The following is a 576,716-nucleotide window of genomic DNA, read 5'->3' on the forward strand; positions in this document are numbered from 1 at the left end:
CTATTAATGGGAAAAGCATTTACTTTAGATTAAGAAGCGTGTAAAGCAGAAAGGGTCCTCTATAGATGGCTATTAGGGATGTTAGTTAAATATTTATAATGTCTAAATTACCATAGTGAAAGCCCAATTCATCAATTTGTTCTGGTTTGTTTGTAAGAGAGGAAAAAATCTCTTAGTGCCGTGTGAAACAAGCTGGTGGTCAGCGGCAGGGAGCACATCCACAACCTGTTATCAGTCCACAGCTGGATTCAATGGGAATCTGCTTACAGGAACCTGTTACTTTAATTTACCTTGTAACCAAGGTCAATATTAATAAACTATACACTGCAGCTGTATGGTCGTGGAGCTGGTAGATAGATGAAGATGATGATGGCTGTGTCAGTGTACCCTGTAGTATATAATGGCCTGAGATTGATTGAAATACAGACACCTGATGGGAGTAGAACATACATCATGGTTGTTTCACCTTATCAGTGCAACACCACACTGTACACTCTTGCCTCTAGAATGTTTATATATATATATATATATATATATATATATATATTGCCTCATAGGCTTAATGCACAATTGTAGGCATTGTGTGATTTATTCAGAAAATTTTGAGTTTATGTTCTTGGATTTGTATCCAGGTACTGGACAAGGTCAAGTTGACATGGGTAAAATAGTCACTAAACTACAGTTCCTTGCTAAAAAGGAATTCTTGCATTGCTGGATTTGTGAAATGTGGAAGCTTGGAGAGTAGGCCGCAATGCAATTTTATTACTCAAAATAGTTGCTCTAAATTAATCTGTGACAATGGATGTTATACTGTACATAGTCTTTTTCTTAGGAGTTTGTTTCTTTTTTTTTTTCCTCCTGCATATGGTCTCTTTGGATGGCAGATGGGTATCTAAAGACTAGACATGAGCGAACCTTGAGCAGGCTCGGACTCGCCCAAACTGTGTGTGACATTTGATTACTGGTAGCTGAAGAAGTTGGATGCACTCTTAAGACTGCCTGGAAAACATGTTTTCCAAGACTCCCTAGGGCTGCATCCAACTTCTTCAGCCACTGGTCATTAAATACCACACACTCGGGTTCGGACAGATTCTTATGGGAATTTCAAACTTGCGTTATATCACATCTACTGTTGATTTAGATTTTGAAAGTTATAATGACAGCAACACTTTAAGGCTTCCTAAGTGAAGTGTTTCACCTCTTACAAGAAAGGACCAATCCCCAGGCCCTCCTGGTAGAGCTGTGACCTAAACCAACACTAGGACAGTGGAGCCCCATATTTTGCCCCAATTTTGCCCCTGCTTCTGTATGCCCCACTATTTTCTATAGATTTATAGTGCCAACATATTGCTATCCTTCTATAGCGGTAATCTATACTTTACTCTATACCATGGTTGTTCCCCTTGAACACTATACCATATTTAACCCAATCCACTCCACAAAATGTTCTTTTTTTCAACATAAACTGCACCTTCCCTCCAAGTATAATCTGGCTACATTACAGCTTTCCTTTGTTTGGCTGGCATGATACAAACAGCAATTTTTTTTCTCCCCTGTTATAAATACTTCACAATAGAGAGCTCAAAACTGAATCAAAGGTCACAAGTTTAAGATTAACCCTTGGCACCGAGGACAAGAGGGAATGTAAGCCAAAATGCTAATTTTTCTAATGAATCCTAATTAAATGTCTAGGGGAGTGTTAATATTAATAATGCAGGCTGGGGTGTGATGATGTTAATAATTCATGGTAAGGCCATTTATGCAGGGCTTAGCATCATACTCATACACTTTGTCGTGCTAATATCTGGATGTCATTTGTGACCTTATGTAACAGTAATGTGTGCACTTATTTTCCATTGCATAGTATTATGTATGAATAAAGCTCTGACATTGTATAGCAGTGTGCAATGGGCAGGAGGATAATGCCATTTCCATTGTGCAGAGCACACCAGAGCTCACTGTAAATGTGTGCATGCTTCTTCTAATTGCCATCACCCTGTTTAGAAAGCCCATATAATGGATTTAATCCTCATCATGCACTTGCAGAGTGGTGACTGCTCCTAGGAGGGATCCTGAGTGCTAATGACTGATGCCCCTGTTGGTCTCTTGTAAGATGTACTTAGCTGCTGCAAAACCCACTCACTGGGACAGGTCCAGGGTAGTGTAGAACATTTAACATTTGCACTTCTCTGTTTGGAGGCAGACGAACGTTTTGTCCTGGGGTCGGTGACCCTCTGCTCCCCTATCAGCTGCCTTGAAACCTTAATTGAATGACAGATGGTCAGCTTAGAGAACCAGAAGCCTCTAAAGTGCCACTTGCCTGTAGCAAAGACACCAGATCAGTATTTGTTTCTCCAAAGGGCCAGATCACAATGTATATTTGGGCTGAGGGATGTTGACCCCTGTAAATTAGGTTTCCTTGAAATGACCACGACCTAGGCCTTGTGGTCAGGGCGCAGCTTTCTATCACTCCCACTGCTTCTCCCATAAAAGCAGCATCCTCAGCATTTACCAAGAATTGTGATGATGCATCAAGGACTAAAGGAGAAATCACCTTGATATGATCAAAAGAAGTGAAAGATAATAATATATGTCTGTGGCTTGTTCATTTTGAGAGAATACAAGAAATATAGTGAATCCCTTGGTGATTGTGTTCATTGCCATTATGCATATGCTCTGGTCACTGCCTGAGCTCTTGCCTGCGTCCCTTCTTTGTCATCTATACATAGATCCCTTAGATCCTATAGATCCTATATTACATAGCATAGCATGTCAGTAACTGACTATAACTAGAATGTTGGTTGTAATAAGGAGTAGTGCCTATACTTCACATGGGTGCTGTGCTCTGCCTGTGTATGTAATATTAAGGAGCACATTGCAGGGGGGTGCTGTGTGTGTGGACACTGTGGGCTTGAGATTGAGGCTAGTAAAGGTCACAGCCAGAGGTCAGTCAGCAGATATAACTGAAGATCCTAAAGGTCACTGCATTATCAATCCTATTCCTAGCCCATTGTGTTGCCTTTAATGGAGGAATAGAGTGATAGCTGGAGACAATATACAGGTGATTGTGATGGATATGACTAATTAAAAGAGACATGGATGTGACACATACACTAGATTGGACCAGGCCAAAAACTATCATATGAAAATGTATTTCATTATATGGACATATGCCGTTATATGGATATATACCTAATAATAATAATACCTTTTATCTCAGTGTATGTATTATGTATAGTGTGCATTGCTGTTTTTACCATATATTGGTATATATTGCATAAATTGTATATTGTTGTCTCTTTTGTATTTTGTGCATTATTGTGTATAGTATATACATATTATAGTATATAATGCATATATTGAATGCCATATTGCGTGTTACACAGAATGTATTATATGTTGACATACATACTGTACATATTGTGTATAATAAAAATTGTGTATAAAATCTATATTGCATATATTGTGTATATTTATTTTGCACTGAAGTATATATTTTATACACCTTAATTTCTAAGGACTATTATATATTGTGGATTGTGTGCATTGTTTGCTCTACTGTGTACTGTCTGTATTGAATATTGCAGTCTATTTTGTGTTATATTGTATATTCCTTCTTTATAATATTAGAGCATGTGTTGTTTGATACAACAGAATATAATAAGAACAAAATATATAGAAAGTGATTGTGGTATTTTTTGTCTTCACATACAGACATATATACTGTACATGTAATTACAGATAGATAGATAGATAGATACAACAGACAAATAGATAGATAGATAGATAGATAGATAGATAGATAGATAGATAGATAGATAGATAGGAGATAGATAGATAGATAGATAGATAGATGATAGATAGATAGATAGATAGATAGATAGATAATACATAGACAAATAGATAGATAGATAGATAGATAGATAGATAGATAGATAGATAGATAGATAGATAGATAGGAGATAGATAGATAGATAATACATAGACAAATAGATAGATAGATAGATAGATAGATAGATAGATAGATAGATAGATGATACATAGATACATGATAGATGGTATTGAAAACCTTTGAAAGCATACAATATGATCCATACTAAGCTTTTATTAGGAATGCTATAGACCTCCTATATGTGCTGCTAAGATGCCATATAATAATACAATGCTAAAGATGCTGTTTTGGGAAGTTCTCTCTCAGACCTGTCAGCTGTGTAAATTGTCAAGCAAAGGCTTCCTGTCCCTTTAAAAGAATAAGAGCTGTGATTCCTGCAATCACTGGTGTTACAGTAAAAGCATATTGATCCAGAGCCCATATTGCATGAACAGGAGGACTGAGGCTGCAAACCTAATCAACTTATTTCAGTGTAAGCATTTAACCATTTATAAATGTTTTATTCCTGCACAACCACTAACACCTGCTGCCTAATAAATACCATGTAATGTAATCTATCCACACCCAGCTAAATGATAAGCAGCATCCATAGCTTGGTGCTTTTAATTAGAGCCTGAGATCTGGCAGGGGCCACAAGGCCCAGCTGTATGAAGGAGGCACATGCAACCCTATGCAGAGATAGCTGACATCAACTTCCGCAGCAACTCCAGATCGAACCTTTCGATTGTAACTGAAACAATTTGCATACTGATTCTCTTTCATTGCCTTCCAGATCCATAACAAGGCAGCCAGCTATTCACATGCAAGAAGCATCCTGAAATGCAAGGCAAGGTTCAGCCATAGCACTGCATCCAGCCCTGGCTGACAAATAATAGCTCGGCTGCTGCTTCTCCTTATTACATCTGCACAATTATTACTGGATACAGGCTGCTTATTGCTGCATCAACAATGGCTGGAGCCCAGCATGGACCAAGTGCTACTGCTGCCCCTCCACTGGAGCCTGGGAATGGATACTGCACACATCTACCCAAGACACCAAGGATTATCATGATGATGATGATGATGATGATGGAACCTGCATGACCAAGAAGAACTCATTCTTGTATAATAGATTTTTCTTTTTGCACTGAATAAAATGAATCTCCATATCCTTGATGTTTGATGTCTTACAGGACTGGACACATCTCCAGAATCTGCCTCTGTGTCTCATATGAAAGTATGCAGATAGATTTTTTTTCTGTTCCTAGGGGCAAAATCTAGGATGTAAACCTGCCTGGGATGTCAAAGAGGCAACTTGCCATGAAATCTGCTAATGTGCTGCGGATCACAGGGGTAAGCAGATCTAACTGCAGACAGGAAGCACTGGGAATACGTACACACCTTGGATGAACCCAGGGCTGAAGGCAGAGGAGAGGCTGGGGCAGCAGAGGGGTGACATGTGGCACACAGCTGAGGGTAGTGGGCATGCAAACAAGCTTTACCACTCTACAGAGGTCAACAGCAGCGTCACAGAGTCAGTACCCCTACCCTGCTGAATCCTCTGTGCTGCCGAGGGGTGGGGGGACTCTGCACACTGCCTGGCCAATTGTGGGAGGAAGACAGAAATGTGTGTGTGTGTGTGTGTGTGTGTGTGTGTGTGTGTGTGTGTGTGTGTGTGTGTGTGTGTGTATCTATAAATGCGTGTGTGTGTGTGTGTGTGTGTGTGTGTATATATATATATAAATCTGTGTGTCTATAAATAATGTGTGTCTATAAATACAGATGTATGTGTTGTATGTATAAATCTATGTGTGTCTATAAATATAGATGTGTGTGTATCTATAAATGTGTGTGTGTGTGTGTGTAAGTCTTGTATGTGTAATTCTATGCGTGTCTATAAATACAGATGTGTGTGTGTGTGTTGTATGTATAAATCTGTGTGTCTATAAATATAGGTGTGTGTGTGTGTGTGTGTGTGTGTGTTTATGAATACGTGTGTGCCTGTGTGTGTTTCTATACCTAGATTATATCTTAGTCTCAATCTCTGTATACTGTGAATTATATTTTCTATGCTTATATGTGATGTAAAAAATTCTCCATACATTGGCTCACCGGGTACCTAGGCATGAATATATATATATATATATATATATATATATATATATATATATATATATATATATATATGCCTAGGTACACGGCATGAATATATATCTATCTCATATATAATATAATATATTATATTTTAAAGTGTCTCTGGTATCTTTAGTGCTGAGGGAAAGTAAAAGGTAAAAGCTACATGTACATAGCAGATTTGGTATTAGACTTTGATCAGTGCAGTTGTTTGTCATTTTGCAATCCCTACAAGCTGCACATACATTGCTATCCCGGGTTACCAGTGGATTCTTTTATAATGGAAACGAATAGAATATAATGCAGCATTCATTCCCCACTGCTGTAATCCCAGGCATATATGGCTGGTAAATGTCTGATGACATAGAAGACCATTCATACTGATCACCTTATAGGAAAGCATTAGAGCCGCTACAAGACCCCATCTTTTCTGTTTTACAAGAGTTTTCACATTGACAACGACCCCGACCACAGGTCATTGCAGCCAGTCTGGTAGTGTCCTGTGTATAGAGAGAGGTATTGGGGAGACAGCCTCATGTATGCCCCATCCCCTAGATCCTCCAGCACTGCAGCACAATAGACAACATGTTTATTAGAGGAGCTGTGCAGACACACAATAGCAATGTATTATATGCTCTTTGTATGCACATGAACTCTGTCCACTGTCTGTCTGTCTACCTATCTATCTATAATCTATCTATCTCATATTTCTGTATCTATATCTATATATCTCTATCTTTGTCTAGCTTATATTTATTTATTTAGCTATTTATTTATTTATATTTATTTATTTATCTGTTATTTATTCCTTTATTTATTGATTTATGTCTGTGTCTGTGTATCTTTCTTTTCCCTGCTTTCCATGCAGTAGATACGATGGTGTCTGTCACTGGGCAGCAGGTCACAGGGCGGCCCCTGCTCCATTGCTCCTATAGCTAATAATTCGGGTAGGGGGCAAGAGGGGATTGTTCTGCGCTTCTGCCACACCTGTAGGGTAACATATATTAAAGGAGGGCACCTGATGTCTATGTATTCGCACATATATTCTTGAACTGTCGTCTTTGCTTTAATTTGTTTTATCAATAGGGATATAATATGGTATTTCCATACACAACAAAACTATGGGAATATTGCTGGTAAATGTCATTGGCTACAAAGGGGGTTTCACTCTGCAGAGTAAAGCGTTCTATATAGATCAGGAGCTAGGTATACTAGCTAGGTATTATTATTATTATTATTATTATTATTATTATTATTATTATTATTATTTGTAATTTTGAGCAAGTGATTTATTATAGGTAAGACCTAAGAAATTATTATTTTGTACCATAGGTAAGATAGAGTCAGGTCTGAATAAATCAGTAGGGGCACAGAGGGATCCGTGTAATTGACTCCATTTCGCTCTTTTAATGGGTTAACATGAGAAATCAATATGCAGATGTGTTGTTGAATGCAGGAGGGAAGGAAAACAGTCTTTGGGCTCGGAAAGTGTGAGGAATGAGTGTGGCCATTAGGTAATTTAGTTATGTTTTATGTTAGGTCAATTAAGAATCTGCTAATCCCTGAGCTGTATGGTCCGGCTAGCGAGGAAGAACTGGGGCCATATGAAGGATGGCAGTCAATAAAAATTACATAGAAACTAGATTTATCAAAAGGGTGAGCTATGTCAAAGTCCGAGAGAGAGAGAGAGAGAGAGAGAGAGAGAGAGAGAGAGAGAGAGACCCTGTACAAGATTAAGAACCCCCACTCCCTTCTGATAGATTTCCGACGATAATATTACCATTCTAACCTGGAACCAAACTTGTATAAACCCCATTTCATAAAAATTAAAATTAAGTTTCCTCTATTAAAACATAGAAGTATAGAAAAGGGGAATAAATCTCATTCCCCCTTTGAACCCCCACCTCTACCAAATGCAAACACACACCTATTGCAGACACACATACACACACCTATTGCAGACACACACACACCTATTGCAGACACACACACACCTATTGCAGACACACATACACACACCTATTGCAGACACACACACACACACCTATTGCAGACACACACACGTATTGCAGACACACACACACACCTATTGCAGACACACACACACACACGTATTGCAGACACACACACCTATTGCAGACACACACACACCTATTGCAGACACACATACACACACTTATTGCAGACACACATACACACACCTATTGCAGACACACACACACACACACACACACCTATTGCAGACACACACACACACGTATTGCAGACACACACACCTATTGCAGACACACACACACACCTATTGCAGACACACATACACATACACACACTTATTGCAGACACACATACACACACCTATTGCAGACACACACACACACACACACACACACACATACACCTATTGCAGACACACGCCTTTTCTCTTCCCCCAGAATCAAGTTATTGAGGGTCTATCAGTTATTATACTTTATTATTTACTTATTTCACAATAAGTTCCGTGTGTATGTATTGTTTGCATGTATGTTTGGAAATAGTAAAAGCTTCTATCTGAGGACTACTTGCCTTATTATGATTTCAAACTTTATCTTGGAAAATCTTCCCAGAAAGACAGAGATAGATATAATAAAGGGACATAAAGAGGCAGATAAACAGATAGCTAGAGTATAATAAGCAAATACAGATAGATAGATAGATAGATAGATAGATAGATAGATAGATAGATAGGAGATAGATAGATAGATAGATAGATAGATAGATAGTTTCCATATTTAGTCAAAATAGTTTTGACTAAATCTGGGGCAACGGTGATTTTCCATATTATACATTGGAGATCAATGATCAGGGTCTATGATCACTAGCACAAATAAAATGAAAGAATCAAAACTGAGCTACATTCTTTGAGAGAATAGAAAGACAGACAGATAGATAGATAGATAGATAGATAGATAGATAGATAGATAGATAGATTATATATAGATAGATTGTAGATAGGAGATAGATAGATAGATAGATAGATAGATAGATAGATAGATAGATAGATAGATAGATTATATATAGATAGATTGTAGATAGGAGATAGATAGATAGGAGATAGATAGATATTTAGATAGATTATATAGATTAAATATAGATAGATTATGGATAGATTTTATATATATATAGATAGATAGATAGATAGATAGATAGATAGATAGATGATAGATAGATAGATAGATAGATAGATAGATAGATAGATAGATAGATAGATAGATTTGTTATATATAGATAGATTATAGATGGGAGATATATATTTAGATAGAAGATAGATAGATAGATAGATAGATAGATAGATAGATAGATAGATAGAGATGTATAGATAGATAGATAGATAGATAGATAGATAGATAGATAGATAGATATAGATGTATAGATAGTTACTCAGAAAGAAAGACACGTATATATTTTTTGTGGTTTAAATAGTTATAAACAGCGATAAAATATATATTATACATGTATTAAATTGAATATAACACAGATATGTATTATTAAAATGAAATGCCAGCAAAATAGAAAGAGAGAGAGGTATACAATGTCTGGTACAATTTCTCTATAGGTAGAATGAAGCGGGTGGAGGTAGCAGGGTATATAGCTATATATACTGAGTATGGCACAGCAGTTATCAGTACATGGGGTACAGCCTGTATGGATCTGGGAGATCCCTGGATTGGGGGTTATGGGAGTTTAGGCTCCTAGTGCTCTCCTTCTTCTGGGTGCTCATCTCCTGTATTTCCTATAGTAAATGACTGACTATCCCTGTGTGCTGGGACTAGCAGGGGATCGATCAGCTTCTGCATTTGCATTTGCACAGACACTTGTGTGTAGTAGTGAGGGGTGTCTGCTCTTACCCCCATAGTATCACCAGTACTAGAGGGCTCCAGATTAACCTCAGCCTGAGAGCTCTCTGACAATGTGTAACTTTCTGGATTCCCTATGACAAGCTCTTCATATTTAAACAATGATACAGGCACTTGTTTAACGAGTAAACTACACGGCGGCTCCTGGCAACCTTATACTGCAGCTTGTGGTCAGCTATTCCTACCATTCTATCCAGTGTAGCTTTGTAGCATTGTCCTATTGTATCAGGATTGTATCAGGGGCACATGAGCATTCATACGCCTTCTATAGAAACAAGTAGTCACCTGCTTCATCTAGCCATACCTGCCTTCTTATATACATGTATAGGGCTCCCTATATATCACTGTGTGACCTCCAAGCGGTACATAGGATGGATTCTTCTGCCTGGGAATATTGTGTAGTATAGAATTATACAGATATAGTATTATACACATCCTAAACACCTGATCATAGATCATGCATATAAAACAGTGCTAAATTCCTTTTTTTTTTCTCTCCAACACAATATCTTACGTTTGAGTTATAATCTGGCTCATTGGATATATTAACTACATTCTCATGTATAAAAATGATGCCACCAGATATAGTAACAAAGGGTGCTTGCAAAAGAGAGAATGTCTAAAATGCATCTGTGAGAGAAAGAGAAAGAGAGAAAGAAAGAAAGAAAGAAAGAAAGAAAGAAAGAAAGAAAGAAAGAAAGAAAGAAAGAAAGAAAGAAAGAAAGAAAGAAAGAAAGAGCGGATATATTTTGGGTGGTTTAAATTATTATAAAGAGAGAGAGAAATACAGAGAATCCTGCCTGATGGTTACACAAATAATAAACAGAAACACAATTTATAAACACGATTAATATCCAAAAATTCTGCGATCTGTGCAGTCAAATACGGTTACATAGGAGGGGGATCGATCAAGGAGGCAATGAGGAATTTTTTTTATTCAACAAGGAATAATGCTTTTGCGGGATTGTTGTTATATTATTCAAGTGTTTTACATCGTTTGTATTTTCGTTTCAAAATGTAAAAATAAAAGCACGAAGGTTAAGAAACTAAACACTAATAATAAAAACTTTAAAAAGTTAGGACACAAAAAAAAACACAAAAAAACACCTTCTGTTCCGATAGATGGTGTGGATTTATGTAGATCATTTTTCAGAGGTTGTTGACTTGTGTCTTGTATTGCCTATTAGTAGAAGTTAAATAATACGATACTTCATTTATACTGCATTTTGTTTATTTGCTTGTTTAATATTGTAAATATTATTATTATTATTATTATTATTATTATTATTATTATTATTATTATTATTATTTCTACTGTTGGCATTAATTACATGAAATTATTCCTGCATGAACATGGTGTATTATTTCTACGGCTGATTCGTATTGCATGGATATAGTGTATACTTCTTTTTCTTCTTCTTATTGTTGTTGCTGCTGTTGTTGTTGTTATGACTGTCGGCACTAATCACCTGAGATTTATTCATACAGCATGGATATGGTGCATTATTTTTATATTGTTATATTATTTTAATTATTATAGTGATGATGATGATGATGATGGTGGTGGTGGTGGTGGTGATTAATGCTGATGATTTCTTGTATTGATGAGATCTATTTGGATGGAGGAGAGGGCGGCCTGTGTGCAGTTAGCAGCATGCAGTACCTGCCTTCCTCCCCACTATTGATCCGGGCAGCCATTCATCTCCGCCATAGCAGACATGGAATCATTTTCGCATTACAGTAGCCAGGATTTGCTTTTAATTCATATTTAAAGCTGCAGCCGGCCCCGCGGAGCTCTCAGTGCAAAGACTGGAGGCGCCTAATTAATAATAAGGCAGAAACGAAGGAAGGCTGCTCCGTGTCAATTATTCATGGCTGGATCTATGGCTCCTCCAGTTTTATCATCCCTAATACTAATACTACTCCAAAGTTTTCTGCCACACAGGAGCAACTCCCCCTGCGCTGTACACTCACCTCCCATCCATCTCTACCAGTTATATAGGGGGATGGATGTGTGTGTGTGTGTGTATACATATATATACTGTGTACAGGGGTACGTGTGTGTGTTTATGCTGTGTGCGTGTGTATGTAATATGTGCACTGTGTTCAGGGGTACGTGTGAGTATCTCTGTGTCTGTGTGTGTGTGTGTGTGTATATATATATATATATGTATGTATGTATGTGTGTGTGTGTTTATGGTGTTTGTATGTGTGTCTGTGTAGAGTGTAGTGTATGTGTATTTTTCAGGAGTGGTATGTGTGAGGCCATGAGTGTACCTGTGTGTATAGTGTAGGTAATACATGTGTCCATTGATGCTTCTTCGTATACATCGTACAGGCTGCAGTCACACAGTTTTTGAGCCAAAACAAAGAGTGGATTGGATAGGAATAGGGCATATAAAGGAATGACTACACTTCTACTCCTTGTCGGATCTTCTGTCTGTGGCTCAAAAGCTGCAGTGACAGTTTCCAAAAAGCCCCACCATCCTTGCCTGTGTGCCAGCAGCCTTATTTCTCTATGTGTCTGGGTGTCTATCTACAAGTGTATGTATGAATACATATAGGATCGAGTATTGCACTGACCGTATTGAACTATGACATGACCTCCCTGATCTTGTGTAATAATGATATGTATGTACTCGCATATTACAAAGACACACTATATTATAGACCATCGGAATAATAAATCTAAGGGGTTAAACCTATATCTGTCTACGTGTTTTTGCTATAGACAAGTTTTGTTTTTTTCAACCACCAGGATTCTACTTTAGATCCAAATGACCAAGGAGTCTTGAAGCTCGGGCTGGTGTGAGGGTCTCATCCTGCTCCAGTGTAAGTAGTGATGAACTATTGGTCAGATAGAGGCAGAGACCCCCACATGAAGGCCGCTTCAATGCATCTTAACAAAAGTGTAATTTTCCCCTCTTGCAAAGCAGAAAGGCACGAGTGTGAATGAAAAATATCGACCACTATGAGAATATGAGCAGATGCTCCATCTCCTAATACCACAGGGCTACAGCCATCCACTGACTTACCATCCACAGCCCACTGAAGGCTTCATTTTTGGAGCCCTAATAGTTTTAAAGTTTTATATGAGGGACCTGCTGATCTATTTTTTATTTTTTTTTATTTTGAATTCCCAGTGAATATTTGTATATAGAGTGGTTGCACTATAAATATCAGCGTTGCTGCTTTGTCATCAGCCTCTATACAATACAATGGAGTTTATTGCACATCGGATTCCTTTTCTTTCTGACGTGCTGCCTTTTATTTAAACTAATAAAAAAGAACAACTCCCCTGCCCCCTCGGCCCCATTATGTTACTCTGTGGCGACAGATGTAGATGTATTTGTAGATGGAGAAGTTTGCAGGAAGCTCTGGAGAAATGTAACTGTCCAGCTGGCAGCTGTGGCTTCTGGAGTCTTCACGCGTCACCTTTGACACCCTGCCTATTGGAGAAGAGCTGAGTCCTCCATCCACTGACCACTGCAAGCTGTCACCATCCCCAACACATGGCCGGCCATCCTCCTATCCTCCTACAGCCCAGCTCCACTCTACAAAGCCACACACCACACACTCATCCAGCACTACTGCCCAAATTACATAATACTGCCCGAGCACTAGCATACCAAACCAATCACTTAATACTTACTGCCCGAGCACTATCATACAAAGCCAATCACATAAAACTGCCTGAGCACTATCATACAAAGCCAATCACGCAATACTGCCCGAGCACTAGCATACAGAGCCAATCACATAAAACTGCCCGAGCACTATCATACAAAGCCAATCATGCAATACTGCCCGAGCACTAGCATACCAAACCAATCACTTAAGACTGCCCGAGCACTATCATACAAAGCCAATCACATAAAACTGCCCGAGCACTATCATACAAAGCCAATCACGCAATACTGCCCGAGCACTAGCATACAGAGCCAATCACATAAAACTGCCCGAGCAGTATCATACAAAGCCAATCATGCAATACTGCCCGAGCACTAGCATACAAAGCCAATCACATAATACTGCCCGAGCACTATCATATAAAGCCAATCACACAATACTGCCCGAGCACTAACATACAAAGCCAATCACATAATACTGCCCGAGCACTGTCATACAAAGCTAATCACATAATACTGCCTGAGCACCAGTGGCTTAGCTACCATAGAGGCAGGGTAGGCAGTTGCTATGGGGCCGTGCAGGAGGGGGGCCTGGGAGAGAAGGTAAGAGCGTTTGTCCTTCTGCTTAACCCTTTATGTACTGCAGTGTGTAAGTGACCCAGTGTTTACTTACATACTGCAACACAAAAAATGTGCAGTGTGTTGTGCGTAGGGGAGGGGCCCTTAAAATTATTTGCTATGGGGCCCCGTGAATCCTAGCTATGCCCCTGCTGAGCACTATCATACGGAGCCAAGCACAACATACTGCCCGAGCACTATCATACAAAGCCAATCACGCAATACTGCCCGAGCACTAGCATACAGAGCCAATCACATAAAACTGCCCGAGCAGTATCATACAAAGCCAATCATGCAATACTGCCCGAGCACTAGCATACAAAGCCAATCACATAATACTGCCCGAGCACTATCATATAAAGCCAATCACACAATACTGCCCGAGCACTAACATACAAAGCCAATCACATAATACTGCCCGAGCACTGTCATACAAAGCTAATCACATAATACTGCCTGAGCACCAGTGGCTTAGCTACCATAGAGGCAGGGTAGGCAGTTGCTATGGGGCCGTGCAGGAGGGGGGCCTGGGAGAGAAGGTAAGAGCGTTTGTCCTTCTGCTTAACCCTTTATGTACTGCAGTGTGTAAGTGACCCAGTGTTTACTTACATACTGCAACACAAAAAATGTGCAGTGTGTTGTGCGTAGGGGAGGGGCCCTTAAAATTATTTGCTATGGGGCCCCGTGAATCCTAGCTATGCCCCTGCTGAGCACTATCATACGGAGCCAAGCACAACATACTGCCCGAGCACTATCATACAGAGCCAAGCACAACATACTGCCTGAGCACTATCATACAGAGCCAATCACATAATACTGCCTGAGCACTATCATACAGAGCCAAGCACAACATACTGCCTGAGCACTATCATACAAAGCCAATCACATAATACTGGCCGAGCACTATCATACAGAGCCAAGCACAACATACTGCCTGAGCACTATCATACAGAGCCAATCACATAATACTGCCTGAGCACTATCATATAAAGCCAATCACATAATACTGGCCGAGCACTATCATACAGAGCCAAGCACAACATACTGCCTGAGCACTATCATACAGAGCCAATCACAACATACTGCTCGAACACTATCATACAATCACAACATACTGCCCGAGCACTATCATACAGAAACAATCACATAATACTGCCCGAGCACTGTCATACAGAGCCAATCGTCACGCACTCATCCGGCACTATTGCGCAAATTACATAATACTGCCCGAGCACTATCATACAGAGCCAATCACAACATACTGCTCGATCACTATCATACAGAGCCTATCAGATAATACTGCCTGAGCACTGTCATACAGAGCCAATCACAACATACTGCCCTAGCACCATCATACAGAGCCATTATATCATACAGCCCCAGCACTATCATACCAAGCCAATCACTATACATTGCCCCAGCACTATCATACCAAGCCAATCACTATACATTGCCCCAGCACTATCATACCAAGCCAATCACTATACATTGCCCCAGCACTATCATACCAAGCCAATCACTATACATTGCCCCAGCACTATCATACCAAGCCAATCACCATACATTGCCCCAGCACTATCATAAAAAGCCAATCACTATACATTGCCCCAGCACTATCATACTAAGCCAATCACCATACATTGCCCCAGCACTATCATACCAAGCCAATCACTATACATTGCCCCAGCACTATCATACCAAGCCAATCACTATACATTGCCCCAGCACTATCATACCAAGCCAATCACTATACATTGCCCCAGCACTATCATACCAAGCCAATCACTATACATTGCCCCAGCACTATCATACCAAGCCAATCACTATACATTGCCCCAGCACTATCATACCAAGCCAATCACTATACATTGCCCCAGCACTATCATACCAAGCCAATCACTATACATTGCCCCAGCACTATCATACCAAGCCAATCACTATACATTGCCCCAGCACTATCATACCAAGCCAATCACTATACATTGCCCCAGCACTATCATACCAAGCCAATCACTATACATCAACACCCAGCTACATCAGCACTGCACAAAGCCAATCACGACCTAGTCTCCCAGCTCTACTATGCAGCACCAACCCTGACATAGTATCCCAGCTCTGTTATGAAAACCAAATACAATACTTTTCCAATACCTTTTTTTTATAAAGTTAATCGCACTTTACTGCCGGAGAGTCTTTCTGTAGAAGCAATGGCAATGTACTACTTCAGCACCCTCATACACCGTCACAGTACAGTTCCAGGAACACTATGCAAAGTGTATGGCAGAGGGCACTATGTACTTCCCCAGGATACTTGCTGCATATTAGATCCAAGCCTGCATGTCACCTGCAAATCACAGATAACTTCCTATGATAGAAAGAGAAGGAAAAATACACGAGAAGATACAGAAACAGCATATAGAGTATATAGAGTATATAGAGCAATAGCAACATTTAGTTCTGCAACAGTTTGTTCGGTTTTCAGCAAATGGTATTACTACTAGTATTCTCCACCATAAGATCATTTATCAATTAGCATATATCCCTATAAAGGGATATATATATATATATATATATATATATATATATATATATATATATATAATGATTGTTGTGTACATTTAAATATAAACAATTCATTGTTTCAGTAGTGTGGCTTTAGGTGTTTATATGGAATGTGTACATCGTTATCCATCTGATAGACAGATATTAGTGTTCTTCTTTTGCATAGGACTGCCGCGTGTGTTGGCAGATATTTTAATGTTTCCTTCTACACAGGACTGCCGCGCGTGTTGGCAGATATTATAATGTTCTTCTTTTGCATAGGACTGCCGTGTGTTTGGCAGATATTAGTGTTCTTCTTTTGCATAGGACTGCCGCGTGTGTTGGCAGCTATTATAATGTCCTCCTTTTGCATAGGACTGCCCCGTGTGTTGGCAGCTATTATAATGTCCTCCTTTTGCATAGGACTGCCGCGTGTGTTGGCAGCTATTATAATGTCCTCCTTTTGCATAGGACTGCCGCGTGTGTTGCCATGGTCCGTGCTTTGGCTCCCCTATTAGCCGCCATTGATCAGCTCCTCTTCCCTCTCTTTAGCGCTTCTCCCTCACCATGCAGCTGGTCATTAGCAGCAGTTTAGTATCAGGGACAGATACATTATCTAATCAATGTAGAAATATTCCCCATCACATTCACATCCCTGTTTGGTGTCACGAAATGATTTCCTTCACCAACCAATCGTATCCTGCTAGTAGGAAAAGTCATTTAATAAATATCGAATTGGAAAAAAAGATAGATTGTAGATTGAATAGTTGGAATGATTTGTTGTGCTGGGAAAGGGTTAAAGCTGGAGCTGAGGGACATGTTGCACAATAGACACATGTGTAGTTGGTGTGGGGTCTTCTCTGGACACCTGCATAGCCCCTACCATGCTAATGCCAGCCTCATGCAGAAGTACACAGGATATAGAGGCTAGGTGCTGGATGCACTGACTGACCCTAAGGACAGGGACTGCACACCACCCACTCCATCACTGCTGATGAAGGTGCCAGGCTGTGCCAACAAGGTGCCTGGTAATAGGAATCGTCTTGATGGAATGAGGAGAGAGGAAAACACTGAAGTTACAATTAAAATTCAATTTGATCAGCAGCATCAGCAGCATCAGCAGCAGCCAGGCACTTCTAATGCAAAGTCACCAAATGGGAGGGCCATGGAGATGGGACTATAGACTGGCTGTCAGCTGGCAGGGAGGTGCAGGGGACACTCACTCTATCACACTGCTATATACCCCATGCCTGCACCCTATACACTGACAATCATCTGATGGTAGAACTACACATCCCAGCAGCATGAGACCCTATCTAGCAATGCCCTGACTATAGACGGGGTCCAAAGGGGCACTCTACTATACCAATCTTTAGGGAAACTTCTAGAATATTCATAACAGTGTATACAGAGCTGGGGTAATCTGGAACACAGAAGTGACCCCTGGGGGTACATGGATTCCTGACCCCAATAGAGGTGGCTGCTCCCAGGGAACAATAGATGAATCCCAGGCAGGGTAATGGTAGAGGAGAGTGTATACACGGTGCTGGCCGCAGTATAGCGCCATGAATATGTGAGCTGCTGGGACGCGCGTCTCGTCCTCGCGGGGATCTGGCGTGTACATGGTAAATAGAAGACTTCTTGTGAGTGGGAGTGATGTGACAGGCAGCCGGGCTGTCGTCCAGTGCGCAGGCGCGGTGCGGCTCGCCAGCTGCAGGGGCAGCAGCTCAGTGACTACACATTGATCAGTGAGGGACATGGCAGGAGATGGCGAGGGGACTGAGCAGACTGCAATCACTGCTGCCGGTGCTGTAGAGGGGAGCGGGCCCTAGACGCCTGATAACACCGCCGCCGCCACTGACTAATGGTAAGAAGTGGAGCCGAGGAGAAGTTGCTGTGATTATCCCCGGGACGTGTCCGCCACACGCCACATACATGTGCGCTCCACACGCCGCCGGCACGCAGCATCATGAACGCTCAGCTGACCATGGACAATATCGGCGATCTGCACGGGGTGAGCCATGATCCGGTCTCGGCCGCTGCTGATCTCATGACCGGCAGCCCCCACCACAGAGGAGCGGTGAGCCACCGCAGCAACCACCTGGCTGCTCACCCCAGATCCATGGGCATGGCTTCCATCCTGGACGGAGGAGAGTACCACCACCACCACCACCGGCCCCCCGACCATGCCCTCACCGGGGCCCTGCACCCCACCATGACCATGGCGTGTGACACCCCACCGGGCATGAGCATGAGCAGCACCTACACCACCCTCACCCCTCTGCAGCCCCTGCCCCCCATCTCCACCGTGTCGGACAAGTTCCCCCATCACCACCACCACCACCACCACCACCATCATCCCCACCAGCGGATAGCGGGCAATGTCAGCGGCAGCTTCACCCTGATGAGGGATGACCGGGGGCTGACCTCCATGAACAATCTGTACACCCCCTACCACAAGGAGGTCACCGGCATGGGACAGAGCCTATCTCCGCTCTCCGGCTCCGGCCTGGGGGGCATCCACAATGCCCAGCAAGGCTTGCCTCACTATGCCCACCCCAGTGCCACCATGCCCACCGAGAAAATGCTCACCCCCAATGGCTTTGAAGCCCACCACCCTGCCATGCTGAGCAGGCATGGAGAACAACATCTCACCCCGCCATCTGCTGGCATGGTGCCTATCAATGGGATCCCTCATCATCCTCATGCCCATCTAAACGCCCAGACTCACGGGCAAATCCTGGGCTCCAGCAGGGAGCAGAACCCTTCATCTGTCACCGGATCCCAAGTCAACAATGGAAGTAATTCAGGGCAAATGGAAGAAATCAATACCAAAGAGGTGGCTCAGAGGATCACCACCGAGCTCAAGCGCTACAGCATCCCCCAGGCCATCTTTGCGCAGAGGGTTCTGTGCCGCTCCCAAGGGACCCTCTCAGATCTCCTAAGGAACCCCAAACCCTGGAGCAAACTCAAATCCGGCCGGGAGACCTTCCGTAGGATGTGGAAGTGGCTCCAGGAGCCCGAATTCCAGAGGATGTCAGCTCTCAGGCTAGCAGGTGAGCCCCCCCCCCCAATATGTGGCCCCTGCTCCATTGTACTCTCATCCCTCCAAGGGTCTGGGACCTGAGGCTTCCTCCTTCACTGCTGCTTTGTATACCCTGCCACTCATCCTGCTCCACCTTGTGTAGCACCTGCATCCTTGTATTGTGGAGAGGCTCATCTCCTGCCATTGCTGTCTCTCCACTCCAGCCTCTCATTGTCACCTTGATCATCCCCCCCAGACTATACAATAGGGTGGTGTGGGCTATCCTCAGCCCCCCACTGCAGGAGCTGACTGTGCCTCATCCAGGGCAACTAGGATTTTACATCATTCAGGTTAAATAAGGGTATATAGCATACGAGGCAGATCCCACTCTTATCTCCCACCCATTGTCTTTGTCAAACAATTAATATCGATTGATTGATTGATACCTATCTGCTAATCGATAAATCAATACTCGCAAAGACGTTTACACTCACTGAGCCAGTGGAAGTAGCAGCATGTAAATAGACGACATGATGCTAAAAATAAGGAGTGGATCAGGATAGCAGAGCAGAGGTGGATATGATATGATCATTAGTGGGGGGATCTGTCACCACGTATGGGGGATTTCATGTCTGTACACTACACAACAATACACTACACTACATTACACTACATTACACTACATAACACTACATTACACTACATAACACTACACTACATTACACTACACTACACTACATTACACTACACTACATTACATTACAGTACACTACACTACATTACACTACATTACACTACACTACACTACATTACAGTACACTACACTACATTACACTACATTACACTACATTACACTACACTACATTATACTACACTACACTACACTACATTACACTACATTACACTACATAACAATACATAACACTACATTACACTACACTACACTACACTACATTACACTACATAACACTACACTACACTACATTACATTACACTACACTACACGACACTACATTACACTACACTACATAACACTACATTACACTACATTACATAACACTACACTACACTACATTACATAACACTACACTACACTACATTACACTACATTATACTACACTACACTACATTACATTACACTACACTACACTACATTACACTACACTACATTATACTACACTACACGACACTACATTACACTACACTACATTATACTACACTACACTACATTACACTAAATTACACTACACTACACTACACTACACTACATTACACTACACTACACTACACTAGGGTGATTGAAGGGGGCTTGTATTGCTGCCTGTCTCGGAGCTTGTCTTTGTTTCAGCATGTGCTGTACTTATGTTAATTGGAACTGTGACAGGATTCACTTTTTAATCCCAGGTCCAGTGCAGAGGATAATAGGGAAGCTGAATCCTATGTCTGACTGCATTGGTTACTTTATTATCTTATTGTTGTTGTTATTATTATTGGCTGCTAATATATCCCAACCTTGCAAACTTACTGGTGCACTTGGGAAAATGATGATGATGATGATGATTATTATTATTATTATTATTATTATTATTATTATTATGACTAATAGTAGAAGTGTTCATAATGATGATGAAGATTATGATGATAGTAATAATAATAATAATAATAATAATAATAATACAATAGTTTCTAAATAGCATGCCTGAAGCCTGATCCCTGCAGATTTGTGCAGAGATTCCCAGAGTTTAATAGAAAGCAGAGTCTTATTTGAGGGATGAATTAACTGGCAGCGCTTCATTAATCCGTCCCTGGAGGATGGCAGGCAGGCAGGCAGGCAGGCAGTGTGAGGTGCTGCTGTCACAGGCAGAGATGTGCTCCACTGGGGGCACTAGGAAGGAGTAGACCCCTACACCTTATGTGATGTGTGTGCTCTACACCCTGTATTGTCAGCTCTGGGAAGCTCCATGTATTCTATTACATCCAGCTGCACCCATGGCACAAAATAGCTGCACGGTGCTCGGGAATAAGAAAGGCCATGTAACTACATCCACTGCTCTGCCACACAATGCCAGATTGCAGCCAGTGTCACGCCGAAAAGCAAGGCACAAATATACATGTATGCATATATTACAAGTGTCCATTGTACCTATGAGATATAAGCCATGGCCACAAGTGCACCTGGAAGGCAGACATCAGCTCCTGGCTGATCCCGGGGAAAGCAGCCAATGATAAGGCGACGCTCTCTTCGATTTACAGTGTATTTTTACGACAATTTGGTGGAACAGAATCTCCATTTATTTACATGGATCAATAGTGGAAACAACGCTGAATGTAGGATCCCCCTCTTGGCGCTATCTGGGCATCAATCTGCCAGTCTGCAGTGTCTGCTGGAGAGTGCTGCCCACTTACCACATACACACACATATGGGCATAGATATATATCTACATATACACATATATTTACAGCCACATGGAGAGATTGAGGGAGGGATTTGCCCATTTTTTGTTGTTTGCTTTCAACTAGAAATGTAAATATTTATAACATCGGGTGTTCTAATTCCAGTAACAGCAAGCTAGCTATATATATATAATATATATATATATATATATATATATATATATATATATATATATTTTTTTTTTTTTTTCTTCATATATATATATATATATATATATATTTATTTATTTATTTATATTTAGAAGCACAACATTTTTCCATGCTGAACATGGTTGCTTTCCTATCTTTCATTTTCGTTTAGTTTATCTTTAAGCTAAAACAAATTCATTAGCATGAACAAAAAAAATCAATAATTCCAAACAGTGATTGTTAGAGGCACAAATATTTATAGTAGGCAGTGTACTTGCAAAATGTACTATTATATGCAGATAAAAAGCAAAATGTAATATTTTAGAAAAAATCGAATCAAATAATACTACATAGTATATTAATACTTATTATTAATATTACTTTTGTTATATTATTATTATTATTATTATTATTATTATTATTATTAGTTTTAGTTTTAACATTGTACTTGTAATTGAACTTGTGAGCAAATAATTCTAGGCTCTTCTAGTACATGTACCATATTTTGCTTTTTTTTTTTTTGTTCTGTTTTAGTGTTTTTCTGACTGCATGTTAGAGCTCAGCCCTAGGTGAATAACCAGAGTATCAGTCAGTAGCACTTTTCCTTTCTGGATGTTTAGTTTTTTATGTTCTTTTTATATAATACACTGCATATACCTTTCGCCTAAGATGTTCTGTGTGTCGCAGGAGTCTTTTTCTTCCTGCTTCTGTGACTTGGAAATCTCTGCAGATGTTTGCAGCACAGTGGATAGGCTAGATGCAAGTTCTGAAGAATACCAGTGCATATGTTTTACTTTAGTGGTGTCAACCTGCCCTGAGACCAGTATGTCATTTTACATTTGTTTCTGGGCCTGAGTTTAGACTGAAATGATTTTCTGCCATAGTAGGCCCCTGTTGGTGTCCAGAGGTTGCTTGTGTTCTCTGATTCAATCCATGTTATTCCCCACACTTGGGGCTTACTCTAATTTTTCACAATGGGCATCAAACACAATCGGTTTAGGTGTTTTCTTTACACTCAATTGGATTTACTTTTGTGGTATAATGTAGGCCTAACTCTTTCTAGGACTGGACACAGATGCTGCTGATCAATAAAAAAATCATGCTTCTAGGATCACTGGGTAGATCACATATCACAGATAATGCTACATCACATTTTTTTTTTATCTGCAGAGTTTACATTAAAACACAATAATGATTAAAAATAAAATTAGTTCTTAATATTTATATTAAATGTCTATATTCTTCATTCATGCAAGAGACTGTAAATGGGATAATATTAGTGACTTTAAAACAATAATAATAATAATAATAATAATAATAATAATAATAAATTAAACATCTTTATTACTATTTCTATATACAGTATTTACTGATTTGTTTTGATTATTAGAACTGATATATACAGAATATAAATTGATAATATATATATATATATATATATATATATATAATGTTTACGAACTCTGGTAGAAAACGTCAAAGTGAATGTGAAACTATCAGGCGCATTGCACATGAGGCGAAGTTTTTGTAAACAAGCGGTTGCAACTACTTATTCATTCAATGCACTATTTTCTAATAACTGATAAAAGAATGAAGTGAAAGTGAGGATTTTGATAGCCTACAGTAAGCTGAGAATTGTTTTGGGCCTTGTATCTCTTAGAAGTACATTGGAATAAAGCATAAGGGAAACCTCACTGATCAATATGTGTTAATGGATATAGTTAGGAGATTTTATAGATTATTTGTCCTTAATTAATGAACCTATTGTTCTACAGTAGCAGAATGACAGAATGAGAGGTAATAGTTTCATTCATTTACTTCTGGTTATACAAATCCACCAGAAGGGACTGTTGTAGACAATCAGATAAGTACTGTTTAGTATCAAAGGGCAGAAGTGCGGCCATCAGAACAGCCAATCAGGTGTTGGCTTTGGTGTTTACAAAATGATTGGTCTCTGCGCGGTAGGAAACCTCCAAAGTTTATTGGCTTTGTTATAAATATGAGGTAGTGGAACATGATAATAACACCTTTACTCCTAAGTAGATACAGTATGTACATGTATTCCCTTCTGAACAACAACTTTTAAGCAATGCCTCCTACCATGGTCTCTAAAGTGAGGAGATTCCAGTAAATAATCATGGATGGCTGTAGTGTGGACATTTACAAAGTTCTCATACTTTTTATATAAATTAATGAATTTTATGCAAGATTCACACTTTAGGGGTAAAACGTAGGGATGCCCAGTAACCCAGGGATTATCCAGAATTAGAAGAACATGGCCACTTTCTTCCAGAGACAGCACCACTCTTGTCTCAAGCTCAAGTAAGGTTTGCAATTAAGCTCCATTCACTTCAATGAAACTGAGTTGCAAAACCCCAACCAAACTGGAGACGTGATTGGTGCTGTCTCTGGCAGAAAGTGGCTATGTTCTTCTAATGCTGGATAACCCCTTTAATTCTTTGGAAAATTTTCATTCAGACCATTGCAAGGCCAAGGGGAAATTGTTCTCTGCTCTTGTGGTCAGTGCGGGATTTAATGGTCAGAGACCCACCAGTCAGCTACTTATCACCCTACTTTTCCCCTACCCTGTGGAAAGGGGAGAACCTTGCATCTAGTAAATCCTTACTTTAAATCAATAAAACTATCCCTCCAATGCAATTACTTCTGATCCAATTGGGACAGATGGGCCTCAGCTATGACATATGTATTATGATAATTATAGCCCTTTAAAAGACTAACATTGAATCATGTTTTATCTTCCTGTACACCTGTTGTCGTTGCACAAGGAAACGTCATATTGACATGATATCAAGTATTTTTAAATACTGTTGGCTTCACCATAGCAATTAAAGGGGTTATTTTTGCGAAAATATTTTTCTTTCAAATCACCTGGTTTCAGAAAATTATATAGATTTTTAATTTTCTCCTATTTAAAAAAAAACTCAAGTCCTCCCATACTTATCAGCCGCTGTGTGTCCTGCATCAAATGTTGTTTTATTTTCAGTCTGACACAGTGCTCTCTGCTGTCACCCCTGTCCGACACAGGAACTGTCCAAAGCAGGTGAGGTCGTTTATGGGGATTTGCTACTGCTCTGGACAGTTCCTGTCTCAGACAGAGGTGGCAGCATAGAGCACTGTGTCAGACTGAAAAGAAAACAACATTTCCTGCAGGACATACAGCAGCTGATAAATATGGAAAGACTTGACATTTTTAAATAGAAGTAAATTACAAACCTATATAACTTTCTGAAACCAGCTCATTCGTAAGAAAAAGTTTTTTGCCGGAGTACCCCTTTAACCATTCAACCATCTCCAACCCATACTGATAAGGCTTCTGTCCGTGGTAAGGGTATGTTCAATGTGTGTTAACATGGCAAAAATCCAAGGCTGACAGTCAGATTCCTGCTCCGAATTCACTACAGATTTACAGATTACAGGTGGTCCTCGGGTTACAACGGTCTCAAGTTACATCGTTTCGTGGTTACAACGCTTTATTCGATGCCTTTTTCCGACTTACACGGTATCGACGTAACTCGAATACATGCAGCGGCATAAGAATACAGTACGATACTATACTGGTACAGTACTCAGTTATGCAGTTCTAGACTGAGGATATTGATAATTATGTAGGGTACTATGTTAGGATAGGCTAAGTGTTTACAGGACAGAACTGTTGTTATGGTACAGTACTGTATGAACATATGATCCGACTTACATCGAAATTCGGTTTACAACGCTGCGTAAGAACGGATCACTGACGTAAGTCGAGGACTACCTGTACAGTGTTATTGGATCCACCCGAGGATTAGCCCCCTTGTCATTCATTAGGGCTAATCTTCAGCTTTTCTGTGCAGAATCCAAAAAGTATGTAGCAAACGTAGTTATTTCTGTAGCGGATTTCTTTCCAATACCTAATATCCAGATGGTGGAAACCCAGTACTGTAATCCATAGTGGATTCTATTTACATACAATCACATGTAAAAATGCAGAAATGTGACCTGTGTAAAGTCACCCAAAAAGTGAGACGAAAATGCTAGAATCCAGCAATGTATAGAAGGCCAAGAACCTAACACTTTTACACATTGATCATTATTTATTTGTATCTCTGGATTGGGTTTAAGTTATTTAAGGCCCTAAAGCAACACCAGAATAAGAAGAAAAGCCGTATGTGGTCATCTGTAATACATAGCACCATAATAAATGCAGGCAATGTTATGTTGCTTGTGTTCAGAGAATTGTTATCAAGCTGCAAGTCATAATGAGAGATGTCCTACCCTTAGATGTGAAGCTAGAGTTTTCAGCAGCAGTTACAATAGCAATCTGATCTGAGTGCCAGACCATAACTCATACAACCAAGCTACTCAGATATATACTCCTACAAACATGAAATACAGTATACAGGGCCATGGTAGGAAATGATTGCTTATATATTGAGTATCATATCAAGAAATGACTTTGATGTTCACATGTCTCTGCAGCTAGTTCTAGTTGTAACGGTTAGGTCTGCTTAAGGGTGCGTTCACACCTACAGGATCCACAGCAGATCTGCAGCAGATCTGCAGCAGATTTAATGGTGCAGATCTGATGCTGTGTTCAGTTATTTAAATGAAATCTGCTGCGGATCTGCTGTGGATCTGCTGCGGATGCGCAGCAGAAAATCAGCTGCGCTTCAGGAAAGTGTGAACGTACCCTTATGGTGCGTTCACACCTACAGGATCTGCAGCTGATTTTCTGCAGCAGATTTCATTTAAATAACTGAACACAGCATCAAATCTGCTGCAGATCTGCTGCAGATCCTGTAGGTGTGAACGCACCCTTAAAGAACATTCCGGGATATTACTCATAGAGTTAATCAGTTCTCTTGTTAGGTGATAGTGACCTTTAAAAGTTTACAATGAGCTGTTGGGATCTGAGGGCTAACTGGGCCTTAGTGCAAAATCAGTAACGGGTTACAGATATCATGGGGGGGATTTATCAAAGGGTGTAAAATTTAGACTGGTGCAAACTGGCCACAGCAACCAATCACTGCTCCTTTTTCCTTTCACCAGAGCTGGAAGCTGAGCTGTGATTGGTTGCTGTGGCCAGTTTGCACCAGTCTAAATTTTACACCCTTTGATAAATCTTCCCCCATGTGTTAGTTATAGGGTTGGTATCTTTTTTATATAGGAAAGGGATGTGACTGTTATCTTTACACCCGCTATAGTTACATTATTGGGAACACATAAGGCTTCCAGATCTTGTAGAGGGAAAACATAAAAGTACATTTTCCATTTACCAACATTACTGACAGTGTGTACGGTGTACTTTCCTATCTACACAATGGTCTTCTCCACGCACAGTACATTGACCTTTAATAGCACAGCTATGTGCCATATTGTCTGTGGTGTTTATTACATCACAGTTTTGCATACACTGATGTCCCATTACATTCCATAGATCAGGCTATACAGACAAGGACATTAGTACCATAGAGCCAGGCCATGCGGCCGAGAACTGGTTTGTCCCATTCCCTTTGCTACTGAAAGGAAACTGCCCAGTACTTTCTGTTCCAGTGGGCACAACCAGAAACCATAATTGAAGGTCCATGTTGATCTTTGCCATGAAGCGCCTTTATTGCGCCTTTTTTATGTATGTATTTTATGTATTTATGTATTTTATGTATTCCACTGTATACAGAAACTACAAGGCTGTAGACTGGAAATGCAGGATTTTTGACCAACAGTTGGTAAGGACATTAACATTCCTATAACTAGAGATGGGCATGTCCCAGGAGCAGGGGGCCAATGTATATAGACATTAGCTGTTGCCTCCTCATTTTTGGGGTTCAAAGTACCTGGTCACTGAAATAAAATATAGTTCTTGGGCTGTTGTTGTGATTTCAATCTTGTTACTTGTCACAGTGCGGGGAATAAATAAAAGTTTTTGAGACAAAAATTTGGTCTAAAATGTTTACTTTTTATTATTATTGGTATTATTATTATTATTATTATTATTTTAAAAGCAAATTAGACATGAAGAATAGAGTTTTGCATTCTCTTTGACAAGGGGGTGGAGCGTACTAAAGTAGGCATGGTTTTTCGTGAAATGCATAAGATGTTACTAGCATTAATGTAACTAGCCCTGATAACAGCACAGCCGTAAAGCTGAGCCTATATGGTTGACAAGACCTTTTCAGTTCTCTGGTGCTTCATTATGTCAGGGCAAATAGGTCATATAATCAGATTGGGCAGGTTGAAATCCCTACTGTGCAATATTGATGCTGATGGTGAAAACAGTTATTACCTACTCAGTACTATAACACAATCTATGGACAGCCAAATACCCAGCTGGTAAAGTAAGTCAAGTAAAATGTATAATAGTTTTCAATATTATCTTGGATAACCCCTATCCAGATCCATCAAGTCAGGGACCTGTTTGTTTTACAATGACCAAATTCATAAAGTTCAGGAGGTATGACAGCTACAGTCTCCAGTTTAACATAGAAAAGTTGCTCAAAATGTTAATTAGTGTCGAACTGTAATTTCTATTGCGGCAGAAAATCAGAAACAAATGACTAATGTTTTTGATTTTTTTTTAAAGTAATAATTTTCAGGTGAGGAAGATCTAAGGGAATAATCTCTCTGTTAGCAGCCTGAGAGTATGAATGCCCTTTAATGGTGCGTTCACACCTACAGGATCTGCAGCTGATTTTCTGCAGCAGATTTCATTTAAATAACTGAACACAGCATCAAATCTGCTGCAGATCCTGTAGGTGTGAACGCACCCTAAAAGAGTGAAAACTGTACTGTTGCAGGTCTCATTGCACATGACCCTTTAATTTGTGCCATTTAGCAGTCCTAATCTGTGCCCATGGTAGCATTTCTTCTGCTTTATCCTATCATGTGGCGTAGTTACCACATAGGCAGACCACGCCATTGCTATGGGGCTCGTGCACTAAGGGGGCCCAGTGCTTTAACTGTGAGCCTTTGTGATGAATGTGGCGCTTTGAATGACAGACCAAGAAGCCATTGGCATCCTGCCCTGGCAGTCACATTGGCAGTGCACCTCCAGCCACAAGAGTTCCCACCCCCTATACACATACTTACCTTTCCCAGTGCATTCCCTCGATATTCGTTCACCCGGCTCCTCAGTGCACAAGTGATGTCCCTCTGCAGCAGGGGACTGGGAGAACAAAGGAATGTCGAACTGTGCTGGGCCAGGTGAGTGTGGGTTAGGGAGGCTTTCAGAATTCATGGGACCCCGTACACTTTTTTGCTATAAGGCCCCATGAATCATAGCTACACCCATGATCCTATCAGTGACTAGTAATGTACAATTTCATGCAGTTTTATAAAATGTCCAGTCTGCCAGTCTTGCATGCTTGTTTTATGCTAAACAACCTGTGCTGTGAGTCTATGTATACTGCTTGGTAATATGTTACTATGACTTCAGTTAAAGTGATCCCAGCCAATGGCAGGTTACCAGAATTGTATGATGTGACTGGGTAAAGTTCCTCATTGCCTGACTCATGCTCCAGAAGAGGTGGATGAGAGAAGTTATGTAACCGTTCATTTGAGACTGTTGTGTTACCGCTGTAAATTCCACCAAAGTTGCTAGAAAATGCCACTTCTGTATGTCTGAGTAGAATACATATTTAGTTATACAGAAAAGTGCAGCTCAGTTTGTTCCTTTGGTGTGTCTGTTGCACTGCATACAGATGTCGAGCCATTATTACATCCTATATTATCTGAGACCTATGGTATAATCCATCCATGGCACAGGGTAAGCACCTCACATGGCACTGTATTATTGTAATTCCTTTGCAAAGATCTTTTGCCCTGAAAACTCACAAACACACAATTCTGCTTGGGCAATAAAGATATCATTTCTGGAACATTTTTGCTTCATTTAACAGTAATTTAATAACACCACATTGCAGAAAAACATTGTGGACATCCATTGTTCTCATCTTAAGGGATGCATTTTTTATTTTAAAGGGGAAACTCTTAAAATTTGAGAGTAGGTAAAGGTCACTATATGTTTCATCTTCTGTCATCTGAAGACTACTGAATATTATGAGTCATGCATATGAGATGACATTGGAGAGCACCTCAATGAGATCATTAGGTAATATCCCATGCATCAGATTATCTCATTGCCATCTATATTATTCAGTCCATTTGCTAAGCATCCTGTATGGTCTTCATTTATAATGTCACCCAAAAAATACCAGTTACTCATGATACAGTTTACAAGTTCAGATGGAAAATACAGGAAATCTGTTAATGTACTTAAAGGGGTTGTCTAGCGAACATAAGATGGCTGTAGCCTTCTGCTCCCTGGTGCTCACTTCCGTAAGCTTTGGAACCCTTGGAAGGGGTGCATGCAGCCATTGGACATCGCATGGGGGCAAAATAATGTACATATACACCCGCCCCCCTCCATGTCTCAGAAGGTTTACTTCCAAGATGTGGAATCGCTGGAAGTGAGCGCCAGGGAGCAAAAAGCTTCATCCTTTTTCTGCTTCCTGGACAAGCCCTTTAAGATATTACAAGCAATTTTTTCCTAATATTAATATTACCTTTACCCTTTAAATGTCAGTAGTTGCTTCATTAGTTTGTACCAACCTCTCAGAAAAAGTAGCCATACTTGAATAAGACACACAGTAACATTGTTAAGCAACATGGTAGCATTTGTTAAGCCTGCTACCATGGACAATGTTATAGTTGCATACAGAGCGCCATGCCTGTTATTTTTTTTTTTTTTTTTTTTACTAGAACATAAGGAATTCAGGTCATAGTTGTGTAGGTGACAGTACAACACGCTCCAGTCACAATGTGGAAACATCTAGAATGATATAAGCAGGTTACAATACAATGTAGAAATTCTGACCTCAGCTATCCTGAAATGAGAATTGGGACTAAGGGGATTGTGTATCTCCTTAAGGACACTGCCAAACTGGCATATGAAGTCTTATAAGCCATGCAGTGCTCCATGGGGAAAAAGTGTGCAAAGTAGAAGAAACCTTGCTCTACACTGCCACCTGGTGGCATCCCTTCAAGACAATGTTAAAGTCTTGAAACAGCACTGAGGGTTATATGTCAAGCTAGAATCTCTCCCAGAAGGGAGAGTTACCCATCTGTAGACAAATGCTGCATGAAAATAGGCTCAAATATGTAGTCACAAAACCCATGAATTAATAATTAGTTGCCAAAACTATAATAATTAATGCTGAAACTATACATTTTTCACATACAGACCCATGCTATTTATTGTAAACAAAAAAAAAGTCATTTTTGTATAGTGTCAGGCACTCTTGAGGCATACTGTACCATGCATGTATTTTTATTGTGCTCCGTTTGTCTTAGTTGTGCTCCGTTTTCATCAAATCCGTCAGTGTTCTGTTTTGTTGGATAGACATAAAATTTGTTAGTGTACAAATTTTTTGTCCATCCAATAAAAACGGAACATGAACGGAAAGTGCACATCCCTTTTTGTTTTACATTATAGTCAATAATGACGGATCTCAATGGAAGGTATTTCTGTTCACGTGCATTTACAAGTTACCCATCATCAGTTTAAATTTTTTTCACTGAGCATGCACAGAAGAAGTGAGAAACCAGGAAGGAATATAAACTGATATGCAAACGGATGTACAAAAGTCAGTTTTTTAAGCCAAAATGCAAACAGACCATTAGACAATCCTGATAATTCGCTGTCCGTTTGCTCATCAGTTTGTGCTTATACCTTCATTTAATATGGACGGATCCTTTCGACAAACGCCGATGTGAACCTACAACATCTTGTACTTCTAATTATTTAGTATAGTTTTTATTTAAGGTTTAAATTGCTATTTTTTGACACTTATTCTACAGTGTATGGAATCATTGCAACCTCCTTTCTGAGATGCTAAGTTTGTTACTATTCCTGTACTTTAATGTAGGGTTTCCTATAGAAATAAGAAAGTGCAGGGGAGTCACATTTGTCAGTGGTAACATGGCATTAAGATGACATCACACGTGGTATGAACTCTGTCCTTATGATTAATAAGTGTGCGGAGATATCACAGTGAGTGACCCCTCAGAGGGTCACTGAACTATATCTGGTCATTAGCTCACTTTCAGTACTATGACTATACAACTCAATGTGACATTACAGATTCTTTGTTAATGAATAAACTAAGTGAATAGTGAGCTATTGTCTTTACACCATGAGAACTAACTTAATCAACTCAGCAAAGATAAGAGATGGCAGAGTTTTCCTTTTGTAAATAATGACGAAAATATCAGCAGGATTAAAAAACATCATACCCACTATGCTCTGGTCTTCTGAGCTCTTCTATTGGGAAATATAATCACATCGAAATGTCCAAAAATACCCTGTAAATATGCCCTTCATTTATTAAGGTAGCTATGGACTATAAATGGCAGCAATTCCACTCTCTCAAATTGAGTGCAGATGTCTGAGGGTCCTTTTACGTCGAGCGATCTTTGGCTCTCCGTGACCGCAAACGAGTGTCGATCAGCGAAATCAGCTCAAGTATACAGCGCCATATGGGAGTGTTTTTAGTAAAAAACTGAACTCAAGAACAAGAGGACACAGTGAAAGGTTAGTTGGGGGGAAGATCAGAAGCAATTTGAGAAAATATTTTTTTACTGAAAGAGTAGTAGATACCTGGAACAAACTTCCAGCAGAGGTGGTTGGTAAATCTACAATAACAGAATTTAAACACGCCTGGGATAAACATACATCTATCCTAAGATAATAAGAAAGAAAATACTAAAAGGGCAGACTAGATGGACCCAGTGGTCTTTTTCTGCCGATCTTCTATGTTTCTAATCTCTGCATCATTTGTGCAATCATTTAAATATATTGTTATTGGCTGCACATCCCCGGTGTGGCTGATAGAAATAAATTGTTAGCGCTGTGCAAAAGATACGATCAGTGGGGGAGATTTATCAAACATGGTGTAATGTGAAATTGTCTCAGTTGCTCCTAGCAACCAATCAGATTCCACTTTTCATTCCTCACAGACTCTTTGGAAAATGAAAGGTGGAATCTGATTGGTTGCTAGGGGCAACTGAGCCAGTTTCACTTTACACCATGTTTGATAAATCTCCCCCACTGTATCTAGTAAGGCTCGTAGCCGATAATTGGCCCATGTAAAAGGGCTTTTAGTGTCCGTGCTGGCGAGGGGTCAAATCGTCTATATGGTGGGAAAGCTTGGGGTTCAGTTAAGTCACAGGAATTGCTATCTCCTGGATAAAGAATGACTGGCACGCAAAAACATTTCAGCCCAACACAGTGGATTCAGGTTTAAAACTGACTTCAGTCACATAAATTTTTCATACACATCATAACAAGTTCACACTAGGACAGTTTAAATAAAGCCTAAAAAAACTGCATACAAGTGTGCCTCAAAAATGAGACCCTGGGCCTGCTACTCAGAAACACACACAAGCATCACTATTCTTCCATACCGCAACAGACCTGTTTACAGCATGTCCTACCTTGGACTTTTAGGCTCACACTTGACCTAAAATAACCTGTGAAATTTGCATAACAGGTTGTGCTAAGAGGATTGATATATTGTTCGGTGGGAAAAGGTTAAATCATAATATGGAAATCTCTGTGTATTCTGAGCTAAGTTGGTGTGGGTGGTCCTAGTTACTGATTGTCAGCTATCTGCATATAAGTGTACATATAGAAAGAGATGACCACTTGACTACTTATCCCAGAATGAGCAGAGATTTCCATTAATACATTAGTTAACCTGGAATGTTTCCCACAAAACTATATTACAATTTGCTCAGCTTTTCTCTATTCTGCTCTGCTGTGCTTCAGCTTCTGCTCTAGTACATACCGCCTGCAAATCGGAGAGCATTTCAAACACGATAGGATCCATTTAATGTCCTGCCATACAGTATTCACATTAGAGATGAGTCCGATCGTTCAGCAATTGAATATCGGCGACTGATGATGTCGGAAGCCGCCATAAGACTGCCTGTAAAACATGGATATTATTGTTTGAATTTTCGCGATAACGATCGCATTAGAGCAATAATCGGCTTATGTACATAGTGAACGATCTTTCAACATGTTCTCGAATCGCCGTTGGTCGTTCGCTAAAAATTTGCAGATCGCTTTGTGTAAACAGTCTGTCAAAGATGCACCCTATGGCTGCGTTCACACTACGTATATTTCTGTCAGTATATTTCAGTCAGTATAGCAACCAAAACCAGGAGTGGATTAAAACACAGAAAGGCTCTGTTCACACAATGGTGAAATTGAGTGGATGGCCGCCATATAACAATAAATAACGGCCATTATTTCAATACAACAGCCGTTGTTCTAAAATAACAGCAAATATTTACTGTTATATGGCGGCTATCCACTCAATTTCAACATTGTGTGAACAGATCCTTTCTGTGTTTTTAATCCACTCCTGGTTTTGGTTGCAATACTGACTGAAATATACATATACTGACTGAAATATACGTAGTGTGAACGCAGCCTATATGTGAGATGGGTTTAAGCAATCTTAAAACAATCGCAATATCGATTTTTAAACGATTTTACACTTTCTCTAAATGCTGACCGGTATAAAAACCAAATCTTTGCTTCAAAATCGTTAAATGATCGATTGGGCGAATTATCGCTCTGTGTAAACATAGCATAACAGTTGCTGCCTAATGTATCCCACCTCTTGTCAGGTTACATTGTATCAAGATAATCAATGCTATCCACTTCACCTGTCAGTGGTTTACACGATAAAAACAATTGAAGAGCTCTCACATAAATACCTGTTTAACATATGTAACATGAGGTAAAATAATAAAGTAATATGAAAATAGCTCATTTTGGATGGAGTTGCCCTCTGTTACATAGATTTACCTGATTCACACATAAAGAAGAAATGTAATAAATAGCTGATACCTAAATGCATCATTTTATTGTAATTGATCATTTTGTTGCAGTGCTGCATCATTTCATTGTGAAAGGGTCAATTTAAACAGAAAGATTATCTGACAGATTATCTGCCAACCATTTTAAGCCAAAGCCAGCACTGGAAATCTCAGGCTTTCCTTTATGACCGGATCTCTGTTAATAGTCTGTTTCTGGCTTTGGCTTAAAATCTTTGGCAGATAATCTGTCAGATAATCTTTCTGTGTAAATGGACCCTAAGGATCATTTTACACAGACAGATATATGACTTTTTGATTTTTTAAGCCAAAGCCAGTAATGGATTTGAAAAGAGGAGAAATCTCAGTCTTTCTTTTATGACCTGTTCTTTGTTTATAGTCTGTTTCTTGCTTTGGCTTAAAAAATCTGTCAGATATCTCTGCGTGTAAAAATATAGTTTTCAAATCAACTGGTATCACAAAGTTATACAGATTTGTAAATGATTTCCTTTTAAAAAAACAAAGTCTTCCAGTCCTTCCCTTTCCAGCCTGACACAGTGCTCTCTGCTGCCATCTTTGGACTCTGGACAGTTCCTGACACTGACAGAGGTGGCTGCAGAGAACAAAAAGGGAGATTTATCAAAGGGTATAAAATTTAGACTGGTGCAAACTGCCCACAGCAACCAATCACAGCTCAGCTTTCCCTTCAGCACTGCCTAAAGCTGAGCTGTGATTGGTTGCTGTGGGTAGTTTGCACCAGTCTAAATTTTACACCCTTTGATAAATCTCCCCCAAAGTGTCAGACTTGAATAATACACCACTGTTAAATTTAGATTAGATTTTTTTTTAAATAGAAGTCATTTACAAGTCTGTACAACATTTTGGAGTGCACCTTTAAAACTTAGTTCTAGTTTAAGAAAAAAACAATTTCAAGCTTATTTACTATATTAAAGTCACAATAATTTATCATGAAAAACTACTCAGGTAGAGATAACCTAAAACGAAGCTTTATAACTGCATGATTGAATACATATTGCACGTACCAGTTAAAATATTACTCACTAGGGATTTCCCTTGTTACCTGAATTCCTACCACTAGTAAGCACAGCCATTTGGGGAAGTATATGGCTGTGTTCACACAACATTTATTTCCTCTCTATTTTTGGAAAAATGACGTCTGTCATTTCACTGTTGGCCGTCTGTCAGTGCAATGACGGCTGTTGGTACATTATTCTAGTTCAGGTAGACTAATTGGCCTTTGGGTGAGTCTTTCATTGAAAAGTCCATTGAATTTATAAGTAAAAATGGTGAATGGACGGTGAAAAAAGAAAAAATGTGTGTGAACAACTAAAAATAAAAAAAAAATTATTTTGCTGTCCCCGCAGACAACGTCCATCATTTCATACACCATGTGCATTGGATGTCCGTCATTCTATTCCATAGGGCACCGCCACACTGCCTTAAAATCTTGGAAAAACGGCAATAAAAATTCCATGGCGTTTCTTTTGCAAAAACGCCAGCAGCCAGATGTTAGCTGGAAGTCAATGGAAGTTTTTGATCTGCCTTACACACATGGCCTTTTTGGGGGGTGGTGTTTTTTTCTCCTTTCTGGTATTTTTTTCTCCCATAGATTTCAATGGCATTGTTCTGCTTGTCTTAAAAACAGCATTGCTATGTGTATGGCATTTTTTTTTTCCCCTGGGATTTTTGTCACCTTTTGTGGTCCAGAAGTTAGGTCATGTGATGGCAGAGGAAAAAAAGTACAGCACACAAAAATGCCTAAACCACGCCTAAACAATATAATTTAAACATTAAGTCAAAAACACTTGAAAAAATGGCAGAAAAAACGCAAATGCATGAATAAAAAGCCATGCACCACATTGGCGTTTTTTTGTCTGCCTTTTTTGGAGGCCTTGCTGAACGGTAAAGTAAGATGAGATTATTTTTTTGAGAAATCAGAAGAAAAATAACAATGTGATGTGACAACATTGCCTGCACTAAAAACAGTTATGATATCTTTGCGCTGTATTGAGAAATACAATATAAAGAATTGTCTCCCGTTAGCTGCTTTAGGGCCTTGAAACCTTGTGTTGTTTTTTTTTACCATCAGCAGATTATTAAAGGGATATCTATCTATCTATCTATCTATCTATCTATCTATTCATCATCTATCTATCTCCTATCTATCCATCTATCTATCTATCTATCTATCTATCTATCTATCTATCTATCTATCCATCTCCTATCTATCCATCTATATCTTTATGAAATAAATCATTTTTTATTTGCCGAAATGCCCCTTTATATTGACTCCAAGGTGGGTTGTCACCGTAAGCAGAAGTTGTTAAATGTTAAAGAGCAAATTATACTAAATTTTATTAAATATCACGGATACAAACATCATAAGACCTAAAATACCCAAAAACACAGTATAAAAAGCACATGGCAAAGAATAACACACCTGCTCACAACAGTAGACACAGCGAGAGTCCTTTGAAGGTACATTGTCCCTGTTTTTACCTATGTCTACTTAAGTCGGGGGAAGGGGGGGTCTCCTCCTGTTTACTTCAGGTTCATGGGTATTTTTCTAACTATTGTTTTAGCTATATACTGTTTTTCTTGAGCTTTTGAGTATTCTTATGTTGTTGATTTTTATTATTATTTGTAATTATTATTAAATAGCCCTTTTACACTTTCCTATTGTCTGCTTTTCATTTTATTTTTTTTCGGGGGTTGGGTACATTTATAAATATATATTTTTTTTGGGGGGGGGATTTTTTTTGTCCGCCCTGATTACTTTTTTTTACTATGTACTGTTTATATTGTGCTTTTGTGTATTCTTATGTTTGTTTGTTTTTTAATTATTTGTGATAATTATTAAAACTGAATATAATTATCCCTTTTACACTTTTCTTTTGTCTGCTTTTCATTTTATTTTATTTTTTGGGGTTGGGTACATTTTGTAAGGGGGGTGGGGTGGTACTTTCTTATTGGTGTAAAAGTTGTTACAGAAGCAAAGCTGTCGCATGAGGTCCTTCATCTCTATATCTTCCCCCCTCCTCATTTCATACTAAACTACAGTAAAATAGGCATTACCTTCCAGTGCAGACTCTGTCAGTAAATAAACCCCAGCATTACAGTACATGGTATCAGGGATAGGGTACAGTTGTTACACTGGCATAGCTAAGCTTGCATCAGTCCCTATATAACCAAACATATTCTAGTGTGCCTGATAGCACGTTACTCTTCTGTCTATATAGACTGAAAAGAAAGAAGTAAATAAAATCAGATAAAATGAAATCCAGTTCATCCACTACTAAAGGGAAAAATTGCCCTTTTTTCATTAAAGGAAAACAAGGTTGTCTGTGAAATCTGCAGTGTTAAATATAGGTTGACAGCGCTGCATAAAGACATAACAGGGGACCTGAAGTGAGAAGAAGGTGGGTCACCACGAATCTATTGTACACGGCAGAAAAGGGCTGTGTCTTGGATCATTCAAAGGATTTTGCTTCTGATTGCAAAATTTCCTTACATATAAGACAACACTGGTTCTGCGCACTTAATCCATTTACATTGGACTGATATGATAATTCACGTTGTGAAATTACTATAAACAAAAGTGTCTATCATGAGAGGCCGGAGGTGGTTTCCTTGACGACCTGGCTTCCCTTTGTACAGAAGACATGTAGCCCAGTGAGGACACGACTCCGCAGATTAACACTGTCACTGCTGTTAGGGTCTTTAACACAATGCTGAGCAGAAAACTACAAGCCAAAGGTTATAGTAAAGAAAAAAAAAGAAAGAAAAGAAAATGTCTGCCGCCACCAGATTGTACAGTGTGCGTGTTCCATATAAGAAACATTTACATGCAGACATGTTTTTTTTAGATGCAATGCAAACAATTCCTCTATGTCACTGATGGCTGTCTGACATTGGGAGGTCATTTATTATTCTGCCAATGACGGAAAAGGATTCCTGCTACAATAGCAAATTGATGGCAGAAATTAACATCAATAAAAGTGATTGCTTTAGTCACTTACAATAAATAAGATTGCTACATGCACTTGGGATATATTTTTTAAAAAAATAAATAAAAAAAAAACCTTTAGCATGTAAACCAGTCAGTCAAATAGGCCGATATTTCCCTATTAATATCATATCCTAGTAAGATATACTCATCAGACTCATTTCTTAGCTCCACTGACAGTCTCTTATCTATCTAAAGTAAACCAAGGCCCGTGGATGGTTTTGAATAGAGAAGAGCAATTATACAGTAATAACAAAGTAATCGCTTTGTTAGCTCGGCAGTCGGCTTATCAGCCTGCTGCCTTTTAACTCACTGCCGCTCCTCCCCGGGTGCCTGGAGAAGCTGAATACAGTCCTGGGAAACTGGTAGAAGTTTCCCAGGACCGGATGCAGTTTTTCCAGGCACATGAAGAGAAGCAGCACAGAGAGGCACTGAATTAAAAGGCAGCTGGCTGTTGAGCAGACTGCCAAGCGTCTGTGTATCTGAGTATAATCACACCAGAATTAAGCTATCCACTGACAGGCCACACTTCCTTTAAAACATAACTACCAATCTTTGTCACCCACTGTTGTAAGGCCTCATACACATGTATACAGTAGTCCAGAACAATCCCAGTTAGGAACGACAGATGTGACAAGATAGATCTGGTACGGCCAACATCTCATATGGCACCCCATAGCCTGAACTGTAGCAGGACACTGGACATTTGGACCATCCAGCACAATTGCTTCCTGGTGTAATTACATTGGATCAACAAATGATGCATGCCTGATGGCAACTTAAGGCCCTATTACACAAAGTGATTAATGATCAGCAGTCGACCCTCCAGACTGCCATTATCTTCTATGGGTTCCCGGCCCCCTCGTACTTACCCGCTCGCTGTCGGAGAGTGTAATAGTGCTGGCAGCGAGGTGCAATTAGTGTCGGCGTAAAAAGACATGCGCTTGAAAACACTCTTTCTTAGACAAGGTAACAGAGTTGTATCTAATACAAATGTAACTGGGTTAACACAAACACATTCACAGCTGTATAAAAAACAAGCAGAATGCAACATATGTAGCAGAGTTAAGGCCGTATAACACAGCCTGATGAGCAGTGTAGGCTAGCACCAATCTGCTGGATTGGTACTCGCTTACTGAGCCTATTACATGGCTCGACAATCGTGTAGCAAGGGCTGTATATACATCATAAATTATGTCCATGCAGCCCTTTCACATAGAAAAGAATAAAGTTTAGACATTTCAAGGCTCCCCCAGTGTCCTGGAGCCTTTTCCCTGTGTTTCTGACAAAGTCTCTTTAGTGACGGGCTGCTCAGCCAATCACTGGCCGAGACAAGACAGCCCCATCCCAGTGATTGGCTGAATGGCCTGTCAGTACAGATACAGGGCCAGAAGTGTCAGAGGCAGCTGAGGGGAGCAGGAAACACGGGGAAAAGGCTGCAGGACACAGGGTAAGTATGAACTTCTCATCAGCTAACGGCTGTGCAACGTTATTACATGTAGCACTGCATGGTCGGCGGCCATGATTTTTCAAAATGTTGAGAGACAATAATCAGCTGATGATTGGCTCCTATGCTGATCGCTGTCTTAATTACACCGAGCGATAATCTGTCGAATCAGGGGTTTCTATGAGACAAATTGATTTTTGATTTTCGCCAATTAATGATAAAAGATTGCAAACAAGCACTTTTCCATGTGACCTGAAATTCTTCACAATTACGATCGTTCGTATACTCTATGCTTCTTCTGATCCCCAGTGAATGAATAATGTGTGCATACACCAAAAGCTTTGCAAACGGTTAACAAATGATTGACAATTTTATAGTCAGGTCAAAAGATGCGATCAGTGACACGCAGATGAACTTTCAATAGTCATTTGATTAATGCCTGCATACACACGGAAAGATTATCGTATAAATTTGAAAAATGTTACAATGAAAAAATGCGATCAGCGACACACAGATTAATTTTCATTAGTTGTTTGATTGTTGCCTGCATACACACGGAAAGATTATGACTTAGGCTATGTTCACACTACGTGAACCACCGGCCAGTCTCTGCCAAGATCATCCCGGCTGGTACTGCACCACCGGCCGCATCAGCGTGCGTCCGCATCAGAACCTCCCACAGCACACAATAAAGCAAGTGGCCGGAGCCGCTCGCTTCCTTGTGTGAACTGACAGGTCTTTCTGTGGCCGCAATTCACTGAATTGCGGCCTCAGAAAACTGACATGTCAGTTATTTGCGGGTCCGCATGGGATCCCGGCCGGAGCGTATACAATGTGTATACGTTCTGGCCGGGATCCCATAGAAAAGTAGGCAGTGTTCACAGTCGTACAAAGTACAGCCGTTGTTGCTAATGGCAACAATGGCCGTACTTTTACGTAGTGTGAACATAGCCTTAAAGTCGAACAGCATGACAATTTTTTGCACGATAGTCTTTCCATGGAATAGGGCCCTTAAAGGGGTAGTGCGGCGGTAAAGAATTATTCACAGACTAACACACATTACAAAGTTATACAACTTTGTAATGTATGTTATGTCTGTGAATGGCCCCCTTCCCCGTGTCCCACCACCCCAACCTGTGTACCCGGAAGTGTGGTGGGCTATACTCACCTGTCACGTGCCGACACCAGTCTCCGATCTTCAGCAAGTGGCGTCTCCTTTGGGCGGCCGGCAAAAAGCTCCGACTGTCCCGAATGCCCTCTGCAGCGTCATCCGATGCTCAGCCGCGATTGGCTGAGCATAACTGTGCTCAGCCAATCGCGGCTGAGCACAGTTGTGACGCGGCGGAGGGGGGACGGGCGGCAGCGACTCGGCCGTCCGTCCGAAGATGACGTTTGGCACAAGATGGCGGACGGCCCTCGACACGGATCAGGTAATGTATAATGCACCAACACTTCCGGGTACACGGGTGGGGGTGGTGGGACACGGGGAACGGGGCGATTCACAGACATAACATACATTACTAAGTTGTATAACTTTGTAATGTGTGTTATTCTGTGAATAATTTCTGAGCGCCGCACTACCCCTTTAATCTTAGATGATGTACAGGAGTGGTTCCTTTATGGTAAGTTTAGTGAGTTATACGATACAAAAGCAGTGATGCTAATCCTTAGTGCTACTTGTGGAATAAGATGCAGTATAGTATACAAAGTAGAAGGTATAGACAATCCTATTTTATAGTTATATATGTGCCACTAAGTGCACTGTGTGGCATATATTGTTTATATAACCTGGCATGATGACTTTCCATTGTATAAGCTCTGCTATAATCTGTTCAGATCATGAAGGATCAGTTGGAATCTGTTTGTTTTCCTCTTACATACTAACATATGATGGTTCTCTCAAGTTTGCATATAGTCCATAGTTATGTTCACACATAGTATTTACGTCAGTCTTTTGGTCAGTCTTGACAAAAACCAGGAGTGGAATTGACATGACAAAATTATAATGGGACAGATTTGCACAGTTTCTGTGTTTTTAACCCACTCCTGGTTTTGGTTTAAAAAAAAACTGACTAAAATACTGACAGAAATACTATGTGTGAAAATAGCCTATGTCCATTTTAACTACTGCAAGTATTATTTGTGTACATTTCTGTTCATGGATTTTCTCATGGGATTCCTGGTTGATCATAATATATAAAAGTTGCCAGTTAGTGGTTTTGACCCTCCAAATTGTTGATGATGCCAAACGGGATGTAAAACAATTATAACACATGTAGTTAATAGTCATACTAACTATATAAAAAAGAAAAGTATGTTTAATTTATCTCACCCCTCAATCCCTACTGCCCCGGGCATTCCCTAACAGAGACTTGTCCTGGACTCTGCTGTAAAAGCTTCCCAGCCGTACCCCTTTGATCTTGAGTGATGGATCTAGCAGTCTTCCTGATGGATCTGCTGCAGATTTTCTGCAACTGATCCGCAGTAGATCTGCAACTGATTTTAAAAACATTGAGATATTTTGGGGCAGAAACACTGCACATTTTCTGCAGCTGATCACAGAAAGGCAGAATGGAGATATGTTATAACATCATGTGCTGTGATGTATAACATCAAAGCTGTTTACTGGTGCTTTAATTACTGACAGATCTCCGATCTAGGACAAATTCCTTTATTTTTCTTCTAGAAATAATAACTAGTAATGGTCATTGTTAACCGTCAGTATGTTTACGGGCGTCTTTATACAACATAGCACAATTTTATTACGTCACTTTAAACCACCGGATGAAGATGATCAATAGAGATGCCTTTTGTAAAATACATATGAATACTGAAAAACTACATAATCAATGATTTTCTACATCTGAGAGATTGGTTTAAATCTGCTATTAAGCTTAGTGTTTCTAAGGGCCCCTAGAGCTTATTAGCTTACAATGAATCACCAGGCATAGGGTAAGGGTATTGATACTTACAAAGAACCTATATTGAGGTCTTGACACCTTCCAAGATTCCTCTTAAAATATAAACAGCAGCTAATTACATCTGTGACCTCCTCCGTAGCCGCTGTGATCGCCTTCCTTATTTACATAAAGCTGCTTTAATGTCTTCAATTCCCATGCGCAGCTATCTAAAGTCCATGCACTGGGCATCGCTGCACGGCAGGCAGCTGCACATTACATCCTCAGCTAGGAAAACATCAGCCTATATAAATTACAGGTAGATCTTGTAATTTGCACGACTAATTCTAATTCATAAACTCAATTTATGCTTCAGGGCAGTTCAATAAAGCATTTACATGATTGTTAGAATACTATATCAAGAGGCCTTACAGTAAAACCGCATTTAGACATTACCCTTGCCTTCCTCTTACCTTTATTCTCAGCACACATTAGCTGGTACACAGAGAAATTATTAGAGTGTACTTGTACTTTGCGGTTTCCAATATAAAACGTCTCTTCTTGTCTCATCTTGTCTTCACAGAATATGACAATTGTAAGCATGATGAGTTTAGTTATTCAAAAAGAATTGGAGGGAGATTTATCAAGCTGTCTTATGGTAAGATTCTCTGTATTGCCCACAGCAACCAGAGCTCAGCCTTTATTTTACCAGAGCTCATCAATATATGAAAGCTACTCTCTGATTGGTTGGTATGGACAACAAATAGAATCGTATTGTAAGAATAATTGATAAATATCCCCTTTATATGAGAACTACTAAAGCTTAAGGTGTACCTGTCATTCCTGGTTACTTTACAGGATAAGCTGTTATGCGTGCATATGAGGAGCAGCACTATAGCTTGCCAGCATATATCTTATATACAGAGTGGTCCAAAAAAATGTATCCACTGTTTAAAAGTCCATAACTTGCAAACTAATTGACGGAGTTGTCTCATATTTGGTGAATTAGAAAAAAAAAACTCCAGTTTCACGGACACACTGTCTCAAAGACTTCTGTGGTGAGCGAGTGAATTGTTGTAACACACAACGGAAGTTAGCTGGACTTGTTACTGTTACATGTCGTCAAGATCGTTGTTTGTGTACATCTTTAACACAGCCTTCGGCTTCAAATTTGTTTTGAATGCGAGGAATCGTTAAACGTGTCGGTAGCTCTGTTTGATACTCATTTCGCCATTGCCGTTGAACCTCATTAATGTTTTTGTACTTAAAATACCACTTCAAAACTGACTCCCTTTCATCGAATGTAAGCCTTGCGCCAGCCATGTTTACTCGAGTAACTAGGTGCAACTACGAACACAACACAGACTATTCGGCGACTGTCATCTGACAAAACAATACGCTTGTGTGGTGACTGCCAGAACTACAAACTAGTACACTACCAAATATGACACAATTCCGTCAATTAGTTTGCAAGTTATGGACTTTTAAACGGTGGATACATTTTTTTGGACCACTCTGCATGTCCTTTTCATTAGGGCTGGTTGGAGGAGCCTAGTGCCTATAGTGTCTGCATACAGAGGAGGAGATCCTGCACTTCTGTGTCTCAACCTAAAAAGCAGCAGCAGCAAGGATGATAAATCTGTAGAAAGCAGTGTAAAGTTTGTATAAAATCCTGGGGTGTGATCTTTTACTCTCGTTCTCTCTCACAGACGTACCTACCTACAGTCACCCGCAGGTCCCACTGCAGCTTCTGTTGCCTCCGTTTTTGGTCCTCCACTGGTTCTGTCTTTTGTCTGCTTGTGAGATGAGAGCTCAGAGCAGGACCTGATGCTCAGCCAATCACAGGCTGTGGTAGTGTCCTGTCTCAGCCACTGATTGGCTGAACAGTCAAGTCCTGCACTGAGCTCTCATTCCAAAAGCAGGCAGAAGACAGGACCAGTGGAGGACCAGAAGCAAAAGACAAAGGAGCTGCAACTTTGACCTGTGGGTGACTGGGGGTAGGTACGAATAGCTTTTTATTCTTTTTTAATAGATTCGTCAACTTACATGATACATGATGTCCAGGCATTGTCATTTCAACAAACTTGCATAAAATAATAGTACAAATAAATGTAAGAACTCTGTAATCTATCTTCTTAGAGCTAAATGCCTCTTTTTTTACCTATGAGGCTCTTTCCAGGTTCTCTCTTCTGAACTTATTATTTACTGTATTACTAAAATCTGTACTCAAAACTACTCAAAATCTGTCCTGAGAGAGAAGATGGACTACCAGCTCAATTATAATTACATGCCGCCCACAGAAGTTTATAGAGGGTGGGGGAAGAGGGAAGTGGCTGGAGAAATCCAGAGAAAAATAGAGAGACTACAAGAGTTTATAGTACAGTATAGTTTATAGATTCATAGCTTACTGCTCAGCACTGCTCTATAATGTCCTCCCTGCTGCTGCTAATTCTGTGCAGTGTATAGGAGCCAAATTATATGTTAAGCTCTACTCACTAACCCAGGGACAATTTAAGATTAGAACTACATCTGCAGGACACAAATCTGTTGATAAAATGCTATATACATGGAATAATGGCCAGAAATAGTGCTAACAGTGCTACTCCACATGGACACCCAATTGACAACTTAACCTGAAATATTACTTGGAACTACAGGTACAGAGTGGTTGTTTTGACAATTTAAAGGGTATGTCCATGTTTAAATACTATTTGACAGTTGACATTGAATTAATGTATAAAACCTGAGTAACTGTATACTAAGTGTTGCCTAACACAATAGCAGTTTGCTAAAATTACAAAATTAGACATTTGCTTAATACAGCCAACAATTTATTAGCTAGGGAAATAAACTCAGCACTGACCACCATAAGGCTAATGCTACAACTTTGTCAACCTTGCCAATGAACAACCCATATCTCAATTTCCTGGAGTTCCTGGATGTGTGGAGACTAACAAGTATAGTATAGTTTAATTTTTTTGAGTTTGTGATGGATGAATAGCAGCATGGTAACTGAATCCTAAATTACAGACTAGATTGAAGTCTTCCATAGAACTTACCCTGATTTGTGATGTTTTGGTTTTTGGGTTATTCAGACCCCAATAATAGTCTGTAGTCAGTAGGTAGAGTTACTCAATATGAAATTATCTCACCTATAATATTTCATATTAGACAGAATAGGCGCACCTCCTACGTCATATGCTTCTTTACCCCCAACATCCTTGCACTGGTTGACCTGTTAATGATATAATAAGTTATCATGTGATGGTTATGACTTCAGAAGACAAACCGAATGGTACATTGATTAGAAATAATGGAGACGTTGCAGTAACATTTTTTTATGAAGATTATAGAAATTCAGGGATTTAAAGTCAGAAGTGTTAGCAGAACTCTACACCTTCACAGCTTCTTGCGGTATAATCATGGCTGTGGCAATTTAGTATTTTAATGTGCAGAGTTAATCGTTTTGTTGCCCTCATCTGTGTATATAAAGCTTTACGAAAATGTATCATTCCAAAAATGATATTTTTCTTACTGCCACCGCATTGATCCATTACACATTGCCATTCATTAAGTTCTATAAAGAATTCCAACTCTGCCAAACATCATGGTGTCTATCTTAAAACAACAAAACACAGCTGTGTTTTGTTGGTTGATTTGGCATTGCCCCAACTAGCCAGAATCCTGCTCCACACTGACGAGGGGCAAATACCCCGAAACAGCTGTCTGTGGATGGATGCCTGCCTTGACAAGCCCTTGTCATGTCACAATACTTGCATCTTGAGCTAGAGTTTGACACAGAAGGGGCCACCCTGTTGTTTCCCTATTTATGTTCCAATACTCGCAACCGAGTGGGACTTAGGGGGCTACCTATCAGGGTGGTGTGGTGTTCTCCCCATCATGGAGGCACCCCGTGGCAACAGGCTAGGCATATCTGGCTATTCCTGTGTGTTTTGAGACTTGCAACCGAGGCTCCACTGACTTCTTTTTTGTCTATCTTAAACCAGACAAATCAGTAAAAAAAAAAAAATCAAAACGTTTTAGCCAGAAGTGACTATACATTTCAATAGATTTTCCATCGTATCAGAAATGCTTAGCCCTTTAAAAAATTTTCTAAAACAAATTAGTTGACAAAAGCCACGGCTATTCAACGTTAAGACGAGGACAAAAGTCTCAAAGTCTGAAACATTTCTCATTTTTCACCAGAGACCTGGGGAGCTACTTATTTCCCCAGTGCTTTTACATTGTAGCTCTGAATGTTCAGATTGACCGCTGTGTATAAGCACAAACCAGGCACAAACTCACCAAGACGTCAGTGCATGTGGAGCTGATTTCCATTACAGCAAAGATAAAATGATTACAAACTACACGTACCTAAACTACCACTTACAAAGAGAAAACTGTCCAGTGAAACTTACAGATATACAGAGCCAAATAAGCCAGAGCAAGTGAGCAGCAGTAATATATATATATATATATATATATATATATATATATATATATATATATATATATATATAAACCAGCTCTTACACCACACTATGCTCAATCATCGTAACACATGTATTTTGAGGCTGGGCCACATTTTTTTCTTTTTAGGTAAAATGATGTTAATTCCAAGCCTATAGAACTCAATTGTAGAATTGCCGTCTTTAAGAATGCAGTGTGAAATGTTCTTCAAAATTGGTGCAGATAAACAAGGCAATTATTTTTGCATTGCTGCATGCAGGAATTTAGTAGTTGCTATAAAAGGTTCATTAAAATTTTTAAAAGGGGTTGTACACCAAAAAATTTTTTTCTTTCAAATCAACTGCTGCCATAAAGTGCCAGAGATTTGTAATTTACTTCTATGAAAAAATCTCAATACTTCCTGTACTTATCAGCTGCTGTATGCCCAGCAGGAAGTTGTATTATTTCCATTCTGGAGAGCAGGAGAGGTTTTCTATGGGGATTTGCTGCTGCTCTGGACAGTTTCTGACATGGACAGAGGAGGCAACAGAGAGCACTGTGTCAGACAGGAAAGAAAACACCACTTCCTGTAGGACACACAGCAGCTGATAAGTACTGGAAGACTTAAGATTTTTTAATAGAGTTCAGGGAAGAAAAAGAGTGCTGCATCTCACAACTATGGCTGATACTAGTACCTCTTGGCTGCATAAAAAACATCAGAATTCTGTATGTGAATTGATCAAGCCACACTGCCCCATGTACCGCGTGCAGGTATCTGATACACATGGGTCCCTACACTAAGTCCACACTGTGCCAGTCAGCGACCACCACCCCCGCATGCGTGCACAGTCAGGGAAGGGAGGCCATGGAACGGCCCTGCAACCCCCATGCCACAGGACCAGACCCAAAAATGCCACACCAAAACCCAGCCAGCACCACTGGCGGAGGAAGCTGCCCCCAAACAGCACAAGTCTTGATAAGGTATTGCACTCACCATAGCTATCAAAGATAGAATGGGACAGACAGGAAGGATTAAAACCATGAGCACTCAGGTGTCTCCTGCTAATTGCGGTCATGTGGGTCTCACCAGGAGGAGTGCAAAACACGGAGAAAAGAGAGAAACAAAATACGGTTCAGGGATGAAAAAGATTGCTGCACCTCACACCTATGGCTGATACTAGTACCTCTCGGCTGCATAAAAAACATCAGAATTCTGTATGTGAATTCATCTCTCTTTTCTTCGTGTTTTGCACTCCTCCTGGTGAGACCCACATGACCACAATTTACAGGAGACACCTGAGTGCTCATGGTTTTAATCCCTCCTGTCTGTCCCATTCTATCTTTGATAGCTATGGTGAGTGCAATACCTTATCCAGACTTGTGCTGTTTGGGGGCAGCTTCCTCCACCGGTGGTGCTGGCTGGGTTTTGGTGTGGCAATTTTGGGTCTGGTCCTGTGGCATGGGGGTTGCAGGGCCGTTCCATGGCCTCCCTTCCCTGACTGTGCACACCTGCGGGGGAGGGGGTGTGTGGTCGCTGACCGGCACAGTGTGGACTTAGTGTAGGGACCCATGTGTATCAGATACCTGCACGCGGTACATGGGGCAGTGTGGCTTGATCAATTCACATACAGAATTCTGACGTTTTTTATGTAGCCGAGAGGTACTAGTATCAGCCATAGGTGTGAGGTGCAGCACTCTTTTTCTTCCCTGAACCGTATTTTTTAATAGAAGTGAATTAGAAATCTCTGGCACTTTATGGCACTAGTTGATTTGAAAGAAAGAAAAATTTGGTGAACAACCCCTTTAAGGCTTCTGTCAGATACAAATTTTTCATGGCATTTTTTCGGACTGTAAAAAAGACCACAAAAACTGCCCAGAAAACTTCTATCACTCGTATACAGAGTCTATTACATGGCTTGGTAATCAGGTGGCCTGACTGCTAGATTAGCAGTAGATCAGCCACAGATCTCCCATGATTTTAAAAAAAAAGTCAAAACAGACCCAATCAGTCGACAAATATACTATTTTATTGACTGATCACTAGCCGTATTTGGGCTATAATTGCTCAGTGTAATAGGGCCCATAAGTGTAGCCTTGGCCTTAGACTATTTCTATAGTAAATTGATTTTCCTAGAGATATGTTGTTAGTTTTTTCCTATCATTTACTTTTTTATCCTATGCTACAGAAATAATTTATAAATCCACCATTTAAAACAAATACATGGTCAAGTTCTGTAGTAATATATGTAAAATAACCTTCTATTAAAATTAATTTTGAGCATTACAACATATAACTTCTGGCTAAAATGATCAGCTCACCACACAGGATGCTCACCCAGGATTTTTACAGCACAAATCAATAGTAGTCAATGGTATGACGCAAAATGGTGTTTAAAGGGGTTTATAGTAAAACTTTTTAGTACTCACCACAGAGCAGGGCAGCACAGCTTGGAGGAGGAGAGTCTGATTTTAGTTCTATGAGGAACACAGGGAGCTGCTGTCAGTAAGTGCTAATACTATATACTGAACAATTTTACTATAAAGTGGCCAACCCCTTTAACTAATGGCCAAACATTCTGACCTTATTAAACATCTCAATAATTGCCATCTTCCCTGATTCTCTACCTGAAATGCAGCCCCATATTATAAATAATTGGGGAAATTTCAGGCCCCAGAAAAAAAAAGTTCCAGCATCATCTACTTGACCATCATAAATGGGCAATTTATTACTATATATTACATGCATCCAATCATCCACACTTTGTAATCATTTCTCTTTACTCACTGTATACCTGTTTTCTTCCATTTAGGTCTTAGCGCTGGGTTTAATTTGGCTTTTCTATATGTAAATCCCATTTAGCCAATTTCTTACATTTTGTCCTGAACATTGCCTCCTGCCCACTTGTTTTGTTGGACATCTTATATTTTAAAGACATTGCTTTCCGTTTTTGATCATGATGCATTGACATCTTCCCTTTGTTTGCCTGTATGTGTTTCGTTTTAGAACCTTCTCATTTAGTTTATACTTGCACTAGATGTTTATACACTGATGACTGGGAACAACCAACATCTTTTCCCCCACTCTGTGTTGGATTTACAGTTTTAGAATCATATCTATTCAATTAATAAATCTGGGGCCATGTTTTTATTTAATTAGCCAAGTCCACAGCTCAGTAAGATCTGTAAGCTCTCCCCCTCTACCTGCAGCCTAAATGTTAGACTTGTGGCGTTTTTCTCTTAGAAATCTAAATTACAACCTGATTCCATAATTATTTTCTCTACCAGATCTGGAAAAGATAAAATAATTTCCTCTCATTAGTTTGGAGCCTGTTTCATAAAGCAAGAAAGTTTTGCTATTAAACATTGGTTTATTTCATATGTGTGATTTACGCATTTGGCATGAAGAACACAAGCTGGGTGACTCTCTATGTGTGATTCTATCATCTATCACTGTGGTTAAAATGATCTAATCAAGATGAATAATGAGAAGTGTAAATGGCATTCCCATAGATGAGGCTAGAAAAGAGAAATGTTACTAGGCAGGTGGTCTAATAAGTTCTAATATGGTAAAAATGCAGAGGTCCTTCAGTGTATACATAGGCAGAATACAGTCTTATTCTTGGTTTACGGAAGAGCAGGCTCAGCGATAAGGAGACAGATAGAGAATCCCTGGCTGAGAAAGTCCTCCACCTGTGACTGGTATATTGTCAGTGTCCTTGTAGACTGATTGATTTATAACCAACTAATGCATTGCCACATTTACTCAGAGTTAATGTTTATCTAAATGAGATACAGCAGTAGGAGATATTTTCAAACACCATTTCATACTGACCACGTTCCTTTGCAGACTTTCAGAATGTATCATGTGGAACAATGAATATTATCAAACAATGTCATAACAGACAGGGCAATATGGCTAAGCTCTTACAGTATATACTATAGAGGGCTAAGCTCTTACAGTATATACTATAGATGGCTAAGCTCTTACAGTATATACTATAGAGGGCTAAGCACTTACAGTATATACTATAGATGTCTAAGCTTTTACAGTATATACTATAGATGGCTAAGCTCTTACAGTATATACTATAGATGTCTAAGCTCTTACAGTATATACTATAGATGTCTAAGCTTTTACAGTATATACTATAGATGTCTAAGCTCTTACAGTATATACTATAGATGGCTAAGCTCTTACAGTATATACTATAGATGGCTAAGCTCTTACAGTATATACTATAGAGGGCTAAGCTCTTACAGTATATACTATAGATGTCTAAGCTCTTACAGTATATACTATAGATGGCTAAGCTCTTACAGTATATACTATAGATGTCTAAGCTCTTACAGTATATACTATAGATGTCTAAGCTCTTACAGTATATACTATAGATGGATAAGCTCTTACAGTGTATACTATAGATGTCTAAGCTCTTACAGTATATACTATAGATGGCTAAGCTCTTACAGTATATACTATAGATGGCTAAGCTCTTACAGTATATACTATAGATGTCTAAGCTTTTACAGTATATACTATAGATGTCTAAGCTCTTACAGTATATACTATAGATGGCTAAGCTCTTACAGTATATACTATAGATGGCTAAGCTCTTACAGTATATACTATAGAGGGCTAAGCACTTACAGTATATACTATAGATGTCTAAGCTTTTACAGTATATACTATAGATGGCTAAGCTCTTACAGTATATACTATAGATGTCTAAGCTCTTACAGTATATACTATAGATGTCTAAGCTTTTACAGTATATACTATAGATGTCTAAGCTCTTACAGTATATACTATAGATGGCTAAGCTCTTACAGTATATACTATAGATGGCTAAGCTCTTACAGTATATACTATAGAGGGCTAAGCTCTTACAGTATATACTATAGATGTCTAAGCTCTTACAGTATATACTATAGATGGCTAAGCTCTTACAGTATATACTATAGATGTCTAAGCTCTTACAGTATATACTATAGATGGATAAGCTCTTACAGTGTATACTATAGATGTCTAAGCTCTTACAGTATATACTATAGATGGCTAAGCTCTTACAGTATATACTATAGATGGCTAAGCTCTTACAGTATATACTATAGATGTCTAAGCTCTTACAGTATATACTATAGATGTCTAAGCTTTTACAGTATATACTATAGATGTCTAAGCTCTTACAGTATATACTATAGATGGCTAAGCTCTTACAGTATATACTATAGATGGCTAAGCTCTTACAGTATATACTATAGAGGGCTAAGCTTTTACAGTATATACTATAGATGTCTAAGCTCTTACAGTATATACTATAGAGGGCTAAGCTCTTACAGTATATACTATAGATGTCTAAGCTCTTACAGTATATACTATAGAGGGCTAAGCTCTTACAGTATATACTATAGATGGCTAAGCTCTTACAGTATATACTATAGATGTCTAAGCTCTTACAGTATATACTATAGAGGGCTAAGCTCTTACAGTATATACTATAGATGTCTAAGCTCTTACAGTATATACTATAGAGGGCTAAGCTTTTACAGTATATACTATAGATGTCTAAGCTCTTACAGTATATACTATAGATGTCTAAGCTCTTACAGTATATACTATAGAGGGCTAAGCTCTTACAGTATATACTATAGATGGCTAAGCTCTTACAGTATATACTATAGATGGCTAAGCTCTTACAGTATATACTATAGATGGCTAAGCTCTTACAGTATATACTATAGATGTCTAAGCTTTTACAGTATATACTATAGATGTCTAAGCTCTTACAGTATATACTATAGATGGCTAAGCTCTTACAGTATATACTATAGATGTCTAAGCTTTTACAGTATATACTATAGATGTCTAAGCTTTTACAGTATATACTATAGATGTCTAAGCTCTTACAGTATATACTATAGATGGCTAAGCTCTTACAGTATATACTATAGATGTCTAAGCTCTTACAGTATATACTATAGATGTCTAAGCTTTTACAGTATATACTATAGATGTCTAAGCTCTTACAGTATATACTATAGAGGGCTAAGCTCTTACAGTATATACTATAGATGGCTAAGCTCTTACAGTATATACTATAGAGGGCTAAGCTTTTACAGTATATACTATAGATGGCTAAGCTCTTACAGTATATACTATAGATGTCTAAGCTCTTACAGTATATACTATAAAGGGCTAAGCTCTTACAGTATATACTATAGATGGCTAAGCTTTTACAGTATATACTATAAATGGCTAAGCTCTTACAGTATATACTATAGAGGGCTAAGCTCTTACAGTATATACTATAGATGGCTAAGCTTTTACAGTATATACTATAGATGGCTAGGCTCTTACAGTATATACTATAGAGGGCTAAGCTCTTACAGTATATACTATAGATGTCTAAGCTCTTACAGTATATACTATAGAGGGCTAAGCTCTTACAGTATATACTATAGATGTCTAAGCTCTTACAGTATATACTATAGATGTCTAAGCTCTTACAGTATATACTATAGATGGCTAAGCTCTTACAGTATATACTATAGATGTCTAAGCTTTTACAGTATATACTATAAATGGCTAAGCTCTTACAGTATATACTATAGAGGGCTAAGCTCTTACAGTGTATACTATAGATGGCTAAGCTTTTACAGTATATACTATAGATGGCTAAGCTCTTACAGTATATACTATAGATGTCTAAGCTCTTACAGTATATACTATAGAGGGCTAAGCTCTTACAGTATATACTATAGATGGCTAAGCTCTTACAGTATATACTATAGATGTCTAAGCTCTTACAGTATATACTATAGAGGGCTAAGCTCTTACAGTATATACTATAGATGTCTAAGCTCTTACAGTATATACTATAGAGGGCTAAGCTTTTACAGTATATACTATAGATGGCTAAGCTCTTACAGTATATACTATAGATGTCTAAGCTCTTACAGTATATACTATAAAGGGCTAAGCTCTTACAGTATATACTATAGATGGCTAAGCTTTTACAGTATATACTATAAATGGCTAAGCTCTTACAGTATATACTATAGAGGGCTAAGCTCTTACAGTATATACTATAGATGGCTAAGCTTTTACAGTATATACTATAGATGGCTAGGCTCTTACAGTATATACTATAGAGGGCTAAGCTCTTACAGTATATACTATAGATGTCTAAGCTCTTACAGTATATACTATAGAGGGCTAAGCTCTTACAGTATATACTATAGATGTCTAAGCTCTTACAGTATATACTATAGATGTCTAAGCTCTTACAGTATATACTATAGATGGCTAAGCTCTTACAGTATATACTATAGATGTCTAAGCTTTTACAGTATATACTATAAATGGCTAAGCTCTTACAGTATATACTATAGAGGGCTAAGCTCTTACAGTGTATACTATAGATGGCTAAGCTTTTACAGTATATACTATAGATGGCTAAGCTCTTACAGTATATACTATAGATGTCTAAGCTCTTACAGTATATACTATAGAGGGCTAAGCTCTTACAGTATATACTATAGAGGGCTAAGCTCTTACAGTATATACTATAGATGGCTAAGCTCTTACAGTATATACTATAGAGGGCTAAGCTCTTACAGTATATACTATAGATGTCTAAGCTCTTACAGTATATACTATAGATGTCTAAGCTCTTACAGTATATACTATAGAGGGCTAAGCTCTTACAGTATATACTATAGATGGCTAAGCTCTTACAGTATATACTATAGATGGCTAAGCTCTTACTGTATATACTATAGATGGCTAAGCTCTTACAGTATATACTATAGAGGGCTAAGCTCTTACAGTATATACTATAGAGGGCTAAGCTCTTACAGTATATACTATAGATGGCTAAGCTCTTACAGTATATACTATAGATGGCTAAGCTCTTACAGTATATACTATAGAGGGCTAAGCTCTTACAGTATATACTATAGATGTCTAAGCTCTTACAGTATATACTATAGATGGCTAAGCTCTTACAGTATATACTATAGATGGCTAAGCTCTTACTGTATATACTATAGATGGCTAAGCTCTTGCAGTATATACAAGAATGTTAGCTATCAATGCAATTTTTTTTTTAAATGCAATCTCTCATTTGACAATTCTGTTGAGCACTAGCCCTATACACACACATACACACACACAGAAATACATTGTTTATACAATATTTTAGTAACATGCAATAATTTTAATATAACATTCAACTATAATGGCATGATATTTACACACTGAAACTATTGTAAAATACAATCTTATAGTCAAAACACATGGAAAATTGCTATATCTATCTAAGCCTGGCAATATATCAAAGGTCCAAAATATACACTGCACAGTCCTAATATTAAAGGGGTACTCCACCAAATCAACTGGTGTCAGAAAGTAATATAGATTTGAAATTTAGTTCTATTTAAAAATCTTCCAGTACTTATCAGCTGCTGTGTGTCCTGCAGGAAGTGGTGTATTCTTTCCAGTCTGAGGCTATGTTCACATTCGGTAAGAGACCAGCCGTTCCATGACCCTGGCCGGATGATCTTTCCGGCCGCAGTGTTCTGATGCGGGCACAGCAGCGCTTCCGCATCAGAACCTCCCACAGCACACAATGAAGCAAGAGGCCGGAGCCGCTCGCTTCATTGTGTGAACTGACAGGTCTTTCTGCGGCCGCAATTCACTGAATTACGGCCGCAGAAAACTGACGTGTCAGTTATTCGCAGCCCCGTACAAGATCCCGGCCGGAGTGTATACTATGTGTATACGCTCCGGCCGGGACCCCACAGAAGATAAGGCTATGTCCACACCTCACAGAGTATCGCCGTTGTTGACGATGGCAACAATGGACGTACTTTTACGTAGTGTCAACATAGCCTGACACAGTGTCTTTGACAGGAGCTGTCCAGCACAGGAAAGCTTTTCTGTGGGGATTTGTCCCTGCTCTAGACAGTTCCTGTCACAGACACATGTGGCAGCAGAGAGCACTGGAAAAAAAATATTTTAGGCAGCAAGTGAACAATAATTTCCGGAATTTGATACACTTTAAGTAGGAAAAACGGGCAGGTGTAAGGATCTGAGATTTATCAAACAACCAGTTTGTGAAGGCTAGGTGATTGGGTCATAGTATCATCAATACAGCAGGTCTTGTGGGATGTTTTCAGTATCCAGTGGTTATCCAGTCCAGTGGTTCTGGACTCCCTATGGCTGCATCCATCTTCTTCAGCCACTGGTACTGAAATCTCAAATGACATCTTGGTGGAACTTGATGGACATGTGTCTTTTTTCAACCATATTAACTATGTAACTATGACTGGACTTGAGCATTCTAAAGTTGCGCTCATCTTTAGTACCTACCAAAAGTGGTTTAAGGAAGGACAACTAGTTAAACTGGCGACTGGGTCAAGGGTTCCCCAGGCTCATTGCATGCATTTGAGGAGCGTAGGCTAGCCTATCTGGGCCCATCCTAAAGAAGAGTTATTTTAGGACAAATTGCTGAAAAAGGTTAATACTGGCTATGACAGAAAGGTGTGAGAACGCACAGTGCATCTCAGCTTGATGAATATGGGACTGGTAAAATATTCATGTTGCCTAGAGATGAGGCCAACTTGTGTATGCTCAAGTCTGATCATTTGGCAAGAGTGGCTGAAGAAGTTGGGTGAAGTCCTAGGGAGTCTGAACAATAAGACTAGAGCATTCTTGAGATGTGCTCATCTCTAATGTTGACCACTGCCCACCACTCAAAGCACCTACAATAGGCATAAGAACTAGACCATGGAGCAATGGAAGAAGTGGTCTAGTCAGATGATATACATTTTCTTTTACATAATCTGACAGAGGAATTGGGATGCTCAGGGCCAAGTTCTATGGAGAAAACTTTTTCTCCCATTTGTGTAAATATAAAGAGAGAGATATACAGTATGACACTGTTATCCATTCTGAGATTGCAGTTCAAGTAAAAATAGTTATACTGTGGTTTGCATTATCCCAGCTCAGTTCACTGCTATATATTAAATATTTATCAGTAGGGTTTAGCAGGTGAGTAGGATCCTTTAGGAAATTGAGATCATCCCTTTGCCAGCAAAATTTCCTTTATCAAACTTCCATGCTATTAAATCAAAGGAAAGTTGGCATTCTCCAAAGATGCAATCCACCACTGGCGTCTATAAGCTATAGACACTTGAGGGTTGATTTCACACTTGGGAACGATTTATTCAAAGTCAACAACTTGCAGTTTTTGTATTCTTCATGTGCTTATCGATGTTCAGATTTTAAATCATTTGCCATAACTAAATTCAAATTACCATTTGTATAGGAGGACAATTTATTGCCCATTATAATTCAAAGCTGTACTTTCCATTAGCATGCAAGGCACTTTGTACATTAACTTGGCATTTATGCCAAACATAATGTTTTACTCATTCCATCTAACAGCCCCTTTGGATATGACATCAGGATTTTTTATTTCCCTCCAGTGCTAATCATATAGTCTTTTATTGACCACCTATATTCTGCCAGCCAACTATGTACATGTACTCCTACAATGAAGTCTTAAGCTTATACCATGACCCTTCTTTCTCCAACGTTCATGTTCATGACCAAAACCACATTATAGATAAGGACATTTAGAAACTAGTGCAGGTATGTGAGAGTTCTGGTGCTGCCCATCAGATTTTGTGTGTTATTAATAGAAAAGAATAGAACCTCTGGCATCTTGTTAGTTAATGTGGACAACATGAGTGTTCCTTCTGTGCACTAGTTCTATACATGACTCTCTACTTTCTGTTTCCATCAATCTCCTCCTCTCATCATTTTTCACTAGACAAAATCGCATGCCTATCCTTATGTTGATGTCATTGATCATTTACATGTATGGTAAATATTGTTTATAATAATTACTTTATGTAACAAAGTGAATTCATTAATTTGTTGTAATAAGGTGGAGTCTATTATCATTTCAATGATCTAATGTCTTTACTAAACTAGCTTTGGTACCAGCCGATCCGGTATTTCAGCACTCTGGACAGTTGCCTGCAGACTCCCTGGTTAAAATCGGCTATCCATCACAAAGCACCCAGTCTAATCACTTGTGTGAGTATACATACTGCATTTCTGCAGGAGATTTTCCAAACAGCTTGTTTTTCTTTTTACGTTTACTCTTTTTTACCTACAAAGAAAATGCACACATTAATAATAACGTGATTACTGTGAAGACCTAAAAAGTAAAAAAAAAAAAAAAATTAAAAAACAAGGTAGGTCTAGTGTTAGTACAACATGAATATAAAATACTGGGATTCAGACTACACTGCTAAGCATAATTGTGGTTGGTTCACTAAAAAACAGTGTATGCTCTTTACATTAAGACCCCCTATTAGCAATCCTATTAAATGCTATACAGAAAGAGATGCATTTGGTAGACAGTGAGACAGAAAACATCAATTCTAACAATATGTAATAGAAACATAGAAGATTGTCGTCAGAAAAAGACCACTGGGTCCATCTAGTCTGCCCTTTTAGTATTTCCTTTCTTATTATCTTAGGATAGATGTATGTTTATCCCAGGCATGTTTAAATTCTGTTATTATAGATTTACCAACCACCTCTGCTGGAAGTTTGTTCCAAGTATCTACTTCTTTTTCAGTCAATGTTAATGTACTCTTTCAGTAATGTCAAACATATTAATACTGAGAAAAGAAAATGATATGCGCAGTATTACCAGGAATGTCATGTTTGTTAGTATCATTAGTGTATACATTGTGTACATTTACATAGTTGTTATATATGTGTCTGATCTCATGTCAGGAACCATAGTTACTGTATGTTATACGTCTCTACTTAACATGCACAGCAACCTACACTGTACTCCCTATAATATGAACAGTGATCACTACCATACATGAATCACCATCCTGCTGCTATTACTAAGCACAAGACACAATTGATGTTATAGGAAGAGTGATTCTAGATACTAGGAACATAGAGGGAGATTTATCAAACATGGTGTAAAGTAAAACTGGCTTAGTTGCCCCTTGACCAATCATGATTCCACCTTTCATTTTTCAAAGAAATGAAAGGTGGAATCTGATTGGTTGTTAGGGGCAACTAAGACAATCCTACTTTACACCAAGTTTGATAAATCTCCCCCATAGTATTCACATACTGAGGACATTTTACAAAATGTTGACATTTTCATTGCTTTCATTTTCCAGCTAAATGATACTTATACCTACAGTGAAGTTTAAACTGCACTACAGACAAAAGGGGGTATGTGGGATTCTAAGGATAAGGCTATGTTTAAGCACAGTATAACAACGGCCGTTGCTTAGCAATGGCCGAACACCGGCAGGTGTTTAAACTTTCCTGCAGACATCAGAGCTCTGACGGCCACAGGAACATTTATTTCCATATGGCGCCTATGGGGTGTGTAAGGGTGGGTAAGTAAGCATTGATTTCCATACACACCATGGATGCACAGACTGCATTCGTGTGTGCATGGAAGATTAATAACGGCCGATGTTCATGGAACAGTGGCTGTTAAAAATTGGCATGAACTTTTTTTTGCACTACTGAACTGAACAACGGCCGTTGTTGGTGCAGAGTGTGCATGGAACGGGCGGCATTACATTGATTTCAATGCAACATCGCCCAGAGTGAAAAAAATGGCCGCTGTTTTCATTGAAAACAGTAGCTGTTTTTTTTTTAAAGTACATTGTGTGAATATACCATAACCATGTGTAAAATTTTCAAACAGCAGGAGCCACTGTGATAAATTTTGTGCATTTTCAGACCGTCTAGTCTAATAGCTAATAGCGCTCGTTTGCTCCTCCAAACGACTCGTGTAATAGGGGCATAAGTTTGTACTAAGATGCTATATCCCCTCCAAAGTTTTTGTAGTGATTTTTCAGTTGTTTATTTTTTGAGACATAGTATGCTGTGGATATGGTATGTAATATGCCATTTTTCCATATAATTCTTCATAGACATATTTAGTTTTTAGTTTGAAAAGGGAAAATAGATCAGATTTCCAGAACAACTAATCTGTCATTTGTTTTAATATCCTAACAAGAGCAAGAATCCCATTTGTCCCTATGGACAATTGCTTTACTATATAAATAGTAGATATAGACTTCCAAGATAGGACTTGTTTGTAGATGTTTTGCGAGACAAAGGAAAAAAAAAAAATCTGAGGACTGTGTGTAAACCAAAGCATCCTAAGAACAATAAAATTCCTAGAAATGTATCCATAGTCTGCGCTGCATCAAACATAACATGGTTACATATTTTTATTTAAGGGCACATACAGTATATGGTTTTGGTTCACACAACATAAAAAAAGTGTCCGTTATTGCCACGATTTAACTGACTGCAATACAATGCACTGAAGTCAATGGGATGACGGATAGACTAATGTACCAACAGCTGTTATTGTACTGACATGCGCCCAAACAGAAATGACGTCCGTAATTTTTAACTCAAAATGGAAAAAATGTTGTGTGAATATAGCCTTTGATTGATATGTGTATAAATAAGTTATGTCAAGGGTGTTTTTACACACAGTTTTTGCTGAAATGCTATATTTGTGCTGGTCACTTTGTGTTTTTGAGACAATGGCATATTTTTTCAAAATGCAGCATGCTTTAGACTTGGTGTTTTCCCCATTTGCCCTAAGGTTTTCCTATAGGATATGAAAAAAATGATTGCCAAATGTAATGTAATGATGACAAATGTAATAGAAGGAAAGAGCCACAAAAACAATTGTAAGAAAACACTGAACATTGATAAAATTGATTTTTTTTATTATCACAAAAAACACTGAAAAATTGTGTGTGAAGGTGGCTTTAGAGTGAGTGTTCATGGAGTTCTTTATAGCATTGACTAGCATTGACTGTCTGGTGAGTGTATATATATATATATATATATATATATGTATATGTATATATATATATATATATATATATATATATATATCAGACAGGCCACTGCTTTTGGAGCAGAGTGGTGGTCGGTAATCTAGACAAGCTTTCAATGTTAGAAAGGAAAGAACAGCATATCATGAAAGGAAGATACATTTTTTAAATGAATGTGCTTATAAAAATATCTACTTGACAAGCTCAACCAGTTAAACTGTATTAGCGAAGTTGGAATACCCCCTTTGATAGACTGAACATTCACCTGACAGTTATCTCACCTGATTCCCCCCCCCCCATACACATGAACGGCTCAGATGAACATTTTCCATACATATTAGACAGCTAGTCCTGACTTATTCTTAAGAATGTTTCTAACAAGGCACCTTTAGTTATATGCTACATCTTTGACATATAATACAACTTGTCTGACCATAGTCAAGCAGTAAAATAAAATGATTTGTTCTGTAGGTAACAACAATGCACTGCGGAATCTGTTGGCGCTATACAAATAAATATATTATTATTATTATTATTATTATTATTATTATTATTATTATTATTATTATGCATTTTGTATCCAGTAACAAAAACATAGTTGTATTATAATACACCCCATGGTCCTTAGGGCTTATACATGTTTAGAATCCTGTACATGTAATAAATGTACGGTATGAGCCTTCTCATTAGCTCTTTCATGTAGTTTACTCCTAAAGCCCTAAAATTAATACAGCATATGACAGATGGAGAGAGAGAGAGAGAGAGAGAGAGATAGATGGATAGATAGATAGATAGATAGATAGATAGATAGATAGATAGATAGATGATAGGAGATAGATAGATAGATAGAAGATAGATAGATAGATAGATAGATAGATAGATAGATAGATAGATAGATAATGAATAGATAGATAGATAGATAGATAGATAGATAGATAGAAGATAGATAGATAGATAGATAATGAATAGATAGATAGATAGATAGATAGATAGATAGATAGATAGATAGAAGATAGATAGATAGATAGATAGATAGAAGATAGATAGATAGATAGATAGATAGATAGATAGAAGATAGATAGATAGATAGATAGATAGATAGATAGATAGATAGATAATGAATAGATAGATAGATAGATAGATAGATAGATAGATAGATAGATAGATAGAAGATAGATAGATAGATAGATAGACATAGATAGATAGATAGATAGATAGATAGATAGATAGATAGATAGATAGATAGATAATGGATGGACAGTTTTGCTGGTTGGCTAATATCTAAAATAGAGGATGAAAATACATTTCTAATCTTCCTTCCATCTCAGGACAGTCCAACAGCACAGCCTATTGGTAGATAGATCACTTCACTTACAAAGAGCAGTAAAAAAGGTTTTATCTAATGCAAATATTGATGAAGTCACAAATGTGTTCATTATGGTAGTTTAGTTGCAACAATTAGAGCTCCTTTTAATTAACAAATAGTAAATCAGAAAGCCGCCTTAAAGATGACTCCCTAGTTACTCACAGAGGACAGTACTTAACATGCCTAACAAAACTCACCAAAAGACACCAATATTTTACTGGTTATATATTTATCCAGCTCTATTTCTTTCCTTTATTCTTTTATTCTTTATTCTGTTTATCTTTTCTTTCTTTCTTTCTTTCTTTCTTTCTTTCTTTCTTTCTTTCTCTATATTTTATCTTTTAATGTTCTATCTATCTATCTATCTATCTATCTATCTATCTATCTATCTATCTAATATCTATCTATCAATCTTTTATCTATCTGTCCAAACAACACTCCAGAGTGTTGCAGTTGTTTAGTTTTAAAGATTTGTCTGGTCTGGGCACTCTTATCTCTCTCTCTATTATCTATCTATCTCTCTATCTATTATCTATCTATCCATCTTTTGTCAGACTGGCCTACAGAATATCAGAGGATTCTTCAGTGTGTTCTAGCTGTAACACAAAAATATATCCCTAAAATATGGCCCAAACCCCTATCTTTATACATTCTTTTTTAATTATAGTCTAAATCTATAGTTCTTAGTATTATCTATCTATCTATCTATCTATCTATCTATCTATCTATCTTGTATTTGACGTCTACCAATCTTGCTGGGTTTTGCAGAATAGCCATACTTAAAATGTTGTACTGTGTATTAGTTCCATAACAGAAACATTGATTGTACTTAATGACAATGTAAAAGTATCAATGGCACCAATTTCACTTTTTTTAGATGTATAATTCATGTCTACTGCCCTTCATCCCATCATTGCTTTGTAGACATCAAAGCAGAGTCAGCTATGCATTGTATATCCACTGATATTACTAGCTTGAATATCTGTTGACATCCATTCTTCTGACTCATTATGAGTTCTTAGGTGAGCAGGTTGGTTTTAGAGTTGTGTAATGTGCAAGTGGAAAGTAAGTTGCATGCAAAAAATCAATAGGAGAGTAAGCAGACGGCGCCATATATACGTACCAAGCTGCTGGCCCGGCAGAAGAGGAAGCAATCAAGAAAGTTCAGATCTTGGCACATGAAGCAGATTGTGTATTGTATATGACAAGGGGAGCTCAGTTCAGCACAAAGAAAAGTAGAAAGAACAAACAGATAAACTAAACATATAAACATCTGTGAGAGTGTTGATGATGGACAATGATTTATGCAAATCATTCAAATAATAATAAGGCTAACACATGAATGCTATAGTTACAGGGTTTTGCAAAGAGGACACAACAGACAAAACTTCTCCACAGGCTGATTCTGTCAATTTATTTAGTGTCTATGGTGAGTGTCTGGCTGCTTTTGATCTTCTCTTTACCTGAACTATATAGAAATCCAATGCCATTTTAGCAGTAGTGAACATGCATGTTAGGCTAAATTGGCATACAGTATGTCTGGCAGTATGGCATAGTTGCCATCTAGCTTGATGTGCCAGATGAAAAAATGTTGCATGCAGCAATTTTTGATCCAGCACAACTATGCTGGATTGCAATTGTGTCAGATGATCAATAGGCCTGTTGCTATTTTCTATTTCAGCCTATGGAGCACTGGGTGGGATGCTGGCCACAATGCATCTAGCTAATTGCCTCTGATGTTCCCACGTCAGGTGGCTTCGCATTGCCAGACGTATGTGAACACAGCCTTAAAGGGATTCTTAGGGTTAAAAAAAGGTGTTTTTTTTTTCTAGAAACATTGCAATTTTTACCAATGAGCTGTGTCTAGTATTGCAGCTTGGTAGGTCAGACACAAGTCATGGGCAAGATGTCATAGTTTCTGGAAGAAAAATATGTTCCCTGTAATCCAGGTCAAACCCTCTATTGGTTTTAAGTAAAGGAAAGAATAAGTAATATTTATAAACATTTGAACTTTGCGCTCCTGAGATAAAGACAAAGAATAAAACTTCTCCTTTAAATAGTTTTTACTATCACTCTTTCTGGGCAGATAATGGTTACGTAGATACTGGGCCAAAATAAGGATAAATTGTTAGACTATTATTATATATGAATTATTGGCGTTGTCCATTGATTTATTATATTGATTATTCTTAAAGATATCTTGGCAGACATACAGTCTTTAAAGGGTATGACATGCTGTAGGCAAACAATACATCTTACGTTACAGAGTAATATATAGTCACAGACACTGCGCTGATAATAGGTAGCTCTTGGACCCAACTGCTACTAGCGATACAATCCAAGAGGCGCCTCCTTATCAGAGATGAGATAGGTGACTAGGTGGTTATTAGCTGATTAATCTTACTTAAACAAAAGATACAAGTGGAATGGAACATTATTTCAAGCTATCTGAGTTGACTTTGCTCCAAGTATAACCAGTGGTTATTAAAACTATGTTATAGAAATGTACCTGCCATAATTCTATAATATTACTACACATAAACAGGCTTAAGTGCTACAATATAAAGATGTATACTTAGCTTTAAAAGTCGCCACTTGTATTACAGAGCAAATATCCGAGCAGACCTATAGATAAAAGCAAATATGGGTGCAAGTTTCCCTAATGTTTGCTGTGTTTGTGTTACTAATCCAATTTGGAATTTTAATGATTGAACGAAAAGGCGGAAGAAACTTTAACCTTTAGTATCATCTGAGGGCCCAAGAAATTTCTCTTTATAAAAGCCAAAAGAAAAGCAACATGAAATTGATTAGCTTCTATCTGGTTTTCATGTGGCTGTCATGTCGTATGACTGTTGTAGTTGTTGTGTTATAGTAGCTTACATAGTATATCTATAGCATTACAGTCATCAGATTTTTGGCCTCCATAAATAATCTGTAAGTGCCTTAGATGACCCTATAAATTACAGCCATGGTGTTACAACGACCACTAGACCACGCGTTTTGATTTAAGATCACCGGAATTAAACAAACCAGCTCTGCATCTATTTTAGGTCTTATCACATTTCTATATACAGTGCAACTGTCTTGACTTCAGACACTTGATTATTTTCCACATCCACCTAAAGCAGACTTGTCAGCATTTTGAGCTTTCAAAACAGCTGACAGACTCATAAAGAGGTCAGAGAGGGCAGTCCTTACATATCTGCAGTCATGCAAGCTGTATGGCCATGATAAATGTTGTAGAAGGTCCTGACTGCAAGTGCCCAGAGGCCAGAATCCCCCTGAGAAGGCTTCTAATTGGATGCTAGAGCTATCAGTCAAAGGTGAAAGGGGAGGCCAGGAATACTCACAATAGAGAACACCTTGGGCATATGAGAAGAAGAGCCCACCCCCATGGCACTTGTGGTGGCCTGGACTTTCTACAATGTCTATCTGGGTTATGTAAGCTGTATAACCAAGACTACAGATGTAGGTGTAGTAGGTGTATGTATGTACTCCCCTCCCTGACCTCTTTAGGGACCTGAATTTTGGTACTAACATGAGAAGGACTACCATGCATTTGTACCCAGAGGAAAGACTAATTTTACTTTTGTATATAATACTGTATATGTGACGTGTTAAAACACTTATCTCAAGCACGGTGCTGTATTAGTAATTTGATGTATGTTATAATTTTAAACAGCTAGTTATATCTTTTCCTATCTTTTTCTTGCTTTATTATCAGCATGTAAACGAAAAGAACAAGATCATGGCAAAGACAGAGGGAATACACCAAAGAAACCAAGGTTGGTCTTCACAGACGTCCAAAGGAGGACTCTTCATGCAATATTCAAAGAAAATAAGCGCCCATCCAAAGAGTTACAGATCACTATTTCCCAGCAGCTTGGCTTGGAGCTTAGCACAGTCAGCAACTTCTTCATGAATGCGCGTAGAAGGAGTCTAGATAAGTGGCAAGATGAGGGCAGCTCGGGAAACACATCATCTTCATCAAGCACTTGTACCAAAGCATGAAGGAAAAAAAACAAAGGAAAAAGAAAAAAAAAAAAAGGAAAAAAAAAAGAAACTACAACCTCGGTGGAAAAGCTTTAATACAAAGGACAAGGACCTCATAATAGCAGGTTTATACTTTCAGAACTATTTCAAACCAAAATTATTTATAAATCCAAAGAAACCAAAGACTCATTTCTCCTGTAGGGTGAACTTTTCTTCTTAAGACATTTTTCAGGAGAACGACTTGAAAAAAAAAAAAATAATAATAATACAACTACTACTAATAATGATGATACAAAATTCCACTGGCCTTACACCTTCAATCATCACTTCCATCTTAACCGTAGTTTGCTGTCTGGTGGTTCGGAGCATCGTGGTCTCTTGTCATTGAATGGACTTCTTCTGATGTGGGTTTTCATTGCCGCCCTACATTTATACATGAAGGTGTATGGTGTATCAGTACTGTATACAATCCAGTGGTAAGGAACATGGTCATAACTTGTCTACAGGTTGGGATATGGTATGACCTACAAGTCGTCTTGAGTTCATTGGAACTGAGTGTAATTGTGTCGTTTGAGCCTAGCGGGTTTACGACTTGCCGGTGGGGTTCAAATGACTGAATGGCACCTAGACCTGTGCATTCTCTTTGTTTGTTAAGAGTTCTTCAGAAAATAGTCACACAACCTCTCCCACAAGTGCAACATACCAAAGAACATGTTTAGAGTAGTATTCCAGGTGTTTTAATCCAGTAATTTTAATATTCCAGTGATATTTTTACATAATGTTGTATGAAGAAGTGTAGGTATAAACAATTCTAATTTCTTACTAGATAAAAATGAAAACTCACGAACAGGACTGTTATTTATAAGGAAACAAAATAATAGAAACTTGTTTCTCATTGTAGTTATTTGAGGCTACGATCTGCTCGAGCACAAGTATTTTCAGTTTGTCTAATGTTATTCCCACATGCCACAGTCCAACTCTTTTGTATATTTACCATTAATCCGGGGTGTGTGTGTAGTGTGTATGGTGCAAGGACGGGTGCGAGTATGTGTGCAAAAATATGTTCCAATTTTTTTTTAACCAGCTCCAATAAGAATCAGTAAATTGTTTGCCCCATGCCCATCAGCCCCTATTGTCTTTCATATTGCTTGCTATATAATAGCATATATAACAGTACAAATCAGTCATCCCCAGTGATAACAATCTGAGGATTAGGGGGTGGGTTTCTGGTTTCTTGGGCAGGCACAAGGCCCTTCAGCAATAGAAATACACCTGTAAATCTGTTATGTTTTGAGATTTCCTGTTTTTTAATCATGCAGTTGCTGTATCCAAATAGCAGTGAAAACAAACCAAAGACTTGTAATATGCGTTCAAGAGTCACTTTCTATTTTTTGTGTTCAAGAGTCACTTTCTATTTTTTTTTTTTACATTCATCACCTAGCAGACTTGCATAACCAGTGGCTTTAGTTGAAGAACTATGTGTTAGCATGGATTACATGATTTGTTACAACCCTCCTACACATTTATTTAAAAAAAGAGTTGACAGCTTTTACTTCATTGAGCGATTAGTTGTCATTGGGTGGTGGAGTCTCCATGGCTCAGCAATGATAATCAGTTTATCAATGTAAGAAAAATCTGTTTTCTGGTCTGTATTAGGTAGCACGAATTGTAGAGGGGCCTTTCTCTAATATTTGCTTTACTTACTGTTATGATATTGCCTTATGCAATGTAGCGTATTAAAAGACACTATAGATTTGTAGCTCAGATTAGATACAGCACAGCTGGGATACCTTTCCACTTACATTGACACAAAGTTCAATCACTGATTTCACTTCAATGGCTATTTTAGGTCATAACTAATTCCAAAGACAGCTAAAATTGCACATTTATAAAAGTCTTTGAAAGTAAATTCATTGACATAATATTTTTAGTGTTCCAACAATGGCCTAGTTTCTAGTGTAAATGTTTTGTTCTGCAACCAGTAACTTCGTTGCTGATACCAAAGAGTTATGTCTAATGGCAATGATGTTCTACTGGTAAATGCGGTACTCATGTACATCTAGAACTATGCCATGCTGGAAAATACTTACATGTCCCTCCTCTGTACTCCATAAAAATTGATACTTGCTTTAATCCAGGTCCAAGTTATATGTTTAATACAAAAGCAATCAGAAGTATTAAACTACTTCCTGCACTTCATGTTTCAAGCTGCCATGTTTCTTCATTCTGGGGCTACTTCAGGAGATGGTAAAAATGCTGTTTGGTATCAAAGGGAGATGTTCAAGCCATGTCCAAGTGGGGCAGGTTGTAGACTTAGCTTTATCATACATTTTAATTAATTGACTGCTCCAATTGTATTGTTGGCTAATAGAAGACCACTGCACCCAGCCACCACCAGTTTCAAACATAATTACCACAGATACACACAGACTGTTCTACAAATAGTCATTGGCACTGTAGACTACATATGTGTGCACACGAAAATCTTGTTTGTAAAAAAAAAAAAGAGATAGTTTTACATTTCTGATGGCTGTAAAGGACTCAGAATAGGGCCTTTTATATGGGCCGATTATCGGGCAAATGACCATTCACAAGACCTCTGGTTCCAGCTTATTGGCCCAAGTAGTGATTAGATGACAAGTGAGTAAACGCTCATTCATTACTCACCCTGTGTAAACAGTAAATGTGTGTCCGATAATGATGAAGTAAAAGGCAGCACGAATGATTCAGCGATCGTTTGTGTGGCAGAGCCTTGTAGTGGCTCAGCAAACAGAGATCGTCACTCACTATTTGCAGCCAGTCGGCCCATGTAAAATGTCCACAACTGAGCTGCAGATTTTGCAATGGTGTTGTGGAAAAAATTGCATTGTTTTTTAATCAATTTTGTAAAAATTGTCACAAAAAAGATACAGCTGGACCACAACATGTGAACAGAGCCTTAAAGGGTTTATGCCAAGATTTCTCTATCCATCCACAGGATAAGAGACAATTAGCTAATCCATGGGGTCTGCCCACTGTGGCCACCACCAATCACAAGAGTAGAGGTCAATTGTCCCCCAAATAAATGGAGAGGTAGCTTGCATGTTTGGCCTCTGCTCCATTTACTGTCTATGGGACTTCCAAACATAGCCATGAGTATCTATAGGCAGTGTACAGGAGTCCCAAAGACAATAAACGGAGCAGTAGTCAAGTATGTGCACTGCTTCTGTATTAATTTAGGGGACAATTGTCCTCTGTTCTGGGGATCATCGGGGTCCCAGTGGTTAGCAATCCCTGTGGATAGGAGATAACTTTTAATCTTGGGATAAGCCCTATTAAAACTCTGTTAAACCCCAGCCCCACTACTCAGATTTATAAAAAAAAAAAATTAAAGTTACATTAGTAACCACTAGAAGTGGACAGACAGAATATATGTATATATTTATAACTGAAGAGCCCCTTTAATTAGCTTGACAGAATATGGTTAGATTGTATGATCATATCAACATTCACCCAGCCCAAGCAAACTACACTAAGGCCACCCTTGAATAGTGCAAGTTATAGCTGCCTTCTGATGCACTTTTTTCCTACCACAACCAAAGGTTGAAGAACTATTTATGAATTTGTTATTATTTTAGACCGGGCTCCATATTTCTAAAAACAGCATTCTCTGGCATAAGACTTTTTATAATGCCACTTGGGGATAAAAAACGCACATGTAATTCCTCCATTCTGTACTAAACTTTCAATAACATTTAGAATCCCTAGAATTCCTTTTTTTCTGTGAATAGAATAAAAGCCCGCCTTTATCCTTAAACGGTGCTACTCTTGCCCATTCTTTTCCTGTCTGATATTGTAGCTCAGACTCTTTTACTTAGAAGGGGCTAATTTGCAAACACAGACACAGGCCAGGGACATGAAAAAAAACCCCACTTGTACCGTCAGATAGCTGCTTTTATTCCAAGATCTGTCCTGCGGTACGTTTGGCAGGTGATGCAGTTATTGTCATAAAAATTTAATTTTAAAATTGCAGCCCTGTGCCCTACAGGCGTATCTGTGCCCTGACTTTGCACCACCCCTCCGTCCCTCCTTCCCACCCTCTTTATCATTAGGAATGCCACTGGAACAGTTACTTCTGTTTGAACATTGCACAGGTATCTTAATGATCCAGCCCATGTGCTGTGGTAACACAGGTGGGGAATAATAGGCAATCTGCCTGGAGCATTCCTAATGATGAGGAGGGCGGGGAGGAGGGACGGAGGGGTGGTGCAAAGTTAGGGCACAGATACGCCCGTAGAGCACGGAGCTGCAATTTTAAAATTAATTTTTTAGGACAATAACTGCATCACCTGCCAAACGGACCGCAGGACAGATCTTGGATTAAAAGCAGCTATCCGAAGGTACAAGCGGTTTGGGGGGGTCAGATTGTGGGTACAGAGTCGCTTTAAAGGGTTGTTCCCATGAATACATTTACTTTTTTGGATGTGAAAAACACAATGTAGGAGATTAATCAAACATTGTGTAAAGTAGAACTGGCTGAGTTGCCCCTAACAACCAATCAGATTCGACCTTTCATACTTGAAAAATGAAAGATGGAATCTGATTGGTTGCCAGGGGCAACTAAGACAATTCTACTTTACACCAATTTGATAATTCCCCCCAATATTGCTCTTGTGTCTAGATATTTCTGGTAATACTCGTTTAGGTGCCCCCTAGTGTTCCTTTGAGTCCTTCCCAGGGTATCTACCAAGTGTGCCACAGCCAGTGATCACCCATGCTCAGTAGCTCTGTCTTATTATCCAGATCTTTTTGAACATGAGTGGTAGAGTATTTCCGGGTAGTGTAAAGACCAACCTGTAAGAATCAGTGCACTAGAGGCAACTTCCTCTTACCAGCATTAGACTGATGTTGGACATCCTGAGAGGCATTCAAAAGAACAGAAGAGGGCACAATAGCACGTATGTAACATCAATACCTAGATACATTGAGGGGTATTGATTAGGACAGGCGTCAGTCTTAATTAGTTTCGTGCCAGAACACAGGCACACTGGAATTATATAGAGGCACATGCCAACCAAAAATGCATCCTGCCATAATGTATTGTTTAATACTCAGGACATATACTTTAAAGTTTTGTAATCTTTTACAAGAATGGGTCATTTTGCATCACAGATATGTTTATGACTAATACCTCCTAAATCATGGTAAAGGAAGAAAAAAGACACATTACAGCTTTCATTTATGAAAACCAACTATACACAATCAACTTGACTTATTAGATGTTACTTCTTCCCTATATATTTCTGGGGATGTATGTTTTTGTTGCTTTATTGTATTATTTTTTTTTGTCAGTACTGCTTAAAATTGCATTCATTTGTATACCAAAGAGTCCTAGGACAAGTCCACTCAGTAGAGCTGGAAAAGCAGTAACCCAATAGAAGTCTCTCTCTCTTTTTTTTTTTTTTTTACACCAGATCAATGTTAAGAAGGAAGAAAAAAAAAAGGAAAAAAACTATGCATTTAGCAAACAAAGAGAAAGTACTTTGGCTGTGTTGCCTAATTAGCGTTTATGGTGCGTTCAATTTCCTATCAGAGGTCAGGTTGATTTCATTGTACTGACCTTCTGGTCTATTGTGGTGTGGTTAGCTTTACAATACGTTTGGTAACAATTTCCTAAAAGGACAAAGAAGCAAAGAAATAGCTGCTTCCGTGTGTAAAAAAAAATAAAAAAAATAAAAAGTGTAAAGATCGACTATTTATAGTGTGAACCAAAGATGCTACCTCACTCAATTTCCATTTCGTGATTTTAATCACATTGATGATACCAAAGAATACCAAAGATTTTTTTCGTGCACGGCCTTCCTCTGCCAAAGGCACTCAGCGACCTTTCTCTGACTCCTGACCCATAACCCCTGACCTTTCAGAAATATAACTCTTTTCTTTCTTTCTTTTTTTTCATAAATATTATAATTAACCCCTTCAGGGTCAGAGGTGCTGTAAAGCACCCTTGAGACTGATGGACTCAATAGCAGAGAGACCAGATGGCCTATCATGAGCATGGTCTGGCTCATCAATTTCCTCTTAAAAAAAACCAACACAGAGTTTTCGGAAATTCACATTTTAGAATACCAAAAAAAGATCATATAAATTATCCACGCCTGTGGATTGCCAGTAAGGTTGCTTATAAACAACAAACTTTTAACCCTCTGTTCCATTCATTTAGCTGTTAACATGTCGACCCCTTTCTCTATACAAGGCAATCATCAGCCTTCCTGCTGCTGTTCTTGGCCTTCAGTTTACACAATTCAAGTTCATTCACAGGAGCTGTAGTTTACCTACTACAACTAGTGTTGATGGTTGAATTAGCGTCTATAAGCCAGACCATGGTCATTGCTTGTCAGTGGTCATCTGATGCCTTCTGAAAAACAAAAGACACACCAAATCCATTAAGAATGCTAGGAAAAAAAAAACACAAAGCTTTAGGCAAAAATGTTGCAGACTTTGTAAACTCATAGGACGAGTGCCTTGCTTATACCAAAGTGTAAAACCGCTGTTGACCTCTTCTATCTCACCTTATATGTCTATGAATACCTCAGCCTCTACGAAAGGCCACTAATTAAATAATAATAATAATACCGAGTGATAAAGGAATAATTCTTCACCGTGGTGCTTTTGCAGTGCAACCATGCAATGACCATTTCTTTGATACCAAAGGATTTTATTTTTCACTCTTTTAGCTGATGAACCAAAGTTTTAGCTAGTCTTAGCTGTTGGCAGTCTATTTTCATGCTCTCTCACTCTCTTGCCTGCGCCTGGCCAATCGCTTTGAGTACCTATTGCCCGGATGTAGGCCGTGCAGTCCTCTTACCAATTCCTTCAAATACCTCATAGCATAAGAAATCTTTAGGGTAATGTTGTATAGAAAGTCTATGTGATGAGACAGAACTTACTAGTTTGGTAAATGTTAACATTCATTCAAATGCTTTATAATCCATATTTATTTGACACCTATTTTATGTTCATGTTTATTGTTATTATTACGTCTCTCTGTTTTCCTGCGCTTTCTTTTTCTTTTTTAAACAAAGAAATTATTTTCCCATAAGGTAGGAAGGGGTTGGGTCAGGACAGGTTGCAACTTAATGCAATGAAGATTTCATGTATGTTTTTTTTTTCTTTTTTTTAACAAAGACACTTTGTGTTTGATATTGAATTTTTTTACAGGGTAAAACAAAAATGAAAAATCAATGTAATACACGTAATTTATGTTCCTTTTCAATGAGCTGTTGATGTAATATTTCCTTTTGATTTAAGTTATGTAATTTTTTGCTTAATTTATGATGGAATTTTAATAATGCCTGTATATAGTCCGTTTCAAAACAACCAAAGTTTCATGTTACAATCTTTTTATTTGTCTGCCGAGATGAAATGATGGAGAGATGTTTTTTTTTTCTCTTGACTGTGCAGGGTGTAAAAAGAATAATCTTTGCAGACACTGTCGTGTGTTTTAAACACTGCCAGATCCCTATACCTTGTACTGACAAAGGTATTGTTATCGAACCAAAAAGAAGTCATTTGTATGTATGTATGTACATTTTCTGGGTTTTTGTTGTTAATTTATTTCTTAGGGGGTTACTTTGTGGGTATGACCTGCACATCCAAAGAATATTTCAGATGTTGTTCAATGTTAATCAAGCACTGGCATTTGTGACGCGTTTCTTTTCAATTGATTTGTTTATGTGTGTATATAAATATGTATAATTTGCCATAAGCACGGGTATAGAAAGAAGAGGGCGTTAAATGTTGACAACAGGCAAACATGTATTTGGATATTTGCTCAACTTTATAAATAAATGGTCATTCTAAATTGATATCTGTGGTTTACAGAGGAGGAGAAACACATGTTATGAACCGGATCATTCATTTTGGTTGCTTCGTGGATACCAAACCAGTTACTAATGGCAGCTGGACTGCTACCTAGACAAAAAAAAGCTGTGTAAATAATTAAAACATTGGTGGAAAAATAAAGTAAAAGTAAAAATAATAAAAAAAAAAAATGCATCTGAAAATGTGATACTTCAAATGCCCTTTACATGAAGATATATTTTTGATAGTACATTGCTAGTCTTCGAGGGTCTTTTTGAATGCAGAAATAAAATAAAAAAAAATTCTTCTACTATAAAAACCAGATACTAAAATTTGTACAATATTCATTACTGATACTGAAGTAGTTTAAAATTAATTTTTAGATGGCGACAGTGGGCCTTGCGCCTTATACAAACACATTATACATGGTGTCACAGCACAAGGTTTGCTGCAATTGTTGGTGATACCCAATGCAGCCACAGTCCAAACCCATAGAGGAGAGGTGGTAAAACTTTGGCCCTTCAGCAGTTGCGAACCTACATTTCTCATTTTGCACTGACTAAAGAGTTGAAGGTTTCCCATCCCTTCCATAGAGGATGCTGACATGTCACAATGTGTGTACAAATCTGATTAGAGTCTCAAATACACTATAATAGCATTTTGCATGTCCTCTGTTGAAATAGCAGGCTAGTCGTAGGTGTTGGTCAAGCCTCTGCAGTAGAATAGGTGGCCCTGTCCTCAGTCATACCTTCTCAAGGGTACATTTCAAATTACAAAATCAGCACTTGGCTGCTACCCATAGCACAAACCCGAACAGTGCATCTCATCTCAGAGGGGACTAGTTTGGGTACTTGGTGAAGTTTGGTATGGGTTTGATGGGTCAAAAACTGTTTCTGCAGGTAGCAGGTAAGTGCACTCACCAATAAGGGTTGACCCTTCTCCATCTTCTTTTTGCTGTGCTATCTTTCTTCCTTAGTGTATGTCCCTGCACTGCATAATGTGGGATTTAAACTGAATATTGATTTACATTAAAGAGATTTGCCACTGACAACCTGTCAGTACAAGTGTGATCGGAGGAGGTTCACGACTGGGACCTTTGAACGAAGAGGTTGTAGCCATGCTTTCAATGGAGAGGTGGTTGCACATATGAATTCACTCTCCAGGGAAATGAATAGGACATACAGAAGTAATAGCAGTTTTAAGCACTTGACAATTTCCTTATCCCCCTTTTAATGCAGAGCATCAACATGAGCACCTTTCCTCATATTTATGTAGAACTGACCAAAGATCTTTTGCAGTTAGCTATGTACTATCCAAGTTATCTCACATGCATGGGCTGCAATGCTATTTTCAGATGCATGATTTTCTACAGTTTTTCTACAGCTTTACTTCACCTCTAGATTTGTCTTTTTGTGTTTTATTTCATTTTAGGTTTTTTTTTGTGTCCATAATTCCCATATTACTGAAATGCAGATGTGATGTGTCATTAACTCTTGTAAAATACTGTGCATTGATTTACTGTGCGACAAAGTCTTGTGTTTTGGAAACTGTTCTGACATCTACAAGGCACATTTAAAAGTCTGCATCATTTTGCAGTAACAATTACTTTGATGTCAGAAAATGAAATAAATTTCATCAATGTACCAGTGTTGTTTACCCCTCTTATTTCTTTGCATTCACAATTATAATGTAGATACACATACTAAACCCTATGCTACTGGATATAAAAAAGCACCTCATACAATTAGTAGCATTGCAACCTTTTATAAATGACTGTCTGCAGCTATCATCCAGCATCGAAAGATATCCATCACCGCACACAAGTGGAAAAAAAATCTTACAAAAAAGAGCTGAAATGGCCTTTCCAGAGTGTATTTAATTCTGACATAAAGATTTATTTGTTAGGCTGAGATAGTGCTGATCTGAGACGATACAAATTTAGATCTGCCATTTATTTTTTCCTTGAAAGGGAAACCTTTTCTGTATCAGTTCTCGAGCTTAGAGAAAATAACTAATTGCCAGTGTAGAATATAGTAAATGTATTTACTGTCTAATCTACAGCTATAGCAATGAGTTAAATAGACATTAAAGTGAGAATTCACATTGTGCAAAAAACTTCTCAAGGACCTCCATTTCTAAATCTCATTGATGATTTATTAATAAATACTCAATAAACACTGTCAGGTATTTTCACATGCTCAGGGCTTCATTGCAGTTATTAAAGGACAACTCCGGCGAAAAATTTTTTTGGCTTATTTAACACACATTACAAAGTTATATAACTTTGTAATGTGGTTAAATACCCGGTCTGGCCCCCTTCCCCCACTTTCCGACCCCCGACCCCGGAAGTTAAAGAATGTATATATTACCTATTACGGTCGTCACGGTCCTCTTCTCTGGTGTCGGGTGACGTCAGAGCTGGGGGGGCGGTCCGGGTCTTCTTCCTCTTCGGCGTCTTCATTGAGAGTGAATGGGAGAGAAAAGGCTGCTGGTGCACATGCGCACCAGCAGCCTTTTCATTGGCTGGAGCGCATTACATGGCTTCCAGCTTGCTCAGCCCTGATTGGCTGAGCTTGCTGGAAGCCATGTGATGCGCTCCAGCCAATGAAAAGGCTGCCGGTGCGCAAGCGCACTGGCAGCCTTTTCTCTCTCATGGACCCGGAAGCAAGAGACATCGCTGGACGGCGGAGGCAGGTGACGGTGAGGCGGACGGCGGGCGAATGGAGTGGCGATCGTCACCGGAGGGATGGTGAGTATGGTGTCTGTGTGTGTCTGTGTTTTTTTTTTTGGGGGGGGTCCCGCCGGAGTTGTCCTTTAAAGAGAACCAATCAACACAAATGTGCTGATATGGTTCCCTGCAGCACAGTATAGATCTCCTGTGCAGCTTGTTGAATATACCAGCCGCGGCTGCAGCAGTAGCTGTACAAAGGGAAAAATAGGTTTTATTATGCTGCATGAGGCTGGGAGAGAGACGGCAACTAGTCATCTGGGCAGGAAGTCAGTCATCTCTGACTGTCAGCTTGCAGTGTCGGTATGATTGACAGGCAGAGAGGCCACTAATGGGTCTCTCTGTCTGTCAATCATCTCCACACTGCGCTTGACAGGCAGAGAGCTGTGACTAGTCAAAGGTGGCTCCCTGCCAAGATGACTAGTTGCCGCCACTCTCCTGGCCTCGCACGTCGGAATAAAGCGTCTTTTTCTGCTTTGTAAAGCTACTGCTGCTGCTGCGGTGGCTGGTGTATTCAGCGAGCTGCACAGTAACTTTATACTCTAGTGCTGGGAATCATATCAGCACAATCATGCTGATTAGTTCCCTTGTAATACAAAGCCAGACCATTAATAAAGAAAATGTAATCTCAAATGGTGACACCGTGGTCCTTGAATGGACTCCTCCATACTAGATTCGCAAAGCTGCCCAAGGAAGTCAAAAATAGTATATTGTTCAGAGACACGGTAAAAGAATGGCAACATGCCCCTAAGCTGTTGGGTCTTCCTATGCTAATATGGACTTATGGGACCATCCTGAATTTGTCCATGCAGAGTCTCACCCTAACTTTCATTACTGGAAAAAAGCAGGGATAAAGGTTGCCTCTGACCTGATCAATAAGCCAGAGTATAGATATATGACTTTTCAGGAAGTCCAAACGGCCTATGGTATAGGCCCCCGACATTTCCTGGCTTATGGTCAGGTCAAGAGCTTCTTGCTTTCTAGACTCTAGACATCTACATCACCACTTCTACCCCTTCACATTCCAAGGCCTTTTTGAATATAACCATGCAAAATGCCTACATAAAAGGGTTGGGTCCTTCTTTATTTAAATACTGGGAAGAAAAATTGCCATTACCTAATCTGAGTGAACAAATATTGAATGGCTGGGCAGCAGTACGGGCAACAGTTATATGGGAACATTGGTGGGAATCGCACTTTAAAACAATACACTATGCCACAAACGGGTTTAATTTCCCCAGACCACTCAAAGAGAATTATTGCTTGCCCTAACTGTGTAGATTTGCTGACTGATTTATATCACAGGCTATATACTTGCTCGAGAGTACTGCCATTTTGGCAAGCTCTGTTGGACCTGCTAAAAAATAAGCTACATGTAACCTTACCTTTGGATCCACGTTTGGTTGTATTGCATTTTTCCTCCAGATGACTTCACAATTTCTCGCCTAGTACATGTTTTCTTGTTAGTTGCCAAGAGGTGTTTATTGGCCCGATGGCTGGTCCCAGAGATGCCCACTATGGCCCACATTATTCACCAGGTAAGGAGGTACCTACTAATGGACCAGCTTGATGCAGAACCCCAACTTGAAATAAAGGCCAAAGCATTTTTCAAGAAATGGAGAAAATGCTATACATTTTTTTCTTCAAAAAATGGAGGAAATTTATTGTTTCTTTCTTGGAACCAGAGGAAATTTATTCAGTGGTGCGGCAGTTGGGAAGGCTCTGAGAATGAATACTGGCCTCACTTCGCAGGAAGGGAAAGGATGGGAGCGTAGCGTGGGGCAGAGGGGAAGGGTGGTGGTGGGGCTATGGAAAGGGGGGGCTGATAGTTAAGGAGGGGGAATGTAGACAAGTTATTGACTGATTAATATATCATTTCGCTGTATTTCTTATACATGTCTTTTTGTTAAAATAAAAATATGTTTTAAAAAAAAAAGAACATGTATGAAGGGAAGGTGAGGAAAAGTTAGGAAATAAAAATGAAAGGGCAATCTGATAAGTTGCTATGACCAACTACTCCACTGTTCCTTCGAGTAAGGTTTGATAAATCTCCTCTTTTCATATCCATTCCTGGTTTTGTGTTTAATAATTGCAATTAAAAACCTAAATATGTGAACACACACCATAGAGGGGAGCAACCTACATGGTTATTGGCTTGGCAGCTAATAAAGGAGGTAAGAAGTTTATCTCAACTCCTAAGGTGCAGTTAAGGGTGGGTTAAATGTACAATCGGTCCCGGGCTGTAGATGGACCCCTATGTAGTCCTAAAATAATAGATGGCTCCCTCTGCAGCCCCTTTAAAAGATGGGCCCTTGTGCTCCTGACCCCTATAGTAGATGCCCCCTTAGTCCCATTGCCCCCTATGAGTAGTCCTCCTTTAGCATAAGGTGCCCTATGCTGCTACCCCGATAGTAGATGGCCTTCTAGTCCCATTGCCCCCCTGTGAGTAGTCCCCACTTTAGTAGTTGGTCCCCATGATTACAAACGCTTTCCTGTTGCTGCCGCTCCCTTCCCCGTGTGGGTCTCCTCTTCTGTCTTCTTACACAGGCAACACATACTTCAGACACTGCCTGCATAAAAGTCCTGGCCACCTTGACAAAGCATCAATTGTGTGTGCATCTTAAAAGCGCATGTGCAGTTGAATAGTGCGCTCACAACTGGACAAGAGGAGCCTCTGGTGGGCCCCTAAGTGACATGCTGCACTACAGTGCTCCTTACTGTAGTATGATATTGTCTGTATTTAGGATAGCCATGGGCCCCCCAGGAGCCTCGAGCCACAGACGGCCGTCCAAACATTGTAATCTGCCCCTGGGTGCAGTTAATGGTGGGTATAACTAATGGAACAGGACTGAAGAAAATAAAATGGGACCCCATTCCAAGTTATGCTATTGGCTTTTGCTTGTTTCCATGATCCCTGGTATGCTCATTATCCTTCTTCTTTGGCAATACAACTTTTTACTATTACTCTGCAGACACACCATTGTGTTATCCCTACACTGTAATGTCATTGTGGGTCTTATAGCTGGTGCCATCATTATGCATTTTCATGCTGTGCTGTTAATTTTTATATAGTAACATTTTGTGTCTGTTACCCCTGTACTGTTACAGCACTCTGTGGCTGGAATGATCATCGGCCTTTAGAAGCAGTTGCAATCTCATCGGGAAGTCTCACAAGAGTGAGCGTTTTTCTCAAAATTTTTCCATAAGTGGTTTCATGGCTAGTCCATTTTCCACAATGAGATAAATTTTTGGTGAAATGGCATAATTACACGGATTATCTACGATTAGAAAAACACGGCTACTTTTATCTAAAAACAGCTGACTAAAGGCCCTAGTACATGAGCAGATCTGAAGGAGTATCCCCTGCTTGCTGCCGCTGCTGCTCAGACCATCTTTAGACACTATTACAAAGACCAACGGCCAGCAGACCATCGCCATCGTTCTTGTTTTTTTCAAAATGTTGAAAGACAAGAATCAACTAACATCGTACATGTTGGCTGATCGTTGCCTTTTAACAGGAGCTATTACACCAAGCGATTATTGGCCGTAATGGACGATAATCAGCCAAATACAGACAATAATTACTTGGAGTAATAGAGCCTTTAAAGTAAAAGACATATCAAATTTATACCCTTGTTCCTGATAGGAGAATCTTTTTTTCTGACAAGAAGGGTTTTATTGCTAAAGTTGTAAAATACATAGGCATTATGGGGGAGATTTATCAAACATGGTGTAAAGTGAAACTGGCTCAGTTGCCCCTAGCAACCAATCAGATTCCACCTTTCATTCCTCACAGACTCTTTGGAAAATGAAAGATGGGATCTGATTGGTCGCTAGGGGCAACAGAGCCAGTTTCACTTTACACCATGTTTGATAAATCTCCCCCATAATGCCTATGTATTTTACAACTTTAGCAATAAAACCCTTCTTGTCAGAAAAAAAGATTCTCCTATCAGGAACAAGGGTATAAATTTGATATACACTGTGTTTGATAAATCTCCCCCCATAAGTCTATATGCAACCGTTCCTTTTAACAACCTGAGGTCCATCCTGCTCTCTGTAGAATTCTGTATTAATAAAGTATTGATTTGCAGGTATTCCCATCTGGAATTTCTCCCAAAAAATCAAAGGCTTCTCTAGAAGGTGGTTTAACTGGGATTTTCTGCTGTAGTCTTAGTTCTGGACTCCAAATGAATGACTTTCTTTATAATCCTAGTTCTGGGTTTTAGGGAGTTACTGATGTTATGTTTGGGGGAAAAACAACCAGAGCTGCTGTCCACATTAGCTATGAAAGCTGCTGTAGATGGTCTGTGTGATCCCCCGACATTCTGCTCTCATGCCCATGGATTGCTGTGGTCTCTGATCGCATTGCCACAGGATACCATGACTGGGAAGCCTGTACTAGGACTCACATGTGAGAACAGGTTTATCTCCCTGAGTAAAGTGCATAGACATAGAATATTCTGCCAAAGAGAGTTGTGAGAAAGTGTATTCCATTCATCCAAGTCCAAGGACCACCAGGGAACACAAAGATTCCCTTTGCACTTTGCTCAGTTGGGCCACAAGGTAAGTAATAAACCATTTCACAGTCCTCCTACCTACAGTAGGTTTTCCCACTAACAATGTTTATATCTATCCACAGAATATAAGTATTTTTTGTAGGTCTCTGGGGACCCTGCCAATCACCATGGACATACTAAGGCTATGTTCCCACTACGTATAAACAAAGGCCGTTATTTGGCACTCATAACAACCGCCATTGTTTTGAGTATCAAATAACGAACATCGTTTTAAATGAAAAATTGCACTGAAGTCTATGGTTATGGTTATGGTTACATGAGCGTTACTTCGACAACTGTAGCCGTGGTTTGCATTGATTTCAATGCAAATCGTAGCATTATGAAAAGAATGGCCATTGTTTTAATTGAAAACAACAGCCGTTCTTTTAATAAAAAATATGGTTAGTGAATAAAGCCTTATAAGGACAAAACTAGTGATCCTTTAAGGCTATGTTCTCACACAGTATTTTTGCTAAGTATTTTTGCAACCAAAATGGTCGTTGTTTTAAAATAACGTCCGTTATTATTTTTCATTAAATTGATACTGTGTGATAACATAGCCTAAATGTGATTTTCCCTACCACAAGTCATTACATTAATGCCACTCTCTATTGACCTGAAGACGATACAAACTAGACAAACATTCATTTGAAGGAAAAATCCTGCAAAACGCCACAAATGTAGCAAATGAAATACCCATTGCAAAAAGGGTTAAAATCGACTGTAAGTCTAAACCAACCTTCATATCTGAATTTGGCATAACAATGGGTATCCAAATGGCTGTTCATCTATGCAGTAATTACTGTGAGCACTGTGTATACATGCTGTGTGATGATGATGATGATGATGATGATGATGATGATGATGATGATGATGATGATGAAACTGCTGCCTGGTCTCACAGTAAAGTATAGATAATAAATCACAATGTAACCATCATCTCAGTACTTGGGGGTATGTTACCATTGTGGGATATAAGACCAGCAATTCTTTATTTTTCTAAAAGAAGTGATGAAATCTAAAAATACCTGTATTGTATTGTATTGTATTATAATCACAGAAATCAACAGAAAGTAAGATGCTTATCCATATTCTATGTACATATTACCCCATTCACGGAGAGAATACAAGTCAGTTGTTTCTCTGTTACACCCATGGAATTACTTTTTATCATCACATATCATTTGGATTTTGGGCAACACATGAATTGTCCTTTGGGAACAACCCCTTTAATGCTGTATTCACTTTGCATTTCTAATACCCCTCATATACACCTCTTACAGAAGCCACATCTCAGTGTGCTTTATATACTGTGCATTACAATAGCTTAAAGTACAGTATACGTTCTTTTTTTTTGGGGGGGGGGGGGGGGTGCTGCCTAGGGCATACACAGAATGTACAGACAGTAAAAATTGTATAATTTTTTTCCACTGAAAATAATAAACTATCCAGTAATGTATGTACACATTAGTATACATGGTATACTATAGAAACACACACACACACACAAATTGGCCTTTTCTTACATTTTAACACACTTACAGCACTTAGATGAAATACAAAGAGATCAGGGGACAGTGCCACCAAGTGGCCTAATAATAGACCTGCCAAATACCATATGTAAATATCCCATACAGTATGAATTACATTTTTTGTCAAAATAACAAAGCTATTAAAACCATACGATAAATTATGCAATCACCAAATTGATGTTACAGGCAAGTCAAAACCAATATACTTTTTTTTTTTTTTTTTTTAGTAAAAGTCAGCTTTGCATACATTTCATTTCTCAACCTCATGTTGATTTCGCACAACCTATGTGAAATGCATTTTTAAAAAGTCCTCATGTATGCTAAGAACTTGTTAATAGCTGTTCCCTCCCCTCACAACTCTATCTATAATCCTTTCTATTAAAGAGTCACAATTTTTTTTAAAGAAATCAACAAATGCGATCAAGCAGTTTTGTAACATACTTGTCAGGACAGTGCGCTGGCGCTCCTCAGTTCGGGCTCCGCGGCCAAGAAGGTGCTGTGTTCGTGCAATTCCAGAACCCTGTCTGAACACAGGCTTATTTTAGGTTTGTTCAGCCCCACCCGTTTTGCTATTTATGCCTTGGCAGCTTGAGGGTTAACCTGCTGCTGTGCAGGTCAGCTGTGTGGAGGATCAAGGCCCGGTCCAATCAGCTGCTGGACTGAGTCCCTGATCCTTCATAAATCGTGTATAAGTCCAGCAGACAGTGCTGTCTATTAGTGTTTCTGCTAGGCTAAGCATATTCTTGCTGTGACTTGTAGTTCTCCTGACCTTTTTGCTTGTTCTTTGACTTTTCTATCTGCTGCCTGACTTCTGCTTGACTTTTGACTCTTCCTTTGCCTGACAATTTTTGTGCCTTTGCTGCCCGCCATTACCAACCCGGACTGTTGACCCTGAATTATTGTGTTTGTTTGTCTGTCCTTGTTTTGTGTTTTCACTGGTTACAGAGCAGGGACTGTCTTTGTGGTTGTCCGCAGCCGCCTAGGGCTGTTCATGGCAAGTAGGCAGGGACAGTGGGCGGGAACAGCCAGGGCTCACTGTCTGTGTGAATCTGTCTTACTGCCCTTGCCACCGTCCAGTGCTAACAATACTCTATTTTTTTTTCTATGTTTAAAGCAATGTTATACAAATGACCACTAGGTGTCTCCCTTCAACGCACATCTGCACAGCTGCTGTGCTTCCACATTCAGTAGCTGAGAATCCTTGCATTGTATGGTTAATATAATTAGCCCTCAGTTAACATACAACCTAAAGAGTGAACCAGTGTCTTTCCCTGCATGAGTGAGAAAAGAACTCGGACTTCCTGTGTTTGGTCTCTTTTTTGAACAGAGAAAAGACCAAGTATCTGCACAGAGGGAGCATGGAGCACAGTTTGGCCAAATGTATAAAGCTAATTTAAACTAAACTAAATAAATAAATAAATAAATAAATAAAGCAAGTATATTGCAAAACTGCTTGCAATCATATTTCCCTGTTGATTTCTTTTTTTTTTTTTAAATCCAAGACAGGTATATTTAGGTCAGGTCACTCCTTGACTTTTCTCCTTTCTCTGATAGCTCTTCTATAGAATGGAGATGTGTTTTGGGTAATTGTATTACTGAAAATGACAGTGCTAGCAGCTGGGATGTTGTGTCACTGCAGAATATCTACCTCCCTTGAATTGAGGTGAGACCCACAAAGTCAGACTCCATTATGCATTCTGATTGAATGGTTTTGTCCTTTTTTTGTATATATTTCATCCCTTGAAGGGATGTTTAAAGGGAAACTATCAGCATTTAACCTGCTGATAGCTCCCTAGTGGGCATGGACCGCTTAGGATGAAGGTATGTCTGAAGGTTTTGTGCTGTTTATTCTGAAATCCACTGCCTGGTAAGCCATTAGGAGCACTGGGGGTGGGGCTGCTGTCCCCTTAGCATCAATCCCCAGCACGGCGATCCGCCCCTGGACAGCAGACCTTCCCCCCTAATCATTATTAATACAGCCTGGCCCCACCCCAGTGCCCCTAACTGCCTACCAGGCAGAGGATTTCACAGCTAACAGTGCAGGAATGGCTCAAAGGATGAAGGTAACAGACATACCTTCATCCTCAGCACCCTGATTCATCTAACCTGTGATTTAAATGAAATATATAAAAATTTGAATAAAAAAATGCAATAGGAGTCTTACCGCCAGAGTTCTAATGTGTCTTGCAGAAACCTATTGCAATTTTTTTTGTACACATTTTTGTATATTTCCCTTCAAGGAATGAATTATACAAAAAAAATAGTTTACTGCAAAGGGAGAGAGATATAACTGACTGCCAAATGATCATTCATCTGTCAATTATTAAACGTGTATGGCCACCTTTACCCGAGCGCCACGAGGTACTTGGTTGAGCATCAAGCTCAATCAAGGGTCCCAATGCTCAATTAAGCACTATGCTGGACTGAGTATGCTTGCTCAATAATAATAATAAAGCTATTAAAACCATACAATAAATTATGTAATCAGTATTACAGTATTAGTATTCCTCTCCTCTCTTTAGGGGGTTGACTGTCCTGAGTTTAAGGATCCATGGCGTAGGCAAAGGGGGTTGCTCCCTTATCTCTGGCTTCCTTTGGGCTAACTCTAGCAACACATAGTTGAGGTTACAGGTTCTGTAGAAAAGGTGTTATACACGTCCTGCCTGGCCTGAAGCCAGACACTAACTAAAAAAAAAAGGCGAAGTGTAGTGTATAAGAGAAGGTGTTTGTGTAGCTAAACCTTACTATGACTACAGCTGTGCTCTGGGAGAGTGTGACACCTAGTGGTTGCAGTAAGGCACAGCAGTTAATTGCACTAACTAACACTTGATAGAGACACTTAACTAGGTGTAAGAAAAGAAGAAAAACACGTAGTGCGACACTACAACAGTACATCTGAAACTCCTACATCACTGGTCTGAAATTAAACTATATTACAATCAAAGGGCTTTGCAATTCAATTGTTAGAGATGCCAAGTAAAGGGTTTTTGATCAGTACAACACATATCCTTAAATTTCCTTACAATATAAGAGATTCATGCCTTATAGACATGTGAATTAAATCCACCTTAATATTTCAGTATATGAGCTTATAAATATAATCTTCTGTGTTAAAACACAAATTATTCAAAATAAAATCCCAATACATATTTAGCTATATGCAGAAGATATGACCTTTCTAGTAATGAGCTCTCCAGATTAAGGTTACAGGAAGCCTTGGGCTAAGTATAGATTGGGAACTTCCAATTATTTTACCCACACAATTGTCACTTTCTCCACCGAGTGCATTAATCTTGTCTAATTACAGTTGTCCAATACATTTTGCTTTATAATGCATAGCCCTACGTAACTATTTTGTCACATAAGGACCTAATTATTATGAAATGCAGATCTAAGACGTGTGATAAACAATACAAATTACATGCAGTAACGTTAACCCAGAATAAGCATTTCAAAACATGTTGTAAAATACATGTTTAGCAAGTCAGATTTTAGTTATTAAACCACCCTAGGACAGTAGGCGTCTCAGCCCTTGATAAGAGTATCTATTTTAAATTTGTTGTAGAAAAACAGTGCTCCAGTCTAGAAAAGCATCATTCATATTGTCATATTTTGGCTGCAAAATCAATATCGAATTTATGTTTATGTACACAAATGAATATGAGAGAAAAGTGTACTTGATACAAGTGATTAAAAGAGAACTCCAGTGAAAAGTAAAAAAAATCCAGTGCTGGCAAGGGGGTGAAACATAATATAGAAGTCATACTTACCTGTACCTGTGAAGCGGCACCAGCTCTATTTCAACCTTTCAGGCTCCAGTTTCTCCTGTCTTCCTGTGTTGTCACAACCCAGTGGGAAGTACCCATTCAGCCAGTCAGTGACTGTAGAGGTGTTCTGCCCCAGTCACTGGCTGGCTGAACAGGCATCTCTGAGGCGGGTCATGTCATCACAGGACTGGGAGCTACAGGAGGGCGACGGGGGTCTGTGAGCGGTGGCACTGTGCTGCAGGGACATGGGGACGGGTAGGTATGACTTATTTATTATGTTCCATCCCCTACCCGGCTCTAGATTTTCACTTTTTACAGGAATTCAATACAAAACAATACAAAAGTTCACAAACAATCATATTATCAGTATGGTTGGATAAAGGACATTTATTCTAGTGGTGCACTTCATATGTAAATCTAAACATACACTTCAAGGCTGTGGACCTTACTTTGCTGAGGCAGAGTAGGTATATAGCAACCCTTTCATATAGCTGGTTACCCTGCTGTTTAGGGTAGGACTGCTCCTGTGTCATCTCTCCATTGGGAAGAAGGCTGAACATTGTCGATCTGATCAACCCTGCCTGAAATCCAAGTTTTCCATCAGGGTGGATCAGGCAAGCTGTATTGTATACCTAAATATTATTATTATTATTATTATTATTGTATCAAAGTGTGAATAGGGAGTAAATCACACTTGGTATTGGGGAGGAGGTGAATCAGACAGGCTCATATCACACTTAGGTTCAGCTGACCTCGAGCATACAGCATTATTTCAAAACAAAGGCGGTTGTTTTGAAAAAAAACCAAAAAACGGCAATTATCTGCCATTAAATGGCAGCCAAGCACTCAATTTCAACAGTGTGTGAACATAGCCTTTCTGTTTTTTTGAAAATAGTTTGGTTCCAGCACTCCAAAATATGTTAAAAAATGAAAAAAACTTTATTAAAACGGCAATGCAAGCCATGCTGTTTAGGAAGATTGTTCTGTTTTTTTAATCCACTCCTGGTTTTTGTTGCGCAATACTGACCAAATTACTGAGAAAAAATGCTGTGTGGGAACATAGCCTAAATGTTGAAATAATATTAAAGTGATCCATTACTAAATGATCAGTCAATACCAGAGTAAGCTTCATCCGCTACTCCATTGTCCCTGGTGTGCTGGTCTATTTCTTTGTCCACTTCTGTCATATTTCTACCTCTTGCGTTCAGCTGAAGTGTATTTTCTTAGCACAGTGCTCATATCTAGGGCTGTTAGCTATAAACCTCACCATAAACAGCTGCACAAAGACATGCTCAAAATGAACTATATTTCTGACACTCAAAATACCTCAAAAAGCTTGCCGCAAGATTGCTGTGCAGCAGGTGAACTCACGCTGTAATACAGAAAGTACTTCAATATATTTTCTACAATCTCCTCATGGATCATCACATTCTATCTTTCTCTACAATCTGTCCTTGTGACTTTTTCCCATGAAACCACTGTATTAGGCTATCTTCCCCCCACTCCACTATCTGACCTCTCTTTCATTGAGACCCCATTCTTCTTATCTTCTCAACAACTTATCTTTTCCTTATTTTCACATGTAACCTTTAAGACTTTATCATAGGGTTTTGGGTGAGACGGAGCTGTAGAGCAGCAGGAGTTTTGATCTTTTCACTTTTTTTTTACTGAATATTTGGCATCAAACTGAACATTGATAGCAGTTTATTTACCACAGTGTTCCCCAACCTGTGGATTACCAGCTGTTGGACAACAATTCCCAGCATGCCTAGACAGATGAAGGCTGTCTGTGCATGATGGAAGTTGTAGTGTTGTAACAGCTGAAGAGCAACAGGTTGGGGAACACTGATCTACCAGATGGTCCAAACCGTAACCCTATAAAGGGAAGCGCTGATAAACGAGAAGGCTGATCACAGCTTTGTAATCAGTAGGGAAAGAAAATGTAGAATGTTAACAAAGAAAGAACTAATATATGGTATGGATACAAAATTATCATTATACAACAGAAACTTTGAGCACATAAAATGTAAGTCTTGACAGCAGTATATTGTATGGTAACTCAAGGTCAGAGGGATATGAGTTGGCACTACATACCGCACAACAAATTATAGCGTGGACAAACCACAAGAGCTTGATAGCAGAGACACAAGTCCGTAAACAACAAAATATGGTTGAGCTCAGCAGAAATAAGAATAAAGTCCCATCAGGTTATAGCTTACGCATTGGCAGGGAAAGGGAAGAGAGGACAGAATATTTCTTCCTTTATTCCATCACAAATGTCACTTAAAAGCCAAGGGGGGAGACGTTCAGTGGTTGCTCATTGGGGGGCTATAGCTGTTTCGAAGGAATATCCCATGGCCAGAGGAAGCAGGATATTTTGGCGAAACAGCTATAGCCCCCCACTCAACAACCATTGAGCTTTTCTCCCCCTGCTAGTAGTAGTAGTAGTGGTGCCTACATAGGACTTAGAGAGTGACAAGGTTACACAAACCAATACCTCTGTATAAGTGATGAATAGAAGTGAAAAGCTGACCTTTTTCTATGTAGATAGGAAGAGACAGGGGTGCACAACGGGTGTAGATAGTAGGTGCTTGTTACGGATGGGTTTCCACCCCAATATACTGTCATAGGAGACTCCGCAGCACTCTTTTCATGCAAAAGTGTTTAACAGGTGTGACACAGCGCTTGACACACACCAGGAGAGCTCCAGGAGCACTACTGAACATACTGCCTTACTGCGACATTGAAAAAGACCCTGGCAGGGTCGAAACGTCATCAGTCGTCAAACAAAGTTTATAAATCTATGTTCACTAGTGTAGTGATAAATGTTGTATACATACCTGGCCTAATCCTTTGCACGCTGTTAATAAACTGTTAAACACTTTTGCATGAAAAGAGTGCTGCATAGTCTTCTATTACGGCCTTTTTCTATGTGTTTGATGATTTTTATGAATTTATTTGTGTTGGGGTAAGAATTTTCATAGTGTAAAGTATTGAAGATTGAAATGTGTGTGGAGTCTGATTTATGTCTCTTAATTATTTGTTTTATTGGCAACTGTTGCAGAACAAAGGTACAGAAAACAGAGTAGAAGAATAGCTTCACAATGCATTGCGTACAAGAAATTGAGTTTAACAGGTACTAACAGCAAAATACAGCAGTACAAGTCAACTTTGTCTGCATAGATTATGTTGCTTTAAAAGAAACAATAAACAACCACTACTAAATGGTATCTGTGTCAGGTATCCAAAGTGACGAATAAAACCTTGTAAAGTGTAAAGAACATAAGTCTATACTTGGGGTCCAGGTGACTTTGTCCTAATATAATCATGTGCGAAATGATGCAAGGTAAAAAAGATGTGTGTGAAACTCTCTCACATAAAAATACAGGTCTAAGAAGCAGGAGCCCCAGGGGTTAAAAACTAAAGGCTGTACTAGGCTACGTTCACACGTAGCAAAAAGGGCGGAATTCTCCCCCGTGGAATGCCACCAGCTTCCCTGTCATAATGACAGTCTATGGGAGGCTTGCGTGCCTCCTCTCTCAGCGCTGAAGAATGAACATGTTCATTCATCAGGGCGGAGAGAGGAGCTGCACGAGCCTCCCATAGACTGTCATTATGAAAGGGAGGCTGGCAGAATTCCACCACTTTTGCTATGTGTGAACGTAGCCTTACATGGCACGATTTGCAGTGGGAAGCAAGGGCTGACCTGTTAGGTCAGTGCTTGCTTTCCCCTTGTTGCCTGCTCACTGCCTGTGCTATTACATGCACAGAAAATGAGCAGAGAGGAGCAAGGAGCTACCCAGACGATCTAAGGATGGTGGCCCATCAAAGTCAGTGGCAGTCTGCTGCCGCTGCTCCTGTTACACTATGCGACTAGCGGCAGACCATCGATGACATGATTGGCCCATTTCAACATGTTGAAAGACCACGATCAGCTGACATTGTAGCAAAAAGGAAACGGAGGAAGGAGCACATGACCTCAGGGTAGTCCATAATGTCTAGCAAACAGCTCATCCGGCCTCAGGAGGTACTCTGGGGGTGATGTCAGAGTCACTATAAAAACCATTTTAGAGATCGCAGATGAGGGATTAGCTATCTATGCAGGGCATTGACCAATGAATACCATACACAGGAGTAGGACTCCAACAAGCACAATAATTGTAGTTAAAGAAGCAGTACAGATATCTGTTCTGTCCAATCTGTTTCATTGCAAGTTAAGTCCATTTTCACACACAATGTATGTTTTACATAAAACATACGTTGTATTGTGAATGAATGGAATCCCGGCCGGAGCTTATACACATAGTATACGCCCCGGCTGGGATTCCATCTGGCCATGTGAAAAACTGACATGTCAGTTTTGTGCGGCCGCTATTCATTAAATAGCGGCTGCAGAGAACCTGTCAGTTCAAACAATGGATCGTGCGACTCTGGCCGCACTCTCCATTGTGTGCTATGGTGAATTGAGATGCGGGCCGAATGCACCAGAAATGAAGATCATCTGGCTGGTAGTGCAGTACCGGCCAGAATGATCTTCTCTGAAACCGGCCGTTCTGTGACCCAGCCAGGACGCAGAACAGCTGGTGTCTTATGCCATGTGAACATGGCCTAAATGAGCCAGTTCTTTTTCTTGTGGTACACAAATTGTTGTAAAAAAAACATTGCATAGAGGGTCACCTTTGTGTACAGGATTTTCTACTACTACTACTACTAATAATAATAATAATAATAATAATAATAATAATTATAATAGAAAAGTCTTTCTATGATGGAATGTACAGAGCAATGGTCTCTTTACTTTCTAGGCACTAAACCTATTGCAACTTCCGAAAAAGGATCATTTTTGTACCACTTGGAAAAAGGCACTGCTTCTACTGGTTCCTTTAAAATATGTATGAACACTAGCAGGGATGTGCCACCAAATAGGGTTATTTTTGGGCTATCGGTGAAGCTTAGGTTCAAACTGAACCAAAAATGTTGCCAAAGTTTGGCAGACTAGCCAAAACAAATTTTATGCTGAATAATGTTAGATTGTATAATTTTTTTCTTCGCGAGAGACATACTAATATGTGACAATCCATAATAATAATAATAATAATAATAATAATAATAATGCTTTTATTTGTATAGCGCACACAGATTCCGCAGCACTTTACATAGTTTGCCAGTTATTGCTCCCTGTCCCCATTAAGGCTCACAATCTAAATTCACCTATCTGTATGTTTCTTGGGTGTGGGAGGAAACCGGAGTACCCGGAGAAACCCACTTAAGCATCGAGAGAACATACAAACTCTTTGCAGATGTTGCCCTTGGTGGGATTTGAACCCAGGACCCCAGTACATCAATCGTCTGACTGAAGAGCAACAAAACATTTGCACTGGGCCTGTACTGGTAAGCAGTGTAAATTCACAGAGATGGACAGGAGGCCAATATGTAGATCTGATATAAGGCCTCAAGGGCCCTGGGTTTTAGGACCTCCATTAGGAGGTACAGATGACTACGTCTAGATTCCTATTTCTGCAATGTTATAAAAGCATTATGGATCTGGAAAGAAGTGAAAGAATTGAGTACAGGGAATGAAAACACTTGGTTATGCCTTGGTAAAGCATAGAAAATAAAGTATCTGCCCCATTCACAATGAGTAGGACTAGTTTCAATTATATAACTTTTAGAAGAAGTGTGATTGTTATGTTTGTTTTTTCTTTAAATGAACAGGAATAACTTTATGTAGAAGAAGCCTTTTCATCAGTGTCCAAGGGGACCATTAGTAATCCTTAATACAAGATATCTGCTTTCTGCTAGCAAAAGTTGCCATCAGTCAGTAACCAATACCAAAATAAATACTGGCTAGTGACAGGCTTATCCACATTTTTCCACACCATCCTATTTTATAAAAGCTGTCTGGACCATTCTACCAAACAGACACTTTGTACTACAGATGATAATCTCCTGTGAGCAGGGCTCTCACTCCTCTTGTTTGTAAGTAGGGTGGTTTAGCAGGATTACCTTGGATAAGGGAGAGGTTCAGTAATAGTAGACTCATCGTAAGCTCATAGACTGACTGTAAAATGAGTAGCATATTTAAGCAAAGCAACTAACCTGTTAATATCTCTCTGTAGTGCAAGGAGTACTGAGGATGAAGGTAATTACCTTGAGCCACAGTGTCATTTTCTGGATATTAGTATTTCATTTCATTTGCTAATTAGGTGTTTTGGTGCACTGGGGCAGGGGCTACCATCTTCAGTGCACCGATTCACCCTGGCTGTCCCGTCCCTTCTAGTGAATATTGGGGCGACACTCTACATTGATGTCACTCCAGTGCACCAAAATGCCTCATTGGTATATTAAATTAACTAATTATAGCCCGAAAACGGCGATGAGGATCAAAGTAAGAAAATTACCTTTATTCTCAGTGTCCCACGTGTTATAGGGACATATCAGCAGGTTAGATGCTTCTAACCTGCTGATAGTTTCCCTTTAAGATAAGACAGTAAGTGTGGCTTAAAAATGACAGGTCATATCTGGTATTTTTATAAAGTGATTATGAAAGTACAGCTATTTATTCATAAGGCCAAGAGACATATCAAAAGAGAAACATGACAAAAGTTGTTATTGGTCAGGGTTCAGACAACGACCAATCAGAATAGGTGGGGAGACAACTGTGCTGCCGAGCGCTCCTCTCCCCTCTGTGTGTCTGGGACCTAGACAGACCCCATAGACTTTCATTCTAAGTCCATCTAGGTCACGTGACACAGACCCAGGGGTGAATGCTCGGACTTCTCCATGCTACTTCCCTTGATCGGTCGAGGTTTGAACACTCAACCCAACTGATCAAAACTTTTGATATGTCTCTCTGACATCACAAAAAGTTTTTTTGTTTTTTTTTGGTGACAGTGCCCATTTAATCTTAGAATATAATAGAAACACATATAGAATATAATAGAAACACAAATACTTTCAAACATTAAATATTTAGGTTTTATATTTATTGAAATCCTATTATTTACAATATCATCTTTACTTTAGGTCTATGTGACCGTCCTGTCGCAATTTCAATATAAATATCTAATTACAGACTCTCTCTATTTTCTGTGTGCCATATCCAATCTGGCTAAAACTTCACGTTACAGTTGTTGTTTTGCCTCCTGAAATCCTGCCATAATCATTGCTATATTCATTGATTCGGAATGTCACTGTTAGCTTGGTGTTTTTCATCTTTCCGCTCCATCCTACGGAAATCATTTGCTCCCCAAAAATCTCCTCTTCTTGACAAATGACAACAATCCATTTGTTACCGTCTAATAACAAAACCACTCTGCTGTCAGATTGCTCCGCAACTTATTGCAGCACAAGTTAATTTATTTTTGCCCACGGACAGAAAGCATTACAAGAATTTCTCCACAATGGGGATTTTTCTTTTTAAATTTTAGTGTGAAAGTTTACTGTAAATCCTTACAAGGGCCTATATGTTTTGACAGTGTCTACAATTTGTGGGATGTCCTCCACTAGGCTGGAGACATAGCGCGGTATATCATTCACAAAGATAGTTCAATTTCCTCCCAGTCTGTCCACCCTCCTTCATATGATGCTTAATGTTTTCCAACAAGACTAAAGGTTCTTAATACCATGATGTATAGCTTGGTGTTAAAGGACAACCTTGGATTCTGCTTGTTGTCAGGCCTAATGGCTTGGAACAAAATCCTTTTGTCACGATCATGGTCAGAGGTGATTGGTATGGTATTTTAAAATATTTACGTGGTCAGTTTTAACTGTTCATGTGACATTGCTGGTAGCCTCCAATGAAATGAATTACAGGTCAAATGATATAAAGCAAAAGGAGTAAATTAAAAATATGTGGCTAAATATAGCCCCCCGAAAACAATACACACACAATGAAATTCTCCATCAGTATGATACATGAAACTCATTGAGAAGAGGAGAAGGGTTCTGACACACTGGAAAGAAACAAATCTCTAAGCAGGCTCATGACAGGAATACCAAAATCTTCCTAGCAAGCGCTGAAATGGTGCTTAAGAGACAGAAGGGGCATCCAGGGATGCATTTGTTAACGGAAAAGACAACATTGTGATTGGGTTCAAGTGAATGTGAATGTGAAAACTTCTACTAGGCACAATAAATGGCTGCAATAGAGCCATAATTATAGGACAATGGGATGCTGCTATGAGCACAATGCAAACCTAAGAAAATAATGATACACACAAACAAAAAGCTTGTCAATCCAATAAAACTGTTTATACAATTTTGCATTTCAGCAATAACATAGCTGTCTACCTGTCTTTCTCCTATCTATCTATCTATCTATCTATCTATCTATCTATCTATCTATCTATCTATCTCTACCTGTATTAGTGAATAGGTTGCCTAGATTTTATTTTTAACTGCTTAGAACCAGACACTAAAAGATGTTCTTTTTTTCTAATCTGTTTTTAACTGATTTTTATTTAATTTTTAGTAGATTATTATGGTGGTGACCATCTTGCCTGAGCTGTTTTTAACAGCATTTATAGTGATACTTTACAGCAAGCCCCATGAACATCACCTGCCTGTTTAGAATTTCACAGGAATTCCCTTTTAAGCTAGACAACCCCTTAATGGAGAGACAGAAGTGTTTAAAGGGGTTGTCCGGAATAAATTGATTATTAATTGTCCTACTGGGGCTGCAAGGTACATGTTAGTAAGGTATTCTTACCTGTCCCACACCCCCACCACTGCTGCTGGATCTCAGGCTACCCGTTTTCTGCCACTGTCAGCATTTTTAAAACATCCAGTGATGTCCCACTCCCACCAGAAATGGCCAGTCAGCGTAGACAGTATAGGATCCATCCATTTCTGGAGGGAGAACAGGGAGCCCCAGATCCGGCAGTGACGGGGGGAGGGACAAGAAGAATACCTCACTCACATGTCTTCCGCAGCCCTGGCAAGATCATCAATGATGCCGGACAACCCCTTTAAGGATACGTTCACATAGGCAGAAAAAGGCCCAAACATGTGTCAACACCCCCCCCCCCCCCCAAAATAAAAAATAAAAAAAAATATATGGTTTTCAGCTTTACCTTGACTTAAATGAGGAGTGTTCAAAACAGCATGAAAAAAGGTTACAATAGATTAGTCTGAATGTCCAAAATGACTGTTAGTAGAAGGTATTTTATTGTAAATAACCCTCCCAAAAAATAAAAACAGCTGGAATAAAAAGGTATGGTTGTCCCTGGTTTGCAAATACAGTACAATTGATAATATAAGAACACGTACAGAAAACATGCAAGTGCAATACAATTCATAGCATAAGTAAACATGTGACAGGTAATAGGTTATTAGGGTATACAAAAGTTTACATACCACAGCTGATTTTTTTGCTTTCTTCTCCTTTTTCAGAGAATATGAATGAAAACATAAAAAACTCCATATAGCAAATGACAAGTTGACTTAGAATTGTGTTTTGGACTGTTGTCATATTGGAACATTCAACTACATCCCATGCACAGCCTCCGGGTTGTAGATTTACCTCTAGTATTTGCTGATAACAAACTGCATTCATCTTTCCTTCAACTGTGACCAAGTTTCCTGAGCATTTGTAGCTCACACATTCCCAAAACATCAGCGATCAACCTCCGTGCTTTACAGTAGGAATGGTGTTCTTTTCATCATAGTCCGTGTTGACACCTCTCCAAATGTAATATTTATGGTTGTGTCCAAAAAGTTAAATTTTGGTCTCATCCCTTGAAATTACCTTGTTCCAGAAGTTTTAAGGCTTATCTCTGTGCTGGTGACTCGACCATGCAACCCATTTTTCTTTAAGTGCCTCCTTATTGTGCTTCTTAAAAGAGCCACACCTCTAGTTTTCAGAGTCCTGTATTTCAGCTCATGTTATTTGTGGATTTTCTTTGCATGGCAAACAATTTTCCTGGCAGTTGTGGATGAAATTTTTGTTGGTCTACCTGACTGTGGTTTGGTTTGTACAGAGCCCCAGATTTTCCAATGAACACTGCTGACTGGCATTATTAATTCCTTGGGTATCTTTTTGTAGCCCTTTCCTGTTTTATACAGTTCAACTACCTTTTCCCGTAGATCCGTTGACAATCCTTTTGCTTTCCTCATGACAAACAATCCAAAAACATCAGTGGCTGGATGAGAGATGCAAGAGTCCGTCTGGATCCCAATAACTCACTCAGCTTTTATGTGCACACACACAGATTACAAGCAACCAGGTCACAGATGAGGATGTTACATTTAAAGGAGAAGTCCGGCCAAAACTATTTTTTAATATGTTATTACTTATGGAAAGTTAGACAAATTTCTAATGTACACTAATTATGAGAAATGCACATATAGGGCTATTTCCCTTAATTTAGTAGATCAGGGAGACTTCAGATTCTCTGAAATACTGTGACGTCACGAACTGGGGGTGTAATTACAATGGAGTGTCCAGCAGGGGGCGCACTATATATAAAAGTCAATGAGTACCATTGACTTCTATATATAGTGCGCCCCTGCTGGACAATCCATTGGAATTACAATAGATGTGTATGTAAATGTAATATACAGTATGTTTTTGATTGAATACATTTATGGAATACTTTGGGGAGCTCTCTGCTCCCACATACCGCCTCCCGGTCTGCACTGCATGCCAGCCGGCCTGTCCCTGGCCGGCATGCAGTGCGGATCGGGAGGCGGCCAGCGGCAACCAGCGGCGGCAGTGAGAGGTGGTGAGCTGCGGGATAGTTAGAAATTGTTAGCTAGGAGGGGGAGCGGCGGAGGGGACATGCTGAAGCCCTTGTGAGGTGCAGCTGTGCGGCGGTGTTATGTGGATAGCACAGGTACTACTCCCCCATTATCTGCTCATACTATGAGCAGATAATGGGAGGAGTAGTACTGTGTATATGTGGCAGCAGCAGCACCGAGCAGGGAGGGAGGGGGAAGGTAAATGTATAGGCACATCTTCTCCTTTAATAGCTATTCAAACCCATTTGTGTCAACTTCTGTGCATGTTATCAGGCGAAAATCACCAGGGTATTTTCTCTAAGTCGGTACCAGGGTATGTAAACTTTTGATCAGGGTCATTTAGATGTTTTTGGTTGTCATTATGATTTAAAAAGGGAAAACACAGTAGTTTGACAATAAATTGCTTCACCAAACCATTATCCTTGAGTTAAGTAGTCTCCCTGGTAGGTAGGCATCTACTTGTAGATAGCTCCCCAGTAGTAAGTGCCCAATATGTAGAATTTCCTATGCCATAGTAGGTAATCCATTCATTACTTACCCATTACCACCCTACCCCAGTAGAAAGCATTCCAACTGTAAGGCATCTGTCCTGTTAGTTAGTGGCTCCATTGCCCCAGTAAGAATCCCCCTGGCAGTTCACCCTCTAGTATGTATTAACACCCAGTATAGTAGGGATTCCACTGTAGTTAATCACCCTGTTAGATCCCCCACCAGAGCTGTCTGCAGCTCTGTGGTCCTCCATTGTTCTAATAATAATAATTGTTCTAATTAATAATAATAATAATAATAATAATAATAATAATAATAATAATAAGTTCATACCTGTCTGCAGCTCTGTGGTCCTCAGTTGTTCCAACCATTAACCTTGAGTAGAAAAGAATTTTTTGAATTATCCTTGATATGCTGTGACAAAAGGACAAGAAAGCAAAAATCCTGCGGGGTATGTAAACTTTTGAGCAAAACTGTATGTAAATAAAGGCCGAAATAGTTTTTATTAACCATGTGAACATACCCAGGCCATGCCGCCTCTCTGCCTTGTCCCCGCCTTACCGCAACCCGCCAACTGATCTGGCAAGCAGGGGATGCAGTTGGTGTACGCCATGTAAAAGAGGCCAAGGTGACCACTGCTTTTAGAGCAGAGTGGTGGTCAGTAGCATAGACAACGAGCTGCCAACAATAGGAGGGAAAGAGCAGGAATATCAGAATATCAGAAAGAGGTAAGTTTGCTAAAAAAATGTATTTGCAGAAATATTTAACTTGACCAGCCGTACAAGTTAACCTATGTTAGTTGAGATGGGAATATCCCTTTAAGTAAAATAAAGTTGCCTTCATGTGTTGAATCGGCATATGTCATATAAAGACTGATGCACACTCTACTCCAGTTAGCCGTAATTACATTTTTGTACTTTAAGAAAAAGGTGTCAACCATACTGTTAATAACAAAGACTGTACTATGAAAAGGTATATCATGTAACCATAATTAGCTAGAGTGCAATATAACCTTTGACCACATGAGGGCAGTGTATTACCAGTTAAAAAAGTAGAGGGGAAAATTATGAAAGTGAGTCACTGCAGGTGGTATAAATTGAAAATATTATAGATATTTTAAGCCAAATTGGATTTTAACCTCCCTTGTGATTTTAAATTATGTGTATATTTAATTGCTTCTAATTCAGTAAGCAAAACAGGTACAATAAAACATAGTGTCATAACAGGATCTGTCCACATTTGTACTGTTCCACACTCTAATAGAGGCCACTTTGTGCCACCATGTAGTATATAGACCCAATTTGCCCCCCCCCCCCGTGTAGTATATAGACTACACTGTGTCATATGGTAGTTAGGCCCCCCTCATAAGTTCCCATACAGTAGTCAGGTCCTTTTGTCTCCATATAGTAGGTACCCCGCTCTGTGCACCCATATGGTCAAGCCCTCTTCTGTGCAGTCGTATAGTAATCAGGCCCCCCTGTAAGTAGTCTCCCTGGTAGGTAGGCATCTACTTGTAGATAACTCCCAAGTAGTAAGTGCCCAGTATGTAGAATTTCCTATGCCCCCCCCCCTCCTCCACTCATTAGTTACCTATTACAACCCTACCCCAGTAGAAAGCATTCCAACTGTAAGGCATCTCTCCTGTTAGTTAGTGGCTCCATTGCCCCAGTAAGAATCCCCCTGGCAGTTCACCCTCTAGTATGTATTAACGCCCAGTATAGTAGGAATCCCACTGTAGGTAATCACCCTGTTAGTTCCCCCACCAGATAGCACCCCACAATTATAGTCATCTTAGGGTTAGACCCCCTCCCCTGCCCCCTTGTGTAGTAGTAGTAATAATAATAATAGTAATAAAAAGTTCATACCTGTCTGCAGTTCTGTGGTCCTCCATTGTACCCCTCGGTGGTCTCTCCCAGCTCTGTGTGCATGAGTGATGGGCCAGAGCACATTGGAGAGGAAGCGGCCCTTCTGCCCCCCCCCCCCCCCCCCCCTGTCAGTCACAGCTCCACTCTTAACTGAGAGCCCTCATCAGGAGCACCTGCAGTTAAAGGGCCACACACAGCACTCGGCTCCTGGGAAGGGGGCTCACTCTAGCACAGAACCCACAGGAATCTGAGATTGATTGGTCCATTAGACAGTTTTCATTGCAGATGGGCCCCCAGTAGGAAATTTCCTTAGTATATAGGCACCATTACTAATATTGAAAAATAAAATGACTTCAGCCCCCTACAGTTTTCTGCCTTATATTTTTTATCTTCTTGGCCGCACGCAGTTTCAAGCTTGCAGCCGCTAGAGCCTAGGAGCATCACTTCCACCGGGAGGCACCAATGAGGATAGGCGCCACTACAAACTATGTGTTAGTTAGGAGACAGTTACACTTACATTTACAGTTATACTTATCATTCTCTGGATTTTTGAGGTACCATATATTCCTTGTAGGTGTAATAATACATCACCGAACCAGCTTGAAAATCATCATTGAAAGTCCATATGAAATTCATCATGTTACATGTCAATATTTTTCAGCTATTTGTGTGGATCTAGCTACAGATTTCACCCACTTTCGTATGTACAGGACTGTGCATGTGTTAACAATGAAGTAAACACAATGCTTAATTGTTAAAGAGGTTAGCCACATTATAGTAAAATAATTCAGTGTACAGTATTAGTAACTGTACTCACTGTATATACTGACAGCAGCTTCCTGTGTACCTCATAGAGCTAACATCAGACTCCCCTCCTCCAGGATGTACTGTCCTGTTGTGTGATCTGTCCATAAGATAGCTGGCATGGAGGAGCATGTCCATAGACATATACAAGCTCAGTGGTGGACATTGGGGGGGGGGGGGGCACGGTCACATGCTCCTCCATATTGGCCATTTTATGGACAGAAACACCACAGAGCAGGGCAGCACAGCCTGGAGGAGGGGAGTCTGATGTTAGCTGTATGAGGTACACAGGGAGCTGCTGTCAGTATATACAGTGAGTACCAATTCTGTACACTGAATTATTTTACTATAAAGTGGCCCCTTTAATGTTAAGCTGGCTTCTCACATTGCCTCAACCACATACAGATGACAACATGGCCACATGCAGGTGCTAATGGCTGCATGATTTTGTTGATAAAACTGCAGTATTCTTGGCCCAATTCTGTGGCTATTGGTGACCTCCTATTGGCATGGTTTCATTTTGAGTGTAAGAACCCAGGCATTATGGTTAGTACAGTAATCCCTCATCTTACAATGGCCTCAAGATATTTTCAACATACAATGTCCTTTCTGGACCATCGTAACTTGAAATCTGACTCAATATACAATGCTACAGACAGTCAGGATGTAAAAAACTAGATGATCGACCAATGAAAGTGGCCATTTTACTTGTAAGACCCCAGTATTAATGAAGTGCCTGCACTGAGTGGCTGTCTGGTATCTCCTCTCTACAGTACAGTGTGATACTACATGTCCTGTGCTGCTCTTTTGGACACCAGGTGAGGGCGGCTTCATTTTATGTTTCTGGGACCCTGTGTTATCTGTACAGGACCCTGAAAATGCTACTGGCTTCTGCATAGAAAGTAATTAACAGCTTCCAGTAGCTCTTTCTGTCTGTTATATGTAGGGGTTTAGAACCAATTACCAGTTTTCCATAGAGTGTTGGTCTTGACCAGGGCTGTGGAGTCGGTAAGCCGCAGCTCCAACTCCAACTCCGACTCCTGAATATTATCAGGACCGACTCCGACTCCTGCTCCTTCATAAATGGCCAGTCAGATACCAGGGGAGTTATTTATCACACTGGCTCAGCAGCTTCTCCCTAATGTCCTACATGATCCTGGGGCGACTTCTGAGGAAATAAGGAAAGATATAAAGCAGCTTCTCCTGTGTGTGCAGTGGATGCAGCCAGTCTCCAGCCTCCATGTCCTGAACTTCTCAAAACTAGACTAGATGGAGCAGGTGGTCTTTTCCTGCTGACAATCTCCTATGTTTCTAACTAAATATTCACCATACACACAGAAACACTGCTAACAATGCCAGATACCTCTAATATAGATGTCAGCCATAGTGATATAGAGGGGGGGGTCACACATAGTGATATAGAGGGGTCTCTGTGAGTATGGGGGCACACCACTGCACACACACACAGCCTGCTGTAGCCATAGCACACAAACATACAGCCTGCTGCAGCCATAGAACACACACACACAGCCTGCTGCAGCCATAGAACACACACACACATACACAGCCTGCTGCAGCCATAGCACACACACACACAGCTGCAGCCATAGCATACACACACACAGAGAGCTGCAGCCATAGCATACACACAGAGAGCTGCAGCCATAGCATACACACACACAGCCAGCTGTAGCCATAGCATACACACACACACAGAGCTGCAGTCATAGCATACACACACACAGCTGCAGCCATAGAACACTGAAGAAAAACACCACAATGAGGACAGAGCTTACAGCTACACTACTTATGTCTTCTCCTCCTCCTCTGTATTACACAGGATATCTCCATATTACACTGCTGCTCATATATAGTCATCCAGCATCCAGGAAGAGACCAGCACAGATCTCCCCCCACAGAATGGACTCTTCCAGCTCAGAAACAAACTGCCAAATAGTGACCGACAACTTTTCACCACCCTTATGTAATAGGGCCAGTGTCATATAAGAATGTTGCTCAAAATATATATTGATGAGCAAAACTTATAAAATTCATATCAAAACTCAATTTTAAATTGTTCTAAGATGTTTTTTAAAGTTGAAGTCGGAGCCGGTACATTTTTTCCGACTTCGACTCCAGCCAAAACTAGTTCCGACTCAAACTCCACAGCCCTGGTCTCAACATACAATGGTTTCAACATACAATGATCGTCCTGGAACCAATTAATATCATATGTTAAGGGACCACTGTATTTGTTATAAACATTAGAATGGTTATGGTGGATGGTACTTTTATAGGCTGTACAATGTACTTTTATCTTGGTTGCCTTTGCTGGGAAGATAGAAAAGACAGGCATCCACATTAGGCATACTTACCAAGTGTAGTGAATCTGCCATGACTGCCCATATATTTTTCAGACTGATCTGGCTAGGCTACCATAATTCCACACAACTAGGCCACCCATTGGTATGGCCAAAGTACGTAACAAAGCCTAGAGATTCTGTGTGACCAGGGTAGCTTTGTTATTACTACTTACCTCTGCATTTATAACCCTATTCCAGACTGTAGTCAATGTGAAACATTCTGCAGGACATTTATCAAGCCAAAATGGTGTATTTTTTGGCGGAAAACCGCCAGATGCTAATAAATTTATTCGCAAATGGCCGTTTAGCGAAAATATATTCGCATCTGGCCATTTTCCGTCCCGGTCTGCAAGGGGGGCGGTGAGGTGGTGTGGAGGGGGCGGAAAGGGTGGCAAGCACTGATGTTGTATGAGACGGCCAGTTTTCCACACACAACCCCACACTAGTGGGTCTGAGGTCAGTGGCATAACTAGAAATGGCTGGGCCCCATAGCACACTTTTGATCCCCCCCCTTCCCGACTGACCACTAAGCCGTTAAGTGTAGTCATAACTGCATAACTGCAAGTGCTGGTCAGGAGTCCTTTTAGTTAAAGGGACATTTGCAGATCTCAGGAGATCTGCTCAGCCACCTGGTGCTGCAAATAGTGACACCTCAGGAGGCCCAGTATATTGCAGGAGCAGGCCATGGCGCCCCCTGATGCAGCGGGCCCCATAGCAGCTGCTATGGCTGGTACAGTGATAGTTACAGTGGTTGTCCAGTGAAAATCTTTTTCTTTCAAATCAACTGGTGTCAAAAAGTAATATAGATTTGTAATCTACTTCTATTAAAAAATCTCAAGTCTTCCCATACTTATCAGCTGCTATATGTCATGCAGGATATGTTTTATTTTCAGTCTGACACAGTGCTCTCTGCTTCCCATAGAAAGCCTCTACTACTCTGGACACTTCCTGCATGACATACAGCAGCTAATAAGTATGGGTAGACTTGAGATTTTTTAATAGAAATAAATTACAAATCTATATAACTTCCAGACTTGTCCATCAGACAGATAGAGAAGTGTCATCCCACAGAACACATCTACAGTGCTCCAAGGTCCAGTGGCAGAGTGCTTTACACCACTGCATCCTACCCATGGCATCGTGCTCTGTGATTTTAAGGGTTTTTTACACTTGCCAATTATCGTGCAAAAATGTGTTAAAAAAGTACTTCACGACCTTACTCGCAGAGCTGTGCGGGCTGTGGCTGCTGGAGAGGATGATGGCAGGGGGACACTGAGGGACACAGGGCACTGGAGGGACACTGAGCATCCCTCTGCCATCATCCTCTCCAGCAGCCACAGCCCGCACAGCTCTGGGAGTCGGGTCGTGACATCACCATTTTATCCAGGAAGTGAAGCCTTGATGCAGTAGTAAGTGCAGGGGGAAAAAAGCACTTTATAAGCATTTCCCATAATAAGTGTATATTGGGGATTTGTATAACTTTTGTGGGGCCATACAATACTTGTGCTGGATTTGTCCTTTAGGGTGCCTTCACACCTACCGGATCCACAACGGATCCCACTTCTGCGGATTCGAAGCGAGAACCGCTGTGGATCCGGTATCAATTCACCCCTATTATAGCACATATTCACAGCGGGATTAACATCCCGCTGTGAATATGTGCTTTAACTCCCTGGTGCCCGCTTCCCCCACATCCCGGCCACATCCCCCCATCAGCCCATCTCCGGCCCGCCGCGAGCATACATTACCTGCTCGGCGGCGCGGCTGCAGTGAGGCTCCTGGCTCCGGTCCCGCTCAGCTGATCTGAGCGGGACCGAGCTGGCAGCCGCACTGCAGCCGCGCCGCTGAGCAGGTACTGTATGCTCTCGGCGGCGGGATGCGGGCGGCGGCGGGCTGGGGGTGGGTTGATGGGGGGATGTGGCCGGGATGGGGGGATGCGCCGGGGATGCAACGGCGGGGCTGCGGGCACCAGGTAGTTAAAGCACATATTCACAGCGGGATGTTAATTCCGCTGCGAATATGTGCTATCATAGGGGTGAATTGATACCAGATCCGCAGCGGTTCTCGCTTCGAATCCGCAGAAGTGAGATCCGCTGTGGATCCGGTAGGTGTGAAGGCACCCTAAAGCTATATTCTTCTGATGGCAACTATTAAACTACGAACAAAAAATTTGTTTCTATGTCGATCACATCTTTTGAGCTGAACTCAAAATCATTGTTAATGGTTCATATTTTTATAGTTTTAAAGTTTCATATTTTTATAGTTGGTACGGTTGAAAAAAGATACACATCCACCAAGTTCAACCAAGGAGGATATGGATGAAGGGAAGGGGGGCGGATGATGGGTAGATTCTATACATATGCATCAATGTTATTTTGTTCTAAGAACTTGTCTAGGCCGGTTTTGAAGCCCTCCACTGGTTTTGCTGTGACCAGATCCTGGGGTAGACTGTTCCACTGCTTCTGGAGATTGAACCTTTTCTTCTCCCGGCGGGGCAGTGCCCCCTTGTCTTTTGAGGGGGGTTTACCTGGAAGTCTTTCAGTGTAAACACCAGTTGCACTATATAGATTTAAACGCAATTATGATCATATTTATGATCCCATTAACAACTTTTCATAACGATTCATGAGCGCTTACGCGATTTATCTGTATGTGTAAAAAGACCATAGGGGCCCCTTCACACTGACCAAAAGTGTCAGAATTTCAAGCAGGGCCCGCGCCGTGGACACCGCTTGAAATTCTGCCTGTCACATTGTTTCAGTGGGATTTCTCGTGCGCCTCTGCTCTCTGCCCAAATAAATGACATGTCAATTCTTTGGACGGAGAGCAGAGGCACGCAAGAAATCCCTCTGAATCAATGGGACAGGCGGAATTTCAAGCAGCATCTACTTGTAATTCTGACACTTTTGCTCAGTGTGAACAGGCTCTAAGGCTGATAAACAGCTTATCAGTCATTTATCCGGGATTATTCTGATTCTGTCATAGTTAGAGTCTGGAAGGAATTTCTCTACAATATCTTTACACATCTTTAGAATTTTTCAGTTATATAAGTAACAAAAATTGAGAATTTTTGCACTGCGTTCGACCAAAGTAAAATTATAGCTTATACTTGACGGACCTATGTCATTCTAATCCTCATTAACCATATATAATCCAAGCACATTCCAACAAAAATGAAAGGGGAATCTTGCTGGTAATTCCACATCAAAGTCATTTAAAGGAGTTGTCCAGCTATATTCCCCTGTAACTATGATGTGTTCACAGCCCAAGACAGATCAGCCAGGACAGTCTGCCTAGACAACGCTTTCAATGCTTTGTGTAAATGAAGTTAGTGATAACCTTTGGAGAAATACTTACGCAGTGCAGAGCCTGTTCTGCAACCTAACCTCTATGAACATACAAACCAAGGTCATTTTGCATACATGTCATTGAAATTATCAGGTAATTGCATCATTGGGTAACCTTGCAATGAAGACAATCATTTCCTATCTATAGGACAAGATTCCCAGATGCAAAAACTCTCCTGAAAGAAGCATGATAATAAGGCTTTACAATAAAATTGGTACTTGGGAATACAGTGGTACCTTGGTTTAAGAGCGTTTTGGTTTAAGAGCTCACAGTTTTTCAAAATTGTGACTTGGTTTAAGAGCATTGCTTTGGTTTAAGAGCTCCCTGTACTGGGTGGGAGGGGGAGTAGGGGAGGCACATGGTCTGCATAGCGGGGTCTACAGCACTGTACTCTGACCCAGGAAGTCTCCCTCACCTTCCAAATCATGGCAGACCCACTTTAGGCTGGGGCTTGCATTAGGGGACAGGACTATGGAGGTAATCTCTCCATAGCTGTAACCCCTCTCTCCCCAGACAGAGAGTGCCACTATACTGTGCTCACATCTGTCCTGCTCATTCTTTCATGCTCCCTGTAGTCTCTGTCAGCCCTTGTGTTTCCCATGCTCTCCATTACTGTACAGTAACTTATAATATAGCATATTCAGCTGTTTCTGAATGTTTATTTCATCTGTTTTACATGTTATTCAGAATAATAAGTCATTATTTTGGGGTGTGGAACCAATTGTCTGCATTTCTATGATTACTTATGGGAAAATTTGCTTTGGTTTAAGAGTGGATTTGGATTACAAGCTCGGTCCCGGAACGAATTATGCCCGTAATCCAAGGCACCACTATATATATATATATATATATATATATTAGCACTTTCCCTACCAATAGAAGGTTAGTCCCGGTCACCCCTATATAGGAAGGTTAGTACGTTGGGGGAGGGCTGTTCTTTTCAGTTAGTGGAGTTGGAAAGCGAGAACACTTGTCTTTGAGGAGAGCTATGCAGTGCTAAGCCCAGTGGTGGGGTAACTGTTATCTGGATTCAACCTTGCCTACACCAGGGATAATTCTAAAGGTCAGGACTAATCAGATCCAGGATTAGTCTGCAGTGGAGCAAATAGCAAAGCATCTGAAGTACTCAATTGATACTAGCTCAGCCTTCTCGAAGAACCTTAAGAGGTTAGCTTCGCCTACTCATGCCAACCTGGGACTCATGCTACCATGCTACCAAACCTGACACTCGCTGGACTTGTTTGACATAAGGAGGTCGTCTTTTTTACTATCTGCCCTAACCATGAGTACGAGGTCTTTTACTTTTCTACACCAAGTCTTTCTACACACTATCTCAGCAGAGTACTGAACTAATTAGGCAAGGTCCAAAAGACTGCCCCTGAACCTATTCAAGTCAAACAACACTTCTTCCAACCACTTCCTACTATCAGTTACTACCTCAAATACTACCAACACCAGTACCTGTGTGGTGGTGCTGCGGGTGATCCCCGTATGTTGTGTCGGAGGATCGGACAGTCACTTGCTAGGTGGTGAGGTGTGATGCCACTCTCATGGTGGTTGGCCAAGATACAGCCGGACCTTGAGATGTTACTTTGTGACGCCAGTGCCGGTTGGACACACAAGTGTGATGGCACGGCTGCTTTTATTTTATAAAGCCAGTTGTACCCTTTTCCCCTGTGGACAGTGTCCTGCCAGGTTGCTACCGGGTCCCTTGGGATGATATCACGGTGGGCCGGAGTGGTGTAGTGACCCTCCCAGACTATCGGAACTGCCACCTACAGAAAGGGGAAATGTCCCAAGGCTATGGTGTATGCTGTGTCGGTGTGGGAATCACAGAGTCTTTTTAGCATAAATAATATTGGTTTTACATGGAAGGTACTTGTGTTCAGCAAGTAATACAGCTTTACTTTGACAAGATAAGTTACACTTGATAGTTCCCTTGATAAAGCACTAGATAATACACCAGGTAGTACAATAACCAGATCTGCGACAGGAATAGAGTGAGGAGTACAGTCGTGCTGACTGAGTAGCGTGTTGAGAGGTACAAGGAAACAGAGTAGCAGAGAGGAGGATGTTGTGAGAGTCTCAACCCAAGTAGTACTGTGCTTTGCCAGGATGTTGAAGAATGAGGTAGAAGAATACTTAGAAGAAAAAAAATGAATACTTGTGCCCGTGTATTGACCTTTTAGTCTTCAGACCACCTTATGCCCACTAGATTTGGGGGACCTGTCCTAGAGGGTGACACAAGGGCCTGACCTTGTTAGCTTGGATGAGCAGAATGCTGAGTGTTCCCTGCTGACAACCGCGCTGCGAAATAGAGTTCCTAGGCTTATCGCAACTTTGGTCTATCCGAATCAGTTCCTAGCTTACTGCTGTCTGTGGATACTGTCCTGCTGTGTGACACTTCTAGTCCACGGCATGGGTTGAGGTTGTCTCTGACCTGTCCTCTCTTGAAAGGGGTTTAACACTGCATAGTGTTGTGTAGCGTTACTGAGTAGAAAGTTGTTAGCTGTGTACTGTCTTGCTTCCTACCCATACGGGGTGCTGGCTTAGACTGACCTAAGTAGGGGACCTGGCAGAGGGCCAGGGCCCAGAGAGGACCACTGTAGAGAGCTTTTTAGCTTGCGTCATTCCTCTACAATGTCCAACACGAAAGACGCATGCACCTCCTCCACCCATGTGACTTCCTTCCTCAGCGACAGATGAAGAGAGAGAAGGAGAGAAGAAGAAGAGATTCCTATAGGTTCGCAGATGCATGTGACACAACCCTTCATATACTTCAGCTGTGCAGCTTCTGAATCCACACATCTACAACAGCGACATCTAGTAGCAAAACTTCATTATTACCTTTATTACCAGTTACATAATAAGTACAGGCTTTTTTGAAAGGTGTAACCAATAGTAACACGCTGTGTGTTTTTTTTTTTCAATTTCACCACACATTGAAAAATAAGGGCTCATGTGGGTTTCTAGGTAAAAAAAAATGCAAGTGCTATGGCCTTTTAAGCACAAGGAAGGGAAAACGAAAATGCAAAAATTTAAATTGGCCCGGTCCTCTAAGGGTTAAGTGTTTGTACTACCCTTTACAAAGCCCAGTGCTAGTGTGTCCAGTGGTGGGTATCACCACTTCTGGCCACTGTGACAAGTGCCCAAATAAAACACCAGAAGTCCACCTGCTGTAACCACCTTGCAACCCCAGGCCATGGCAGGAGTAGTTGTATCTTATTCTTATATATATCTTCTTTTATTGTTTCCAGGCAATTTGTCTTTTTTTCTAATGACCTTCTCTTGTGAGTTTTTCTCATGTGTCCACTTCCCATTTTCTCACTACAGGTGCGTGCACACAACAGAATTCCCGCGTATGACCCTCGGTATATTCCGTCTCTCTTACCCGCACGCGGCGGCGCGCATCTCCGCCCGTGCCATAGAGACTATTCTATGCAATAGAATAGTCTCTATGGCACGGGGCGGAGATGCTACGGGATTTCCGTAGTGTGCACGCACCCTAAAGGGCCTGATGCTGAAGATGTTGAAGTTGACTGATTCATATCTCTATATGATTTGGGCTTATCTGATTGACTAGACTCTTGCTGCGTTTACACGGAGCGATAATTCACCCAATCGATCGTTTAACAATTATGAAGCAACGATTTGGTTTTTATAACGATCAGCGTTTAGACGAATAAATCGTTAGAAAAATCGCAAGACAGTTCGTGAGAAAAATCGATAATGCGATCGTTTTTAAGATCGCTTAAGCCCATCTTTTACAAAGGGTGAATCTTTGAAAGACTGTTTACACGAAACGATCTGCGATTTTTTAGCGAACGATGAACGACAATTTGAGAAAATGTTGAAAGATCAAAATGAACGATTTTTCGCTCATTGCTTGATCGTTTGCTCTGTTTACATGGAACGATTATCGCTCAAATGCGATCGTTATTGCAAAAATTCTAACGATAATCGCTCTGTGTAAAAAGCATCTGACTCTTTTGTTAAAAAGTCTGTAGTTTTTACTTGCTGATTTTTCCTTTTCCTTTGTTTAGGGTTTCTCCTATTTATTTCTTGTGTAAAAATTTCATCATGCTCATAATCATTTTTATCCCTTATAAATTTGTCCCATTTTTGTTCTTTGATGGTAGCTTGTAAGGGAATTAATCTTTTGTCCATTTTTTTCAAAAATGTATTGTTCAAGTCTGGTGTGGCGGTGTTAGGGTGGTATTACACAAAGCGATTTTTTTCAATTAACGATTAACGATAAACGATCTCCAACGATCGCAATAGCGGTTGCCTAATAATCGTTCGTTTTACTACACGGAAAGATTATCGGTTATATTGGAGCAACAAAATTCAAGAACACTCCCCTTTCAATTTGCGAATGAACAGGGAACGGCTAACGACATCTTATTCAAACGAACGATGTGCGAACGATGTGTAAAAGACAAACGATAAAAATAGATTCAAAACCTATTAAACGACCAACGACCAATCGTTCGTCGTTTAATCGTTGTCTACTATTACACTTAAAGATAATCGTTCAAATGCGACCGATTGAACGATTATTCGAACGATTATCGCTTCGTGTAATACCACCCTTAAATGTGACGCCCTGGAGCTATTTAGAAAATAGAAAATCTTGATTCTAGTTGGTGTGTGAAGATGGGGCATCTTCAGGTTTAGTGCCTAGGGCAGCAGCAGCTGTTAATACGGCTCTGATCACATGATCAGTAGATAACAAGGACGCAAATCAATGCTGAAAAAAAAGACATGTCCTAATGCGGACCTAGTTCCGCATACTCTAATAGAAATCAATGGGATCCACTTGTTTTTTATGGCTTGTGACTAGAGATGAGCAAACTTTTCAAAAGTTCGTTCCAACCGGACTTTTTTGAAAAGTTCAGTTCGATCCAATTTTGGATTTCTTTGGATTTCATAGTTTAAAGCATCTATATGATACGGGGGTAGTGTATTTGGTTGAATTTAGGGCTCTACATGTCAGTAACATCATTACCTTTTCAATATCTTAAAGTTAATTTTTTTTTTTTACTTCAATATTCACCATATACGGGTCTATGCAGGAAATTCACACATGCACAAGTTATATATTTGTGCCTCAGGAAAACACCTATGTCATATACACTCTTCCAAGGGTCCAACTATAGTACTTGTATATCTGTATAGCACTTTTTTTAGTTTTATTCTACACACATGCACAAGGTATATATTTGTGCCTCAGGAAAACACCTATGTCATATACACTCTTCCAAGGGTCCAACTATAGTACTGGTATATCTGTATAGCACTTTTTTTAGTTTTATTCTACACACATGCACAAGGTATATATTTGTGCCTCAGGAAAACACCTATGTCATATACACTGTCGTAAGGGTGACAGTATAGTACTTGTATATCTGTATAGCTATACCTATCTATCTTTCGCCCCCTCTATTTTTCTCTCTGAATCACTACATGTTTCTCCTATCCGCTTTCCTAATAATCTTTTTGTCTTTGCTTTTGTACAGTATCTTCTCAGTACAGCAGCGTTCAGCAGCAGCGTTTTGTCACTGATGAGCTCTGTGCACTGCTAACAGTCTCCTTCCTCTCTCTCTGTGCAGACTGCGTCGTGCGGTCATGTGACCGCTCCTCTTAAAGCAATACCGAAGTCACACAGGGGGTGGGCTAGTGCAACATCCCAGCTGATTGGATGTGTTCCTAGCATCATGGGAAAGCGCTTTTCCCGCCCAGAACACTTCCTGCTTTCTAAAATGGCGGCTGCCATTTTAGAAAGCAAGAAAAAATTAAAAATTAATTCGGAGCGGACTTCCAAAAATCCGACCGGACTCGGACTTTTGGAAAAATCCAAACCAGATCCTATACCGGCCGAACCGGTTCGCTCATCTCTACTTGTGACCTGTTTGGCATCCGTATTTCCGTAAAAAAATATAGATGAGTTATAATTGACATGTTGAAAAAATAAAAAAGGGTTTACAGAAATACAGATGCACTACATATGCCCAACGCGTAATTTTTTGCGGATTGTGCGGGTGGATAGTGGGAGGAATCTACGGACTTGAAAAGAATACTGAACGTGTGCATAAGGCCTTAGTAAACTGACAGTCCAGTATAACCACAGGATACATACTTGGGGGCCTAAGTTCAATGAGGTCAAGTATCCTGCTTCTTCTACTCTAATGTACAAAATACTGTTACGGTAGTTATTACAAGCATAAGAGAACGACAATAGTACTAGTTTTACACAATGGTTTAAGTGTATTTCTCCCAGCTGGTAAGGGATTTAACCTGATTGATCAGATATGAGTGACCAAGCACTACAGTATCATCTGGTTGATTTTGCAACACCCCATTAATCCAGATATACTCCATCCTGTCAGGGCCGTCTTAACAGCATTATGGGCCCCTGGGCAGAGGTGCGAATTAACCCCCCCCCCTAGCGGCCGCCGCCCCTCTTATCTGGTAAGGTACAGTGGTACCTTGGTTTAAGAGTAACTTGGTTTAAGAGCTCACAGTTTTTCAAAACTGTGACTTGGTTTAAGAGCATTGTTTTGGTTTAAGAGCTCCCTGTATTGGGTGGGAGGGCGGGTGGAGGAGGGACATGGTCTGAATAGCAGGGTCTACAGCTCTGTACTCTGACCCAGGAAGTCTCCCTCACCTGCCAAATCATAGCAGATCCACTTCAGGCTGGGGCTTGCATCAGGGGACAGGACTGTGGAGGTAATCTCTCCATAGCTGTAACCCCTCTCTCCCCGTACAGGAGCGCTGCATGTATTTGCCCACATCTGCCCTGCTCATTCCTTCATGCTCCCTGCAGTCTCTATCAGCCCTTGTGTTTCCCATCCGCTCCATTACTGTACAGTAACTTATAATATCACAATATGTTTGTTTCATCTGTTTTACATGTTATTCAGAATAATAAATCATTATTTTTTGGGTGTGGAACCAATTGTCTGCATTTCTATAATTTCTTATGGGAAAATTTGCTTTGGTTTAAGAGTGATTTGGATTACAAGCACGGTCCTGGAACGAATTATGTTCGTAATCCAAGGCACCACTGTATATTGCCTATAATAGTGATTGTCATATATGTTGCACACATACAGTATATCACTATTACAGGCAATATACCTTACCACCTATTTATCTACCATATAGATACAGGTATAAGGGTGGAGCAGTAGGTAGGTGGTTATATAGCCTATAATAGTGATATATGTGTACAAATATATATATGGGGGGTACAGGTATATGTGGGGTATACAGGTGGTGGGTAAAAGCCTAATTAATATATATTGGTGCCCCTCTCTATATATGAGACATGTTGCTGTCCCTCTGCATATACGCCATGTTGTCTCCCTGTATACTGTATAATACAGGGAGTCTGTGTATACTGTATTATACAGTATACAGGGAAACAACACGGCTTATATATAGAGAAGGGCAAAACAACATGTCTCATATATACAGAGGGGCAACAACATGACTATTATATATGAGAACCATGTTGTTTCCCTGTATACTGTATAATACAATATACAGGGAAACAACATGGCGTATATATAGAGAAGGGCAAAACAACATGTCTCATATATACAGAGGGGCAACAACATGACTATTATATATGAACCATGTTGTTTTGCCCTTCTCTATATATGAACCATGTTGTTTCCCTGTATATTGTATTATACAGTATACATACAGGGAGACAACAATGGAGTGATAGGTGAAGGATAAGTATATAATACACTGCTGTATACACTGAATGGAGATATATATACACACTCAGGAGGAGGAGGATAAGTATATAATACACTGCTGTATACACTGAATGGAGATATATATACACACTCAGGAGGAGGATAAGTATATAATACACTGCTGTATACACTGAATGGAGATATATATATACACACTCAGGAGGAGGATAAGTATCTAATACACTGCTGTATACACTGAATGGAGATATATATACACACTCAGGAGGAGGATAAGTATATAATACACTGCTGTATACACTGAATGGAGATATATACACACACTCAGGAGGAGGATAAGTATATAATACACTGCTGTATACACTGAATGGAGATATATATACACACTCAGGAGGAGGATAAGTATATAATACATTGCTGTATACACTGAATGGAGATATATATACACACTCAGGAGGAGGATAAGTATATAATACACTGCTGTATACACTGAATGGAGATATATATACACACTCAGGAGGAGGATAAGTATATAATACATTGCTGTATACACTGAATGGAGATATATATACACACTCAGGAGGAGGATAAGTATATAATACACTGCTGTATACACTGAATGGAGATATATATACACACTCAGGAGGAGGATAAGTATATAATACATTGCTGTATACACTGAATGGAGATATATATACACACTCAGGAGGAGGATAAGTATATAATACACTGCTGTATACACTGAATGGAGATATATATACACTCAGAGGAGTTACACACCCGATCCCTCCCCCTCCCTGTTTACCAGTTCACCCAGCGCCCTGTCTGCATCCCTGCAGAGAGCACTCCCATGATTAACACCTTCCCTGCCAGCTAGCCTCCCCCCTCTGGTATCAGCACATACTCACTCAGGCTTTGTGCTTCAGGCCTCCAGCTTCTTCCTCTCGGCTCTGCTGGTGACGTCACTCTCCTGCTCCGCACGGGAATGCAGGGGGTGAGAGAGACCTCTAGTGACCGGAAGCAGAATGCAGCTTCCGGCCACAAGAGCGAGCTGTGCACAGCCCCTATCTACCAGCGCTGATCAGGAGCACTCCCAGTTAAAGGGCCAGGGAATATGACACAGGGCAGGGGCCCCCTAGGACGCATGGGCCCCCGGGCAGCCGCCTACCATGCCCAATGGTTAAGACGGCCCTGCATCCTGTAGTCTAGAAAGATACACAGCCCTGTGTCAACCATGTGCTTATACACAATCCCTATGTTGCAAGCTGATTGGAATTAGTTAGGATGATGTTTTTATAAGTGGGTGGTATTGTGTCATATATGTATGTATGAGCAAGAGTGGGATTCATCCACCCATGCTGTGTTCTCTCCTATGCACTTGATGATGTGGCAAAAGATATGCAGAATTTCCATGAAAAGTCCTAGTTTATGCCATCCATATCCATGTCAATTGTGCTAAGATGACTTTTGTGGAAATATAAATGCTTTGGATTTTCACATGAAAACATGAAAATCCTGAAGCGACAAGGGCTCATGTATATGTAAGAATCTCAGACCGCAATCCCCAGCACCTCCAATTTTTTGCACTATATTGGTCACACAGAATTCTAGAGAAAAATGTTAAAGCAACACTCTGAACAAGAAGGGTAAAACTAGTTTTAGTACTGAGACATGTAAAGATTTACAGAACACAGAAAAGGTAAGACCTGTGTCAGCTTAAAGGAAAACTATCAGCAGCTTAGATGAATCTAACCTGCTGATAACTGCCTATTGAGCACAGGGTGCTGAAGAGGAAGGTAATTCTTAGCTAAATCCTGTATCTAGTAAGGCCATTTGGAGCACTTGGGGGGCGGGGCGGGGCGGAGCACCGATACGGCCCCCTCGATTGTTATTCATTAGAAGGCTAGGCCCGCCGGACGCAGATGAGTGATCCGGGGTCCTGAACCCAGTGTTCTAAACAGCCTTACTAGATGCAGTATTAAACGACAGCCTGCATGTAAACTGTGCCGAGGATGAAGGTAAGAGAGGTCAGACGATAGTTTCCCTTTCAGGGTACGTGAGCACTACGGAATGGAGACGGAAAAACGGTTAGGCATTCTACAGCTCGCACCCGATTGCGGACTGTGGCGGGCGGGCGCGTCTCGGCTCGTGTCATAGACTCAATTCTATGCACGGACGGATTCCGTCGTCCGTCCAAAGAATGAACAAGAAGAATGGAGTCCATGACACGGACGGAGACACGCGCACCCGCCACAGTCCGCAGTCGGGTGAGAGCTGCAGAATGCGTGATGGGTTTTCCGTCGCCATTCCGTTATGTGCACGCACCCTAATACTAAATAAAATGCATCTGTTGTTTGTGTAAATAGTGACTCAAATTATGCAAAAAAACAAGCACACTGAAGTACCAGATTGAGGCTATGTTCCCACAACGGGATTACACGGACATCAACAAAAATGGCCGTCACAGTGTCTAAAATAGGGCTTCTCAAGCGTCACGCAACAGACCAAAGTTATGCCCAAGCCTCATTATCTGACGTGGAAGTCCATGCAAAAAATTAAAATATTGCTCAGTCTTCGTTTTGTCTTCTTAATTCTGCATAATAGTAAAACGAGAACAAAATAACTTAATAATGGTTCTAGACCAGAGATTATTGCAGCCAGAGAAAGGACTGTGTCATGTTGTGCCTCCACAACAACTAGGGGGTGCCTCAGTGGTAAGACCCACCTAACAAATTGAAAATCACTGGTCTAGAAAAAGGTTATGTTAAAGGTGACTTTAGTGTGATCACATCTGTTACTGAACCCCAGGAGAGTCTCAGTACAGCTATTACTCATTCTCTCCATTTCAGAGGGCAGGACCAGAGCTAAGATGTTTGGCAGCATGGGGCTTGCTCACTTCTGTAGCCAATCAGAGGGGCTGAAGGGTGGGCCCCAAGAATGGATTCCCTCAGTGAGCCCAAGATACTCAGATCTGACACTGTACATTCCACAGAACATTTCTGAAAGTAATTTGTTGATTTTATCAGCGCTGCATGTGTATCTATAGCAAGTGTTTGGCTTGATAAACCGGATAGACCAGAACTCCAAGAAAAATATTTTAAGCCTTGATGATGCCGTGTTTGTATCACTCCTAATAATGTTAATCTTCTTGTATAGGAGAAGCAGAATAAATTATTCCCTTAGGTGAGCATTCTGTATGACTACATTAAGCAAGCATTCCTCGGATTTCTGCGGTTGTCTAGCAAAGACACTGACATTAATGCCATTTAAGTACACCAATGTCAAAATATATTTCACTTTGTCAAGCTGTTTGTCCAATTTGAAAAAAATCCAAGCACTCAGCCACAATTTAGGCTATATTTAAACTTCTGTCGTCCTTTCCATAGCTGTGGACCCATAGCTACAGGCAGAACTACAGATGTGCACCTATCCACAATTCACTGACCTATTCATTAGTAAATGAGGATCAGTGCAGCAATTGCAATACATATATACAGTATATATATATATATATATATATATATATATATATATATATATATTTTATTTTTTTTTGCAGTATAGATCATAGTCCATAACACTTACGGACTGGTGAACAAGGCCATTCAAATGTATGGGTTTGTAGTTTGATAAAGCCTAATAAAGTGCAAATGGGTAAATTTGTCAGCTTGGGCCATTGAAAGCCCCTGATGACTGCGAAATGTAGTTGCCTATTAGGCTGCCTATTAAAAACATGGACTTGCCTATTAGTGGTTCCTAAGGACCACTTCTTTACTAATTTCTAGAGGCTCCAGTTGTTGCTATCCTTTTTTCATAAATGTCAGACCTTCAGTTAGACTTTCAATGCAAAGGGGCTAAACATAACTGGGAAACTATCTCAAACTCTACATCATTTTTAACATCATAAGGTATATATTATTTGCTTTTATGACCCACATTTAAAATCAGGACATGTCCTTACAATCTGCCACACACATTATACTCAGCATTTTCCCAACATTTAGAGCATGTAGAGTTGCTTTTGACAGAATTTAATAGTCAAACAGCCAACACTATCATATGCTGATGTTTGGAATATTCTTCTACCAATGGCTGGATTTTTGGTTCTCTTATACTTATAGAACTTTTCCCAGTTGACTTTGTGTTTCTTTGTATGCTTCTGGTAGTTTCGCTGTTTGACATTCTCTTTACGTCTTCAGTAGCTCACTCTTTTAGGCCACCCCTTTTGTATTGGACTTTGCACTCTTGGGCCATGTTCCCACTACGTAAGTTCCGTAGTAATCAAGGCCGTTGTAACAGCAGCCGTGATTACTACGAAACTTATATAGTGCTGCCTTCTAAGGAATCCCGGCTGAAGTTTATACACATGGTATACACTCCGGCTGGGATCCCTAGTGGCGCCGCAAGAAACTGACAGGTCAGTGAGCGTGCAGTGAGCGTGCAGCTCCAGCAGCATGCTCCATTGTGTGCAGCAGGGAAATCGGATGCGGGCGTGCACGGATGCTCCCGCATCCCAATTCAGCAGCAGTAAAGATCATCAGTAAAGATGATCTTTTCTGACACCACCAACGTGTGAACATGGCCTAGAAGTGTTACGATGGCCTCACCGTTGTAATTCCCCCGCCCCCCCCCCCTTCTCTCCCCTTTCTTCTCTCTTTCCTCTCTACAATATTTTTACATAATTGGCCTTTGTTTGCCCTATGGCACATGGATTGTGCCTGTAATTTATTGCTTTTTACAAATCTATGACCTAGACTACTAAGTCTCTTTATTATGCTCAGTCTTATTGCTGCCATGGCCTTGGCCTGTGACGCTGTATGCTTAGCTTATACTTCTTAATGTTGTTGAGACTGCTCTGTTACAGACTGTTCCCCATGACCACTTTCTCACAGATTGTGCAGGGATATACGCACCTCCCTGACACAGCTCTGCTAATATAAAAGAGTTCCAGTCTAAGGACATGGCTTTCATTTATACCACAATCATGGCAACTAAGCTAAACCATTTTTTTTAAATACCAGTAAATCTTGATGGACTACTTTGACATTTAATTAGAACTAAGGAAGCATGAATGCATTATCTAGGATTAAGCATTTAGAATTTAGCAATGCTTTATGCAGTACTTTATTAGCTCAAGGCAGTTATGTACATACATGTCGAAATCTGTGACATCAATTCTTAAGTACACATTAAGAGATAAATTAATTATACTCATTTCACAGCTTAAAACCTGCCATTCATTTTCCATTCTACCTCATACCTGTACATTTTTATTTATTGTTGTTGTTATCAAGGATTTGTTATGTACTAATTTATATGAAAAACATTAAAGCATTCTAGTAGATACATAAGGTAAGCTACACAAGAATTCTGGTAAAAACTGCATAAAACACATGTGTCTTAGACACAGTTTCTATCTTTCTTGAAAATGTTGGAAGTGTTTAAAAATTGTTTGTTCTATTGGCACAAAATATAAGTGTGTCCTGAGATGGCATAGTGAAACAAGGGCATACATTAGTTTTTGCAATATATTTTTCATGTCACATGCACTATTTGGCACAATTTGTGCCCTCTATTCCACTATTCTATATATATTTAGATTTTGTCATTGTGCAGCTGGCCCCTATCAATGTGGGGCGCTGTTGGCCACATTAGCTTTAGCAGTTTTGTGGCTGTTAGGTGGGTGTGGGTCACATGGGCACATATCACGGTAGCCTGGAGTGGCATTGATACCCACCCCCGGTCAGATGGGGCACTGCTTTCACAGGTTTGGATAACCTAAGTGTAATCTAGTGTGTAGGTACAAAATGACTGAAAGAGTCCAGTAGCCTAACCAAAATAACGTCAGTTTACTGAGGTACTTTTCCAGTGCAATACAACACAAAACTTTCGTAACTGCAGGTGCAGGTGACAGGTAGAAGTAGCTGGAACAACAGAAGTGAGAGTAGTGGAGCATCTTGAGGGCCCTGTCCAATTAAGCTTTGTATTCTGCCAGGATAGTGTAGTTTAGAATTGAAGAAGAAAACCCATACTCACGTTCTTGACCACCTAATGCCCTACTTGTCCTGTAAGAGTAGTACGAGGCCCCAGGTCCCTGTGCTTGGTAAAGCAGACTTCCCAAATCCTTTCAGAAGAGCCGTGTGTTATGCAGTAGAGTATGTAGGCTAGTTGCAGCTTTGTTCTACTGGGGTCAGTGTCTAACTGGATAAGGGGCCCTGCCCTGTGCTGTGTTGAGAGTATCCCTGTCGTGGACAAGGTGATCCACAGGGGATGTTCTTTACTTCTGAGGGGTCTAGCACTGCATGCTATGGTTACTTGCATAGGAATAAAAGCTTAAGTCTCTTGGTCCCTGACAAGGGTCCTGGCCTAAGCCAAGCCCTGGCTTCACTGCAGCAGGAACTGTGTCTGTGTTGCTCTCTCTCTAGTGACTGAAACTAGAAAAGACCCAAACTCCTCCCACCAGGAACTACTCTCTCTTTTTATAGGGTTTCCTTAGCAATCCTGTTACTGGTGGGGCTGTGTAGTGTAGAAGAAGGGAGCATGAGGATAGGATAGAAGAAGAGGAAAAACAGACCTGCACCTGTAACAGGAGGAAAAAAATCATGTGACATACCAGTTTAACCCAGTGTTTCCTTCAGCTGTGCATAAAACAAGGCATACAAAAACACAGTAGAGATACCTAGTGGGGAAAACGCAGAACACCTCTGACCATATCCCACTGTGAGAACCTGAACCGAGTTACTTTACCCAGGTACAATAAAAAGTTAGTGGCACACCTGTACTGGGTCACTACAATTGCTTAAAGCTATGGTGTTTTAGGATCCTCAACCTCTAGGTTACTATGATGAGACTTCCTGCTCACAAAATCAAATAACAGATTAAAACTATCTACATCAATATCCACAAACAAGCTATGATTGACAGCCACGACCCGCCGCCGATAGATCCATAGACGTAACCAGTGGCGGATTATAATGTGGGCGGTCTAGGCAGCCGCCCGGGGGCCGAGGCTCCAGGGGGGCCCATGCCGCCGCCCACATTATTAAAGTGCAGGATGTTGGTGACACGGCAGCACGGCACTTTCGGGGCCCAGCGAGCCCCTGAGTGATGTGCTGCGCCTGCTGTGGTGTGCGCTGTCTGTCCCTGGAGCAGTGGTTCCAGGAACAGACAGATTTCCGCCTAGCCCCGAAAGCTTTTCAGATCCCGCGAGCGCTGAAATAACAGCAGCCGGGGCCTGTGAGAGATCACTATCAGAGGCCCCAGGCTGCTGTTACTTCAGCGCTGGCGGGCCGCAGGAGCGGGATCAGCCAGCACCACTTAGTTCCCAGCGTACGTCCGTACGCTACTAGTGACGTCACCCCGCATTAGACGGAGGGCCACAGTGGACGGCCGCACGCTCTGGCCCCGCCTCCTTTTCTGCGCTACAGAGACGTCACCCTGCGTCCTATATCGCTCCTCAGCCGGCCTTAGCGGCGCCGAGCTTTACCCCCGCCGCGCTCCTCAGGCTGTTGTGAGTATTGTAACCCCCGGGGGGAAGGCAGTCTGCTGGAGTACTGGGGATTGGTATTGGCGGCCGTCTGTGTGTGATCACCAGGTTGGATAGTGTGTTTGGGGCAGGTGAGATAGTGTGTGTGTGTGTAGGGGGGGTCAGGTGGGGGTATTATGTGTAGGGGGGGGGGTCAGGTGGGGTAGTGTGTGTGTAGGGGGGTCAGGTGGGGGTAGTGTGTGTGTAGGGGGGTCAGGTGGGGTAGTGTGTGTGTAGGGGGGGTGAGGTGGGGGTAGTGTGTGTGTGTAGGGGGGGGTCAGGTGGGGGTAGTGTGTGTGTGTGTAGTAGGGGTCAGGTGGGGGTAGTGTGTGTGTGTAGGGGGGGTGAGGTGGGGGTAGTGTGTGTGTGTGTAGGGGGGGTCAGGTGGGGGTATTATGTGTAGGGGGGTCAGGTGGGGTAGTATGTGTGCAGGGGGGTCAGGTGGGGGTAGTGTGTGTAGGGGGGTTAGGTGGGGTAGTGTGTGTGTAGGGGGGGTGAGGTGAGGGTAGTGTGTGTAGGGGGGGGTCAGGTGGGGGTAGTGTGTGTAGGGGGGTCAGGTGGGGGTAGTGTGTAGGGGGGTGAGGTGGGGGTAGTGTGTGTGTGTAGTAGGGGTCAGGTGGGGGTAGTGTGTGTGTAGGGGGGTCAGGTGGGGGTAGTGTGTGTATAGGGGAGGTCAGGTGGGGGTAGTGTGTGTGTGTAGGGGGGGTCAGGTGGGGGTAGTGTGTGTGTGTAGGGGGGGTCAGGTGGGGGTAGTGTGTGTGTGTGGGGGGGGTCAATTGCGGGTGGTGTGTGTGGCAATATGTTTATGGGGGGTGGTTAGGGGCACAGGTTGGGTGGACAGCCCAGGGTACATTTAATCCGCCTCTGGACGTAACTATAAGTCTACTTGCAGTAAATCAGTACAGTTATGTCCTTTTGCAGAAATGGGTTAATAATCAAGTCAAAAAATCTTTCTCTCCCTATAACAATGATAGAGGCCGTACTAGATTGGCTCTCGCTTACTGATCCTAGTACACATCTCGATAATCAAGCGGCCAGCATTGTGTGAACCTCACAAGCAATTTAATCAGCCATTGCTCGCACATCCCTTTTTACACAGAGAGATATGCAGCAAGCAGCAGATATACTTTTGGCTTCTTTAGTGAGCGATAAGCCAATGAACAGAACAGGAAGTGCTGAGGAAAGAAACTACAGACATCTGGTGTAGAATATGACAACACTTTTTCATATTTTTCCTGAGCACTAAATTTCCTTTTATATAACACTTATGTTAATTCTCCCTTAAGTGTATATGTCATGTTTCAAGCCCTTAACCTGACAATCATTCTTTTAGTCCAGTGTTTTTGTAATCACCTGTTCTACCTTGCCCTACTTACACAGTAACACGTGATTGTAGAGTCAGCAGCTGTTCCTGGAGCTTCACAACATTCTGGGAAGTACAGATGCAATCTCAGCTGAGAATGTAGAAATAGCCAGGGGATATCCCCAATAGACTTTTATGTACCCTGCAACAATTTTCTTAGAGATCGTATAGGGTTTTCTAACCCTATCAGATTACTAAACTGTCTTTTGAAAATAATGCAATGTATGGCAATGAATGGCTGCAACAGGAAAACCATAGCAAAGCAATAATGATTTTGTATTGAGTAGAGTTTATAAGTTAAAAGGAACATTTCTAGTGAAATTGAAAATTTCAGGGCAAAGACAAAAGCTACTTGAAGACAAGCCCAGTGCTTCAACATAGAATTCTGATAATAAGAATAGTTAACAGGAACCCATCTACTAGAGGGTCAGCTGCTATAAAAGGCAGCATCAGAGCAAGTGAACTACTATAGGGGGGAGGGGGGGCAACTCACATCGGAGCCATTTACAAGTGGACATCTCCTATGGGGTCAGCTGCTACAGAAGGTAGCATCAGAGCCATCAGAGCAGGTGAACTACTATAGAGGGTGAGGGGGCAACTCATATCGGAGCCCTCTACTGGGGACAGCAGGAGATGAGGACATCTCCAATAGAGGGCTGCCCCTCTCACCCGGGTTAATGGGGGGGCTGGGGACACCTTTGCTTGGAGAGCCGGAGGCAAAAGCCGGACGGTGCATAAATGCATGCGTCGGTACCAGCAAGGCCTCCGGCGCTCCATAGACCTCAGTGGATGCGGCGCCGCATTACCAGACCGGCGGTGCGGCAGGACGCTGCAGGATAAGTTCTGCTGCACAATGCATCCAGCGATGCGACGGCACTATTTACACGCCACATGCTTTGAACTGTCCCATTGAAAGCAATGGGATCAGTTTGAAGATGCATTTCCCTCCAGCACTCTTGCCTGCACTAGAGGGAAACGCTGGCGCACCGCCGGATGTATGTAAACCCAGCCTTAGATAGATGTTAGGTCAAGGACGCACATGGTACCTTTCATATATCAGTCTGTGCTTCCATAACCCTTCATTCTGCATATTTAAAATGTCATGGTCTGCTTCTAGTAAGGGTTGGTTAACATTTATGTTGCAATTTTCAGATGCAGGAAAGCCCTATTTAATACATTTTTCCTGTGATCTGGATTTCAAACTCAGTTCCATTAAAGTAAATAGAGCTTAATAGCAAACCACACCTGAACTGGAGACAAGAGAGGGGGAAAGTGGCCATGTTTTTGTAGTGCTGGATAACCACTTCAACATTTAGAGCAACATGGATCCGTCATATGTGCATGAGGATCTAAGCTTTAGATTTATACAAATCTTTCTATGACATGCAATAATAAATAAAACAACCACAACAAACAGGATTTACACTAAATACAGTAACAATTTAGTAGTGAGTAATAACAGAAAAATTTCCATCCACTTCCCATATTAAGAAATATTAGACACTGTGGATTGGGTGGGTACATATTTTGTCATCCACAATAATAGGAAGGCTTTCAACAACAAATGTCATGTGCGGATACACCCCTAGCATTAAATAAATATTTTAGACAAATGATTACAAAACAGAAACAGCCGTGACGACAAAAGCCATTCAGCTAAAACAAATGAAACCTGAGCTGAGTAAGTTTACAGCACCATTGTCTTCAATGTTCTAATAGAGACACAGTATTCTGTAAGGGGCAAAGGTCAGCTATAGACCTCCATGTTCTCATTTTCTCTGTATCAATGAGCACCCTGCCTACTTTAGAAATGCTATTATAAATAGAAAGTGCACAGTTCGAGAAAAGAAGTAAAAAGCCCCAAGAGGCACAAAGCACAATGCAATAAATCGCACATATAAGTTCACTTCTTCGTAATAGTACAGGGTTTATATTTATTCTTTGCACCTACTCATCATACAGCATCATAGAAAACAAGTGATGATTACTATTGCTACATCTGTACGTGTATTTTATACTATTATGGTATAGATCCCCCTTGGCAATGGGTGCACCAGGAAAGATGGAAATTGTAGTTTTGAAACACAGGGTGCTCACCCATTCACCACAAAACACAGCAGGGAATTTAGTTGTACAAGCTTTTAAACATGATAGTATACTTGCCAACATTATAGAATTATATGCCACCAACTTACAGAATTTGAATCACAAACAGAACACATGACCCCTTTGTCACACCCCAAAATACCCTGATACAGAACATAGACTAGTCCTTTATAAGAACACAACCAAAAATCAACCAAAAATGACTCATTACCCTAGAAAAACAAATCTAAAATCTTGGAAACTAGGTGTTTCCCTGTATTCTGCTGTCCACTGTCTGTTGTTGGAAGACATCTGTCTCTAGTAGCAGCTAGCTCAGGACAAAATACAGAAAGTGGAGCAGAGTTTACCATGTGCTATGTGTAGAAGAGAGGGATAGAGCCTGGGCTGTGTACCTGTAAGTTAAGCCTGTCTGTCTGTCTGTCTGCTGAAGGTGACCCACACTGTTCCTCAAAGATAAATCAAGCTACTGCTGTATGTCCACAGTACTGCAGTGAATTGTGCTCAGTGGAGGGGGCTATCAGGAGCTCAACAACAGCAGTGAGAGCACTAAGATCACCTTGTCACCACTATATAGGGTTAAACTAACAAACAATGCAGATTTTAAAAAAGGTTTTGAAAGGACAGGTACACTTTAAGCTGCTGTAATGTAATTGCGTTGAGAATTTCCAGTATGAAATCAACAAGGAAAATCCACAGGAAATCTACCATATCTATATGTGACCTCAGGCTACGGCTACACCAAGACATTTTATCTCTGACTACAAAATAAAGTAATATCACTGTCCATAGAAATGCACTGTATAACCTGAAAATCTCTTCAAGCAGGGTGTTAGCAAATGAAGCATACTGTGATTTCTGAATGATTTTAAATGTTAGTAGATACTTTTTTCCCTCTGTAGTTTAAATCTTGAAAATCAGTTGTTAATGTTTGGATTATTTTAGAAATGTTTTTCTACAAAAAGTCTAATTGTAGGAAAGGGGAGCTTACTTCTGCCTGTGTGCCAGGCTGAACAGTGTTTTTACCCTAAACATGCCTAAAGGGAACCCATTCAGGTGGATCAATATATGCGCCAACCAAAAGAGCCATAAGCCCAAAACACACCTGAGTGGGTTCCCACTCAATAAAATATAACTTTTATTTGCTCATATAAAATACTTAAAAATATAATGTGGTGTACTCTAAAAACACACTACAATACTGTCCATAATCAATCACATATAGACCCAGTGTGGGTGTTAGTTTACAGTAGCTGCAGACTACTTACTTACTTCTTTATGTTCACACTATGTAAGTTCCGTGGAAATCCCGGCCATAGAAAACTGACATGTGAATAGCGGCCGCGGAAAACCCTGTCAGTGCTCACTATGAAGCGAGCGGCTCTGGAAGCTCCCTCCAAAGTGTGCAGTGGGAAGTTCTGATGCAGGAGTGTAGGGATGAGCCTGCATCGGAAATCTGCTGCACTAAAGATCATCCGTCTGGTACTGCAGTACCGGCCGGGATGACCTTTTCAGAAACTGGCCGTTCCGTGTCACGGAACGGTCGGTCTCATACGTTGTGTGAACATAGCCTTACAGTGTAACTATCTATCTCAGGACAAGTGCAGAGTGATAATTAAAAGACAAACCGCATAGCCCCTCCATAGCCCTAAGGGGCTATGCGGATTCTCTTTTTATTATAACTCTGCAATTGTTATGATAGATAGTTAGACTCTAAAGAAGAGAGTAGTCTGCAGCTACTGTTAACTAAAGGCCCTATTACACGGAATGATTATCGGCCGATAATTGTCCCGTGTAATAGAACGACAATGATAGCAGCGATCTGCTGCCGTCGCTCTGCGGAATAGGAGCAGCGGCAGCAGATCGCCACTATCCTGTATGGGCTGGCAGGATGATCTAGCGATCACCCAGGCAGCCCCCCCCGCATCTCCCTGCAGCCCCGTCCCGCATCTCCCCGCGGCCCCTCTTGCACTTACCCGCTCGCTGCCGATGCGTTTAATAGCTCCAGCAGCGAGCGGGGAACGAGGAGCAAACAAGTGCTGACAGCGTTTGTTTGCTCCTCACAGTCACCCCGTGTAATAGGCTTTACACCCACACTGGCTCTATATGTGATTGATTATGAACAGTAGCAGAGTGTGTTTTTAGAGTACACCACATTATATTTTCAAGTATTTTATATGAGCCAACAAAGGTTATATTTTATTTAGTGGGGAACCACCCAGGTGTCTTTTGGGCTTATGGCCCTTTTTGGTTGGTGCATATAGGCTGAACAGTGTTCCCCAGCTAGAGACAGGGAGATACAGTGACTGGGATGGACAAGTGGTGCAGAAGAGAATGTTCGGGATGAGAGGCACACCAAAGAGACAGTTGCTGAGAGTACTTCTGTGTCACTGAGTCATCAGGAGGCCATTTCTGAACAGAGAGAGGGGCTGTGGTGTTTGGACCTGCATAGGAAAGGCTGCAGATTCTACAGGTTTTTGGCATTGTTTAAGGCCCATGTGAGTTCTAATCACTGAAAAAATGCAGTGCCAGACGATATTCTGAAATCTGTAACTAAGAACGCCATCACATCCATGAGGATTGCCAAAATGTAATGTAAGACAGGGGATATCTCAAAAAAGTAATGGGATGAGCTATTACAGATCCTAAGCAGAAAGCACTTGAGGCCTGGTAGAGGCTGTGACACCACTCCTGTATCGAGGAGCCCCCCCCCCCTTAGGATCCAGTTAGAGGGCTTCTTTGTTACCCTGCTGGCTCCAAGTCCTGCTCAACTTATTGAACTGTAACTTAAGAGCACTGGTGGACCCTATGGTAAGATTCTGCATCTTTATACATTGCTGCGCTTTCTATTACATGTCCACTTACCATTATTTCAGCTGCACTTTAAATATGCTTTAGGGAAGACCCTCTAAAACCACTCACACTAGTGACCCAACTTAATAGTTAGTCTGGTATTCCTCTCTGATTCATTCCGATTTACAACATGCCACTAAATAAACTGTGACAGTATAAGTATATTCTGCCAGCATAGGACCTGAGAAAGTAATCACAGCCGATATCCATAAGTCCAACTGCTGCTGCTTCTTAATAATGTGGAAAAGCAGTAACTTTGTATTAAGATGGCTTTTGTGACTGAATACCATTGTGATCTACTTTTACAGCTGTATAAACTCAAGCCAAATATACAACAGATTACAGAGAAACTCTTGCAGCTATGTGTGCCTGTTAATAAAGTCCAGAAGACTAATTGACTCTTAAGGTTTTCAACTAAACGGGACTAGGACAATTCTCATATTGAAGAAATGGCCTGACCTTCTAACCTCTCTGGCTGTGACTTTTGTTCTGTCTCAGCTCTGTCTCTGGATCTCAACAGCCATGAACCTTTCCAGGCAGCTTTATTGAGTTTTTTCCCAGTGTACTGAAGTGGCTGTTAGCTTTTGTTTCCATGTCTTTAGCTTAGTGAATACTGCTTTTATTTAGCCTACCCCAATGCAACAAGTCAAAAAGTTAAAATCTTCTTTTATGATCCCAATTTAGAACCATGATGGATTGCAGCAAAGCCTTAGGTTTGAGTGTTAACATTATCCAGCCCGCAGTTAAAGTGCAATTACAACCCAAATGTAGTAGGTTCACAAGCCTTGAAAGGGTTATCCAGCGAAAATCTTTTTCTTCCAAATCAACTGGTTTCAGAAAGTTACATAGATTTGTAATTTACTTCTATTAAAAAATCTCAAGTCTTGACATACTTATCAGCTGCTGTATGTCCTGCAGGAAATATTGTTTTCTTTCCAGTTTGACACAGAGCTCTCTACTGACATCTCTGGCCGCAGCAAATTCCCATTAAAAACCACCCCTGCTCCGGACAGTTCCTTTCTCAGCCAGAGATGTCAGCAGACAGCAATATGTCAGGCTGAAAATAAAACATTTCCTGCAGGACATACAGCAGCTGATAAGTATGGGAAGACTTAAGATTTTTACATAGAAGTAAATTACAAATCTATATAACTTTCTAAAACCAGTTGGTTTAACATATTCAGATCGGCATTAGACTTTGACGAATATGGGTATCATATCCAGTACTGAGGAACATTGATATATGCAATTGTGTGCCTGTAGAGTTTCATATATGCTCTTGACCCACATTTGACCGCTAAATTTAACTACAGGTATCCTGACATGCTGGCCAAATGTTCTGTAAAACTGAGATTCTGTAGACATGATTTGGCTAATGATGTCGATAGGCACATGGGCATGCACATTGGGAGCACTTCCTAACATATATTTCATAACTGCGGCCAAAAACTTGATGCCAACAAAACTTTACATGTCTACTTGGCTGATGGTCTCCTGGCACACCTTGGCAAAAGGTTTAAACACAAAACACTTACTGTTAAAACCGATTCCAGCAACATTTTATATATAACTATAATCTAAGAGAGCGCTGCAGAAAATCACAATAACACTGGCCATCATTTTCTGTGGTTGTCAATTTTTTGGCATCTAGTTTGTCCTAAAAATCAATCATGCTGAATATGTAACTCAGCATCCTGCACTATTTTCTACAAATTTAATACATAAAACATATTAATCAGCAAACCGAGAAATAAATCTGTCATTGACGTCAATCGTCTTTGGTCCCATTAACATTTACAGGCTGAAAGGCAAATTATTTCCATCTTGACAGGAAAAGGACATTCAATTTAAGTAGGTTTGGTATAACCGAGGAATAACATGAATCATAGCTGTCATGGAAATTTCACTCTGCACCTCTTCATGTCATATGATCATGCCAAGATGGTTGGATATGTTGGATATCTTGCTGCAAGTTCCATATAAAAGTCTTATTTAGTTACAATTTTGAATAATATAAAAGTCTTATTTAGTTACAATTTTGAATAACCCTTTAATGACGCTCTAAAAATCCCCTACCACCAGCTTTGGACTTTCTGTGGAGTGCTTCACATGTAGCATGTTGGTCCTGGGCAGGGGCCAGCCCGCGTTATATAACTTTGTAATGTGTGTTAATTAAGCAGGAAAAGAAAAACACCGCACTCCCCCTTTAAAGATTTAAGAAAGGTAAGTTATGACAGACTGAACAATGTGTTAGTGTCCTATTCAAAGCTTTTTTTCTTTTTGTTCTATTAACAATCACAAACTAGCGCTTTTGTGAACCACCTGGAACTGTTCACCATAATACAAAAAACAATAGTCGTTATTAACAATCGTTATCGCGGATGTCATATCCTCACCAATTATAAAGTATACTATAATTCCCAGCAAACGACCTTATGTTGTGCACATCCACTGAAAGATTTGTGAGTAATTAACGACGATTCTATGGTCAGCTCAAAAGATGCCATGAACTACACAAGAACAACTTCTTGTTAGCCGTTTGATCCTTGCCTGCATACGTATGGAAAGATTATTGCTTAAATTAAAAAATAAAAATAAAATATATATATATATATATATATATATATATATATATACACACTCACCGGCCATTTTATTAGGTACACCTGTCCAACTGCACGTTACCACTTAATTTCTAATCAGCCAATCACATGGCGGCAACTCAGTGCATTTAGGCATGTAGACTTGGTCAAGACAATCTCCTGCAGTTCAAACCGAGCATCAGTATGGGGAAGAAAGGTGATTTGAGTGCCTTTGAACGTGGCATGGTTGTTGGTGCCAGAAGGGCTGGTCTGAGTATTTCAGAAACTGCTGATCTACTGGGATTTTCACGCACAACCATCTCTAGGGTTTACAGAGAATGGTCCGAAAAAGAAAAAACATCCAGTGAGCGGCAGTTCTGTGGGCGGAAATGCCTTGTTGATGCCAGAGGTCAGAGGAGAATGGGCAGACTGGTTCCAGCTGATAGAAAGGCAACAGTGACTCAAATAGCCAACCGTTACAACCAAGGTAGGCAGAAGAGCATCTCTGAACGCACAGTACCTCCAACTTTGAGGCAGATGGGCTACAGCAGCAGAAGACCACACCGGGTGCCACTTCTTTCAGCTAAGAACAGGAAACTGAGGCTACAATTTGCACAAGCTCATCGAAATTGTACAGTAGAAGATTGGAAAAACGTTGCCTAGTCTCATGAGTCTCGATTTCTGCTGCGACATTCGGATGGTAGGGTCAGAATTTGGCGTCAACAACATGAAAGCATGGATCCATCCTGCCTTGTATCAACGGTTCAAGCTGGTGGTGGTGGTGGTGTCATGGTGTGGGGAATATTTTCTTGGCACTCTTTGGGCCCCTTGGTACCAATTGAGCATCGTTGCAACGCCACAGCCTACCTGAGTATTGTTGCTGACCATGTCCATCCATTTATGACCACAATGTACCCAACATCTGATGGCTACTTTCAGCAGGATAATGCGCCATGTCATAAAGCTAGAATCATCTCAGACTGGTTTCTTGAACATGACAATGAGTTCACTGTACCCAATTGCCTCCACAGTCACCAGATCTCAATCCAATAGAGCATCTTTGGGATGTGGTGGAACGGGAGATTCGCATCATGGATGTGCAGCCGACAAATCTGCGGCAACTGTGTGATGCCATCATGTCAATATGGACCAAAATCTCTGAGGAATGCTTCCAGCACCTTGTTGAATCTATGCCATGAAGAATTGAGGCAGTTCTGAAGGCAAAATGGGGTCCAACCCGTTACTAGTATGGTGTACCTAATAACGTGGCCGGTGAGTGTATATATATGCAACAATCTTGAACCGAGTCCGTGGACAACACGCCAACTGGATGCACAGTCCTCTCAGGGTTCGGCTCCTTATTTTCATGTCTGTAGTGGGTCTGTATCTTGCCTTTGCGGTGAGCTGTTGCATTTTTCTGTGTTTTTGTGTGTTCGGCTCCTTACCCCAATCTTACACAAAGAAACAGGAGGTGGAGGACAGCATCATCTTCAACCAAGTGTTAAATATTTATTGTGCCAAATCGCATAGTACAGTGCAACATTTCAGCTCATTGTCCTGAGCCTTTTTCAAGCTTGAAAAAGGCTCAGGACAATGAGCTGAAACGTTGCAGTGCTATGTGATTTGGCACAATAAATATTTAAAGGGCAACTCCCGCGGGACCCCCCCCCCCCAAAAAAAAAAAAAAACACAGACACACACAGACACCATACTCACCATCCCTCCGGTGACGATCGCCACTCAATTCGCCCGCCGTCCGCCTCTCCGTCACCGCCGTCCAGCGATGTCTCTCACTTCCGGGTCCAGGGGATGGAAAAGGCTGCCAGTGCGCTTGCGCACCGGCAGCCTTTTCATTGGCTGGAGCACATCACATGGCTTCCAGCAAGCTCAGCCAATCAGGGCTGAGCAAGCTGGAAGCCATGTGATGCGCTTCAGCCGATGAAAAGGCTGCTGGTGCGCATGTGCACCAGCAGCCTTTTCTATCCCATTCACTTTCCATTAAGACACCGAGGAGGAAGAAGACCCGGACCGCCCCCCCCCCCCCCCGGCTCTGACGTTGTCGTCCCAAGATGGCGCCCGGGAGAAGAGGACGGTGACGACCGTAACAGGTAATGTATAATTTATTTAACATACAACTTTGTAATGTATGTTATGTCTGTGAATCGCCCCCCTTCCCCGTGTCCCACCACCCCCACCCGTGTACCCAGAAGTGTGGTGCATTATACATTACCTGATCCGTGTCGAGGGCCGTCCGCCATCTTGTGCCAAACGTCATCTTTGGACGGACGGCCGAGTCGCTGCCGCCCGTCCCCCCCTCCGCCGCGTCACAACTGTGCTCAGCCGCGATTGGCTGAGCACAGTTATGCTCAGCCAATAGCGGCTAAACATCGGATTGCAGAGGGCAGCCGGCGTTCGGGACAGTCGGAGCTGTTCAACGGCCGCCCGAAGAAGACGTCACTCGCTGAAGATCGGAGATGGGTGTCGGCACGTGACAGGTGAGTATAGCGCACCACACTTCCGGGTACACGGGTGGGGGTGGTGGGACACGGGGAAGGGGGCCATTCACAGACATAACATACATTACAAAGTTGTATAACTTTGTAATGTGTGTTAGTCTGTGAATAATTCTTTACCGCCGCACTACCCCTTTAACTTCCGGGGGGGGGGGGGGGCTGGGGTCTGAAAGTGGGGGAAGGGGGCCAGACCGGGTATTTGACCACATTACAAAGTTAAAAACTTTGTAATGTGTGTTATATAAGGAAAAAAAAAATTTCATGGGAGTTGTCCTTTAACACTTGGTTGAAGATGACGCTGTCCTCCGCCTCCTGTTTCTTTATATATATATATATATATATATATATATATATATATATATATATATGCGGTTATATATATATTAACAGTTTTCCACAGGATAATCTTTTTGTGTAACATTGCCCTTAGGGAATACTACCTACTCTGGTATAAAAATAAGGAATCTTTTGACATCTTCTATCATTGTGTTGACAGGGAACAAAATCAATGGGGGAAGCAGATAAATGCTGCTTGGGGACAGGGAGATAATCTCTTGCCAATTTTACCTTTACGTTTGCATCCCTTGACGTACTTCAAGGGGGGTCCAGAGAGGGATCTTAGCGGGACCCCGTTCTGAACAGCGCCGCTCCCTGCTGCTATCTGCAGCCAGGGAGCACCTCTATTAATGCTAATTAAGCAAAAAAATTCCAAAATGCAAAATTGCATTTTTGGTCACATCAAATGCAGAAAAATTGTAATAAAAAGTGTTCAGAAAGTCGCAGGTATGCAAGTAAGGTACCGATAAAAAGTACAGTTCATGGCACAAAAAATGACACCTCACACAGCCCCATAGACCAAAAAATAAAAGTGTTATAAGGATGGGAATAGAGCGATTTTAAACACATTTATTTTTTTAAAAAAAGGTTTCAATTTTATAAAAGCCAACAAATAAAATAAAAGTTACCTATAGTGCATTTTCCCTACACTTACTACAGCATGGTGTGTCCAGGTCTCTGTAAAGTTGTATGTGTCAAGTCACATAAACTGCCGGCTCCTGCTGTTCCAGTCTGTCCCACCTCTGCAGCAGGAGTTGGCAGTTTATGTGACGTAACATTACCAACTTTACAGAGACCTGAACATACCATGCTGTAGTAAGTGCAGGGAAAATGCACTATAGGTGTATCTCCCATAATAAGTGTCTATTAGTAATTTTCATAACTTTTGTTGGGCAGTAACATATCTTAAAATTGATTTTGCCCGGACTTCCCCTTTAAGGGGTTAAAACTAGTGGCTGGATCATCAGCACTGATATCTGCCATCGTCCCTTGTACTTTATAACTAGGTAAGGAGAAAAAAGTAATTCCGGACACAATAAAAGATAAAAAGGAGTACGCTGAGGTGAACATACCAGTAGGCTCAATAGACTCCTCTCTCACCAATTAAAAGTCTATAAATTTCCATCATTTGAAAATATATACAAAAGGATGACATACTAAACTAGCTCACACATATGAATCATACAGCTTTACCTTAGAAAAGAATAGCATAATTATTGTTTAGTACGGCCATAACTATGGCTGAGGAGTCCACAAGCTGGCTCACTCAAGTTTCCACTCGATCCTGTTAGTGCAGTTACATGATGACTAACAGATACAAACTATTGTGTTTGCTAGCATGACGGCTATACATAATGTTAATCCTCTGCCAGTTGTCATCATGATCAGCTCAGCAAGCAGCACTAAGAGAGCAACAATAACCAAGGATGGATGCATGTACGAGGCACTCTATTTATAATGGAAGGTGAGTACCACCATGCAGGTAAATAGGATAGAATGTGGCAGATTCAGTATTTGCTCTGGCAGAGCGCCTAAGGGTCTTTATATATCAGCGCTGATTTAAGATGACATTTACATGTCTGAACACTGGAAGATGGGAGATGTGTGGTTGACTAACAATGATCTTTTAGGCCTCCTAAAAATCAATAAATGAGCATTTGCTCACTTGTCAGTTAACTGCTGAGTCTATTACACAGGGCAATATCCGCCCAATTGCTAATAGGGCCTTAAAGGGATTGTATAATCACAAAATAATTTACTGTTTAAATCAAGTTTTTATTGTTAACATTTTTCTTTTTAATTTGGTGTATATTATAAAATTAAGTTTTTAGATTACTTTTTTTAGCCTCCACACACCTGTATTATACTGTCTGCACAGGTCACAGAAGTCTCAAAGCATGCTTACATATGTGTCCAATACAAAGTATAGAATAGGAAATGTTTATATGTTTATGACACTTGCCATAATGCATGTCACTAAATGCTGTTAAAACATCTCAGCCAGGATAGCTACCTCCTGAAAATACTAAACAAAAAAATGACATTAAGAAATTATAGAAAGGAACATGTTCCAGCACCAGGCTCTGATCAGTAAAAAAATAATCTAGATGACACATGCAATTTAAGTCTATAGGAGCAATAAGGATCAGTAATAAAGTATTTCTGATGAACAGACATTATGGGGGAGATTTATTATAGTGCTTGAAAAGCACTATATTGTAATCCGTATTCTTCTTCTTCTTCCGTTTCTTCTTCCAGCCATTTTTCTGCGCGTAATACAGCCCGAACCGCTTTGCGCACAGACTCCGTTCAAACTGCGTTATGAAGCCCTCGGCGGTGTGTGGTGTGCTATCTATTTTTCGTTTCGATCGGATTTGTCGTTTTTAAGAAATTTACGTTAAACGACCCCAAATTTCCCATAGAAAATAGTGGCTCATTGCAAATAATGGCCACACTCTAACCGCTAACAGCCAATCACAGCACATATGCAAATAGCTGAAATATAGCAGCCAATAGGAACTCTAAGGTTTTGTCAGGCAATGTATCACACCATCCACAGTCACATGTCCACTATTGGCCAATAGAAGATGTAATATATGGAAGGTCCTTAACGATTTTGTCTCACTGACATGAGGAAGATTGTCATGGTAACCGAGCAATGATCTTTACCATTATAAGTACCCAGATCGCTCTTAAAGGGACCCAGGTCGCCCTTAAAGGAACGCAAGTCGCTCTTAAAGGGACCCAAGTCGCTCTTAAAGGGACGGGAGCCATGTCGCTCTTAAAGGGACCCAAGTCGCTCTTAAAAGGACGGGACCCAAGTCACTCTTAAAGGGTCCCATGTAGCTCTTAAAGGGATCCAAGTCGCTCTTAAACTGACGGGACCCAAGTTGCTCTTAAACGGACAGGACGCATGTTGCTCTTAAAGGGACCCAAGTCACTCCAAAAGGTATGGGACCCATGTCGCTCTTAAAGAGACACGTCGCTAGAGCGACCCGGGTCCCTTTAAGAGCGAACTGGGTCCCTTTAAGAGCCACCTGGGTCCCTTTAAGAGCAAAATATGTCCCTTTTAAGAGCAAAATATGTCCCTTTAACTGTGAAATTGGTTCCTTTAAGAGTGAAATTGGTTCCTTTAAGAGCGACCTGGGTCCCTTTAAGAGTGACCTGGGTCCCTTTAAGAGCGACCTGGGTCCCTTGAAGAGCAAAATATGTCCCTTTTAAGAGCGAAATATGTCAATTTAAGAGCGACCTGGGTCCCTTTAAGAGCGAAATGGGCCCCTTTAAGAGCGACCTGGGTCCCTTTAAGAGCAAAATATATCCCTTTAAGCGTGAAATTGGTCCCTTTAAAAGCGAAATGGGTCCCTTTAAGAGCGACCTGGATCCCTTAAAGAGCGTCCTGGGTCCCTTTAAAAGCGAAATGGGTCCCTTTAAGAGCGAAATGGGTCCCTTTAAGAGCAAAATATATCCCTTTAAGCATGAAATTGGTCCCTTTTAAGAGCAAAATATGTCAATTTAAGAGCGACCTGGGTCCCTTTAAGAGCGAAATGGGCCCCTTTAAGAGCGAAATGGGTCCCTTTAAGAGCAAAATATATCCCTTTAAGCATGAAATTGGTCCCTTTAAGAGCGAACTGGGTCCCTTTAAGAGCAAAATATGTCCTTTTAAGAGCAAAATGGGTCCCTTTAAGAGTGACCTGGTTCCCTTTAAGAGCGACCTGGCTCCCTTTAAGAACAAAATATGTCCCTTTAAGAGCGAAATATGTCCCTTTAAGAGCAAAATGGGTCCCTTTAAGAGAGACATGGGTCCCTTTAAGAGTGAAATTGGTCCCTTTAAGAGTGACCTGGTTCCCTTTAAGAGCGATCTGGGTCCCTTTAAGAGCGACCTGGGTCCCTTTAAGAGCGAACTGGGTCCCTTTAAGAGCCACCTGGGTCCCTTTTAAGAGCGAAATATGTCCCTTTAAGAGCGACCTGGGTCCTTTTAAGAGCGACCTGGGTCCCTTGAAGAGCAAAATATGTCCCTTTTAAGAGCGAAATATGTCCCTTTAAGAGCAAAATGGTTCCCTTTAAGTGCAATCTGAGTCCCTTTAAGATCGACCTGGGTCCCTTTAATAGCGAAATATGTCCCTTTAAGAGCGACCTGGGTCCCTTTAAGAGTGAAATATGTCCCTTTAAGAGCGAAATATGTCAATTTAAGAGCGACCTGGGTCCCTTTAAGAGCGAAATGGGCCCCTTTAAGAGCGACCTGGGTCCCTTTAAGAGCAAAATATATCCCTTTAAGCGTGAAATTGGTCCCTTTAAGAGCGAAATGGGTCCCTTTAAGAGCGACCTGGATCCCTTAAAGAGCGTCCTGGGTCCCTTTAAAAGCGAAATGGGTCCCTTTAAGAGCGAAATGGGTCCCTTTAAGAGCAAAATATATCCCTTTAAGCATGAAATTGGTCCCTTTAAGAGCGACCTGGGTCCCTTTAAGAGCGAACTGGGTCCCTTTAAGAGCGAAATATGTCCCTTTAAGAGCAAAATGGGTCCCTTTAAGAGCGACCTGGGTCCCTTTAAGAGCAAAATATGTCCCTTTAAGAGCAAAATATGTCCCTTTAAGAGCAAAATGGGTCCCTTTAAGTGCAATCTGAGTCCCTTTAAGATCGACCTGGGTCCCTTTAATAGCGAAATATGTCCCTTTTAAGAGTGACCTGGTTCCCTTTAAGAGCGACCTGGGTCCCTTTAAGAGCGACCTGGGTCCCTTTAAGAGCGACCTGGGTCCCTTTAGGAGCGAAGGGACCCAGGTCGCTCTTAAAGCGACCCCGGTCGCTCCTAAAGGGACCCATGTTGCTCTTAAAGGGATGCGACCCAAGTCACTCTTAAAGAGACGGCACCCAGGATTAAAGTTTCTCTTAAAAGGAAGTCACTGGTAAAGTAGCGCTCTGGAAGTCACTGGTAAAGGGGCGGTCTTTTCAAGCACTATGTATTTCCCTGGAAATGCAAATCTAGTTAAACTAGTGTAAAGTAGAACTGGCTCAGTTGCCCCTAGCAACCAATCAGATTCCAGAAAGGTGGAATCTGATTGGTTGCTAGGGGCAACTGAGCCAGTTCTACTTAACACCAGTTTGATAAATCTCCCCCTTGTCTCTAATGATATAAATTAGCACAGGAAACTAGTTTCATTACAGCACAGACAAAAATGAAAACAAAAAACAGAACTTTCATGGGCATAAGTGTTCACCCCCTGAACGTCAATACTTTGTGTAGCAACCTTTTACAGCAATTACAGATACAAGTCTCCTGGGGTATGTGTCTAGTAGCTTTGCATATCTAGACACTATTCATTAAGGTAGAACTGTTCCAAAATCTTAGAAGTCCTTAAAGTGACACTGTCACCCCCTTTGTGCATTCTGACATCTCTACACAGGTGTAAAGGGTAAATTTAGCGTTTTTCATACCTTATTTCATATCATACGTCATGGTGTTTGTTCAAGTAAAAAGTGTCCTTTTATCAACTGCAGATTGTATTAAGTGGGCGTGGCCTCGCGGCATTGGCACCACTTAGCCCCGCCCACACGTCACCGTTGGCACCCCCCCTTGACGGACATTGGTTGGCTGACGTAAAGGGGGTGGGGTCTAGACCTTTCGGCCAACTATGGGCTAAGTGGCGCTAATGCTGCGAGGCCCCGCCCACTTAACAAACCATGACGTATGATATAAAATAAGGTATGAAAATCGTTAATTTACCCTTTACACCTGTGTAGAGAAGTAATCCTATATAAGGCCCAAGTAGTGCGGTCTATACGCACCCAAACTATGAATGCAAGACCAATATATATATAAATACTTTATTTTTTATTGTTGTTAGAATATCAAAATATCAAAAAGAAATTATTTCAGTTAAAAATACAAAACAGGGGGGCTAGAGCTAATACAAATCCCCAAAAAAACGGTGGATTGACTAGGTTCTTATACATAAAATATGGTATCAAAAAAATAGATAACAGTAGAAAAAGGGAGGAACCTATATACCTATATACACACATATATACTGGGCACTGGGTTGGTACTACATACAATACATAAGTATAACTCACAGAGAGTACACAAAAAGAAATATCATCCATATATAGTAAATATTACCCATACGTGTCCTTAGTATACGAGTTCACCTCACCATGCACCTGTGTAGAGAAGTCAGAATGCAAAAAGGAGGTGACAGTGTCACTTTAAGTCGTGCCAAACTTTCTCAAAGGGAACTGGTCTAGGCTTTGACTAGGCAATTCTAGGACACTGAAATGTTTCTCCATAAACCACTCTGATGTAGCTTTAGCAATATGTCTAGGGTCATTGACCTGCAGGAAGGTGAGCCCCTGTCTCAAATCTCTGGTAGACTTAATGACCACCATAACAAGGTGTATCAGTGGTCTTTAACAGGTTAAAGGGGTTTTCCAGGACTAGAAAATAGTTTGCAAAGATTCCCTTGAAAACTTACTTCCTGTTTCATGTTGCTGTAGTCATGACATAACCACTTACCCATGTGGCTACTGAAGTCAATCAGTGAGCTCAGTGATCATGCATTATGACTGAGCATGTGAGCATGTGCCTTCCAGTCCCATAGATACTTAAAGGAGTGGCAGCACATATAGTATACTTGATTACAGCTCAATATTAAATGGGGGGCCTAAGTTCTCATGATTAGTGGTGATATCAGCAGTCAGACTCCTATAGACAGACCATAAGTGTCTACCCTAGGTAACACCTTTAATACAAAGATGGCACTAGATACTACTATGTACAGGCTCAGACTGGGCCACCGGGGGATCCCCCCGGTGGGCCCTCCCCCCCTTAAAGGGCCCAGAGCTAGAGGTGGGCCTAATGTTCAGGATTTCCCTATGATCGGGAGATTTAGGGGCCCTCTGCTACCTTCCACGCTGCTCTAATGATGAAAGAATGACAGCAGCGCATGTTCTTCCCACAACTACTGTAAACTAACGGCCCCCCCTCCCCCTGCACTGTTAATGGAACAGTCTGGTCCTGATCAGCTCTGGGAATGTCTCTCTTCCTGCCTGTCAGGAGCCCACACCTGTGGTAGCAGGAACATGGAGAAAGCTGCACAGAGAAGCAGCAGCAGGCCCCCATCCTCCTGCAGTCATGTCTCCCCCCTCCTGCTGCTGCTGTGTGTGGAGTCGGTGCCGGAGAGAAGGGGGAGGGCTGCAGCCTGCACAGAAGAGGAGACAGTGAAGATGGAGAATAGTGGACCCCTGGAGCTTCCTGCATAAAAAGTCAGTGTGTGTGAGTGTATATAAGTCAGTGTGTGTGAGGGTATATATGTCAGTGTGTGTGAGGGTATATATGTCAGTGTGTGTGAGGGTATATAAGTCAGTGTGTGTAAGTATATATGTCAGTGTGTGTGAGGGTATATAAGTCAGTGTGTGTAAGTGTATATGTCAGCGTGTGTGAGGGTATATATGTCAGTGTGTGTGAGGGTATATAAGTCAGTGTGTGTGAGTGTATATAAGTCAGTGTGTGTGAGGGTATATATGTCAGTGTGTGTGAGGGTATATAAGTCAGTGTGTGTGAGGGTATATATGTCAGTGTGTGTGAGGGTATATAAGTCAGTGTGTGTGTGTATATAAGTCAGTGTGTGTGTATAAGTCAGTGTGTGTGAGTGTATATAAGTCAGTGTGTGAGTGTATATAAGTCAGTGTGTGAGTGTATATAAGTCAGTGTGTGTGAGTGTATATAAGTCAGTGTGTATGAGTGTATATAAGTCAGTGTGTGAGTGTATATAAGTCAGTGTGTGTCTATATAAGTCATTGTGTGAGTGTATTTGTCAGTGTGTGTGAGTGTATATAAGTCAGTGTGTGTGTACTGTATATAAGTCAGTGTGTGAGTGTATATAAGTTAGTGTGTGTGAGTGTATATAAGTCAGTGTGTGTGAGTGTATATAAGGCAGTGTGTGTGAGTGTATATGTCAGTGTGTGAGTGTATATAAGGCAGTGTGTGTGAGTGTATATAAGTCAGTGTGTGAGTGTATATAAGTCAGTGTGTGTGAGTGTATATAAGGCAGTGTGTGTGTACTGTATATAAGTCAGTGTGTGGGTGTATATAAGTCAGTGTGTGTGAGTGTATATAAGGCAGTGTGTGTGAGTGTATATAAGTCAGTGTGTGAGTGTATATGTCAGTGTGTGAGTGTATATAAGTCAGTGTGTGTGAGTGTATATGAGGCAGTGTGTGTGTGAGGATTTGTACATAAGTCAGTGAGTGTGAGTGTTTGTACATTTGTGTATTCTTGTCATCTCTGTGTGTTTGTACATCTATATCATGTGTCTGTTCATGTGAGTGTTATCTGTGTGTGTGTGTAATCTGCTTGTGTCTGTATGTTGGTGTTTGCATGTTTGTGTCTGTGTTATGTGCCTGTCTGTGTGTGTGTGTGTGTGTGAGTGTGTGCACATATATTATGTATACAGTGTATATTATGTATTTTGTAGTTCTAAAGATGTTTATAGACCTATACAGAGAGAGAGACAGAAATAGTAGGCTCTCTACAAGTTTTCTATAGATTTTATTTAAAATGTATGCAGTATGAATGTAGACCGTACATATAAGCTTAAGGGTATAAACCCACACACCGTATACGCAGCAAATACGCAACAAATACGCAGCAAATACGCAGCAGTTTGATGGTGAAGATTTAATGCTGAGTTCAGTTATTTAGATCTAATCTGCTGCGTTTTTGTTGCGTATTTGTTGCGTTTTTGCTGCGTATTCGCTGCGTATCGCAGCAGTAAATACGCTGTGTATACGGTGTGTGGGTTTATACCCTAAAGGGGTACTCCGGGCCAGCTGTATAATCCGTGTATGGCCGGGGAGGGGGTGGAAATAGAAGGCTCCGGTCACTTTCCTCCCCGGTTCCAGCGTTGGCTCCCGGATCGCGCCGCCCTGTACTCCCATCCCGCGGCCGCTTCCTGGTCTGAGCTGTGGCTTGAGACATGACATCTCAAGGCAGCTCAGCCATTCAGTGGTCGTAGCGAAGTGCCGCCTCAGCCGCGGCGCGATTTTGAAACGATTGTGACTGACAGTGGCCTACGTCGCTGGTCACATACACAGCTGAATGCAATGTTGCTGTACTAAGGTTAAAGGTTTGGCGCTGGTTATGTATATGTATGTAAGGTGGGCCCCTAGAATCAATTTCCCTGGTGGGCCCAAGGTACCCCAATCCAACACTGACTATGTACACTCACCGGCCACTTTATTAGGTACACCTGTCCAACTGCACGTTACCACTTCATTTCTAATCAGCCAATCACATGGCGGCAACTCAGTGCATTTAGGCATGTAGACATGGTCGAGACAATCTCCTGCAGTTCAAACCGAGCATCAATATGTGGAAGAAAGGTGATTTGAGTGCCTTTGAGCGTGGCATGGTTGTTGGTGCCAGAAGGGCCGGTCTGAGTATTTCAGAAACTGCTGATCTACTGGGATTTTCACACACAACCATCTCTAGGGTTTACAGAGAATGGTCCGAAAAAGAAAAAACATCCAGTGAGCGGCAGTTCTGTGGGCGGAAATGCCTTGTTGATGCCAGAGGTCAGAGGAGAATGGGCAGACTGGTTCGAGCTGATAGAAAGGCAACAGTGACTCAAATAGCCAACCGTTACAACCAAGGTAGGCAGAAGAGCATCTCTGAACGCACAGTACGGCCAACTTTGAGGCAGATGGGCTACAGCAGCAGAAGACCACACCGGGTGCCACTCCTTTCAGCTAAGAACAGGAAACTGAGGCTAAAATTTGCACAAGCTCATCGAAATTGGACAGTAGAAGATTGGAAAAGCGTTGCCTGGTCTGATGAGTCTCGATTTCTGCTTGAACATGACAATGAGTTCACTGTACTCAAATGGCCTCCACAGACACCAGATCTCAATCCAATAGAGCATCTTTGGGATGAGGTGGAACGGGAGATTCGCATCATGGATGTGCAGCCGACAAATCTGCGGCAACTGTGTGATGCCATCATGTCAATATGGACCAAAATCTCTGAGGAATGCTTCCAGCACCTTGTTGAATCTATGCCACGAAGAATTGAGGCAGTTCTGAAGGCAAAAGGGGGTCCAACCCGTTACTAGTATGGTGTACCTAATAAAGTGGCCGGTGAGTGTATATTGGCATTGTTGCCTAAGGGTACAAACACACACACCGTATACGCAGCATATTTACTGCTGCGATACGCAGCAAATACGCGGCAGATTAGATCTGAATAACTGAACACAGCATCAAATCTGCACCATTAAATCTGCTGCAGATCTGCTGCGTATTTGCTGCGTATCTGCTGCGTATACGGTGTGTGTGTTTGTACCCTTAGGGTCATCTTCAGGAGGAAGTGTTGTGAACACTTGTCATGGAGATCTTTCTCAACTGCAATTTCAAGAGTACAACCCAGTTCATTTCCTCCCGGGGAAAGATTTCTGACCACCAAGAATAAACACCAGGAATACCTGAATTGGCTATAAAAGTTGAACTGGTGTTTGTTAACCTGTGCCATCGCACTAGTGTAAAATACAAAGTATAATGTATACTGTGACCATAAGAATGCATGTTTTGCTTTAAGGCACCATTCATGCTTACTATATTAATGATAGGTTATTTGTGTATTATAATTTAGCTACACGCATCATCATAAATTCCTAGGTAATTGCAACTTTCCTGTGAACCAGCTGGCAAAAATGATAATTAGCTCAATCCATTATTCAGGAATAGCACAGAGCACACCTTGACACTCTGCCCACATTCTTCTAGGACATGAGGTATGTAACAAGGCTGCCACCATGGTCACATTGCTACCTCAAAGACATTCATGGAAACTACTTGGCAGTATTTCTAGAGATTGAAAATTTCATCCTGAAAGTAATTTTTCTAGCAAATCCGCAGCATGAAAAATGATACTGAAACCTACGCCAGGTCTGAGCTGGCGTAGGTTTCAAAATTTTTGCACGGACGTGCTCTGTGTGATCAGGGTTTATGTAGAGGCAGTGCACCTCTACATAAATCCCCTGAGCTCTGGAGCTGCGGGGACATTTGTAAACCCGGCGTAAGAAACTCCGGACTTCATAAATGTCCCCCATTCAGTTCATCTCCCACACTGAATGTCTGTCTTAATTTGTACCTTGAAAATGCAATAAAGCTTTGAAATATTATGTATTAGTATGATGCATCTTCTGGACTTGGTCTATTCTTCTCTACTGAGTATAGTACAGCTTTGGTACACATGATCATCTATGTTGAAGTGAACCCGTCACCTGGAAATTGAGTGCAAAGTGCTGACTTTGTTATATAGTTCTTGGGGAAAAGATTACCATTCATTTGGCTTTCTGTGACTGCAATGTACTGAACAAATGCTGTTTTCTGCTGCAGTGAAGTGGTGTGGCCCAGACAGATCAGTGCTCTAAACTATTTTTTTTAGCACATTGTACTCACAGATCGCTGAGTTAATATATGTATCCTTTCTCCATTAGCAATGTAATACTGTCAGCCCTCTGGTACTCAATTTCCAGGTGATAGGTTCACTTTAAGTATAGTTGGAAGTAAAGGTAAGTGAACCCTTTGTAAGCATCTGGATTTCTGTCCAGATTACTGATAAAATAATCCCATGTTCCAAATGTTAGGCTGTGTTCACACTGCGTTTTTGCAATCCGTTTTTTTCATCCGTTTTTTTGCAAAAAACAGATGAAAAAAACGGATGCATTTGTGTGCATCCGTTTTTCCATTGACTTCCATAGTAAAAAAAACGGATCAAAACGGATTAGTTTTTTTTTGACGGACACAAAAACGTAGCCGACACTACTTTTGTGTCCGTTGAAAAACGGATCCGTTTTGATACGTTTTTTTTTACAATGGAAGTCAATGGAAAAACGGATCAAAACGGATGCACACAAATGCATCTGTTTTTTGCAAAAAACGTATGAAAAAAACGGATTGCAAAAACGCAGTGTGAACCTAGCCTTACCTGTCACAATTAAAGACAAGCAAAATCTAACTATATGATAATACAGTTATACTATTAGAGTTGAGCGAATCACCATCTATTACGTTAGAGGTGAGCGAGTAACTGTCTAAACGAAGCAAATCACTTCATTTAATTGGCAAGCAGCTTATCGGCCGGCTGCCTTTCAACTCTGTTCTTCTCCCTGCTGATTCTCCCTGGGTCCCGGGAAAAGCTGGGACTTCTCCCAGTTTCCCAAGGCTGGATCAAGCTTTCCTGACACCCAGGGTGGAGCAGAACAGAGTTGAAAAGCAGGCGGCTGATAAGCTGCTTGCCGATTAAATGAAGCGATTTGCTTCACTCGTCTCTACTATTCATATCCCTTACTAAGCACTTAGAGTAAACATCCACAGTGCAGGAAGAAAAAAATAAGATAGCCTTTGAATTTGTTAACCTGTAGATCCCTTTTGAGCATAAACCAACTCCACCAAATGCCTCTTGTAGCTGCAAATAACATTTCCACAACATTGGGGAGGAAATTGTGGACCGTTTCTTCCATCAAATGTGTTTCAGTTTATCTATATTTTTGGGATGCCGTGCATATACAGCCCTCCTCAGGTCGTGCCACAGCATCTCAATAGGATTAAGGTCAGAACACTGACTTGTCCATTCCAAAATACAATTCCGCTTTTTCAACCATTCTTCAGTTTATTCACATTTATTAGTGTGCTTTCGGTCATTTTCATGCTGTATCACATAATATTTGTTTAGCTTCAGGTCATGGAAAAGAGGTTATCAGAGCTAAACAGGATAGGGGACAAGTAAGAGATCACTGGATGGGGGACAAGTAAGAGATCGCGGGATGGGGGACAAGTAAGCAGTGTCAGACTGGGGTACCTGGGGCCCACCACAGGAAATAATCCTTAGGGCCCAACAAAAAAGAACCAGTGAGACACGACATGCTGACCCCGTCATTACCTGGATTCATCTGTACATTTATACAGGTCTGAGCAGTGGCTTGGCTATGATAGAGGCAGGGTAGGTGGTTGCTATGGGGCCTGTAAAGGAGGAGGAGCCTCCTGTGTCCTTCTGCTTAACCCATCATGTACTGCAGTGTGTAAGTGACCCAATGTTTACTTACATGCTGCAACACAAAAAAGGGTTAACAGATAGAAGACAAAAAAAAACTGCTTCCCTTCACTGATAACCCCTGACCTCTGTTCTCACTGCCTGCTGTGTAGAGGTCAGGGGTTATCAGTGCACCAGCAGTAGAGCAAAGATTTCCTTGTCTTCTAAACATTGGGTCACTTACACACTGGAATACATAAGGAGTTAAAGTGACTGCACCACCAGGCTGAAGCACTGGAGGGGGGCTGACCCACCCTTAGTGGGAGGAACCCCCCGCCCCTCTATTATAGGGTTCCATTGATTCTAATGGAGTCACGTCATGGAGGGGCTGGGGTTTCTTCCCACTGGGGGTGGGTCGGAACGCCTCCAGTGCTTCAGCCAGGGCCTGGTGGTACAGTCACTTTAAGCAGAAGGGAGTCTGTTCCTGCACCTATGTATTTAACCATAAGGGCTCCTAATGGACCCTTATAGTTGAGTATAGTGGACTGAGAGAGCAAGCGGCCATTGGCTCTCTGCTCTGCCCGTTAATTTTGTGGCTGCAGGTAGGATTCTGCCTCTGGCTGCAGGAGATTTTATTTTTTGTACTTCAACTCCCAGCATATCCTGAGGGCTGCAGATTGTCAGTAAATGCTGGGAGTTGTAGTTGGGTCCTAGGTTAGGTCCTATCATACACTGGATGTTTTATGGCATATAAGAATACATAGATCTGTGGGGGCTCAGTGTAGGGAAGTGACCAACTAATAGGGGATAGAACAAAACATCTACCTCTACCATATTATCAGTATACTGTCACACTGTTACTATATTATCACCATACTGTCACACTGTTCTGCGGACTGGACCAGGGAGCTCCCAGCATCAGGATTAATTATGATGGCACTAGCGTACTTTGTGACTGCAGGGCTATGTCAGTACACTGGTGCAAACCATACACTGACTCATTTAGACACCAATGGTACATAGGATCTGCCCGCTATATAAGTGATTACAATGCAGTTAATAATGACCAAGCGATGCTATTGATATATATCAAGACCGATATTACCAATAATACCAGTTATAGGAAGGAAATATTATCACCATACTTATTACCGCCATACCTTTTTTTGACCAAATCCTGTATACTAAAACCAATAAAACACAGTACCATATAAAAAGTAACATATAATACCACCACATACTGACTAACACCACCACTGATACTGAATAATACCGCCAATGATACTAAATTAAATCCTCTGTACAAAGATCACTATCACCTCATACAGTCATATAGAGGTAGAGCCAGCTCTACACAGGTTGTATACACCATACAAATTACAGTGCAGTTATATCCAGTGACTCACAGGGGACATCTTCTCTGATTAGAGTTCTTCCCTTTTAATTTTCTTCTCCATCTGCCCTGGGCCATTATGAGAACTTCTCAGAGCCACTAATCCACAGAATCTGCAAGACAGACATATTAGGCTCCTCATTCTGGCTTCATCCTCATCTCTCTACAAACTGCACATCTGTATTGGCCCCTTTGTGCCCTTATTTAGTGGGTATATGCCCACCTCTGTGTAGCCACCTTATAGATGGCCCCTTATGTTGTCCCCCTAATAGATGCCCCCCTTATATTCACTCTTATAGATGGCCCCCTGTGTTGTCCCCCTTATAGATTCCCTTCTGTATTATCCCCTTTAAAGATGGCCCCCTGTGTAGTTCCCCTTATAGATTGCACCCATGTGTTGCCTCCCGTTATCCCCCTTATAGATTTCCCCGTTATGCCTCTTATAGATGCCCCCGTTATCTCCCTTATAGATGACCCGTTAGCCCCCTTATAGATGCCTCCATGTTATCCCCCTTATAGATGCCCCCCGTTATCCCCCTTTAAGATTGCCCCTAATATCACCCTTATAGATGCCCCCATGTTATCCCCCTTATAGAAGGCCCCCCATTATCGCCCTTATAGATGCCCCCAGTGCAGATAAAAAGAAAAAAAAACACAACTCACCTAACAACTCGCTCCCCCGTCGGCTGTCTTCTCTTTTTCCCTGGCTGACACTCCATTCCCTGGGATTCACGGCCGGCGCACGTACCAGGAAGCTCAGTGTGCACCGAGGTCGGTACTTCCGGTACAGGGAGCATCTCTAACACGCGCTTCCTATGCCGGAAGTTCCGTCCCCCGGCGCACACTGAGCTTCCTGATGCGTTCGCCGGCTGGGTGTGGGACACCCCCAGGGAGCAGACTGTTAGCTGGGGGTCATATTGCCTCTGGTGACCGCAAGCAACACACTGCTTGCGGCCACAAGAGTGATTAGGGAGGGGGGCAGTGCGGCAAGGGGGGGCTCGTGGCAGCACTGTATAACTGTCGGGGGGCCCTGCCACCCGACAGTCGGTGTGCCGCATCAGCGCGGGGACCAGGGCCTACCAGTGGCCGAGTCCGACGCTGCAAGAAAGAGATGGCCTTTTCTAGCAGCTCCATAGGAATAAATAGATCCGTAAGTCATGTCTATCCTGTTTCATTTGCCGGGGCAACCACTTTAAATGTTTATTGCTTGCTCACAGATTACAAATAAAGGTGAGTGAACCAACCAAAATTAGTTTCATGAAGTTTGACTCCTGAAATCTGTCACCTAACTTTTTCAGATTTAATGGCTGTGTGTAATGAGTAAAAGGGGTTATCTGGGATCAAAAAGCACAGCTACCTATTTTTCTTTATTTTTTTTTTTGCAAAAGTACAACTGTACAACTGTCCTTAGGTTGTGTATAGTATTGCCATTCAGCTCTTTTCACTTTAATGGAGCTGAGCTTGAAAAAAAACTACAAAAAACTACACCCAGCCATGTTTTTCTGAGCCTGGATAACCCTTTTAGGTAGCAATGAACATATATGTTAGTTACCTTCTTGGGTTTGACAGAACCATGTACATCAATCATACTGGATGTGGAGGGATGGAAAAGGGAGAAGACTTTCAAATTGTGACTTAGCACCTCTTCCTGGGAAATAAAAGCTCTTAGGTAGTGTTAAAGGGGTGCTCCAGCATGGGGGCACTTTCTGGGACTTCAAACGGATCCCGCCTCCTTCACTGAGTGGCTGAGCGGCCCTGGTACGTAGCGTCTCGGGCGGCGTCAGACACCAGGAAGCGGCCGGGTACCAGAGCGCCACGATGAGTGACTCGCCGCGGTCCCCCCCAAAAAGTGCCCCCACACTGGATAACCCCTTTAAGTGCACTTGCCGAACTGTTCGGGTATGACTCTCAGCGCCTGGAGTTAGATGCCACCCTAGGGCTGTCAGAAAAACATGGATACAGCCAAGCGCTCAGGTTCAAAGAACGTAGCCGAACACGAACAGTCCGGCAAGAAGGGTTAACACTACTCTATGGCTACGTTCAAATGTTCCGTAGAGTGCCCGTAAGAAGTTTGCTTACTTCTTCTCCCTTCACAGTACAACTGTTAGATTGTGTTATAATTGTGACTTATATAACAACCAGACAACATTTTATTAGTAATTGGGACAGAAATATGTATTTTTAATAACTGTAGCATAATGATCTCGAAAGTAAACAGGTTTCTGGCTGTTTTAGTGCAATCACATTTTTCTAATCAACATTATTTTCTGCCCACTCAATCCTCCTACAATAACACAATTAACAGAACTGGCTGTCAAATAATTTTATTTTAAATTCCAGAGGGCCTTAGTGGATATGGAGGAAGGGCTGAGGGGAAATGTGTTAAAGGGAATTTGTTATAAGAAAAATATTGTTTGGGGGGCGGGGGGTGTCCTGTCACAACAAAAGGATAGGTCATCAATATCAGATCCGTAGGGGTCCGACAACCAGCATCCCACTGATCAGCTGTTTGCCCAACAAGCCACTACTCCAGCATACACAGGATAACAGAGCCTAAAGCAGATAGCACCTTTTTGGTATGAAGTGGCTGTGTTACTGCATTTACTTCAGTGGGAACTGAGCTGCTGCATCTCCACGTGGCTATTACTCAATGAACTGCGTATATAGGCAATGAATGTGTTTACACACACTAGTTAAAGGTGAAACATTAAAGGGGTTATCCAGCGCTACAAAAACATGGCCACTTTTCCCCCTACTGTTGTCTCCAGTTCAGGTGCAGTTTGCAATTAACCTACATTTACTTCAATGGTACTGAGTTTCAAAACCCCACCCAAACTGGAGACAACAGAAGGGGGAAAGTGGCCATGTTTTTGTAGCGCTGGATAACCCCTTTAACTTAGGAGTTATCCATTGTTAGAAAAACATGGCCACTTTCTTACAGAGACAACACAACTATTGTCTTCAGTTCAGGTGTGGTTTGCTAATAAGTTCCATTCACTTCAATGGAACTGAGCTGTAAAACCCACCCAAACTGAAGACAAGAGTTGTGCTGTTTGTGGTAGAGATTGGGCATGTTTTTCTAATGCTGGAGAACCCTTTAAGCTATTAACCTGTTCCCGCAAAATGTGCTAACTGTATATCAATTTTTGTGGTTAGTCCTGCAAATGGACATACAGCTTTGTGCGTGGATGAAACGGACACAGAAGCTGTGCCCATGCCATCCGTGGCAGGTCACGTCTGTCAAGCATACCTGAACACCTGCCACAACTGTCAGAACTGGAATCGTGCTCTGACAGCATTTAGCAGGCCTAACAAAGAGAGAAATCTTTCCCTGTTCACCATCAGGGCCCTGTGACACAATCACAATGTGTAGCCATGGATACCGGAGGCCTCACTGAAGTCTCTGATGTCCTGGCTATGGAAGCTGATTAGGCTCTGTCCTAACGCAAAATCTGATCTGCTATACCCCTATGTATGTAAGTGACAGCCCCCTTAACCCCCCGGCATCCGGTACATGCATTACCTGCTTTACGATACGGCTTGCTTGGGGGGTTCCCGGCTGGACGTCCCGATGAGCCAATCAGTGCGCTGCCCCGCCACAGCCACTGATTGGCTAAGGGGGAGAATCAGAAGCCGGGAGCCCCCAAAGAAAGCCGGATCGTGGAGCAGGTACTGTATATACTGGCTGGCAGGGGGTTAAGGGGGCTGTCACTTACTTATTAGCAGCGAGATGTCAATCTTGCTGCGAGTATGTATTCTAATTGAAAATGACAGGCAAGGGATCCACAGTGGATGTAAATTTGCAGCAAAATCCGCTGCGGATCCCAAACTGTCATTCTCAATGAGATTCCATACTGAGTAAGGGTCCATTTACTCAGAAAGAATATCTGACAGATTATCTGCCAAGGACAGGAATGGATTTGAAAAGAGGAGAAATCTCAGGCTTTCCTTTATGACCTGATCTCTGTGTATAGTCTGTTTCAGGCTTTGGCTTCAAATCTTTTTCAGATAATCTTTCTGTGTAAATGGACCCTTAGCGAGTACCGAACTGCTAGATTGACGCTTGCTTATTACAGCCTTAAAGGTATGTTCATACGCAGCAGATTTTGACTTCCCTATTGAAGATAATCTGCAATAAATCAGCAGTTTGTGGACATACTCCATGGGTACCGAACTTCTACATTCACATACCACATTTTCAGCTGCATGTTTTTGGTACTTCTTGCTTTGTCTATTGTTAAAGCACAAAAACAAGCGGGAGTAAAGCCAAAACACGCAGCTGAAAACATGCGGCTATTAATTGGGAAAGGGGTGTGATTTCCACAGCATTTGCATCACATGCCAAATGCATATGTTGAAATATAACCCTAAAGTGTACTTCTGATGACTACTGAAAAAGGATGATTGCTCAGCACTGGGCACAACGTAATTTTTTCTAATACGAGTTTGGTGCCAGAATATGTTCCCAAGTCCCACGTCTTCCTCGTTGTTTACTCAGGCAAAATGTTTTTTATTTTAAGTCAAATGGTGTGAGAAAGATATATAGATTTGTAATTACATCTATTTAAAAATCTTTCAGCTGGTGTATGTCCTGCAGGAAGTGGTGTATTCATTCCAGTCTGACACAGTGCTCTCTGCTGCCACCTCTGTCCGTGTCAGGAACTGTCCAGACCAGGGGCAAATCCTCATAGAAAACTTCTCCTGCCCTTGACAGTTCCTATCACAGACAGAGGTGGGAGCAGAGAGCACAGTGTCAGACTGGAAAGAATACATCACTTCCTGTGGGACATACAGCAGCTGATAAGTATGGGAAGACTGAAGATTTATAAACACAAGTAAATTACAAATCTATATAACTTTCTCACACCAGTTGATTTAAAAGAAAAAAACTTTTCCCCAGAGTACCCCTTTAAGGGATGGAGCGTCCTGCTTTGTTTCCATAACTTGTGTCTCCAGTACAAGACCCAGTGACATGTAATTCTATGGTGCTGGGTCTCACGTTGGAGACAGGGGCTAAAAGTGACATCTTTGCAGATGTGATACTGACAAAAACTACAGATCATAATGAAAAATGACATAGTTTATATTGCTCTGGTAAAATGAAAGCTGAGCTGTGATTGGTTGCTTTGGTAGACTGGAAAAAATACACTAGTTCCTGCAGGACATACAGCAGCTAATAAGTACTGGAAGACTGGAGGTTTTAAATAGAAGTATATTACAAATCTCTGAGCCAGTTTCACTTTCCACCATGTTTGATAAATCTCCCCCTTTATGTCTATTGGATGAGTAAAATATACACTTGTGAGCTGTGTCATAGACTGAGTAACCTGAATAAAATGTGTACATTATTTGAGCAGCACATGTGGTATGCAGTGGGTATTTTATTGGAACATGCAGTATTTAGTGGGTATGTTGGTGGCACTTGTGGTATGAAGTGGGTATGCTGGTAACACATGCAGTATGTAGCGGGAATGTTAGTGGTACATGTGGTATGTAGTGTGTTTGTTGGTGGCACAAGGGGTAAATAGTGGGTATGTTAGTGGCACTTGCAGAATGTAGTGGGTATGTTGGTGGCACATGCGGTACATAGTGGGTATGTTAGTGGAATATGTGGTATGAGGTGGGTATGTAAGCAGGGCCGTTTTAATACGTTGGTGGGCCCAGTGCACAGCCCTCAAGAGTGGGCCCCCCCCTTCCCTTTCGGCACATTGTATAATGTACTGAATTTGCCCCCACACTGTATCAAGAGCCCCAATACATACAGTAGTTACCTTATAACACTATTTCCACCATACAGTGATTACATATTACATAAAAACTGCACTAAACAAAACAGAAAGATATCACCAATGATACCATTACATAATACCACCACATCATGACCCCTAACACTACAACCCTATAACAGAGTGCAGTTACATCCAGTGACTCACCGGGGGCGTCTTCTCCGATCAGAGTCTGTCACCTTTTCTTTTTCTCTCCATCCAGCCCGGGCCACCTTGAAGTCTTCCCCTGGCTGTGAATCTTCTCTCCAGAATCTGCCAGACAAATATTTTAGGCTCCAACACATACAGTAGTTAGGTCCCTTGTACCCCTATACAGTAGTTACACCCCTCTGTACCCCTACATAGTTACACCCCTCTGTGCCTCCATAGTTTTAAGGTGTCCCTGTAGTATATAGCCCCTCATGTGCTCCTCCAGTTATATACAGCCCTCCTGTGCGCTCCCCCATTAGTATATAGCCCCCCTGTGCTCTCCCACAATAGTATATAGCCCCCCTGTGCTCTCCAATAGTATATAGCCCCCCTATACTCTCCTACAATAGTATATAGCCCCCCTGTGCTCTCCAATAGTATATAGACCCCTATGCTCTCCCACAATAGTATATAGCCCCCCTGTGCTCTCCCCCAATAGTATATAGCCCCCCTGTGCTCCCCCCAATAGTATATAGCCCCCTGTGCTCTCCCCAATAGTATATAGCCCCCCTGTGCTTTCCATAATATATAGCCCCCCTGTGCTCTCCCCCATAGTATATAGACCCCTGTGCTCCCCAATAGTATATAGACCCCTTTGCTCCCCAATAGTATATAGCTCTCTGTGCTCCCCAATAGTATATAGCTCCCCTGTGCTCCCCAATAGTATATAGCTCTCTGTGCTCCCCAATAGTATATAGCTCCCCTGTGCTCCCCAATAGTATATAGCCCCCTGTGCTCCCCAATAGTATATAGCCCCCTGTGCTCCCTAATAGTATATAGCCCCCTGTGCTCCCCCATAGTATATAGCCCCCTGTGCTCCCCCATAGTATATAGCCCTCTGTGCTCCCCAGTAGTATATAGCCCCCTGTGCTCCCCAGTAGTATATAGCTCCCCTGTGCTCCCCAGTAGTATATAGCTCCCCTGTGCTCCCCCATAGTATATAGCTCCCCTGTGCTCCCCAGTAGTATATAGCCCCCTGTGCTCCCCCATAGTATATAGCTCCCCTGTGCTCCCCAGTAGTATATAGCCCCCTGTGCTCCCTCATAGTATATAGCTCCCCTGTGCTCCCCCATAGTATATAGCTCCCCTGTGCTCCCCCATAGTATATAGCTCCCCTGTGCTCCCCCATAGTATATAGCCCCCTGTGCTCCCCCATAGTATATAGCTCCCCTGTGCTCCCCCATAGTATATAGCCCCCTGTGCTCCCCCATTATATATAGCTCCCTGTGCTCCCCAGTAGTATATAGCCCCCTGTGCTCCCCAGTAGTATATAGCCCCCTGTGCTCCCCCATAGTATATAGCCCCCTGTGCTCCCCCATAGTATATAGCTCCCCTGTGCTCCCCCATAGTATATAGCTCCCCTGTGCTCCCCCATAGTATATAGCTCCCCTGTGCTCCCCCATAGTATATAGCCCCCTGTGCTCCCCCATTGTATATAGCTCCCTGTGCTCCCCAGTAGTATATAGCCCCCTGTGCTCCCCAGTAGTATATAGCCCCCTGTGCTCCCCCATAGTATATAGCCCCCTGTGCTCCCCCATAGTATATAGCTCCCCTGTGTTCCCCAGTAGTATATAGTCCCCTGTGCTCCCCCATAGTATATAGCTCCCCTGTGCTCCCCCATAGTATATAGCTCCCCTGTGCTCCCCCATAGTATATAGCTCCCCTGTGCTCCCCCATAGTATATAGCCACCTGTCCTCCCCCACAGTATATAGCCCCCTGTGCCCCCCCTAGTATATAGCCCCCTGTGCCCCCCATAGTATATAGCCCCCTGTGCTCCCCAATAGTATATAGCCCCCTGTGCTCCCCAATAGTATATAGCTCCCCCTCCTATATAACATTGAAAAAAACAAACACTTACTCACCTAGGTCCACGCGTTCCTCTTCTCTTCCCTCTTGTGGCTGCACTTCCTGCGGTCACAAGAGGCTGCACTCCCCTTACCCTCGCGCCGACGCTCCAGTGACGTCGGGCGCTAGAGGGAGAGTGCGGCCTCTTGTGACCGCAGGAAGTGCGGCCACAAGAGGGACTGACAGGGAGGGAGCCAATGGCTCTCTCTCTGTCAGTGTCGCTGCTGCTGCAGCGCTGAAGCGCCGCAGCAGAAGCGGGCGGGGGCAGCGGCGGACGGGGGGGCCCTGCAGGGGGCGCCATGGAGGAGTAGATTACCCATCCATGGTGCTCCCCCCTGACAGGCTGGTGGCCGGAGCCCTCTGCGACCGCATTGGTCGCACATAGCAACGGCCGGACTACTCGGGGGGCCCCTTTAACCAGTGGGCCCGATGCACGTGCACCATGTGCCCTCTGGTTAAAGCGGCCCTGTATGTAAGTGACACATGCAGTGTTTCCTGTTAATATACTATCACATTTTGTAATACATTTTCAGGTCAAGGGTGTTTTTTTTAAATGCAGCTTGCTTTGGGTATCCTATGTGTAGCTGTATATTTCCTATTAGTATGCCTATGGGAGAGGGGATGCAAGCTGCATTTTAAAGGGGTTATCCAGCGCTACAAAAACATGGTCAATTTCCCCCTTCTGTTGTCTCCAGTTTGGGTGGGGTTTTGAAACTCAGTTCCATTGAAGTAAATGGTGCTTAAACATCTAAGGGCTCGTTCACACAGAGCAAAAGCAGCTGAATTTCTGCGCTGAATCAGCGCTGAAATTTCAGCCGTTAAAATAGGTGCAGAGCTAATTTCCATTGTGTTGAATGGAAATTCTGCTCTGCAGTTCACACAGTGGAATTTCCGCACTGAACTAATCCGCTTTCCGCCAGAAGAATGAACATGTTCATTCTTCCGCTAGCGGAAGCCTATACAAACCAATGGGGCTCTAATTTTCTGTTTCAGCGCGGAATACGCGCGTAATCAGCGCGGAATGCAAGCATAATACAAGCGGAAATTACGCGCTGAATCAGCGCGGAAATGGGGAAAAAAGGGGGGGAGGATTCTAGTATATATTCTGGTATAGTCTAGTTTACTCGCCAAATACTCGCTGAATTTCAGCGCTGAATGATTCCTCGAGTATTCCGCGCTAAATTTGTCAAGAGCTGATTACGAGCTGAACACTTTCCTAGCTGAATACGCAGGGATTCTGCTTGCATTCTGCTTATATTGTGCTCGGAATTCAGTGTCAGTTGATTTCAGGCGGAAATATTTCCTCGCGTAATTCGCCCCTTTTGCTCTGTGTGAACGTAGCCTTATCCTTACCATTGTTGTCCTGTGATGCCTCTGGGTCCCTTGCTGAATGCTGCTGCTGCCGCCACTTCTGGGCTGTGCTCATCTTAGCAGTGAGAGCCCGCTCATCCAATTACAGCCCGTAACACCATCTCATCTCATTCAGTGAGTGGCAGAGCGGGCTGCCACCGCTGAGAGGAGCTTGCCACAGAAATGGCAGCGGCAGCATTTAGCCAGGGACCTGGAGGCATCACAGGAGGACATTGAGTAATCGTGGAGAGGTAAGGATAAAATGCTTATTGTGTTTTATATAGGTGAACCACAACATCAAACATTTTAAAGGGCCGTAGTTCCCTTTTAAATATGCTTAACATAAACGAGACAGCAAGTGGCCCTCCAATGCAGGGCGGAATTTCAGTCCCACTCACTGCTAGCAACGTGATCGTGTCATCAGCTGATCGTTCATTTAGGTTCAAACCTAAAATCATCGGTCACCACCCGAGCGTCGCTACGTGGAATAGCGGGGGCGGTGGGTGACCGACGATTTCACAAACATCATACATTACCTGTCCAGGCGCAGGTCTTCTCCTTCTCCGTCCCGCTCGGCAGCATCAGCTTCGGAGTGGCCTGCCTGAGCTGACAGAGCGCTCAGCCAATCACTGGCCGGGACCGCCGCGACCAGTGATTGGCTGAGCGTTCTGTCAGTTCAGTCAGGCCGCTCCGAAGCTGCTGCGGCGCGGGACTAGGAAAAGGAAAAGACCTGCGCCTGGACAGGTAATGTATGAAACAAGGGCTGCAAAGACATCGGTAACGATGTCTCTGCAGTCCTCGCTAACGATTGTAGGGATGTGGAATAGGCCCAGTTCTAGCAGATCGGCGCTCGTTTACATAGTTGATTGGGCCCTGGTTGGCCCGTGGAATAGGACCCTAAGGGTGGTTTCACAATACAGAATAGGGTCGCCCCCGCACGCATCTCCACCCGTGCCATTGACTCCATTCTATGGTCGGGCAGATTCTCCTGTCCGTCGAAAGAATTGAAGGAATCTGCAGCGGGTTATCGGCCCAGATTCTTCAGTGTGAACCCTTAAAGGGGTTTTAGCTAGGCCCTATCCTGTGCATACTATGGATAGGATATAACAACTCCAGATGGGACCTCATACACTTTATGCTGCAGTTGGTAGGAAGTTTATGGAGACCTCCCTTGTCTCCTACCAGTGAAAATCCATCACACCCAACCACTAGCTCCACGGGCATCGCCTTTGTTCTCAAACAGATAAACCAGTGCCATAGCATATGGTGGCAGCTTATTCTGCGTTTACTCGGAACAATTATCGTTAGAATTTTCGCACAAACGATCGCATTTGAGCGATAATCGTACCGTGTAAACACAGCAAACGATCAAACGACGAGCGAGAAATTGTTCATTTTGATCTTTCAACATGTTCTTAAATTGTAATTCGCTGAAAATTCACAGATTGCTTCGTGTAGACAGTCTTTCACCGGTTTACCCTATGTAAAAGATGGGCTTAAGCAATCTTAAAATCTTATGAATTTTCAAACGATTTTTCTAACGATTTATTTGTCTAAACGCTGATCGTTATATAACCCAAATCGTTGCTTCAAAATTGTTAAAAGATCGATTGGGCGAATTATCGCTCTGTGTAAACGCATCATTACTAGTGATGAGCTTCCGTTTTTTACCTCGAAGTGGTCGAATAGATGTTTTTCAATAATCGAATACTTGTTCCCATTGAATTTAATGGGATCGAATATTCGGGAGATATTTGTACGAATATCGAATATTTCACTATTCGCTCATCACTAATCATTACCCCTCCCCATAGAGAACACATGAAAGCTCAGTATATGGGCTAAAATGCCGCCATTAAAGCGGACACATCCTGCCAAAACAGCCCCCTGAAAATACACGACGTCTCTCCGGATGGGACAATGTATACAGCCCTGCAGGGTAGCCAGGAGTTGTAGTGGGGGATCTCTGTAAAAATGACAAGACACCTTTCCATATGAGGAGTTAGGCCTGTGCCAGGGGAAGGGGCTGGTGTGCACAGACTGCTAATGCCAGGGCTCGGGCACCCCTGCATTTCCATACATGTGGATGCATTGTATTAGCATGTGAATGACGTCTATCAGGCTGAGAACAGCAGCTGCTCACACACACACTGAAGCCATCCAGCCACAGCAGAAGCTAAGGCGCATGCGCAAGCCTTCACATCCAGCGCCCCCTAGACGAAACTTTTGTGTCTAGAATAGATTCACCGGGGCGATTGCAGCTGAGCCTCGGCCTCACACGGTGCAGAGCGTATACCTGTGCCGGGCCCTTATGTGCAGGCGCTAGGAGAAGCCCAGACTATTGTCACCGCCGGAGGGTTCTCACGGTCTGGTTACCACGGCAACGCGGCTCCTGGCTGAGCCTCAAGTGCCAGAGGAAGTGACGAGTGCGGATTGGCTGTTGTTGGGACACGTGACCCGTCGGGCCGCAGTATAGACAGTGTTGTGACAGTCGGGGAGAGACACAGTGAGCAGGAGGAGGAGGGTGGCGGGGTCAGCGAGGTGACAGCAGGCGCTGAGGTGGCCGCTGCTCCGGGGCAGGACGGACGCTCAGGCACTGACTCGCCCTCCCGGTGACACGTTGATGAGTGCGGGCTCCCGACTACTCCCTGACTTGCCATGTCCCGGCGGGGCGCTCGAGGTCCGGGCACTCGCCCTTCGCACTGAGGAGGAGGCCGGGGGGACAGCACGGGAGGGGGCCCCACAGTACCGGACGGGGGAGATGGTGCAGTGGATCGAGCCCTGGGAAGGCATCGGCCACAGCCTGGCCTACATGTAGCGGGAGGGGAGAGGGCTGACCTGCCGGGAGAGGGAGGATGGCCGTGGGATTAGCTCGGGTGGGGGAAGCTGGGCCAGGTCACTGACACGAGTGGGAGCGACATTACACAATAGTGACTAGAGAGGGGAAGTCGCTGGAGTCCCCGAGCGAGGCGATCGCTGCGATCCCTCACCCTCATCTGCGACTTTTATTGATTAACTGGAGCGACAATGTGTCAGCTGTGACCTGGCGGAGAGGAGGAGGAGGGGGAGGGGGCAGCAATCAGCTGTGTACATGGCAGGGGCCGCCTTGTAGGCACTCACCACACGCCGATTGCCTGGCGGTGACCCTGCCGGGTGAGTCACCCGCTGATCGCACAGCAGCCCGCGGCCTCCTCTAGTCTCATGCCGGAGACTCCATAGGAGAGGGCACTGCCAGGGACAGACAGACAGGCCTCTGCCACCCATGACCCCTGCCGCCCTGCTCTACTAACATACACCAGGGTGGAGGAGCCCAGAGCAGCCATGAGACCCTCCTGTGACACCGCCGCCGAGAGGATGAGGCCAGACAGAGGTGAGTGCCCCTTGTCTGCCAGCTGTATGGGCATCATGTAGGTGGGTGCACCTGTCACTGGGCTCCTGGGTATGGGCCCCCAGCACTGGGCTCCTGGCTCTGGGTATGGGCCCCCAGCACTGGGCTCCTGGGTATGGGCCCCCAGCACTGGGCTCCTGGGTATGGGCCCCCAGCACTGGGTTCCTGGCACTGGGCCCCAGCCTTCCCTTTGTCTCCTCTCCTGTAATATGCAGCGGGGTCCTTCCCTGTATACAGCCCTGGCTGATGACACCATTGTATTATGCTTATCTCCCTAAGCTGCCCCCATTATATGGCTAGGTGCTATGCCCCATGTACTAGGGTCACCCTGGCCCTGTAGGAGTCTGCTGTATCAGTCACTATTGTCACACATTCACCATGGCTGCCTCCTTACACCGCTCCTTTGTGTTTGGTTATTTGTCTTACTACAGACAGGTATCATCCTCCATACTGGAATGCCTAGCTATACCAGTGTTCCTCCAACCTGTGGCTCTTAGTAAGACCACAACTCCCATCATGCACAGTCAGTGACAGGCATGATGGGAGTTGTAGTTCCCTAAGAGCCACAGGTGTGGCTGTATAACAACGGCGACACTTCTGGGCACACATTGTAATGATTAGCGTCCTCCGCTATCTGTCCACCATCACCAGAACAGGCAGCCCTTTTTTTCTCTCTTTCTCCGAGGGTGTCAAGTTACTTGTGATGGAGAGGACAGACAGCGAAGAGTTAAGCCAATGAATAGCTGAGCTGGCAGGTTGTGTAGTATTCTGAGGAGCAGCTGATCTGTACAAAAGCAAGCTTGTCTTGGGTCGAATGGAGATCACGTTACACCAGTTAAAAGTTGCATATCTTCCAATCTTCCACTCCATAAATAAGCAGGCTGCTTGTGTTTACACCGCCAGCCTCGTGTGACTACAGAACCAGAGCGGTAAACAATAGCGAGGTTTTCTGGAGTCCTTTCTTTGTGGCTCTGTTCGTGTCTCAGGTATATGGCTGTGTACAGTCTTTTCCGTGTGACGCGCTCACAGCTGGCCCCTTTTGTCTGGGGAGCATTCCTTTACATTGTGGTGACTAATAGATGAAATAAGGCTAGGTTCACACTGTTTTTGTTGTCTGTTCTTTTTTTCTATCGCACACATGGTTGACCACTTTTACCACTTTTTTTCTGCATGTTAAAATGAAACGCTCAAAGCCGGATACAGTAAAACAGATGCATAAATAAAGGCAGTGTGAACCTAGCCTGACATCGCTGCTGTGTAGAGAGGGAACGGTAGCAGGTAGACGTGTGAGTAGTTGTGCACCGTTCTTTGTGCTGGAGGCTGTGTCGTCCAACAATAACAAGTTGTGGTATTGGCATGGCCTTGAATACAGCCTTTCTGAAGGGGCCGGTGGTGCGGTGGGCCAGCATTTCCTCTGGACTTATTTAGAGCAACTTATAAATAGTGAAGGTCTATAAATATTCCGGGTAATATGACCAGAACATGTCAACTTCCCCAGCGTGTAATTCTGGCCTATATTAGGCAGTGGCTGTGGAGCGCTCTCATCCTGCAGTCTACCTGCTCTAGGTACTTACATAATCTTCAGACACTACATAGTCCTCAGGTTTCCTTGTTTGTCCACATATCCTGAGTGCTCCAAGTATGGCATCTACTCCTGGAAATGAGGGCAGCCAGACTAGGGTCATACGTTGTCACCTAATATTTCTATTCCTAGACACATGCTTATGTCTGAATATGAGGCACATAGGATCCTTTTCCTTTTCCCCTTCTGGGCTTCAGGCCATGACACATTCATCACATTTCTATATTGCCCTCTGTTTTTACATTAGCTCTTGTCTGCTAAGCAACTCTGACATCGACCTTACGGGTTTAGCGCCAATGTGTTCAGTCTCTGGCAGTTATCTCCTGCCCGGGAGCTCATGCCAGTGCTGGGCAGTTGCCATGGCCGGTACAGCTGCGGCTTAGTGGGAAATCTAATAGGCATACAGGTGAGTAAAGCTGACCAACATCATTTCGGCTATACTGTCCGACTACCTAATGTGTACAGAGTCCTCCTCCCCGACAAATGATGTAGAGAAGCGAAGGATTGGGCATTTTGGGTTTCAACGTGTTGGATCCTTTTGTTCTTAGGCGAGATGAGCCGCTGCCAGAGGTTACTTTATCTCACTAAGGCTAGGCTCACACTGCGCTTTTGCAGTCCATTTAATGTCCGTTTTATGGAAAAGAACTGATGCAAAAAACACACTGTGAACCCAGCCTAATCTTCACTGCCGGTAAGGTATTTGTGGCAGTAGTAATTTAACAGAAGCGGCATACGTATACCATTACTCCAATAATATATGTGTGTCTCCTTCTTAGAGACTGAACTGGGAATGGAGCATACTCATGCTATATGTATGTGTATACTGAGCAGCATCTCTATGTACCATTATAAAGGTTATAGAACATGGGTCTCCAAACTGCGGCCCTCCAGCTGTTGCAATACTACATTTACCATCATGCCTGGGCTGCCAAATCCAAGACTTTAGCTGTCCGGGCATGATGGGACTTATGGTTTTGCAACAGCTGGAGGGCCACAGTTTGGAGACCCATGGTTATAGAACCAATGTGTCATCCATCACAGCCCTGCAGAGGTTGTCACTCCCGTCTTTCCCAGAATTCCTGCGTTGGAGGTGTGCTGATTCCCTTGTTCAGGTCTGTCGGCATTCCCAAGCTGCCAGACGCCATTATAGTCCATGTAGGCCCCTCCTCCACAATTTCTGGCTTCAGCACTGAGATCATACCGATGCCAATGATGGAGGACACTAAAGAAAGCTTTCTGTTTGTCAGTAAAATGACTTGTTCCTTCAGCATTTTTATAGAGGATAATTTTAGTTGCGTATTAATCTTTTATGGGTTTGGGGCTTTTTTTCTTAGGGTACAAACACACACACCATATACGCAGCAGATCTGCAGCAGATTTGATGGTGCAGATTTGATGCTGTGTTCAGTTATTTAGATCTAATCTGCTGCGTATCGCAGCATTAAATACGCTGCGTATATGGTGTGTGTGTTTGTACCCTTAAAGTGGATACATTTATTCACCCCCCACCATTTGCACAGCAAAGCTATAAACACCCATTCCTGGTATATGCCCGTCGTCCCTTGATGCCCGGACTCTCGCTGTGGTTTTACTATGACAGCCAGCATTTTACTTGTCATGTTTCTGAAGCTGTGGCTTTGCTTATTGCAGAGAAGGGGTTAATGGCCCTCATTTTTGGTGGAGAGGCTTATCCACCCCCCTTCTTTGGAAGTGGAGCCCTCTTATAAAGGATCTTTATCTGGCTTTCTCCTTCATTACAGCCACCCAATAGCCTGGGCTCTCCTCGGAGCTGATCCCACCCCCGCCCCCTACTTTGAGGTAATTCTCATCTGTGTTTTCTTTCCATAGGCTTGCTGCATATTTAACATAGATATGCTGAAAATAGCACAGACCTTGTGTTTTCAGCTCAAGGATCCTCGCTAAGACATGTGTAGGTTTTCAGGTTTAGTCAGTGTTGGTAATGTGGTCCTCTGGTAACTAAACCCTGGCTGTCTGGAGGACTGTTCACACTGAAACACATGACTAGAAAGTTTTATGACGCCTTCATGTCATTTTGTTCATTGTTCCCTGGCTCCTGTGCTAGCAGATAATTTGTTACTATGTGACGTCTATAACCCAACAGCAGCCTGTAGGTCATGGAGTTTGACCGATGTTACAATTTGATTTTGTGCTAGGAAGGATCTGTACAAAAAGATAAAAACATGCAGCATAGGCCGTCCTGTCCAAGTGTACTAAAGGTCTCCTGTCAGAGAGCAGGCAGGAGGCTGCTGATACCACACAGTAATGCCATACATATAGATATATACATGCATTTCATTCTTCCTGCCTCATCACTTATGTAGGTCCCCATACAGCCTGTGTTCACTTACACTATTGATTGTAATCCACCTATTTCAGCCATATGTATTTATTTATTTTGTCAAATTGTATTTATTTATTAGTCACACACAACCACAACAAAGGAAAAAACATATACAAACAATATAAGACACTTAACATACATTAGTCCCCCCCCCACATAAAAACCCCATTGTCCTAAATAATCATGTAATCATGTTATACATATCTATTGAATCAACAAATCTATTCCATGACTCCCATACTTTATTGTATACTGCCAGATTGTTATTTCTTTCCGCCACTCATTCCTCCATCCGTCTTATATTATTAACTTCATAAGCCCATTCTACAACTGTAGGGGGGTCCCACCTTTTCCATTTAATGGGAATTACAACCCTAGCTGCTATGAACATATACCCCATATTTCTTATTTGTACCTCTAGGCCACATGGAAAGAAGAGCTATTTAGGTAAAAGGTGAACGTCTCCCCCCGAATTGTGTGCACAGACAGAGAAAACTTTAGACCAAAATGGCTTTAACTTTGAGCAATCCCACCACACATGCAACATTGTCCCTCTCTCCATTCCACACCGCCAACACACATCTGAGACATAGGGGTACATTTCATGGATCAAGCCCGGGCATCTATACCAGCGTAAGTAACTTATAATTTTTCTCCTGTGCCCCACTAGCCCTAGAGCTCTTAGAGGTTGTTTTAAACGCCCTCCACCCAGTCCTCCTGTTATTTCATCTTGTATCTCCTGCTCCCACCTCTCTGCATACAACAGCATCACTCGAGAATCTTCCTCTAAGAGGAGCTTATAAACAAATGATAGCACATGAGCCGGTGGGGTTGACAGCCATATGTATTTATGATGGAACTAATGGGATTTACTAGTATGCTCTTAAAATGTATAAGAAGGCTAATACATAAAGGTAAAACCCTACAGTAATATGGAAGAGCTTTATCCACATCGCATATGGCGACTGCAAACTCTTTATGTGCAAACTTGTGACACGCTTCTGGCTGTTGAGTTCTAATGTGAGACCAAACTGTACCTTAGCATATATACTAATGCTATCCATATGTGCTATATGTACACTAGGACGATTTTCTCATCCCATAAAAACTATTGGAACATCACAAGATGGCTGACCCTCCTTAGAGCTGTGTAACCGATCTATATTTACATTGCTGGAGAACTTGGGGAGGCAAATAAGCAGTATTATAGCAGTGTTTGCCTGAAGCTTTTTAATGCCTAAAGTAAAGGCAGTGTACAATAGGGCTAATCCTCTAGAGCATATACTTACAAATATAAAAAATATGTTCAAGGGCAAACTAAATGTTCCTAGTAACCTAGTAAGCCTCCTATAGGCTTCTGTATAGAAATAATGAATGTATAAAAACATGCAATGAAGGTTACTTGAACCATAACTTTTACAAAAAAAAAGTCATGAGTGATTGACCGCTTCCGGCTCGTGATGTCCGTTTATATTATGGTATCATATACTGTAGTAGTTGTAAAAACAAAAATCCCAAAATAAAATTGCAAAGCCCAAGTCTTCATATGGCTATGCTGGTGGGAAGCTGTGTCTATAATGGGCCCTAACCCTGCAGGAGAAATGCTGCTAAAACTAATGTGACCTTTAGGCCTGAAATAAGCCATGTCCTTCAGATGGCTGCCTGTTATAGCCTACTGACCCTCTGCATACACATAGAGGTAAATAAGCCGCTGTCAGACATATTTGGCTGACATCTATCTGATATGTATGGTCTCTTTCACAAGCCTTATGTGTCTGTGTGCTCCTAGAATAGGGGACTGTTCAAGGCTGAGCACACTAGCCATGGCTTTTTTATTTTCTTTAGAGCCTGTAGTAGTTAATAACATTATCAGAAGGGTTGTGCTATTGTCATGAAGGTTAATGAATAATGACTGAACAGTATAAACACTTCTGGGCAGGCCATACACATTACATAGGTGTCGGCCAAGCACTCATTCAGCTGACTGCGATCTCTCCTATACCCTCAGTGGTGGCCAGGATGGATCTGGGCAAATGGGGTAAGCAGTTCCAGGCTCCAACATTGTATGAATCCGTATGATGGTATTTAGGAATATGTTCATACAGCAAAGTAGTATTGAGTTTGTATCCTTAAAATGTCAGAAGATCAATAACCTACTAGTGTTTATGGGATAACGCTTTAGGCATGAAGATGGTTAGAATCCATAGACCTCTGTCTAGTCTGGACTATATACGTAAGCTTTCCACTTGTGACCACCTGTGAATTTATATCAGTAAACGTGTGAACACTGACTTAATACAGCAGAGGGCGTCCCCAGGGCCTGGGGGTTAAAAAGCGATAACCCACTGGGCTACGCTATTGCCACTGGCCATACTATGTCATCTGTATCACCACACAAGGTATAAAGCATTGTGAGTCTTTTATTGTCCCTCATGCTCTGCAGGGGTCACACTGCTAGGGGTCAGGGAGCTGAGATATGATGACCTGTTTGGTGGAGCGCCAACCTAGCTCTGCAGGTCCCTGATTGTTTTCTTTTCCCCACTAATAAAGGTGTGTGAGTGTATGTATGATGGGGGAGATTTATAAAACATGGTGTAAAGTGAAACTGGCTCAGTTGCCCCTAGCAACCAATCAGATTCCAACTTTCATTCCCCACAGACACTTTGGAAAATGAAAGGTAAAATCTGATTGGTTTCTAGGGGCAATTGGGCCAGCTTCACTTTACACCATGTTAAGTCTCCCCCAATATATCTATGTATTAGTTTTTTTTCCTAAAATATGTGTATTCATAATTCTGCTCCCATCTCCTTCCTATAGCTGTGCAGAAGCCTCTGTCTGCTTAGTACAATGGTAGAGCCCATAGGTCAGTCCTGTGTAATGTGTGAATATGACATACCTTCCAGACACACACAAATACTTAGCAGGTGACCCTTGGCATTCTCCTAACAACCAAGTTACATCCATGGGGTAACACAATAGGAATAGTATTATGGCAACCACTTTTGCACTGTGTATTTACTTGTATAATGCTGTCTGTTTCTAGGTGATGTCATGTTGTTAATAAAGTTATCTGTTACAAAGAGTATGAGACAGAGGAGCAGCTCTTCCTCTGACTGACATGGTGCTGAGATGCTGCAGTAGTAGCACTGTACAAGTGCTGCTCCTCACTTTATTACTAGCCGCATATGGGATACCTGGACAGTATCATGGAACACCAGGTCACAGCATCCCATTTTCCTTCTGTTCTTTTAGCGCTTTGAAATTCAGTATTATGGATTACTCCATTAAAGCCAATGCTACTCTTTTCACTTTTTTTTTTTTTTTTTTTAAGGCTATGTTCACACAGTGTATAAACAACAGCCTGTATTTGGCACCCAAAACAACGCCCGTGGTTTTGAATGAAAATTCAAAAATGAATCAAAATATTTGGACAACGGCCAGAAATAATTGACATTACCGTTATTTTGACGGCAATGGCTGTTCTTTTATACATTTTGTAAAACAACGGCCATTGTTTGCATTGACTTCAGTGCAAATCATTACAGTATTGCAGTAATTCATTGAAAGCAACAGCCGTTTTTTTCATAAAAAGTATGTTGTGTGAACATAGCCTAAGGGTATAAACCCACACACCGTATATGCAGCGTATTTACTGCTGCGATACGCAGCAAACTCGCAGCAAACTCGCAGCAAAATCGCAGCAGATTAGATCTAAATAACTGAACACAGCATCAAATCTGTACCAACAAATCTGCTGCGTATTTGTTGCATATCTGCTGCATATACGGTGTGTGGGTTTATACCCTAAAGCTGTAGTTGAAAGGTCACCTGTCATAAAACGAAACAAAAAAACTTTTGTTGCTTAGTAGGACAAGCGGGGAACAGTGCACTACTTTGCTTACTGGAGTAAAGTGTGCTATTGTGCACTTCTCTCGGCTCGCTCTACTGATTGCTGGGGGTCCACCAATGTCCTGATGTGTCCTTATAGCATTGCTGTGTGAATTTTAGATCTGTATATGTATAGGGGTAAAGTTTATGATTTCCTAACAAGTAAAAAAAAAAAATAAAATATATATATATATATATATATATATATATAACCTGTACAATCTCTTTTTAAAGGGGTTATCTAGAGTGCAGAAAAGGCCTACTTGTTTTGCTTCCCGACACTTGACTTCTCCGTAGTGACATTAGCGATATCATGTTTCGGGGGGCAGTGTCATGGCTACTGCTTATCACTAAGTTATAAATGCATCTATACGAAGCAACAAAAATCTCATTATTCATGCCATAAAATATGGCAGGACTCCTGACACAAAGTATTTCACAAGTGTGAATAGAGGCCTTATTCTTTTCTTCTGCATGTCCCTGTATTGCATTACAGGGCCAGTGTGTTCTCTGGTATCGGCCGTCAGCACAGCACTCACGTGTTTGTTATTTTTTGGCTTATGTGGATGTTCTTCTCTGATATCCTGAAGTGGAGCAGAATCCAGCTGAGTTCACAGGAGGAGAAACAAACAGCCCGCAGGCTGCCAAGGAGCAGGAAACCATAGAAGCCTTCTCCTGTGCAAGGAGGGATGAGGACACGCTCCGGCCAATCCTACACCTCAGCCTGTTGCTATGTGCTTTTTTTCTCTGCTTCCTTTGTAAAAGGCAAATGTCTCGGAGCAGAAGTTGCTTAGTGTGCCCCTCAGGCTGTATGTGTAGCCTTCACATGGAGCCTGAGACACAGTCACAGTTATGTACTATGGTAACACAACAAAGGTGTGTGTGACAAGCACATTAGTGACTATAGTCACTGGATGCCTTGTATACTGTGTGGGAAGTATGTGTTGTTTCATAGCTCTATGTAGTCATGTGTGTCTGCAGGATGGGGGACTCATCTGCTAGGGAGTGCAGCTTTCTCATTTGTATGGACATGTGTAGAAATCCTTAAAGGAATAGGAAGAAACCTGGCTCTATAATTATGCAGTATTCTCTAATCCACTGTCAGCAGAGTATGTTATTGGAAGAGTTGTATGAAACTTATTTGCAAGGGTAGATCCTCTTAAAGGGGTTGTCCAGCAAAAATCTTGTTCTTTCAAATCAACTGATATCAGAAAGTTGTATAGATTTGTAATTTACTTCTATTAAAAAACCTCAAGTCTTCCAGTACTTATTCGCTACTATATGTCATGCAGGAAATGGTGTTTTATTTTCAGTCTGACACAGTGCTCTCTGCTGCCATCTCTGGCCAAGACAGGAACTCTGTCTCGTTTTTTTATGAATCCCCATAGAAAACCTCTCCTACTCTGGACAGTTCCTGTCTCGGCCAGAGATGTCAGCAGAGAGCACTGTGTCAGACTGAAAATAAAACATTTCCTTCATGACATTTAGTAGCTTAGAAGTATGGGAAGACTTGAGATTTTTTAATAGAAGTAAATTACAAATCTATATAACTTTCTGACACCAGTTGATTTGAAAGAAAAATATTTTTGCTGGACAACCCCTTTAAGGAAGATGCTCAGATGAGTGGCTCATACAGAATATGCCACTGGAGCTAAATTTGTTTTTTTTGCATCTTAACTGCAATCTTTCAGCTGCTATTCAGATTCTAAGCTGCTGACTCTGTTATATGGCTCTTAGTTCAAGGAGACACATGGTAACCTTCATATATATATGTCTGTACTTTCATAACATAAATTGTCTTTATACCCAAGCAGGGTAAGGGATTTTTTTGGGGGGTGGGGGTGGTATTTTGTATGTTTTATAAAAGTACAAACATACAGTATATAAAAGGTGCCCTAACAGCTGTTTAACAGTGTCAGCCATTTGAAACCTTAATTACAGCTGACTAGAGATGAGAGAACCTCAAGCACATTTAAACCTGATTGCTCGGAATTTGATTATTGGTGGCTGAAGTAGTAGTTATCTGCAGCCCTAAGGCCCTATTCTAACGACCAAAGTTCTGCCCACACTTGTGGACAGTACATAGGACCAATAGATTTCAATATCCCGTTTACATGTTTGTACATGTGTATAGGGGCGTGAACTGTGCTGCAAGAAAAACAAAAACATTACAGTTCCTAGTGCGGCCCCACATATGTGCCACAGATAACTATCTTCTATGTAGTGGTCGGTGAATTGTGGAGCACTACTGATGTACATTCATAGTGCAGTCCGCAGTTATGGACTGCACTACCAATTGTAAATCAGGCCTAAGGCTGCCTTGAAAGAATGGATGCTGTCATAGGCCATGTTCACATGGCGTAAGACACCGGCTGTTCCATGACCCGGCAGGGTCACGAAATGGTCGATGTGAGAAAAGATCATCGTTTCTTCATTTCTGCTGAATTCTGATGCAGGCACATCCGTTTGTCCGTGAACACAATGGAGAGTATGGGCAGAGCCGCAAGCACCATTGTGTGAACAGACCGGTTCTCTGCGGCCACTGTATATTTTCCAGAACCCCCTAGCACTGCATCCAACTTTAGCCACCGGTATTCAAATGCCGAGCCTTCGGGTTTGCTCCCATCTCTACAGCTGACAGAATCCCTTTTAAGCACCTTACTATGCTGATATAAAATGTCGGTATACAATACGATTAACATTTTGCTTTCAGAACCCCCTGCTTGGTATTTTGCATTGGGCATTTTTTCCTCCCCCCCCCCCCCCCAGCCCCCCTTGCATTTCCCATTAACAATAAAGCCGTAGCACCTCGCTTCCTGCCAAGTACTATTGTGCAGTGCTGGAAAGTTGTGCTCTTTGTGTCTGTCTCTTGTGCCCGTTCCAGCAGACAGGAAGCTTCTCTGTCAATGATTTTCTTACTGTATAGCGTGCAGACTGCAGACACGGAGTGTCAGAAATAGAAGATCAGGACCAGAAGTACAGCTGGATAATAGGGCCTGAAATAAGTAGTTTACATTTAAGATTCTTGTGTGCTAAACAAACTAAATACCAAGAAATAATATACTTTTTTTTTTTTAATTATTGTATGCACATCTATTTCTTAATACATACTGATTATCAGTTCCCTTGGCTAGAAGCATAAAAATCGAGGTAATATAAACACCCGCCCTCCCCCATGCTATCTACTTCTGTCATTTTAAAGCGACTCTGTACCCACAATCTGTCCCCCCCCAAACCACTTGTACCTTCGGATAGCTGCTTTTAATCCAAGATCTGTCCTGGGGTCCGTTCGGCAGGTGATGCAGGTATTGTCCTAAAAACTTTTAATCCTGCAGCGCTGTGTCTAACGGTCGGGGCTTACATTTGTATATGCATTAGGCTTGCACCACCTCTCAGTCCTTCCTCCCCACCCTCCTCATCATTAGGAATGATCCAGGAACATTTACTGCTGTTTGAGCTTTGCACAGGTGTATTAACGGTCCAGCCCATGTTCATTATACACACAGAAGGGGAATAGGAAGCAATCTGCCTGGAGCATTCCTAATGATGATGAGGATGGGCAGGAAGGACAGAGAGGGTGTGCTAGCCTAATGCATATACAAATGTATGCCCCGGCCGTTAGACACAGCGCTGCCGGATTAAAAGTTGTCTTTATGACAATAACTGCATACCCTGCTGAACAGACCCCAGGACAGATCTTGGATTAAAAGCAACTATCCGAAGGTACAAGTGGTTTAGGGGGGTCAGATTGTGGGTACAGAGTCGCTTTAAAGACATCCCATCCACAACCCCACTCATACACAGGGCCACACTTGGGCTGTCAAGAGCCTTCAATTGACTATCTGCTACCAAGCTAGATCATGCTTTGTGACATCCCCTTTCTGAGCTCCACCGAAGGCCAGAAGCTGTCATGTAGTCCCTGGTTTCGGTGAACACTTGCACCCATACCTCTCCATACTTACATGCCAGCATGGCTGGGCACAGCCAAAGACTGGTGAAGATGGAGAATACAGTAAGCTTTCTAGAAGACCAGTCTGAGTAATGCACTGATAGCTCATAGGTGCCATTACTGGAGTAGAAGCCACCACAGGGTGGTAGGGCTGGCATGGGGCATTTAGAGAAGCAGACATGTACACCGTACAGATTTTCTACTTGTTTCTAAAGGGGTTTTTTGTGAAGATTTGAATTGAATAACTTGACAGATCAGATATTGGTTTAGAAAATACAATTGGGCCATATTTCTTGGATGAACAATACATTTCTGCTCCTAGAGTGGTTGTCACCTAGCTTCTCTGGACTTCTGAGCGGCAGATCTGTCCCGATATAGTGATGGCAGTGCCCAGGGATCATCATGAATTATTGCAGCTTGTACTCCTGTGATTGTAGTGCACATCGGGTATCTTGAGGGCATGGCCATACCTTAGTGGCTGTGGTTAAGCAGACTAGCTAGAACTGGAATGTAAATGCTGCTATGTGCTGACTACTTAGCTGGATTAGAGAGGATGCTGAAGGTGGAGTCGGCTAGATATCCTCATACATAACACTGCTCTGTTCACTTGTTTCACTAAGAAGTATGTCCTATCCTGTCAGTATAAAGCAGGCAAAAAAGATCATTGGTTTGCTGTCAATTTGTATTTAAAATGCTTCTATATAGAGGAGAGAACAAAGAACATGTACAATGCAGGTCATGTTGGGCCGCTGCCCTTGGCTCAGCGAGGAAGAGAGCTCACAGCTGCTCGACCCTGCTCATCCAGCCTAAATGGGTGATCTGGCACATTCCCTGAAATCAGGGGACAGCGGCTCATTGAGGGAAAGGGCAGCCGGATCTGCTTCCTGCACCCAAGGGCTTGTTGTGTGAGTAAAACCTTACCAATGTCTCTGTTCTCTCCATAGTACAGCATCCAGTCACACTCCTCCTACAGGCTGCACATCTCTTCCAGACGGGAGACCATAAGTGCCTTGTACAAGTGGTCCACAACTCCCTTGTGTGTCTCCTCTTAGTTTTCTGCTACTTTTATCTACACACCATGTATCTAAGGTAATTTGGGGTGGCATATAATTTAGTTACATACAGGGTGAGTAGTAGGGATGTCTATGGCATGGATTTTCACGCTTTATAATAATGGTTTGTAAAATTGCACGCTGACACATGCCGCCACCAGCGACTGCAGTGCAGTGTCATTGTTTTGCACCGCTACATCTTTTACCCTGCTCCTGCTGTGCTCAGTGTCATCCATAACTTGCCTACACAATGCTCAATTCATGTAAATGATTATTTATAAGTGTGACGTCCTTGGTAAAGATGGATGATCCCATGACTCTGTGTTAATGCACTGAACAGGCAATTTGTGAGCAGCTAGTTCTTTTGAAGCTCCTTAGAAAATACATAAGATCTACATCTGGTCCAGTATTGCTGAAATACGATATTCTATCTTAGTGTTAACAAAGTTAGGCTGGGTTCATGCTATGTTTTTGCAATCAATTTTTTTGCAAAATATCGGATAGAAAAAACGGATGCGTGTGTGCATCTGTTTTTGATCTGTTTTTTTCCATTGACTTCCATTAAAAAAAGAACTGATCAAAATGGTTGTTTTTTTTTTTTTTTTTTTTTTTAGCGGACACAAAGATGAGGTCGACCACTTTTTTGTGTATGCTAAAAAAAAGATTTGTTTTGATTCATCATTTTTCGAATGGAAGTCAATGGGGAAAAAGATGGATCAAAATGGATGCACACAGTTGCAGCCGTTCTTTTCAAAAAATTCTCATCCGTTTTTTGCAATAAAAAAAAAAATGGATTGCAAAAACGTAGTGTAAACCCAGCCTTAAAAAAGGGTATTCTGATAGTTTATTATCATCTGTACACTTTATATTTGCTAGATTGGTGGGGTAAACTGCTGGGATCTATCACCAGAATGGGAGTCCCGTGTTCTCCATTTAAACCTTCATGTCAATCTTGCATGCTTCTGGATCCCCTTCCTCATCAGTGGGGCTGCAGAGGACACAATGCAACAGATCATATCCCAGGGATATGCCATCTTTTTGTGGGCTGTGAATACCTTTTTAGACTGGGTTCACACTACGTATATTTCAGTCAGTATTGTGGTCCTCATATTGCAACCAAAACCAGGAGTGGATTAAACACATATAAAGGATCTGTTCACACAATGTTGAAATTGAGTGGATGGCCGCCATTTAATGGCAAATATTTGCTGTTATTTTAAAACAACGGCTGTTATATTGAAATAATGGCAGTTATTTACTGTTATATGGCGGCTATCCACTCAATTTCACCATTGTGTGAACAGATCCTTTCTGTGTTTTTAATCCACTCCTGGTTTTGGTTGCAATATGAGGACCACAATACTGACTGAAATATACCTAGTGTGAACCCAGCCTAAAGAAGTAAAAAGAGCAGATTTGATCAGTTTTTCCTTGGCACACCTTTGTCATCTCACCTTTTTAATTCTCTCATTTTGCTATCAATACATTCTAAAGTGATAATACTCAAAGGTCACATGCATCTTAAGAGAAACCTGTCAATATGGAAATGCTGTTTAATCTGCCGGCATCATGTTGTACAGCACGAGGAGTTGAGCAGATTAACAATAGATTTCTGGAGAAACCTTCAGTGTAATGTGTAACCTATTGATTACTTCGGTGCTTAGGAGTCAAGCGGGCTCACTTAAAGCATTACTGTGATTTTGTTTTACATTTTGACATGTCATTCATTCCTGAGACCTGCTACCTGAGCTATAGCTGGCTGAAGCACAAGGCCGCACACATAACTCCCTAGCTAGCAATCCCGCTACAAGTCTTTAGAGCCCAACTCCTGCTAACACCTGTTTAAAAGCGCACTAAGCAACGTTTCAGCCAAACGGGCTGATTATCAGAAAACGCCTGCTCATCGGCTGATTGCATCTTTTGACCGGCCTATATATTTACTGGCCACACATCTGCCTGTGTAAACGGGATGTGTGGTCAATGGCAATGTATTTTAATGGCTGCACAAACGATACAAGGATTGTTTGTACTGGCTGTTCAACTAATTCTGCCATGTTAAGACACTGCTAGTTTGCAGCCACTGATAGCTTAAGATCTGCAAGTATAAAAGGACCCTTACGAACAGAATCTTAATGAATTTTCATGAGAAGGGACAGAGAGTTGTACTGATGGTTGTAGACTGCCCCCAGTGCCCCTAATTTAACAGGATTTAATGACAACCGCGTGAAGGTGCGAAAACTATCTTCATTCTCATTGTTCTGTGCACTATGGGTTAGAGACTTCTAACCTGCTGTTAGTTTCTCTTTTAAAGGGCATCTCTAAATATAATCAATGTTCCATAGGTCATAAGTACAAGTGAAGATACAAAACAGTGTATTATATTTTATTAGAGAAAATAAGTCTCCACTTCTCAGTCTCCGCTTCTCCTTAAGGCCCCCGTATCCACAGTGTGTTTGGTCTCTCTATCCTTTTTATCTGTTTCTTTTGTATGCGTGTTACATGTTTACTACTAGACAGATCAGAAACTGTGTTTGGTCTGAATGCTCTTCAGTTCTTGTATATCTCTCTCTTGTTTGCCTCTTAGTATTTGTATGGCTTTCCATTGCCCAGCCCTTTAATGCCCGCTTACAGGTGTTTCCCTGTGTAAATACCTGAGGGCATACAATGATAGGATGAGTGGATTTATCACTCCTCTCTGGCTCCATCTACAGGATCTACAATGATTAGACGCCCGGCCCCGGCCACTCTCTAATCTCCACCGGAGAATTACTGCAGCCTCTCGGGTTAATACCTTACTGCCCTCTTTAACTCATTTCTCTTCTCCATAGAACTTGCATTTGCATGATCTTTCCCTACAGCAACACTTTGCTTGCAAACAATCATGTGAGGTAAAAGGTAATCACGCTGCACTAGCACAATACCCTGCTGTGTGTGTATAATATATATCTCTATATATATATATAAATAAATGTATATGATTTATAATTTTTATACCAGTGACACTCCAATGTTCATTGGCCATAATACACAAGTATTCTTACAAGCTTTCATTTTTCCAATAATCAGCCTGTGTAAAAGGCTGTTAATGGATCCATTGCCATGTTGGTTCTATACGTGAGTAGTCCTTGTGCCACTAGGGATAGTTGGGTTGCATTGTGTATATGTGCCACCATGGAAACATCAATTTTCTTTGGTAGTGCTGAATTATTGTCCCAGTGGGCCATATGCTTTTAAGGAGAACCTGTTACCAAGGAGCATCACTATAGGGGCCTTAGACCTCTGTGTGCTGTACTATAAATGACATATCATTGGGGACCCCACTACAGGCATTGTAATGTAGCACAGATGCTTCAGGTCACCCTCTAAACAGCCCTGTAGGTTGCTGCTATTAAAGTTCTGTATGGAGGACATTATTTTTAGCCTGCAGATTAGCTCAGAAGATGGAGCCTACGAAGCTGCAGTCCGGCATCGGGAACTCCTGGTGTCATGTATATTATGGTGCCGGGAGCTCCGAGCCTATTCACATCTTCCAGCTACTGTAGTGACACAGCCCTTGGTAGGCTCTGTGATCTACGGAGCGTGTGAATGCACCCTTATGCCCCTATTCCACTGGTCGTCAGAGGAGCAAACGAGCGTTCTCAGCGCTCGTTTGCTCCTCGTTCCCCGCTCGCTGCCGCCGCTATTCAGCGCGGCTGCAGCGAGCGGGTGAGTGTGGGAGGGGCGGTGGGGGGGCTGCCCGGGGGATCGCTAGATCGTCCGGGTAGCCCATAGGATATAGCAGCATCTGCTGCCGACGCTCCTATTAAACGGAGCCACGGCAGCAGATCGCTGCTATATGTTGAAAAACAAGCGACTGCAACGATCAGCCGACATGAACGATGTCTGCTGATCGTTGCACTCTATTCCACGGGACGATTATCGTCCGTAGCGGCCGATATCGGCCGAATACGAACGATAATCGTTCCGTGGAATAGGGCCTTTAGTCAATGTGACTACCAGATGGGGATCTGACAGGAATGATTAGCTGCTAAGGCGAGGCTGCTATTACCACACATTGATGCATGAGGCCCATTGTGTGTGACTGTACTATAACCCACATTGCTCAAGGCTTTTTAGACCCTGTGGCAAAATAAGTAATGCAATACTTGTCCTCCTCCCCCCACTATCACAGCTTATATCCTCTATGGACCCTTTTTATCCCACAGGCCCGATTACAGGCTCTGCACTCCTTTATACCCCCTGCTTATAGCTTGTCATTCTGCTTATAGAGCACGGCATACATTGTGGTCACAGATGTGCCGTATAGAGCTGTGTAGTTATGGCCTTACTCCATCATCGGTAGTGAATAGACTTTGCATATAGCCGGTGTCCACACCAATGTATGTGCTGCCAATAGGGGTTCTGTTTAGGCTTGTATTACAGGCTTGGTGATGCACGTCAATGAGACCTCTTGTGCTGCTCCTCCACCAGCTCTCGCTGGACACTTTCTCCCACTTACCCCTGCCTGTCAAGCCAAGTGGCCTTGTGAAATGGTAGGAAGAAGCATCTGTTTTCAGCCTGAACCTGTTCACAAGTGGAAAGTGTCTTTACAGTAGAGGTGGCCATCTGTTGTTTGTAGAAGCACACTAAGAGTTAACCCACTGACAGCTCTGCAAATGTATAGTAGCCCCCTGGGGTAACAGATGGGTTAAACAAGCACATACAGGATTTTACACAAGATTTTATGTGTGTAGTGTGTTGTGTGTTGGACAAGTCACCTATACTATCCTACTATCCTGTGCTATGTTATAGCTATTGTCATACGCTGAGTCACATGTAAGGGCATTTCCCATAGACTGCACCTATTACAGTCATCACCAATTCTTCTATGTACAGTATAGGGAAGTCATGAGAAAAAAATCCTACAACGGACACTATTGATGCAGGACGTTTTCCTTGTATACTAAGGGTCATTCGTTTCTTTTCCTGTTCTTATATCTTGACTCTGTCGTCTTCCTTGCACCAGATGCATTGGATTGTGAATTCTTAGACCCCACTTCCCTGTGTAAATAAAACTTTATTCGCATTTCCATGGAGGTGATGGTAAACAGAAATGGCTGCCTGGCCACCCCTTCCTCTGCTTACATGTAACACTTGCTTACAGGCAGAGACCAGGTGTTGTCGCTCAGTGCTGCCTATCCCCCAGCCGCACACCATGGGATCACTGCATGTTAGTAAGTGTCCTTTTTGTGGTTTTTCTAGTTTGCACTGTAAAACTATGATCCATTTTGAATACGTATACTGATCAGGCAAAGAGTTTAGTAGCATGCTTATAAAACAGTAGTGCAGATCAGCTTATGGCTCATCCATGTTAATATCCTTTTAGCTATTTTTCCTTCAGGTAAATCAAATCTGAATGCTTAATGTTAGTGTGTGATGGTTCATTGTAATTGTGAGCTCAATAAGGCGGTCTTTAGGACCCTGTCATTATAGGGAGAACATGCAGATTCTCTCCTGTTCACACTCAGCACAACAAAGGACAACAGGAGAGCCGTTCTATGGATTTACCTATACAGAATGCCTATAGGTACATACTAGATGTTTCATGCATCTAAGAGGCATTGTAATCTCTGGCATGAATAGGCACAGTGTGGGCCCATAGATTTCTATAGTTCCTATTTGTATAATCCGTGTGACACAGCTCATAAATCCATACAGCCATATACAAGACCCCTGAAAAAGCAGTGGCACAATGTTCCCCACTGTCATGCTGGCACCATTTACCTGTAAATTATAGTTATGTTGTGTTTCTCTCCCCTTCAGCTGTGACTTCTATTAATGCCCCTGCCCCAAGGTATAAGATGTTTGGATAGGAGAATAGAACAAATCTGAGATCACTAACATTTATCAGTCATCTACCATTGAGAAAAGTTGAGTGTAAACCTAAATATAGGTAATATCTGTGACTTTTGCGACTTGCATGTAGTAGACATTTACGAAATGTACTTGAGCTTGGCCTCAGCCCTTGTACACACATCAAAAATTAGTTTTTTTTTTTTTTTTTTTTAAAGGGGTTTTCTAGATTTTTGACGCCAAGCACCTCAGCCGTTCTGCCCCATAGCCTGCGTATACAGAGAATAGAGCTGAAAGTGGAGTTTGAGAAATGTGATGCTCATGAGCTTCAAGTAGTAGTCAGGACACTCATACTATTCTGTAGTACATTAGGACACAAGCCTACTTCTATCCTACAGACAATAGACTAATTCTGCATCAGTTTTATTGCTCCCCGGCCGCTGACTATGACTTGACCTCCAGAAGTTGTGATTGTCTCACACACAGTTATATTGTGACTCACGCTGCATGCAGAGAGCTGCCTCCCAGTCAGTGTCAATGGTGGTCTGTGTAGGATGAGTGACGCCATCATGTGTCAGCTTTATGGGTCGCCAATACTTCTGTTACTGAGCTATTATTCCTCCCATAATCTCTGCTGTAATTGGGGATTTCAGAGTCACAGCAATAAATGAAACATTAATAGAAATGTTGTCATAAAAGTAAACCTGCAATGAGATATATGGTCTCCAGCCATAGGAATGAGCAGCCTTATGTAATATGTGAGCAGTCCTGGCAGCTGCCGCCCCATCTACTGCTGGTGGTTACTGTATGGGCCCTGGCTGGAACCAGGACAATGAGATCTCTGTAGTGTCCTTATGAATTCTTTTTCATAAAGAAACAAATGATTCCACACCAGTGTTTCAGCATGCATAACATTTGTAAGAGTAGAAGAAACTTATTTTAACCATTTGTTGGGATTTTGTCCTTCTTCCTATGTGACTTGGTCTGTTGTAACCTTGTGTGACATTAGTAGATGAGAGACTAAGGAGGTGCAACAGTGGTAAAGTGTTATGTAGCCAGGGACTACAAAAATGTCGCTGCCGGTTGGCCACTGGCTCCTGGATGTCAGATTGGATCAAAGGGTTGTACCTATATTTTCCAAATACTTTTTCCAAAGAAAAATATGCCTTGGAATACATGGGAGTTTTTGCCCTTCAGTAAGGCAAATCTGCTTCTGCGTGAAATATGACTGGATTTCTGAATTCCCTGCTATATCCTCTAATTTGGGACTTCACTGTCATACTGGCATTGTGGGCTCCATCTAATCACAGCTGAGGCATGCAGTCCAAGCTGCAGGAAGGAAGATTTGGTGGCCTTGGTTCTATTACTGTAGGACCTTTTACAGCAATAACACATCAATGGAACAAAGCGTTTCTCTTCATTTCTTGGAAAATGTGAGCAACATATTTTCCCAAATTTTGAGACCACAATACCAGAATAGGCAGTGTGAGTTGTAGCTAAGCTGGTTCTAAGGAAAGGCTGTATTGTCATAAGTCTAGCTGTAAAAAAAAAACTGGGTCCCTTTGGCGAATGAAATGGCACATCTTATCATAGAGAATCTTTGCCTTTTCTTCTAAACTTCTAAAACTTCCTTGAGATGGTAATAGATTGTGATTTCATTAGCAGGTATTTAGCCCTGTTAGCTATAGGTGAAGTAATACCAGATGTTCTCAGCGTTTCCTTACTGTAGATGTGCCAGGAATAAATTGGAGGGTGTTTCTGGCAGTTCAGGGTATGTGTTCATGATGGTAAAATGTGAATGGAAAACTCCTGCTTTGTCAGTTTAGCAGCTTTTGATCCTGATTTAACTGCATATTTTCTGCTTTCTTGTAGACTCGATGGATGAGTTCTTTGAGTATGAGGCTGAAGATTTTCTGGTGTACCTGGCTTTGCTGATCACAGAAGGCCGCACTCCTGAGCATTCGGTGAAAGGCAGGACAGAAGGTCTCCATTGCCCTCCAGCACAATCCAGTCAGCCTGGGGTCAATAAGCATGAATGCAGTGATAAGGTGCCACAGGTAAAGATTACAGAGCATAACATAGGTCCATCAGTCATGCAGCCAGGACACACGAGAGATCACTGGATTGTTTGTTCCGTCACCTGCACATTGCTTATTACACCAGGAAATGGATGACTGTTAGGGAAAAGATTAGGAGCAATGTAAGAAAAATTTTACTGAAAGAGTAGTGTGTGCTTGAAACAGACTTCCAGCAGATGTCATTGGTAAATCCACAGTAACTAAATGTACATGTATATCTATCCTGAAAATAATGTATGGGCATACCAGATGTACCAGGCCAATAATCACCCAAAGTAACAGGGCCCTTACATGTTATCTGCTACATAGTATTTTATTTTTCCAACATTGACAACCTATATAAAGGGGAACTATCAGCAGGTTTGACGAATCTAACCTATTGATATGTGCCTACTGCACAGGAGACGCCGATAAGGAAGGTATGTGTCTTACCTTCCTCCTTGGTGCCGTTTCGGTGGAGTTAGTCTTCTGCCCCACAGTTTGAGGAGACTGTCAGAAGCACTGGGGCACCCGCTAAGACCACTGCCCACCCCCATAGCACTGATCCGCCCCCGGCCAGCCCCCTTCTAATGATAATGAATGGAGCAGGCTGGGGGGCTGGATCGGGGCTATGGGGCGGGTAGTGCTCCTAATGGGTGTCCCAGTGCTCCTAACAGTCTCACCAGACCGCGGAACACACTGAACACGAATGCATTAGAACGGCACCAAAGAGTAATGTAAGATACGTACCTTCATCCTGTGCAGTACGGACATATTGGCAGGTTAGAGTGATCTTACCTGTTGATAGTTCCCCTTTTAAGATCCTTTCATTAATACAGGAGTTCAAACCTTCTATTTCTGTTTTGATGATGGTGTGTTTAGACACACACATCTATATTTACATGTAGATAGATAGATCCATTTAGTGCAGAGCCTTTGTAAGACTTAAACAATTGCGTAGCTGTGGGTTGTACAGGATTAGAAAAAAAAACACCCCTGCCTTCAGGTTGTATGTGGTATTACAATTTAGCTCCATTAAAGGGGAACTCTGGATAAGAAAAGCTAGTTAAAAGTTCTGTAGATGTCTCTATACAATGTATTACTGTATCTGTACAGTTCTGCCACACTGGAAGCTGATAGAAATCCAGGAAGTGAAAAAAAATGGCCTCTGTGCCAATTCACATTGTCTCATGCTCCTTCTGCTATCCCCCCCCCCCCCCCCCCCCCCTAGGAGACAAATCTCCCATGCCTCTGTCTCACATTGTGTGTGTTTGCTGATGATGCAGGCGTTATGTCACAGGAGGCTTGGCTGGATAACCGTTTCTGTCCGGCCAGAAGCAGCTGCTGCACTTATTTTACTGATTGTGATGGGGGGGGGGGGCTGTGATGATCACATGAGGGAAAGCATTGCATTCTGGGAAATGCTAAACCAGGAAGAAGAGAAACACAAAACAGAGCAAAAAAACCCCAAACAAATGGATTTTTGGTAGTTTCAAAACTGGGATAGACAGGTTAGTAATGCTATATGCTTCTGTAGAAGTTTCATGTTTTTAACCTCTACCTGGAGTTCCCCTGTAACGTAAACAGAATTGAGCTGCAAAACTACACACAAACTGAGGACAAGAGTGGTGCTGTTTCTGGAAGAAAGTGGCTGTGTTTTTTAAAGCCTTTTATTGGCGGTTAAGACGGGGATAACGATAATATTATTGGCCAAACAAAAGATCCAAGCAGCCTATGAATGAGCAATCGCTGGCCTTTTACACAGGCTGATTATTAGTAATAAGCATTCATAGGGACACTCATCTGCAAGGTTATCACAATCGGCCCGTGTCAAAGGGCCTTCAGACTTCAATCCATACAGGTGTCATCTTTTTACTGTGGTGACTTTTGGCTCATAAATCCATCCATGTCAAAGAATATAGATAACTCTAGAAATCTACAATTCTATACAACAGATAGAGAGAGCATGGAAACTCAACAGGACATCTTCTGATACTTAATGGCAGTGCCAGGAATGATTTTTTTTTTTTTCCTTTTCATTTTCCCTTCATTTTCCAAATTCTTTATCTTGAAGAAAAAAGAATTTTAGTTAAATTATTCAAGACTTTTTTTTTTTTTTTTTACGAATGTGAAAGTGTTTATACTACCAATACTAAAGTACATGTTCTGTTTACAGTGCCGAGAAGCTAGAAAAACGAGATCTGAGGTCACCCTGTTGTGGAGGAATAATATTCCCATCATGGTTGAAGTGATGCTGCTACCCGACTGTTGCTATAGTGATGAAGCATCTGGCACGGAGGGGAACGATTTCAATGATCCTGCAATGAAACAAGACGCCCTCTTGCTGGAGCGGTGGACTCTGGAGCCTGTTCCCAGACAGTAGGTTTCCTTTTCTCTGACCAGTCTTTTCTGGAGTATACAGTTTACATTGATTTTGTAGGCTTGTCAGTAAATGGGCATTGGCACCATAGATAATAATAAAGAATGTAGTAAACATGTTGCGCTCTTAGATCCAGTATTATTCTTACGAAAGGATTACAATTACCTGTGAATATTTTTTTTTCAGTATTTGATATGGGAAAAAAGGATTCATTTGAATAGTTTACAGTATTTTCCGTGAAGCCAGAATGTTGAAATATTAAACATTGTTTTTGTGACATTATCTGGGATTTGCTACAAAGTGAAAAAATAAAAATAGTCTCTGCAGTGGGCCTTACACGTATGACAGCAGACAGCCAAATGCTCGTTCAACTATCTCTTGATCCCTTTATACACATGAAAAATTGACACAGCTGAGTGTTCATCTGTTCTGAATGAAGAGGGTGAGCTAAGCCACTGCAAAGTATCATGCTTGCTCCTTCTCTGACCTGACATAATATTAGATTGTCAGCTGATACTGCTAAAATCCACACATTCTGCTGTGTCTAATGTTATATACACTGTGTGCAGAATTATTAGGCAAATGAGTATTTTGATCACATCATCCTTTTTATATAAACATGTTGACTCGGGGTGGGGGTGGAATTGCATGTCTTGGCTGTTGCATTGTGCGATCAGCCAACCCGACTGACTGGCTGAACGGGCAGTCATTCAGCCAGGTTAGGAACTCCAACTCTGTAGGAGATCTTGGAGCCTGGCGGGGTCCTGGAGTGGTGATCCAGGGCTGGAGGGGCATGGGGAGACATGAGTTGAAATAGTTCTTTTTCTCTGCCCCTGCAGTTTGAAAACTATCTCACATGGCTTGCCTTCTTCTTTATATCTGAGAACTAGAACTTCAAGTTTATATGCATTCCATTAGCTGTAATTTGTATTGTGAAGATTGACCTCTATATGCGAATACAACAGCAATGTTCCCTTTCCCAGTAATATGACTTTTAAGATGCTAACCCAGATTGAACACTTATCAATTCACCACTTATTACTTTTTTAAATCTTTCTTTCTTTATTGATAGGAGTGGAGACCGTTTCATCGAAGAAAAGACTCTTCTGTTGGCTGTCCGTTCCTTTGTTTTCTTTTCTCAGTTAAGCGCCTGGTTAAGTGTTTCTCATGGAGCTGTACCCCGCAACATTATCTACAGGTGAGCTGGCATCTCAATAAAAATCTAGACTAGCCAACTGTGTTTAAAATACCTAAAATGTTTGATAATTACACTCTGTCAGATGCAATTCACATTTCAGGCTGCTGACATTATTGAATAGCTGTTAAGTCAAGAGACACATATATCCACTTATATATCCACCTGTGCTTCCTGAACATAGAGAAATGCTTTTATTCTCCAGTGCAAAGTGTCAGAGAGGCTTTCCCAAGCTTGAATGTCTAACTACCCCCCCCCCCCCCTTGCTTAAGTAAACAGTCAGCTGCAAGCTGAGATTCAAGCAGGGTTATGGCCCTATTACACCAACAGATCTGACGACAGATTATCTGCCAAAGATTTGAAGCTGAACCCAGGAGTGGATTTGAAAAGAGGAGAAATCCAGTCTTTTCTTTATGACCTGTTCTCTGTTTATAGTCTGTTCCTGGGTTTGGCTTCAAATCTTTGGCAGATAATCTGTCGTCAGATCTGTTGGTGTAATTGGGCCTTAATAAGGGATGAGAGGAGATCAGGAGATTGGGAAAGCCTTTCTGACACTTTTCTTACAGGAGAATAAAAGCATTTTTTTAAAAAAATTGGTAAGCACAGAAGGATATATAAAAGGTACTGTGTGTCTCCCTGACCTAACTGTTATCTTAACTGTGTAAGCGGTTTGGAACGGGGATTGCATGTAAAAACAGATTCACTTTAATTACATCCGTATGGCCAATATGGAATTTTAGCAGAAGTTTTCTGCACTCAGGCCCCCTCTAGATTTGCATTAATAGGTCAGTCTGAAAAGTAAAGGAACCAGTTCAACATTACACAAAGGGCCCATTGTGTTTTATGGTAGGTAACAATGTAGTAATCCATGTTTCCAGCTGTGCTGCAACCTCACAGATAGGTGGCTGTCTGGCCTAGATAACCCACACCTAACGGTGCTATATTCAGTTCCCTTATATACTGTCAGGGTGGTGGAGTTGGTAAATGTGTGCAAAATTTGGCTTTAAAATTTTCATCATTAGGTAGTTATCAGTCTCCTGACTATTTACATGATGGGGGTAAAAAGTTTTCACAGAGACTTTCGGTTTCACACTTTTAAAGTTGAGATTTTATCAAACCTCTGGTAGAAGACCTGTTTGCAGGAAGTAGTGGTTTTCTTCTTTTGCTTAACAGCTGAAACAGCTGTCTTGTTATCTTTCACTTGCACATGACAACTTCCCATGTCACTAGGGGCCTAACACAGATGCCTGTGATAAAAGGATAAGGACGGCTGAATATTGTTGCTGCTTGTGCAAATACCCTTCTGTTTCCTATTGGAAAGCAACTACAAATTATAACTATACAGTTCATTCACACACACTAACTGGCTGTATACTGTTGTGCGTCTTTTCTACAGAGTGAGTGCCGCAGACGGTGAGCTACAGTGGAACTTTACTCATTCACCCACCGAACATGTGTTTCCTGTCCCCAATGTTTCTCACAATGTGGCCTTGAAAGTCAGTGTCCAGTCTTTGCCTAGACAATCCAGTTATCCGGTGTTGAACTGTAGCATCCACAGTAATCTTGGCTTCTATGAAAAGAGATTTTTGTCACATGAGCAAATTGGTCCTCCACCTCGAGAGCATCAGGAGAGCGGCCAGCAAAGTGCACCCAGTTCTCAGCATACATGTAGCAAGCAGACATGGACTGTTGGATCTGATGGACTACTGCAGGCTAGAACAAGTCTTAGCATGAATCTTGCGCTCCCTGGTAGAAACGTGAAGTTGATATCTGGATGTGGCAGTGGCTGTGACGTTGGAACTTCACCATCTAAGATTCATTGTTTCAGTATAAGTGATCCTAAAACAGCCCCACAAGGCTCACCTGTGAGAAACTTCAAATCGCTGTCTTTGGTTGACTCTCCCAACAATTCCCCTGTACACCAACCAACAGAGACCAATCCCTTAATAGGCTCCCTAATTCAGGAACGTCAAGAAGTCATAGCAAGAATAGCGCAGCACTTGCTGCAATGTGATCAGACAACATCACACATAGCCAATCGTTCCTTTAAAATGCCCGACCCCAACCCTCTCAGCTGCAAAATATTTAGAAACCCATGTGAAGATGAAAACTTCAACAAGATCGAAACACCTGTCATGTGTGCTCCAACTTCAGATCTAACTCTAACCCCAGAAAGTGGTGACCGAAAACTAAAAGCTGCTTCAGAAACGCCCATGACTTCCTCCCGACCTTGTCCTGAAGGTAGAACTTCACCAAAACCACAAGCTAGGCGGAAACTCATTTTAGTTCAAGCTCATGAACCCATTACAAACACATTTCAACATTCGGTAAGCAAACACACCCAACCAGCTTTCTCATTGTCCAGCAAAGAAAATCTTTTCATGGCTCCTGATAGAGGAGACTTAAAGTACAGTGAACAGAATGAAAAGTACATCAGTAAAGGGACACTGCAGAACCTCTCGAGTTCTAGCTCCTTGAACATCTGTATTGCCAACAACAAGCAAACTAGCTCGACTGAAAGTAGAAATGGCGACAGCGTGCATCTTGGTAATAGCAGGAACTGTTCACGAAATGTTGTGGCATTTAAAACCTGTGGTGTCTCACAGGCACCAGAGACTAAATGTACAGAGAGTAACACAAGGAAAGCACAAGGGTCTGATCATAGCAACCAACTTAACAGCATTGAAAATTATGTAACAAAGGACAGAGACAGTCAGAAAGCTAGAGAGACCCAAGAGAAGCAGAAGGCGGCTCATGATGAGAATGAGGATCCGAGAAAATGTGACTGTGGTGCACAGGAACAGGGGAGAGGCATCGGGGGTTGTCCAAGATGTGAAAGGTTGAAGAATACAGACCAAACAGTACGTATATATATGTGTATATACACAAGAATTACACTCTAAGAATGGTTATCTATAAAATGCTAACTATAATAGAGTCCAGTAAGTTCGTATAAAGCTCAGATGAGTAGCTCCATTATCACTGCTGTTCAGGTGCTTTACTGTAAGATGTTATGTTTTGCACCTACAGCTCATAGTTAGACACCTCTCCCCATGGTAACAGCCTGCAAACAGACTTTGTATAGTCTGACCCTGAAGCTGTATTTCCTTTTTATACCCTCCATTTCTTGTTAACCTATTATGTGTAGTAGAGATGAGCGAATTTACAATAATAACAAAGTGAAGCACAATCTCTGCAATCTGCTCTTTAGTCTACTGCCTTTATACTCAGTGCCGCTCCTCCCCAGGTGCTGGGAAAAGCTGGATCCAGTCCTGGGAAACTTCTCCCAGTTTGCCCGGACTGAATCCAGCTTTCCCCAGCACAAAGTGAGGAGCAGGAGTTTAAAGGCAGCAGACTGCCAATCTAGTGATTTACTTAATTGTTACTGTAAATTTGCTCATCTGTAATGTGTAGGTTAAGAAGAAGTGGGGCAGATAGAAGGGCATATAACTGCAGGTTATGGATACAGGGGGGTGTTTTTTTTGTTTATACCATGGAGACACCTAGATCTGTGTAAAACCTTAAGACCCAGAGCTGGAGAACTTTTAAATAGTGATAAAATTAAGCAACAAACTCCCTAGAAGGCTTACCCAGTAACTGAGGTTTTTTTTTTGGGGGGGGGGGGGGGGGGGGGGGGGGGTTTCACCCTAAGTGTACATTCACATGTACCATAGTCTTTCAGCTGCATGGTTTTTGCTTGGTTCATGCTTTGGTTTTCTGGTTTATTGCTAGTTTAAAGCTCTAAATCAATCTGGAAAAAAACTAAATACATGCAGCAGAGCAGGGTTTCGGCTCCTGTGAGTGTGGTAGCGCAAATGAAATGGGCACTTACATGCAATACTTTTGGGTTGTGTAACAATGTCTTTAAACACTAGAGGGTAGTATAATCATATTTTACATAGCTAAATTTTTTTTTTCTTGTGTGTTGTAAAACAACCAGTCTCCATAAACCCTCAGGTTGTTTGATAAATGTCCAAAGCTTGGGACCCCCATCAGTTACTTTAATTACCCCCCCTTCCCCCCCAACGCTGCCACATCATTCAGAATTGCTGGACAGCTGAGTATACTGCTTCACTCTTTCCATTAGACCCACAGGCATTGGATGGAGCAGTGGGACACATGCCTAACCCCCACATTGGTTAGATGTGGTTAGATTAGTGATCTGTGGGGTCCCAGCGACCAGACCTTTTAATACATGGCCCGTGGATAGACAAATGTCTACTTTGGGAAGACACAATAATCTTCATATAGTTTACTTCCAACATTTTATCTTAACAGTTTACACTTCAGTGTCCATGTAGAAACTGGATGTGACAGTGTGTTACCTTTTCTTCTGTTACATAGTAACATTTACTACTCTATATTAATCTCATGACTTGCTAAGGATGCAGGTTTACCTATCGGAAACCACTTGATTTTGTCACTAATATGAAGCGTATACTGTATGACATGCTGTCTTGTATGTTTCTAGAAGTCTGTACCCCTGCGACCTTCAAATAATTGGAAGAAAAAGGGTTTTCACTCTCTCGATGGGATCTCTACCAAGGCCTTTCACCCCTGCACAGGTTTACCTTTACTTTCTAGTCCGGTAAGTTGTGTTATGTTAGTTTTTCTTCCCCCCCCCCCCCCCCATTTTAACGTTATGATTTTTGGAACATTTGTGTCTTATAATTTATCATGAAGGAAAGTTACTCTTCGAATACCTTGGGGTCCACGGCCATACTATCAATGCAATTCTTTTATTATTTTAGTATATTGTTTTGGCGTCAGTATTTGCACAGATGGTATCAGATTGTCTATAGGAAATTTACTCTGGCATTTTTAGTGCGGAAACATCATAACCATTTATCCAAGACTGTTCTCTCTAGCACTCAATGGTTGAAACCCATGTGTCTGTCTCTGTGATACTCAGATGAGTTCTGGAGATATCGGCAGACTTAATGGCTACTACTACCTGGGCTTATCATTCTATCATGTTCTTCCGGCATGTCAATATTTCCATGTGCCGACTGCACGTGACATCTCCTCTGACTTTCCAGAGTCTACAGAGGACAGAAGTCACTGTCTTATATGCATCTGTGTGAGAGTGTTGTCCTAGAGATGCATTTGAGACCATGACAAGCCTCTTTAAAAGCACTGTAGACTCAGCACAGTCAGAGGAGCGGTTACTTGGATGCCAATGAGACCTAAAAGACCATGGGATGGGAAAATAACAGGGCACCATGTGAACATGATCAGCCCAGGTGAGTGCTGGGCAAACTTGCTGCTGGAAGGGGGTGGGGGGGACAAATACAAGAACAGTGAATCTTCGCTGCACTGTAACCCAGCTGCACAGCTGTTTTATTACAGTGCCGCTAAGATTTAAACATTTTCCTGCTCCCAGCATCATATTTATATATACATTTCTCTACACTACTTACCAAACCATAGTTTCTGTGTTTCACAAAGCCTGTGAATGCCCCCCAAATGTTGCAAAAAAAAGTTTGACATGCTTTAAATGGTTTGATCGGTTGGGGTCTCAGTGCTGACCTTTATCTGATAGCGGGATTTCAGGGGTATAGAAAGCATGTTAGTTTAAATTTATATTTCTGTACAATATCTGTAATATCACTAGTGTATAAACCATGGTAAAGCCCATATGTGGACAACTCGCCTTTATTTAAGAAATCTATTCTACAAAAGTAGCAAATAGAGGTTTATGTAGATTGCCTTTCTATGAGGTGGGCATAACTTGGGCGGCTTCTTCTCCAGTGCAAGCTTGGCTCCACACATCGTATGACCATTATGAGGTTTTGTGGTAGATGGCACAGGTCTGCTGTTCAATGTGCATTTTTGATCAAAGTCTTCCAGATGAAAGAATGTTTGTTTATTTTACCTAGGTACCACAAAGAAAGACACAGTCGGGGTATTTTGATCTGGACACTTCCTTACTGCAGTTTAAAGGTTTATCCACAAAGAGGTATTTCTTTTACTGCTTAATTTTCTTTCACTTGTTTCTCCAAATTATGTTGCTAGAATAACTACAGCTGTGTATAATCTAGAATTCTTGGTCTATTGCCCATCTTGGATTAGAAAAAACACAACTAAAAAAACAGCACCACCACTGTCCCCTGCTTGTGTGTAGTGTTACAATTCAGCTCCATTCACTTTAATGGAACAGAGTTGCAAAACCACACACAGACAAGAGTGGTGTTGTTTCTGAAAGAAAGCAGATATGTTTTTCTAAGCCAGGGAAACCCCTTTTAATGTTCATAATAAAAACGTATAATATAAAAAATATTTTAATATTCCCGAGAAAGGTTTAGTTTTTCTCAGGTTCATGATCCATGGTCTTTTAGACTCCTTTCTCGACCGTATCATTAAGTAGTATGGCTATTTTAGAACCATTCAAACTTCAGTCATTACTTCTTGCAACTTTCATTTCATATAAAGTATGAAATCAAGCTCTGAGAGGAGAGGTTTGTTGGATATGGTTTACAGCTACATTGAGATTTCACTCGTTCACTTCTCACCATTGCATTCAGTAGCAGCTCTCATCAAACGTTTTAACATACACTGTAGTAGAAAGTGTTAGTCTATATTCATACAATACAATAACATTCATTCAGATGCCGGTAATGTGCTGTAATCTGCAAGCATGCAAAACAAGAGTCCGTGGAGCCTCGGTTGCGAGTCTCAAAACACGGGATAGCCAGATATCTCTAGCCTGTTGCCACGGGGTGCCTCCATGATGGGGAGAGCACCACACCACCCTGATAGGTAGCCCCTTAAGTCCTACTCGGTTGCGAGTATTGGAACATAAATAGGGAAACAGGGTGGCCCCTTTTTGTCAACGACTAACTCCAGGTGCGAGTATTGCAAACGTGACAAGGGCTTGCCAAGGCAGGCATCCGTCCACAGACAGCCGTTTCGGGGTATTTGCCCCTCGTCAGTGTGGAGCAGGATTGTGGCTGGTTGGAGCAATGACAAATCAACCAACTGTAATCTGCAAGCAGGAAGATCCTTAGTGTTGACTGTGCACAAACAACATCTTCATCTAGTCCATTTAATCTTACGTTAATGTCTGTATTGTAAGATCATGGATTCATCTGTGTAACTACAGATGGAACCATAAAACCTCAGTTGTATAGTTTGCCATTAATATTTGTCTTTGGGCCAGACCCACATTAACTCTTGAAGCCTGTGGCAGAAATCTTTCTGGAGCCTGGTATCTTCTCATATGTCAGAGCCTTTAGGGTATAAACCCACACACCGTATATGCAGCGTATTTACTGCTGCGATACGCAGCAAACACGCAGCAAATACGCAGCAAATATGCAGCAGATTAGATCTAAATAACTGAACACAGCATTAAGTCTGTACCAACAAATCTGCTGCGTATTTGCTGCATATTTGTTGCGTATCTGCTGTGTATACGCTGTGTGGGTTTGTACCCTTAGAGTAGATTGCGCATTTAGTAAAAGTTTACCCTGTATTGATTTACACTGTGTGTTAATGTTGACATTGCCTTCTTTTTACTCTGAGCAGACAACGTCACTGTGAGAAAGCAGAGGATGGAGTAAAGTGCACAAACAGACAGCTTAGTTGCAGTGCTCCACCTGCTCCATGTCTGAGCCTTCTTGGAAACTTTGAGGTGTGTATTTTATTCATCTGTGCTCATCGCTCTGACTTTTTGGCTAGTGTTAGAAAATGCTTAATTGGTAAAATAAGCAATTTTAACTATGAAATGTCTGCTTCTAGTTGATATTAACCTCTTAGTGACCATCAGTAAGGCTTTTTATGGCAGTCACTACTGGGCATTATTCTGATCCCGTCTGCTTTTTACAGTGGGATTAGAATTTATATGCTGTGCTCCTGCGCTGGCATTGCAGAAGATCAGCTGTCAGTAACTGCTGCTCTGGGTAGTTTAACCCGTTATATGCCGCTGTCAAATCAAGACAGTAGCATGTAGCGGGTTCCGGTGCGGAAAGTGCATTATACGTACTGATTGGAAGTCCCTGCTTCTCATTGGCAATCCTGGGGGCCTTCTGATGGCCTGATGGGCCTGCCATGAATATGCCTCTACACCGCCATGTCATAGGCAGGTCTGTGTAGATTGCCTGTTAGCGTAATGCTGACATATACAATATACTGCACTTCAGTGGTAGTGCAGTGTATTGTAACAGTGATCAGAAGATCATTGGTTAATGTACATTAGTGTAAAAGTAAAAAAGTTTGCAATAAAACTAGGGCTGGGCGGTATACCGCAAAAATACCGATACTGTCACTGGCGTCGGTTAACCGACCTCAACTTAGCCAGGACAGTATCTGTGTTTTTGTATTTTATATCCCTGTCAGCGCCCCCGCACACACGCGCGCGGCCCGGCGTGAGCGCTGCACGTTATGTGCAGGGACGCTGGTATCAGAGCGGGAGGGGGAGGAGCAGCAGGGCCCCCCCCGCAGCTGTCAAGTCTAAGTGCCCACCCGCCCATCCAAGCTCCCTCCTTCCCTCCCCACTCGTCCGGTCCGAGGCCCCTGCCCGCTGCACCTGTCCTGTCCAAGCGCCCACTCGTTAAGTCCGGTCCCGTCCGGCATCCCTGTACACACAACGGCGCTCAGACGGGACTGGTGCCGGTCCCCCTCCCCAGCACCAGTCCCGTCTGAGCGCCCCCCCCCCCACACACACACACACACGGCCGGCGAGCACTGCACATGTTAATGTGCTGTGTGTGCAGGGACGCTGGCATGTCAGAGCTGGAGGAGCAGCTGACCTGTAGTCCCCTCAGTACCAGTACAGGGCTGTAACGTAGGAGGAATGGATGTGCTGGAGCAGGCAGAATAAGTTATTGCTTTGTGTAGCATCCTGCCTGCTGCAGCACATTCATTTCTCCTATGTTACAACCCTGTACGGTTTCTGAGGGGACTACAGGTCCCAGAATGCAACTCCCTGTATAGTAATACACCACTGTCCGCCCCCCCCTATATAGCAATACACCTCTATCCACTTGCCATACCTATGTACCCCTGTAAAGTCATACACCCCTGTATAGTCCCGTAACCCCATCCCAACCTCCTTTATGGTAATACACCCCAATCCATCCCCCCCCCCATCCGCTGAGACCCCCTAATGACAAATAATAATAATAATAATGATAATAAACTGAACACTGGTTGCTGCTCAGTGAGTTCTTTTTTTTAATCTTTTTTTAATCAAAATATCGCCAGTTTGGCATGGCAAGTGGGTGTGGTTTGCAAAAGGGGCGTGTCATAATTATTATTCAATTATCGTTACCGCGGCTACATGTGCGATAAACCGCGATATTGATTTAGGCCATTATCGCTCAGCCCTAAATAAAACTTATAAAAAAAATCCTCCCCCATCCTATCCCTGTAAATAATAAAATTACATTATATTTCCCAAAGAGAATAAACTGGTACATAAAACACACATACATGTTTGGTATCACCACATCCATAACCACCCAAGCTATGAAACTATACGGTTTATACCACATGTTGCATGCTGGGGGAAAAAAAAACTCACCAGAATTGCTGTTTTGTCAATCAAAAAGTCATGTAGGTATGTAAAATTTGGTATCAATGAAAACTATACATCTTCCCACAGAAAATTTTGCAATTCTGACATTTTTCTTAGGAAGATAGTTTCTATTGTGCCAAAAATATATACAAATTTGGTATCTCTTTAACCATTGTGTCCCAGAGAATGCATTTATTATGTTGTTTTTACTGCAGTTTGAATAACGTAAGTTTGATAAATAAAAATAGATTATTTTCCAGATTTTGATGTTTAAAAAAAAAAAAACACACACACACAAAATAGTGACCAAATTTTGCCACTAACATAAAGTATGTCACAAATAAACAATCTCAGGATCGCTATCATACAGATTTAACCGCATAAAGTGAGTCAGATTTTGAAAAATGAGCTTGGTCATGAAGGCCTAAACTAGCTGCAGCACAAAGAGGTTAATTTTTTTTTTATTTGCTGCTTTACTAACTGTATGTCCCTTATGTAGTAGTTGAGTTGCCTCTCTCTAATGATCATAGCCATTTACAGATTCCAATCCCTTTACCTGTCTTCCTTTCCAGGAGTCGGTCCTGAATTATCGACTAGAAGCTCTGGGCACAGTTGAAGGATTTACAGCAGATGTCGGAGCTAGTGGAGTATTCTGTCCAACACACATGACGTTGCCTGTCAGAGTTTCTTTCTTCAGTGTTTCAGAGGACAATGCCCCTTCCCCTTACATGGTAAGAAAATGGAAAATATGGTTGGACAATATGTGTAGTTTTAGACAAAATCTCAACTCTCTATACATAGAAACTTAATGCAGATGTAAAGATAGAAAACAGATATGTCAAATATATAAAATCTTTTTTGCCTTTTTATTAAAGTTGTATAGAAAACTTTGTAATTTTTTCCAATTTCATATATGCTTTATGAATTAGAGTTACAAACCAGAATATATGCTCAAAAATAATAGAACTGATAACTTATGGTACTGGGGCTGCAGGGACCATACCAAACATGTATTCTAACCTCTCTTACAACTGCTTGTTTCCAGATTAGCCAGTGTCAGCCACAATCCTTCCAATGACTTGCTGTGTGGGAAGGAATCGCCCGCTTGGCATAGACAAAATAGATCACTGTATGCCAAGCAGGCACTTCCTGTCAGCGGAAGCTTCAAAGAGAAGCATGGCGGCAGACACTAGGCAGGCTGAGGAGGGAGCAGGACCGCTAAATATACATTTTTGGCCCGTGCTATATTATGCCATTGGGAAAATGAGGTCTTATTGCTCTGGGGCCCTTGTATTTTTTATTGCCATTATGTTGGCTATGTGCAATAAAATTTCCTTATGATTGGTGGATTTCCTTATAGGTTAGTTGTTACATATGTATTTTTTTATGTCTTAGGGTAACATTACACTGGAATCTCTCGGCAAAAGGGGATATCGCATACCTCCTTCTGGAACTATTCAAGTGGTATGTAAGCTTAGCTGTTTACCATATCTAAACCTGTGCAAGGAAGAGGTTTTCATGAGACCACTGGCTGTCTACAGTGACTTCTATGTGTGACCACTGCTCTGTTCTGACAGAAGACTCGGGTCCTCATTCTTGTGATGAGGGGGAGGAAATAACTACTAATGATGGGGCAACCTCTTTTAAACACAATGTAACATAAGTTTTTTATTAATTTTTATTACAAGAACATATATATCATTGGTCTTTGTATTTCAGACCTTATTTAACCCAAACAAGACTGTGGTGAAGATGTTTGTGGTGAAATATGACCTACAAGAAATGCCACCCAATCATCAGACATTCCTGCGTCAGAGAACATTTTCTGTTCCTGTGAAACGAGATAAGAAAGTGACAGTCCCCGAGAACATCATGAGGACAGAAGAGCGGACTCTGCGCTACCTCATCCACCTGAGGTAGATCCATATCCATCCGCATTATCTATTGGCTTTATAGACCTATTTACCTCAGTGTATTTATATCCCTATACATATAATTAACAAACAAAAAAACAGTCTAAAACTCGCCCAAAGACCCTCTTTTGGATTTGTCAAGCCTGCTTATAATAATGGTAGCCTAGTAACCTTGGCTATTTCCATCCCATAGTCTTTAGTAGAGCAGTTTCATGGGGGAAGTATGACTTATAGAGTGCCACTGCCTAGAACAGCTTCTCTGCATCATGTCTGTTATGTGCACACTACGAAATCCCGGCGGATTCTGCAGCTTGCAGACACGCACATCTCTGCTGCTCCCATAGGCCTTATTCTGTGGTTTGCCAGATTCCGCTGTCTGCCCGAAGAATGAGCAGGTTCATTCTTCGGACGGACTGTGGAATCTGGTAAACCATGAAATGAAGCCTTTGAGAGCAGTAGAGATGCGCGTGGCCGCTAGCGTCCACGAGCGGGGACGAGCTGCGCAATCCGCGGTGGGTGATCCGCTGGGATTCTGTAGTGTGCACGTAACTTTAAGTAGCAAGCGGGTGCAGACATGTTGGCTGATTGATGCCTTTTTACATGACCTATTACACCAAACAATTATTGTCCGCAACGGCCAAGTACGGCCGATAATCATTTGGTGTAATAGGACCCTTGGTCTGTATAAAGCAGTGTCTGCAGTTCAAGCTGACTCAGGAGGTTTCACAGACAGCTGTCTGATGTGCATAGCCCCCTTAATGCATTTGGAACTCATTGAGCAGCAGTGAGCCAATATCTACATGTGGAGACTTTGAACAGCGGTCATTTTTTTGGCTGGCCTACCAAAACTTCTCAAGTGCTCAGCCTTAACCATTACATAAAGCGGCAAAACCATAAACCATGACTGCTGTACTGTGTGAAATTCTTTAAGTTTGCAAATATCTATCCACATGGATAGAAAGGGTTCTTTTCCACATGGATGATGTGATTGTTGAATAACATAGAGTTGTGCCTACAGCATATTTGTTATACAGAATGTCTCCACCCAATAAGTTATATTCTACTATATTTCTTTTCAGGTTCCATAGTTCCAAGTCTGGAAAGATCTACCTCCACAAAGATGTAAGGCTTCTTTTCTCTCGGAAGTCCATGGAAGTTGACAGTGGGGCAGCATATGAACTGAAATCTTACATAGAAACTCCAACAAACCCTCAGTTTTCACCCAGATGCTGAGCGAGCCACAGTAAAGAAAATCTTTGGCAAAAAAAAAAAAAAATTGGCTTGACATCCCTGACACTGGTCTAAAATAGATGTGACCCAAGAATGAGAGATTTTCTTCAGTGCATTCTGTGTCTTTTGTGTAGACTGGAAAAGAATAGAGTCCTAATCCATTTTTCTACTATGTAATACCACTTGATTAGGTGTGTGCTGCATTAGCGATTTCCCCTGTTAGTTTAGTGTTTACACCTTTTTATTTTATTTTGTTTATTTAATATTTAATGTTTCATTTACTACACAGTGATTTGTTTTGTCTGTGTTCTAATGTAGCACAAAGCCTATGTAAATCATACAATGTATTTTTGACAGTAATATTGAATTCTAAAATATATATAAATCTATACTTTGATGTGCATTTATTATACATATACACATACAGTAAAATCCAAGCCAATTGGGACAGGGATATGATGCTGGACTAGAAAAATACTAGTCTATTCAATCCAATAAAATTTTCCTCTGAGGTTGCACCCTGTGCAAATCATAAGGGTTTGCTCGCTTGGTAAAATTTCTACAAAAATGTCTGTGTTCTATTCATCAGAATTAGTTTTGCAGAAACCCTATTTAAAAAGGTTTTTACCTATGGGACCACTCACATTCTCCAGAATAGGGCCCCAACTCTTTATGCTGCATTAAGTGATAGGTCAGCAAGCACTCCATGCATAGCCTGTTAAAGTGCCAAGGATATCCAAAATTGGACCCCTTTCCCCAAATCAGACACATGCCCTATACTTCGACTCAAAATCAAAGTTAAATGTGGATAATGTGGTGTAAAAAGGTTGGGGGGCATCTGTCTTAAAGGAATTTTCTGGTCCTGTTGTGGCTTCCTAAAACAGTACCCTATCCTGTGTACCCAAACCTGATTATATACAAAATGAATACTCAGGATGACACTAGAAGGTTTTGTCACACCCAGGAAGTGAATGCTGCCATAGCCTGTTTTAACAAGCAGCGTGTAAGGTTGTGCAACTATATATTGGATAGCACTTGTAATGGAACAGCTGCAGCACAGTGAACCAGTCTGCATTATGGTGCGTTTACACAGAAAGATTATCTGACAGATTATCTGCCAAAGATTTGAAGCCAAAGCTAGGAATGAATTTGAAAAGAGAAGAAATCTAGGTCTTTCCTTTTATGACCTGATCTCTGTTTATAGTCTGTTCCTGGTTTTGGCTTTAAATCTTTGGCAGATAATTTGTCAGATACTCTTTCTGTGTAAACGCACCATTAACACAAGCGGTTTTTAGTTGTGTTTTTCACCTGTTACCTGCCACCTATATAATACAGGAAAAAAAAGACAAAATTGATATTCAGCTGCATGTATATCATGGGGGACACCAAGATACTAGCGGTTACAAAATCTGATGCCCTTTTTTTTTTTTTTTTTTTTTTTTAAGGAATGAATGGGTGCAAATGATAAATACCAGGGCCCAGATTTATCAATCTGTCAGAGAGAGTGTGTCTTTTTGTCTCAATCAATAGAAGAATAGAGAATAGGGGGGCTCAGTGGTTAGCACTGTAGCCTTGCAGCACTGGAGTCCTGGGTTCAAATCCCACCAAGGGCAACATCTGCAAAGAGTTTGTATGTTCTCTCTGTGTTTGCGTGGGTTTCCTCCGGGTACTCCGGTTTTCTCCCACACCCAAAAACATACAGATAGGTGAAGCGCTGCGGAATCTGTGTGCGCTATACAAATAAAAACATTATTATAATTGCATCAAAAGCATCGGTCCATAATCGATTAACAAAGTGACCATCATGAAAGATTATAAAAATATCCACTGTATAAAACCCAAATACTGTATATAATCCTCATCTCATTACCATGAAACCTGTATGCCCAATTTGGGGAATAAAAGCTGTGTGAAAACATAAGGCATGACATGTCCTGGGATACTTGTATAGTAATGAACAATTAATGTGTAGGTGTCATACATAGAATTACAGCAACACACTCTCCCAATCACAGTGTACAGGAAGTTGCAGAGTGCATGTGTGTCACCAGAACTATCAAGTATGACAGAGTGCTCACATAGTACCATAATGGATAGGGGCTTGCCCACTGTGTTTAATATACAAAAAAAGCTTAAGGGAAAAAAAACAACATCCAGGGTAAGTATAGGTCCATGCTAGAACAATAAAAATTGCTGAAACATGAATCCAGTCTGATCTCTGTCTACAGATGCATTATGCAGACCATAAGAGAGACACTATATACTCCACAGGCAGAGCGCGCTCATATGCATGCGATCTTATAGTGGTATGCAAGGGTGAATTCTGCCAGGTCACTGAGGATCCTAGGTACAACTTTGATGCAAATACTGTTGCCCTATAAGGTTGGATTCACATCGAGGAATTCTCGTGGTGAAATTCCGCCGGCTGTACGCGCACCTTTCCGCCGGCTCCATAGACACCATTCTATGGGCTGGCTGATTCTGCATTCCGCCGAAAGAACTGACATGTCAATTCTTTGGGCGGAATGCGGAATCAGCCAGCCCATAGAATGGTGTCTATGGAGCCGGCGGAAAGGTGCGCGTACAGCCGGCGGAGTTTATCCGCGAGAATTCCTCAATGTGAACTCACCCTAATAAGTCTATCTACCACAAAACAGGTTGACCAAAATGTCAGGGTCCACAACAAGAACTTATGTAATGTTCTTGCGTTTTATCTCCAAAGTCGATTTGTAACCTCCATCCCAAAAGTATATTGCCCACAGATATCGTGTGAACAATTAATTGCTGGAGGAGCAAACATAGCACAGTAACACCAATTCAACAGCAGGATCTAAACCCGGGTGACAAAAGGATATGTGTCCCACCCACAAAAAAAAGTCACCAGTGACATAAATACAGATGCATAATAGTGAAGTAAAAGTATGCAAGGATCAAATAAATGTGACAATCCACAATGGTCAAACTGCATGTGGTGTGAACAAAGTCACCGTTCACACAGTGCTGTCTCCATTCTATTGGACTTACGATAGACTCTGGGTCCAGTCTGGTGAGGTGCACATTGTCTGCTTATGTCTATTGGGCTGCTCACCATTTGTGATACTTGTCTCGGACAGATGGCAACTAGAGTTGAGCAAACTTTGAGCCCGCTGGTGTTAGTTTGAGCCTGAGCGTGCAGCATTTGATTAGCACTGGCTGCTGAAGTTGGCTGCAGCCCTAGGGAGTCTATAGGCTGTGGGAGAAATGTAGCAACCAATCAGATTCCACCTTTCATTTTCCTTAGAGTCTGTAAGGAATGAAAAGTGGAATCTGATTGGTTGTTAGGGGCAACTGAGCCTGTTTCACTTTACACCATGTTTGATAAATCTTCCCCTGTATATTTTTCCAGCGGCTCTCGGGCCTGCATCCATACTCCAGATGCCGAGGGAACGCCATGCGGCTCATCACTAGTCTCTAGATAACAAAAGTTTTGTTTTGTCACAGGCTCATTGATCTTGCACCTATATTTTGGCATAATTTGCACCATTTTTCACGCTCATGTTTTTTTTATTTGATATATTATTCCTCTGCGTCTTGCTCACCAGATTGTGGGGTAGTGGCTTAACAAAGTAATGGAGCAATAACACGTTCCATGAATACAGTCCATGCACGGAAGATGTGCTCCAAAAATGTTTTAACTGTTCACGCTACTGTACTGATACAGCTGTGTGACTGTATCAGTACAGTAGCACAAACATTTAAAGTGATACTATCACCCCCCCCCTTACTCTATGTGCGGTTCTCCACACCATCCACAAGCTTAGATGTCTTCTTTCTGCTGTAAAATCACTTCATTTTATCAGTTAACAGTGTCAACTAGGTGGGGCTTCACAGCAGGTGGGCCAGGAGATGGAGCCCAGCTGTTGTGAGGCCGTGCCTAGTTGACACTGTTAACCGATGAAATGAAGCGAGAGTAAGGGGGGGTGACAGTATCACGTTAAACTGTTTTGAGCTCCCAGCATAACGATACATGATGTCCGGAGGTTTGTGAATCCATTCCGTAGCACATCTTCAATGCATGGACGGTATTTAGAGAACGTGTAAATACCCCTAAGCTTTTTAGATGGACTAACATTATATATAGAGAGAGAGAGAGAGAGATGAGATTACACAAACTATAGTAATTAGAAACAGAACCGTCACAGCAGGAATACCTTCCTATGGAACACACTCTTTTCCAACTTAGGGCGGGTTCAGACTACGGAATTCTTGTGGATAAATTCTGCGGAATTCCGTCGCCTGTACGCGTGCATGGCCGCGTCACTTCTTTCGGCGTAATGCAGAATCAGCCGGCCCATAGAATGGTGTCTATGGAGCCGGCGGAAAAGCATGTGGCCGTGCGCGCGTACAGGCGACGGAATTCTGCAGAATTTATCCGCGAGAATTCCTCAGTGTGAACCCGCCCTTACAGGGAGTGAATCTTTGCTGGCAGATGGAACAGGTGTTTAGCTATGTGGGGTGCTCAGCTACTAGTGTACAGTCTCTCAATTCGTAATATCATATAAAAGAAAATTAGCGGCACTCACCACCTTGCAGCAGTTCCATCGTTCCTTTATTGGAAAAAACAAGACATATTATCGCAGGTGAGACGTCTGGCGTTTCACCTGTGATAATATGTCTTGTTTTTTTCAATAAAAGAACGATGGAACTGCTGCAAGGTGGTGAGTGCCGCTAATTTTCTTTTATATATTAGAACTTACAGAAAGTTCCGGTACGTTCCATCTACTCCAACCACCAAAGTGTAATGCTGAACTTACTGTAAATCCACTCATCCTTCTGTATACACATATCCAGCACACTATCACACCCACCTGCAGACATTAGTAATAACTGGATCACAAATTACATCTTTGTTCTCCTGTTTTTGCTGCTAAAATGATTCTCCAACCCCAGTGTTTGGCCACAGGCACACAATGCAGATACAAGTGCTCCGTAGTCATCTGTATATAAGCAGCTCTTTCCGGCTGGGGGACATTTCATACATTTCATACATGATCACAATCTCGCACGTCACAACACAACTCATTTTCATAGCGGATGTAAAAAGAAACTACATCTCCCACAATGCCTTGCTGTAGACGACACCACGCAGCGGAGCACGATGGACGCTTGAAGAGGATTCCCTGCTCGTCTTTACGTCGCTAACACGCGAGAGTGACGCATTTAGCGTAGCGGCCATCTTTGAGTAGGAGGAGCCTGGAGGCTGCTTGGTGTCAGACGGTGCTCTGAGGCCGCCGTATCTCCACCGACATGTCCGCGGATAACCAGGAGACCAAAGCACAGGAGGAAAACTCATCTGACGAACAAAAGGTAATGTTGGCGGGACACGGCGGTCAGTACCGGGGCGGCTCGGTGAGGAGTATAAGCTCGGAGGGGCGCGGGAGGATGAGTCATATGAAGTGGGCTCCGAACCCATAGTAACTGGATTCCCGGCATCTGCATCTCCAGGGAATGTGGCGGCACTGATGAGATCCCCCCCCCCTGCCCTGATTGGTACAGGCCGCTCCTGACCGCACTGTGTAGGCTCAGCGCCTTGGAGGCGAGACCACGCGTGGCTGAGGGGTGGCATGTGCGTCCTCCACGGGTGACGGTGAGCGGGGATAGTGTAGTAGCTGGGCCCGGGGTGTGTGCACTCCTCTGCCGCAGCCGGGGGAGGCCATTCCCGGCGGGATCAGGGTGACTTCCTGGCTGATCCGTGTAGTGGCTGCGGCCCCACCTATGTGCGATCTTCATGAGGATACATGTTACCCTGCAGCCTCACCCTGCTCCTTATTGTAGGTTTGGGCTGTGACAGTGCCTTGGCTCACTCACCATATAATAGAGGCTTCTTGGCTCCACACCTGATGACCTCAATCTCTCTCCCCTGTAAGTGTCATGGAGCTGTGTGTGCAGGCTATTGTTCTCTGGATGCAGCCCTTCCCCTCAGTGTACACACATATGTCACCTGGGGATAATTGTGTGACACATCTGGTGCCATCTATAGCGGGCACTGCCTGGTACCAACTGACGGCCCCACTCAGCCAATCAGTGATGGAGGCGGGACACCTCTGCAGTTACTAATTGGCTGAGCAGGTGGGTCCTGTGGCGCTGTGATCACACAGGAAGCCTGGAGATACAGGAGACCAGTGGGGCACCAGGACAGGTAAGTATAAATTATGTGCCAACCACAGTTTGCCTGGAGTACCCCTTTAAGGTGGATCTGCAAGCAGGCTGTTAAAGTTCTCAGAGGCTGTTCCCCAGGGCTAGCTGGCTCCTCTTCTTGGGAACTCTCCCAAGGCACTTGAGCCTCATTTACATATTAGCAGGCAGCTGACAGGTCCACCTTAGGCCTTAAACCTTTGGCTCTAAGGCTCCTATTAGACGGCCCAATCATAAACTGTAAATGAGAGCTGATCTGCTAGATTAGATGGGCCAACTATTGGGCAGCAAGGACTGCACGGACATGGTTAACGATGTCCGTGCAGCCCTTCCTTTTAGTATAAAGTATTAAAGTGACTGTACCACCAGGCCCATGCTGAAGCTTTGGAGGTGGGCCAACCCACCCTTAGTGGGAAGAAACCCCAGCCCCTCCATGACGTGACTCCATTAGAATCAATGGAACCCTATCATAGAGGGGCAGGGGTTTCCTCCCACTAAGGGTGGGTCGGCCCGCCTCCAGTGCTTCAGCCTGGGCCTGGTGGTAAAGTCACTTTAACTCGCCTTACCACGTTCCCTGGTGTTCTCAGGCCTTCCCCAGTGTCCTTGGAGGCCTTCCCCAGTGTTTGCGGCTCTGCCTTCTCTGCACTGACAGGCTGCTCAGCCAATCACTGGCCGCGGCCTGTCTCTGCCTGTGATTGGCTGAGCTTGAGAAATCACATTTATTTACTTTTTGTTGCTTTTTGAATCAATTTTTGGCTTTGGTGACTAGACCCTCCCTCCCCCCAGCTTGTGTTCTCTGAGGTGCAGACAGTGTCTTGCATATGTTACATGCACCGGAATTCTGCCATATGATTGATAATCAAGCTCCATTTATGTGTTTCATTGGTTACAGGATACAGAGCTCATGTAGTCTGATTCTGCAGCTGGGCTGTAATTCACTACCTCCCCCTCTTCTCCATAATACAGAACTGCAGACTAGGAGCTGTATATACAGAACTGCAGACCAGTGACAGGGCAGCATAGGAGCTGTATATACAGAACTGCACACCAGTGACAGGGCAGCATAGGAGCTGTATATACAGAACTGCACACCAGTGACAGGGCAGCATAGGAGCTGTATATACAGAACTGCACACCAGTGACAGGGCAGCATAGGAGCTGTATATACAGAACTGCACACCAGTGACAGGGCAGCATAGGAGCTGTATATACAGAACTGCACACCAGTGACAGGGCAGCATAGGAGCTGTATATACAGAACTGCACACCAGTGACAGGGCAGCATAGGAGCTGTATATACAGAACTGCACACCAGTGACAGGGCAGCATAGGAGCTGTATATACAGAACTGCACACCAGTGACAGGGCAGCATAGGAGCTGTATATACAGAACTGCACACCAGTGACAGGGCAGCATAGGAGCTGTATATACAGAACTGCACACCAGTGACAGGGCAGCATAGGAGCTGTATATACAGAACTGCACACCAGTGACAGGGCAGCATAGGAGCTGTATATACAGAACTGCACACCAGTGACAGGGCAGCATAGGAGCTGTATATACAGAACTGCAGACCAGTGACAGGGCAGCATAGGAGCTGTATATACAGAACTGCAGACCAGTGACAGGGCAGCATAGGAGCTGTATATACAGAACTGCAGACCAGTGACAGGGCAGCATAGGAGCTGTATACACATAACTGCAGACCACAGACAGGGCAGCATAGGAGCTGTATACACATAACTGCAGACCAGTGGCAGGGCAGAATAGGAGCTGTATACACAGTATTGCAGACCAGTGACAGGGCAGCATAGGAGCTGTATATACAGAACTGCAGACCAGTGACAGGGCAGCATAGGAGCTGTATATACAGAACTGCAGACCAGTGACAGGGCAGAATAGGAGCTGTATACACATAACTGCAGACCAGTGACAGGGCAGAATAGGAGCTGTATACACATAACTGTAGACCAGTGACAGGGCAGAATAGGAGCTGTATACACATAACTGCAGACCAGAGACAGGGCAGAATAGAAGCTGTATATACAGAACTGCAGACCAGAGACAGGGCAGAATAGGAGCTGTATATACAGAACTGCAGACCAGAGACAGGGCAGAATAGGAGCTGTATATACAGAACTGCAGACCAGAGACAGGGCAGCATAGGAGCTGTATATACAGGACTGCAGAATAGGAGCTGTATATACAGAACTGTAGAGCTTTAATCAAAACTTTCTAAAGCTTCTTTGTGCTCCACACATGAACTGGAAATGAGCCATGATGTCTCTGGAGGAAGTGACCATGTTTTTATGAAGCGCTGGATAACCCCTTTAATTGTAGACATATGTAACTGTATGTAATGCAGAAATTAACCTAAAAACAGGTCCTGCTCAGCCAATCAGTGTGCTGACTCGCCGCATCCACTGATTGGTTGAGCGGGATGGCCATGTCCCAGGAGTGTGGGCGGGTAAAGTATTAGCTTGTTTAAAGACTGGCAGCTGATGGGTTAAGTAGGCAGTGGCTACATTCTTGCAGCAGAATAAAAATCTGCTGAAAGAATGCAGAGCCTAATGGTGCGTTTACTAAGAGATTTATTTGACAGATCTTTGAAGCCAAAGCCAGGATCAGACTATAAACAGAGAACAGGCCATAAACAAAAGACTTGAGATTTCTCCTCTTTTTCACATCCATTCCTGTCTTTGGCTTAAAAATATCTGTCAGATAAATCTCTGTGTAAACGCACCATTAGCCTATGACAATACTGAGTATCGCAGCGGATTTCCTAATAGTGAAAAAATGGTGTGGCACTTCTCTACTGTAGGTGGACTTCCCAGGAGTTGGACTACCATTAAAATCATTGTTAGTTTCCCCCAAAATTTACACTAACATTTAACCCCACAAACTGGTCCTGAGAGCTGTATCACAGAGTCACTGTCACCCACCTTTAAACGGGTATTCCGCTAAAAGTTTTAATATATTGCTAACCTTGGGGAGGGCATAACATAAGCAACAGCCCACTCTTATGTTTCTGAGCTTCCCCAATGTAGTGTGACTGATCCCGTCGCCACTTCTGAGACAGACTTGTCTGGCAGTGATAGCCCACTCAGCCAATTGTTGACTAAGACGGGACAGCGCCGCGGCCACTAGTGAAGCCGAATCATCTACAAAACCTGTTTAACATTACTGGGAAGCACTGTGATATCTTCTGAAGAGCATTAAGTAGTGGATACAGCCTACAAAAATGACTCTGCAGTAATGTAAAACTAGTCTGTTGTCCTACATTGTACAGGAGCTGACTGTGAAAATATGTGCCAGTCATTGCTGTGCCTAGCACTTGGAAGGCTCCTCCAGCTGGCTCTTGTAAAGAGTATGAATAACATAGAAGCTTGGTAAGAACTGAAAGACTTAAAGGGAACCAATCACTTAAAACAGCTATAACGCTGTGGAAATGTGCTGTAGCAGCACCCAGCACACTTCCCAAACCTACTTCTACACCCCCCTTCCCTGGAGTGTACAGTCCGAAAACTTACTTTATAAAGTTGGCGCCCTGTATGGAAATTACCCCTAAGTAGTCGATGTGGCGATGTCACAGAGAGGCGTGCTGTCCCTAACGTCAGCACGCCTCCATTCTTTCTGTGCCGCTCATGCACAGTACAGCGGGTCCGGTCCGCGCTGTACTGCGCAGGTGCAAAATGAGTTTGAGGCTTTCTGCACCTGCACAGTACGGCGCGGACCGGACCCGCTGTACTGCGCATGAGCGGCACAGAAAGAATGTAGGCGTGCTGACGTTAGGGACAGCGTGCCTCTCGGTGACATTGCCACAATTATGCAGGCTAGTCACGACAAGAGGGGCGTGATTACTGCTCCGGAACGCCCAGGGACCTTGACTACTTGCCGCAGATCACCGCCCACCGTGACTACTTGGGGGTAATTTACATACAGGTCACCAACTTTATAAAGTAAGTTTTCGGGCTGTACACTCCAGGGACGGGGGGTGTAGAAGCAGGTTTGGGAAGTGTGGTGCTACAGCACATTCCCATAGCCGTTTTTTTTAAGTGATTGGTTTTTAAGTGACTTGTTTTTATGTTGAACATATTTTTAAAGAATTTTTGGTGTGTCCCCCCCCCCCCCCCTAATTTTACAATTTTTCTGTCTATATTATAAAATAATCCCGACATCTTGCAGTTTTTATTCTCACCACTGGGGCTAATACTAAGCTAAGACTTCCTGTTTTATCTGTAGTGATAAGGGAAGACTGCTGAAAAGTGATTACAGCATTGCAGTAACATGTGACACCACTATAAAGAGGAGACAATGGAAGCTCCCTATAAAATAACCTTTTCAAAGGTCACAGAGTGTAATGTTTCACATTCATCTCAAGGGGACAGACTGTCTATTGTCTATGTCAATGAGTCTTGCTGTTAAACATGTCACTAATTGCTGTTAAAAACAGCTCAAGCAAGATGGCGACCCCCATAACAATGTACGAATGTTGAAATAATCAAAAGTAACAGTCAAGAAATAGAAACAGATTAGAATGAAAGAACACGTTTTAGCATCTGACATAAAATCTAGGTGAAACATTCCCTTTAAATGGCTTTCAAACTAGTTAAAAAAAATAAATCAATAAAGATGAGGACAAATGGTTGTCTTAGAGGTTGAGAGATGGTTAAGTTCTCATCCATGTGTGGAATCAAGAAACCCCTTTAGGGTGCCTTCACACCTACCGGATCCACAGCGTGTCTCACTTCTGCGGATTCGTAGCGAGAACCGCTGCGGATCCGGTACCATTCACCCCTATGATGGCACATACTCGCAGCGGGATTGACATCCCGCTGTGAATATGTGCTTTAATCCCCGCTGTCCGCAGCCCCGCCATTGCATCCCCCCATCCCCGGCCGCATGCCCCCATCCCCGGCCGCATCCTGCGGCTCGCCGCCTGCATCCCCCATCCCCGGCCCCATCCCCCCCCATCCCTGGCTGCATCCTGGTAATGTATGCTCTCGGCGGCGCGGCTGCAGTGAGGCTCCTGGCTCCGGTCCCGCTCAGCTGATCTGAGTGGGACCGGAGCCGTCAGCCTCACTGCAGCCGTGCCACCAAGCAGGTACTGTATTCTCTCGGTGGCGGGATGCAGTCTGCTGGATGCGGCCGGGGATGGGGGCTGCGGAAAGCGGGGGGTTAAAGCACATATTCACAGCGGGATCTCAATCCCGCTGCGAGTATGTGCTATCATAGGGGTGAATTGATACTGGATCCGCAGCTGATCTCGCTGCGAATCCGCAGAAGTGAGATCCGCTGCGGATCCGGTAGGTGTGAAGGCACCCTTAAAGGGAACCAATCAGCACAATTTTGCTGATATGGTCCCCTGGTGCACAGCATACCTCTGGTGTGCAGCTCCCTGAAGCTACCAGCCACGCCTGCAGCTTTGCAGTAGGGAAAAAGTAGGTGCGACAAATGGTCATCTGGTCATGGAGCTGCCTGTGACTAGTGACGGCTCTGAGTTTGTCAGGCAGAGAGGCCACTAACCATCTCTCTGTCAATTACCTGACAAGCATAGAGCCGTGACCTGGGGTCTTCACGTCTCAGCAGCGGATTCTATGCTGCAAAATCCGCTGTGGATCCTATGCCTTTTACTTTCTATGAGGATAAATACTCGCAGCGGGATTTACATCCCACTGGAAGTATGTACGTGAAAGCGCCATTAACACCGCCCCCACCCCCGGCTGGACGTCCTGCTCAGCCAATCAGTGCACTGCCCCGCTGCAGCCACTGATTGGCTGAGCAGGACGTCCAGCCGGGGGTGGGGGCGGTGTTAATGGCGCTTTCACGTACATACTCCCAGGGGGATGTAAATCCCGCTGCGAGTGTTTATCCTCATAGAAAGTAAAAGGCATAGGATCCACAGCGGATTTCGCTGCGACTTTGCAGCATAGAATCCGCTGCTGAACCGTCCGTGTGAATTTACCCTTAGTAAAAGCAAAAAAGACTAAATGCAGGAGTCTGCTCTGGAGTTTTGCAGTCCCGGACTACCACTCTCTACAACTGTGATATGTCTATAATATGGCTCAGAAATTTGAACAGGCTTTTCAGCTGTTTAAAAAAGAAATATTTGCGGACCTAAGTCTTGGAAAATAAATGTATACATCTTAGTTTGCGTCACACCCTAACAATAATTAGAGGCCTGTATAAAACCTCTAAATCAGCTGGCTCAGCATGCCACTTGTGGCAGATTTATATAGACTCCATATCTTCTTACAACAGGTTGTAAATCAGCACTTCAGCTAAGTCTCACAGAACCCTGATGTCTTCATATTGAGTTATCCCTCTGTCACATCTGCTGTCCCAGTCATATATCTGTTTGTTCAATTAGACACCCTGTACCTTTCATATATCCAGCTGTGCTTCCAGAATGTGGATAAGTGCTCTTATTCTCTGGTACAGAGAGGCTTTTCCAAGCTCCTGAGTAGATGGAAGCTGGACTGCTTCCTCTCTCCTCCTCTCTGCTTGATTTACTCCTGGAGTCCCAGCAGGGTCAGGTATGGGAGGGGAAGAGTAAGAAGGTGTTGCAACTTGCTCCACCTCAGGAGCTCAGGAAAGCCTCTTTGACTCTTTTTACTATAAAATAAAATAATTTTCTATGTTCAAGCACAGACAGATATATGAAAGGTACCACGTGTCTCCCTGGTCTAATAGTGTCAACAGTTCAGGATGTGGATAGCAGCTGACAGGTCCACTTTAGGCCTCAATCATTGCATATAAAGAAACAAAGAGGGAGGAGCTTGGTGGGGAGAATCTTGGAGATGCTGGGAGAGATTTTTGGAGATGGTGATGTTATTGTGTAGCTCATTGGTCTATTCTGTGTGGCCTATTCTTTGTGGCCTATCTCCTGTCTACTTATGAGAGCAAGAAACCCATCATACTGCTAGAATATTGCTGCAAAGAAAATGTTAGGGTATTCAGTAAAAACTGAGCACTTGGTATAGGCTGTAAGGATGTCCAGTACATTGTATGTATTTCACTTGCTTTCCTTTCCTTTTAAAGGAGATGGATGATAAGGTGATTAGCCCAGAAAAAGCCGAAGAGGCAAAATTAAAAGCACGGTATCCTCATCTGGGCCCTAAACCAGGAGGGTCAGACTTCTTGAGAAAACGGCTACAGAAAGGGGTAAGTTATCATGAATTAAATATTTTCTTTGTGCCATTGTACACAAGTTCCACAGTTAGATATTGCTGGCCCATTTTAGGGTAATATGGAGACATCTCAGACAAAACCTATTAGGTTTGGACAAATCCAAAGTTGCTGTAAACTTGCTTATCTGTACCTCTCAATACTTTACAGAAACACTCATGCTGTCTTATCCATAATGGGCCCATCCTTTAGATCCATGTTATGGAGGTATGCCATTATATTTGTGTGAGCCCTGCCTCAGGGAGCCAGATCGCCTAATTAAGGGGACGTTCAAACGTTCTGTCCATGCATGGAAGATGTGCTACATACAAGAATCACAGAATTCCCAACATCATCATTCATGATGATGCCGGGAGCGCAGAATTAGTTTAAATGTTTGCACCACTGTACTGACACAGCCGTGGGACTGGTTCAGTACAATAATGCAAAGATTTAAACTGATTCACAATGCAGGCAGCTCTGTATTCCGTTCTGCATCACATTGAATATATTTACAGATGGCGCACGGAATGCGTTAATGCCTCCTAAGATGTTTATTGACTCCATAATCTGGATTGCAAAAAGTTTTGTCTTCTCAATTATGGTTTCTGCTTGGGTCAGATTACTTTTTTTTTTTTTCCTTATGCTTTTCCTTCATAATGCTATGCTTTGCTAAATGTTAAATTGTATGAAGCAGCCCAGGGGTGGAAAGTTCAGAGTAGTGATTTTGCCATGTTTCTTGTCCTTGCAGTTTAAGGGTTAAATGACACCTTGCCTTTTTGTCATTTTCTTTTGGTAGCAAAAGTATTTTGACTCTGGAGACTACAACATGGCTAAAGCAAAGATGAAGAACAAGCCACTTCCTGCTGCTGCTGCTCCGGACAAGACAGAAGTCACAGGAGATCATATCCCTACTCCGCAAGACCTTCCTCAGAGGAAACCTTCTCTAGTGGCCAGCAAGCTGGCTGGTTGATGAGCCAGCCCGAGTGCATGAACACCACCTCATTTCCATCTCTCTTCCTTTCTAAACCTTCTGTTTTCTCTGCTGCTCCTCCCCGTACACTAATAGTCAGTCCGGCAGCTTAACAGGCAATAGTAGTGCAAGCTGCTGCCTTGAGTGTGAAATTCTGTAGTTTCAGATTAGTTGTTTCAAACGATAAACCGATGCACTGATAAACAGATGTTTTGGTATAGCAATGTAAAGTCATTTACTTGAAATCAAGACAAATGTACATAATGCCTATTTCCTAGTGGTAGGACAGGTGTGAACAATGGACACTTGAGTTTTACCATTTTTAATGTCTGCTTTTTTTTTCCTCTTTACCTTCTGATCTTCATACTGTATTAAGTTTTGTATTTAAGATTTTTTTTTTTTTTTTTCGTTTGTTTTGAAGGTTAAGACCACAAATTTCTGTTTTGAGAGGGAGTAAAGCAAAACTGTCAAATCAGACTGGGTTCTCAAAGGTTTTTCTCACTCTGCCCTTTTAACTTGAATGGCCTTAAACCTTTCTCAGCTTTAACGATAGGATTTGACTTGGGCAATATTTGCTCACACTGCTGTAACCTTTCGTGAACCTAGTACACTATGAAAGTGACCCCTATTTGAAGCTGGCGTTTTTTTCCTGGGTAGTAGCATAGATCCTTCTGTTGAAGACTTGGATGAAGTGCGCATGTGCATAGACTGTTGAATTCACTTCTGTGCCATTTTGTAAATACAATAGTTTTGCACAACCTTTTTGCAAAGTGTACTAATTTTTACAGTTTACAATATTGATGTGTAAATCTGTAGCACATTTTAGCTCCTTTTAAATTCCCAGCAGCTGTTTTCTGTTTCCAGGCTCATCTTAATCGTCCTAAATTCATGTCTTCTGCGTGAATTTATGCATGATTTTGTTTTAGACGCAAACAACCTTCCATGAAATTCGTCTTAGGCAAATTATAAAAAAAACTCCTGCCTTGGTTGCTGTACGTTCACCTAACAGGAGGGGAGGTGGCTATCCTCTCCCCACATCTGGCCGACATTTCTAGACATGTCAGAGTGATTTGCATGCCAGGATTGCATGTAAAGAGCTCCCTTACCATGGATCTGCATGTCACTGTTGTGATCCACATGCATCTATCTGTGGCCAGTTAGGGGTGACCATCATTACTGTAGGTATTGGTAAACTACAGCTTCTTAGGAGGAGCAACTGATAAGAATACGGACGTTCATCCTGCAGTAGGCATGTGTCCCAGTGACATACATTGCCTCATATAAAGCTTATTTCAGGGTTGTGACCTACATATGAAATAGTCTATGTGAATATACTTTTGGGGCACACATAATGGAAAAAAATTGGTAGAATAAAAACAGTAATTTATGAAGTAGAATTCTACAGTTTGTTACTCTGCTAAACCCTTGAGGTGTATAATATTACTGTGCTTATTGATGTCCTGCAGTTGTTAACTGGTATCGACATTTACAAGTAGTTTAATGTTGCATAAAGCCTCCAATAATGCTGGATATACTGAACATTTATGAATATTGTTAATAAAGATTGCAACTGTATGTGTAGCCTCTTGTTTGCTTGTATTCTGCTTTGTGTGTTTTTAGGATTTATGCTTTCATGTGTTAACATTTCTGTTATTGGTGTTGCGATACACTGAACCATCTGCATGTAACTCCCAGGTTGCTGGAGAAGGCTGTATCCATGTTTTCTAGGCAGCCCTAGTGCTGCATCCATCTTCTTCAGCCACTGGGAGTCAAATTCAGCATTTTGTGAAACTGAACTTACTGTGGTTTCGCTCATAGTGGTTTCTTTACACTGAAACATAAATGCCAAAATACTGCATGATGGGGAACATGCAATCCCACAGCTGGGCATTATATCCATTTATGCAGGAGAATCTGCCTGGTATTTTTAGCTTCATGAGTGTGAAGGAGACAATTGGTAGGCTGGCTTTCATTTTTGTTTTTTTTTGCATTGGGTAGAAAAGAGGATTATTTATTTTCCCTAATGAAAGAAAAAAAAAAAACAGCCCATCCCAGCAAGCTTTTATTACTGACCTAACGAGAAATTATAAACAAGACTAAAACAGACAAATGAGCGAGGTACCTAGGTGTGTTCTGCTATGTTGAGTGTTTACCAAGAAGCAGGCACTCCTAAATTTATAGTACAGGACATTTAATACACCAACTATGGAGAAGCTGTGTGACCCTATAAGATAAATTTTTCGTGCCGTCATGCAATGTTTTGTTTTCTGTTTGTGCTTTTGTTCTCTTTTAAACATCTTAAAATTATGCCATGCATTTTGAAAGCATAAGTGAATCAGCCTCAGCATTTTAATGAAAGTCCAGTGAAAATTTTTATTAAAATATTGTATTGCCCCCCAAAACTTATACAAATCAACAATATATGCTTATTACAGTAAATGCACATAAAGGGCTTTTTCCCTTTACTTACTACTGCATCAAGGCTTCCCTTCCTGGATAAAATAGTGATGTCACGACCCGACTCCCAGAGCTGTGCGTGCTGTGGCTGCTGGAGAGGATGATGGCAGAGGGATGCTCAGTGTCCCTCCAGTGCCCTTTGTCCCTCAGTGTCGCCCTTCCATCATCCTCTCGAGCAGCCACAGCCCGCACAGCTTTGGGAGTCAGCTCGTGACATCACCATTTTATCCAGGAAGTGTGCCTTGATGCAGTAGTAAGTGCAGTCAACTGCAGTGGTACCATAACATAAGAACAGTCTAAAGGTTGAACAGTCATTGAATACACAGTCTTCATCTTACAGATGCAGCTATGCACATCGTTTAGACTGACTAAATGTAGTTGGAGACATGGAACAAAAGTGTTTTTCTGTGCAGAGGAACCAAACTACTATATGGTGCCAGAGAGGGTGTCTAACTACTGTATGGAGGCACAAAGAGGCTCAACTACTATATGGGGGCACTGCAAGGACTAACTACATTATGGGGCATGAAGAGGGCCTTAGGTCTATAGGGGACAGAGATGGGCCTTACTACCATAGAGGTGTTTTAGTTATTATGTGGGACACAGAAGGGGTATATATACTTTAAGGCCACAAATGTGGGACTATTTACTTTACAAGTGCACAGAGGTGGCCTTTGTATTATATATGGGCGCAGAGGGCCCTAATTACTATTAGAGGGCTAAAATTGGACGTAAATATTACATGGGGTACGCTATGCGCAGTTGGGACATGTTGACACACTTTATTTTACCATTAAACAATGGACTTATTGCAGTTTAAAATAAAGTGATGTTCATCTTGCCGATACTGCTGTATCCGCCTGGTGAACATCTCCGACATCGGCTGTTGTTTGACACGGCCTGGTCAGACAACAACCGATGTTTTCACTGTGTATGAACATGGCCTTACTATGTGGATCAATACAAATGGGGAGCTTTTACAGAGGTGTGGATGGCGCTGGAGTCATGAACCTAAACGATTCTGTGGAGACGAGTTGTCACCAGGAGACGCCTACATGATGTCCCAGGTCAATTGAGAAGAAAAAGAAAGGTGACTGGTCAGAGAAGATTTTCCCCCTGGGAATCACTGGATTTTACTGCACTGCTGGCCAGAGAGGACTCCAACACAGCCGATGACTGGTTTGCGGAGTAGGTGGAGTAGGTTTCTGCCTAGCGGGACCTCTCCCTGAGGTCAACCAGCATCCTTTTGAATGCACTTACTAGGCATGTGCTCCCGCTGGCCAGAAACGCTGATTGTTATGAAAAAAAAATCGTTAATCGTATGATCGGGCCAATTATCGTTTCGTGTAAACCCAGCATTAGGGTGCATTTACACAAAGATTATCTGTCAAAGATTTGAAGCCAAAGCCAGGAATGGATTTGAAAAGAGGAGAAATCTCAGGCTTTCCTTTATGACCGTATCTCTTTTTACAGTCTGTTTCTGGCTTTGGCTTTAAATCTTTGACAGATAATCTGTCAGATAATCTTTTTTTTTTTCTTTTTTTAATTCTCTATTTTATTCTTTTTTTCAATTTATATAACAAAACATGCAGCAACGTGCCGCAGTCACAAAATGCACTGACATAGAAACATATCCTTATTGCATAGACATATTTTACAACAGAAGTTAGAAATAAAGCTGTAACAAATACCAAGGCAATCCGCAGATCCCGATGGGTGGGTAGGCATAATGCAAACCAACTAGGGAGTGAGCTAACGCTCAAACAACAACCAGAGAGAAGAACAAAGAAAAGGACACAGAAAAGCTACCAGAGGGAGGTGAGGGGAAGATGGGGAGGAGTGGGGGGGACCATTCCTCACTCAGGAGTCAGGAGGGACCGAAATTCGGTCGATTCGGTAAATTGCTCCCAATGAAACCACGTCCAGAAGAAACGAGAGTTGCTGTCATGCAGTTGCGCAGTGAGGTCCTCCATGCGCTTGATATCCTCCAGTTTACGGAGCCACATGGAAATACTCGGGGGATCGGGTTGACGCCACAGCGCGGGGATACAGGCATGGGCGGCGTTGACCAGGTGACGGAGCACAGAGCGTCGGTAGGACTTCAGAGGGATGTCCGACAGATGCAGGAGGAAGAGTGATGGGGAGAAAGGAAGCTGATAGTCAGTGAAAGTAGAGGAAATGCGCCATACTTCCCTCCAAAAAGGGACCAGCTTAAGGCAGCTCCAGAAGGTGTGAAGGGACCCCTCCCCACCGCAGTTCCTCCAGCAAAGTGGTGAGACCTCCGGGAAAATCCGATGGAGTCGGGTAGGCACTCGATACCAACGAGAGAGTAGTTTGTATCCGGCCTCCTGGAGACCAGAGGCAATGGAAGTTGAGTGTGTACATGTGAAGACACGCTCCACCTGCGCTGCAGAAAACGTAATGTTGAGGTCCTCTTCCCAAGCGTTGAGAAAGGGTGGCGGAGGCTGTTCCGGAGGCGAACCCAACATGGCGTATAGAAGAAAGAAAGTGTGGCGGGAAGGGCTGGAGCCCAGACAGAGAGATTCAAACTGGGTATGTGGCCGTGCGAAGCAGGAGGGGTTGGGGAGGGAATGAAGGAAGTGGTGTAGCTGCAATGCCCGCCAGAATCCCAAAGGTGAAGGGTCCGCAAGGTCATTGAGCGAAGACAAAGACAGCCAATTCAAGCCTGAGAGGAAAGAGGCTGTGCGGAAATTACCTGTACGGGACCAAGTGCGGAACACTGGATCTTCCATGCCGGGCAAAAAAGAGGGGTTGCCCAAGACTGAAAATAGAGGAGAGGGGTGTGGAGCCAGGAAGCCAGAAGAGAGTTGTTTTTGGCATATCTTCAGGGTCGGAGCAATAGTAGGGTGTTGGGCAATTCGGCGACAGGCATCCGGTAGCCACGGGGCTGCCTGCAGCGAGAAGGGGGACAATTCCATTTCGAGGCCTACCCACAGTTTCGTCTGGGTGTGACGGTGCCAGTCTACCACTCTCGAAAGGTGGGCGGCGACATAATAGTGGTAGAGGTTGGGAAGCCCTAGGCCACCTCTCGATTTTGGGCGATATAGGACTGCCTTCGCAAGGCGGGGTTGCTTATGAGCCCAGATGAACCTGGTAAGGATTGGGGAAAGTTGCCTAAAGTAGGACAAGGGCACTGCCACCGGGAGGGCCTGGAAGAGGTACAGGAGGCGAGGCAAGATATTCATTTTAAAGGTAGAGCAGCGCCCAAACCAGGAGAAAGTGCCCTTGTGCCATCTCAGAAAGTCCAGCTCAATTCGTTTCAGCATGGGAGGGAAGTTTGTAGTGAAGATATCAGAGACAAAGGGCGTTAGTTGGACCCCCAGGTAAGTCAGGGAAGACTGGGACCAACGAAAGGGGAAGGCGGACTCCAGGGCGGTCACTATGGGAGAAGGAAGAGAGAGATTAAGGGGCTCGGATTTTTAGTTTATCTTGTAGTTGGACAGGGTTTGGTACCGAGAGAGTTCCGAAAGAAGGTTAGGGAGGGACACAGAAGGACAGGTTAAAAAGAAAAGGAGATCGTCTGCGTACGCCGCTACCTTATGCTCCACTCGCCCCACACTCACCCCAGAGACACTAACATTGCTTCTGACATGTCTAAGGAAAGGTTCCAGTGTCAAGATAAAGATGAGAGGGGACAGGGGGCAGCCTTGACGAGTACCGTTGGAAATAGAGAACGGGCCGGAGAGAAGGCCGTTGACCGAGACCTGGGCTGAGGTGGGAGTATAGCGAGCCTATCCACGCCAGCATATGAGGACCAAGGCCGATATGTTGGAGGGTGGCAAAGAGGAAGGGCCAGCTAACTCGGTCAAAGGCCTTCTCCGCGTCCATGGATAAGAGCATTGATGGCAGGTCTGAAGAACGGGCATGGTGGATGAGATTGAGGGCTCGGGTGGTGTTATCCCGCGCTTCCCTCATAGACATGAAGCCTACTTGATCCGGATGTATAACGGGCTGGAGAAGTGGCGTCAAGCGGGCTGCCAAGATTTTAGAAAAAAACTTTAGATCTAAATTTAGGAGGGAAATGGGACGATAGTTTTTACAGTGAGAGGGATCTTTACCCTCTTTGGGGATTACCGAGATGTGGGCCCGTAGTGAGTCCGGAGGGAGTGGGGAGCCAGTGGAGACAGAATTGTACGCAGATAAAAAATGTTCCCTCAGGAGGGGACCAAAGATTTTGTAGTAGGGCAGAGTAAACCCGTCCGGGCCAGGGGCTTTACCCGAAGGGGTGGATTTGATCGCCCATTCACATTCCGTGGCCGTGATGGGGGACTCAATAGAGGAGATGCTGTCTTCTGAGAGGGAAGGAAGGCCCGAGTCACGCAGGTATGCGGAGATGGAGGAGGGGAGGGGTCCGGAGCTAGGTGGGCTGCTTGCCGAGTTGAGACCGTATAAAGTCACATAATAAGAACGAAAGGCGTCAGCTATTTGAGAGGTCAGGGAGAGTTTAGCACCGGAAGAGGAGGAGACATGAGGGATAAAGGATCGGGCTCTTTGCGACCGTAAGACCCGGGCTAAGGTCTTGCCCGGCTTGTTGCCGAATTCAAAATAGTGGCGCGGCAGCGAGCAAGAGCGGCTTTGGTGTTTGCGAAGGTAAGATCCCTCAGTGTACCCCGAAGGGCTGCCAACTCCGCCCCAGTGGCTACTGCAAGTGTCCTCTTGTGCTGCTTGTCTAAGGTCTCAATTTTAGAGATCAGAGCGAGAATCAGCGAGAAAGCAGACCGTTCTTTTTTGAGGCGCGTGGCCAGTTTAATGAACGTCCCGCGGATAAAGCATTTATGAGCTTCCCAGACAACCTGGGGGGAGGCATCTGTGGTAACATTGGTTGCAAAGTAGTTAGACAGGTCCGACTGTATTTCGGCAAGGACTCCAGGGTCCCTAAGCAAGGTGTCGTTGAGGCGCCAGCGCCATGTCCGCGGTTGAGGGGGGGCAAAAGAGAGAGAAAGAGAGATCAGTGCATGATCAGAGAATGAGATGGGGTCGATAGAGGCGGCAGTAACAAGGTCAAGGTGTGCTTGTGAGAAAAAAAGATAGTCGAGACGCGAATAAAGATTATGTGGGTTAGAGAAAAAGGTATAGTCTCTGTCCTGTGGGTGGAAGAGCCTCCAAACATCCATCAGTTGGTGGGAGTGTAACGTTTGCTTGGTGCGCCGAAGAGAGGAGAAAGAGAGAGATGAACGTCCCGTGGAAGAGTCTAGAAGGGGGTCGAGGGCCATGTTGAAGTCGCCTCCGAGAACAATCACTCCCTCTAGGAAATCGTCAACTTCCGCAAAGCAGCGGTCTAAAAAGTCTACCTGTCCGGAATTAGGAAGGTACACCGTGCCAAAGGTGCATATAGTACCTGCCATTTTGCCTTTTACAAAGAGGAACCGGCCCTCTGAGTCCGACACCTGGTCAACTAGTTCCCACGGGGCAGAGCAGGCAATCAAGATAGATACCCCTCTTGTTTTAGAATCCGATGAGCAACTATGAAATGCATCAGAGAAGTTACGATCTGTCAGGTTCTGGATTTGATCTTCCCGGAAGTGGGTCTCCTGTATGAACGCCACCGATGCACGTTTGGCCCACAGGAGACGCAACAGGGAGGAGCGTTTCTCCGGTATGTTCAGGCCTTGTGCGTTAATGGAGACACATAGAACCGAGGACATGCTCAGTGAGGAACGGCCCGGGGGGGGGGGGGGGGGGGGGGGGGTTTGGGAGGGCGAAAAAAACAAACAGAGGGGGAGGAAGCAAGAGGTGAGGGGCTACACAAAGAGAGGGTGGAGAAAAATGGCGAAGAAGAGGGGGCAAGAAAAATCAGAAATGGGTGCCAAAGACCCAAACACTAGGTGTGGCAGGGACACCACGGTGACCAGCCAGGAACCTGTGGAAAAACCAGGCGGGGTAGCGTAGAAGAGCAGGCCAAAGGGAGAAGCTCAGGCAGGAAGCTCCGGGTAAAGATAAGGAGAGTACAATGGGGACACCGAGAAGAGATCAGGAGTGAGAAAGGAGATGTAAAAGCGAGAATAAAAAGAGTAAGGAAGAGTGCCGCGAAGCAGCAGGGTCAGGTAGTTGCCGGGAGAGAGACGTAATCCAGGGAGTGCCGACATCACCATAGGCGGCCCCAATCTGGGTCTTGTACCTGCGATGTTGCCAGTCCAACCATCAGGTCGGGGGAGTACCATTACAGGAGGGGAGGAATCTGCACTAGGATCACCGGATAGCCAGTATATCGGATATGAATGAGGGAATATGGGGGAGGGGGGGTTGAAAAAAAGGGGGGGGGGGGGTCAGGTAGGGAAGGAGGGGCGGGGGAAGGGGTTGACGGGGGGGAGGGGGATGGGGAGGCTGGGGGGGAATATGGGGGGAGGGGTGAGAAGGGAGGCCGGGGGGGAATATAGGGGGAGGGGGGAGCGGCCGGGAGGCGGAGGGGAGGAAACGGGGATGGCTCAGGTGCGAGACGGAGGTGAGGGAGGGACACGTCAGAGTCCGACGTAGCGTATTCAAAGAGAAGGGGAATAAACATGTATAACCATAACACAGTGTAAACGATGTAACGCCAACAGAGGACACCGATAGGGTGGAATGTGCGACTCCTTAAAAGGCACTGTACGGCTAAAGCAGGTGCGCAGGCCGACAACTGGTCAGGTCTAGGTCAGATTGACTGTGTAGCCGCGAAGAGCGAGGGCATGAGAAAGGGGCGGCCTAATTGCCGGTACATAAGAAGGCGGACACACAGCCACTCTGAGCAGACCCAGTGGCTCCGCTAAAGGCATGGTAACAGCATTTTCAGTAGAAGTATCAGTAACGTGCATAATATGAAACATACATCATGTAAACCAGACCAAAGAGGAACAATAACCCCCCTCCCCTCCCCCTCCCCCCGAGAACACGGACCCAAATCCACCGTCCCACCCCCGAGAACAGCAATACGAACAGTTCCAGTCACCGGAGGCAGAGAGAGAGTCCAGCGCATTCTGCCTCGACCAGATCCCAGCAGGGGCAGACATGAGTCGTACCAATAGTGGGAGAGGGGAAAAAGGGGGGGGGGAGGCAGCAGGGAGGAGGGGGGGGGGGAGGCAGCAGGGAGGAGGGGGGGGGGGGGGGGTCGGGCAGGGAAAGGGAGAGAGGGTAAGGAAGCACCCGGATGGCAAAACAGCTAGGGTGGAAGGCACATTATGGCCACTTCACTCCGACTCCAGAGCAGGCTGCTGTGTATAGCCAGGAGAGTCAGAAAGTCACACTTGAACTCACGACAGAGGCGCTCAAGTGGAGCGGGTCTCCCGGGCTGGATCCCTGCGGCTGTCCACCGGCTGACGAGCTGGAGAGTGGGGGTCCCGTAGGCGAGGAGAGCGGGAGCCTCTTCGGCGCGGAGATCTAGATCTTCGTGTCTCTGAACGTTGAGAGCGGCCTCCCGTTTGCAACCCTGAGGCGGGCAGCGGAAGATTCGGCAAGGTCCAGTCAGGCAGTCTCAGGTCACCATGGTCTAGCAGCTGTAGCGCACCAGGCTAATCCGCAGGCGTACGCAGGATGTAGGAGGAAGTTCCAGATTTTATAATGAGATGGAATGGGTAGCCCCATCTATAGGAGGCTCCTGAGTCCCGGATAATGTCCAGAAGAGGCTTCAGCAGCCGACGCATGGCTAGCGTGCATCTGGAGAGGTCAGGCAGGAGCGTGATCTCGGCTCCCTCAAAGGTCAGGGGGCCCAGTTCCCACGCGCGTTGGAGCAGTGCCTCCTTTTGCGGAAAATAATGCACGCGGCTGAGAACGTCCCTGGGACAGTTTCTGTCCTGTGAGCGCGGGCCTGCCACCCTGTGCGTGCGGTCAAGTTCAATCAGATAATCTTTCTGTGTAAACGCACCTGTTACCACACGTGGGGCTTCTCTGTTTCTTGTAGCTAATAATATTTGCTGTGAAGAGATACAATGGAGGAGATCAGGGGCGCAGTTGCCCATAGCAACCAATCATATTGAATCCCAATAGATCACCCTGTTGACTTTTATAGCATTAATGAATGTTACACTAATAAACCCATCTATACAAGAGAGGAGAAAGACTTTCATAGAAAGAATAAGCTCTGGATCAGCCATGTTGCTGGATCATCTGCGTTGAGTTCTCATGCTATTGCATAATGTCGGGTCCACACTGGGTTTTTGCAGTCCGTTTAACAGATCCGTTTTTAAATGGTTACTTTTAACCTACAGAAAAACACGGTCAACCAGATTTTTGTGTACGCTAAACCCCCTCTCTTCCTCCCTCCCTAAGAACGGATCAGCTTTTATACATGCAATTGCATCCATTTTTTTCCCCATAAAATGGATATGTTAAACAGACTGCAAAAATGCTGTGTGGACCTGGGATACTTTGTAAAAACACAGATGTCAGATTCAGATTCGTATAGCAGGGTGCACTGGCTGTCTGTGTCTTTTTGGTCCTAATTAGAGATGAGCGAACCTGGAGCATGCTGGAGTCCATCTGAACCCGAACTTTCGGCATTTGATAAGCGGGGGCTGCTGAACTTGGATAAAGCCCTAAGGCTATGTGGAAAACATGGATATAATCATTGGTTGTATCCATGTTTTCCAGACAACATTAGAGCTTTATCCAAGTTCAGCAGCCCCAGCTAATCAAATGCAGAACGTTCGGGTTCGGATCGACTCGAACCCAAACCCGGTTCGCTCATCTCTAGTCCTAATACCTCTAGTCTGTGTTTTTATTAAGCTGTGAAATCCATGTTCATGACTGATACAGCGCACCAGATTCTGTTGGGGGGCATTGTTACTACGGTACTGGAGACAACAGAGACCACCACACATGTTACAATCACAAATCCTCCTAGTCAGTGGTCAGGGTCCATTATTAACCACTTTCACTGGTCCCACAGGCCAAAAGAGCCCTTGAAATAGAGCCCCTTATGCTGCATTTACACGAAGCGATAATTCGCCCAATCGATCGTTAAACGATTTTGAAGCAACAATTTGGTTTTTATAACAATCAGCGTTTAGACAAATAAATCGTTAGGAAAATCGTAAGAAAATTCGTAAGAAAAATCGTTAATGCGATTGTTTTTAAGATTGCTTAAGCCCATGTTTTACATAGGGTGAATCTTTGAAAGACTGTTTACACAAAACAATCTGCGAATTTTTAGCGAACGATGAATGATGATTTGAGAACATGTTGAAAGATTCAAATGAACGATTTTTCACTCATGGCTTGATCGTTTGCTGTGTTTACATGGAACGATTATCACTCAAATGCGATCGTTAGTGCAAAAATTTAAATGATAATCGTTCCGTGTAAACGCAGCATTAGGGTACTAAATGATATTGTACTTTTGAGTCAAACAAAAGAATAATTAAAAACATACATACTCCTGTGCTTATACATACCCCCCAAGTGTCCCATATTTGGAGGGACAGTCCCTACTTTTGACCCACCTCCCTCTGTCCCTCTTTGCCCCTTTTTGACATAGGAATTAGATTATCTAAACCTTTGTGGCTCTAGATCAGTGCTTCTCAATTCCAGTCCTCAGGCCTCACCAACAGGTCATGTTTTGAGGATCCCCTTAAGGTGCGTTTACACGTAACGATTATCGTGCGAATTTGCGCGATAATGATCGAATTTGAACGATAATCGTACGTGTAAACGCAGCGAACGATCAAACGACGAACGAGAAATCGTTCATTTTGATCTTTCAACATGTTATCAAATCGTCGTTCGCAAAAAATTCGCAGATCGTTCCATGTGAACAGTCGTTCGCCAATTTAACCAATGTGTGAGATAGGCTTAAGCGATCGCAAAACGATTTTCCGACATCGTTAATCGTACGTTTGGGCCAATTATCGTTTCGTGTAAACGCACCTTTAGTATTTCACAGGAGATATAATTATACTTTAGCCTGATGTTCTTTGTATGGGAAATCCTCATAACATGACCTGTTGGTGAGGCCTGAGGGCTGGAATTGAGAAGCACTGGTCTAGAAAGTGTCTGGTTTCTTATGCGTCGTTAACACGGGACGATAATTGGCCCGATTGCACGATTAACGATGTCGGAGTAACGTTTTTTTTTTTTTAAATAACGATCAGCGTTTAGACGGTACGATATATCGTACGGAAAAATCGTTTTGCGATCGTTTTAAGATCGCCCGCCCGAAGCCCGGCCCGCCCGCAGCCCATCCCCCCCACTAATCCGCAGCCCGGCCCCCTCGCTCATCCGCAGCCCCCTGCGTCGGCTCGATCGCAACCCCCGCCGGCCCGACCCCCGCCGGCCCAATCGCCACCCCGCCGCCCCGATCGTCACCCCCGCCGCTGCGATCGCCACCGACGCCGCTCCTATCGCCCCTGCCGCCCCGGCCACGAGCATACCTTACCTGCTCGGCGTAGCGGGTGTTCGAAATTCCCGGCTCCCCTCTTCAGTGCATTGATTGGCTGAAGAGGGGATCCGGGAATTTTAAACGGCTCCTCTTCAGCCAATCAGTGCGGCCGTGCATTGATTGGCTGAAGAGGGGAGCCGGGAATTTCAAACAGATCCTCTTCAGCCATTCAGTGCTGAAGAGGATCGGAGCGGCGGCGGGGGCTATTGGAGCGGCGACGGGGGTGCTGATCGGCTGGCGGGGGTGGCAATCAAGCCGGCGCAGGGGGCGATCGAGTCGGCACAGGGGGCCGGGCTGCAGGCGGACGGACCTTCGCGACGACCGTTTACACGGAACGATCTGCAAATTTTTTGCGAACGATCAACGACGATTTGAGAACATGTTGAAAGATCAAAATGTATGATTTCTCGTTCGTTGTTTGATCGTTCGCTGCGTTTACACGTACGATTATCATTCGAATTCGACCGTTATCGTGCGAATTTGCATGATAATCGTTCCGTGTAAACGTAGCATTAGGGTCCATTTACACAGAAAGATCATCTGACAGATTATCTGCCAAAGATTTGAAGCCAAAGCCCGGAATAGACTATTAACAGAGACCAGGTCATAAAGGAAAACCTGAGATTTGTTCTCTTTTCAAATCCAATTTCTGGCTTTGGCTTTAAATTTTTGGCAGATAATCTGTCAGATAATCTTTCTGTGTAAATGGACCCTTACTGTATAATAGACCTTGCATATTATTCTATCATGTGGTGCAAGTTGGTTCCTAAAAATTGTTATATTCAGATGAATCATGTGACATTATGGCCCCTGTCACACATCATGTCACACATGCAGATCAAATGGCTCCATACACACATCTGTAGGTGTTGCAGATCCATTTTGGGGACATGATCCGTGCCACAAAAAGTGATTGTCATTGTGTGTCCGTGTCACCTGGGTCCCTGCAAATGCGGGCAGTTATTGAAACACATTCAGAATCCTGTCTGTAGTTGTGGGTCGTATTTATAGACAGGGTTACTGAAGTATGACTGGGACCTAAGGATGCAGTCACACATACAGGGTCTGCTGCACATTTGCAGATATCAATGTAACTGATTCTGTATGTGTAATTGCATAAATCTGCAGCAGATCCTGTATGTGTGATTGCATCAATCTGCAGCAGCTTCTGTATGTGATTGCATCTTTTTGCAGCAGATCCTGTATGTGTGATTGCATCAATCTGCAGTAGTGTGGTTGTATGAATCTGCAGCAGATCCTGTATGTGTGATTGCATTAATCTGCAGCAGATCCTGTATGTGTGATTGCATCAATCCACAGCAGATCCTGTATGTGTGATTGCATTAATCTGCATCAGATCCTGTATGTGTGATTGCATCAATCTGCAGCAGATCCTGTATGTGTGATTGCATCAATCTGCAGTAGTGTGGTTGTATGAATCTGCAGCAGATCCTGTATGTGTGGATACATCAATCTGCATCAGATCCTGTATGTGTGATTGCATCAATCTGCAGAAGATCCTGTATGTGTGATTGCATCAATCTGCAGTAGTGTGGTTGTATGAATCTGCAGCAGATCCTGTATGTGTGGATACATTGTTGAATTAAAAATAATAGAAATGTCTGTAATATTTTCCTAGACTGAACCACCAGTGTCCCTCTTTGGTTGTCCAAAAAGTTGGTAAGTATGTGTGTGTGGTCTGGCCAGAGCCTCTTGTAACCACTCCTTACACCTCCTAGCAGCTTGGTCAGAACAGGCTGGACAATGCAGCAAAACCATCCTCCTTGTCTAATGCTAAGTTTACACAAGGCGATTATTGGCCCGATTGCACGATTAACGATTTCGAAGTAACGATTTTTTTTTATAACGATCAGCGTTCAGACGGTACGATATATCGTACGGAAAAATCGTTTATCATACGAATTTGATCGTTATCGTGCAAATTCGCACGATAATCGTTCCGTGTAAACCTGGCATTATGGTGCGTTTACACAGAGAGATTTATCTGACAGATCTTTGAAGCCAAAACCAGGAACAGACTATACACAGAGAACAGGCCATAAAGGAAACACTGAGATATCTCCTCTTCTCAAATCCATTCCTGGCTTTGGCTTCAAAAATCTGTCAGATAAATCTCTCTGTCTAAACACACGGTTAGTCCAATGATGTGCTCCCTCACCAAATCTGTCAACTGGGCAGCAGGCTATGCTCTCTCACAAAGGGGTACACTACCCAAAAGTAGCCTCTTAGAGCCCTTTTTATAGGGCTGTGGGATAAAAGCTTTTACGCCCTCTTGTGGCAGACTCCTGGTATTACTGTAATCTGCCCTATCTGGGTGCATTGTCTCTGTATGATGCTACAGATTATAATAGATTTATAGATAATAGATAAGGGCCTATAGCACCTCCTCACAGGTCCTGTGGATAAGGACAGTAGCAATGTGATCGGCCACCACATCCATTTCTCGTGGCTGTACTCCGGCAGGAGAAGGGTTACAGCGACCCCCTCCTTGAGGTTTGAGCTGCTCTCTGTCGCCCCCTGGCGCCTCCCGCCCGCAGCACACGATGAGCAGTGACGGGCAGCAGTGGATGCTCTAGCTGCAGCCGATGGGAGGCAGAGTCAGCCCAGCAATCGTGTTCAGCAGCAGCAGCAGTCAGGGCAGGAATCACAGCTCCCCCAGCTCCAGCCATCACTGATACCCACAATGCACAGAGACGGACACCAAAATAGCAATCTGGCGAGCAGGTAACATGGCTGCGCTCGGCGCTAGCTGCCTCTGAGGACATCGCCCGGACTGCGGACCGTGCACAGGCGGGAGACGCCGCTCACACACCTGCGCAGCGCGGGAGCCGGGGCCGTGACCGGGAGCACCGCCTGCACATCGCCGCTGACAGGGGCACAGCATGGCAGCCCTGGAGCTGTATACAAAGGTAAGAGACCCCCAACTGTGCCACCCCCAGTGCTATGGCTGCACCTGCCCCCCGAGGGCACCCCGACATGTCAGGGCAATCACCGGAATGAATGAGCCTCCCTGCCATTGTGCAGCATCCTGGACCTCTCCTAGCCAGGCCACAGCAGCATCCATCATCTGCATATACCAGGGGGTGGGTTATACATCATACATATACCAGGGGTGGGTTATACATCATACATATACCAGGCCACAGCAGCATCCATCATCTGCATATACCAGGGGGTGGGTTATACATCATACATATACCAGGGGTGGGTTATACATCATACATATACCAGGCCACAGCAGCATCCATCATCTGCATATACCAGGGGGTGGGTTATACATCATACATATACCAGGGGTGGGTTATACATCATACATATACCAGGCCACAGCAGCATCCATCATCTGCATATACCAGGGGGTGGGTTATACATCATACATATACCAGGGGGTGGGTTATACATCATACATATACCAGGGGTGGGTTATACATCATACATATACCAGGGGGTGGGTTATACATCATACATATACCAGGCCACAGCAGCATCCATCATCTGCATATACCAGGGGGTGGGTTATACATCATACATATACCAGGGGTGGGTTATACATCATACATATACCAGGGGGTGGGTTATACATCATACATATACCAGGGGGTGGGTTATACATCATACATATACCAGGGGTGGGTTATACATCATACATATACCAGGGGTGGGTTATACATCATACATATACCAGGGGGTGGGTTATACATCATACATATACCAGGGGTGGGTTATACATCATACATATACCAGGGGGTGGGTTATACATCATACATATACCAGGGGTGGGTTATACATCATACATATACCAGGGGTGGGTTATACATCATACATATACCAGGCCACAGCAGCATCCATCATCTGCATATACCAGGGGGTGGGTTATACATCATACATATACCAGGGGTGGGTTATACATCATACATATACCAGGGGGTGGGTTATACATCATACATATACCAGGGGTGGGTTATACATCATACATATACCAGGCCACAGCAGCATCCATCATCTGCATATACCAGGGGTGGGTTATACATCATACATATACCAGGGGGTGGGTTATACATCATACATATACCAGGCCACAGCAGCATCCATCATCTGCATATACCAGGGGTGGGTTATACATCATACATATACCAGGGGTGGGTTATACATCATAAATATGCCAGCGCGTGGGTTCTACATCATACATATGCCAGCGCATGGGTTCTACATCATACATATGCCAGCGCATGGGTTCTACATCATACATATGCCAGCGCATGGGTTCTACATCATACATATGCCAGCGCATGGGTTCTAGATCATACATATGCCAGCGCATGGGTTCTAGATCATACATATGCCAGCGCATGGGTTCTACATCTTACATCCATGATCTGTAAAGGTGAATGTATGCATTATACCAACACAAACATCATATATATACATATACATCATACATATACCAGGGGGTGGGTTATACATCATACATATACCAGGGGTGGATTATACATATAGCAGGGGGTGGGTTATACATCATACATATGCCAGCGCATGGGTTCTACATCATACATATGCCAGCGCATGGGTTCTACATCATACATATGCCAGCGCATGGGTTCTACATCATACATATGCCAGCGCATGGGTTCTACATCATACATATGCCAGCGCATGGGTTCTACATCATACATATGCCAGCGCATGGGTTCTACATCATACATATGCCAGCGCATGGGTTCTACATCATACATATGCCAGCGCATGGGTTCTACATTATACATATGCCAGCGCATGGGTTCTACATCATACATATGCCAGCGCATGGGTTCTAGATCATACATATGCCAGCGCATGGGTTCTAGATCATACATATGCCAGCGCATGGGTTCTACATCATACATATGCCAGCGCATGGGTTCTACATCATACATATGCCAGCGCATGGGTTCTACATCATACATATGCCAGCGCATGGGTTCTAGATCATACATATACCAGGGGGTGGGTTATACATCATACATATGCCAGCGCATGGGTTCTAGATCATACATATGCCAGCGCATGGGTTCTAGATCATACATATGCCAGCGCATGGGTTCTACATCTTACATCCATGATCTGTAGAGGTGAATGTATGCATTATACCAGCACAAACATCATATATATACATATACATCATACATATTACATCCATGATCAGCAGAGGTGAATGCATGCATAATATTAGTGTATATCTGACATCTATGATCTGTGTAGGGTACATGCGTGTGTTATAAATAGCTATGATCTGTTACGTGCCTTCTGATTGAACATGATCTATATATGATGTGATCTAATTATAAGGGTATATATGTGTTACAATGGCTCTGATCGGTGTGCACATATCACGTACATCTCCTAGTTCTGTATGTATTGTGAATAGCAGGAATCTTTGTAGATTTTTTGTGTGTCCTAGGGCTGGATATGATATTTCCTATGTCCGCCTGTCTGCTGACAATTCAGATGCTGCATCTCTGGTCCCCTGAGCTACCTCCTAATGTGTGATGTTAGGATGGAGGGGGGATATGTGTTCTCGGATCTTTGGGTGGAGGTTACAATGACACCCGATAACCAGTTTGTCCTTGACAGCTCCTTCTGGTCAGTAATTCCACAGCTGGAGTCTTTGTGCTGGCCTAGGGTGTATAATGGAGGCCGTGCAGCTTCTGGGGGAGGGATGAAAGCAGATTATTTATTTCTCTGGAATAGGAATCATAGAAACCACATGCCATGTCGCTGAGGTTTGGCTGAGCAAAATCAACCATGTGGATATAAGAATTGCATGAGGTCCCATTCACAATATTGTTTATTGGTGGAGGGATTAACCTTTGGGGGGTACAGATGTCACCCTGTAATCTAAGGGAGCCCAGAATGCCCTTCCGTCTCACGTGACCAAAATCTGGAGGTTCTGGTACAGGTTTAGCATTGGGGAAGGGGGGGGGCATCTACCACATGCCATGGGCCCATGTTTGTCAATTCTTAGGGAATAGATGGCAGAAGTGAACTTTGGACTTGATATCCCTCAGCGTTGCGTGCTTATTAGAGATGAGCGAACCGGGTTCGGGTTCAAGTCCATCCGAACCGAACGTTCGGCATTTTATTAGCTGGGGCTGCTGAACTTGGATAAAGCTCTAAGGTTGTCTGGAAAACATGGATACCACCAATGACTATATCCATGTTTTCCACATAGCCTTAGGGCTTTATCCAAGTTCAGCAGCCACCGCTAATCAAATGCTGAAAGTTCGGGTTCGGATGGACTCGAGCATGCTCCAGGTTCGCTCATCTCTAGTGCTTGTGTTTTGGTGCCCATGGAGAGAGGAATCCCTGCGGAGGGTCACACACTGTCCACAGGCTCAGCCTGGGCTGGGGCACGCACTTTCTACATAACCTTCCCAATGTAGGCAGATCTTCAGGTGTCTGACAAACCTCATCGCTCTTCTTTCCACAGATACTACATGTTTCTTTCTGTCAGTTCCCAGCATTAACATCTTGGCATATATACATGAATAGAAAACTACTACGGGAAAATGTAGTCACATGTATACAGTGTTTCTGCTGAGTTCCTGAGGTTGGTCCATCTCTCTCTGTCTCTCTGTACAATTCACATTCCAAACTGTGCTGACACTGTTAAGGGCCTTTTACATGGCCGATTCCGCAACAAGCGTTACTAGAAACCCTCCTTCACCCGATAATCGCCCTGTGTAAAAGTGACAGCGAATGACGTTAGAGCAGACTTTAAAATTTATTGTATTGTCTGAACATCTACCTGTGTAATCAGGAGATGTGCATCTAATAGCAAAAGAGAAACTGACAGAATGGATAAGCATATATCATTGCTGACAGTTTCCAGATGCTGATTACATTAGCAGTGCATACTTACCATCAGCTCTGTGTGATCGGGCATCTTCATCTACTTCCTGACTGTCGCAAATGCATCCTACTCCTGCCTTGTATTTCCTACCCCCACTCCTTGAGAAACGGAGGAGCGAGGGTAGGAGATACAGTGGCAGCCACAGAGCAGGAAGGGAGTAGGATGTACTGGTTACCCTTTCAGAAAGGAGGTGAAGATGCCAGATCACACAGCAGCACTCATGGTAAGTATGCACTGCTGATCAGCCTCGGGGTAACAGCACAGATATATGTTTCCCTTCTTTGAATGGCCGTTCAATTTATTGTGCCGTGTAAAGGCACTGCAAACGCACCGATCTTGTGATTTAAGCCCCCTGAGACCCACTGTAAAACCTTTTTTTTATGGCTGGAATAGAAGTTTAACATGAGTTAATGTGTTGCTTTTCCATGGCTGTTACTGAAGCTAGGTAATTGGATTGTGCCATATTCTTAAACACTTGTCTCACCAGGTCACCAAGCTTGGCAAACATTGCCCTCATCTGGCTTTTTGTCTCATTTAAAGCTCCACGTTCTTAGTTATCTGCATTTCCACCACAGTATATCACATAATAAACCTGCAGGTGGCTATATTCAGTGCACTGTCAAGTTTACAAACATGGTCTCCAACACTTGGCAAGATTAGAGTCACACAGATTGCTGTGTATCCTATATAATTAAGACTCTACATAAACCATGTATAACGGATGGAATTGCTTGCACGCTGTAAATCTATTACCTGCCTTATTCCACAACCACTTCACTTACAGGTAAACTCCATATTTGAATGGAATGTCTCGCCTAGATTTGTTTTTACTGATTAGATCCAGATACTGAAACATTTCTTAGTTCTAATCTGTTTCCTTTTTTATTTTTATTTATTTTTGGTACATTGTTGGGGTATGTGCACACTGAGCAATTCTCGAGGAATTGAAGCAGAAAGTTTTCAAGCAGAATTTAAGCCCCCCATTGACTTTTATAGGATTCCTCTAGCAGATCTTCAGCAGTAAATTCTGCTCGGAAATTCTGCAGTGTGAACAACAGAGCAGAAAACCCCTTGAACACAATGGGACTTTGCTCTGTACATATTTTACGGGAGAAATTTCAAGCTGAATTTCAAGCCTTTTCCTCAGTGTGCACATACCCTTAATGGGGGCTGCTATCTTGCCTCAGAGTTTTTACCACTATTAGTGACATGTTTTACGGCAAATCTTATGAACATAGATGCAATGAACATTTGCAGACCCTATGCTTTGTATGGGACATGTTTGTAAGCATGCTGCGGGCCTCTGTAACCTGTGGGAAGCTCATTCACAGGGAAGAGAAGGCCAAGCTGTAAACATTATCTCTTGTCGATCTCCTGGTGTCACCTTTGGCTGTAATTCTGCACAGAGCACTTTCCAGAAGCCTCCCCTTATCACATACCGAGCAGGAAGTCTTAGTTTAGTTTAAAGCCCAATGACCAGAATGACAACAGCAATATTTCAGGATTGTTATGTTATTATAATATAGATAAAATAGAAACATTATATAATGTAACAGTAATGTACTAGTAAAATAGAAAATTAAAAAAAAAATCACTGAAATAAAAAGTTTATATTAAAAATTTTATTTAAACAATAGGTCATTTTCTGATGGCACATTCTCTATAATTATTTAATGGTTAGGGCTCGTTCACATTTGCATAAGGCATTTAAATTTTTTTGTCAAGAGCTTAACAACAAAAATGATGGCATTGCCAGATGTATTAAATGAATGTGGTGGCCTACAGACTCCATTCACTATAAGGGCCAGTTCACACAGAGTAAAATTGACGGAATTCCGCGGTGGAGAGAATCCTGCCTGCCGTCTATTTCAATGGGACGGCCCGTGTGCCTCCGTGGCTCTCCATGTCAATTCTCTGAGCGGAGAGCGACAGAAGCGAAGGTGCACAAGACGTCCCATTGAACCAGACGGCATTCCGTGGCAGAGAATTCCGCTGATTTTTACTCTGTGTGAACTGGCCCTAATAATGCCTCTTGGGTTGCCTCGCATGATGTTTGAAACATGATGTTTGAAACAGTGACTTCTAACAGAACCTCAGATATTCCATAATGGCATAGTATCCAAAAAACTAATTTTTCATTACCAAAGTGAATTAAAATTTTCAATCTGAATTTATTTTCAATCTGGGACACTGTCGGTTCCATGACACATCAGTGCTGAAAAAAATTTGCTTTTTGGATGATGAACTTCTGCTTCAAAGTGATTTGGGCACCTTTTCGGTGAGTGGATGTAGCTGGCTTGTTGCATGTTTGTGGATACAAATAATGGCATAGTAAAGTTAGCGGCCATGGACAATTCTAAACCTATCTCTGTATTGACAGCCTGCTCAACAAATAGCTGGTCACAGAGCTGTCCTGTCTCAGCCAGTGATTGGCTAAGTGGCCTGTCACTGCAGAGACATCTGTAGAAGTGTCAGTGGCGGCTGTGGGGAATGCAGAAAGAAGCCAGGAGGACATCAGGGGAGTGTGGAGAGATGAGCATCATCTTTATTTTCATGAATCATTATTATCATCAGCCGTTGGCTGCACACCATTATTACATGGAGCAACGTGCAGTCCGTGCCCAATGATTTTTTTTTTTAACATGTTGAAAGACAACGATCTGTCAATGATTGGCTTCTCAAACTGGAGAGAGGCTCAACACCACTAAAATAATAACAAAGTATATGAAGGGGTTCACCTATGCTCCAAATGTAAGGAAAAGAGAACAAAGCGGAGCACAATAACCAGTGCATACCCATATACAATAAATCTTTATTGAAAACTAACTTCAAGTTAAAGACAATTAAAATGCAATGTACTTGCACACCTCAAAATGGGGGTTTGTGTAAATCACTATTATGGGGCAAAATGAGTCACTACAAGGTTCCCAGATACAAAGAGAAGATACACACACAGAGCAACCCTGAATCTCAATAGTGCCCCAATAAAGTGCATGAGATGTGCAAACATGGATACAACATCAATGTCATGCTGTGCAAAATGCGACCTGGAAGTCTGGTGCCCAGGATAACAGCGCATGAGAGAGACCCTATGCGTTACCCTACACTCAATAGCTTACTCAGGAGTTACGTATTATATACTGTAAACCACTATTTATAATGGAATCACTTACATGTGGAGCGCCATGAGAGGCGGAGAACAGTAGGCTCCTTGACTGATCATTGTCTTTATTACACAGGGTATTGATATTTACCCGATTCGCCAGATAATTGTCCCAAGTGATGGGGCCCTTAGCTGCAGTCAGACACTTCTGTCAGTGCCTTAGTTCTCTGGGGAACAAAAGACATTAGATCCTCCACATTAGATTACATAGGATACTTTTATAAAGATGTATTTAGAAAAACTTGAAAGAAGTCTAGATTTTTCCTTTTTATAGTTTTTCTCATGTTTTTTTTTTTATCCCTGGTATCTTACTAAAGCTGGATTGACACGTACACATTTTTTATTGGTTTCTCTATAGTACTTGGAAAATTGCAGAAAAGCAGGTCTTAAATGTATCAATATGAAAATATCAGCTTGAAGAGACAAGAGTTTATGCTGTCTATACGCTTCTTCACTTGATTGATGTTGGAAAGTCTTTGCTTATTATACATATTCTAAAGGCCCCATTGCACAAAGCGATTATCAGACGTATTTGGCCAATATCATCCGTTATGGCAGATAATCGCTTAGTGTAATAGAAGACAATGATCAGCTGATATGCACGATGTCGGCTGATGGTTGTTTTTCAACTTGTTGAAAAATGAACAATGAGGATAGCAGCCATATGCTGCCACTGCCCCGCGTAATAGGAGCGGCGGCAGCAAAACACTGCTACCTTCCATGGGCTGCCCGGGCGATCTAGCGATCACCCGGGCAGCCCCCCCTGCTCTTGCCTGCGTGTAATAGCGCCGCTAGCGAGTAGGGAACGAGGAGCGAGCAAGTGCTGACCTGACAGGTTGGCAGTCATTTGCTCCTCTGAAGTTTTCGGTAAATACCTGGTTTGTGCCAGCATGGAGATCCTGTTGGTACCACCCAGGTCCAGCACTGGCACTGAATTCTTCAGGTACACCAATGTAAGGATATCCCCCTGGGACGCGCCTCCATGAGAAACAAGTCTGGCTGGGTCACTGTGGGGATATTATCACACTGGGGGCACCGGGCTTGCCCCCCAGTGCACAGAGCGGGCAGGTGCCCATAAAGAAAGCAACGTTGATCGCAAGAACTGGGCAATGTTTTGAAAAATGGATCGAATCACCGGCATACCTTGTCGCCGCTGACCAGGTATTGGAAAAAAAAATCTTCAGTATGCTTCAAAATACTTCAATTAGTTTGCTTTAAATTGTCTTTATGTTAAATGTTGTTTTAAGAATTTTTAGAGATTTTTCTTTTTATTTTCCAGAATGTTACTATCTATATTATAGAATAGCCTTGAAATCTTGCAGTTTTAATTCCCACCACTAAGCCCAAAACTAAGCTGAGACTTCCTGGTTTGTCTGTGGTCATCGGGACGAGACTGCTGGAATGTCATCTGTACAGCATTACAGTAAAAGCTGTTACCAGTAGCTAGAGAAGACAGAGGCTAATGTTCACAGCTCAAGTTCCCCCTCCCTGTTGAATGAGCTTTGCCAAGGTTGCAGAGCACACCCTGATACCTTTCCCACTCATGTCAATAGGACAGCTTTTGTCTATTGTTGCCTATGGCCATGGGGCTTACTGTAAAGTGCTGTTAAAAACAGCCCAGGCTAGACGGCTACCCCATAATAATGTACAAAAACATTAAATAGAAACAAACTAGAAAACAAAAATCTAGCCAATCCTCTCCATTTAATATAGAGCTGTGATTGCCAGTTGTGTCTGAGGCAGAACTACTTTGTTGAGTATGTGAGGATATGACTATTCACAAGGTGTCTGAAGAGACCTCACACCAAGATAGAAACCACTCATAATGTAACTATGCCCCCTATGCCAGCCCCTATTCTTATTGAGCCTCGGACAGTAAGCTGTAAAATGAAAAGAAAAAAACAAACAAAAAACCTCTACCATACAATGTGAGTGAACCTGTAACCTTCTCCTAGTTTCTGTTGGAATGCAGTAAGTATTTGCTGTAGCTAGTGCCATACCTCTTATAAGAAGAGAAGCCTTTACAAGGCAAGACAGTAAAAAGTCGTTTGACCGGCTTCTAAAGAGATGTTTTCTGTCCAGAACTTCATTTCTTTGCACAAGACATATTCAAGACGTACTTGCCATCACTTCTCCATCATTTTCCAGTGCAGATATGTGCAGTGTCGTCTTTGTATCTGAAGAAGTGTCAGCTCACCTGGAGATTTGCAGTAAAATAACTACAGTGCTGCCTTGGATTACGAGCATAATTCGTTCCGGGACCGTGCTTGTACTCCAAATCCACTCCTAAACCAAAGAAATCATGGAAATGCAGACAATTGGTTCCACACCCCAAAAATAATAATTTAATATTCTGAATAACATGTAAAACAGATGAAACAAACATTCAGAAACAGCAGAATATGTGATATTATAAGTTACTGTACAGTAATGGAGAGGATGGGAAACACAAGGGCGGACAGATACTGCAGGGAGCAGGAAGGGATGAGCAGGGCAGATGTGGGCACAGTATAGAAGCTCTCTGTCCGGGGAGATAGGGGTTACAGCTATGAAGAGATTACCCCCACAGTCCAGTCCCCTGATGTAAGCCCCAGCCTGAAGTGGATCTGCTGTAATTTGGAAGGTGAGGAAGACTTCCTGGGTCAGAGTATAGTGCTGTAGACCCCACTATGCAAACCTACCAAAGCAATGCTCTTAAACCAAGTCACAATTTTGAAAAACTGTGAGCTCTTAAACCCAAACCCTCTTAAACCAAGTTACTCTTAAACCAAGGTACCACTTGTATATGTCATGTGCTAATGGAGCTGCCTATCTTTGTGGCAGCACCGCCAGACAACCTTCGATACTGGATAGTAAATCTGTGACCCACCTTATTATAACTGTGATCAGTATTGAAGATAATGGTAGGTAATCACAGAACGTCTTGGTCTCTCATCTACTTTAGTTTATTGATTCCTATTGTCGTGCAAACACTGACGCAGAACACTTTTATCTGCCATTGCACTAGTTGTATCAGGGTAATGAATAATAAAGCAGGGAATGTAGCCCATATCTTCACATGTGATATGAATAGTAGCTGTTCTTTGAGTAAGTCTAATTGGACCTAAATTGTAGTTTACAATATTTGTGAGAAAGGATGAGGCTACACTATTCAATACCTTCACCGAAACGGAAGGTGGTTCAGGGAATGCCTCAGCATCAGGGATAATTCCCTGTGTACCTATGGGACAGCAAGCGTCCGATTCTGCCTATTTTATAGTACTTAGGGGGAGATTCATCAAACTGGTGTAAAGCAGAATTGTCTTAGTTGCCCCTAGCAACCAATTAGATTCCACCTTGCATTTTCCAAAAAAGTCTGTGAGGAATGAAAAGTGGAATCTGATTGGTTGCTAGGGGCAACTAAGGCAATTCTACTTTACACCTGTTTGATAAATCTCCCCCATAGTTTTCAGAAGCTACTCCTATTTCATGAATTATAGGGGGAGATTTATGAAATATGGTGTAAAGGGAAACTGGCTCAGTTGCCCCGAGCAACCAATCAGATTCCACCTTTCATTTTCCAAAGAATCTGTGAGGAATGAAAAGTGGAATCTGATTGGTTGCTAGGGGCAACTGCTCTTTGCAGGATACACCTGTGTGTTTTATAGTTCTGTGTTATTTTATAGCATTTTTGGCTCTCAGTGATATGCTTATTTTTGGGCAGCCCTTTTTTGCAGCTGTTCTTCTCTCTTTTTCTGGATAGGCTTTGGAGCCATGACCTTTTTAATGATTATTTACATTTTGCTGAGATAGAAGAGAGGAGTGGAGGGGTCCAGAGTACGCTGGCAGAGGTTGTAGTTTTCTTCATATTAAGTTTTTAGGATATCTAGGGTTAAAAAAAATATACTGAAAGTCCATGTAGTGGTACAAGTAGACATTTGCTTTTTTGTTATCAGTTTATCTACAATATGTATACACCAATTCCATATAAAATCCAGTCCAGCTATTGCAAAGTGGACAAACAGAGAGACAAACAAAATACATTAAAATATAGTTGTCTACCAAAACAAATGTTGGGCAACCCCCATGCCTAAGTATAAAGGCTATGCTCCCACACAGCCTTTAATTAGCTCTATTTCTGCAACAATTTTAATGGAATTGCTGCAAAAATAGCACTAATTAAATGCTATGTATGAACATAGCCTAAGCTAAAAATCTGTTCAAATCCATTTCACACATGGAAATGCACCAATGATTAGAGCAGGCCTCCAGTCATAGGATGATTCATTCACAGGATGCTGAGGCTGCAGTTATTTCATCTGGTGTGAATAAGACAGCTATACGTGTCCATTTTTATAACTGCATTGGACAAGTGGTTTCTTGTTTTTTTAATGACTTGACCTGCTAATACATTTGTAGTGCCATCTGCTATTTTATGCTGCTTGAACCACAAGTGATCAGAGCGCTCCCTAGTGGCTTCTTCCCTGCCACACTGGTCTTAGGTCCTTTAAGACAAATCGTTTTTTAACAATAAACAATCACAAATAAGATTGTTTATCATTAACCTAAAATCGGTCACCATATTACACAGAACGATAGTCGTTAGTTACGATCATTACAGCGACCGTTTACTCCATCTGATCCCAGCAAATAGATGAAAGATGCGCAGTTACACTGAACGATTGTGATCGAATGCGGAACTACAGCAAACGAATGTGGAATTACAACGAAGGATTAACGATGATTTTAGAGTCAGATCTAAATCAACAACGCACAAACCTTTTTCGATCGTTGCCTGCAATCACACAGAAGAATTAACGTTTAAATTCGAAAGATATAATTTTCCGCACGATAATCGTCACGTGTAATAGGGCCCTTAGATTGATAGATCTCTCCCAATACCCAAACAAGAAAAAATCTATCAATAAAGACCATAAGGGCAGATAGAAGCCATAGCCGATGACAGGTTCCTTTTTTTTTTCTTTTAAATAAACCACCTATGCCACCTTTTTTATAATATTTAATAATATTTTTATAATATCACAATACATGCATTTTGCTTATTGGGCCACATGCTTGATATCTGGTATTGTAATTCATATGAATAAAATGTTGCCCATGTTGTCCACCAGCAAATCCACCCCTCTCCATAGCCTTATATTGGCAGCATATAATCTGATCCTTCAGTAAACTGCTGGTCTGCCTTGGAATTGAGATGTTTTTAGTTTGAATTAAGGTTTAGCATGATTGTTCATAACTGTGATCCTATGTTCAGCAGCTCATGCCCAGTACGGGTTGGTAAAGGGCAATCCTTTTTTAGTGCCTCATAAAACATGTGATCTGGTGACAAAAGGGCGATTAGCCCTATGTAAAGGCTAATCAGGGTCTTTCACACTGGTTATTAATATAGTAACAAACATTTCTACAAACTTTTGATGCACCAATAATGGCCTATATTTAAAAAAAGTACTTTGGAGGAAAATGTTTCTTTTTCTTTTTTTTTTTAAATCAACTGGTGTCAGTAAGTTATACAGATTTGTAAGTTACTTTTGTTAAAAATTCTCAAGCCTTCAAGTATTTGCCAGCTGCTGTATGTCCTGCGGGAAGGGGTGGATTCTTTCCAGTGTGACACAGTGCTCTCTGCTTCTACCTCCATATCAGGAACTGTCCAGAGCAGGAGGGGCTTGATATTAGGATTCACTACTACTCTGCACAGTTTCTGAGATGGACAGCAGGGGCAGCAGAGAGCACTGTGTCAGACTGGAAAGAATACACCACTTCCTGCAGGACATGCAGCAACTGATAAGTACTGCAAGGTTTAAGTTTTTTTAATAGAATTTATTTACAGATCTGTATAACTTTCTGACACCAGTTGATTTGAAAACCTTTTTTTTTTTTATCTGGAGTACAGCTTTAAGGGTTTCTTATACAAAGGCTTTGATAATGTCTATTATATGGGCCCCCTAAGATAGACTAATCATACACATAAGACTCAATATATGTAGCTATATGCCAATTTTCCTGCCTGCAATATGGGGTTGGCGATGACCCAGATGTGGTTGCTCTTAGTGCCTGTGTTCCACTGAATTTCAGCTCCTGGAAGCGTATTATTAAAATGATTTTGACATCTAGGTCACATGGTGTTTCTGCTCCATAGACATCTTTCTTGTCAGGGCGCAGTCTTGCTGTGCGGAGATAATCAGTACGCACCCTGGGTTAAGTCAGCAAGCAGATATTTCTGTCTTCAGTCGGGAAGGTGAGTAATGTAGTAGTCATACGTTACATCATGTTGCCTAGCAGCTGGCTGCAGCACATTGCCAGACATTATTTGCCCCATAAGAACAGCCGGCTACATGTAATTAATGCATCTGATGTAAGACAATAGAGGATAATGGGCGTTTCCTTGTCGCCTATCTTACACTTTCTTCACCATGTGTCACCTATTCTTCATCTTCATTTATCAGTGTGTAATGGTGTGTTATTACGTTATAGCCGGCCCAGTGGTTAGATTCTATTGGCTTACCGTAATATGGCTGTGCCGATCGGCCAGCATCCTCTTGGCACCCCTGCATTCTGCAGCCCTCCTACCTGTTTGTCTATGGTAATTCTCTTCATGTTAGCGGGCAGTCTGTCATTGGAAACACTTGCCCGTTGGGTAGATGTGTGGTTCCATATGGTGTCAGGTAAAAATAGTTTTCTTAGGCTTACAAGTATTTTCACAATGGTTACTTAATATAGGCATGGCTGACCTCCACTTATATAGAGAGTTGTCAGTAGGGAGGTGGCAGGGTTTCCATGTACACAAACACCGCAGCCAACGCCATGTGGGAAATATAATCAGTCAGGAACAGTGATTCTTGTTATTAATAATAATTAGTGATAAGCGAATAGTGAAATATTCGATATTCGGACGAATATCTCCCGAATATTCGATCCCATTAATGTCTATGGGAACAAGTATTCGATTATTTAAAAACATCTATTCGACCACTTGTAGGTAACAACCGGAAGCTGGGGGATTTGAACTCTTATCGAATATTTTTCGAATATTCAGCGAACTATTCGATAATTTTCTTTAGATCGAATACCTTACTATTCGATCGAATATCTATACGATCGAACAGTATTCGCTCATCACTAATAATAATAATGACTGATGACCTGGACTATTAGTATATAATATCAGGGCTGCAGTTCTCCAGACTCCTGAACAGCAAATCTGCTCTAGGCTATGCACAGAAGTTGTAGGTTTGTGTTATAATGCAGGCCATATTGGTTGTTGCCATGCATTTATAAAAAGCGATAAACATTTAACAAAATGATCATTCTATGTATTCGTACCCCTGGACTTGACATTTCAATTGTTTGGGCAGACGGTGGATTGAGCTTTAGAATGTCATTGAGTCTGTGGAACAGGCAGAACTTCAAGCGGAGAACGCCACGTGGACTCCGCTTGAAATTTCTGCCCAAATTCCATGGTGTGCACATAAACATAAAGAGATGCAAAGTCAAGACAGGCTTGCTGAATCTATTATAACTAGAAATGAGCGAACCTGCCGAGGTTCGGGTTCGTATGAACCTGAACTCTCGGGTTCTGATTCCCGCTGTCTGCCCGCCATTTTTCCAGGCGGTCCTCCGGCTGTCTGCCCGCCAGTTTTCCAGGCGGTCCTCCGGCTGTATCCACTCTCTTTACGCAGGCTGCAGACAGCAGGAATCAGACGCCGAGAGTTCAGGTTCATACGAACCCGAACCTCGGCAGGTTCGCTCATCTCTAATTATAATCTATAGAGGGGGAAGGGGCCAAGGGTGATGAATGAGCAGGAAGAGGAGACATGCAGCTGTACAGTTTGGAGACTATCTGGGCACATAAAACGTTGGATTCACAGGTCAGAAAGGTCAGGGAAGGTTTGGGAAGTTGATGAAAGAAGATTGCAGGATGATGTGCTGTCTGCCTTTTCTCCTCTCTGTGGTCACTCATCCCCCTTGGCCCTTCCCCCCTCTATAGACCATAATGGCCCTATTCCACCGGACGATTATCGTTTAGATTATCGTTAAATCGTTTAACTCTAAACGATAATCGTTTGGTTGAAATACAGTTAGCGATTAAAGACCGAATGAGAAATCGTTGATCGCTTTATAAGACCTGGACCTATTTTTATTGTTGCTCGTTCGCAAAACGTTCGCAAATCGTTCGCATTGAATAAGATTTTGTTCGGTTGTTCGCAGTAGATACAAACGCAATAGCGAAGAAAATCGCTAAAACGATCGCAAATATGATCATAAGTAACGATTATCGTTCCATGGAAATGAGTGAACGTTTTTTAGACCTGAAAGACCTGAAAACGTTCACTCATTTTCATGGAACAATAATTAATTATGATGGTAATTGCGATAGTTTTTCTTCGCTATTGTGTTCGTATCTACTGCGAACGACCGAACGACGTCTTATGCTGCGTTTACACGGAACGATTATCGTGCGAATTTGCGTGATAACGGTCGAATTCGAACGATAATCGTACGTGTAAACGCTGTGAACGATCGATAAATCGTTCATTTTGATCTTTGAACAAGTTCTCAAATCGTCGTTGATCGTTCGCAAAAAATTCGCAGATCGTTCCGTGTAAACAGTCGTTCACCGATTTAACCAATGTGTGAGATCTGAACGATAATCATCCGGTGGAATAGGGCCCTAAGGGACACAGAAATCCTGTTCTTTTGAACTGAGTGGGGAGGCTGCAAAACAGCATTTTGTGTACAGAAGAAAACTCTTTTGCTTAAATGAGAAGTCCAGTGGATTATAAAATCTAGCAGGGGCAGGAGGGAAATTGATTACAAGTACTAACTTACCTTACTGTGCCTGCGGTGAGCAGTGGGAGCGGCTGCGGCACCGCCACTAGGCTCCAGGATCTCGGGAGCTGACATGTCACAACCCGGCTGATGGACTGACCGCTCAGCCAGTCAGTGACTGCGATGGGACACCATTTCCATCTCCTGCAGTTCAAACCGAGCATCAGTATGGGGAAGAAAGGTGATTTGAGTGCCTTTGAACGTGGCATGGTTGTTGGTGCCAGAAGGGCTGGTCTGAGTATTTTAGAAACTGCTGATCTACTGGGATTTTCACGCACAACCATCTCTAGGGTTTACAGAGAATGGTCCGAAAAAGAAAAAACATCCAGTGAGCGGCAGTTCTGTGGGCGGAAATGCCTTGTTGATGCCAGAGGTCAGAGGAGAATGGGCAGACTGGTTCGAGCTGATAGAAAGGCAACAGTGACTCAAATAGCCAACCGTTACAACCAAGGTAGGCAGAAGAGCATCTGTGAACGCACAGTATGTCCAACTTTGAGGCAAATGGGGTACAGCAGCAGAAGACCACACCGGGTGCCACTCCTTTCAGCTAAGAACAGGAAACTGAGGCTACAATTTGCACAAGCTCATCGAAATTGGACAGTAGAAGATTGGAAAAACGTTGCCTGGTGTGATGAGTCTCGATTTCTGCTTGAACATGACAATGAGTTCACTGTACTCAAATGGCCTCCACAGTCACCAGATCTCAATCCAATAGAGCATCTTTGGGATGTGGTGGAACGGGAGATTCGCATCATGGATGTGCAGCCGACAAATCTGCGGCAACTGTGTGATGCCATCATGTCAATATGGACCAAAATCTCTGAGGAACGCTTCCAGCACCTTGTTGTATCTATGCCACGAAGAATTGAGGCAGTTCTGAAGGCAAAAGGGGGTCCAACCCGTTACTAGCATGGTGTACCTAATAAAGTGGCCGGTGAGTGTATTTTCAGTGGCTGTAATAGTGATATGGCAGAAATACAACACTTATGAGCCTAGAGACTGGATGTGTTGGTGAGCCTTGTTCTGCTGAAAGACTGAGTAATTTTATGGAGCAGCAGTTTGGGTCTGTGTACTCTCTACACATCATTGATGGGAATTTGGAGTCTAAAGAAGTCTGTATTTTAAGAGGGGAAAGTGGAAATTATGCGTAGATGTCTGTGGATTACGAAGGATACAGAAGTAAACTCCTAAAACTGTTCAGCAGGGTTTAGCAACAGTGACTAATAAAAACCTACCGGAAAAAAACATAAGTATAAAAAGAAAAAGTCATTTAGTGTCTTCTGTTCTCATTTGATTTACATTAGTAACAGAATGACAGACGTCTTATGTGTCCAGAGCACATTTTATAGATTGGTAAGAAGCTTCTGTCTAGGGCTATGGCTCTATTTACAGGTCAGTAAGGAGCCTATTTGACTAATGGTTAACCTCTCCTCTGAGGTAATATGTATGAGGGCACATTATTCAGTCAGCCAGATGCAGTCATCCATAGTGAAATCACTTTCAGCATTTCGATATAACATTAGCATGTGACCTACAAAAGGGGCGCAGGTGTGAGGTCAGCACAGGTAATGTATGAGGACACTTTAGATTTGGATTTTTTTCCAATAAGTTAACAGTGTATCTTCTACTGTATTAAAAAATAAAACCGTAAGCAGGCTACATACACAGTAGATTAAAGTGCAAAGCCTGCAAATAGTATAAGAATACAATTTCTGTGCAACACCAGACGGCAAATTATAGATAAACCAAATAGAAATGCAGAACTACTATGTATTCCCCCCCCCCCCCCCGGCTTAGGTGCTAATTTCTTTTGAAATGCATGATATGTTCAATGTTCTCTTTACACTGTTCAATAAAACTAAAAAAACAGGCTTCCCCATGCCAGCGCTGTTCTATCCACGTGAAACTCTCAATGCGAAGTGTGCACTTAGCGCGTTACCTCCCGGCTGTGTGTCACTTGACCTGAAGCAACACCCGATGTGAGTCTATAGGGCTGTCCAGGTCTCATAGAGACAGAGTTGGGATGGGAGTGCGTGGCTGACTGCTTTTTTCCCCACTCCTTCTACTGATCTCGCAGACCTTGACTGATGAAAACCTTTGACATGTCAAAATTATTGTTTACTTGCAGGTATGCTTAAATAAATTCTCGTCTGCTAAATAAATTGTCTGACAAAGTTTAAACCAGGGTATATTGAGAAACTGCAGAGATGTGAAGTCCGAACACCCTAAGCTGTTTAATGTTAGTAACCTTTAATTTTTGAGGGGTTGGCTTCATGTTCCCCTTTAGGGTGGGTTCACACGTAGCCAATTGCAGCGGATTTCACTATGCGAGTTCAGCAGCAAAGTCCGCCGAGATTCCCGTTACTGTCCTTTTGAATAGGTTTACATACTTGCAGGGAAATTTTCATTGAGGCGGGATATGTCACTGATTTACTGAGCCAGCCGGGAGCCAGAGAAGCAGGCTGGAACGCAGGCGCTAATACAGCATTTTAAGTTTTCTCAAGTAATAAAGATTGATGCACAAATGTTTTTTTTTGTTATCTGACATCTAACCAGTCAGAGGCCTTTTTCGTATATTCCAAACCAAGAATAACAACAAGATACAGTGGTATATTTTTTAAATCTTGCATAATTATTAATACAAACAGTTCGTGAATCCATTACTACCTTCCTTTCAGCCTAAAGAATTCGGAAACATCAGAAATATTTATTATCCAAATACATTTGCTAAGGGCTATTAACAGGGATAAATTGGTGTGCAACCCCACACATGTGAAGAGGACACATGATAGCCTGCCATCCACAGCATGTGTAGTGCTCTTTAAATAACCTAGGTACACTGGCTACAGCTGAGGGGATACTGTTGGCTGACATTGGAGTTTTGCATAGTTTATAACCAACTAGTAAACAGTGTGTGACCTTTTTTGACCCCAGGCCCTCTCTGTATGATAGGTTTCATAAAACTAGAAGTACCGTTCTCAAAGTGTATGAGGAAGGAAATATTGTATGAAGCTGTGGACAGTGAATTATTAGACAATGTGTTGACTTAGTGGGGGTCTCCCTGATGAATACATTTCATTGTATAACCACTGGGTACTGTCAGGGTTGCAAGGTCCCAAGAAAAGGAAACATTTTACTTCACGATTCATTATAATGTATTGGACATAAATCTAGAAGTACCAGGGATGGGAGTGTATTGTTCTCCCACATATTAGTCTATTATTGCTTATCGTTCTACTTACGGGAAAGCCTGTAAACATTGGCCAAGGAAATCCAGTTCAGTAGATCCCAGCACTATATCTGATGAGAGGGAAAAAAGTGTTGGTGATGAAATGCTGAACTGTCGCCATATATATCTATGCAATTAGGAGTATAGGTAGTAAGTAGAGATGAGCGAACCTGGAGCATGCTCGAGTCCATCCGAACCCGAACTTTCGGCATTTGATCAGCGGTGGCTGCTAAAGTTGGATAAAGCCCTAAGAAATCATGGATATAGTCATTGGCTGTATCCATGTTTTCCAGACAACCTTAGAGCTTTATCCAAGTTCAGCAGCCATCGCTAATCAAATGCCGAACGTTGGGGTTCGGATCGACTCGAACCTGAACCCGGTTCGCTCATCTCTAGTATAAGTCAATGTCTGACCGATTTATGAGTCTTTTTTTTCTTCATGATCTTTATCCTACTGAACTCATTCTACAAAATCAAGGCTAATAGGTGTTTCTAATATGGACCTTATACCACTGTAGCATTTTTTGTAAGTCTTAGCTGCTTTTTTTCTCAATTTATGTTTTTTTTTTTTTTTTATGTCTCCTTGTGTCGCTCCCTGTTTTCTTGGTCAAGATCTCAGTCACTTTCAAATAAAGTTAATGATGTTACATGTTGATGATTCTCATTATGTGTAATTCAATACAATGTTGGTAAATTTAGCTCAGAACACAGGCCTGAAATGTGATTTCAGTAGTTTTACTATCACTTGTTTACCAGGGTTGGTTGCCCCACTTAACATATGACTTGTACTGATATATCCCCCAAGAAATTGTCCACCAGTAAGCACATAAATTAATCATCTGACACCAATATAGGGCTGAAAGCCAGTCTAGGACGTTATTTCAATGTGTCTTCATAATGTATTTGACCTTTTTGTAACGGAAATAATTGAACTTTAGATGCTACACTAATAACCGAACAAAAAGCACCAAATCTGCTGTAAAATCAAGGACATTATCACTATACTACTAATCGCCACCCTCCCGCTCCTCTTGCTATGACTGACAGGCAGGGCTCTGTGCGATGACAGTGCTGGCGTCACTATGGATTTACATGGTGTCTGAATCTCTCTGCTGTGAGTCATAGCTGGAGTGACTGGAGGAAGGATGGCTTCTTGCAGCGTTGGGAGATTTTCCTACCGCAGAAACTTTAGTGCCCAGGCACACCTTTTTGACTCTTTACACAGTTGATTAAAAACATGTTAGTTTCTTTGTTAGTTAAGCCATTGAGGATTATGAAGTGCATGGGGGGGCCTCCTGTGATTCCATTGAAAAATGATGCCCATGGAGAAAGGGGTTGGATGTGATGGAATTTCAGTGCTTTACCCTTTGTTCTAAGCAGTTTCCAGAGCAGTCTGGCTGTGGCTTACCCCTCTCTTCCCATAGAGAACATAGGAGTGCCCATCTGTTCCTGTTTATGGTGAGGATGGGTGAGATAACTGTTGGCCAACAGTTATTGAAGGTGTAAGCCCACCTTAAAGGGGAAGTCCGGGCAAAATAATTTTAAGATATGTTATTGCCCAACAAAAGTTATGGAGATTACTTTAAGGGTGCCTTCACACACACCTGATATGCAGCAGATCCGGAGCAGATTTGATGGTGCAGATTTGATACTGCGTTCAGTTATTTAGCTCAAATCTGCTGCGATACGGTGTGTGTGAAGCTACCTATAGACACTTATAATTGGAAACGCACCTATAGCCTTTTAACTGCACTTACTACAGCATGGCGTGTTCAGGTCTCTGTAAAGTTGATAATGTCACGTCACATAAACTGCCGACACCTGCTGCAGCGGTGGTACAGACTAGAGCAGCAGGAGTTGGCAGTTTATGTGATGTGACATCACCAACTTTACAGAGACCTGAACACTCCATGCTGTAGTAAGTGCAGGGAAAATGCACTATAGGTGCATTTTCGGTAATAAGTGTCTATTAGTAATTTTCATAACTTTTGTTGGGCATTAAGGGCCCTATTACACCAAAAGGTGTCTGGCTGAAAAAATCTGTCAGATAATCTGTTAAAGTCAGGAACGGACTATAAACAGAGAACAGGTCGTAAAGATAAGACTGAGATTCCTCCTCTTTTTAAATCCATTCCTTGCTTTGGCTGGAAAAATCTGTAAAATATATCTGAAATCATATCTGTAAATTATTTTCCCCATTTTTCCCTTTTAAAGGAAAACGAACAGCATGTTAGGCATTTTGCTGTGCTGCAGAGGCACATTGACTTGTAAATAGGACTTCTTTATTATGACCCTACCACCCCCTGCCTCCGCCCCTGAATTTTTTTTACTGTTGTCCAAAATACCCCTTTGATTTCTGCCCCTCTCTCAAACACACACAGCCTGCGGCAGCCACAGCTTGCCCACACGCACATACCCACCTGCTGCAGCCATAGCGTGCACACACACACACACACACGCACACGCACACGCACGCACACACATACACATATATACAGCCTGCTGCAGCCATAGCGCGCGCACACAGCCTGCTGCAGCCATAGCAAATGCACACACACAGCCTCTTGCAGCCATAGCACACTGAAGAAAAACACACAATCTTCTCTCAAAGAGATAACACCACATTGAGGACAGTTTACTGCTACACTACTTATGGCTTCTTCTCCTCCTTCTTCTCTATATTACACAGGATATCTTCAGATTACACTGCTGCTCATAAACAGTCATCCAGAATCCAGGAAGAGAACAGCACAGATCTCCGCCCCCCCCCCCCCCCCCCCCCCCCACACACACACACACACACACACACACAATGGACTCTTCCAGCTCAGAAACAAACTGCCAAATAGTGACCGACAACTTTTCCCCGACCACCCTTATCTAATAGGGCCAGTGCTTTATTACTGATATATGAAGGAAACTAAATGTATGTGAGAAAGTGTTTTCTGGCTTTAACAAATAAGGCCCTTAGAGTTATAGAACATAAACTTTAATAATGAGGAACATTTATAAAATTCATATGAAAACTCAATTATAACTTTTTTTTTTTTTTTAACTGCAGTCTGTACATTTTTTCCGACTTCGACTTCAGCCAAAACTAGCTCTGGCTCCACAGCCCTGGTTATATCCCTGTAGGCTGGTTTAGTGAAATGCTTAAGATATTGGGGTGGGTGGGTACTGATTCTCACTGAAAAAGTGAAGAAGTTTATGAAGTCTTCAATGCCCCATGGGAAAGGGTATGCAAACTAGCTTTCTTCCATTCAAAGAAAGATTTAGGTATGCTTCTCTCAGCTATATCTAAGGATGGGTAGGGGTCTCGGGACTGAATTGGGTATTATCCTGCCTCCGGTCAACCCATAGAGGTATGTGCTTACATGTGACCATTATTAGAGGTTTGTGCTGGAGAACATGGAAATACATTAAAGCATGAATTTGAAAAATCTCTATTTCAGCCATTGTAACTGGCAACCCTATGCCACAAGATAGTATGATGTATGAATTATGCAGCACAATTTGTGGAGTAGTGGTAATAACTAAGTAACTAAATAATTAAGCTACTCATATACTTTGATCAGTCATACCCGACATGTGGCTCGCCAATTGTTGCAAAGCTACAACTCCCTGCACCCCCTATGTGTTTTCTTTGACTGACTGCAAATTAATATCTTTAAAATTGTCCATAATTGTTTGCATATATTATGATTAAGCATTACTAACCTAAACTTATCCCAAAATGAAAACTTCCTCCAATCTTATTGACATGCATTGAATACTACACATACTCTACAGGCTATATCCAGGGAAAGCATACAAAATTAGAGCTGATTTATGATCTTTGTAATGCCATGAGTGAAATGCAATGTCTGACTGTGCCCTCGAAGTCCTCTACGCCAGAATAATTAGATAAACACTTACCTATCAAACAGGGTATCACAGTAGAAGAGTAGTCATGTTTTGCAGGTGCTCAGAGATTAAAGTCAGCAGATATGAGAAGTTGTCTAGTCTAACAAAGCATAGTCCGTGTCACACCCCAGTCAGTATTGTCTATCATAGTTGCAGAAAGACTGCTCGCATGCTTTATATAATTATTCTAGTTGTATATATTGGCCTATTCATATGGTAGTGTCCAGAATTACTGTGAGGGGACTGTAGTTTTTACATTTTCTTTGTCCAATGACAACTGTACAGGGAGGTGTGGGGAGCTGCACATGATGGACTATGACTGTTTTGTTTGAAGAGACTTTATATGTTTGCCAATAGATATTAGAATGGCGAAGCGTTTGGGTTATCACAAGACCACAAATTTTTATTGCTGTCAGTAAAGCACAATTAGCCCTTTTAGACTTCAAATCCCAACTAGTGTGTAGTGCAGGAAATCTATACAATGAGTGGATTCACAGCCCCAGAATAGCATGTCACAAGTCTGTATTTGTGATTTCCATGGTTCTTTAATGTAACCTCTGGAAGGCAGATGATCCAGTGTCGTCAGCCGGCGAAAGGATGGAACATGTCTGGCTCCCATTAGGTCTATCTTCAAGGATAATACTAACATAAATGATTATGAGCAGTATAGATTTCATCTTTTAGAAATCTGGAGACAATTACTTTTGGAAGATGGAGAACAATTTAGATTTTGCATATGTTAAAGTGAGTATCCTATTATTTATACAACATATTTGTGGTTAGTTTTCCATAGTGGCTATCCTCCATGGCTTACCATCTAATGGCATAGTGCAAATGGGATACCTGAAATATTTTATGAAATTTAAGTTTCCTTATATCTTATACAGTATTTGACTTCTGGATAACATTTGTCTGTAGATCTAGTAAAGGTGCCTTAGCAGATGAACCCATCAGTCGTTTTAAATATAGCATTAATGGCTTGAGTTAATGTTTTATTTTATTTCATGACCTAGCTGGCCTTCAGGTTGAGATCTTTGTTTTAATATCTTAATCCTGACCAAAGCTGTGTTGTATGAAAGCTTGTGCTCCAGACATGCCTAGGATGCCAGAGGATCAATCCTTGTGTCGGTTCAGCTGCCATGTGTAGCATCTCGGCTTTCCTAAACTTGCGGTACCATAGAAACACTATATGATCTATATGGGCCTAGAGATTTGCCAAAGGTTTTAACACGTAGGTTGAAATGTGTTTTCTACTGATATCTTAGGCTCCCGTCTGCAGTATATTATATAGATGGGCTAGTAGAATTTGCTGTAAACCAAGTAGCGGATATGAGTGGCACAGATGGGTTTGCGTTACCCCTTTATTGCCCTGGTTGAGGCTTGGACTTTGTTGCCGTCATTGTGCTCATACCAAGGACAGTGCATTATCCTCATCTCTTCTGTATTTCACACCCTCCAGGTTTAGACTGTGCTCTTTGTTTTGACATCCGTGACATATATAGAAGAAGGGGAGAGATGAATGAGGTCTTGATTTTAATTTGCAAATTGTGTTTCTAGCTTTCTGCCATTGTCGTCTTCTGTAGCTTCAGTGACACATTGAATTCTTCTGTACAAAAGCGAGTTTGCATTATTTTTTTCAGTACTTGTACAGAGAAAGAACTGTAAATTGTTCTATTATGTACTGTTATTTCCTCCATTCTGCTCTCTGTGACATCAATTGTGCCTCCTTATATATAAACTGTTGATGTCACTCGTGTGTCCAAAGTCATGCATTGGTTTCTGAAGTATAAGATTTGGGTGCTTGACTTGTTGTGACAAGTACTGACATAGAAGAGCTTGTTCCTCAGTGTGAACATTGTTGGGATGTATTCCTGAATTTTCTTCGGCTAATATTACACATTAGTATAGGTAAAGCTTGCCCTGTCTCAGCATGCTTTGATGCCCCTAGTGCTACTATTGTGGAAAGATCTGCATCTTTTCCTGTGTTTTAAGCCCACTAAACCTTATGACCAAAATACTGTGAGTGAACATGAGTTTGCTGATGCTGAGATAGTCGTCCAACTTTTTAAAGTGGTGTTCCCCAGCCAGCGCTCCTTGGCAATTTTAAAAATACAACTGTTAAGACTATGATTTGTAGATTTGGGTTTAAAAGTATATAAGAATCTTTAAGGGGTGTTCTAACCTCAACTAATATAGTTGAACTAGTAGAGCTGTGAATACATTCATTTAGCAAATTTGTTGCCTTCTCCGGATCTTTCCGATCTTTCCATCCCATTGTTGACCGCTCATTGTATAGATTAATGACCACCACTAGACATGAATGAATGTACATACATTTACAAAAATATTCAACTTTAGGAGCCTTACAAGTTTAACTATATTAGTTGAGATGGAAATACCCCTTTTAATTCAACTGAGCTATACAGGTGCCTCCAGAAACTATTGTTTTGACATTGGTGTCAGTAAAAGTAATTCTTTATTAAGGTAAATTTCAAATATTCACCTATAAGTTGGAGAAGTATACATCTCTGTTTTCTTATGGTGCAAAATTTGGTATGCAGTGCTATTCTTTCAGGAGTAATTCACTTTATACTATTGGTGTCTTCTAACCTGCTACATGGAAGTAAATTCTCAAATTCAGGAAGTAGATTTTTAGTAAGCTTGTTACAGGTAATACATAAAACACATTTGCTTATTCTAAATGTTGGCATAAAAAATCTCTTTACTCTGGTGGCTCCTACGTTTGCAGGTTGTGCATTAGGATATATCACTTTATCAATCAATTCATTTCCCGCTATGTGTCTAAAGAAAAGTCCAGAGCAAGCTGTACTAAATGTCCCATATCCTAGATGTGTGGAAGAGCACGACAAAGCTGAATTACTCCTCCACTTTGCTGCTAAACTAGCTATTTCCAGAAACTACAAAACCTAATCTATTCCCCTAATGTTTGGTGCAATCCAAGATGAACTGGATCATGTCCAATGACCAGCATCCTTAATGATTTTCAAGCTTGTTTTGATGCAGTCTGGTAACCTTGGTTGACATACATAGCCTCTTACACCTAAGGAGGCAGGAAAGTGGGATATAATTCTCTTGTCTTTCCTTCTTTGACAATGATCATCAGCTGATTGTTGATCACCACATGTAATAGCGATGTGCGGCCGGTGGCTGACGATTTCCAAACTGTATTACCTATCCATGATGCAGGGCTCCTCTTGCGGTCTGCTTCTCCCCGAGTCCCGCGCTCCAGCTTCAGAGCGGCCTGTCTGAGCTTAGAGGCCGCTCAGCCAATTATTGTTCGGCCAGTGATTGGCTGAGCAGCCTGGGAGCTCAGACAGGTCGCTCTGAAGCTGGAGCGCGGGACCCAGGGAGAAGCAGACTGCAAGAGGAGCCCTGCAGCATGGATAGGTAATGTATAGAGTTTAAGCAAGGGCTGCATGGACATTGGTAACGATGTCTATGCAGCTCTTGTTAAACTATTATCAGGCCGTCTAATAGGGCCAGTAAACGAGCGCCGATCTAATTAGGCCCCCATCAGCCCGTGTAATAGGACCAATGGGGATTTTTCTCATTATGCTAGCCAGTTGGTTATATCAGACTTTGCCATTCCTCACTGCACAACTTTCTATAGGACGTGTGCCTTTAGCGTGTATTATTTTTATTTATTTTTTTTATTGAAAACTAAATGATTTTATACAAAACTCCTGGGTATGCATTCCATATCTTTTACTAGGACAGTGACCAATCTAAATTCATTCTTCTTACATTGCTGCTAAATATGCCTACATTGTAATTGCTCTTTGCACAGACTTGAATTTATTTTATAATGTCCATTTACTAAAGCCATGAATATCTCTTAAGTAGGCGATTTAGGATGGATGCCATTTTATTTACCACCTTTGGCAGCATGTATTTGCTTCTATGCTTGTAGATGATGCTGGAGCTCTGTTGTTTCATGCTTCATTTCAGGTGTCTATTGAGAAACATGACTCACAGACTGAGAACTAATCTGATGCCATTAAAGCTTGCTTTGTAGCAGAGGTTATAATGTGCCCAAGGGCTAGTAAAGAGCCTGTCAACCATACTGCCAGCTGTTCTGTTACTTCTATAATAAAGAACAGTATTGCAATAAATATTGTGAGTATTATTCCAGTGTTTGATGTGTGTTGGGGGATGTAAATACACATTCTCTTTACTAAACAAAGCTTTTCTGCATTGTCTGCTTGGATAATATGGACCGTTGATTTTGCGTGCTGTCTTCCTGACAAATGTGCATACATTATGTATGTGTTTATTTGTCATCTGTTCAGTTTCTGCATGTAGAAGCCGGGCTGAACCATTTCACCACAACTTTAGGTCCCCCTTCACACGTCAGAAAAATCAATCCAGATTTCTTATCAGGGTTCTATTGGGTGCGGACACCCTGCAGGATTGTTTTATAAGGGTGTCCATTTTGGAAAATAGGTCAGGATTATATCAAATTATAGAACCTGTCCTATTTATGTCCAGAATTCAGACACTGATTCCCCCATAGAAGTCTATGAGAGCGTCTGTAATTATGTATACTTTCCTGATATGCAGTCGGAGAGCGTCTGGAATTATGGATGCTACAATACATTTTTCCTGATCAGGAAATCCTGAAAGCACTCCTGATTGTTTCCTGACTGTAAATCCTGATTACTGCCAGGAAATACAGATGGCCTCCTGTTCAGGCTCTCCTGACAGTAAAAACAGACATGTGAAGGGACCTGTACATCTAGGAACTCACATAGTAGGCTATATAGTGTGTGAAAGGGAAGCATCTAACCTGCTGATATCTCTCTGTAGTGCATGGGGCACTGAGGATGAAGGTAAGTTTCTTACCTTCATCCTCAGCTCCATTTTTATATTAGCAGTTTATTCCCTATGCTAATGAAGCATTATGGTGCACTGGGGACAGGCCTACCACCCCAGTGCACTGATCTGCCCCTTCTAATGAAAAAAAGCAGAGTGGGCCAGCCAGGGCATCGGGGGTGGTAGTCCCACCCCCAGTGCACCATAGCGCCTCATTAACATATCAAACTGCTAATATCATGAAAACAACTTAGAGGTTGAAGGTAAGGCACATGCCTTCATCATCAACACCCTGTAAGCTATAGAGTGCTACTAATAGTTTCCCTTTAAACTATAATGTAGAGGTTGTTTAGCATACCTTGTGTTTTACCTGTTTTAGCTGTTTAGTTTGTCCTGGAAAAATCTCTTTCTTTCAAATCAACTGTTTTCAGAAAGTTATAAAGACTTGTAATTTACTTCTAAAAAAAAAAAAAAAAAATCTCAAGTCTTGCCTTACTTATCGGCTGCTGTATGTCATGCAGGAAATGTTTTATTTTCAGTCTGACGGTGCTCTCTGCTGACATCTGTGGCCAAGACAGGAATTGTCCACAGCAGGAGCAGTTTTCTATGGGGATTTGCAGAGAGCACTGTATCAGATTGAAAATTAAAAAAAAAACATACACTCACCGGCAGCTTTATTAGGTACACCATGCTAGTAACGGGTTGGACCCCCTTTTGCCTTCAGAACTGCCTCAATTCTTCGTGGCATAGATTCAAAAAGGTGCTGGAAGCATTCCTCAGAGATTTTGGTCCATATTGACATGATGGCATCACACAGTTGCCGCAGATTTGTCGGCTGCACATCCATGATGCGAATCTCCCGTTCCACCACATCCCAAAGATGCTCTATTGGATTGAGATCTGGTGACTGTGGAGGCCATTTGAGTACAGTGAACTCATTGTCATGTTCAAGCAGAAATCGAGACTCATCAGACCAGGCAACGTTTTTCCAATCTTTTACTGTCCAATTTCAATGAGCTTGTGCAAATTGTAGCCTCAGTTTCCTGTTCTTAGCTGAAAGGAGTGGCACCCGGTGTGGTCTTCTGCTGCTGTAGCCCATCTGCCTCAAAGTTGGACGTACTGTGCGTTCAGAGATGCTCTTCTGCCTACCTTGGTTGTAACGGTTGGCTATTTGAGTCACTGTTGCCTTTCTATCAGCTCGAACCAGTCTGCCCATTCTCCTCTGACCTCTGGCATCAACAAGGCATTTCCGCCCACAGAACTGCCGCTCACTGGATGTTTTTTCTTTTTCGGACCATTCTCTGTAAACCTTAGAGATGGTTGTGCGTGAAAATCCCAGTAGATCAGCAGTTTCTGAAATACTCAGACCAGCCCTTCTGGCACCAACAACCATGCCACGTTCAAAGGCACTCAAATCACCTTTCTTCCCCATACTGATGCTCGGTTTGAACTGCAGGAGATTGTCTTGACCATGTCTACATGCCTAAATGCACTGAGTTGCCGCCATGTGATTGGCTGATTAGAATTTAAGTGGTAACGTGCAGTTGGACAGGTGTACCTAATAAAGTGGCCGGTGAGTGTATAGCAGCTAATATGTATGGGAAGACTTGGGATTTTTTAATAGAAGTAAATCTATATAACTTTCTGACACCAGTTTATTTGAAAGAAAAAGATTTTTGCAGGACAACCCCTTTAATGATTTCCTAATGTTGCCTACATTTCCCATAATGCCACTGGCTTTGCAGTAAAGCAACCTAATCAGGCTTTTGGAGTCCAGCCAGTTGAACTGCTAAGACTTTATAAATGGGTCAGTTCACATAATGTGCAGTTTTGATAATCAAGTACTGTATGTTTTTAGATACATTGCTATGAGAAGACTATTTTGCCTATAATCTCAATTGAATCTCAATTTGATTTCTTCAAGTTGTTTTCATATGTTGAGCTTTTACAGCAATTATGTGTTTTTACCATGATTTGTGCAGCAAAATAGCACCACAATTTGAAAAAAACAGGGCAAAAACACAGAAAAACTTAAATGAAAACACAGCCTCGGGTGAAGGAGGGGTATAACTACAATATTTCTTGATCCCATCGACAGAGCAGCATATAGCTTTGGCTGTCCGTGCATGATGGGAATTATGGTTTTGCAACAGCTGGTTTGCCCCTTATATAGATAGATCTCAGGGTGGAGGGGTCTGAGCGGCCTGGGTTTGTCATCCCGTAGATCTCAGGAAACCAGCTCTCCCAAGACTGACCACTCCTTGAGACACAAACCCATGTAATTTTCTTGTAATCACTACATTAATGAATTGTATGAATGTGCAGAGCTTGATGAAACACTTTGTACTGTAGGGATGGTGGTGGTGAATGTGCATTATGTAGGCAAAAACAAAACCCCCAAACTCGTGTGGTGTCCCACTGCGGGCGTTACTATGCTTTACACCCCTCGTAAAAGTCTGTTCTTGTTTGTGGTCTTTTCACAGCTGTTTCATAGTGTTTCCAAAGATGACCACTAGATGTCATTGTATCTTATAACTAAGGTCTAGAAGCTGCACAGCTAAAGTGTCTAAAGGGTTATTGTTTGTGTAAGTCTCAGTTTCTGTTAACTAGTAGGATTGCTCCTTTCTTCTATCCTATTACCTCCCTTCTTTCCCTTTCTCTATTGCACTCTTTCCACCCAACCACAGCGCATCTTACACGCTGGTTAGGAAGTTAGTCGCTTGTGTGAAGGAGTCGTCTTAGCTGAGCTTTGGTAGAGAGAGGACGTAACTCAGATAGCTCTCCACCGTGGTTCAACCTGGGCCCTGGCCCTTTGCCAGGTCCCCTTTTACAAGTCAAGTTCTAGTCTGTAACCCGCATGGGTAGGACACAGAGCAGAGCTCCAGTACAACACTCTTTCTTGAATCACCACACAAGCTGTGTGATGCACTGTTAAGCCCTTCAACAGAGGACTAGCCAACAGATAACTTCAACCCACGCCGAGGACTAGGAGTAACTACAGTGCAGGACAGTATCCATAAAAGAGCCAAAGAGCTAGGAACTGATCCGGGTGGAGCAAAGTTACGTAAAATCTATGAACTCCATCTCGCAGCGCGGTGTACTTAGGAAATATTAACCGTTCTGTTAATCCCAGGTTACAGGGTCTGGAGCCTGTGTCACCCGTTAGTACGGTTCTGCCAAAGCTAGTGGGCATCAGGTGGTGTGAAGACAATAGAAAAGGTCAAAACACAGGCACAGTTTTTCTTCTTCTTCTCCAAGTACTCTTCTATGCACTCCAACCTCCCAGCAGAGCACATTACTATGTAGGTTGAGACTCTCATGGCACTCTCCTCTCTACTACCTCAGTACAACCTTATCAAATCTGCATCCTACTCGGCACTTCTCACACAGATCTGGTGGTTTTATGTTTGTGTATTTATTGGAACTGTATTAAAGAGGACCAATCACCTAAAAATCACTATCCCTATTATCAAAGGAAATCTCTCCCTAAGTCTATCTATGAAGATACAGACTGCCTGTGCAGTCTGTATCTTATCCCTTTACCCAATTCTCTTGATTGCTGAACGAAGGCCGGGCGCCGCCATCTTGATGACGTCACTTTGCGTTTCACCGCTGGAACGCAAGTGACGTATTCAAGATGGCGTCGCCCGGCCTTCCAGCACCGAACAAGAGGATCAGGTAAAGTATAAGCTACAGACTGTAAAGGCAGTCTATTTATGAAGATACAGACTGCCTTTGCAGTCTGTATCTTATACTTTACCTGTTCCTCTTGTTTGCTGCAGCAAGGCCGGCGCCGCCATCTTGATTACGTCGCTTGCGTTCCACCGCTGGAACGCAAGTGACGTATTCAAGATGGCGGCGCCCGGCATCAGACTGCAACGGACAAGAGGATCAGGTAAAGTATAAGATACAGACTGCAAAGGCAGTCTGTATCTTCATAAATAGACAAAATGAAGATACAGACTGCTGTTGCAGTCTGTATCTTATACTATACCTGTTCCTCTTGTTCGGGCCGGCCGCCGCCATCTTGATTACGCTACTTGCGTTCCACCACTGGAACGCAAATGACGTAATCAAGATGGCGGCGGCCGGCCTTGCTGCCGCTGTGGATGACGGGAGCTTCCTGTCTCGAGCCGGCTCTTTTGAAAAGAGCCGGCGCGAGACAGTGAATTGAAAAGTGAATAAAACAAAAACGCGGCCGAAAAAATAAATAAAAGTATTTACAAATGTTAATTAAATAAATAATTACATTGAATTAGAAAATAATTTTTTTTTAAATTTCTTCCGTGATTGGTTCTCTTTAAGTTTATTTCAAGATTTAGTAACCTAAAATAGGACTACTGATAATTAATATCCATATGCATCAAGACCGTATATATAACCTACAACTAAAAATGCTGGACAAAATTCTTATTTAATCAATAAATGCTTTATTTTTACATACAGAAATATTATTTAAAAACATATTAAAAAGGAAGCAGAAAACAATACAATACATGCATCAGATGGTGTACAAGGCAGATATAGGTAAATATTGCATACACTATATATACAAACAATGGTGGTAAGTCAATCAACCCCAGAGGCACAAAGGTGCTTATATGCAGATAAAGTGCTTAAATGAACTACATATGTAATGCTTGATAAAGCTGGTACGGCGAAACGCAGCGTTGGGTGAGTGGTGTTACTAGGCAGGACATTTTAGTTCCCTGAGGTTTAAGTATAGTCACTTTTCATTTCTTCTTAAAAAGTGGAATCGCATGTTTGTATATTTTTCTGAGTGAGCACCAACCAGTGATCCCCGAACTTAAATACCATTACTAAGTCTAGCGACTCCCAGAGACAAAAAATAAGCTCCTAAAGCCTCAAACAGCAGCAGTGGCGGTAACTGCATACTCTATTGTGGAAGCACTTTTCATTTACTATTTTTTGATATTGCACTTTAGTCTTCACTTGCAGCATTACATATGTAGTTCATTTAAGCACTCTATCTGCATATAAGCACCTTTGTGCCTCTGGGGGTTGATTGACTTACCTGACTTACTTGTATATATAGTGTATGCAATATTTACCTACTGTATATCTGCCTTGTAAACCATCTGATGCATGTATTCTATTGTTTTCTGCTTCCCTTTTTAATATGTTTTTAAATAATATTTTCTGTATGTAAAAATAAAGCATTTATTGATTTAAATAAGAATTTTGTCCAGCATTTTTTAGTTGTAGGCTATATTTATTTCAAGATTTGTTGTATTACCTGCTGCACCTGTACAAGTAGTAAACAAAGTCAACGTTATCACCCGAGTCTGTGATTATTCACTACCACCTGCACAGCACTTGCACCGCAACCAGGGCTGTGGAGTCGGTAAGCCGCAGCTCCGACTCAAACTCAGACTCCTGAATTTTATCAGGACCGACTCCTGCTCCTTCATAAATGGCCAGTCATATACCAGGGAAGTTATTTATCACACTGGCTCAGCAGCTTCTCCCTAATGTCCTACATGATCCTGGGGCGACTTCTGAGTGAATAAAGGAATACTGTATATAAAGCAGATTTTCCTGTGTGTGCAGTGGATGCAGCCAGTCTCCAGCCTCCATGTCCTGAACTACTCACAACTAGACTAGATGGAGCAGGTGGTCTTTTCCTGCTGACAATCTTCTATGTTTCTAACTAAATATTCACCATACACACAGAAACACTGCTAACAATGCCAGATACCTGTTAAATAGAGGTCAGCCATTGTGATATACAGGGGGTCACACATAGTGATATAGAGAGGGGTCACACATAGTGATATACGCTCACCGGCCACTTTATTAGGTACACCTGTCTAACTGCACGTTACCACTTAATTTCTAATCAGCCAATCACATGGCGGCAACTCAGTGCATGTAGACATGGTCAAGACAATCTCCTGCAGTTCAAACCGAGCATCAGTATGGGGAAGAAAGGTGATTTGAGTGCCTTTGAACGTGGCATGGTTGTTGGTGCCAGAAGGGCTGGTCTGAGTATTTCAGAAACTGCTGATCTACTGGGATTTTCACGCACAACCATCTCTAGGGTTTACAGAGAATGGTGCGAAAAAGAAAAAACATCCAGTGAGCGGCAGTTCTGTGGGCGGAAATGCCTTGTTGATGCCAGAGGTCAGAGAAGAATGGACAGACTGGTTTAAGCTGATAGAAAGGCAACAGTGACTCAAATAGCCAACCGTTACAACCAAGGTAGGCAGAAGAGCATCTCTGAACGCACAGTACGTCCAACTTTGAGGCAGATGGGCTACAGCAGCAGAAGACCACACCGAGTGCCACTCCTTTCAGCTAAGAACAGGAAACTGAGGCTACAATTTGCACAAGCTCATCGAAATTGGACAGTAGAAGATTGGAAAAACGTTGCCTGGTCTGATGAGTCTCGATTTCTGCTGCGACATTCGGATGGTAGGGTCATAATTTGGCGTCAACAACATGAAAGCATGGATCCATCCTGCCTTGTATCAACGGTTCAAGCTGGTGGTGGTGGTGGTGTCATGGTGTGGGGAATATTTTCTTGGCACTCTTTGGGCCCCTTGGTACCAATTGAGCATCGTTGCAACGCCACAGCCTACCTGAGTATTGTTGCTGACCATGTCCATCCCTTTATGACCACAATGTACCCAACATCTGATGGCTACTTTCAGCAGGATAATGCGCCATGTCATAAAGCTAGAATCATCTCAGACTGGTTTCTTGAACATGACAATGAGTTCACTGTACTCAAATGGCCTCTACAGTCACCAGATCTCAATCCAATAGAGCATCTTTGGGATGTGGTGGAACGGGAGATTGGCATCATGGATGTGCAGCCGACAAATCTGCGGCAACTGTGTGATGCCATCATGTCAATATGGACCAAAATCTCTGAGGAATGCTTCCAGCACCTTGATGAATCTAAGCCACGAAGAATTGAGGCAGTTCTGAAGGCAAAAGGGGGTCCAACCCGTTACTAGCATGGTGTACCTAATAAAGTGGCCGGTGAGTGTAGAGGTCACACAGTGATATAGAAGGTCACTGTGGGGGCACACACACACACACACACACACACACACACACACACACACACACACACACACACACACTCTCAGCCTGCTGCAGCCATAGCATACATGCACACCCACACAGCCTACTGCAGCCATAGCACACACACATATAGCTTGCTGCAGCCATAGTGCACACACACACATATAGCTTGCTGCAGCCATAGTGCACACCACACACACACACACACTCGGCTTGCTGGGGCCATAGCACACATACATGCAGCCATAGTGCACACACACAGCCTACTGCAGCCATAGCGCGCGCACACACACACACAGAGCTGCAGCCATAGAACACTGAAGAAAAACACACAATCTTCTCCCAGAGAGAAAACACCACACTGAGGACAGAGGTTACTGCTACACTACTTATGTCTTCTCCTCCTCCTCCTCTATATTACACAGGATATCTTCATATTACACTGCTGCTCATATACAGTCATCCAGCATCCAGCATCCAGGAAGAGAACAGCACAGATCTCCCCCCACACAATGGACTCTTCCAGCTCAGAAGCAAACTGCCAAATAGTAACCGACAACTTTTCCATGACCACCTTTATGTAATAGAGCCAGTGTCCTATTAGAATGTTTCTCATAATATATTTTCATGAGCAAAACTTTTAAAATATCATATCAAAATTAAATTCTACATTTTTTAAAGATTTTGTTTTTTTTTAAAGCTGGAGTTGAAGTCGGTACATTTTTTTTCCGACTCCAGCCAAAACTAAGTCCGACTCCAGCCAAAACTAAGTCCGACTCCAGCCAAAACTAAGCCACGACTCCAGCCAAAACTAAGCCACGACTCCAGCCAAAACTAAGCCACGACTCCAGCCAAAACTAAGCCACGACTCCAGCCAAAACTAAGCCACGACTCCAGCCAAAACTAAGCCACGACTCCAGCCAAAACTAAGCCACGACTCCAGCCAAAACTAAGCCACGACTCCAGCCAAAACTAAGCCACGACTCCAGCCAAAACTAAGCCACGACTCCAGCCAAAACTAAGCCACGACTCCAGCCAAAACTAAGCCACGACTCCAGCCAAAACTAAGCCACGACTCCAGCCAAAACTAAGCCACGACTCCAGCCAAAACTAAGCCACGACTCCCACTCCACAGCCCTGACCGCAACCTTGGGACATTTCCCCTTTCTGTGGATGGCGGGTCCTACCACTATTCGGGAGGGTTACTACACCGCTCTGGCCCTCCGTGATAACAACACCTGTGTCTTCACTATCCTAAGGGGACCCTGCAGCAACCTGACAGGACACCGACCACAGGGGAGAAGGGTACAGCTGGCCTTTCTAAAAGCAGGCGTGCCATTACTCCTGTGTGCCCACCAGACACTGGCGTCACGTGACAAAGGCCTTAAGGCCCGGCTGTATCTCGGCCATCCACCACAAGTAGTGGCGTCATACTTCCACCTAGCAAGTGACCGGCTGTCCGACTGCTACAACATCATCTGGAGGTCACCACACTGGAGAGTTTTTTTAGTATCAGTGGTGCCTTAACTGTGTCTGAATATGGTTTATAATGCCCCTTCATTATGTATGGTAATTTTATTGAGGCATGTCACCGAGGGGTGGAGATATCGTCACACTGGGGGACGCTGGGCCTACCTCCAGTGCTTACAGCCAGGCCAGTGCATAAGATGAAAATGGTGCAGAGCACAGGAACTGGTTACGTTTTTCAAAAAAGGCCGCCCCACCGTAATAATAGTAATGAAAAGAAAAATAATTATGTACCTGTGCATTTGCTTTAAAGAAAAATGTTTGCTACTGGTTAGGCTTTGGAGATAGGGCACTTTTTCGAGCAACTATTTAAGTGTACTAATTTTCCAGAACAAATACAAAAAAAAAAGATCTCATCCAGTCACATGGGGTGAGCAGCGTGTGACTCGGATGGGGTGTGTGTGGCCAAAGGAATGTGCAAGTTCAAGAGAACACGTGGAAAAATGCTGTCTGTTCCAAGAACTATGTGATCAAGCGTGATCTTGTCCTAAGTATCATTTGTAAGTAAGCTAACATGAAATTTATAATAATGCTGATAATATAAGGAGACTAGGGTGTGCCCCATACTCCTCCAGTGTTACAATGTGCACTTCAAGTATTTGTCACAAAAAAACTAAAATGAAGACTGTTATGTAGCATGTTCAAAGCAAAAGTACCACTGGGAATGTCCTACTGGGCCTGACGGTAGAACCTTTTCAGGTATAACAGGACCTTCTACCACTAATGTGGATGTCTTGGTCTCTATGGGATGCCTTCTATGGAGGGCGGACTGCCACCTTATCAAAGAACTGCATACTCCTTACCTGTTCCACCCCCCCCCCCCTTCTTTTCTTTTTTTTTTTATGGCCTAACCTCTTGTCCATCGTCTATGTCTGGTATTGTCTTGTTTGTTTCTGTTGAACATATTATTTGTTAGAGATTTTTCTCTTCTAAGTAGCCTTAGCTCCTGACTTGGAGACCTCTCATATATATCGAGGATTTTTCGCAGTTATTTTACTATAATATTCAGTTATATACACTTCAGTATGGATACTTGATGTTTTATGGTATACCTTGGTTGTAATTGCCGACTATTACCGTGCCATTGCTCTGATGTTTTCTTGTACTTCTACACATTCTTGTTTTCTTATTTGTGAAAAACCAATAAACATACAATTGATAAAAAAAAATTGTGGATGTCTGCTTTGGTTGGTTGTTTTTTGGAGTTGCGAAACTAGTACCAAGGCATTGCACTCATTAATGGCCTCCAATACTAATACTAATAAATCCACAGGATTGTCCTTAAAAGGAATCTTAACAGTTACAGAGCTGCAGATAGGTTTGGGGGGGGGGGGATTTGCTACACCTATAGATTTGATATTTTCCATTTACTCTGCTTTTTCTCATTTTTTTTATTTATTTATTTTTTGTCTACAAACCAGTCCTCCTCTTAAAGTGACTCTGTACCCACAATCTGCCCCCCCCCCCAAACCGCTTGTACCTTTGGATAGCTGCTTTTAATCCAAGATCTGTCCTGGGGTCCGTTCGGCAGGTGATGCAGTTATGGTCCTAAAAACAACTTATAAACCGGCAGCCCTGTGCCAAACGGCCATGGCTTAGATTGTGTATACATTAGGCTGGCACAACCTCTGTCCCTCCTCCCCGCCCTCCTCATCATTAGGAATGCCCCAGGCAGATTGTCTCCTATTCCTCAGCTGTGTGAATACTGAACATGGGCCGGATAGTTAGGCACGTGTGCAATGTTCAGACTGGAGAAAATGTTCCAGTGGCATTCCTAGTGATGAAGAGGGTAGGGAGGAGGGACGGAGGGGTGGTGCAAAGTTAGGGCACAAATACACTAAGCCCTGGCCGTTGGGCACGGGTCTGCAAGTTTAAAAGTTGTTTTTTAGGACAATAACTGCATCACCTGCCGATTGGACCCCAGAACAGATCTTGGATTGAAAGCAGCTATCCGACGGTACAAGTGGTTTTGGGGGGGGGGGGGGGGGGTCCGGGCCCGGGGGTTTGTCTGGGTGGCAGAGGGAGGCAGCAGCCGCACCCAGTGCTGTTACTGGTGGGTGTAGTTTCTGGTAGAACAATAACCGTTTCGGGTAATAGATTGCTGCAGACTATTTGAGGGACTAGTTGGTTTCTTCTGTAAAGTAGAACTTTACTTCTACAGAGGTCTCATGTGTACCCCAAAGCATCAGACTACAATCCAATATAGCCAGCTTGTTAGTATATAACACTACTTATAAAGCAGCAGGAACAGAGAAAATCTGTGTAGTGTTATCCTGCCGTCTTACAACATCCCCTCTCCTATATGTAAGAAAGCAGATGAGGAGGTAGATGAACAGGAATCACAAGACTCCTCACTGGGTTTGTTGCAGTCTGTAACCATAGTGACATCTGAATAGGCGCTTAGAAGATATCTATAATCAAGTCAGGCTGCAAATTGTTCTTTTCTTTCTTTCTAATTTTAGTACATAAAAGCAATAAAAATGATAGGCAATCCCCCACTAGTGATGGTTCGCCTGTCCTGGTCCCTTCTGTCAGTCCGCTCTCTTCTCCATCCCAACACAAAGGAAATGCTCATTCGGCACAGTTGTGAACAGTGACCTACCTCAGTCATAGGCTGTATGCATGTTTTCTTAGACTCCCTAGGCCACCGCTATTTAAATGGCGGACAATCTGACTTGGACATGCTCGAGTTGAGCTCATCTCTAATGGTGATGTCTTCATTTATTTTTTATTTATTTTTATTATTATTATTATTATTATTATTATTATTAAATTTCATGTTATAAGGATTATTTCATTATAACACATATTTCTAAACAAAACCTGAATGGGAATGAAAACTAGTGCAGATGAAAGCTTTAAATGCCTAGCAAGATTTCAGCCATGGCCCTTGTTTCCAAGAACTGCTTCCCAATGAAAACCTTTGTTATTTAATGCAAATTCAGCACAGATTTCATGGAATTTCTAAATGGAAATTGGAAAATGGAATTAGTTTAATATCATCCTTTCTCTATTTATAACCACAGACGGCCTCTTGGTTTCTTTAGTGTCGTTTTGTTGTTGACAGGGAAATGGTTTAGCAGTAATTTCACGGGGTGAAGTCTACTGATGGGAGGTCACGTCATTCAGCTGTATAAAAGGGGAATATTATTGGTGGATTCTTCTATACAAGGTGTGAATTTAATTTTAAGGAATAGAAGGCACAATAAACACTAAGGTTCATTCATACACTGTGTTTTCTGCTGGGGCTGCGTCCCTAGTGAATACGCTGTCTGATAAAAGTAGAATATAGAAGCGCCTGCCTGAATACAGAAGAAACGTTACACTTCACTTCACAGATATGTTACTTGTGAATGTAGAGTGTGAATTACTCCTGTTAGTTTTAAAGGGATTCAATCTGGGTAAAAAAAGACCAAGCCTCGCCAGTCAGCTGTCCTCTGCCAGAACATGAGTCTCACATAGCTACACTTGGTGCTTTATACAAGTGATTGTTGAGTGAGAATCAACAATCAGGTTTTGGTGGTCATATGTTTTAACTGTCTGAGTAGTATATACAGTACCAACAGGAAGAGACCTGAATGTAGTCACTAGTTGACTATGCTCTGGCCATTGAAATGAATGGGGCCTGCTACAGTATGCAAATTCTCAATGTTACAAAGGTATCTTTTAACAATCAAAGTAAGCAACTGTCCCACCCCACCATGCTAATACTCCATGACACAGAGAGGAAGTAAAAACTGAAAATGAAATTTTTTCATTACTCTCATAGCATTGGAATTGAGATAAAAGCAAAGAATAATAATGGGCGTTCCATTTCAGTTGTTCCTACATGTACTAGAAGGTGGGTTTTTTTCTGTGTCTTTGGTATATATGTAAAACCATTTCCTAAATGTGCCACTTAGAAATCACATTCTGTCATCACATCCTACACCCCATTCTTGGATAATAGCACGCTAGGATAATAATAGGGGGCACAATGACGGGTACATATAATAGTTATATGTAGTATGCTGGTTTCAATGAAAATAAATAACTACTTAGGCACACTTAACCCTCTGCAGCTCTATAAATCCACGCTCTATCATATATTTGAGATATTCGACCCTAGGAACAAAGCATGTGGGAAGAAGGGATTTTTATTGCAGCATTCGGAAAAATCCCTATGAAATAGGAGCCAGGTACATTAAGGTCCCATGCACCTGTTATAATATATCTGGGGCCTAAGTTCTAAGAGAGAGAGAACTGGCCAATTGCTATAAATTCTCCTCTGTAGCAGTACTACCACCTCTCCGTTTTTCCTTTCCAGGCCTGCAGCAGTGACATCAAGTTCAGCTGATGCTGTAGCCAGTCACTGGCCGCCGGTCACATTCTGGACATGCAGGAAGAGACTGCTCTCCCATTTTCTAAAATCCCAGGCATCCTCTTTTAGGCCAGTTTTACACATCGCAGTTTGTTTTATTTATTTATTTATTTTTTTATGAAAAGTAGTGGCCAAATGTTAGCTTAGTGTATAGTATAGAGATAACCCTGAAACTCCTGATTTAAAAAAAAATATATATATTTTATACATGCTGGATTTTTACAGTTTTCCATTTTTCCTCTGACCCCATTTGTGCACACAGTAGCTGTGAGAACAGCACAAAATGATAATCTGCGGGTGTAGGGTAACGCTTCAGCTTGTTGATCATAATGACCGTCTGTCAGGCTCTTGTTCTGGGCCAGCAGGGAGTCCAGTATCCATGGTGATTTATATCAAGATTTACACTAAAGAGAGGATATAGCTGTGGAGGATGAATTTCAGTAGGTACATATCAACCCGTAATGAAACTAACGCATACCACTAATGTGAACAAAGCTAAAAATAGATCAAATCCGCATACATTACTGCAATAAAAGGACAGTGCAAGTCAAAAAAACTGAACCGAACATAACATTATTTGTGAACTTTTATAAACTTAGATAAATTTTTATACAAGGTTCCCATGGTGTCAGTGGTGATGGCTGCTTGATTTAGTTATTGATTGATTTATTTTTGTTTTGGTTTGTTCCGTTTGCATTTTTTTAAGAACAATTAATAAAAGTGATATTTTAAGGTAGTGCGACGTTTAACTTTACATGTGTGTAAAGTTGTAATGTGTGTTATTTAGTGAATAAAATTTAAACACCGCACTACCCCTTTAAGCCCTTTTTCTACTCAGTAAGATACATATAAAATAAAGAGGCTATGCAGATATAAAAAGATATTGACTGTCATTAGCTACATATCAGCCTTACTTGAAATTTGTTGCGCTTTTATTAAAGTATTTTACTGTCCCCCAAAAGTTATACAAATCCCCAATATACACTTATTACAGGGAAATGCACATGAAGTGCTTTTTTCCCTGCACTTACTACTGTATCAAGGCTTCACTTCCTGGATAAAATGGTGACAATCCGACTCCCAGAGCTGTGCAGGCTGTGGCTGCTGGAGAGGATGATGGCAGGGGGACACTGAGGGACACAGGGCACTGGAGGGACACTAAGCATCCCTCTGCCATCATCCTCTCCAGCAGCCACAGCCCGCACAGCTCTGGCAGTTGGGTCGTGACATCACCATTTTATCCAGGAAATGAAGTCTTGATGCAGTAGTAAGTGCAGGGAAAAAAGCACTTTATAAGCATTTCCTGTAATAAGTGTATATTGGTGATATGTATAACTTTTGGGGGGCAATACAATACTTTAATAAAAATTTTCGCCCGACATCTCCTTTAACCCTTAGCGTACCTGGTACGTCATGGTGCCGGGGGGGTGTTCAGAGAGGGGTCCCGCTGTGAACGGCACCACACCCGGCTGCAATCTGCAGCCGGGCAGTGCCTCTATTAGCCGTCGCGGGACCCGTCGTCGCGTCTGCTATTTAAGCACTTCAATGCAGCTGTCAAACCTGACAGCTGCATTGAAGTGCTTCATTCATAATCTCCCTGGTGTCTAGTGGGTCGGATCGCATCGCGGGGGGAAGATCCGTTCTTCTGCCCGTGCCGGGGCTCAGCGTCATCGTCATCCCGGCTTGGCAATAGATTGCTGCGTCCTGCAGCAGGCCATAGCAATCTATCACCGATTACAATGATCTTTGCTGTGTATATACACAGCATTGATCTCTATGAGAGATCATTGCTGTGGATATACAAGTCCCCCAGGGGACATTACAGTTATTGTAAAAAAAAAAGTAAAAAAGTGTTTTTATCAATAAAAAATCCCCTCCCCTAATAAAAGTCCAAATCACCCCCCTTTTCCCATTGTATAAATATAAATAAACAAATAAATAAACATGTTTGCTATCGCCACGCGCGTAATTGCCCGAACTATTACTTGATTACATTCCTGATCTCGCACGGTAAACTGCGTCAGCGCAGAAAAATTCCAAAGTGAAAAATTGCGCATTTTTGGTCGCATCAAATCCAGAAAATTTTTTAATAAAAAGTGATCAAAAAGTCGTATATGTGCAATCAAGGTACCGATAGAAAGTAAACATCATGGTGCAAAAAATGACACCTCACACAGCCCCATAGATTAAAGGATAAAAGCGTTATAAGCCTGGGAATAGAGCGTATTTAAGGAACGTATATTTGTTAACAATAGTTTGAATTTTTTGCAAGCCATCAGATACAATGAAAATTATACTGAAGGAAAAGTTCAACAGTCCAGCACTTGGCAAAGAAGTTTTTCGTTTATTCAGTAATGTTGCAATGAACAGCAGAACACCAACAGGCAGTGACCCCACAGATTAGACGCGTTTCGAGCACATGCGCACTCTTGTTCACCTAGTGCCTCCCCCTCATTACCTTCCTTAAATAGTCACCATACAGGTGTACATACAAGTGAATAGAGGAATACAATTAAAAGAACTAATAACAAATGTTGTGAACACATGGACAAAAAATGCGGTTACCTGATTGTATGAGAGATGGGAATATGGAAGTTCATGCACCATATAAAGACCCAAACACAAACATAAACATAAACAACGGCATAAATAAATACAATTTTTTCCATAATGGTTAAATGGATACATGTCGGATATCAAGCACACTTCTGTGCGGTAATGACTAAACTATGTGAATAGTGTCTTAACTGCATCTAAGCAGAAACTTTTCATAGATAGCTATCCCGATATGTTTATATTTATTATTTTACATGAACGTGTGTTTGTGAAATGGTGCATAGGCATAAAGAATGTAAGAAGGAAAAATGATATTTACATATCTAATAATAAAGAATAATTTTGCATTCCATAATTTATCAATAGTGATACATAAGTTCCTTACGTACATTCATTCCTTCTGGTGCTCTGGTACCCATCTTCAATTGGCAATATGCCTCCCGATTTCTAAGAAATTTTTCAGTATCCCCTCCTCTTATTTTCGGTGTTATTTTTTCTATGCCATAGACAGTGAAACCATCGCATCTACCACCATGGCAATGTAGAAAATGTGCAGAGGCACCTGATTTATTTCGTAATGGGTTACCAGTTATGTCATTGAGATGTTCCAATGTGCGTATTTTCATTTTACGTGTGGTACACCCCACATATTTGATATTGCACAATGAACACTCAATGACATAAATGATATTGGTGGAGTTATAATCCATTCTTTGTTTAATGAGAAATTGTTTGTCATTCGAATTATTATAAAATGTGGTACATGGTTTGACATATGTGCACGTTCTACAAGGATAGCCTCCACACTTGTAAAAACCATGTTTTTGTAGCCAAGTGGGAATCCTTTTCTCGGTTACAATAAGGCTTGGTGACAACATATCTCCCAATGTTTTAGCCCTCTTGGGGACAATGGCGCAGCCCTGTGCTAGTATTTCTGCCAATTTGGCATCCTCCATCAAAATATGAATGTGATTCTTTATTATGTATTTGATTTGATTAAAAGCAGGTGTATATACCATGGAAAGTACTGGTTTGGACGTGCTTTTTTTAGGGCAAGATGTATTTTGTTTGGGTTTTACTAAGATGTTACGACTTTTCCTAGATACTATGTGTTTGGCTCTATTGAGGTAATGGTTTGCGTACCCTCTTTTTTTCAGCCTCTGTTCCAACATTGCGGTTTCTTTAAGAAAAACCTCGTTACTCGTGCAATTCCTTTTGAGCCTAGTTAGCTCACCTACAGGAATGGCACGAATTGTATGTGCTGGGTGATTACTATCTGCCCGCAATACAGTATTACCCGATATGGGTTTGCGATATGTGGAGAATTGTATACTACAGAAAGGTGTGCCCTGTAGCTGTAAGTCCAAAAATTCAATTGTTTCTTTTTGTAAATTGTAAGTGAATTTTAAATTATAGTTGTTGGAACTTAAATACTCCACAAACAATGGTACGGGAGACACATCACCGTTCCAAATGATGATGACATCATCGATGAATCTCCTGTACCATTGTAAGTGCAAACAAAAAGGATTGGCATTAGAAAAAACAAAATGTTCCTCCCAAAATGACAGTCAGATTTGCTAGTGAAGGGGAGTGTCTAGCTCCCATAGAAACTCCACTTCGTTGTAGGAAAAATTTCCGATCAAACATGAAAAAATTATGACTAAGTAAGAAGGATGTAACTTCTAAAATGAACTCATTTAGGTCTTTTGTATAATTGCCATATTTTTCTAAGTGGAATTGCAGTGCCTGTAATGCTACTTGCCAGGGAATGCTGGTGTATAACGAAGTGACGTCACATGTAAGCCAGTGCCACTCTGGCTGCCATGTCACGTCACTAAGAGAGGTTAAAACATCTCTAGAATCTTGTAGATATCCTGGTACCCGTTTTACCATAGGTTGTAATAAACAATTCAACCACTCTAACAATCGCTCCAGCAGTGAACCAGTGCTGGAAACGATTGGGACGCATGGGAGGTGGATTCATACCTTTGAGCGTTTTTGGAAGGGTATACAATATGGGGGTAATAGGCTGATCAACTATTAAATATTCTGATTCTTTTTTACTGAGAATGCCCAAGTTCAAACCATGGGTGGCAATTTTACCTAGTTCCTCACTAAATTTTTTAGTTGGATTATATGTGAGTGGTAAGTAAACTGATGTATCACTTAGTAATTTTTCCACTTGGTCTACATAGTCAGATTTATTCATAACGAAAGTTATACATGTCATTTGAATCGAAAGGACTTGAGGAACATGACATAACATATCAGTTTTACCCCAGGGTGAATGGCGTAAAAACAAATACCCTCCAAATAAAAGAAATACGTTTTTTTGTTTTCAATTTCACCACACATTGAATTTTTTCTGGTTTCGCAGTGTACTTTATGCAAAAATTCAGCCTGTTATTGCAAAGTACAATTAGTGACCCAAAAAATAAAGGCTCATGTGGGTTTCTAGGTGAAAAAATGCTATGGCCTTTTAAACATAAAGTGGAAAAGGCAAAAGCTCAAAAATGAAAATTGGCATTGACCTTAAGGGGTTAAAGGAGAAGTCAAACTAGAAGTGAAACTAAAAAAATCAGAGGCAGCAAAGGGGGGGCAGGAACCTTAAAAGGTATACCTACCTATTTCTGTGCCCATGTAGCACTGCCTTAACAATATCTGACAGCCACCGCCCTTCTGCAGCTCCTGCGGCTGCAACATCACGTACCCGGCTGGTGGATTGCCTGATCGGCCAGTCAGTGACTGGAGCAGGACACCACTGGAGTCACTGACTGGCTGAGCGGGCAGTCCATCAGCCGGGTACATGACGTTCCAGTTAGAGGAGTTGGGTATGTTACATACCAGGATGCTGGACACAAGTAACAAAATACAAATGCAGTTTGAACATTGGCTGTATGTACAGTAATTGTCAAACTTGTCAGTCATACAAATGCCTTATTATGAATTCCAGAAAGTCAACATATACACTTTCCAAGGGGGGAAAACACAGGAAGAGCAGCATACAACTGGCATATGTCAAGATGCAGAATCATTGATACAATTAGACTGTAGCAGAAATACACTTGTGTATTGAAAAAAAATACTGGTGATTTATAAAATAAATGTATATGCCTTTACTGTCCCTTTACATGTTGTACAGTACAGGGAACTGGTTGACTTCCTATACATGACAGTTTCTGCATATTATGGTAGAAGATAAGTGTAGATAACATTTCTATGCATCCGATTAGTTTGTGTTTCCTGGATACTTGTGAGATCTCGCTGCCTGTGGTAACATTGCAGAAGCCTGGGAGTTGTTGAGATGATCTCACCACATCTTCCTCTGTCATCATCTGATCCTGTACGCAGATGTATGTTAGCTCTGGGTGTTAACATGGAGAATAATTTATGTAAACCTTGCTGCAATTTGAGTCTGATACTGCGAGGCTCATGTGCAGCATCACTTCCCATCAGCAGACAGAAGTGATCTTTGTCTGCAGCTGAAAGGCCGCACTGTCCTTATATCCTCCCTGGTTTTGGTGCTCACATCTGCCACCATAGAGGAAGGACAAGAAAACAACACAAGCAACATAAACCTTTTATATCTTCTACTAAAAGTTACTTCTGGTATGAGGAAGTTACATTTTCTGGGATTTCCGAAAGAATGTCACCAAACCATGGGACTATGTACAGTACTGCGTTGTCACTTGAATTAAGCTAGTATGGCTTTGAATACATCGCCTTGTTTTTGTCATAGATCAGACACTGCAGTGGATTTAAGATAAGTCGCCGACAATGTAGACAGAAGGGGAAGAGGGGGCAGAGAGCACAATATACTCAATTCTGCAAAATCACGCTACAGAATTTCATGCAAATTTAAGCAGGGCATCTGGTCATATTCTGCACTGAAATTCACAAGAATTCTACTCTCTTCAGTGTGAATCTGTGCTATATACAGTGTAGGTTTGACTTTTCTGACTCACTCACACTTCTCCAGTATTTATAGGTGGGAAAGCTTGCACAATCGGCAGTGCATCAAATACCTATGTCCCCACTTTTCTTCAATGGAAAAATCATTTATAGCTGATAAAGGCAGCTAGATGGCTACTTCTGGGGTATCGCTACTATCGGTATATAATAATAATACTACTGCCAGTTCGATGTTCTAATTTTTTTCAGCTTTTAAAGTTATGGTAAAGGAAAAATGTCAGCTAGAAAAGACAAAAAAAATAAAATTTTGCTCTGAAGTATCATAAGTGCAGTATTATAGCATTTAGTGAATTTAAAGTAACACAGTATTAGGATTACTCTATACAGCTGTAAAGCCGAAATTGTGCAGTTTTCAGTTTTATAATAGATTTTTTGGTGCTTGATCCAGTGGAAAATGCTTTTTATGGTTGGTGGATTGTGCCATCTGGATGGGGCTTCACGGCTGCAGCGCCACTTGGTTCCCGCCCACATCCGCAGCGTCATCAGTGTCTAGACACTGCCCCCATGGCGGCCATTGGAATGAGCTGTCCTAGAGGTCTAAGCCCCCCCCCCCCCTCTAGGTCAGCCCATTCCTGCTGCCTCGTACAACTACTATAAAGGTACAGATAGTCCCTACTTACATAGTTGTGTAGCCATTTAAAGGGGTTATCCAGCACTACAAAAACATGGCCACTTTCTTCCAGAGACAGCCCCACTCTCGTCTCCAGCTTGGCCAGAGTTTTTGCTGCTCTGTTCCATTGACGTGAATGGAGCTTATTTGTAAACCGCACCTGAACTGGAGACAAGAGTCGTGTTGTCTCTGAAAGAAAGTGGCCATGTTTTTGTAGCACTGGATAACCCCTTTAAGCAATTTGGGACACCTTTTCTAGTTGACAGCTTCCCTTTAAATGAATGGTTACCTATTTACTCCATGTTATTGTATATTTGGAGTGCTATAAACACAGGTGTTGCATTTCGATTGATCTCCTTTTTCTGGTTGGCCTGTTAAATCTCAAGATTCAGTTTTGTCAGCCAATTCTTGTGTACTTCACTAGCCCCCAGGCATCATGACACCTGGCCCCAACAAATACCTTTACCTCAGCCGTCTAGGATCCTTGTTATTTTACATGATATATGAACGCCTAGAGTTAAAATGGGATTTTCTTATACATGCTGTGAATAGTATGTTATAGAAACCTCTCTAACCGTCATAAGATGGCTATCTATTTGACTGAATGTAACAAAGTATCTGCAAATTATGACCGTTCTGTCTGTTCAATCATGAGGTATATAATGTTGTCTATAAATATTTGCTGGAGCCGAACTTCTCAAACATGCTGTAGGTTCTCACGTGCTTTAATTTAAAGGGGTTATCCAGGGAAAAGCTTTTTCTTTTAAATCAACTGATATCAGAAAGTTATGTAGATTTGTAATTTACTTATATTAAAAAAATCTCAAGTCTTCCTATACTTATTAGCTACTATCTGTCCTGCAGGAAATGTTCTTTTATTTTCATTCTGACACAGTGCTCTCTGCTGACATCTCTGGCTGAGACAGGAACTCTGTCTCTGTTTTCTATGTATCCCCATATAAAACCTCTCCTACTCTAGACAGTTCCTGTCTCGGCCAGAGATGTCAGCAGAGAGCACTGTGTCAGATTGGAAATAAAACAAAATTTCCTGCATGACATACAGCAGCTAATAAGTTTAGGAAGACTTGAGATTTTTTAATAGAAATAAATTACAAATCTGTATAACTTTCTGACACCAGTTGATATGAAAGAAAAAGCTTTTCGCTGGAAAACCCCTTTAAATAATATTGTATCTTCAATGCTTTTGCTTCTAACTATCATGTGCAAGTTTCTCATGTGTCCAGCAATTTTTTTTTTTTACAGCTTAGTGTGCATGTCTTATCATGTCCCTGTATTACTAGGTTCAGTTATTTTACTTTTAATAACATTTCCCATGAAGCCTTATGGGCCTCAGTGTCGCTGTACTTACATCTATGGCTGTGGCCCATGTTGGAATAACTGGAATAACTGTAGATTTGGTACTGGCTGTATTATCAATGACTATAATATTTCTCATAATATTTCTCATTTGTTTATTACCTCTTGGCTGCAAAAGCTTCTGCATTACCAAGAAAATATTAAATGACTCTGTACCCACAATCTGACCCCCCCACCCAAACCACTTGTACCTTCGGATAGCTGCTTTTAATCCAAGATCTGTCCTGTGGTCTGTTCGGCAGGGGATGCAGTTATTGTCATAAAAAAACAACTTTTAAACTTGCAGCCCTGTGCCAAACGGGAGTATCTGTGCCCTATCTTTGCACCACTCCTCCGTCCCTCCTCTCCACCCTCTTCATCATTAGGAATGCTCCAGGCAGATTGCCTACTATTCCCCACCTGTGGCAGCCTGGCACATGGGCTGGATCATTAAGGCACCTGTGCAGTGTTCAGCATGGAGAAAATGTTCCAGTGGCATTCCTAATATTGATATCACTATATACACATCTTGCTTTAAAGTGACTCTGTATCCACCATCCCACCCACCAAACCACTAGTACCATCCGTTTCATGAGAGTAAATCCTTACCAGTCTTGTCTTTTAAAATGCGCCTGGTGCCTTGGTGAGAGCAAAAAAAATGATCTTTTAATCTCTAGGCATCGGGCGTTTTTTAAAAAACATGACCGGGGCAGATTTACTCTCATCAAATGGATGGTACTAGCGGTTTGGTGGGGTAGGTTGGTGGATACAGATTTAAGAGCTGTGCACACAAACATGGTACACTACAAACTTTGCACTTTTAATGCTAAAAATAAATCATTTTGCAATGTAGTATTGCTATTGTTTGCTAGTAGGAGATGCAGGAGCGGGAAGAGGAGTCAATTGATTGCTACCCAGCCGTCTAGTATGTAGTCTGGACAGACTTTTAGGTCTCATTTATTCATTCTGCAGCTCTGGAGATGAGGTATCTTTATAGATGCTGTTGTCTCCAGCGCTGGAAGCAAAGCTTTGTGCTATCAGCAAGTCGGGAATGAACAGCTCTGCATCTTCTTATGCGTCCATCAGACAACTGCCTTGTCAACAATTTCTCTTCTGTATTTTCTTTGGTGTCACTATTACAAAAAAGTGTTGTTTTTCTTGATCATTTGTACTTAAATAGGGTGAAGAGTTGCAGGTTATAATAACCGACATATTAATTTGAACTGACCAGAATGCATAAAGCTGGCTTATGAGGTCCTAAATCATCTCTTCCTTTTATTATTTCAGCATGCCCGGGTATGGATCCCGGATCCAGAAGAGGTATGGAAGTCTGCCGAGATTCAGAAAGATTATAAGCCAGGAGACACTGTTCTTCACCTACGATTAGAGGAAGGCTCGGTATGTTAAAACTCTTGTTCACTGAGATGCTGGCTTGGATGTAGTGATGCCTTGCAATTTTCAGCTTTTTTTCAGTCTGTCATGTGTGAGAAGAGTGGCACCTATAGAAATGGGTTTGCATCATGCATGATGGGAATTGTAGTTTTGCAAAAGCTGGAGGGCTGAAGGTTCCCCATCCCTGGTATAGAGTGTCTGCATAGCAAAAATTAAAAGCTAAACACATAGAAAGTTTGTTTCTCATAAGCATGAAAATGAGCTCCAGTGGCCGAGGGTACAAGTGTATGAAGAGCGAGGCAAGGTAATAGCATGTCAGTAGACCTAGCAAGAATGATGTGAAACAATTACACAGTCTTGCAGTATATAACCTTTAGGTTATGCTCACACACTGTAAAAACATTTTGAGGTAAGAGTGCAGCCTTGTTTTCAGTATAATAATGCACTCCGTTGAAGTTATTGGGAAATTGGCCGTCAGTGCACCATATAAACTTATGGCCATAATTGATTACAGCTGTCCACTCAAAATGACGGTCGTTTTTTAGCTTGTATTTTATTTTGTGAACCTAGCCCTAAAGTGCTTATCCCATTAGCTACTGTCCCCAGCCCCCCCCCCCCCCCCAAAGCCCAGCGCTACAAAAACGTGGCCACTTTGTCTCCAGTTTGGGTGGTGTTTTGAAACTCAGTTCCATTGAAGTAAATGGAGCTTAATTGCAAACCGCACCTGAACTGGAGACAACAGTAGGGGGAAAAGTGGCCATGTTTTTGTAGCGCCATGTTTTCCAGTCCAGCTTTACAGTTGTAACAAACTGAGGAGTTTTTGTTTTAACTATACTGCCATGCTACTGCAAAGGCTGTGATCCCTCCCAAATAGGCAGAAAGCTATATGAATGGAGAATCACATGCAGAGACATGAATGTAGGTAGAGTGACTGAGCTTGCTTGTTTACCAGCATTTAAAGTGTTAATGTCATTTTTTTATAAACTGTTGACATGTTGTCCAGACCGCTGTTGTAGCTGGGAGAAACAAGTGGCAGAATGCTTCAGTCCCTGGCCGCCTGCCCAATCTGACTGATGCTCTCCATCAATCCATTATCTGGCTATAACAAATTACCCAGTGTGATCTAAACTTTGACATGCTTGGACAACATCCCAAAAGTTTATATAAATGACAATCCGCTTTCATTCTTTAGATGGACATGCATATTGCTATACCAGTTGAACACCAGGTGGTGCAGCATTATACATATAAATGATACTCTTGATTCTTTTGTTTGGAATTTGTTGCTGTTCCTAAATAGGCATATTCTTTTTAATGGGACAAGCCCTTTAAAGGTTGCCTCTTTGGTGTCTGACACCTGGACTCTTTAACACACTAGCACCACCCAGGATACGTTTGGTAAACCATTTATATAATAGCACTGTATCATCATTACTAGACCTGTCAGGAGTAATATATCATACATGTTTCTCACATGGCTTTATTATATTAATCTATAATTTAGCAGTAGTATTTTATTTTAGGCAGGCATATTTTCAAAGACTCTTCCTAGTAAACCTGACAAGCATACTGCCTATGAGCTGTGCACATGATCTGTGTGAGCCACAACACTCAGCCAGAGGTGCATGTTAGGCCTTCATTCACCTGAGGCAAAAGTTTGCTGTCCTAGCCTTTTGTATCTACATACAGAGAAGCCTAATGCCCCCTCCCCTGGCCCACAGCACATAGGGCTCATGACCTACCTGCCCCCCTCCGAGCTGTGCCCTTGCTCTCGGCTGCCCTATTTTTTGTGGCCTTCTCCTATTCATTAAATCATCTGTTTAGCTTGTAAATGTATTAGATTCTATATATGGGATTATAAATCACACGCTGTAAATGAAACAACCGCATCAATAAATAATTAAAAAATATAAGAATGCAGCTTCTTGTCTGGAGGTGAATTAGCCATGTCCGTCTTTATTAAAGATCAGTTAAACAATAAGCCTCATCATAAAACCAAACAGTAACCAGGATTAAAGGGGTATTCTCATTATCAAGTGTTACAGGGGATATAAGATACGTAGGAGGTTGATGGACGTCCAACTACTGGGATTTTTTGTGGGACGTTTGTTCACTGGATAAGAGGGGTCCCAAAAATAACTTGATAATGAGAATATTCATTTAGGGTGCGTTCACACGTACAGGATCTGCAGCAGATTTGATGGCCCAGAATGTATTTGCTCTACATCTGAACGCACCCTTAGGGTAGCTTCACACATACTGTATTGCAGCGGATTTGATGGTGCAGTTAGGCAGCAGATTTGATCTAAATAACTGAACACAGCATTAAATCTGCACCATCAGATCTGCTGCGGATCCTATACATGTGAACGCACCCTTAAAGGGAATCTGTCACCATGAAAATGCTACCTAGGCTATTAGCAACACGTTATAGAGCGGAAGGTGCTGACCAGATTAATATATATCTTTATGGGAAAAGATTCAGTATAATTTATTAATTTTCATGCTTAGGAGCCCAGTGGGTTATCCTATCATTGAGTAACACTGTTGGTTTAACTCCTTTAACACAGAGTTAGAAAGGATTTCATTGAACAAGATATATACCTCCCTGAACATGTAGACCTCCCTTGGACGAAGAACAAGCTCCCAGAACATATACCTGCCAGACATGCCAGCTTTCCACCCTGCAGAACAATTCCAAGTCTCTCCTCCTTGAACTGAAAGCAAAACCCATAAAATCCTTAGAAGGGTCATAACTTTGCAACATGGGGTCATAGGGAGACTGTTTGGATCAGATCTGGCTGGACCCCAGAACATTTGGAGACCAATCTTGGCTTCTCTTTCCAGCTTTGGCTACTAGTTCTTCATATCTCCCCTACCCTGGGGTCCTAAAAAGGAGTCAGATGCAGAAGGACGTTTGGCTTGGTTCATTGATCTATAAAATGTAAATGTTATTTGGCCAGGACACACAGTAACTCTATAACTTGTCATGCAATTACAGCTCCTGGGCGTCTACGTATTTTCTCTGATTCAACACTATATCGAATCTGGCGATCAGGATCTTGATGCCAGTGGGACTATGAAGGGTGGAAGATGTCACACTTGAAGGGAAACTATCAGCAGATTTATGCAAGCTAACCTGCTGACAGCTCCCTGCAGCTTTCCAGCGCTGCTGATCATCTTTCCTTAGTCGGTCTCGCTGTTTTTGATAACTTTAATCAAACTGCAATATGTAAATGAGTGCGTTAGGAGCACTTGGGGCATTTATTGGCCTTTCAGAGCCCCCTCCTCCTATGGTCATGCCTACCTAAAGACCGGCCTGCTTATGCATAATTAAATATGCTTAGATAGGGGTGACCGAAGGAGGAAGCGGACGAGCCATACGGTGCTCTGGGGGTCTGAGGAACGCCCCCAGTGCTGTTAACGTGCTAATTTACACATTTCTGTCAGTACCAACTAAGGGTGCATGCACACTACGGAATATGCGTGTAAAGGCTGCTGCGGATTCCGTCCCTGGCCCCTGCTCGCGGGCACACGCATCTCCGCCTGTACCATAGACTCCGTTCTAGGCACAGATGGATTCCGCCGTACATCGAAAGAATTGACTTGTCTATTCTTTTGGCAGACAGTGGAATCGGCCCGTACACAAAATGGTCTTTATGGCATGGGAGGAAATGCGTGCTGCCACGAGCAGGGGCCAGTGACGGAATCCGCAGTGGCCTTTCCGTGCGTATTCCTTAGTGTGCATGCACCCTAAACGGCGCAATTCAGCGGCAGAGCTCTCCGAATAAATGAACATGTTCATCTTTCAATGGAGAGCGGCGGCAGCGGACAGGCACGCGCTCTCCTATTCACTTAAAGCAGCACACTGAGCAGGGCGGGATTCCGCGGCAGACAGCTCCGCCGCGGAATTGCGCCGTGTTTGCTCAGTGTGAACCGGCCCTAAGGGTATGTGCACACTGAGTAATTGTGACGGAAACTCCTTCGCAAAATTCTCAGCTCTCACCCACTCGCGGACTGCGCCGGACGCGCGCATCTCCGCCCGTGTCATAGACTCCATTCTATGCACGGGCGTATTCTGTCATCCGTCCAAAGAATGATGAAGTTCAAGGAGACGTGCGCTGCAGTCCGTGAACGGCAGATTACGCGACGGAGTTTCCGTCACTTTTCAGCAGTGTGCACATACCCTAGAGAAGGAAGACCAGCTCTGGAAAGCTGAAATACGTGGCTGCAGAAACCTGGGAGGCCAAAAATGCCTGCATCAGTTCAGCAGGTGTTGCAGAACATCTTTATGAGTCTCCTAATCTAACTTTGTATAAATGGCAGACTTACATCTTGTCTAATAGATAAAGTTGTACTCAGTATCTTACTAGAGATGAGTCCTACCTCCTACTACTCAGTCATGCCATTATTAATTTACAGCATGAACCAATTATCAGAGTATATCTAAGTTTTTTGTAGTGTGCCATTGAGTTGCAAGTTCCCTCCATCCCGATTGTTAATCTTTCTACAGTATGCTCAGTACTAGGATGATGTTGGACAGCAAGGGGACAGTAAATCAAGAAAGAGAAAGGTGCAGGACTAGGACTGTGATAGAGCAGGGAAGGAGTGAGCACTTACAGCAATTGAGCCCACCCAATGAACACTTATGGTGCGTTTACACAGAAAGATTTATCTGACAGATTTTGGAAGCCAAAGCCAGGAATGGATTTGAAAAGAGGATAGATTCCAGTCTTTCCTTTATGACCTGATCCCTGTTTATAGTCTGTTCCTGGTTTTGGCTTCAAAGATCTGTCAGATAAATTTGTCTGTGTAAACGCACCATTATACTTGAAAAATGTAAACTTACTCTCTTCAGGTGTCAGGTTTCAGATTAGCAAAGGTGTGATTGTTGAGGGTTTTTTTTTTATTACTTTTTTTTTTTTTTTTTTTTTTTTTTTTTTTTTATATTATGTATGTAAACGTGTTTGTATAATAGAAGCCGCCTTGAAAGAGCTCTCAGTGATTAAAATATTCAGCTGCTGGGAGTTTTATAAACTGTTTCCGCTTTTTTTTTTTTTTTCCTCAAAGGATTTAGAATATCGTCTAGATGCCAAAAAAAAGGAATTGCCACCATTGAGAAATCCTGATATCCTTGTAGGAGAAAATGACCTCACTGCCCTAAGTTATCTCCATGAACCAGCCGTCTTGCACAACCTCAAAGTCCGCTTTATAGACTCCAAGCTAATATACACCTATTGCGGTGAGTGTGCACAGGATCATTGTAATTTGTCACCAAGCATTTGTTTCTGCATTATGTTCTTTTACCTCATTTATTCTATACTGATACATATGTTCACCTCCGGTTAGGTCTGTTATATATCCATGGGGTTAATTGTAATGGCTTCCGTCAATCACATAGATGTACATGAGTTGACTAGGTCTAGCTGCATGCTTACAAGAATGTATCCTAGTTTATTAGACCTTCTTGGTCAGGTGCTTCGTCAATGTCATGGGGTATATTGTGGTTGTGGGTCACACATTGTCCACAGAATTAAAATTTTATAATGTGGTTTATATTAATACTAGAAAAAATAAAATATGGTCCGTCCAGTGCCTGAAAGTTTGAATACATGTCCATCCATGTAATGGATAGCGAGTGATAGCGATTCTTGTACAACAGCTCTCCATTGTGGCACATGGGTGGGGTCCTCTTGTAGTGAATCAACCCCTGTTGTGCCACTATCTATATCTACAGTGGTGCTTGAATTCAGTCTAATCTTGTAATTCAGAATCAATTGTTGCATAAATGATAGCAATTCATCCTGGCTCAAATGCAGCAAACCAGGCCTCAACCATATCACCGTTGTGTTTCACAGGTGGTTTGAGGTTTGGTTTTATGCTGGAATGCAGCGTTTTCCTTTTCTCAAATGTAATAATTCTCATTAAGGGTATGTTCACACGTACCATAGCACGGAAGATTTTACACTGCAAGTTTCTCAGTAAAATCTACTGCAATACTAAATACTAATAAAGTCTATGGCACTCCAATCTCGCAGCAGATTTTTATTCCACTGCAAGGATATAGTGCCATAGCCTTGAAAAATTTAGATATAGTGCTGCTGTTATGTTAAAAATAATAAAGAGACCATGCTTACCTGTCTGTGCTCCTCCAGTGCCCCCTGCCGGTGTCTCTAGGTTCCCTGCTCAGTGATGGCCTACTCAGTCGACTTATGGCTGCGGCAGAACAGTGCAGTGATTGGCTGTGCAGACCGTCACTGGGAACCTGGAGACCTCGACGGAGGGCACTGGGGGAGTGCAGACAGGTAAGCATGGTCTTTTTATTATTTTTAACATCACAGAAGCTAAATATCTAAGTTTTACAAGACTATGGTACTATATTCTTGCAGTGGAATGAAAATCTGCTGTGAGAATGTAATGCCATAGACTTTAATAGTAATCAGTATCACAGCTGAATGAATGAGCCCTTAAACCAAAAAGCTCAGTTTTAGTGGCCTTTTACATTGGGCGATTATCGTGCAATAAATAGATCTTTTTAATTACTTTTTGTAGTCTAAACGCCTATTTCACATGTTGTTTGCTAAACAAGCTCTAAAAGGTCCCTTAGGCTCATCCAACCACAAAATATTGTTCCATTGGCTTTCTGGCTTGTCTAGGAAATCTTTGGCAAACTGCAGATGGCCAGCAATGTTCTTTTTGGAGAGCAGAAGCTTTTTAAAGCCCTATTCCACAGCCCAACTCTGAGGAGCAAACGTTTGCTCCTCGCTCGCTGCTGCCGATATTACATGCGGCAGCAGCGAGTGGATGGATGAGTCCGGGGGGGGGGGGGGGGGCGGGGCTGATCGGGTGATTGCTGATTGTCCGGGCAGCCCATAGAGTAGCGGCGGTCTGCTGCCGCCGCTCCTGTTCCACAGGGTGGAGGCAGCAGAACGCTGCTATATAAGTCGTTTGTCTTTCAACATGTTGAAAGACAAATGACTTCAACGATCAGCCGACATTAACGATGCCGGCTGATCGTTGCCTCGTATTCCACGGGATGATTATCGGCCGAATACGGCTGATAATCGTTTTGTGAAATAGGGCCTTTACTTGCAAACCAGTTTCCCTCTAGTGATGGATTCATGGATATTGACATTAGCCTTTAGTTGCTTAAAGGTCACCTTGGGTTTATTTGTCACCTAATAGACTATTGTACGCTTTGCTTTTAGAGTGAACCTTGTTGGTCGACCACTCCTGGGGAAGGTAATGACAGTGGTCTTTTTTTTTAGACAGTGAGGGAAAATTTACTCTTACCTGTGGTTTTATGACTACTTAGACAACTTAGTTTGCGCTATACCTGTATATATACTATACTATATTAGTGCACGTCTGTTGATACATTTGGGCCAGTATGATGATTTCTGCTGTATTGGTGTGTTTCTTTACTCCACCTACCTTCATATATAATTTGAGCCAAGAATATGTTGCAGCAATTAATTAGTGGACCAAGTTTTACAAGTTTGTCTGAGCCACGCCTTTTCTTCATAGAGAAAGAAAAAAATAAAAAAGAAACAAGAACACGATAAGCTTTCATGACTATGATGTAGTTTTTGGTCAAATTTATGCAAAAATATTTAATATTCTAAAGGGGTCACAAACTTTCAAGCACCACTGTGTTAGTATTTATTTCCGACCTAACTATGTTTTACCATTATTATAAGTTATTATGAGACTTTTTGCTGTCGAGATTTTGGTTTCCCCTGCAACTTGAAGAGCAGAAATTCCTTACATGTGATAACGTTGATGCCTGTTTCTCATGACAGAACAGCGGGAACATGACCGATCATCAAGTTATTTACGCTTCATTTAGTGTTTTATACTAATTGTCCCATTTTTTTCAGGCATAGTGCTTGTAGCGATTAATCCTTATGAGCAATTACCCATCTATGGAGCCGATATCATCAATGCATACAGTGGGCAGAATATGGGGGACATGGATCCTCATATTTTTGCAGTGGCAGAAGAAGCATATAAACAAATGGCCAGGTCTGTTTCATATTAACATTTTATTCTTTTAATTTTTTCATGCTCAGTTGTTATCCATTTCACTTGTATGTGCTGATCCATTGCAGGTGTTTTGTAGGGCTGCTTGTAGAATCATTACTAGATCATCTGGGAAATGGGGTGGAGAAAGGGTGATTGCGAGTTGAGCTTGTTCCAACAAGGGAATACATGAGCTATTAAATAGATTTGTTGCTTAGATGCACGAAGAAGCTCCAGAAATTAACGCTGAGCTAAATTTCCATCCATGACGTAACTGTGAGCCGAGAGCATCACATCAAGAGTAGTTTTTGTAAGCGATATTTTTAGCTCACAACCTAGTTTACAGGCCTGAGCTCTGTTATTCATATTCATGTAACGCTTCTGTTTTCTATTGCTTTGCCTGTTAGATGATACTTCAATACAGAATTACAGATTTGTCCCCTTGTGATAGTATTGGGCACAATGTCTGTTTCTTTATACGAGAATGAAGCACATGATGCCTACAAAGGCAGTGCTTATGCTTATTAGATACTGTTATGTGTACGGTCTGCAGGGATCATAACTGCACCCTTGGGCTTGTCTTCTGTTTCGTGTTATGCTGACACATCCCTGTTCTGTCGCTGTCAGCTCTGGTAATGATTCAGCAGGTGTTCAGCTTGGATGGCATTGCTCTTACAGGGTGCGGATAATGTTATTCTAACACAAGCAGTCTGGACAGGAAACGGTTAATATCTTACTCAAGAGAGACCTGGGTTCAGGAATAATACATCACAAGTCAGATTTAAAGGGTTGGTCACTTTATAGTAAAATAGTTCAGTGTGCAGTATTAGTAACTGTACTCACTGTATATACTGACAGCAGCTCCCTGTGTACCTCATAGAGCTAAAACCAGACTCCCCTCCTCCAGACTGTCCTGTCCTGCTCTGTGGAGAGTCTGTCCATAAGATGGCCGACATGAAGAAGCATGTGACCATGTCCCACTTCCCATTGTCCACCATAGCCATATACAGCCTCAGTGTTGGACACTTGGAGGGGCAGGGCATGGTCACATGCTCCTCCAACACTGAGCCTGTATATGGCTATGGTGGACACTGGAGGGGTAGGGCATGGTCACATGCTCCTCCATGTCGGCCATCTTATGGACAGACTCGCCACAGAGCAGGGCAGCACAGCCTGAAGGAGGGGAGTCTGATTTTAGCTCTATGAAGTACACAGGGAGCTGCTGTCAGTAAGGCTAGGTTCACACTGCGTTTTCAGCATCCGTTTAACGCATCCGTTTTTTTCAAAAAACGCATGAAAAACGGATTGCAAAAAACGGATTCATTTGTGTGCATCCGTTTTTCCATTGACTTCCATTATAAAAAAAAACGGATCCGTTTTTTTTGGCGGACCAAAACGGACCAAAAAACGTTGCTGACCCTATTTTTCTGGACGTTAAAAAAAACGGATCCGTTAAACGGATGCTGAAAACGCAGTGTGAACCTAGCCTAAGGGCAGTGAGTACACTTACTAATACTGTACACTGGGCACTTTTACTATAAATGTTCCAACCCCTTTAACCATTTACATTTTTAATTATTTAGCCTAAAGGGGACAGTGGGGACAGAGCTTGGGTTGTCTATATATACATTATGGGCACACCCTCCCATTGTTACATTCATGTTTAACTCAAGCATTGTAACTATGTGACATTAACTTTAGGATATTTGGGATCATTAAATGATTACTACAGTATATACCCTTGGGAGGGTCACATGGGGTCCATATATACTTGTGTGGCTTATGACTCAACAACCTTATGCCAAACAAGTGTTCAGGATTGCTGCTGGCGTTGCCTTAAAGTGCCACTTCCCTAATAGAAGACATCAGTCATAGATACCTTTTCTGCTTACTGGCGTAGTCTAATTCCGATCTCGGACTGTAGCGTTTGGCACAGAAGGAATAGTACATTCTAGTAGCTGCTGGTTGGACGCCCTCATTGTAATGCCTTTTGGTGACGTAGACTGCAATGCTGGAGACAGGTGTGTTGTGTCATAGGAACTCTGTGTCTGGTGCAATTCTGTGCTTACTGCTTTGTGCTTGCTTTTATGTGGCTGGCACAGCTTTATAGGCAATTCTTGTAGTAGGCAGACTGACATTGGCAGCTCCATGTTATTTGTTCATTACTGTGCTGGTACTGCTTTATGGCTGCACTAATGGGCACTGCTGTGTAGGTACTAGGAGTAGGCACAGCCGTTTAGCAGTTTTATTGCCATCAGTATGCGTGTGGACACCGTGCTGACTAAAATGTTGATTTTTGAAACACCTCTGTACATGAGGTTTGTGACATACTAAAACAGTAAGACCGTCCCGTATATTTCTGTGATGTACTGGCTTTTATAGAGATAGAAGGAGCATTGTCATCTTTTATTATAGTTTGTGTGAATTGGGACTTACAGATAGTCCACTGCTTCCTCTCCCCAGTATGCAGCTAAATTATTATAGGCAGCACTCTGTAAAAGTATTTTATAGGAATTGGATTTTACTGCAATTCTATGGAGCCCATCTTATGCTACTAGACAGGAAGAGAAGTTTTACGCTGTGTGCTTCTTCTTTCTGATTCTAGCTGCCAGACATCCACTGATCAAAACTTTTGCCATGTCTCTATGCCACTGTCATTTTTATAAAACAACACTTTAAATATTTTTTTTAATTTGTGTCCCACAGGGATGAAAGAAATCAGTCCATCATTGTAAGTGGGGAATCTGGAGCTGGAAAGACGGTGTCCGCTAAATATGCAATGAGGTACTTTGCCACAGTCAGTGGGTCTGATAGTGAAGCAAATGTGGAAGAAAAGGTGTTGGCTTCTAATCCCATCATGGAGGTAGGTGACTTCTGTATGTGGCTTATCAGAAATGATGCATTAAATGTTACAGTATTATTCCTTTAAAGCAAATTTGTTTCAATGAAATCCCTTCTCATTCTGGACTTCAAGTGGGAGTCAAGTGGGCGGTCCTAATCAGTCAGTGTATACAGTCTTTCCTGTGTGAATGTGTAGACAAACAGCTGTCATTCATTAACTAAAGACCTTATTACACAAAACAATTATCTGCTGTATTCGGACGAACTGCCACTCCTGCTACAAATGGCCACAGATTAGATGGATGTGGGTGCTCTAAAGTTGGCAACATTAGTTACCAGTGCGTAGTGCTGGGTCATATTCAGCGACTGATTTCATAGGGTGTATGCAGTGTACGCCATTAATTATTAATACGTTTCAAGGTCTTGCTAAGCTGGATGCATGCTGTCACCCTACACTGTCCTCACTGCTGAAGCATCACTATACCCCGCCATACGTGTTAATGAGAAATGAGATGTTTCCTCTGTTGAAGAATAACTATAGTCCTCCCGGTTGTGGGTGACTGCTCTCCAGAACACGGCCATTAGTGGAAAACTGAGCTTTTTGATACACTTCTTGATTCATGTAGCAGTACTGATAAATAAATGTTTGCCATTCTTACTATGTCCCCTATAGATGTATTCTTGTCCTAATAATGCCCTGGCTAGGCCATGTTCTCACTGTACTAATCACAGAAGGGAATAGACTTCACACAGCAATGCTCATTCCCAATATTTCTTGGATTGATCTGTCCCACATTTCAAAGCCATAGGGGATACATCTGCCCCCTTTGCTATAGCTGCATTGAGATATATTATCTTTCCTAGTTGACAGACTTGTCGTCTGTTTGTAGGCCTAGGCCCAAAGGCGTTATGACTTCTCTACACAGGTGTAAAGGGTAAATTTAGCAGTTTTCCCACCTTATTTTATATGATACGTCATGGTGCTTCTTCCAGTTAAAAGTGATCTTTTATCATATGTGGATTGTGCCACCAGGGTGGGGCTTCTCGACTGAAACGCCACTAAGCCCTGCCCACATGACCACCATAGACCCGCCTCTTTGACATCATAGCCATCTAGGCCCCACCCCTCTAGGTCGTCCTATACCAATGGGCATCAAAGGTGGGGGGCGGGGCCTATGCCCAGATGGCGTCATGTAGGACAGGGCCTATGGTAGTGATGTGGGCAGGGCTAAAGGCCCTATTCCACGGAACGATTATCGGCCGATATCGGCCGTCACGGCCGATAATCGTCCCATGGAATAGAAGGCAACGATCAGCCGACATTGTTCATGTCGGCTGATCGTTGCAGTCATTTGTTTTTCAACATGTTGAAAAACATACGACTGATACAGCAACGATCTGCTGTCGTCATTCCGTGGATCAGGAGCGGCGGCAGCAGACGCTGCTGTATGCTATGGGCTGCCCGGACGATCTAGCGATCACCCGGGCAGCTCCCTGGCAGCAGTGAGCGGGGAACGAGAAGCAAACGAGCGATGAGAGCGCTCGTTTGCTCCTCAAGTCGGCCCGTGGAATAGGGCCTTAAGTGGCGCTGCGGCTATAAAACCCTGCCCAGGTAGCACAATCCACAGATGATAAAAGATCACTTTTACCTGGAACAAGCACCATGAATTATGATATAAAATATTGTATGAAAACTGCAAAATGTACCCTTTACACCTGTGTAGAGAAGTCAAAATGCAAAAAGGGGGGACAGTGTTACTTTAAATCTGTTGCATTGTAGAGACTCATTGGGGTAAGGTTATTGTGGTGTTACTAGTCAGTGCACACAATTTTTTAGAATGTGCACTAAGAACCTCAGGTTTATAGACCTGCTAAAGGGATATTCCGGCCACCATTTTATTTTTTTTTTATTTGAAATCCTTCCTTAGCCCTGAGAAAATAGTTGAATTCATTCTTGTGTAAAGAACATTCTTCTGCTGTGTGTTTGACATGGACTACAGCTGATAAACACTGTCTTATGACCAGATTCTCATGGGGTGAAAGACTGATCAGAGTTGTCTGTCATGGCTCAGTGCTTTCAGAATACATGGTGCTTTGTGCTTCACATAACAGTTGTCAATAGGATATGGATGTGTCTATCGTTATGGTGTATCACACATTGGCTTTAGTTTCTTATGCTTCCTTATGTCTCTGATTGGTAAGAAAATCAAGGTGAAATGTCTCTATAACAAGACCAGGCCTCCTAGTCACCTTTTAGTGAGTTTATTACCTTCCATTCTGTAAGAACAGACCTGTCAACCCATTATTTGCCCATAACACTATAGTATTCTATTATTAATACACTATATGGGTAGGTTCACATGTACTTAATGTGCTGCGGATATTATGCTGCAGATTGGATGGTGGGGATTTAACCAATATAGATAAATAGCTAAATTGTGAACATATGCTATGGCAGGATTATTTGGGCTCTTTGCAGCAGGTCAAAGATTAAACTCTGCCCATATGTAACACAAAATGATCCATCTGTATAAGATGAAAGTACCTGTAGTCACTGTACTCCTGTTTGTGATGATAGGAAGGGCACTGCTGGAAAGTGATCAGTACGGAATAGGAAGTGTTAGCTTAATATTAGGTCTGGCCTAGCGGCCAGTATAAAATAGATAGCTTAATGGAAAAATGGCCAACATTAAAAAAAAAAAAAAACAAGGTAATGTTCTGATGCCACATTCCCTTTACCCTCTCTGAGTGGATTCCAACAGGGCCAGAAGTCACAGACTTCCTGAACATGGTGTAAAGCACACCCATAAAACTACATGGAATAATGTTAATGTAATCCCAGAGTTATAAACTTGACTTCCTAAGTTTTACATTGTGTAATAGTGAATATACATAGGAGCCCTAGCTAACATAGATTGATCTAACAGGCATGTGTGTGTCATGTATTGCCTTGTGCAGCTGTCCCACTTTCATCAATAGTTCATGGTTTTGACCCTTATTCACTTAACTAAGTGCTGGTTGTAAACTTGCACTTAAAAGATACACAGGGCTGACTGGGTCAGTGACCACCATTAACCTGGTCAATAAAAGAGGCCAGGAAATGATTGCTGTTATTCACATGCATACTCGTGTATGTTTTCCCAGAACCCCACAGACAATAAAATATTTAAAGCCCCCCTCGTGATTGGATATAAGAACAATGTAGACATACAGAAATACCTATCATGTGGCAGACACTCACTATCTTCTCTTGTATGGAGTTGCCATAGAGAATAATGTATTTGATTATGGTTTTTTTACATGCAAACCAAGAATCACATGGAAAGACAAGTCATAACACTGTCTCTTGTCTAGAAGCAGGAGGGGGTTGTCTGAATTATGCCTTGATTCTATCACCATAGCACCCATCCTCACAATTTCTACACCCTGAGTGTTTTCTGTCCTTCTCCTCCAACAACCTACAGATATAGCAGAGCCAAGTTTACGATCTCTGGTGCACTATGACAGCATAGATTTTCCTATGTAAAACCACAAATAACATGTCACATGTACACCGTTTTAAGTCCTGCAAAACGTATACATTTGGGAAACTTACCAAACATAGCGGACTGTTTGGCCTATTAAAGTAAATGGGCATGCTGCCATATACATGGAACTACCCTTTGATGGTCTACTAGGAATGTAGTCTGAATTGTGATGTGATTGATGCTTAAGATGACAGCTTTAAGCGTTCTGAATGTCTTGCAATATATTCCAGTAAATATGCGTTTTATAGTAGTCATTTCAGTTACATAAAATTGTGAATGAGTCATTTACAAGCTTCATTATACAATACATAGTTACACAGTACGGTTGGGAAAAAAGTCATATGTCTGTCAAGTTTTATACATTTGCAAATGATGCCACCTTTGTGTCTTTGCTGGGTATGTTGTGCGCTGCCATTGAGTTTTGAGAATTTTAAGGCCATTTTGCCTAGGTGAGAGGGTCACCCGGATAAATGTATGAACCAATTAGTAGCTAAACCTAGATCTGTGGAATTTATACATTCCTTCTGATTATTAATGCTTAAGTCAGCACCGATAATGAGAATAAGGCCAGATAAAAGGTCTTAACCGCACTTGGATATTCCAGCAATGTGGCATATTGTCTAGGCTAAAAGCAGGGGAAAAAAGAGAAGGTCTATAAAAGCCTGTATACAGTATTTTACTGCGTTATTTCTTCTTTTCCAATGCAAAATCATTTATCAAGCATCTTCATCACCCACTCTTACCAGACGCTAGTAGGGTGAATGCTGTGATCCGAGGCATAAAAAAGGTTTTTATAGGTCAAAACTGGTGCTGATAAAATTCTAGGCAGTCAATGCACTTGTGAAATATGCTGGATATATTTTTTATATGTGTGTGTGTGTGTGTGTGTATATATATATATATATATATATATATATATATATATATATATATATATATATATATATATATAATTTTTTTTTTCATTCTCTCCACAAAACTGGTGTACATAGTTAATCCATCCAAAGTGTATTAGAAAGTTATATAACTTTAATTACACTATGAGGCTTAATTTACATAAGGCCAGAAAAGTAATTTAGCTTACGTTCCCCATATTCATTGTGCTTTATTTATCCTGGGAATTATGTTTTGTTTTTTTTTTGTTTTTTTTTTTTACAGGCAATTGGAAATGCAAAGACTACAAGGAATGACAACAGCAGTCGCTTTGGAAAATACATAGAGATTGGTTTTGATAAGAGGTATCGGATTATTGGTGCTCATATGAGGACGTATTTACTGGAGAAATCAAGAGTAGTGTTTCAGGTATGTGCTTCACTGTGGTAAACGAACAGAGAAACCAGTGTGGCAAAGGGTAAATCTGTGCAGTGACTGTGAATGTATATAGGGTTATGGATCACCATATATATTGAAAAAATTTGGTCAGTATACAGGAGAGCTGGTGGGCCAGTAGTGGTGTCGCTTGGAATGTAAGGTCAGGGAAAATGGTACAAGTTTTTGTAAGTCAAACTTCAAAAAATGTCCACCAATGCTACCAGATTATAATAAAAGTGCATGGGTTTAATAAACATTAGAAATGTGCTTCTTTTATTGAACCAGTAATAGTTATTATGTAATCTCTATTGTACTGTTGGTGCTCATAGAAATTAATGAATAATTGCCAACTGGGTGTCACAAATCCTTGTCCAGTAGCGTTGTCCCTGCATAATCTGCCCAAACAGGGTAAGGTGGGTGTGTCCCTAACTGTACAATTATTTGTAAATATTCAGCAAAAAATAACAGAAACAGTACAGTATAACACTTTTTTGTTGGGAAGACAAGTTACAAGGTACTGACAGTACAAACCTATTTTTTTTAAAGTGAATCTTTATCGCCCCACACCGCCCCCATAGCCCTGGCACTGTTCAGTAGTTCTTCTCAATCCATGCCTGGTCCGGAGCTCCCCTTCTCTCATGGTGCTGGTATTTGGGTGAAAACATGTTTTATTCTGGCTCTGTGGTGAGGCAGGGTGTCAAAGAGGCAGGGCCTAGGGCATCTGTGCCCTAGGACTGCAGACCCTCTCCGCCTTTCTTCTTTGTTGGCACTCCCCTGGGCTGGATCTTTATCTTCGGCAGGCCTTAGGACATGGATTCCCTGGACCAGGCATGGTTTGAGAAGAACTACCGAACAGTACCAGAGATTTAGGGGTGGTGTTGGGTGATACAGATTTGCTTTAATAATGCTGAAATACAAAAAACATTCACATTAAGATGGCTATAAGCACTATAATATGCTGACAGTGTTAGATAGCTGTTAGGTCAAGGAGACACGTGGTACCTTTCATATGTCTGTACAGGAGAATAAAAGCAATTCTCTACATTATGGAAGCACAGAAAAAGCAGGCTGGAATGACTCTTTACATCTCCCTCCCATCTTTACTTGACTCCTTTCTTTACTAGCAGTCAGCTGGAAGCAAGGAGTCCTAAAAGGGAGGGGGCAGGAAGCATTACAGCTTACTGCACTTCAGGGTCTTGGGAAAGCCTCTCTGGCACTTTGCACCAGAATACTTTGCACTAGAAAAGCATTTTTCTACATTCTAGAAGCATATATAGATATATGAATGTTAAGTGTCAGCAGTTTGGAACATGAACTGCACCTGACAGATTCATCATAATGGCCTTTTACATGGCCCAATTATTGGGCGATCAACATTGATAGGATCCAGTGATCGTTTGTGTGGTCCAGCCTGGAATTAAGCCATTTGAAGGTTCATTAAATAATTGCCGTTCAGCGAGGTTGCCGCTCATTATTGTGTCCTCCTTTGGCCCATGTAGATGGGCCTTTACTGTCATCTCTAGTCATTGAGGCACAATTGCCTTCTCTGTGAGAAACTGAAAGGAATCAATGCTTGATCCTAAAAAAAAAAAAAAATCTCCAAGCCTGTCCTCAGCCGTTGTAAATCCCATGGTTCTTAGCTGTTATAGATCTATTATGCAGTGATCTTGTGATGTAATATGAGAACATCTGTACAGCGCTCTCAGCATTGGGTTAATCTTCCTTTGGTTAATCTGGCCTTCATGCATGGTCCCTCATCTTCTGTTCTCAGACACGTTCAGCCTTATATACTATGTGCATGCAGGGTGCTGGCTTTGATGCCATCTGATTAAGTGCTAGACTTAGACTGGTGTAGTAATGACATAAGGTTAGAAATTGCTCCAGAATCCTGTAAGAGTGTATATAAGTCCTGGTAAATCTAGGGCACGAGTCCTAAATAGTTTACATTATTGGTTAATAACAACAATCACTCGGTACCTTTCTCAGTTGTAGTTAGTATTTCTTTCTGCTCAGTACTGAAATTTTTCCAAAGCCTATAAGGAATAGTGTTTCTTGGAATATAAATGCATATGCTTCAACGCAAGTGCTGAATCAGCCTGTATACTGCTTAGTAGGCATCGGGTTATCGGTGAAATTTAATGCTTGCTGAGCTGGACTTTTTGCTTTGCTTTCAAGTAATTGTGATTTTCTCCCGGTGCGAGCTATGCAGTTATATACATATTGACTTTTCTCTCTCTATACCGTACTATGTTTTAGGCAGACGAAGAGAGAAATTATCACATATTTTACCAACTGTGTGCATCGGCCTCTCTACCGGAGTTCAGTGCGCTTAAGCTGGGTATGTTATGAGTATGATATGAATGACAAGGGTCTGTGAACTGGTTGGGGAGGGAAGGCTTACACTCAGTTGCTGTAGGTAGGCCTGCATGGCAGACATCCAGGAGATGGTGTCAACCTACATCTACCTCCTAAGCTGTCTCCTATGTTACCGATCTATCCTAAAATAATAAGAAAAGAACTACTAAAAGGGCAGACTAGATGGATCAGCTGCTCTTTTACCAACCAATCACAACTCTGCTTTCATTTTTCAAACTTCTCTATTAAAATAAAACCTGATCTCTGATTGGTTTCTTAAACTAGCACTTTTAAGTTTGTTAAAAATCCTCAGTTGCAGATTTTACAGAATTGATAACCCAAAACATAAGGACACGGTGGGTTGCAAATTCTTACAGACACACAGGGCCGTATTTACCACTAGGCACCCGTGGTCCGGTGCCTAGGGCAGCACCTTGCAGGGGGGCAGCACCAGGGAGCAGGGGGACAGAAAAAAAACTAATTTTTTTGTTTTTTATTTTTTTAGTTTCCCTCCTCCCGTTCAGACTTGCCAGTAAATCTGGTGTCTTTTCCAGGGGGGTGGGGGGTATGGTGCCATTGCTCAGGTCGGGTTCGCCAATAGTTGCGTGAAGATGGGGCGTCTTCAGGTTTAGTGCCTAGGGCAGCAGCAGCTGTTAATACAGCCCTGCAGACACAACCAGCACCTACATACCCAATTCACAATGCACACTGAGAAGAACAGCACTGGATTATGGACATCTATTGATTTACTAGATTATTAGGGACCATAAACTATGTTCTGCGTTCTAAATGCAATGTAAGGCCATGTTCACACAACGTAAATTGTGTATTAATCACTGCGGCCATGATTAATACACAACTTACGTGCACTGCATTCTGAGGGAATCCCGGCAAGAGTGTATACACATAGGGGGAGATTTATCAAACATGGTGTTAAATTAAACTGGCTTAGTTGCCCCTAGCGACCAATCAGATTCCACCTTTCATTTTCTAAAGTGTCTGTGAGGAATGAAAGGTGGAATCTGATTGGTTGCTAGGGGCAACTGAGCCAATTCTACTTTACACCATGTTTGATAAATCTCCCCCATAGTATACACTCCGGCCGGGATTGCTAGCGGCCGTACAAAAAACTGACATGTCAGTTTTGTGCGGCCGCATATCCCTGACAGGTCACACAATGAAGTGTGCAACTTCGGCTGCACTCTCCATTGTATTCAATGGTGTATTGGGATGCTGACACACACAGATGCACCCGCATCCACCCGGTACTGCAGAAGCGGCTGGGTTGATCTTCACTAACGCCGGCCATTCTGTGACCCGGCCGATGTTTCATGATCATGGCCTAAAACTGAACCCCATTCCAGTTCCTATTCAGGATCTCGTTTTTTTTTTTCACATATCGGATTCATAAATTATATAATTTCTTAACAACAGGAAATGCCAACAGTTTCCTCTATACCAAGCAAGGAAGGAGCCCTGTGATTGATGGAATTGATGATGCAAAAGAACTAAGGAACACAAGGCAAGCGTGTGCTTTACTAGGTAGGTTGTACTACATCCCATCCACAGACAAAAATTATAGCTGCAAAATTTTATTTTTTATGTTTAATTTATGTTTTTCTTTTATTTTGTACTTCTGTTTCCAGGAATCGGAGATCAGTATCAGATGGGAATCTTCAGGATTCTGGCTGGTATACTCCACTTCGGAAATGTGGACATCAAGTCTCGGGATAGTGACAGTTGTTTAATTCCGGTAAGTGTCCTTTAAAATTGCTTAGTGTATGTATAATGTTCACACGGACATAGTATTATCATATTTCATTGCCATGGTTCTGCATTGTTTTTAACAGGGTTTTACACGTGAATTTTTTTTTTTTTTTAAAGATGTAATACCTGGGAAAACCACATGGCCCATAACTACATTGCATACTACAGTAGTAACAAATCAGAGTGCGCTTTTGCAGTGTGGTTATTGGTCATGTGGCTCTTTACTACTACATGTGATTCCAAAAGTGTAGGTCTGAAGGGATTAACATGCTTTAGTTACTCCAGTAGAAACAGGGACTTTACTCATCAGCTATGGAAAGACACTACAGTTACATAGAATAATCAACCAAGTTATAATGAAACATCTGTCTGTGTATCTGTATATATTTTTTTGTTTCTATTGGGCAAATAGGATAGCAGTAGAGATGAGGGAACCGGGTTCGGGTCGATCCGAACCCTAACGATCGGCATTTGATTAGCTTGGGCTGCTTAATTTGGATAAAGTGCTAAGGTTGTCTGGAAAACATGGATACAGCCAATGACTATATCCATGTTTTCCACATAGCCTTAGGGCTTTATCCAAGTTCAGCAGCCCCCGCTAATCAAATGCTGAAAGTTCGGGTTCGGATCGACTCGAGCATGCTCGAGGTTCGCTCATCTCTAGATAGCAGACCTGTTCCATGTTATTTGTAGACAGATCCTTTTTAAGTTACAGAAACAAAATAAAAGAGGCATCAACGTTGTTTCAATAGGCACCATAGTATTATTACCATGAGCTTCTATTTGTTTTGTTTTGTTTAGACTTTTAATAGAACCCAACTCCTGCAGCGTGGGGAGAGACAGGAGAGAAGTGCTCAGCGGGACACTAGAGATGAGCGAACCAGGTTAGGGTTCGAGTCCATCCGAACCCGATCGTTCGGCATTTGATTAGCGGGGGCTGCTGAACTTGGATAAGGTTGTCTGGAAAACATGGATACAGCCAATGACTATATCCATGTTTTCCACATAGCCTTAGGGCTTTATCCAACTTCAGCAGCCACCGCTAATCAAATGCCGAAAGTTTGGGTTCAGATGGACTCGAGCATGTTCGAGGTTCGCTCATCTCTACTGGACACTTCTCCTTATTTATTCTAGCGATTGGTGGAAGTTTAGCACCCAGATCCTGACTGGTCAAACTTTTAACATGTCTCATTGACATGCAAAAAGTTCTGTGTTCTGTTTTTCTTTTATATATTATTATTTTTTTTTACTTTGTCCCCCCCCCCCCCCCTTTTTTTTTTTTTTTTTTAACTCTTACACACACACACACACACACACACACACACACACAGCATTATAAAAGCACCATTAATGGGCCATCCTGATCTTTCATTTATTTATCAATTATTTGTTTGTTTGTTTTTGCATTCTAGCCAAAACACGAGCCTCTTCTTATATTTTGTGACCTGATGGGAGTGGACTATGAAGAAATGGCGCACTGGCTCTGCCATCGAAGACTTGTAACTGCTGCTGAGACCTATATCAAGCCGCTATCCCGGCTACAGGCCACCAATGCTAGAGATGCTCTGTCCAAACACATCTACGCATCCTTGTTCAGCTGGATTGTCTCTCATGTGAATAAAGCCCTTCTGTCATCTGCCAAGCAAAATTCTTTTATTGGTGTCCTTGACATTTATGGGTAAATAGTGTGTGCTAATAAATATTTATATATTGGTTTACATGGTTGTATCACCAACAATATTGTATTATACAATTGTTTGTCATTTAGGCATATGTAATATTCACTGCTGCTAGTAAAAGAAACTGAATAGCTGAGGGAAAAAAAATATTATACCGATATATGCACTTTCAAAGCAAAAGTATCAGCACGTATGCTGATAGAAGTCTTCTATAGTCACTGATCGGCACTGCAGCTCGAATGGTGCTGTTTGTTCGCAGAATGCCGTTCTGCAGATATGTCTGTTTTTCTATATAAATTTAATTAGCAGTTCTGATGCACTGGAGACTAACCCAGTTCTCCAATCGCTGTTGATCCTTACCTGAATAGAACAGGCGCCTTCTAGTGCACCAGAGAAGCTAATTAGCATATAACAAGAAATTGAGATATCTGCAGAACGGGGTGCTGAATCTCCGAATAAGCGGTGACGCTGATCAGTAAGTAAAAAGCTTTGCTTAAGGATACGTTCACAAGTACGGGATCCACAGTAAACTCTATTGGCAGACAAACTCCGCAGGGGGTCTGATGTGAAGTCTAAGGGTCTTCTATCTTGGGCCCTCACCATTAATAGTACCTCTCTTAAAGGGTATAACGAGTTTAAACACTAGGTAGGGGATAAGTGTGAGATCACAGGGAGGCCGATCACTGGGGCCCCCCACAATTAAGAGAATAGCGACCTGAGTTTTGTTTCAGAATTAAGCTGTAAGTTGTGTGCACTTCTGCCCCATTCATTGTCTACAGAGGTGTAGAACATATCTGGATACTGTTCTTGGCAGCTCCACATACAGTCATTGGAATGGTGGTGCATGTATCCGACTCACCTCTCCATTCTAAAACAAAACTCAGGTCTGTCTCCTTGAGATTGTGTAAAGTCATCCATGATCTGACACTTATTCCCTGTCCTGTGGATAAGTGTTTTATCTTGGAATACCCTTTTAGGTGTGTAGAGGATATTCTGTACTGGCATCTGTGTCGGGTCTTGCAGCTTGTCCTATTCTGGTAAATGGGGTGTAATTCAATATCAAGGTCCTGGAACTACTTCCACCAAGCATTGATGAGCTGTCATAAGGATAGGTCATCAATATTTAAGTCTGATCTTACAGTGAGGTTTTTAGCCTTCTCTGATTGTACGATAAGCTGGATACATGCTGTATTAGCTTCTGTTACTTAACAAATAACTACTATTTCTAAGTGCCTTTTAGTGTGGTAGATAGCATAGTACTCTGTCTACATTTATTACTTTCAATGCCTGATCATTGATCTGTCAATTACACACCATATAGTATCATAATGTCATATTATTCTTTGTGTTTTACCATTTATGTTTTATATTTTGACAGTAAGCTGGCCCCTAGATCCTTTGTTCTAAGCTTAGTATATAATTGGCTATTTTAAGCTGCTTCCTATAGTCCTCCATACTGTACATTTGATACATTTGGGGACTCCCTTGCCTCAAGGAAAGTTTGGGTCACGTGATGTGGATGGTTTCAAAATAGGACTCTTCTGTTACCTTGTAAAATTAGTTATGCTGCTCCATACTGTTGCAAATGAATGAGAATTATATATGCATTTTAACTGTTAAAGCACTATTCCTTCTTGACATTTATGGCATACCCACAGGATGTCTCTGGGACCCATGCCTATCCTGGGATCTGGAGCCACTGCTTTTTTACTTGCAGCAGCTAGGGATGATTTGCAGTTTACCTTACTCCAATATGCCCATCAACCCCCCGGGTCTAGAGAACAGTGCCTTTTGTTTTGAATGACAGGTTAATTTTTATCTATGGAAAATAGCAGAGTACAGCATTCGTCTCTCTTTGGATGCTCCATAGATTATACTGTGGATAGGGGATAAGTGCATTTACATTAAAATACCCATTTAATATTTTCGCTCTTTTTTTCTTACAGGTTTGAAACATTTGAAATAAACAGCTTTGAACAATTTTGCATCAACTACGCCAATGAGAAGCTACAGCAGCAGTTCAACCTGGTAAGTAGTTATGTCCTTCATGCTGTTTATAAACTAAAGTATACGTTCCAGGCGATCACCAGCATTTACAATCAGCAATTATTTGGATATTTTAGTTCCCTGATTGTAACCTATTGTCAGATTGTCTGAAAACTTAGGCCTCCTGCAAATTTCAGGAAAATCTATCCAGATTTCTTAACAGGAAATCCGGATAGATTTCCTGACACACAGCGTTCTATTGGACATGAACACCCTTCAGGAAGGGTGTCCTTGCTGAAAAATAGCCCCAAAAATTGTCCAGAATTCCCCCATGGATATCCCATAGGACTGCTCCAGATACACATCCATATACTAGCTGAAATTCCAGATGTACTCCTAGCCATACCAGGCCAGCATCAAAATCAAGGTAAGTGCCGCCAGGTGCTGAAGCAGGCCCTTTATGCATATAGTAATGCATACAGTTAAATGCAATGCTGTGTTCGACAGGACAAGGAGCCATTGGCTCCTGGCCCTGTCAATTACTCTTCTGGCCAGTGGCAGCATTATTCCTCTAGCAGGACAGTATAATGAATGGCACACTAGCAATACATAGATTGTCGGCAGAAAAAGACCACTGGGTCTATCTAGTCTGCCTTTTTTAGTATTTCCCTTCTTAGTATCTTACGATTGATATATGTTTATCCCAGGCATAAATTCAGTTATTTTAGTTTTACCAACCACATCTGCTGGAAGTTTGTTCAAAGCATCTACTACTCTTTCAGGAAAGTAATATTTTTACGTTGCTTCTGACCTTTCCGCCAACTAACCTCTCACTGTGTCCTCTTGTTCTTGAGTTCTGTTTTTTCCTAAAAACACTTTTGGAGCACGGAGCACTTTAGATGCACACTTGTAGTGCGGGCCACAGCTGCGAGCTGCACTTCAATCATGTCCCCCTTCCTCTTCTTTCCTCCAGACTATACAAATATATGTTTTATGTTTGTTATGTTTATGTCTGACACCCTCCACCATTTTTGTAGCCGTCTTTGGACCTGTTCTATTTTATCAATATCTTGTAGGTCTCCAGAACTGGACACAGTATCCCAGATGTGGTCTCACTAGAACTCTATACAGCTTCACATCCCTACCCTTTACACATCCATACCTTTCTCATTTCTTTTCCACCCAACATAAGTCTGAGAATGTTTGCTAATGGCTTTGAGCTCTTTAGGCCTGTCCTTCTTTCCGATTCTTCCCCAGGCCTGTATTCTCTGCATTCTTGTATTCTGATGTACATTCTTGTTTACAGCATGTGTTCAAGTTGGAACAAGAAGAATACATGAAGGAACAAATCCCATGGACTTTGATTGATTTTTATGACAACCAGCCATGTATCAATCTTATAGAGGCCAAGATGGGTATTCTGGACCTACTTGATGAGGAATGTAAGGTAGGAGATGTGGCTGGTTCTACATTGCTGCTATTGTGATATACTGTATTAGTACTTTATTACAACTCTGTGTTTGATAATCAATAAGTATATGTACAGTATATATAGAGAGAGCCTAAAACCTTCTTGTGTCTTGTAGTTTTGGAAGGTGCAGGGCTGAAGAATGTTTTGTCCTACAGAATTGCCATTGTCATTTATGTTATGTTTTGCAGATGCCGAAAGGAACAGACAATACATGGGCCCAGAAGTTGTACAACACGCACCTCAAAACATGTGCATTGTTTGAGAAACCACGTCTGTCCAATGTAGCATTCATTATCCAACATTTTGCTGATAAGGTAACAATAGACTCTTAAACTGGCCACACAATATCATTAACTGCTGGCAGAACATTCACTCGGCTGACAGTTATCTCTTCCAGCATACCCTTACCGGTCATGTGTTCCCAATGGGCAGAGCTGAGCCCCAGCCACACAGCTCTAGCGGTGGCTTATCCCTCTGAGAACCAAGTGATTAGTCTGAAAAATTCAAAACACATGACCCTTCTGTCCACCAGCATCATCGGTTGTTGGAGAGTTGGGAGTTAGCTATACACCCTACATTTTCATACCTATCAGCAGGTCTAGATGACATTAAAAAGAGTTGTATATGCACTTATTCTAACAGGTTTGCCTTAATTTATCTTCAGGGGAGCAAGCAGTCCAGTATATAATTGCACTTTTGTTCTAATGTACTTTATGTCTGACAGCTATTTTTCCCAAATCATGAATACAAAAAGGTCAGACAGTTTAAAGTGTCACTGTCGTTATAACTTTTAAAATATAAATCAACAGTAGATGTGATATCTACTGTTGCAATATACATTCATTATTTTTTTTTTTGTTGTTGTGATCACGCTGTAAAACAAAGCTATACTTACCAGGCAGATTTTCTGACTATATATTTTCTGATATTTATATATATACACACACACACACACACACACACACACAGCCCTTGCTGAACGATTATCAAACTGTGTAATAGGCTCAGTAAATGAGTGATTGTGAGTAAATGAGTGATGAGTGAGTGAGTTACATTAGTGATTGGGCCGTGTAATACGGCCCTAACTCCTCACACAAGTGTGGGCAAATGTGTTGCTTTTTGTGCAAGAAAGTAGCTGTTAGAAACTTAAGAACTGTAAGTAAAAGTAGGTTTACTGTTATTAAATGCATCAGCCTTTAGCTGAGTGAATGATCAAATAGTATTATGCTAAAGGTGCAGTAAATTTAACATGTCATGGCTTCTTTGTGATAGATGCGCAGGTCATCTAAAGAGAAATGATAGGGGTTGTCCAATAGTAAACCATAGCTGCCACACCTGCTGTAACAATATTATTTTAATCCTAGACAACCCCTTTAAATTTTAGACAGCCCTGCCCACAGCAAATGCCAGTGCTCATGAACAAGAAATTGCTGTAAGGGAATTGCTATTTAAAGGGGTTTTCCAAACCATGTACAATATGACTTAGAAGGTTCTAAAGGCAGTAAAAAATAAAAACAAATTGCTTATTCATGTCAACTGCTGTCTGGCTCTAAGCAGTTAGATTGCTATTATAACTAGACTGCATGCAGTTGCCCCAAGACATTTGGTGTGGGTGGGTACAGTAATGGTGGCGTGGTGTTTTTTTTTTTTACCTTTGGGTTTTTTAAATGGGTAGTCTGACCATTAGCACTTATCCCCTATCCACAAGATAGGCAATAAGAGCGTAATCACAGGGTGTCCATCTTTTGGGATCTCCCATGATCTGTTAGTGGCTATCTCTGTCAGCTTCCTGTACACAATGAATGGAGTGGCAATGGGCACGCAGTATCACGGCTTCATTCCTAGGGTGACTTGAGCTAAGATCCTATTCTAAAGATTGCAGTAGATGCCAGAGGTCGGACTCTCTGCAGTAATATGTAATGGGTAATGGTCAGACAACCCCTGTAAAGTATTATGCTAAGTAAATAAGCTGAAAGTACGACACCATATACATTTTTTTCCCTGAAAAGTAAATTTGCACACACTCTAGGATAGGAGTAGTTAGAAGTACTATCTATAGTGTATTAGGTTGTGATATAATAAGCAAGCATCTAAATATAGGGAAGGGATTTAGTTACATAGTGGCCCCTTTGTTTCTATTTCGATCATATAACAAACCATGAAACAAAGTTCCTAAGTTCTCATATGGGTCGACTTTCCTGTTTTTCTTAATGTCATATAGAAACCTCTTGTGTTTAAAATAAAAACTTTATAATGTTTATGATTTACAGTTGATGTGAAAAATTTTTTATAACATTACTTACAGGTAGAATATCAGTGTGAAGGCTTTCTTGAGAAGAACAAAGATACAGTATTTGAAGATCAAGTAAAAGTTCTCAAAGCGAGTAAGGTTGGTGAAACAAGACTACAATGCAATGTCTGGTTGTATATTAAATGTGCCAGTTACAAGCCATGATGAGTTAAATAGCTCTAGTCAGTCAGCAAAACACTTTTCATTGCCTGGTAAGTTGTACTAGATAGGTGATACTGATGTAAATGGTATATTATAGGCTCTTTTCCTTTTCAGTGTGGGCATTCTAAAGATTGTAACATTAATATGTACCAGATGGATTTCTATTAGTTGCTAGCAGAGAACTTTGTGGCTGGTGTATCACACTACTTTTACCAGTCAATAACAGTTGATAGTTGTCATGTATCTACATGTGGTCATTACAGAGCTGGCAAATGACCCCAATAACACTTTTATGGCTTATAAAGTACCAAAATAATCTGTTTTCCTTATTTCACCTCCTAAGGAGCCAGTTCACTTCCCAGTATGTCTTTTCAGGTGGAAAGAAACCCAAGTACTTGTAGGGAGATTCTATCAACTCAGATACCTTTAGTATAGTACTAGGGCCAGAAATCCATCATGCTGTCCCGCATAGTCAATACATTCTATGTAGAGATTAGAGATGAGCAAACTTGCCAAAAGTTCATTAATTTATACTAAAGATCTTCTGTAAAGTTGTCAGTAATATATTTTTAGTAATCTATAAAATATAATTTGTGTGTGTTTGGTTTTGTTTGCCAGTGTAACATGCGCCCCCTTGTGGGAACATTTGCGTTCATAATGACTGGAGATAGAAAAGATATCTGGATCTTCACCTCTTGCATTGGACATTTCACACATATTTATTTCATTGTCTGTATGTGTTTTCTACCATAGAGACATGTTTTTTGCAAAGTAGTTTAAAGATGAAAAATGGGCTCTGTCATTTGTATCCCCATTGGGGTTCTTTACTGAGCCAGGATCCTGAGTATCACATCTGCATGTATATGCTGGGTACCACAGCTCCATGAATCCAGTTCTATTATGTTGGTGTATTTGTAAACCTTGTATTTATAACAGCTGTAAAGAGTAACTAATGTTTTCTCGTCATTTATACCTGTAGTTGTGATTCTCTGACAGCACATTGTACATCCATATTAGGCTGGGTTCACACTATGTTTTCGCAATCCGTTCTTTGCAAAAAAAACAGAAAAAAGGGATGCAAGTGTGTGCCTCCGTTTTGATCTGTTTTTCTATTGACATACATTATAAAAACAACGGGTCAAAACAGATCTTTTGTTTTACCGGACACAAAAATTAGATCGACCACGTTTTTGTGTCCGCTAGAAGAAAAAAAATGGATCCGTTTTATATATATATATATATATATATATATATATATATATATATATATATATATATATATATAATGGAAGTCAATAGAAAAACGGATCAAAACGGATGCACACACTTGCATCCGTTTCTTCTATCCTTTTTTTTTTTTTTTTTTTTTTACAAAAAACAGATCGCAAAAAAGTAGTGTGAACCCAGTCTATTCTCCCTCTTTCATTACAGTAAATGTGTTCATTTAATCTCACCATTGCATTGTATTTCTTCTTTTTCTTTATTCCATTTGTGTGAACACACATCCCACAGAAGGTAACTTCTTCAAGTATCTAGAGTCTGAGTTTTTCTGCTTTGATGACGCTTTACTTATGCTTTTGCCTTAGAGATGCTTGGTAGAGAAGTAGCGTGATAAAGGCAGCATGATATTTGCCAACAACATAGTTGAATGTTTCTTTATTTGTGTGTGGCGCTTGTAGGTGCTCTGCAGTTTCACCAGGAGACTTTCTAGAACACTAAGCGAGAAGTGTTTAATAATCAGTAGCATGTGTGCTATACTAACAGGTTTGAATAACCCTACCCATATTTGCACCTTTCTTTGAGGCAGATCAGTATTCTGCAAAGATTGTCCCTTACTTTGAAAGATTGCTGGCATCTGTGTACTGTATTATATTGATACCCACTGATTATAATTGGCACCATCTTATTCCTTTACTGAAAAATGCAGCATAGACCCTTCCTGTGCCATCAGCTAGTTATTTGGAACCTGCCTGCTGGAAAGACATTGATAAAAGCACAAAACCTTATATGCATACCTAAAACATAATTTGTTTTTTTAAAGCAATTGGATGCTACATTTACAACTTAAGGTGCCCATACATATCAGCAGAACCTGCCATGGTGTGTGTTAGTCACCGGAATACACCGAAGGTAAACATTGGGTGACAGAAGGACCAGGCATGATAAATTACAAGATGCCTGATCCCTTCTTCCTGCAGGGAAAATAAAAAAACAAATGCCTTAAAGGCAAAGCACACATTTACACTTTTTTTTTAATATTTATTTGCTTCTGAGGAGGAGGAGAGCAGAGAGAGCTGACAGTGTAAAAGCTTAGGATAGCATCCAAGTCTTCAAGAAGGGCAGATCATAGAGCCTGTACTGTATGTAGATGGGGAGGTGAGCACACACAGCAGTAGGAGGGATGAATCACACAGCCAGTGTATAGGTATAAATACAGAACACCCATTTAGACACTTAGGTTTATAGTGCCTTATTATATTAATGAAGGGTTATGCAACATCCCAATATACTTTGCTTTACTTTGCTACCTGTTTCAAGATACTGGTTTGCTGAGTGAGAATTTCTTTATACACAGAAACTAAAAACTATTCCTGCCCTCAGCTGAGCAGTGGATACAAATCAGGTTTGGACAATGCTCTATAGTAATGAATAAGTGGTGACACAGCCAATATTCCACCAGCATAGGTGCATGTCAGCGTCTCTAAGCTGGAACGTGCTATAACTAAAACGGACCACAATATATATGGTACCGCACACCACAAATGTTAAACAAATTATTTCATCTTTATTATGATAGCAAATCTCAAACACCACAAAATGTTAAAAGTATTAAAAAAACATAGTCATAGAAGAATAGTCGAGCATGGGAACCACTAAAAGGCCTAGAATCCCTGCATGCCCAAAGTCCAATAATACATATGATGCATTACAGAATGATCATGAAAATGGTCCTCAAATGTGCAGTAAATAACTACAAAACCTGGTCCATGAGAAGTCAACTCTGCGTGTTCTGCCACGTTCTTCAGGAGTAGTAACTTTTGATAGTAGTGACATAGTCATTACATAGACAGCTCATTCATAGGCACTCTGTAATTACTTAGTTTACCCTGTGGTGGCGTTGCGGGAGAATTAAGAATGTGCTGCACATTTCTCTGGTGATAACCTGGGTTTCCCGCAAGGGAATACCCTTTAAGAAGCTTATTTTATTACTAAAATGGATTGCCCAAAGTAGATCACCATCCTACTGTGTACATAGAGCTTGACCGCCCCTCTAGTCAATCTCAGTAATGTGATTAGAATGAATGGGGACACAGTGACTGGCTTTCTAGGGATCATACCTTTACAGTAACACACATTTTGTGAATAATTTATTACCCTTTAAATGTTTTTAACGTCTGCTCTTAGAACTGCATGCTATTATGCGTCTAGTTATATCCACTTCTTAGGTGCTGTGCACACTTCTGTTTTATGTTTCCACCAGGGATTTGTGATTCAGATTTACAAACAATAGGCATCCTGGAAGACCCATTATAAAACAGATCAAAACTGAACCACCATGGTTTCTGTATAAATGGAAGTCATGATCTGAGTGTGAACAGACCCTAATGATTTATGATCTTTATTTGAAGATATAATTTTCATTTTCTAACTTTTGACTAATTTCACTTTACTTATTGTTATACAATCAATGTTTTTTTCATGTGATTTTTAAGGAAAATATGTTTTTGTAATCTTCTAGTTTAAGCTGCTGGCAGAGCTGTTCCATGACAATGAGCAGGCCATAAGCCCAACAACAACTGCTCCCACAGGTCGTACTCTCCTGTCCCGTACAGGTCTTCGCAAACCAAAGCCTGAACAAGCCAGCAAGGAGCATAAGAAAACTGTCGGCCACCAGGTAAACAAACAAAACTACTTTTTTTTTTTATTATTTTTATGTTAAGTCAGTGCATGTCCGTTTGAATGATTTTTTTTTCCTATGTGCTTTCTGAGCAGCTCTTTTGTTCACAAGTCTGTTATTCCATTTCAGTTTAGAAACTCTCTGCATCTGTTGATGGAGACATTGAATGCTACAACCCCGCACTATGTACGTTGTATTAAACCAAATGACTTCAAGTATCCTTTCACGTAAGTAGCTACTTTTACAAACAGTTACTTTTAAAGGGGAAATATCAGCAAGTTAGATGAATATAATGTGTTAATATGTCCCTATTGCAGAGGAGATGCCAAGGATTAAGGTAAGTCTGTTACCTTTATCCTCAGCACCGTTCACTCCACGATCCGGTAAGACAGTTTGGATCACTGTCGCACGGTAAGGAGCAATGCCCTGCCAACATAGTGGCAATCCACCCCCAGCCGGCCTGCCCCCTCTAATGATTATCTATAGAGTGGGCTGGCTGGGCGTGGGCTGGATAGTCACCGGGGGGGTAGGGCTGCTAACAATCGGACTAAGGTGTAAACAACTAGTTGCACGAGAATGGAGCCGAAGATAAAGGTAAGAGACATACTTTCATCTTGGCGCCTCCCGCGCAAAAGGGGTATATCAGCAGCTTAGATTTGTCTAACCTGCTGATAGTTCCCCTTTAGGGTATATGTACACTAAGGAGTTCTTGCGGATTCTACCCGGCTGCTCGTCCCTGCGCGCCCCCGCTTTATTGTCCATAGACCCATAGACTGTCCCATAGACTCCATTCTATGGTCAGGCAGATTCCGCCGTCTGCCAAAGAATGACTACGTCAATTCTTTGGGCGGACGGCAGAATCTGCCAGACCATAAAATGGAGTCTATGGGACGAGCGGAAAGTGTAGTGGAAGCACGCTAGGTGTCGGGGGGAGTCAAGCGACGGAATCCACGGCAAGTTAGTGAATACTCTTGCTTTTGGTTTTAAAATTTTTGAATTGATTTCATGGAAAAGAATTAAACTTAAAAGTGAACGCCCAGCTGGTAACAGTAGAGAGTAAAGAGCTTAGGTTCAGATAGAGGCCAGTCACCACTCACAGGATCAACCATGACTGGAGATATTAACTGATGTAGACACAGATAAAGTCTAGGAGACATGACCTACTTTAGCTGTCTTCTGAATGCAGGAAAGATTGGATAAAATAATACATACGTTGGTGACGGCTGTTTAAATCCAGACTAATTGCTTCGAGGTGTTATCCTTGTGCTTCAATTGTTTTGATTTTCTTTTTAAAGGTTTGACTCAAAACGGGCCGTCCAGCAGCTCAGAGCTTGTGGTGTCCTGGAAACTATAAGGATCAGCGCTGCAGGATTCCCCTCCAGGTAAGTAGTGGTGTTTTATGGATTGTGTCGCATCAGGTTATATACAGTTACTAGCATGAAACAAATACATATACTGTATGTGAAAATGTGTTGCATTCTGGGAAACCACTTTAATTTCTGATCCCAGAAGCCTGTGTACTGATCTGTAAATAGCAATTAATAAAAAAGACACAAGTGCCAATAGCCTATAGGAATTAACAGGGATTGTCCTTCCTTGTACCAGGTGGACATATCAAGAGTTCTTCAGCCGGTACCGGGTTCTAATGAAACAAAAAGATGTCCTCAGTGACCGCAGACAAACCTGCAAAAATGTGTTGGAGAAGCTCATTGTGGTATGTTAAATCTAAGTGAATTGGAGAAGCACTTGTCGTCTGTAATATGTGGCATTGCATAATTTTAATATTGAAAAGGAAATACAAAAGGTAACCGGTAAGTATGAACAGACCAAAATAAGTCAGACCAAAATATCAAATGTAATTAGATTTATACTTGAAAATAATATCTTGCAATCTAAAATATAGAAACGTTACATTCATATACCTATGATGTATGACACTGTGCAGGCTTAAAATGGAATATGTCATTTACTCTTATTGGGAAAAAAATTTAAGTTTGTGTAAATGGTGCATGGAGATGTATGGATTTGGAAAAAGGAGATTTTATTGAACATGAAGAGAAAACGTGGCACAGGCAGAGCCTGTATGGCTTATATAAACCCATGCGCAAAGTGCTAAAATATTTTCTATTCTGTACAATAGAACTTGATTTGAGACGATCCTTTTTATTATTTTGAAATAAAAATGCATTAATGCAGCCCTGAGTGTATTTCATATGAAGGCTCATGGAATCGCACACACAATGTGGGTGATATAGAAGGTCTGCTTAATTCTCAGACAGTGCAAACTTAGACTACACATGTGCCAAATTTATCATAGTTGCTCAGGCTGTTTGAAAACCTGGTGCAGCTTTAGACTGGTCCAAGTTTATACTGTCTGTGTAGTAGGCTTAGGCCTCATTCACATGTCTGTAGTGGGGCCCGCAATCTGCATCCATAGTTGTCTGCAATGTATGAACCTCTAAATAGGGGCCCTTGAAATGTATGGGTCTGTAGTGCAGTCTGTAATTACAGGTACACAATTACAGGCTGCATTACAGACATGTGAGTGAGACCTTACTTTACCCTCCAATTCTGATAAATTTTTGGCATGGATCGCTTTCCACCTGCCACTCAGTTGTAATGGTGACCAAGGATTGGGACAGGCTGGAATGTCTTCTTGTTTGTCACACTTACATATAGCTCATTTGAAGTCCAATGTTTTGAGTTGTTCATATTTCAGACACTCTGTATACTGCATTACATGAAATGGAGTGTGCCAAGTCTTCATTATATAGACTGAACATTCCATTTTTGCACCTCCCCATATTTGTGTTAAGTGTACCACAACTTTCTCCTAAACCAAACTATGTTATACTATCTTTTACTGTTAAAATTTAGTAGGATCTTGGCATAAATTATAGGATATTTGAAGCCTTGGAAGGATTTTCCATATTGCTTCTGTACACAGGTCCTAGATGGGTTCGAAAAGATTCTTATAATGATTATTGTTACAATGTTTGCAATCATATTGGAAAGGGGTTTTCTGATATACAGTATTGATGACCTGTCCTTACAATCCACAGTGTCTGTGCAGGTACCGCAGCTTTGTTCAATGGCCTCGGCTATAAGTATTGTGATCTATGATTATTATATTTTCTACATCAAACCCTTTACAAGTCCCCCAAATTCTGTATTTTCCTATGGTTGCTTTTTCTCTTCTCATTCCAGCCATGGTTTTCCAAGCATTTCTTTTACACTTGGTAAATATCTGTAGTTAAACTTTGTATTGTTCAACACTATAACATCTAATATAACATAATATCTTCTTATTTCAACAAAAACAGGACCAAGACAAATATCAATTTGGTAAAACCAAAATCTTCTTCCGTGCTGGGCAAGTAGCCTATTTGGAGAAAATAAGAGCTGACAAGTTGAGAATGGCCTGCATCAGAATCCAGAAGACAATACGTGGTTGGCTTCTAAGAAAGAAATACTTGCGTATGAAGAAGGCAGCTATCTGCATTCAGCGATATGTCAGAGGGTACCAGGCAAGATGGTGCGTGTATACTCAGTTTCCTCATTTTGGTATTTATTCTTCTGTAGCGAGAGCTTACATATTGTTTAATAACAATTAGGCTATGTTCACACAACGTATATTTTCGTAAAACTACGGCCATGATTAATATGAAAATATATGTTGCCTTCCCATCTATGGAATCCCGGCCAGAGCGTATACACATAGTATACTCTCCGTCCGGGATCCCTAGCGGCACCGCAAACAACTGACATGTCAGTGACGTTCAGTGAATAGCCGCAGAAAACCCTGTCAGTGCACACTAGTGTGCAGTGGGGAGTTCTGATGCGGGCACGTGGAGATGCGCCCGTATCAGAACTTTGAGAGGCTAAAGATCATCCGTCCGGTACTGCAGTACCAGCCGGGATGATCTTTTCAGAGACCGGCCGTTCCGTGACCCGGCCGGTATCTTACGTAGTATGAACATGGCCTTATCAGGGTACTTAAACCATGCAATTTGTTCGTACAGCCTTGCCCAGTTCCTGCGCAGGACCAGAGCAGCAATTATTATACAGAAGTTCCAGAGGATGTATGTGGTTCGGCAGAGGTATCTCCATATACAGTCTGTTACACTATCACTTCAGACATACCTTCGGGGTTATGCAGCCAGAAAGAGGTATCAGCAGGTAAGAGAGGCAAATAATGGGCCCTGTGAATAACAGTTTACTAAACTTGTGTTTTATTGCTAAAACATTTTCCCGGGATGTTTACAATGATGGCATGTCCTCCTGATAGGCCACCAATGCCTGATCGATGGGGTGCCACAGCTCTAACATATACACAATGGATGGGGTAGAAAGCAGTTGGCTTCATTCATTGTATAGGGGCCGTATGGGGTTGCCCCTATTAAAATAAGAGCTGACCTGCAGTAACCCTTCACCACCAGTATGCACAAACTCCGCACACTTCTACTGACCCTACTTATTGTGTATATGATTGAGCCGCAGGTCTGGCCAATAGCTGATGAGTGTGGGTCAGCACGCTGCTGATCAGGCATTGGTTACCTATCATAAGGATAGGCCGTCAATATAAAAGTCCCAGACAACCTGTTTAGGTGTACATTACGTGTAGCATGGTTCCCTTTTTATGAAAGTCTAATGGATTCCAGTGGATGACTTGGGTGATGGTATAGCCACAGCTTAGGTTAAAGGACTGTTTCAGTACTTTCTCTACAATGTTTCTAGGTTTATTATGGTATTTAAGTAATGGAGTTGGAGATGTGGTATCCTGATGTGATCTTGCGTTGAGTCTCTGTATAAAATAGGCAAATGACTACTGGTTTGATGGCTTCCCTCAGCATTTATACTTCAGTTTAGTTATGGTGCCTATATTGTGAGGAGTAGAGAATTACTAATGACTCTCTCCACCAACCTTCAGATGCTGAGGATACACAAGGCTACTATCATCCAGAAGCACGCCCGCGGCTGGTTGGCTCGTAAGGCTTACAAGAGAAGCATGAGCGCCATTGTCTACCTGCAGTGCTGCTACCGCAGGATGATGGCCAGAAGGGAACTGAAGAAATTGAAGATTGAAGCTCGCTCTGTTGAACATTATAAGAAACTCAACGTTGGTATGGAAAATAAGATCATGCAACTGCAGCGTAAAGTTGATGAACAGGTAACACTACAGTATATAGCAGAAATGTTTCTGTGCACTGAATTATGTCTTTCTCTTAAAGTCTCTCTCACTTTCTTGGTGTTTGCCATGATGTTTGTTATTTCTTGTGTACTTTAAGAATAAGGACAACAAGTCATTGCTGGAGAGGCTGACGCATCTAGAGGTGACCTACAATACAGAGAAAGATAAACTGCGAAGTGATGTTGATCGCCTGAAACAGTTTGAGGAAGAGGCCAAATCTGCCACAAGCCGAGTGATGAGCCTCCAGGAGGAGTTAGCCAAGCTGAGGAAAGAGCTGCTCCAGACACAGAGCGAAAAGAAGATGATCAAGGAGAATGCTGACCAATATAAGACGGAAACCGAGAAGGTAGATGGATTATCCAAGTTAAAGAGAATAGTTATTATCATATATTATCATTATCATATGTTATACAGTACATTTTGTCCCTGATGCACATCTACCATAGCTGGATGAACCCTACAAACTATGTTCTGTTCTTCAGCCTTGGAGATGTGTTTGGGTTATGATCATGGAAAAGATCTGATCTGTTATATTATGAGTCTTAAAGTGTTACTATCAAAAAATGGTGACATGTCAGTCCGGCAGTGTGAGAGCGGTCTCTCCTGTGAGCACTTCTCACCCCTCATTCTAGCGATCAGCAGAGTCTTTAGTCTCTAGAACCCATTCCATCAACACTTTGACATGTCTATGACATTGCAGAGGTTTTTTTTTGTTTGTTTTTAACACAGTAAACAATAGAGGAAACAATAGTTTTTCATAATCAGCTAAAGTTGGTTATGAAATAATGTATCAGAGTTTTATCTACCATACTGTGAAGTATCCCGGACGAGTACATAGTCCAGCCCCTTTCCAATGTATAACAATATCTATAACCTACAATATATATAATATCAAGTTATCTAAAGAGAACAAAATACCAATGGTGCTTAGTTATTGTGCCTTTTCTACCCATGGGAACTATCCGTTCCCGGTTCCCACAGTCCAACTATTCTTCATGCTCTACTGTTGTATTTCATTTGCATTAGCTATAGTCAACATTATTTTGCCTTTTGTCAACCATAGCCTACTAGAACAGAGAGTTTTATCATGCTAAACAGTTGTTTTTTGCTTTCACTTGCAGTTGGTGTCTGAACTGAAACAACAGAACTCATTGTTGAAAGCGGAGAAGGAACAATTGAATCTCCTTATCCAGGAACAAGCTAAGCGAATGACTGGTATGTGCTGTTAGATTTCCTAATTGTTTATTTCCGTCTCTGTTACGACATATTTCCTTATCCACCAATATCACTATATTTCTATTGTTTAAAAGGATTGTCTCATCACATACATCCCTTTTTTAATGTGGCTGCCAGGGCTGGTTGCTTTTAGCTGGTTGCCCCTTGTCCTGCTCTGGGCAACCCTATGACCAATAGCTAGATGAGGCAGGCAGCAGTCAGCTGGTCATATCCTCAGCAGGGGAAACATTTAATTGGGTACACAAGTATTGGTGAACAGTTTTATTTACAATACATTAACAATAACCCAATACAATCACCCCAAGACATATAACTTACTAATAAAGTTACATCGCAAATTGTACTGGCCTCAGCATGCTTTTGAGTGACTCACTCTCGATGCTGTGTAGTTGTTTTTTTTTTTGTAGGATGTTGTGTAGTTGTTTTGAGTGTGCAGGAGTGCTATGGGAGGAGGGTAGGTAGAGTGGGAGGACAATGATGAAAAGCTAAATGAAAAGCAGTGAATTTTAGTGCTGAGGAACTAAGCAATGCTATATGCTTCTGCTGCATTTCTATTTATTTTACATAACAACAGGGGACCCCTTAAACACTACCCCCCCCCCTCCCCCACAATTTACTTCGAGTACCCTATTCTCGTTTGAATACATCATAGGCTATGATGATACACTGTGCTGCCTGTTAAAATTATACCACGAGCATAATGTGAGCATTGCCTAAAAATGTGAAGTGGGCTTATAGACTGCTAAAAGCTGTAGAGTGACCAGGGTATGCCAGCCTACAGCCTCTCTTCTTATAATAATGAATGATAATAAATAATGGATTGTGTTTTTCTTTGTATTTGTTAGAGGAAATGGAGAAAAAATTGTTGCAAGAAACAAAGGAACTGGAACTTGAGTTGAACGATGAGAGGCTGAGATATCAGAATCTTCTCAATGAATTTAGCCGCCTGGAGGAGCGGTATGACGACCTTAAAGAAGAAATAAGCACTATGGTGGGTTGGAGAATTATTGGGCATAGCAGAATATCAGAGAGTTTTAGAATGTCCATTTGATGTTATTGTAATGGTTGCAGAGCCCTCCACACAAGCCTGGACACAAGAGGACTGACTCCACACACAGCAGTAATGAGTCCGAATACACCTTCAGCTCAGAAATCACTGAGTCCGAAGACTTTCCATACCGGAATGAGGTGAGACTACAATGAACCAACACTGGGGCAAACCTGGCTGACACAATACATTCTTTGTGATGCAGTATGAAATATAAAAAGAACATGTTGAACTTTTTTTTAAATCTTTCACCAGGAGCCTGCTGATAGGAAAGCTCCTCTGGACATGTCCTTATTCCTCAAGCTTCAGAAACGTGTAAAAGAGTTAGAACAAGAGAAACAGATTTTGCAGGATGATCTGGATAAAAAGGAAGAATTGCTCATTAAAGCAAAGAGCCAGGTAAAGCAAAGAGTCTACTAACTAGAGCACTTATTAAAGTGTACCTGCTATCTTAAAGGGGTTGTCCGGCGATAAAAAATTATTCACAGAATAACACACATTACAAAGTTATACAACTTTGTAATGTATGTTATGTCTGTGAATGGCCCCCTTCCCCGTGTCCCACCACCCCCCACCCGTGTACCCGGAAGTGTGGTGCGCTATACATACCTGTCACGTGCCGACCACGGTCTCCGATCCTCAGCAGTGACGTCTTCTTCGGGCGGCCAGCGGATCTTCCCGAGTGCTGGCCGCCCTCTGCAGCGTCATCCGAAGCTCAGCCGCGATTGGCTGAGCATAACTGTGCTCAGCCAATCGCAGCTGAGCAGCTGATGACGTGGCCACGTCATCAGCCGCGATTGGCTGAGCACAGTTATGCTCAGCCAATCGTGGCTGAGCTTCGGATGACGCTGCAGAGGGCGGCCAGCACTCGGGAAGATCCGCTGGCCGCCCGAAGAAGACGTCACTGCTGAGGATCGGAGACCGTGGTCGGCACGTGACAGGTATGTATAGCGCACCACACTTCCGGGTACACGGGTGGGGGGTGGTGGGACACGGGGAAGGGGGCCATTCACAGACATAACATACATTACAAAGTTGTATAACTTTGTAATGTGTGTTATTCTGTGAATAATTTTTTATCGCCGGACAACCCCTTTAAGACCCTTTTAACACAGGCCAAGTATTAGGAAAATGAGCATGTACCGCCCAGCAAGGAAACATCTCTCTCCATGTCCAATTTAAAAATCAGATGGGAAGATGACATTCCAGGCATTGGCAATAATATCAGTGTTATTGGAGAAGACAAGGTTATCATCTTCCGTTGCACTGTATTTGTCGCACAAAGCTTTCAGTTATTCTTACATAGCTCACAGGAAAAACAAGCAATCCTCACATCATCAAGAAAACTTCCTTTATTGCAACTCCATAAAAAGCAGCAGGACAGGTGGTTCCTAAGAGGAAGAACAGGCAATGGCCACTTTCACAAAGGGAAAGCTTTCTTGGAGCTGGTGACTGCCTCTTATTTTTCCTCTCTGCTCTGTAAGTTCACTGCTGAGCACCACCCGATGGCTCTGAGACTCGGCCATTTTTAGGGTCCCCGTCTGTAGTTAGCATGCATCATTTAGAATAAGATCTGTGCTGACTTTCTCCTCTCTATGTTTGGGCTTAAAAATACAAATTATTATAATATTAATTTATTTTGTACTTTTTATCACTGTAAACTATTTTTTTTTTCTTCAAAGATTGTCATTAGCAGCTGCACTCCAATAAATGGTTCCACCAAAGGTCAGAAAGGGCAGCCAGCCATGCATGACACACCATTTTATCTCCCCATATTATATATTTATAAAAGCTGTACACTTTACATAAATACTTATTCATCTTGCTCAATTGAGTGGGAACTGCTAACAGCCTATGGCTATGTTCCCACACAGTATTTTTGCTCAGTATTTTTCAGCCAACATCAGGAGTAGACTGAAAACACAGAAAGGCTATGTTCACATATTGTTGCAATTTAGTGGATGATTTTGCCGCCATTTAATAGCAAATAACGGACGCTATTTCCAAACAACCGCAATTATTTTAAAATAACAGCAATTGTTTGCCATTAAATTAAATGGCGGCCATCCACTAAATTTCAACTGGTTGTGAACATAGCCTTTCTGTGTTTTCAATCCACTCCTGGTTTTGGTTGAAAAATACTGAGCAAAAATACAATGTGTGAACAAAGCCTAAGGGCTCTCCTCCATGTGGGGGTACCAACCTGCAGCCACCACACGTGTCATTTGTTTGCATATGGCAGCTGGCCTAAAAATTACAAGTATAATAGCCTATTTAGTTATAATTCATGCAAATCATTTTCTAATTCCTTATTTGCCTTTAGGAGGAAGCAAAATCCCCGGTCCGAGGTACTGAGCTGGAGTATGAATCTCTTAAGGTAACCGAAGGGATACTATTTCACAAATTTATGATATTTTTCACTGCTTATCTATTAAGCAGTTGTACAGTATCATTACAATCTTAGTATTTACTGTCAATGAGTACATTTATTGATTTATTTTGCCACCTACATTCATTTGTAGAGAAGTTTATAATGTACACATTTAATATACTTCCTCCTTTGTGATAAGGAGGAGGGCACTAAAAGTGATCCCATGATTACAGTGACACCAGTGTATAGATAAGATAATGGCACCTCAGCCTTCCTCCCCTGTAGAATTGCCTTTGCACTGGTCTCAGAGCGGCTTACAACCTGCCCCATACACAGAGTAAGGTTTGGAGGTGATATTGTGTCTGTGTCCATGAGGATTGCTGTAAAGCATGTAATTAAATGCTGGTAAAACAGCTCAAGCTAAACTGACAAATGTGCAAATACTTAAAAAGATTACAATTTGTCAATAGAAACAATTTAAAGTGTCTCTGTTGTTTAATTTTTTTTTGCACAAATCAATAGTACAGGCGATTTTAAGAAACTTTGTAATTGGGTTTATTAGCCAGCTACATCAACTGGCTATTTCCTCTGAAGTTAATACTGACCTCTCTGACCTCTAAATAGCAGCTTTCACACAGGTCCCGCAGTGTAATCCTTTGTTCTCTGCTCTCTGCTGCCAACTAATTTCCCTCCTCCCCCATCCCCTCTCCATAGAACAGACAGGGCTTAACTGAGTCGAGATTTCCTGACAATGAGCAGTGGATGAGAGAAAGGAGGGAGGGGGGGGGGGGGGGGGCCTGAGGAAAGTCTTCTTGAATGCAGATAATGGCATATTTGCCTAATAATAAACCCAATTATTAATTTCTTAAAATTGCCTGTACCATTGATTTCTATAAAAAAAAATAAAAGTTACACTTTAAAGATTTTTTTTAAAATATATGCAAAGGGAATACATCTCTTAGACAGGTGTTCACTTTCTAAATGGTGAACAACCTTATATCAAGGGGTAAGGGGTGTCCTACCAAACTTCAAGGGTTATTGTTTTGCAGCCCAGCTACAGTCTATAATTGTACAGGAAGAATTTGGACGTCGCAATAAGCTCATGAGTTTAAATACAAAGGCAAGATATATGTCTGTATTTCTGTTGCTACAGCATAGCTGGATGCTTATATTTGGAGAAGGACAAAGGGAGTTTTATGACAACTTTGGGATATTAGAATATGTAATAGATTGCTGAATCAGAAAAAGCTTATTGTCAGAGATATAAAGAAGCACATCATTGATAAGAAACAAACTGGAGGATATGTCACAGACATAAAGATGGACAATTTTAGCTCCCTTCTTAACCCATAATATCTCCATAACCCATAATAACTCTATAAACCATAATATGTATTTTTGTTGTGTTATGTAATTTGGCAGTAAAGAAATTTGTAAATGTTACAAGACTGATATGCATTTTTCTTTACCATAGCGTCAGGAACTGGAATCTGAGAACAAGAAATTAAAGAATGAATTAAACGAGTTAAGGAGAGCCATTACAGAGAAGGTTTCCCCGGATCCCACTGGGCCAGGAGCCCCCGTATATAAAGTTCTATTAGAGCAAATGACATCAGTCAGTGAGGAATTGGAAGTGCGTAAAGAGGAAGTTCTCATTCTCAGATCACAGCTAGTGAGTCAGATGGAAGCCATCCCGCACAAGGTGAGAAGCATCATATCTGCATAAACCTAGTGTAATGGGCCTATTGAAGTAAATCTGGCCATGCATAGGATGTTTTCACATCATGTTGGGAGGACTCCAAAGGTAAAAAGTGAACTGAAGAAAGGAGTGTATCCCACTGGAAAAGCATATAGTTGGATACATAACCTGGTGTAGAAGATATATTGGAGATATATAGATATATTGGGGAAGCCCCAGTGATGTATCCGCTTGTACAGTATATGGACAGCTCCTATATGTGCACAGTTACATTATCAGAGCTTCCCTGGAAAGCCAGTCAGTCTTCATCTTCTTTCCCTCCTGGGCTCCCTACATAGTGGTGGTATTGCTGAAAGCTGCCAAATAGTACACAATACAAACCAACTCTACCAAGACCAATAGTATATAAAGACCAAATAATACTACCACACCATGACCTCACATTACCAACACATAGTAACGAAATGTCATGCTATTATTAAATAAAACCCAATATACCAAGGCCCATGACCACTGTGCAAGACAAATATTACTCCTACAATCAGGCCACATATTACCACTGTCAGATTACTGAAAATACTGCTAATAAATAAAAAAAAAAACTATACAGAGAACAATATTACCTCCATATTGTGACAATATAGTGATATCTGGGGGTTACATTCAGTCACCTACAGGTGACGTCTTGTCCGCTCAGAGTTGCTTCCATTTCTTCTCCATTCAGCCCCCATTAGGTATAGTAGCCCCCAGTAGGTAGAGTGTTGTCCCCTATGGGAAAAGTTGCCCCCCCCCAGTATGTAGAGCATTATTAGGGAGAGTTGCCCTCCAGGGGGTAGAGTCTTGTCCCCTGGAGTTATAGTTGCCCACCAGTAAGTAGTGTGCCGTCCACAGTACCCCTGTACAGTACCAGCAGAGGGTTTTGTCTGCCTATAGGTTTTGTTAAACCTCAGTAAGACATCCTCTTGCATTGCACCACTTTTAGCCTCCAAGAGGGAAGAGGAGAATTGCCAGAGAATGACAGTCTGACAGTTCTTGTTTTCATGGCCAGGGCTTTATAGTGAGTTAAAAATCTTTATTGTTCAGTCCTTGTTTTATTACCTATATCTTCAACACTAATGCTTATTTTTACTTTTGCACCATCTTCTTTTTAGTGTTTTCTGATCACTTTTTATTTATTTCTCTTTTCACTTTTGTGATAATGAAGGATGATAAGGTAACAATTGCCATTATTGCTCTTGTAGCTTTCTGCATGCAGTGCAGTAACCTGTTACTATAACATTGGCCGCTTATCCTGTTACTGCTATAACATTGGCCGCTTTTCCTGTTACTGTTATAACATTGGCCGCTTATCCTGTTACTGTTATAACATTGCCGCTTATCCTGCAGTTGCTATTAATGTACAGTAACATAGGTAGAGCTTTACCAGAGTTTTTGTGCTGCCACATCTAGTGCTTTTTCTGCTTCTGTAATCCATTTGTCAAGTGAAGTCGTTCTAATCTGACGAATGACGGTACGGTATACAGTCAGTGCTGTCATTCGCTCCTCCTATCATAGGTTTTGTTGTAACCCATTGCAGCCAATAACTCATTTGATCTGTTATCTAAGAGCTAAAGTGACGCAGACTTCTCTTCACAGGTGTAAAGGGTAAATTTAGCAGTTTTCATACCTTATTTTACATTATACGTCATGGTGCTTGTTCAAGGAAAAAGTGATCTTTTATCATCTGCAGGTTGGGGCAAGTGGGCAGGGCTTCACAGCAAGTGCGCCACTTAGCCCTGCCCGCAGCACCACCGTGCCGCCCACCCCTCCATGATGTAATTGGCACATAGGCCCTGCCCCCTTTCCAACCATTGGAACAGGCTGGCCTAAAGATCAAGGCCCCACCCCCTCTGGGTCCGCCCATACCAATAAGTGTAGAGGGGATGGGGGCCTATGTGCCAATGACGTCAGTGAGGGGCGGGGCTAAGTGGGGCCGTTGCCAAGAAGTCCTGCCCACTTAGCACAATCTGCAGATGATAAAAAAATTACTTTTTACTGGAACAAGAACTATGATGCAAAATAAAGTATGAAAACTGCAGAATTTACCCTTTTCACCTGTGTAGAGAAGTCAGAATGCAAAAAGGGGGTGACAGCGTCACTTTAAGTGTTCATTGGTTGCTGCCTTTCAGCCCAGCTCCATAAATGTGTGTGTTCATACCCAGTGATGCCGAGTCTCTATTGCTTGAACCTCTGTTGTCCAGCAGACATAATATTTTAGGTTCCCTACTGATCACAATTATTATTTGTTCCCCAAGGCACATTTACAATATGAAGTGAATATTATTAAGGGTATACTTAATAGAATCAAATTTTTTGTGTGAAAAAGGTAAATGACAGAAGATACACTACTACATGATTTTTTCTGATCACTAAAGTTCATCATTGAGTTTCCAAGGATGTCATATAGGTACATGCACAAAAGTGTATTCTTCCACTTGTAATATGATGTCTTAAGATGATACTGTCACTGTCGTTTTCATAGGGGGCGTTCTAAGCAGTATCAGTTAGAGCATTGTCTGCATGTTCTAAAACTACCCTTTTTTCATTGGGGTCCTTCGCTTCTTTTATGTAAAAAATGCTTTTATTCATTGGTGAACAGTGCCGCACTTGCCACATTAGGACCCCATCCCCCAGCAATGAATTCAATTGGCTAGAAGCCCAGTTTCTGTGACACTGTGCACAGATGAGTAAAAGTATTTTTGCACTTAAGAGACAAAGAAACCAATGAAAAAAATAGAATTTGTAAATGTGCAGCAGATGCTGGTAACTGATGCTGCTAAGAACGTCACCTAGGAAAGCAGGGTGACGTCACTTTTATGCACCTGTAATCTGCCATTGTGTTTTGGGGATTGCTGGACCAAATATCTAAGTGATCAGTATCTGGAATGATGATGTTTCTGCAGGAATGATCTATTGTAGAGGTCAGACCTTGTTTTTAAATGGTTGATAAATTATCATTACTTAGTCCTCTATATAGACAGCATGGTTTCTCCAGTTTTCAAAAAGTGGGTTATCGGGACCGCCATAAATGTATTACTGCCGATGACACCAGAGGTCCAAGCTACTCTACTCTGCTCAATAGAAGAAATAGATACTTTTCTAGAGTTATTTCATGTAAATGAGTCATCCTCACAGTAGTAACTGTATGCTGTATTATTCTAGGACACTATGACCGAAACATTAGCTATCTCTGAAGATGTACAGAAAATGAAGGACCGTAGGGAGATTGCTCAGGCTTACACTGGCATGAAGGAAACAAACAAGTAAGTTATATTGAGGTTGCTTATTCATACCAGAAAATGAAAATTATGATGTGCACAGCCCCTAACCCCCTAAAGGGACTTGTTTCAGTAACGGGGAAGAACATTAGGCAGAGGAGTAGGGGGCAGCCTACGGGACATGGTGTATTTTATGGGTTTAAAGGGGTTTTCCAGCGCTACAAAAACATGGCCACTTTTCCACCTCTCTTGTCTCCAGTTCAGGTGTTGTTTGCAATTAAGCTCCATTTACTTCAATGGAACTGAGTTTGAAACCTCAGCCAATCTGGAGACAAGAGAGAGGGAAAAGTGGCCATGTTTTGTAGCGCTGGATAACCCCTTTAAGAAAAGAAAAACCTAATATAGGTTAGGGATGGAGTCAGGTAGAATACTCTAGGAGCCAGTTGACCCTAAAACTTGGTGGGGTGGATAGTTGGGCCTGCTTTAAGAATTAAAGTATAAAGGATAGAAGGGAAGAGAAATATGATAAATTATAAAGAAGTACACTACATATTGATGGTGTTCGGAAAAATTGGTAATTTAGCTAACTGGGTTGTCCAAGACTACAAAATAATTGCTTCTATCTTTCTTTGAGAAACGGTGCCACTCTTGTCCTCAGTTTGAGTGCGGTATCACAGCACAATTCCATTGAAAAGAATGGAGACAAGTTGTGATACCACACACAACCTGGGGACAGGGGTGGCACCGTTTTGGTAGACAGTAAGTATAGTCTTGGACTCTTGGATAACCCCTTTAATGAGTGTCCGCCCTATTGAAATCATGCTGCACATTAGGTTAGAGGGGAAATGCCTACCTTGAGAGCCTGTTCTGCCCCAGTCAACTATGCTCACCTGTTGTCTGCAATATATCTACTGTTGAGATGCGACATACTTGGATTCATGTGTCTTCTGTACATACCTGTGTAGATTACTTACAAGACTGTTATCCTCCAATAAGTATTCTTAGGAATGTACTGACATTCTCATTCTGCATGAATCATTTAGTTTGGCAAGGTCAGAGTTTCACTGCTTTGTTCTATATTCATCATCATCATTCATTTTTTTTCATTATAATTTTTTTTAATCATTTTGAAAAGAACCCTACCGCAGGATTACCATATGCTGAACGAGGATGGAGAGCTCTGGCTGGTGTATGAAGGGTTAAAACAGGCCAACAGGTTACCAGAATCATCACCGTGGGGATATGTGATCTGCATTTTGCATCTTACTAACAATGGCAAAAGCTTAAACCATGCACAAAATAGGAGCTCAGAATACTGAGCATGATGGGAAAAGTGCAATTGGCTTCTCTGACTTCATTAGCAAAATATTGATCCTACTGAATTATAACCCAAGAGCACATAACCCAGAAACCCAACGGGTTCCCTTTAGACTTGACTGGTGCAGGCTTACCAGCACACAACTGGGTATCGTGGTGGGTTTCCTCAATGGCATGCAGTTTTGCTTGTTTTCTATCTGGGTTGTGTCTCTTCACTTTTGACTGCTGTTTGCTTTAGCTGGTACAGGGTATACAAGTTTTGAGCAGGTAAACACATTTCTATGGTGTACCCAAAAAATCTCGCTTACTGCTGCTTGATGAATCTTTAAGCTCATAGGTAGTGGTGTTGGGTTGTCATTATATCAGTGCAATGCACTCTTCTGAATAATTCTTTTTTAAATCTGCCCCCTGTTGGTACATATTGGTTGTTTTCTTCTTTCTATCTAGTGCAAATTATTTCAACCTTTCTCACTTCTACCTGCAAAATCATATTGATTTCCGACATTAAAATAGAATAATTAGCAGCATATCTAGAATATTCCAGCCATCATGCCCTTTAATCCACAGCATGGCATGTATATGCTGTAATCAGGTGGTGTGTTGGCCTGACTAAATTGTACGCTATTTAGTCTGTTCTCATAGTGTGTCTGTGTGTGTGTATGTGTATGTATGTATATATATATATATATATATATATATATATATATATATATATATATATATAAATTTTTATTACCAATTGGCTTGTAGAAATAAGTTACTTGCAGAATGACAGGAATAGGATGGACTGAGAGAGCTAGGATAGTCATTTCGATGATTTGCCTGCCATCCAGGCTGTTCTGACCAAACTGTTAGGGGTTGTTTTGGACGGTGGCTGGGGGTGAGGGCACGGGTACACAGTGAGCAGTCTATGGACTGCCCTAAAAACAACCATTAGAGAGGACTGTTTAATTCATCGACAAGCACTAGCAGCTCCTAAAGTTTCCTTGTCCACCATCCAGACACAGTTGGCACCTTCATTACACTTCCATATCACTTTCACTCACACACACACACACACACACACACACACACAATGTCATCCCAACAACTGTTTTATTTTCTCAATGAGCGTATATTCAGCCATACGTATCCTTGATGGCTTGAATATTGAGTTGAACTCATGAAGAATGCTGAAACAGCAAAATACCTAGGAGTAGCTGCAGGCCCCGGGCCTGTCCTCTGTGTCGTTTCTTCAACCAGTGCATATTGCAAACAGTTTGAAGACTTAGGGGGAGATTTAGCAAACTGGTGTAACCAATCAGATTCCACCTTTCATTCCTCACAGACTCTTTGGAAAATGAAAGGTGAAATCTGATTGGTTGCTAGGGGCAACTGAGCCAGTTCTACTTTACACCAGTTTGATAAATCTCCCTCTTAGTACTGCGGTCAGAGACAGTCCCCGGTATTGTAATAAAGAATTAAGCAGAATAAGAGATTTGTCTTCATTAATAACAGATTACTAATGGTTATATAACATGTTTGAAGTGCTAACAATAATGATTTTGTTCTGCAACCTCCTTAGCTTACCTTTGACCTTCTCATATATCCTTATCTACTACTTGGGTGCTGTCCTAAGCGGTAGCTGTAACAATTCTTACGTTGATGGGTTTCATAGCATGAAGTGGTGAGGGGAGATGGAGCTTGGCTGCGGGTTCTGTACTTGCTTATGAGGGATGGTAGACGTGTGTAATAAGCGCCCACCGCCATCTTCCTGCATTGTAGGGTCCTAGAGGCACAGCTGCAGGCCCAGAAGAAGAGCTACGAAAATGAGGTGGAATCTCTTAGAGGGGAGATCCAGGGTCTGAAGGAAGAGAACAATCGTCAGCAGCAGCTCCTTGCCCAGAATCTTCAGCTGCCTCCTGAGGCTCGCATTGAAGCCAGCTTACAGCATGAAATCACCCGGCTGACCAATGAAAACTTGGTATGTAATAAAATAGGACTATACTTGAATGTACAGCTCACCCCATGCTTTAGATCACTAAACTGCATAAATGATTTAGTTACATTTCTATTACCATTCATTACTTCTGTGTTCTCATCAGTAAATGTGTAGGATATAGTAGGCCCATTTTCACAACCAGACTGCTTTTAGTTTTTATTGCTCCAATGTAGCTAAAATGCTGAATAATGTAATTAAAAGTATCCTATTAGAATCCATTATCCAAACCTGTGTGTCTTCCCGGTAACAGACTACAAGCCTATTCTGTGTAGTCTCATCCTGCAGTCATACTTCTAGCATTCTCCTAGTTCTGGCTAACTAACTGGATAGTGTTTGAATCTCTTTGCAATGATCAGCCGATGACACGATCATCGGCTGATTGTTCTCTCTATTCCACCGAACAATAATCGGCCGAATCGTGCCAAATGGGGCCGATTCTGCTGATTATCGTTACTGTGGAATAGGGCCCTTATAGTAATGGTATGCCCCCCCTAGTGCCACAGCTGGAGAGCCTCATGTGTGGGATCTGAGAGCCATTGTGTCTTCTCTAGCTGCTGGGGAACAATCACTTATAATACAGGTTACCTGTATGGAACTTATCCTATATGGCACATGTCAGTATTTCTACCTTGTAATGTAACGTAGCTATGTAAGACTCTAGTGTATAAAGGAGATACTGGCATATAGCCTGAATAGAGTTTGTTTCTAGGGCTGTCAGACCTGACACTAGTAGGTAAGGATGTACAAAAATATGAGGTTATGTTATGTTTGCCAAACTATATGATGTTTTAGTGTGATCCACATTCACTGGACACATTTAATAACGTTTAATAAGTAACCTACTGCAGAAAGAGGGTCCATCCATTCTGCCTGTTTTTTCAGTATTTTGAGGAGTTATATGCAGATGATCCCATGAAGTATCAGTCGTACCGGATTTCACTTTACAGACGGATCATTGTATGTAAATCATGTGCCTGATTGTTCTGTCGCCTTAGCCGTGTCCTAGAGAACTAACAGTAATTCAGCCTGCCTGGCTGCCTGTCTAGATATGTGTGTGTGAAGAGGCTGCTCTCTGTTCATTACCCCACAGCTTTCCGTCGCATCGTTTCATGTCTTCATGTTAAGTCCTGTGAGAAATGCACATTTTCTTACTAACTCCAGCTAAAGGCAAGATTGCATGTTCAGTAAGCCAATCACATTATATGTTTAAATGACACCGTGTAGAGCGCTACCTCCTAGATTTCAGGTCACTTGTCTTGCATGTGAACAGAGTAAGTATCTCTGATCCACTTCCAATCCTGTGATTTCTTTCCAAAATTAAATGTCATTTGGCCCCTGGCAATGTAGGAGGGGTATCATGCCAGTTCATACCCAGTGGCCATCTGTGCTCTTTAGTGGGACTCCCTCTGTCATCTGTTTGCCTTCCCCAGACTACAGTTGGGGACCAGGGGCTATCAATAAGTTGTCATGGCAGATCGGCCATCTTGGTGCTCTTTATAGACACCGTTCGAGGGTTTACAGGCAGTTCACCCTTAGAAGCCTAGAAAAATTTAATTTGTTAATTTTGGGGATAAAATGCCTCGGAGTTATTCTTATTAATGTATAAATATATGTAGAACTGGCATTTCTAGAACTGTTTATAAGACCCTAGGACAATTCCTTATACGTCTGGTAGCAGTGTATGTGACAAAGTTCCAGTTGTTGTAATGTCATAATGGGCGATCTTAGTGACATTCCCTGAACACTTTCTTAAAGGCTCCATATTGGTTGGTGATTCCACCGGTAATAACGTCACCATAGTAAGTGATATCACAAGTGGTGCCAGCCTTATAATTTAAATGCCAGGAACCTTGTGGTAGTATATTAGCATTTGTGATACAGACGCCATACAGTTAAGTCACAGAAAAAAAGGGGTTAAAGCGTTAGGATGCCATATTGGATAGTGATATCACAGGTGGTGTCAGGGCAAGCAGTAATGTTATGAGGGGTGTGTGCTCTAATATATGGACACCCACACTTGCTTGTGTGCCACCTTGGCAGTAAGGGGCGATTATGTGTGATCTGTTTAAAAAATTGTATATTTATTTCTTTTGAAAATTTATACAATCTTTAACTTAGTAGTGTTGCACTTTTTAGCTGTAATGACCATATTTAAAGGGGATACTTAATTGAATAAATTTTATGTTAGAAATTCTCAGGGTGACAGTATAATATAGAAAAATATGTATTCACCTGCTCCTTTATATGTATTCACCTGCCCGCTCCTTTTCCAACAGTGTCAGTCTCTTCTGTCAATGCATCCGCTTCTCTGTTCTGACCTGAAGGAAGTGCCCACGTAGCTATTCCTAGTGGACATTTCCTATTTGTCAGGACAGACAAGAGGATGTGCTGCCAGCAGGGAATGGCACTGGAGGGGAATCAGTGGCAGGTGAGTACAGCTTTAACTGTTATACTTCCACCCAGCGCACTTCTAAATGTAAAATTGTATCCAATGGAATACCCAAATAAATGTGTGTATAACCTCTATCACTGCCTGGAAGCCAGTCTATAGGGAACCAAAGAGTAAATATACTTCTCTCTTAATTTTATCTTGTAACACAGTAGGAATTGTTTTAGTTACATATGACCAGGTTAGAGATTTCTATCCACTGTGTAAACAACTTAAAGCCACTTGATGGCGCCGTTGCTTTCTTTCTTACTCCTGAGTCACGTTTCTTTACTAACCATGTTAAAGTAGATCTGAACGTGTTTAAAAGGGTGTTGGTAATAAGATATGTTAATATCTGTAGGATCTAATGGAGCAACTTGAGAAGCAAGATAAGACGGTCAGGAAACTGAAAAAGCAGCTGAAGGTGTTTGCAAAGAAAATTGGAGAGCTCGAAGGTAAATCTGCAGATTCCAATGGAACTCCTGTGAAATGTGAGATATTACACGGTTACATGTATATTTACATTTAGTAATATCATTTATATGTCTTTTCTGTAGTCGGCCAAATGGAGAATGTGTCTCCTGGTCAAATAGTGGATGAGCCAATCCGCCCGCTTAATATTCCACGTAAAGAGAAGGATTTCCAAGGAATGCTGGAGTATAAGAGGGAAGATGAGCCGAAGCTGATAAAGAACCTTATATTAGGTGAGCATTACATGGTAATATATAAGACCACATGGTATTATGTATGTAACCTATATTAGAACATCACCACTGGATATATTCAAACCTTCAAAACCGGGTCCAATATACACATGGCATTATGTGTTTCACATGGCAGATGAAGAAGCTGAATCCGCTGCTAAAGCTGCGCCTTTTATGAATTTGATCACATGCTGTCTGATGCTGATTTTTATACTGTTTAAAACATCATTAGAATTAATGTGGCACCACTTTTGAACCTGAAGCTTTGCTAAAAGCATCTTTAAAAGTGTCCATTATTTTATTCATTGAAACATCTGTGCAGTTTTCTTAAAACCTTATGAACATACTCGCCACAGAACAGGGCAGAAAAGCCTGGATGAGGTGAGTCTGATGTTAGGTCTATGAGGTACACAGGGAGCTGCTGTCAGTATATACAGTGAGTACACTTACTGTACTACTGTACACTGACCTATTTTACAATAAAGTGGCCAATGCCTTTACATTTACTATACCAAGTATTACAGATTTCTGGTATTTCATAAAGTAGCTGGCCTGCCTTGCATCAGATTTATAATGTGTTTTTTGGGGGCTTTTGTGCCACAATCTACAAGGATGCATGGTATTATAGAAAAGATATGTGGTTTAACCAAGGGGGGCATGACTTGCAAGTGACTTAGTGCACCCAATAAATGCATGAAATTTATGTCTAAAAGTAAACTATGCTAATGCATGTGGACTTCTCCTGGCTAGTTCTCCTGATCAGTCACAGTCTAAACACTTAGGGGAAGATTTATGAAAGGGTGTAAATATACACCTGGTGTAAACTGCCCACAGCAACCAATCACAGCTCCGCTTTCAGCTCTGGTAGGATAAAAGAGGAGCTGTGATTGGTTGTTGCGGGCAGTTTACACCCTTTCATAAATCTCCCCCTTAGACCTCGACTGACCAAAGCTTTGACAGGTATGCTTTAAACTAAACTTAAACTAGGCAGTCTATGGATTTATTAAACAGCCTGAGCCTGATTTCACTGAAAAGTGTGTACATTATTAGCAAATTCACCTTCTTGTTCACTAGTTGTCATGTATGTTGGTTCTGATAATGCCCTATATGATTTTCTTCCGTTGCAGACTTGAAGCCCCGTGGTGTTGCCGTGAACCTTATTCCAGGTTTGCCAGCTTACATTCTGTTTATGTGTGTGAGACACGCAGATTACCTCAATGACGATCAGAAAGTCCGTTCCTTACTCACTTCAACCATTAATGGCATCAAGAAGATCTTGAAGGTCAGGTATCACTCTGTGATGGGAAAAATCTTTATTATCTTGTTGTCTACTCTCATCCTTTCTACTATGAAGAGGAACTGTAAAAATAAGTCCCCCCCCCCCCCCCTCTGAAAAAGTGACTGCACTTGCTGAATAATTCTGTAGATGATTTAAAGATGCCCCAGGATTCCAGTGATTCCCCCCATAAAATGTATACCTTAAACGGACTGCAAAAACGCAGTGTGAACCCAGTCTAAATCTGCTGTGCAGTAGGAGACCACAACCTTCCTTCTGTGTCCTCTTAACCTTCTTTGCCAAAAGTGGTGTAAAAATGTGAAAAGTCACAAAATAAGGCCTATACTTGGCTTGACACTTTTGTACACCAAAAAAGCTGTCAAAGTTGCTCTTGCTAAACTCCCCCCTTTTAAATGTTCAATAAAAGTTGCTAAATATATGAGTAAACCAACACACAGGGGAACATTTACGAAGTGTCCGCCTGAGGCGTACACCAGGGAGAAGGTGCAGATTCGCCCCTTCTCCCTGGCCTACGCCTCCCGTACGCTCCGCTCCCCCGATGGTCGGGCTGAGGGAGCTTTGTTCTTGTTTTTTTTTTTTTTTTTTTTTTTTGGGGGGGGGGGGGGGGGAGGGGGTGACAAGGCGGGGAGGAGGCGTGGCCTCCTCCCACACCTCATTTATGATTTACGTAAATCATGATCAAAATCTACACCTGATGGAAGCCGTTGTGGTGAATCCTGCCGGATAAAAGGGGGTGAGGCTTAATATAAGACCGGTCTTTATAAATCCCCCCCAGAGTGTCCAGTTCCCTTTATTTGTAAATACATCATATTGATCAGAAAAAAAACACAGGCATGTTTAGGACCTCTAGGCCTCAGTCATAGTACATGTTATAAGTATGGACTAATGCTATAAGTTGTATAGTGTTAACATTTTTTTCTGATCAAATGATATATTATGTTATGGACTACAAATAAAGAAGGGCGCTATTAACAGAGAGCTGGGCATTTCTTACTACACCTGTATATAAAAGATTTATTGTATCATGGATTAGCCCTGTTGCTCTAATACATAGAAGCTAGTTTAGGGAATATATTTAGTTTCTTTCCTATTTTATACTGTTTTTTGCCAGTACTCTGGATCATGTGGCTTATGATCAAAGTAGGCACTGTGTATGTGCTCTATTTTTGGAAGGAGTCCTTAGAGACACTGTCTGGGTAGAAGCAATGATGCAAGTCACTCAGCATGACTGCGACCATAATACTATTGACAAAAAGAAGTGAGATAGTGAGACTGTAACGTAAGATGGCACCAAGCCAAAACTGGCATTCTTGAAGGCCCCTGGAGGAGTGAGCCGTTCTGCCTCATGGCCTTTTTCCACCGCTGAACAATGGCATGGTTACCCAGCAGACTCCTGCCAAGACAGCTTAGTCTGTTCCTGCATGTTAGCATTTAACCCTTACAGTCTCCTCACATCCGTACAGTGTCATTTACACTGGGTATATTTCTTGCATTCTGTTCACAAACGTAACATTTCCCTCTTCACATTTCCTCATTCATTTAAAATTAGATCATTTATCACTTTGTTAGTCACAGCGCCTTCAGCTTGGACTGACCGGTCAGTCTGGCTTGCCATTAAGGTTAATGTTAGTTATTTTGTGTTTCTTTTTTTTTTTTTTTTTTCAGAAAAGGGGGGATGACTTTGAGACAGTGTCCTTCTGGCTTTCCAACACCTGCCGATTCCTTCATTGCCTGAAGCAGTACAGCGGAGAAGAGGTACCACCTGAACTGTATATTGAATTTATCATATTTTATTCACATTAACACTGTGTAGCATGGATTTTTATACTGTTATACATAATAAAGTGGAGTCTTTTTAGGTGACAACTTAGCGTAAATAGTAGGCATGATGTTCTCAGAGTTCCTTGTGTATATCTAGTTTAGCTTAAGACATGGGTTGTCTGTTATCTTGATTCCTATTTCCTCTCTGATGTGGTTTATCTGATTTGTGTCATCACTGCTATATAAAGTATCAAGTATCAAATATATCAAGTATAAAGTATCCTATGGGATCCAGACTCAGTCTGTCTCCTTTTCTCCCTGTTACTGTAGCTCTTATACAGGACAGCAACACAACACAAGGCAGAGGCAGTCAGCGTGATTAGGGAAATGTTATAATTCCATAGCTAGTCACTTTACAGGCTTGCCTACTCTAGTGTATCACTGTACTCCTAGTCCCATAGAGAGAGCAGCATTTTATAAAGGGGGGTGGGGGATAATACAGATAGAGCTGGGTGGAGAGGGTCTGTAAGCTGCCAGGAAGTGATGATGTAATTGTGTAGCTCACAGATAGTTGGCTGACACAGGACAGACCAAATGTAATTTTTTGCTGCCCTGAGTGCTGGTCTGCTGAGTGCAGTAATGCAATGTATGGATGTGGCTGAACTGAAATGTATATATCAACCAAAGAAAAAATTGCAGAACTAATACGTGAATAAAACATATTTATTTATTTAAATCAATAATAAATTACATAATTATCACCATGAGATACACAGAAGTGGAGAGGGGAATAGATGTCAGTGGGGTATATGTGACTAAGGACAAATAACAAGTAAACAGTGTAAAGGGGACTATATATATATTAGATGACCTCCTGTACGTGTAGGGCCAACACACAGGGCAAACACAAGTGTATAAAAATAAACCCACTAAATTGCCCAGCAAACAGTAAGTACAAGCCCAAATTATAAACAGAAGGAATGAGAAATAAAATAGCCAAACACAGAAAGGAAGGGGGTAAGCACCAGCTACCACAATGACATCTTACCACCCTCCAGCACAGACAGCCCGACGTACCTTTCGCTCACTTCATCAGGAGCATATACATAAAACCTCTCCTGCCCAAACAATACTTTGAGGATAGCTTCACACACATCGTATCTGCATCGTAGCAGCAGATCCGCAGCCGATTTGATCTAAATAACTGAACACCGCATCAAATCTGCTGCGGATCTGCTGCAGATCTGTTGTGTGTGAAGGCACCCTAAGAGTGTAGGGGGAATAATATACAAATCCTTGTCCCACACCATGACTTATTTTTTTTTTTTACCTTTCTCCATCTTCAGGGATTTATGAAGCACAATACAAATCGGCAGAATGAACACTGTCTGACAAACTTTGATCTTGCAGAATACAGACAGGTGTTGAGTGATTTGGCTATTCAGATATATCAGCAACTGGTGAGAGTGCTAGAAAATATCCTGCAGCCAATGATCGGTGAGTGATATGAAATTGCTGAGCTCATCTCTTCAATAATAATATTAGATACTTAAAAAGAAATAAATTGGTAGTGCTGGAAGTTAACAGAAAGAGAAAAGTTTTTTGCTGATCATTGTTTCTGTGCGTGTATGCATTTTAGGCTGGTGGCAAATTTAAAAACATGTCAATCCGTTGAGCGGAAAGGCGCGCGAGCCCTCCCATTCAAACAGATAGAAGGCAGGATTCTGCCGCAAGTCCGCGCTAGGGGATTTCGCACAGAGTTTCAGTGCGGATTCCGCAGTGTGAACAGACCCTAAGAAAGATATATATATATATATATATATATATATATATATATATATTTATTTATTTATTTTTTTGTGAACTACCCCTTTTAATGCAGTTAAGGAAGCAATTCTTCACCGCCAATCTCTATCTTGCCAGGCCTAACTAACAGGTCATTCCCTTTGTGTGTATAGGGATAAACTGGTCCATTAAGCTCTGTGATATGAGGGGCAACATCATAGAGCTGCCTCCTCGACTTTATGCCTGGTTTTTGCTTACCTTTGAAACGTAAGATTTTTCAGAGTAAATCATATACATTGTGGTTATTATAATTCTTGCTCCCTTAGTCACCAATGTTGGTATTGTTCAGATTGGTTTGTCAGTGCTCCCCAACAACCATACTTTGAAATAAAGAGCCACCTTCCTGTGTGATGACAGTAGCTGTATACACAGGCATTGCTAACCTAATAAAGCAAAAGGCTGGCCAAAATGAGTCCATGCTTGCTATACTTAGCCTCCTGTGGTGTTATCAAACCATTCTCTGCACACCTATAACAATACTATAATCCATCTGACCACTGTACTTCACCTCAGCACTTATATATAGTGCTTTCTATTGATATGTATCATAACTGGTCCTTTATACTGAATAGCTCGCATATTGCTCAGTTAATAATTTTTTCTATGTACTTCAGTTTCTGGAATGTTGGAGCACGAAACCATTCAGGGCGTCTCAGGGGTGAAACCTACAGGTCTGAGAAAGAGGACGTCCAGTATAGCTGATGAAGGAACGTATACATTGGACTCCATAGTGAGGCAGCTGAACACGTTCCATTCCATATTGTGTCAGCACGGTATGGATCCAGAGCTTATCAAACAGGTGGTGAGACAGATGTTCTACATTATTGGCGCAGTCACGCTGAATAATCTGCTGCTGAGAAAGGACATGTGTTCATGGAGCAAAGGGATGCAGATCAGGTGAGGATGACTGTCACATATAATCGCCTTCAGGAAAGTATTTCCATTTGAAAAAAATGGTCAACCTGCAAAAAAGTAATTTTCAAACTACAAAGCAGTGCCTTCCCTATTTGGTTCCCACTGGCCCTTCAGAGAAACTCAGAGATTATATAGTAAGTGATACATCTCACCCCAGTGCTGTACTTACAGCTTACACTGCTCTGCACTGCTTTGTCCTTCATGCTGCTTTATCTTATGTGGGTATAAGGCATAAACCATATCAGGAAAGACTGAGTATTGCAGCCCCGACACGGGACCCGTGGATAGATCGACGCTGTACTTGGGAACTGGGCTGCGGTAAAAAAAAAACAGACTGCGGCACCGGCTTCCCTGTGACTGCGCCGTTCTATCCGTGGGTCATATTAAAGATATCCTCTTTAAGGATTTGAATCTGTATAGCCTGGAGGAAAGAAGGGACATGATTGAAACCTTTAAGGATGTTAAAGGACTAAATAAGGTTCAGGAGGGAAGTGTTTTTAGTAAAAAACTGAGCTCAAAAACAAGAGGACAAACTGAGGGGTTAGTTGGGGGAAAGATCAGAAGCAATGTGAGAAAATATTACTTTACCAAAAGAGTAGTAGATACTTGGAACAAACCAGCAGAGGTGGTCAGTAAATCTACAATTACAGAATTTAAACCTGCCTGGGATAAACATATATCTATCCTAAGATAATAAGAATGGAAATACTAAAAGGGCAGACTAGATGGACCCAGTGATCTTTTTCTGCCGACAATTTTCTATGTTTCTATGTACAGTATATGAGGGTCAGGATCCCTTCTTCTGTGTTATCATAGAGACTAGGCCTCATCCACTAGCTCAGGGACAACTAAAAATTACAAATGAAGCCTGAACAGTAGAAAGCTGAAAAGAACACATACAAGTTATTTGCAGTAAAAAAAAAAAAATCTGTAAAACTAAATGCTTAAATGGGAAGTCCGGCGGGGTGCAAAAAATCATTATGGACAGGGGGTGGAGGAATAAAAAAGACACTTTGCTTACCTGTTCCGGTGCCCACGCTGTGCCACATTATCGGGCTCTAGTACCCCTCCGAGTGTCACCTTCACCTGGCTTCTGGGTACGTCACGACCTGGGTTGAACATCACAAACCAGTGGTTTAAGCCCACTCAGCCAATCGGTGACTGCAGTGGTGCCGCCCCAGTCACTGACTGGCTGAGCAGTGACTGTAGCTGGAGGGGGAGCTAAGAACACAGCCGGCAAAGTCCACGAGTGGGTCGCGGCACTGCACGGGCATCGGGACAAGTGAATATAACTTCTTTTTTATGTCCCCCCACCCCCAGCCTGAAAGAATTTTTCCCATGCCGGACTTTAAATAGCACTCTGTCAAAGGTCATGCCTCTCCATTTATGAAGCGTTTTCTTCTTTAAGGCATGATTCTATCCGAGACTAAAATCTTAGTCTTAAGTCTTCTCAGGCAAATAGCACTCCACTACTCCACTGTTCTGCATAGTTTGACATATATTGAATGGCTTTTTCTATAGATTTGATTGAACGGGAAGTTCTGGTGACAGTAAGTGCATATAAAGTTTTGGTAGAACACGTGACATATTTGGTCTATGTGTATGTGTTTTTACAGGTACAATGTGAGCCAGCTAGAAGAATGGCTGCGTGACAAGAATCTGATGAACAGTGGGGCTAAGGAGACCCTTGAGCCTTTAATTCAAGCAGCACAGTTGCTGCAAGTAAAGAAGAAAACGGATGAGGATGCTGAGGCTATCTGCTCAATGTGCAATGCTCTGACTACTGCCCAGGTAACTAGCTCACAGTAACTTACTACTTGTACATTCTGCGAAAGCTTAGTTTATACGTTTTTAGACACTTATTTATTATGTGGTGCAATATATCAGGCAGTATAGTTTATCATAATTGGTGCAAATTACAAAGATAACATATACATATGGTATTGAGGGAGATAATAGTTATATCCTTAATAACTTCTACAATCTAAGTAATGGAGAAACCATAGATAAAATACTGTAGGTAGAGAAGAATTACTAGAAGACCGGCCACTAGCATGTGTGGGATTGTCACAAGGTATGGTAATACTGTATCTTGCTAGGTGTGTGCACCCCTCTCTACTGCTAATGTATGGTGGCTGACTAGTGTCACTTTATATCAGGCTTGCATTTTCCTCTTCAGTCTGACATGTATTTTCCCTGCCTTTGCTCTATACGTGTCATCAAATATATAACATGATATTGTCTTTACAGATTGTGAAGGTGTTGAATCTTTATACTCCTGTAAATGAATTTGAAGAGAGGGTACTGGTATCGTTTATACGCAACATACAGGTAAAGTGTGCCCCATTATTCTCCCATATTTACGATAAACTAGAAAGATCATTTTAATATTAGATTTAATACTCAATCCTCAGGTCAGGTATGAGGAGATGTATCTCCACACTGGCGGTCAGATTATGTCCAGTGGGTTTTGTGTGTGGGTAATAACTCCATGTTATAAATTCTACATGTATAGAAATGCATGTCTGGTTACTACTTCTCCCTGCAGTAACAGCTGATAGGCAAAGGTTTCTAAAGCTGGACCTGCAGTATCCTGCTCAACATTGGGGCGAGAGAGGACTAAAGACCCTATTCCACGGGCCGATTTGAGGAGCAAATGAGCGCTCTCAGCGCTCGTTTGCTCCTCGTTCCCCGCTCACTGGCGCTGCTATTCCACGTGGCAGCAGTGAGCGGGTGAGTCGGGGGGGGGGGGGGCTGAATTCAAATATCACAAGGGAAAATGTGAATTGGCTCTAGTCTCTATGATATGGAAGAGTTCTCGTTTTGTGAATTGTATAGAATACAGTATAATAGCCTACAAATTTATTACTTCTTCAATCATAAGGAAGCAAGTTTACTGTTCATAAACTTTTGAAATATATTCATAGGAAACTTAGTTCTATCTGAAATCCACTACAATTTACAGGCAGATCTAAGAATTTTTACAAATTAATTATGTTTATTGAACTCTGGAATGTAGGTCCTTATACAATGGCTTCTCAGTGCATTTACACGTCTTTTGTATTCATACATGGGATTGTCTCTGATAACTGTCCAACAGTAATCTACAAGCATTGATTGGTTCCATTGAGGCTAGGTCCACGCTGCGTTTTTGCAATCCACTTTTTTCATCCGTTTTTTGCAAAAAACGGATGAAAAAAATGGATGCATTTGTGTGCATCTGTTTTGATATATTTTTTCCATTGACTTCCATTGTAAAAAAAAAAAAACGAATCAATTTTTGTAACGGACACAAGAACGTAGCTGACACTACTTTTGTGTCCGTCAAAAAAACTGATCCGTTTTGATCCGTATTGTATCACAGGCTGTGAGAAATATAGAAAGTATGTCCATATCTTGAAATTTTAACCAATTTCAAAATTTGAACATCATTTTCGATTTCAGCACCCCAAAATTAGTTAAGATCAACTGTTTTCATGACGGAACCTTTTTGGCCGTTGACCAGTGTTATTGGCCGAATACAGAAGGGGTAGACTCACAGCATCAGAAACAATAAGTTATTATGTTAGAGGAAAGTGTTTTTAGCAGGTGTAACCTGTAACCAGTCAAAAGAGCAAAATGAATGATCTTTCTATACAAACATATGTGTATGTGTGTAGATAGATATATAGATATAGGTATTGATATATTATTTTTTTTATTCTAGAATATTTATAAAGCTTTGTCTTTTACTTTCAGCTGCGTCTAAGGGACCGGAAAGATTCACCTCAGCTGCTAATGGATGCCAAGCACATCTTTCCTGTCACCTTCCCATTTAACCCCTCATCGCTTGCATTAGAAACCATTCAGATCCCTGGCAGTCTCTGCCTAGGATTTATCTCCCGCGTGTAAATAAATCATCACCGATCTTAAATCTCTTAGACCTCTAAGTAACACTGGAAGCATTCTGGAATTCACCATTGCATCCTTATAGATACTAAAAAGTCACATGTCTCCTGTGAATTGTACATCATGTATAAGAGACTGCTAGACAGGTGGCGTATGGTATCCATTAACGCAAATTGTCTTTACCACCCTCAGTTTTGGGGACTTGCCTTGGTCTTCAACCAGATGTAGGATGTCCTAGGAACAGTAATGGTTGCCTTCCTAAGCAGAGAAGCACGGATGTAAGGCAGAAAATTTATTCTAGATGAGAATATATACAGTATATATAAATATCTGAGAAGGAAGGTGTATGGATTTTTGTGTTAGGGTAAATAGTGATAATAGTGATTTTCTCAATATTGGTGTGTATATAACCATATACACATACAATAGCCAAACTACATCCTTATTTATGTTAGGGGACTAAAAAGAAACACATTTCTATCAAAGTATTGGAGAAATCTCAGCTTACCGTGTAACGTAGATGTTTCTTAGCACCGTGGTTTACTATGCATATTAATGTGCTGCTGTGTTTTGTGTTCTTCTGATGTTCCAATATCCGTATTAGGCACTACAAATAAAATCCTCATCTCTTTATTATCCAGTATGTTTACAGTCCAATGTGATCTTTGTTAGGGGGAGCCACAACGACTTACTCGGAAAGAAAGAAGCGGCAGCTTAAGCACATAGCTTGATAAAATAGCAGTTTTTAATGAAATCAAATATTTAAAAAGCCTTAAAGAACAAATAGAGTCTCATAATAATCATGTATAGTCCTATATGGAATTTTTTTATGTCATATTTGAGTGTTTCAGTTCATCACAGTATTATTTGCAGCTGATGGTTTTAATGATGTTTGCTGTGTTTTCGGTGTTTTTGTTGCTGTATTCCATGCTGATGTTCTGTGCATTTTTATTTATTTCATGATATTAGGAATGTGGTACATCCCAAGCTTGTGCTACCGGAATGATTTCCTAATACTTAACTGGATTCAAAGAAGGCAATGCCCTGTAGTTGCACCTCCTCTGCTGCCGATCAGCATGTACTTTAGGAGACTGTTCCGTATTAGGGTACAGTTTCGAGCACGTTGGAGACACTATTGCACTAGATTATGTTATGCTAGGCCACTTTATATGTCATCACGTAGCAGGATCAGAGCACTGTAGTAATAAATTCATCATTACAACATCTCTAAACTTTCTTTCCTTATTTAAGCCTTCAGAAGGACTGGGTCATTGATAGAACCTACTCATGGCATTTTCTATACAGTACAAAGATCATGTTCACCTGTAGAATATATCTCAGCAGAAGTAAAGCACTGTATTTATCAAAGGGTCCAACACCGTGGCCAAAGAACTGATTTTTGTTACAGGAATTTTTCATGTTTTTTTTTATATATAGTTTTATGACCAAATATTTATTTGCCATGTAATTAAGATGTCTTTGCACTCTGAAGAGGAGTCACTTTATTCTTTAGAGTACGGAATGCTGGAAGATTACAGTGGAAAAAGCCATAGCTTAATATTCTTTTCCACAATCTAGAATGGGCTCCAAGTGGATTTTGTGATGATGGAGCGTATAATGCTCAGAACAGGGCAGGTCCCCATGTGTTTGGCCTTAGGCAGGGCTGTTTATATCCGCCATAGGATGGTTCTGGTCTGCTTTTCTGCTTGTTTCATTAAAGCTCTTACATGTCTACACAATCATTTATGTGCTGTGTTTCTTTACATTGAGCTGCCACCCTTTTACTTTATACAACTTTTATTTCTATTCAGCATTCCTGTTTGTTGTAGCTTTTCTCCCAAATACAATGCTTGGGGACACCCTGTTACCACTAAGTGGGTGAGGTTCTTACAGGTGAAATTTAGGTTCTTTCTTTAATTTTTGCCTGAATTACAAATGGCCTTCATAATGTCCTGTTGGTCTCATGTATGAAGACTAAGGTTCTGTTCACATCAGGAACCTCCTTCATAGATTCTGTTGACTTTTTGACTGTAAGAATAATGCTGCATGCAGTGCTCTTTTCTTCTGTCAAAGTGACAGTAGCAGAATCAATGGTCCCGTTATAAGTAAGAGGGGTCCGTCTATGTCTGCCGGTGGTCATTATGTGACAGAACTGACTCTGTGTGGTGGCATATATAACAGAGAACTGCAATGCAAACATGAACAAAGTCTAATTCAGGTAAAAATTTAATGTGTTGTCTATAGTTTTAGACTTTTTAGTTTTTTCATAGGTTGCCGAATAGGAAGCAGAGACCTAACTGGTTGCTGTAGACAACTCATTTACTTTTTTTCTGAGGCTGTTTTATAGATTGCTATATGCTTTCCAGTATTTTGTATATGCACTTCTGTTCTGAGACCCTAAGGTACCTATTTTTAAAGGATATCTGAACACAAACTATATCTAAACAGAAAGCATGCTGCTTCCTACCTAGCACCCTCAGGCATTCAGCCCTGCCCCATAACTTGTATTGAAGCAAGACTATCGGTGCATTACAAAAGCAATCTTGGCACTTCTTACTGCTCAAGAAAGCTTAGTAAAACGCATCTCCTAAAGGGAATATGTCATTTGGTTTCTGAAAGCAGTATAAAGTCACTACCACCCTGGTTTTATGGTGGTGTCATTTACTTCTCAATATTTCACTAATTTTCATTCAATTCTAACTTAAACACAGTGATCTGCAAGTTTAGTAGCATTAATGGGGTTATAAAAGATAAGGCTGGGTTCACACTACATTTTTGCAATCCGTTTTTTTTTTTTTTCATCCTTTTTTCCCATGGACTTCAATTTAAAAAAAAAACAAAAACAGATCAAAATGCATCATTTTTTTAACGTACACAAAAATAAGGCCGGCTACGTTTTTGTGTATGTTAAAAAAAAATAATTAAGTCAATGGGAAAAACAGATCTTAACAAATGCATCCTTCGCAAAAAGAGATTGCAAAAATGTAGTGTGAACCCCAGCCTTACAACAAAATACAGTTACTTTTTTTTTGCAAAAGCAGCACTACCCCTGCCCCTAGGTAATGAAACGGAGCTACATAACCACACCCAAACTGAGGACAGAAGTGCTGTTTCTGGAAGAAAGCGAACATGTTTTTCTAAGCCTGGATAAGCCCTTTAGGGTCCTGATACATTTTAGTCAAAAGTTGGCCAAACCCACAGAATTTGGTAGGACTGGCCCACTGGGGAGAGAAGAGTCAGTCTTTTAAAATTAAATTGCCTTACCCTTTTGTCCTTTGTGAGTTAAGCTGCTGCCAGAGCTGTCAGGCAGTGGCTTACCACTCTTCCCTCCATTGAAAATACATAAACACTTGGCCAAGCTTGAGCATTCATGTATATGAGACGACTGTTTAGGGTATGTGGTCACCTTTAATCAGTGCTTACCCCCAGCTTATTGCCGAGTACTATGGAAAAAGCTGCTGGTAGCCTGCAGCTCAAGTGTAGGTCGTCTCCGGACACAGCACTGAATAACTCTGATTTATATAAAATGACTGAATATTGATATCTAAATGACACACCGCTATTTGTTTTTTCCCACTCACCCGGGAAGGGGTGGTTTGGATAATGCTATCAAATTCAATTCTATTTAAAAAATGTATGTATTTTGATTTTCAAATGAAAATCACTACTTTGAGCCTGCCTTCATATAGGCCACCATAAACCAGGGGACTAATTCCCTTTAAATGCACTCTGTTTTTTGGGGGTGGGGTGGAAGAAAAGTTTCATATCCTCCCTGCCAAGGGGAAAAAAAATAGCAAAGCCTTTTAAAACATTTAGTTTGGATCACAAGACTTTACTTTTGAGGGAGTTTACAGCCCCACCTTAGTGAATATTTTGCTTCCTAATTCAACGGGTTCTGTCCCAGTGTGGAGAATGTATATTTCATCTAAGAAGCTTTCACTGGTGACGTTATTATACAGGGAATTAAATGTATAGCTTCATTCAGCCAACCTGGATTTGGTAATGAAACTTCTTAGGCAAAAGTCACTGCTTCTTTGCATGGATATATTATAGTCCTGGTAGTATTGGTAACTACACACTTATAATGCAGAGCGCTTTCTCTTATTTCTGTCACCGACATCGAGGTGTATCATATTCCTTACTGGACTAACCAGAAGAGGACAGGTTTGTTAACTCCACGTGTAACCTATACTAAAGATATAATGGACATAGGTTGTTAAACGATGTCATGACTCCACTAAAGCCGAAGTGCTAACAAGTGCTCTGTCTTGTGCTTAGCAAATGTTTGCCTCATTAACACTGTAACAAATTAGCTATCACTGCAAATTGAAAAAAAATAAAAATAAAAAAAATTGAGAATATGATGTGTTATCTTGCCTTTTTTCCCCCTTGAAATGTAAGTCAGAAGCCACTTATTTAAAGGGGTCTTCCAGCCTAAAACTGTTAACGGACTATCCACAGGAAAATCAGTTAATCAGTGTAGTGCAGACACCCGGCACTGGAAACTGTGTACAGGAGCTGGAAGCCTTGGCTCCATACAGTATGTGGTGGTGGCCCTGGGTAACTACAGAGCAGCTTCCATTTAAGTGAATTGAAGCTATTCAGCACCACCGCTACAGTGTACAGAGCTGTACACCCTACCAATTAACTATCCTGTGGTCTGACACATGGCATCCCTACCACCTGATGTGCAGAAAACAGCAACACATCTCTAGTGAGTAAAGATCTCAGTAAAGGTACCTCTTAAATGCTCTTGGTGTCAACGACTACTAAATCACAAGTGAAATTATCAGGTTTTGTACCCTAAATTTTAAGTAAAATTTGAAAATTTCATGAATATGCCTTATACCAGGTAGCCTCCCTTCAAATCAATGATCAGTGTTCAAGTGAGCCTTAAAACCTGATTAGGGATATATGCTGAGGCACCAGCATATATCACAGCAGGAACCAGCTGTCTACAGATGGGTAACTCATCATCTGGAGGGAGTTTCTGGCTTGATATACAATTTATAATCAGGGTCCTATAGAATTGAAAGGGAGCTGAGCTGCAGTAGTCCATGCCACCAAAACACAGTAGATGGTACAGAGCTTCCAGCACCATTCTCTGAGTGTTGGGGCCTCTGCTGCAACACATCCGTATTTTGATATTTACATAATGATCAAAATACACCTGTTTTTTTAGCTCAATCACGGCCATCCAAAAATACGGCTGAAAAAAGACGTATGAACAGAACATAACCCAAAAGTGAAAATATTAAATATTGTATTATAACAATGGGCAATGCAAGGTATGACAGATAAAATACATGAAATTATGTGAAAAAGACACACAAAGCCTCATATATTGTATCTACTACCAGTGAACTAGAAAAACTTGTCAAAGTAGAAAATCTAGTCTTGCCACAAATTCAGAAAGCGGAAGTCCCTTTCTTAGTAAAACAACACAAGGCACATTACTTGTAAAATTGCAAGTTTGCATTTTCAAACATTCTCTCAATGTCAGGTTTACACAAGGGGATGATACCACACACAGGTACACCACCCTGAAAACTACATTTCTCTATGTGGAATTTCTTCTACAGGTTTTTGTAACATTTTTAGGAAACTTAAACAATATCTCACTGACTAATCGTGTAAAGTCCAGTTGACACGTCATCTTTTTAAACCAATTGGTTTAGATGGAATATGGCTGGTTGGCTAATTCAGTTTAGGGCCTCTTGCTCTATTTGGAAAGTTTTGCTGTATATTTGTGATACTTGTGCCCTTTTTTCTTACTCCATTTGGTAAATATGTTATAACTACAGTATTTTCCTGCGTATAAGACTTACTTTTTAACCTTAACCCAGGAAAATCTCAAAAGTTGGGGGTCGTCTTATACGCCGAGTGTCGTCTTATAAGGCAGGTGCTGAAAAACTTTGGAACCAGACTGGAGACGGTCCCCAAATACAAGGGAAGAGCTCAAAAACTGCTGCATCCTAGCCGTATGCTGCGACTGTATGAAGGGCATAGCAAGCTGAAGGCACCAGGGGTATGGAAAAGAAGAGATGGTATGGTGACGCTGTGCCCAGAAAAACACACCTCTTCCCCCTGACTGGCCCGCCATTATCCTGGTTTTAGTGTACCTCCTTCTCTGCCTCTCAGATCTCACTGCTTTCTGAGGTTTTTTATTAATTTGATGTGTGTTGGAAGAGGGATAGTCTTATACGGTGAGTATATCCCAAACTCTATATTTTAACTGGAAAAGTTGGGGGTTGTCTTATACGCCGGAAATGAGGTGTGTACCCTAGAAGAAAAAGCAAAAAGAATGGCCATTACCACTGTTGCACGCTGCTGTGACTATTAAACAGACAAAAACAGAAAACCCTGCAGCAACCTGCAAGCATGCATTTGTCTGTTTATGTGTGTATATTAGGCACAGCAGTGTACAACCTGTACAGTGTGAACAGTGATATTGGAGTGTTGGCCTTTTTTTTTTTTTTTTGCTTTTTGTGATATATGGGGGTAAGGGGGGGTACCTTTTGGCTTGCACTCCACCCATCTCCTGAGGGTGTTTTAAAGTTGGATTTTCTATGCTCAGTTTAGTAGACTTATAGTCTATTACACGAAGTGATTATCGGTCATACTTTGCCGATTACTGGCCAATATTTGTTTCTTGTAATGGCTCATGTTGAAAAGCAACAATCAGCCGACATGTACATTATTAGCCACAGCAGCGTGCAACAGTGGTACTGGCCATTCTTTTTGTTTTTTCCTCCAGGGTACATACCGTATTTTCCGGCGTATAAGACGACCCCCAACTTTTCCAGTTAAAATAGAGAGTTTGGCATATACTCGCCGTATAAGACTACCCCTCTTCCAACACACACCAAATTAATAAAAAACCTCAGAAAGCAGTTAGTGAAAAAAATCCAATGGAGTACTCATTTACAAGTCTCCACTGATTGTCTGTTGTGCCTCAGTTGCGAGTCTCAAAACACAGAAATATATATATATATATATATATATATATATATATATATATAGTAGATCTCTATATGTTCATTGTGCAAAATGTTTCAGCTCAGATTCAAGAATGATAGTCTCAAGTGTACCACATCCCTGATATCGACAATAGACTTATGATGCTGCCAACCTGTGGCCGAGCTATATCATATGCGGCAAATATGTTTCAGAAATTTCTTAGACTAAGAATCTATTATATAGTGTATGGCTGTGTCCCAGTCTGATGTAAAAACCAATAATTACTCTGCGCTGCCTTTCCTCTTGGTGCTATTTCTGCTTTTTCTGACAGATTTACAGTCCTGTGATCTGTGTGTACTGCAGCAGTACGTTATAAATTACAGCAGTGCACAAATCTGCAAAGCCTGGTAAAAAAAAACATGGAGTGTGTACATAGAAAATGCCTGACCAGAAACTGGGGCAAGTCATGCATGCAGTCTGTTGAAATGTCATAGCCGTGTCCACTGACCATCTGTCTGCTGTACAGTCAATCATTCATTTGTTATGCACAGTTAGCAATGTCGTCACACTGAAATGTTATGAAATGCTATGTTCACACAGGGCTGATACACTGTTGATGTCTGTAGAAATAATTATTTACTGCGGATTTGCCACTGCAGATGTCAATACAAGAATTCTGCAAATTCTCAGCTGCGGAATACCTGGGCTGTCTAAAAGCAGAGCTTCTCAACCTGATGTTGGTGAGACTCAGCTAGGGAGTTTTAATAGAAGTTATTATATGCTACTCTTTCTATGACTACACCGATCTCTTGTTTAGCACCAGACCTTTGTGCTTGGATTGTATATTATTAACCCCTGTGGTGTAGTTACCATAGAGGAAGGGTAGGCAGCTGCTATGGGGCCCATGCAGGAGGGGGGCCCGGGGATGCACAGGGAAGATAAGTCTCCTGTGTCCTTCTGCTTAACCCCTTATGTACTGCAGTATATAGGTGACCCAGTGTTCACTAACATGCTGCAACATAAAAAAGGGTTAATATGCAGAGGACAAGGAGATTCCTGCTCCACTGCTCTGATAACCCCTGACCTCTGTTCTCCAGCTGCTGAAATCAAGTAGGAAAATGTGCCAGAGGTCAGGGGTTATCAGTGCACAAACAGTGAAGCAGAGATTTCCTTTAATTCCTTTTTAACTTTTTTTTTGTGTGCTGCAGCATGTAAGTGAAGTTTGTCACACATTGCAGTACATAAGGGGTTAAGCAGAAGGGAGTCTGCTCCTGCACCTATGTATTTAACTATAAGGGCTCCTGAAGGGCCCCTATGGTTAAGTACAGTGGACTGACAGAGCAAACAGCTATTATTTCTCTGCTCTGCCAGTCACTTTTGTAGCTGCTTCTGCCGCTGGTCACAAGAGATTTACATTTTTTACCACATCACCTAATATATATATATATATATATATATTAGTACTTTGTGTTGTGTGTAGGGGAAGGGGGTGGGGGGCATGAATCTTAGCAATGCCCCTGATTAACCCCTTCTTGAATCTCTGATGTGGAGCATTAGTTTTATGCCATTTAGAAGGTAAAGCCCCAGGGTTTTCCTCTAGACTGCAGAATCCCAGCAATGTTCAGCCCCTTCTCTTGTAACTAATGACCCTGTGCGTGCATATATGCACCCACTTTAAGCGTTTCCAGGCTCTTGCGTACCGCTACGTCCTTTGCGCTTCATAGAACGTGGGGGCGGCTGCAGTGAGCAGCCAGGCCCTCACCGTTAATGACAGGCTGCAGCAATCGCGCTGTAACGTGTCATTAACCCCTTAAACGCTGCGATCTCGGCGCAACCTCGGCGTTTACGTGTAAGTGACAGGGGCAGTCCCCTGTCACTTAGCAATCGGGAGATCCGCAGTGTGACTGCGGGGGTCCTGATCGCTGTATCAGGCCGCCCGGAGGTCTCTTACCTTCCTCCGTGCGGTCCGATTGGCTTTCTGCTCATTGAGTTTGCTACTGGCAGGCTCAATGAGCAGAACGCTTATAACACTGATCAATGCTATGCCTATGGCATAGCATTGTACAGTGTCTGCAATTTAATGATTACTGGTTAAAGTCCCCCAAGGGGACTTAAAATGTGTAAAAAAACAAAAAGTAAAAATGTTTTTATAAATACCCCAAAGCCCCTCCACCAATAAAAGTTAAAATCACCCCCCTTTCACATTATATAAATAAAACATATAAAAATAAATAAACATCTTATATACGGTAGCATGCGTAATTTTACGATCTATTAAAATATAACAAGCGTCATCACAAACGGTGTAAACGAAAAGAGGGAAAAAAGCGCTGGGGTTGCTGATTTTTTTGTTACATTATATATAAAAAAATGTATTAAAAAGTGATCAAAACTTCTGAGCTACACAAATATGTATTAATAAAAACTAGAGATCACAGCGCAAAATGACACCAAATACAGCACCGTAGGTGAAAAAAATAAAACCGTTATAAAAAAAAAAAAATGATTTAATAAAAAAAATATATAACATTTTTGGGATTCCATCATACATGTTATGGTAGAATGAAAGGCGCCATTACACAGTACAACTATTCCTGTAAAAAAACAAGCCCTTACATGGCCCTGTAGATAGAAAAATAAAAGTGCTAGAGCTCTTAGAAGGGGAGGAGAAAAAAACAAAATGCAAAAATGAAAATTTTCGCAGTGCACTGGGTCATTTTGGGCCTCAAAGGGTTAAGTAATACATTCCCTCAAAGATGGTAACATAACCTAATGACAGAGTTCCTTTAAAGGGCTATTTTCATCTGGGACATTTATGGCACAGCGTCAGTATGCCATATTCCTTAAATGTTCTTTAGATCTGGGTCGAACCTCTTGATAGTAAGATCTTCTGAACCCCCTTGGGCCTGCTTGTGGTTACAGAAGTTACTCAGAAAGCCAAGGACAGCAGAGTTACATAAACAGCATAAACCCCCAGCTGGCCAGTTTCCCCCTCCATGGGCAGATATGCATTCAACTTTTTTTCAGCACAAAAAGTTCCTTCTTATTCTTTTATTCAAATACATTTGCTTCATATATCAGGTTTTATTTTCATACAATTTTAATTTTTTATATTAGTAAATTGTTGTATTTTTTAAGTGTGATACAGGCACCAAAATGTCTCCTCTCTAGTCAGGTATGTTGTATGTCTCCTCTCCAGGCAGGTATGGTGAATGTCTCCTCTCTAGGCAGGCATGGTGAATGTCTCCCCTCTATCCTCTCTAGGCAGGTATAGTATGGTGAGTGTCTCCCCTCTATCCTCTCCAGGCAGGTATAGTATGGTGAGTGTCTCCCCTCTATCCTCTCCAGGCAGGTATGGTGAGTGTCTCCCCTCTATCCTCTCCAGGCAGGTATGGTGAATGTCTCCCCTCTATCCTCTCTAGGCAGGTATAGTATGGTGAGTGTCTCCCCTCTATCCTCTCCAGGCAGGTATGGTGAGTGTCTCCCCTCTATCCTCTCTAGGCAGGTAAAGTATGGTGAGTGTCTCCCCTCTATCCTCTCCAGGCAGGTATGGTGAATGTCTCCCCTCTATCCTCTCCAGGCAGGTATAGTATGGTGAGTGTCTCCCCTCTATCCTCTCCAGGCAGGTATAGTATGGTTAGTGTCTCCCCTCTATCCTCTCTAGGCAGGTATAGTATGGTGAGTGTCTCCCCTCTATCCTCTCCAGGCAGGTATAGTATGGTGAGTGTCTCCCCTCTATCCTCTCCAGGCAGGTATGGTGAATGACAGTTATAGTATGGTGAATGTCTCCTCTCTAGGCAGGTATAGTATGGTGAGTGTCTCCCCTCTATCCTCTCCAGGCAGGTATAGTGAGTGTCTCCCCTCTATCCTCTCTAGGCAGGTATAGTATGGTGAGTGTCTCCCCTCTATCCTCTCTAGGCAGGTATAGTATGGTGAGTGTCTCCCCTCTATCCTCTCTAGGCCGGTATAGTATGGTGAGTGTCTCCCCTCTATCCTCTCCAGGCAGGTATAGTATGGTGAGTGTCTCCCCTCTATCCTCTCCAGGCAGGTATAGTATGGTGAGTGTCTCCCCTCTATCCTCTCTAGGCAGGTATAGTATGGTGAGTGTCTCCCCTCTATCCTCTCTAGGCAGGTATAGTATGGTGAGTGTCTCCCCTCTATCCTCTCCAGGCAGGTATAGTATGGTGAGTGTCTCCCCTCTATCCTCTCCAGGCAGGTATAGTATGGTGAGTGTCTCCCCTCTATCCTCTCCAGGCAGGTATGGTGAGTGTCTCCCCTCTATCCTCTCCAGGCAGGTATAGTATGGTGAGTGTCTCCCCTCTATCCTTTCTAGGCAGGTATAGTATGGTGAGTGTCTCCCCTCTATCCTCTCCAGGCAGGTATAGTATGGTGAATGTCTCCCCTCTATCCTCTCCAGGCAGGTATGGTGAGTGTCTCCCCTCTATCCTCTCCAGGCAGGTATAGTATGGTGAATGTCTCCCCTCTATCCTCTCCAGGCAGGTATGGTGAGTGTCTCCCCTCTATCCTCTCTAGGCAGGTATAGTATGGTGAGTGTCTCCCCTCTATCCTCTCCAGGCAGGTATAGTATGGTGAGTGTCTCCCCTCTATCCTCTCCAGGCAGGTATGGTGAGTGTCTCCCCTCTATCCTCTCCAGGCAGGTATGGTGAGTGTCTCCCCTCTATCCTCTCCAGGCAGGTATAGTATGGTGAATGTCTCCCCTCTATCCTCTCCAGGCAGGTATGGTGAGTGTCTCCCCTCTATCCTCTCTAGGCAGGTATAGTATGGTGAGTGTCTCCCCTCTATCCTCTCCAGGCAGGTATAGTATGGTGAGTGTCTCCCCTCTATCCTCTCCAGGCAGGTATGGTGAGTGTCTCCCCTCTATCCTCTCCAGGCAGGTATGGTGAGTGTCTCCCCTCTATCCTCTCCAGGCAGGTATAGTATGGTGAGTGTCTCCCCTCTACCCTTTCTAGGCAGGTATAGTATGGTGCGTGTCTCCCCTCTATCCTCTCCAGGCAGGTATAGTATGGTGAATGTCTCCCCTCTATCCTCTCCAGGCAGGTATGGTGAGTGTCTCCCCTCTATCCTCTCCAGGCAGGTATAGTATGGTGAATGTCTCCCCTCTATCCTCTCCAGGCAGGTATGGTGAGTGTCTCCCCTCTATCCTCTCCAGGCAGGTATAGTATGGTGAGTGTCTCCCCTCTATCCTCTCCAGGCAGGTATGGTGAGTGTCTCCCCTCTATCCTCTCCAGGCAGGTATGGTGAGTGTCTCCCCTCTATCCTCTCCAGGCAGGTATAGTATGGTGAGTGTCTCCCCTCTATCCTTTCTAGGCAGGTATAGTATGGTGAGTGTCTCCCCTCTATCCTCTCCAGGCAGGTATAGTATGGTGAATGTCTCCCCTCTATCCTCTCCAGGCAGGTATGGTGAGTGTCTCCCCTCTATTCTCTCCAGGCAGGTATAGTATGGTGAGTGTCTCCCCTCTATCCTCTCCAGGCAGGTATGGTGAGTGTCTCCCTCTATCCTCTCCAGGCAGGTATGGTGAGTGTCTCCCCTCTATCCTCTCCAGGCAGGTATAGTATGGTGAGTGTCTCCCCTCTATCCTTTCTAGGCAGGTATAGTATGGTGAGTGTCTCCCCTCTATCCTCTCCAGGCAGGTATAGTATGGTGAATGTCTCCCCTCTATCCTCTCCAGGCAGGTATAGTATGGTGAGTGTCTCCCCTCTATCCTCTCCAGGCAGGTATGGTGAATGTCTCCCCTCTATCCTCTCCAGGCAGGTATAGTATGGTGAGTGTCTCCCCTCTATCCTCTCTAGGCAGGTATAGTATGGTGAGTGTCTCCCCTCTATCCTCTCTAGGCAGGTATAGTATGGTGAGTGTCTCCCCTCTATCCTCTCCAGGCAGGTATAGTATGGTGAGTGTCTCCCCTCTATCCTCTCCAGGCAGGTATAGTATGGTGAGTGTCTCCCCTCTATCCTCTCTAGGCAGGTATAGTATGGTGAGTGTCTCCCCTCTATCCTCTCCAGGCAGGTATGGTGAGTGTCTCCCCTCTATCCTCTCCAGGCAGGTATACGATGGTGAGTGTCTCCCCTCTATCCTCTCCAGGCAGGTATGGTGTCTCCCCTCTATCCTCTCCAGGCAGGTATGGTGAGTGTCTCCCCTCTATCCTCTCCAGGCAGGTATAGTATGGTGAGTGTCTCCCCTCTATCCTTTCTAGGCAGGTATAGTATGGTGAGTGTCTCCCCTCTATCCTCTCCAGGCAGGTATAGTATGGTGAATGTCTCCCCTCTATCCTCTCCAGGCAGGTATGGTGAGTGTCTCCCCTCTATCCTCTCCAGGCAGGTATAGTATGGTGAATGTCTCCCCTCTATCCTCTCCAGGCAGGTATGGTGAGTGTCTCCCCTCTATCCTCTCCAGGCAGGTATAGTATGGTGAGTGTCTCCCCTCTATCCTCTCCAGGCAGGTATGGTGAGTGTCTCCCCTCTATCCTCTCCAGGCAGGTATGGTGAGTGTCTCCCCTCTATCCTCTCCAGGCAGGTATGGTGAGTGTCTCCCCTCTATCCTCTCCAGGCAGGTATAGTATGGTGAGTGTCTCCCCTCTATCCTCTCCAGGCAGGTATGGTGAGTGTCTCCCCTCTATCCTCTCCAGGCAGGTATGGTGAGTGTCTCCCCTCTATCCTCTCAGGCAGGTATAGTATGGTGAGTGTCTCCCCTCTATCCTTTCTAGGCAGGTATTGTATGGTGAGTGTCTCCCCTCTATCCTCTCCAGGCAGGTATAGTATGGTGAATGTCTCCCCTCTATCCTCTCCAGGCAGGTATGGTGAGTGTCTCCCCTCTATCCTCTCCAGGCAGGTATAGTATGGTAATGTCTCCCCTCTATCCTCTCCAGGCAGGTATATGGTGAGTGTCTCCCCTCTATCCTCTCCAGGCAGGTATAGTATGGTGAGTGTCTCCCCTCTATCCTCTCCAGGCAGGTATGGTGAATGTCTCCCATTCTATCCTCTCCAGGCAGGTATGGTGAGTGTCTCCCCTCTATCCTCTCCAGGCAGGTATAGTATGGTGAGTGTCTCCCCTCTATCCTTCTAGGCAGGTATAGTATGGTGAGTGTCTCCCCTCTATCCTCTCCAGGCAGGTATAGTATGGTGAATGTCTCCCCTCTATCCTCTCCAGGCAGGTATGGTGAGTGTCTCCCCTCTATCCTCTCCAGGCAGGTATAGTATGGTGAGTGTCTCCCCTCTATCCTCTCCAGGCAGGTATGGTGAGTGTCTCCCCTCTATCCTCTCCAGGCAGGTATTGTGAGTGTCTCGCCTCTATCCTCTCCAGGCAGGTATAGTATGGTGAGTGTCTCCCCTCTATCCTTTCTAGGCAGGTATAGTATGGTGAGTGTCTCCCCTCTATCCTCTCCAGGCAGGTATAGTATGGTGAATGTCTCCCCTCTATCCTCTCCAGGCAGGTATGGTGAGTGTCTCCCCTCTATCCTCTCCAGGCAGGTATAGTATGGTGAGTGTCTCCCCTCTATCCTCTCCAGGCAGGTATGGTGAGTGTCTCCCCTCTATCCTCTCCAGGCAGGTATGGTGAGTGTCTCCCCTCTATCCTCTCCAGGCAGGTATAGTATGGTGAGTGTCTCCCCTCTATCCTTTCTAGGCAGGTATAGTATGGTGAGTGTCTCCCCTCTATCCTCTCCAGGCAGGATAGTATGTTTGTGAATGTCTCCCCTCTATCCTCTCAGCAGGTATAGTATGGTGAGTGTCTCCCCTCTATTCTCTCCAGGCAGGTATGGTGAATGTCTCCCCTCTATCCTCTCCAGGCAGTATAGTATGGTGAGGTCTCCCCTCTATCCTCTCTAGGCAGGTATAGTATGGTGAGTGTCTCCCCTCTATCCTCTCTAGGCAGGTATAGTATGGTGAGTGTCTCCCCTCTATCCTTCTCCAGGCAGGTATGGTGAGTGTCTCCCCTCTATCCTCTCCAGGCAGGTATAGTATGGTGAGTGTCTCCCCTCTATCCTCTCCAGGCAGGTATGGTGAGTGTCTCCCCTCTATCCTCTCCAGGCAGGTATGGTGAGTGTCTCCCCTCTATCCTCTCAGGCAGGTATAGTTATGGTGAGTGGTTCTCCCTCTATCCTTTCTAGGCAGGTATAGTATGGTGAGTGTCTCCCCTCTATCCTCTCCAGGCAGGTATAGTATGGTGAATGTCTCCCCTCTATTCCTCTCCAGGCAGGTATGGTGAGTGTCTCCCCTCTATCCTCTCCAGGCAGGTATAGTATGGTGAATGTCTCCCCTCTATCCTCTCCAGCAGGTATGGTGAGTGCCTCCCCTCTATCCTCTCCAGGCAGGTATAGTATGGTGAGTGTCTCCCCTCTATCCTCTCCAGGCAGGTATAGTATGGTGAGTGTCTCCCCTCTATCCTCTCCAGGCAGGTATGGTGAGTGTCTCCCCTCTATCCTCTCCAGGCAGGTATGGTGAGTGTCTCCCCTCTATCCTCTCCAGGCAGGGTATAGTATGGTGAGTGTCTCCCCTCTATCCTTTCTAGGCAGGTATAGTATGGTGAGTTGTCTCCCCTTTATCCTCTCCAGGCAGGTATAGTATGGTGAATGTCTCCCCTATATCCTCCAGGCAGGTATGGTGAGTGTCTCCCCTCTATCCTCATCCAAGGCAGGTATAGTATGGTGAGTGGCTCCCTCTATCCTCTCCAAGGCAAGTATGGGCGAGTGTCTCCCCTCTAGCCTTTCTAGGAGTTATAGTATGGTGAATGTCTCCCTCTATCCTCTCCAGGCAGGTATAGTATGGTGAGTGTCCTCCCCTCTATCCTCTCCAGGCAGGTATGGTGAGTGTCTCCCCTCTATCCTCTCAGGCAGGTATAGTATGGTGAGTGTCTCCCCTCTATCCTCTCCAGCAGGTATGGTGAGTGTCTCCCCTCTATCCTCTCCAGGCAGGTATGGTGAGTGTCTCCCCTCTATCCTCTCCAGGCAGGTATAGTATGGTGAGGGTCTCCCCTCTACCTTTCTAGGCAGTATAGTATGGTGAGTGTGCTCCCCTCTATCCTCTCCAGGCAGTATAGTATGGTGAATGTCTCCCTCTATCCTCTCCAGGCAGGTATGGTGAGTGTCTCCCTCTATCCCTCTCCAGGCAGTATAGTAGGGTGAATGTCTCCCCTCTATCCTCTCCAGGCAGGTATGGTGAGTGTCTCCCCTCTATCCTCTCCAGGCAGGTATAGTATGGTGAGTGTCTCCCCTCTATCCTCTCCAGGCAGGTATAGTATGGTGAGTGTCTCCCCTCTATCCTCTCCAGGCAGGTATGGTGAGTGTCTCCCCTCTATCCTCTCCAGGCAGGTATGGTGAGTGTCTCCCCTCTATCCTCTCCAGGCAGGTATAGTATGGTGAGTGTCTCCCCTCTATCCTTTCTAGGCAGGTATAGTATGGTGAGTGTCTCCCCTTTATCCTCTCCAGGCAGGTATAGTATGGTGAATGTCTCCCCTCTATCCTCTCCAGGCAGGTATGGTGAGTGTCTCCCCTCTATCCTCTCCAGGCAGGTATAGTATGGTGAGTGTCTCCCCTCTATCCTCTCCAGGCAGGTATGGTGAGTGTCTCCCCTCTATCCTTTCTAGGCAGGTATAGTATGGTGAATGTCTCCCCTCTATCCTCTCCAGGCAGGTATAGTATGGTGAGTGTCTCCCCTCTATCCTCTCCAGGCAGGTATAGATGGTGAGTGTCTCCCCCTCTATCCTCTCAGGCAGGTATAGTATGGTGAGTGTCTCCCCTCTATCCTCTCCAGGCAGGTATAGTATGGTGAGTGTCTCCCCTCTATCCTCTCCAGGCAGGGTATAGTATGGTGATGTCTCCCCTCTATCCTCTCCAGGCAGGTATAGTATGGTGAGTGTCTCCCCTCTATCCTTTCTAGGCAGGTATAGTATGGTGAGTGTCTCCCCTCTATCCTCTCCAGGCAGGTATAGTATGGTGAATGTCTCCCCTCTATCCTCTCCAGGCAGGTATGGTGAGTGTCTCCCCTCTATCCTCTCCAGGCAGGTATAGTATGGTGAATGTCTCCCCTATATCCTCTCCAGGCAGGTATGGTGAGTGTCTCCCCTCTATCCTCTCCAGGCAGGTATGGTGAGTGTCTCCCCTCTATCCTCTCCAGGCAGGTATAGTATGGTGAGTGTCTCCCCTCTATCCTCTCCAGGCAGGTATAGTATGGTGAGTGTCTCCCCTCTATCCTTTCTAGGCAGGTATAGTATGGTGAGTGTCTCCCCTCTATCCTCTCCAGGCAGGTATAGTATGGTGAATGTCTCCCCTCTATCCTCTCCAGGCAGGTATAGTATGGTGAATGTCTCCCCTCTATCCTCTCCAGGCAGGTATGGTGAGTGTCTCCCCTCTATCCTCTCCAGGCAGGTATAGTATGGTGAGTGTCTCCCCTCTATCCTCTCCAGGCAGGTATGGTGAGTGTCTCCCCTCTATCCTCTCCAGGCAGGTATGGTGAGTGTCTCCCCTCTATCCTCTCCAGGCAGGTATAGTATGGTGAGTGTCTCCCCTCTATCCTTTCTAGGCAGGTATAGTATGGTGAGTGTCTCCCCTCTATCCTCTCCAGGCAGGTATAGTATGGTGAGTGTCTCCCCTCTATCCTTTCTAGGCAGGTATAGTATGGTGAGTGTCTCCCCTCTATCCTCTCCAGGCAGGTATAGTATGGTGAATGTCTCCCCTCTATCCTCTCCAGGCAGGTATAGTATGGTGAGTGTCTCCCCTCTATTCTCTCCAGGCAGGTATGGTGAATGTCTCCCCTCTATCCTCTCCAGGCAGGTATAGTATGGTGAGTGTCTCCCCTCTATCCTCTCTAGGCAGGTATAGTATGGTGAGTGTCTCCCCTCTATCCTCTCTAGGCAGGTATAGTATGGTGAGTGTCTCCCCTCTATCCTCTCCAGGCAGGTATAGTATGGTGAGTGTCTCCCCTCTATCCTCTCCAGGCAGGTATAGTATGGTGAGTGTCTCCCCTCTATCCTCTCTAGGCAGGTATAGTATGGTGAGTGTCTCCCCTCTATCCTCTCCAGGCAGGTATGGTGAGTGTCTCCCCTCTATCCTCTCCAGGCAGGTATAGTATGGTGAGTGTCTCCCCTCTATCCTCTCCAGGCAGGTATGGTGAGTGTCTCCCCTCTATCCTCTCCAGGCAGGTATGGTGAGTGTCTCCCCTCTATCCTCTCCAGGCAGGTATAGTATGGTGAGTGTCTCCCCTCTATCCTTTCTAGGCAGGTATAGTATGGTGAGTGTCTCCCCTCTATCCTCTCCAGGCAGGTATAGTATGGTGAATGTCTCCCCTCTATCCTCTCCAGGCAGGTATGGTGAGTGTCTCCCCTCTATCCTCTCCAGGCAGGTATAGTATGGTGAATGTCTCCCCTCTATCCTCTCCAGGCAGGTATGGTGAGTGTCTCCCCTCTATCCTCTCCAGGCAGGTATAGTATGGTGAGTGTCTCCCCTCTATCCTCTCCAGGCAGGTATAGTATGGTGAGTGTCTCCCCTCTATCCTCTCCAGGCAGGTATGGTGAGTGTCTCCCCTCTATCCTCTCCAGGCAGGTATAGTATGGTGAGTGTCTCCCCTCTATCCTTTCTAGGCAGGTATAGTATGGTGAGTGTCTCCCCTTTATCCTCTCCAGGCAGGTATAGTATGGTGAATGTCTCCCCTCTATCCTCTCCAGGCAGGTATGGTGAGTTTCTCCCCTCTATCCTCTCCAGGCAGGTATAGTATGGTGAGTGTCTCCCCTCTATCCTCTCCAGGCAGGTATGGTGAGTGTCTCCCCTCTATCCTTTCTAGGCAGGTATAGTATGGTGAATGTCTCCCCTCTATCCTCTCCAGGCAGGTATAGTATGGTGAGTGTCTCCCCTCTATCCTCTCCAGGCAGGTATGGTGAGTGTCTCCCCTCTATCCTCTCCAGGCAGGTATAGTATGGTGAGTGTCTCCCCTCTATCCTCTCCAGGCAGGTATAGTATGGTGAATGTCTCCCATTCTATCCTCTCTAGGCAGGTATAGTATGGTGAGTGTCTCCCCTCTATCCTCTCTAGGCAGGTATAGTATGGTGAGTGTCTCCCCTCTATCCTCTCTAGGCAGGTATAGTATGGTGAGTGTCTCCCCTCTATCCTCTCTAGGCAGGTATAGTATGGTGAGTGTCTCCCCTCTATCCTCTCCAGGCAGGTATAGTATGGTGAGTGTCTCCCCTCTATCCTCTCCAGGCAGGTATGGTGAGTGTCTCCCCTCTATCCTTTCTAGGCAGGTATAGTATGGTGAATGTCTCCCCTCTATCCTCTCCAGGCAGGTATAGTATGGTGAGTGTCTCCCCTCTATCCTCTCCAGGCAGGTATGGTGAGTGTCTCCCCTCTATCCTCTCCAGGCAGGTATAGTATGGTGAGTGTCTCCCCTCTATCCTCTCCAGGCAGGTATAGTATGGTGAATGTCTCCCCTCTATCCTCTCCAGGCAGGTATAGTATGGTGAATGTCTCCCATTCTATCCTCTCTAGGCAGGTATAGTATGGTGAGTGTCTCCCCTCTATCCTCTCTAGGCAGGTATAGTATGGTGAGTGTCTCCCCTCTATCCTCTCTAGGCAGGTATAGTATGGTGAGTGTCTCCCCTCTATCCTCTCCAGGCAGGTATGGTGAATGACAGGTATAGTATGGTGAATGTCTCCTCTCTAGGCTGGCATGGTGAATGTCTGTGCCCCTGCAGACTTTGTAGGGACCCCCTTCTTTGGAGACTTGTGGCCCAAGTCTCTGTCTTGTAGATTTGCACTCTTTACATTCCTATGTGTCTGCTCCATAACTGTGTATTACACCCTGATACATTATTCCATGTGGCGCTTACTATTCGTCGTGTTCCTCCGGCTGTTGTAGAAGGATAACTCCCAACATGTATAATGGGGACTGTGGTGTTGCAGCAGCTGCACGGCTATAGGACAGCAGGAGGACGGTGCTGTATAGGTCCGTGCACTGCTCACAAGCCTCCCGGGCCGACCCCCGCACGTCCCCTGCAGGTTACAGCGTTACCTGCAGCGCTGGGCGCCGGCCCCTTTAAGCAGGTGTCCTGTACAGTCATCTCTACCGGGGCCGCCACACCCGCTGAGGTGCGGGGACAGGGTGCGCGCTCCCGGCGGCAGGTAGCGGGGTCGTGGACGCGCACTGGTCAGCAGCAGCCCCTCAGTACGGGACGGCGGTGAGAGCGGACGGACCCCCTGCGGTCACCATGGCGCTGGCGGAGCTGTACACACAGGTAACGTCCTCCCCGCCCGCAGCTTCTCACCTCTTCTCTCCAGCGGTGACTGCACTAAAACTTTGTATGTAGGGACAGTGGCCTGTGTGCTGTGCCCGATCCCGGAGCTGAGCCTGCTGCCACTGCTGGGGGGCAGCTCCTGGGGGCATCCTGTGTCTGGGCACATCCTGATAGGACTTGTAGAACACTTCACACCAGAATGTCTGATACTACTCTCTGTACCACGCCATGGAAGATGTTGGTGCTATATAAGAAATAATGCATGCAGTATGGGCTACAGGGAGAGAAATCAGTGTCCTCAGGTGGGATACACTCACTGTTGCCACCTGTCGCAGACGGGGGCCATTGTACATCACCGCCATATGGGGATCCGACAACTTGTCACCAATAGTAAGAAGATATAAAGTCTCTGCTCCGCACAGCCCTTCCATCATACTCAGGCATATAAATCCAAGAAATCCACTAATGGTGGCTGCACACCGCTGTATATTGTATATTCCATCCATCCTTGTGAACCATAATAGGGAGCTATCCATGAGGCTAATCTACATGGCCATATAAAGTATATAGCACATGCTACTCTCAACTAATGGAATACAGGCGACATATATTAGGGACATATTCCCATACGGTCATGCCAGGCAGGCATATGATGGATATCCTTGTTCTGTAGCTGGCTGGTCGTCTGGTTACTAGAGATTATATATAGAGAGATGCTTCGTGCTGTGTGTAGATGGCACAAACTGGCAATACAGATGCAGAACAAAGGTGTCCGTGGATGAGTTGATTGTTGGATTCCTTGGTTGCTGTCGGGTACAGTCATTGGTACATTCACTTGTACTTACTAGGCTGCAGATGAATTCTCCACAGATTATGTTTATGTGAACATACCCTTTTATTCATGTCTTAGCCTGACATTAAAGTGACTCTGTACCCACAATCTGACAGGCCGCTCAGCCAACCACGGGCCGGAACCGCCGTGGCCAGTTATTGGCTGAGTGGCCTGTCAGCTGAGACAGGCCGCTCTGAAGCTGGAGCGCACGAGAGCCAGGGAGAAGAAGACCACTAGAGGAGCCCTGCAGCCTGGATAGGTAATGTATAAAGTTTAAGCAAGGGCTGCAGGGTAACGATGTCCATGCAGCCCTTGTTAAACGATAATCGGGCTGTGGAATGGACCCAATAAACGAGCGCTGATCTAGCAGATCGGCACTCGTTTACAGTTATTATCTGGTCCCCATCGGCCGGTGGGATAACACTCATAGCATTGTCATTCAGAAAGACAACCTTAACCTAACATGGGGAAAAGAAGTTGTGCTAAGATTATAACTTTACTATGGGACTGAGAGCTAAGCAGAGCACCTAGCTATCTTCAGAAGTCTTATAGTAAGTTAATGGAGTGGCAATGCTTGACGTCTGCACCATTCACATAGTGGGGGTCCTAGAAGACAGATCCCACCAATCAGATACCTTTTACCTATCCTATGACTAGCGGATAAATTGTAATCCTGGAGTATCCTTGTAATTTTGGGTGGTACAGGCAGATCTCTACTAGAGCTGCATCCAAGAATGTTATATAATGGGCTCAGTAGATGCTAGCCTTGCCAACAGTATCATCCAGCATGCAGTTCATGGGGTCGGAGATTGTAAGTGGAAATACACTTTAATTTTATGCTTTCTAAGGCCCAGTTTACATTGAGCAAAAACAGCGGAATTCCGCGGCGGAGCAAAGAAGGGACATGTCAATTCTTTTAGCGGAGAGGGGAGGAAGCGGACGCGCACGTGCCCTCCCATTTACTCACTGCAGGACACTGAGTGCGGATTGCACTTGAGAAATCCATAGTGTGCACATACCCTAAGTCTTTGTAATCCAGGGAAAATCATTTTAAAGAATGACTGTCATTTCTAAAAACCTTTTGACGTGTCAAGCAGACGTGTTATAAGCTTTAATTGGCTGAGGTCTTAATGCGGAGACCCCTGCTTTATATAGAAAATTATAAAGATGTAGTTTTACTAACCTCTCCAGTGTTTCCTGCTGTCCTGCTGCCTTTTCTCTGCATTCTACAGCAGCCATGGCTGACACTTCTGAACCCGTCTTTTCAGTGACAGCCCGCTCAGCCAGTCACTGAATAAGACGGGGCAGCACCGTTACCAGTTATTGGCTTAGTGGGCTGTCCCTTCAGAGATGGGTTCAGAAGTGTCAGTGGGGGAATGCAAAAAGGCAGGAGGACACCTGAGGAGCGTGGAGAGGTAAGTATAACTATTTTTTTTTTTCTATGCCAGAGAAATCGGTCATTCTTAATAAGAAAACATATATGTAAGTGACAGTCCTGTTAACCGCCCACCGGCCGGAGCATACTGTTCCTGCTCCACAGGGGCGTAGCTAATGACTCCTGGGCCCTGGTGCGAGAGGTCAACTTGGGCCCCCCCCCTTCCTCGACCAAGTGATGCTATTGGTATATGTGTATATAATATATATATATATATATATATATACACCAAGACAGATATTACGAATAACGATCTTAAGATAGGAAGAGAAAATATTATCACCACACATATTACCGCCATATTGTTACTGACCAAATCCTGTATACTAAGACCAATAAAACATACCATACGTACCAGATAGCAAGTAACAAATAATTACACCACATACTGACTAACACCACCACTGCTACTGACTAACACCACCACATACTGACTAACACCACCACATACTGACTAACACCTCCGCTGCTACTGACTAACACCACCACATACTGACTAACACCACCACATACTGACTAACACCAACGCTGCTACTAACACCACCACCTACTAACACCACCGCTGCTACTGAATAACATCCACTGTACACGTATCACCGCATCCAGTCATATAGAGGTGGACGCACAGGCTCTAGACACCATATACATTACAGTGCAGTTACATCAGGTGACTCACAGGGGACGTCTTCTCTGATCGGAGTTCTTCCCTCTTCATCTTCTTCTCCATCTGCTCTCAGCCATTATGAGAACTTCTCCGAGCCACGAATCCACAGAATCTGCCAGACAGACATATTAGACTCCTCACTCTGACACCATCGTAATCTCTCTACACACTGCACATTTGTATTGGCCTCATTTAGTGGGTAACCCTGACACTATGTGACCTCCTTATAGTGTATGCCCTATATGTAGCCTCCTTATAGATGGTCCCCACTCTGTGTATCCCCCCTTATAGTATATGCCTCCTACTATGTAGCCTCCTTATAGATGCCCCCTCTGTGTATCCCCCCTTATAGTATATGCCTCCTACTATGTAGCCTCCTTATAGATGCCCCCTCTGTATATCCCCTCTTATAGAAAGCCCCCTCTCCCCCTATGTTGCTCCCCTTATAGATGCCCCCCCTTATAGATGGCCCCTTCCCCCCCTTATATATTGCCCCCTTATAGATAGCCCCCTCTCCCACCCTCCTATAGATGGCCCCCTCTCCTATAGATGGCCCCTTCCCCCCCTTATAGATGGCCCCCTCTGCTATAGATGGCCCTCCCCCCCCCTTATAGATGGCCCACTCTCCCCTCTCCTTATATAGATGGTCCCCTCTCCCCCCCCCTTATAGATGGTCCTCTCTCCCCCCCCCTTATAGATGGTCCCCCTCCCTTATAGATGGCCCCCCTCTCCCCCCCCCCCTTATAGATGATCCCCCTGTTTCCCCCCTTATAGATGGTTCCCTCTCCCCCCCCTTATAGATGGTCCCCCTCTTCCCCCCCTTATAGATGGTCCCCCTCCCCCCCTTATAGATACCCCCCCTCTAGAAGGTCCCCCTCTCTTGCCCCCCTTTATAGATGGCCACCTCTCCCCCCTTCTTTATAAATGGCCCCTTCCCTCCTATAGATAGCCCCCTCTTTCCTTTATTAAAACAAATAAAAATAAATAAAAAAACACACACACAACTCACCTAACAATGCGCTCCCCCGGCGATCCTCTTCTTCTTCAGCCTCCGTCTGCCCCGGATCATGCGCTGCTGCCGGGGGTGTCGCTTCCTATCCCCGGCAGCGCGCGCATCATAGAGTTCCCTGTGCTGGGACCTCCAGCACAGGGAGCGTCTCTAATGTGCGCTCCCTGTGCCGGAGCAGTGAACTCTATGATGCGCGCGCTGACGGGGATAGGACGCAACACCCCCGGCAGCAGCGCATGATCCGGGGCAGACGGAGGCGGCCTCTTGTGACCGCAAGCAACACAATGCTTGCGGTCACAAGAGTGATTGATGAGGGGGGGCCTCAGGGGCCCCGCGGGCCCCCCTTGTGGCGGGCCGGGTCGCAGCGGCGACTGCTGCGACCCTGGTAGTTACGCCACTGCTGCTCCACAATCCAGCTTGCTTCAGGGGCTCCCGGCATCTGCTCGTCCTGCTCAGCCAATCAATGTGTTGCGGCGGGGCAGTGCACTGATTGGCTGAGAGAAACTTCTAGCCGAGAACCCCAGAAGCAAGCCGAAGCATGGAGCAGGTACAGTATGCTCCAGCCGGCGGGGGGTTAACAGGGCTGTCACATACATACTCACAGTGGGATGTCAATCCCGCTGTGAGTATGTCTTCTCATTGAGAATGACCGTCCATAGATCCGCAGCAGATTTTGCTGCAAATTCACATTGTGAAATCCGCTGCGGATGTGGCGTGGGAGTTTGTAGAAAAAGGCTACATTCACACGTTCTGTAGTTTTGTCTGTGATTGTGGATCCCCAATTACAGTCAAATTTAGGACCCCTTGATTTTAGTTGGGCTGTTTACACTGTCCATATATTTATGGATCTGCAATACACAAAAATTGCATATGCAAAAATTATTGACAAGCTCTTGTATGGATCATAATTGCAGCACAGATTGTCCAATAGAAGTCCATAATTTTTGTGGCTCCGGAATTTTTATGGATGAAATGTCTGTGATGTCCACAAATCCGTAAGACATATGGATAACCAATCATTTAAAATTATTTCCACTTATTTGACTATCACTTTCCCCTTTTGGCTGATGTGTAAAAAATACAGATTACAGACGACACTGGCTGATTATTCCTAGGAATGCTCATTTAGCCGATAATCGGCTCATGTAAAATGGCCAGAGATCAGCCAAGGAGCATGCAAACGTCCGCTTATCAACTGATTTGATCTTTTGTGCGGCCGTAAAAATCATCATCGGCTGTCTGTGTGAACAGGAGATGTGTGTCCAATAACAATGTATTTAAATGAAGGATGCAGCGGTCGGTTATCTTTCACTACACCCCTGGGCTGGCTGGATGGAGGCTGCAAGGTGCCAGTACAGAGTAGCTTTAAATCTGCTGCAGAGAAGTGTGAATGGTCCTGAAAGGGTTTATCTTATAAGCAATTATTGTGCCTGGAGAAGCAGCAATAAGCCAAGCATTTCCCTCCCACAGCAACTGCAGGCGAACTATAGTATTAGGGCATTTTTAACAACAAGATCAGCCTATACCTGGCTCAACTATTACGTAGGCGGTGCCACACAGAAGGTCACTGAATTGTCCATGCAGCCCTTCCCTGTCATCATTTATCGGCTGCATGTCCCCTATTACACAGGACGATAAGCTGCTAAAACAATGGTCTCTTACATGGAGGCCCGTCAGATGAATGGTCATCCATGTAATACAAGGGCAGACTGAGTCTACCAGAAGTGTTGGTACTTGGTGGGTCACCGTTATAGCACTTAAAATCGGTCATTGGAGACTTCCCTATTAGGGTGCATGGACAGGGGCTATCTTCTGAAAAAAAACCTGATCAGAAAATGTGTGACACTAGCCTCAGTTTTCTCTATGCCTTAGCCTTGTGTCCAGTAGAGCAAGGAAGCTTAATCATCCATTATTCATGTCACCAACACAACCTCTGACTAGATTATTATTCCTGGTCATCAGCAACTCTCATACATGTAAACTCTTTCCTATGTACAACCGTCTGCTTTAAAATCGCAACACTCGCAGTCACATTGCCTTTGTGTGAGTATTCTACATTGGGATACAGACCTAGAGAAAAAGGAGCTGTTGCACATCACACCTATGGCTGACACTAATGCGTTTCGGCTATATTTAAAAACCAATGGCAGGATGTTGGTATATAATTTGATCAAACCATATTGCCTCATGTACCTCGTGCAGGTCTCCTGGCCCACATAAGTCCCTACACTAAACGACACTGTGCCGGTCAGCGACCACCAACCCCGCAAAGCAAGCGACAACAGGGGGGGGGCACAGAGTGTCCCTGTAACCCCACTGCCACAGGACCAAAGCCACTGGGCACCGTGACTAGGGCTCTGGGACAGTGTCGGTGGAGGAGGGAGGAAGGTAAGGGTAGCACCTTCTGTTTTTTATTTTCTGCTTTAAATATCTTCAGCTAACATCTTGGTGCCAAATACTGTAGAAGGTTTTGTGGAGTCCATACCCCAATTGGTCAGAGGTGTTTTGGCTGCACAAGGATCTACACAATATTAGGCCAGGGATGGCTGGGTGGTTGTTGAATATTATGCTGATTATTATAAAGGATGCAGAGATCTGGAAGCTGGTGAATCACCTTGTTAATATACCTTCTAAATTGCATTCTGGTCGAATGCACTATAGAATATACTGAATAGATATACAGTGACTTTTCCATGTGTTGCTTGTCCTGGCACAGGCTACAGCAATATAGTACTTGTAACACTGGCACTCTAACTGGTTGGAGCTATGTGCCCCTAGTGATTTGAATGTGACCAGTCACCGTTTTACCAATGTAAACTCTGTACCCACAATCTGCCCCCCCCCAAACCGCTTGTACCTTCAGATAGCTGCTTTTCATCCAAAATCTGTCCTGGGGTCTTTTCGGCAGGTGATGCAGTTATTGTCCTAAAAATCAACTTTTAAACTTGCAGCCCTGTGTCAAATTGGCGTGGTCTAGAGTGTCTGTGCCCTAACCTTGCACCGCCTCTCCATCCATCCTCCCCACCTTCTTTACCATTAGGAATGGCCCTGGCAGAATTTCTTCTGTTCCTCACTTGTCTGAACACTGCACAGGTGCCTTAATGATCCAGCCCATGTGCCGTGCCCACACGGGTGATGAATAGTAGAAAACCTGCCTGGAGCATTCCTAATAATGAAGAGGGTGGGGAGGAGGGACGGAGGGGTGGTGCAAGGTTAGGGCACAGACACTCGAGGCCACGCCAATTTGACACAGGGCTGCAAGTTTTAAAGTTGTTTTTTAGAACAATAACTGCATCTTCTGCCGAACAGACCCCAGGACAGATCTTGGATTAAAAGCAGCTATCTGAAGGTACAAGTGGTTTGGAGGGGGCAGATTGTGGGTACAAAGTCTCATTAAATAAAGCAAAATGCAGGCCACTGTTTTACAAGGGTGTCACTTATTTTCTAGACAGAACTGAAATTTTAAACCATTATAGATTTAAATTGCTATCTTTTTACATGATGATGATGATTATGAAATAGGTGACTTTTTTTTAAAGCGACTCTGTACCCACAATCTGACCCTCCCCAAAACCACTTGTACCTTTAGATAGCTGCTTTTAATCCAAGATCCGTCCTGTGGTCCGTTCAGCAGGTGATGTAGTTATTGTCCTAAAAAAAATACTTTTAAATTTGAAGCCCGTGCCAAATGGGAGTATCTGTGCCCTAACTTTGCACCACCCCTCCGTCCCTCCTCCCCACCCTCTTCATCATTAGGAATGCCACTGGAACATTTTCTCCATGCTGAACATTGCACAGGTGCTTAAGGATCCAGCCCATGTGCCGGGCTGACACAGGTGGGGAATAGGAGGCAATCTGCCTGGAGCATTCCTAATGATGAGGAGGGTGGGGAGGAGGGAAGAAGGGGTGGTGCAAAGTTAGGGTACAGATACTCTCGTTTGGCACGGAGTTTCAAGTTTTAAAGTATTTTTTTAGGACAATAACTGCATCACCTGCCGAACGGACCGCAGGACAGATCTTGGATTAAAAGCAGCTATCCGAAGGTACAAGTGGTTTGGGGGGTCAGATTGTGGGTACAGAGTCGTTTTAAATAATTGAGCTATTTTGTTAATTAAAAGGGATCATTACAAAATATTAATAGTGGTCTTTCCAGAGGATTCCCTAGGTTTTACATTACATTGTAGCCTCTTAAATAAATAGTAATGTAACCATCAGCGAATCAGCGATAGAGGCGATAGACACTCAGGCCATAAAAAACTGAAGGGTTTATAATATTTGGTTAGCTAATAAAGAAAACAGACAGCACAGATGTTGTTCACACGGCGGCTACATATAAAGTGTTGTCCAGGATATGCCAAGCTCACACCACCAAACCTTCCTGCCAGACAGGAGCTGAGTTAGGGCACTTGATGCTGCGTACCGATCTACAACAGAACCGTAAGGTAATATTATATTATGCTTAAACTAGCAACATATCAGTCACATCCACCCATTCTTATTTCTTATTGCAAGAGAGCAGAATAAATTTCTTTGCCTTGCAAAATGCCGCTCCTGGAATTATTTCCCCAACCTTTCTAACCAGTATCCAGCAATACCATAAATCAGGGATTTTTTTAAACTATTTTTATCATTGAAGTGAAACAAGTGAAGGAACACTTTTAAAAATTTTTTCCTATACAGTGGTACCTCAGTTCAAGAGTAACTTGGTTTAAGAGCGTTTTGGTTTAAGAGCTCACAGTTTTTCAAAATTGTGACTTGGTTTAAGAGCATTGCTTTGGTTTAAGAGCTCCATGTACTGGGTGGGAGTGGAGGAGGGGCATGGTTTGCATAGGGGGCTCTACAGCACTGTACTCTGACCCAGGAAGTCTCCCTCACCTTCCAAATCATAGCAGATCCACTCCAGGCTGGGGCTTGCATCAGGGGACAGGACTGTGAAGGTAATCTCTTCAAAGCTGTAACCCCTCTCTCCCCAAACAGAGAGTGCTGCATGTATGTGCCCACATCTGCCCTGCTCATTCCTTCATACTCCCTGCAGTCTCTGTCAGCCCTTGTGTTTTCCATCCTCTCCATTACTGTACAGTAACTTATAATATCACATATTCTGCTGTTTCTAAATGTTTGTTTCATTTGTTTTACATTTTTGGGGTGTGGAACCAATTGTCTGCATTTCTATGATTTCTTATGGGAAAACTTGCTTTGGTTTAAGAGTGGATTTGGATTACAAGCACGGTCATAGAACGAATTATGCTCGTAATCCAAAGCACCACTGTATTTATTTTTAGAACAATCTGAGTGATAACCCTACGTTAGATGGGAAATTACATGATCTGACACCAGCCAAGCTGTTTTCCTTTTAGTGCAGTCAGTACAGTACTGACCTGTATTATTATTGTAACAATAATAATAATAAGTATTATTCACTTTATTATGGGCCTTATGTTCTGTGGTGCTGACCTATGAGGTACAAAAAACATGGTAGCGCATATGTACAAACAGTTCCAATTAGATATAGGATTCAGTATATAGGAGTTGAACTATGAATAACGCAGATACAATGGATTGTTTCATTTCAAACTTCCCAACACATCACATTGAAAAAAGTGATAATCACATTTCCTTTGACCTCAGGGAGGGTGTACCGTGTTGTGCCTGAATGTGTACACAGCTCAGTGTTGACTTGTTAGGTTGGGCTTTTGAGGAGTTGATATTCACATGAACTGTTCCATTTACCAATGGAGGTGCCAGGATCTCTAGGGATGTTGTCTTATAACAGTAGGCTTACAAGCACTGTAATTGTCAGGCTATGGGTAGACAGAATTTTTTGTGCAATTTTTATAACTGGTTTAAAGAAAGCAAATAAGAAGAAAAAATAAGTAAAGAGAATAAAGGGGTATTCCCATCTTAACTAATGTAGGTAAACTTGTAGGTCTCATCAAGTTAAATACGTTTACAAGTATTGTGGTGCCTTGAATTACGAGCATAATTCGTTCTGGGACCGTGCTTGTAATCCAAATCCGCTCTTAAACCAAAGCAAATTTTCCCATAAGAAATCATTGAAATGCAGACAATTGGTTCCACACCCCCCAAAAATTATTTTTTTTATTCTGAATAACATGTAAAACAGATGAAACAAACATTTAGAAACATCTGAATATGTGATATTATAAGTTACTGTACAGTATAGCAATCAGCATGTATAGTATAATGTACAGTAAGTGCATAAACCTGAAAAAACAGCTGCAGTTTGTAGATATCAGGAAGTGAGAATCACAGAGCTGTGCAGGAGGACAGTGACAGAAACTTTTCTATATAGCAGTGTGTATAGCTGAGTGTAAGTGCAGGCAGATTATAGCAGGAATGGAGAGGATGGGAAACACAAGGGCTGACAGAGACTGCAGGGAGCATGAAGGAATGAGCAGGGTATATGGGGGCACATAAATGTAACACTCTCTGTCCAGGGAGAGAGGGGTTACAGCTATAAAGAGATTACCTCCATAGTCCTGTCCCCTGATGTAAGCCCCAGCCTGAAGTGGATCTACCATGATTTGGGAGGTGAGGGAGACTTCCTGGGTACAGGGCTGTAGACCCCACTATGCAGACTATCCCCTCCCTCACTCCTGGTCCCACCCAGTACAGGAAGCTCTTAAACCAATGCATTGCTCCTAAACCAAGTGGCAATTTTAAAAAACTGTAAGCTCTTCTTTACTATGTGTATACGCTCCGGACGGGATTCCACAAACAGCAACGTAACGTATATTTTTGTATTAATCACAGCCATTGTTGCAATCGGCAACAACTGCTGTACTTTTATGAAAATTTCCATTGTGTGAACATGGCTATATAGTGTATATGTACAGCGATGTAGTGTGTGTGTATATATACGTATAACATATATAAATATGTATACTATAGTAGCTAAGTAAATAATAGCCAAACCACTGCTGTTAGAACATAGTGGTGGTCGGTAACCTAGACAATGAACTGTCAACAATGGGAGGGAAAGAGCAGCATATCAGGGCAAGGAGGGTAGTTTGCTAAATGAATATGTTTGTGTGTATTTAACTTAACATGTCCTACAGGTTCAACTGCTAGTTGAGATAGAAATACCCCTAGGCATATCCACCTAAAGTTTACAAATTATAACTTGTAAATGTACCTCCTATTGGTTGTTTATGCCCAACAGCTGTGCCCACATGATCGCCAGTGAGATTGACAGCTACACTCTCTTTCAATTCAGTAGGAACTAATCTGCAGTAAGCCATGCCACCATTATACAGTAGGCGGCTTCTGGCACCATTCTTTGTGTATGGATGCCTGTGTAGTGCCCTTCCATCACAAACAGCCAATTGGTGGGGGTGCTGGGTTTCAGCACCCCTGGAATCAGACATTGATGGCCTGTCCTTTGAATAGACCATCAATGTTATAAACCCAGAGAACCCTGTTCCTGTGGGCCCTGGCATCAAGATTGCTGGGGATGATGGTCTTAAGCTGGCCATACACTTTCTAACTTTCCTATACACATGAATGTTCGGCACAAGCGAACATTCATGTATTCTGTTTGGGCACGATTGAGGTGAGCCTCAGCCAGATTACTTTAATTGTGGCTTATTCCCTTCAGAACAAAAGGGTTAGATGGTAAGAATCCAACATGCTCAACCTTTCTCTCCACTGACATCATCCATCAGTAAAGAGTTGGGAGGCCGCAATACACTGGTGCTGCAAAGAGATTTTTAATTTACTTCTATTTAAAAAAATCTAAAATCTATAAACTGCTATATGTCCTGCAGGAAGTGGTGTATTCTCTCCAGTCTGACACAGTCCTCTCTGCTGCCACCTCTGTCCAAGTCTGGAACTGTCCATCAGTTACAGAACATAATAGTAACAGTTATCGATTGCAGAATTATACAGGGAATGTAGAACTTGCATGTCTTGTTTAAACTATTTGCTGACTTAAGGGTTAGTAGCAATATGTTCATACATTTGTATAAGCAGAGTTTGCACAAGTATTAAGTGAATGCTGCATTATATAGCTCACTGATCTAACCAATTTAATTCCCTTTTTGTTTCAGTATAACAGGGTGTGGATTCCTGATGCAGAGGAAGTATGGAGATCTGCAGAGATCACAAAGGACTTGAAGACTGGGGACACTGTGCTCCATTTATGCTTGGAGGATGGCTCTGTAAGGCATGATGTTACAATGCTTTTCTTTTTAGTTCATGTATAGTATAAAGCGATGAGCAGTGCTGGAGTCCATTTATAGGATACATCTGTAATAGGTATGGTCCGAACCTGCCGAGGTTCGGGTTCGTACGAACCTGGACTCTCGGCAATGATTCCCGCTGTCTTAAACCTCCTTGGAGAGGGTGGATCCCCCTGGAAAACCGGGATACAGCCACAGCCATAGGCTGTATCCCAGTTTTCCAGGCGGTCCTCCCACTTTATCCACCCTCTCCACAGAGGTGTAAGACAGCAGGAATCATTGCCGAGAGTCCAGGTTCGGACCATCCCTAATCTGTAACTACACATGACAGTGAACTGTACTTTCACGACTTGACAAATCCTGTCCGCTAACACCTTAGCAACTGACTTTTAGTCCTTTCTATTACCCTGGGGCTAAATATTAAAAAGTGGGCTGTGATTGACCTTTATCTAATCTGAGAGGAGCGGTCACAGACAGCCAGACAAAGACAAGCACACCCCCACTGTCAGAAGTTTAAAAGAAAAACAAGGGACATCGCTCCATGGCGCGGATCAGCTGGATTAAAAGGGGTGAAGGGATAGATAGTTGTGCTGAACAGGAGGCACAACTCTCGGAATAGCATGAAAAGTATAAACCGCAGCCACTCCTGAACTCCACCAAGGGAATAATGAGGAAAAATCAATACACAAAGCGGTTCCTTGGCACTCCCAGTGAACCAGTGCTAACAGGTGGTGCTCCAAGTATACAGCAAACAGTCAAATGTAAAGTTTATTAAAAATACGCAACGCGTTTCGGAACCATACCGGTTCTTTTTTCAAGAGTGGTATAACCTGGTTATATGACTCTTGAAAAAGGAAGCAGTACGGATCCAAAACGGGCTGGGTCTTTTTAATAAACTTTTATACTTTGACATTATTCATCTAGTCACCATTTGTCGGACCTGCGCCTGGATCCCCGTTGTTGGAGTTTGGTGGTGCTTTTCCTTACTGTCAGAAGTTGTCACCCATCTCTAAACATACATGTTTTGTAATGTTTGGAAACTGGCAGTAGATACAAAAATCTTTTTCCAGCAGCTGATTGTTCCCCTTCATTAAAGGGTTATAATGGTAAAAGCACAGCTACTGTATTGCAAAAACAGCACCCTCCTGTCCTCAGGTTGTGTGTGGTAATACTCTTCAGCTCTATTCACTTCAGTGGAACTGAGCTGCAAAATAGCACCTTCCTGCAAAAACAGCGACCTCCTGTCCTCAGGTTGTGTGTGGTATTACACTTCAGCTCCATTCCCTGTAGTACCACACCCAAACTGAGGCCAAGGGTGGTGCTGTTTCTGGAAGGAAGTGGTCATATTTTTTAAAGGGGCTGTCCAGCGGAAAAAAAAGTTTCTTTCAAATCAACTGGTGTCAGAAAGTTATATAGATTTGTAATTTAAATAAAACAACACTTCCTGCAGAACATATAGGAGCTAATAAGTATTGGAAGACTTGAGATTTTTAAATATAAGTAAATTACAAATCTATAAAACTTTCTGACACCAGTTGTTTTAAAATAATTTTTTTTCGCAGGACAACTCCTTTAAGCCTGGATAACCCCTCCAAAAAGACATAAGATCAGAAAGATCAGTTACTCAGTTCAGTTAAGATAATAAAAGATCAGTTAATAAAAAGTTTAATATGCAAGGTAATACGATTGCAGAATTGCTCTACAAACTACAAAAAAACTAAAAGCATATTAGAGCCTTTAGAGCAGAGATATGGAACCTCAGGCCCTCCAGTTGTTGCAAAACTACAATTCCCATCACGCTTGCACAGCCAAGGGTTTGAGGGCCGAAGGTTCCCCATCCCTGCTTTAGAGGAAACCTGTTATTACATTTTTCATGTTTTTCTAACCAGGGCTGTCCACATTGTCTTCTCCCCACTCCACCACTCTTGATTGAGAGAATTCTCCTTCTTTCAGTATAGGGAGTGATTTCTCACTCAAGGCCGACATGGCAGGCAGAAGTCACTGGGGACTGCCCTGATGACTTGCCGTTCAAGCAGCATGAAAGGGATGACACTACATGTAAAGTAGTGCCAGACTATGGGATGGAAAAGCAATTATGCCAATTCGTACCTTTCGACATGAAATGGATTTTGGGGGGGCTTCTGTCACATACAAAAAGACAGTTTTGTTTGGAATAATCCTAATCTTAGACAAAGTAGATTTTATATATAATTTTTGTTTCGTAGGACTTGAAATATGTGATTGAGAAAGGTCTACCTCCTCTTAGAAATCCCGACATTCTTGTAGGAGAAAATGACCTCACTGCTCTCAGTTATTTGCATGAGCCGGCCGTCCTGCACAACCTGAAAGTGCGATTTATGGAGTCTAAACTTATCTACACCTACAGTGGTAAGTAAATACCGTATTACAGCTGAATGGGAACTGTTTGTACAGTACTATATGTGTCCTTGGGTCACACAACTTTGTCCTAACACTTTCGATAGTAATTTCAATATCTGAATATTAATGATATCACATATTCTTTATTCTTTAGCATAGAGTTCCATTGTACAATAAAAACACATTACTCTGTCTTTTTCTTACCCAGAGGGTACTCCTATCCCTCCATCAACAGTCACTGGAAATGACTCATTCCCTTCCATCTCCTTCATTGTACACAGACACACTTGACTAAATCTCAGCCTGTAGAGTACATGACGTAATCTGGTGTCCATGCCCAAATGTATAAATATCTGGGATTATTGGCGTCCTTTATGGAAATGAGTAGAAGTCAGTGTGTAAGAGTGCAGCTGTGGTTTCATAAGACGTCTGACACTGTCATGAGTCAGAAATTTTGTTTAGTGAGAAGCTGCTTGTTGTTGGCTTTCTTTGGAGAGGCAGGGTTTGTGTTGTACAGAATTAAAGACCTACTGTGAGACCATGAGCTCAGCTCTCTAAGAAGAGCAGAACTGATCACAGCACAAGGTGCTCTGCTTTACTGCCCTATTACACAGGACAATTATCGCCTGCTCGTTTGTCAGCTAATTGGGTCGTCTTGATCACATAAATTACAGGAGACGGCTCTGTTATAAGTCTATGGAGCCTTGTGGTTGTAATCATTCACCATAGGCTAGCAGCTGGACAGTAAAGCTCTTTAGGTTTGGCGTCCACTTTTTTAATGTCTCTTTAGGCTTCCCAGACTGAGACTAACAGCACTAAGCCACCAGAAAGAATCTGCATTAAAGGGAATGTGTCATCATGATCTTTTGTTTAAATCGAGTTTTTATGTTAAATATTTGAAACAAATTTTTGTGATTTTTTTTTTCAAATTTTTCCATCTGTATTATAAAATGTTAAAAGTTTGCAATTTTCACTCTTAACTGTTGTAAAGACTGCTTTAAAGTGATCTGCACAGCTTTGCAGCAACAGGTAACACCAGATAACACCAGTAAAGATAACAGCAGCTTTCTGTGGAATAACCTTTTCAAAGATCACAGAGCATGCTCAGTAATGTTTCACATTCATCTACATAAGACAAGTCTTGTCTATTGTCATCTGTGCCCTTGAGGCTTGCTGTAACAAATATCACTAAAGATAGATGGCAGCCCCCATAACAATGTACAAAAAAATTAATATAACAAACAGAAAAAAAGAAACATAGAAGTTAAGATCATGTTTAAGTATCTGCCTCTGATCAGGAAAAGAAAATCTAGGTAGTACATGCCCTTTAAGAATGCACCTTCACTGTAATTCCTTTTTGGTTTCTTGATATTTTTGGCTTGTCACATGCTATATAGGTGTCAATAGATTTGACTTATTTAATTCTTTATCCTGGAAACATTTGAATATGTAGCATTTTCCTGGAGGTATATATCGCTCTTCACCTCCAATTTTACACTAAACTGGTGATCCATTGGAGGAGTTCATGCAAAGTCACAGTTGTTGCATGGTCAGGTCCTGAGCAATAGATGTCATTATAAGGCGCAGTAAAGTGGCTGCCTGTGTGAATGGTGGGGGCCTGGTAAAGTCACTTTAACATAAAAGAACTAGAAATTAAGTCTGTAATATAATCGGTGAGCAGATTCTGCTACTATTTTTAAAGAATCATCACCAAGACTGCTGCAACTGCTCGTGTGAATCTGCCCCTATAGTAACGTTGGAGATGCAGATGCTAATGTTTACTGGGGACCTGGCTCCTGGGATTTTTCCAGCGGCGTTACAACCAGTCACAGTGTCGGCATTTCTCTTCCCATGACTAATAAACTAAAAAGTGAAATATATAGATGGAGGTTTCTTAGACAAACACACCTGTACAAATATTATCCTGTTCACATCCACAACGTGCTCACTATCTCCTAGCCTAATTATGGGAATTGTTTTAATATTTTTCCACTTACTGTTTGGGGAAAAAAAAAAAAATAAATAAAAAAATTATTAACCCCTTGGTGTACCACAACTGTGTGTTTTGGTTTTGCAGCAATTCAGCTGTTCCTGTGCCTTCAGCAGTGGGTGTTGTATAATATACAGCTGACACCATGCTGCAAAGAACAGGACTGAAGCAACCATAGCATCATAGGAGTAGCCTGTTACCTCATAGTCACTGATGGGTTGTCATGGTAGGTGGGGGACCAACAAAGGCCTTTTCTGCAAAGTGTATTTGCCTAAAAAATCTTGCTTCAGGCAGGGCCTATTAAATTACTTGTAGTTAAAATACTGACTACGATAAATTGTTATATGGCAAAGTAACATTAAAATGTTATTTATACAGCACAGTGAATTTAGTAATACAAAATATATAATGACTATATATATAAACACCAATGACTCGCAACCCCAAAATGGTACCAGTAAAACCAGTCTCGTGCTCCCTTAACCAAACACTCATCAACCTCTCCCCTGTACTGTTGAGTGTCATCTCCACCACCTGTTATTCAGAGGGCAGGATTAGGATGGGGGGAGTTATTACCGAGCGCCCAGGACACTGCACAGGAAGAGACCACCTAGAGGACACTTGCAATAGCAGCACAGTAAGTAGCATGACTATCCATCAAGGTATTTTAGGCTATGTTCACACATAGTATTTTGCCCAGTGTTTCTGTCAGTATTTTGGTAATTTTTGCAGCCAAAATCAGAAGTGGAACCAACAGAGTAAAACTATAAAGGGAAGATGTGCACAATTTCTGTTTTTAACCCACTTTCGGTGTTGGATGAAAAAGTACTGAGCAAAATACTATGTGTGAACATAGCCTCAAGGTGCTTTACCCGTCACATATTAAACGCTGTTCATTGTTTTAAAGGGACAAAACTGCTGATAGATTCCCTATAAACAAACAAAAGAGTTGATGTTACATTGAAACTATTATGGTATGTTCCAAGACTAAGAATATTAGGATCTGCTACCGTATGAAGGTTGGTAGGTTGTCTTGCCACTTTATATTTTCATATGTATATATTTTATACGTGTTATAAGAGCTGAATACCCATGTTTTTCTCTCTGTAGGTATTATTCTAGTTGCAATAAATCCATATAAGGAACTGCCAATATACGGAGATGCAATCATCCATGCATACAGTGGGCAGAATATGGGAGACATGGATCCACATATATTTGCTGTGGCAGAAGAAGCATATAAACAAATGGCCAGGTAATTTCACTGTCCCGTTCATTACAACTCAGTGCTTGCTTTTATTATAACAAATGATTTGGTATACCCAGTCATTCAGTTCTTTATATTGCTTTCTTAATTATTTTGTCACAGTGACACAGACAATGGGATCAGTGCTAGAAATCATTCACATTTACTCAAACATCCAGTAATCTGCTGGTAGCATTTATGTCTATATGGGGCAGGTGCTTCAATGAAGCTGTTTATGAAACGTTTAGACAATACAGACAATACAGCCTGTCAGTTGTGGGATTAGTTGACATTTCATTGGTACCATTTCAGGCTGGGTTCACACTACTTATATTTCAGTCAGTATTGTGGTCCTCATATTGCAACCAAAACCAGGAGTGGATTGAAAACACAGAAAGGCTCTGTTCACACAATGTTGAAATTGAGTAAATAACTGCCATTATTTCAATATAACAGCAGTTGTTTTAAAATAACAGCAAACATTTGCCATTAAATGGTGGCCATCCACTCAATTTCAACATTGTGTGGACAGATCCTTTCTGTGTTTTTAATCCACTCCTGGTTTTGGTTGCAATATGAGGACCACAATACTGACTGAAATATACGTAGTGTGAACCCAGCCTCAAGGTGCATACAACTGTTGATAGCTTTTTATCTTAGTTTTTAAGAGGTGAGATAAATAAAAAAAAAACAGCAACACTGTAAAAATGAAATCATGTTGTAGTTTGGATTGTGACGGATGTGGAGATACCAATGCTTTATTTCATTTCTTTTAATTCATTCATTTATCCATTCATTTACATGATACATTTTTATTGAGTTTTCCTTGAATTTATATGAAAAATTAAATTAGGCATTCTTAATGTAAATGAAAATTTACATATAAATATGTTATTGTTGGATTTATACTGACACATAGAATAAATTTAAAACATCAGTTTTACAGTGAAAAATTATTGCCGTACAAAATAGTACAACTGCTTCCACAAAGATAACCCCTATATGTCAGTAGAAAATAAAAAACATAGTGAGGAATAAAACATAAACTAAACTGATAATTGGCAGGGTTGGGAAAGGGATAACTATATGTTAGGGTAAGCTAAATGAATCTTATAGCTGTTTGTATATGTCAGTATAACAATAACTGAAGTATGCACAAGCCAAAAAGACAGAAATGGCTGCACATCGCACCCATGGTTGACACGAAAGCTTGTTCAGCTACATTAAAAACCAACATCAGAAGTTAGTATATAATTTGGCCAAACCATATTGCCTCATGTACCAACGTGCAGGTCTCTGACACACATGAGTCTCTAACCAAAAAACATCACTGTGTCGGTCACCAAACAAAATCCCCGCAAAGCGTGCGCAAGCAGAGAAGGGGGGCCACGGAATGGCCCTGCAATCCCAATGTCACAGGACCAAACCCCAAAGGGCCCCCCCCCCGAACCACACAGGCACCGCCAGCGGAGAGAGTGAGCGCCAAACAACACAAGTGGGAACAGGGCAATATGGTTTGATCAAATTATATACTAACTTCTGATGTTGGTTTTTAATGTAGCTGAACAAGCTCTGTGGCAACCATGGGTGCGATGTGCAGTCATTTCTATCTTTTTGGCTTGTGCAGTAACAATAACTAAAGGCATGTACTGGAAATGTGATGTTTCTTGGATTTAGAGTTGTTATAAATACTCTGCATTTTGTAGTTCCTTTACCTAAGGGTTTCCACCCCCACCAGAATCTGCATATTAAGGAAGGACTCCAGAAATGTATTTTTGTCTATGATGCATATGATGGCATATGTTTCATGTAGAGACTTTTATGTTTTCCTTGTGTATACCTATTTCATTTGATGTGGCATACAGGAGTTGTCTGCCTTCTTGATCCCTATTTCTATTCTAATATGGCTTTCCTATTGCAGCCCATGGTGCATCACGTCTAAGTGCAGAAAGGAATCAGCACAGAGCATATAGCGTTGTATAACTGTGCAGCTGTTCATTCTATGGACTCACCTGCTACATCACTGCTGGTCCCTCAGAGAGGGCTGACATTCTATCTTTATCAGAACTATGTGGGTAGGGGTCATACAGAGGAACAAGGAGGTTGGTTCTGGGTATAGAGGGAATGGATCTGAGAGCTGCTGAGATAGATCTAATAGGAGATGATGTAACAACTTCCTGTTATATGTGAGTGGAGCTGGGTTGACATGGAGGACACTACAGAAAAACTAGTGACGAGTTAGCATACTATGGGTAAAAAACAAAAAAACCCCATAAAACAAAAATTCCTCCTTGAATGCAAGTACATACCTGGCCTAATGCTGTCTAATATGCATATCTTATATATGTTTTTAGAACCCATTCTTTTCTATGCTGGCATAGATATATATATTTTATAAAAATGTTATCATTCCATAGCTCCACTTTAAATCAGCCTCAGCTTCTAAAGAGGCTGAAATATTGCACCTCTTAGGCGTCTTAGCATTTGCAGCAGACTGTTCATCATGGAGGGTTATTGTTGTTAATGGATTTTCTCCAATAACAGGAACAATAAGAACCAATCTATCATTGTGAGCGGAGAGTCTGGAGCTGGAAAGACAGTGTCTGCGAGGTATGCCATGCGCTACTTTGCCACAGTCAGTAAATCAAGCAGCAAAGCTAATGTGGAGGATAGGGTGCTGGCGTCCAATCCTATAACAGAGGTAAATATTCCATTTTTTTTTTATTAATATCTTTGTAAAAAATGTTCTATGTTATATATATGCTTGTTGGCTATTTATACGGTGTGATTAAAAAAAGAATGGTGCAGTAGTAAAGACCTGTTGTTGGATCAGCTGTGCCGGCAACAAGGATTCATCAAAGTTGCGTAGTCTTCATGATCAACAGATCTAACACCCTGTGACTTCTCTCTGTGAGGCTACATCACAGATAGTGTGTCTTTTCATGTTAATTAGCTTGTGATGTGCTATCTGTTATGAAAACCAAGGTTATACTTACTAGCTTACAGATTTAAAAAAATAGACCAAAATGACTGAAATAAACAGACCAAATGCAAAAAATCATCTAAAATCTGATCAAACGGCATTTGGTCTGCATCCATTTTTGGGCCCTTTTATTGAAAACAATAAAAATGTTCTTGTTCTTTTATTTAAAGGCCATTGGAAATGCAAAAACAACCAGAAATGATAACAGCAGTCGATTTGGGAAATACACAGAAATTAGTTTCGACAGGAGGTATCAGATAATCGGCGCCAACCTAAGAACTTACCTCCTTGAGAAATCCAGGGTCGTATTTCAGGTAAGTAAAATATCACCTGAGAGTAATAATGAAAGAAAATCTAACCCACTATTTACCTTCTATATTTTATACGGAGCCGATGTTCTTTTTTTGTATTGTAGTCTGAAAATGAAAGAAATTATCATATATTTTATCAGCTCTGTGCCTCCGCTTCCCAGCCTGAGTTCAAGGACCTTCACCTAAGTATGTCTGATAGCGTCTTGGATTTGCTATAAACATATATACCTAGAAAAAGAGATGTTTTATGTATTATTTTTTTAATTCTTTACTTAGTGAATGCAGAGAATTTTACCTACACAAATATGGGAGGCTGCATAGTCATTGACGGAGTGAATGACAGAAAAGATATGATAGACACTCAGAAAACATTTAAACTTCTAGGTGAGTGTATAGAAGGGTGGTTCATGCATTTAGGACTGTGGTTCTTTTAAAACTAGCAGACTAAAAAAATAAAGACATTAATGTCTAAAGTAAGCAGTAAGTCAACAGACTCCAGTGTTATTTCAATGATAAATCCTGGGAGCAGTGATTTTTGATGTTATGGACGCATGTCACAAGATTATTCCATCACCGCTTCCCAGAAAGCGTCGCCCAGAGTTTAGCCACTGACAAGTTATACAAAGTGTTACAATATTGTGGTGAAGTGGATTTTCCCTCCAAATGCACTTTACCTTATTGAACTATGTGCATACACAGATTTTTTTTACCCATTTTTATTCCATTTCTAAAAATCTGACCATATTTTTGCCCTTAAACGGGCCTATAATTAAGTGGCTGGCCGCTTTTTTTTAGGGGGGGGGGGGGGGGGCGGGAGTTTACATGACAAAACACACCAGTGTTTTTGCTGTAGTTTGGGAAATATGGAATAAAAATAGGGGCTAAAAATTTTGTTGTAGGCTAAAAGGCCACAAAAATGGCTACAAAAGGGCAAAAAGTCCCCAAAACAAAAAAAAAAGGCTTAAAAAGTTTTAATATTTCAGGTGCTTGTTGAACCACAAAAAAATAGCACATAAACATGGCCTCACATGTTGTCTCTGCTGTTCATCTATGTTCCTGAGGTTTATGAATGGCGATGAACTTGAAGCATGTGCCGTGTTTTACCAGATTAACCTAGATTTTCTTCTTTTCTTTGCACAATGTTTAGGTTTCAATGTTGACTTTCAGATGGATGTCTTCAAAGTTCTGGCGGCCATCCTGCATTTGGGAAATGTAGAGTTCAAGCGTGTTAGCGATGACAAGTCTTCAGTTACTGTAAGAACTGGAAATCTCGATGAGTAAACATTTGCTTAGGGGCACCTGGAATACACTGCTGTAAATCGAGGAGGAGATTCCATATCTTTTCATGCCTTAATAACTATATTGTAAATATGTTTACCAAATGGCATTTTACCAGTGTCTGCTCAAGTCCAGTTGTTCGGCCTCAAGCATGCTCGAGTTGCACCCATATTTACTCACCTTGACCAATTCATTTGGGTATAAAAATCACATGACTATCTGGTCATATTTTCCAACATGTACTCTCTAGGCCGGCGTTAGCACAGGGCTTGCCAAGGCAAGTGCCTGGGCCCACAGTGCCTCTAGGAGCCCAGAGAGAGAGAGGGGCCCAGTGTTCTAACATTCAGCCTCCTCATTGTAGTGTAGGGGGAGCATTGAACATCAGAAGACACAGTAAAAAAATGAGCAGGACCTGCACAAAGAAAGAAAAGGATGAAGGACCTGATCACATGACCCGCAGGTCCTCAACCTTATAGTGTAGAGAGCAGCCAGAGAGGAAGAGGGAGAAGACTGAGCTGTAAGTGCTGTGTGTATGTGTCAGCCAGTCAGTGTCTGTGTCAGTCAAATTTTACAATAGGATTACTGGCACAGGAAGATAAAATAAATCATATTGTGAATCCACTGGTTGTCTTTGCAGTTTATATAGGATTGCATTAGAGGTTGTAGTGATGTTGTTCATACTTGCTTCGCCTTCGAATTTCACTTTCTTGTCAATTATACCACAATATTGTGATTTTTTTCTTGACAGAAAAATGACAAACACCTTCAGATATTTTGCCAGCTTCTAAACCTGGAAGTAGAAAAGGTGGCACAATGGCTGTGCAATAGGAAAATTGTCACCACATCAGATACTGTCATCAAACCTATGACAAAGCTTCAGGCTGAAAATGGAAGAGATGCTCTGGCTAAAAAGATATACTCTCATTTATTTGATCATGTGATTGAAAAAATCAATAAAGCACTGCAGTTCCCTGGGAAGCAGCATACATTCATCGGGGTACTTGATATATATGGGTAAGTTAGTAGCTGCTATGGTGTAACATGGGGCCATTCTGAAGTCTGAAGACTTATTTTTAAGATGAAAAGAAACGTATCAGTGAAAGATTTCTTAAAAGTCTTATCCAGGCAGTATTATATTTTGCTAGGGATGGCTTAAAAGAAAAAGCAAAACAAAATAAAATAAAATAAAATACATACTTACTTTCCTGGGTTTCCCATGGCTCCCGGTAAAATATCATCCAGTCCTTTGCTTGTTCCACTACTTCCAAGACAAAGTCCCTATAGCATTAATGACCCACTCAGCCAGTCACTGCTGAGAACAGTTCGTCTTAGAAGTGGGGGGATGAGGAGGGGACCAGATGGCCTCAACATCGAGAGCTGTGGGGGAGTAGGGTAGGTAAGTACCTCTTTTGTTATTGTCATGCTGCCCTCAATTAAATATAATACCCTTTAAGGTCTTGCCTGAATGAGCCAACACATCATCAGCTTTCGCCTTACCAAATCTGTTGTTTATGGCTACCTGTGGGGCATAGGCAGCAGAGTTAAAAAAGACTACTTCATATGAAACGTAATGCACTGTATTATTACATATAAAGTCTAATCTGTTGGTATCTGGTTGTCTGAATATACTATTTAAGAACACGTTTTTTTAATTACAGGTTTGAAACCTTTGATGTCAATAGTTTTGAACAGTTCTGCATCAATTATGCAAATGAGAAACTTCAACAGCAATTTAACATGGTATGTAGACTTCTCTGTACGCTACAATTACATTTAGTATCTGGACAGGGACCTTAAACAAGACCATTAATGTGACAGAAGTGTAGACATTCAGCTTATTACATCATTTTATAAATGCCTTTGGGTGCATTATAAAAAAATAACTTATGTTATTTGACCTAATTCCCGCTGATGGTGTTTGATCCTCAGTCCTCTGCGTGTATTCCTGCTTTTAATGACATCAGACACCTTCAGGAATTGACTGTTTAGCCAGTCACTGGCCGCAGAAGTAACCCATCTCAGCTAGTGATTGGCTGAACAGGCTAATGCCGCGAGGTGGCAACAACATGAAAACGGGATAAGGCATAGAGTACTGGAGACTGTCAGAATGGCAGTGACAGGGGAGTAGGGTGGCTAAGTATGGGATATTTTTAGTTTTGGGCTTAATTTTTTTTTTTACTTAGGCTGGGTTCACACTGCGTTTTTCTGTCCATTTAATGGAAAAAAACCTGATACATTTGTGTGCATCTGATTTGATTTGTTACATTAATGACTTACATTATTTAAAACAGACAGATCAAAATGCATCCTTTTTTTAGGGTACACAAAAAACTTCTTTTTTTTTTTTATAATGGAAGTCTATTAAAAAATGGATCAATACACAAATGCATTCGTATTTTCATATGTGAACCCATCCTTACCTGTCGTTTCAGCATCCCCGTGTACTGTATACCAGTGATGTAAAACCCAAGCAAGGTGTGAACCTAGCCTAAATTACCCATGAATATTCTTCTTATCCCTGCCCAAGCTTATTATTACAGTGCCTAATGGGTACTTTTGCTCATGTGACATATTCTCTGTAATTTCTTTTAGTTATTGCTTATAAAATTGTTCTACTATAGCTGGGTTTTCTATTTGTATATTGTGGGGAATAGCTCTGGTCGATCCTAGGTAGCAGTGCAGTAAGCAGGGACACAGACAGGATAACGTCCAATTTAAGTGTTTTTATTTCACACTTAGCGTCAAAACACTAAGCAAACCTTAACAAAGGCTTAAACACAAACAAACCCTGCTCGGCTGAGCACTTACTAGTACATAACCAATTCCTGACTATACGTGGGACCAGCTATCCAGCCCACGGGTACAAATAACAAAGTATGGTGTGGCCCATGCAATACCTTCAGTATTCCAGCAGACAGTTCTCCAGGTATGGCCACACTCAGCACTGCAGTGAGCTTCTTTTTAAGGCCCTGATGACCCCCAGCTGTGGGCTATGGAAGCCCAGGACCGAAGCCCGGGTGGAGTGAGTGTCCCACTGCCAACCTCACTCACTCCAGAAAAACAGGTCCCAGTACGTATTTTAACAATCAGTCTATGTTAGCTATGGCCAACACAGACAACCAGGCTATCAATCCTGCTTTACCTGTGTCTGGGTTAACCCCTTGGTTACCAGAGACACACCCAGGGCTTACCAGACACAGTTTAACCACTTCAGTGGCAGATATCTGTGCTCCCAAACCATGCCTCTATTACATTCCCTCCCCCTCAGTTTAGACCCACTGGGGCAAACTCCTGACATCAAACAATGGGTCCGGGACAAGGCATCCGCGTTGCCTTGCAGTCTCCCGGCTCGATGCTCCACTGAAAAACTAAAATTTTGACAAGAACCACCTTGTGACTCTTGCATTTCTCTCTTTGGACCTACTCATCCAAGTGAGGGGTGAGTGGTCAGTTATCAGACGGAACCGTCGCCCCAACAAGTAATATCTTAGTGCCTCTAAGGCCCACTTTATCGCCAGACATTTCCTTTCTACGATGCTGTAATTTTTCTCGGCTGGTGTGAGTTTTCTGCTCAGGTAGGTAATGGGATGCTCCTCTCCGTTCAGCTCCTGTGACAGAACAGCTCCCAGCCCTACCTCTGACGCATCTGTCTGCACAATAAATTCTTTCTTGAAGCTTGGCGTAATGAGGACGGGGGATCCACACAACGCCAACTTCAAGGCCTGAAAAGCGCTTTCTGCTTCTGCATTCCACCGCACCATGACTGACCCTTTTCCTTTCAAAAGGTCGGTCAGGGGAGCGGACACTGTGGCGAAGTTGGGTATAAACCGCCTGTAATACCCAACAATGCCCAAGAATGCCCTGACCTGTTTGGTGCTCACAGGTTGAGGCCATCCCTGGATAGCATCAACCTTGTTGACCTGGGGCTTAATTACACCTTGTCTGATCACATACCCCAGGTAGCGTGTCTCCTCCATCCCAACAGCACACTTCTTGGGGTTTGCAGTGAGGCCAGCTGCCCTTAGAGAGTCCACTACGGCCTGTACTTTGGCCAAGTGACTCTCCCAGCCATAGCTGAAGATGATAATATCATCCAGATATGCTGATGCGTATCTCCTGTGAGGCTTTAGCACTATGTCCATTAGGCGTTGGAACGTCGCGGGAGCCCCGTGAAGTCCGAACGGTAACACGACATAGTGGAAAAGACCCTCAGGGGTGATGAAGGCTGTCTTTTCTTTAGTGCTCTCCGTCAGGGGTACTTGCCAGTATCCCTTGGTAAGATCGAGCGTAGTGAAATACCGAGCGCTTCCCAGTCTTTCAATAAGCTCGTCTACACGTGGCATGGGATAGGCGTCAAATTTGGAAACTTCGTTTAATTTCTGAAATCGTTACAAAAACGAAGAGTCCCATCTGGTTTGGGAATCAGAACAATGGGACTGGCCCACTCACTTTTGGACTCTTCTATGACGCCTAACTGTAGCATGTTCCGTACCTCCTCTGCAATGGCCTGCCGACGTGCCTCAGGGACTCGGTATGGTCTTAGACGAATTTTTACCCCTGGCTCTGTGACAATGTCATGCTTGATTACAGACGTGTGCCCAGGTAATTCCGAAAACACGTCTGTATTCCTGGCTACAAATTCCCTAGCCTCTTGGCGTTGTCCTTTTGTGAGGGTTTCCGAAATTGTCACCTCTGCACCGGCCACCGCAGGCTTAACTGTAGCCTTAGGGGGTAGTACAGAAGGGAGATTAGCTGGAGACCTTTCTGTAAGCAGACTCTCCCTGTCCTTCCAAGCTTTCAGCAAATTGACATGGTACACCTGCTCGGGCTTCCTCCTACCAGGCTGACGTACCCTGTAGTTAACTTCCCCCACCTTCTCGATTATCTCATAGGGTCCCTGCCACTTGGCAAAAAATTTGCTTTCCACGGTAGGAATTAGAACCAAAACCCGGTCGCCCAGGTTAAAGGTCCTTACTGTGGCGGACCTGTTGTAGACCTGGCTTTGGGCCCTTTGAGCAGCCTCCATGTGCTCCTTAACAATGGGCATAATAGCCGCCATCCTGTCCTGCATACCAGCAATGTGGTCTATAATACTTTTGTGAGGGGTGGGTTCCTGCTCCCAAGTCTCCTTTGCAATATCCAGCAGGCCTCTGGGATGTCTGCCATAGATCAACTCAAAGGGAGAAAACCCAGTAGAGGCCTGTGCTACCTCCCGAATGGAAAACATTAAATAGGGTAACATTACATCCCAGTCCCTCCCATCCTTGTCCACCACCTTTTTCAGCATACTCTTCAAGGTTTTATTAAACCTTTCTACTAGTCCGTCTGTCTGAGGATGGTATACAGACGTGCGTAGCTGTTTTATGTTGAAGAGTTTACACAGTTCCTTGGTGACTTTGGACATGAAAGGGGTACCCTGATCCGTAAGGATTTCCTTGGGTAGTCCCACTCGGCAAAACATGGCAAATAGCTCCTTGGCTATCAGCTTTGCCGATGTGTGCCGCAGTGGGATGGCCTCAGGATAACGGGTAGCATAGTCCATTACTACCAGTATATGCTGGTGCCCCCGAGCAGACCTAACCAATGGACCTATCAAGTCCATGGCGATCCTTTCAAATGGGACCTCGATGATGGGTAGAGGTACCAGCGGACTTCGAAAATGTCCCATGGGTGCATGCAATTGACATTCGGGACACGACTCACAGTAACGTTTAACCTCACCGTATACCCCTGGCCAATAGAATCGCTGCAAGATACGATCCAGCGTTTTTGTGGTCCCTAGGTGTCCACCAAGCACATGTTTATGAGCCAACATCAGAACCGTTTGGCGATAAGGCTGCGGAACCAGTAATTGCTCACAGATCTCACCCCGCAACTTATCAACTCGGTATAGTAGGTCTTGGTCAACCATAAAGTGGGGAAATATTTGATCAGCATTGGCGTGCTGTGGCACCCCATTCACTACCACAACATTTTCCCTGGCCCGGACCAGTGTGGGGTCCTGGAGCTGTGCGGTGCCAAAGTTGTCACGGGATACCTCCAAATCCGACAACTGTGGCCCGGTCACAGACTCCTCAGACTCACCTGCCATTACCTCTAGGGGAAATACAGAATTAACATTATTTTCTTCACAGGTCACCCCTACGGCAGGTACCCCAGAGTCTGGGTCATTGGGCTCAGGGTCTAGGTCTTGTCCTTTCTGTTTGGGGGGTACTCTAGGCGGTGGGCTCCCCGACCTTTAATTTCTCCGCCACAGAGTCCAGAACAAGGGGAAGTCCCGTCCCAAAATAAGGTCATGGGGCAAGTTTATGACAACCCCTACCTCATGTTGTCTCTCTCCACAGGAGGTCTGGATGGCAACAGTCACGGTGGGATAGACCTTTACATCTCCATGAATACACAGGACCCCTACTGTGTGGCCAGTTACAGACCCAGGGTCGATATGGGACCCACTAATTAGTGTCACCCGACTTCCAGAGTCCAGCAGGGCCAGGACCTGGCGCCCTGCTACCGTCACCTGGCATAGGTGGCACTCATCGACAGAGCCTGGAATGGCAGCCGTATAAACCGGGGCTGCATAAAGGGACACCCTCCGTGCAGAGCTGCAGTCCATAGGCTCAGTTACGTGGGGGCAATTGGCTGCAATATGGCCAGGCTCCTGGCAGGACCAACAGATGGGAGCCTCCCCCCTCCTCCTCCCCTGGGGTATCTCCCGAACATAGGGATTTGATCTGGCAGATACCATGGGCCTTCGGGGCTTAGGGTTGGCCGGGGACTGAGAGGCCTTCTTTGTCAGAGCTTGGGTAGCCCAGTACCTCTCCACCATCCCCACCAGAGCATTAACATCAGTTGGGTCCCCATGCCCCACCCACTGCTGTATCTCCCCCGGCAAGGCCCTCAGAAAGCGGTCCAAGACAACCTTCTCCACCATCTGGGCCGGGGTTGATGTCTCCGGCTGAAGCCACTTGCGGACCAGGTGGATGAGGTGGTGCATCTGGGCCCTGGGTGGTAATGCCTCTTGGTACCTCCAGCTATGGACTCTTTGAGCCCGAAGGTGTAGATCAACTCCTAAGCAGGCTAAGATCTCTGCTTTCACTGTGGCATAATCCCGGGCTTCCTGCACGCTTAGGTCAAAGTAGGCCTGCTGTGGCTCTGCGATGAGAAAAGGTGCCAACACCTCAGCCCAGTATTGCTGCGGCAGCCTTTCGCGGGTGGCCAATCTTTCGAAGCCCATCAGGAATGCCTCTACGTCATCCTCAGACGTCATCTTTGTCATGGCTTTCCGGACTTCCCTCCTGGCGTCATGTTCCGGCATCGCTGCACCCAGCTTTTGTTGTGCAGCCGCTAGTGCTGTCATCTGCTGTGCTAGCAGTCTGTTAGTTTCTTGCTGCTGTAAGTTGGACTGAACCAGCTGCTTAATCAGCTCCTCCATGGTTGTGGCTTTTTGCTTCAGCACTGTTGAAAGCCAGGACATGCAACAAGTGTATGCTTCACTGCACCATGCCCGCTCCGAGCCACCATATGTGGGGAATAGCTCTGGTCGATTCTAGGTAGCAGTGCAGTAAGCAGGGACACAGACAGGATAACGTCCAATTTAAGTGTTTTTATTTCACACTTAGCGTCAAAACACAAAGCAAACCTTAACAAAGGCTTAAACACAAACAAACCCTGCTCGGCTGAGCACTTACTAGTACATAACCGCTCCCTGACTATACGTGTGACCAGCTATCCAGCCCACGGGTACAAATAACAAAGTATGGTGTGGCCCATGCAATACCTTCAGTATTCCAGCAGACAGTTCTCCAGGTATGGCCACACTCAGCACTGCAGTGAGCTTCTTTTTAAGGCCCTGATGACCCCCAGCTGTGGGCTATGGAAGCCCAGGACCGAAGCCCGGGTGGAGTGAGCGTCCCACTGCCAACCTCACTCACTCCAGAAAAACAGGTCCCAGTACGTATTTTAACAATCAGTCTATGTTAGCTATGGCCAACACAGACAACCAGGCTATCAATCCTGCTTTACCTGTGTCTGGGTTAACCCCTTGGTTACCAGAGACACACCCAGGGCTTACCAGACACAGTTTAACCACTTCAGTGGCAGATATCTGTGCTCCCAAACCATGCCTCTCTTACAATATGGACTACATTTATGTTGTATTAGATTTATTGTACACTACTCTAACCAACGGAGCAGTTTAAATGTTTTAGTAAGTGCCAGATGCAGCTTAAAGGCTATGTTCACACAACGTCAAAAATAGAGAAGAGATGGCCAATTTTGATGTTTAAAAAAATGTCAGTTTTTGCCGCGATTTAATTGACTGCAATGGCAATGCATTGGAGTCAATGGGAAGACGGACGTCCAATGCACACAATGCATTGAATAACGGACGTTTTTACCACGGATGGCAAAATAATGAACATGATCATTATTTTCAGACGTCTTTTGCAAACAGCAGACATTTTGTACACCAATCATTGCACTAAGGGGAGGCTTGACAGCTAGATTACGTCCGTTTATCAAAATAATGGACGTCATTTTAAACGGAGCAGAAAAAAACTTGTGTGAACATAGCCTATGAGCAGACTGGAGCTGTTAGTCTGTGTTTCTTTAAAACCTGGCGGAAGTCATTATAACACCCTCTAATTCTCATTACGTGTACTATTTACTTAAGGGAATGTCTTGCAGTGATAATTGTGCATAGCATAGGACTAGTGCATACTACAGGTACCCTGGCAAAGCTGGTGAACTGGTTTAACAGGTTTGATAATTGCTTGTGTTAAGACATTAGGGTTATTGGGAATGTTGTATCTGTAATCCATTTACTCTTTGCTCCATGAGAATAAAGAAAGAGTTTAGTTAGAGTTTAGTTCCGGTTATCGCACATTCTTCCACATTAAGACAGATAGATTTCTAATCATGTGAATTTTCCACCGACAAAAGGTCCAGGACCCCCCATTCTCTAATGAAACATAGTCAGTAACTGGAATGTAAAATGCCAATTTTTGGGCTATTTTACATCCCAATGTAGACAAAAGCAGACACAGCTTCCAGCTCCATAAAAATCCCAAACATCATCTAAAATCATCACTGGTCAGACCAATGGCTTTCAGATAATTATTTTCCTTTAATAATGGCTTAGATTACATCATGCGATGTATACAAAAAACAAACAAACAGCTCTATGTATATATCACCTGCATCCAAAGAAAGCACAGCATCTTTATAAGCAGACATGAACTCAGTATCCTCCTGTCCTAGGTGGCAAGATTTAATAGATAAGAAAAAAAAGGTTTGTGATGTAAAATGGCCATTTTTGCTCCATTTTACACCCAAAAAAGTTATAACTAGTATAAAACTAGTTATAGTGAATGTACTTTGATCAGAAATTGAGCTTGGAAATCTGTCGCGTGTTGCAGCTGCAATAACTTGTTATTGGTAACATGAGCGCATTTACTAAATAGCTGTGATGTAGCAGGTTTACATTGTGATGTTATTTTGCCATCCAGCACTAGCCTAAATCTTTGTTTTCAGGGCAATCCCTGACTGGCTTCCTCAAAGTTAGGTACTCTGGTACTCTGAGTCCTCGGCAGTCATTTAGCCTAGATACCACCTTGGGGTGGTTACACATTCTCCAAATATTGGCCACAAACAAGGTGTTGTCAGCAAGGTCCGAAACGTGTTTTATACTACAAACTGGATATACAAATAACGTCATCCTATGTGCTCTTCCTTCACATGTATGTAATAAGTGGAATCTTGTCTTTACAATCTGTTTTAGCATGTCTTCAAACTTGAGCAAGAAGAATACATGAAGGAAGACATCCCATGGACGCTCATAGATTTCTATGACAATCAGCCAGTTATAGATCTCATTGAGGCCAAGATGGGTATTTTGGAGCTGCTTGATGAGGAATGCTTGGTAGGTACTTACTCCAGATACAGATAGTCCACCTGTAATGTGCTTGTCTTTCTGTTCCTTGTATACTGCCAGTTGATTTCCACCACTTACAACTTTTCTCTGGATTATAGATCCATTGTACTATTGTATTGTTAGTAATTGTGGATTGTTGCGCCTGCTATTTATGTAAATGTTATCACTATCATTACCTGTGTTTGCTGCCTGCAGGCGTCATTTATGAGTACAGTGCATTGCTTTTCACTCATTGAAATGACAGCAGGCGCCCTCTAGTGGATATGAAGTTAACCTTTACTACTGTATTTCACTAGCTACCACAGGGAACAGATGAAAACTGGCTGCAGAAGCTCTACAACAACTATATCAACAAGAACCCCTTGTTTGAGAAGCCTAGAATGTCTAACAGATCTTTTATTATCCAGCACTTTGCAGATAAGGTAAACATGCCCAATGCGTGGGCAGCAGCTCATCTGCTATGTGTATACATATTGCTTAGTGGTTTCAGAATAGGTCCAGTGTACAGGGTGCACAGGTATATAGACTATCAGTACTATATTTAAGTGTCCCTGTCGTTATAACTTTCAAATTCTAAATCAACATTAGATGTGCTATAAAGCAAGTTTCCAATTTACATTCAATTTTTTTTAGTTCTCATGCATTAAAATAAAGCTGAACCTGTATCCAGGTCCAGTCTCCTCAAGACAGCCTTTTAGTATTGTGTTGGTTGAAAAAAAAGACTAAACGCAGGAAGTGCAGGTCATCTGAGCGCTCACAGAGAAGGTAGTCATGTGATTGATGGACATATTGAGCCATGACACTCTGTTCTTGCCGGAACTTCCTGCATTTGGTCTATTTTTTCAATCAGCTCAAGTATAGACATATTTAAATAAGGAGATTGTTATTAGTACAAAATAGTCTGTCTATTTATATCTAATGATCAGATGAGAACATTTTCATAAAGTCAAAAGTTTTTGTTTATTTTTTGTATTTAATATCTCTTTATTAACTTTTTCACATATTTTAAAACACTAACATAATAATAATAATAATAATAATAATAATAATAATTTTTATTTATATAGCGCCAACAGATTCTGCAGCACTTTACAATTCTGGGGTACATACATAGACAAAAAATAGACATTACAGAGATATACATATAATTATCCGTACATGAGGAGTGAGGTCCCTCCTCGCATGCATGAGCTTACACACTATCAGGAGGGGGTGCGAGACAGAATGGCAGAGGGGCAAAGTGCTTCATTGTTCTTATGGTCCGGCCATCATTATAAATAAGGCAGTGCAGGTAAGGGGGGGTGAACCTGTCACCAGCCAATGCCTGCATGCACAGGTCTAAGTGCTTAAATGGTTGGCGTGTATGTATGTGTCTGTGTGTGTGTGTGTGTGTGTGTGTGTGTGCATGGTGGAGGTGTGTGTCTGTGTGTGTGTGTGTGTGGGGGGGGGGGGGTTGAGGGTAGCAATCAAAATTAGGGAACCTGGGAAGCCTGCTTGAACAGATGTGTTTTAAGGGCACGTTTGAAGCTTTGTGTATTGAAGTTGAGTCTGACAGTCTTGGGTAATGTATTCTATAGAACTGGTGCATTTCGGGTGAAGTCCTGGAGACGGGAGTGAGAGGTGCGGATCAAGTTGGATGTTAGTCGTAAGTCATTAGAGGAGCGTAAGGCATGGGTAGGACGGTAGACAGAGATGAGGGAGGAGATATAGGGAGGTGCAGCACTGTGGAGAGCTTTATGGGTGAGCAGGAGGACAAAGACAACATAAACCCAACATAAATATATTACAAACCATATAATAATCAGTTCATACAGGTGTTATTGACTTCAAACAAAGCGTATTATAATCCTATCCATTTTATTTTCCTTTTTATTTTATAAACACCATCCGTTGACATGCTGGGAATAGTCCCCACAAAGTCAAAAGTTTACATAAATCACTGTAATGCTTTAAGAGAGCACTAAATATAACAGGAACATCTGGCAATGGAATAAAAATGGAGATGGCCCTTCCTGTAAGTACCTGCAAGTCTGGGTGCAGGTTTGTATGCAATTCTCGGTTCTGTCTTTGATGCAGTTGTTTACCTTTGGCCACAGCCAGGTGTAGATCACGGAAGAAAAGCTATAAGGAAAGGCCCATGGGCTTCCCTCTAACGCTAGAACAAAAACATGAAAAATATGTTAAATCTTACAAAAAACAAACAAACAGAAACACTAGTAACAAAAAAGCATATAAATGCTGAAAGATAGTTTGAGTAAAGGATAAATATTATAATTATAATGACAAATGATATTGACAAATTAAACAGGTTTCTTGTTGAATTCACAGGTAGAATATAAATGTGATGGGTTTTTGGAGAAAAATCGTGATACGGTTTATGAAGTATTGATTGACTTGCTTAAAACTAGTAAGGTTTGTATGTTTATCATTGGCGTGATCTTATTCACATGTTTTTTTTTTTTACTTATTGTGAATTGTTCTGCTTGTATAATGTGAAAGTCAATTTATTTCTTGTTACTCCTTTGAGACATTCCTCACTGGATCTGCTTGATAGCCAGTCTTTACATCCTGAGAAGGGATTCTTTACAGTAGAGAAAACAGCCTGTTCACACCACATATTGGCCCTTGACAAGCAACTGTATATGTGTCCTATTATAGGTTCATCCTTATGTTGTAAGTGCATTGCTTGTGTAAATATATGATACAGTCTAGTAAGGAACAACATTTCTTTTTGAATTCCAGTTCCAGCTTTGTGCAAATTTTTTTCAAGATAACACTGCATCCCCTACACCTTACACTGCAGCTATAAAGGTGAAATCTGCAAGGCCCGTCATCAAGTCTGCAAATAAAGAGTTGAGAATGACTGTGGGCAGCAAGGTACTAAAAATTCTGTGCAATGTATTTTAAATGATTTCTATAATTCTCTCTAAAAGGGATTCACATTTCTGAAACAGAAATTTCAACACAAAAATTGCAATGTTCCTGTGTTCCCCCAAAACAGCTGCTTTCAGATTAATAGAATGCACAGAAATTTCTGAATCAGGATCTGCTGTGTATTATTCCACAGTAAGGGCGGGTTCACACTTCGGAATTCTCGCGGACAATGTCAGCTGTCCGCCCGCACATCTGGGCGCCTTTCCGCCGGCCCCATAGACACCATTCTATGGGCTGGCGTATTCCGCTATTCGCTGAAAGAAGTGTCATGTCACTTCTTTTAGCGGATCGCGGAATACGCCGGCCCATAGAATGGTGTCTATGGAGCCGGCGGAAAGGCGCGTGCCCGTGCGGGCGGACAGCTGACGGAATTCCGCGGACATTGTCCGCGAGAATTCCGTAGTGTGAACCCGCCCTAAGACTTGTCTTGTGCTCATATATACTGCATATAGATAGATATAGCTAGATACATACAGTGAAACCTTGGATTAGAAGTAACTTGGTCTGAGAGTCTTTTGCATGACAAGCTAACAATTTTAGGCTGGGTTCACACATCGTAAGACACTTGCCATTCTGTGACCCGGCCGTGTCACAGAACTGCCAGTGTCAGTGAAAATCATCCCGGCAGATACTGCAGTACCGGCCAGATGAACTTCATTTATGTTGAATTGGGATGCGGGCACACCCGTGTGCTCCCGCATCCCAATTCACAATTGCGGCAGCCGGAGCCGCACTCTCCATTGTGTGAACTGACATGTCAGTTTTTGTGCAGCCTGTTGCAATCCGGGCCCGAGTGTATCCTATGTGTATAGACTCCATCTGGGATTTCTCTGACTTCTATGCAATGTATATTTTGTATTAATCATGGCCATTGTTGCAAATCGGCAACTATGGCCGTGATTAATACAAAAGATACGTTGTGTGAACATGGCCTTAGGTAGAACGCTCCCTCATTTTAACCCACTGCTGCTTGATCAACTCTGCCACTGATTAGTCGCCTTCCGGCTCTCCTTCGGTGCCCGTTTGCATCAGGGACCCTGTAGAACTGCAGAGATTCTCTTTGAGTAGCTCAGCCTTATCTCCTCTCCCTGTTGCCAGAGGACTGAATGTGAGTGAGGCTGCTGCGCTCTCCTGCTCTGGTGTTCAGGCAGCCTAGATCCTGTGTGCACAGATGTAACCAAAGTGGTGAGTGCTTCAACTCCCCATGGCCTCTTCCGGACATCTCCTGCCACTGCCATGAATGTGTCGCTGCCATCTTACACATGGTGCTGGATGGTGTATAACTCAGCCAGCTGGCACTAGTACCAGCATTTACTGGTACAGTGGTCTTTATTGATACAGAAGAGCTTACCTACCTTATTTTTGGCTTGGGGAACAATTATTTCTTATAGGAAAATTCCCTTTTCCCTACAAGTGCTTCATATCATTTGTCACTTTTTTCTTGTATTTTCAGTTCCGCAACTCTCTGTGTTTACTCATGGAGACACTTAATGCCACCACTCCTCATTATGTCCGCTGCATAAAACCCAACGATGAAAAGCTACCTTTCGAGTAAGTGAGAACTTTGACTGCTTGGAGTTGTTTGGATGCTGCCTTCTCTTTGTTGTAGTTTGTATTGCCATCCATCCATCTATCCACACCAACAGAAAAACACAGATGTAATGAAGTGTGCCTGAAAGGCATACATGCTCCCAGTTCCCATTCCCATTGGTTGTACTAGGATAGACATAAGTATCATTACATATCATAAAATCATTTGGATTGTTATATGTATGCCTGGTTTTACCTCCTTTTTCTTCTCTAGTCTTTATTACTAATCGAAAGCATTTAGTAATGCAGCATTGGACCTTTAAAAATGTTTCATAGAAGGACTTGTATCTAAGCGTTTGCAGGATTTTACAGCTACATGTTTGTTTTAACGCTTTAATATACTGTGTTGCAGATTTGACCCTATCAGAGTGGTTCAGCAACTAAGAGCCTGTGGTGTTTTGGAAACCATCCGAATAAGTGCACAAAGCTATCCCTCCAGGTATGGCTTTGTATTGTGTTGGTTCAAGGTATAGCTGCACATAGAGCTAATTTGTCTGTGACTGGTTTAGGCTAAACCTTATGAGTACTTCTAGGCTCTACATTTAGTAGATGGGAAGGAAGGGGGGGCATATGGCTGTCATTAAGGACCTGTGAATTTTGGCTTGTGTAAGTAGCGTCATCTTCAACCATTCATTTCTAAACTAAATTCATTTGACAATTACAACAATATCAATCAAGTCTTTTCTTTCTAGGTGGACATATATAGAATTTTATGGTCGGTACAGTATCCTAATGACACAGCAGGAGTTGGCCCTGAATGAAAAGAAACACATTTGTAAAGTTGTACTTCAGAGACTAATCCAGGTATGGTATATATCATGTTTTATGTGGTGGTATGTATGTCCAGTGAGTATGCTTATCAGGATGTATATATGTACATATATGATGTATATGAACCTAGCACTAGCAGGAAAGCTTGAGGATTAGTGTTTGACTTGTCCTAAAATTATAAACACACAAAAACACAGAAAAATGCAACAGCTCACCGCAGCTCACATGAAAATAGTTAAAAGCATCCCCTCCCCCTCAACTGCTAAAAAAAATTCCCACAAAAATAATAAGGCTCTTGGTTACCATTTGCAAATAGTATAAACCACCCCACCATGATAAGGTGGCCTCATGCTCGGGGTGGACCCTACACTGTACTATGGCCTCTCCATGGCATGAAATATGCCTATGCTCTGGGCATGCAAGATCCATCTTATACCGGTAAAAGTAATTACACCACCTGGGTGGGGTGGAGTGCACGACCAAGTAGAGGCAGCCACTACCCCCATAATTTTGTCCCAAAATTATGTCTGTGGTGATAGTAGGAGGCTGCTGTAAAGTGATCTGTACAGCATTACAGCGACGCATGACAGCAGTAGATACATAGCACCAGCATAAAGCAATAGTAGCTCCCTGTAAAATAACCTCTTTAAAGGGTCTTAGAATAAACTCAGTAATGTTTGACATTCATCTTAATAGGACAGACTTTGTCCTATTCATTAAAGCAAATGTACCAGTGGTACATTGCTTTTCTGTTTTTACCATGAATAGACCGGCGCCGGCTGCGGTCCTTTTTTTGAACCGCGGGCCCGTTTCCCACGCATGGCCAAGATCTATTGCCGAGCACCGGCCTAGCCTGAAGCACTAGAGGCAGGCCGGCCTGCCCCCCCAGTGGGAGGGAAACCCCCTCCCCTCAATGACTTAGCTCCATTAGAATAAGAAAAAACTGTGGCACCGGCATCCCTGTGGCGGTCTATTCATGTTGAAACAGAAAAGCGATGGACCACTGGTACATTCACTTTAAGCTTGCTGTAAAGCATATCACTAATTGGTGTTAAAAACAGCTCAGGCAAGATGGCAACCTGCATAACAACATACAAAAAGGGTAATAAATTTATAGTCAGAAACTAGAAACAGATTAGAATTTTTATCTGTCTCTAAAAAGTAATAGAAAGTCTAGGAGAAAGGCAGACCCAGGCATTGGACATGGCGTGATGACGTCTAAATAACGTTACCAATGGTTTGGGGTTGGTGGCAGCTGGTTCACTTTAAGAAGGGATTTAGAAGGTTATTCGGGGACTCTGTGATTCGGGGAGCTTTGTGATTAAAAGGTGGGAAGGGTCATTTTCTACTGATATTGTAGATAATAGTAATAATAGTAATAGCCAAAATGTTTGGAGTGGTGGGCACACCCAGCAAACATGATACATAGTTCCATGAGGAGGTATTTAGGTGTTGCCTGAAATGTAAGACCCAGGTCTCTCTCCTGTGCTGAGGTGAATGGAGGAAGAGATGTGTATATCTTCTCCATAAATAAGCTGTGTGACACTGAAGTGGGCCTTGTAATAGCAGTTAAGGATAGAAATAGCGCCTTGAATGGTAGCAAGAAGCAGTTAATCTTTAGGCTGGGTTCACACTACGTATATTTCAGTCTGTATTGTGGTCCTCATATTGCAACCAAAACCAGGAGTGGATTAAAAACACAGAAAGGATCTGTTCACACAATGTTGAAATTTAATGGATGGCCGCCATTTAATGGCAAATATTTGCTGTTATTTTAAAACAACGGCTGTTGTATTGAAATATTGGCCGTTATTTACTGTTATATGGCGGCCATCCACTCAATTTTAACATTGTATGAACAGAGCCTTTCTGTGTTTTCAATCCACTCCTGGTTTTGGTTGCAATATGAGGACCACAATACTGACTGAAATATACATACTGTGAACGCAGCCTTAGTCAGGACTAGTTCATTTCCAGAATATTTGAGTTGTACATACAGTATTGTAAGAACATGGCAGGTGTCATGCAAACCCATCCACCAGACACTCATAAAGCCTCATAAGATGAGATTGTTAGGTGTATGTGAGCATAGGCAGTCCAAAAAGAATGTTTGGGGAGCCAGGGCAAAGTGTGGGCTCCGAGAGGAAAGCAGCCATTCCAAAACAAGGTCAATGTTTCTATTCTTGGGGTCTTTTTCACCTCCAATGAATATTTGAAACAAAGCATGAACTCTCCCAAAGAGTTAGCACACATTTTTTTCAAATTGTGTGAGCTTACCTTGGGGCAAATTCCCCTCACATAATGTCTAACTACTGATGAATGCCTAATGAGTGATAATGGGACACTGCTGTTGTATTGTACAGCAAAGATTGATGCTGTGTTCCCCATGGAGAGTGGGCACCTCTAGATATGTAGAGTTGGAGTAGGTAAACTGTTGCTTCATTGGTATCACCAGTCATGGGACAACCCCTTTAATGTTTGAAAAGCACTAGCATCATTTAGGGTTAAGTTGATATTCAATATTTGCATGTTACTAGGTAGCTTCAGAATATAAAAATAATTTTATATCAGGGCACCCACAAAGTACAGTCTAACATCATGATCAAGCAAAGTTGTGCACCTCTTGCTATAATGCAGTAAGTCATGTGGCCAGTAGATGGCTTTAAAACCACACAAATATCCAAGCAAATCTTATTCAAGCTTTGTACTTGTAGAACTGTTATGGTTACAGATAAGAGAAATTTAACAGAATGATCAAAAATGGAACATAAGGGGCCTAATTGATGGCCTATCCTCAGAAAAGATTTAGGGGGGGGGGGGTGTACAAAGTGTATAATAAATAGAATAATAGATAATAAAGTAAAAAGCCATTTGTTAAATGGTCTTGAGATAAATTTGGCATAAAACCAGTTGGTTTTGTGTGTGCTATATTCATAAATGACTTACATTAGGTCTGCACATATTCTATGTACTCTTCATTTTGTGGAAATACAATTCTTTATAGATGAGAGGAAGACGCAGACAGCTGCAGTTCTTACCAGTATTACACGCATTGAATGGCATTGATAGTGATATTTCTTCTTATGTATAAGATTTGTCTTTGTCTCCAGGATTCCAACCAGTATCAGTTTGGCAGAACTAAAATCTTCTTTAGAGCTGGGCAAGTTGCATACTTAGAAAAATTAAGGTCGGACAAGTTGAGGAATGCCTGTGTTATGATCCAGAAGAATATTAGGGGCTGGGTGCAGAGGAAGAAGTTCCTGCGAGCAAGAAATGCAGCCATTGTTATACAGCAGTACTTCAGGGGACAACGGGCTGTAAGGTAATCCAACCTTAATATTACACCAAGATATGGAAATATCCACACTATGTTTAGTCATACAATAGATGTTTGTTTAAAAGCAAAGAAAAAGATTATATAGGACCCCCCCCCCCCTTTACATAAGGACCCTCTTTTTTGATAAAGTGGTACTCTGGCATTTTTGTTACTCTTTAAATTAACTGGTGTCAGAAAGGCTGATCATGGCAACATATGGCAGTGCTCTGTAATGTCTCTTCTACTGGTCCTGTGCTTGTCTCTGCAAAGTAGCATATTTTGGGAGCAGTATTTGGGGCAAATTCATAGCAGTAATCAGATTAGGGTTTCCTAGTTCATCTGTAACCCCCCCCCCCCTTCCCCCAAGAGTGACCACATTCAGGGCTCTCATCCATGCCCCCCCCCCCCCCCGACACACAAACCATCAGGCGATGGTAACGTCTGTCTGTTGTTAATCCATTGTCTATCTGGTGTTCAATTCTTAACCATTGTTCCACAGTGCATATGCTTACCTTTTAGTGTGACACCAGAGCTAGCATGAACCCTAACTAGGCTAACAGAGTGTGTTATATGATCATGGCAGAAGATGGCAGTGTCTTGTAATGACATACCTAATTATAGAGCATGGTATTGCAATGGTGCCCCATTCAATACTATAATATCTTACACCAGCACTATATTGTATGGCGCTAACAAACACAAACCAGTTTGCAATCAGTGTATATACATTAAAGAAGCTGCTGTGTTCACATCTGGACTGCTGGAGTACTGTGGACTTCTATAACATCTGACTAGAGATGAGCGAATCGCTGATCTCAACAAAGCAATTCGCTCATCAAGCCCGCCATCTTTCAGCACTGCTCCACTCCCTGCCGCTCTACTCCAGGTTCCAGGAAAAAGATGGATCCAATCCTGGGAGACTGGGAGAATTTTCTGAGAGAATTATCCTGAGAGGAGTGGCAGGGAGCGGAGCAGCATTAAAAGGCGGCGGGCTTGAAGAGCGGATCGCTGATCAGACAAAGTGCTTTGCTTCGTTGAGATCGTTCGCTCATCTCTACATCTCACCATTGGGTTTGCTAGGGTTTTTTAAATTGAGGACGTATTGTATTAGATCTGTAGCGAAATGTGGTATGAATAAAAGTTATAAGAATTCTTCCTGTATCCAACACAGGACAATTATTTTCATTTTTCTTCTTGTCTCCTCTCCAGACAAGCAATAAGTGCCACTGCCATTAAACATACCTGGGCTGCTATCATCCTCCAGAAATACTGCAGAGGCTTCTTAGTGCGTCGAATATACCAGCTTATTTTAGTAGCCACTGTAACCATACAAGCTTTCACGCGAGGTTATTTGGCAAGAAAGAGGTACCGCAAGGTATGTTTATCTATAGCACCCTCTGCTAACTTAAACTATGTGGACAACATTGCATTGTTATGGGACACTGTACTATCTGCTGTCATGCAGAGCATTTCAAGGGCAACTATACTCAGTCATAACATTCATGCTTGTTCATGCAATGGGAACGTTCTGGCATTTATCGGTAAAAGACAGCTGTCATTTTTAAGAGATGGTCATCCTTTCCCGATAAAATCCCATAGTGGGAACATAGCCTTAAAGCATACCTGTCATTAGAAAAAAAAACTTTTGACATGTAAAAAGTTTTTATTGGTTGGGAGTGTTAAGAGCATGACAAGCCCGGAAAAGTCCATACTCAGCGTGCTCTCTCCCGGCTCTGAGTCACATGACCTGGATGGCTGCATAATGTAAGTCTATAGAGCTGTCCAGCTTACACTGACACAGAACAGGGAGAGGATCACATGGCAGCAAGGTCATGTCCCTGCTGGTTCTCCCAATTGGTCACAGTTGGAACACTCAAACCCCAACCAATTAAAATTTCTGACATGTCTCTGTCGGATAAAAAAAAAAAAAACAACAGAAAAGTGCAGCAGCAACCTGTAAGTGCTAGAAAGTACCATGTATACTCCCCCCATTGTATACATGATAACAAACTCCTCTAGAGATTTTTTTAAAAAATTAGGTTCTTAGGAAACCATTTCTTTAAATAGAGTATACCTTCTCACTGCATTAAGGTGACCTCAGAAATATTAGCCACAGCAGCATGCACCTAGACAGTGAGAATAGAGGCATTGGGAGTGCTGGCAATTTTCTTGCTTTGTGTTATATGTGTGTATGTGTGTGTGTGTGCGTGTGTGTGTGTGCGTGTGTGTGTGTGGGGGCTACCTCCTGTTGCCCTGCACTCAACCCATCTCCTGTGAATGTTTTAAACAGAGTTTAGTTGGATCCTTCATGACCAGTTGTAGGCTTAAAGGACAACTCCGGCCATAACTATTTTTTAATATGTTATTACTTACGGAAAGTTAGGCAAATTTCAAATGTACATTAATTATGGGAAATGCACATATAGGGCTATTTCCCTTAATTTAGTAGATCAGGGAGACTTCAGATTCTCTGAAATTCTGTGATGTCACGAATCGGGGGTGTAATTACAATGGAGTGTCCAGCAGGGGGCGCACTATATATAGAAGTCAATGAGTACCATATATAGTGCGCCCCTGCTGGACACTTCATTGGAAATACAATGGATGTGTATGTAATGTAATATACAGTGTATGTAAATGTAATATACAGTATGTTTTTGATTGAATACATTTATGGAATACTTTGGGGAGCAAGTGTCCTTGCTCCCCAAAGTATTCCATAAATGTAATCAATCACTACATTTGGAGGGCACCGAGCAGGGAGGGTAAGAAGTGCCATCTACCTCCCCCCTCCCTCCCTGCTCGGTGCTGCTGCCATACATACACACTGTACTACTCCCCCATCATTTGCTCATAGTATGAGCAGATAATGTGGGAGTAGTACCAGGGCCGATCTCCATGGTAAGCCTGCCGAACCGCTGCTCCCCACCGCCACCCGCCACTTCACTGGACTACACTGAACTACTACTCCCACCAACTGCTCATAGTGTGAGCAGGTGATGGGAGTAGTAGCTGGTTTATCGCTATCACATCGCCACTGCTGATGCCGCCGAGCGCAAGGGGAGCCGCTCATCACACAGGAGCAGTGCAGCCATCATGCCCCCTCCGCTTCCCCTCTTCCGGGATCCATCAAACTTCCCCCTATTCCATGGCAGCCTCCCCCCGCCTGGCCGCCGCTCTCCGATCAGGCCTGGCGGGGGGAGTCAGCCATGGGATAGGGGGAAGTTTGACGGATCCCGGAAAAAGGAGGAGGGGGCATGATGGCTGCACTGTGATGAGCGGCTCCCCCTGCGCTCGGCCGCATCAGCAGCGGCAATGTGATAGCGATAATCCAGCTACTACTCCCATCACCTGCTCATACAATGAGCAGTTGATGGGAGAATTAGTTCAGTGCAGTCCAGTGCGGCGGCAGGGAGCGGCGGTTCGGCAGGCTTACCATGGAGATCGGACCTGGTACTACTCCCCCATTATCTGCTCATACTATGAGCAAATGATGGGGGAGTAGTACAGTGTGTATGTATGGCAGCAGCACCGAGCACGGACGGAGGGGGGAGGTAGATGGCACTTCTTACCCTCCCTGCTCGGTGCCCTGCAAATGTAGTGATTGATTACATTTATGGAATACTAAGTATTCCATAAATGTATTCAATTAAAAACATACTGTATATTACATTTACATACACTGTATATTACATTACATACACATCCATTGTAATTCCAATGGAGTGTCCAGCAGGGGCGCACTATATATAGAAGTCAATGGTACTCATTGACTTCTATATATAGTGTGCCCCCCTGCTGGACACTCCATTGGAATTACACCCCCGGTTCGTGACGTCACAGAATTTCAGAGAATCTGAAGTCTCCCTGATCTACTAAATTAAGGGAAATAGCCCTATATGTGCATTTCCCATAATTAATGTACATTAGAAATTTGTCTAATTTTCCATAACTAATAAAATATAAAAAAAATTGTTTTGGCCGGACTTCTCCTTTAATTTAAGCCCAAGAGAGGACATTGTTTGTGTAGGACCATCTCTCTAAAGTTCATCTTATGCGGTGAGATGGTACAGTTTTTTGATCAAATGGTTTACTAAACCTCATTCAAAAAAAAAAAAACAATCTCTAGAGCAGTTTTTTATGGTTTGTATGATTGGGGAGGTGTAGACGGTAAGTTCTGGCACTTGCAGGTTGTTGTTGCTCTTTTCTGTTTTTTATTTTGCATGTCTTTGTCATTTGTCAAAAATGTTTTCTAATGACAGGTATTCTTTAACTCTCTTCATAAACCCCTTTTTTTTACATCATTCCTGATGTTAATTTTACTGGGGTATAGGGATGGTCCGAAATTGCCGAGGTTCGGGTTCGTATGAACCCGAACGCTCGGCATCAGATTCCCGCTGTCTGCCGGCTCCGTGCAGTGGGTGGATACAGCGGGAGGACCGCCTGGAAAACTGGGATACAGCCTATGGCTATGGCTGTATCCCAGTTTTCCAGGCGGTCCTCCCGCTGTATCCACCCTCTCCACGGAGTGGGCAGACAGCGGGAATCATTGCCAAGAGTTCGAGTTCGTACGAACCCGAACCAAACTCTGTTCGGACCATCCCTACTGGGGTATACTAAGCTAAGACACCTGTGTTGGTTTGGCTGGCTCTCACTACATTCAACCTATGAATGTACATCATCAGTAGGTTGAGAGTGGATAGTAGTAAGCAAGCCAGGGTAACTAAATGAATGAACAGTAATTGTGACGTCATTTAGAGGTAATAGTGACATTTTCGTCGTATTATTATGTCTTGTATTCAATTGAACCAGACTCTCCTGATTGGTTATCCTGGCATATGGTTCAGTAGTTCACTGATTGAACTAGATTTTTCTGATTCTCTCTTATGGCATTTGGTTTAATAGTTCATCTAGTCAGTAGTTCACTGATTAGCTCATTCATACACTTACCGTGTCAGTACGTGTAACTGCCATAGGTGTCACTGCTGAGCACAGCCATATACATGTGATTAAACTACACTCCTGGTTCCTTTCCCTCGCTTATAAAGCTCAGTAGGTCACTGAATGAAGTAGATTCTCCTGATTCGTTCTCCTGTAGCTCAGTAGGCAGTATAAACTGCAGAGTGCAGTATCACACTATGAGCTTGTTATATAAGTGATTGCATTAACAAAAATAATAACTAATGAAATGTGATCATTTTATGAAAATAATATCTCATCCAAACAGCCGACATTGAAGGTTCTGGGTGTAATAGAGAAGATCTGTTTCTAGTGACTTCTTATCAGTATCCCAGAGCCGGAGATGTAATAAAGTATATGAACTAAATGAGTCGATCTTTTGAACTACTCTTTTAAATGAACTAGATTATTGTGAACTAATCTCCAAAATGAACTAGATTTCCCATCACTAATATATATCCTTATAACATTGGTAGCCACATATAGCCACCATGGTACTGTGCTTTTTGTACTGGGACACGTTTTATGTTTTATTTCATGGTAATGGTGGATTAAAATTTGGATATAACTTTCTCTTGTTATTACTTATCTGAAGATACGTGAAGATCACAAGGCTTCAATACTACAGAAGTATGCACGTGCATGGCTGGCCCGCCGTAGGTTCCAGAACATCCGGAGATTTGTGGTGAATATCCAGCTGTCCTATAGGGTGCAGCGGCTGCAGAAGAAACTGGAAGATCAGGTATTTGACCTTAAACTCACTGAATGAATTGGTTCTGACTTGATGCTACTATATGTGATATGCTACTATATGTAAACTAAAACTCAATCCTAAATTTGTTGAACATTTGTGGTAGAGTTTTAAGAAGTTTCCTACCTTCAAGGATTATAGGGGAAATCCAGTCAGCCACCTGAATGTGATACACAGTCTAGACACAAAAACATTTCCAAAAAGGAGGAGCCGAGACCCAGAAGAGCCCCAGAGCCTCATCAGCGCTCTACAAAACTTTCTCCAACTGGTCACAAATTTCTTAGAAAAATCATTGAAATGAAAAGTAAAAATTCATTATTTATTTCAATTACATGTCAAAAGTTTCCCAGTGAGTCTAGACTAAAGAATATACAGACTATTAAAGGTGTTGCCCAGGAAATATTTATACTTAGCCATGCTGCCGGGGCTGACGTGGACAAGCAGCCCAGTAACAGAATCGGCAGCAGCGAGGGAGTAGGAAAGGAAGCATACATTACTGACATGTTCCCCGCAGCCTCGACAGCAAGGCTAAGTAAATTTTTCCCAGACAATCCCTTTAACATTTATGGCATAGATGATGTTGTGCTAGTTTGATGAGTGGATATGTCCAATGGGAGCCCCACAATAAGGCAGATGTGGGTCCTGTGTCTTCCATTGTACAAATTTAATAAATGTAGGGTTTTTTTTTTGGCTATATAATGTACATGTGGCGGCGATTCCATAGAAGGTAAAGGAGAATGTTGTTAAATGTGCAGTAGACTCTTGGGCCGAGTTCACACAGCATGTTTTTTATGTGTATTCCAACACATGCTCAATATAATAGTATTAGAGTATTCGGGTTATTTCAAAAATCCACGTCACTGAAAAGAAATGTAAAGGAAAAAGAAATAGTATTTAGCACAGAAAATTTGTTGAGTCTCCAGAACATGGATAAACCCACTTACTTGGGGCTAATCTGTGTAAAAAAAAACAACTGCACTTATTGCAGCTTATTGTGAAACCAGTTGTAGGAAATCCCCATTAACCTAAGATGTATGGTATCATTTTGTTTTTATTTAATTAGAGACAATTCCTAATTGGTTATCTCTGTTGTGTCTTCAGCTTCTGGTCTGGTCACTGTGCTGGAAACAAGTGCTGAAGTATCTTCATTTCTACGTTATCGGGTGCCAGTTATAGGAATAGAGTAGATGAGAAGTAGAAGAGAAAATAATGTTAGTATATAATTAACATCAAGAGAGAGGGGACAACAGAAAATAATGTTATAGCAGAAAATATATGCTGCCATTATGAGTTATTGTTGAAAGGCAAAGCTAAGGATAGTGATGAGACTAAGGGCCTGATTTTCAGGCCGATTTGGACTATTATTTCTCTGTTAATAGAGACAATGATCAGCGGTTGTTCGTGTCTTTTGGTCCCGCCCTAAAAATTATCGGCCACCAATCGCGCATCATTACATGTAATAGTGATGCGTGGCTCACGATTGTGTTAAAAAAAACTGTATACATTACCTCTCCACAGTACTTCTGCCCTTTGCTCGGTTCCTGTAGCTTCAGAGCGGGTCTCTGAACTGACAGGCCGCTCAACCAATCACTGGCCGGGATCGTGGCTTGTTAGTGATTGGCGGCCATAATTTTAGGTCAGGACCAGAAAACATGAACAGCCAATGATAGTTGTCGTCAGCAACATTTTTCATGAACACGCCAGATCACAGAGCAGAGCAGAAGGTAAGCATGCACTGCTCGTGTGATCAGCAATAGGAAACTGTGCTGTCAGTTTCCCTTTAAAGTGTAGCTGTTATGACAAACAACTTTGCATCAGAGCAAGCAAATTTAAGAAACTATATACTATATAATAGGCCTCCCACCTCCTTTATCAGCCTCTTTTCCCCCTTCTTATTTGTTCATCACTAATAGGAAACCATAAAACAGAGAGTATATGGACTTTAAGTTTTCCTGAGAAATCAGTTACACTGCCAATAGAAGTCTATGAAATGGTGATAAGATAGAGCCATATACAAGTTATATAATGACCAAAAATAATGCTAGGATAAGTGTACAGTGAAACAATGAATGAGGTATAATCTTAGATTTAACAGTTTTGGAATGGACCAGAGTGACACTTGAAAGTATGTAAAACACATTGAAAGAGTGTAGGGCATAGTGTCATCTTTGTAATCTTCCCCATTACTGTAATTTGCGGCAAGATTTGCCTGTATTCTCATCAACTCCTCTTTACCTTCAATACATACTGTAGGTCACTCAGTAGAGTTTATCTATGATCACTCACATGTCCTAATATTAGATGGTAGCCAAGACCCTATTGGATAAGCTGAGTTCACAATTCTTGTTAATGTATGGACTAATGTATGGAAGCTTGTTGCTTCATTTTGTTTTAGAACAAGGAAAACCATGGACTGGTGGAAAGACTGACCAGCCTTGCAGCCACTTATTCACATGATGTTGATAAACTCCACAAACTCGAATCAGAGCTGGAAAAATCTGTCACACAGAGGAAGTCACAGGAGGAAAAGGGGAAGAAATACAAGGATGAGGCTGAGCAGGTGGGTGTGCCATGGGTGGCTACCGTCACTTAGTGTGCAGATATCCAGTATGAATAGGACAAAGAGGAAGTAATACTTGTGAGATTTCTGTCATACTGTGCCAAAAGTTGTGTCCGTTTCCTGCAAGGATTGAACTGGTTTAAAGATGTAGGAAATGATGATTCACTGAGGCCGTTTAGGCCTGGAAACAGATGTAAACCAGGCAGACGCATTTCCTGCCAGCTTTAGGCTGGTTTCACACAAGCTTAATAATTATTTGCAAAAAAAAAAAAAAAACAAACACCATGGCGTTTATTTGAGCAAAAGCACTCGTGGCCAGATAGCCTTAAGTCAATGGAATTTTATGAAATACCATACATACTTTTTTTCTGCAAACTGTGGTGTTTCTCACCATAGAGTTCAATGGAATTTTTTTAAATCTTAAAAACAGCAAAGGCATGGCGTATTTTGGGAGGACAGAAAAACATCGCACAAAAGCTGTGTGTAAAACCACCCTTAGTAAGAGGCATCTCTTAGTAAATTCTTCTGAGTAAATGGGGGGGGGGGGGGGCCTTATATAAGAATACAAGTACATTGGTCTCAATAAATGTCCCCCACAGTGTTTTACATTGAAACCATTAAGAATATGCTACACCATTTCACGTGTCCTTTTACTTTACATGTGTTATTTGTAACACGTGTTATTTTTCCATGCACAAAAAAGTGACATGTCTGTTATTTACAGCTGTGTTCCATGCTGTATTGAAAGACTCAAAAACATGTAAAAATCTGCTTCATATAAGCTTCAAAAAACGTGCAAATGAAAAACCGCCTCTAGTGCTCACACTACGACTTTGTCTTCCAAAGCACAAATACCTCGACAGACTGTCAAAATCAAGTGTCATCATATCTGTGCACAGGACCTCATTCACTTCTAATTACACCTGATTTTACACGTTGCTGACATATCCGTTCCTCAGAAAGCACAGTCATGGTGTGAATTGTTAAATACACATGTAAAGCGTGAACTTCAGTACTGTTTCTGTCATATATATATATACATATATATATATATATATATATATATATATATGTGTGTGTATTTTTTTTTTTAATTACTATTATTTTTTTCTACTTTTATTTTGCACAGTGTGAACAAACCACTTGAATGCTGATGAATAATTAATGTGGATTTTCACATACTGTATGTAGTCAAATTGTATCTTGTCCCATTAGAAAATATCAAAGCTTCAAGCTCAAAATGCTGAACTGCTGGAACAGAAGCAGAAGTTAGAAGTCAGGCTGGAAGAGAAGACGCAGGAGATGAAGGGTGAGTGTTCCCGCCTCCCCTGATTCTCCACCATTGCATGGGTAAAGAGAGAAAGGTAGTCAGCATCTTTTATATCAATGTCCAACTGTTGTCTTTTCTGCAGATAAAATGGATGATCTCACAAACCAGCTATTTTCTGATGTGGAGAAAGAAGAAAAGCAAAGATTGTACGTACAATACATTAAATACAGCAGCCATAGATGGAGACACCTCTCCAGTTCCACTTCAGTCTCTTCTTTAATTGATTTCTCCTCTATTATATATTTTTAGTATTGAATCAAGTGGCAGCAAAGCAGAAGCGCCCCCGACTACCCCCCCCCCCCCATAGTTTTATCTTAGCTATCAATCTCAATTCTTTCTTATTTATACCGCTCCATGCAGGAAGCTTCAAAAACAGTTTGAAATGCAAAAGAGGGACTATGAAAAACAGATCAAGCAGCTGAGAGATGAAATTGAGGCTTTGAAGGAAAAGAACAAACAATTGACTGTACAAATAGAAGAACAAACGAGACTCAGTGATGGATTGAAACTACAAGTTGCTCATTTGACTGACCAAGCAAAGGTAAATAATATATCATCTCGTACTTAATTGCTGCATTGAATCGGCATACAAACTGCAGACACATTCTTCACGTAACAAATTATTCAAGTGCAGGAACTACAACACTGGAAAGAAGAAGCCACACAGACATAGGGGCCATCATACACCAGTCTTAGATAAAGGCCCGTCCCCTTTTCCAGACCGGATGTACTAAGAAACGCATGCTTCTTAGTTAAGACAGCTGACCCTGTGCCTGGGGCAGGCATTGAGCAAAAGTCTAAATCTGCTCTGGAGCAGGTGTACATTTTTGTCTGGTTAACGCCTATTTCCTAACCTTAATAAATTAAGCATAGGAGGAGGCCACGCCTCCGCCCTGCCACACTGCCTTGTCCGCATATCAGGTAAGCGGGGGTTACAGCAGGTAGAAGAGCAGGTATGCCCGGGGCACATCTTTAATAAATCTCTCCCATAGTGTTAAGTAAGAAAATTGTTTCTGTTTACAGCCACCACTAGAGGGAGCTCCATGCATACAGATTTATGCAGCTATAATCTAGTTCAGTTGAAGCTGTCTGCTGTACATCTGTGTGCAGAGTGTTCCCCCTAGAGGTGGCTGACAACAGAATGACTTTCTAGTATTTAGATTAAATGTAATGATTTGTGCACTTTACCTTTCTAATGCTTTAGACAACCACAGATATCACTACTAACCCTCTCAACCAATTGCCCCCCTAGTGTATATTATAGGGGTTGTTGTTTTCTAAGTTGGTCTAGGTAAAGTCCCTAGAACTGGACCTGATCACCTCTTGGCTTTCTCTGGGTTTTAGAATAGTAAGAACCAATTGAACTCTGATCTACCCTATAGTTACCCGTTCATCTGGGCCTGTCCCAAACTCAACATTGCATATATAAATAGATGATGTCACTGCCTGGCTGTTCCAGATACGGCATGTCACATATTATATAACTGCTTTGCACAGCTTTCTGGAAAATCCTCAACACGTAATGCCAGCTAATTGTTAGGGAACTATACAAGTCAGAAGAAACCTGACGTGACCTGTTGATCTGTGATATGTACATGGAAAGTTTTTATGTCCTCATATAATACAGTGATACACACTGCAATGTTCGCAGTAAACAGCCAACTTGGGTCCATCACTATATGCATAAGCAGGACTCAAACTATGGGACTAGCCAGACACATACTTACAATAGCGTGCATAGATACTAAAGGTAACCTTTCATTACATGAGGATAGCAGGAGTTAGTTACAGAGCTATGCGGCATGAGGACGCATATAAACTATAACTATATAAACTAGGGAGGGACATTTCAATCCCAGAGGCGGGCAGGGGGCATTCATTTTACCATTTGCTAATTAAAAAAAAAATATATATATATTTATATGTATATTTAAAAAAAAGTTTTAGCAGTAGCCTAAAATGTAAAAGCACAGCATGGATTCAGTGGCGTATACATATAGTTATCCCAGTGTCAGTACTCATCGTCAGTAAACTTTTTAAAACCAGTTGTAAATAAAGAGCACTTGTAGAACATCAAATAACAGAACTAAAAACACTGATGATGGGTAAAAAAACGTTGGCCAATCTGCATCATTTACATGCAGTACTACAAAATGCTCATCTATAGTAAAGACTCAGGCATAGACTGGAGTTTTAGTGGTTGTCTTGTATGGGGAAGTACATATAATAGTTCCTGTCATTAATCACAGGGAAATGCTCTGAGGATGCAAGGTACATTCCAGAAGCGATAAATGCAGAAAGTTATCTTCCTATTTATGATGTATTCTGTGAATAGCTATGATGTGTGATCTTACTGGTAATGACACTGTAGAGAACTGGCTTTCCTATGCACACTAGTGGAGATTAGGAAACAGAATGCATCTGAATAGGGGGCTTGGCTTGCAGAAAATGTATGTGTTTTAGACACTGTATGGGCCAACGTCTGCAGCTTTGAGAAGGGTTAAGAGCAAGGAGCAAGACTAAAAGGAGTCATAAAATATGTGTTTAAGAGTCGCTGTCGTGAATTTTTTTTTTTTTTTTTTGCAGAAATCAATAGTTCAGGCGATTTTAAGAAACTTTGTAATTGGGTTTATTAGTCGAAAAATGAATTTTTATCATGAAAAAGCAGTTTGAAGCTCTCCCCCTGTCTTCATTGTTCTCCTATGGAGAGAGAAAGTAGAGGCACCAAAACAGGACAACAAAGAGTTAATTAAAAGCTACAACACGGGCTCTCTCTTCAGACAGTCACCACTGACCTCTATGACCTCTGAATAGCACTCTGAATAGCTCCCCTGCTGAGTAATCCTTTGTTCTCTGTTTTCTGCTGTTGACATTTCTGCTCTGTCTCTTTTCCCCCCTCCCCTCTTCATAGAACAGACTGGATGCAGCTGATTGAGATTTCCTGATTCTAAGCAGTGGATGACAGAAAGGAGAGGAGGGGGGGACCTGGGAAAAGGCTTTTTAAATGCAGATAATGGCAGATTTGCCTAGTAAACCCAATTACAAAGTTTCTTAAAATCGCCTGGACTATTGATTTCTGCAAAAAGAAAATTCACGACAGTGACTCTTTAAAGTTATTAAAGGAGTGTTGTGTATTGGCACCAAATATTCACATACTAGTATTGCAGCCATGAATTGGCATATAATAAATAGTCTAAAGCATGCCGAGCGAGGCAGGCCCCTTTGTGTTTCACTTAGATATCTAAGGCTGCCTCAAGGTGCCTATACACCTTAAACAACTGTTGGCCTGGCAATCATTTTTTTTCATCCTTCTCATACATATAAACTTTCAGCACAGGGAGGGATAAGCCACCACCAGACTGCTTTGGCACCAGCTTATCCCACCAAGAACAAAAGGGTCAAACTGTGAAAATCCATTATGCCCACACCCATCTCCACATCACCTATGAATGGAGAGTTGAGAGGCCCCCATACACCTTATACTGTTGATCAAATCCCCTACCAGCAGCAGGTTTGGCCGACTAGCATACAGTGTATGGGAGCAGCTAGGATTTCCTATTAACTGCAGGAAGACTACATATGCATCACAGTTGTAATGAAAAGGAAATTTCACACGAGAGAGAGATTTAGAACGAAAGAGAGTTCTGTATATCAAGGCTGCAATTTGGGTTCCAGACTGTTGACACTGTTATATAGCTGCAAGGTCAAAGAGACACATGATACCTTTTTATATATCTGTCTGTGCTTCTAGAATGCAGAAAAATGTTTTAATACTCCCGTGCAAAGTGTAAAAGAGGTGTTCCCAGGTCCCAGCAATTCTAAGAGCTTCACCGCCTTCACACTCCCCCTCCCTTCCATATGCCTGCTTGATTGACAGTCAATTAACCCAGCAGGGTTAATTGAGCGGAGGCACGCAAGCCCTCCCATAGACACACTGCAGGAGACTAAGGCAGGCGGATTTCCACCGATTTTGGTTCGTGTGAACTGGCCCTAATAGTGTCAACAGCTGACAGATTCATTTTAAGCTAAAGCTCATTTTGCCATTTGAAAAAAAAAATTTTGTCTGTGGGAAGGCTGGATTGTAGCTAAATATGGAAGTATGGAAGTTTTTTCCTAGCTTCTCCAATGTACAAAATGGCAACTCTCCCAAGTAAAACATCTCCTGCTTTTATATATGTGCTTATCTTAAAGAGAATCCGTCAGCACCTGGGCCCTACCCGAGGTGCTGGCAGTGTGCTGAAACTGGCAGTCCCCAAGTGAGCATCCTACCTTTTGATAATTTGTCTGTGCAGTGAATTATGCAGGATCTCAGGTCTCCTACTGTAATGTAGAGTCAAAGTGGAGTTGTTGTGGCTCAACGTTTGTGCCGCACTCTGGCACACCTCACCACTCCTTCCTCCACCCTCCTCTCTCTTCTTCATGAATAATCTATGCTGCCCGGCCTCTCTGAGTGTTTATTTCAGACAAACTGCCTACAGAGAACTGATCTGCGATCAGTCTGTGTTGGACCTTTGGTAAATCATCTGTTTACAGACCACTAATATTTTTTTTCATGGGTTCGATTCTGATTGAAATGAAATATATTGTTTTATTTTTTTCTCCTCTTCATTGTTTAAAAAATTAATTTTGAAACTAATTTGGACCTGATTTGGATTTCTTTGCTCTTTTAAAAATGATACAATAATGAGAAAAAAATAAATAAACATATTTTATTTCCATCAGGTTTCCAGACAGGTGATTTACCCCTAGATCACAGCTCTAACAAAGCTAGGTTAGGAGCTACAACCATATCTGATTGCAAATCAATCCTCTGTAAGCAGTGTACAAACACTGGCTTTAAGCGTGAGCGAACAGGAGGCCGAGCAGCAGAGATTATTCATGAAGAAGGGGGAGGATGAAGGAGGGGTGAGGTGTGCCAGAGTGTGGCACATATGCTAAGCCACAACTCCTCTTTGACTCTTCATTACAGTAGAAGACCCGAGATTGTACATAATCCACTGCGCGGGCAAATTACAAAACGGTACCATGCTCACAAGGGGTTTGCGAACTACAGCACCCTGTCAGCACCTCGGGTAAGGCCCAGGTGCAAACAGATTTCCTTTAATGTTAGGAGTATAAAAATTGTGTAACTGCAGCAGTTATGTATGTCAAAACTGTAGTGATACTCGACTATTATGTGATGACATTATCTGTTTCTTCTCCAGAAAATCCCAGAGTTTCAAACTCAAATTGAAGTCCTTCAAACCCAGTTACAGGAATCTGACAACCAGGCCCAGATGCAGAAGCATGAAATGCGAGGTAAGATGTGTCCACATGTATAGTCAAGAAGAATATAATGTATAAATGGAAGCCACACAATGCTTCTAACAGTGACAGCTTTCCTTTTCTGTACTGTATATTGTAATGCTTAAACAGTACACAGGGTTGGAGGGGGCACTCTGTATCATAGCCGAAAACATCGCTTGATCAGAGAACGGGAGTGGGGACGAGAGCTTGGACAGCCCTGCAGTTCTTGAAGCAAACATTGGTGATAGCAGAGAGCCCTGTGTCACCTCTTGCTGCCACTCATAGTATAATAGTTAGAGATGAGCGAATCGGGTTCGAGTCGATCCGAATCCGAACAATCGGCATTTGATTAGTGGTGGCTGCTGAACTTGGATAAAGCTCAAAGGTTGTCTGGAAAACATGGATACAGCCAATGACTATATCCATGATTTCCACATAGCCTTAGGGCTTTATCCAACTTCAGCAGCCACCGCTAATCAAATGCCGAAAGTTCGGGTTCGGATGGACTCGAGCATGCTCGAGGTACGCTCATCTCTAATAATAGTATATAAATAAAAAAAAAAAAGACATTTATTTTAATGAAGTTATATCACAAAGTAGTATAACTTTATTAAAGCAAAGCATAAAAAAAAAACATTTTCTCTGGAGTAGCCCTTTAAGAACCATAAAAAATAAAAATTTTTAGATACTATTGTTGGCTGTTGGGCTTTAGAACATAACAGTTTCTGTACGTTGATTTATGTAATGTAACTCAGTCATATAACCTTTAGCTATGTTCTCACACCATCAAAATGACATCCATTTTCATTGGCCGGCCATCATTTAATGGTAAATAACCGCCATTATTCCTATAATAAATAATGACTGTTATTAGCCTAAAGGTGCACCTCCTGTATCAGCAGTGCCTATGGTTGTCTGTTATTTGCTCTGAATTGCTCAACATCATCTGCGGCTTTTATTGGAAAATAAAGAACACAAGTTTAATGTGTCTCTCTGACATGTCCAAAGTTTTTGGACAGTGTCACTTTAAAAATGAAAAGGTGACACATTTTGGGCTTGTGTGAAGAGGCAAATGATCACCACTCCGGGCGGATAAGTATGGTAGTGCATATCTGCAGAAAGATTTTGATAATATGGGAGATAAGAAAAAAGGAGAGACAGATGTTATTCTCTACACCTTGATCAAACTCACTGATTTTTGTTTTGTTACAGAAAAGATGTCGGAAATGGCTAAACAACTTTTGGATAGTTTTGAAGTTGAAGATGTTAAAAACAGGTATTAAAAATCCTATCTTGCCTAGATGGTTCTCTACTACTCCAGAGCTCAGAATGTTTAGGCCTTTATCCACAGCGGGATTTTATATTGTTAGAATTAGATGCTCAAAATAAATAAAAATGAAATATGTATGTATTATTATGAGGCATCATTTTGATAATAGTGTGTAGATAATAATATCTTTTTTCTCTGATCCTATTGACTTTCTTCAGACTCGCTCAAGAAGATTTGGGAAACATAAATGAAGACGGAGAACTTTGGTTTGCATATGAAGGCTTGAAAAAAGCAACTAGGTAGGATATTTTGGAGATGTCTTTCAAGGCTTCTGTGACCTTACTTAACTGTACTCATCACACACCAGGCTACATTCACACATAGTATTTTGGTCAGTAATTTTTAGCCAAACCCAGGAAAAGAACCAACACAGAAAGATTTGCTTTTTCTTTATTATGGACTGACTCTAGGTTTTGGCTAAAATTCTGACAAAAATACTTTGTCTGATTTCAGTCTTATGTCTTATGTGCTAGTACACAAAACACTGTTCACTTTTTTTAACTTATCCAAACAACTATACTGTCCATCACCACTGAAACAGCAAACACCATGCATACAGAGTTCTTTCTGCCCCCCCTTATGACCCTCTTCCTCCTGAATATTTCTGCAACAGCACAGGTAAATTGCAGCAGACATCCTCTTGCAACAACAAAGGGCCCTATTACACAGAGCAATTTATTGACTGAACAAGCCGATATTGCCCTGTGTAATAAGGTCAGCCGATCACATCCTTGTTCATTCTTGTTTATTGACTACACCTCTTTCTGTGTAGAAGATATGCAGCTGATGAATGATGGATGGTAAGGGCCATATGACCTACCCGGTGACTGTTCATGTGGCCCTTCCTGCAGGGAGTTTGAGCCGGGTAGAGGCTTATTAATCACGCACTGATCTGTGAGCTCATTGCTATGACCTGCTGGGAAGATCTTATACAGCCCTTGGGTCTAATTCAACATGAGCACTGAATAAAGCTACCATTCACTGCAGTGTGTTGCTAAACAAAGGTCTGCATGTATTCATGTTGTATTCATTCGTAAATAGTATGCTTTAAACATATATATTTATTAAGAAATTGTGATCTTGCATGTAGCTGGCTCAAAACTCACTGATTCTATGTATCAAGTGCATTTTTTGGCAAACCATTTATACATAAAGTCAAATAAATGGGGCTTCTCTATAGTAGATTTGATGAATTGGTATACACAGTGGATTGTAGAGTTCTGCAGTGCATGCTGCATAACACAATAAACATTTGTAGTCTATAGACTGGATAGCAAATAATACATAGTCATTTACCCATATACTGTACATTGTGTTTTATATAGAATACTAGAGACCCACTTTCAGACCCAGAAGGAAGCTTATGAAAAGGAAATTGAACTGCTAAATTTTAAAGTGAATCACTTCAGTGACGACATCAGAAATATACAAAAATCAGTGAAGGAAGAGAGAGAAACAAATGACGTCCTCAGACAAGAGATTACACGGTTGACCTCTGAGAATAAGGTTTGGAGTCAGTCATTACCAGATGGAAATTCTTTGTGTGTGTGGTCTGATGATGTAACTATGGTCGTCTTTAGTTAGATAAGTCAAGCCTGTGTATAGAGGTACAGATGTCTGCATTTTTACTTTAAAATCTACTCAATGAGTTGAATTTGTGAAGTTACAGATGTTACAGGAAGAAGCAGACAAGCCCTAAATGTCACAACCAAACCACCGGGGTTTCATAGTTCCTCTGAAGTTGCTATATCTGGAAAGGCGGAGTCTTTCATGAATTACTAAAGGAATGATGGTGAAATATTTTTTGAAGTAGGGACAAGGAGATATCTTTTAGATGTTCAAGAAATCATATGGTCTAGAATAGTGCATCTTATGAGGCAGGGCGCACTGGTGAGGCAGCCGTCAGTTGTTTGAGGCTCCAATGGAGAATCAATTATCACAGCAGATCATATGGTACATTGGGTTTAGCAACATAAGTGATAATATACATCTCTTCCTATTTTAATTTGACAAGCAGCTGAGCAGAGTACTGTCATTTCCATTAGCCTCATACACAGTTAATAGAAAGGCACAGCACATGCCTGATCACTGATCAATTCATACTTCTCATCACTGCAGTTGAGTTGAGGGAGTAGCAACCACCATTCTGTTTGAGGGTCCCTGGAGTGCAACCTCAGTGATCAGAAAAAAGTTCAGATTGGAAAACTGATCTTTTTCTGCCACCTGTATATGCTGTTCAGTATCAGAAGAGTCTGGATGGCTTTCCATTTTTTATTTTATATACCATCACCCAAATTTTTGATTGTTATCTTCCTGAGCAAAGAATGGGACATTAAATTTCAAGCCTTCATCTCAATGCAGGGTTAAGGTTGTATGCATACCCTTTCAGTCAGTGATTTGAGAATAAGTAAAGGGTATCTCAGGCTAGGATATGCCTCTTCCGGATCACAGGAACCATACTGCTGAGACCTCCAAAAAACTCTTTAGAATAAGGAAGGTAGAATGCCAGTTGAGTGCTGCAATATCTCCAAAGACTTTGCAATGACACTCCTACCTTTTGGCAAGGAATATATCATGACCCTATTCCCTTACATGAATGCCCCACAGTGCCACTGGAATCAGCAGGGTTCACCTAAATTAGGCTCTTACCAAAAAGCATTATGCCATATGTGTCATAATATTAGAAGATGACCATAAACTTCAAGTGGGTATTCCCATCTTATAAAGTTATTACATATCTCTAGGATATGATATTACTTCATGATTTCTGAGATGCCAACTGATATAAAGAATGAAGAGACCACAGTGTTGTTTGTTGTCCTTGCAATATTTCATTACTTTACAGGGTTGGAATATCCATATGGTGTCGAAAGAACACCTTCCATACCCCACACTCTACTCTAATGTTGGATGTCACTATGTCTGATCCCTTTTTGTTCCTTGGAGATCCCCTGTAGTCTGAAGTTTCTGTCAGCCACTTACTCCTCATACTGTTTCCAATGCTTATGGGGGAATAGGGAGAGATAACTGTTAGCTAAACCACCTGACAACTTTCTCACCTATATGGAAAGTCTGAACCGTTTAACATGGTTCTTACATGAAATCATATAAATATATAAGTTTATAGTGAACTGCAAAAGCCTTCTCTATCCTTCACTATCTCTAAGCCTTCACTATCTGATGTAGACTAAGCCAGAAATAATCCCTGTCATTATATATAGAATACAGCTGAAAAATGTTACATAGAAATGCCGACATATTCCATGTAATGAGATTTCTTTTTTGCCTTCAAGATTATAGCATCTCTCAACACTAAGATCTCTGATCTTGAGAAGGAAAACATGGATCTTCAAGGTTGTCTTTATGAACAGAATATGAAAATGACAGGTACTGTACAACTATGTGTCCTATGTATAACATCAATTGTTTAAATTTTTTACACATTTTCCAGAGTGAATGATTTATAAAACATGTCTACAATAAGGCTGCGTTCACACAACGTATATTTCAGTCAGTATATTTCAGTCAGTATTGCAACCAAAACCAGGAGTGGATTAAAAACACAGAAAGGATCTGTTCACACAATGGTGAAATTGAGTGGATGGCCGCCATATAACAGTAAATAACGGCCATTATTTCAATATAACAGCCGTTGTTCTAAAATAACAGCAAATATTTGCCATTAAATGGCGGCCATCCACTCAATTTCAACATTGTGTGAACAGATCCTTTCTGTGTTTTTAATCCACTCCTGGTTTTGGTTGCAATACTGACTGAAATATACTGACTGAAATATACATATACTGACTGAAATATACGTAGTGTGAACGCAGCCTAAAGATGCATAATGTTATTACAATACAACTCAGATTATCACACAAACTGCTGACACTGCTTGTGCCCCGGATGTCACTGGGGTCTCTCCACTTCCAAGCTGTGGACTAGTTGCTGCTTTATTTCATGGTGCCTAACGTAGCATAGTGCAGTCCGTCATATTAAAGGGGAACTCCAGGTAGAGGTTAAAAAAAAATGAAACTTCTGCAGAAGCATATAGCATTACTCACCTGTCTATCCCAGTTTTGAAACTACCAAAAATCCATTTGTTTGGGGGGGTTTTGGTTCTATTTTGTGTTTCTGTTCGTCCTGGTTGATCAGTTCCCAGAATGCAATGCTTTCCCTCATCTGACCATCACAGCCTCCACCCATCACAATCAGTAAAAATAGTGCTGCACCTGCTTCTGGCCATTCAGAGATGGGTGATCACTCAGGGGATTGGGGGGTCCAGCCCCGCCTCCTGTGACATCACGTCCTGCCCCCTGTCTGCATCATCAGCCTGTCCTCAGCAAACACACAATGTGAGACAGAGGCATGGAATATTGCAGAAGGAGCAGAAGACAATGTGAATTGGCACAGAGGCCATTTTTTTCACTTCCTGGATTTCTATCAGCTACCAGTGTGGCAGAACTGTACAGATACAGTAATACATTGTATAGACACATCTATATAACTTTTAATGTACTTTTAATAGAAAACAATTTTTTCTTATCCGGAGTTCCCCTTTAATGAAGACTTAGTAAGTGAAATGCAGCAGTTCCTAACAGAGCAATCTTAACCTATTAATGTAATGGCTATTGATACTGAAAGGCTACTCACGTATGTGGTATATAGACCACAGAACACCCGCCTGTTACATTACATATTTTGGTTTTTGCTCTTGTTCAGATAATCTGTTCCCCTGGAAGCTTGTCCACTGCTGGAAAACTATGGCAGCTATAGACTTCTGATACCATGTCCTATAACACCCACATACAAAAAATAAAAGCAACAAAGCAAAACATGGAGGTGGAGGTGACTTAGATGAAGTTGTGCTCAGATCACATTTCTAGACCTCTTCTTACACTTCTTATTGTGTATAGGATATTATAAGAAAGCATGATCACTGAGGCCATATAAAAATGCAAGATACAGAGCTAATGTGATACATATATTACTTTTAAAGGGCTTGGCCACTTTATAGTAAAATTGTTCAGTGTACAGTATTTTCACATGCTCCTCCAAGTCGGACATGTTATAGATAGACTCACCATAGAACAGGGCAGCACACCGTGCAGGGCCTGGAGGAGGGAGGTAAACTTACTAATAATGTACAATGAACAATTTTACTGTAAAGTAGCCAACCTCTTTAAGAGTAATCTTTTCATCTATGTATATTAGCTCTGCATATTTAATTTATATATGGAGTCAGTGATCATGATTTCTTACTAAACCATACACAATAAGAACATAGGGCCACTTAATATGGTGGCTTTGGTGGTTTCCCTACAGGCAGGGCCGGTTTTAGACAAAATGTGGCCCTGGGCAAAGTTGAAGGTGGGGCCCCAAATGCTAAAACATTGTAGCAGCAATTTAAGGTCCCGATACTTTTTTGTCAGCGGTTGGCGCGCTGCTCGAGGTGGGGTGATCTTCTGTGACCTTAAATAAGACCCCTCTGTGCCCTATATAGTAGATAGGTCCCTCTGTGCCTCCATAGTACATATAGTCGGTATCCCTCTGTAGGTAATTCTTCTGGTAGTTACCTCCACCACCCAGTATGTAGTATCCACCAATATAGGAGGCATCTCACTGTAGGTTTTACACCTGTTAGCTAGCCCCCTGATAGTTGCCCCCTCAGCAGATAGCAGCTCCCCTGATAGTTACCCCCCCCCCCCAGCACATAGCATCTCCCCTGTTCCCGCCCCCCCCCCCCCCAGCACATAGCATCTCCACTGATAGTTGCCCCCTCAGCAGATAGCATCTCCACTGATAGTTAAATGCCCCCCCCCCCCCCCCCGCCCCCAGCACATAGCATCTCCTAGGGCTGGGGTGATGTGGGCAAAAAATAAAATCTCGTTTTTTCTTTTCTCGATTTTTTTTATTTATTTTTTGATGGGTGTAGTAGTATAGGCATAGTGGATAAGGGGTGTAGCAATAGTAGAAGCATATAAGATGAGGGGTGTAGTAGTAGATAAGGGGAGTAGCAGTTTTGGGAGTAGTAGTAGTATCAGGAGTGGAGGTAATAATAGCAATGGTAGTAGAGCAGTATTGGGGGTAGTAGTAGAGCAGTATTGGGGGTAGTAGTAGAGCAGTATTGGGGGTAGTAGTAGAGCAGTATTGGGGGTAGTAGTAGAGCAGTATTGGGGTAGTAGTAGAGCAGTATTAGGAGTAGTATTGGGGGTAGTAGTAGGGCAGTATGGGGGTAGTAGTATAGCAGTATTGGGGGTAGTAGTAGAGCAGTATTAGGAGTAGTATTGGGGGTAGTAGTAGGGCAGTATGGGGGTAGTAGTAGAGCAGTATTGGGGGTAGTAGTAGAGCAGTATTAGGAGTAGTAGTAGGGCAGTATTGGGAGTAGTAGTAGAGCAGTATTAGGAGTAGTATTGGGGTAGTAGTAGGGCAGTATTTGTGGTAGTAGTAGAGCAGTATTGGGAGTAGTATTGGGGGTAGTAGTAGGGCAGTATTGGGGGGCAGTATTTGGAGTAGTATTGGGGGTAATAGTAGGGCACTATTGGGGGTAGTAGTAGGGCAGTATTAGGAGTAGTATTGGGGGTAATAGTAGGGCACTATTGGGGGTAGTAGTAGAGCAATATTAGGAGTAGTATTGGGGGTAGTAGTAGGGCACTACTGGGGGTAGTAGTAGGGCAGTATTAGGAGTAGTATTGGGGTAGTAGTAAGGCACTATTGGGGGTAGTAGTAGAGCAGTATTAGGAGTAGTATTGATGGTGGTAGTAGTAGGGCACTATTGGGGGTAGTAGTAGAGCAGTATTAGGAGTAGTATTGATGGTGGTAGTAGTAGGGCACTATTGGGGGTAGTAGTAGAGCAGTATTAGGAGTAGTATTGATGGTGGTAGTAGTAGGGCACTATTGGGGGTAGTAGAGCAGTATTAGGAGTAGTATTGATGGTGGTAGTAGTAGGGCACTATTGGGGGTAGTAGAGCAGTATTAGGAGTAGTATTGATGGTGGTAGTAGTAGGGCACTATTGGGGGTAGTAGTAGGGCAGTATTAGGAGTAGTATTGGGGGTAGTAGTAGGGCACTATTGGGGGTAATAGTAGAGCAGTATTAGGAGTAGTATTCGGAGTAGTAGAGCAGTATTAGGAGTAGTATTGGGGGTAATAGTAGGGCACTATTGGGGGTAGTAGTAGGGCAGTATTAGGAGTAGTATTGATGGTGGTAGTAGTAGGGCACTATTGGGGGTAGTAGTAGAGCAATATTAGGAGTAGTATTGGGGGTAATAGTAGGGCAGTATTAGGAGTAGTATTGGGGTAGTAGTAGGGCACTATTGGGGGTAATAGTAGGGCAGTATTAAGAGTAGTATTGGGGGTAATAGTAGGGCAGTATTAGGAGTAGTATTGGGGTAGTAGTAGGGCACTATTGGGGGTAATAGGGCAGTATTAGAGTAGTATTGGGGGTAATAGTAGAGCAGTATTAGGAGTAGTATTGGGGGTAGTAGTAGAGCAGAGGAGAGATATGGGGGTACTTTATCATACAGGATACTGTGTGATTCAGCACCCACCTCCATCATGTACTGCTCAGGGCCTGGTGCCCATAGATGATAGATACAGAGGGAGGAGGGCCCTGAACAGTATATGGTGGAAGGGGGGACTGCATCATACAAGATCCCCTGCCCCCTTCCTGTATACTGTTCGCTAGGCTAGTATATGGGGAGGGGGTTACTGTTTTATAAAGACACCCGAGGCTCCGCCCACCCGCGGCCGTAAGCACCGCCCCCTGGCCGCAAGTCCCGCCCCCAGTCTCCGTGACCCTCTAACACCCCCCCCCTCTATTTCTTTACCTGGGCTTGCCGTTCCTCCTCTTCTGTAGGGCACAGGCAGCTCTGCAGGAGGGGCGCTCCGTCCTCACAGCTCAGCTCCTTCGTTCATTAGTGGAGCAGGGGAGCTGCTTGTGCTGCTCTGCTTCCTGCTCCACTAATGAAGGAAGGAGCTAGGGGGCCCCTGGGGGATGGGGGCCCTGGGCAAGTGCCTACTTTGCCCCCCCCTAACGCCGGCCCTGCCTACAGGAGCCACCCCCTGGCTGGGCCCTTCCTGGAGGGATAACTGGCCATTCCTGTGTTTCAAGACTCTTAAATGAGGCTCGACGGGCTCTCTTTTTTTGCATATTCATGTTTCACAGGGAGCAATGCACCTAGAATGTCACTGAGTGCTTTAACCAGCACCAGGCAGTGTTATCTTTAGCTGGTCTCTTTCTCTTAGGGCTTTACTAGGCATTGATCCCACCTAGCAAGAATCCTGCTCCACACTGATGAGGGGCAACACCCCAAAACAGCTGTCTGTGGATGGATACCTGGCCTTGGTTTTTGTCATTACATTGACTTATAGGGCCACTTAATATGGTGGTTTTGGTGGCTTCCTAACAGGAGCTGCCCCTTGGCTGGGTCCTTCCCGGAGGGATATCTGGCTAGCCCTGTGTTTTGAGACTCTTAAATGAGGCTCCACTGCCTCTTTTTTTTGCACAATAAGAACATATCACTGTATTATATCACTGGAACTCAGACAACCGCCCAACAAGTTCCCAGATCAAACAAACTAATAAAATGCATGGGGCTGTGATGTGTTTCTCCTGTAAAAAGAAGGGTTTATGGGGAGACATCAGTGCTGGGATAGTGAACAAACATTAGCTAGAAGAATACTTGGCTCTCATTAATGCCACAGGTAACAAAATCAAAATAGATATTCAAAGATGGATTGTAACCAGGCTCAAATGAGCAACTCACTCATCCATATATAGGTGGTCAGTATTTTTAGCCAAAATGAGGAGTGTGTCTAAAACATAGAAATAGGTACACTTTCCAGTATACTGTTTCTCTCTGCCTGTTTTGCCTAAAAATACTGACTATACACCAACCAAAATAGCACGTGGGAGCCTGGCATCAGGCAGATGTTATTGGATTTTTCTGCAAGAAAAAATATGTATCTGCTAGGATTAGTATTATTTTAGTATTATTATTTTTAGTTGTTACCATGATGTAACATCGCTTCCTCTATCTCTATCTATCTCTATATTTCAAGGTTTGTTGCCATAACTAAATGTTTGTCTTTGCAAAAAAAAAGTGTAATGCCTAAAACCATAATGCAACTCTTATCTTTCATGACATATATGATGCTGATTACAATGAACATTGCAGACAAAGGTGAAAAAATACCCAACCATAAAAATTACCAGCAGGAGGAAGATGACCTGTCTCAGAAGTAAGTCAGTATCAACAATGCAGCAGGTTTCCAGTGTACACAGTGTACTCCTGATGGCCACATTCCTTGTTCACAATGCTGTAATATAATATCAGAGTAAAGTTATCAGTATCTCTCTATCCATCCTTGTGCCAGAAAACTAGAAAAGTCTCCCTTTTTATGTTTGCACATGGAAAAGCTTCTGTAGAACATTGCTGGGTTTCACATGGAAATATACAAGTCCCTGTCCCCAGTGGGTTTCACAAAGAACAATTTCCTAAGAATCTAATTGACCCGAAAGTATATTCATAGAGGTAGGGAGAGAACCCACACAAACACAAAAACAACATACATACTACATAAATTTGTTTCCCTACTAGGAATCAAAGCCACAACTTCAGTAATGTAACACAGCAGTGCTGACCGCTGAGTCATGGCACTTGTTATTATTATTATTATTCTGTTACCACGTAACTTGTAGGCTAAGTGCACACTGTATTTTGATACCCATATTAAGCCTCAATAACCGTCTAACTTTAAAGGCAAAATATGTCTCAAACTTACCTCCTAAAAAAAATCTTATTTTGTAGACAAAAATTGCCCAAAAGAGGTCCTTTGACATACAGTTAGGACCAGAAATATTTGGACAGTGACACAAGTTTTGTTATTTTAGCTGTTTACAAAAACATGTTTAGAAATACAATTATATATATAATATGGGCTGAAAGTGCACACTCCCAGCTGCAATATGAGATTTTCCACATCCAAATCGGAGAAAGGGTTTAGGAATCATGGCTCTGTAATGCATAGCCTCCTCTTTTTCGAGGGACCAAAAGTAATTGGACAATGGACTCTAAGGGCTGCAATTAACTCTGAAGGCGTCTCCCTCATTAACCTGTAATCAATGAAGTAGTTAAAAGGTCTGGGGTTGATTCCAGGTGTGTGGTTTTGCATTTGGAAGCTGTTGCTGTGACCAGACAACATGCGGTCAAAGGAACTCTCAATTGAGGTGAAGCAGAACATCCTGAGGCTGAAAAAAAAAGAAAAACTCCATCAGAGAGATAGCAGACATGCTTGGAGTAGTAAAATCAACAGTCGGGTACATTCTAAAAAAAAAAAAGGAATTGACTGGTGAGCTTGGGAACTCAAAAAGGCCTGGGCGTCCATGGAAGACAACAGTGGTGGATGATCGCCGCATACTTTCTTTGGTGAAGAAAAACCCGTTCACAACATCAGCTGTCCAGAACACTCTCAGGGAAGTAGGTGTATCTGTCTCTAAGTCAACAGTAAAGAGAAGACTCCATGAAAGTAAATACAAAGGGTTCACATCTAGATGCAAACCATTCATCAATTCCAAAAATAGACAGGCCAGAGTTAAATTTGCCGAAAAACACCTCAAGAAGCCAGCTCAGTTCTGGAAAAGTATTCTATCGACAGATGAGACAAAGATCAACCTGGACCAGAATGATGGGAAGAAAAAAGTTTGGAGAAGAAAGGGAAGGGCACATGATCCAAGGCACACCACATCCACATAAAACTTGGTGAAGGCAACGTGAGGGCATGGGCATGCATGGCTTTCAATGGCACTGGGTCACTTGTGTTTATTGATGACATAACAGCAGACAAGAGTAGCCGGATGAATTCTGAAGTGTACCGGGATATACTTTCAGCCCAAATTAAGCCAAATGCTGCAAAGTTGATCGGACGGCGCTTCATAGTACAGATGGACAATGACCCCAAGCATACAGCCAAATCTACCCAGGAGTTCATGAGTGCAAAAAAGTGGAACATTCTGCAATGGCCAAGACAATCATCAGATCTTAACCCAATTGAGCATGCATTTCACTTGCTCAAATCCAGACTTAGGGTACAAACCCACTTGACGTATTTGCTGCGTGAATCAGTCTTAAAAATAAGCAGGCAAAACGCAGGTTGGCTTTAAACAATTGTTCTGTGTTAAAATACGCAATTGCGCATTTTTGAAGCGTGAAGCTACATGCGTTTTTCGCACAGGTTGTTAACAACTGATGCTTTGCTAACAACAAGCTTCGCGCGTCAAAAATACGCAATTGCGTATTTTAACGCAGAACAATTGTATAAAGCCAACCTGCGTTTTGCCTGCTTATTTTTAAGACTGATTCACGCAGCAAATACGTCAAGTGGGTTTGTACCCTTAAGACGGAAAGACCCACAAACAAGCAAGACCTGAAGGCTGCGGCTGTAAAGGCCTGGCAAAGCATTAAGAAGGAGGAAACCCAGCGTTTGGTGATGTCCATGGGTTCCAGACTTAAGGCAGTGATTGCCTCCAAAGGATTCGCAACAAAATATTGAAAAAAATATATATATTTTCTTTGGGGTATGTTTATTTGTCCAATTACTTTTGAGCTCCTAAAGTATGGAGTGTTTGTAAAGAAATGTGTACAATTCCTACATTTTCTATCAGATATTTTTGTTCAACCCTTCAAATTAAACGTTACAATCTGCACTTGAATTCTGTTGTAGAGGTTTCATTTCCATAGCCCAACTCGCGAAAATTGTGTCACTGTCCAAATATTTCTGGCCCTATTTGTATATACAAATTGTTCACAATTTTTTGAAGGGATACTTCCATCACAACTAACAAAGTTAATGGGTTACTCTGGGCAAACTTAAGTAACCAGGGAGGGCAGAAGGTGAAGGGAACATAACAATCAAGTTACACTTACCTGTCCTGGTGCCACAGCTGCAGCTCTACTGCTCACTGTCATTGTCTGCCTTCCTGTATTTCCCAGTCCTGTGATGTCACTGCCCTGTTCAGTCACCCAGGCGGGACACCTCTGTAGTCACTGATTAGCTGAGTGGGTAGCTCCTGTGGGTTGTTATGACACATGAGTGGGGACACTGCGTGAGCTACCCACTGCCCCTTTTCTTAAGTTTACCCAGAGTTCCACTTTAATCTTGTAGGGCTCATCAAGTTAAATATTTAGCAAACTCATTATTTTAACAAACTTGCCTCCTAACTGATATGCTGATATTTTCCTCCTATTGCTGACATCTTGTTTTCTAGATTACCAACTAGCACTCTAAAAGCAGTGGTCTGGCTGATATATAGCTATAGTATAAATAATTATATGTTATACAGTATATACACTATGGGGGAGATTTATCAAACTGGTGTAAAGTAGAATTGTCTTAGTTGCCCCTAACAACCAATCAGATTCCACTTTTCATTCCCCACAGATTCTTTGAAAAATGAAAGGTGGAATCTGATGTTGCTAGGGGCAACTAAGACAAGTCTACTTTTACACTAAGTTGATAAATCTCCCCCTTTATCTCTATTCATCTACTTTATAGCTATATATACACCAGCCAGACCATTGCTTTTATAGCAGAGGGGTGGTTAGTATCCTAGACAGTGAGCTGTCAATAAGGGGAGGAAAAGTGCAGCAACATATCAGGAGAAGGAGGCAACTTTGCTAAACGATTGTATTTGCTAAATTATTTTACTGGACAAGCCCTACAAGTTTAAATGCATACCTGTCACTAAAAATAACTTTTGACATATCATCAGACATGTCAAATATTATTGAGCGCAGCAGGTCTCACTGCTAAGAACCACTATGGTAAGGAGCTTTAGCCGGGCTGTAACTTCTGATTGACTAATTCTGATAATGTACTGTAAGTATGGGGCGACAATGTCAAAATTATCGAGCGGCCGTGGAGTGGATGGCACAACCACTATACTCTCTTACCAGCTATAGTTACTGTCCACAGCGGGTCTCTGCAGTGAGACCCACTGCGATCAATAACCTTTGACATACCTGATGAAATGTCAAAAGTTATTTTTAATGATAGGTACTCTTTAAGTATTGTATTGTTTTTTTTTTTGTTTTTTTTTACATGGGAATACCCTTTTAAGCCCACTCAGTAGGTGGCACACAAGCCACAAAATAAAGAAGGGCATAAAGACATACGCAAATACATCATACATACATACATACATGCAACAATTCAATAAATTTAGTGCAATTGAAACTAGCATAAAGGAGAAAGTGTGTCACAAATGATACATTTCCTGTGATGTGTTAACATAGCCTTATTTTGTTACTTTGTACCCAGTGACCATAGATTATGTTCACACTGGTTTTTAAATACTACTAATAAATAAAGGATTCATATACTGTATAGTTGTATGCATATATGTATAGTTATATTGACAGCTGGTTATATCACCTTAGCAGTAAAGTACCAGATCAGCCTGAAAAACCTTGAGGTGGAGCTGTGTTACATAACATTAGTAGAACATTTTGTGACAATAACAGGTCATTCAGCGTAACTTAGTCACACTTATTTTGTCATCACTTTTTCCATACTGAGACTCTTTCCTTCATAATTCTGGTATAGACACTGCTTTAATGGGATGGGAGCAGATTTTAAGACAATTGGAGAAATGCTCAATCTCAGTGCTGTCTGAACCAAGCAGTCTGGATGTGTACTGTATATCCTCATAAGCTTTAGCAGTGGTTTATTATAGTTCTGCTTGTCTCAGACTTTCCAGCTGTAAATACCTTGCTGAGCATGACAAATCTGTGATAAATCTAGATGTCTCTTCTATATAAGACTGTACTTTCAATCTTTTCTAAAGTGACAGGGTTTCCACCTTTGCAATGAACTTGGTATATGAGCCCATGTTTTACTGTTGCCACTTGAACAAGCATAGAATAGTACAGTATGCCAGTAACTGCTGTTATTTCAGGCTCAAAAGGAGACATACAGAACACCTGGAAAATGAAGAACTGATTGGCAAGGAGGATGGAATTCTTTTGTCAAAGGAAAATGAAATCTATATTGAGGTATATTTGTCTAAATGCTTAAAAGGGAACCCAGGAATAAAATAGAGAATTGTGTCAGACTGGAAAGGATACATGTCTTCCTGTAGGGCATACAGCAGCTGATAAGTACTAGAAGACGAGTTTGTTTAAAAAAAGAAGTCATTTACAAACCTGTATAACTTTCTGGCACCAGTTGATTAAAAAAACTACTTTTTTTGCTCCAGAGTACCACTTTAATTTATAGCATAATATTGAAGCAGAAGAAGCACTTCATTTCCTAAATCAGCCAACAGTATTGCAGATTCTCTTTCTTTGGTATAGACCAGGGGTCTCAAACTCGCGGCCCTCCAGCTGTTGCAAAACTACAATTTCCATCATGCCTGGGACAGCCAAAGCAAGCTTTGGCTATCCCAGGCATGATGGTATTTGTAGTTTTGCAACAGCTGGAGGGCCGCGAGTTTGAGACCCCTGGTATAGACATTATCCTTTTGCTCTATACTGGTTGAGCTGGGAAATCCATATTGGCGGCCACCTATGTTGTTGTGAGTAAAATTGGTGTATGGTAGTAGAGACTGCAATTTACATACATCTCCTTCTTATCCAGGATTATGAAGAACAGGTGGATAAAAAGGACAGAATCATTAAAAAGCTCCAAGATCAGATTAAAGCTCTCACAAAGAGCATGGATACAGGTGTGTATTGTATAGAGCAGCTACTATTATATGTGTGTATCATGCTGAGGTTGTATAATTAATATGAGAAATACATTGTCTCACAGAAAACCAAACAAATGTGCCCAGTGTTTTCAAGGATTACTTGGGAATGTTGGAATTCTCCCCAGAAGATGAAGCTAAACTCATTGGCAATCTAATTCTGGGTATGTAAAACCATGTATGTAGTAAGATGGATGTTAGTATAGTAAACAAAGAGTTTAAAGGGAACCTGTCACCCCCCGTGCCGGGGTGACAGGCTCCCGACCCCCGTTAGAGCCCCCTATACTTACCTAATCCCGCTGGGTCTCGCTTCTGAAGATGGTCGGGTGACGGAGATCTCAGCCGCTGCAGCCCGGCACGCGCGCTGAGAGATGAGTCCAACACCCATAGAGAATGACAGGAGAGTCCAGCGCTCCGTCATTCTCTATGAGCGTTGGACTCATCTCTCAGCGCGCGCGCCGGGCTGCAGCGGCTGAGATCTCCGTCACCCGACCACCTCCAGAAGCGGGACCCGGCGGGATTAGGTAAGTATATGGGGCTCTAACGGGGGGTCGGGAGCCTGTCACCCCAGCTCGGGGGGTGACAGGTTCCCTTTAAGGCAATTTGTCAGCAGTTTTAGTAGGGGTGCGCCCCATAGTGAATCCAGTGGGGTGAATGGGAGGGGGCCTAATTTAAGACCTGTTTACGAGTACACCAGTCTTAATAAATGTCCCACCAGGAGTATAAAAACAGGACCACTAACACCAATGTGTTTTGGACCCTTCTGGTCCTTTATCATGTCAAAGACACATTGGCTATAGTGGTCGTGTGTTTTATATGTTGCAATGATGCTACGATAAAGCTGTTTTTTATAGTCACCCTTGGATATGCTAGAAAACCTCTTCTTTGCTTCTATGTGATCATAATGTTATACCACAGAACTTGTGGTGTCGTTCTGTGTAGATTATTTCAGTCACTAGAGCTGTCGTTCTGTGTAGATTATTTCAGTCACTAGAGCTGTGTTTTGTAACTCATACCTTTTATTTTTTCCCTTATAATAGATATTAAGCCAAGAGGTGTTGTGGTGAATATGATACCAGGGCTTCCAGCTCACATCCTTTTCATGTGTGTGAGGTATGCTGACTATATCAATGATGCAGAGAGAATCAAATCTTTGATGAATGCCTCTATCAATGGCATTAAGCAAGTAATAAAGGTGAGATATACATCCTGCCATAGGTCATAGAAGTCTCTGAATATCATATGTTGTTGTATTAATTTAGCAGGTTTAACAGCTTTTCCAACTATAAAAATTAGTCAACAAAAATAGGAGGGCACAATAAAAGGTACTGTAGGTGTGTGAGAGTGACTGTACAATGACTATACAAAACAAAACAAGCCTGGGCAGAAACAAAAAAAAATGGATCTCTAATATGTTAAAAAAAACATAAAAATCTTTATTAAAGACCAACACAAAAAAAAAATTAAAAACTTTTAACGACAACCCTAAGGAAGTCAGTACTCACTGTGGGGAACATGTGGGGTAGGGTTAGGTTGGGACTGCTTGCATACCTTTCCACTTCCTCCTGCATTGTATATTATTTTTATTCTGGCATATTGCACATTATAGGATGAATTATTGTTATTGTATGCTCTTCCCACTTGCCTTCTACCCAAAAAATTTCAACTATATGTAACTTACCAATTCAACTCAATTGATTTTGTGGGAGTAAGGAAAACTGATAGACTACTGTAGGATAATTGTAAAATAAGGCTCACACTGATCACATTATAGTTTTTCTTCTATTTTCTTTTTCTTATTTCTGTTAACATTTAGTAAAAAAACAAAAAACTTTATTGAAATGAAAACAGTGAAATATACACAAAAATGCAGTGTGAACCCAGACTTAGGTGGATTTATTAATTTAGGTTCCTTATTGCCTTTAATTGGTCAAACAGTACAGTCAACAATAAGGTTCTACCAAATAAAAAAACAGCAACCTATGGAATCTCATTATTGTTGAATGGGTTGTCCCATCTGGACACTTTTCGCATGCTGGCCCCATGCCGCTATTTCATGCCACCCAGTGAAAATAAATGGATAGCCATATAAGTTCTCCAAAGCAGGAGCTGCTGTATACAGCATTAGGTTCACACAGCGTATAATTTCATTAAACAACAGCCGTAGTTGCAGTTATTACTGATCACATTGATTACTATGGAATCCCGGCCCGAGTGTATACACATAGTATACACTCCGGCTGGGATTCCAAGCGGCCGCACAAAAAACTGACATGTCGGTTTTGCGCATCTGCTATTCATTAAATAGCGGCAGCACAAGACTGACAGAGCAGACATTGTAAAGTACGGCTCCGGACGCACTTAAAGGGGTTATCCAGTGCTACAAAAACATGGCCACTTTCCTCCAGAGACAACACGACTGTTGTCTCCAGTTCAGGTGCGGTTTGCAATTAAGCTCCATTCACTTCAATGGAACTGAGAAACAAAGCCCCGCCCAAGCTGGAGACAAGAGTGGGGCTGTCTCTGGAAGAAAGTTTCCATGTTTTTGTAGTGCTGGATAACCCCTTTAACATTGTTGGCTATAGTGATTTGGAAAGCAGGCACACCTGAACGTGCCCGCATTCCAAAACAAAAGAAATGAAATTCATCTGGCCGGTACTGCAGTACTGGCCGGTGTGAACGTCACAGACATGAGCTGTTCTGTGACATGTCTGTGTGATACGCTGTGTGAACCTGACCTTAGGATCCATTAGGATATGTAAGTCGTTCATTCAGATCCATTAATAACAAATTCTTGATGCAATAGCTCCTAGATTTCTGAATCCAAATTATATCATAATACTCTTCAGTTACTTCAGTGAAGTTTTTGGGTTTTACACGACTGACAGAGCAGACAATGTAAAGTGCAGCTCCTGTCGCACTTTACATTGTCAGCTATGGTGATTTGGAATCTGGGCACACCAGAACATGCCCACATTCCAAATCAAAAGAAATTAAGTTAATTCTGAATCTAAATTATGTCCTAATACTCTTCAGTTACTTCAGTGGATGTATTTAATGTGGATGTATGTAATCTATAAATTAATATTTTTGTTTCCTTCTCTGTCATACTTTAGGAACACACAGATGATTTTGAAATGTTGTCTTTCTGGTTGTCCAACGTCCATCACTTCCTTAACTGTTTGAAACAGTACAGTGGAGAAGAGGTAAGTTGCACCTCACACCTTATTTATGCAAATATGAACTTGAAAAGTTGTGCGAGTGAATAAGAACTGCTGTTACTGTACAGCTCAATGCTCCCATGTCAGCTGAACCGTCTCTTGGCTTATATCCACCTATGCGAGCCACAGGGGATTTGCTAACAGTTTTCTGTTCCATATTTAAACTGAAATTGCTCATAAATGATAAATCTATAGAGAGAACATTGCCTTTATAATCAATTACACTTTTCTGTTTTCTGTTACTTTTTCTATATAACTAGTTAATAATAAAGGAGTTGTTCAGCTATAGAACTCAGTAACATGTCAATCATGAGTCAGGGGCACTCTTCATTTTGAGAACAGGTCTCTATACTTATTCACTTGGCAGATGACTGTGGACTTCAGGGTTTATAGTGGGCCCTGAAATCAGACTTTGTAACTGGGAATGTGTGCAAAAATTGACCTGCGGAGCAGGTTTTAGATCAAAACTATGTCAATGCATATTTGTGCGTAAATTCGAGACAAAATTGGTTCGGAAAACCTGCAGCAGAAATCCATTGCAAATCTATCACAGCGAAGAAATCCACTACATGTGAATATACCCAAAGTGTTATACATCAGGGATGTCAAACTCTTTAGCTTTGGCTGTCCAGGCATGATGGGGATTGTAGTTTTAAAACAGCTGGAGGGCCTGAGTTTGACACGTCTGTTATACAGCATCTAACCTACAGATGTGTCCCTATAGCACACAGGGCACTGGGGATGAAGGTAATTTACTTACATGAATCCTCAGGGCTCTCAATGCACTGTCCGCCCTGGCCTGCCAGCCCCTTCTAATGAATATTGCGGTGAGGCTCTGCAGTGAAGTCACTCCAGTGTTCATTACTGCAGAGCGCCAGATATATACAAATTAGAAGGGGCAGGCTTGCTGTGGTCCTGGGGTAGCACCACCCCCAGTGCACCAAAACATCTCTTTAGCATATGAAATTTGTGCTGATATGGTTCCCTGCAATAGGGTATAGAGCTACTGTGCAGCTGCAGGGCACATTTGGGCTGATTTGTTCCATTTAAATACAGCTCTGAACCTTTTGCAGTTGATACTGCTTGATACTGCCACTTAATGCTTAGCATATTACACATTGTTACAGCTGAAAGAAATACATCACTGGTTACATTGTTATGTGTGTAGCCTAGATGGTTCTTATTTCCCTTTCCTATTCTTTTTATGAATTCGCTTTCATATGTCACTACCAGGCAATAGTACAATGTTGACAGCAAAGTCTGCATATGAAGGTAACTTCTATATTTCTTATATGTATTACTTGCAGGAGTTTATGAAATACAATGTGCCACTTCAGAATAAGAACTGTCTGAAAAACTTTGACTTGTCAGAATACAGGCAGATAATCAGTGACTTGGCTATTCGTATCTACCACCAGTTTATCACTGTGATAGAGAACAATCTACAACCTATGATTGGTAAGTAAAACCGCTGAATGATAAACCACTAGAAGAAGCAATCAGACTGTATTGTAGAGTCTAGTAACATATATTGTGTTCTAGTACCTGGAATGCTGGAATATGAAAGTCTCCATGGGATATCAGTGGCAAAGCCTACAGGATTCCGCAAGCGTTCTTCCAGTATAGACGATACTGATGCATACACCATGACTTCAATACTACAGCAGCTGAGTTACTTTTACACTACCATGTGCCAGCATGGCATGGACCCTGAGCTTCAGAAGCAGACAGTAAAGCAATTATTCTTCCTCATTTCCACGGTCACTCTGAATAGTCTTTTCCTGCGCAAAGACATGTGCTCTTGTAGAAAAGGAATGCAGATAAGGTATGAATGTCATTTGTGTTGAATGTGGGTACCAGAAACAAACGTGAAAGGTATATGAGCTTGTATCACTGAAGCCAAGTTTATGGATGCCTGCATGAATAGCTTCATAAATGTATAAATATGATATACAGTACAGACCAAAAGTTTGGACACACCTTCTCATTCAAAGAGTTTTCTGTATTTTCATGACTATGAAAATTGTAGATTCACACTGAATTCATCAAATACTATGAATTAACATATGTGGAGCTATATACTTAACAAAAAAAGTGAAAATATGTGTTATATTCTAGGTTCTTCAAAGTAGCCACCTTTTGCTTTAAATACTGCTTTGCACACTCTTGGCATTTTCTTGATGAGCTTCAAGTGGTAGTCACCGGAAATGGTTTTCACTTCAGAGGTATGTGTGCCCTGTAAGTTGTAATAAGTGGGATTTCTTGCCTTATAAATGCAGTCGGGACCATAAATTGTGTTATGCAGAAGTCAGGTGGCTACACAGCCGATAGTCTTTCTGAATAGACTGTTAGAATTTGTATTATGGCAAGAAAAAAGCAGCTAAGTAAAGAAAAACGAGTGGTCATCATTACTTTAAGAAATGAAGGTCAGACAGTCCGAAAAATTAGGAAGACTTTGAAAGTGTCCCCAAGTGCAGTTGCAAAAACCATCAATTTCTACAAAGAAACTGGCTGACTTGAGGACCGCCCCAGGAAAAGAAGACCAAGAGTCACCTCTGCTGTGGAGGAGGATACGTTCATCCAAGACACCAACCTCAGAAATCACAGGTTACCAGCAGCTCAGATTAGATAGCAGGTTAATGGCACATAGGGGGACTTGTATCATCGTGCGGTCCAGGGGTTTTCGGCGGAAATTGCAGATTTGCGCAATATTTTATCCGCAAATGGCCGATTTGCGAATAAAATATTCGCAAATCGGCACTTTCCGACGGGTACGCCGGGGGGCGGATGTGAAGGGGGCGGAACGGAGGGAGCGGACTCCGTAGCGCCGGAGATGCGGGGACATTTATAAGTCCGACTTAATAAATGTCCTCCATAGAGTTCTAGCAGCAGAAACATCTCTACAACAACTGGTAAGAGGAGACTTTGTGCAGCAGCCTTCATGGTAAAATAGCTGCTAGGAAACCACTGCTAAGGACAGGCAACAGGCAGAAGAGACTTGTTTAGGCTAAAGAACATAAGGAATGGACATTAGACCAGTGGAAATCTGTGCTTTGGTCCGATGAGTCAAAATTTTAGATCTTTGGTTCCAACCCTTGTGTCTTTGTGCAACACCAAAGGTGAACAGATGGACTGTACATGCCTGGTTCCCACCGTGAAGCATGGAGGAGGAGGTGTGATGGTGTGGGGGTGCTTTGCTGGTGACACTGTTGGGGATTTATTCAAAATTGAAGGCATACTGAACCAGCATGGCCACCACAGCATCTTGCAGCAGCAGGCTATTCCATCCGGTTGGCGTTTATGTGGACCATCATTTATTTTTAAACAGGACAATGACCCCAAACACACCTCCAGGCTGTGTAAGGGCTATTTGACCAAGAAGGGGAGTGATGGGTCTCTACGCTAGATGACCTGGCCTCCACAGTCACCAGGTGACCAGAGTGAAGGCAAAAGGGCCAACAAGTGCTAAGCATCTCTGGGAACTCCTTCAACACTGTTGGAAAACTATTTCCGGAGACTACAGCTTAAAGCTCATCAAGAGAATGCCAAGAGTGTGCAAGGCAGTAATCAAAGCAAAAGGCCGCTACTTTGAAGAACCTAGAATATAAGACGTATTTTCAGTTGTTTCACACTTTTTTCATAAGAATATAATTCCACATGTGTTAATTCATAGTTTTGATGCCTTCAGTGTGAATCTACAGTTTTCATAGTCATGAAAATACAGAAAACTCTTTGAATGAGAAGGTGTGTCCAAACTTTTGGTCTGTACTGTATATGTGTTTGTGTTTTATTGTGGAACTCCCAGAATTCTCTTGGTAAATTACTATACACGCTGTATTAATATTTACAACATGAATAGAGAAGTCTAGCATAATAAGGGTTCCTCTGCATAAGCTTTGCTTTTATTGGACAGTCTAATGCATTTAGGCTAGAAAACGTTAATCATAAATCTATCTATGATTTAGGCGTTCTAGCCTTACTGTATCAGATTTTTTGCTTATTATGTCCCATGGATGTGGATTTTTATACTAAAAGAAGTTTTATGCAGAGGAACCCGATTGTGCTGGATTTCTCTATATTTGTTGCCATTGTGCTGTGCTCCATATCCATGCACTAGGGGCATTGTACATCAGGTAAGAGCTGGACTTACAATTATTATGGGTATTAATATTTCCATTTCAGTGATATTATAAACAAAGTTTTAATGAATCAATAGGTATTTCCACTAAGACACCAATGTAATAGGACAGATAAGATGGACCAATTGGTATTTTTCTTCTATATTTCTAATATAAATACAGTAAACATTACATAGAAAATAGTGTTCCATAGTGTACATCAAATATGAACCAGAAACTCTAATATTAGCTCATAATAAAACAATGGGGATTCTTTGTGATGATTCATCCCTTGTTTTGTAACAATTCCCGTATCTATAGAAATCGAGAGTGTGGGTGTTTAGACTTCTTATTAGGAAAGGGGAGAGCCTCATAACAATCATACAGGTTGTCTGTATTGTAATTGCATGCAAGTTCTAGACCAGGGAAGGGGAACCTTCGGCCCTCCAGCTGTTGCAAAACTACAATTCCCATCATGCCTGGGCAGCCAAAGCTTTAGCAGTATATTAAAAGTTTTAAAGTGCCAGAGTACCCCTTTAAAAGAGAGGCATACAAGTCTATACTCAAAAATATCCACTCTTGCATATTTTGCAGTGGATTTAAAGGGACTGTGTCATGAGAAAATTACCAATTGTTTAAATCAATTTTTTTATGTTAAACAGATTTTTAAAGAATTTTTTTCAAATTTTCCATTTTTCTCTCCATATTATAAAATAATCTTATAAAAGATCTTGCAATATTCATTCTTACCACTGAGGCCAAAACTAAGATGAGACTTCCTGTTCTGCCTGTAGGAGGAGGCTGCTGTAAAGTAATCTGTACAGCATTACAGCGACATGTGACACCAGTAGATAGATAACATTATAACAAGACAATAGCAGCTCCCTGTGGAATGACCTTTTCAAAGGTCAGAGAGTATGCTTAGTAATGTTTCACATTCATCTCAAGGGAACAGAGTGTCTATTGTTGTCTATGTCCATGAGACTTGTCATAAAGCATGTCACTAGATGCTGTTAAAAAAACAGCTCAGGCAAGATGGCTGCCCCATAACAATGTAAAAATTATGAAATTAAAAGGTTACCATCAGAAAATTTGAAAAGAAGAACTTTTTAGTATTTGACTCTAATCAGTAAAAGAAAATCACAGGTGACACATCCCCTGTAATCTGCAACTAATCTGTATTTTTGACAAAAATTTACATGTTGAGTTTCTGTAGATTTTTTTCTGTAGCTTGTTGGTGAGATCTCATCTAGTATTCTGCGTCTGTGTAAACCTAGCTTAGGGGAGCAGGGGAGCATAATGCATTTCAGTTGGCTGCTAGATAGCCCCACTTGCGATCTTCTATTCATTGCTACTTACAAGAAATATTCTGAATCACGTTTGTTATTATTCTTTATTAGATGTAATATAAGCTATCTGGAGGAATGGCTGCAAGGGAAGAATCTGCATGGAAGTGCAGCCAAAGAAACCCTAGAACCGCTTTCCCAAGCAGCATGGTTATTACAGGTTAAAAAAATCAAAGACGAAGACGCCAAAGAAATATGTGAGCGATGCACTGCACTTTCTACAGTCCAGGTAATGTTAGTCTCTAAACTTATTTTATTATTGAGGTTTCTTTATTTTTTTTCTGTTTTAAAATGGGAAACAATTAAATGGTGCCTGCTCCAAGATTCCTAAATAACATTAAAGAATTGCCCCTTAGCACAGTCCTAAGACATGGACACTACAGTAGATGGATATGCGGTGCAGAATATTTCTTGAAAAATACTTGTTCCAGCCCTGCAGCCCAGTTCTCTGCTCCATTACAGATTCTCTATGCAGTCACACTATATCCACTGTGATGCCACTTCACCTGAGCCTAGCAGCCAGTCAGTCCACAGCCTTGTGATGCAGTTTACAATCTACAGTAACTACTATAGGACTGTACACAGAAACACAAATAAAATACAATCATTCAGACGTCAGTTATCGCTCCCGTGCGACTACCGTCCAACCCATACACAGGAGCTTTCTTGTTTTCTATGGGGAGTGTTAATCGCAGTCAAGCTGAACTGGCTACTCCAATCCCCACCGACATCATCAATTGGTCGGGAGAGGCCAGTACACCTTATACTGACGGCAGATAAAAGTATAACGTATATGGGAACCGTTATACCTTAGAGGAGTATAGTGCATTGAAATTATATAATCTGAACAGTCAAATCTTGTAAACTGAAAGAACTGAGCTTGATTAGTAACATTTTACTACTATATAAACTGATATCATGTCACCAAAAAGGTTTATCTGAAAAGGACCTATTGTTTAAATCAATGTTTCATGTTAAACATATTTTGTAAAATACTGTAAATCTAAAAATAATCTTGAAATCTTGCTGTTGCCTTCTGACCATTATGCCTAATAATATGCTGACATCTGTTCTATTCTCACAGGTAAGCCCCCCCCCCCTCCCGTGGTATGACCTCAGCATGGGTCACAGAGCATGCCCAGATACCATTCCTATTCATATCAATGGGTCTCCAGACTATAGTTGCCTATATCCTTGGGGCCTGCTGTAAAGAAAATCTCTAAATGTTGTTAAAAACAACTTGGCAAGTTTGGTGCCCACATAATATTCTACAAAAAAAAAAAATAGAATAAAAAAAGAAAAAAACAAAACAATGTCAGTATCTAGCTTCAAAAAAAATTATTTGGGGGGTTTAATTGCCTTGTTTGTTTTATTATTCAATTCCAGATTGTTAAGATACTGAACTCATACACTCCCATTGATGATTTTGAGAAACGAGTAACACCCTCATTTGTTCGTAAAGTTCAGGTAAGGCATGCGAGGAGCGGTATGCAGACTGATTTAACATTTTATTTGAGGATATTTCATGGACCTCCCTTTTTTATTTTTTACCTATGAACATGTTTTCCTATGTGATAAGGAGCATTTTCTTCAACATTAAATTCGGTGAGGTTGTTACAACAACATAGTTCACTAATATAGTAGGTAAAGAGGTTTCAGGATCCAGATGGAGATAGAAAAAGTGGAATCTATCCCCTAAAGGCAAGATTTCATAAGCCCCTATTACACGGGGCAACTATGAGGCTCTGTGGTGGAAGTCAATGCAAAAAAAAAAAATATTGCTCAATCTACTCTTCATTTGTCTTCTATACTCTTTATTATCAAAATAGGAACAAAATGAGTCATATATGTTACTAAACCAGAGATTGTTACAGCTGGAGAACGAACAGCGCAATGTATAGTCACCTTTGTGAAAAGTTCCTCCCCAGCTGTGCCTCACCAACAGCTAGGGGGTGCCTCACAGTTTGAGAAGCACTTCCCTACGTGATACCAATGGGTTTTGGTGAAAATGCTTAATTTTACTGAAACACCTAAATACTGCCATGCAGCAATGTCATGTATTTTGTAAGTGGATCATGCTCACTATGTCAGTTGTCTTTTATGTGCAGGTGCAGTAAAAACTAAGACAACTACTCAAGTGTGGCAGCATGTAAACTACAGTAACCTGCCATCTCCCATCATCCTTTACACTCATTAATGGCTTCATAAAAGTCTGTAAAACGTTTTGCCAGGTGCAAATATAATGTCTTCAGTTTGTAGTTTGCCTTCTGTATATTAGATGAGCAAATGTTTATACAGAACTTGCCAACCTACTGCCTTATAGGTGGCCATATTGTGCATAAGAATGCTTTGTTAGGCTATGTTCACACTGCGTATGAGTCCGGCCGCATTTTGTACGCCGCCACTGCTGAAACTACTGGCGTGGGAAAAATAGACATGCGGCCGGATGTGTACGAATCGCGAACATACGCCCGCAGTACAGTTATGCTTCTCTAGCTTGTGTCGAAGCGATCTGAGGCAGGTCATTTACTTGGAAATCTTTGCCCAGCCCCGTAAACCACACAGAACCTTTTGGATCGAAAAATCAAGTTCAATTTGGCTGAAATAAGTACTCCGTACGGGACCGCATGGAAATCCACGGCCGTGAGTTTCAACATTTCCGTCCTCAAACAATGGTCTTGTTCATTTTTCACGGCGCCGTATACGATCCGGCCGTAAGCTCATACGTAGTGTGCATTGTGCGGGCGTATATCGTATACTTTCAAGCGAACGCATCAACCTCAAAACTACGTGCGTATATTCGCGGTTCGCACTACGGCCGGTAAAATTAGAAAGTAGTTGGTAAAAGTCCAAAAAATAGCCTCTATGTATACTATTTATCTGTAATTTAGGGTCCATTTACACAGAAAGATTATGACAGATTATCTGCCAAAGATATAAAGCCCAAGCCAGGAATGAATTTGAAAAGATGTTAAACCTATCAGTGCAGACCTCACCAACACTATCAAATGATTGAATTTAGTTCTTTGATGAATTATACTCAGTTTGAAAGTACAACTTTTTTAGGTAGAAATTTTTATTTTATTCATAGTTATATTCTTAACTTATTTTTATAATTATCTTTATTTTTACTTCATTCCTCTAGTCCATGCTAACCAGTCGAGAAGATGGATCACAATTAATGGTGGACAGCAAATACCTTTTCCAAGTGACGTTCCCATTCAGCCCATCTCCCCATGCGCTAGAAACCATCCAGATTCCCAGCAGCCTCAAGCTTGGCTTCCTTAAGAGGATGTAGAATATATACGGCACCACAGGCTCTAGGCACAGAACTTGTACAGGCCTCACAGGAATTCTTCTCTGGATAAACCGCCTACTGTTCTATAGTTAGATATTTTGTAATGTAGGGGTTGTAAAATTAATGTTATTATCTTATTGTTCCAAGAATTTAATAGGTGGAAGGTTCCTGAGAAAATACATACTTTTATTACAAACCCAAAAGAACAGGAGAATATAAAGATTTTGTCCCAGTATGATGGATTAAGGCTGTTATTTATATTGCACAGGGTTCAGGAGGATCACAAATGGTAATGTTGAGACTCAAAAAAAGTGTTTTTAATCTAAAATCTATACAACGATTTTAGCCATGTAAGTAGTACAGTAATGGATGGTGTAAATGAAGGTTAACTTGGTGCTTGATATTTTCAGAAATGAAGCCAATAACAAGTATTTTCTAGCAGAATTTTAGCTTGTATTTCCTGGGCCCAGGGTCAAATCTGTACCCAATAACCAATGCTCCTGTACTCCAACTTACTATTAAAATTCTTCTACTGCCCCCTCTTATGCCCTCTATCTGGCCAGTGTCTTAAAGTGACACTGTCACCTCCTTTTTGTATTCTGACATCTCTACACAGGTGTAAATTTAGCGGTTTTCATACCGTATTTTATATTATACGTCATGGTGCTTGTTCAAGTAAAAAGTAATCTTTTATCAACTGCAGATTGTGTTAAGTGGGTGGGGCCTTGCGGCATTAGCGCCACTTAGCCCCGCCCACAACGCCCACCCCCTCTCCGGCCATTGGAACAGGCTGGCCAAAAGCTCTAGACCACACCCCCTTTACGTCGGCCAACCAATGGGCGTCAAGGGGGTGGGGTCAACGGTGCTGTTGTGGGCGGGGCTAAGTTGCGCTAATGCCGCGAGGTTACGCCCACTTAATACAGTTGATAAAAGGACACTTTTTACTTGAACAAACACCATGACGTATGATATGAAATAAGGTATGAAAAACGCTAAATTTACCCTTTACACCTGTGTAGAGATGTCAGAATGAACAAAGGGGTCGACAGTGTCACTTTAACATTCGCATTGAGGCTATGTTCACTATGTACATTTTCGTAAAAGTACGGCTGTTGTTGTTGTGATTAATATGAAATTATACATTACGTTGGCGTCTATGGAATCCCGACCGGAGCGCATACACATAGTATACGCTGCGTCCGTAATCCGGCCGCACGCTCCATTGTGTGCAGTGCGAAGTTCTGATGCGGGCGCACACTAATGTGCCCGCATCAGAACTCAGTGGCGCTAAAGATCATCCGGCCGGTACTGCAGTACCGGCCGGGATGATCTTATCTGACACCGGCCGTTCCATGACCCAGCCGAGTCACAGGACCGATGTCATACAATGTGTGAACATAGCCTGATATTGCATGCGTTTTGACTACACAATCCAGTAACAGACAGTAACTTTTTGGGTTGCAGTCACTATAACCTTATAGCTATCAATATCTGTAGTCCATTTTTTTTTCTTCAAATAGAAAACAAGCAAACAATCCCAACACTTAAGCCAACCATACATTTCTAATAGGTGCTGACCTAACCCTCATTTGGCCAACAGCCATGTCATGCATGCATGCTTGGCTTGGAGAGGGAAGAAAAATACTGCCAGTCTCCTCTGGCAGCCTCTTATCTCATCAAGAACAAAAGGTCTGAGCATATTGAAATCCAGCATTCCCAACCCTTAATTTCCTTAACCTTTGTCATTAGGGGGAATCAGGGCTCCCTCTTACATATTAAAGGGCTTTTCTGGGCAGTATGGGTTTTTTGGTATATGCCTTGGATTGCAAGGAAAATATTAAAGAGGTATACTCACCCAGCCTATTCCCCTGCCACTGCTGCTGTAGTTCACTTTCTGCAATGCTTTGTGCAGTCAGGAATTATGGTTTAGCACAGTGATTTCTTTTTGCTTGCTATTCTCTATTGTGCATTTTTTTTGCAATGTGCCACTGTTTTTTTTAGTTAGATATTTCAATTATCATTGTTGAATTTTTAATGAAGGTTTTAACATTTTATGGCTGTACATTGTATGAATTTTATGCGTGTACTAGAAAGGTTATTGCAATAATACCATGCCACAGATTGGCATTAAGAGACACAGTTCATGCCAAGGGATTGGGTTGCTGCAATAGCTCTATTCTTATTGATAGGGCTTTTTCACAAAACTCGGCAACCCTGACATAAGCTGCGACTCTCCTTGATGACCTGAGAGGTATGGTGGCAGTGACCTTTAAAGTGACACCGTCACCCCCTTTGTGCATTCTGACATCTCTACACAGGTGTAAAGGGTAAATTTAGCGGTTTTCATACCTTATTTCATATCATACGTCATGGTGCTTGTTCAAGTGAAAAGTGTCCTTTTATCAACTGCAGACTGTATTAAGTGGGCGTGACATCGTGGCATTAGCGCCACTTAGCCCCGCTGACAACGGCACCGTTGGTCCCGCCCCCTTAACACCCATTGGTTGGCCGACGTAAAGGGGGTGGGGTCTAGACCTTTCGGACAGCCTGTTCCAATGGCTGGTGAGGGAGCGGGGCCAACTGTGGCATTGTGGACGGGGCTATGTGGCGCTAATGTCGCGAGGCCCCACCCACTTAACACAATCTGCAGTTGATAAAAGATGACATTTTACTTGAGCAAACACCATGACATATGATAAAAATAAGGTATGAAAACCGCTAAATTTACCCTTTACACCAGTGTAGAGATGTCAGAATGCAAAAAGGGGGTGACAGTGTCACTTTAAAGCAAACTGCATGTTCCATTGTTAGCATGTTCCATTGTTTTCATCTCACTGAACTGGAAGACAAACAAGGTCTGAATATTTCTTCTGTTATTCTAAATTTAGTGGGAACAAGAATTAAAATCATGAAGTTTACGGCCGCTTACATGAAGTCTCTGCAATAATATATTATTATATTTTATTTACTGTATGTTTTTATTTTATTTTCTGTATGTTGGTTAGTTGTAGAGCTGTGCCTTATTATACATTATTTGTATATTGTTCATGGATTGTTTCTTCATGTTTATGTAGATAATGAAAACATAAAGCAGATGTATACAAATTGCCATATTTTTATAGGGGTATTATATTTCAACGTGAAGATTATTTTATGTTATGTATCTTTTTACTATGTGCCTCAATATAAACATCATTTGAGAAAGGCAAGTAAGGAAAGTGGAAATATCTAACAGGAGAGCTAATTTTTGCCGTGATAATGCCTGTGCTGCTTAAGGCTATGTTCCCACTACGTAAGAGAATGGCTGTTCCGTGACTGTGATGATCTTTCTGGCCGCAGTGTTCTGATGCAGGCGCATGAGCGCGTGCCCGCATCAAAACTTCACGCAGCACACGATGAAACTTGCGGCCAGAGACGCTCGCTTCATTGTGTGAACTGACAGGTCTTTCTGCGGCCACAATTCACTGATTTGCGGCCGTAGAAAACTGACATGTCAGTTCTTTGCGGCGCCGCACGGGTTCCCGGACCAGAGCGTATACTATGTGTATACGCTTCGACCGGGATCCCATAGAAGAACAGACTGTGTTCCACCGATGGCAACAACGGCGTACTTTTATGTAGTGTGAACATAGCCTAATGGTGCAATCCCACTTGGGGCTGTTTGTGTCTCTCATTCATAACATATGAAGTCTTAGCTGAGCTGATCACTCCACACCTATGAAGTGATCATAAAGGCAGCTGCCAGATGAATGACTGTTCAACTACCTTTATACTACATGTGCCCTTCTGTAGTTCATGACTTTACAGAAGAAATGATGGATGTCAACAGGAGTGCAGACAACCGTAAGAGAACTGCGCCATTATCTCTGATGTAAAACAGTTCTCTAACCATGTGCTTTGACCAGAGAACTAATTCTAGGACTAGGTTCTGTGACTCAAGAAAACTATGTACATGAAGACACAGATAAATGTTTACAAATGGAAATCATTTCAAATAAATAAATGCTATTCAATAGTGGTATCTTTCTTGTCTGATTTTATTACCAAGTATCCATCCTATACAAGTGGTTAATAGATTAATGCACATTTAATGGGGGAGATTTATCAAACATGGTGTAAAGTGAAACTGTCTCAGTTGCCCCTAGCAACCAATCAGATTCCACCTTTCATTTTCCAAAGAGTCTGTGAGAAATGAAAGTGGAATCTGATTGGTTGCTAGGGGCAACTGAGCCAGTTTCACTTTACACCATGTTTGATAAATCTCCCCCATAGTGAAGTTTTTTTAGACCATCAGAATGACATCAGTAGGAGTCTGATTCCGGCACCCCTGCCATTCAGCTGCTTGATTGTAAAGTGCTTACACTGTCTGCAAGCCTGCTTGTCCTTGCAAACCTTGTACTATGTGTAGTGATGTGCCTGGTACCACAGCATTGTCCTGTTTACTTGAATTGCACAACATTGCTGTACTTTGCACTGTCACCAAAAAAGAGTCAGACCACCACAGATCTAATGTTAATGGCCTATCCTGACTATTGTTGTTATTATTGTTATTTATCGTATATGTCCAGCATTGAGCTTAAAATAAATCACCATGCACTAGCAGTTGTAGATTGTGAAACATACAGTAGCAGTAAAGTGTTGTCTCCCAGTGACAATCTTTCTCAAAGACACTGTAGTATTAATACCTTGCTAAGTAGATTACCAGTGTAAGGGCTGTCATCCTGTTCCTATTTGCAGTAAGCTTCCTTGTGCTTTATTCTACAGCCGATCTCCAACGCAGTAAGTATTAGCTATATTTCTATGAATACTTCCATTTTTCCTCATCCTATAAACATCTAGTGAATAGATAAGCGTTTGCTAATACTCAGAGAATGAAAGCTTACCTAAAAAAGGAAAGAACCCTCCCTCTATTAAAACATAACTTCTGTCCTATTTAAAAATGCTCATATATCACAATAAATCCCAATATTACGAAATGAATATTGATAGGTTAATCTGGCAGCCATGTTACCTTATGGGCAGCAACAGAGGGTATAACCAAACTTCTACTACTTATCATACAGCTTCCACTGCCTATATCTTATATCTGTCTACCATTAGTTCCTATGTACACATCATATCACTATAAGGTCAATTATGAACCAATAAACACATCATCACAGAATTAATCATGCAAACAGTCCGGAACTCTGCCCAATATGATGAATAATAATATCCTGTGACTTGTGTATTGTAGTGTCTTCAACAGATATATTGTCACCATTCATCCTATTTCATCTTTTGTGCAAAATCCCAAAGGTCTAGGTCAAAAAACATTCATATGATTTGGACTGGGGGCATAGATATTTCTATCTTCCTTTTTATAACATTTCAATGTAGACATTCACATAGGGGATATTATTATGACTGTAATATAGTTTCATTGATGCATACAAGCTATTCCTAGTCATCTCTCAGGACTTTCCCTACCTAACAGTAGAGGTTCCATCCTAAAAATGGGCTGCTCTCACTTCAATTGTTTTCTGCCCCTTTATAGGGAATCTGTCACTAGATTTATGCTGCCGATAATTGTCCCGTGTTATAGAAGGCAACAATTAGCCGACATGAACGATGTCGGCTGATCGTTGCTGTCGTTTGTCTTTCAACATGTTGAAAGACAAACAACTGTGATAGCAGTGATCTGCTGCGGTCGGTCCCTGGAATAGGAGCAGTGACAGTAGACCGCCACTATCCTTTATGGGCTGCCCGGACAATCTAGCGATCACCCAGGAAGCCTCCCCGCGGTCTCCCCTGTAATGACCTGCTCGCTGCCGCCATGTGTGGGGAACGAGGACAGCACTCATTTGCTCCTCTATGTTGCCCGTGTAATAGGGGCTTTAAAGGGAACCTATCGCTATTGTGTTATAGAGCAGAAAGAACTGAGCAGATTGATATATATATCTTTTTGGGAAAAGATTCAGGATAACGTGTAACATGTTGATTAAAATCCCTCATCATTCTGTGATTATGAGTCCAGTAGACAGTGTCACTCAATGGATTGGACTCTTTAGGCTATGTTCACACAACGTATCTTTTCGTAACAGTACAGCTGTTGTTGAAATCGGCAACGGCCGTACTTTTTGCGAAAAGATACGTTGCCTACTGTTCTATGGGATCCTGGCCGGAGCGTATCCTCACGGCACCGCAAGCAACTGACATGTCAGGTTTTTGCGGCCGCTATTTAGTGAATAGCGGCCGCAGAAGGACCTGTCAGTGCACACTATGGAGCGAGTGGATCTGGCCGGTCGCTCCATTGTGTGCAGTGAAGAGTTCTGATGTGGGCGCTCACGGATGCGCCCGCATCAGAACACTGCAGCCGAAAAGATCATCCAGCCACGGAACAGCCGGTCTCTTGTGCTGTGGGAACATAACCATAGCATGGAAACATCAGAGATTTCAATCAAATAATTGAATCTTTTCCCATAAAGACATATATCTATCTACTCAGCTCCTTCTGCTTTATAACATTATGCTGATAGCTTAGGTAGCATTTTCATGGTGACAGGTTCCCTTTAAATGGGATAGTATAGACTAATGACAGAAATACTGAACCGAACAATATTTTTCTTACATCGTTCTGAAACACCGTTCTCCTCATATGCAGGAGAATGGGCTTTGTGCTGAGCCACTTCCTCTGCCCTACAACTGCTGATTGACAGTTGTCTGCCTATATACAGTATAGATAGACAACTGCCAATGAGTTAATGGAGAGGACTAGTTATTGTACCTGTTATTCAGCAGGATATCTGAATGAGCTGCACAGAGCAATGTAAGTGATCCATCATTCTGTTTCGCTTCTCTGTCACTAGTTTATGCTACCTTTAAATAGTGCAGCATAAGCCCTCTGACAGAGTATCTTTAAAGGCCCTATGTTACCCTAAAGTGGTTTTCAGTGTCAGGAAATGATAAAAAAAAGATATAACTTAGTTAACCATACATAATGTACTATCTCTACATGTTTCACCCTCGCTGTTAGAAGGTTCTTCGGAAGGCTTAATATTTCAATACAAACCTTGGCATCGGGTACTGATAATTGCCCTGAAATGATGGTAACAGTTCTAGTTAGGTGCAGTCCAATGCCCAGATAAGGCTCAACAAAAAGATTTTTTTTTTAGTTAAGTTTTCAACCTTTTAGACATATAACATACAGGTCTACTCATTCTTAAAAAATGTAATTGCCCTTGGCCTTTAGTAACTAGACCAGAAAGGTGTTACTTAATGCTCATGTAATGTGCCAAAAGCTACCAGCCTTTAGTTATGAGACATCTGTACCAACTTTAGAGAGACTGGACACCTCATGTAAAAAATCAGTCCCTATACGTTGTGAGAACCTAAGATTCTAATATTTTGCTATATTTTCTGTGCTGTTTATAAAGATGGTTCTTGTGGTTTCTCCTATACTAAGGCCTTATTCACACATTCCATAAATTTGTCCATAATTACTGATGCGGGTCTATTGATTCCTATTGGGCTTTTTACATTTATGAATTCCTATTAGGCTTTTTAGTTTTATAAATTTTGTGATTCTTTCCACAAAAAAAAAAAAAGGGACATGTTGTAATGCGAACCGTAATTGTGGAACAATAAGCCAATAGAAGTACGCATTTTTTTTTTGCGTACATTATGGATGTTACATCCGCAACGTCCGTGAAAGTAAGAAAAATCTGAGTAAGAAAATCCTGAAAAATCACTGAACGAGTAAATGAGGCCAAACAGTCAGGTGGAGATGTTCCTTTTATGGTCTGACAGAGTTTTAACTGTCTTTGTCATGTATAGCCTTCTTTTAGTGTATTGTATTACCTGAATACTTAAAGTGACTCTGTACCCACAATCTGTCCCCCCCAAACCACTTGTACCTTCAGATAGCTGCTTTTAATCTAAGATCTGTCCTGCAGTCCATTCGGCAGGTGATGCAGTTATCATCCTAAAAAACAACTTTTAAACTTGCAGCCCTGTGTCAAACTGCCGTGGCCTAGAGTATTTGTGCCCTAACCTTGCACCACCCCTCCGTCCCTCCTCCCCACCCTCTTCATCATTAGGAATGCCACTGGCAGGATTTTACCTATTCCTCTGCAGTGAACACTGCACAGGTGCAGTGGCGTAGCTACCATAGAGGCAGGGAAGACGGTTGCTATGGGGCCCGTGGAGAGAGGGGCCCCAGGAAAGATAAGAGCCTCCTGTGTCCTTTTGCTTAACCCCTTATTTACTGCAGTGTGTAAGTGACCCAGTGTTCTCTAACATGCTGCAAAACAAAAAAAGGGTTAATTCAGAAGACAATTAACTCTCTGCCTGACTACTCTGATAACCTCTGACCTCTGTTCTCTGAGTTCCTGCAGAGGTCAGGGGTTATCAGTGCAGGAGTAGCAAGGAGAGAGCTAATTGTCTTCTGTATTAACCCTTTTTTGTGTTGCAGCATGTAAGAGAACACTGGGTCACTTACACACTGCCGTAAATAAAGGGTTAAGCAAAAGGTAGTCTGCTCCTGCACCTATGTATATAATGATAGGCTGATAACAGAGTATGTATATATTAGTGTGTAAGGGAGGGGGGCCCCATACAGTTTTTTGCTATGGGGCCCCATGAATCCTAGCTACACCCCTGCACAGGTGCCTTATTGATCCAGCCCATGTGCCGTGCTGACACAGGTGATGAATAGGAGAATACCTGCCTGGAGCATTCCTAATGATGAAGAGGGTGGGGAGGAGGGATGGAGAGGTTGTGCCAGCCTAATGCACAGACACTCTAGGCCACGCCAGTTTGGCAAAGGGCTGCAAGTTTAAAAGTTGTTTTTTTAGGACAATAACTGCATCACCTGCCGAACGGACCCCAGGACAGATCTTGGATTAAAAGCAGCTATCCGAAGGTACAAGTGGTTTGGGGAGGGATCAGATTGTGGGTACAGAGTCGCTTTAAAGGAGGACTGCAGCTTACCCTCTTTAGCTCATTCTCCTAATCGGTATGGTTTTAAACACTTAGCCCCGGACCGATTAAAACTTTTGATATGTCTCTAAGACATGTCAAAAGTTTCTACAAACGACAGGTACACTTTGATCAAATTTTTACCCAGTTTCGCAGTGTGTAGTTCCAAACATAGACCATAGAAAATTGCATTAAATTGGTTCTTGCACAATATTCACCATGATGATAAGGTCTCTCTGTCCTACCAATCATGTTCTGAACTGAACGCACGGCTGCAGTATGTTAGGAATGTCAGGAGTATTGGGAGAGATGGCTTAGTACACTATCGGGGTAGCAAACAGAGGGACCCTGGGGAGCACCGGAGTAGGTGAGTATAGTGCTATTTTTTTACACCCAAAGCTGTCTTTTTTTTTTTTTTTTTCAAATTTAAATTGGAAAACTTTAAACAAAAACCTGACATTATTTAGTAGCTCTAAGTAGGTCTCCCTATTGATATGGTGCATACAACACTATTCGGTCTGGAGAGTATGCCCACAAAAAGAGAAATGAAACATGGGGAATTTGATATGCTGCCAAATATGCAATAATAAGGGACATCTAAAAGGGGGCAGATATATAACATTTTAGATTACCGTATATACCCTATAAGCTATTTTAATATCCACTTATTGCTCTAGTAGATACCTCTGTAGAAGCAAATCTAAGTAAAAGAAATCCAATGCTGTTCAATACATGCACTGTCTCTGCTAAACCCCTCCTATACCTTGCTTTTCCAAAATAATGTTGGTGAAAAATGTATCCCTGTATCAAACAGCATGTATAGAGCTTTCACATTAGAAGGAAATAATATGGTGCAGACTTTGGGTTTCTGGAGATGTTTAGGCCCCTTGCTCATTGCTGTGTTTAGGTGAAAATAAGGGCTTTATTCACCATATTGTGATCTATTCTTCCTTCAGACCTTCCTGTAATGCTGACTTCTGTTCTGACATGTCTCAGTGACACATCAGCTCATAGGTAAAAGAGTGCATACACCTATACCTATTCATAGGATCCATTAAATGTGCTACAAATACTGCAGATAAAGCTGAGATGTTCACCTATGGGCTCTGTTCACACAACGATTTTCAACAGTGATTATTTAACATGCTTTGGTGGTCCTCATGGCAATGACGGACGTTGGCACATTATTTAAGTTTAGGTTCAATGATTGCCACATTCAACACCCTTTTGGTTGTGGCTGTTTTTAAAGGTCCATTGAATTTTGTTGAAAAGACAGTGTAAGGCCGGCCAAAAGCCTAACTTAACGGCCGCTGTGAATAACGGCTGTTATAGTATGCATTGTGTGAATTAATTGCAAATTTTTCAGAGACTTTAATGCAAATCATTAAAGACTGAAAATAACATCCATTAGTTTAAAGCGTAACTGTCATTTCAGGGTCATTTTTCTGAAAACATTAAATATCAACAGTACAAGCGATTTTAAGAAACTCTTTAAAAGGTTTTATGTACTAAAAGAGTTTCCTTCTGTACTAAAAAAGCAATCTCCCAGCCTCCCCCCTCACATCAAATGAAGCAGGATTTCTGTGTCCATTATGTGGCTATGGAGAGGGGAGGGGCTGTTAGGAGTGACTGAGCACGGAGCAGTCCTGCACAGCACAACATCCTGTAATCTTCTCTCAGTAAGTTCATAGATAAGCACTGACCTTTCCGACACCTGAATTTAGCGTTTAAGGTGCCCAGAGAGTCTACAAACAGCTGACCTTCATGTCACCTCTTCCTGCTCCTTCATCTCCCCCAGCCCCTCCTCCCTTCATAGGCATAGAATGGAGAGAGCAGAGCCCGTCTTCACTGGCTTCTCTGTAATGAAGACGTGTTTGCCTGATAATGCACAGATAAGAATTCGGGGGGGGGGGGGGGGGGAGGCGGCTGGGAGATTGCTTCTTAAATAGGCTTTAAGGAGGCTTTTTTGGCTGATGAAACCTATTACAGAGTTTCTTAAAATCGCTTATACTACTGATTTCTGCAATAATAAAAAAAAACATGACAGTTACGCTTTAAGTCCCAAATAATGGCCCTTATTTTAAAGTGTGTGAACATAGCCTTACACTAAACTTTAAGGTTTACACATAGAAGGGGAGATTTATCAAACATGGTGTAAAGTAAAAGTGGCTCAGTTGCCCCTAGCAACCAATCAGATTCCACCTTTCATACCTCAAAGACTCTTTGGAAAATGAAAGATGGAATCTGATTGGTTGCTAGGGGCAACTGAGCCAGTTTTACTTTCACCATGTTTGATAAGTCTCCCCCTAGAATGTTTTTAGATAAAAAGTCTGTCTTGTACTGATAATTAGTTATAACTTGTATTATTAAACTCCACAGCTGTACTAACAAAGGTTTTGTCGATTTTATCGCTACGGGATCATAGCGGGGAAAGGTGGCCGTCATCATGATCATTATTTGCAGCTCTCAATATTACGAGATGGCCACCTTTCCCCGCTAAGATCCCGTAGTGGGAACATAGCCCAATTCAATATGATGTGGCAAATCCTAATTACAGGAACATGTTCAGCCCATGAGATGCAGACAGCATACGGACAGTGTGACTGAACATGGCAGTGTGCAATAGCCTTACAGACATATGTCAGTACATTGCAGTTAAGGAAAAGGATTTATTTCACTGAGTTCATTAAAGAAAGCAATATTCTTAAAATGAGATCAGTTTAAGAAATGTTATGCATTCCTGTATTAGGATATGTAAACTATACACATGCATGTACAAAGTTAAAATATACAATGTATTACCCTATGCATCTATTAACTAAATCAGCAGGGATTATTTGCAAGCAGCTTATCTTGCCTAGAGCGTCCTATTGTCTACAAGCCATTAGCTGCTATGGAAATGGAAGGGAGGAGGTTGGGTCTAATGCTCTCTGTATCTCTTTCTTCCAGCTCACCAGAGACTGAACGATGTGTGATCAAACCTTCCTGACTGTCCTGTTTGGACCTTGTTCCAAATGCAACAGGGAACGACCATTGCGGACAATTTACTTAAGGGCTGTGCCAATCACTCTCTGTTCACTATGTGTGGAGTTGGTACGTTAACATTTAAAGAACAATTATTAAAAGCATATTTAAAATGAGTATATGTACACATATAAAGCATTGGGGATGGTTTGAAAGATCACTTATCAATACATTTTACCAGTATGGAAATGGTAAAGGGAAATGTTCTGATCACATGAAGTGTTGTACTGGGACACAAACCCCACCAGTATTTGGTTACCTCCCTCTCTACTCCTTTACAGGGAATGTGTCATCAAAAATTACCAAATCAAGGTTTTTTTTTTTAAACATTTTTTTGTGATTTATTTTCTAATTCTCTATTTTAATATTTATAATTAAAATAATCCTGAAATCTTGCAGCTCCCATAGAACATAATGTAATAGAACAAAAAAGAGGGTTCAGACCACAGCCTAGACCAGGGATGGGGAACCTTTGTCCCAACAGCTGTTATAAAACTACAATTCCCATCATGCCTGGACAGTCAAAGTTTTAGCTTTGGCTGTCCAAACATGATGGGAATTGTAGTTTTGCAACAACTGGAGAGCCGAAGGTTCCCCATCCCTGGTCTAGGCTCACACTTATCCTTCAGCTGCCAAGGTCCTCTGGTTGCCACGACTCACTGGGTCCTAATGGTGGCAGTACCAGGACATGATGTGGCTGTTGCTCAGTACATCCTATGTTCATACACTGTCAAAATGACAGCCGTTTTTAGAGGATGGTCGTCATTTAACAGCATGTAAGGGCCGTTATTTCAAAACAACGGACATTATTTGCTGTTAAATGGCGGCTGTCCACTAAAAACAGCTGTCATTATGACAGTGTGTGAACATAGTCTCATGCTAGAAGACCACAGGATCTAGCGTGGTAGTGCTCAGAACTGTCAAGAGGGCAGTGCCAAGAGCAAAAAGGATTATCTGATAAAACCTGAAGAGCCCCCATCATCCACTGCAAATGAGCCACTGACCCCTGGTAGGACAAAGTATTAGTTTAGGCCTGACCTGTAATGCTAAAATTATGTCATCTTGGCCTTTACAGAAATTATCAGTGCTGGCCATTAGAGACTAAGGCTGGGTTCACACTGTGTTTTCACAGTCCGTTTAATGCACGTGTTTTATGAAGAAAAAAAAAAAGGATGCAAAAATGGATGAATTTGCGCGCAATCTGTTTGGATCAATTTTTCCAAAACCAATTTTTTTAATTTTTTTTTTTTTCTTTAAGCCACCATTTACATTAAAAAGAAGTGTTAAACAGACTGCAAAAACACATTGTTAACCCAGCCTATGTCCCCAGTACTAGTTCTTACTGTGCTGCACACAGGGCCGATTCTGGGGTTTCTGCCGCCCAGAATCGGCTCCCCTCCCCCCCGCCGCTGTAACCGAATCACCTGCGCCTGCACCCCCCGAACCCCCCCCCCCCCCCGCCGTAACCGAATCACCAGCGCCTGCACCCCCCGCACCACCACCCCCCCCTGGGCCGGCCCTGCAGCCACTCACCTGTCCTGCAGCAGCCGTCGAGTCCCGCTTACCGCTGTCCCTCGCCGACAGTCAGCAGCTGTCATCGCCGCCAACGCTAACCGCTGTCTCCCGACCCTGCAGCCGCTCACCTGTCCTGCCGCAGCCATCCCATCCCACCGCCAACGCTCACCGCTGTTCCTTTCCGCGCTCCAGTGCCGTCAGTCAGCAGCTGTCATCGCCCTCCAAAGAGTCGTGAGTGCCTGGGGTCAGCGGGGGCATCGCGGCCCCCGCTGACCCCGGGCACTCACGACTCGCTGGAGGGCAATGACAGCTGCTGACTGACGGCGCGGGACAGCGGTAAGCGTTGGCGGCGGGACGGGACGGCTGCGGCAGGACAGGTGCGGCAGGGGCGCAGAATCTGCCGCCTGAGGCGGAATACTCATTCCGCCTCATGGCAGAAACGGCCCTGGCTGCACACCCAATGGTAGCTAGTGCCTATTGATATATATATAGATAAATAATAAATAATAAATAAATCGTCACCACTCATAGCCACTGCATGTACTCTCAATGATCTTGATACTATTTTGCATGCCTGGTTGGAGTAATTACCTTTTGGAATAAATATCCCTTTATATGCATTTATATTGTCTCCTGAGTGCCGTAATTAATTGGAGTAAAGGGAACTATCAGCAGGTTAGATGTATCTTATCTTCTGGTAGCCCCCTATAGTTCCAGGGACACTGAGGGGGAAGGTTACCTTTCTCCTCAGCACAGGTTCTACACTGTTAGTCGGCGTAATCTTCAGCTGGTAGCACTGCTGCGTCATCGCACCCGCCTGCTGCATTCATTATCAATGGAGCAGATGCGCCAGATGATACTGTGGGGGCAGGGCAGTGCTCCTAACAGTGCTCCCAGCCAAAGATTATGCCAAGTAATAGCACAGGAGTGGTGGTGAAGAGAAAGGTAAGACACGTACCTTCCTTCTCAGCATCCTGGGTGCTATAAGGGGTTATCAGCAGGATAAATTCCTCTAACCTACTGATAGCCCCCCTTTAATTTCCCAGTACCTACATCATGCCAGCCCATACCTAGCTGCCCCTGCAAATATCTGAATCCAGAGAGCACTTGTGAGTCTAATGGACACACTCTGATGGATTGTCTCCCCACACTGCAGCCCCCCTGTGACTTAGGAGCGGCCTGCTTGCGAGAAGAGAAGTGGAATGTGTAAACTGAGGGCACAGCATGAGAGAAATGGGAGAGGGAGCCAGAGGCAAACCAGTAGCGTTGTATTGCCGAGGAGACCATAAGCTCTGCATAGAAGGCTCTAATGCTAGCCAGAAACGTTGTGTGCCCAGACAGCCCAGACTAATGGTCCTTTTACACAGAGTAATTATCGTTCAAATTTTCGCGATAACTATTGCATTTGAGCAATAAATGGCTCGTGTAAACACATCGAACGATCAAGCGATGAGCGATAACTAGAGATGAGTGAACCTGGAGCATGCTCTAGTCCATCCGAACCCGAACTTTCGGCATTTGATTAGCGGTGGCTGCTGAAGTTGGATAAAGCCCTAAGGCTATGTGGAAATCATGGATATAGTCATTGGCTGTATCCATGTTTTCCAGACAACCTTAGAGCTTTATCCAAGTTCAGCAGCCCCAGCTAATCAAATGCTGAACGTTCGGGTTCGGATCGACTCAAACCCGAACCCGATTTGCTCATCTCTAGCGATAAATCGTTCATCGTGATCTTTCAACATGTTCTTAAATCGTCATTGGTCGTTCACTGGAAATAGGCAGATCGCTTTGTTTAAACAATCTTTCAATGATTCACCCTAAATAGGCAGATCGCTTTGTTTAAACAGTCTTTCAATGATTCACCCTACGTGTGAGATGGGCTTAAGCAATCTTAAAACGATCGCAATAACGATTTTTTTAAACGATATATTGTTCCGTCTAAACACATTGTTACTTTGAAATCGTTAACCATTTGATTGGGTGAATTATTGCTCCGTGTATAAGGGTCCATTTACACAGAAAGATTATCTGACAAAGATTTGAAACCAAAGCCAGGAATGGATTTGAAAAGAGGAGAAATCTTAGTGTTTCCTTTATGACCTGATCTCTGTTTATATTCTGTTCCTGGTTTTGGCTTTACATCTTTGTCAGATAATCTTTCTGTGTAAATTGACCCTTATGCTGGGTTTACACGGAGCGATAATTCGCCCAATCGTACGATTAACAATAGCGATTTTTCTTTTATAACGATCAGCATTTAGATGGAACGATATATCGTACAGAAAATTTGTTTTCCGATCGTTTTGCGATCACTTAAGCCTATCTCGCACATAGGTAAAGTCAGTGAACGACTGTTTACATGGAACGATTGGCGAATTTTTTGCGAACGACGATTTAAAAACAAGTTAAAAGATCAAAATGAACGATTTCTCGCTCGTCGTTCGATCGTTCGCTGCGTTTACACATACGATTATCGTTCGAATTCGATCGTTATCGTGCAAATTCGCACAATAATCGTTCCGTGTAAACCCAGCATAAGGGTCCATTTACACAGAAAGATTATCTGACAGATTATCTGCCAAAGATCTGAAGCTAAAGCCAGGAATGGATTTGAAAAGAGGAGAAATCTCAGGCTTTCCTTTATGACCTGATCTCTGTTTATAGTCTGTTTCTGGCTTTGGCTTCAAATCTTTGGCAGATAATCTGTCAGATAATCTTTCTGTGTAAATGGACCCTTATGCTACGTTTACACGGAACGATTATCGGGCGAATTTTCGCGATAACGATCGAATTCGAACGATAATCGTACATGTAAACGCGGCGAACGATCGATAAATTGTTCATTTTGATCTTTTAACATGTTATTAAATCTTTGTTCGTCGTTCGCAAAAAAATTCGCCGATCGTTCCGTGTAAACAGTCGTTCACTGATTTTACCGATGTGTGAGATAGGCTTAAGCGATCACAAAACGATTGCAAAACGAATTTTCTGTTCGATATATCGTTTCATCTAAACGCTGATCGTTATAAAAAGAAAATCGTTACTTCGAAATCGTTAATCGTACAATCTTAATTAAAATTAATTAAAATTAAATTAAAATTAAAATTAAGCTTCCTAATAAAGCAGACACCCACTGCTAGTTAAAGGGAGGCTATAAACAGAACTTGATTAGCACTTACCTAAGGAAGAAGATGTTCTGACTTCCAAACAAATGTATTGTTGTTTTTTTTTTAAACATGTAAGCGGCACCTGTTTGGAATGGCCATTTTTTCCTCCTTTTTAATGCTTAACAACAGAGCAGATTGTTAGTTTGGGCTTATATAGAACTGAGAGATCTTTACTGCCTATGCCTAAATGATGTACATTTTTGGAAATTATTTCTTATAACAACTCCAATGCATCTACAATAAAAAGTAATATGTCACAATTATTTAATTTCCAAATCCTACCTATAACCTGATGCAAACACATAAAACATCAGCCAGCTTTCTGTTTCCGACAGACGTCTTGGCTGAAACTTGGAATTACCTAGTTTGTTTATAAAGCACAACTCACTTCTACTTACCCTGTAGTCACCTACACAGCTACTCAAAGGTAACAAGAACTATGCAATTGGCTACAGCCTAGGCAGCGGTATTTCCCATTACTACACAGTACCACTCCTACCAGGCCTGTATTTAGAGTTCATGCTGCCCTAGGCACTTTGCATGCTGAGGCCCCCTCCCCCGCTATTCTCATCAAACAGACGTGATGGAGGAAGGAAGGAGGCCGGGGATGTCTTAGTTTGGAGACCGCTTCTGTCCAGTGTCAGACTTGGGTACCTTGGGTACCAGAGGAAGTGATCCTTGGGGCCCACCAATATGGAACCAGTGAGACACAACATGCTGACCCGTCATCTCCTGGATTCATCTGTATCTGTGACAAATCCCCTGTGAACAACATCTTCAGTCAAACTAAAACTCTCACGACCCTCTTCATGTATACAGCTCTCAGGGTATTCTGGGAGTTGTAGTCTCTGAAATCTTAATAAATCAGTATGTGCAGAGTCTCCTGGTGGCTGCAATCTGTGGGTGACAACCATCAGCCCTGAAGGTCCAGCAATACATCTGTCTACACTGTACTACAACTCCCAGCATATCCTGAGGGCTGCAGACTGTCAGTACATGCTGGGAGTTGTAGTGCCTGCAGCTGTTGTAGTTGGGTCCCATACACTGGATGCTTTGTGGCATATAAGAATACATAGATCTGTGGGGGCTCAGTGTAGGGAAGTGACCCCAGAACATCACTAATAGGGGATGGACCAAAAACATCTACCCCCCCCCCCCCACCACCACCACAATATTAGTGTTGTTTTGGGGTCACTTCCCTGCACTGAGCCCCCACAGATCTATGTATTCTTATATGCCACACAGCATCCAGTGTATAATGCACCTAGGACCCACCTACAAGAGCTGCAGGCACTACAACTCCCAGCATGTACTGACAGTCTGCAGCCCTCAGCATATGCTGGGAGTTGTAGTGCCTGCAGCTCTTGTAGTTGAGTCCTAGTTTAAAAGTTTGCACTAGTGTACTGTAGTGACGGCGAGGCTGTGTCAGTATACTACTGCAAACAATACACTGACCCATTTAGACCCCAATGGTACACAGGCTCTGCACACTATAGGGCTATGTTCACACTACGTATATTTGAGGCTGTATGTTTGAGGCTGTATAGCAACCAAAACAAGGAGTGGATTGAAAACACAGAAAGGCTCTGTTCACACAATGTTGAAATTGAGTGGATGGCCGTCATTTAATGGCAAATATGTGCTGTTATTTTAAAACAACGGCTGTTATATTGAAATAATGGCAGTTATTTACTGTTATATGGTGGCCATCCACTCAATTTCACCATTGTGTGAACAGATCCTTTCTGTGTTTTCAATCCACTCCTGGTTTTGGTTGCTATGAGGACCAAATACAGCCTCAAATATACATAGTGTGAACCTAGCCTAGAAGTGATTACAGTGCAGTTACTAATGACTCACAGGTGACCTCTTCTCCGATTGCCGTTGCTCACTTTTGCTTTCTTCTCCATCTCGTGCAGCCATCATGAAGACGTCTCCGACCACAACTCGTTTGCAGGCGGGCAGCTGGGGGTGACTGGGGAAGGGAGGCAGCTGGGGTGACGGGGAGGGGGAGCAGCTGGGGGTGGCAGGGGGAGTTGATGGGGGGCAGGGAAACAGCTGGGGTGAAAGGGGCAGGGGGAGCAACTGTGGGGCAGAAGGAGCAGCTGGGGGCAGTGGGAGCAGCTGGGGTGACAGGGGCAGCAGCTGGGGTGGCAGTGGGAGTAGATGGGGGCAGAAGGAGTAGCTGGGGTGACAGGCAGGGGGAGCAGATGGGGGGCAGCTAGGGTTGCAGGGAGAAGATGGGGGCAGCTGGGGTGGCAGGGGAGAAGATGGGGGCAGGGAGAAGTTAGGGGGGCAAGGGAGAAGCTGGGGGGGGGGGGGCAAGGGAGAAGCGGGGGGGCAGTGGAGAAGCTTGGGGGCAGGGGAGAAACTGAAGGGGCAGGGGGAGCAGATGTGGGCAGGGGGAGAAGCTGGGGGGCAGGGAGAGCAGCTGGGGGGTGCAGGGGGAGAACCGGGGGGGGCAGGGAGAGCAGATGGGGGGGGGTGCAGGAGGAGAAGCTTGGGGGGCAGGGGGAGCAGATGTGGGCGGGGGGAGAAGCTGAGGGGCAGGGAGAGCAGCTGGGGGTGCAGGGGGAGAAGCTGGGGGTGGGGTCAGGGGGAGAACCTGGGGGGCAGGGAGAGCAGCTGGGGGGGTGCAGGGGGAGAAGCTAGGGGGCAGGGGAGAACCTGGGGGCACGGAGAGCAGCTGGGGGGGGGGGGTGCAGGGGGAGAAGCTGGGGGTGCAGGGGGAGAACATGGGGGCACGAAGGAGCAGCCGGGGAGCATCTGGGGGGCAGAGGCAGGCTGGGCAGGTCCCCTCCCATGCAGCTTCGGGGTCGGCCGTGCTGAGCTTACGGCACACACTGCCTCTATTACAAGCCAGAAGCTCATAGTTGCAGCCCCGTGGTCCCAGACTTCTCTCCTGCTCGGTGGCATACGTGACGTCATCGCGCCGTGCAGGGGAGAAGTCCGGGACCGCGGGGCTGCAGCTATGAGCTTTCAGTTTGTAATAGAGGCAGTGTGTGCCGGAAGCTCAGCACGGCCAGCCACGAAGCTGCATAACACCCCCATCGCCTTATGCCCCCCCCCCCCCCCCCCCCCCCCGCGTGACGGCGGGGTCTCTAAATATATTTAAAAATATATATATATTTTGTTCCCTGCGGGTGCTGCCCCACGCAGGGCGCCGCCCTTGGCACCGGACCACGGGTGCCTAGTGGCAAAAACGGCTCTGACTCCTACCACCTATACATACTTACCTGTATCTTCTCTCCCCAGTGTATCTGTCCGTTTCACCTTGATTCACCCATGTAGCTGTTCTCATTGTTGATTAAACATTTGAGCTTCACATTGCTCATTGATCACTGATTGTACACCCATTTATGTGCTGAATGTGACAACTGCTCCCTCTCCCATGAAAAGACAATGGCTCTCCATTTACTAAGTGATTGAATAGTATCGTTTAGTCTTCTTTAAAAAACATCTGGCATCCTATATTACTTTAAGGTACATTTTCTATTGTTCTGGTTATAACATTCCACATCTAGGATCCGACCTATAAGAAAAAAGGACTCCAGATTGTAAATACATCATTCTTTACAGAGACATAATTAGAGATAAATACACTTATCAGCCATAACAGCAATAATAAATAACATGGACTGTTACAAGGACACCTGACAAGGGGTGGCATATATCCAGTGAGCAATTGGATTGCAATCCTCATGATTTACCACTGAAGATCAGAGCTGGATGCCCCTAGTTTCTCCAAGAAACAGTGCCACACTTGTCCTCAGTTTAGGTGCAGTGTTGCAGCTTCATTTTATTAGAATGAATGGAGCCTAGTTGTAGTAACTCACACGACCTAAGGACAGGGGTGGCGCTGTTTCTTTTTTTAAAGAAAACGGCTATGTTTTTCTATTACTGGACAACTCCTTTAAACATTGAATAAACCTGACATCCTTCATTATAGTGCATAGACTTACATCATAAAAGCACTTCTATCAATTTAAGAGTTGGAGGCAGTAGTGGATTATAATAGGGGCGTTCCAGGTGGCAGCCCGGGGCCCTGAGCTCCTGGGGGGCCCATGACCACCCAAAAAGACTTATACTTTCAGTGGTGTATTGTCTCCTGGCTACACTTCCGCCATGATTTGCAAAAAATCACAGCTTTTTTTATGGCAATTTTGCACAAATCAGGACATCATGACATTATCTATACTGTACTATGAACGCCAGGCTAGTGCTGCCATAGTTACAGTGGGGTGGGGGGGCCCAGGCTTGGTGAACAGCCCGGGGCCTATGGTAAAGTTAAGTATAATAAAGTATATAGTATATAGTATAGTATCTACATACACAAGAAAGATGTATGACTGTATATTCTCTCACAATTATACATTTAGTAGTATAAGACATGTACAGTTAAAGGAATACTGTATAATATTGTGGGGTGGTCATTTAGCAATCGGCGTATATAACCAATGCTCTTTTGTATTTCACCAAATAAAGCTATCCTTGTTGCAGAAAAAAAAAAATCCTTGTCTCCAGCCAAGCAGCTGCTGCTCCAGCATCCCTGATAGTGCAGCCATCCCCATCATACACTGCTCCACTTCCACCTCCCTCCTCTCCTCTCCTCCAACCTTCTCTCTCTTGTTTATCTCAAGATGGCAACCGAGGGACTGCAAGAGAACGAGACCCTGGCCTCCCTGAAGAATGAGGCAGAAAGCCTGAAAGGGAAGCTGGAGGAAGAGAGAGCCAAGCTGCATGATGTGGAGTGTACGTATACTCAGCCTGTATCTGTGCATTGTGACATCAGGGAGTCAGCTGTAATTCATCAGAGCTGGGGACATGACACTAAGAGACAGGCAAAGCATGTCCAGAGCCGGCTGCTCCCTCTATACATTGTATTGTACTATGGTGTCATCTCATGCACTGTAGCACATCATTCCTTCTGTGGTATCTGTTGTACTCCTCAGAACTGCTGTCATTTTTACATGTACATTCATGAGTCATGCAGTGCAGGCTGGTTGGGCTGGTGAATCACATGCTGTGTGTGCACACTGTATATTACATTATTCAGACTAGGAAATAATAAATGACTGGATAATACCGTGACCCTACTCCAGAGGCCGCCCTACTTATCCGCAGCAGATCTTCTAGGACAGGAGTGAGCGATCATGTTAGAGGTTTCATAACGCTACTATTTCTTGTACGTCTGTCCTCCAAACACATAAACCCTCTGATATTATTATTTGTTTACAACTGCTTATATATAGTAGCACCCACATAGTCCACAGCGCTGTACAAAAACCGCTCGTATGATAAAGAGGCCTTATGTTGTCTGGTCTTAAAGAGCAGACGATTGAAAAGTGTGGAGCAATGCTCAGAGACTACCAAGCCACACAACTTTCGAATGACATAGATAAGTTAATACATTAGTGAGGTTTTAAAATGACACTTGCTGACAAATTACAGGGCTTTATCCAATACTGGATAGACCATGGGGGACATTTATTAAAGGGGTTATCCAGCGCTACAAAAACATGGCTACTTTTCCCCCTACTGTTGTCTCCAGTTCAGGTGCAGTTTGCAATTAAGCTCCATTTACTTCAATGGAACTGAGTTTCAAAACCCCACCCAAACTGGAGACAACAGTAGGGGGATAGTGGCCATGTTTTTGTAGCGCTGGATAACCCCTTTAAGGCCAGCGTACGCTCTTAGCCCCCCCCCCCCCCAGCGCCAGATACACTAATGAGCGCATACCTCTTAATGAATCTGGTGATGAGACCTGCTCTTGGCACAGGAATTGTGCAAAAATTTACACAGGCTCCAGAGCAGGTGTAAATTTTTGCCTAGTATACACCTGCTTGTAGCCGTAAACCTTGATAAACGAGGTGCGGGAGGAGGCCACGCTTTTCCCCAACTTGCTGGGCAGCCCCCTGTACCTTTTCTGTGGTGTAAGCCAGGGGCGCATTTTGACAAATGTCCCTCTATGTGTTCACACTGTGCATTTTTGTTGAGTTTTTAACATGCAGTTTTTGTTTTGATGAACGCACTGACATGGGAGCTTGCCAACCATGGCTATTTTACCACACTGTTTTATTTGGCTGTTTTTATGCCAGTTTTTTTTTTTTTTTTTTAATAATGACGGATGTTATTTGTACAATTACGGACGTCATTATAAAATAATGGCTCTCATTTTGCCTCAATCGATGGCCGTCCAAAAAAAAGACTTCCATCTAACGGCCAAATAAAGACAAAACAGCAAAGTAGCTTTTCCGTAGCGTACACCAGGGGCGCCCCATAGTCCAGTTTATCCAGCATTGATGAATGAGGAAGATAATCCATTCTTTTTAAATAATAACTTCTGAAGAGCTGATCATGGGCATTTACATATGCTGTTTGCAAGCCAGTGAGATTTACTTTATCTGTAACCTCCTCTTTAAAGGGGTTACCCCACTGTCATATAGAAATAATAACAATCCTATGCCTACCTGCCCTTGCTTCCCCAGTGTCCTGCTGGCGGTATCTCCTATGTCTCCTGCTGACTGCAAAGGCTTCAGTTCCGAGATGGACTCAGATAGTCTTGGAAGTGACAGCCTACTCAGCCAATCACAGGCTCTCCTTTCAGTCAGAGATTGAGTTGAGCGGGCTGTCAGTCCAAGATGAGTCCATCTCGGAAGTGAAGCATCTGCAGTCAGCAGGAGATACCACCAGCAGAACACCAGAGGAGCCTGAACCGGTAAGCATAGGATGTTTATTATTTTGTAGTTGACCATAGCTATATAGGAAATATTTGCTAACACCGGATAACCCCTAAGGCTACATTCAGACATCCGGAATGCTGTCTTCTAGGCCCGCAAATACAGACTGGATTCGGATGTATGTCCGTAACCATCTGCATTTTCACTGATTCATTCAAATAGGTCATCTGTGCCACAGCTATGGACTGCACAATGGCTTCCGTTTTCTCTTCCAACCAGGGCCGGCATCAGCACCCGGGGCCCACAGTGCCTCAAGGGCCCCCACCCCAGCACTTGCTTCCCCAGGAATGGAGGGCCACCAGACACCTATAGAGTGATGCCGCTGCCTCCACACCCCCCACCCCCACCCCACCCCCCCTCCAGTTCCCAGTTTGGTGTACCGGCAAATTATTGCCCCTGGTATGTCCCGTAAACCCATGCCCCCTGAGTGCCGCAGGGCCTAAGGAGGACCTAGAGAGCGCCTAGAGAGGCTTTACAGCAGAAAGGATGGTAACTAATCACTGTCAGTTCGTGGTCACTCAGCTTTCCCAGCATCTTGTATAGTAAGTATAATGGAGGACACTCAGCTTTCCTAGCATCTTGTATAATAGAGGACACTCAGCTTTCCTAGCATCCTGTATAAAGGAGGCCACTCAGCTTTCCCAGCATCTTGTATAGTAAGTATAATGGGGTCACCCAGCTTTCCTAGCATCATGTATAATGGAGGTTACCCAGCTTTCCTAGCATCTTGTGTAATGGAGGTTACCCAGCTTTCCTAGCATCTTGTATAATGGGGTCACCCAGCTTTCCCAGCATCTTGTATAATGGCGGTCACCCAGCTTTCCTAGCATCTTGTATAGTAGTCAGTATAATGGAGGTCACCCAGCTTTCCTAGCATCTTGTATAGTAAGTATAATGGAGGTCACCCAGCTTTCCTAGCATCTTGTGTAGTAGTCAGTATAATAGGTCACCCAGCTTTCCTAGCATCTTGTATAATGGAGGTCACCCAGCTTTCCTAGCATCTTGTATAGTAAGTATAATGGGGTTACCCAGCTTTCCTAGCATCATGTATAATGGAGGTTACCCAGCTTTCCTAGCATCTTGTGTAATGGAGGTCACCCAGCTTTCCTAGCATCTTGTATAATGGAGGTTACCCAGCTTTCCTAGCATCGTGTATAATGGAGGTCACTCAGCTTTCCTAGGATCTTGTATAATGGGGTCACTCAGCTTCCTTAGGATCTTGTATAATGGAGGTCACTCAGCTTTCCTAGCATCTTGTGTAGTAGTGAGTATAATGGAGGTCACCCAGCTTTCCCAGCAACTTGTATAATGCCCGTCACTCAGCTTCCCTAGCATCTTGTATAATAGAGGTCACCCAGCTTTAGTAGTAGGGGTCTGCTAAGACCCTCTAACAATGATGCCACATGATTTGCTCTACAAAGGGACCCGCTGAGGCTCTGTCGCCCAGGGGCCCACAAAAGCCTGGAGCCGACCCATGCTTATAGGTTGTGGTGGCATATGAGATTTTTTAATATGCACTGCATTTGCATTATATGTATTGAACTGTTATAGTTCTCTAGTTTTACTGTGTTTTGTGAATCTTATTGAAATTTCTGAATGAATTCAAGAGTAATTTCTCATCCGCTAGAGAAATACAGGAAGGATATTTAACAGACAGTCATTTCTTGCAAGGAACCTTGAAATATTAGGAAATGTTTGCATTGATATTTTCAGTTTAGAGAAGTTTCCTCTTTCTTACTATGATTCCCACCTTGAAGTTAGGGGATTGGTCTAGTTCTTGCAAGTAAACTAATAAGTTGGACAATGCCCAAACATCTGCCATTGGTGTCACAGGTTCCAGTGTCTATTTTGTGTATGGCCAATTTATATATAAAGTAGATAATAAGAATGTACTGATACAGCTGTGGGGCTGTATCAGTAAGGTCCCGGGAAGATTTAAACACTTACAGCTTTTCCAGCATTATACTGATACATGACGCCTGGAGAGCTACAAGTCCACGTTGCAGCTTCACACTCCGTAATCTCTGTGGATTACGGAACGAGGGAAATAGCATCCGAGTGACTGGTAGTTTATTTTGTTCTTGTTTGTTTATTTATTTATTTGGGGTGGGGGCCAAATTCTTAAGCTCCTATTACACAAGACGATATAGAGGAGTAAACAAGCGCTGACAGCGTTCGTTTGCTCCTCCTTCCCCGCTGGGTAACAGCGCTATTACACGCATCGGCAACAAGCAGGTGAGAGTCGGAGGGGCTGCCAGGGTAATCACTAGATCGTCCGGGCAGCCCATACAATATAGCGGTGGTCTTCTGCCGCCACTCCTGTTCCACTGAGCGATGGCAGCAAATCGTTGCTATCCTGGTCGTTTGTCTTTCAACCTGTTGAAAGACAAACAGCAACGATCAGCCGACATCGTTCATGTCGTCTGATCGTTGCCTTCTATTACACCAGACGATTATCGGTCGTATATCAGCCGAATCGTTGAGTGTAATAGGGCCTTTAAATCCCTGTCTTGTCTAACGTTTTGTTGATACATTCAAGCTGTAAGTTAGGTTGTTGGTAAAAAGGTATGCCAATATATACCACTGTATACTTTGCAGTGGGCCCACTGAGTTTAATGGGCTGAAGGAAGTAGACTAGTACTTAGGTCCTGTCCATGTTCCGAAAATTATTTTTTTTCCCTGTAGGATATAAAAGAGCAGTAGATCATGGTTTTGGGTCCCACACTGAAAAAGTGCACATTCTGGAAATGGACCAGACACGGTCACTGGTAGACTACTAAAGTAGTTCTCATTTTTGTTATAAAGGCCTGTTCACACTGCGGAGAAAAGGTGGAAATTCCAAGCGGAATCCCGCCTGCCTTAGTATCTCAATGTTAAGTATAGGGCGCCTCTGCTCTCCGCTGAAAGAATTGACAGCGATCCCTAACATTTTGTTTTATAACAATTTGATCCCCAAATGTCTATGCTGAGACCCCCAGGAATCAGTGGTAATCTGTGGGAAAACCTGGTAGTAAGTATTCAATTTCTCAGACTGAACATTACACAGTGCCTATTCGAATCAATGGGCAGTCCACTCCCTACTCTGTCCAAGTGATGAGGGTCCTCAGCAGAGGATGCCCTTTTTATTAACTCAGAATTAACTAAAAGGATAAATGAAAATGGACAAGTACATACAGAGTGAATAGGAGAACCACTAATGGTGCGTTTACACAGACAGATTTATCTGACAGAATTTTGAAGCCAAAGCCAGGAATGGATTTACAAAAAGGAGAAGTCTCAGTCTTTCCTTTATGACCTGTTCTCTGTTTATAGTCTATAGTCCTGGCTTTGGCTTCAATGTTCTGTCAGATGTAAACGCATCCTAAACTCTCACCTTCGGGTGAGCTGCATACCCAGGACTCTTGCAGCAGTGAACCTAAAATTAGGTCACTATTATGGCAAGAAACTCATGTACAGTCTGTGTGACAAGAAGAATGACTGGATTTCTCACCTCTGACATAACACACACACACTTCCTTGAGAATCTTCAGTGTTTTCAAAGTGTAAATATTTGTGATTAACGATGGGTTACTAACTGGTTAATCCAATGTCATCCTAACATAGGACAATTATGTAATATTTATGTAACAAAGATGGGTAGGATAGGCCAGGGTGTGAAGAACACCCTAGATCTGGAATGAGGGTGTGTGTGGTGCTATCCCAGATAAACACTGCTCAATTCTTAACATTCAGCACTACTTGGGACATTTTGTAATTTTTTATACTTATTTTTATTTTAAGGCTATTTTCACACAACGTGAACGACCAGCCGTTCCGTGACCCCGGCCGGGTCACGGAACGGCCAGTCTCTGCACAGATCATCCTGGCCGGTACTGCAGTACCGGCCAGATGATCTTTATGGCCGTAGTGCTCTGATGCGCGCGCCCGCATCAGAACTCCCCATAGGACACAATGAAGCAAGTGACCGGAGCTGCTCGCTTCATTGCGTGAACTGACAGGGTTTCCAATGGCCGCAATTCACTGAACTGCGGCCACAGAAAACTGATATGTCAGTTCTTTGCAGCGCCGCACGGGATCCTGGCCGGAGCATATACAATGTGAATACACTCCAGCTGGGATCCCATAGAAGAACAGGCTGTGTTCCCCTCCCCTACTTTTATGTAGTGTGAACATAGCCTAAAGGTGATATCATTTGCATTTTATTAGTAATATGACATGATCACATATCATACACTTTAGTGGACCTTTAGTCTATTAGAAATTACATTGTTCTGTCTACAATATAAACCGTTTTGCTGTGTTTCTCTCCTTGACTGGTTTAACACGTACATTTAGAATAATATGTTCATATGGTCACAGAGTCACCAGCTGACCTTGTACCCTACATTACTGGCTTCTATTCCCCCATCACCGTACAAGCGCATGATATCTTGTGAAATTAAGTCTCTCTTCCAGGAAGCTGAGCTAATACATCATGAGCTTTCCTCCCTCTTGTGATTTCTTCACTGTTTTGGAAATGCTTTACATATCAACAACCAAACTAATTCATAGAAGATGTCCGCTGCCTAATATAATCTTTCATGTACGGGGTGGGTATGTGCAAGCCCTATGTGCTACCTGTGCTGCTGGGGGACCCACTAGGTTGGGTGCCCCCACTGACACCATGTAGGCAGCTTTGTACTGTCTGTTGGCTTGTATGTAAAAAAAAAAGCCTCTAACATGAGCCACTCTAGACAGGGAGCATTTTACTGGTCTTGCATGGAACATGCTGGGACTATGTTACATGATGGTTTTACTTTCCATTTTTAACATTTTTTAAATGATATCCGTCATTTCGTGTTTTTACGCACATCATTACAATGACGGCTGTTGGTCCACTATTCTAGTTCAGGTAGACTGATTTGTCCTTTGGATGTGTCTTTAAATAAAAAGTCCATGGAATTTAATAGTAAAAATGGTGAAAGGATGGTCATTATTTTGATGTCTGTGCAAACAACGTCCGCTGTTTAATACACATTGGACAACCGTCATTCCATTGACTTAAATGCAATTCATTGAGGTCAATTGAAATGCAGTATTAGGCTATGTTCACACTTTGTAAGAGACCGGCCGTTCCGTGACCCGGCCGGTCTCTAAGATCATCCCAGCCGGTACTGCAGTCCTGGCTGGATGATCTTTATTGCTGTAGTGTTCTGATGTGGGCGCATCACTGCGTGCCCGCATCAGAACTCCCCATAGGACAAAATGAAGCAAGCGGCCGGGGCCGATCGCTTCATTGTGTGAACTGACAGGGTTTCCTACGGCCGCAATCACTGATTTGCGGCCCCAGAAAACTGACATGTCAGTTCTTTACGATGTATACGATGTGTATACGCTCTGGCTGGGATCCCATAGAGGAATAGGCAATGTTCCACGCTGCATAAAGTATGGCCGTTGTTGCTGATGGCAACAACGGCCGTACTTTTACGCAGTGTGAACATAGCCTTAATGGGTGTCATTTCTCTCCCCCCCCCCCTTTTTTTTTTTTTTTTTAACCTAGTGTAAACATAGCCAGGGACTGCAACTTACCACCTGAGGCGAGAGTCTTATCTTGCCTCATAGCAGATTTGGCCCTGGTATTTTTTTTAATAGAAATGAATGGTTAACTGTTTTATAGGAATGTTTGACTATTTTACATAAAACAATCGTTATTCAGTTTAAGCAAACATATATTCCTAATCACATAAAGGAATGCCATTGGTTCCACCCTATGCATAATGTGGTGTGTAAGGTGCTGAATTACTAGCCTGCTGTAATATGTTTATAATACTAAAGTGGGACTTAGGAGATGCTTACAGAATTCAGTAATGGCCTGTACTGTTTCTTTGTAGTACATCAAGTGGCTGAACGTGTGGAGTCTCTTGGCCAGTTTGTCATGAAAACAAGGAGGACCCTGAAGGGCCATGGAAATAAAGTACTCTGCATGGACTGGTGCAAAGACAAAAGAAGGATTGTCAGCTCCTCTCAGGTAACCTGAGAATTGAGGACAGAAATCCTGTCAAAGTGTTGTGTCTGCCCATCTGACAGTCAGAAATGACTCATTTATGTGACGTACAGTATCTGTGGGTTTGCCGGCTGACACAGATGTGGTTCCTTGCCTGTGTTGTATCTCCAGGCAACAAGTCATACTAGACAACAAAGTACTGGTTTTTTTTTAGGCCTTCTTTTATGACAATCAGTATATTGTATAAGTATCTTTTATATTGTTTAAGTAATGACGTGGCTTTGTGTATTGTATCAAAGGCCTATCTCCAGTTATTAATATGTCTTCAGGCACTATGAAACTAATGTCCTGATGTTAGACTGACAGAGTACATATATTTTATAAATTGTCTTATAGTTTATTTTTGTTGGATTAATCTGTGTCCTCTATTGCACTGACATCCACCTGCCTTAAAGAGGATGTACCACCAGGTACATCCTCTTTAACCTGACACAGGGATAGAACGGCGCAGTCACGGGGAAGCTGGTGCCACGGTCCGTTTTTCGAACCGCAGCCCGGTTCCCCTGTACGGCGCCGTTCTTTCCACGATTACCGTCCGGTGCTCAAGCACTTGAGGTAGGCCGGCCCGCCCCCAGTGGGATTGAATTCCCTCCCCTCCATGACGCGGCTCCGTTAGAATCAAAGGAGCCGCGTCATAGAGGGGAGGGAATTTCGGCCCACTGGGGGCGGGCCGGCCTACCTCCAGTTCTTGAGCACCGGCCGGTAACCGTGGAAAGTACAGCGCCGTACAGGGGAACCGGGCTGCGGTTCGAGAAACGGACCGCAACACCAGCCTTCCCGTGACTGCGCCGTTCTATCCCTGTGTCAGGTTAAAGAGGACGTACCTGGCGGTACATCCTCTTTAATGGGTCTTATACTTACCTACTTGTTATGATTTTTTTTATCTGTGTGTTTGTTTGTTTTTTTTATACATAGGATGGAAAAGTGATTGTATGGGACGCTTTTACTACAAACAAGGTATGACTGCACATAAGACCTCATATGAAACAGATTTCTCAATAAACTTATAGGTAGAAGCTGTAATAAGTTGATGCCAGCACATGTCTACTTGTCATTAGCACATAATAACATGTTTTACCATCACATCAATTGTAAAATGGCAACCAATATGGCTGCACTGCCACCACCACCACTACAACAACAACAACAACAACAACAACAAAATAGCACTACCAGAGCCAGAGTTACCAAACTGTGTCTCTGTCCAGGGCCAGGATAAGGGTTAAGCAGACTTTGCATCATTTGGGATGGGGCAATTGATTGTCTAACGCTTGTACAGCCCATTGGATATGTTGCTTCAGTGACTGATATTGCTATATGACACCATGGAGCGTGATACTGCACTGCAGTTTTATTCAGTCCATTAACAGCAGATGACAACGGAACAATGTGTTAACTAAGTGCCGTCATCTAAATTGTACATACATGCTCAGACTAGCTAAACATACATGTCACTGGAGGCTTCAGGCCTATTAGCTATGGGATGAATTAATATCCATTCAATAACTAACACTGAAGCGATGTTTCAAAATAGCCATTTTAAACCTCAGAAAACACTGCCATTTTTCCCTATTGAATTCTAATAAATTCAGTGAGAAACGGCTCTTTGTGCACAAACAGCTTACATTTATGGTTGGGGACTTCTTTTGGCTGTTTATTTGCCAAAAAAAACATCTGTATATTAGCCTGTATTTTGGAATGTAAATGTTGTGGCAGCCCCAAAAAATGGCTGCAAATACAGCGTATGGCCATGTTCACACACTGTCTTTTTATTAAAATAATGGCCATTGATTTTAGTCTTCAATGATTTCCATTGAGGTCTATAGAAACACTGATCGTTAATTTACACAATGTATAGAATAATGGCCGTTGTTTACAGTGGTGGTCAAATTAATGTTCAGGACATTTATTGGCGGCAAAAATTTTTTAAAACAGGACAAAATGTCAGAAAAGTCGGAACACTGGAAGTTTAAAATATATATATATAATAAATATATATATATATATATATATATATATATATATATATATATATATATATATATATAGTAAGGGGACATAGCCTAAGCTTAAAATTTAGGGCCTTTATGTGTGGACATTCTAAATGTCCTGCTCCTGCTTTCTGCAAAAATATAGCCAATCCTCCTGTTTAAGGCTATGTTGCCACACAGTATTTTGAGTCAGTATTTTGCAACCAAAACCAGGGGTGGACTGATAACACAGAAAGGCTATGTTCACACATTGTTGAAATTGAGAGGATGGCGACCATTTAATGGAAAATAACGTTCATTGCTTAAAAATAACGGCAACTATTTGGCAGTAGATTTGCGGGGTGGAACATAGCATCAATTGCTATGGGATCCTGGCCGGAGCGTACACACATCGCATACGCTCCGGCCGGTTCCCATACGCCGCCGCAAACAACTGCCAGGTCCATTATTTGCGGATGGAATTCAATGAATTCCACCCGCAGAAGGACCTGTCAGTTCACACAGTGAAGCGAGCTGCTCCGGCCGCTCGCTTCACTCTGTGCTATGGAAAGCTCTGATGCATCAGAGCTCCACGGAGGAAAGATCACCCGGCCAGTACTTAAGTACCGGCCGTGATGATCCGGGCTAAGACCGGCCGTTCCGTGACCCGGCCAGGGTCACGGAACGGGCGGATGTTCACGTAGTGTGAACATAGCCTTAAAGTGTATTGCCATTTTGACTGGGAATGCTCTTTAAATCCTTCTGGCTAATATAACAGTGAGTTCTAAGTAATGATCTAATAATAATAGCGGTTCTATACATGGCCGAAAACGGAGTACTACAAGAGAAGATTAATGTTCTACAGCTACATCTGGTACAATAAGATTGAAAGCACAGCTGGTAAAAAAAAGAAACCCAACGGCCAATTACATAACACATCACCTATGATGTCACGGGAACCTCACAGGACAATGCCCATGTCTGTATCATCTGTGTATACATAGTCCACATTTGTCTTATGTTACCCACATCAAACGCTCTGATCTCATGTGTAACAATCCCATTCTGCACACACAAGTCTCATTTCCAAAGTTAGATAAATAATAAAATGATCATTAAACTTTTAACAGTATTTTTAGAAAATAAATAATCCTTTTATCATATTGTTCTGCATAATGGATGTAACCTTAGCCTTTAATCCCTTCAGCCTTGCTCTATTAGGGACAGATTTAGCATAGCATACACTTTAAGTCTCTAGTCACACTCACACAGTTTTTTGAGCCTTATTTTGAGCTGTAAAAGAAAAAAACAGAATTATGCCTTATGCATACGTTCACTGTTTTTTTTTTTTTTTTTTGTTTTGTTTTATTGTGTTCCCTATCAACGTTCTCACTATGCAAAAAATGACGCAGTGTGCCTCCGCAATCCGTATTTTTTTGCGGATAAAAGAAAAAGTACAGTGCTTGTTACTAAAGTTGAACTGGTTCAAAAGGTCACATGATGCTTTTAGCCTGTAAGATTTCTTTGGGATTCTGTATATTTTTGCGGATCCCTATTTTTTTTCTTCATACTTTGCATAGACCCCAAAAATTGCTGATCCCATAGACTTCAATTAGTGAACCTGTAGAAAAGTCTGGGTCCGTACTAGGTCATGTCCTATTGTTTTTTTTCTTTTGCAGATTGGATTGAGTACAGTACTTGTAAATTACTGATTGTGTGAATGGCCCAGTAGAAGTCAGTGGGCATTAACTTAAGCACATAGTTGTGAATCCATAATTACGGACTTTATTATGGAACATGTGAATAAGGCTTTAGTCTTTGTTCCCACAACGTCTTATTTAAGGCCTAAACACAGACGTTGTTTGATAATGATCACCATTTATTTATTTATTGTTTATTTTAACAACGGTCGTTATTTTACCTAAAAAAAGTCATGGGAACATAGCCTAAAAACAAAACAAAAAAAAGAACATAACATAACATGTGAACATAAAAAGAGCTGAAAATAAGCCTAAAATATTGTGGGTGAACATATCCTTAAGCCTGAAGCGTCAAGTGACATGTATGAGAATCAACACAGAGAACAACAACAATGGAAAGATTTGCACTATTTTCTGTGCTTTCAACTTTAGCTAAAATTGGTTACTGACCAATATGCAACATGTGAACTCTGTGTAAGCTTGTGTGCCCTAGAAATGAGCAAATTTACAATAAGTTTGGGTTTGTGTGAACCGGTCACTCAGCATTTGAATCCCTTTAGGCTGTTGTTGGATACAACATTAGGGCTGCAACCATCTTCTCTAGCCAGCGGGAATTAAATGTTAAGTGTTCAGTGTTTCATGGAAGGGAAGGGAACTTACTGTAGTTTTGCTCATCTCTATTCATATCGTTCTACAAAGAGTACTTTCCTTTATTTGCATAATTGTTTTTATAAATTATAATGATATTTTGTTATGTAGCACCAACATATTTTACAGAACTTTAAAACTCGCAGGCTATGTGTACAAACGATAAAATAAAACCTAAATATGACCGTATTTTGAGTAAATATAATATTTTGCAAAAGCACACTCATTATTTAGAATGTTATAATCAATTTTGGTTGTTATTCTATATGGTGAGTGCACTGCCGGCCAATATCCGGTTGACTTCAGTGGAGCACATAATTATATTGGAAATATGGCTGGATTTTGACCTCAGAATTACAGTTGTATTTTAACTTTATTTTTTGTGAACGCAAAATCAGACATAAAGGAAATACACTCATTATATAAGTGCTTACAATCCATGCACCTGGGTCATTTTGCGTTTTGGACGCTTGTCATTACAATACCAGTTGTTGGTACGTTATTCTAGTGCAGGTGGACTGATTGCCCTCTTTAATTGAAAAGGCTATCAAATAGACAGTAAAGAAAGAAGAGCTGTTGTGTTCTCCCTTTTTTTTTTTACTTTGTGTGAATATAGCCTATGAGAGGTTTCTTTTTCTTGTAAACACAGTCATATGGCTTTCTAATACTCTTCAACTCGTGAACAGCTAATGTTTCCTTCTGTTTTCTAGGAACATGCAGTCACCATGCCATGCACCTGGGTGATGGCCTGTGCATATGCCCCTTCTGGGTGTGCCATTGCTTGCGGGTAAGTTTTGCATATTTAGTTCTACTCGTATAGTTTATATATGTTGTACATAAAAATAAAAATAAAGTCAAACTAAACTTTGAAAAAGAGTCTATTTCAGACAACTTGAGAATGTTGCGATGCTCAGTCCCTTGAATTACCCACATATATTTCCCTATCTAGCTGTACATTAATAATCCACATGTTATTAGGTGGTATAAAGAGTTCCTTAAAAGCCTCTGTAATTGAGGAGTGCTGTGCTTCCTGTTGTCACCTTTGTACAAATGACCACTGCAAATGAATGGCGGAATCACAAGGACTAAAAATACAACAATCAACTTTTGCTATTGCAGTAACTTCCATTTTTTATGTGCATTTTTTGAATGTAGAAACGGTAACAATTTAGATAGGTATGGAGATCCTCTGTAGGTCTATGTTTATTTATGTCTGTGACTTCTTGATTTCAGGGGTTTGGACAATAAGTGCTCTGTGTACCCTCTGACATTTGATAAGAATGAAAACATGGCTGCCAAGAAGAAGTCCGTGGCGATGCACACCAACTACTTGTCTGCCTGCAGCTTCACTAACTCAGACATGCAGGTAAGTAATGCTGTAGGTGGGGTACACACAGATATTATAGGGCACCAGAATAGGCTGTGTTTTTCTGATTCTATATGACTTTTCTGCATATGCAGGAAATAGCTGGTGAGTTGAATGATAACAATTTGACAGTCTGTAGCAACCAATTGGGGGATATGTACTGTGTATAGACTTACACAGCTCCCATTGACACACTAGTGGCAGATGTAGGTAACCAAAGTTTTATTATTTCACTCTATGACCTGGGTTTAAGGGAACCAGTCACCACAAAAGTGGGACAGAAGCTAGTGACCTAGCATAATGCAGCCAGAAGCAGTGTTCCCAGACCTATAAATACTCCTCTCTAGGCGTGTGTCAGAGCTCCCATCATCATGGAGGGGCTGTCCTATAATCTTCCCTGTGTGCCAATGTCATCACTAGCCCCTCCGTGACACTAGAAGCTATGACACAGAGAATCGCACCCAGAAAGGCGCGCTTACAGACCAATGTTCGCACCATCGGTGACTACTTGACATCAGGGGACCGCCCACATGACTAGACAGCAGTCATTTACATACAGACCGGGAAAATTTCAAAGTTGATTTTTGGGGGGTATGTGTAACATGGAAACAGTATTCATATGTCTGCTGCTGGCTATGTTATGCTATGTTACTGGCTTCTGGCCCGATTTTGTGGTGATTGGTTCCCTTTAAGCAACATGAGTAGTTCATTCCCTTGTCCCTTCTCATAACAGGCCCCATAACCAACACCAGAGTCTGTATAGAAATTACTTCAATTACCACTATTCTGCCTCTTGCATCTATAAGGTTTATGGACAATGTAGTCCGCGATAAAAGAGAAGGTGTTTACCAGCTGGAAAGAAAATGCCTCAGAACACACAAATACATGATAACCCTCCCAGTCTACACCCTATTTTTAGCCTCCCTCGTCTGGTGACATATGTATTTTTCATGCAGTTGCAGGGGTGGGGGCACCTTTCTGATTGGGGAAAGGAGGATAACACATCTGCCCTGGATCAAAATAATGTGTGCAAAAACTGCACCAAACAACTGGCTTATGACTGACACCCTATTTCTAATGTGTTTTAGACACTTTCACCCCTTGCTTGATATGGGGACTTAGTGGAAAATTATGCATGACTGCATAGGAAGGGGGCATATCTTAAATGTGATGCCATGTACCAAAAATATGCTGAATTTTTACATGCATTTTGGCGTAAAAATGTTCTGTACTCATACTAAGACTGTGTAAAGATTCACCAACAGCCTGAGCCATATTCTTAAGACTGTCTAGAAATGTGCGGCTGCAGAGAGCAAAGTGTTTAAATGTTACCAGATTACAAAATCAGCCATGAAGATGTCAAAACAGATACGGATAATTATATGAATACTAATTAACAGATACTGATTTGCAGAAAGTATCCATGTTCCATCAGTTACTGAAGGTAGTCTGAAGTGTTTGGGTCTTGTCGCTAATGTATCTAAGCAACTTCTAAAACTGGCATTTTCAAGCCACTAAATCTCTATAGGAAAATATGAAACTCCTCTGTTAGGAAAAAGACAGTGAGAAGTCATCACAGTATACAAGTGGCATACACATGAGTCACAGAGACATGTCCATTCTTATAACTGTGAAGTTTTTATTTGGCCGTCAGATTACATAATTTGTATTGTTTTTGATCAGGTAGGCAATGCTTAGAATAACATTACCAATTATTACATAGAACTAGGTCATGGATCAACAGTGATAGCAGATAGAATGACCTCTTCCAGTATGATGGAATAATAAGCAGCATTGAAAGAGTATTTATATTATATTAAATTTATGTTATAATGTAAAGATTTTTGTTTGATAAGATTCTGAGAGTGAAAGATCTACAGAAAAGGTGAAGTGCTCCTTCCCTGTTGAGCTTTTACTGCACAGTGGCATTCCCAGCCATATACCTGTGCCACTTTGCAGGAAAAGAACTGCAGAGAGTATGCACAATCACATCTGTTTGGAATGAAGCCATTGGCAGTGCAGTTTTAACAGGTGAAACATATAAAGGCCTATCCTTTGTTGCATAACGCACTACAGTTCCAAACTGATTGTGATTAGTGATGAGCGAATAGTGAGATATTAGAATATTCGATATTCGTACGAATATCCTGCGAATATTCGATCGAATATTTGATCCCATTAAAGTCTATGGGAACAAGTATTCGATTAGTGAAAAACATCTATTTGACCATTTAGAGGGTGAAACCGGAAGCTGGGGGATTTAAACACTTATCGAATATTCGCAGGATATTCGTACAAATATCGAATATTCGTATATCTCACTATTTGATCGAAGAGTATTCGGTCATCACTAATTGTGATTAAAAACCCATTTATTCTTCTATTGAATTGTAATTTCTGGCTATTAAAAAGTAAAAGTGGAAAATATCTATGCAAGTGTGAATAGAACCTAAGGCTGCTTTATAGATGGAATATATATCATGACATGACAAATGGGCAAATACACATTGTGTCCCCCAGCAAACATAATGTTATGCTAGGAATTGTACACATGTTTAATGCTGTTATGTTTGTCTTACTTATATATACCTGGTAAATAGCTCATCTGTGTGTATCTATGTCTGACCCATGGTTTGCTTGTTTCACATCCAGATCCTGACGGCCAGTGGAGATGGGACATGTGCTCTCTGGGACGTGGAGAGTGGTCAGCTGCTGCAGAGTTTTCATGGACATGGTGCAGATGTTTTATGCCTGGATCTGGCACCATCTGAAACAGGAAATACATTTGTGTCTGGAGTAAGTGATAGAATATTAATAATAATATGGAGTCTCATTGGTATCAAGAATAGGATACAATTCTCCCAAATGCCTGGTAGAAAAATGTGAATCTCTTTCTTTCTAAAGGGAATTTAACATCATCAGACAGAATGTGAAGCTGTAAAAATGTTGATCACTGAGGAAAAAGTCCATATGCTTTGCTACTAGTTGATAATGTTTGTAGCCAAGAAGGAATCTGTCCCTTCTGTCAATATGCAGGCTAATGCATTCACTGGGTTAGTGAACCTTCATGTAGTTACCACAGAGTTCTACAAGTCACAAAATGTCCAATCAATAACTTTCTGGTAAATATCCAAAGATGTCAGCACATTGTAAATGCAAAGTGTTCCTTCTATCAAATCAACCTGTACAATTAATAGAAGTGGTTAAAGGGGTTATCCAGCGCTACAAAAACATGGCCACTTTTTTCCAGAGACAGCCCCGCTCTTGTCTCCAGCTTGGGCGGGGATTTTCTGCCCAATTCCATTAAAGTGAATAGAGCTTAATTGCAACCCACACCTTAACTGGAGACAAGAATCGTGTTGTCTCTGAAAGAAAGTGGTCATGTTTTTGTAGCACTGGATAATCCCTTTCTTTTCTTATCATCTTTCACTTCTCTTTCCTCTGCTCAACCTTTTAGTTTGTGACGTTGTTGGATTTCTTTTTATCTTGGATCTTAAGTGTCGAGATCATAATAATATTGCCAAGTGTGAGCTTTATGACTAAGGGCCCTAATAGACGGAACGATAATTGTCCGAATCGGCCCTATCCGGCCAATTATCGCTCTGTGTAATAAACACAACGATCAGCCAATGACAACAATCATCAGCTGAATGTTAATATAGGTTTGGACCTATAATTGTTGGGCGCCGAACGCACATGGCTACGCGTAATAGCAGTGTGCGGCTAACGATTTCCAAACCGTATACATTACCTATCCATGCTGCAGGGCTCCTCTTGCGCTCTGCCTCTCACTGGGTCCCGCATACTCCAGCTTCAGAGCAGCCTGTCTGAGCTGACACAGGCGACTCTGGAGCTGCAGCGTGCGGGACCCGGTGAGAAGCAGCGTGCAAGAGGAGCCCTGCAGCATGGATAGGTAATATATAGAGTTTAAGCAAGGACTGCAAGGACATCGGTAACGATGTCCATGCAGCCCTTGCTAAACGATTATCTGGCTGTGTAATAGGATCTAGCAGATTGGCGCTCGTTTACAGTTATTGGGCCCCTATCCGCCCGTGTAATAGCACCCTAACAGATTATATCTGACAAAGCACTTGTTAGTACTGTGTTACGGTTTCTCAGGGAGATTGACACAGAGGCATTGTATGTTTATTATGTCCCATTTGCTAATTTGTATGCTCATAATCTGTGCAATAACAAAAAAAAAACATAGAAGTTACATTTCTTTTGTTAAATCACATTGGGTTATGGGCAAAGGGTTAACTATCTGATGATTATGGGGACTACCAGTCAGTACCTCTGCTGTCAGGGCAAGAAGGAAGAAGGAAAAACATGGTGGGATTTTTACCAGCACAGTCCTATTGCTTCTAACATAAGTGACACCTGCAATGAGTTAAAAATGAACAATGTAGGTGTGTGAGCCCTAGGCGATAATAATGGGTAACCGTCCAGGAAAGAGGTGGCTATTACACCCTGCCTAGCTCTAAGGTACTGCTTGGATCGAGCGTCCCCAGTAGCAAGTGGAGGATTTTCCCTATTGCCAGACAGGTGAGCGAGTCTGGTATAGATAGTCGTATTGTCACTCCTGAATGTTTGGGGAGTGTGGAAAGAAGGATACTATTGTCTGTATTGTGTCAATCAATACAAGGCTTTGCAGGATGCATTCAAAATAGTTGACTGAGATAAAGTAATTCCACAAGTCATGAAGTCGGATGACTTATGGAATAAATAGATTGCCGTTCTAGATTCCTTTCTTTATCTCAGTCAACTATTTTGAATGCATCCTGCAAAGCCTTGTATTGATTGACACAATACAGAAAATAGTATCCTTCTTTCCACACTCCCCAAACATTCAGGAGGGACAATACGACTACAGTATCTATACCAGACTCTCTCACCTGTCTAGCAATAGGGAAAATCCTCCGCTTGGTACTGGGGACGCTCGATCCAAGCGGTACCTTAGAGCTAGGCAGGGTGTAATAGCCACCTCTTTCCTGGACGGTTACCCATCTACTTACTGTCCTTTCCGCATGTTCCTCGTATGGAGGGTAATTTGTTTATTACTAAAAGATATTTTGCTTTTTTCACTCTATATATAGAACACATTTGTTCACCGAATAAATATCTGTGTTACACTGCACAATTCAGTGTCTAGTCTACCACTTATTTCCTATACATACTTACTTACCTGCAATGAGTTACAGTGTATGAGCTAAATTAACTCGATGACTATAATCTAATGTATATTTCCAGTGCTGTGAATAATCTTTGGTAAAGGTTCATCAGTATATCTATTGATTTCCCTCTATGTTTAGGGCTGTGACAAGAAAGCAATGGTATGGGACATGCGAACTGGCCAGTGTATTCAGTCATTTGAAACACATGAATCAGACATCAACAGTGTCCGGTGAGTGTACAAAAGCTTCTTAGCATCCCATCTGCATCTGTAAAAACCTATATACAAGTTATCAAATATTCAGGCCATTTTCTATACCATTTTATTCAGGGAAACATTTATGGTCAAAGCAGACTACAACCTTCTGTAAACAGGCAATGTACCATTACTGGTTCCTACTTAAAATGTGCAGCATAATTCAATGTGTGTGTATATATATATATAATATAGTATGTTATATATATATATATATATATTATGTATATATTATTTTATCTTACTGTACTGTTTGTGCACACATGATAAATAGATTGATAGGGTGATAATTGATAGATTGATACAGTTTGTGATTCTAAAGACCTAAAAAGGCAGGATCTATGGTGGACAGGACTTATAGACATGAATTTAGTTTTGTATATCCATTATTTAGTCATTTAGCAAGCCTCATCATTTCTTTCATGCATTTTATTATTGAGCCCAATGTTGCACTCATGCTGTGATAAAATATTATCTGTAAATACCTTTAAATTATCGAGTACTCACTGACTCTTTCCTTTGCTGTAGGTATTACCCCAGTGGAGATGCATTTGCCTCGGGTTCAGATGATGCAACGGTAATTGTGATGACTGTGTGGGATGTTGTGGCTAATGCAGCTCCATTGTGTGCAGCTTTTGTGCTTTTCTTTTCTCATATTACTCTTGTATTTGCTGACTTTATTGGCAACCTGAGCTTGTCTTTAACCTCAGACAAATATTTATGCAAGATTATGTGAGCAGTGCCCCAAATTCTGCCTATGTGTGTGCACTTCTTGAGACCTTCTAGCACTCTATAAATCACTGTATGTTTCCCTCCTCCACTCCCATCTGACACGAATGCTTGCAGCTGCACTCAGGCACATTCTAAGGCATACAGAACATTAAATATGATGACATTTAAAGGGATAGTTCTCCCTGCTCTAATACATACATTGGCATGTATTATCACATTTTTATATTCTATATACATTATTGATTTGACATGTAACATCCAGAGTTGTGCCTGGTGACAGATGTCTTGTTATAGCAACCAGATAAGGATAGTTATAAACATATAAATATTATGAAATTCTCAATTGTTATGTTCATATATTCAAATATACATAATATATTCAAGTTCAAATATTTCTGGGATCCTTCTACTTAGCTGACATACTACAGACATAAATACAGGGAACAATATTAAAAGTAATATAATGTAATCATGTAATTACATTCAAACCAGGGTCCCATCATAAACATATTTGATTGTATTTTCTTTTTCTTGTGAGTATCCATGGAAAAAGTCTTGAAGCACTCCAGTTTTCATGCTGGCCACTAGAGCAAACACAATATGCTCACATTGTTCTCTTGATAGCTTAGCTGTATAGACTGGTACAGTATAGGCAGAGTCATTTCAATATTATTAAAGGGCAAGAGATTTAATGAAGTTTCCTCTGGCTTTCAAAATGGCTTCTTTAAGGAATTTTTTTTAAAATAAACATTTTAAATAAACAATTATTCAACACAAACTCATTATTTCTTGTGCACATACTTGCAATCAATATATTAAACTAAAATTAAAGGAGAACTCTGGTTGAAAGTTTAAAACCCCCAGGAAGGCAGGGGATGGGAAGAACCCCCGCCAGTCTCCTGCAGCTTCTGCTCCTGCAACACCACAACTCGGCTGAGAAATGCCTGCTCAGACAGTCGGCGACAACACCCTGAAACAGCTGTCTGTGGATGGATACCTTATTTGGCTGGTTTCCTTGACTGGAGACATTGCTTGGTTTAGTTGTTCCTTCCTGGAGGAAGGTCGCACTACAGTGCAAACAGAACCATAAGCAGTTGGCACCACTCGCTTTGTGGTGACAGTGTCCGTGTACAGCATACTCTGCTCTTTTTCCCTTTCACTTCAACAGGAGCTCTGACTGAACTACCCCAGTGCTGCAATACGCAGGTAATACAGCCAACTCCTTTTTCAGTGTAGTGCGGACACTGAATAGCTAGACAGCAGGGATGCCATGTGTTAGCACCTTAACAATCAACTATTGAGTCTGTCCTATGGAATGTGTACCAATAATTTTTCTTGAAAAACCTCTGTAAAAGGAAACTGTCAGCAAGGTAACCTACTGATATGTCCCTATAGCACATAGGGCGCTGAGGATGAAAGTAAGTTTCTTACCTTGATCCTTGCGCCATTTTTGTTAACATAGTAGTTTAATTCATATGCTAATGAGGCAGTTTGGTGCAGGGGAGCTACCATCCTTAGTACATCCCCAGCCATCACATCTAATGAATATTCATCCAAAGTTGAATCCCTGCAGAGTGCTACCACAATATTCAGTAGAAGGGGCAGGATGGTGGTAGAGAGTGGTAGTCCCGCCCCCAGTGCACCAAACCGCCTAGCCTATTAGTTAAACTAAAACGTTCCCGAAAATTGTGCTGAGGATGAAGGTAAGAAACTTACCTTCATCCTCAGTGCCCCATGGGCCATAGGGTCATATCAGCAGGTAAGATGCTCTAAAGTTTCCCTTTAAGTCTTTTGCACATTTGGATTGTCTATTTAGCATTTTCTATGACTTACCATCCACCTTCATGAATCAGAAGCTGAATTGTCCGGTTCTCATTTTATTAAATGCTATAGGCAAAACTGTTTTTAATTTCATACAGCAATTAAGTATAGTTCTTATTGTGTTCCCGGCAGAGGCATTGGGTTAACAAGTACGTGCTGATAAAAGTGGGACAGTAATATGAAAAAGCTGTGGTGGTGTATTATAGCATGTCCTCATCTCCCCTCATCAGTTATCCCCTTGATATACCCTAAATGTCCCACTGTCGCCTGGTTGCAGTGTGTACATCTATATCCCTATAAAAGACCAATACAGGTTAAGTACCACTAAATAGCACTTGCAGGTTATGTTTGGTAGATAAGTGATGACGTGTGACTTTTCTCTTTTCTTATGTGCTTATTGAATGGGAGCACATGAGAAAGTCATGTATAGTATACTGTATTGATAGTTATGCGTATAGTAATATCACAACAGGGTAATAGGTTGGCTCTGTTTTTATAACTGCTGCCTTGCCCTTGGGTCATTGTATTGAATCCAGCCAAAGTAGCATCTGCATTGAGTTTGTATGCGCTCAATGTGCTTTTGTGTTTCTTTTTCTTCAGGAAGCTTGGTTTCCTCCTGCATTGCTAAAACATATATACAGCATACTCCAACACTGATCTTAGGCCCTCTTCACACATCCCTGTCAGTTTTTACTGTCAGGAAATCGTGATCAGGAGGCTTAAGGCAAGCATCAGGATTTCCTGACAGCGATCAGTTTTTACCTTCAGGAAACCATAAGAAAATGCCTTTCAATATAGTCTTTCCACATACATTACTTGTACCCACATGGCTCGTAGTGCACCATGCCAGTGTCTCCCCCTCGTGTACCCTGCTGTCTCCCCCCTGTGTTCCGTGCCACCGTCTCGCCCTCTTGTACTGTGTCATCCTCTAAACTGTTGCAGAACTACAACTTCCATTATGTGATGTAGTCCCGCATATTACCACACAGGATGCTGGAAGATGTAGATGTACTGTGCCACTGCCTCCCTCTGGTATACTGCCATCCTTTAACCCCTTAAGGTTTTTTGCACTTCCGTTTTTTTCCTTCTTGTGCTTAAAAGGCCATAGCACTTGCATTTTTTTCACCTAGAAACCCACATGATCCCTTATTTTCATAGAGTACACTGCAAAACCAGAAAGAAAATAAATGTGTGGTGAAATTGAAAAAAAATGCATTCTGTTTATTTGGGGGGTATTTGTTTTTACGCCGTTTGCCCTGGGGTAAAACTGACTTGTTATATATGTTCCTTGAGTCGTTATGATTACAACGATATGTAACATGTATAACTTTTATTGTATCTGATGGCCTGTAAAAAATTCAAACCATTGTTAACAAATATGTGTTTCTTAAAATCGTTCTATTCCCATGCTTATAGCGCTTTTATCCTTTGGTCTATGGGGCTGTGTGAGGTGTCATTTTTTGCGCCATGACGTGTTCTTTCTATCGATACCTTGTTTGCGCATATGTGACTTTTTGATCGCTTTTTATTACAATTTTTCTGGATTTAATGCAACCAAAATTGCGCAATTTTCTACTTTGGGGTTCTTTTACGCTTACGCCATTTACCGTGCGAGATCAGGAATGTGATTAATTAATAGTTCGGGCGATTACGCACGTGGCGATACCAAACATGTTTGTTTGTTTTATTTTTTTATTTTTATTTATAACATTTGAAAAGGGGGGTGATTCAAACTTTTATTAGGGGAGGGGGCTTTTTATTAATAACAACACTTTTATTTATTTTACACATATACTAGAAGCTCCCCTGGGGGACTTATAGTATAAGTACACTGATCTCTCATTGAGATCTATGCTGTATTACAATGAGATAGGCACTTGATTGCTTCCGGCTGCTGCAGCTGGAAGCATTCGAGCGCCGAGCCGGGATCAGCGCCATTACGGGGGGCAATCCACCCCACTAGACACCAGGGATGAGGCTGCATAAAGGATTCAGATGCAGCTGTCAACTTTAACAGTTGCATCTGAATCCTTAATTAGCGGACACGGCGATCGGACCATGCCCGCTAATTGGGGAGGTCCCGGGCTACATGTGGCACCCGGGACCGCTGCCCCGCTCTGAACTCCCCGAGGCGGCCGTTAAGGGTCGTCATTAAGGGGTTAATCTTGGCTACAACTCCCCTCATGAACTACCAATAGGGCTTGACGGGGGTTGTAGTTCTGCAACCTGGATGGCCACAGGCTGCAAAGCTACAACTCCCACCATGAATTATTAGCAGGACGCAGCACCATGTGGGGGGAGGGGACGATGCTCGGGTGGTGGGGTGGGGGTGTGCATTGTTGCTGGCAGCGGGGGAGGGGGTCCTCAGCCAATCAGGAATTCTGGACGCTTTACTGATGTGCATCAGCAAAGCTTGCACAGTTCTGACGCTCCCATAGAATTCCATGGGGGTGTCTGGGCCAGAATTCCACACAAAAATAGGACCGGATCTATAAAATCCTGACCTATTTTCCGGAGAGGACACCCTTTTAGGAAAAATCCTGAAGGGTGTCTGTGACTAACACTTTTGTTGACACCTTAACAGTACTGAAAGTTTTAGGAATTTTAGAGTAACACAGACAGGACCCTACTGATGCCTGGTAAAGTGATTCCTATTTTTCCCACAGTGTCGTATGTATGATCTCCGAGCCGATAGAGAAGTTGCCATCTACTCTAAAGAGAGCATCATTTTTGGAGCATCAAGTGTTGATTTCTCTCTTAGTGGTAAGTAACCCTTTTTGCCTGCCTACTTTCCTAGTGTATACTATTTATTCTAGAACATTTATGTAACATTCTGTCAAATTATTAAAAATAGTATTTAGCCATTTTTTTTATTATATCCCCTTTTGGAACAGCTGGGCAGATTTCTGGTAATTCTGTCAAGTAATAATACAAGAGCAGGAGACATAGGGCAGGATTATATGGAAGAGACAATACATGCAAATCCTGGAGCCTCTCCACCTTAGGAGGCTTAAATAACCCATCCGCTAAAGGCTTTTTTGTGATCTTACCTAGCCATCAAGATGGAGTGGTAGCCAGGCATCTATTTCTTTCTCCAAATTAAAGTCTGAAGTTGTTCAAGCTGCCAATATATGATCAATGTCATCAGGCAAAGGACAAACAATCTTTCTTAGAATGTTCTAAGAATATTTTTTCCCTAATATGTTTTCTTGAGTAAGCAGTCTTTTCTACCATGGCCTATTATTTTCAGATGATAACAGTCTGTCATCACTTCGCTAAAATGATTGTTTGTTGTTAAATTTGATGAACAATCGTTTTAGTTGAAACCATCCACTTATATCAAATTTCATCTAAGGTGTATTGGCACCGTGAGTGCTTTGCTGGCTCCAATGACTTCGCAACTTCCATAGACCAGTGAAAAGAGCCACTTGCATCCTAGCCTGCTCTAATAGGCGTTCAGATACGGTGTTGGTCCCAGAGGTAGGATATAGGCCTTAATCCAAGCTAGCAACCTTATTCCATTCCTGGATGTACTGAATCATAAGATTTTCCACTCAGAAGGCTGGGAATGTTGGTAGAATAACTCTACATGTTGACTTATAATTACTGGTTATTTTTATTTTTCTGGAAATTGAAGCTTGTTGTGATTTTTACTTATCGTCTAGTAATTATCTTGGGCCTTCAGACACTGGATGACTTCCAAGGAAGAATAATAATAGAAGTAAACATATGCAAAAGCCAAAATGTAATGCAGTTTATCCTGTGGATGTTAGCAAGACGGATTCCACTGGAATGTGCAGATTGTGTCATTTATATTGTTGGAAACTGAGAGCAGCTATTACTCTGCCTTTGTGACAGGAGACTGCTGTGTTGACTCGTGTTTTCAGGCATTTCACGTACAGCTTTTGTGCTGTGAGATCATAGATCAGTAATACTATACTCAGCCATTGCATCCAGTCAGCACTTTAGCTGTACTAACAAAAACAACTGTCAACAGCTTGCCTGGTACTGGATGGCAGGAAAATGCCAGTGCAATGCTTTGTCAGTAGTGCCGAACCTCAGATATTAGTCAGATACTGGAATACAGCTAGTAAAGTATTCTTCCTGTAATAATGAATCACAACATGTAAATATATCTCTTAGTAGCTTTCTGGAATAAGACTTTGGGCCTCATTTGCATGTATGTGTGTATGTGTGTGTGTGTGTATATATATGGGGGGGGGGGTCACACCTTTTTTTTGTCTGCTTGTCACCTTTTTTTATAGTCTGTGACAAATCTATTTAAATGATGCACATCTGAAATCTGTAAATCTGTTACAAGGTATGCACCACACCCTGTCAGAAAATTGGAGTTATCCCCCCCCCCCCGGAGTGCTGTTGCACAAAAAACACATCAACATTTAAAAAGTAGTAAATAAGACAGAAACAGGCGCTGGACACAAACCACACCCTCTTCTCTGTATCGTCCGACACCGCCCCCTCCGAAACCTTCGGTACTGTACGAAAGTTCTTTTCGGGATATACAACTGCCCCCTCCCGTCTTGTAAGTATACTAGAAGCTGCAATGGCATGTTCATCATGGACGCAGTTGGTGAACTGGAGACATTACTTTACCCCTCATGATTGCCTCCTCATGATTGTTCTGGCCTGGATGGTCCAGTGCGGTAGTAGGCTGGGTTCACACACAGTATATTTCAGTCAGTATTGTGGTCCTCATATTGCCACCAAAACCAGGAGTGGATTGAAAACACAGAAAAGCTCTGTCCACACAATGTTGAAATTGAGTGGATGGCCGCCATATAATGGCAAATATTTGCTGTTATTTAAAAACAACGGCTGTTGTATTGAAATAATGGCCGTTATTTACGGTTATATGGCGGCCATCCACTCAATTTCAACATTGTGTGGACAGAGCCTTCCTGTGTTTTCAATCCACTCCTGGTTGAGGTTGCAAAATACTGACCAAATATAGACTGAAATATACTGTGTTTGAACCCAGCCGTATAGTGCTTTTGACAGCAGTTTTTGGAGAGGTTGGTTAGGGAATGGCTCTCAGAATATGGGTCATGTGTAGTAGAGAGTTTTTTTCTTGTAACAGACAAGAAGGTTGTGTTATAAGTTGTATTGTGAGTTAAGTTCTAGATGACTGTGGGAACGCAAACAATGCTGACTATTAGAGATGAGCGAACCTCGAGCATGCTCGAGTCGATCCGAACCCGAACTTTCGGCATTTGATTAGCAGTGGCTGCTGAACTTGATAAAGCCCTACGGCTATGTGGAAAACATGGATATGGATAGAGCTTTATCCAAGTTCAGCAGCCTCCGCTAATCAAATGCCGAATGTTTGGGTTAGGATCGACTTGAACCCGAACCCGGTTCGCTCATCTCTACTGACTATTCTAATGTTATTAATGAAACACCACATGAAACACCACATTATGGTGTTATTAATGAGACACCACATTATGGTGTTATTAATGAGACACCACAATATGTGCCATATAAATCCCAACAAAGAACAAACGCTTTACCACTGAAGTCATTGTTACCCATATCCTCTTAACCCAGTTGTTTGTTTCAGGTCGTCTGTTATTTGCTGGATACAATGACTACACAATCAATGTGTGGGATGTCCTAAAAGGAAGTAGGGTCTCCATCTTGTTTGGCCATGAGAACAGGGTCAGCACATTGCGTGTGTCTCCAGATGGAACAGCATTCTGCTCAGGATCATGGGATCACACTCTAAGAGTAAGTTCCTTTTTTTGTTGTTGTTGTTGCTTCTTTATTTAATATATAGAAAACTCATAACTCCCAGATTTTTGGGGATGGGAAGATAGACAGCTGCATATACGCAATACTGGGTTTGTTTGTTTTTTAGATTCCAGAGCATCCCCTTAATCTGTGAGCAATATTGATCCCATAACAGCCAAAGCCCCATATAATGGCCTTAATAAAAAAAAAAAACTGCTCCTCCATAAAAAAAAGCCCAAGTGCCTGAAAGCTATGGGCAATACACATAATCATTTTATTACAGTACTCCCCACTGGTCTTCACTAGTTTGTGCACCTTCCCAGTTTCCTTCTAGTGACATACTGTATAGAAGTGTTGGTGAAGTAATGGTGCGTATTCAATACAGATCAGTATCACTGGGTTGGGGGAGGGGTAATTATATTTCAGGATACACATACTTAAGCACCTTGTTCTATTAATTTTTCCATATTTTTTCCACAGATCTGGGCTTAAATCCAAGGTAGAATCTTGAAAGACTCCTCAGTCTCACTGTACTAGAAAGGATGAAGCAGGTCACTCCTATGGATACTTGTCGTTTTGTAGCATATTACTGTCCTCAAAGTTTACAGGTACTACCGAAAATGACTCATCTCTGCTGTCCCTAAATGAAGGCTTACCTTGTATTTATGTTAAGGTCAGACCTTAATGACCTTCTGTTGACATTGGATCACATGATTCAGATTATTTAAAGCTAGATATACATTTAAAGACTCTTGCCAAAACTGCAGTTAGTGAGACTACTTGCCAGGCTAGGGGGCTCCCATCCTCCACTTGATCCTATTCCATTACTGCATTGGGTCCAAATATTGGACTATGTGTGATCAGTTCTCTTATGTGGAATGGTTTATGTTTCTGCTACCTTTTGGCATGTTAGCGGCACCTTTTATAGTGAATAAGCTACTAATGGCTGCCTTTACAGCTACTGAATGGACTGTGGTTACTCAATATTCGGTTGACTATTCGCATATACTAGTTCCCTTTTTAGTTTCTGGCAGAAATGACTCGTACCTGAACCACATTGGTCCAAATATAGATTTCCTAGCCTTTTTATTCTTTTTAAAGGTCTTTACTCACATCCATTTTCTCCTTCACAGTACAGTACGTGCAACCACAAACTAAACTGGTGTTTTCTATACAAGTCACCAAAATTGTATTGTGAAATTCATCCTGTGTAATAAAACATAGAGACATAGCTCTTCAGTCTGTTGCAAGATATAGTCGTCCTCTTCACATAATTCCAGTCAATCTTACTGTAAAGATGAAAATAATTGTCATAGAAAGCATGTAGCATTATGTAGCACATTCTCTGTTTCCTTTACATAAAATGTAGGTTGTCTCTCATTACATATATATATATAGCCCCAATAGATACAGATGGATCCCATAACCTATATATTTACCTATATTCATATGTGAGCATGAAATGAGACTATAAGTAACATGGTGTCCTGTATCATATTGGCACATGGACCGATTACAAGAGTAGTACACATCACCCACAACACAGTTGGGTAATATCACAGCCAATATTCCTAAAATCATAGATATAATATATCCCTAAAATCATAGATATAATGTACCTTTATGTTATCCCCAACCACTACAGAGCCCTATGATTTTAGCATTGAGCTGAATAATAAAATTATAAAACCTCAAGAAACATTGTGTTATAAAAAGCAATATCTTATTGAAATTCAAAACATGTCTATCTGTTATTGAGTTGGAACTACAATATGCAGCTTCTCTTTAGCTAAACTCTGAAATACAGTATTTGCATGCACCATGAATTGTCCTGTTCTCTTACACAACCTAGTATATGATTTCTTGAGGTTGCATTTTCTTCTTTAGTAGATTTGATCGCAACTCAATAACTCTTGAGTCTGATCATTTGGCACTTGAATACCGGTGGCTGAAGAAGTTGGACGCTCGAGTTGCGCTCATCTGTATTCTCTAGTGCTGATCTTCCTAATCTGTGCTGTAGATGTACTAACGTGTTTTAGTCACCCAGTTACTCATCTACAGACAAGTATACATAGACCCTTCTGTCATCTCTCCTCTTTACTCTCCATGTCTGTCTTGTGTATCTTACTGCCATAGTTACACCCCAATAGCTTCTGGCCCTACTTTCCTAGTAAATAAGGGAGAAACCTTCCTTCCCTGTAGCAGAAGCACCTACACCTACAGAACAAGCCTGGGAGACAAAAATGTCTTCTCCTTCTTTAGGGTGTCCAGTTTAAATGCATGTCCTGTGATTTGGTTTATTAATACGGTGAGACATTCTATGTTGAAATATAGCATTAATATATTATACCCACTATTATTAATAGTAAATGCACTACTTAATATATGTTTTACAGATTGTAACATGTAAGAACTTAGCTTTAAGTCTTCTTTACTCACAAAATAACAAAAGCCACACTTTGAGCTCTTATCCTAGAAACATCTATTTAACCTTGAATCAATCAAACCTTGCATTGAAAATCTCTATTTACCTATTTACAAATCAGTTTTGAGCCAACATTGACATATTTGCCAACAATGTGTACACTGATAGTAGTGGAATGAACGGAATGAATGATTTCTACACCTTCTACACATCTTTGGCTTTGTCATCTTAAAATAGTAAACTTTTTTTTTACTTTTGTCTGATCATTTTATGTCATATATGTCCCTTTATAGAGCATAAATTTCTGTCAATAATTGATCTCTAGAAATATGTTATGTGCAGTATACCAAGAAGATGGAAATGTTGCGTTATCCTAGATCAACCATATACTGCCCCTGCTGCTTTAAATAGGTATTGTATAGAAGAGAATGACAAGGACAAAGTGTTGTGTTTGGTATTCCACTAAGACAATGTAACTATCAGCACATGCTAAATATAAAGTACTGTACACAGCTCTTACCAGGAGGGCAGTGTGATATCTGTGGAGATATAGATTAATGACATTCACTTCACTTAAAGGACATTCACTTCAAATAGCTGGACTACAGAGGAGGGTGGCAAACCTTTATATGGGTAGATATTTTAGGAGGTTTCTTTTCACAGGGCTGTATTCTCATCAAAGGGCTATGAGATTTCTTTATTTGCTGCACATAACAATAAGTCCTTGGGTAAGACCAGTGTTTTACATGGCGTGTAAGGCTGGGTTCACACTACGTTTTTGCAATACGTTTTCTTCATCAATTCTTACAAAAAAACGATGCACATTGATCTGTTTTTCGATTGACCTCCACTATAAAAAAAAAAAAAACCGGATCAAAATACATGTGTTTTTTTAAAGTACACAAAGAATGTGGTTGACCAAGTTTTGGTGTACATTAAAAAATGCATTTTCATCCATTTTTCTATAGTGGAAGTCAAAAACAGATGCACAATTAACATTTTATGTATTATTTGTTGATCAATTGTTAAAAAAAATGCAAAGAAAAGTGAAGAAATTCTTGACATTTTTTTTCTTTGTGATGAGAAAAACACATTGTTCTATTTATGTAATACTCCTCATACACAGCCCCCTTTAAAGAAATAGCCCATGTTATTGGGGTAGTCCATGTCCTTGAATGTCATGCCACAGATGTGAGAATATTACACAGCTAGTCCTATGATATCCTTTCTTTATATCTTTTCTTTATAGAATGTAGACAACACCAAAACTGTATTGCACTAGGAGTAGCCTGCCTATGATATTTATTTCAAGCTGATGCACTGTTGTATAAATAACATTAAAAAAAGTTGAATCTTTGACTTTCCTATATTGTGTCTGGTGTTTATTGTTTGTGACACTAGATATATAGTAGATATGTATAAAAATAAATATTTTACAAATTATTTTGACAGTATGTGTCTTTTATCACAACATGCATACCATCACTTTTTAAGTTTTCATTATGGAAATTGTTCATATCCACCAACACAAAAGGTATACAACAGACATTAGCTTGGGTAAGTTACCAGAAGACCCACTGGCTTCATCTAAACAACAGCATTGCAGAAATAATTCAGTTTATGCTCATGAATGAATTCAAGGGACTCATAATGCCCACTAACTATAATCTTTGGCTGGGCATAAAAGCACATTGGTCATTAAAGGGTTAAATTTGGCATTCGTGTTTTGTACATTTGACAGGAAAATGCATTGACTCACACTGCAAAGTACTACTAAAATAGTGAAAGGTATGTGAAGTATAGCTTGTATGCTATGCAACCAAGAGCAAGACAGCAGACGGAACTGCAATTGATCATTTTAGTCATTGAGAAAACATGCGTCTTCTGTTTCCCAATATAGAATGAACGAGATGCATTTCAAGTGCTGCAACATTGTTATGGAGGGCCTTTGGGTATTTGTATTCAGAACAGGAAGATTACTCAATTACACGGTATTATAAGTAACTACAAAACCATGCCTGACATATTTTCTTGCTATATTTGACATACTGTATATTTATATACATATTTCATGAACTGTGTATACGGGCACATTCTTTTACATTCTTACACTAAATATCTACATTCTACATATTGTTCAGAAACTATGAAAGGTGTAGCTACAGGTTCTTTTGTCAACATGATTTCCTAGTTTACTGATACAAATCAGAACAGCTTGTTCTTCTTAGGGATCATTGAGATTTATTGTCTGTCAAAGGGGTTTTCTCATGTCAACCAACATAGTTATATGTATAAGTTTATGTATCAGCAAGTTAAAAGAGAAGGCCAGCAAAAAATCTTTATTAAAGTATTGTATTGCCCCCCCAAAAGTTATACAAACCACCGATATACACTTATTAAGGGAAATGCTTAAGAAGTGCTTTTTTCCCTGTACTTACTACTGCATCAAGGCTTCACTTCCTGGATAACATGGTGATGTCACGACCCGACTCTCAGAGCTGTGCGGGCTGTGGCTGCTGGAGAGGATGATGGAAGAGGGATGCTCAGTGTCCCTCAGTGTCCCTCTGCTATCATCCTCTCCAGCAGCCACAGCCCGCACAGCTCTGGGAGTCAGGTCGTGACATCACTATTTTATCCAGGAAGTGAAGCCTTGATGCAGTAGTAAGTGCAGAGAAAAAAGCATGGCGCCATTCGATCCAGCAGTACAGGCCAGTGCTGAAGCACTGGAGATCGGCCGGCCCGCCCCCAGTGGGAGGGAATTACCTCCCCTGTATGACGCGGCTCCATTCACTCTAAGCGAGCTGCGTCATACAGGGGAGGGAACTCCCTCCCACTGGGGGCGGTCCGGCCGACCTCCAGTGCTTCAGCACTGGCCGGTACCGCTGGATCGAAAAACGGACCGCGGCACCGGCTTCCCCGTCCCGGCGCCGATCGATCCGTGGGTTCATGTTAAAGAGGATGTACCGGGTGGTACATCCTCTTTAAATGAATGTGCTTACAAAAATATTTACCTTGATGAGCCCTAGGACATTAACTACATTAGTTGAGATGGGAACACCTCTTTAATGGAATTCTGTATGATTTCAGTCACAGAGTCTAAAAGAAGCTTTTTTTGTAATATCAACATTCTTTCTATTGTGAGCTGTCAGTACTGTCAATTCAAGCAGCAATGTAGAAACTAGATGGTTCCACCCGCCCATCAGTGACTGATGATCAGATTGCCATTTTGCCCAGAAAACCCCTTTAAAGCGACTCTGTACCCACAATCTGTCCCCTGCAAACCATTTGTACCTTCGGATAGCTGCTTTTAATCCAAGATCTTTCCTGGGGTCCGTTCGGCAGGTAATGCAGTTATTGTCCTAAAGAAATACTTTTAAACTTGAAGCCCGTGCCAAACGGGAGTATCTGTGCCCTCACTTTGCACCACCCCTCTGTCCCTTCTCCCCACCCTCCTCATCATTAGGAATGCCACTGAAACATTTACTCCATGCTGAACATTGCACAGGTCCTAACGATCCAGCCCATGTTCCGGGCTGCCACAGGTGGGGAATAGGAGGCAATCTGCCTGGAGCATTCCTAATGATGAGATGGGGGGGGGGGGGTGGAGGGACGGAGGGGTGGTGCAAAGTTAGGGCACAGATACTCCCGTTTGGCACGGGCTTAAAGTTTAAAAGTATTTTTTTAGGACAATAACTGCATCACCTGCCAAACGGACCCCAGGACAGATCTTGGATTAAAAGCAGCTATCTGAAGGTACAAGTGGTTTGGGAGGGACAGATTGTGGGTACAGAGTCGCTTTAAGTTCATCTAATGGAGACCAAAGGCTGACTAGTAGGAACAGGCAAAGACTCAGCATGTAGAGCATGTAGTATGGGCCACTATGCAGTTTGCGGTAATGAGACTGTGATAAGACAGGGGGAAAGGATATACTGAAAGGCAATTCACACTGGGCTTTAAACATTGAAGTCGGAATAACACACACAGAGAAAAATCAAGATTGCAAAAATAAAACTCTGAAAAAGACCAATATAAAGAAAACCTCAGCATGGACAGTACCATAAATAGCTGGTTTTACAATCTTAGAATTTAAAGGTGGTGTACTACAAAAAATAAAGGTTATATTACAGTGCTTTCTTATACTTTCTATCTTCTGAGGCTTAGAGAACACCAGCCTATAAATGGACTGGTACAGAGGACAAATAATTGGCATCAACATTCCAGTAATATAAACAACAAAATATCAATGTGCCAAAGGGAACAGTATAGATGTGTAAAAACAGATGCTAAACAGGGTCAAAATGTATCATCTGGGAGGAAGAAGAGTCACAAGTTACAGCTCCCAGGCAGGAACAGATAATTGGGCAGTTGCAAAACACCATAAAAGCCTGCCTGTAATAATGGCCACAATATGTTCACTGTTAGTGTCAATTAAGAAATTGATCATATCTGCAAGATGCGCAGTCTGGTGTGAGGAGAACAAAACTGTGACTGTCTAGTCAGCACTCCTTCTTTTATTTTACAAGTGAGAATTAAAAAAAATAAGTGCAATTTTTAAATTACATGATAGTAGGAACAGGCTATTGAAATGCAACATTGATATATTGTTGGACAGTCCATCCATGCACAACTCCTCCTTCCAATGCAAGATCGCCACTGAAAAACAATGTTTCATGGATCAAGACCTATGCAAACTCACCGCCAGATGTTGGCTCAGTATGGACATACAGTAGCACCTTGAATCAACACAACGGGGGGAGATTTATCAAACATGGTGTAAAGTGAAACTTGCTCAGTTGCCCCTAGCAACCAGTCAGATTCCACCTTTCATTTCTCACAGACTCTTGGGAAAATGAAAGGTGGAATCTGATTGGTTGCTAGGGGCAACTGAGGAAGTTTCACTTCACACCATGTTTTATAAATGTCCCTGAAGGTTTTTTTGAGTGGGTAGAAGGGTTTTAAGTGACTCTGTACCCACAATCTATCCTCCCCAAACCACTTGTACCTTCAGATAGCTGCTTTTAATCAAAGATCTGTCCTGGGGTCCGTTTGGCAGGTGATGCAGTTATTGTCCTAAAAAAACAACTTTTAAACTTGCAGCCCGTGCCCAATGGGAGTATCTGTGCCCTAACTTTGCACCACCCCTCCATCCCTCCTCCCCACCCTCTTCATCATTAGGAATGCCACTGGAACATTTTCTCCATGCTGAACATTGCACAGGTGTCTTAACGATCCAGCCCATGTTCAGTATTCACACAGCTGACGAATAGGGGCATTCCTGAGGAGGGTGGGGAGGCGGGACAGAGAGGTTGTGCCAGCCTGATGCATACGCAATCTAGGCCACGGGCGTTGGGCACATGGCTGCCAGTTTAGGACAATTTAGGACAATAACTGCATCACCTGCCGAACTTACCCCAGGACAGATCTTGGATTAAAAGCAGCTATCCGAAGGTACAAGTGGTTTGGGGAGGTCAGATTGTGGGTACGGAGTCGCTTTAAAGCAAGAAGAACAGATGAAACCAATGAAGGTCTTTTTGGTCACCCAATAACTAAGCTTGATTGAACATCGGAAAAAGCTAGGTTAGATTGAACTTGAATCTAGCCGGACCTTCCGCATTTGATTGCTGATGTCTTCCCGGTCCGTGCGGAAGGAGGAGACATCCCGGGGACCGCATGGAATTCTGGGATTCAGCCTAGGTAATAGCTGCGCAGTAGCAGTGGAAAGGTCATCATTGTTAAATGTCAAAAACACTTATGTGCCATCCAGTGTAGAATAGCTCACATCGATAAAATCAGAGGGATTGATGTGACTTTAAAGGGGTATTCCCATCTCAACTAACATAGCTAACGAGTTGTACGGCTCGTCTAGTAAAATAGTTTTGAAAATACATTAAAGCATTCGTCTCATTCCAGCGGCTCCATAGAGAATGAACAGACCTGCGGATCGCAGCTGTATGTAAAACCAGGGAGCTGTGGCCCGATCTGGGCATTGCCGTGGGGGATGGAGATTTGACTCCTGCGATTTCCTATTTGGTCCCTATCCTGTGGATAGGAGACAAGTAAGTTTTAATAGTAGAACCCCTTTAATTTAGCAAACTTGCCTCCTTTTCTTGATATGCTGCTCATTCTTCTTTTCCTCCAATTGTTAACAGCTAATTGTCTAGGTTACAGACCACTGCTCTAAAGGCCCTATTACACGGAACGATTATCGGCGATAATCATCCTGTGTAATGCTGCGTTTACATGGAACAATAATTCGCCCGATCGTACGATTAACGATTTCGAAGCAACGATTTTTGTATAACGATCAGCGTTTAGAAGGAAAGATAAATCGTACGGAAAAATCGTTTCGCAATCGCTTAAGCCTATCTCGCACATAGGTAAAATCGGTGAACGACTGTTTACACGGAACGATCTGCAAATTTTTTGCGAACGATGATTTAAGAACATTTTCAAAGATCAAAATGAACGATTTCTCTCGTCGTTTGATCGTTCGCTGCGTTTACACGTACGATTATCGTTCAAATTTGATCGTTATCATGCAAATTCGAACAATAATCGTTCTGTGTAAATGCAGCATAATAGAACACAATGATCAGCCGAGATGAACAATGTCGGCTGATTGTTGTAGTTGTTTGTCTTTCAACATGTTGAAAAACAAGCGACTCATATAGCCGTGATCTGCTGCCATTGCTCTGTGGAATAGGAGCAGCCGCAGCAGACCGCTGCTATCCTCTATAAGCTGCCCGGACGATCAATCGATCCCCCCGGCAGCTGTCCATGGTCCCCATTGCTCTCGTTTGCTCGCTGCGTGTAGTAATGGGGTCAGCGCTCGTTTGCTCCTCACAGTCACCCCATGTAATAGGGGCTTAAGAACAGCAGTCTGGCTGATAGATATAGAAATAATATAATTAACATACATTACTAAACACCGGAGTTCTCTTTTAACTCTTTGTCATATACCTAAGTTTGTTTTTGAACAATTTCTGCAGTGTGGGGGAGCATTATCCTGCTGAAAGAGGCTACTGCTATTAGTAAAAACCATTGCCTTGAAAGGGGGTGCATGGCTGCAGCAATGTTTATGTACTGTAGGTGGCATGTGTCAAAGTAACATCCATGTGATCATCTGGACCCATAGTTTCCTAGCAGAACATTGCCCAGGCCATTACACTGCATGTGCTGGACAAGATACTGATACATTATTATCTGCGTTAAATATAAAACCTGCCAAATGTTTGGGTTTGTCCTAAACTATGTAACACTTTTAACACTACATATGGGGGTTGGTCTGGTCTTTGCAGGTAAACCAGTATCCTTGCAGTGTTGTTATAGCCATATATATATTAGGTTATAGTCTAGGAACAATCTAATATCCATCAGAACTGCTGCACAGTGCTCAAACATTGACCACCAGATAAAATAATGGGTCAAAAGGTTGCCAACCGAGTGGCCAATTCTCCCTGTTTAGCACACCAGCTATACACTATAAATAATCCAGTGTAACGTATTAAAGGGGATCTGTAGGATGTCTTCACACAGTATAACTTATTATAGCAGCAAGGTGTGTGTGAAAAGCACCTTCACAGTTATATCTTTAGATGTGTGAACTTCTGCTTGTGAGTGAATGGAGGGTAAATTTACAAATCACCAAAAATACCCTGATAGTTTACTAAATCCTTATAAAATGAAAATCCCAGCAGAGATGTGCTCCATGTCCCTGCAGATATGCTCCATGGGGGAGATTTATCAAGCTGGTGTAAAGTAGAATTGTCTTAGTTGCCCCTAGCAACCAATCAGATTCCACCTTTCATCCCTCACAGACTCTTTGAAAAATGAAAGGTAGAATCTGATTGGTTGCTAGGGGCACCTAAGACAATTCTACTTTACACCAACTTCATAGATCTCCCCCTATGTGCCTGCAGGTATGCTCCATGTGCCTGCAGGTACGCTCCATGTGTCTGCAGATATGCTCCATGTGCCTGCAGGTACGCTCCATGTGCCTGCAGGTATGCTCCATGTGCCTGCAGGTATGCTCCATGTGTCTGCAAATATGCTCCATCTGTCTGCAGGTACGCTCCATGTGCCTGCAGATATGCTCCATGTGCCTGCAGGTACGTTCCATGTGCCTGCAGGTATGCTCCATGTGTCTGCAAATATGCTCCATCTGTCTGCAGATATGCTCCATGTGCCTGCAGGTATGCTCCATGTGCCTGCAGCTATGCTCCATGTGTCTGCAAATATGCTCCATCTGTCTGCAGGTATGCTCCATGTGCCTGCAGATATGCTCCATGTGCCTGCAGGTACGTTCCATGTGCCTGCAGGTATGCTCCATGTGTCTGCAAATATGCTCCATCTGTCTGCAGGTATGCTCCATGTGCCTGCAGGTACGCTCCATGTGCCTGCAGTTACGCTCCATGTGCCTGCAGATATGCTCCATGTTCTTGCAGATGTGCATTGAGAGAGTCTATAACTGAACTATGTGCAGCATACGAGGTTGGCGTAAGAACCTGCTGTGGCATTCCCATAGACCAAATGATATGTTCCTTTTAATCATCACTTGCAGCTGTGACTGTTTTTAGGGATTCTCCACTCACTCAAATGCAGTGCCTGGTAAATGAGCTGAACATCAAAGGTAAAAGAATAGAGGAGTGGGAGTTGTCAGCATCCCGCTCCTCCATTCATTCTCGTAGACAGCAGGCGTTTCAGGCCTGCATCCTATGAGACACCAGGACTTGATCCCCATTCTAGCAGGTGGACTGATATTATGTCATCGCCCCTGCTGGAGGATCCCATCCCGTGGCTCACAGGCTGGAGGCTAGAAGTGACCAGAGAGACCAGCTCAATGCCTGGATTAGGTGAGTACTAGGGATGGTCCGAACCTGCTCACTCAATTACAACATTATGTGATCATAGCCTTTCTGTGTTTTAATCCACTCCTGGTTTTGGTTGAAATATGAGGACCACAATACTGACTGAAATATACGTAGTGTGAACCCAGCCTTAGGCTATGTTCACACTACGTAAAAGTACGGCCATTGTTGCCATCGGCAACAAAGGCGGTACTTTGTACGGGTGAACAATACCTATTGTTTTATGAGATCCCGGCTGGAGCGTACACACATCGTATGCGCTCCGTCCGGGATCCTGCACGGGGCCGTAAATAACTGACATGTCAGTTTTCATTCAATGAATTGCGGCCGTAGGAAACCCTGTCAGCTCACTGTGTGCTATGGGAGGTTCTGATTCAGCTCACGCTGATGCGCCCGCATTAGAACACTGTGGCCGAAAGATCATCCGGCCGATACTTAAAGCGTAACTGTCATGTTTTTTTTTATTGCAGAAATCAGTAGTATAAGCAATTTTAAGAAACTCTGTAATAGGTTTCATCAGCCAAAAAAGCCTCCTTCTGTACTCAAGAAGCAATCTCCCAGCCTCCCCCCCTGACTTCTGATCTGTGCATTATCAGGCAAACACGTCTTCATTACAGAGAAGCCAGTGAAGACGGGCTCTGCTCTCTCCATTCTATCCTTATGGAGGGGGGAGGGGCCGAGGGAGATGAGGGAGCAGGAAGAGGTGACATGAAGGTCAGCTGTTTGTAGACTCTCTGGGCACCTAAAACGCAGGATTCTGGGGTCAGAAAGGTCAGTGCTTATCTATGAACTTACTGAGAGAAGATTGCAGGGTGTTGTGCTGTGCAGGACTGCTCCGTGCTCAGTCACTCCTAACAGCCCCTCCCCTCTCCATAGCCACATAATGGAGACAGAAATCCTGCTTCATTTGATGTGAGGGGGGAGGCTGGGAGATTGCGTTTTCAGTCCAGAAGGAAACTCTTTTAGTACATAAAACCTATTACAGAGTTTCTTAAAGTCGCTTGTACTGTTGATATTTAATGTTTTCAGAAAAATTACCCTGAAATGACAGTTACGCTTTAAGTACCAGCCAGGATGATCCGTGCAGAGACCGGCCGTTCCGTGACCTGGCCGGGGTCACGGAACGGCCGGTCTCTCACGACGTGTGAACATAGCCTTATATAGCAAAGAGAGATAAGCTATTAGCTGAGCCCTTCTACTTACTCATTCTTGTGATTGGTGAGGGTCTCAACACCCAGACCCTGAACCATCAAAACTTTCAAAATGATGTTTTGTTTTCACGCTTTAAGCGGCTGTACCGATTTGCTAACTGAATTTATTTTTTTACACAACCAGGTTAGCGCAGGTGTGTACATAACTGTGGCACAGTCCATTTTTCAAAATGCCAATGGTTCCTGCGATAGGTGCCCATTTCTTCAGGTTCACTTTAGCCCACTTTATGCACTTGTGCCGGGCTCAGCGCCCCCAGTGTAACAATATCCCCTCCCCTCTGTGACACGGTCAGACTTGATTCTAATGGAGGTGCGCCACAGAGGGGAGGGGATAGCGTTACGCTGGGGGCGCTGAGCCCGGCTCAGGTGCATAGAGAGGAGAGCACTTAGTCCACATTTATTCCCACATACAATGTTCTGACTAGGCGACACAGTCCTTGTCAAGCACTGACACAGAAAATGTGACTCAGCGACTGCATATAAAGAGCTGTCAGTCACTAGAACCGCCCACATGACTACTAAGCCCAGAACAGGCAGAGATTTCTATGAAAATGACAAGTTATCCTGGAACCCCCCTCCAAGAGAAAAAAAAAGTTATGTCTGATGACAAAAAGTAAAAGGATAGGAAAAAATAGACATAAAGGGGGAGATTTATCAAACATGGTGTAAAGTAGAATTGTCTCAGTTGCCCCTAGCAACCAATCAGATTCCACTTTTCATTTTTTAAAGAATCAGTGAGGAATGAAAGGTGGAATCTGATTGGTTGCTAGGGGCAACTGAGACAATTCTACTTTACGTTAGTTTGATAAATCTCCCCCAAAATGTCTGTGGGAGAGGATAATGGGCTGGGGGGAGGGGGCAGTAGGACTCAGCGACTTTCCTGATGTCACATTATTTCACACGATTCATTTTCGGAAGAAGAAATGACAGAAACCTCAGGACTTCCCTGTGTGAAATCCTGTGAGACAGTGACGTAATAGTATTCCCCGTAGTGTTTTCACCTCCGGAATTTAACAGGAAACGTCCCCGTGTGAGGTGCGCTGGGTGCTCAGGCGGGCACGTCACGTGAGCCGTGTGCTGTGGTGACGTCACGACAGGCAAAAGAACGCGGTGTTCCCAGCTGACAGCCGGGTGACGGGTGCACAATGGGACTGGAATGTCCTCCAGTGTTCTCTTCTCCAGCGTCACCAGCAGAGGGCGATCGCAAACCCAATAGAATCGTTTCATTAAAACTGATGAATGGAAGAGACAGTGCTCGCAGCCAATCAGCGTAGGGGGCGTGTCGCTGAGGAAACGCACATCCTATAAACAAAAGGTGGAGGTGACTTTATAAAATCACATCAGCCTGGACTGTAGTGGAGTGTGAGGCGCTGCGGGGAGCGTCCTAGCGAGCACCGGCAGGGGGCGTGGTGGATTACCGCACTTATATGGAGTGATCCCATTGTCGTCCCTCACCCGTGTAACATGTCCGAGCAGCTGGAGGAGGAGAGCCGAGCGCTGGTGGAGGACTATATCCTGCGCTATGTGGGCAATGAGCGCCCCCAGCCGCCGCCCCCCGCTGCAGAGGCACTATGGCAGATGGCGCAAGAGGTCCACCTGGAGAACAGCGCCTTCTTCAGGTCGTGCGCGGAGCTGGACGTGGAGCCCTGCACCATCCTGCAGCGTGTGGCCCCCGAGGTGGCCCTGGATGGGGGACTCAACTGGGGGCGGGTGATCGCGCTCATCGTGTTCGCTGGGACCCTGGCGGATAGGCACAAACGGCGCAAAGCGGGGACCCCCCGGGAGCTGGCGGGGGTGCTGGGCCGATTCCTGGCCCGGGAGCACGGGGACTGGCTGCAGAGGAACGGAGGCTGGGTGAGTGCAGCCAACCTATACTATGTCCATGTATCTGCACAGCATGCTGGGAGCTGTAGTGTTACCTTCTGCCCAGATGTGGTAGCTGTACAACAGCTGGGGACACAAGGCTCCTCATTGATTGTAACTATAGAGTGACAGCTGCAGTCCACAGGCTCATCAGGCTTGATAGTTACAGTCTCAGTGTAACTCCAGCTAGAAAAATGCATAGAATCCATGTTATGGCTACTGGCACAGGGAGACATGAGTGCACAGCCTGTGGGTGCTGAGTGCTGGCACAGGGAGACAGCCATGAGGGGACAGCCTGTGGGTGCTGGCACAGGGAGACAGCCATGAGGGGACAGCCTGTGGGTGGTGAGTGCTGGCACAGGGAGACAGCCATGAGGGGACAGCCTGTGGGTGCTGGCACAGGGAGACAGCCATGAGGGGACAGCCTGTGGGTGCTGGCACAGGGAGACAGCCATGAGGGGACAGCCTGTGGGTGCTGAGTGCTGGCACAGGGAGACAGCCATGAGGGGACAGCCTGTGGGTGCTGGCTGCTGGCATAGGGAGACAGCCATGAGGGGACAGCCTGTGGGTGCTGAGTGCTGGCTGCTGGCACAGGGAGCCATGAGTGCAAAGCCTGTGGGTGGTGAGTGCTGGCTGCTGGCATAGGGAGACAGCCATGAGGGGACAGCCTGTGGGTGCTGAGTGCTGGCTGCTGGCACAGGGAGCCATGAGTGCACAGCCTGTGGGTGGTGAGTGCTGGCTGCCAGCACCATGTGGGATGGCCCCTGACTCATACCGAAAGCATTTCTGCTGGAAGTTGCTCATCCTTAGCTCACTGCGCTTTATGATCCTTTTATAGTTATTTTACCCCAGAACTCTGCTCTCATCTGCCGCTTGGTTTCATAGTGAATGTAAAAGTTTTTATTAAAGTTTAGTGCAGGAAGTCAGTGACTCCTAGCTGGAAGAGTCCTGGGGGGGGGCGGAGGATATGGAATCCTCAGTGCTGTGATGCCAGTAAGGAGTAATGCCATAGGAGCCAGGAGCCATGCCTCTTGCCAGCTGTTTGGGTACTCTGTGTCCTGGCATACTCTTTTATAAAGCAAATCTCTTTATCTGTATTCCGGGATGGACTCTCACTATCAGTCCTGGATAAGGATTTCCGCTCTTGCTTATAGATCAGGGTTTGGGCAGGTTTTTAATTGTATACAAAGCCGGGAAGCGTTTATAACCAGAGGACACATGTAACAGAAAGCCGCCTCCTCTTCTTCATCTTATTCCTGTGCTTGAATTCAATAATTGCAATTAACCCCTGAACCCCCCTGTCCTCGTACACCCACCTGTTCAGTGCTATGGATTGCCTAGGCCCAGGGAAACCATGTGATGGGACATGACTGAAGGCTTAGCACTCCCCATCTTACTCCCCAGATGAATGGGTTTTGTTATATTCTGGTAGTAGAACACCTTCATTCTCTCTCTAGAACGTCCATAAATAGTGGTCGTGTTTATTGCCATAACATTGTGGGAGCCACAGCTCGGTTTCTGCTAGATTTTCCATATCACACAAGGATGGCTTTGTATGTAGATACAGGTCAGGGATTGTGGAGAGTAGGTTCTATCCTGACTGTGATAAGTGACCTGGCCTAAAGCCTTCCCGGTGCTGACAGTGACCTCCATTATAGAGAATGACTCCTGGCATCACCTGAGAGAGCTGAATGCAAGTATGGCCTATTGTTATATCACAACAACCCATTCTTCCATTGTTACCATTCAATAAAAACTTATTTCCCTAAAACTCATCACCAATCATTAGTTCTATGAGATCTGGCAGCCCGGTTAGTCCTTTCTATACGTTTTGCAGCTGGCCATAATTCAGGCAGTTTGCACTGTAACAACCTGGACTGTCCATAGGGACTTTCCTTCCTTCTGGTGTGTGACGGGAAACCTAGTGTAGTCTACTCTCACTTCTCTGACGAGTGGAATAGAGGCACAATGCATACGTTTCCTTCTTGATTCGTGAATGCAGCATACTGTGACTGGTGGCATACAAGGGGTTTTCCTGAAGTTCTATCTGTTATGTGATATGACTGGTAGGGGTAGGAGCATGGCATCTGTTGTGACCAGTACTTAGGGGACCATTGAAGTCTATCTCAATTGCTTTCTGTGTGCAGATGGCACTTTGGTGGTAGTATATTGTGGTCAATGTGAAGCATACTCCTATTGTCTAGGGCACAGGTGTCAAACTGCGACCCTCCAGCTGTTACAGAACTACAATTCCCATCATGCCTGGACAGCCAAAGCTAAAGCAGCTGGAGGGCCTGAGTTTGATACCCCTGGTTTCGGGCATTGTTTGACAACTCTAAGCATTACAACAGGTCATTTTCTTAGTATCACAGGTGGGTGCATCAGGCGTCACCACAAGTGGGATATCCTCACATCATGACCTGCAGGGGGGGCTTTTAAGTCTGGAGTTGACAAACACTGTTCTAGGGACAGCCAGATCCAAGATTTATCAGTGGTGTCTGTACTAGACAGGGCAGGCAGTGTAAAGGGAAAGACACTGGTGAAATGTTACATATGGTTACAAGATGTGCCTGGAAATGTTCTATTGTCATGTTGGTAACATAAGGCCTTATGCTACCTATGAGCTCCTTTTTTCAATGTTGGGAGAGATTTCTAGAATGTTGTAGAAACCAATTTACCATATCAGAACCCTGTTTCTACAAAACGTGGAGTTGATGCTGGAAAAGCCATTTGATTATAGTATAGAGGAGGCTTAAAGGGGTGGTTCACCCCAAATTCCCCCCCCCCCAATCATGTGGTGCCAGAGATTTGTAATTTACTATTAAAATCTCCAGTATTTTAGTACTTATCAGTTGCTGTATGTACTGCAGGAAGTGGTGTATTCTTTCCAGTGCTCTCTGCTGCCACCTCTGTCCATGTCAGGAACTGTCCAGAGCATCAAATCCACATAGAAAACCTCTCCTGCTCTCCAGACTGGAAAGAATAACACTTTCTGCAGGACATACAGTGGCTGATAAGTACTGGAAGACGTGAGATTTTTTCTTTAATTAGAAATAAATTACAAATCTCTGGCACCAGTTTTTATTTATTTATTTTTTTGCTTTACGTGTGACTATAAGTGTAAATGCCTATTGAAATTCTACGCCCCACTGGCACATAAGAGGTTAATTAAGATCACGAGGCAGAAAAAAGTTCTGTTTGCACAAATTAATTGTAAAGAGCAGAGTTCCGGAAGGTATTGAGGGTATAACTTGTTTACATAGTCCTCTGCCAAGCAGCATACAAACATAACCATCTGGAGGCTATTGCTTCCATGCTCCATTCTGCTGAATAAGGATCCAGTCAGCAGCTGCTCCTCAGTCTCTGGGCTATATTCTTCTACCACAGAATACACTTTGCAGCCAAATAATGGAAACCAGTCCTTAGTTAGATTCATACCTGGTTCCTTATGGATGCCCAGTGGCTTAGTGGTTAGCAGTGTCACTACTATGTGAAATCTATATGATGTGATGATGGGAGTTGTAGTTTTACAGCAGCTAGCGAGCCACAAGTTAGGAATCTCCAATATAGGGAATGCCCTGAGGTCTAAATCTCAGAAAAAATGCAACAGCTCACCGCAATGGCAAGATACAGACCCACTACAGACATGAAAATAGTTAAAAGCAGCCCCCCAACTGCTAAAAAAAATTCCCACAAAAATCATGAGGCTCTTGGTTACCATTTGCAAATAGTGTAAACCACACCACCACGATAAGTGGGTCTGTATCTTGCCATTGTGGTGAGCTGTTGCATTTTATTGTGATTGCAATTTCAGCCATAGCAACGTGCTCCTGCCTAGTGTGAATGGTGTTCTAGGAGAGCTGGCCAAATTTGTCTTTTCTTTTTTTTTGTCTAAATCTGTCATCTTATATCTCCTATGTCTTCTATAGGATTACATCTAGACTATGCTTATTTTTCATGTATTCACATAATTAACCTATTTCCTCATCTTCTTTTTTCAGGAGTGTTTCCAAAAGTTCTGCAACAAAAAAGGCAACCAGCAAGGACAAGAGAACAGTCACTTTTCCAATGCCCTGATGGCTGCGGCTGGGGTCGGACTTGCAGGAATAGTTTTTCTTCTGGCAGTAAGATGAACTGTGGCTATAAGAAATGGATGTTTTTTGGACCATAGGACCATCTGAAGCTTTGGCTCTGCCATTGATACCAAAGACCTTTCATAAAGGACACCTACAAGTCTTTCCTATTGTATTTTAAATGCACAGATACGTGACCACCAAGTAACTACATAGCACTTTTGCCATTGAAAGGACTCTATTGCGTTTTTAACCCTGCCGACTGGAGTTACTATTTAATGTTCTAGTGATTTGAAAAACTAAGAAAACCTCCCAAAAAAAGTGAAAATCAAATGTCATTTCATTACTATGTAAACTGTTAATCTCAGATCGAGCACTTTTGTGTAGACTTTACTAGTAAATTCTATTTATAGAAGGTGATATGTTTTCAGTATTTAGGAACGCTGTTACAATAAAGTACAAAAAAAAATTTGCAAATCCTACATCATAGTTTACATCACCGATCCAACAGATGTTTGGATACTCCCCAATGTGTCCATACTCTGTTTTTAGCTTGGGATGACGTATATCATTTTTATTTTTAACTTTTTTTAGGGCTGCAAAAAAACATCCAGTATGTGTGGCAAGTTAAGGAGCTTTGTGATGTTGTCATAGTGTTACATGAGTGAATCCCCTTGTCTTTACCCTATGGAATAGGTTTGATTTGCTCAATGCGTCCTAATGGTTGGCAAAATGGGCACAACACTTTATCACGCTTGTAATATATTTTTGTTATTTTTTTTTTTTTTAAAGCTGAGGTTTCATGTTTGTCACATCTGAGCATCCTAATAGTCAATTGTATGAATGCAGCATGTTCACCTTGTGCAATCCACGCAGAATTCTCACCTTTGTATCCAGTGTTAACAGTAAACCCACCATCACTTAAAACTGGGTTCATTCAGAATTCTTAAAAGAACTTGTAAACCATGATTAATTATTCTATTGTGTTTATTATAATAATTATTATTATTATATATATTTTTTTCTCAAAAGCACTGCCATCCTTGTCTGGGGGAGTCAGTGCTGCAGCTGTAGCAGACAAGAGTTTTTTTTTTTTTTTTTTTCTCCTGTGTAATTAAAAAAAAAAAAAAAAAAAGCGCTTGGTTCCAGCAGGTTTTCCTGTAGACAAAAACTGACAATGATTCCCAGTGAATTCAGTTACCATCTTTTAGCCCAAGTCTGTACCGAAGAATAAATATTTTAATAACAATTTTGTTTTTATATTTTTTTAAATCTTGGAAGAAAGTGGAAATTTTTGATAAATGTTTCACTGTTCATTTGTATAGTGTGTAATGAGGAACGATCATATTTATGCTAGACCGTCGTATACTTTGTGGTCCTCAAAGAGGTCAGGCATCTCTTTGAGGTTTTTTTAATCTTTAATATATTGTGTCCATAAATCTCATTTATAATACTAGTATTTTTACTGTTATTGCTTAATAAACTGTGTACATTTGCCACTTGCTGGACTAGTCATTTATATTCTGAATAAGATCATCCTTTAATAGTTCCACCATGGGACTATTAAAATGGTGACCTGTGGATTAGCAGCTGTTGGGAAAACTACAATTCCCTGTGGTTGTCAAGGTTTGCTGGGAGTTGTAGTTCTGCCATTATTGCGGTGCTGGCGATCACTTTATCTAGATCTTCAGAGCACAACATTTCTAATTATTACATGCAAATTCTATAGTGCATTCTCTGTCTTCTGTTATTGGGGTATACTAGAAGTGTCATGACTCCTACCAGTCATAAACGTAATAGTCCTGTGTCCCTGTCATGTATTACAACCTGTTGCAAGACATGGCACTCTCCTTTGTAGTATGTGGGAGGCAGGGATATGTATTGCATCAACAATCAAGAGACTGCTTTTTCCTGTTGTAGGGCAACAAAAAATCAACACACTAAATTAGTTCCCATTAAATATTGCTTTATTATCTGAAAAAAACATAAAAACTATGGGCCACATGTATCATCCGGCGGACGGATGATTTTTGGCGGAAAGTGCCGATTTGCGTATTATTTTATACGCAAATGGCCGATTTGCGAATAAAATAATCGCAAATCGGCACTTTCCGCCGAGTACGCCAGGGGGCGGGAAGTGGGCGGAACGGAGGGCGCGGACTCAGAGTCCGCGCAATTTATCATCCGTTCCGCCCAAATGTACGCCGAAAACCTACTCCAGTCCTCAGCTGGCGTAGGTTTTCGGCGGTGCGCACCGGCGCGCACAGGATTTATGTACAGGCAGTCCGCCTCTACATAAATCCCCGTACCGCCGGAGCTGCGGGGGCATTTTTAAGTCCGGCGTCAAAAACATAGTTGCGATGCCCTGGCCCCTGGGGGCCCCTTCAGCAGTGCTGGTGTTATGAGCGGGCAATGACCGGGGCAGCTGCAGGGGTTATACTTGTCACGGTATAGGCCTGAGGGCGGCACAGCTGTAGGGCCGGTCTGTGGAATCTGCGGGTGATGATGGGCATGCGATTCTTTGCTGCACTTAGTCAGGGCACCAGTTAGTGGACACCAATGCCAGGGTTCAGTAACAGCGGTTTTATTATAGATGAGGTAACTAGTAGCGACAGTTCTGTCCGGATGCAACCGGGTATATAGCAGGCTTTGACAAATAAAGCAGGAGTGGTGCTGCATAGGCTGTGAGAATACGTCCCGGATGATGGGAGTAGGAGTATGAGAGAAATAGCGTTGCTGGGTAGTTTACTGGAGAAGAATACTTGCTGTGAATCCTTGTAGCGATGAGGAGAGATAACGGAATGACACCCAGATGAGAGAAGGAACTCCGGACACTTGAGCAGGCAGATACAGCCGAAGACTTGAATACAGCAGAGCACTCAATCCACACTTCTCGTGGTGAAGTGGGAGCTGCAAAGAAGAAATCCAACTCCTCTGAGGTTGGAGAGGGACGACACACACCCTCCTTGCTTGGAAGCAGGGGGAAGACTAACTTGTTAGGAGGAAGTGGGAGGTCACATGGTTGCTCCTGGCCAGAGCTAGTCGGCCATTGGAGGAACCATGGTTACAGGGCACTGGCACGGTCACGTGATCAACAGCCTTGCATACCACTGTACAATGTAATAATACACAGGAATACATGAGAATGCACATGAGAATGCACATTACCAGAGAATACTAGGGGAAAACCAGCAGCAGTTGCAGTGCAAACACTTACCAGAACAGGCATTGACACAGCAATAGAAATGGCCATAATAGGAGTAGTAGTCTGCATGTTCTGGGACACTGCATAGTATTTTTACAATTGAATTGCGGGCCCCGCTGAGTCATGGCCTCCTCATGGCATACACCACGCACCTTCCACGTCTGTGTGAATGCGGCCTTAAAATTATCTATTTGCAAAGAAACTAGTTAATTCCCTTCCAAAATTTCAAAAAAATTCTTATTTGCCAAAATGAAGATCCTGTGGTTCCCACAAAAAGTCCCTGTTATTCAGTACATACGTTTCTGTAACAAGTTTTCTTACAGTGTCATACACGTAAACCACAGAGTTTCTATGACAGAAACAATACATTTATCTCCTGCTGTTCTATGATATATAAAAAAAACAAACCCTCAGTGTAATGTGTATCTTAATAATTTAGCCCCTATTAGTGGGTCCACAATTGTGGCCAGAACATAAGGTCAATGTTTTTCAATTGCCCTATTGACACATCTGTACCTGTCTACCAGGCAATGATCCATGCCGCAAAAAAAAAAAAAAAAAAAAAAAAGCACAGGTCCTAGCGCAGACAGCAATTGCTGCACACACACACACACACACACACACACACCAGTAGAGGGGTGTGGGATCTGTATTTTTGCAGCTCACATTAGCAAATATATTGATCCGCAATCCGCAGATAGTGACGTAGTAACTATATTAAGTACACTTTTTCTTTTTTGCAGATCCGGAAAAATACTGATGCGATACGAATGGAATTTTTCAGATGAAAAATGTGGACTCAAATTGCATAGTAAAAAATATATTGAGGTGCAAATAGGGCCTTAAGCTCGCAAAAGCAATGAACAAATTTTATTTTATTAATGATTTGTTTCCTGAATGCAAAATGAAGTAACTTCCTACACAGTCTTCATTCGAGATTTCCTACCATTCAGCTGCTACTCAAAAAACGTTCAGTCACATGTCCCATTCACAGGGTCAATAAATAAAGTACTACGGAACGGATAAAGAATGCTAATGTCGGAAGCTCTGAAACTTTGTGCTACTGTACTTGCAGTGTACATGCAGTGTCAGTACAGTAGCGCGAATATTTAAACTGTTTCAGAGCTCCTAGCATATCTGTAATTTTTTGCTGATTAAAATGTGTGCCTGATAATAAACTAGTCACTATTTGTGGCAAAAATATGGATCCCATAGAGTTCTATTGGTGTGTCCAATTTCAGTCCGCACTAGGGCCTGTCCTTTTATTTTGTGGCACGGATCACGGCCCAGTACACACCTACAGATGTATGAATGGGGACATAGAAATACATTGACCCTATTCTCTGTCCGTAATTGCGGATCCGCAATTGTGAACAGAATTGCGCACGTATGAATAGGGCCTAAGTGTTACAGATAGCAACAGGTAGATAAGCACCAGCCAAAAGTGCAGGAAAGATTAGGAAAATTCAGGAGAACAGTTTCTACAGGCTGTAGATATGGAGAAGGACACGGGTAGTTTATAGGCTGTAGGCATGTGCAAAGAGAAAGCACAGGTTCTAGGGCAAATCATTCAATAACAAAAAATACAGACCTTATATCCAGCATGTATTACAAGGAGGACATAGGAGATTCTAATATTTTTTTATTTAAAAGGTGTCCATGGTCATTAAAGACGCTGCTGCTTGGGCCTAAAGGACAAAGTGATTTTTATTTGTTTATATCTCTACATTCCAAAAAAAGACCTTTTTTTGCAAATTTTCCTGTGAATGTAGCCATATGACTGTTGTGATTTTGTGGGATATATTGCATTTTGGCATAAATATAATGTAAATGGGTGAAAAAAGACAATAACGTTTTTTGGATTTTGCATTTTTGTTTTATTTTACAGTGTTTCACTATGTAGGGAGAATAAACATGAGTTGTATAATATACGGTATTCGGTGAGGATGTAAAACAGGGAAGAACTACTTACTTGGGTGGTGCCAGGATTGACAAGGGACCCAGCAGCAACCCATCTTGACCTCCTTCACCAGCAGCGAGAGGAGCCCGGGGCAGTGCAAAGTGATGCCAAGATATAATAAACTAGTAGAGGAGGCAAGAAACCGGATTGATCAATGGAGCGAAGAGTTTTTTTTCAATGTAAAACAGGCCAGGAAGAAAGGGAGCACTGTGAGAAGCAGAATGCCTGGCCTGGAGGCAACATAGAGGAGAAAGGGGGTGGGCAGCTGTATCCAGAGACATGGAGTACCAGTATGGTGTCCTGGCAGCAATTCGCTACCACACTGTGCAGTAGGGGTCAATAGTCAACTTTGATGAGAAATGTTCTGGGGACTGGATGAGTTTAGCACCAGTCATATTGGGGTGGGGGAAACCAATGTTTTAACCACATATGCTATTTAAGTTAAAAGTCATACAGTCCCTTTAAGTTAATAAAATACTCAACATTGTTTAGGCTTATGATGACGGGGTGTAAGGGTGTGTTCACACATTCAGGTTTTTAATTCCAATAATTCATAACCAGGAATAGATCATAAATGAAGCACACACATAAAGGAAAAATTTAGACGTTTCGTCTATTCAAAGCCATTCTTGGACTTGTATTGCAATTAAAAACCTGGATATATGAACACACTCTGAATTAAGCCCTGCCTTTTTTAAATGATTTTCTTCTACATCAACAAGGGTCACCTACGACAGTTTTTTTGAGGTACCAAGTATTTTTGCAGACAACATCCCTCGCAGTGGTCATATGCCTCTCTATTTCCCCATAAGCCAGTCAATACTTTCTCCTATTAGAAGATAATGTATTAGAACATGGTGCATGCTTCCAACGTAAACATGTTGATGAGTATATGACAAAATGCCTCCAGTCTTCCTGCTAAACAGATTGGGAGCTTATATGTCCATATTTTCATCAAGGTACTAAAAAGACAAGAGAAGGGCTGTGTGTTAGTTGCCGCCTCAAGCATTAGAAGGACTTGTCTCACCCTTGCGTGATCGTGTCATGTGAATTCTGGTGGGTGCTTGGAATCGTGCTGTCATACAATAATGATTGTTTGCTTACATTACAGTTCAAGAGAGGTAGATCTAACGCAGCACTTGGTCTAATGCCTGGGATCCTGTCTACATATTGTGACTATAGGCCAAGCAATAAGCCACGTAAATGTTGCTTTAGTGCCTTGGTCTTTTCTCAGACATTACAGCTTTACATAAGCTTACATGATTAATAAAGTAATAATATACATTTTGTGATTAGAGATATTATTATGAACATGGGGGCACGTGTACGCATGAGATACATTTTCCACAATTGATTCCCCCTGATTTTGCTATGTATCCCAAACACTACAATGCAATGTCTATGGGCTGTGTTGTCTGTGAGACTGTCACCTAGTTGTATTAGGGCTGTCTTGACACTTGCTTTATTGGATTAAATTATACTGCCTAGAGAACCACTCAAGCAGACTATAACAGGGACACCTATCATGAGTGTAATGTGATGGTGAAAAGATTACAAAAATGTAATTAAATCGAAAAATATAACTCATATATTTCAATTACATATTTTTCTCATTACATGTTCCATATTCTACAAAGAAATACACTCTACATCCCCTATTTACGTCATTTTATATAAATGCTCTTAATCCTCTTCTCCAATAGCAAAGTCCATAGGCTTCATTCCTATACCACAGGCACAGGAAGTCAGCATCCTGATGGATTTTAGTATTATTGCAATTTTAGCTGCTCTGCTCTGTGGGATCAGGGCAAAGTGATTGTTATGTTTGCTTTTCTAGGGAAAAAAGAGGGCCTTATTACCAGTTGTATCTGTGGATACTTCCACTGTGTAGGGGCACAAATGTTCTTTGTTAGGGCAAAAATGGGAAAAACAGTAATTGCAATACATTTTGTGCCTCAATGTGGTCAACACAAACATGGAGGCAAATGGAGCATTGATAGTTCTGTGCAAAGTGGCCTGTCTAATACTAGAGAAAGAAAGCATAAGGCCTGGAGTTGCTTGTCTGTGCTGATGTGGCAAAGGACTGGAGGCCTGAGTGGCTGAACACCAGGAGTTGGCAGTGATGAAAGTAACATGCTGAGTTAACGCAAATCTGTACTGGCCGCCACCCACCCTCATACCACTGGTACCATTTTCTACACTTCATCACGCCATGTCCAGTCCTTTTTCTTGGGGGCAGTATTTTGGCTAAAACAAGTTGGTGTCAATGAGGCGGGGTGGAGGGTTAATGAGGTGGGGCCTACAGCATGTGCCCTAGGCCTGAGCACCTCTCTCTCTGCCTCTCTTCTTCTTCAGCATGCCCTGGGCTGGATGAAGGCAGGTGTGACAGAGAGGAGCTGCAGGCCTGGGACACGGATGCTTTAAGCCCGGCCTTATTGCCACCCCTATTTTCCATGCCGGAATAAAACTTGTTTTTAACTAATATACCAGCCCTTAATGCAATGCAGCAGGTACAGGAGTAGTGACAGATTGGGTAGCAGCAGGCATAGAAAAGACAGGGTTGGGAAAAGATGACAAGCAAATGATGGCAGCAAAATGTGCAGACAGAAGTCATGGCTGGAAGAAGTCTTTGTGATGGTCTGGGCACCTTTCTAGAAGGGGTATTTGATAAGTAGTATATTATAAAATATTTAAGTGTTTGGGGCCCATTATTAATTATAACTACTTTTTATCTAAAACCAGCCCTGTCTCCACCAGTTGTTTTGTACATCAACAAGAAGTTGCTGGATATCATACTCAGTGGATAACCAAATGACGTCTAATGGATTAACTAATAAATAGTGCCTATGCCCCAGAGTTTGTTCTGATCTTTTTTTTTTTTTTTACTGTACCTGGGTTTACTTTAAACTGTCATACTCCTACGTGAGTGCAGCAGATTAACAAGCATGTAAATGCGTATACATTTGTTATGGCACGTTTTCCTAAGCATACTATGACATACAGTCATCTCTGATGAGAAGCACATGGATTTTTTAGAGTCACTAGTCACAGACGCATGTCAGTGAAGGAATTCTCTCTACTAAGTAGTTTATGCTGTGGTAATGGATGTTTTAACTATGTCTGGGAAATAATTGCTGTGAAAAACTAATTATACAGTGCGCCAAACAACCAAGTGTCAGCAACTTAAACAAATCATATACGCATTAGAAGACCAACAGAGATCTGTATGCTGCTGTACTTGCTAAGAGCAAGAAACTAGAATCGGATTATACGTTGACCACATGAGCCAAATATTATATACACCAAATGATCCCCTTATACAATATAACGTGGCAGATTATAAGCCGACGAAAATCTTTTTCCCAGTAATTGAAACACATTACAAAGTTATATAACTTTGTAATATTGTTTAATCACCTATCCGCCCCCCTTCCCTATCTTTTAACCCCTCAATCCCTCACCAGGAAGTAATGACTGTTGACCCCAGGCCATTTTGTGACAATAACATCATCAAGAGGGAGGTAGGTCTAAGCCCTGTTAGGCCAGCCTCCCTTTGTCAGATGACACAGGTTGCTCAGCTCTAATTGGCTGAACAAACTGTAAGCCATTTAACAGTTCTACAGAGTCAGTTAGACATCATGGGAAACAAAGTGCATCATGGGAAAGCCCAAGCCAGGAAGTAAAGAAAAAATGAGGACACCAACTGGAGCTTCGGTTCAGTTTTTAATTTTTTTTTCTAATCAGCGCCAGAGTTGGAAGCATAAAGCTATGACTGTAGGGATGAAGAAAACAAAAAGACATTGCTGTGTCGTTGCTATAACAAAGTACATTGCTTTATATACAAAGCTTTATGTATATTATAAATGTTTAGACAACTCTAATTGGTCAGTAGGGGCAGCCTTCACTGCGGACTGCTATTGTCTTCTCAAGTTCAGCCCATTTGTGTTTAAAATTATTAGGAAAAGTACTGTAAATGAAAAATATTTTTAGACAACTCTCCAAACTAAAATAATTTATAACATTTATAAATAAAAATCTTAACCTTTTCAACCTTAACAAAGAATATCAGACTACTGGTGTAGGCAAACATTTACTTGTTCCTGCATTTGGGTGTAACTGTAAGTCCATTTTTTAGTGTGTTCCCACAAATGGGCACACAGTTACGTCTATGAGATGACAGAAGCAGAACCATCCAGGGTGGGTCCCAGCTTTCAATGATTGCCAAGCACAAGCTGCAACTGCCAGGACCTGATACACAGTCCGATCTAGACAGTTAACCTTATAGATGCTGCAGTCAGTGCGACTGCAGCATCTAGCAGGGTTAACAGAGGGGGAAATCTCCCTCTGTTCACCATTGGGTCTTTGCAAAGCGATCATAGACTCCTGATGGTAGCCATGGCTATTGGAGGCCTCATTGAAGCCTCCGATGTCCTGGCTACAGAGGCTGATCAGTCTCTGACCTGAGGAAGAGTCTGATCAGCTATACCTGTTGGTATAACACTAACAGGTATTATACACTGCAGTACTAATCAGTATCGCAGTGTATTATACCTGCCATCTCAGAATCAGAATTAAAGCATCACAGAGCAATTACTATATAAAGTGAGACAGGTCAGATTTGAAAAATTTGCCTCAGGCCTTAAGACCATTTTTGGTCCGGTCCTTAAAGGGTTAAGTGTAAAAAAGTGACCACAATGAATCATAAAAAGCAATGCATAAATGAAAACAGGCACATGTCATTGGTAATCACCTGCGTTATGGTAAGATATTACTAATATGATTACTACCATCACACATCCAATGAAAGGTGTGCATAATTTATTGTTTGGATTTTATTAGCTGCTGGCTGCTTTGAGACTGTGGTCATACTGTTCTGGGAATTACCAAAGAATAAAATTCCTACTTGTGCCTAAATTAACAATAACACATCAAACACTGTGTCTCCTGGCTAAATGATGCTCTTGTATGCTCAGTTTGAGGATTTATTTAAGGCTATATGGTACGACTGCTTACCATGTTTAGTTGAGGCCAGTCCAGACATAATGGGGGAGATTTATCAAACATGGTGTAAAGTAGAACTGGCTCAGTTGCCCCTAGCAACCAATCAGATTCCACCTTTCATTCCTCACAGGCTCTTTGGAAAATGAAAGGTGGAATCTGATTGGTTGCTAGGGGCAACTGAGACAGTTTCACTTTACACCATGTTTGATAAATCTCCCCCAATATACATACAGTAAGTCGTTTCTGGTTCCACATTGCCTTTAATGAAGAAACAAAACTTTCTTACATTCAAAGTTGATTCATTGCTTCCTATTGCAAAGTTTGTCTGTTTACATTGGCTACAGTTGCCGGATTTCATTACAGAGCTCGCACAATATTATCCAATCCTAATTATTTATGATCTCATTAAACATTTTTCCCTCATTTAATTGGAAATATCTGATAAACAGGAAGCGTTCTGTACTGTATCATAAAAACCAGTTGATGCATGTGAGGTAATGGTAGTTCAACACAAAAATCACCAACAATCATTAAAGTGAATTTCCACATAAAACATTACACGTTATATGCATCAAGTTATTTATAAGATAACACAGCTCTAGTAAGTGTTTTAGGGCATATTCACATGTGGTACATTTGCTGAAAATATTTATGCATCAAACTTTCAGAAATCCCTTGATGAACAACCCCGTAGAACTGGGTGCAGGCAGTATTATAGACCTTGTTTACATAAATGCCAGGAACTTTCCATAGCAGTTATGCTAAACATATCTATAGGACTTCAGTCGTCCAATTGACATCAAGAATAGGGCTAGTTCATTGTGAGTAAAATTGGCGGAATTTGGCAATGCAGCTCTCTGCCGCGGAATCCTGCCGGCCTTAGTGTCCCGCAGTGTATGTACAGTATGGGAGAGGGCGCTCGCCTCCGCTTTCTCCCCTCTCCACTCAAAGGGCTCATGCACACTGAGTAAAAGAGGCGGATTTCAGATTCCGCGCGAAATTCCCCTCGAAATTCCGCCCCGTTTAAATTGAGCAATGCATTTTTCAATTGTTTTCAATGGGCTTTACACTGTGCTTTTCACACAATGAAATCCGTCCGTAATTTTCCGCCGCAGATCCACTTTCCACCCAAAGAAGTGACATGTTACTTCTTTTGGGTGCGTTCATACTATAGAATCCACGCAGATACGTTCCGTCGCATTGCGCCCATAGAATGGTGTCTATGGGACGCGCAGAGATGCACGTCGCTCTGAGCAGGTATGAGCGACGGAATCAGCTGTAACTTATCTACGCGGATTCCGTAGTGTGAACCCTTTCTATGGCAGAATTCTCTAGAGGAATCCTATAGAAGTCAATGGGGCTTGAATTCTGCTTAAAATTCAGCTTGAATTCCGCTCCTATTCTGCTCCTATTCCGCCAGAGCAGAATAGAAGAGGAATTTCAAGCATCTTTCCTCTTCCTCGTCTATTGCTCAGTGTGCATGAGCCCAAAGAATTGACAGTGACATCCAGAACTAATGAATATATTTGCATAAATATTACAATTTAAATTCTTTGTTTACATAATGTATAACTTATTGTCTATTCTAATTCTTATATTGTTCTATAGTATTGTCTAAACATAATAATTTTTCAGACAGCAGTTGAAGCGTTGCTTTGTTTAATCCAGATAAGGCCCATCAAAAAGGTACTTCCATAGTATTGAAATGATTCACTCGTATTAGGAGGTGATGGCTGCTTTAAGCAGATTTAAGCTATGTTCAATAATTTTTTTTCCGTCAGTCTTTTGGTCAGTATTTTTTCAACCAAAATCAGGAGTGGAACTGACAGGGCAAAATTATATTGGAAAGAGTTATACAAACTGTGTTTTCAACCCACTCCTGTTTTTGTTGAAAAAAGACTGCCCAAAAGACTAATGGAAATACTGTGTGTGAACATAGCCTTATAATGGGGTCTGGTGGGTCGACTTATGACTAAAAGCTGTCAGATTGGTTTTATAGGATCAAGAACATTTAAAAAAAAATTAAGGTCTGTATAAATGCAAATATCCAAGGAATTAACCAATCTGTATACAACATGTATTTATCATATGTCTGAATGTGATCTTTATTACAAAGGAACATGACTGTGCTATTTATGGGTTATAGCCCTGGCAGCTATTATCTTCTAGGAACCTGGTTCCCCAGGGCTGAAGGGTGCACATGCTGTTTACTTTCTATAGCTGCTCACGGTAGAGTAATTGTTATGTGCTAGGTACAGGCACGCACCGAGTTCCTTATTTTGCCAACTCATTGTACAAAATATGATGTAACTTATACAAATAATTGTCATTGTTGGAATTTAAAAAATTCATGTATTGTCATATAATAGGTATTTCTAAAGGGGTTCTAAGCACTGTGCCCAACCATCTCCAACAGCTCCATAGACAGTGAATGGAGCTACAGTGTGCTTGCACAGCTTTGTGCTCCATTCTGAGATTCTTGGGTCTTGAGATTCTTGAGACTGTTTTCAAGAGATCAGTGTTCAAGGGAGGAGGATCCCTTCACTCAGCCACCCACCCCATCCCCGCACACTGAATGTCGGGCAGGGCCCCTTGACAGTGATGCAGTGCTTCTGCTGGCCTGCCGCTGCGTCTGATGCTGGGGCCCAGTCAGGTGATGACAGCAGCACTGTATCAACGTCTGGGGGCCCAGCTGCTGGACAGTCAGTGTGCAGGGGGAGGGGCCCACCGGAAGATCACCTGGTCCTCCGGTGGCCCAGTCCGATGCTGGAGGATTATCGCTCTGTGGAGTAAATACAACGATCAGCCAATGACAAAGATCATCAGCTGATCATTGATATAGGTTTGAACCTATAATAGCGGTGCGCGGCCGGCAACTGACGATTTACATTACCTATCCAGGCTGCAGGACTCCTCTTGCGGTCTTCTTCTCCCCGGGTCCTGTGTGCTCCAGCTTCACAGCGGCCTGTCTGAGCTCACAGGCCGCTCAGCCAATTGGCTGAGCGGCCTGTCAGCCGAGACAGGCCGCTCTGAAGCTGGGGCGCACGGGACTCGGGGAGAAGAAGACCGCAAGAGGTAATGTATAAAGTTTAAGCAAGGGCTGCAATGACATTGGTAACGATGTCCATGCAGCCCTTGTTAAACAATAATCGGGCTGTGGAATAGGCCCAATAAACGAGCACTGATCTAGCAGATCGTCACTCGTTTACAGTTATCAGGCCCCTATCGGCCCGTGTAATAACACCCTAAGCCTCTTTTTAATGCTGACATTGTATCTTCAGTAGCTACTAGAGATGGGCTACAATCTACCATTACCAGCTTTTAGGATAAAGCTTTCCATAGAGTATAGGCTGTGTTCCCACAATGTAAAGATAAGGGCAAACAACGGCCATTATTTGTGCTTATTTTTACATTGTGAGAACAAAGAAGGTTTTATATATGCATAAAAGGGGTCCGTGGAGCTTCAGTTACGAGTCTCAAAGCACAGGAATAGCCAGATATCCCTCTGGGAAGGAAAGCCTGTTCCCAAAGGGGTGCCTCCCAGGGGGGAGATCACCAAACCACCGCCCCGCAAGTGCTACTCTGTTGCAAGTATTGGAAAATAAATAGGGAAATACCAGGGTGGCCCTTTTTGCAGAGTCTAACTCTGTAGCGAGTATTGCGACATGACAAGGGTTTTGCAAAGCCAGGCATCCATCCACAGACAGCTGTTTCAGGGTATTTGCCCCTCTTCAGTGTGGAGCAGGGTTCTGGCTAACAGGGGCAATGAAAACATAGAAGTTTTTTTGTCAATTCTTTATACATCTGATCTAAAACAAATAGTAACATGCTGCATTGTATACCATATCTAAGGATTATCTTTAGGGGAAAATTATTATTACATGTTGCAGATACTGATCATGAGTGCAACAATATATGATGCAGAGACATTATTTGAATTAGGCCTCATTCACACGTTCATATATCATGTCCGCAATCCCCTCAAAAATTCATCCGTAGTGCATCTGGAATCCATATCTTTTGCGGATCTGCAAAAAATTAAGCTGATCCATATTTTTGTGGACGTTACGGATGCAAAAAAATATGGATCCCATAGACTTCTTTTGGCTAGTTGTTCTGCAATTATGGTCCACACTAGAACATGTACTATCTGCGGGACGGGTTGCGGATCCATAAAACACCCAATAAAAATCAACGGACCTTAAATATTTCCGTAATTTGAGGTCCGCAATTACGGACAAATGTATGGAACGTATGAATAAGGCCTTTCTTAATAAACCTGCTCTAGAGACTTTCCAGAAGCTTCTACTACAGTGTGTAAGGAAGATCTGTATTAGAGGCATGTAAGGAACTCCATAGAAAAACATGTCTCAGCAACGTGTCAGCGCAGGACAATTAACACAGCTTCACGTGTACAAGCTTTTATAACACGTGGATATATAGAAAGCTTTGTATGGATTGGTGAATGAGTTCATCTGTTTTCTACTAGTATTATTAATGGGAAAGGGTTGATCCCCATCCTTGTAAAGATGCCAGCCTTTCATTTCACTGTGTCATTCATTTTATAGGGGTGGATTAATCACAGCTGCTGAATACGGCTAGAGGAGAGTAGATAGGAAGGAGTAGTTTGATAATGATGATACAAGTTTACAAAAGAAATATGCTTGAAAGAAAACTAACAGCAGGTTAGAAGACTCTGACCTGCTATGTTTCCATAATTTTCTTACCTTCATCCTCAATGCTGTTGTCATTAAATCCTCAGTTTCATTAATATGTGAATTAAGGGGCTTGGTGCACTGGTGGCGAGACTATCATCCTCAGTGCACGGATCTGCCCCGCCTCTATACAGTATGTATGAGGAAGCAGCAGGCAGATACATTGGTGCACTGAAGGCTGCAGTCCTGCAACCAGTGTACCAAAGCGCCTAATTTACATATTAATCAAACAGAAAATTTAAGGAAAAGAGTGCTGAGGATTAAGGTTTCTTTGTATTCTCAGCACTATGGAAACATAACAGCAGGTTAGTGTCTTCTAACAAGCTGTTAGTTTCTCTTAAAAGAAAAACTATCAGCAGGTTTGTGTAAACGAACTTGCTGATATCGCCCAGCAGCTCTTTACCTCATGTCACTGCTGTAACTGATTTTTCCCTGCGATTCACCATTCCCTATCTTTTTGATGGAAGAAAATATGCAAATCAGGGTTTTAGGAGCATTGTGGGCATTAAGAGCACCCCCTTGACCCTACTGCGACCACTATGCATCTTCATTAGAGATGAGCGAACCTCGAGCATGCTCGAGTCCATCCGAACCCGAACTTTCGGCATTTGATTTGCGGTGGCTGCTGAAGTTGGATAAAGCTCTAAGGCTATGTGGAAAACATGGATATAGTCATTGGCTGTATCCATGTTTTCCAGACAGCCTTAGAGCTTTATCCAAGTTCAGCAGCCCCAGCTAATCAAATGCAGAACGTTCGGGTTCGGATGGACTCGAACCCGAACCCGGTTTGCTTATCTCTAATCTTCATATATACCTAGTAATGTGCATGTGCAGGAGAAAACTCACAGAAGCAAGTTGCTTCCGGCGCATGCGCACTTCTCCTGGTGGCTGTGAAGAGTCCCTGCTAAGCAGCTTTTTCTGGTCCCCAAACGTCAAGGATGATTTAAGTATAACTTTGTATATGTATGTTCATGATTGTAATCAAAATCGATTGCTTTTTGCAGTATATAAATGATACATATACAGAGTTACGCATGTGCAAAGTGCGCATGTGTCGGAAGCAGCCGTCTTCTCTTCACCTCCTGCACATGTGCCGTTACAAGACTCATTACTAGGCATATATGAATATGCATACGGGGCGGGACAAGGGTGTGCTCCTAATGCCCACAGTGCTTCTAAAGTCCCTATTCCACGGAACGATTATCGTTCGTATTCCGCCAATATCGGCCGCTACGGACGATAATCGTCCCGTGGAATAGAGTGCAACGATCAGCCGACATCGTTCATGTCGGCTGATCGTTGCAGTCGCTTGTTTTTCAACATGTTGAAAAACAAGCGACTGATATAGCAGCGATCTGCTGCCGGCGCTCCGTTGAATAGGAGCGTCGGCAGCAGATGCTGCTATATCCTATGGGCTGCCCGGACGATCTAGCGATCCCCCGGGCAGCCCCCCCACAGCTCCCCGCCGCCCCTCCCGCACTCACCCGCTCGCTGCTGCTGCGCTGAATAGCGGCGGCAGCGAGCGGGGAACGAGAAGCAAACGAGTGCTGAGAGCGCTCGTTTGCTCCTCTGACGACCAGTGGAATAGGGGCATTAAACCCTGATTCACATTTTTTCTTTTATCAAAAGCTCAGGAACGGCAGAATGCAGGGAAAAATGCAGTGCGGACATGAGATAAAGTGCTGAAAGATATCAGTAGGTGCGTTTACCCGAACCTGCTGATAGTTTCCCTTCAATGCAACGTTCCTAATTTGTTACATTAGGACAATGTTCACACACTAAATCTGCAGGAATGTAGCTAGGGAAGCTAACAGGTCACGTATCCTGGCTTCTGGGTGGCAGAGGGGATGCCAACAAACCACTGTCACCATAACAAACTTGTAAACTTTTTGCCCTAGGTAAAAAAAAGCCTAGCTGTTCTAATTCCTGGAATAGCTCCTGAATGAGAAGGGAGTGATGCAATAACATTAATATTGAGGAGTTACTTATAATGCAGTTCCCTACAACAATATTGAAAGCGCCTGTATATCACATTTAGTTTTTGTTTTCTTTATGTTCTGTAAAACAACAGAAACCTCGAGTGAACCCTGAAAAACTTTATATACATTATAGACAATTTCCATTTGTCTGTCACGTGAAAAAACAGATACTGATGGAAACTTGTGAAATGGACTTAACCCTTTGAGGACCAGGCCCAAAATGACCCATTGGACCGCGCAAATTTTGATCTTAGTGTTTTCGTTTTTCCCTCCCCCCTTTCTAAGAGCTCTAGTTTTCTATCTACAAGCCATGTAAGTGCTTGTTTTTTACAGGAATAGCTGTACTTTGTAATGGCGTCATTCATTTTACCATAACATGTATGATGGAATTCCAAATATATTATTTATGAAGATATAAGTAGGTGAAATCGTAAAAAAGAATGCAATATGGTAACGTTTGGGGGGTTCCTGTGTCTACGTAATGCACTATATGGTAACAGCGACATGATACTATTACTCTATAGGTCAGTCCGAACACAACCATATGCAGGTTACACAGATTCTCTAATGTTATATATGTATTTTTTTATGAAATCCTTTTTTTTGGCAATTAAATATTAATAAAATGGGCCTATTTTGACGCTTATAACGGTTTTATTTTTTCACCTACGGGGCTGTATGGGGTGTCATTTTTTCCGCCATGATCTCTAGTCTTTATTAATACCATATTTGTGAAGATTGGATGTTTTGATAACTTTTTATTGTTTTTTTCAAAATATATAATGTAACATAAAATCGGTAATCTGCGCACTTTTTTTCCCTCTTTTCGTGTACGCCGTTCACCGATCACAATGACGCTTGTTATCACACTGCGGGGGTCCCGATCGGTAAGTGACAGGGGACTCCCCCTGTCACTTACACTTAAACGCCGCAGTCGCGCCGCGATCGCAGCGTTTAAGGGGTAAATGACACGCGGCAACGCGATCGCTGCAGCGTGTCATTACCGGTGAGGTCCCGGCTGCTCACTGCAGCCGGCCCCCACCTCCTATGAAGCGTGCTCCGCTCCGGAGTGCGCTTCATAGCGGGAGAAACACCCAGGACGTAGAGTTACGTCATGGGTCGTCTGGGGACAGACTTCCATGACGTAACCCTACGTCCAGGGTCGTCTAGGGGTTAAACAGACACTTTCCATCATGATGGATGCCCCATTCGAAACTTTTGGATCTATTTACATTTTATACATTTTTTTTAATTTTAAGAAATTAACAGGGGTTTTGAAAGCAAGCAGTTTTGCACTATGTTTAAATCAATGTAATACATTTGACCAAACTGCAGTCCAGTCCAATCTTTACTCTGTGAGGGTATGTGCACACTGAGCAATTCTCGAGCCCCCCATTGACTTCTATAGGATTCCTCTAGCAGATCTACAGCAGAAAATTCTGCTCGGAAATTCTGCAGTGTGAACAACAGAGCAGAAAACCCATTGAACACACTGGGACTTTGCTCTGTACATTTTTTACGGGAGGAATTTCAAGCTGAATTTCAAGCTGAATTTCAAGCTGAATTCCTCGCCTTTTCCTCAGTGTGCACATACCCTTGAAGAAAAGAGACTAAAGACAAGAAGTCCCAGTCATCACTCACACAAGGAAAGACACCTGTTCATCAGGGCAATTAACTGATTATATTCAATACTGAATATTAAATAACCAAATATATTTAATATTAATTATATTATTAAATTTTGCAAATTTAAAAAAAAAATGATGGAAAAACAGATGCATTTGTGTGCATCAGTTTTTGCAAATGTTTTGAAAAAATTACATCTAAGAGCTTGCAGCCCGAAACATGTCTATCTACAGGACTATGGTGCGTTCCTTTTATCTTCAATAAAGCCTATTGTGGTTACAGAGTGGTTACAGAGGTTTTGGTGCTGTGTGACAGGAGAGCTGACCATACAATGCAAGCACCCCCAGGATTTTCTGCTACTGAATGTGAACGCACAGAAGCTACACATATGCGTAATGAAGACTTGTCCCTATTAGGCTATGTTCACACAGCGTGAACACCCGGCCGTTTTGTGACACGGCCGGGTGTCTCAGCCTGGATCATCCCGGCTGGTACTTAAGTACCAGCCGGGTGATCTTTCCGGCGGCGGAGCTCTGATGCGGGCGCATCAGCGCGCGCCCACATCAGAGCTTCACATAGCCCACAGTGAGGCAAGCGGCCGGAGCCGCTTGCTTCACTGTGTGAACTGACAGGTCTTTCTGCGGCCGGAATTCACTGAATTCCGGCTGCAGAAAACTGACATGTCAGTTTTTTCAGGCGCCGCATGGGATCCGGGGCGGAGCGCATACGATGTTTGTACGCTCCGGCCGGGATCCCATTGAAAATAAGGCTATGTTCCACCCCTTAAAACTACGGCCGTAGTTCTGCGGCGAGAACTACGGCCGTAGTTTTACATAGTGTGAACATAGCCTTAGGGATAAGCAAACTTTTAATAAGTTCAGTTTGGTTCGATCCGGCGAACTTTCATGAAGTTCGGATTTGTACGAACCGATTGCACCACTTGATTGCACCCAGGCCAGTATGGTTGAGAACAGACTATTTGAGGAGTAGGAGGAGGCAATACCTGATTGCACGCAGGCCAGTATGGTTGAGATGGAAGTTCAGCCTTGGAGTGGTGGCCTGGGAATCCTCACTGATGATGTTGTTCAGCGCACTTTCCAGAACATAGACTAGTGGGATGATATCGTTGATCCCATAGTCATGCCTGCTCACAAACAGAGTGACATCCTCAAAAGGGATCAACAATTGGCAGGAAATGTTAGAAGAAACCTGTGCACTATGAGGTTTATCACATGTGCCATACAAGGTGTATGAGTCAGCCCTCCTTGCTGCACTGCAGAGACAATGTTCCTTCCATTGTCCGCTACGACACTTCCCACCGTTAGTTGGGAAGTGTCGTAGTGGTCAGCCATTCATATATCTCCTCCCTGATGGTGTGGAGGAGCTCCTGCCCACTGTGGCTCTGTTCACCCAGGCTCACAAAATGGAGGACAGCCTGAGAGCACCGGGCCTGACATTGTGGGTAAGACACTGGGGCAGGTCAAAGTGGCGGATGGTTGCAAGCTGGTGGAGGCAGAACTTGTGCAGAACTGGCCCCCTAAAGCACCGGGGAGGTGACAGTGGCAAGAATGGGCTAACTTTCTTATGGTCTTCTGGGGGAATGTTGACCCAATGGGCAGTAACAGACATGTACTGCCCTTGCCCATAATTAAAGGACCTGACATCAGCACTGGGGTGCACGGTCTTGGACACCAAGAATCATCAACTCATCAACAACTGTGCAGTGATGGGACAGCTGTAGGACTTTTTTTTTGCTGGGACAATGATGGGACTTTTTATATGACTGTTTTTATTTGTTTTTGTTTTTTTGTGGCTAATCACGGTTCTCCTATTTTATTTTTTGAAGCTTTATTACAGTAGATCAACTTGAACACTGAAGTTGCTATCATGTGTCTTGGTTGATACTCACAGACAGGTGTCACATTACATTTTTGATTAGGCAGCACCCAGGTATATCTGAGGAGACTAATTTAAGGTCTCACCCTAACAGGGGTGACGGCACACATCTTGATATTCACAGAAACCCAGGATACAAGGGATTATAGGAGTAATAATCCCTTGTATCCTGGTCTAATCTGTGATTTTATTTGTTATTGTTATTTTAACCAGATTCGTTACGAACTTTCTCAAAGTTCGGTTCGGTGACGAGTTGAACTTTTTGCAAAGTTCCTAACGAATCTGATTCATTACGGTTCGGTTTGCTCATCCCTAGTCCCTATCTATGCATGCTTAGGAATATCAGTCAATGTCAAGCCATGTCTGTGAGCACGCAAAGGACTGGGACTTCCTGTGTTTGATCTCTTTTATATACAAAGATAAGATCAAATATTGTCACGGAGAGAGCATGGACCCTAGTTTGAGAGGAAGGGTGAAGCCTAGTGGCCATATTTAAAACATTGATTTAAACTGACAGTGCCTTTTTAACAATTTGATATCTAATGTATGGGGACACTGTCTGAAAAAGTGTATTTTAAAATTATATTTGTTATATCCTGTTGTCGGTTACTAAAATGGGATTCTTTTGGATCCTGTTCAGTGATGGACTGGTTCACCAGTACACCAGAGAATTCTCCAGTGGGTCCAAGCACTGACCAGACCACTCACTACCTCAGGGCTCAATACCAGAGAGAGAGGTCCGCACTGCGCAAACCCTGGGGTCTCCACGTCCTACAGTTTCTAATAAGATAGAATTGTATTGGTGTCTTTAACACACTGATACATTTTAATAGCAGAAAATGGATGGAGGAAGAAAACACTCAGCTCCCTGACTAGTCACTCATCAAAACCCCTATGTTGCAGGCCACATGATTAGCACTGCCTGCATCACTCTGCTCTACCTGACTCAAAGAGACCAGAGCAGCAAAGTAGTATCCCAGACTGGTGTGTATTCTCTGGGGACAGTTTATTTAGAGTTGTGAGGCTCTTTAGTTGATGTAAAACTTAAAGTACCATCATGGCATGCTGTTAAGGCATGATGGGAGTTCTAGAATTTTACAGGGAGCAGTAAGAGTTCATTAGGAGCATTTTGGCAAAATTAAATAGGGTGCAGTGGCACAGTTGATTGGGTATACAGTGAGCCATTGGTATAGTTGACAAAGGTAGAGTGGCACAGTTTATTTAGCAAAAAGGGGGGGCCTAACTACAGATGAAGGCACAGTGAATAGGTCTATCTATAAAGTGTCACTGTTGTTATAACAAAATCTAAATCAACAGTAGATGTGATATAAAGCAAGTTTGCAGTTTACAGTCATTATTTCTTTTTTTAGTTATGCTGGAGAAAACAGCACTTCCTGTTTTCTAACTTTTTTTTCTCAAGAAACAGGAAACAGTCAGAAAACAGGAAGGCCAGTGTATCCCAGGCCATCTGCACACTCACAAAGAGAAGGCAGTCATGTGATTGATGCACACATTGAGCCGTGACTCTCTGTATTGGCCGGAATTCCTGTGTTTAGTCTGTTTTTTACCAGAACAAGTAAAAAAATCTGCCTTCCGGAGACTGGACCTGGATTTTTGGTAAGCTCAGCTTTGTTTTACAGCATGATAACAACAGAAAAAATAATGAATGTGTATTGCCAACTTGCTTTATATCACATCTACTGTTGATTTAGACTTTGAAAATTATAATGACAGTGACACTTTAAATATGGGCACAGGGGGGGGGGGGGGAGCAACTACAGATGAGGGCACAAACGGACGGCTCAGCTAAAGATAAGTGACCAAATACTGTTTTGTGGGCACATGTGGGAAGTTTGTATAGAGTTGAAGAAGGTATCAAGATGATGGAGAAGAAATTGAGAGATAACCACTCAGAGAAGATGCTGTCGTTAAGGTGTGTGTGTGTGTGTATGTATGTGGGGAAGGGGGGAGGGACATATAATCACATACCCTAGAAATGCTGTCACAGGGGGCAGAGTACGAGGGTGGGTCCCAATGAATGAAATGAGCCACAGGTGCTGCAGTCCAATATTGATCCTGTTTTTCAACAGTTGAAAAAAGGAATTCACATCCTTTTGTCTACTGTTGCATCTTTTTATGGCAAAATTTTACAAAAAACAAACAAACAAAACAACACAAAAAAAGTACCAGGATGCCAAATTAGGGCCTAAACCTAGAATAAGGGTACAAACCCACTTGCCGGATCTGCAGCGAGTTTCCTTGCTGCGTTTTTGCAGCGAGACTCGCTGCAGATCCCAGCCCTATACTTTCATTAGCAGAGAAACTCTGCAGCCCTCCCCATTAACCCCCTAGCCGCCGGACATTATACATTACCGGGTCCTCGTTCCTGCTTGCTTCGGGGCTCCCGGTGTCTTCACGGCCCGCCCGGCCAATCAGTGCGCTGCGGCGGGGCACCCCACTTGGCCGCATGAACGCCCCCCGCACCCTCCGGCCGCAGGATCGGCCCCCGCACCCCCCGGCCGCACGATCGCCCCCCCCGCAGCCCCCTGCAGCCCCCGGCCGCATGATCGCCCCCCGCACCCCCGGGCTGCGGGGGCGATCGTGCGGCCGGGGGGTGCGGGGGGCGATCGTGCGGCCAGGGGGTGCGGGGGCGATCATGCGGCCGGGGGGTGCGGGGGGCGATCCTGCAAGCCGGGGGTGCGGGGGGCGATCATGCGGCCGGGGGCGATCAGGGCTGCAGGGGGGGCGGGCAGGATATACATTACCAGGTCCCCGCTCCTGCTTGCTTTGGCGGCTCCCGGCACGTTCTGCCCGGCCAATCAGTGCGCTGCCCTGCCGCAGCGCACTGATCGGCCGGGCGGGCCGTGAAGACACCGGGAGCCCCGAAGCAAGCAGGAACGGGGACCTGGTAATGTATAATGTCCGGCGGCTAGGGGGTTAATGGGGAGGGCTGCAGAGTTTCTCTGCTAATGAAAGTATAGGGCTGGGATCTGCAGCGAGTCTCGCTGCAAAAACGCAGCAAGGAGACTCGCTGCAGATCCGGCAAGTGGGTTTGTACCCTAAGTATTGCAAAGTTTTCTTTATGTTACTGCAAGTGCCGAATGTACGATTCCTGTGTATTGCATGTATAACTTTTTTGTGCATATAGGACTGCAGACTTGCAGGACATTTCCTACCTGGAAAGGTAATGTTACAGACACAAGGATATAGAGTCTGCGAAGAGGCCAACAATGCTGGAAAGACTTGTTTTTCTTAACAATGTCACAAGAAGTCTTGTGATGTGATTACCCTCAACAAAGATTATACTGTTCTACTTATGTTTGTTTTTCTCACGAGGAATTGTCTCGCTATAGCTGTACACATGTACAGTGCCCAGCTTCATTGTTTTTCAACTCTAGATATTGTAATATACTGCAATAGTTTCGTTTATATCCAGTGTAGATCCGCATTTGCCAAATGGTTTGAAGTGGGATTAGTATGTCCTCTCCTTCAAATACAGGGTTTTGTAGGGTCCTCTTTAAGCTCAGGTGAAGCTGCTGGACTCATACGTGGACTATATCCTAGTGCAGGCTGTCAGGTGAGAAATCTACATGAGCATGGTGTGGGAAGTCTTACCACTTGGATACTGTACAATTTTCTGACTTGTTGCATGTGTTCCATGTTCATAAGTGTCTAGAGTTGTTCATTTTGAACTTTCTGAAGTTGCAGCTGAGCAATGTTTGTATAGTTGTCTAAAATATAAACAGGCGGTACCACTGAATCAATCATTGCAATATTAGAACATACACAGACTGGTCATATAGTTTATTATTGCAAATATGTTTACATTTTAGACAATATAAAAAATTACACAAAGTGTCTAATACAGTCACAAACGTTTTTCAACTTCTAGGGGAGAGCACAGCCACAAGAGAAAATCAGGGCTCCTGAATCTCTCTAACAGATGATGGAGGGGAGGATCAGTCATGTTGGATTTCGACTGCCTGACCGTTTCGTTTTTAAGGAGATAATCGTCAGCATTGCTGTCTAGCAGTGGCTTACCCTTTCCCATTTAGAACACATGAATGATTGACCTAACTTATACAGGGGTCACAAGCTGTAGGTTACATAGATGTTTAGCATGTGAGTATTTTTAAATGTATAAAAGAATTCACGTAAATGAAACATAAATTACGTACATATCACAATGCTGATGAAGAAATCAACTTGTGCCACAAGAAAACAAGGCTTTAAAACATGCAGTTTCAAAACATTTTAACAGGTCATAACCCAATCAGCTGATGATCAAGTGTTTGCCCGTTCTTCAGCTGCTCACTGGCCCCATTACCATGCCAAGATGAGCTTGTTTGGTAATTTTCCTGTGTTATAGGATCCTAAGGCTGGAGCAGTGATTTCCTATGGATGTTGGGCTCATCTCTTGTCATTTACATATCGCATGCGCAGACCATCGGACGGCAATTTCTCTGTGGCGGGACTGGCTACTGAAGCAGGACTTGCAGGACTGGGTAAGTATCCAGGGTTCTACCGTGAGGTTAGCCAATAGCAAGCGGGTAAGTGCGGGGGGGGGGGGGGGTTGTTGGCGTTGGCGCAGGGAGTTGCGGGAGGGGCTCCCTGGACAAACGTCCACGGAGCCCATAGGAGATAGCAGCAGCCAGTTCCTATCCCACAGTGCAGCGGCAGCAGATCGTTGCTATCCTAATCGTTCGTCTTTTAACATTTTGAAAGAGAACAATCAGCCAACATCTTGCGGCATAAACTACTACAAAACAAGTAAAATAGTTTATGATTTTTTGGTGACATAAAACCATCATAGAGGAAACCAAATTCTATATTTAGTTTCTACAAATGTGTTGTAGATTGGTGCTTCCACATTACCACATGACAAATGCAGCAACAAGAATAAAAACTTGCTGTAGTTATTGCTCCTTCACTGAGAAGCTGACCGTGGACTTATAGGAAAAAAAACCTTGACTGTTCAGGCCCAGCTATCTAAGAGAAAGTGAAAGTTTGTGTTGTTTAGAGCGATTTTCACTTTGCTTTCTCCAGTGTTCTAATCTCTCTCTTGTTCCGGTAGTTTCCAGAAGGTACAAAGTTCAAACCATTTGCTTTGAAGTCCGGCCATAGTAATCATTACAGCAATAAAACATGAACAATAACCCTGAGCGGATGTGAGTAACTACTTATCAAACCCTGTCCTGATATGAGAGGAGGGGGTTTATGATTCATGTTGTATGATGCAGGTAATTATGAATCAGCAAAGACTGTAACAGATATGCACATCCCATGTTAAAAGCTTTCTGCTCCATTACATCACCTCAGGATTGGAGCACTTTTCCACCAATATTTTGCACCAAAAAAAATGGAGAATGCTTTTTCAATATGTTTTACAATACTGTTAAAGCAGGTAGAATAAAGCATCTAAAACACATAATAAATTGATGCATGGCACATACTTTCTATCAGATTTTTGTTGACGTTTGGTTGCTGTGTACAAAACTTGATTTTCATGTTATGTCTCATTATTAACCCCTAGACGACCTAAGACGTACCGGTACGCCTTGGGTGCCTGTCCCCAGACAACCCTGGTGTACTGGTACGTCCTGTGTTATGAAGCGCACTCCGGAGTGGAGCGCGCTTCATAGCAGTTGGGGGCCGGCTTCAATCAGTAGCCGGGTCCTCACCGTTAATGGCAGGCTGCAGTGATCAGGCTGCAGCCTGTCATTAACCCCTTAAACGCGGCATTTGAGTGTAAGTGTCAGGGGCAGTCCCCTGTCACTTACCGATTGGGACCCCCCCCACAGTGTCGGACCGCTGGAGGTCTCTTACCTTTCTCTGTGTGGTCTGATCAGCAATCTGCTCATTGAGTCTGCCAATTACACTGATCAATGCTATGCCTATGGCATAGCAATGATCAGTGTATGCAATCTGATGACTTAAAATGTGTAAAAAAAAAAGTAAAAATGTTTTTTTACAACACCCCACAGCCCCTCCCCCAATAAAAGTTAAAATCACCCCCCCTTTCGAATAATATAAATAAAACATATAAAAAAAATAAATGAACATATTATATATCGTAGCGTGCATAATTGTTCTATCTATTAAAGTATCACAATCGCCATCCCACATGGTGAACAGCGTATTTTTTACATTATATATAAAAAAATTAATAAAAGTGATTGAAACATCCGATCTACACAAATATGGTGTTACTAAAAAATAGAGATCATGGCGCAAAAATTGACGCCCCATACAGCCCCAGAGGTGAAAAACTAAAACCGTTATAAGAGTCACAATAGGGCCGTTTTATTAATAATTAATTGCAAAAACAAAAGGATTTCATTTTAAAAAATTAAAACATTAAAAAATCTGTGTAAACCTGCATATGGTTGTGTTCGGGCTGACCTATAGCATAATGGTATCATGTCGCTTTTACCATATAGTGCATTACATAGACACAGGAACCCCCCAAACGTTACCATATTGTATTCTTTTTTTACAATTTCACCAGTTTATATTTGGGGTTTTAAAATACATGTTATGGTAAAATGAAAGATGCCGTTACAAAGTACAACTATTCCTGAAAAAAACAAGCCCCCACATGGCCCTGTAGATAGAAAAATAAGAGCTAGAGCTCTTAGAAGGGGAGGAGTAAAAAAAAACGAAAACGCAAAAATGAAAATTGGCGTGGTGCACTGGGTCATTTTGGGCCTGGTCCTCAAAGGGTTTAAACAGTCAGGGACAGTTGCACAGGAGGCAATAATGGACATTTTAAGGACTGATGCTCTTTAATGAAGAACCAATACACAATAGACCATTCAGGGCATATAGCCATACATTTTGCAGGATTAGTTTTCTTACATAAAGGAAGTTACACAAGGATTTCTTTTCTTTTCTCATCTCTCATACCTCTTCTATGGAAAAAAATCGAAAAAAAAAAATAAAAATAAAATAGCAGCCATGTGATCCCACAGGTTGCTGCCTAACTGTTTGTAGAAGAAAAGTATGTAAATTACTGTTCTCTAAGCTGGGAATGCTGACACAGTGATGTGAACGTTCACCTTTAGTCCAGTCAATGTATCTCGGTAAATTATACAGGTTTGTAATATACAGTCACAAGTTCTGGTGGTGACACACAACTATACTCTTCCAGTCCCCAGCCCCTAAATTCATAATTAGCGTTCCTGTCGGGGCTGTACTAGTGGCCGCCTTAGTGCCCCCATATTAATATTGTCAGTTTAGACCTGAATAGAGCCTCAATGCGGCATGGTACAGTGAGCCACTGGTGGCATTCACTCCATAGGATGTTGTTATAGGCTGTGTGATGTATGACATGTGATGTCATCACATACATGTGCTGACTCAAGTGACTCAAATATATATTTACCATGTCTGGACAGTGAGTCCCAATGCTTCAGCTTTCCCATGTATGTAATAAAACTGTTGGCGTGCCATATATTAATACTATATGATTAAGAGCTTATACTAATAATAAAAGTATCTCCTCCACTAGACAGAAGGTAGCTAACTGACTGGTGATGGTCCAGCACAGCAACGCATATGCACAGCCATCTCTGTATTCACACTCTGGGGGATTCCTAAATAGCCTGCGATGTAATAAAAGCTAGGCGCTGAAAAAGAGACATAAAATATTGAAGTGTTCATTAAAAAAAACTTGATATGTCATAGAGACTTATCAAAAGTTTTGACTGGTCAGAGTCTAAGTGTTATGATGCCAACTGATTTCTAGTTATAGCTGGGTATGATCTCCATCTTGCCGCACAAGACAAAACAAGCTGCAATATAAGTTTTTTTATCTTGTCTCATGAAGCGAGATAGAGATTGCAGGGAGCCAGAGAGTGGAGCGTATAACCACTCACTTTTTCTGGCTATCAATGTGAGTCTGAATACTCAGACCCTGACTGTTCAAAACTTTTGATGTGTCTTGGTGACATATTATAAGTTTCCTATAATGACAATTAATGAAACCCCCTCAGATGGAAAAATAGCTACGGTGTACGTAGAAGTAATGTATATACCAAACACTAAAGAAGTGCCAGAATGAGCAATAAAAAATAAATTAAAAACCCACTTTTCTGAGAAATGCTATACAACGTCTCTTCCAGTAACCTGAGACCTGTGATTTTGTGGCTGTCTTTTGTTAAATGTGTCATTTAGCTGCATTTGTTTTTCTTACATTGCAAGGCAAACAAAACTGTTATTGCTCTGTAATAAGTGTTACTTGCTAAAAGCTGCCAACTTCAAGCAAATGTGAACTTTGTGTACTCTACCGAAATATATATTTTTTAATCAACTGGTACCAGAAAATATAGAGATTTGTAAATTACTTCTATTTAAAAACCTTAAGTCTCCCAGTATTTATGAGCTGCTGTATGTCCTGCAGGAAGTGGTGTATTCTTTTCAGTCTGACACAGTGCTCTCTGCTGCCCCCTCTGTCTGTGTTAGGAACTGTCTTGGTCATTAGCAAACCCTATAGAAAGCTTCTACAGCTCTGGACAGTTCCTGTCACAGACAGAGGTGGCAGCAGAGAGCACTGTGTCAGACTAAAAAGAATACACCACTTCCTGTAGGACATAAAGCTGCTAAGTACTGGAAGGCTTGAGATTTTTAGAAGTAATTTACTCCTTAACCTTAAAGGGATAGTGCGGCATTTCAAAATTATTCACTAAATAATACACATTACAAAGTTATACAACTTTGTAATGTATGTTATATTAGTGAATGGCCCCCTTCCCCGTGTTCCCCCCCACCCACGCTAGACCTGAAAGTGTGATGCACTATACTCTCCTCATTCGTGTCGACCCCTGTCCGCCATCTTGGGACAATGATGTCATCTTCGGGAGGCCGGCCGAACCGTTCCATCCGTCCCTCATGCCGGCCCCCCTCTGCCGCGTCATCACCAGCTCAGCTGTGATTGGCTGAGCACAGTTATGCATAGGGGGGCCGGCATGAGGGACGGATGGAGCGGTCCGGCCGGCCTCCCGAACATGACATCATTGTCCCAAGATGGTGGACGGGGTCGGAGGGGGAACACGGGGAAGGGGGCCATTCACTAAAATAACATACATTACAAAGTTATATAACTTTATAATGTGTATTATTTAGTGAATAATTTTGAAATGCCGCACTGAGGGATGGTCTTTATCTAAGGCTTGTGTACTCGGTGATGTTTTATCCCTTAAATAAAAAAGCCTGAATGGGTCTGTGAACAGAATAATTTTTATATTTAAAAGTGAGATAGATAAAACAAACCAAAAAATCATTATCTGCAACCAATCCCATTCTGATGGTGCCAGTCCCTGCTGCCCAGCACACACATGTGGTATTGGGGGTCACAGGGGGCTCCACCAAGGATTCAGCAGCTTATATGGTGTGGTGGCTCAATATACACAATACATACAATGATATTTATCACCTGGAGCTTCTGTCACAAGGTTTACCTCTGCAGGTAACACAATTCCACAATTCCTCCTGTCTTGTGTCCTCATCTTGACAGCCCCCATAATAAACAGAGGGGTCCTTCTGGTGCCAGGGCTGTCCCCATATGATGAATCTGGTGCTGCATTGTGGTTTCTATTTAACATTATCTTACTAATACATTCTATTCACATGTCTTCTTCTAATAGTGAAGGTGGTGATAACATTAATATTATTATTATTATTATTATTATTATTATTATTATTATTATTGGTGAATGGCCGTAACCATCCTGTGCCCCCTGCCCACCAGGATACACTGAGCCCGTATCAGGGCTAAAATGTGGTCTGAGGAAGGAAAGTGCCATTATTCCTCCTCAAAGTGGCACAGATATAATTTCCAGCTATAGGAAGGTGATTGCTTGGGGATCTTCAATGGATAACTTCAAGATAAGATCTAAATGGTTAAATATGTGGCTTTGTGTTGGCTCCTGAACCCCCCTCCCCTACTCTATTATGAAAAAACTTCTTGGGTTTTTAAGAGGATAAGACATCGGCCATTCATCAGCTGAGGGTCAGCTTGGTAACTTGGTAGCTCAGTTTTGGTGATCTGTAGGTTCTGGTAACTACCCAACTTACCAACACAGTCCACCCCTTAAAAGCAAGACCACTATCCCCATACCAACCTACAGACGTCTTCTCCTGAGCATTCTCTGTTTGTTTCCTCAGGTAGTCCTGGCATTCGTTCCTAGCCAAAACATCAAAATGGCCATAAAGATCATCAACAAAAAGGGAACAAGGAAAAAACCATCCTGTGAGAACGGCAGATACTCCTTGTGGCCCCGCCTACTGCCCAGAGCTTCCAGCCTCCCGACCTGCACCTGATACCTCTGTTGTGTCACCTCGGCTTCCTTACATCGTCTCTCCATACCATTATCATGCCGCACTTTGCTACCCCAGGCACTTGACTTGGCATCCTCCAATCCCAGGCTGGCATCTGACATCAGCCAGCCAAAAGATCATCTACACCCTCATGAGCTGCCTGTGCTTAGTTTTCATCTGGTGAGTTCAGGAATAATAGCTGGATGTTGTATTCCTGGGGCGCTGAGTAGCAGCCATTATGCTTGCCTCAGCACAGTGCGGGTAAGTACTGTACACATCACATCCACATCACACACTCTACATGATAGGTATAGACACACACAGATTAGACTTTGGTGCAATCTGGGATTTATTTTAATCACCAGATTTGGGGCCGGGAAGGAATTTTTCTCCTTGAGGACAATTGTCCCATTCCTCACAGGAAGTTTTCACCTTCCCCAGGATAAACACAGCCCATAAACAGGTTTGGTATATTTACATGTACCCATCCACCCCCCCCTTATCTATAAATACGTTTTCTTTTACCCCCTACATTTTTGTGCCCCTCATGGCCAGGCTAGGCATGAGGGGCATTCACTTATGACTCCAGTGCCCCTCCTCATTCCGCCTCATGGCAGAAGCGCCCCTGATCGTATCCTTGGAGCAACTCGGCTGAAGTATCTCATCAAATGGGGCTTGAAAAGGTTGAGAAACACTGCTTTAGAGTACCCAGCTGAAGAGAATGACCATGGAATATTTTTTCATGATGTGACTTCCTCCATTTATCATTGTATTTCTAATGATTGTTACTAATGACAAAACCAACACCTCCCGACCACAACGCTGCACTGTTTACTTTACATAGATTATAATCACATTGCAAAATATACCTAAAAACCCAGAGAAAGCAAAACACAGGGGGAATTCTAACCCTACACTACTTTATAATCCCAATTGTTTGGATTCTATTATTTCTTATGTGAGAAGGACACGATGCTGGTGAGTGCACCCACAATGCAAATACCTTCTCAATTTTGATTTAAAGACCAAACCAACTTTAGTCCAAGCACGACCACCTCAATGTACGCCAGTCATAAATAAACCCACACCCCCATATAAATAATGTATTTGGTTAAAGTCTGTAGAAAAGCAGATGCTTTTTATACCTATTTTACAGCTGTTTTTATTTTGTCTTTTTTTTAAGCTTAAAGGGGTTGTACAGGGATCAGAGTATGGCTATAGTACAGAAGTTATACTTCCGAGATGTGGGTAGAGAAAAAGTGGGCACTGGGGAGCAGAAAATCATTAGCCATACTCTTCTCCCTGTGCAACCCCATTATTCAGTATGCTGAAATATATCACCAGACACTGTTCTCGCACGGTTGGGTATATATACCTGTGTGTATACCACACAGGGTTAAATGAGAGGTGAGATCTTGTATGCTACACATACAGCCAGGGTGACTAGACATTTACAGCATATACTTGTGCACTAAAAGGCAGAATGCATATTCAGGGTAATTGAGCTCTCTGTATGACAGAGATAAAGAACTGCTGGGTCTTTCTATGAACTTACATCTATATTCTAAGAAATCTTCAGCGGTCTTGGTTACAGCTACCACAGACTTTTTAACTCATTCCGGTAGCAGGGTTTTTTTTGTTTTTTTTTATCTGTGTGAAACTTGACATTTACTTATAGTTATGTTAAAAGTTCCCTGAGTTACTGGTCAATTCTCTTCTTAATAAAATGAATGAATTCAATAAAATAGAAGAGGTAATAGACAGTTTATATTTTCCTATCCTGCTCAGACCAAGAAAGGTGCAGGACTGAATTAGTAATTTAATATCATTTTATTGTTTGCTGTTACATATGTATTTTGGCATTTATTCAGTTGTTTTTGCGGTCAGACATTGTTTATGTCACATGTAAACTCAGCTGGTTAAAAGGACTGCTATTCATACAGATGTTATTCATGGACAGGAGCTGGAGATATGTAAGATTCAGTAGAGATAGAGCTTTTGTGGGCTTCCTGCTTCAGCCTAAAACATATTAGCAAATGCAGATAAGCTATACTGTACTTGGTGCCATGTTAGGGGGCATTCACACATTGTGTAAATTGTGGTCTGTAAATACGGATGTTGTGCTATGGAGCAGAGTTTAGTGTTCCTGATATCAATCGTCATTCATTATGATGCCGGAAGCTCAGAAACTGTTTAAATCTTCATTCAGCTGTACTGTCACGCTGTGTAAGTACAGTAGGAAAAAAGATTTAAAGCGACACTATCAGCAGGTTCTGCCGAGAGAACCTGCTAATATGCCGCAGTAGCCATTTACCTTAGGAGTAGATTGCTGTTATAACCGCTGCTCTGCACTTATGCATTCTTTATAAATTAGCTTATTGCCCCTATGCAAATGATGGGCTTAAGAGCATTTGGGGCGTTGCCTGGGTCCGGGAGTATTATTTTGTCCCGCCCAGCCCGCCCCCTCCCCTCCAGTCCAGCTCGTCCAGGCAGCAACCCCCCCGTCCCGCTCAGCCTGCCCCCTCCCTTGCTGCTGGTATGATATAGCAGCCGATCAGGACCCCAGGACAGTAGGGTGCTCACTGCTACAGTTTGAAGCTGGCAGGAGTGTGATCACTGCTGGGAGCCTTGGTTGAGCTGGATGGTAAAGCTCAGCCCAGGCTCCCAGCGCCAATCGAGTTCTTTCCATTTGCCAACTGTAGCAGTGAGCAGCCTACTGTCCTGGGCTCCTGATCAGCATTCAAGCACCGGAATAGCGTCCCCCACACTGTCCTGGGCTGGAAGGGGGCGGACTGGGCGGGATGGAGTGGTGCTCCCAGACCCAGGCGACGCCCCAAATGCTCTTAAGCCCCTCATTTGCATAGGGGCAATTAGCTAATTTATAAAGAATGCATTATAACAGCAATCTACTCCTAAGATAAACTTAGGGCAAACTAAGATAAACTTAGGATAAACTACTGCAGCATATCAGCAGGTTCTCTTGGCAGAACCTGCTGATAGTGCCGCTTTAAACAGTTTTAGATCTCACAGCATCATAGTGATTGATGATGTCAGGAGCTGTGAATTCCGTTGCATATCGTCTTTGCATGGGCCATAATTATTGAATGTGTGAATCTTTACATCTGAAAATAACCTACAATCCTGGCATACGTCAGCAAACTGGCAGAATGGTATACTGATATACCATAGCATACTAACACCAGATCCATTGAATTTAACAGACTGAATGATTTAAAATGTCACTGTTGTTTGGGAAAACTTTTGACATCCGGGTTTAAGTGTTTAGACCCGTACCAGTCGGGAGAATGAGCTGGGAGAAGACGCGCTGCAGCTGTGTAAGAAAAAAAGAGTCGGGCTCCTGAGACTTGCATTATAAGCAAAACTCTTTTTTATAATACAGAGTGGGGAGAGGGCACGCTGCAGCACATCTTCTCCCAGCTCGCTCTCACGAATGGTACACTCAGACCCAGACCGATCAAAATCTTTGACATGTCTCTATGACTTGTAATATCATGAATTAGACACAAACAATGTTTGTCCATTTGCTATGTTTTTTAATGTCTATGTTACAATAAAGTTGTTATTCCAAATTTAATATATTTGATATATGTTTGTGGGTGCGCCATTCATTGCTTCTCTGTGTCTAATTCATGATATGTTCTGTGGTTGGAACATAGGCAGCATCCCAAGTGCATATTTTTAGCAGCTTCCTTCTTATTTTATATAGGAGTCTATGACTTGTGAAAACATAAGTTCCTGCAATAAAACTGTACTGTATATTCTCAGAAATGGACCGAACATAGTCAGTACTAGACCACTGTATATTTGGTCAACTGGAATCAATGGATTTGGAGCAGGTATTCCAAAGTATACAGGACAAGAAGAAATTCCAGCAGCACGCATCAAATAAAAGATTGTTCTTCATTAGGTCCACAACATCATAGCAGGATGTGGAGACATACTACATCCCAGGAGGCTGCTTGTGTTTGGTTTTGTGCCAAAACACCCCCAGAAAGCCAGGATTTTTTCCTCACAAAAGTGGCACATCATTTGGGCAAAAATTATCACTTTAAATTGATTGAAAGAGGTATTTTGGTGTGCATCTATTTACAATGTCAAGCTGCTAGGAATAGCTTAAAGGGAACAAATCAGCCCAATTGGAGCACTGTATAAAGCTCCTGTGCAGCTCGCAGCACGTAAAGGCCACGGCTGCAGCAGCATCTTTATATGGGAGACAATTTAGTTTTAATCCCTGGGTGTGCGGCAGGGAGAAGCGGACAGCTAGTCATCTGGAAAGCTCCCTCGGCCTGTTAGCAGGTATGACTGACAGGGAGAGAGGCCAGTAACAGGAGCCACCCAGATGACTACTTGCCGCCTCTGCCTGCCAAACGCCCAGGGGTTAAAACTTAATTTTCCCGGTATGAAGCTGCTGCTGCAGCTGGTACGTGCCACGAGCTGCACAGCAGCTTTATACAGTGCTCCAGGGGGTTTGGTTCCCTTTAAAACCCAAGCAAGGCATTTTAATGATCCCCCCCCCCCCCCCCAATGTATATCATTATAGTAATGTTGGGACATGCTTTTGTAGGACTGGTTAGCCACTTCAGAAAATAACACATTGTCTTACGGTAAATACGCTACATTTCAGACGAGGTCATATAAATTACGTTTGTGTCAAGCAATGTTCCACTACACAGCACTTCTGTGAATTATAAGCTGAGTGTGTGGTAGGAAGACTTCACAGTTACAGAGGAAACCACCCACATGCTAGAGGATGATCAGCATCAGCCTGTTCTCCACTTCTCTATAGAAAGAGCCTATACAGAGGTTCCAGATGTGTCTCCTGCCTGCACATGATCTCCTGGTGTCATTATGGCTCATAGATCAGCTGTGCACCGGTCTACTCTAGTCCAATGAGTTAGCAGAAAAGAGCAGCTGCCTGTCACAGGATGTTTACAGCACTATTTACATGAAGTATTATAGAGCCAGGTTTCATATGTCATTTTGGATGCTTGTTCTATAGCCATTCTAATGAAATGCTTTCAGTCCATCCTGGGAAAATATTTCTCTTACAATAGGGGCAGAGTTGTATTTCTAATTGTAATAGCCCACATTACACAGCTAGTCTGTAGGCATGTCACCTGATCCTGCCATTGACTATAGTGCAATATGGCTTAGAGTGGGGTCCCAGAGTGTCCTGTGTTTTGTGTCCCCCAGCTCATGTCATACTTCTCTGATGTAAAGACTAAAAGTTTTATAAACTAACAGGCCATGATAGTACAGTACTAAGACTGAGGTGCATGGGAGGTACATTTCCTAGTTTTTTGGCACTATAGCTTTTTCCTTTCCTTTTTCTCCTGGGAGCTTTGCATGGCTTATGAACCTACTCCTCTAACCCACACATGACTCTGCTCTGTACTGAGGTGAGACCAGAACCCTGAAGCAAATGTCTACTGATAAGTCCTCTTCTTTTTGGAAGAGATTCTTGTTTTACATAGAGTTTCTAAGAATCAACTCAAAGAATCAAGATTAGCCTATACTACCATCAGGTACTTTATAGACAATTTTCTGGGGATCACACTGTTGGGGAGACCTGGCACCTTATGATTTGTTTTATAAGACAATATATGGCTATCCAGGAATTGCCAAGGGAAAGTAACATCCTTCTCCCCCCTCTTCTCCCCTTCATGCATTTGTTTCCTAATACAGCTATGGGGATATGCTTTCCCTCGCTACTCCTTCTATCCATTCCCCATCACTTTTATGCATTATAATCTGACTTCTTATACAGATGTAGCCACTGCCAGCTTTTTTTTTTTTAGCACTGCTCTAATTCTTGTGCATGGTATGTAAATATACAGGAGTAGGGACTCCTGTCAAAGTACAGTATACTGAATGGCAGAGCATACAGTATAGGGCTATGTTCACACAATGTATATTTTGTTTTAAACATGGTCGGAGTTGCAAATTGCAACACCGACCGTGATTAATAGAAAATATATATTGCATTAAAGTCTATGGAATCATGGATGGAGTTTATACACATTTATGAAATGTCCGCCCAAGGCGAAGGCGCAGGTGCAGATTCTCCCCCTTCTCCCTGGGCGAGCTGGGGGAGCTTTGGGGGGTGTGTGTGACAGGGCGGGGAGGAGGCATGGCAGGCGTAACTCATGATCCAAATCTACACCTGCTGGAAGCAGTACGCTGGGCACAGGTTCGAGGAGTGCACCTCTTAGTGAATCCTGTCGGGGTTCACTGGCGTACTTGTACGCCGATCTTCATAAATCCCCCCATAGTATACACTCTGGTCGGGATTCCTAGCGGCCGCAGAAAAACTGACATGTCTATGAATAGCGTCCGCACAGAACTGTCAGTTCACACAATGGAAAAAGCAGCTCCAGTACTGCAACAGTACTGCAGTCACATTACAGAATTCTTGTATTTAGTAGGTTCATGTACAGGCCATCACATATGAAACATATAGAAGGACTAATCTGTTTAAAATGAATCTTTGTTAGCAGAGATTAACAATGAATGTGTTGTGATAGATAGTGTAAGGTTAGGTTCACATATATCAGGCGGATACTTTGAACTGTCCTATTCAAATGAATGGGATCAGTTAAAACGTCAGTTTCCCTCCAGTGCTTTGCTACTATGCTGGAGGGAAATGGAGTCTGACCGCCTGATATATGTGAAGGGGCCCTATGTCATGTGCTCATTCACATCAGAAATAACCAGAAATAGTCTCTAGTTTTTATCTTTTATACAAAGCTTTTGGATAAGTTGTGAACCAATTTTTACAAAGTTAAAGAGATTTCTTACCAGGTTCACCAATGCTGTGCACTGGCACCACACTTAGATGCTGGGTCAGAGAGCTGGAAGTTGCATGCAGAGAGTGAGCATCTATAGATGTAGCATGGCTGCTCACCTCCATGCTGTTATGCACATTTGTTGGACTGGATGCAGAGTATGAAAGTAGAGCACTGGATGAGCATATACTTGAGTGGTGATGCATACACTGTTCTGTGTGCATCTTTGCTCACTGTAGATTCACAAAGGTGGAAAGTGGTGACTTACACAGTAAGGGATATATACACAGGAGAATACAAGGGCTGCAGTGTTAGTATGTGCTATGGTGTATATGTTGGGAAACCTATGCTGTGTGGTATACTGTCATGCTATGTACAGTATATACAGTGTCGGACTGGGGCACCTTGGGCCCACCAGGGAATTTAATTCTAGGGGCCCATCCTACCTATACCAGATATAACCAGCTTCAAACCTTTCACATTACTGTAGTGACTTTGCAGAGAGCTGTGTGTGTGACCAGCGATGCTAGCTCACTGCTGGTAACTTGTCAGTCACAATATGTGAGCAGCATAGCATGCCACTTAATTTTTTTTGAAAGTAGAAGTCTCATGAAACTAACAAATCTCATAGAGGCAGGGGGGTGCATGAACATAATCACGAAAGTATACTTACCTGTCCCCATGCCCTCGTAGCACTCCCTTAACAATATCCAACAGACGCCGGCCTCCTGCAGCTCCTCCTGCTGCAACTTTACATACTTGGTCGATGGATCTCCCACTTAGCCAATCAGCTGGAGGAGCCAAGGACACACATCGAACCCAGGCGAAAATTACTTTTGGCGGCTGTTAGAGAGACTCAAGAGCAGCACTACGGGGCACAGGTAAGTATACTTTCTTTATTATCTTCACGCACCCCCCTACCTACCTGTCATTTGTTACCTGGTACCTTAACCCCGTAACGACACAGGGCGTATATTCAGGTCCCCTCGGGGGCTTCAGAGGGGGGCCGAGCGGCGATCCCACTCTAAACCGCCGCTGTCCCAGGTGCTGCATGTAGCCTGGCACCGCGGCTATTAGCAAGCAGGGTCCGATCACCATGCCCGCTAATCAAGCAATCAGATGCAGCTGTCAAAGTTGACAGCTGCATCTGATTGCTTGCTGTCCCTCATACCTGGTGGTCTAGTGGGGTGGATCCCCCCCCCCCCCCCGGGGCATTGTCCCAGAGGAGTGATCCACACATTTTCTGCCGGCCGGTTGTTTTCGGCTGCAGCAGCCGAAAGCAATCCAGTGCCTATCTCATTGATCTATGCTGTATTACTCTACAGCATAGATCTCAATTAGAGATTAGTGTGCATATACTAGAAGTCCCCCAGGGGGGCTTCTAGTATATGAAATAAATAAAGTGTCATTATTGATTAAAAAAAAAAAACTCCCCCTAATAAAAGTCCAAACCACCCCCCTTTTTCCCATGTTATAAATAAAAATAAATAAATAAACATGTTTGGTATGGCCACGTGTGTAATCACCCAAATTGTTAATTTATTTAATTCCTGATCTCGCACGGTAAACGGTGTAAGCGCCAAAAAATCCCAAAGTGGAAAATTGCGCATTTTTGCTCACATCAAATTCAGAAAAATTGTAATAAAAAGCGATCAAAAAGTTGCATATGCGCAATCAAGGTACCGATAGAAAGAACACATCATGGCGCAAAAAATGACACCTCACACAGCCCCATAGACCAAAGGATAAAAGCGCTAAAAGCATGGGAATAGAGAGATTTTAAGGAACATATTTATGTTAACAATGGTTTGAATTTTTTACAAGCCATCAGATAAAAGAAAAGTTATACATGTTACATATCGTTGTAATCGTAACAACTTGAGGAACATACATAACAAGTCAGTTTTACCTCAGGACGAATGGCATAAAAACAAATACCCCCCAAATAAACAAAATGTGTTTGTTTTTTTTTTAACTTCACCACACATTTTTTTTTCTGGTTTTGCAGTGTTTTTATTAAAAAAATCAGCCTGTCATTGCAAAGTACAACTAGTGGCGCAAAAAATAAGGGCTCAAGTGGGGTTCTAGGTGAAAAAATGCCTCTTCTATGGCCTTTTAAGCACAAGAAGGAAAAAAAACGGAAGTGCAAAACTCAAAATTGGCTCTGTCTTTAAGGGGTTAAATATATTTGTTTGTGCTTCCATAGCATAGAAAATGCTTTTACTCTCTGGTACAAAAAGGCTTCTCCCTGCTTAAGTGACACTTGGACGCTGAGTCTCCATCAAGTTTAGGTATGGGAGGGGGAGTTACAAATTAGTGAACATAACGTGTACACACATCATACATACAAATATGCACAATATATACACACATCATACACAGATATAAAGAAATACACATTACCTATATGCATACATAATATACACACACATGCACAATACATACATCAAATTCCTAGGGATTTGAAGAAATCCCTGATTTTATCATTTTCCTGCAACATATACAGTATATGATGTATATTTAGGCTGGGTTCACACTACGTATATTTCAGTCAGTATTGTGGTCCTTATATTGCAACCAAAACCAGGAGTGGATTAAAAATACAGAAAGGCTCTGTTCACACAATGTTGAAATTGAGTGGATGGCCGCCTTATAACGGTAAATAACTGCCATTATTTTAATACAACGGCCATTGTTTTAAGATAACAGCAAATATTTGCCATTAAATGGCGGCCATCCACTCAATTTGAACATTGTGTGAACAGAGCCTTTCTGTGGTTTCAATCCACTCCTGGTTTTGGTTGCAATATGAGGACCACAATACCGACTGAAATATATGTAGTGTGAACCCAGCCTTATGGTGGTCTCCATGTTGCTATGATATGCTATGTCACTTGAAAAAAAACTTTTGACAAACCTTACAGATGTAGGTATAAACTCTGCGATGCATGTTTTTTTCCAGTGCTCCATCCTACTTGTACGCATTGTGCAGGTGATGGATCTGTGTAGCAGGCAGATGTCCAGCTTTATGACTCTGCAATATGTGATGGACCCCCAACTCCCAAGCATAATAAGTTAAACCAAAGAACGCAAAATAAAGACACAACACATTGTAATCAGGTGTCAAAGGGGCCCAATTTTATTTAAATTTACATGACACTGAAAATGGCAGACCCTCGACTCACTAAAAGTCACCCTCCAGCACTCAGGCGAGGAAAAAACCCCTGTGGGGGAAACCTCGAGGGAGCCATGGCTGGAGAGTTGCCCCTCCCCTGGGCTTAAAGGGTAATACCATACTATAAATAAAATAAGCTGGATGTGAGAGAAATTTGGCTGCAATATCTGTCACCTTATTGATGGCTAGGCAGATGTATCTCTTCTTCCTCACAGATCAAGGTCCACTTCTCAAGATGGTGGAGACTTGATGAAGGGGAAGTCTAAAGCAGACCACCCCTTTTCCCCTGCTAGAACCTCCAAATTACATCAAGGGTAGGGGGCAGTTAAGTAGTCAAGCTCAAGGTCCTCTGGCGCATCCAAAATGGCACTGATCAGGGCGCGGCGCATTGCTTTATGCAACCTTATTTATGACATCAGCGCTTGTCATCACAGTGCACGGTTGCCATGGTTACTGCAGGTAAACACATCTGAAGCATTAACCCAATATTGACTGGTGATGCACTTTACTGCAGAGGTCACTAAACACACTTGTCACCAAGCAAACAGCTTATGGTTAGGCCACACTAAGATCACTAAATAATATGGTTGGATGTGGCCCATAGCAACCAATCACAGCTCAGCTTTTGTTTTTCAAATTTCTCTGGTAAAACTGAACTTGGTTGCCATGCGCAACTTAGGCAATCTAACTTGCCCATAGCAACCAATCAGAGCACAGCTTTAATTTTATAAGAGCTTGTAAGGATATGAAAGATGAGCTGTGATTGGTTGCTGTAGTTGAATCAGCCTGTGTTTTCTCTGTGGCAGGTTGATAAAGCTGCTCCATTGCTGTGAAGCTTATGTTGATGATGATGACTGAAAACACATGACATCAAGCTTCCCCATAATGCTTTGCAGTCAGCCCTTCATCCATACCTGCCAACTTTTTGGAGGGACACTTGTGGTTCACAGACATTTCTATACACTACAATTTCCAGTCACTCAGTTTAGAATCCACTGGTATACGGTTATATATGGCGGATTCGTTAACATGAAGGAGACTGCTGACAATCTGATGTAACTGTATGTGGAAAGGGCGGCCAAAGAGTATTATACATAAAGCTGTTGAAATGAATAGACAAGGAGGAGATCCCTATCCGTATATTTATGATGCAATTTGGTTGGTGAACTCCCAAGTCTCTCAATAAGTTCACCAATCAAAATTCATGTTAAAACGCAACAGATATACACATTGTGTGAACATAGCCTTCTCCCAGAAACAGCTGCACTCCTGTCTATAGGGTAGCCCTTCCTTAATGATATCCAATAGCTACCGGCCTCCTGCCGCTCCTCCAGCTGCAGTGTCACATATTTGGCTGGTGGATCACCCGCTCAGCCAATCACTGACTGGGGATGGACACCAGTGTACTCACTGACTGGCTGAGCAGGAAATCGATCAGCCGAGTATGTGACATTGCAGCTAAATGAGCTGGGGCCGTGACATACACGGAACCCGATCGAAAATTACTGAAAATGACTTCCAGTGGCTGTGGGAGAGCGGCGCAGGGGAACGGGGGACTGGTGAGTATAGTTTCTTTATTATTTTCCCGCACATCCCTGCCTGCCTGTCATTTGTTAGTTTCACAAGACTTCCTAACTGCTGACACTGTTAGCTCCTGAATAGCTACAAGCTAAAAAGTCTCCCCTCTCCTCCTTCCCTGCTTCATTAACACCCAGAAGCTGAGTCCTTAGCAGGTTTAGGTGTGGAAGGGGGAGTTACAAGAGTGCACATAACATGTACATACATATTATATACAAATATGCACAATACATAGATATAAGGAAATGCACCTATATCTATTACCTATACACATACATAGTACACACACCATACACAGATATAAAAAAAATTACCTATATATATATATATATTTATATATATACACATAGTACACATGCAGAATACACACATCTAAACCTCTACAAATGCACATTACATATACACACAGATAATACACACACATGTCCACATATATTTACCTCTGGTACAGGAAAGCACCAGGTACAGCTCACATGCTGCCAGATTTTCAGCCCCAGGGCCACACTGTTGAGCCTGCAGCCCCTCTCCCTCCTCTCCTCCTGTGTCCCGACTGCCAGCAGCAGCACATAAAGCAGTTAGTGGCAACCTGAGAGAAGAGGGTGGTGGAGGGTCCCAGGAGAGAGGAGAGGGTCTGCGCTAAATCGGCACACTACATGCTGCTGCTTGTCACTTCCTGTCTGTATATAATATGATGAAAACCCAGGTTACTAGATAGAAGCAGTAAGTAATAATAACAATAATAATATTTATTTATTTGTATAACGTTAACAGATGAAAGGCATGTGCAACAGTGTTGGTGGATTATATGTCATCTTGGAGCTGCTAAACAGGGTGGCCCACCTCCTGTTTAGGGGCCCACCAAAGGGATTCCCCTGCTCCCCTGTGGGCCAGTCCGAGCCTGAGTATTTATTATATTTTATTATGTGCTGCTTCATAGTGTGTGGTAAGATGCAGTATATTGTATGCTGAACTATGTTTTTCTGTGGATTGGGTTTTTTTCTGAGGATTGGGGCATGTATGCTGGTCTGTGTTGGTATCTAGGCTTGCAATGCTTTTCTGATATGCTATGTGTTTCTATTTCTCTGAACTGTTTTAAGTCATCACATGTTCTTTTTGTTAAAGAACTGCGGAGTGTAACAATGTGTTTGATGTAGAGATGAGCGAACCGGGTTTGGGTTTCGAGTCCATCCGAACCCGAACTTTCGGCATTTGATTAGCGGTGGCTGCTGAACTTGGATAAAGCTCTAAGGTTGTCTGGAAAACATGGATACAGCCAATGACTATATCCATGTTTTCCACATAGCCTTAGGGCTTTATCCAAGTTCAGCAGCCGCTAATCAGCAGCCGCTAATCAAATGCCGAAAGTTCGGGTTCGGATCGATTTGAGCATGCTCAAGGTTCGCTCTTCTCTAGTTTGATGTTGTAAGAAATGTTAAAAATTGAATAAATATATATTTTAAAAAAAAATATTTGTGCAGATGGATGCTCTTCCTTTTAGTGGAGATTCTGATTTGGCTTTAGTTTCTTTCTGAGTCTAGCGTTGACTGACAGGATGCAACCTCCAACAGAAGACCAGCCACTGCATAGTTTTGGGCACATCACCTGCGGGTCCATGCTGTTCCCTGGGATAGTGAGCATACTGCCACTTATGGTCCCCACTGGAAGCACCATCCTAAGTGTTTTGTGTTTTTTATGCTATTATCTACACATGCTCTTTTTGTTTGTATTAATACTTTCTGTACCATACACTCGTGACCGCTTGGCCCCTGATGATAAGACGAACATTGGTCTTTGAAACGTATTGGGCGTGGTTAGTTGGTACTCTTTTGGTGGTTATGACTGACGTATGACTTACCTGGCTTTCTGTGCATTTGGCAACATTGGCCTAACAGTGGGTTGTTATCTGGTAGTTGGTCATATCGGGTGCTTTAGTCTCCTTGTCTGTTTTTAGCGAATGATGTACGTGTCTGGCAATATTTGTTGACCCATGGTGTATATGACATTTAGACACCGTTGGTGGTTTGTACCTTTGACACATTAGGCACACAGGCTAGCAGACTGTTACCAGAGACTCTTGTTTTGTATATATGTCACTTTTGTTGTACACTACACTGTGTCAATATTTTACTTATTTATACTAATAAGTAATAAAAATTATATTTTAGGCATATCCTTCTCCCAACAGCTATTTCTCAAACACAGGTCATGAAGGTCTCAAGAAACAAAATTAAGCCAAGAAACAAAATAGAACAATGTAATGGAGTCCCAGAAACACAAAAAAAGAAAAAAAACACACACAAAAAAAGAAAAAGAGTGGGTGGGAATAAAATCAGATCACTGCTCCATGCAGTTATGCAGTCTGGGGAATCCATTCCCATTTGTCTGTCTGCCCTACACAAACTTTATAAAATCCAAAAACAGGTCAGCCGACACAAATGAGCAAAGTAATAGGATGGAAACAGGAAGTCGAAGAAAGACATCCGTATTCCCAATAATGCATTTTTCAAGAAGGATGTATTTTATGAGGTAAAGCAAAGAAAACATGAGAGATACAGTAAGAGTTAAAGGAGAATTCTGGGCTGGGGTGATTTTTGGCAGAGTGCTGGGGAGGAGGAGGATGAAAGAAATAACATGCTCTCACCTCCCCACTCCATCATTGGTGCCAGTATCCCGAATATAGTTGATCCTTTGAATTCAACTGAACCAGCGCAGGTAAGCTATGGTCACAAGTACGCCATGGTATATTGTATGCCTCCATATCATTCTGACGCTTTCTTGATGTATACTACCAATGTAGTGTTGGTTTAGACGTGAATAAATGGGCCACAGCAGGATGCAAGACACATTAGTGTTATTAGATTACAGATGAGTGGTTTTGTAGAACAGTGGTTTTAGTAGTTTAGTGGCATAAGATTCAGTCGTAATTTTTATATATTTACCTGGAAGAACACAAAAACAAAGCGGCTCCTATAACAGAATGACTGGAATTATGTTGCATAATACAACATCGTGCATAGATCCGCATCACATGAACCACATGACCGAAAAAGAACAAACTGTTCTGGAATAATTATAACTGATATCAAGTATAAAATGTGCATACAAATTCCTCAAAACAACGCTGAAACAATGTGAACTATCCAAACTGTTCACCTTAGATGAACGGCAGCTAAAAAAGTGCCCCCCACCCCTTTTTTTTGTCTATTCAGTGAATACAGTCAACTGCTTCTGGCCCCAAACACTGTTTACTGAGGGCACTAAACAGTGGATCAGCCAGGGTTCCGGGTATTGGAACCTTACTGAACACCAATTGATGGCCGATCCTGAAGACACGCAATCAATCACATTAGCTTGGAAAACCCCTTTAAAAGGAAGATTACAGCTAAATCATATGTTTTCTAAGGGGTTTAGAAGAGACTGGCCGAGGAGAATAGTGCATTTATGTTAGATATAAGGCTTCTGCTTGGCCTAAGGGCAGCTAGTCTCTAGTTATATACTGGTCTCACCCACCCAGTGCTAGAGGAAACTGAGGCTGGGGATTCAGAATGTCACAGTATCCAGAGGGACACGCATAGCTGGGAACACAGCTGAAAGAGGTGACCCTAGGATAAGCCTCTATAATAGTATTCACAAAAGACGGTGCACTGGGGGTGGGACTATTGCCCTCAGTGCACAGAACTGCCCAATCCAGAGCTCATCACCACAGAGTACTTGATGGATATTCATTGATGGACAGGCCAGCGGGGTGGATCGGTGCAGAGGGTCAGAGTCCCCCAATGTAACCAACCACCTAATTTATATATTGATTAAAAATTACGATTAAAAATTAAGAAAATTACCATTATCATCCTCAGTGTTCCATGTGCTATGGGAACATACCAGCAGGTTAGAGTCTTTTTTCTTTTTTTTAATGCCCATAGCTTATCATCTTATATTAACAGTATGATCTCCTTCTAAGTCGCTACATTCTGGCCCAGATACTGAGCTGATTGTGGCAGGCCAGTTCTCATTGATTAAAGTCTGCAGTGGTCAGTTTATAGGAGCCAGGTGCAGAGAGTAGGACCTAGCAGGGGTTGTTCATATATGTTTGCCTTTTGACCTTTACAGATTACGACTTTGGCATTGCATTGGTTTCAATTGGTTTGCAATGCCACCAAGGCTGAAAAGAGCGACTGCTATTTTAATTTAAAAAAACAGCGGCCGTTTTTAAAAAAAAATAATACATTGTATGAGCATACCCATGCAATAACATTATGATTTGGAGGAAAATACACAAACATACACTATATACCTTACACTAACATTATTTGCTACACCCAGTGGCATAAACAAGCTGTTACACAAGATAGCATTGTTGTTTTCTTCCATGTAAGAACACCCTCTGGCTTATTTTACCTTGTGACTTTAACAACTTACGTCCAATTTTATGGCTTGAACTCGTATTGACTTCCAGCCATCGTGATATTTGCCGATACAGTGCTTTTAAAGTAAAAATGAACTGCGTGGCAGGAAAGGAGGAAAAAAATGCATGTATTTGCTTATTTTCCAACTCCAGTAAGTGCTGACTATTTTGTATGTTTCAAAGAAAAATACAAAGTACATTTTTTAATTTGTCTGATTAAAAATTCAAAGGAAACGAAACAGATGGAATTAATTAGTTTGGAAAAAGAGAGAAAAGTCTAACCTGGTCATATGGAAGATAGTGGAATAGCTTGGTCTAATGCACTGAACACCTTATTAGAAAGCAGGCAAACCAGTTTGACAAAGATGCTTTATCGTTTAATGGAACTTGTCAGATATGCCTCCTTAATATAACTTAGGGTACCTTTACATAGAGATTTATCTGACCAAAGCCAAAGCCAGGAACAGACAATAAATAGAGAACAGGTTATAAAGAAAAGACTGAGATTTCTCCTCTTTTCAAACCTATTCCTGGCTCTGGCTTCAAAAATCTGTCAGATAAATCTCTCTCTGTAAAAGGAATAGGACTGTAACTCTTAAACACTGCAACATGTCAAATAAATCGTAGGTTTAAAACCCACTGGGAGCAAGGTGACATGTCGTCGGGAAAGTGATGTACATAATAAATCACTGCTGTGTGGCATCCCTCAGTCATTGCTATATGCTATATTTCTTTTTTTTTAAAGAAAAAGTTTTAAAATATATTCTCAGAACAGTTTCTATGGCTCCCTACACAACAGTGCAGGAAAAACCAAAATGTCACAATTTTCACTTTCTATTAAAACAGGAAATGTGCCAAATGCTCAGTGTCCTATAAAATGCACAATTGTTAACAGTATCATGACACCCTTGATGAATCCATATCACAGGTATATCTATCAGTATGGAATACTCTACTGTTACTACTCAGGGAATAACATCTGGCCGAGTCTATACTAGTAGTAGATCTCAGTCATGTAGTTCAGGGCTGTAAAGGAGAACTGAGATGATGTAATGGTAACAGAATGTATCAGCTGACTGCTTTTATAAAGAAGAAGAAGCAGTTTTATCAATTGTAGAAACTTCCTAGAGTAAAAACTGAAGAGGTGGCAAGTCACGTGATATTAGCGTGACAGTCCTGGAGTCTGTTAGTGGATTATTGTACCAGTTTAAGAACAGTTGAGCATAGTCTTTAACACTTCACATTTCTTGGGCGGTTGGCAACTCAAAAATTGTGAATAATAAAGATTGAGACAAGAGAAATTATTGCAGTGATGCAGATTTGATCATGCAAAATTAGCATGTATATTGTTTGTCGTGTAGAGACATGAATCTTTGTTACAATGGAGCAATCCATCAATGTATTTGCAGAGAATAGAAGGAAGCTCAGGGGCATAATAAAATGTGTGGAGCAAGAGAGGTAATTTAACTCATGAGAACCACAACATCAGCTGCCTCTTATATTGCTATTATAACCAGTTAATGTAACTATTGGAGTTATCATACTACTCAATTGGGGAAAAGAATCAAATAACATATACTTAAAGTCTACTAAAAACTCTAAATTGTCCCTGTCGTTATAACGTTCAAAATCTAAATCAACAGTAGATGTTATATGAAGCAAGAGAAAGGCCACCCTTGATTCGGCGGCCGAAACGCGTTGTGCTTTTAATAAATTTTAAACCTACGGATTAACCACGTCACATTGTGGTTCTCTGAACACCTGCGCCCATATCAAGCCGGGATCCCTCCGGTTCATCAGCCCGCTGCGGTCTGTATATATGATCATGAAGCAAGTTTGCAATTTACATTCATTATTTATTTTTTAGATATCATGGAGAACACGGCACTTCCTGTTTTCTGACTTTTTTATAATCAAAAACCAGGAAACAGTCAGAAAACAGGAAGTCCTGTGTATCCCAGGCCATTTTAGTGCTCACAGAGAGAAGGCAGTCATGTGATTGACAGACATATTGAGCTGTGACTCTCTGTACTGGCAGGAATTCCTGTGTTTAGTCTGTTTTTTCTCAACCAGTCAGAAAATCTCCCTTCAGGAGACTGGACCTGGATTTCTGGTAAGTACAGATTTGTTTTACAGCATGATAACAACAAAAAAAAAATGAATGTATATTGCAAACTTGCTTTATATTTCATCTACTGTTGATTTAGATTTTGAAAGTTATAACGACAGTCACACTTTAAGGCTATGTTCACAGACAGGTAAAATTATTCTAAAATATAAGAATAAATTTGATTGAAAGAGGTGAAAAAAAGATATTTTGTATTAGCAGGTGGTAAATAGAGATTAATGAGATTGTTCATTATTTGGGTCGTAATCAATTACAGCCGTTAACCTATACTGTGTATACACTGCTGGCCAAATCCTCATTGACCTCAATGGAGCGCATTTTTACCTTGAAATTATGGACGTATTATTTTGTGTGTGAACATAGCCTAAAACTCATTTCTTTTTAACCAAATTGACCTCTTCCCTCCCCACATGGTAAATCTTAAAAGGGGTTATCCAGCGGAAATCTTTTTCTTTCAAATAAACTGGTTTCAGAAAGTTATATAGATTTGTAATTCACTTCTATTTAAAAATCTCAAGTCTTCCAGTACTTATCAGCTGCTGTATGTCTTGCAGGAAATGGTATTTTCTTTTCAGTCTAGAAAGTATGAAATGGAGATACATTGTCAGATTTTAGGTACAGTAGATACAGATTTGGGGTAGAATTAGATTTGTAAGGTAAAAATTCTATCGGATCATTACAATTTCAATCTGATTATAACAATCTGAATAGTGTGATAAGTAATAATGCTCCCTACAAAAAAAAAGTGATACTCTCCTTGGTTTCCCATAGTCCCCTGCACTCACTGACTGAGTTGGGACACCACTATAGCCATTAATTAGCTGAGTTACTGCTGAGATGGCTCGTCTTGGAAGCAGGAAAAGGGGTGACAAGGAGCTGCAGGGGACCAGGGAAAATAAGTATCAGTTATTTTTTGTTTATGCTTCCACCAAGCCATTTAATAAAAGTTTTATAAATAATACTTTTAGGCAATGTTTACACACTCAAAATTATTATTATTATTATTATTATTTTATACGAGCATATTTTTCATTAGATGATGACCATTCAAAAAAAACAAAACAGTGGTTATTTCGACATGTAAACATAACCTTAATGTATAAAAATATAGGGGGAGATTTATCAAAGGGTGTAAAATTTAGACTTCCAGAAGATCTGGAAGCTGAGCAGTAATTAATTGCTGTGGCCAATTTGCACCAGTCTAAATTTTACACCCTTTAATAAATTTGCCCCATAGTCTTAGATATTTGGATATTTTGGTAATTTCATTCATTAACTATAATTTAATAATATTAAATTCCAGATGTAAAATTAAAGTTGTAAATAGCAATGTTTATATTAAAGGGGTACTATTCCATTACCCCTGGTAAAAAACTGCATGATGTATACATTTAAGCATAGTGTGCTTGTGTTAATAAACGTGTCCAAAGAAATTTTTTAAAAGCAAGAAAAGTATAATTAAATTGCTCAATTGTATGGGAGTTATAGTATAGTGGAGCAACGAGTTATGCATACCTTAGGACCCTATTAGACATTCTGATACCTGCCAGATACGAGCAACAATTTCCTGCATCTGTTGCCTGCAGACGAGCCTTTAATAGTGTAACCATGTGGGCAGATGTGCCTAGTCAATACAGAACTGCCCTACATGAGAGCTGTATGTATAGACTGGCAAACCCTCATTACATAAAATAAGTATTTTATCACCTAACAACCATAAACCTGTTAGCTTTTCTTCTTCTACTCTGCACTCATTACCTGTATTAACTGCACCTGTTTGAGCTCGTTATCTGTATTAAAAAACACCTGTCATCACTCTCAATCAATTTTACACCAGCCTCTCCACCATGGCCAAGACGAAAGAGCTCTTGTAGACCTGCACAAGACTGGAATGGGCTACAGGTTATAAGGCAAGCTGCTTAGTTGGCAAAATAGTAAGACGTTGTAGGTGAAATTGAAATAAAATGAAAGAAACCCAAAATAACTGTCATTGTACTTGGTCTGGGGCTCAATGCAAATATCTCACCTCGTGAGGTAACGATGATTTTGAAAAAGGTCAGGAATCAGCCCAGAAATACATTGAAGGACCTGGTCAATGACCTGAAGCAAGCTTGGTTTACAGTCACAAAGATTACCATTACGAACACACTATGCCATCATGGATTAAAATGCAAAGATCCTCCTGCTCACACCAGCACAAGTCCAGGCCCAGTTGAAGTTTGCCAATGACCTTCTGGATGATCGGAAGGAGGCATAGGAGAATTTGGTCAGATGGTATCAACTCCACTAGCAGTGTTTGAAGGAAGAAGAAGGATGAGTACATCCCCAAAAACACAGTCCCAAATGTAAAGCATGGAGGTGGAAACATCATATTTTGGGGGTGTTTTTCTGCAAAGAGGACAGGTCATCTGCACCATATTAAAGGGAGAATGGATGGGGCCATGTAACTGCAAAAAAAAGTTTCTGTACCAAATATTAAGTTCTTTTTTTCTATTGTATCAAATGCAATAAAATGCTTAATAACTATTAAACACTTAAAGTGACTCTGTGACCCCCTTTTTGCATTATGACTCCCGTACACAGGTATAAACGGTACATTTAGCAGTTTTCATACCTTATTTTATATCATACATCATGGTGCTTGTTCAAGTAAAAAGTGATCTTTTATTATCTTTGGATTGTGCTATCTGGGCTGGGCTTTATGGCTAGGCCCCATCCCCTCTAGGTCGGGCCATACCAATGGCCGCTGAGGGGTGGGGCCTATGCGACAATGCCGTCACGAGGCGGGGGTCAACTGTGGCATTGTGGGCGGGGCAAGTGCAGCTTCAGCCGTGATGCCCCGCCCAGATAGCACTATCCAAACATGATAAAAGATCACTTTTTACTGGAACAAGTACCATGACATATGATATAAAATAAGGTATGAAAACTGCTAAATGTACCCTTTATTCCTGTGTACAGGAGTCATAATGCAAAAAGGAGGTGACAGTGTCACTGTAAACAATGTGATTTTCTGGAATTTTTTGATAGATTCTGTCTCTCACAGCTGAAGTGTACCTACACTTAATAAAACAACATAAAATAAAAAATACACACATATACATATATATATATATATTATAATATATGCAATATATATATATATAATATATATATATATATATATATATATATATATATATATATATATATTACAGAACTCTCCATTCTTTGCAGGTGGTAAACCTTGAAAGTCATCAGCTTATCAAACACTTATTTTCCCCACTGTAAATATATAGTAAGTGACTATATGGTACACATAAATGTTTCCCTTTAAGTATGATATAAAGCTAATCTTTAACTTTATAACTTTCATTGTCTTTTTATACATACGCAAGAAAACAAGTCAAACTTAGTTATTAACTTAGTTGTACACTGAGAAAGCAATTCTTGCAGAAAGAAACGTGGAAATGGAAAGCCCAGATCAGTTGATTATGATATAATAGTCACATGAACTGCTGGAAGGAAAGAGAATTCCTATAGTCTCTTAGACAAAAAAAAAAAGTCACATCTGTTGCAGAAAATAACAAAGCAAGAAGTGGAACACAGTCAGAATCTTCCAAGTTCACTAAGCATAAAAGCAAAGTCATCTTAAGTTTATTTCTTCCCTGTTTGAAATCCACAGGGTCATTTTAATCTTCTGCTTTGATCTTGTAAACCTGGATGGATCACATGACGTCACTGAAGAAGATGAGGGATTGTTTGGATGTGCATGTAAACACCATTTGTACAATGCAGCTGAGATGAAGTACCAGCTGTTGTTAGGGTAAATGGCTGTTTTCTTTGTAAAATGATGCGGATTAGCTCTCCATTCTGATTTTTTTTTTCTTAAGGAGATCTCAGCAACACTGTTTTCATCAAAGTCATTTAGAGCTATTACTTCCTAATCTTTACCCAGGTCATACTGAGGCCAAGAAACATGCAGTACCACTATGCAATCTAATACCCACAATGAACATGATACAAAGGCTTCCCCTCTAGTTTACTGACTGGTCAAACATTTTACATGTATTACTTTATACACTTTAGGGGTTCATGTTAGTATTCCCATAATATTCTGATTATGGATCAATATCTAATATTTGGTGTGGGTTAAAAGTTAATACCTAATATTTTTTTAGAATGCTAAAGAGATTAAAGGGGTTGTCCAGTGAAAATCTTTTTCTTTCAAATCAACTGGTGTCAGAAAGTTATACAGATTTGTAATTTACTGTCCAGAGCAGGAGAAGTTTTCTATGGGAGATTCATAAAAAACCGAGACAGAGTTCCTGTCACAGATGTCAGCTAAGAGCACTGTATCAGACTGAAAATAAAACACCACTTCCTGCAGGACATACAGCAGCTAATAAGTATGGGAAGACTTGAGATTTTTTAATAGAAGTAAATACAATTCAGGATAATATTCTGGTTGCCTATTGCCACCACTAAGGGGGGCTCACTGAATACAGGTGTATACAAGTTCTATTAAACAAAAAACCTGCTTTATAAATACATGTGTAAGAAGCTCCCCCTAGTGGCTAATATCATTTATCTTACTAAAGTGTACCTGTTTTATATAATTTTTCAGGTTAAGCTTTTACTTTGTTAATTTGTCTTATCTTAGGATAGATAGATAGATAGATAGATAGATAGATAGATAGATAGATAGATAGATAGATAGATACCAGGCAGGTTCACATTCACTTACTTTGGAGTTACCCAAAACATCAGCTGAAAATGTGTTCCAAACTCTTTCTTTGACACCTCAATTCCAACTAACTCCAGATTGTGCCCCTTTGTTCTTGCTCCTGAACTTTATTTTAAGAGACCCTGGCACCACTGAAAGCACCCCATAACCACAGTCATTGTAGCTGAAAATGACTGATGCTGATTTTATCTTTATCATCTTTATCTTTCTACTTATTTGCATCCCCCAGCTGTACCTGCCTACTGTGCCCCTTTGCAGGAAATATAGGACTGTGTTACTACAATTGAATGTCTATAGGGCAGCATGGTGGCTCGCAGCTTAGCACTGTTGCCTAGCAATGCTGGAGTTCTTGGTTCAAAACATAAATTAATAAATAAAAATTTAAATAAATATATATGTTAGACTCGGGGGGATTTATTATTTGATGCAAAGAGCGCAGATGGCAAATATTTGCATAATTTATCTCTCACTGCAGATTTGGCTTAAGCTGATTTGGTTGCTGATTATTGTAGTTTAGGGGGAGTTTTGGAGGTGACAGAGTCTTAACCCTTTAACATATTTAAAGGTTTCAGTTATGTGCCCCCCCCCCCCTTCCTCCAAACTAAGTTCTTTCCTGATGTTTTATGCATGAAATCTTGCAACCCTTTTTGTAGCCTGTCTTTCAATCTATTCTTTATAGAACAGTATAGCCAAGAAGCAGCAGCAACAGCATAGGGAGACATTATAGAGTAGTACTTAGCAGTGTATGCTATGAATCTAGCACTGTGGTGCGATCTAATACAGTAAGCTAATGTGTAGTCTCTCTTCTGGCTCTCCAATTACTCTCCCTCCTATTTCCCTCCTTGCCGTCCCATCACGGAGTTGTATGGGCAGCCTGTAGTCGGATTCATCAGAGAGCTGCTAGTCTATCTTGTAGAGACAAAACAGACTCAAGCTGTTTTTCAAAAAGAATAAACATTTAATAGGGTGAAGCAGTAAAGGAGTCTAATAAAAGGAGATGAATTGTTTTTTTGTCTGATAAGATATATTATTTTTTTTATTATTTTTTACATTTTCTTGTACTGTTGGCCTATGTTCTATCTGACATCTGTATTAAAAAATACACAAGACATAAAACTGTTTACCGGATACCGAGTTTACTAAGGCTGGGTTCACACTGTGTTTTTGCAATCCTTTTTTTAATCCGTTTTATGCAGAAAACAGATGAAAAAATGGATGCATTTGTGTGCATCCGTTTTGTTTTGTTTTTCCATTGACTTCCATCATGAAAAAAAGGATAAAAAAACAGAGCGATTTTTGTGTACGCTAAAAAAAGATGCATTTTGATACATTTATAGAATAGAAGTCAATGGAAAAACGAGTCTAACCAGATGCACACAAACATCCAGTTTTTAGTCTTTGTTTTCCTAAAACGGATGGGAAAAAAAAAAAGATTGCAAAATGCAGTGTGAACCAAGCCTAACTCGATGCAGACTTGCAAGTAAATCAAGTGTGAAAAAATATCCTAGAATGCAACTATACTCTGCTTATGTATGTCTGTATGTATGGATGATGGTGTAGACTGTTTGACCCTTTTTGGTGGTAAACTCTAAATGTCATACATGAGGAAACCCTGCAGAAACTGGAGATACAAGTATCTGTATCCCCTAAAACATGTTTACTCTGAAAGTCTTTATTTCATTAGTAGACAGTAGACTGGCACAATGTTGACAAAAGGGAAGAGGAAACAGAGCTTGGCAGCCGCCACTTCAGCATATTCCTCATTTTAGAGGATGTTTGATGGTTACATACACCATTAGGAATGATGACATGTGTTACACTTCTAGGCACATTTATAATTTCTGTAGCGCAGGATCATGAGTTTGTCTGTTTCTGTATTATTTGTAATAAAGATATATATATATATATATATATATATATATATATATATATATACATATATGCAACAATTGTGTCAGGGAGGTATGTTAACCCTTTGAGGACCAGGCCCAAAATGACCCGGTGGACTGCGCAAATTTTGATCTTTGCGCTTTCGTTTTCCCCTCCTCCCCTTCTAAGAGCTCTAGCACTCTCAGTTTTCTATCTACAAGCCATGTAAGTGCTTGTTTTTTACAGGAATAGTTGTAATTTGTAATGGCGTCTTTCATTTTACCATAACATGTACGATGGAATTCCAAATATATTATTTATGAAGATATAAATAGGTGAAATTGTAAAAAAAGAATGCAATATGGTAACGTTTGGGGGGTTCCTGTGTCTACGTAATGCACTAAACGGTAAAAGCGACAAGATACCGTCATTCTATAGGTCAGCCCGAACACAACCATATGCAGGTTACACAGATTCTCTAATGTTATATATCTTTTTTTTTATGAAATCCTTTTTTTTTGGCAATTAGTTAATAATATAATGGCCCTATTGTGACGCTTATAACGGTTTTATTTGTTCACCTATGGGGCTGTATGGGGTGTCTTTTTTCCGCCATGATCTCTAGTTTTTATTAATACCATATTTGTGAAGATCGGACGTTTTGATCACTTTTTATACATTTTTTTTTATATATATATATAATGTAACATAAAATGGGTAATCCGCGCACTTTTTCCCCTCTTTTCGTCTACGCCATTCTCCGTTCGCAATGACGCTTGTTATATTTTAATAGATCGGACAATTACGCACGCTACGGTATATTATATGTTTATTTATTTTAATATGTTTTATTTATATAATGGGAAAGGGGAATGATTTCAACTTTTATTGGGGGAGGGGCTTTGGGGTAGTGTAATAGTGATTTTAACTTTTTTTTTTTTTACACATTTGAAGTCCCTTTGGGGGACTTTTACATTCACTACTTTGATTGCTCACACTGTACAATGCTATGCCATAGGCATAGCATTGATCAGTGTTATCGGCGATCTGCTCATTGAGCCTGCCTGTGCAGGCTCAGTGTAGCAGATCGCCGATCGGACCACCCGGAGGCAGGTGAGAGACCTCCGGCGGTCCGTTTTAACGATCGATACCCCCGCAGTCACACTGTGGGGGTCCCGATCAGTAAGTGACAGGGGACTCCGATCGCGGCGTTTAAGGGGTTAATGACACAAGGCAGCGCGATCGCTGCAGCGTGTCATTACCGGTGAGGTCCTGGCTGCTGATTGCAGCCGGCCCCCACCTGCTGTGAAGCGCGCTCCGCTTCGGAGCGAGCTTCATAGCCGGAGAAACACCCAGGACGTAGAGTTACGTCCAGGGTCGTCTGGTGACAGACTTCCATGACGGACCTCTACGTCCTGGGTCGTCTAGGGGTTAAAGGAGAAGTCCCGCCAAAATTTTTATTAAAGTATTGTATTGCCCCCCAAAAGCTATACAAATCGCCAATATACACATATTCACTTATCACGGGAAATGCACATAAAGTGCTTTTCCCCCCCTGCACTTAGGGAGTAACAAACAGCAGTGTGTAGTGTGTAGATTTAGCGCAGCCCCTCTCCTCTCTCCTGGACCCTTTCGCCACCTTCTTCTCTCAGGCTGCCACTATCTGCTCTATGTGCTGCTGCTGGCAGTCGGGACACAGGAGTAGAGGAGGGAGAGGGGCTGCAGGCTGCACAGTGTGGCCCTGGGGCTGAAAATCTGGCAGCATGTGAGCTGTACCTGGTGCTTTCCAGTACCAGGGGTAAATATGTGTGTGTGGACATGTGTGTGTATTATCTGTGTGTATATGTAATGTGCATTTGTAAGGGTGTAGATGTGTGTATTCTGTGTGTGCATGTGTACTATGTATACATGTAGTTAATTTTTTTTATATCTGTGTATGGTGTGTGTACTATGTATGGATATAGGTATGGTGCATGTCTTTATATCTATGTGCAGGCTCGGACTGGCCCACAGGGGAGCAGGGGAATCCCCCGGTGGGCCCTACCCTTTGGTGGGCCCCTAAACAGGAGGTGGGCCTCCCTGTTTAGCAGCTCCAGGATGACATATAATTCACCAACACTGCTGCACATGCCTTTCATCTGTTGACGTTATACAAATAAATATTATTATTATTATTACTTACTGCTTCTATCTAGAAACCTGTGATTTCATCATATTATATACAGACAGGGAGTGACAAGCAGCAGCATGTAGTGTGCTGATTTAGCGCAGCCCCTCTCCTCTCCTGGGACCCTCCGCCACCTTCTTCTTTCAGGCTGCCACTAACTGCTCTATGTGCTGCTGCTGGCAGTCAGGACACAGGAGGAGAGGAGGGAGAGGAGCTGCAGGCTGCACAGTGTGGCCCTGGGGCTGAAAATCTGGCAGCATGTGAGCTGTACCTGGTGCTTTCCTGTACCAGAGGTAAATATATGTGTGTGGACATGTGTGTGTATTTTCTGTGTGTATATGTAATGTGCATTTGTAGAGGTTTAGATGTATGTATTCTGCATGTGTGTTTGTGTGTGTGTACTATGTATATATATAGGTAATTGTTTTTATATCTGTGTATGGTGTGTGTACTATGTATGTGTATAGGTAATAGGTATATGTGCATTTCTTTATATCTATGTATTGTGCATATTTGTGTATAATATGTATGTACATGTTATGTGCACTCACTTGTAACTCCCCCTCCACACCTAAACCTGCTGAGGACTCAGCTTCTGGGTGTCAATTAAGCAGGGAGGGAGGAGAGAGGAGACTTTATAGCTTGTAGCTATTCAGGAGCTAACAGTGTCAGCAGTGGGGAACACGCATTACAGCTGACAGACTCCCTTTAAAGGAGAAGTCTTGTGAAACTAACAAATGACAGGTAGGCAGGGGTGTGCGGGAAAATAATAAAGAAACTATACTCACCAGTCCCTGTGCCCCTGCGCCGCTCTCTCTCTCTCCCACAGCCGCTGGAAGTCACTTTTAGTAATTTTCAAAGTGCATCGCCAGTCATTATTGGGTTAATGCTTCAGATGTGTTTACCTGCAGTAACCATGGCAACTGTGCACTGTAATGACAAGCGCTTATGCTGATCAGTGCCATCTTGGATGCACTAGAGGACCTTGAGCTTAACTACTCTACTGCCCCCACCCTTGATTTTGCTTTCCTTTGTTGAACTTATTATGCTTGGGAGTTGGGGATCCATCACATATTGCAGAGTCATAAAGCTGGACATCTGCCTGCTACACAGATCTATCACCTGCACAATAAGCATGCATCGCAAGGTTTATACCTACGTCTTCAAGGTTTTTTTCAAGTGACATACCATGTCATAGCAGCATGGACACCACCATAAATATACATCATATATATGTTGCAGGGAAATGATAAAATCAGGGATACCATGAAATCCCTAAGAATTTGATGTATGTATTGTGCATGTGTGTGCGTTTACTATGTATGCAAATAGGTAATTAATGTGCATTTCTTTATATCTGTGTATGATGTGTGTATATATTGTCCATAATTGTATGTAATATGTATGTACACGTTATGTGCACTCATTTGTAACTCCCCCTCCCATACCTAAACCTGCTGGAGACTCAGCGTCCAAGTGTCAATTGAGCAGGGAGAAGCCTTTTTGACTCTTTGTACCAGAGAATAAAAGCCGGGGTGAAGGCCGCCCGACACTCCGCTGGAGCTCCTTATGCTTACCCCTTCCACAAAGTCCCGTTCCTGGACCCCGTCCCGCCGCAGTGAAATCCCCATTGGAAGCCGTGCACACACTCACCAGAGATGAGTCCGACGCCTGATGAGTCATTCTCTGTGGGCGTCAGACTCATCTATGGTGAGTGCGTGCACGGCTTCCAACAGAGATTTCTTGGCAGCAGGACGGGGTCCGGGACTTTGTGGAAGGGGTAAGTATAAGGAGCTCCAGCGGGGGGTGGGGCGGCCTTCACCCCAGCAGCTGGGGTGACAGGTCTACTTTAAATGAGTCAAGCATGTCTCCTGCTGCTCCATCCAATGTCTATGTGACTGTTAAAAAAAACTAAGCTATGTATTTGGCTTTTTCCAGTACTCAGGACCCTCTTCTTAGTGTTTGGTGCTGACCCCCACTGATCACAAAGGCATAACCTATTGTGTGAAGAATTGTCAACCCTAGAATGACCCCTATAAGCACACAATAGGTGGGTTTATAAAGCTTTACATGCCATTTTTCTGCGGTACTGAAGTAGCACACACCATTTTGCTACAATTTTTGAACCTTTTGCACTTTATTTGCAGTTTTTTATGTTTTCTGGTGTAAGGCCCCGTTCCCACTGAGCAAAGCTAGCGGAATTCCGCAATGGAATTGTCCGCCGCGGAATGCCGTTAGCCTCCCGCTCAGTGGGAACGGGGCCTAAGCATTGATAATTCCCCCTAATATTTTGGTTCAATAATAGTGGAACAGGTACTGGATATGTAAGATAGAGCTTAAATCTCTATGTACTGTAAAGTGGAAATGAAGGCATAACATCCCGTTCTCAAATGCATTCCACTGGCTTTAAAATAAAAACAGATTTTCCAGTTCTGTTGGTTTTATCACAAGATCCTTGAGACAATAAATCCACATTCCTCAGCCCTTCTTCCATACAAGGCAATGTTTCTGAAATACAAAAAATAGAAAACCTGCAATAGAAAGTGCAAGTACTGTACAGCAGTATATAACCTGTGCATTATACCTAGGTGACAAATACAAAATGCTTTAAAAGTTTTACTCCTATAGGAAACCTGCCACCAGATTTCTTATTTTAAGGAACAACTCCACTTATTCTGTAATTACCTGGATGCCACAGGGGCCCCTTCTCTCTATGTGCCCATTCTTCCATCAGCAAGTTTAGGAGACATTATATAACACATATACCTGAAGACAAGGCCCTTTAAAACAGAGGGAGAATGTCCTTTCTAAGGAGTTGGACAGACGGTGTCTTTATCTGATGTCAGAATGGGATTGCTTGGGTCTGAATGTGTGGGTGGAGTTTTCCAACTACTATCCCTTCAGCATTCAGGATTTAGCAATCAAATGAAGATTATAGAGTGTCTTGTCTAAGTCATGTCCATGTGTTTCATGTTGTCTCGTCTTCCAGTCTGTTTTATGTCATGTAATCTTGAATTTGGTATTAGGCAGTCATGTTACTTTGCTTAAAGAGTCTGTCTGATGAATTTCAGAATTTCCTTTTGGATTTTCCAGGGTCTTACTGCCCTCTGCTTGTTTCATTAAAGGGGTTGTCCGGCGAAATTTTTTTTCTTTCAAATCAACTGGTGTCAGAAACTTATATAGATTTGTAATTTACTTCTATTTAAAGGACAAGTGCCATGAAAAACTTTTTCCCAGTAATTGAAGCAGGGCCGTTTCTAGCACCGTGCGGGTGGGGCAACCGCACGGGGCGCTCACAGCTAGGGGGCGCCCTCCCACACCTCACTCAGCAGCAGTGGCCGACATACTGTCTGTGCCAGAGCTGCAGGCTTAGTGTCCAGCACCCGGCTCCTGGGGCCCTTTTGTGTCCTGGGAGATGGCTGGATTAACCTGTGGCTGCTTATGAAGAGGAGAAGGGAGCAGAGCAGGGACGTTATCTGGCCGCTCTGCACATGACCCTGCACACAGCCAGCAGCCCTCAGAGCGTCTCCTTCCCGACCCGGCCACAGCATGACAGCCCCTGTGTAAGTCCTGCTCCCTTATCTTATTACAGCGGATCTGAGCTGTGTGTGTGTGTGTGTGTGTGTGTGTGTGTGTGTGTGTGTGTGGGGGGGGGGGTCATGTGTGTCACTAGGAAGACAGCAGTATAAGGGCCCGATGTGAGTGGGGAGGGGGGGGATGGGCAGCTTCACTAGTTTCTCCTCATCAGTCACTTGTATTTATTGCAGAGAGTTTAACCCTCACACTGCCTCCCTATGAATCAGTTACCTGTGCAGACAATGTAAGGGTTAACCCTATCTCTATGCTGCAGTAAATGTCTGATGAGGAGAAACTGAAGGAGCAGAGAAGTGATAGATATTCCCAGCACAGGACCTATATGAGAATAGTAAGAGAAGTGATAGATATTCCCAGCACAGGACCTATATGAGAATAGTGCCCCTTCTACATGGCCCATTATGCAGTCATATGCAGCCGGTCTGCAGCCATTTACCTACATTGTTATCGGCCGCACATCCCATGTATATATAGGGCAATGTGTCACTGATAACAGTAATGTATATGGCCGCCCAAAAGATTCAGCCGGCAAACAAGTGAGCATGTGCTTGCCTGTCAGCTGATCACTGGCAAGTTTATATCGCTATAGGGAAATGTGCGTTGTAAATGTGCGTTTTTCCCACATCCTGTAAATTACGGGCCCTACCGACAGGGTAGCCCTGTGATGGACCGTTTCCCTGCTCCGGGCATCATGCCGGGAGCAGGGAAACTGTTTGCCCGAGGACTGTAATGCCCGAGGACTGTAATGCCAATGACTGTAATGCCAAGGACTGTAATGCCGAGGACTGTAATGCCTGAGGACTGTGATGCCAATGACTGTAATGCCTGAGGACTGTAATGCCAATGACTGTAATGCCTGAGGACTGTAATGCCAAGGACTGTAATGCCAATGACTGTAATGCCTGAGGACTGTAATGCCGAGGACTGTAATGCCTGAGGACTGTGATGCCAAGGACTGTAATGCCAATGACTGTAATGCCTGAGGACTGTAATGCCTGAGGACTGTAATGCCCGAGGACTGTAATGCCCGAGGACTGTAATGCCCGAGGACTGTAATGCCCGAGGACTGTAATGCCCGAGGACTGTAATGCCGAGGACTGTAATGCCGAGGACTGTAATGCCTGAGGACTGTAATGCCTGAGGACTGTAATGCCAAGGACTGTAATGCCTGAGGACTGTAATGCCAAGGACTGTAATGCCTGAGGACTGTAATGCCTGAGGACTGTAATGCCTGAGGACTGTAATGCCCGAGGACTGTAATGCCAAGGACTGTAATGCCTGAGGACTGTAATGCCTGAGGACTGTAATGCCCGAGGACTGTAATGCCAAGGACTGTAATGCCTGAGGACTGTAATGCCCGAGGACTGTAATGGCTGAGGACTGTAATGCCTGAGGACTGTAATGCCAAGGACTGTAATGCCAAGGACTGTAATGCCTGAGGACTGTAATGCCTGAGGACTGTAATGCCAATAACTGTAATGCCAAGGACTGTAATGGCTGAGGACTGTAATGCCAAGGACTGTAATGCCAAGGACTGTAATGGCTGAGGACTGTAATGCCAAGGACTGTAATGCCAAGGACTGTAATGGCTGAGGACTGTAATGCCAAGGACTGTAATGCCAAGGACTGTAATGGCTGAGGACTGTAATGGCTGAGGACTGTAATGCCAAGGACTGTAATGCCAAGGACTGTAATGGCTGAGGACTGTAATGCCTGAGGACTGTAATGCCAAGGACTGTAATGGCTGAGGACTGTAATGCCAAGGACTGTAATGCCTGAGGACTGTAATGCCCGAGGACTGTAATGCCCGAGGACTGTAATGGCTGAGGACTGTAATGCCTGAGGACTGTAATGCCAAGGACTGTAATGCCAAGGACTGTAATGCCTGAGGACTGTAATGCCTGAGGACTGTAATGCCAATAACTGTAATGCCAAGGACTGTAATGGCTGAGGACTGTAATGCCAAGGACTGTAATGCCAAGGACTGTAATGGCTGAGGACTGTAATGCCAAGGACTGTAATGCCAAGGACTGTAATGGCTGAGGACTGTAATGCCAAGGACTGTAATGCCAAGGACTGTAATGGCTGAGGACTGTAATGGCTGAGGACTGTAATGCCAAGGACTGTAATGCCAAGGACTGTAATGGCTGAGGACTGTAATGCCTGAGGACTGTAATGCCAAGGACTGTAATGCCAAGGACTGTAATGCCTGAGGACTGTAATGCCTGAGGACTGTAATGCCAAGGACTGTAATGCCAAGGACTGTAATGCCTGAGGAAAACTGTTTGGACGACACATCCGCGCAGCTCTTTGTCTGTGTCATGCTCCATAAGGGATTCCCTGTACATTGCGACCGTAATTTAAGGGACGTGGGCATAAGCCCTTTGAAATACTCATTAATGATAATCACACATCTCTTATGGTGCGTTTACACAGAGACATTTAACTGACATATTTTTTAAGCCAAAGCCAGGAACAGACTATAAACAGGGAACAGGTCATAAAGGAAAGACTGAGATTTCTCTTCTTATAAAATCCATTCTGGCTTTGACTTCAATAATCTGTCAGATAAATAGCTCTGTGTACCAACGCACAGGGGGGGGGGGGGGCATTTTCTCCAGATTCGCCCTGTAGTCAAAACGGCCTAGAAACTGCCCTGAATTGAAGCACATTACAAAGTTATATAACTCTGTAATATACTTCAATCACCTATCTGCCTCCCTTCCCTGTCTTTTCCCCCCTCCACCCCCCACCAGGAAGTGTCCTGACTCACACAGACCTGATTACTGTTGTCACGGTCACCAGGCAGCTCCTTCTTGTGACAATGAGTCATCAGCAGGAGGGCTGCTCTAGGTCCTGTTACACCAGCCTCCCCCTCCCCCTACTTGTCAGGTGACTCTGCTTGCTCAGCTTATCTTCTCTAGTGACATGA

At 42.1% G+C, this 576,716-nt stretch overlaps 7 protein-coding genes across 21 annotated transcripts; all 7 read left to right on the plus strand.

The window, feature by feature from the left end:
* The first annotated feature begins 18,450 nt into the window (after window positions 1-18,450).
* On the plus strand, window positions 18,451-70,356 carry ONECUT1 (one cut homeobox 1). 4 transcript variants are annotated; one of them, XM_069956571.1, is made up of 4 exons: window positions 18,451-19,741; window positions 58,999-59,103; window positions 64,637-64,714; window positions 67,010-70,356. In XM_069956571.1, the coding sequence occupies exons 1-4, from the start codon at window positions 18,655-18,657 to the stop codon at window positions 67,294-67,296; spliced, it is 1,557 nt and encodes a 518-aa protein (XP_069812672.1). In that variant the 5' UTR covers window positions 18,451-18,654; the 3' UTR covers window positions 67,297-70,356. The 4 variants fall into 4 exon arrangements, with proteins under 4 accessions (XP_069812672.1, XP_069812673.1, XP_069812674.1 ...); XM_069956572.1 differs by lacking the exon at window positions 64,637-64,714; XM_069956573.1 differs by lacking the exon at window positions 58,999-59,103.
* Window positions 70,357-135,690: 65,334 nt separating this feature from the next.
* On the plus strand, window positions 135,691-198,638 carry ATOSA (atos homolog A). 4 transcript variants are annotated; one of them, XM_069982662.1, is made up of 12 exons: window positions 135,691-135,782; window positions 181,828-182,012; window positions 184,189-184,391; window positions 185,465-185,590; window positions 186,984-188,448; window positions 190,059-190,175; window positions 191,467-191,546; window positions 193,115-193,220; window positions 195,677-195,835; window positions 196,500-196,568; window positions 196,824-197,020; window positions 198,097-198,638. In XM_069982662.1, exons 1-12 carry the CDS (start codon window positions 135,749-135,751, stop codon window positions 198,248-198,250), a joined length of 2,895 nt encoding a protein of 964 aa, XP_069838763.1. In that variant the 5' UTR covers window positions 135,691-135,748; the 3' UTR covers window positions 198,251-198,638. The 4 variants fall into 4 exon arrangements, with proteins under 4 accessions (XP_069838763.1, XP_069838757.1, XP_069838772.1 ...); XM_069982656.1 differs by lacking the exon at window positions 135,691-135,782 and adding an exon at window positions 160,351-161,272; XM_069982671.1 differs by lacking the exon at window positions 135,691-135,782 and adding an exon at window positions 163,211-163,278.
* Window positions 198,639-203,443: 4,805 nt separating this feature from the next.
* ARPP19 (cAMP regulated phosphoprotein 19) lies at window positions 203,444-214,143 on the plus strand. Its single transcript, XM_069982692.1, has 3 exons — window positions 203,444-203,593; window positions 211,464-211,586; window positions 212,389-214,143. The coding sequence occupies exons 1-3, from the start codon at window positions 203,534-203,536 to the stop codon at window positions 212,560-212,562; spliced, it is 357 nt and encodes a 118-aa protein (XP_069838793.1). The 5' UTR covers window positions 203,444-203,533; the 3' UTR covers window positions 212,563-214,143.
* Window positions 214,144-228,057: 13,914 nt separating this feature from the next.
* On the plus strand, window positions 228,058-341,965 carry MYO5A (myosin VA). 6 transcript variants are annotated; one of them, XM_069982707.1, is made up of 41 exons: window positions 228,058-228,318; window positions 278,977-279,087; window positions 284,152-284,323; window positions 286,962-287,106; window positions 289,810-289,966; window positions 294,630-294,773; window positions 297,039-297,120; window positions 298,572-298,679; window positions 298,784-298,890; window positions 300,317-300,582; window positions 302,530-302,611; window positions 303,876-304,016; window positions 304,229-304,354; window positions 306,346-306,429; window positions 310,232-310,387; window positions 310,520-310,617; window positions 311,686-311,772; window positions 311,996-312,104; window positions 313,714-313,925; window positions 314,413-314,569; window positions 315,321-315,560; window positions 315,679-315,927; window positions 316,703-316,796; window positions 317,663-317,808; window positions 317,889-318,005; window positions 318,121-318,264; window positions 320,189-320,242; window positions 321,711-321,938; window positions 325,137-325,237; window positions 326,328-326,408; window positions 328,274-328,472; window positions 329,373-329,447; window positions 331,280-331,373; window positions 331,476-331,622; window positions 332,750-332,904; window positions 334,585-334,674; window positions 336,027-336,177; window positions 337,140-337,422; window positions 339,057-339,231; window positions 339,691-339,771; window positions 341,179-341,965. In XM_069982707.1, the coding sequence occupies exons 1-41, from the start codon at window positions 228,292-228,294 to the stop codon at window positions 341,329-341,331; spliced, it is 5,628 nt and encodes a 1,875-aa protein (XP_069838808.1). In that variant the 5' UTR covers window positions 228,058-228,291; the 3' UTR covers window positions 341,332-341,965. The 6 variants fall into 6 exon arrangements, with proteins under 6 accessions (XP_069838808.1, XP_069838817.1, XP_069838825.1 ...); XM_069982716.1 differs by lacking the exon at window positions 329,373-329,447; XM_069982724.1 differs by lacking the exon at window positions 326,328-326,408.
* Window positions 341,966-361,354: 19,389 nt separating this feature from the next.
* MYO5C (myosin VC) lies at window positions 361,355-446,292 on the plus strand. 3 transcript variants are annotated; one of them, XM_069982774.1, is made up of 41 exons: window positions 361,355-361,525; window positions 373,535-373,645; window positions 375,892-376,054; window positions 379,146-379,290; window positions 381,826-381,982; window positions 382,435-382,578; window positions 382,680-382,761; window positions 382,852-382,959; window positions 383,723-383,829; window positions 384,602-384,867; window positions 385,512-385,593; window positions 393,632-393,772; window positions 394,081-394,206; window positions 396,113-396,196; window positions 396,527-396,661; window positions 398,172-398,269; window positions 398,661-398,747; window positions 399,001-399,112; window positions 402,190-402,401; window positions 403,605-403,770; window positions 407,950-408,096; window positions 410,501-410,665; window positions 411,881-411,974; window positions 412,078-412,141; window positions 412,356-412,536; window positions 417,200-417,293; window positions 418,494-418,557; window positions 418,770-418,850; window positions 419,937-420,117; window positions 421,905-421,998; window positions 427,789-427,852; window positions 432,567-432,663; window positions 433,247-433,334; window positions 433,421-433,519; window positions 434,396-434,550; window positions 436,472-436,561; window positions 437,884-438,034; window positions 438,119-438,401; window positions 442,095-442,269; window positions 443,427-443,507; window positions 445,186-446,292. In XM_069982774.1, the coding sequence occupies exons 1-41, from the start codon at window positions 361,499-361,501 to the stop codon at window positions 445,336-445,338; spliced, it is 5,154 nt and encodes a 1,717-aa protein (XP_069838875.1). In that variant the 5' UTR covers window positions 361,355-361,498; the 3' UTR covers window positions 445,339-446,292. The 3 variants fall into 3 exon arrangements, with proteins under 3 accessions (XP_069838875.1, XP_069838867.1, XP_069838884.1); XM_069982766.1 differs by lacking the exon at window positions 361,355-361,525 and adding an exon at window positions 369,837-369,907; XM_069982783.1 differs by lacking the exons at window positions 361,355-361,525; window positions 373,535-373,645; window positions 375,892-376,054 and adding an exon at window positions 379,001-379,054.
* Window positions 446,293-449,640: 3,348 nt separating this feature from the next.
* On the plus strand, window positions 449,641-498,033 carry GNB5 (G protein subunit beta 5). 2 transcript variants are annotated; one of them, XM_069982798.1, is made up of 13 exons: window positions 449,641-450,117; window positions 457,246-457,389; window positions 466,643-466,754; window positions 474,613-474,749; window positions 475,701-475,742; window positions 479,814-479,890; window positions 480,337-480,469; window positions 483,122-483,265; window positions 485,782-485,873; window positions 486,426-486,474; window positions 491,117-491,213; window positions 494,032-494,198; window positions 494,682-498,033. In XM_069982798.1, exons 2-13 carry the CDS (start codon window positions 457,264-457,266, stop codon window positions 494,691-494,693), a joined length of 1,188 nt encoding a protein of 395 aa, XP_069838899.1. In that variant the 5' UTR covers window positions 449,641-450,117; window positions 457,246-457,263; the 3' UTR covers window positions 494,694-498,033. The 2 variants fall into 2 exon arrangements, with proteins under 2 accessions (XP_069838899.1, XP_069838909.1); XM_069982808.1 differs by lacking the exon at window positions 449,641-450,117 and adding an exon at window positions 455,275-455,310.
* Window positions 498,034-508,029: 9,996 nt separating this feature from the next.
* On the plus strand, window positions 508,030-514,142 carry BCL2L10 (BCL2 like 10). Its single transcript, XM_069982821.1, has 2 exons — window positions 508,030-508,558; window positions 512,569-514,142. Exons 1-2 carry the CDS (start codon window positions 508,169-508,171, stop codon window positions 512,698-512,700), a joined length of 522 nt encoding a protein of 173 aa, XP_069838922.1. The 5' UTR covers window positions 508,030-508,168; the 3' UTR covers window positions 512,701-514,142.
* The last annotated feature ends 62,574 nt before the right edge of the window (window positions 514,143-576,716 follow it).

Source organism: Dendropsophus ebraccatus, chromosome 1 (assembly GCF_027789765.1).
Source record: "Dendropsophus ebraccatus isolate aDenEbr1 chromosome 1, aDenEbr1.pat, whole genome shotgun sequence".
In the NCBI taxonomy this organism is placed as follows: domain Eukaryota; kingdom Metazoa; phylum Chordata; class Amphibia; order Anura; family Hylidae; genus Dendropsophus; species Dendropsophus ebraccatus.

What these genes read in the sequence shown, in the direction of transcription:
- ONECUT1 (XM_069956571.1), top strand. Translation starts at nt 18,655, where the DNA reads ATGAACGCTCAGCTGACCATGGACAATATCGGCGATCTGCACGGGGTG. An exon ending in CACCCAGTCTAATCACTTGT is followed by an intron (nt 59,104 to 64,636) that starts GTGAGTATACAT and finishes TGAATGCTATAG; the next exon opens with TTACAGGGTTTTGCAAAGAG. An exon ending in CAATTTATTTAGTGTCTATG is followed by an intron (nt 64,715 to 67,009) that starts GTGAGTGTCTGG and finishes CTTTATTATCAG; the next exon opens with CATGTAAACGAAAAGAACAA.
- ATOSA (XM_069982656.1), top strand. Translation starts at nt 161,224, where the DNA reads ATGAGACCCTCCTGTGACACCGCCGCCGAGAGGATGAGGCCAGACAGA. An exon ending in GAGGATGAGGCCAGACAGAG is followed by an intron (nt 161,273 to 181,827) that starts GTGAGTGCCCCT and finishes GCTTTCTTGTAG; the next exon opens with ACTCGATGGATGAGTTCTTT. An exon ending in GCCTTCTTGGAAACTTTGAG is followed by an intron (nt 193,221 to 195,676) that starts GTGTGTATTTTA and finishes CTTCCTTTCCAG; the next exon opens with GAGTCGGTCCTGAATTATCG.
- ARPP19 (XM_069982692.1), top strand. Translation starts at nt 203,534, where the DNA reads ATGTCCGCGGATAACCAGGAGACCAAAGCACAGGAGGAAAACTCATCT. An exon ending in ACTCATCTGACGAACAAAAG is followed by an intron (nt 203,594 to 211,463) that starts GTAATGTTGGCG and finishes TTCCTTTTAAAG; the next exon opens with GAGATGGATGATAAGGTGAT. An exon ending in GAAAACGGCTACAGAAAGGG is followed by an intron (nt 211,587 to 212,388) that starts GTAAGTTATCAT and finishes TTCTTTTGGTAG; the next exon opens with CAAAAGTATTTTGACTCTGG.
- MYO5A (XM_069982707.1), top strand. Translation starts at nt 228,292, where the DNA reads ATGGCAGCCCTGGAGCTGTATACAAAG. An exon ending in GCATATAAACAAATGGCCAG is followed by an intron (nt 287,107 to 289,809) that starts GTCTGTTTCATA and finishes TGTGTCCCACAG; the next exon opens with GGATGAAAGAAATCAGTCCA. An exon ending in GCATCAAGAAGATCTTGAAG is followed by an intron (nt 332,905 to 334,584) that starts GTCAGGTATCAC and finishes TTTTTTTTTCAG; the next exon opens with AAAAGGGGGGATGACTTTGA.
- MYO5C (XM_069982766.1), top strand. Translation starts at nt 369,875, where the DNA reads ATGCTGCGTACCGATCTACAACAGAACCGTAAG. An exon ending in GATGAAAAGCTACCTTTCGA is followed by an intron (nt 398,270 to 398,660) that starts GTAAGTGAGAAC and finishes ACTGTGTTGCAG; the next exon opens with ATTTGACCCTATCAGAGTGG. An exon ending in AGAAAAGGAATGCAGATAAG is followed by an intron (nt 438,402 to 442,094) that starts GTATGAATGTCA and finishes ATTCTTTATTAG; the next exon opens with ATGTAATATAAGCTATCTGG.
- GNB5 (XM_069982798.1), top strand. Translation starts at nt 457,264, where the DNA reads ATGTGTGATCAAACCTTCCTGACTGTCCTGTTTGGACCTTGTTCCAAA. An exon ending in GGATTGTCAGCTCCTCTCAG is followed by an intron (nt 474,750 to 475,700) that starts GTAACCTGAGAA and finishes TTTTATACATAG; the next exon opens with GATGGAAAAGTGATTGTATG. An exon ending in CGGGTTCAGATGATGCAACG is followed by an intron (nt 486,475 to 491,116) that starts GTAATTGTGATG and finishes TTTTTCCCACAG; the next exon opens with TGTCGTATGTATGATCTCCG.
- BCL2L10 (XM_069982821.1), top strand. Translation starts at nt 508,169, where the DNA reads ATGTCCGAGCAGCTGGAGGAGGAGAGCCGAGCGCTGGTGGAGGACTAT. An exon ending in TGCAGAGGAACGGAGGCTGG is followed by an intron (nt 508,559 to 512,568) that starts GTGAGTGCAGCC and finishes TTCTTTTTTCAG; the next exon opens with GAGTGTTTCCAAAAGTTCTG.